Below are 576716 nucleotides of genomic sequence, written 5' to 3' on the forward strand. Positions count from 1 at the left end.
TCTCCTTTCTCTCCAGAAGTCTCTGCCTCCTCATTAGTTTGGGGCTCCTTTGCGGCAGTGGTGGGGGCGGGGGTGGTGCAGGGAGCTGTGGGAGCTGGGAGTAGAGGTGGCTCACTGGTGGCCTCCAAAGCAACGGGAAAGGCGTCCACGGTCAGAGGTGGCACGGTGGAAACGGGAGAGCTGCACTCGGTCTTGGAGCCGCTGCGACGGGCTTCTCGTTGACGCTTTCTGTATTCGAGCAGAGAAACCTGGGAAAATGCAGAATCTCAGTGTTATTTGTGAATAGAAGGCAAGTCTTGGATCAAACCATTAGAGGGCAGCAACTGGACAATAACTGACACAAAGGGTAGTATACTGCACATGTGTACAGTACATCATCTTCTAATCCACATTGCCAAGAGAGTATGCAATACAGAATAAAAGCCTAGACAATGATGTTTCTGTATTATAATGAGTGCAGGCATATTTACTGCACATAACTTTTGTTTATGCTGCACTGGGGTTATTATAAATGCTTCTGCAAATGTACCTTTTTCTTCTGTGGAGGGTTCTGCGCTGACCCTCCTCCGTCGCCGGCACCATCCCCGTTCAACGAGCGCGAGAAGCCGAGTGAACTTCCCTCCTCAGAGCAGGGGTAAAAGAGCTGCCCCTGGCCTTCACTGAAGGGAGCCTGAGAGCCAACCAATGACCCCGTCCCTGCTGTGGGCCCTGCTGCAGTCCCAGCTGCAGCCTCAGGCCTGAAGGGAGCTGTCAGAGGCTCCAGGGTATGTGAGGGGGTGAGGTCCCTTAAGTTTGAGTTGACTGGGGAGAAGTTCAGGCCAGCTGGTCCAGTCGGGCCTCTCTCAGGGCTTTTAATCCAGCCGGGAAAAGAGGAAGCACATGTTTCTGTGGATGAAGAAGCCTCACTACTGCCTTCTACAACCCCGCCGTCTGCCCTGTCCTCTACGCATTCCACAGACTCCACGGCTGGAGGCTGCGGGCTCTCTGGAACTGACACCTTTGTTTCTGTCTGGAGTCCGTCTGAGCTGGGAGCCCTGATGCATGGGGAGGAGACCAACGAAGGGGGGCGATCCGCCTAGGAAAGAAGGCAGGGATCGACATCAGGTGACTGTTGACATATTGAAAATGCATGTAAAAATCCTACTACGTCCCCACAATAAGACCAGAGGTAATATCACTCTGCCCTCTTAATAACTGTCAAGTCGTATGACAAATGAACCAACTTTATCCTGATTGTGAAATTTTAAATTTCTAAAAATAAATACAGCAGCTGGACCATCACTGAACACTAATCCTTGTGAACAATATTTCCTGCTGTGTGCTCCGCTCACCTCTTGCACACTGGGTTTCCGGCTGACCTCTGGTGAGTTCTCCACTGAAGATTCACTCTGCGAAACCAAAAGCACACTTAATCATTCCAGTTCTTTTTCGCATGTAATACACATGCAACCGTCACAATGTTTTCCATATAGACAGCTTTACCTCCTGAGGGGCACTAAGTGTTTGCGTTGGGGTGCTGGGCAGGGGCTCTGTACTTGGCTCCTCGGTTCGGGGACGTGGTGGGGTAGCCAGCAAGATGGGTGTTGCGGGTGTCTCTGACTGGTCTGCCCTAGTGGGCGTGGCACAAGGGGAGCCGTAGGGCGTTGAGCTCTCGGACATACAGGCATCTAAGGGACTCAACCGCCGCTTTTTCAAAGGTGTGGGCAACTCTGAAAGAAACAGAGCAGTGAGTTTTTATTCAAATGCTTTTCACAGTTTGACTTTTTCATTTTGAAAAGTAGATGATGTGACAGGTTTCATTTGGCACCACACTGAGCGCTGGCCACGCAGCTCTCATAAAGACCTACCTGGTAGCGAGCACGTGCCATTGTAAGGTAGAGGGCTGTCAGAGTCTCCATTAATGGAGGGGCTGAGAGGACCCTCGCTGGGCATGAAGAGGCTCGGTCGTCTAGCTGGGCTGGTGGAGCCCTCCTCCTCTAGAGCCTGCTTCAACCATCGCTGTGAGAAAAACAAGAGATTTAGCAATTTCAGCAAACAGTGGTTAAATATTAGCAGTCCCTTCTCCATTCTTGATACCAGTCACACTTTCTTGATAATTGCCAACTTTAGAGGCGATCAAATGAGTTTAACACACTGGAAAACTTTTTTTAAATTGGCTGGCGCAGTCATGGAGACAAAGCTAAACAAGAATATACAGCACTCAATAGAATTATGGAAAGATCCTCATGACTTTCAAAAACTGGCCAGACATCAAAGCCAAACAGGAATATTTCTAAAGCAGCACTTTGTACCTTCTTGCAGGAGCCTGTGGTTGGCGGCGTTTCTGGCAGTTCTCTGGATCGCCGTCTCCCTGTGGGGACTCCAGGAGTGGTGGGGCTGCGGTTTGCCAGGAATGGGGACGAGAAGCGGACGTAGTGTTTGGGCGTGCTGTAGACCTGGGGCGAGCAAGCCATGCCTGGTAGGGCGTTGAGCTGCGTGGCGAGTACTTCGGGGTCACTGCTTATTCTCAGCGGTCTCTCTGGGGCCGGCTCTGGGGTTCGCACTGCACCGCGGTCCTGCTGCTTCTCTCCCACCCATTCACTGACAAAGTGCTGTTGAAAGGAGTTTGAGAAGATTTAGCAAATTATACTATATGAAATAAGACTATGGGTGTCCAACAAACACACAGTTACTCAGTAATAGTGACATTGCTGTTGTCCATGCAGTAATAAAAAAAATGTTACTGTACCTTTTTAGTTTTGAAGTTCTTGCTCCCGGTGCGGTTTCTGTCAGGCGCAGGTGAGCTGCTCTGCGGAGGGCTGGTGTCCGGTGCTTGGGAAGCGATGGCCTCCGGCTCTGGCGCAGTGGGGGTTTCTCCCTCGGGGGTTTCATTGGTCAGCGGCTCCACGGACTCAGCTGGAGAGCCCGGGGGCAAGTCAGAGCAGGCGCTGATGGTGCGAGCTCGCCGGCGCTGCTGGCCGATGTGCGTGCGGTTTCTTGAGAAGCTTTTCCTGTTTCTCGAGCCTTTGACCTTTGCCGGCTTTAATCCTGGCTCCTCTTTCACCTCCAGAAGTGGCTATCAGAGAGACAGTCCAGTATTTATATTCTTTAAAACATTGCAATGTTAAAACAAGCTCCAAAAGTCTGATTAAATAAACTATTTATGCAGGAAATACGCTGCTTGGCCAAGGTTAGTACAGCACAAAAAAAAGGAGGCCTTGCTTCTGTGTACTATTGCTCAAATATTTGTGACACCCAACATTCAAAAGTAAACCAAATAAGAGGGTTTTTCTGTCTCTGTGCTCTCACCTGCATGACAGCTGGGGAATCTGCCGTCTCTGGCGTGGCTGGAGGCTCTTCCTTGATGTCACTGCGACCCCCAATCTCTGACTTGACACTACCGATTCGCTCCAGGGCCTGCTCCCTGCGTTTCTCTCTCTTCTCCATGCGGGCAAAGGCTTGCAGGATGGCCTCCATCTTCCTCTCTTCTCGTGTCTGGAGAGAGTAAGTTGTAGAGGGTTGGGAGAAAGGGGTGGAGGAGAGGAAGAGGGAGCACAAGCATTAGTCCATGAAGCACTACTCACCCCCAGAGCCCCAGAGATAGCGATACAACGGGTTAATGTGTGCTGCACAGAGAAAGCCTTTCTAGCTGGGTGCAGAGACAAGTGAGAAAGTGACCCCTCATTCTCACAACAGGAGAAACAAAAAGGAGAGAAGGTCAGACAGAAGCGACAGGAAAGTGTTGTGAGGTTGTGTCAAAAAGTGACTGTGACACTAAGATTTTGACTTTTAGCACATCTAATGTGTTCCTGTTCCCAGCTTGGTATACATGGAAACCACTGCTGCCTCCACCAAAAACAAAGAGCTCCACCTTCAGTCAGACCACCCCATTGAAAATTAATTCATACCACGAAACACACTGAGACAACACACGAATTTCTGCATAGCTCAGGCTGAAGACTGGTGTCTGTAAAGATGAGACAGTTAGTACGCTTGAGTAAGTCAGGCACCTCTAAGAAATTTTGGGGGTGGGGAGGCTGGTAAATGGGTGGAGTGGGGTTGGCTATGTACGGGTCAAGTTTACCTCCTTGTGTTTCAGTCCCTTCCAGCTGGAAGCCGCCCCGACAGGGAGATGGGACTGCTCCGCTGGGTTGGCCTGAATGTTCAATAAAGAGACAGCCCAGTTTAGAAGAGACATGTCCCCCCTAAACAAGGCTTCACAAACAGTGGACAGACCTGGACTAGTGACTCTAACCTTCTGGTGGTATGTCAGGTACTGCAGGTGTTGGGCAGAGTGGACTTTGTAATATCCTATGATACCAGACACTGACAACTCTAGAGCTAAATTAAGCTGGACTAATGACACCACAAGGTAAACTATCATATACTGGCAGTACTTTACTCCTGATGACATCTAAGTCGGGGGTTATTTTCTCAACTAGATGATGTATTTACACATTTGTAGCTCATACCTGCCACACCACTTCAAGGGTTTCCAACCTCATAATAACCTCTCAGTGTTTATATCATAAAACACGCTTGTTGAAACTCCTTTAAATTGGGGCAGTCTGTGACAAAAGTTGATAGTCCTGGGAGGAACACTGTAAAGACTGTGGTCCTAGATCGTACTGTGAAACACTGATGAGCACACAAACCTAAACAAAAGAGGTTTGTGGGACTCCATAAGAACTATGGCCGAAGTTTGTTGATTGTTTTTCTATTTATAATGTAGCGCTATCATTCACCACACAATTAGACACAGCTCAGGTTGGCCACAGATTGTGACCAAGATTTTATTGGCACAATGCAACATGCAAGAAACTTAAACGATTGTCTAAAGGGATATATTCTCAAAAAGTTTCCAGCTTACACCTTCCATCTATAGAATATCCTCCCTAAGTTTGTAAATCATAATAAAAGCCTCTTAAGTCACCTACAAACAACTCCAGCCCTAACTTTAATGTCCCTATAGGAAAATTTGTCTCATAGCCAGGTAAAACACAGGACACAAACTCAAAGCATTACTAAGCAAAAAGATGCCACTAGTAAACCCAAATCTAGCCTACACAGCCAAAGATCCAGTTAAGGGGGCATCACACAAACAGCCAGGATATGCCTATTTCAACCAACAGGCGGTTCTGTTTAAGTAGGCAAGATATCATGCCAACACACACTGATGTTATCTCCTCCGCACCTTGTCGCGGCATGGATTTACAACACCCACATGCATCTACTAAGCTTGTGACTGTCAGTGTGTGAATGCATGACTTCTTTGCTCCAGCAGCAGAGCTCTCTCCTGGGCCACATTCCATAGAAGGCAGCCTATTGGATCTCCCAAAGTCAATATAGCCCTGGCAACAAGGTTCTACCCTCTGCAGCCCCTCCTCTCTCTCTCTACTTGCCTCCCCCTCCCTCCCCTCAACAATCTATCCCTCTCTGGCCGATTAGCTGAACTGTACGTTGGCCAAAGATGAGTCAGCACTTTACACCTTGGGTCCACCGTGTGAAATGGAGCTGACTGCAGGGTAATTTCCAGAGTGTGTGTGTAGGTGTGTGTCAGTATAGTGTACCATGTTCGCCTGTGTGTGTTTGATCCCATCGGTCAGGGACATAAGGCCGTTTGGCAAGGAGAAAGAGTGGTTGAACCAGTAATGGGCCATTTCAAACTCGTGGCCACAATGAAGGTGAGAGGAAAGCTATACTCAAAATCTAATGCGCTCTGGGGGATAGTTTCAAGATGTGAAAACACGATATTCTGGTTTTGTTCTTGCTGATAGGAGATGGTGTTGTAAATGAGCATTCATTTTCTACTATGGTCATGAAAAAGGACAAAAATGAGGAAAATAAATGTCACTGCTTAATGACACACAAGCTCAAAGCCTCAGTACTGTGAGAGAAAAGAGGAGGGAAGGCAGAGCTAAAGGAGGGGAAAAAAATCAAACAGCAACAGGGGCATTGTTGTCGGGAGTGCCAGCAGTAGATGAGTTTTGAAGAGGAGGTAAGGTTTAAGGAAAAGAGGCAGAAGACAGCTGCTCCTATCCAAGCCACAGCCCCTTTAGCAGACAAATAGTTAAGTCTATGCCCAGAGCAACAGGGGACATTTTTATTTTTGCTCTTTCTGCTGGGTGGCTGCATGGCAAAAAAAGCTGTAGCCCCCTAGCTTGGCACACTTACCATCTTCCTCCTCCTCTCTGCAATCTGCTCCTCTGACTCCATCTCTACTTCATTGCTAACGGAGGTTTTGTCTTCTAGATCCTCATATAACTCAGGATCCTGTAAGAGGAGGGGAGAGCGGGGTATGGCGCTTTATCATGGCTGATAATTCAGTCTGGCTACAGACTAGAGGGAGACAGGTAAGAGTGGAGGAGAGGGCAGGTGAGGGGAGAGAGGGACGGGCGGGGGGGGGTAATCTGAAAAGATTCAGGAGGGTGGAGTAACTAACTTTTTTTCTTTAGTGGCCAGCCTGTGCACAAAACAAACCTGATCCATACTTGTCTTTGGTCACACACAGTGGCTCATTACGAAATAATGGTTTAAAACAGGACCATCTTAGAGAATGAACATTGTAGCAGTCCTGCCTGTAGTGTGAACATATTGTTGTTACAGTGATGCCTTTTATATATTCAAGATCCTTCGCTGGGACTTCTCATCTCCCCTCTCCCTCTCATCTCTGCAAAAGACTTTACATTTATTGATGTCTAAACCAGTCTCCATGTGACACAATGGACTGGTTTCTGAATGGTCAACACCAAATTTGCCGAACTGCCAGATTTCTCTAAATTCAAACTGCTGAATGAACCATGCTTAAAATAATCTGGCTCGGCCATGGTACGTTAAAATTGCTATTCTGGAACCGATGATTCTGTTGCGGTTAACACATCCAAGAGAGATGCCACTCTCTGATTGTATAAGTCTGCACGAAAGAGTAATAGACTACAACACCCTCTGCCAGACAAATGGCACAAAAGTGTCTTGTGCAGGAAAACCTGAATTATGTCTTCAGAATTATTTACTGGGAGGGACAAAAGTGAATGCATAAAGGGATGGTGGGGGGAAAAAAAGAGGGAACTAAAGAGGATGTGTAGTATCAAAGAGTGACTAACAATGGCAAACACATGCATAGACCATTTCACAGAGATAAAAAAAAAAAACCTGCATGCATGGACAACAAAAGTGAATGTATTTTTACAAAAAAACGAAGTCTAACCATGTGACATATGAGCAGTAAAGTGTTAAAGAAAGGTGAAACTGGGTGCATTGAATGTGATGATCATAAAAGCGCGATCTTGCCTGGTTGTTTGAGATAGAGAGGCGGAGAGGAGAGAGTTTTCTCTGTTTGCCGTCGCCTACACTCTTGCCCTTCCCCTCGCCGTCCAACCCCATGTTCTGGTTCTGGCCCTGGTCGTCCCGGACCGTCTCCTTGTCCTTACGACTCCCTCGACGCCGGCCTCCAGAGCCCAGGTTCTCCGTGGGCTCTAGGTTGTGCTTGAGCACCGGGCACTCCTGGTTCCCCTTCACACAGGCACAGTCAACCTTGTATTTACTACACATATTAAGAGAAGACGAGAGAGAAAAACAAAAGGAAGAGAGAGGAACAATATGAAGTTAGAAAGAAAAATGATTCTGCGTTGCTCCTGTGATTCTGCTTACAAGTTTATTCCTTATAACTCACCAGCTGCCATAGTCAAAATCAAACCCAATGGTGATCTCTGTGCCCTTGGTGATAGGTCTTAATGAGTAGATGTATAAATGCAGCATGCCATCTTCAATGACGTGCCGCACCTGTGGGTGTTTTCGTAAAACATTAGTAAAAACTAAAGGATGGTTACACAGCATAAATATGCATCAGGGCTATGTTTAAGTTAATACAGAACAGTAAAATTCAAGTATGATTCAATTTTCAGGATGTGTCCTCACTTCAGAATTGGGGGTGCAGGAACGACGGATGAAGCGTGCCTCATTGCCGAAGCTGCGAGCGTCCACGCACATCTCCAGTCCGTCAAATTTAGAGTAAAATAACACAAATGGGTATGGCCTAAAAAGGGAAACAGGTGAAGTCAATACATGAGTAATAATTCAAACAAAAACACCACAGTGTAATGAACTGCAGCGCATAGCTGCCAGTAACCGTTTTTCCCCAGAGGCCTTGTTATTGGTTAATTTGTTTGACCTGCATACAAAAATGCAGCAGGCTTCAATTTAAATTCATAAGAAACAAATCCAGGGAGAAATCCTTTTGAGTAGAGAGTAGCATTCTGACCTCTTAAAGAAGTATCCATTGGCCTCAAACTGCTGTCGAAGCATGAACTTTCCCCTGTACTCAATGATGAGGGAGTCTGGGGCCAAGTCTCGCACCGCCTTGAGGATCTTTTTGTTCTTCTGAACTTGACTCTGGAGGGGAGAGACAGCCAGGCACAAGCACACACATTAAATTCCACTAAAATTCAAAGAGAAAGTTAGGTTTATAGACTGGCGAAGAGTGGAGGTTGAAGGGTGGGTGTCTTTGGACATTATGACATAGTTCAGACTTTTAACTACAGACTATATACAAGGTTATACCTCCACAGGTGGTTTGAAAGAGGCTGGATGCGTGTTGTATGCCAGGCTCTTGCCGTCGCCTTGCTCTTTGACACGCAACAGGACCTGGACGTCCTCACTGTACTGATTGCTGCTGGCCTCCTCGTAACGCTCCATCCACGTCTTGATCTTGTTCTCCCACAGAGACGGGTGCTCTGTTGGCTCCTGCTCTGGAGCTGCACCCTGAAAGTAACAGTACAGCTGTTGGTACACATGGTTCATGTTTTGACAGTAGACTACAACAGGACTCTGTAGACAGTGGTTTTGTGTTGTTTGAGTTTACCTTTACTCTGGAGGACTTTCTGGATCCCTCCCGGAAGGCCTGTCACAGAAAAACGAAAATAAAACTTTAATGTTAAATTAAGTTCAAGCAAAAATGAGCCTTTAATGGTTTCATTATTATTATGAGTCAAAGCAGACCTTCTTAGCTCGGGCAGAGGATGCTGGAGGCTCCTTTTCTCCACTCTTTTTACGTTTTTTATCAGCCTGTTTATTGCCAAGGCGCCCAGTAGTCAGGGTGATGGTGGTAGGCGTGTGTTGGAAGGTGGAGTACAACTCTAGCGGCACCTCATCTCCACTCTCTGTAGCACTGGTGTCCCCATCTGAATAAGCAAACAAGTACATGTTAGTGATTGGGAGAGAGTACTGAACAAAGAAAATGACATGCAAGGCTATAAAAAGCTACAGCTGCTGCAGGCGAAAAAAACAGAGCCAGCGAAATTACAATAATGGAAGATAAGACATGTTACAACACAGACTGGAAAGAAACATTTTACAACTTGTCCAGCAGGTGTCAGTGTATCCCTGGCTCAGGCTGAATAAACTCTGGCTCAGCCTGCAGGGGAGGAAGCTGCACCCTGACACAGCCTACAACCTGCTCTGTTCACTAACAAGCTGGCCTTTTACTGCAGCAAGGAAACCAGTAAAAGCAGAACTGAAAGATCTATGTAAAGCCTCTCTCAGAAAATTTCTAACACCTCATAATTTGCACTGGGGAATGGAACTCTCAAAGACTGGTCATATTTGGCAACATACAGGCTATCTGCAAGTGTATCCATCTTAATTTGCACCAATGTAACTTTATTTGAATATGTTTAAAGGTAAAGTAAATGAGGATCTGAAGCACTCTTAATAAGACTGGGGCCTGCACATTCGTCTTGCTTACCAGACAAACATTCTCGTTTCCTGGTCTGCAGCAGAATGGCCCTCTCTCTATCCAGGTGTCGTGGTTGGCAGCGTTCACATAGGTAGGTCTCAGGAATGTTCTGCCTGTCGATGCCCATGCAGTCTATATGCTGCCAGGCGCTGAGAAAAATCACAGCAAAGGGTTTTTAATAAATGTCATTGTCAAAAAAAGTCATTGTTCAAAGTTACTTCAATGTTAACAAGTTTGGGTCTCAGGAGGAGCTGAGGTCTGAGTCATCAACTAATTAAGATCGTAGAAAAGATCTGGTAAACAATGAACAACAGAACAACCCACAGGAACTCAGATGGATGAAAAAAGGCCAGAGTCAACACTAGTCTAGTCCAGGCGTGTGACTACTTGTGTCAGCCGGGCTCTTTACCTGCACTTGTCACAGCAGATCATGTAGCCGTCATCGTGGGTGAAGCCACAGATGCAGCGGGTGATGTCAGCCCCGTAGCTGCCATCCTCTGAGGTGCTGAGCGTGGTGCCCCTGGATGCTTCGTCCTGGCCCCCTGGAACAAACAGCCCTCCCTCTCCTTGTCGGATCAACATGGAGGGGGGAGGGGAGGCCGGCGGCGTAGGTGGGGGCCGCGCCCCATAGTTATGGTCCTGATGGAAGGATGGAGGATATGGGGGAATGTAAATGATGATTGTGAGGATAATATTTCTACTGCATAAAACTTAAAACCATAAGGGGTCATCAAAGTAATATACCATGGTGATAACGATTAAAATTCCTACAGGACTGCAACTAACAATTATTTTCACTATTGGGTAAGAGAAAAAAAAATTAAAATACCAATCCTGGATCTTTTTTTTTTTCCCTAAAGCCAAAGTTAATGTTGGTAAATGTTTTGTCTGAACAACTAAAACCAAAAATATTTAAATTCATTGGTGTAAGAGAGCAAAAAAATTCTGACACGGGAAGCTGGAATCATAAAGCATTTGGCATGTTTGCTTAAACAATGACCTAAATGATTAATCAATTACAAAAATAGTTGCTGATTAATGCAGCTCTAATTTCCTATATCTGAAAAAGATTGAGGAAGCTAGTCCATTACAGGTCAATGTTCTATTTCAGCCTAAATGGGAGCTAGTCAGGACACACTCAATGATTAACAGAAAAGGGAGGGTTTAAGGTATGTAGGTTATTTGTAAGAGAGTGAGAAGAAACTGTGTGTGCGTGTGTGTACTCACAGCGTAAGGCAGGCCAATGTAACTGTGGGAATGGTGTGAACTGCTGCTGTAGATCTGGTGTGGGTAGCTGGACTTTTCCACTACCACAGGGCTGGCCTCCACCGATTCTGGTCTGCTGGGCAGCAACACAAACAAAGAACACACATTACTGTATACTGAAGAACTTAGATAACGAGGTTACAAAGTAAAACCTTGTGTATTGTTCCCCGCCAACACTGTGAGGAAGTGTGTGCGTGGCAAGAAGGTTTAGCAGGGAAGCACAGTAGCTACTGCTGCTAAGAGGGAGGTATAGTGTCCAGAGGAGTATGGACACATGCTATGACAATGACAGTCAAACTACTCCTGAGCTGACATCCACAAGACAGGCAATCTTCAGAAACATGTGCCACCTCACATTCACACAAAACAACAGACATACAATCATTTGTTCAAACGTATTTATACCAAACCAGTAAATCCACTTTCCCCAGGATCGCAGCGCCGCTAGGGAGAGAGCCTGTTTGGCCGTTTGAGACCAACCCACCCTTATTATGACATGATTAATCTAGTCTTCAGTTGCTGAGGGGGAGGCTCTAAAGGAAGAGGGAAGTGGAACTGGCAAAACGGATGGCATGAGACAAGATAATCAGGTATGAACAGGGACGAAAAAAGAGAAGAGGTTAAAAAGTGAGAAGAGAGCAAACGCTACACAATGAGCAAAAGAAGATAAAGTGTGGCAGCTGTTCATGTGATAGTTAGATATCCACATGTGTTAATGGTTCAATCATGCAAATAATGCACTTGATCCTCCTCATTTCACAGAGTCCTGTCTAGAAAACTGCCCTAAGGTCAGCCAAAGACACACAAAAACCATGAAACAGTGCACGTGACAGCCAATGAGCTTGTTTCCTTCTCTGCTCTTTGTATCGCTACAGACATAAAACTAAAAAAAGTTCACCTTACACCAACTAACTCCATGAGGGCTACTGCCAGCAAGTTTCCAGTGAACCAAGGCAAAATACATGGAGAAAAGCTCACTAAGCAAACTGGACAGCCTCTCAGGTATATACTCAGTCAGATGGGTACAAAAGACTAAAAGACTGTAGGGACTCTGAACAGGCCATGCAGCATTTCTGCTGATGTAATGCTGTTCAGCTCTGCTTACAATGTGACTCCATAACTGACATATTTTGAAAACCTCATTCAGAAAAGAAGAAAAGCACAGCGAAAAGACCAAACCTCATTAGCAGACAGATGATAACCAAGTAGCTGGAGCAAGTATTAATGACATTAGTGAGGCTTTAAATAAAAGCAACACATTACTCCCTCCGTCCCTCCTTTTCCTTCCTTCCTTCCTCTCCTGTCTAAACTCCTTTTTAAGTAAGTCCCAAGGTAAAGTGGTGATACGGTACCTGCGTGAGCACTTCTCAGGCCTTTTGCTCTTGTTGCATGCCGTAAGAGCACTGTGCAACACTTCCTGTGTGTATTGCCGCTCAAGTATTTTCACTGTCAAAGTGAAAACGTAAGTGTATGCATGAGATCTGGAGGCGGACCTAGGGTTAAGGTGTGTGTGTGTGGTGTGTGTGTGTGTGTGTGTTTGTGTGTACACAACAGATTAACTGCCACAGAGAAATATTTGTCTTAATGTTTAAGTGTGTAGAGAGAGTCTGGCTTAAAAGGTGGAGGGAAAATTTGAAAAAATAAAATACTCAGAGTGTGTGATAGGCACTCAGTAATGTTCTCCAATTAATCATTAACCAGACCAAAGTCTACAGTTTACAATACATGGATTTAAGATGTGGTTGAGACACAGCATTCAGCAGCCAAATGAGGGATTTTTTACTAGGTCAAAGAGATTTCATGGGAATTGGGCATTTCCACTCTTTCAGTTTGACCTGCCAGTGAATCAGCGAGAGCGACAGAGACAGAAAGGACACACAACACATAGGCAGTGACAGTCAAAAGCAAACAAGTGAGCCAGCCTGTTCAGCGGGAAGGAAGTAAGCATGTCTGAATGTATGTGTGCATAGCTGGAGGGTTCATATCATTCACATCTCCACTCCTGTGAAGTGGAAAGGAGGGACTAGAGAGTCAGACTACACATCAAGTGGGAGGGCTGCAGACATGCAGTCAGTCATGGTCATGCTCCAACACAAACATCTATGGCCTGTGTCATACACATGAAAAGATGAGTGCGAGAAAGAAGGTGGGATGAAAATTTAAAGTGGCAGCTAGGTATGTACTATTTTTAGGTCATACATGTCAGGTATTAAAGGAAGGAGCAGATGTCATTTAAAATGCAAACACCTGCTGAGAGAGGGTGAAAAGGCAGAGTGGACGAGCGTGGAGAATGGAGATCAACAGCAGGAGAGAAAAAGAGCAGCACTGAACAGCCAGAGGCAACGCCTTCACTCCTAAAGAGCTCCTACTCGCTTCCATGGTAACATTACGTATTCTGTCTGCGTGTGCGCGCACGCTAGGCTCTGTGTGTCATTGTGGACACACACACACACACTGCATTAGCCAACAGCTGGTCACGCTGCTGCAGACTTCAGGGGGATGTGGAAAGGACGTGACGCTGTTTCTCTGGTGAGTAGCCAGCCCCGCTCTTCCAGACTCGGCTGGCGCACTCACAATACTCCAAAGGGCTGTGTGCGTATGTGCGTGTCCAACTACGCTCTGTCCCTCTGGTCTGGAGGGGACCTGCGCAGCAGCAGGTGGAAGCCCCTTTCAAGCTTGTTATCTGCTTTTGAATAAATCTGCAGCAGGCGATCAGACGCAGAGTGTGGACGGACAAAGAGTGAGCGAGGGAGTCAAGGCGAGGGGGTTTACTCCTGCCCCCGGTGGCAGCAGAGCTCCATAGGGGGGGTGGGGGGTGGGACTGTTTAAGACGCCATATCTATGTGAGGGCCACCTGTCACTCAGGCCAGTGACCATGGTAACAGGCCCTGCGCAGTGCAGAGGGGAGGGAGGGGAGCGAGGTGCAGATACCATGGTAACACAAGCTGTCACGGCAACAGCTCTGATGAAGGCAGAGGGGAGGGCTCTCCCTCTTTTAAAGAGACAGGAGCCCCTCCGTAAGTTGATGACGTGTGTTATTCTTAAGTCATACGAGAACCTCTTGCTTCATTTATTTGACCAGAAAAAGCCACGGCAATGTCCTTGACAAGACTATAGGAAAAAAAGAGGAGGGGCAATAGGAGGCTTGTTGCCATGGTTCCATGCACCATTTCTGCTTCACTGACTGAATGCAGTGTACACATGTGCAAATATCAAGCTAGAGCATTAGAAAGGGATCAAGGAGAATTGCGTTGTGCTTCTGTTTTCCTCACACAGTTAGTGTTCACATACATCTACATTGTGGGCTTACAGCCCGTTTCATATGGACAGATGTAGTTAATAGCTGAACACTGAGAATGTCTATGTGATGAGCAATGGCTGAGTGCAAGTATAATCAATGGCAAGACAGTACTGTCCATTAGAGCAGGCACTGGAGGGGCCCTGCTTCCACAGACTGCAAATTCCTTTCCCATTAACGGTAACTTTGTAAACGTGAGAGAGGAAGATCTATGTAGAAAGAGAGAATTGAATCAAGCCACACAGAAAGGCAAAGGATGACAGAGCTTCAGCCTCAGCCATTATAGAGGGCATGTTGGGGCATATACAAAGGAGAGGGGGACAGGGGGAAATCATATTACATCAAATAAGAGTGTTGAGTGCATTTGAACACCACCAAAGCGAGGTGAGAGATGAGAACAGAGGCAGGGAGAAGGTGAAAGGTTTTAGAGAGATGAGAGAGAAAAAAAAGAAGAAACTGAGAATCAAGTCTCAGAGAGGACGAGGGCCAAAGATCGTACATAAGAATGAATTGGGGGGGGGGGCATAAAAGGTGCGAACAGTGAACGCTTGTTGTGTTTGCCGTTGTTACTCACTCTGAGCCCGCAGCCATGTCCAGGTATGAGGTGTCTGCTGTGTCCACCCCTACTGGGATGACTATGCTCATGACGTTCTCTGCTGATCAGTTCTTGTCCTACTGAGTCCAGAGAATGGGAGTCCAAAACACTGAGGCATGCCAGCCACAGCAGTCATTGCAGACATCTAAGTGCATCCACAAGGCCTAAACATGTAGTAGGAGATGAGAGGAAAAAGTAGACAATAGAGAGAAGGAACAAAGAAAATCAGTTAGTATTGAGTGGCAGCATCAATGCTAATATAAATTTATGATCACTTCAACAATGTGTCATTTCTTTCATTCCAAGAACAAAGCACTTGCAAGGCTGCAGTGTCTATCAAACCCGAAATTACAAATCATAGTGAAAATGGGGTATTTCCAGTACATGTTAATGCATGATTCATACTTTCAGACCAAGCGCTGGGGTTTGACAGGGAAGTGCTTGACAGGAATTTCCCCTCTGACAAAGCTGAGGTGGTAACATGATGAAAATCGAGAGGATACCATATTGTAAGATGAGGCCTGAGCTGCTGCTGCGAACTGCGCTAAAGCGACCTCTACACACGATCTGTCAGTAAATGCAGAGGGCTGCACTGTAAGAAAGCTCCCACAAAGGGGAGCAAGAGAACACAGAGCAGCCAGCCGCCATGAAAGGAGGCAGGAAAAAACGCACACAGAACAAAACACACAGAGGCCATTTTTCCCCCTTCAACTGGGGAGGACTGCTCTACTCTGAGCACTCACACACATTCTCATCCTGGTAAAAGACACACACAAAAAAAACTTTAACAGTGTAATTGCACGTCCACACATTTTCTTGACAGGAAGACCTTTGTTTTTGTCACTGCTACAGTTAGCATTTTAAGCAGTGCACATGGAAAAGCCTGCTGTATGATCAAGCCATCAATGATTAATTACATTAGGTGTCATGCAATGAATGTAGAGTCCTTTTGATCCCAAAGTAGGGGGGGGGTTGATTAGATTAATAAATTATACACTGGAAATAGTATTGATGGGAATATTAAGCCATGTATTTGTGTCTGATGTGAATCCAGACGCGAGCATATGTGTCAGTGTGGCTGCCCCTGATACAGAGAGCTCTGTTGATAAGCGGGATTAGTGGGAGGGACAGATGCCGAGACAAAATAGGCTGGAGGTCACACCTCCGCCTGTTCATGCACACTGGGGCCAAACAAAGGCTCAGATCTCAGCTCAGGGTATAGATGGGAGAGGGGTTACAAAGCAGGGATATGTCAAGTATCGAGTAAGGGCATACTCCACACACTTACCAAGCAACAACATACCGTCACACCAAAACCTGTCTCTGCATGCCTGTGAGTCGTCAGCCCGTTTAGGCCTAAACACGTCCTGTGCACTTGCACAAATGCACGTCTTCATACATGTATTGTCTCTCTCTAGGAAAGCTGTATTTCATTACCAGCTGTCAGCCCTGACTGTACTGCTTCTGTCAAGGAAATTCTCATAGCTCACAGGGAGGAAATCATTTTTTTAAATAGTAAAACAGCAATTAAGAGTAATTTCAGTTATTAATTCACCCAAATGAACTATCTGAGCCAGCAGGAGTGATGAGAGGCTCACAGACATGACAGCTGTCAGCTCCAGGCCTAATTAATAGGAGGAAGAAGACCCCTGTGAGCCTGTGTGTCAGCCAAGGCTACTGATGGGATCACTTTCCAAATTCTCTTCTGATTCTGTGAGCGCTGACTGGTTCAAACAGCACTGCTATATCACAGACAGGGGCATTTCATGATGGAAGCTGATGTAACCAGAACACTCTTTCAACAAGGATAGGGCAGTTTGCCAAAAAACACTGAAATGACAAACTCCCCCACTCCTTTGTATTATCTGAGAGGCCCAGTATACTTTAGCACTGGTAAACAGCTTCCCTCCAAAGCAGCAGTGTGTCCCCTTGTCCACTAGGTTTGTCTCCACTTCATCCAGGGAATCCTGCTGTCACTACTGAGGAATGCACACACAAAAGCTCACGTTCACACAGATACCCCTCCACACACACACACACACTAAACAGACAGATAACCCCTCACCCCTGTCCTCTCAAACATTCCTCTGTAAGGAGGCTCTCAGAGCAGTGTGCAAACATACTTGTGCTGCACTGCAGCCAGACACAGTCAAGTCTGACAAAAGGCGAGTGGGAAAAAGAAAAACAAGTACAGTACAGCAGCATTCCTGACTAAATCTGAGCTGCACTGTGACTGCCTCTGCCTGCTCCTCCTACTTCCTCTCAGAGATCCGTCCATCACCCCAGAGAAACGCAGCCAAAGAAAGGAAAAAAAGAAAAAAAACATCACCCCCCCCACCCCTTCCTGTGCTCAGTCACCCCGCCCAGCCGGATTTCTCTCCCTCGTCTGTGCACTTCCTAAATAAACCTGAGACAGTAACGCAGAGCGCAGGGGAAGGGGAGTGTCGCAGACACAGTTCCTAATTACAAGGAGGCTGGGAAGACCATTTAAAGCCACCTTTGGCCAAATCCTCCGCTGTTATGGAAACACATGAGAGGAGCGAGGGGTGGGGATAACGGGGAACATGCACAGGGGAGGGTGAGTAGAGAAGGGACATACACAGAGGACGACATGTAGCGAAAGTGAATAATAGCAAAAAATGAGCCACGGGGTGGAAGTGGTTATGGTTTGCAACGCGTCTCTTTGCTGTAAAGCTGTTCACCTTTCATGTGCGCTCTGAACAGATTTCCTCGCGCTGTAGGGAGCTTTAGAAATCATCCACAGCCCCTCCATTTCAGAGGGCAGCGGGGTGGGGGAGGTGTACATGGGGTCTGTCTGACAGTGACGCTACACAGCCTAAACCTGGGTGGACTCTGGGTGGCGGAGTGGAGCACATAGCGTAACCCAGTCTCTCCTTTCTCCTCCTTCCCTCCCTCAGTGAGGGGACACAGTCACGTCATTGTGTGGGGAATAACTATCCTTTTAAGACAGAACCGCACTGAAGTCAGTGAGGGAAAACCCACACCATCACACTCAAACCATGCCACTACAGACAACAGCTTCTCTCTCTCCTCAGTTTATTACCACTGCTCTATGTGTAACAGTGTTTTCATTCTTGTTTTCGCAGCCAAGTCTCGGCAGATTATGTTTTTCGATAAGTAGGAGGAGCAAGAGAAAATGAGGGATTCCAACCAAATCCCACAGCCCCCCTGCCAAGCTGATGTGACTTCACACCATCCTCATTCCTGGCTGCAATGACTCAGCTCATAAACAAACGGATAAAACAAACTCATACAAATACAGTCATATTCACAGGAAGCATGACCCAGATGGAATGTAGGCCTGGCCCTCTTTTTCATGGTGCCCACAGTGGGACACATTGCATCTGCCCTGTCCTTCATAAATCAGTGTGCCCATGGCTGCCAGCGCTCCCTGTGCACTGGAGCACTGAAGGTGAAGTGATACATCAATACAGCAGGTGATATGGATTTGAGCGTCCACACAAGCAATTTTTTGTGACCATGATAGGAAATGTGTTGTTGCTTGTGCAAACCAGTACCTCGTCAGATTATAAAGGCCAGCCCACTCAGAAGTCAGATGATGCTGCAGTGTTCACGTCCCCTAACTAGCAACTAGTAAACAATAAAGGCTGAGGGCCAGCAGTGCAGCAGGCTGATGGAGAGACAGAGGATGTCTTCATGGTTATGTTACATGATAATGGAGCTGCCATTTAAGAGCGTGTCACAACAGGCTTAGTACCTGCCACATGGGATTGTTTTGTCACTTGAAGCATATACATGGTTGCGTTGTTGGAAAATTGCATGATGCAGTAAGATGTGAGACAAATAATCACAGATAAATAAAAAAGAAAAACAGTGTCCTCTGTGCTCTGTTTTAACAGCCAGGGAGTGTGTGAGTTAAAGTCAGTAGGAACGGGTCTGGCAGCAAAGCTGGGGCAGCCCTCCTGTAGTCTGAGTAATGTCTGTTCAGGGAGAACCCCTAGGGCACAATCTCTCCATCTCCCTCTCACTCCTGTCTACAGAGTAACACATCCCGGCCATGTATGGTCAAGGGCGGGTTCTTTTTTAACATTTGTACATTAGACAGGTGTGCGTTACATCACAGTAACCACCTCCCTTCATGCTACATCTTTATCCGTGCTTGTTAAGGGGGATATGATTTTGTCCTCTGTACTCTGAGGCCTTTCCTGATAACCAGAGAGTGACAAGCAGGCACATATGCAGCTGGCAGCTAATTACAGCATTTGGGGAATGCAATGTGCAGCTAACTAAAATGTGAGCTATGCCTGGGTCCATGTGTGAGCAGAGAAAATGGGGAGAGGCTACTCAACATCTACAGGCCAAAACAGTAAAAGCCACTCAGGCCCCATTACAGCAGTGTTTGATGATCAATTTCATGCCTGGACCGCAGTGCTGTTACATCACCAACATCGATGGCACATCCCCTCTTTATTTGGCCTATCCTGCCTTGTGCCGCTACCCATGAATGCTACTGTAACACAGGAACAGCAACAGGAAGAGGGTTAGGGAGGTGTAGCAGGGCTGTGGCCTCAGAAGCCGCAGCCCTAAAGCCACCTGTCGGGGAGGCAGCTTGCTAGTTTAAAGAGGGATCTGTTACGGCCCAGCTAGCAGCACAAAAACAGGTCACCTGAGCCCTGGCTTCTCGCCCCAGCTGGGATGCCATGTGACTGTGCTGGGCCCCAGAGCCAGGCAGCTTTGTCTCTGGGTCTCTAAGGGTCTGGGTACCACACAAGTGAGACCACTGGAGACCAGACCACAGCCACATAGCTTAGCCACCCCTGTGATGAGGTGTGTATCTGCAGAGACTCACACTTCACCTACACAGAGGTGCTACTGTTTAAGGGATGAGAGTTTATTGTCTGGAGACAGGGAACAGCACATAAACAAGGGGAGCTCTTCCAAGTACAGGAAGAGTTGTCAAAGAGAAAGCTGATGCGTCTGTGGCCTTCATCTGCCCTATCAATATGTCAATACACCAATAAACATCCTATACACTCGCTTGACTTCTTTGTTGTCTTCCTCTCTCTGCTGACTGCACTGACAAAAGTAATAGTTTTGTGCTCAGCGTGTGGCTTTTTGATGATATGTGCCTGAAAGTCTGTCAAGGGGCTAGGATGAGAGGAAAGGTGTGTCATCTGAGACTGTCATGCCTCCCTGCTGCCTAGCAGAGTGCCCTGTCCCTATGGCAGAGGGGGAGTGGCAGCTCACCTCCCGTCACCATCTCTGTCAACACAGCAAGCAAACACACACTTTGCTGCACAAGGAAACCAGGCACATATACAGCAGGTCAGGTATTTAACATTGTCAGCTCCATTATTATGTAGACATAAGAAAAAAAAAGAAGTGAGTATCAGGGCAGAGGCCTCTGTTCCTATACAAGAAAGAAAGAGATGGCTTGGGACTTTATGTATTAAGAAGCAGAGACTTATGAAGCACAGCAGGGCCATTTTACTCATCTAGTAGTATAAAACCCTTCTCAGAAGAGAGGACCCTTTGCCACTTAATATCCACAGGCAGCTGAAATTCATTATGAAGAACCTGACCCTCAATGGACAGAAGCTGTACAAACCATTCAGAGGTTTAATGATGTTTAGGATATGAATAATGATACAGAGGCTTTAAACTGACCCTGTTTTGCCTGCCTATCTCACATGGCATGCAGGCGTTTGGAGGCCTGTATCATGCTTTACTACTGCAACTAACACATCCTCTAGTCAAACAAGCACCTTTGTGTGATACATCTATACACAACAACACACTCACAAAACAGCTACACAGCTGTTTACAATCATGTAAATCACATTTATGTTGTTGATAGTGTGGACTGTAATCTACGCTTACAGGAGGAAGTCTCAGTATATGCATCTAATGCCTCCGTGCACTTAAGCAGTTGAGAAAATTTCCTACTTTTCAGTCAACTGCCATCAAAATTATCAGGAGGAAAAGAGGAAAAAATTGCTTCTTGGCAACAGTCATGAACAGACATTTGAGCTCTACAAAGTGCCAAAGTTTGTCCCATGGGGCGATGTAGAGGAAAGGACAGCTGTGCCACACCGTCACAGGACTTTGTGAGAGCTCATGAGCTTAAAACTCTATCCTGAAAACTAGTTTCAGCTTCCATCCGTACATATTTTCATTTCTAATATGTTAATCATAGGTAGTACTATATTTAAAATACAATCTAATGTAACAAACCGCCGCAACAGAAATGGTAAAACTGAGCCTATGTGGGGTATATTCATGGCCTACAGCATTAATAAACATTAAATTTTAAACATATCCTATCATATGAGATTGTGCTGAGAACATCTACAAGAGTAGGACCTGGCATGATCTGTTTTTGTTTTGTTTGTTTTTTGTTTTTTTTTTACTATTATGGGCTAAGATATCTGCAACCGTGGGTTATTGGATTACCTTGGAAAGTATAAATATCAGATCAAAACACTGACTGGGACATCCCTAGCATTTTATACTATCTAATAAAATAGATATGCCATGTTGGTGTGAAAGCAGGGCTATTTCTTATCTCTTATGTGATTCAACTCACTCAGTCTTGATGTAAGGTGAATTAAATATCCAACTGGCTTGAATGTGTTCAAATACACACTCACAACAAACATCAAACTAGCGTCTTTAATTGATATTTAAATTTAAATAACTAATTATTATCCATGATAACTACTACCTACTCACAACCCCCCATGGTTTCAATGAAACACTGAGCCTTTCTGTCACACAAGAGGGGATAAACAGAAAACACAGAGAAGGAAATGCAAACCATGGGAGTGGGGGACAAACTACTTAATACCGTTAACTTAGTAAAGATGATTCCAGGCAGGTGATATGTGACTGAGGAGTAATTCTGCAATTGATTTATTTTGACAAAGAGTTGTGTTCCTGTGCCTTAATATAACTTACTTCATGATGATAAAAAGCATATCAACGAGCTCTTATATTATATCTTATATTTTCCAATTTTACGTACTTATTGTATAATTTTCCCAGACAATAAGCCCCATGTCCCTTCATCCAACATTACAACACGAAACACAAGCAATAGCATAAGCCGTGACGCACGTTACAGGGCTACTGTGTTATTCGTTTTGGGAATACGCACAACAGCATCAATGATTATAACTATGACGAGTAAAAAGCGCAGTATTACTGAGGCACGGTCCAGATTGTTGAACGGTATTGTTATGCCTAACCTAAAATAAAAATCATGTGTTGTGTAGTTGCTTCCCAGTGAGTATGTCGGCGCTGCAGTCAGTCCTGCCGATAGGGGTGTGGAGGGTACAACGTTGCTATTATGTTACCACAACACCCTGGTGCTGTCGCCATTTTCATAGCGCTTTTCTCAGGACGGCGAGACAATCGTGTAGCCAGGGGAGCCTCGCCATGGGAAGAAAATCCCCAAGAATGCATTCAATCGCCTCTTTCATACACTCTACCCTAAGTATCACTCTGTCGGTACAGTCTCTGTGTTGTTACCATTAGGGTTTTTTGTGAATTCGTCGAAAGCAGAGCCAGTAAGCTAATCGGCTAGCAATTATGGCCAGCAATGGCCTCTCGAAATGTAGCAGGCTAGATGGTATTGGTATTCGTTGCAGTGAAACAACCGAAGCACGCCTTAACTTTGATTTTAGGAGTGTTCAACAGAAGGTGAAAGCAGCAATGTTTAACACAGTGATACTCGAAATCTATCCATTTTAGGGCGTGAATAAAGGCCAAAAATAACCGTGGACAGCAACGTACAAGGCTAGCGGTAACCAACGGAAGCTAACGTTGTAATGCGTAGAGGGTTAAAGTTAGCAGGGTAAGCTAGCACCGACACGAAAGAAGCGGATTAATACTTGGCTCGTCACAGACAGGAAAGAGCGACAACATCAGCGCCCAGAGATAACTGCTCGGGGCAAACCAAAGCCGATTGCACGTTCATACGGTAATTTGTATGAGGTCAGGTAAAACAACCAAATGCGACAATACAGTTCAGCATGGCTCGGGTTGCCAATCGAGATGGAGTTACAAATTGTATGACTGGGGCGAGATGCCCAAATGGAACATCCCCTCCCCCACGCTTGCAGCATTTGAACCCAATACACCCTGAATCTAAATTAAGTGATCGCGAAATGTACTTCTAAGTCCGATTATAACAAAATAGCCACCGTCGTTTCCTCGTTTGACATTGGATCTATTCCTGATTTCATCTTGCCATAGCTGCGATTCTATAAAAGCTCAGCAGCCTATGAGATTACTGCGCAATGTAGCTCGGCATTTAAGTTATTTTAACAGCTGGCCTTGCTTTGAGTTGACTCGAGCATAATAGACTAAACACCTTTATATATCTGTGTACATGCATGTAAAAGCTCATTGTTCTCTAGCTTTGAACAGTGGCATTGTATAGATTTCGCTGAACGGAAATAATGTCCCATGCTCTAGGTGAGCAGGACGGGAGCCACCACGACAAATTCAAGTTTGTAACTAAAGCTAAATTTACGGTTTTCACGCTGGGTGACAGTGTTGCAAACATAAGGTTTCAAAAATATCTGTCTCGTTTGCTAAAAGCTGCAGTGGCAAGGACCTTAGCTAATGTACAGTAAATTGATTAGTTGGAAATAAAGCGGGTAGCGTTATATTAAGAGGTCACATTATTTACACTAAAACGGATGAAACCGTGCGCAATATTGCCCGCAGTGTCACTGTGTCAAACTAAACATCAAGTGAGTCCTCCTCTAGCTCTAGTTATATTCAGTCAACGCGCGAATAATGTAAATATGTCGTATTTTTGAGGACAAGTTCACTGCTGGTAATGTTAACTGTTGTTGACTGAGTCTGCTCTAGCGAAAACGTTACACGTTAGGCTGTGGGACAGACATTAATCTAATTGCAGCGTTTTCGTTGTACGTTACCGATAGCGTCAATGTGTAATTAGTGTTAAGGTTGATTTAACTACATGGCAAACTGACAATTTCAATCTTAAAATAATATCTGCCCGATAACTTTATATGACGTCTCGTGTATTGCCACAGTATACCGAAAAGTCAGAGCCCTGTTCAGTCTGTGTCAAGCTAATTTGAGCTAGTAGCATGCGCTAGCTAGCAAGTGGTCTCTTGGCGTTACGCTCTCCAACTTGACACTTACATTAGAAACTTACGTCATCTAGTTAGCGGTTTTCAAGTTTTGATTAAGGTAAATATGAACGAAAAGGGACTTAACACCTTCAGATCCTGAACTGTGTTGATCAGCTAGCTAGCAAGCTAAACTCAGCTGATACTACAACTACGTTAGCCAGCATCAGCATGATGTGCCTAGCCAGCTAACTAAAGCCAACAATAGCCTTCCAGGTCGGATTTGTGCTCACCCTACAACTAACACTTAATGCACTTTACTTACCGTTTTATGTCCACTCTGGAGGATCTGAATAGCGAATAAGGGGACCTGGGTAAGACCCCCGTCGCTTTCCACACAGCTTCCACAACCAAAACAATACTTCTGTCCACACACTGCGGATCCCTAGCAAAGCTTTAAAATGTTTGTATTTAAGCGTGTCCTTTACAGAGTCCTTTCCTGTGAAAATCCCTTGCCTCTTGTTCTACGCGGGGACCCAAATTTAGACAAGAAATCAACTCGAAACCGTTAAAACTGTGCCTTAGTCAACGGCGACTTTTAGAAATTAGATCCCCTCAGACCAGTCTCTTTTCCCTTTGCAAAAATGGCGGCCCTGCCAGGACTACCGAGACTCCGCCTCCCCCACGAGCCCCCCTCCCTCCCCATCACTAAACCCGAGCTCCGCCTCCACACACTGCGGGGCTACACTCCCGATTTCACAGGGGCGTCGCGGCCGCGCATACACGCGCGCTCATGACTGCGATTCCTCAAGTCTTTGCTATTTCTGTCGGTGACGCTCTGGATTGAACTTGTGCAGCACTGTTGAAACATGCTCGTAATAAAGATAATTAGCAGGGAAAAAACGGACTCAGTCACTCCAATTATTATATGTTTCTGATTATTCAACTTGCTGAAGTCATAATACAGCTGGTTTGACTCTTATTTTCTTAAAAATGTTTGCTATCAAACTGATCGCAGTTTATTGTGCAATCCACAGCCAACACAGTGTGGTGTGCTGGTTTCTCTAATGTTCGTGCTATCTCCATGATCTTATGAAAGTGAAGTCAGCTGTGGGAATGTTCTTATCAGGAGGTTTTGTTTAAACTGATGTTGTTTCCCCTTCTGTTTCCTCTCCTTCCTCTCGGGGTGAAAGGGGGTAAGATACAATCTCAGCTCATTAATGGGTATTTTGTCTCAACACGTACTTTCATGGCCAGTACAGGCCAGTCCAGATTTTTCATCACTGTCACAAGAATGCTTGTTGTGACATTCGCATAAGTTTTCAAAACCTAAACGTTTTACCACTGGCATGGCTGAAAAGGAGCATCTAAATCCTCTACCCAACGCAGTAGGAGGCAACCAAGCTGTTATGTAACCCCTTACACAAGAGTAGTGTTTTGTATATTGAGCTGATGTTAGGAAGGGATATCCTATGAAACACTGACCAACAAGATTTAATCATGGACAAGGGAAACAGACCATACAGGAGAACATTCAGAGGGATGTGGCATTATTGAGGAAATCATATACACTGAACTTCAAATCAAAGTCTCAAAAGCTCACTTTACTCACATTTCAGGCTTGTAAAAATTTGATTTCACACTCACACTCAACTTCTGAGATTTTTCTTACAAAAACCAGAGTGTAAAATGTCATTTATTTTGTGGAGAATGATTTTTTTTTTTTTTTTAATTTTCTGTAATCATCATTGCCTATGGTGGTTGCAATTTACAACCCTTTTGACTTAACACCCATATCACTGAACGTAAGACGAGACGTGTTTGACACCGGAAAAAATAAATAATTCTTTTTTTTCCCGACAGCATTATTTTTGTGGCGACTGTCCTCTCTCCAGAAATATGCCTGTAGAAATCCCTTTGACATCATATGTAGAGGGGATGTTCTCATCGTTTCCATCTCTTGACCCTCCCCCACCCTGAACCGCATCCCCCCGCGCATGCGCACTCTGACAGGACCGCTGCAACTGTCGGGCGCACGGGCAGCCAGGTTGTTTGAAATAAACTTGGGGGGAGGACGGAGGTGAAAGTCGGGCCGATCGAGCCTCCCTCACCCGCTCTGAAAACGGAAGTGTTCGTAAGCGGCTGTGGAGGATGCGGCGATCGAACAGTCCTTGTCGATTTTTTTTTCGGAGAGGATAACAATTTATTTATGAACGTTGTGCCCATCGGGTTTTCGATCTGAAGACGATCTGGCCTCTTTTATGATAAGATTATGGCGCACAGCTGGTGGGGGATCAATAATTGTGCAAAAGCAGTTGATGAAAATCGGTCATTTTTGAGAAATGGTTGGTTTCTGATGACATCATGCAGCTAGTATTTGTGGGCGGGCTCTGAGCTGTGAGGGGAGAGGGGCGCAACCGGAGAGCAACTGCGACCAGGCGCCATTAGGTAACAATGTAACATTAGTGTGTGTGCAGTCTTTCCAACAGGTTTTACTCTGAGTGAAATCTAGTTTAAGTCGAGGTAACAGTGTACGTGTCGTGCATGAAGTGGAGAACGGACTACCCGCGTCGGGCCATAAACGACGACTTTCTTTCGTCGAAAGAATTGGTTACGGCTCGTCGACTGGGAACAAGATGGCGTCGTGGATTTTTTTTCTGTTAGTGCACGGGTCGAGCACTCATGGGCGGCGGCGCCGTGCGCGTTCTCGTCAGACTGTTATTATTTCCTGTTTTTATTTAATTCATAGCCACAGCTGCTAACACAGAACGTGACAGGAGTGCACATGATTTTACATTTGTTTGTGGTACTGCCCAACAAAACCACAGTTTGCCATGGAAATATGACGTGACCCCTGGAAAGAAAACTCTTTGGGTACTTTAAAATTTGATTATCTTGGTATATCTCAGTTACATAAGCACCTAATTTTCCTCTGCCACTTTTTACACCGACATTGAAACAAGATGAAAGATAAACTCTCATTTTTAACACAAAAACAGTAGTTACAACACATCCGGGTGAGTTAATCCCTCATCAGCTGTTTGGCTTTTGAGCCCATCTAGTGGGCCATGCAGGTATAACATGTATGAATGTAAATGTTTTTTTGATTCTTTTATTAACATAATTCAATCTGTACTTTATTTATTTTATGTTGTTGTTTCAATATGAAAAACAATATACTAATCAAGAGGTCATCATTTACTTAGACAATTATGAGTAAACTTGGGCATCACTGCACTGTACAAGTATCATACTAATGAGCTATTATGTAAATAGACTTAAGTGTTCATCCTTTATGGCCAAAATACATTTACTCAAGTGAGGGTACTAATGCCATAAAGTAAAATACTTCATTATACTCTAAGTCCTCCATTGAAAATGCTACATTAAGTATGTTTTTAAAAAGTGTGTAAATACAATCAGGAGAATATATTTAAAGTAAAAGTTGTTTAAACAGAAAAATGGCGTTGAGACTGTTAATCTTTTTTATATATCCAAGAAGGGTTGAATGGAGGGCAGCTGAACTTGGTCATAGATACTTGACACCATGACCTGAATGACAGAGAATCTCCACAGACACATGATATCCGAGTATTATTACTCATGCATTAATGTGAAAGCAGCATTTTACAGTTTCAGTTGCTTGAGGTGGATCTAATTTTGAAACTATTATATACAGGACTGCAAGCAATGTTTACTTTCATCACTGATTGAGCTACAGATTGAAATAATCTGAAATAATCTAAACAATCACTTGATTATTTGGTTTGTAAAAAAAAATATATATATACTGATAAATGGTCACTATAGCTGTGACATTTTCATGTCAACGTTTGGAGTTTTTACATTAAAAAATGCTTTTGATGATTATCAAAACATTTGTCAGTTAATTTTCTATCAACTCTTAATTTCAGTTCTACTTATATATACTGTTTAGAAACCATTTTATAAACTCCTTTTCGCAATGTTTTAATTTGTAAATTTGTAAGTAAAACCTTTAAAAAATAAATGCTGTTGAGTGAGAAGTGCAATATTTGCTTCCGAATTGTTGTGGAGTTGACTTACAAAGTGGCATAAAATGAAAATATGTAACTAAAGTACAGGTAATTGAGTACAGAAATTGAGCTCCCACCGCTGCCTGTCTATCACTGCACTGCTGTTGTACATCATTAATGAGAAATGATGTAAATAGGCTCACAGGTATTCATGATTTAGAGCCCAAATGACGCAGTGGTTTGTTAGTAAAATGAAATAGCTCTTATGAGCTACAAATACATTACTGAATAACAACACCAGCATTAGACTCAGTGTTTCAACCAAGGAGAGAAGAAACAAGAAGGTTTCTCACAGTTTGAGTGATGAGACAGCGGGCTATTTTCTTACTGAAATACAGCATACAGTAACTACCAGCAAAATCGCAGGAATAGAAACTACACAACAAAGAAAATCAGACTAAACACAATCTAAGAGGAAAGTATAGTCCTCAGCAAACATTAGGGGGCGCTATGTTTTATCAGTGTATTTTTCATTCAGCCAATGAGCACAGAGGAACAATATATGTCGCCACTCCCTGTCCAATCATAGCTGATGTTGCTGAGAGGTGGTTTATTGACAGGGGGAGAAGGTGACTCTTCGACGAGCGGAGCGATACTTCGTGCAAATCGTACCATATAACCCGAAAAATAACTGGCGTTTGCAAAGTAAGCCAGTATGTCTTCTTTCGGAAGGGCGCTGGGAGTCCTTCGGACCGGAGCCCAGCTGCTTAGACGCGGCCCACAAAGGATAACAACCAGAAAGTACGTAGAGTCCATCTTAGCTGTCTGTTAGCTATAGCTACGACTTGCTAACACATCGATAAATTAATGACAGTTACATCGTAATAACCCAGAACACGATAAATGAAGAACAGTAAATGCTTGCTGGTCTATATTTGTAACGTTTTTTTTCTCACGTTGTAGGGCCAGCGGTGGTCCGCACATTGAGCCACAGTACAGGCAGTATCCTCAGCTGACGAAGAACCAGCAATTTCAGTCAGAGCTCATCAGCGGAGCCATGTGGTTTTGGATCCTTTGGCACTTGTGGCATGATCCTGATGCAGTTTTGGTAAGTAAACACGTTGTTGTATAGACTATCCAGCCTATGGATGGATTACTGAACGCGCCCAACGGGCACAGGCTCAGTGGCCCAAGGGTTCAGGCCCCGCTGGACCTAAACCTTTGTATGGAGTAAAGTAATTGTACACGAGAAACGCTGGAGTAAAGCAGCAAGCATAGATGCGAAACGACTTACAAAGAGACGCAAAGCAACTACAAAAATACATAAAACAACCTCCACGAGTCACAAAATGACCTCAGCTGAAACAACTCATCCACAGATAGATGCAAATAGACTACTAAGAGACATAAATGATTGAGAATAAAGGCCAAATAATTACAAAACCACCAGAGACAGAGAACGACTTGAGCTGGAACAATGCAGCCATAAATAGATGCAAGACGACTATCAACAGCTGCAAAATTCAACAGTTCAAATTTTCAGTCTGGGGGTCTAGCTCCTCCAGACCCACGTCTTAACAGAATCTATTTACTTAGAATGTAACATAGAAATGTTAAGTTTAAGTTCCTCCTTCCTCTGTAGGGTCACTTTCCCTGGCCTGATGCCTCTGCATGGACAGATGAGGAGCTTGGAATCCCTCCAGATGATGAAGAATAAGGTGATTCCTTCAGTTTCCTTTACTTAAATGACTAGTGGCATACTTACCAACCGAGGGCCTGCACCACAAAGAGAGAGTAGTGGGTTGGTCCACTATCTTCATTGTTAACTTGGGTTTTCTATTGTCATGAAACTGGCTCAATGGCAACCACACTCTAGTTGGGATAACCATGGCTGTTGTCTTTTGTTAGAAAAACAACTTGCTTGCTGCCAGTAAAATCACAAATGTAACATTTTGGTCAGAGAAACTGGTCTACAGGTCTTTGTGGAACAGGCCACAGATCTTTTTCACAGCAACCATTCTAACTTGCAAAAGCACAGGTGTTGTCTGTACTGTTAACGATGGCACCCAGAGGACCCAGCTGTGTCAGCTGAGTACGAATGATGTTTGAAATCCCAGTGTACTGAAATGAACTTTGTGCAAGCCTCATTGCTGTAAAGTTACAAGTTGTTATTTCCTGATTTAGCGATGTGAGAGTTGAATGTTATCTTTGAACGCTTAGTTGCAGATTTGTACGGTCCATGTAGCTTAAATAAATACAGCTTAATATCTGCAGTAAACCCAGCCCCCATGAAGCTTATAATATTCAGTTTTTGTTGAAATTGTTTGAGGGGTGCTGATTCAACTGTGTGATAATTTTGGAGGCTCTAATTTGTGATACTGTTGAACTGTACGCCATTACACAGAGAGGTGTTTGTTATCAAGCCTAAACTCATGGATGTAAAGGGGTGGAATAAATCATACAAATGACTAGCACCAAATTACCAGTGAACACCCCTAAAAAGTTTCATCAAAAACAAACATTGTAACTGTAATGAAGGGAGGATTTATTGCAGGACTGTTGTATTAGACTGCATTAGTTTTAACTAGGTGTACCAAATAAACAGAGCATGATGTTTTTGTCCACTGTTGTAACATTATCTTGTTCTTTTGTTTGTAGATCACAAGGAGGGATTCATGCTGCTGTTCAAGTCTTTGTGGAAATCTTCAGGACATCCTGAAAGTCATTGATGTACATAGACTAATAAAATTATCTTTATGTAAGTTTAACTTTTGTCAAAAGTTCTTTTCAACACAACAAGCTGTAAAATTGTGACGCTGTTATTTGGTAAAAGTAGTCAGATGGGGCTCAACAAAAAAGCAAATGTTATTTCATTAGTTTTATTTACACGCAATTTTTGAAATGCAGAAACAAAATGCAACGCATTAACAGTGTCACAGTTAGCCAGTGTTTGTATATTTTAAATCATAAGCCATTTAAATTTGGAAAAAACCATTGCAAGAACCAACGCACATAAACATTAATGCCAAGAGAGCTGCATATAAAAGCAAAAGGGGACAGATCCTGTACGATGAATACTACAGCTTATGACAAACCCTACCTGCGGGCCAGCTTGTGTGTTTTTCAATGACTTGACATGCAAAGAGTTCAAAGGTTAAAGTGTAGTGTAAGGAAAAAAAGGGAGGAAATCAGTCTGGCAATGTGATTACCACTAAATTGGTTCTTTGTGTTAGGATAATGTGAAACAACCTCATCAGGGCTGAGTGACTGATCACAGTCGCTCGCAGCTTCATGTGCACTTCAAGTCGACCTGAGCAAAGCTTTCAAAGTCTCATGCTGTTAAAATGAGTGGCCTTAAAGCTACTTGGCAACATTTAGCCTGGGTGTGATTTACATTTTTAGAGTCAACTTAACACAGGTGTTTTCTGTATTAACACTGAGCTGAAAAGTGTGTTAGGAAGCAGCGGGGGACAATACCAAATTCATGTTAACAGAAGTTGTAAAAGTAGCCTACTGTAAAGGTACAATGACTGACTGGTAAAAGCACAGCTTATCCTTACAACTTGAAAACCACAATCACGAAATAAATGTTTTTGAGCAATAATGAAAAAAAACAAGCAAACCTCAGCGACTCCAAAGCTGGAGGTTGAAGCTTAAAGTCTTGAGTGAGCGCTGAGGACATCCTGTCTGCATCCATGACGTGGCTGGTGGTTAATCGAAAGGTTATGTCCATGGCATCATTCCCTGAGAGTGAAGAACTGCGCACCCCGAGCAAAAACACACATCTCACATCAGCACTGGTATTGTTAAAAAATAAGCAAAAAGGAAAAAAACTCACTCATCCCGTTGGAGTTCCTCAAACGTTCAATCCTTTTGAATACATCAACTACTTTGGATCGACCACAGTGGCTCAGAATACTTGTTATCTTTTTTGCTAAATGATAAGTGGCACTCGTTGAAAAAGCTCAGGTGTAGATATGGAAGCTGACATTTTTCGACCTAAACCTAGTCTCTATTCGCACATTAGCCCAACCCCTCTGGCTACAAGGAGAAGAGGAAACCAGAACAGACGAGAATCAACACTATTCAACTGGGCAGGGGGAAAAAAAGAGTTGTGACAGAATCAAAGGTAATAAAAGATTTGTAGGTAGACTGCTACTCAACAGATGATGATCACATGAAGTCTAAAACATCCACATTTACAAAAAAGTATGTGTTAAAGATAAAAAAAAAAAAAAAAAGAAAAGAAAAACCCCTATAAAGGAAAGAAACCCTCAGAATAGCTGAGGTTTTCAGGGTCAAAATATAATAAAATCCTCTCTTTCAATTAATAAATACATCATTCAGAATCCATAAAAATAACACATTAAAAATCAAAATCACAGATAAAACAAGAAATAAATTAAGCAGGATAACATGTGAGTCGTTTGTCATTTTCAGTTTTTTAAAAAATGAGAACGACTCATAATTCCTATTCAAAACAAATTCACCTGGAGGCAGCACTTTGAGCAATTTTCCCTTTAGCCATAATTACCTAATTCTCAAACAACAGTGCAGATTTGAGAGTAAATTTTGCACTAAATTGTGCAAGTCATTAACGCACCTGTTCAGACTTTTATACAAAACAGGAGAAACTGGGAATGCTCCAAAGTGCTGCCTCTCTCTCTGTCTCTCACTTTTCTCCTCAAAGTCATTATTGCTGGTGTGATTGAGATAAAAGGGAAGGGGAGTTGGGGAAGGGGTGAGGTGAAGGGTGGAAGGGGAAAGCATGAGTGGAGAAAAGTACAAACAATAAGCACCATTTTGAAATTTCAGTTCACCGCCTCCTCCTCCCTCCACCTCCTCCTTAGCACCTCATTTCTCCTCCAGGGCCAGAGGAAAAAAGTTAAAATAAAATAAAAAAAATAAAAAAAGACCCTGCAAGAGATACAGCTCCGTTTCACCTGCTCCTCCATCCTCTTTGCAGGTAAGCAAGTAAAAGGTTGTTGGGATTGGGGGGGTTGGGGGGGGGGGTGCGTTCACTGGAGAGAGGATATATTAGTAAATGTGATGCAGATGATCTTGGCATCAGAAGCAGTAGATATCTTGCTGTCTCCCCGGAAAAGCAAGCTTTTTTTCTTGTTGTTGTTTGTTTGGTAGACCTCCTACAGTACATCTCCTTAGTCCATTTAAATGCCCCCAGGAGCCTCAGTCCACTTTTCCCTGCAGCAGAAAAAATTCTTAACATGCTTGTTTTCGTCTCTCCTCAATGCTCCTTTTTCTGTTTTGTTCTTAGTGTGCTTGTAGTGAAGTCGTGCACTTGCTTATTTCAAATCCAATACCCTGTCTCCTAAGCATGCACAGTGAGCGTGTTTTTTTTTTTTTTTTTAAATATATATAAATGTATCAAGATTCGTTCAGTTGTGGTCGTCTCCAGGCAGTGTGTTCTTTTTTTTTTCCTTTCCCCATTTCCTACAGCACAAAAGTGTCTGGTAACAAATAAACAAATGTTTCTGTTCTTTCTTTTTTTTTTCCTTTCTTCAAGAATACATCCCCAACTTCTCATTTTTTGCCGCTGATGTTTTTTTTGGAGTGTTACACAAAGACACGACTGTGTCTGTTGAGTTTCAGGATCTTCCCCAGTCTCTGCTTTGCTGTGGCCATTCCTTTTTTGGGCCGTTTGCCTGAAAAAGAAATGAAAAAATGATCAATTAAAACTGAATTAAGCATAAAGGGGTGAATGTTTAAAGTCCATGTCAAAAAAAAAAAAAAAAAGATTTCCAAACCTTTTGTGGCCTGATTGCTGATAGGTGGGGGGTTAGGGGCGTGCCTCTTGGAGGGGTGCAGTGGAGGAGACATTGAGGGGTCACAGTACTGGTATTCCGTCTCTGGGCTGGTGGCGTGGCTTCGACTGAGGGGGCTGGGGAGCCCCTGATTGTCCCAGGCCTCGCTGCTGCTGTTGCCCTGGCTGTCCATCGGGCTCTTGTCCCCCTGAAGTCGGCACTGGTGCTGCGCTGCGTCCCTCTGGCTCGGGCTGGACCACCACGGCTCCTGGGATGAGGCTACCTTTTCCGGCTTGGAGGGGCACAGCAGACCAGCCATAGACAGCATCCCCTGAATGGCCTCTTCTGTGCTGGGTGAGGTAGGACGGTCTCTGCAGATAGAAAACACAATATGATTACTTACCACCTCTCAGTGCACATAAAGCTGCCCTGTGTGGACCATTTTCAACGTCTTTGCATGCGTTTCTCACCGTTTGAGTGGTTTGTGTTTGTGCCTGAGTTTCTGGCCAGACTGGTCCAGCTCTATGGTGTGCCCTGAGCCTTTCTGGTGAGATGAGCCCCTCTCCCCTTCCTCCTCTTCTTCCTCCTCTTGGGAACTCTCTGAATCCTCATCAGAAGAGGAGGAGGAGGACGACGACAACAACGCTTTGCACTGCATTGACAAAGCAATTTTTGAAGATGTGTAAGTAATCAAAGCATTATTAGTCAGCACATAAAACAGTAGTATTTGCGTGCCAGTACAGGACACTGATTAGGGTTCTCCTTCCTCTCACAAAGTGTGATATAAAATCCTTGTTTACCTCTGTGGGAGAGTCACTGTCTGACTCCACGTCTGACACACTGGAGTGTCCTGAGACTTCTTCCCTGAGTTCAGTCTTCACCCTCTCCAAACCCCCTGGAACACATGACAACACGCCATCAGCAAAAGATGTTTACAATAAATTACACTCGGCTACAGTTTCTCTGCTAAAATATGGTTTTAATGAGCTCAGTCTCTGGTGACTTACTGAGGAGTGTGGGTTTCTCGACCATGCTGTGCTGCTCTTGACTGTCTTGCGTCCTCTCCAACTTCACATCCACGCAACTCTTTGGTGGACCCTGGCCAACAGACGACCGTTCACCCTCCGTCTTTACCGGGCTGCTGCCTGGCCGCCTCATATCTCTGGACAGACAAATAAACATGATTAAATGATGAGAACAGCAGAACAGAAAGAGTTATGACACCCGCATCTTAATGTTTAATTTCCTGCATGAGGGCCAATGTAATGTTGCTGCTCAATGTTTTTTTTTTTTTTAAGGTTGTTGTTGAAATTAACTTTATTGCCACTGGTGAGCTCCTAGTGCAGCAGGACAGACAGCACACTAGTCATTAAAACATATATTAAAAATCACTCCCAGAGACATAAACATATTCTTGAATGGTTGAGAATCCAGCACTAGTTTCCATGATCAATTACATTATTTTATTGAATGTGGTTTTAGCTTGTTGCCTAGATTTTCTCATTTTATTTGAGGGGGCGTTTTACTCTCCTTCTTATCCCATTCGAATGTATTATTATTATTATGCAGATACATCAGAACTTTCTATATTTATGTCCTGATTTCTTCTTCCATGAACAACTGCAAATAACCACTGAGCCTTGATAAATAAGATGCACAACACAACAACACTGCAATGTCGACAACAAAGTGGTGAACTCCCACCTGATGATTCTGCCATTGACTAGCATTAGCCGTAGGTGGTTGTCCTCTAAAGACTCTGCAGCAGCAGCTGCTGATGCAGTTGACACTTTGTTGAGCTTCCCATGAACCTTGGCACAGAACGCCTGATCCTGCGAGGCACAGACCAGAGCAAAAAGACTGTGAGGCAGCAGTTTGCACCACTGATGAAAAGCACATTTTGTGACATGCTTTGACCGGTCACTAACACAATACAGGCAATGATTGATGTAATAAACAATTAAATGCACATTTAAGCAGAATATACAACTTCTTTGTTCCTTGGGAAAAGACCTCACCTCCTCAAGCGGTCCCACCTCTAGCCTCTTCAGCACCTCCCTGGTGTGCTGCTCCAAGATGTCCAGGTTGGAGGGCAATTTAGGGGCCTGCCGCTGCTGCTCCCTTAGCCGCCTAGCAGCTCTCCTCGCCCGCCGTGCCTGGCACAGCCTCTCTAGTGTGGAGCGAGTGGCTGGGCAGCCATTCGATCCAAATGCTACTCCACACCCGCTTCCCTGAGATTTCACTGGCTTGCTACCACCGACTGGTTCCTCCTGTATGGTAGATGTCAAAAGGTTTGATGTCAACATAAATTTACAACTTCACAAGTTCATGAATCACCTGCAAGAAAGTACTGCCCAGGTTTTAACACATTTTTGAATTGTTTACTGTTTAAGAATTTTCAAAGTTGTATGTGTATACTGTGTGTGGAATGTGTTAAGTTTATTGTACATAGAGTTTAAAGGTCAACAAAAAACAAACAGAAGACCGACAGAAACTGTTTCTTGAAAAACATGTTACAGCTGCAGTTTTCTGTAGCAAGTTACAGTCAATGATATTTAACACCAGCATCAATGCATCAGTTCACAAGGTCTAAATGAAGTTCAAAAGGTCCAGCTCTCTCCTATTTCCTTTCCTCCTTGTTACTTACCTCCACGTAGCGGATTTCCTTGGTCAGCTCTTTAATGAGATGGTTGGGCCTGATATTGTCTGGTACCTCACTGGTGGGCTCAGTCACCTGCGAAGCCACAATAGACCACATTCAGACAGGAGAAGTGAACAGAAAGAAGTCTGTTATTGGTCACTGACACACATCCAGAAGATAAGGGCAAAACAGTGGTGACGTCTCCGACTGGCGCTCGGCTCCCGTGTAACAATAACCATCCGAGTTGTAGATACCCGAGGTGCAGGAATACAGATGATGACCGTGAGAATGCTGTGGCCAACTCTCACCTCTCTTTTCAACCAGGTCTTCAGTGCACTGATTAAAGCCTTGACTCCCTCCACTAGGTAGGTCGGTGGCGGACAGTTGTCCTCACGTAGCTCTGAGAAAAAGAAAAAAATAACAGTTTTAGCAGCTTTAACAGAAAACTTAAGATAATTTAAAATATTATAAAATGTCAAATGAAGAAGTACATACTTTGGCACCGTAATTCCCATGATGATAAATGTTACTGTGTTGCCACTAAATAATATAGTAATATAATAGGCTTGTGTGTACTGTAAAACCTTGCTGACTACTGTGGGTTTTTTACCTGCTGGTATAACATCTCTACCCCCCTTATTTTTCTGACAGGTGTGATGTATAGAACATCTAGATTGTGCACTCTCACCTCTATGATTGAACATTTGACTCTCACCTTTTAGCATTTCCAGAAGGTTCTTGGCCACATACCAACAGATGGCCTCGAAGTACGGAAACTTAAAGAGGTCTGGGGTTTTCAGACGACGCTCCATTTCATAACACCTATGGACCAGCACAAGGAATACAAAAAGAGTTAAGTGGTAAAGTAAGAAACACAGGAGCATTAAAATAAACATAATCAAGGTGTATCAGTATCATCTGAGCCGTTTACCTGAGCTGCATGCCAATATTGAGGTTGTGAAGGAAGTTCCCTCCAAAAGCCATGCAATCCTGAGAGGTGAGAACAGCATGAATCCAGCCTGCAGGGGGCGCCAGAGCACATGAGTTAACACAGCTTCTCTCTTAACCTGCCTGCATTACCACAATAGTTAAGAGAGAGCAGCCAAAAATCACACCATAATACAGAGAAACTAGAAAAATATGTATCTGGTTACACTGGCCTGTGTGAATATGTGTGTATTTATAATGTCTGAACATCCACAATACACAAACAAAAACATACATACAAAAACAGAGACTCAGAATGAAATAAGGTTTATTAAAGTAATGAGTTCCCCCTCAGATAAACAATGTTCTTTACACAACACAAAGTGAGAGAAAGCAGAGTCTTGGGGGGGGGGGGGGGGGGGGGTGTAAAGCTGATAGACAGGCCTGATAATGCACTGGCTGACTGACCTACTGTGCTCTCTGACCCCCACTTAATTCCCACCTCTCCACACCCTCTCTGCCAAAAGCTTGCTTTTACAATGCTGCTCCAGCCTGCTGAGAAGGCATGGTTGGAAGACTGATTGAGGACGTCCAGCAGTTGACAGGCTGAACTGAGCTTTGTCTGTGTTGGAGCAGCGGTGGGGTGGGGTGGGGGAGTAAAGGAACTCAATCAACTTAAAAAGTCCTTTGAGAGACGGATGGATGGATAACCGTACGACTATAGGCATTAGCGTCACTTCAGTCAATGAAACCATGTCATTTTCATTTAGAGACATGAGACATAAACATCTTTTTACAACACAACTTCTAATTGCTAACAACAACACTGCTAATTAAAGGAGAGTAAGACTGTAAAGTCACGTGCAGGAGAATCAACGCTTCTTTCATCATATTATATAAGAGCTCTGTTTCTTTTCATTTTTCCATTGTAATCATGATCATTAAGAACTGTTTGGGTTGTTGCTCAGAAAGAAATTCCCTCTCTGTTATTTTCCCTTGGCAATGATAGAGGACTTTCAAGAAGCCTGTATTTTCCTGGCAGGGGCCATGGGAAGCATGATTACTTAAACTTTTGAATGTATGTGAAAGGACAGACAAATCTAAACATAAGATCAGCTGAGAAAAGACAGCTAGCAAGGTCAGATGAGTGCAGTGATATGACATTAGTGACACAAACAGCTGTTTGTCTGAGTGTGTGAAATTTACTGTGCTTTGAAACCACAGAGTATCATCCAAGACTCTAAAGGCTGCTTTCACATCTAACCTGTTTGACTCTGGTGCTTTTGCCAGGCCAAACAACCAGACCAAGACCATTTGAAAAAGAGCGCCTCAGTCTTGTTTCCAAGCGGACTCTGGTGCGGTTTGTTTGTGGCTTGAAAGCAAATTGACCAACCTCAGGATTTTGTCAAAGCAGTTGTGTGATTTTAGCATTAATTCAAGGCTAAACTATGATTAAAACCATCTGCTGAGAGCAAGCTGTTCAGGAAGCGATCTTATAAGAAGCAATATTTATACAATATTTATACAAATAATTCAGTAACCACCGTAACATAGTGTATATACGTGTAATTTTCCCTGATCGATCCATCAGTCAAATGGACTTCATTAGTCCATTAAAAAGTGTGGGACATTCCAACCTCAAAGTAATCCTTTATTGAGATTTCTGTACAAGATATGTCTTTTTTATCCTGTTTCTACCAGATGTCCATATATAATATGCACTTAATCTGCAGTCTAATAATAAATCTAATAATGTTCATCATCAAGTTATTTTTCGTAAGCTCTCAGCTCTGGCTGTTAGTCACTGGAGTCTGATTCCCCCATGTGGGTTATGGAGAATGCAGATACAGCCAATCAACAGCTATTTCTTTGTTTGTAAAAAACTAGAGTGGACACAAACCAGACCAGAAGATGAACTGAACCAAAGGTGTAAAAGGTCTTTGAAAATCAGAACTTCCTCTTTTGACTACAAAGAGAAATAGTGCCACATATAAACATTCAAAAAACTTCACACAGGCAATTTAATAACAGATAATTACAGACCTGTAGGGATGAGCAGGGTAGTTCCCTGGGGTACAACACACTTGTAGCACTTGTCCACTTTGTCCCCAAAGAACACTTCACTCTGATTGGGCGAGGAGCTCCATGCCTCATATAGTGCAAGGTTGGCAGGAGTGGGCTTGATCAAATAGAAGATCTTCTCACCCTGCAAACCAGATGAAGAGGAGTTTTTGTTAAGGGTCACCACACTTGGATGATGACACTGTGATGCTGTGTGTTTGAGTGTGGCAGCTGTGATGATGCTGCTGTTATTAACACCCACAAACACCCACCCACACCCACATCCCGTCTGAAATTAATGTCATGTTACAGTTCACAGAATAGACGGTGAGACCATCACCATGGGCACAGCAGTGCTGCTCCCGGAGCTGCATGATGAATAAATGTGATGTGAGAGGCGAGGTGACCTTTCAGCAAGTGTTAGCCAATCAGCCGTGACTGCCTACCCTAAATACCACAGTATATTGAAACACACTAAACTCACTGAGCTTGACTAATGTAAGGGCAGCTCAGCCTTTGATTAAACAACAAACAAATCATTACTATACGCTGGAATGTGTCTTTTTGACACAGCTCTGTCAAAGACACTCAACACTCACCCAGAGAACATGGTACCAGACGGAGGTGCCCCCGAAGTCTATGTGGAAATCTGTATAGCTGTCCCTGACCCCCATAAGGCAGTACTTCTGGACAAACGGCTTGGGGAAGAAGGAGTCATCTGGCCAGTAGTTCTCCACCCAGGACATCTTCTGAGCCACGTCAGGAACCTCCACCAGCTCTGACATCCTGCAGGCGGTTGGAGTGAGGCAGAAAGTGAAACCATAGAAAGGTTATAAGGTTGGGTTACAGTTATTACTGACAGCAATGCTGTCTTATATTTTAAAAGCATCTCAAAGCAATAAGGTTGAAGCTTTAGGGTGTGTGTCCTGTCGAGGTATGCTGAGCAAGATATCAAAAACCTACGTACAAACAAAACAACAACAACAACAAAAAAAATCTCTATAATTCAAAGGAATTTGATATAGTTAAAAACTTAATTCTTTATGTTGGAACCAGTAAAAAAAGTAACTTACGGTCCACTTAATGCAGTTGAAAGGTCTACAAAAGGTCTGTAAGGTAGTTAAAATCTTAGCTTGAGTTAAGATGTTGATTTCTAACTAAACCTGCTGACATTGCTGAATTTGTATAAGCATTTTCAGAACTGTGACATGAGCTGTGCTCCTACTGTTTATCAGGAATCTGTGCTTGCGGAAGATCTTTCTTTATCCAACAGAGAAAATAAAATGCAGCATTGCTTACTTAGTGTCAGAGAACTCCAGGCTGATAAGGTTGAGGACCTTAGGTCGATGGGACTTGGTGAAATACTTGATAAACTCGCTGAGCTTCATCTTGCTGTCCGCCTGCCGTGCCACATCTATCACATCAATGACTTTGTCACCACCTAGATGGGAGATAAGCACTGTTTAATACATGTAATATCAAACGGAAAAGTCGGTGACTCTTGAATGAAAAATATCTTCAACTTTTTAATTGGCTGCTGAGTGGGTGTGGGGTTCAGTGTGGTCAACGGCTTTTAGAGATCAAGCCCTGAGGTAAACTTGGCACCAATATGGCAGAGTGGGGAGGGGGATGTACTGAGAGACAAGCGAGACAATCTGTCAATCTGTCCAGACCGCCGCTCCCTGAGGAGGTGCAGTGGGTGGAGGTGAGAGGTCTGCTGCGTTTAATGCACACATGTGGGTGGGAAACCTCGAGCATAGAGGGAAATACATGTATAGATGTGAGAGAAAGAGTGTGCAAAGGCTGCATGTGGTGGTGTTTGCGCATAAGAGACAGAAAACAGATGCTAAAAGGGAAAAGAAAAAAAAAGAAGACAAAGCAGAGACTCATAGCTAACAGTTGGGACGCTACAAATCACACTCGGGTGACACATGGGGCCGGAAGTAGGGCCGGGGTGCAGTGGTGTGTAGCAAGACAGCTGGTTGTTGTATTTTTCCCCACACCCTCCCACACCCTTTTTTATTACCCCTTTGCGTGTCTCTCTCTCTCTCTCTCTCTCTCTCTCTCTCTCTCTCTCTCTCTCTCTCTCTCTCTCTCTCTCTCTCTCTCTCTCCTCTCTCTCTCTCTCTCTCTCTCTCTCTCTCTCTCTCTCTCTCTCTCTCTCTCTCACAGACACCTCCGAAAGCCCAGCTGGCCAGCGTCTGATGACAGAGAACAGCTGGAGTAAAGGCAGTCAATCACACAGTGAGAGAAAAGACGCTGAAAGCACACAGCGACGAGCTCGAGCACCAGCCTCACAAACGCAACGGGAAGAGAAAAACCTTTTATAAATGTCAAATTCAACCATGCTGAATCAGCTCGAGAGGCACTTTAGCTACCTGATGTCCACCGTAATCACTATGATATATTACAACACCCAATAATGTTAAAGAGGTCATTAATTAAGGTAATTGTTGCAAATATGTCTTTGTCAACATGCCTGAACCAGAAGCGGTTTTCTCACTGAATTAATATCAGTTCCTCATTTATCATCAGTTCATAGAAAGGTGGTCCAAGATAATTTCTAAACTCTCTGAGATCTAGATTTAACGATGACACACAATACTTCTGGACAAGCCAGGACAGATCAACATGCTCTTTATTATTAATATGGCATCACAGGATGTATTATTTATAATATTAGGACAGTGAATTGCAAGAAGTTCCTTTTATAAAATTTCTGTGCAATATGATATGATCATAGCTGAGTCTGAGCCCTCTGTAAGTTACTCCATAATTCTTGGGGAAAAGTCACAGCATTGCATAAAACTATTTTTGCAGCCCCATAAATGTGTACTAAACCCAGCCTTTAAATCAAGTATTTCTAGCAGACTTGCTGCATGGGATGTTGTGCAACAGCCGGCAGAGTGTAGAAATGTGGAAACATTGGTTTTGATGTGAGCAGAGAGTATTCTATGAGATCACAAAAATACTTTTTTAGATATCTAAAGATACAACTTGCTGCTGTAATGCAAATGATACAGTAACATTCTGGCTTATTCTGCGAAGGTTTTGCATAAAGAATGCCGTGTCACCAAATCATGGATTAATGCTGATGATCATCATTCAAGTCCTATTTTATATCACACAACAGTATCTGATTTCTACAATATTTACATATTTCTACACATGCTTGCTAGATCACTACATTGTTAGATGTTGCAGCTGCAGGACTAAATAACCAGTTGGTCATCAGTTTTCATCAGGCAGTTTATGGAGCTGCACTATTTGTCAAAAACTTACATTTATTCAAACTAATCAAGAGCATTGATGGTATGTAGCTTGGAGACAACAGAGACACAGACACAAACTATGGGGAGAGAGAGCGGTAAGAACCCAGGCATAAATGAAACAGGGAGGTTATACGGTATGCATCTTAACCACTGGCACACCCTCGCTTTTTATATCTTTTTTTTTGCCATAGCACCTTTATTTAACCTCCTGGGACTGACCAGTCATTTTGAGTGAAGTCAATTCAAACCAAGTCTCAAAAATGTAGCAATGGATTTAAATGTGCAGAGTATCTATGTCATACCAATCTTCAGTACAAGCTGTATTTATGCAGCCTCCATCATAACATTTACACTGGCATTCATTATTTCTCTAGCACTAAACCCAGCCATTGACCACACACTGAGCTGACTACACCACTGCATTAGACCCTAGTGAGTCAGAGAGGACATCAGCGTTCACTCCTGTTGTCCCATTGTCTTCTAACTGTAAGAAATGTAACCCGACACACAGTCCCAGTCACAACACCTGTGTCTTGGCTTAATGCTCAATAGGGCATGGGAGAGAGAGATAAAGTGAGAGAGGGAGTCTGTAATCTGAACTTAATGATAAAAACACCAGTGGGCTTGGTAATGGGCTTGTAACAGGAGCTGGGAAGTGGCAAGCTGTTTCAGTAAGGAAGCGAAGTGGTCATAGAGAGGGCAGTGAAAGCTTAGCCGTCACTCGTTTAGAACTCATTCAGCCATTGCCCGATGCCTGATAAGTAGGTTAAAACCCCATGAACCTGGAAACCTGTTCATATTGACACACAGATGGCGTCTGCTCAGCGATGGCCACTTAGCTGGCTGGTGTTGGGTGGTTTCATTAGCTTTTAAGCAGACTGAGGCTGCTGTGTGTTTCAATCGCAGAGCCCACATCCTTCCCAAAGGGTAAACACTAATGTGTTATTGTAAATCTGATACAGCTGAAGCCGACTGGTTTACGCTGCAAAATAAAGCCTGTCCATTATGAATTTTCCTTACCGACATACTGCTCCACATCTTTGACAGAGAAAGTAGGGGCTGGTAGTTTGAGTCCCAGACCCTCCATCTCGGTGACCACTATGGGGTAGTTGAAGCTGTGCCTCTCCAGGTACCTGGGTGTTACCTGCTCACCGTTCATCCGCATCAGAATCTCCTCGCCACTGGAACAAGATCATAACAAGTTCAGTAAACTTTATCTATTGCCATTTCATTAACATTGCCTCAAAGTCATGTCCCTAAGCTGCTAGGTTGAGGCCATTTAAAAGTCAAAGTGGGTGTGTCTAACTTTCTACCTACCTAGCGAAGGTCCTGTTCTGCAGCTCCTTGATAAACACTGAGGTGCCAGCTTGAACTGGTTTTGATCCATCGTCTGGCTCAGTGTAGTCGTGCCTGTGCCAGTTGTTGCGCCTTTTCACTGCAACAAACAGAGACATCAGAGTTTCAGGGGGTTGTTTCGTTCTAATGTCGTTGCCCTCTTGAAGCTTGTTCTCCCAACATAATGCACATCGACGCCACTTTTCGTAAGGACATTAATTTGCTACTCAACCCCTGTGCTAAGAGATGGAGGGGCTTGTCCAATCAAAGTGGAGGGCTTACAACACCATACAATTAGCCTGTTAATGTCTGCCCTCTGGGCTCTCAGAGGTTAACCCATTCCCCTCCCCCCCAAAAAACAGACTTGACTACCACTGCAGAGAGTGGCCTTTCCCCCTGGGACCAGTCAAACAGAGACAGGGGTGGGAGGAAATACTGAATGGAAAGAGGGCTAGACATGTAAATGTAAGGCAGAGAATCAGAGGACAGTGTTTGATAAATGAGATACATGTCAGGACTCAGGAAAGGAGGGAGACGCAAACATACACAGAAACAAAAACCAAGGGAACCTGCCACTAATGAGAGAAAACATTACTCACTCAGGGAGGGTCCGTGTACAACATCACAGTTGGGACAGTGGTAAACATCAATATCCACAGCATGATGCTCTTCTACCTGCACACAGCTGAAGATGGACACAAGATACACAGTTAGAGTTGGTTCACGCTTTCTCTTCGATGTTCAAGCAGGATTCAGGATTTAGCCGACATGCCTGGCACGTGAAAAACACTTCTATTTGGGTTTTCAAAAAACTGTTGACAAGAAACGTTAAAAGAGAAGCTGTCAGAGAGTGCTCAGAAAAAATATTATTTGCAGTGCTGACAAAATTTCAGGGCACCCTAAAGTCCCTTCTCTGAGATTAATCACAACCAATCTAATGTCAAAATTTGCCAAACTCTACGCATGTGTTATGAAAAGAGATGTCAAGGGTTATAGGTTTGAGGTAAACAATACTGAGAAACACCAAAGTACAGTTTGGGTCAGGAAGACAACCTTTGCTCCGATTTATTTTTCTACAAATGTTCTACAACTGCAGATGCAGACAGAGGAGCAGGATTCTTTCTTGGCTTTGGCACAACAATAACTTAAGGACAAGGATCATCCTGGCCTTTTTGCCAATGCCACAATAATTTATCTATCTGGGATAGTGTCACTCACACTGCTACCCCCGACCGTCCTGCAACAGCCAAACCGCAGGCACCAACACACATGCATTCCTCTGTTACATACCAGAGCCCCATTCCAGAGCAGCATGGGATGAACAGCAACTGTGTTGCCATTCAGTCTGAATGGACACCAAAGGATGTTTGGAGTTGGAAAAACTGCAGGCAGCGTGTTACTGTGTAACTGTGAAGCATGTGCCTGGTTCATTTTAATGGTAAAGTGACGTGCACACAGGGGTGGAGAAGTCACACAAAAAGGAACCTCTGTGCTTAACAGGCCACTCGTATTTTAAAGCGATTTTTTAAGGTCTGAAGACAACGACTGCATTTTATGAGATTGTGTTGTATGACCCTATGTTGACCTGGAAACTGTTAAGCATCATCTGGCTGATTTCTAATACTGTTCTACCACTTCTTGAAACTCACCATCTTCAAACCATCATCAGCTTCTTAGTGAGTGGCTTCAGGTTGGTGGCTAACAATAGTGCAGCGGTGGGGTATAAAAAATGGGTTTGTTGCTGATATAACCTCTGCTTTTAAACGTGAAAGCCTGCAGGAGGGATGGAGCTGTTGACCGCAGCCTGTTATCGCCTTTGATCTACAAGGAATTGCAGGAAACTGTAAAGGAAATAAAGCCAAGGGCCATTAACTCATCAGGAAGTGGTGAGCTTGTGTGAATGCTGGACTCCATCACCCTGGTGCACTAACAGGATATCAACAGTAGCTCCCTCTCCTCAGTTTACCACGTACAACCTTGTGTTATTACTGGCCACATAACCAACATTTAGACTGTTGAAAAGAGCATCACTCCTACTTTAAGCAGGCATATATAACTCTAAAATAAGCTGGGGGGGGGGGGGGACCATAACATGCAGTAAGCTGCCATAATCACCCCGAGTGACTTGCAAAACAAATAAATTAGGAGGATTTACATTAGCCCAGTAACTGATGGAATATTTGTTTTGCCATTAAGTGGGCCCATTTATGTCAGAGGTATCCTTTTTACAAGTTACATTTTGCCTGCAACATCCATAAAAAAATAAAAACAGGGGGTGACAAAAAGCTCAAAGAAGCACTCCTGCTCCTGCACGTGAGCAAGCGGATGACCAACAATAACACTGCACAGTGCTTGGCTGTAGTATTAGGCCTAGCTCATGTATCAGGAATCTTGGTTCAAACATGTGGCTGTTCGCTAGGGGAAAGCATGAGTCACAGCCCTCTGCTGCTGGGTTCGTCAAGATGCGAGAGAGGCGAGCAGCGTGTGATTGGCCGAGGTGACCTTGTTGTCCTCATCTCACTTGGTATTTTCCTTTATGTAATGTCACGGTGGGAAACCGGGGCACTGTGCCACATTTGCAGGGCTGACTCAGCGTATGTGTCACCTGTAATGATTACTACTTATAACACGGCACCAAGGCTTGTGAAACTGTGTGGACTTGAGACTGAGAATGCAGAACAGGGGGGAGGAAACTCAGCTGAAAAAGAAAAGAGGGCCAAGTATTTCCTGCCTTGCTCAGGCTTGATGATGTATTGCATCATCGCAGAGCTGGTGAGTGAGTTCTTGAACCCACGTGAACCTCATTTGCCTGCAAAGCAATCAGTTCTGGGATCTGATTGGAGACATCTGAACTGACATCACCTCAATATTTAGGGAGATAATTTTATCATATGTTGCACAACAGCAGCAGAGCATATTTTAACAGAGGGTGACAGAAAGTACAGTCAACATGCCCCCAGAGATAAAAACAAAATCTTGCCATAGTCAGACTGGAAAGTAATTCTGTGACAGCACTGCAGCAGATTAGCAAGCTAAACATCCCTTCCTGAATGAGATGAGATGTGTGTACTTGGCTAAAGCCCTGCCATCAACAGCCCCTCTCCCTCCACTTCCTCTCATCAAGGGCCTCCTTCCTGTGTTACTGAGAGAGCTTATTCATTAGTCCATGCACTGTGAGGGGTTCATTGTCCTCCATGATCAGTGCAGAAACACAAAGGCTGGAGGCGGGCATCACCATTATTTTAAGCTCTAAATAACTGCCCTGCATGGGGCGCCGACACGCCTACATTAGGGAACTGGCAGATCTCTAATGGATGGGTGGTAGAGATAGAGATAGAGAGGAGATATGGGCAGTTAAACACACCTGGCTATCTTTATCTACCCCACAGAAGCACCTGAATCCTCCGGCCCTTTTCCTAATGCACTCAGCCAAAGCTTATATAAACAGTGCTGGATGTGGATGGCAGTAAGAGCCACTGGGCCCTGACAGATGGATAGGGATCTGTCATTTTTGGCCTTGCTGGTTAAATCATCCTAGCTAAGCGTAAAAGCGACCACGCAGTGGTTACAGCTTGAAAGAGACCATGGGCCTCTCTGTAGTCAGCTGGTAAACAACAAAAGAGGATCGCTTTGTTGTTTATGGGGCGTCGGGGAGCTTTAACAACTTAATTGTTTTTGGTGCAGGTTGAGTTGCCTTGAGGCTCTTAGCACTGGGACTTTGCTTTCACACATGTCCTCAACATGGTTGTCTTAAGGCCCCCAGTGCCCCTGTAAAACCCGCAAAGTCATCAGTCTTGTGACTGTCTGCTGCTGAAACACATCAGCCAACAAACTTAGTCTGAACTCAACTAAAGACTGACTGGTTTGTGGATGCAATCCTCTCTCTTCGCTTGTCAATGAGCTTTTTACTGTGAACATAAGATAACAAAGAAGTTAAGTGTTGTCCACAGTATGTTTTAGCCAGCACTGACAGACTTTCATTGATTTGATTTGGATTTGATATAAGATGCTGAGAAAGCCAAATCTGCTCCCACATTAGATGGAATAATAGATATAGATAATTTAATAAACCAAAATTTTAACTGTATGGCATAATATATGGCATTGATATCATAATTCAAACAGACTGGTAATCAATACATTAGGTTGTTGACCCCTAATCAACATTGATCATACTAAAAGTAATGCAGTTTTCCTGCCCCCAGAGACAGCCCTACTAATGAATGTAAACATAGCTTTTAACATGAGCTGTGAGGCCACTCTTGACTTTGTCCAATTAACTTATCAGACATCTAAACAGATGATCTGAAACATCTCACAGACAAAAGTGATAAATAAAAGAACTCTTCCACTCGTCCATCCATCTACTTAACGCAAACACTAAAAAGGCACTCTGTAGAGGGTATCCATCTCTCCTTAGTGTGCTCACACTCTGTGTGACATTGACAGATCGTGCATTGAACTTGGCTCACTGGCGCTCCCATCAATCATTTCCTCTGTCCCATCGAGCCCCACTGGTCTATCATCACCCCCACCACCCATACCTAAAATCAGACAATGGGCACACAGGGGTGAACACAATGATCTGACTTGACCCAGTGAGGGTTTCCAGCAATCCAACATCCACAGTGTTGACATAAATTGGCATCTTGGAAACACTGTAAACAATCCATTTACAGAGGCAGGTCTTATAATTAGGCGAGGCTCTAAATGGTAAATAACAGAGTTCAAACTAACATTTGTGAAGTAAACCACAGGCTCCCGTAGAGGGTTCTGGTGCCCAGTGGAGTCCTCAAGGGCAGTGATACCTGAGGATAGCAGACACTTAAACATTTCTTTTACACACAAACATTAAACGTGGCCAAACAAAACTTGTGAGAAGGAAAATCTCTCTTTGGTTCAACTGCTCAAGACTCAGGCATGTCAAACCTGTGACAAGGGGTCACACATAAAGGAGACCTAATTTCTTTTTTGACAAGACATAAGCCAAAAGGACTGGGAATCACTGCTTTGGTGGATTCAGGTACGGCTTCCAACAACACTTTAATTATTGGACCTGAACTTAATTTACAAGTAACTGTCAGTGTTCGGGAGTATTTGCAGCCGATCTGCTACAGCATTTCAAATCTAAATGAACACAGATAGACAGAGCTGTATAATGCTGGTGTTGTGATCTGAGACCATAGTGGAGGGGTGCTGTGTGTTGGTAATGGAGTCTATACACTTGAGAGGAGCTTATCAAAACAAATACACATTTTTCTATTTCCCTGCTACCTCTGATGCAGAGAAACCTGACAGTGTTCTGAGTGCCCCAGTCCTCATCCCATTTAAGTCCCTGGACTGTATTGTGTACTGAGATGCTAAGAGATATAAGTGATGGAAAACAGGACACTCTCCAGAAACTGAGAAAGTGAAACAAAAGTCTCCTCCCAAAACACAAACAGCAACTCTGCTAGCACGCTAAAAAACAGGCACCAGGACACTGAGCTCTTCTTCTTTTCCACTCCATCGGCCTGCCATCATCCACAGCCAAAGAATATCCCTTTCCTTCTGGCCAGCCTCGTGGGAAAGAGGCTGGAAATGTGGCTGTTTTTAGAGCTCTGCTATGCGTGTGTGTATCTGCTTATTAGTCATCAATGGGGGGAAGCTCCAACATTTGTTCCTTTTCTTGCTGGCACATGACATGCAGCCAGCCAGTCTTTTTTGGCTCTGATATGCCACAAATTCTGGCCAGCAAGTTTTTTGGCAGCACACTCAATGTGGTTACGCAATGGCTTCCGTCATTTCAACACGAGCAAAAACAGATTATTGTATTCATAAACAGTTGCCGTGGAGATGCGCCCACACATGCAGATTCAAAGGATCGGAGAACAGGGCATGTGAAACTTTTGTCCAAGATACTTTCTTGATCCCTTTGGGAAAAGTCTCTCATCATCCTTCTCTTAGGTTCTTTGGCTACACAGCAGCCCACTGTGTTGCTTGTGAGCAGCTCAGCAGACCTTACAGTGTCTGACAAAGAGATTGAAGCCTGATCACCCAATCAAAAGTACAGTTTGTACAATAGGCCACCCTGTCACCCCAAAAGAGTTCAGAATGATCTCGATCCTAAAGCATGGAGTATTTATTACAGTTACTGGGTGTGGACTACTGCACAAATGACTGAAATCTAACATTTTAGGCAATACATGCTCACTTACACAAAAGGTGGCATTACACAACAATGAAATACCCATTCTGATTTTTGACAGTTACCACCCACACACAGCATGATTCATTAAAGCATCACACACCAATGTCACACTTGTATTCAGTTATGTGAATAAGATAAGGAGAAAGAGATAAGCAGGACCAAAAAATCCAATCCAGTCCATGTGCCTGCCTGATACCTTTAAATAATCCCACTGTCCACCACTAGGGGTCTCCTGCCATGTGCCTCCTCTGCTTGAAAGGGGGGTTTAAATTTCTCAAGCTGTCAATCAAAAGCCTAACCATAACAAGCTCCTTGTTCTCCACCTTTTGCTTTCCACTAAAGTAGACCACAAAAAATTAACTAAATTGAAAAAGATCAAATTGCATACACAGTTTAAAATGTGTTTATATTAAAATAGAATATTAACTAATTAATAATGCTGATAATAATTACACGCTGATTTTGCTCAAAAAGACAGAAGTTGTTTATAAAATGATGCTTATGTAAATAAGTTAAAAGTACATCCAAAAGGTTGACTGCGGTAACTATTACCTTGAATAACCTGACTTGGTGAGCCAGATTGCGGGCTGGGAGTCGTAACACTAGCATATTTCGTTCGGGTTCAGTGGCTCTTAATCCGATAAATCACAGTAAAAAACAATTTTACACCTATCTCTGAAGTGACTGAAAACAACAGGACAACATACAGCCTTTGTATGTCACGATGACCCCGCCAAGCTTTTGATCACCCAGGTTGACTGTCACAGCTCGGCAACACTGATAGAACCTCATATTAGTAGATTAAAACTACTTGCTTTGGGGCTCTACTTAAGTCAGTAGAGTATATTAGCAATACCAGGTACATGTTTTACGTTTTAGATTTGTTCGCGGAGCAGTAAAGTAAATATAAGCCTGTTCCAGTGAACGAAACCCCACTTTGTTTCGTAAAGTCGTGTCAATAGACGATTTAAAACCCCCGTCGCCCACCGCTAGCGTTAGCAAGCTAAGTTAGCTACCAGTCAACACCGCTTAGAGAACCGTCGCCTTTCCTTAATATACAACCAGTGTTTGTCGGTTCCAGTGGACTACCTCTCTAAAGGACGTTATAACCCACATACCTGCCGTGGAACCAGTCTTTACAGATGTCGCACTCGATCATAAACCGGCTCACATCGTAGGGCTGCCGGCAGACACAGTACAGCGGGGCCGCCGCCATCTTCCTACTGTCCCCAAACAACGCAGGAATGAAGCGGGCGGGGATTTAACCCAACGTCCGGAAATACCCGAGGGTGCACGAGATCCGCCATTCTAGGCAATCCCACCTCTGACGTCAGTTTCCAAATTATTCATTTCCATCTGGTTGTGTGGGCACACCAACAATAGGCACAAACTTTTTCCAAAAAAAAAAAAAAAAAAAAAAACAATTACATAATGGTATTGTTTTGGCTATCCTGTCAATAATATAATCTCAGATATATAATATATATAATATATTAATAATCAGATAAATCTGATCATATTTAGACTAAATACAGGAAAATTGGGAGGCCTTAAATTGAGTAAATTGTGTTATTATTTCAATTTGTATAATGCATGTTAAGTGTATGTCAAAGACAATTTGCTATCATCTGCTACTACTTAACAAGACTTTTTTTTAAATGCATTTCAGTGGATGTATTCATTCAGCCCAATACAAACTCAGGAAGAACCCCTAATAGGTTTATCTTAAATCCTTCACAGGATTCTCAAATCTTCACAAAAATATGCCAGTCAAACTTTCCGAATATGTGTATGAATTTATGCACAGGAATTTTAAAAAAAATCATTGAGTATTCACATTTCACTCAACGCTACTGTGTTGGACATTCAGTTAAGCAACTGAAAATGTACAAAAAGCAGACATAAACTTTGTCAGGCAAGGTGTAAAACATGTTTTAGATGGCTGAAACTAGCATAGTAACTATATCCATATTTGCAGCATCAGGAGTGACTTATTAGTAACCTATAAACACAGCTGATATGATGCAAAGAAAAAAAAAATTGTGTCACACAATCCAAGGCAGCTCTCTCAGCAGAATATTTGCACAGTTGCAGAGTTTATCTTCTTTGTGTTTTCACACCTTTCTTGAGCAAAGAGCTACTCTTTCAGAATATTCTCAACCAATGGCAGACACTGCTGAGGAGCATAAAAACCAAAACACAATATCCACCCTTGGTATGTCTCCATGGAGCGTGTCTGACATGCCCTACGTGCTTGTGTGGTGAATAGCAATGGGACCACCGACCCACAGCTTGATCTGTTAGCTGACAGCACCCATCCCCCCACACGCCCATCTGTGCTGCTCTGCATAGGCAAGCAGGCTTGGTGCATGCAGAGGCTCATAAGCTCTCATTGCACAGAAGAAACATGTGTTTCACTAGTCTGCAGATCTTGACTGATATTTTTTTCTTCTTCTTTGGTGCATTCTCAGCCTGCAGCAAGATGTAAACATCTCCTTTGTCCTTATGATGATAATAGCAGCCTGCATCCACACTTGGTTGTAGATGATCATTTTCACGTCATTATGGTAGGATGTTTCTCCTGTCAGCCCAGTGAGAGCAGTGCAACTTCATGTCTGGTGTGCAGATCCACACATCTGTAAACTCTCCTCCTGGAAGTTAATTACCCCCTGTAAGTGGAGGTCAGAGGTTCTTAAGATGGGTTAGTATCTCTGCTGATGGATGACCACGGACAACTTCTACTTCTTAAATGGATCGTGTGATCATTAACCATAGAACAGGCCAGTTTTATTTACTTGGAGAAGCTTGGTTTCAGTTTTAAATATTATCACTGACAGTGGTTTGTACTGTTACATACTTTAACTAGTAGATGGATTACTGACAAGAAATGTAACACACCTTTGCAATGGTTTAGGTGTAACAGGCCTATTTATAACATCATAACAAGCATCACAAAGAACTATAACTGACAATACTGTCAGATCAAAAAACTGGAATGTGAAAGTCAGTTGCAATTCACCTGCACAAAATTCTGCTGAGTCGGCGTCACTGCAAACAAACACTGTAAACACAGATCTGGTCTACTTTTCTTCATACGAAACAGTCAGGTCATTTCAAAACTGGGCTGCTAACAACAACAACAAAGACTGACTGAACTACATCAGCTGTTTGTTAAACCTGTGAATAGTCAAACAACATGCCAGCCTAAACAATTAGTCTTGTATCAAGTTGTTTTATACATGCATTTAATAAACTTATAACAATAGTGATCATATATTGAACCCCACATTCACCAGAAAAAAATCACACCAGCGGCAAAAAGTTTAAAGGGAATAATATTTGCATGTTCACAGACTCTGGATTTTTCAGTGCGGGGGAGGAAAAGATGTATATTAAATAGTTTTAAACAAGGCAATTGAACTTTTTTTTGTAGAGAAGCTTCATTAGGCACAACTTGTTATTCAAAGCAGAGTGTTTTTATATGTTTTATGTATCAGGTCTGTGTTACATGACATGAATCAGAACTATAGAAGTTAGTATTTTCTGCGCATACTGGGATATTAGATTATAACTATCAAAACCTTTAAGATAAACCCGTTGTTTCACTGTCTGTCTTGTTAAAATCACACATCAAGCTTGATGAAAATGCCATTCCACTCTATTCTATTCCTTTCTATTGTATTCTATTTCTATTCTACTTTATTTTCATAAATCCATTTTAAAAGGGGGAACATTTTAGTGTTAAAACGCCACCTGCTGACTGAATAGCGACATTGTTCGTTGCGCGTTACCGCTAACCAGAGCGCGCACGCTCTCTCTGACGTCACTGTTTACCCAAACAAGGAAGAAGCGAGCGCGCCCCCTGTTAGTTCGCATCATGGATGTATCATGGTGCACTGAAATTCAGATATCATTTAAACTGAACCCATAACTTGTTGAGAATGGTTTCCAGGGATGTTCATACCACAAATTAACACCTAACCAGATGTTAAAAGAGGTAAGATAAATTATAAATGGTGTTGTGAAGCAGTAATAGATGTGCTGCTGTAAGGAGACGGTGAACAGACGGTAGATCAATATCTTCACTTCAGAAAACAGAAATGTTATTAATTTTGTTTTAGACTTTGTAGCATATCTGTCATATTCAATATCGACTGTGTATCAGTTTTTTAAAATAATAATTTTGCATCGTTTCTCTGCAGTATCACAGTGTTAATACAATTACGTAAAGTGTGTCTGTTGGAGGTTTGTATTATTACATAGTATTTTTATTTTTAGGGGCGTTTACTGTGGTATTTGTTTTAAGTGCAAGATATATCCAGTCTATCTGATCACACAATATTTGCACATAAGTGTATTATGATTTAGGCACCAGTATCAAAATCATTAGTGTGATATCGGGGTATGATTGATAATCTACTGAACAATTAATCACGTAATCAACTGACATAAAATCTATCAACTCAACTCAACTCAAAATTTATAACTCTTCTGATAATTGATAAATCCTTTTAGTCTTTTTTTTCTGTCAAAATGGCCAAATATTGCTTTGTTCCAGCTTCACATTTGGGAGAATTCTGCATTTTTTCTTCATATTATTTCAAATGTTACACTGTTTGTCTTATAAAAACAAACAAACAAACAAACAAAGCAAAAACAAAAAAGCCACTTGAAGAAGTTTTAGGAAATTGTGATTACCTTTTTCTGCGGTTTTACAGACCAATTAGTTGCCTGATTAATGGAGCAAATAATTGCTTTAGAAACAGATTTGAAAATGCAATGCCAAAATAAATTAGTGATTGCAGACATTTAGAAACAGTACAGTGTTTACTATTAAATCAGGAAAGCTGCTAATTAAGAGTCTTTAAAGTGTGAACCATTTGTTATTACTGTACAACTGGTAGAGAGTAGACACATGGTGGTATTTGCATGAAATGAAAAATGTCAAACCAGGTTTATATCAGATTCTACTTACCTATATTTGGATTCTAGTGTTCTTCTAGAGTTCATGATCAGTTTGCTATAGTTTGTTCTCTCGTTTGTAATGGAGGAGGAGGTGGAGGCGAAGTGTCCTGAACCTGAAGATGAGGCGTCTGTCCCGAAAGAAAGCCCTGAGTCTGGTGAAGGAGCTGGACGCCTTCCCCAAAGTATCAGAGAGCTATGTGGAGACCTCAGCATCAGGAGGAACAGGTGGGACACCCTTCTGAAAAAAGACAATAATAATAATAATTCCAAAAGATTTAATTTATATTTACTCATTTCTCTCATCCACAGTGTCGCTGATAGCTTTTAGTGCCATGGCACTTCTGGCTATCTTAGAGTTCTTTGTTTATCGAGACACTTGGATGAAATATGAATATTCAGTTGACAAGGATTTTTCCAGGTAAGTTATTGAATATTAATAATTACACAGTGAACATTTCCTAAATGAACTGTGTCACATCCTAGCTGAGCTGACTAACTCTCACTCTTTTCTTTTTCATTAATTACAGTAAATTGAGGATAAACATCGACATCACAGTTGCCATGAAATGCCAGCGTAGGTTTTCAAGCTTCTTGTTCTTTCACACGCAGAAACCAGTTACAGACATGCATTGCAGATGTATTCATTTAGTAGTAAGTCATTGTCTGTGATTGCAGATGTTGGAGCAGATATTCTGGACCTGGCTGAGACCATGATCACATCCAACGGCCTCCAGTATGAGCCTGTGAGTGAAGCATGTCTCAGATCACTTTTAATTCTGTCTGTGATCACAAGTTATTTTATTAAAGATCCATATCTTGTTAATTAAACACACATTATCATCAGGGCATCCACATACAGTAGGTTTTCTTTCCACTTTTTTTTTTTTTTTTTTAGAAATATTACCTTTCACAGCTGTGTATTTTTTCTCTTTTTCTCCACTGATCAGGTTATTTTTGAATTGACTCCACAACAGAGACTGTGGCAAAGGTAACGTTTTATGAAATCCCTCAAGAGGTACCTGAGCATCATATTACAAATATTGTACTGTCTGAAAATGTGCCACTGTTTTCCTTCCATTTTATGAAACCTGTCATGCAAACTATCATCTCAGTAGTCAACAGTTTCTACTTTTTGAGATTTGCCATAATAAAGGCTTGAAAAAACTATGTGAAAAAACAGGAAAAGGTAGTTAGAGATCTGATCCATCCAGACACCTTCATTTTTCAACGATTGTTTTTGAAGTAGTTTCCCACACACTCAGGTGTTGCTAGCAGTCAGGAAATGTTGCATAACTGCATTTCAGGTGTAGTTTCTCACCACCAAAGTGTAATTCTGAAGTGACAGTTTTGCAACCTGTTATTTGTCTTGCAGGACATTGCTTCTCATACAGAACAGACTGAGAGAGGAACATGCGCTTCAAGAAGTCCTTTACAAAACTCTCCTTAAAGGAGCCCCCACTGCTCTGCCTCCACGGTCAGTCTCATCTATGCAATGTGTTTTATATTTAGCTCTTTGTTAATTTTACAGAAAGGAAATAAAATGGCAGGCGAATAATTAAGCTCTGTTGGATGTCTGTGGAAATCATGCAGCCTCTACTGCTAATGAACAGCTAAAGACCAAGATTATATGCTTAATAATTGTGTGTGTGTGCGTGTGTGTGTAGGGAGGATACCTCTATGGAGCCACTTAACGCTTGCAGGATCCACGGGCACGTCTACGTCAACAAGGTGGCAGGAAACCTTCACATCACTGTGGGAAAGTAAGAAACTATTTGAATTGTCAAAAAGGTGCTGACAGATATACTGTAGCTAGAGGTTGCTCCGCTCCATGCAAAGACAGTGAATTCCTTACCATGACTACACACGTCTTTTTCAGGCCTATTCACCATCCTCAGGGCCATGCCCATATTGCAGCATTTGTGAGCCATGAGAGTAAGTGAAAAGTGTTTTTCTAATTATGCTTGCATGTTTTTCTTTGGCTTGTTTTACAGTACCCCTTTTTTATAATCTGCAGAGAGCAGGCAGCATTATTTTGACTCTCCTGCCAAGATGTTTCATCTCAGGCATGTTAATACTCTTCACAACATCGCTCATTTCCTCCTCAATCTGACGTATTTCCTATGAAAGTCAGCTGATGAACCCAAACAGTGCAGATTACAAGAACAATTTTTCATGTTTCACTTTGAGTACTCTCGGTGATTCCTCATGGCCTTGATTGAACCTGAGTCCTCCTCTCATCTTTGTGTTTCAGCGTACAACTTCTCCCATCGAATAGACCATTTATCATTTGGGGAGGAGATACCAGGCATCATCAATCCTCTGGACGGCACAGAGAAAATCACCTATAACAGTAAGTTACTGCACTTCCCCGAGATAGGAGAGGAGAGAATAAAACACATGATGAAGTGGTTATCTACCCGAGAACATTCAAATACACATTTTTGGCAGAATTAATGGTGTCGACATATTTATTGAATCGTGAATTGACCCAAGCTCACCTTGGAGCATAGAAGGTATTATGGTAGGAAGAGTTTTCCTGCACTAAAAGCACTATGATGAAACTATAACATTTCATTTTTATTTTCTTCAGCTCTAGTTTCCATATTTTTCCTGCTTGTAATTCATTTAAAAACACTATATATATATATATATATATATATATATATATATATATATATATAAATCGTTCATGTTTTTTTACTGTGTGATTCTACTCCAGACAACCAGATGTTCCAGTATTTCATCACAGTGGTGCCCACCAGACTGAACACATACAAGATATCTGCTGACACACACCAGTTTTCTGTGACTGAGCGAGTGAGTAACAAGTAAAATGAAAAGAATTTTTAAAAACTGCACCCAGTGTTGTGACAAAAAACAAGAAGCAAGTAGAGACTGAGAGAGGATTAAAGGTTTTAGGGAAACCAAGGGGGAGCACTAAACACCATACTGTCTGTTTCCAAGGAGCGGGTGATAAACCACGCAGCGGGCAGTCACGGTGTTTCCGGCATCTTTGTGAAGTACGACACCAGCTCTCTGATGGTGACGGTCAGCGAGCAGCATATGCCACTGTGGCAGTTCCTGGTGCGACTGTGTGGCATCATTGGGGGAATATTCTCCACGACAGGTAAAGTGGCTTGAACCTGCAATAACATCTTTATCAGTTTGTATTATTGGACAACTTCGGATTATCTCCATCAGCAGCGAATGTAAAGTATATGGGGCATCTGTAAAAAACTAATTTGCAGCACTCATCCCTGGTCTTGTAAAGTCAGAGCAAAACAACACAGAATGTATTTACTTAAACAAGAAAAATAAACTTTGTCCATGAAGTCATCCATGTGTCGTTCTCTCTTTACAGGCATGCTCCATGGGCTTGTCGGCTTCTGCTTTGATATTGTCTGCTGTCGCTTCAAACTAGGAGTCTACAGGCCCAGAGAGGTGAGCCTATACCGTTGCCAGATAAGCATACTGTCTGTATTACTGCAGGCAATATTTTTGCTTAGTATCAGATTAGTATGTTGCTCTGTCTGTATTTAATCAGATCGTAGCACTAACACATTTACCTGGACTAAATCTATTCTAGGATGTGCAGCTACACGACCAGATGAACAATCTGAACAATCACCAGATCCCTCTGTTGGCTGACAATATTCCTCAGGAGTGACCATCATTAAACAGCTGATCCTGCCTCTGGTGTGATTTACTGATGAGGAGGTGACCTAACAAACTGTATGAAGAGGATATCTCATTATTTATTATTGTTCCATTTGAAAGGAATTGTGTTTTTCTGTTGAAAAAGCTGAAACTGTCTGTTAAACACTGTGGTTGTTAACTTGATAAATTGTAAAACTCATTGTTGCACTTTACAAAGATGTGTGCCCTGTGACTGCAATCATACACACGTGTGTGTTTTTTTAAAAAGATTATTTTCATTTTGTGATGGTGCTTCTTTAGAAATGTTGTAGGCTTTTTGTTCCATTTCCTGTAACAGCAAACAAAATACAGATCGTCATTGTTTCAAAGCATTAACATGTTGAAAATGTTCTCATCTATTTTCAGAAAGTCTCTGGTGAAGGCACAACATATTGTGTTTTTATAGAAATAAAAACAGCATTATCTTTTAGACAGAAAACCAGTATTTCAGGAGGAACTCGTTTTGATGATAACAGTTTTAACTGTTGCAAGTGAGTATATTGGTAAGAGCTTACAAGGAGTGTAAGATCATCAGAACTGCAAACACCTCAAGAAAATTACTTAACAATACTTAATTCTCACATTTTTCCAGCAACCTTTTTCCTTTGAGACTTCCATTTATCAGAAGACCAGAGGATATGGTTCAGAGTGGCAGACACATTTTGTAAACTACAGAGTGAGGCAGAAGACAGGTTTAATGGACTGCAGCACACTTACTCTTTTTCTCTTCTAGTTTATTTCAGTTTTGCCAAGCAGACTTTGAATGAAGTGTTGTCAGAGCAGGGAATAAAGGTGGTCAGGCAGTTTGCAAAATGACACCAGAGAAGAAAAAGATGACCTCACTGATTATGAGTTGCTGTTTGTTACATACAGTAACTGGTTTCCTGTGCCAACAGTACTCTGCATTTGGTCTAGAAACAGCAAAGGCAGCACTCTGCGGTCAAACGAACACGCAGAAGATCAAAACTCCATAAAGACAACACTGTTACAATAGCCCTGTAGCTTTCTGAGAACAATTCTGACGAAACCACTTCATCGTACAGGTCTCGAGCTGCTGCAGACATTTTAGTTAATTGTCCCCCTCTGAAATTAGGGACAGTTACCATTGTTATACCACAGACATGGGCTTTGCATAAACATTTATTTAGTTTTGTCCCTTTTTCTCCCATAAAGGCTCATAACTTATGTATCTGTATTCTGTCAAGAGTCAAGCCTTGCAACATATACAATACTGTACAGTTTTCTTGTTTGTTTAGCAAAAATCAGACTTGCCTGTCACTCTTAACACTTTTGGTAGATTCTGTGGGAAGCTCTGTGGTAGGATTCTGTGGAGACACTCACCAAGCAAAAAAAATCAACAGTCAAATACAATTTTTGGTAGTCTATAAGAATAATATGTAAGCTCAACTATTTACAGATCTTCCAAACTGGGGTCATGGATGTAATACCAGGAAAAGTCCCTTGTTTATAATCTAGCTTTCTTGTCATTTAGGTCCAGACCAATACATAAGTCACAGTTTATGAACAGCAGTCCACCTCTCCATCAATTAAGGTACAATGTCCCTCAAAGCTCCAGACTTGGTCCACTTCTTTTTCCTACGTACTTCTGTTTGGTTTACTCATGTGCAGCTACAACATGAATGTTTGCCTCTTTGCAGATGACATTTAATTCTATATTGCAATCAGCATTGATGATTGTTCCATGATCTTTCTTCTCTTACACATAGGTGAGGCAGAGATGTAAAATGTCCTGTTCACAACAGGATTTGACAAGCTCTTGTAACTTCCACGGCTCTAATATATTAGTGTTACATTTGAGTCACAGTAACAGCAGCCATCATTTTCTGTAAAATATAATTACCTGATGATAACTGAAAACCCAGAAGGTTTAAACAACACTGCTGAAAGTGCTGCTGCTGCTAATGAAGGCATTTCCTGAAACTTCCAAGACTCTTCTACCCATCTGGGTGAAAAAACATTCTGTCTGTTATACAATAAAAATACCTTTTGACCTGTTTCCTTATGCTGCGACTTAATTTCCTATCCAGGCAGTGAGTGGGCTACTTGGGAACCTTAAAAATCTCTCTTTTGCTACAGCTGACGGAATATTTTTTCATCCAGAAGGCTAGATGAACTAGCCGAGGAACAGAGGAAATACTGTACCTTCAGTACAGCAGTAATTGTTGAATGATGTTACAGGTGATGTTACATGTTACAGGTACAACATTTCAGGGTAAATATTTTTCAGAAAAACAGATTATCACCACTGTGGCTCAAATCTAACACTAGTACACCAGAGGCAAAAAAACTGGGTTTCAAGTGTCTTTCAAGTGACCTGGCTCCTTCCCCCACCAAACTGCCTGCTCAAATACCTCAAATACCTGCAACCTTGGACATAACATGAAGCACTGATACTGGACTTATTTAACTGGACCCATTCCTTGGACTTAACTATGTCACTGGATCTATTATAATCCCATTGTTGTATTTGGCATTTCTTAAATGTTACCTTCCCACCTATGGTTCCTGCTTCTCCCCCATCTGTCTGAGGAGAGGGGGAGATCTCTCTGAAATGCCGTGTGAAGTTTTTCCCTCATCTGCTAAGATTTTGGGAGAGTTTGACTTAGAAACCTTGGGCTTGGTGGACAACTATTGGAAAAGATTGTACAATATGTAATGGGGGCTATACAAATAAACTTGACTCTGATGTACTCTTATTTATATATAATACACTGCCAAGGTCTACCACATATATCCGACTAGCCTTTGACCAAGTATAAAGATGTAAAAGTAGTAAACTTAGTTTCAGTACAAACTGCTGTACAAACAGGCAAAAAGTGGATGAGCATTCAAACAAACAAGGTTTATGTTCAGACATACTGACATTATCATTTGTGATAGTAAATAAGTGACAACCTCAACAGCAGGAAGGATGGCAGATCTGTATGTTTTGGTATCCGTATTGATACAGTTGTCTTGTGTGGTCAGATTTGAGCTTTTAATACTAGTCTCAATAATCTGTGGATTGGCCTTGAGACAGGTAACTACCAGTCAGTCTTTGTGTGTAATCTTAAAAAGGCAGTAGATACACGTAATGCAAGACATACAGATATCCAAATCACCTGCATGTTAAAGAGAGAAACTGGATATCCCCACAGTAAAAAAAAAACAAAATAATCTTATAGAAATTGTCCACTGAAGCACTGCCATATTTCAAGTATGAAAAAAAATCATCACAAGGCAAGGCAATGTACCTAGATTCATAAGGATGGAAACAATGACGTGGAAAAGAAAGTGGAAGTCACACAAAAGGCTTATTGTTGCATATATAATTGGCCACTTTGAGAAGAAAATGGTAGGTTCAAAATGAAAGACAACACTTTTTTTGGACGGGGTTTAGTGACTGAAGTGATCAGTGCAGATACTGATGACAGATTTCCAAACTAAACAAATAATTCATGGCTAGTAGACCTCTTTTTTCCCCCTTCTGAGTGCTTCACTCAACTGCAGCCCCCCCACCTGTAGAGAGCCCTGCTAATCCACACTAAAGGAGGATTTGGAGTGTTTTTTAGTCGGATGGTCGGAGTCTCAGATGTTTTTGTCCTGCTGAGAGCTAAAGGCGAGGGCTGCTGTCTCTGGCTCGAGGCTGGTGAGGAAGACTCAGTTGGTTAAGGTGCTGGATGCGCGGAAGTAGGAGAGGAACTTGAAACAGAGGCTGACCACAAAGTACCAGATGTTTCTGGCCATCTGGGAGCGGGCGATAAACACCCTCCAGATGAAAATGACCAACAGAGTGTTGAAGGTGTAGCGGATGTTCCTCAGTCTGGGAAAGTAGGACAGGCAGAGGAGGAATGTGAAAAATCATGAAACACAGTATGAATTCTTGTCTTTACAGTAAATCTTAAATATGCACGTGTTAACACACAACATGATTGTGCTTTCAGTAAATTTGTATTTTCTTTAGAAAGAAAATATGACTGACGCTGAATACAGTTTTTCATATCATTAGTCCATCAGATTTTAGAGGTTGAAAGAAAATAAACAAATCTTGTAAATTGTAAAATGTAAAAATGGACTCTATCATGCTAAACATAAGGATGATGCATAAAACCAAAAAGAGAGTAAATGAATTAAAAATACAAATAAAGTTTTTAAATCATGTAAGGGTGATGTAGAAGTAGGACAGATGATTGGGGGAATTTCTGCTGAACTAAATTTATGAAAATAACGTACATTACAAAACATCTGCCAGTAAACAGAAATTCCTGTTATTTACTAAAAAAAAGGACATAACTGGGAGGTTAGCCAAAACAATTCATTTAGCTCCTATATCAGACCAATCACTCCTTAATGCTGATTCTCTTGATTACTCACTTCCTCAGATGCTGCCTGGCAGCGGGAATGTCAGACATGTCTTCATTCAGGACATACTTCTTAGTGCCAATGCAGTAGTTCTCAATGTACTCAGGCCAGTTCAGCTGGCGCACATCAAAGTTAAATGTCTAAGATGGAAAGCAAAAAGAGAAAAAAACAGGGAAGTTCATACTGAGGCCAAGCCAAAGCCTCTGCTCTACATTGTAAATGAATGTACAACTGCACTTTCACTCACTAGATGGAGCAATGAGCTTCCTAATACTATTACAGTGCATTGTATTCCCAGAGAATGCTTGCTTTCTCAACCATGCCAGGTTTAAATAGTAGAAGCAAATATTTCTACAGTGAAATACATGACACTACAAAAATACTCTATTAGCAGTAAACGTCCTGCGACTCTCAAAAGTAATTTTAAATACATAAGCATCATCAGTAAAAAGTATGCAGTAAAGCTTGGTAACTAATACAGCTGTCAGGTAACTGTGGTACATTGTAAAAAAACCCACAATATTTCTCACTGAAATATAGCAGAATAAAAGTGTTAAGTCGTATAAAATAGTTGCAGCACAAGTAGCTCAAAATCATACGTACAGTACTCAAGTTTTCTACCACTGTCCTTCTTTGCACAGAGCTGCAGAGGTTCATGTCAACCATTCAGGTAGAGTCAGATGAGAGAGCGCTCAGGAGGTAGAATATTTGGCGCAAACTTGCAGCATGTACATGGATAATCCTACCTTCCTGTCCTCAGGTGTTAGGTGGCTCATCAGCATACTCATGTTCTCAGAGTTCCACTCCCAGTCCTGGCTGCTGAAATACTCCAGCAGGCTGATGGCCTTGTGCAGACGATTAAAGATGCGCATCATTCTACAGCGAGAGAGGGGGAGTGGGGTCAGAGGTTACAACTTTTTTTTTTTTTTTTTTTAAATATTGGAAGTACAGCAGACATCTGAAAGTCTTACTGCGGTTTTTGTCCAGAGAGACGCAGGAAGAGGTCGTAAATGAGGGCGGGGAACTTGTGGCTGACCAGGATCCAGTACTGGTTGATCAGGTAGTTGGAGGTGATGTTGGCGTTGGGCCTGCGGAAAGCCTGCTCCAGGGGGTTCCTCTTGAAGGATGACATCACATGGTGCTCTGCAAAAGATGAGTGGTTGAAATGATGGATTAAACCTTAAACATGTCCTCATTGTTATTTGTCAGTTTCCCTTTGGGATTAATAAAGTTCTCAGCATCTCTGATATTTTAATTTTCTTGTTTCTTGTTGCACAAACTTTAAAGGAATTGACATTGTCATTTTCGGGCTGCCATCTTTGTTTGGATTAAGAAAAAAGTAGCAACTTGGAAAACAGATTAATAATCTTTTTTCTGTTGTGTAGTGGATTATATATTTAAGAACAACCTTTTGGGCATTTCAAAGATCAGCGGGTATATATTTTTCAGATGTTAAGCTGTGTGACTCTAACGTATAAGATGTGGGCTTCAGCCTTGCTCTTGAAGTCAGTGGAAGAGTGGGGCTGTCATGATGCAGTGAAGATGAAAAACATCCTTTAAAGCAAATTCACATAAACCACTAACCAGAAACAGTTAAACAGGTAAACACGCAGATTACAGTTTCTATACAAGGATAATGACTTCCAGGAACCATGGCTGGCCTTAAGCATTACATGATCTTCAGCTTTGGTTCTCGGGGAGTGGGGGGGTGGGGATATCAGGCAGAAAGCAGGAGGGCAGCTACCCCCTCCCTTCCTCTTCCTCCTACCAGAATCCAGCAGCAACCATCCACAGATACAGAGAGAAGCCATGTGACTGCACATTACATCACACACAGCAGCACGCAAACTAGGCCTTGCACCGTTTGTTTCCATGGCAACAGATATGTAGTGGTTGCAGGGGCTGAGATGACCAGATCTGAGGTGACAGCCAGCTGTGGCCCAGATCCTCGCAGGCTGGTTTGGAGGATCACCGCTAACCTTGAGCTGCCCTCAGAGGACCAGGACAGTAGTGGGGGGAAAGAAAAAAAAAAAAAAAAAATAGGCTAGAGTACCCACAATTCTTTGCCAGCGACAAGGAAATGGATCTTCCCTCTTAACTTGTCTTTTTAATATCATATTCTGTTGTTTTCCACCTCCTCTGATCCTCTTGTTTTAGATTAGCTTCATTCCTAGCTCTCATCTGGGGCAGTCAGATTAGAGTCCACAGTTCCTCTTTCATAACAGCGAGTTGCAGTGATGGGACCTAATCCTGCTACCAGCCATCTGGTGGCAATTTCCTCGGTAAAGGGAGCATGTTTGCTAATCTGAGAGGAAAGAGAGGGTCCCTTGACATCGTACCAACCTGACATCCACAGCCTTCTAATCCCACTGTACATGATGACCTCTGGGAGGGGAAACAATGGGCGTTTTTACTCTTCACAAGTGACGTTATCGCTTAGATCCTGACCTCAAAATAAGGCTGTGATCACTTGTACAACTCTAACAAAATATTTCTGGAGTGATGATGAAATAATAAATGAAATGATGCAGTATGATGTGGGATGTAAATACGATAAGTTTGCGAGCATTTTCAACACAAAATAGATACTAAATACAAAATAGGATAATTTTAAGTGATCAAAATTTTACATTATCCTATTTCTTATGGATGTAACTCAGAGTCAATAAATCAATCAACAATAAATTAATTGGCAACTAAATTGATTAATTGTGTCTGTCATTTTTTTGTTGCTTTTCTTTGTCATGTATTATAACAGCATGAATATCTCAGAGTTTTAGAATGTTGGTCAGACAAAACAAGCAGTTTAAGGATGCCACAGTGGGCTGAGAGAAGTTTTGTTTGCATTTCTCACCTTTATAGACCAAGAGTCTATCAATCAACAAAATGATCAGCAGATTAACTGATAATGAGAATAACTTGAAACCAGACTTAGATGTAATGTCATAACTGTGATGTGTATCCCCACCACACCCTGTCAACTCAAGTTTTTGGTCAAGGAAACAGTTTTTCCTATTAGATCAATACTTCTTAAAGTGTAAACTTTATTGCAAATTATTATAAGCTTGCTCTTTGGGTAATAAACCCATTTCACACTGTTTTCAACTATTTCTCCTGTTACAATATTACCCTTTTTAAATGTAAAAGTTTATTTTTACGCAAACTTGACTCTTAAAAAGTAAACTGAAACGATATCAGTCTGATATTATCTACTAGAGCTTTAAAAGGAAGCCTTTCACTCTTGTAGGAGAATGGCAAAGAGCATATCTGGTTCATTTTGAGAAATGAAAAAGCAAAAATGCTGATTTTGTACCAAGTTGTTGTTTTGGAACTGAAAACCCAGTGGAAAACAAAGTGTTATAAAAGAAATGGCAAAGATGAGGGGTAAAAAACTTTACATTATATACAATACATTTCTTAATAGTGTCTGATGGTGAACTGAAATCCCTGTTATCTTCTAAATGCATCAGAACCTAGTCTGATGGACAAAATCTTGCTTTAGAAAATAAAAGTTATTTAAACCTGTTTTGTCTCATTTCTCGGAAATAAGATAACACGTGCTGAACCACCTCATTAGAAGAAAATGTGTCTTGCTCTCTAATTCCCTGCCAAGCATTCAATCAGTCCTCTGTCTCTTTCCAGCAGGTGGCAGACACTCTCCACACGAGCCTCCACAACACACACAGCAACGTAACTACATCGCAGGGACATTATGTCACAACACTGGAGTATTGATTTGTGATGATGAAAGTGAACCAGGACAACAATATTGTGGGATGCCAGCAGGCGCAGACACAACAGCTCTATAAATATCCGCCTGCAGTGACAGGTTTCTATTACCTTTAAGCAACAGTGTACCTACCGATCTCTCCCCAGTGGAACGGGTTGATGCCGCCGGTCGTGCAGTTGTACACCAGAGCTGTTTTAGGTCTGCAAGGTGGTGGAGAGGAGGGTCACAATGATGCGGATAAAAATATATATCAGTCTATAACACTGCACTGAACTTGTAAACTATAATGGGTTATACAAAGTTGATCATAAATTCAAAACCTATGTAAACACAGGTAATTCCTGAGTCTATATTACTTTGAGACAACATATACAGAGCTTTAGAGAGCGCTGAGAATCTGAGGGATAACTTAAATTAACCTTTTAACATATGCGGGGGTTAATACTTAACTTATATTTTTCTGTTTTCCCTGTTTTCCTTCTGAAAATAAGTACAAGTTATCAGGTTCAGTATACTGTTAAACACATACAACACTATAATATTTATGTACATTGTTGCCTTTGTGAGATATGATCTGTTTCTTCCAATATTTAATTGTAACTCGAGTCTCTGTTTAAAGCTTTTCCTAGTAGTCTATCTAAGCATCTGCATTATTATCTTCTTTTAGAAGCGTGGGAGTGGTCATGAACAAAGTTTTCCCCACATCGTTTCCATGGAAAGTCTGACCCAGCCAGTTCCACGAAGAACTGAGTGAGATGTTTTTGGTGAAGTAGAGTTTTCCAAGGAAGACTTAAGTCATGACACGAGAACAGGAGGGATTTCACTCATTTTTATCCATTTCCACTGCATCAGATTGATTTTAATGTCTTTCATCTGTGAATACCAGCAACAATTTTATTCTTCTTTGCTAAATCTTTCTGTTGTAGCCTTAGTTTCATCTACAGTTTTCATCCAGACTGTCTTTTTAAAAAGGCGCCTCCTAAAGTTTTTTGATACTTGATACTTTTATCACTGTAAACTTTTTACCAGGAGCGCCTTAATAATGCTATGGACATACAGTATGTGAGAGACTGATGGCTTTCAAGCAGTACAGTACGGTGTGTATTAGATATCTGTCCTTAAAACATGTTAAAAATACTCTCATCAGTTGCATCATTACTTTTTTTTTTATAGATAAGATGTTTCTATTCCATAATATTTTTATTCTTAAAGGTTGAAGTTGATCATGCTGTCCACTGTCAGAGTCAGTTTACTCATCATGGGAAGTCGTACACAGCGTGAGAGCAGCTGTATAATGACTTTTGTGACTCTGGAGGACGTTTATTGACGCTGCTTGAGTAATCTGGGACTGAAGCTTTCACCAGAGATCCTGCTTCACAAACATACCACGTGGAGACTCAAAGATGTGAAAAAACATACTTGTCTAAAAGTCAGGATACTTTAATCCCTTTTTAAAAAAAATCTGTCTCTTGCAAGTCCTGCAGCTTCATGAAAGTGCAGCAGTAAATCACTGGAGTGCTTCTTCAGTATGCGAATAAGTAATCAGTTAATTTCCAAAACTATTAAGGGACCAGGTTTTGAGTTCTCAGGACAAACCTCTGGGTGTGTTTACTGACCTGTGTACAGCAGTGTACCAGCCAGCAGCCAGGGTAAGGTTGATGACCACGTCCACAGGGATCAAGTCAGCCACCGCATCATTGTTGGCTCTCATGGTGCGCAAGATACCCTTGCCAGCCTGATTGATTCAAGAAAGCTGTCTTAGCGAGACTTTAAAACTTGTTAAAGAGCTTTAAGGTTCAAGAGTAACATTTTTTCCTTTACTTACAGCTATAAAGACTCCACTCGGCCCGTTGAAGTTGTCGATCCAGCCCTGAGGAGCACAAACAGACAGATGCTGCGTTAATCCTTGGAGACTTTCAAGACATCAGGTTGTACATCCTCAACAGCAACAGGCACGTGGTTGTGTGTGTGTTTATGTCTGCTGAATCAGCTGTTCAGGCTTATGTTACTTCCTGTGGGGTGGGGTGGGGGGGGACACACACAGGAGCCTGGGTAGCAGTGATTGTCGACTTCAATTAGACTCCATTAAAAATGGATGAAACCACTGGTTATAGACTGCTGCAGTTTCCAACGTGTGGGGACTGGAGATCCATTATGTGGTCAAGGCTGATCCTTGTCCTGAGTCTAATAATATGCTCTGGAGATAAAGTGCACGAGATGAACAGGCCACTGAGGCTTGAGGTGTTTTTAGCTCTACAATCTGTTGATGGCCTCCTGCCAGGCTGAAGTGGGAGATACAGCTTTGATTTTTTTGTATTTTGCATTGTATGTGTTGGTTAAATTGGAGATGTTTAAAGACACAGAGACACAAAATGACAGAACTTACATGTATATTGTGGTTGTAAACACACCACACATAAAAACAAATATATAAATAAGCTGCCCCCCCATCCCCCATCCTCCCTTCCCTCACAGTGCCCACTGGCATGAGCTGCCAAGGCGATTGCATTGCCAAGCGTGAGTGAGGCCTTTTGAAGAGTCGCTGCCAGGCCGAGCTTACAACTGAAGGTTGAGCACAGAGCCAGGAACTGCCGTCAGAGTCCCAGTGCGCAAACACAAGGCCTACATTTCCTGATGCCAGATAAACAAGGACTTTCCTGTGTTTTTCTGGTATTTCTATTTTTGCAGCATCATCTATGCAGAAAAAAAAAAAAAAATCACTAAATGTCTTTGTGAAAGCTTTTTCTGATTTTTGTTAGTCTTCCTCTGGAGATCAGCTTTGTTCAGACTGAGTAGGACCATGAGATGCCACTGAAAGCTTTAGAAATACAGCAAGAGGGCTTTGATGAAAGTTGAAATGATGAAAACATGTCGCCTTGGTCGATGGGTATTGTTTGTTTTTAATTCCACTTTTATAGACAGTTAATCAAAAAAGAAAATTCATCAGATTAATAGATAATGAAAATCATCATTAGTCACAGCCCAAATTAAATTTGGAAATGACAGAAAAGCAGAGGAAAGGAGCAAATTGTCATGTTTGAAAAGCTGAAACGAGCAATTTTGTCATTTTGAAATGACTAGTCAATTAACTATTAACAAGTCAAGTCAATTTATTTATATAGCCATTCACAACAGATTAACAATAATTTAACTATATTACATTTTGACAAATTGCACCATTACAGCTTTAGCAGTCTGTTGCAATGCACAAATCTGAGATTTAGATTTTTGCATCTCTCCACCCACCTTACTTCAATTGACACAATAGATGCTCATTTTTATTCCATTATATGTGACTATAGGTGTAATTTGTAGGGCCCAAAATGGCAGGCAGTACAAAACACTAATTACTTTTAAGTGAAGACAACTGAAAAGTTACTTTAAACTCGTTTAAGGTGAAAAGTGGCTAATATTTAAAGACAGGTTTGAAATGTCCCACATGCAGTAAGTGTAAACTGTGACTTAAATCCTCAACTCAGTGAAATGCAAATGTTGAAGATGTTAGAACGCCTGCAGCAGCCAGACTGAAAGCAGCTTAATCATCGAGGAAGTGCAGCGTTCAACTCTCAGTATCCAAGTCTCCTCTCGGGGTGGCCTTCACATGAACTCCTCTGGACTCTCTAACTTCCCACTCTCAGTTTGTCTCCCTCCTCAGTGTCTTATTTCTGCTCTCTCCAACCCTCCCCACACCCCCTCCACCCCAGCAGCTGTTTGTTTGGGTGGATTGAAGACGACTCGGTTGAATAACACGGTCTGCAGCCAAGATATTAACCAATTTGCTTTAATCCTTGGCCACTTAAGATAAAACCCACAGAGGGGTGGTATTGACCTGTGCAGGATTACATCGGTCAATATCTTATTTGCATTCGTTTTACTGTCACCGGGGGGGACACGTAATGAGCGAGGGGCCTAGAAATGACGAGCAGGTCGTTCATGAGTGTCAAACATGTTGATGAACATTTACAATAGGCAGCAGAAAGAGCAAGAATTACTCCTGCTTATAACACACAGAGGTCAGGTTAAGAGTGTTCTCTGGTGACATGACACATAACAGTAAACAAACATTACATTTATCACAACACAATATGTGAAAGTGTTTCAGAAAAAAAGGGGGAAAATATTCGGTGGACTCACAGAGAAAGGCTCCTGCCAGCTGGCTCCCACTATTGAGGGTCTGATGATGCCAATGTTGAGCTTGTCTTGCTCCTGCTGCACCACATACTCGGCCAGGGCTTTGGTGTAGGTGTAGGTGTTGGGCCTGTCACCGATCAGCCGCGGTGTGATGTCTCGCACGATGCTGTCATCCATCCACCTGACAACAGAAATTCAATAATCAGACAGAGAAACAAAGCGTGCACCACAATGAGGTACTGAACAAAAATGTCTTTATTTCATGTTATGCTGACTTCTGACTCATATATGTATTATTTTCATTAATAATAATTACATAGGGGGTATACTGTGTACAAACGTATACCAGTGTTAATCAGCTTTGCTCAAAAAGCAGTTTTAGCCTCTGTCTGTCCACACCAGAAAGTAATGGATACAGATATAAGTTGCTGACTTATCATTTTAAAACTTAAAGTTTCTTCTAGGAAAACATAGCTATTTAAGATATAAATAACAGATAGATACTTGGCCTTTAATTTGCACATTATAGCATCTGAAAGTGATGAAAGCTCCTTTCAGGTGGATGGACAGGGATAAAAACTTTATAGACACGCTAACTCTCCACAAGCTTCCACTTCAGTCTTAATTAAAAAAGACAAACCTTGATTCAATGCATTAAAAATGCCTGTGTCCCACATCTAAAACCATTATTACAGCCTATTTTCTGATCTCTTGGATTATTCCCCAGTGAATATCAGGATTGATAATCAGACTGAACTTCCATTTAATTTAACATTATTCATTCTACTCTATTCCTTCTGTATGAATCACCGCTCACATCTTTGATTAGCAAAGATGTGAGCAGTGATTTAGTGATTTGGAACCAGGCAACTACAGGATATGAAAGTTGAAATGTGTTAGTAGCTTTTATTCCTTTGACTATATTTACTGTGGAAAGAAAGTCGAGACAACCTGGCTTTAACTTTTTAAGCACATTATCTGCCTTCAGAGACACTTTGCTTGCACATCAAATTCCACGCAGCGTGAATCCAGCTGAACTGGAATCGATTCCGTGTCCCGGAGGCACAAAAACCAGCCCTTCAATCCACTCACTCGAGAGACTCGATGAGCTTCTTGGGCTCGACGGGCGGCGGGTAGATGACCTCATCAATGTGCTTGCGGTTGCAGTTTGCATAGGCGGTGGAGATGTGAATGAAGGCCTCGAGGTGGTGCATCTGCTGGGCCAGGCTGAGGAGCTGCTGCGTGGCGATTACATTCAGCTGCAGGGCATGTCTGCCAGAGAGAAGGGAGATACAGTGTTAAATAGGGTGAGTGTGTGTGTGTGTGGGAGAAGAAAGGGTGTGCAAGTGAGTGTATATGTGAAGTTGCGAAAGGTATGCACGCTTGAGATTAATCGTGTGTTCAGGGAAAAAGGCTTTTATGGGTGTGTCGGCATATTTGCTCCACTGCTAATATTTCAGTTTGGGTATTTGCATGCAAGAACGTTTGTGTTCGCTGACGACTGAGTGCTTCATTCAAATGAGAATTTGCAGACTAGAAGGAATTTGCTGAACATGATTATAAGCCGGAGCAGCACAACATGAAACCACAGAGAGGAGGGAGAGAGGACAAGACAGGGAAAAAAAAAAAAAAAAATCTGACATCTGCTCTTCTCATAAATGTTAGTCTCATCATTATTTTCACTGTTTTTCACCTGATACTACCACTCATCCAGCAACAAACACGTCAGCAAACATCTCCCTGGCTCGTCATTGAGAGCAGAGCTGCATAATAATCCGTTCCACTTTCAGTTCTACATGTCTTTCCATCCTAGAGGATGAATCTGTTGCTCTTCCTGAAGTTTTCTGTGCATTTTCCTCTGTTTAAGAACAGCGGGTGTTCAAATTATAAAGCTCTCTGAGGCATATTTGTGATTTTGACCTATACAAATGACTAACTTCACGATTCTGCCGGATTTGCATTAGCAAATCTAACCGAGCGTCTCTAATTTCTCCATAAACTGCATCAATAAATGACACCATTTGATGAAATGTGCAGTCAGAGGAGGCAAAGATGAAAACAAATCTAATAGGTCTGTAAGAGACAGCAGAGTAATACAGTGAGGGGAAAAAAGGCTTAAAAGGAGCAATAAAAAAATCAAAATGAGTCAGAATCAGAGCTGCATGAACCATTCACTTAATAGTTAAATCAATGAATTGCCTGACAATGGTGAAAAATGTCATATCACAGTTTCCAAAACCCAGTGGGAAATCACAGCATTACAGCAGCCAAGTTGCAGGAATCACAAAACAAAAAGCAACATGAGGAGCAACAGCAACAGAACTACAACCTGAAGTAGAAACTACACTGACATTAAATACAGAGACAATACTTACATAACAATAGTGCTTCGTAATATTGTGTAGATGTTTGGTGCAGATCTAGTGTTATATATTAGTACAAGGTGATTGTATAGTCTTGCAGTGATAAGGCACAGATGAGTGCTGGGAATAACTATTTGATGAAAACCCCTCCCCTGACAGTATAGTGAGGATGAGGAAGCACATTTATCCAACTCTGGTCCTGATTTTAAAATAATAAAAAATATGAACACAAAGGCGACATTTATTATCTAAAAAGTTTCCCAAAGAATCAAGAAACAAAATCAGAATCTCAGTTAGAAATCCTTGATTCTTTTTCCTGCAGAGTTGTGCAGCACTGAATGCTACATAAACCTCCCGTGGGCCACGCACACACCAACGCATTCAGCAAACCTCTGCATTCAGCAGTGGATCTGTATCCACTCTGCAGCAGGAGAGCAACAGCACACACAGTCGATTTTGCCCAAGGCGACAGCAAGAAAAACCGAGGGTCACTTTAACCAGACAATGCAAGACATGCTGCCTCTCTGGCTCTGTGTGGGTGGTGCTTGTGAGGTGTGTGTGTGTGTGTGACAGAAAAAGTGAGAGAGGCAGAGGCAGAGCCGGAGATGGACAGCGTATGTGTGTGTGTCAGTGTGTTGTGGGCGACGGGGTCCGCTGGCATGAATCAGACGCGGTCAGGTGGTGCCAGCTAGTTAGAGGCAGAGAGGAACGAGCAGTTGTGTCGATAGGGGAGGAGGGTGGAGAAGGTGGTTATTAGAGGATGAGCTCTGTGTGTGGGCGTGTCATCTTCCCACCAGCGTCTGGGACCATATGTGGGGTGTCACGCCGGCAGGATGGTCAGGAAAAAGATGGATGCACCGCTGTGCTCCTTCCTGCAGCTGACTCACCACCCATCTGTTTGTGCTATGATGATGATTCAGATGTAACAAGCAGAGAACTGTATAGCTCTGATAGAAGGCACCACCTTAAAACATATTTTCATTTAAGCTGTATCACAACTTTGGTCTTACTTTTGTAGTTTTGGTCATCATCTCCTGTGATAATAATGTACAGTCAGATATCACAGTGTTGGCATTTTGTATAACTAGAGTTTCAAAACTTGATCTGAGTGGTCACAAGAAATTTACCAAGTTAGGAAAAAAAAATCTTCCATATAAAAGGTCTACAAAACTTTATCCAAAATGACAATATTTGAAGATAAAAATCACTCTTTCCTTCACAGCTCATGAAAGGGGTAAAAAGTTAACTTTGCTTCCTTGTAAGGTCACAAGCCAAAAGGAGCAGGGAACCACTGATCTAAATCACTTTATATGGAGAAAAAAAAGCTCAAAGTGGTCTCAGCCAAAATGCTTTTAATCAGAGCTGAAATGATCAGATAATTAATCAGCAAATATTTTGAAAATGATTTTTTGTTTTTTTGTTTTTTTTCCAGGAAAAATTGTCAACATTCCCAGACTTCAGCAGATCTGCTGCTTTCCTTTGACTCATGTTATAGTAAGTTAAATATTTCTGGGTTATGGACTGGGTTATTGAACAAAACAAGACATCTGAAGAAGCTGAGTTTAAGGAAATAGTGATGGAACATTTGGCACTTTTAACAAGGCGTAGTGAGCTTGTGCTTTCTGTACCACTGCATTTTTCACTTTTTTCAGACATTTTCTGACAGTAAAATTATTAAATCGAAAACATTATCATCGGTTAATATCCCTCGATACCTTTAAATGTGCATACACAAACACAGCAAGCACAGTAAGAGGTAAATGGATCTTTAACAACAGTTGAACAGTTTAGGTGATAATTTTTAGCTGAAAGAAGAAGTTACATAAAATGACAAAAAAAAAGTGATTGTGAAATTTTGATGAGCTTCTCTGACATTTTACAGCCCAAATAGTTAAACAATGAAATGAATGGTTTCTTATTCATTCCTGCCTCGCTGGCCTGGAATTACATTAGTGAGTGAAATGTAAATATTAAAGATATTACAGAGAGCCAAAACTATGAAAATATTATCCACGTTTTAATAAACAGGAATGATCCTTTTAGTGTGGATAAAGACCTGCAGAGGATAAAGACCGGCGGGGGTGTCAGCCTGAAAAGTCTGAAACCTTAAACAGAGACGCCCGAGATTCTCGTGATTTATGCCTCCGCTCTGCTTACAAGGCTGCCGGCCACTACACAAGAGTAATGGCTCTGAGAGATGACAAGAGATGGGAGGGAAAAGAGGAGAGGGGAGTGAAAGCTAGATGAAGGGGGTGAAGAGAGAAAAAAAAAAAGATAGGGTGAAGGTCACTCAGAGAGACAGAGACAGAGAAAGAGGGAGAGAGAGAGAGAGAGAGAGAGAGTCAGAAAGCCACAGCAGGACAGATAGAGATGTGAAGCAGTAACAGATCAATATAAAGCCATGTGGAGAGCAGTGCAGCAGCTTTATCCTAACTGAGCTGTCACTCAAACCTAATAGGTGCCCCGCCTCCAAAAAGACCAGTCATCTTCTCCACATCTGAAACATATTCCTTTGTGCACAAACTCCAGGTTCTCTTTCCTCTGTTTTGTATTTACTGGACACAGCTTCCTGTTATTGTCTATTGTCACATTCCTTAAGCTAAGAACACGTTGTTCAACAGGCAAAGTGGCGGAGCACTTTTCCTCTTTTATTCCTGATGACAATAATTCCCATGTTATCTTTAGAAGTTAGTGAGAGCTGATCTGTTGAGAACTGTGTTTGATTTCATATCCTGTGCTGCTTTGTGCCTTAAGTCTAAAGTGTCTTTAAGTATCTTGAAAAATGCTCTCTATATAGAAGCCTAATACTAGGCTTTTAGTAATACTGAAGAGTCTCAGAGATTTCTGATGAGCCCCTAACCAACGTCTGGTCATTTTATTGAGTATTTAAGAGGAAAAAAAAAAATACAGGTCTGTATTCTGGTGGAGAGTATTTTATTTCCTAAAAATAGTCGACTGTACAGACATTTCATCTAAAACTACCAGAATCACCCTTAAAACCCTTGTCTTTATCTTTCATGATGATCAGTCTTTATTAATCAGTGTTTTCGGGTCTCATTCTAGCACTGACTTGGTCTCCAGAAGCAGAAATTTTATTTGAGATCTTCCCTCTTTTCTATTTCAGCCTGAGACCATCAGTCTCTCTCGCACATGAAGAACCAGCAGTGCCCGAATATTTACACTCTGAGACAAAGAAGAAGTAGCAGAAACCTGTCTTTACAGTATGTTTGTACATAGAGTTAAAGTCACACCAAGCGTAAACAGATTGTTTTGCGGCTGCCTATCAGTTCAGTGTCAGGGTGGTGCTCTGACGCACTGACCTCAAACCGGAGTTCAGTTTAATGCGTGTTGTGTAAGACCACGTTTTGCCTCATCAAAATCCCCTGCTGCAGCTTCATTATTCTACAGCAGGTGACACTGAGGAGGCTGATAACGGAGAGCCACATCAGACCAGGGATCGACAGACCACCACTGTGATAATGGATTATTACTTATTAGTTCATCTCAGCTCCTCATGAAACAAAAGAAGGAACACACTGCTGCTGTGGACAGTTTTCAGGGGAGGAAGGGACCTACACACAGTGTGCTTAGAAAGTGACAGTGCTGACTACACAACACAAAGACTATGAGCCTTCAGACTTCTTCAGGCTAATGGCTCTGAGACGATGTAAACAGACACAGTGGTGCTTTGAGCTAAATGCTGAAGCTAGCAAGGCAACGTGCTCACTGTGACAACATCAAAGCGCAGATGTCTAGCAGGAATAACGCTCACTCCGCACAATCTTAGCTTATCATTTGCTAATTAGTACCAAACACGAGGCTGATGGGACTAATTATTTTGCAGGCACAAATGTGTCAAAACATGAGTCAATGAAAACCACAAATGTCAACCTCATGGAACCACGAAGGAGATTTCAGTCTGGACATTACCATCCCAGCTCTGTAAGTCCGATCAGCTGTAGCTCAGCACAAGCAGAAGGAAAAAAACAAAAAAAAAAACATAACTAGGCCACTACAATACATAATACACCATCCCCACCAGAACAGGTTCAGTAGCCTGAGGCTGCAGCAGATGAGTGATGACACACTGTCCGACGTCCACACTGAGAGTCTTTTAACAAGCTGGACGTCATCTGTGGCTTCAGATCCAGAACCTCTGAACTAATTACAATCAATTTCCACAAACTGCATGCTTATGTCTAAAAATAACCCCACTGACTCATGTCACTGAAACAACTGAGACAACTCGACATCTGAATCACCTCCTCCCCATCAGCGGGTTACCGTAATTACCATTGCACTGATTAGGATCATAGCAGTGTTTCTACCTGGGAGAGTAAAACCTCTACATGTCTTATTATTATCTTCCAATTCCAATGTCCTCTGGGTTGATCGCACAAGCTGTTTATGTAGTGTGGTTCCCTGAATAAAGAAAGAACCATCTATTGTTTACTGTAGGTGACATTATGTTCTTACTAACGATTTCTAACGTGATTTACTAACGTGATTTCTTCACATCCTCATCCTGCTGTGTAAATGCTTCTACTTCCTCCTTGCTCCGGATCAATGAAACAGTGCAGCCTGTTCACTGAGCTGCACATCCTCTGGAGTGACATCGCACAACAGGAAGGAACATTCACCCAACAATAATGTGAAGTTGTCAGTGTCCTTGGTGAATTATTTGGTTCAGTGAAATGCAAAGTGTGCAGACAGGAAGCAGGGGTGAATCGGCGAGTGGCTACAAACCAGTGTTTTTGTGTAAGAAAGAGGGATGGTAAGGAGTAGGTGAGGGTGCATTAAACCCATGGCGATTCTCACTTGAGCGGCTCATCGAAGCGGATGGTGGCGGCGCAGTGGAAGACGATGTTGATGCAGGCGGTGAGCTTCTCCACGTCCTCTGGGCTGATGGCCAGGCCCGGCTGCATCAGCTCGCTGCTGATGGGGACGATCTTCTGGTGGAAATCGGGGTTGTCCTCCCGCACGCGGTCGAAAAGCTGCCGGCAGAAAACACAACCACACAGAGAAAAATAAAATAAGTTTAACACGCAAACATCAGCGGCATTCAAGTAAAACAAAACAATAAATAAAGAGGCCAACTTGAGGGCCACTTGTAATTATTTCCATATTGCACAAGAGCTGTAGGGCACATCAAGAGTAAAAACTGACTCAAGCGATGACAGCTAAACACTGAAATAGCATGATGAGGAATGCAAATCATCTCAAGTCGCAAACACAGCAAATGTATTACTTTGCATGATCCCCTCTGGCCAGAATCATCTGTGTCTCAGTAAAGTTTTCCACCTCACCATCAGATGTTTCTGATCTGTCGTGCAAGTTTTACTTTATGAAAACAATGACGCTAAACATGGACGTCATGAGAAAGGACAGACAGGAGCTGCGCACGCCAGAGACACTTCACGGTAATGAGAACGTATGACCTTCCTCCTTCCAGGACACCAGACCTCCACGCTGACAGCTATTGATAACAGGTTATGGTGCTGGAATGATTCATGCTACAGAAAATTAAAATGTAGACCCATACAGGTGAAGATTTGCTTGCTTTTCTGCTAGTGGCTAGAGGTGAGAGATATGGATGAAATCCTCTATAACAGTATATATAATCAAATAGTACAAAATTGGTATATATCATGATCTAGTATATTTTCTGTGCAACTGATTTATAGATACAATAACCACTAATGAATGTGTGTTTTTGGCTAATCCAATCCAGCAAAAATCAAGAAAAGCCAAAAAGCAGTCTTACACATTCATTTGCTTTGTTGCCCAAAATGTAACAATACAACCAACAAAGTCTTGTAAATGTATATATATACACACACACACACACTCATCACCCCCATTAGCAGCTACTGAAAAACCCCAGTACTGAAGCACAATAGGTGTTCCTTAATAAAACATGCTCCTGGTGTGGAGGAAACACCATTTAAGTTGTCTTGGCCTCAGAACCAAGTCAATAAATGACCTGACCTTCAGCTTCTTAGCTGCCTCATTCATTCATTCAACTCAAACGAAATACGACTGTGTCAATATTTGCATGTTTATATGAAAGCTAGGCCAGGTAGGCTGTGGGCGGGAGGGAGGGGTTAGGTTGCACATGTAGTACAGAGAAAATGCTGCAGCCATGACCAGTGAGTTTAACCTGCCAGTACCATGAATCAGACTGAGGTGTGTTTCCTGATAAACAACCAACTCTGAACACACAGGTGAGTGAGTTATCCCGAAGAGCTTCTCTCCTCACTGAAAAGTGCACTCCACCTTCTGTATACTTAAGTGTGTACATACCAAACATAACCCTGACAATGCTGCATTCACACGTGAACTGCAACCCTGAAGTTATGACCCGGAGGAGCAGTATGTGAGAGTGGGTGTGCTGACGATGTTTCTATCCTGCATGACTGCACATAATGTCCCTCTGTTTAGTGGAATCTGAGGGGAAATGCACAGGGAACTTTAAATCCCTAAATGGTAACTCCAACTGGTCATTTATGTATACATATATATACATATACACACTGTATACATGCATGACATAATAGGTTCACAACACAAAGCCCTGCTTGTGTGATATTATTCCACCTGTTTACACTGCTGTTTGCTCAGTGAGGGCTGCAGACATTCCAACATGGAGGGGGATTAAGTGAACTCTCGTCTAGATTTACCAGCTCATGTCTCGCTCAACCCTTGCCCGCCCGACATCCCACCCCCTGTGCATCCCGCTGAGCTCCGAGTGCCACATCAGAGTCACCCGCAGGACTTAACATGAAACTGCCGCGTATTGCGTTGGGAGAGGCTAACCAGAGGCAGCGAGAGAAAGTCAGTCAGATGCCGTGTATTGCTTCATGCGTTCGTCTGCGCGGTTCCAATCAGGAGTCGTGCTGCTTATCCGCCAGCATGCCTGACATTTCTAGCAGTGTGGCAGCTGTGCACAAAGACATTTTACAGATAGATGCAAAGAGATGGCACGAGAAGGGGAGAGAGAGGGAGAGTGAGGGGGGAAGTGAAGGGATTGGCATCAAAGTGCGTGCTTGCTCTGTTATGAAATTGCCGCTCCGTGTGTGTATACGTGTGTCAGCTGTCCTAGTAAGCAAAGCACTCTTGCTGAAGAGGACAGACGTTGAATTAAACAGCTTCAAACAGCTGTTTATATTCATGTTCTGTATCCCCCATCAGTCCTCTGCTTTGTCAGTCTTCTTGCCCATATTAGGCACAAGCCCTGATGTACAGTATGTAAAGTCATAACCCAGAACCAGTCCCAACTGGGGGAAAGGGATGCATGCAATATTTTCTGCATGATAGTGCAGCACTGCTATTATTATGTGATGCAAAAATAATGGTGTTTTCCCTCTCTCTGCTCGAGGCCAACAGCTGGCAGAGACAGAGACCTACAGTCTGCAGAGAGTGGCAGTGGTAGAGGAGATTCAATGTGCAGCTTTCTCACAAAAATCTTTCCAAAAATACCAAATTGGTGTGTTTTACTGCACAAACTGTTCCCTCTTTACTGTATGATTCATTGAGCTGTTGATGTCATGTAGTGACCTCAGTTCAACTTCCTCCTTGTGGGTGTGGAGCCTGGCAAAACAAAACAGACCGCTCAGATTGGCTGAGGCCCATAACCTGCAAATTCTTGTGGGTAGTCTGCTGAGGAAGTCTTTCCCCCCTGAAACCAATTGTGAGCTCTTCTTACAGCCCTGGTGTTTTTGCGCCCTGTCACATACTGTTCCTGTCAGGGACATGTCAGGTAAAAGTGCGGTGTGATGGCTTGTACAGAACACTGTCAGATAAAAAGAAGAGTGGCATGTGGGATGTCACTGCAGAGGCCTTCTGGGGATCGAGCAGGTTGATGAACATGTCTTAAAAATACCAAAATAGCAAAAATGGTGTTTTCACAAAAGCTCCCTCGTCACGTAGAAACAGTCAGTGCTGGTGTGTCATTCATCAGGTTTTAAACTGCTGTCGAGACCAAAATTTTGCACTAGAAACAGCAAAGAAGAAGAAACTCCTCAATGCTGAAATGAGAAGAACTGAAAACATAAGGTTAGAATGTTTAAAATGGGGGCAGTCCCAATAAAGACCCAAACTGGGTGATGATTTAAAACTTGCCAATACCAAGAGTATCTGGTGATATTAAGTCTTGATCTGATACATATACTTTCCTGCAAAATGCTGCTTCACAGTACAAACCTGCACTAATCTAGGTTTATCAGTGCGATACAGCCAGCATCACACTGCTCCTTCAACAGTTTCCTGTGGTGTTTTGTGTAATACCTGTGAAGTGAGAGAAGTGAGAGAGGTATGACCGTGGAGCTGTTGTGGTTGTGCAGCTCACAAGCCTGATTACATTCCCACAAAAAAAATAAAAAAAAAATAAGGGAAGTTAAAATGCATTTACTCAATAGCAGCAATTTAGCAATTTTTAGGTGTGGTCCACATGCAAAATGTTGCAGATTCATTATTCTTTTTTAATCCAAAAGCAGAGATATGTCTGCATTAAAGTTGCAAACAAGCTGGTACAACATGCACAACATAACTCATCATATTCATCTATGTTAACTAAAATAATTAAATTCTTAAGTTACATGGAGACACCTAAATAGCAAATACAGAGTTACTAAAAACCACAATCTTGAAACGGTTTCCCCTTTTGCCTGTAAACTTTTGGCCTTTGGTTGAGTGGGGCAACATGTGCAGCTCTGAGCGAGGGGCTTCTCATTTCTTTCTCAGCTGCTCACTTCACTCTTATCAGCACTGGAATTGCGGGTTGTGCAAAAACTGCTCCTGCTGTTACACACAGAAATACACCTCTCATTCACTACACACTGTGCTATCACTTACTGTACACTCGAAAAGATAAAGTAGTATCATGGCTGTTAACCAGGGTATAAAAACATATTTATGAAGCACTCATGAGCTTAAGTTATTCTATAGAAAGACCCGGAGAGGAGAAAGTGCATCAGGGTCAGAGGGGTGAATGAGGCTGTAGAATGTGGGCTTCAGAAGACTCTTTGTTACGGACACAGGCAGAGAACGGCATTGTGGGATTGTGGGGTTGTTTTTGTAAATAGGCTCTTTGGATGATAAGTGGTCTTGTGCCAGCCTTCCACCGCTCGCATTTACCACTGCACTGTTCTCCGACCCACGGGCACCAATGAGCAAACTGCCTTGTACAGGAAGACAATAGTCCACCAGTTTGCATTTCCTCAAAGCACTGTGAGGGGAAAACATCACCACAGCCTTTCCTGCTGTGTAACCACAAGTGCCTTGGTGGTGGTATAACTTTTAGTCAGTCAAACAAAGTCATGTCTTTGAGCACGTAACGATCAAGGTCATTTATAAAGTCAGCTCTCCTCTATAACTTCACCTTTATTTAACTTGTAAAGGTGGCATCTACACGTGGTCACCATTTGTCCTTTCTCTGCGCTTGACGCTGCCATTTTTAAGACTAATAAATCTTCCATCAAGAGTGCTTGAAGCATCCGCTCTGTGGACTTTCACAGAAACCCAACCCTAATGGCACCTTCCTTTCAGCCCAGTAACCCGAGATGCCATTTAAAGCCTCTCTTCTCACTAACTGCCCTTTAACTGGGCTCCACTGCTTTCACAGCCCCTTTCATGCAGAACTTTCCCCCTGACCAAAGCGATGACAAAACCAGAAAGAACAAGGAAAAAAAAAAAGTCGAGGAGGCACAAAAGTTGTGAGAAACTGGTGAGGAAAGCAACAAGAAAGTGTTTTGTTTTTTGCGCAAAATGTCAACTCTGCCTCGTCTTTTGGAGGAGGTCCTCATAAAAGTCAGGTCATAATGGGACACAGCTAATGATGCGATACTCTTCACACTTTCAGAGGTGCAGCATAACTTCTCTGACAGACTGGCCCAGCTGTAGACGCTAGACTCATAAGAGGTCAGTATGCTTCAAACTAAGTGCTTGTTGAATCACTGAATGGCATCTGAAACCATCCTCCCACACACCTTTCTGACATTGTGAAGCAATTTTTACTGTATCCAGCAATTTTCTTAACTTTCTGAAACAGACAATTCAACAGTCATGTGTACTTCACGTAGCAATTCATAAGGTGTGTGGTTGTGAGATAGCAGGCAGGATTTGAATGTCTCCCTAAAGCTGTTCTTAGCACAACTTTATCACTTTTTGTTGGTACAAATAAGTGTGATACCAATGCTTCAGAGGAAACACTAATCCCAATAAGGATGTGCAGTTACCCTAATTTTTCTACGATGGCTTTAGAGGGTGTTGAGGTGGGTATTTCAGACATGGTCGGGCTAAATAGTCAGTTCGAGTATACTACAGCCTTTAAGTGGTCTCTCAGAGTGAAAATTGGTTCAGTATCTTGGCCAACAAACAAAAACATGGTTTCATAAGTCATCAGACATGCAAGCAGAACCCATTTTCTGGCTGATTCTAGGTCAACGCCTTAAGTACTAGAATTCTGAAAAACAAATTTTCCTCCTCTTGTTTCTTTCTAATATCTGAGTCTGAAAGGTGGCTTCTGTATACACCACTGTTGGTTGCAACCCTGGCTGAGTAAACTGGACACCACCAACTGGAGGCGAACAGGCCGGAAAATTTACTGTAGCTAGGAAAAGTGTGTCAGACAGAAGCAATTAACAGCTGCACTCTCAGCGCTGACCTCCATTTCCTGACATGCACTGTCTAAATTAGTCGAATAATAGGATGTGAACAGGATTACTGACAAAAGAGAAGGAAAAAATGAGTTTTTCCAAAAGATATAAAAAATGACCAAAAGTCCTCCAGCATTGTTCACATTGAGCATAAAAGCTTGTACGTGTTCGAGGATGCGGATACCAACCTGGTTCTCTTTCCTGTCTGTCAAAAAGACAAGGCCTTATACTAAGGATCAAATGCTAAGCCTAGGGAGAAGTCAGAAATGCGAGGCGTCTCATGGGAGGCTGTAAGGAAGGGAGGTGCCCCAGGGGTGCTCAGCATATTAAGGAGAAAAAGGGTTCATCTCCCCTTCTCTTCACCCTGTGGCATAATTTTGATTTACCAACTTCTGTGACTACTGAGCAAAAGAAATGACCCTGCTGGACTGTTTTAAAAACACAGGTTTAATTCTAAGTAATTTTAAAATATTGAATCTTGCTTGGGCATTGGGATGCTCCTGGATGCCAAGAAAACAGTAGGGGTAAAAGGTAAATTAGAGCATGTAGCACAAAGTGCTCTGCTTTATCTTAGGGTGAACACTGTCTACAAAAAGTGTTACATTTCACGAGCGGCTGCATCTTTACTGAACTCTTTCAACTCTGAATCACACAGCTTCTTAAGAGCTTAGGGGAGTGATCAAGGATTGAGGAGAAAAGCTCATCAAAGCAAACTCCCTCCCGTCTGGCTGTGAGCTATCACTGTATACAACTCAATTGAAAAGATCAATATGAGCAGAATAATAAGGTTTACAGTGACAGCAAATGTAGAGTTTCTGCAGGGCTCGGTATGTCGGCAGCATCGCACTCCAGTCTTTCAGACGGTGACATCATTGCTGAGCTGAAGAGAATTTTATAACCCACCAAGAGCAAATGGACAGAAATAAGACTGAGTTTATGATGTGTGCTGCAGGCCTTTGTGTTCTCATTAAATACCACAAGCAATTAGCAGAGACTGAAAGGTGAAATCATCAATGTGTTTAGCTGAGCGTGACACTGAGACGGCCAACCAGAGCTCTTATAAAGAATACTATCCTCAACCTAAAATAACAGTTTTTTTTGGCCAGTAGAGGGCTGCAGAAACAAGCTGTGACATTGTTATCGCCATTTAAGTTGATATGGCGGACTATTACTTAATAAACAAGGCCTGGCTGATGACATTTTCACCTCTGTGAACAAGGTTATGTCCTACTCAAAAAGAAAAGAAACTGATTTGCATGAAACTTGGTGGAGGGCTGGGACGTAGGCCAACTAATTTACTATGAATTTTTTTCCGTGTGGTCTGGTGTATGTTATTTGACACCGGCCCTGGCATAAGTCTGCATCCTTCTAGTTCTTTTTTTATTATTCTGGGAATTTACCAGGTTATATTTTTGCTTCCAAATCAAGTCAAATCTTTAAAGAGTTAACGATTCAGAGGAAGCCGAATCCAAGTGAGGTATCAGGTCCTCATTTCTGAGGTGACTTTTCAAAAGTGAAAATCAGGCCTTGTAAACAGAGCTGTGCAGGGGCGTGGATAACACAAGCTTCAGTGCTACCACACAGAGACATGGTACTGTGGCAAGCAAATCCTGCTGTCCACCCACCAGCTACTGTGTGATCCCTTTCCATCTACCACAATATTGATTGTCATTCTGACAAGAAAAAACATGTCTCACAGGCAACACTATGGAAACAGACTGATTTTCTGTATCAGACTGGTTTCAGAGTTTATCTGAAGACAGAGCTGCAGCAGGTTGTAACACAATGATAAACACAATCTTTGTCCTGCCATCTGATCTCAAAACCTCTACCCGACCTTAACCGCCCCTTTTCAAGCAAAAAGCAGGATTTCATTCATCGTGACCCAATCAATAACACCAACAAACATTATCAACTGAAGCCCAAATTAATACGGAAATCTAGAACCACATCTTATAGTTCATTAAGATCCATTTGTTGACTTACTTTAGTTTCCTAATCCAATACCAAAAATGCCAAAAGAAAAAAGGGCCACACTTTATTGACATTTCCATCTGGTGTTCCCCCAGGCTCCGTTGTTGGCCCAGTGCTGTTCCCCTCCTGTAAAACTTACCTCAACCTTTACTGACAAGAAAAGTCAAACATATAATAAAGCAGGTCATATTCACATAGTTCTTTCAAAAGAGGTTTGTTCAATGTGTTGATGATCGCAGAAGTGGTAAATAAATGGGTGTCGTTCCCTGATGGATGGATTTTAATATCGCTCTTGAGGGTTAGAACACTGTGGCCGCAGTAATGTGGTAAAAACCATTATACCAAATCTCTGAAGGGCTTCTGTCACAGTTATCTGTGGAAACACATGGATGTGGAGAGAGAGAGAGACGCTGGCAGAGACTTGGCAGACTCTCTACATGCTGTGGAGGCACTGGACTGGGCTAAACCAGTCCCCAGAAGAGCTAAGTGCTCAAAACGCATGTCTACACTGCCTTAATGACTTCACCAGCTACGATTTAATGTGCTAATTGCTTAAGAAACTGGAGTTAATTTGCGGCCTAATTATACGCAAAAGCGTTGGTTCCCCCTTGAACTACTCTCTGGGGAGGAGTTGTAGGGCTATCGTTGCCTCAAAGTCTGTTTGCCTGCTATATCACACAACAACCAACAGTTGCAGTGTGCCAGACTGGTAGTCACAACCTCTCCCATTAGAGTCGCAGTCTTTGAGCAGGACTTGACACAGCAAATGCCCCAAATCACCCAGGTCAATGTCATCCTAAAAGTTGCTGTTTTAACAAAGTTTGACACGCCTTAGAGAAATGCCAGACAAGAACAGCAGGATTTAGCTTATGAAGCCTAAACGGCACCGTGAGATGGCAGGGAGGCAGGTTAAGAATGGTCTGCTCTTGCTTCAGGATTGAGAGGTAGATGCCTCAGGTGCACCCTGAACTGACAGCTGACATTAACAATTCAGGCAGTGATTTCATCAGCTCCACAAGTGGAAACACGGAGCTGCCCGTCGGGGCCAGAAGGAATCAATAAATCTTGAATATTTATACAGCTGGAAAGATCACCTGGCTCTGGATGCAAACAAGAGGAAATCAATAAAACGATGTAGTTATGTTGGATCAGAGTGTGATAATGGGCAAAGGAGTGGAAAGCACAGAGCAGGGGGGCTGCACCTCAACACAGAGCGGACGTCAGCATGTGGAGCAAAACATCCACTGTGAACCAACAAATCTATATGGTGTGTAATACTGAGAGAGGAGGAGGGCGAGTGCAGAAACACTCAGAGACAGAGTAAATTAGAGGGTCAGCGAGTGCAACTGTGCTTGTACTTACATAAACTTCCATGTACTGTACGTTACTGTGCATCCATATGTATATAACATGTATTAGAATCAATAATGTAGCATTAACTTCCTAGAAACAGGCATGAGCTCTCTGAATATCTGCCCTTCATCAAAATGCAGATGCCTTTCGTTTCTCGAGGAGCAATAACGTAAATCTTTTGTGCCGTCATACTGGTATCTGCATACCATAGACTAGTGCCTGTGTAATGAAGTTCCCATGTTTGGGAGTTTCCAGTAAACACATTCACAAACAAGCCTGTTCTTGCTCTTTCTTTTTAAATTTCACGAACATAGAAGATACAGGTGTGGCTTATTTTCTCAGCATCAACAGTGACATTACTGTGACGTAGCTTCAGCTGACCTCTGGTATTTAAGGCATGAAGCTCTTTGAATAACTGCAATAGGATCTCAATGAAGGCGGTAATCTCCAGCCATCTCTCTGTTGTGTAGTTAGACCATAAATTACATGAGCGTGTGTTGATTGTGAATCAAAAGAGGAAAGAACAACATCACACCCACAACTTCGTAAACCTTGTTTACGAAAACAAAAAACCAAAAGGTCCATAGCTGCATTTATCAAGCACTCACCAACTGAGAACTGGGATCTTTCAAAATGGGGATTGATGAAACCGCAGGGATCAAAAAGATTGCAGTGAAACCTTGACCTGAGTCTTAACAACACAACATCTGCTCGATAAACGACTCGTTCAACATCTCGCCCGCTCTGCTCCACTTCAGCCCATTAGACGACATGTTTGAACAAATATGGTGAGCAAACACTTGGCCAAATTCACCGACCAGCAACCACTGGCAGAACATTAGCAATACAAAGTAAAACAGGTAGGCTTTGTTTAATCAGGAAATGTTGTGAGGAGACGGTATACACTGGAAAGTATTTGCTGAGAGTTTGATTCAGACCTGACTGCCTTTTTGGTTTGAAGTGGTGGGATCTGGGCTGGGATTTTTTTGATTGCAACAGTTAGAAATATTTTTTTCCTATTAATTCACTGTTTAGTCTATAAAATGCATTTTCCAGTACATTTTGTCTATATTTTAGTGTATTTTGTCTTGTGTGTGTATCTTTTCTTTTGTAATTATTGTCCATATCCTTGTCAGATTTTTGGAACTACACAAATAAAATTACCATCATTGTCTCCCTTGAGCTTAAAGGTAAGGCATTTACATTGTGCAATTAGACCAAAGGAAAGTCAAAATCCCTAAGATGTTCAATTCATGCAGACGATAGAATCTGTACTTACTGGCTTTTTAACCAGCAAAAATTAGTTTTATTAAAATGATATATTGAAACAAAAACCAAGAAAAGCTATAATCAGATACTGGACATTTTTGCTTGATAAATGCGTTATTGTGCATCAGCAGGCTTTTTTCTGCACTTCAGTGATTTTTCTCTATAACTGACAGAGTTGCACTTTGGTCTCATTTATTATTTTATATAAAGAAGAAAAAGTATTTTATATACATTTTGTCTATTTCATTTATTTTTCTGTGCTTAATTAGTCTTTTTGTGTATTAGTCACTTCTATGTGCACAGATTTGTTCTGTTCTCTGCTCTTGATCATTTACAATATCCATTAGACAAAGACAAAATTCATGAATAACAGACAAATTAATTATTGAATAATCTTCTGTCAATCAACTAATGCCTTTAGGGCTACACATATTGGCAGAGTGCCATCTCTTTATTGCAGAGCCTTCAGATGATGCTAATGATGACACACAGTGACACAAAAATCAGCATAATTTGGAATCATCTTTGGTCCAGCTGCCACACTGATCACTGCACACCCTCCAAAGCAACCATCAATAGCCATTCCACAGTGATACAAAAGGAAACCACCCCCTATCCAGGATCCTGCCTTCAAGGCTAAATTCCACAAGATCCTCCTTCCCACTCAAAGCATTTCAACCTCCCACCTCTCCCCAGCCGACATCTGAACCCATCTCCTACCGCTACAGAGCTGGTCCTGCAGTATGAAGATGCTGCACAGCCTCAGAGATGAAACAGTGGGCCGCTAGTGGGCGGGAAAAGCATGCCACAGAGCAGGAAAGAAGCCCTGTGTACCCAGAGGCCTACTTGTATCAAGTGCCTGACATGCCATTCAGTGCCTGGCACCACAGCCAAGGCCTGCAGGCGTCTAAACATTTCCACTGAAGCAGTGTAGCCTCCGCACAGACAGACAGACACAGCTTAAATGTCAAAGTCAGTGCAGTGGAGATGCACACAGACAATAAGATTCCTATCGGTTTGTCCTTTTCCTGCTCGGGGCAGCTCCCCTGATTGCATCCTTTGAAAAAACACCATGGGATAGATCTCTTGGTCGTTACCTAGCAACAGGTGGTAAGAAAGATACTGGCCTGGCTTGAAGGATGAGAGGAGAGGCTACCCGAGAGACAAAACCAGGCTCTCCTTCATGAATTATCCCGATTCTGAATAGAATAATACTGACCCGAGGACTCGCATGAATACCAATTAGTACTTGAGGCTCAGTCGTGGAAATTTAATAACATCACTTCTGAATGGGGACCGAGCATGAGTGAGTGTGTACTTGGCAGAGCATCAAACAGTGTCCTGATAGCCGACACTATTAGAGTGCTGCCAAATCCAATGGAAAATTGTTGAGGGCGAAATACTGCAAACACCATCAGAAGATAAATTCTATGTCAATATCAGTGAATATGAGGTAGGTTAAATACCTGAAAAGAAATTAATTGTTCTTTATCTACATGGTCATTGTTGTGTGAGAGCTGCTGATCTAACCTCTTATCCTATTTTAGCTTTGTAAAGATTAACAATAACTGCTCTGATTGTCAAACATGGCTCAACCAATCCATGCTAACATGCTCTTATTGGACTAAATGATTGGTTGATTAATTGATCGACAGAAAAACACAGAGCAACTATTTTGACCAGTTAATTGTTAAAGTAATTTATTGAGAATTCTGCTTTTCTTTGTTTTAAGTAATTGCACATAAAACATGTTATATCCATCTCAAGTTCCCAGAGTCAAATGTCTTGTTTTGTCTGACCAACAGTCCAAAACCCAAATATATTCAGCTCATTATTAAAATTAAGATCCTGCTTTTTTGCTATTGTTGCATGAAAAATTACTTTAAAGTACTTGATTATTAAAATAGTTGCAGTGAATAACAATGCACTTTTATCCTGAAATAAAGGCAAAATGAGTGGAGAAAAACATCATCAGCCCTTCACAGAAAGAGACTCATGGACAATGTCTTGTTTTATTTGTGTTTCAGCCTTGTTATGAGAGTTATTGTGTTCTTAGTGCTTCACAAAGTTTCCACAAATGCTTTCTAGTTTAGTCGTTAAGTTTTTTTTGTAGTTTTGTTGATTATAGATGTAGTACCATGTGTTCTCTGCCTCGGTGGAGAGGAGAAACCACAATATCTTAACCTTAAAAACTAACAGCTCTAAAATGAAACCACTCGAAAATCTTCCCATTATAAAGTTGATTTAATTACCTGGACGACTTTCAGCTAAGTGCTTCAATCGATGTATATACTGTATTTGATGCAAGTACATTTTATGCCACAGTTAAATGCCAATTCTCCTTTCATCCTACAAGAAAAAATAGTTTTATTAATTTGTATCTAAAAGAAGTTATTTATCCTAAAAAGTCTTGATTCAGATAAGTGATAAAAGTCTTTACCTTTGCTTTGTTTGGTTTTATGGACTTGTGGTATTAAATGAGGAAAAACTCACCTCTGTGTACAAATAACATGGCCCTGCTGCTGACATGTTTGCATGACAGATGCAGACAAAAAGGAAATGTTTGATTCTAATTTTTTACTTCTCTAAAAGCCACAGCAGAGGAGGAACACGCATTTGAAAAAGCGTCTATAAATTAATCAATTCCTCTCCCTGTCGCCCACTCTCACTCTCCCATTTCTGCCGTGCAGCAATTACAGGGTGTTGTTAACTGACACTTCAACACTTGTACTGTTGTTTCAGAGTGAACTAATTGCATGGGGAGAGAGGTATTCTGTCAGCTCTGGACGGCCAGATCGTGCTCACCTTGACAGATGGAGGGGCGAAATAAAAGAAAAGAAAAAGAAACAAAAAACAAAAACCTCTGTTAGGCTAAATTAAGGGGGAAATTTTCCAAACTGCTGCTCCACTGTTATCACAGCAGTGAGTAGAATAATGAATGCAGCACCAAAGTTCAATGAGAGCGGTAAAAATAGATGCTATTTAGAGGGAGACGGAAATAAAGGGAGAGGGGAATACAGAGAAAGTGTGATTTTCTTAGGTGTACTGACAGTTTGAGGCCAACAACACCCAAACACAGTGGAGGCACGAACACGCAGCAGCTGTTCCTGAGCACATCAATACGCGCCTGACGTCAATCCTACGGTCCTCATTCAGTCCAACATAGTTTGGAGGTTTTTTTGTTGAGTCATGCTTTGCTGCTCGGCCTGATACAGCTGACACCACATATTTGGAGCCCCCCCCCCAACCCCCACCTCCTTTAACTCTCTTCCTCTTCCTCCCTCTGCTCCTGTCTCCTCCACCTCCCTCCTCTCTTCCTTTCTCTGATCTCCCCATCCTTGCCTCGCCTCCTCCCTGTCCTAAAACCTTCCTGCCTTCATAATCCACCCTCCTCATTCTCACCCTCTCCTCCGGCCCGAACACACCTAGAAATGCTCGACGAAATACCTTCCAGCTCAGTTAAACTTTTAGTATTCTCCATCACACACCTCATTTTGCTCTCTGACTCTTTGTGTCTCTGCTCTGAAGCTCAAAGATGAACTATTGGACTCTGGGTCATTAAGTTCATGTCACCATGGCAACAGCAGCTGCTGCTGTAATTCCCAGACAAATTTCTATTGCTGTGTAAACATACTTAAAACCGCAATGGCTTTTCAACAATCAACAATCGGGTTTTAAATGGTGATTTGAATGAACAGCCCATGAGTCAAAACATCCAAATGTACCGTCACCTGGTTTGATGCTGCTGTGATGGCTTTAACACGAGCACTTTCTCAACAAAGGGCTCTCTTTTTACTGCTTTTCCATATTCAAATTATTCAAAAACCTGTGGCAATGCCCATTTTAACGAGGACAAGAGCGTTTTCATTTCTACAATCTGCAACTTCTGATGTGTTCAAACATCAGAAGTGATGACAAAGCACAATATCACTCAAGTGTCATTCGCATTCGCACCCCTTTTCAACATTCAATTACCCTTCTTCCTATTTTTAGTATAGTTCATTTTGATTTTGATTTTGCAGATTGAAAACATGAGATTAGATTCAGAGTTTCTTCAACTGACACAGCAGGCCACTGTCCCATTTGTGAAGCTGTTGGTATGAGCAGTAAAAATATTACCAATATAATACTCCAGATCGGGATCAGTTCCGATTCTGACTTCATCTAGAGGATCGGGAACTGGCCCGGTGTGACTGGCGCATTTTTAAATACATTTTCTTCATACTAAAATTCATTGTTTCCACTAAGTTCATCAGCACCACAGCAATCCCTGGCCTCATATTACCTCACTTAAAATTCAATGTGCAGAGGTATAAACATTTTAAGGAAAAGAGAACCTGCTTTGTCTGGCAAAAATATACTCAGTTTACCATCTTATAAAAATTGGAGAAAAGCACAAATTTGTTGCTGACTAATGATCAAAAAAAACACAGAGTCAAATATAAATAATACATCAATTAAAGTTCCTCTTTATACATTACTAGTTTTCTGAAACTTGTACATAGTATTAGTCTCTTGCTGAGGCATAAACCGGGTGGTACATATTAAGTCAAACATTGTGGACAAGGGTATATTTAGCTCTTACCTTGCACTTCATCATGTCGCTGACCCTCTGCTGCATGGACTGCCCGGCTTTGGGTCTGACCAGGATGTAGAGGGCTTTGACCTCGGGGCATGACCTCAGCAGCTTCTCCACCAGCACTTTTCCCATGAAGCCGGTGGCTCCTGTGATCAGGACGCACTTGCCAGCGTAGTATTCTGCTATGGACGCCATGCTGCTGCCCGCCGTGCCACTGCAGACGTCTGCTAGTCTGGTCGTTCCGTCTGCTGCCTGCTCTCCTAACCCGTTGAGGTCCTGGCCTTCAGACAGCTCCTGCAGATGGAGAAGGGAGGATATGAACATGAGCGCTGGCAGCCACAAACTTTAAATACTGTATCAGGAAGTGTTTGTGAAGCTCTTGTGTGAATAAATGGTGAGTTTAAGTGATACAGCGGTTCAGGGAGAAGCCACATCTGAACTGTGAATCACACTGATGTGGTGGCAAGGTTACAAAAAGAAAAATGTTATGCATGAATGTACAGCCTCTAATTACTTCAGTCTGATACAAAAAACCCCACCACACACACACACACACACACACACACTTGAACAAATCTAAAAAGTGGATCAGCTGTTATCTCTCTGTTCTGACCTTCACTGTGCCAGAGGAAGCATGCAACTAGTATGCAAATTATATGAATATTCATACAGGGATATGGAGACAGGGCAATGTTCAGGGGCAGTCTGGCATCAGCTTGTGTGTGTGTCTGGTGATGAGCACACAGGCAATAGCTGTACTGCAAAGGACATTTAAGACTGCATACACCTAGGCTTGTAACTTCTGATTATTTTCACTATCAATTAATTGTAATTATTTCTCAGTATAACACTGAAGACAGTGAGAAATACATAATAACATTTTTGAAAGCCCATGGTAACACTTTCCATTTCTTAAATTCTGTTAATAACAATATACGAGAGTAAAGCTGCAAATCCTCACATTTGAGAGTGGAAACAGTGAATGTTTGACATGAACGAAATTCCATTACATTACACTTTTTGCAGTGTCAGAGAAGACTAACAACAAAGAAATCAGATTGACCAGTGATGCAATATCATTTTTCACACACACTGTAGAACTGTTTCTTTATTTAATCTGAACAAAATGCCAAAAATTCACTGGATCCAGCATCTAAAATGTGAATATTTGTGTTTGAAAAATACCCAGCACCATTTGCCAATTTTGTGACTCTTTGTAGACCAAAGGAAAAAAAAAATATGACCATGATCATTAAATATAATTGATGCAGTTTTAGTTTTTAATCACAGTTTGGGCTAGAACTAAAACTTTGTCACTAAAGTTTTTATTTCACTTTTGAAGAGTTTTGTCTAATGCATTAAACATTAATTTTAATCTATGAAAAATATGAATATATTTTAACTATACTGCCAAGCCTTGCAAAGAAACAGTTATTAATGACACCTCAGAGCACTTACACCCACACGTTTGTACTTCTTTACTTACTGATATTGACATAATACATTCTCCAACCCCCTTACCCGAACCCTAAACCTTATTCCACCCTTGACCCTAAATCCACATCTTAACCCTCAAATAGCCTCCTGAAGTTGTGCCCCAAAGTGATGACTGTTCAAAACTGTCCTCACAAACATAGATGTAAAAGTATACACACACACACACACACACACACAAACAAACACAAAGGCAACTCCTCTGGGGTGGGACACCATGACCTGACGGCTGATCTCTGCCTCCTGCACCAGCACTGGATGTACAGCTAAAATCACTATACAATAATATTCAATCACAGTTTCAGCAAGAACACTTTTTGGAGACCTTGAAATCACCAGACATCACTATGTATGGTTTTAGTTTGTGTAATCTCTCTTTGGTCTTAGTGCGTGTGTGTGTGTGTGTGTGTGTGTTTGGTGGGAAGTTTCTCAGATCGAGACTTGTCGTATTGACTCAGGGTTATCCTTGAGATTTACATGGCAACAGATTTAAACCAACATTAGCTGGAAGCCACAACATTTGTGCAACAATCTCTACCCGAGCTGAAGAGTGGCTCACACAATGGCTGAAAAACACCTGCCTTACACCCTGCAAAGACACACATTTACCCAAGATAAAGTGACCCAGACTTGCCCTTCATGCCATTCTTTCACTGATTTTTGACGTGTTTCTGGATGTCCAGCTCCCCTCGTTCTATGGCAACATAATTGGATCAATTGCTGCTCTACTGGCGGTGGTGTAATGGACTGTGTCTGCTTATTTGGGCCAACTCGATACAATAAATCAGGTACTGCGTCTGCTGCTTTAGCAGTGGCGGGTGGCCAGGTCCTACATGGTCCTGATTACAGCAAAGACACTTGATAGAGGCTGATTTGGCTACTGACTGTCAGAGGGCTCAGCTACTGGTTATTAGCTCAGGTGCTGACCCCTGACACTGCTGTTTGTGAGCAGTTAGTTCTTCAATGAGCATATTTAATTTTCCTGTCCTCAGATGAAGACGGCACTGACTGATTGGTCTAAATTTGGGGCATCTGTGGTCAATCATAATTAGATAACAGATGCTTCTCACTTACCCCTTGTGATACCTAGTATCCACCCCAGTACAACAGAGGTGACTAGAAAATCATGAAAAGTCACATTTCTTCAGGCTTTGTAGATTAAGTTTTCACCGTCTTGGTCACACACAGACATTGCTACTTTTTGCAGATTAAATATGCCCACCCTGGGAACTGAGACTGCAACTGACGTTGACTTTCATTATTGATTAGTCTGATTTATAGTATTCAATTAGTGAGAAAATCATTTATCAATAACAATTTATCAGAAAACAATTAAAGAGTCCAATGTGATGTTTTTAAATGCCTTGTTCTGTCTGACCAAGTCAAAAACACTAAAATATTCAGTTTATTATTATGTAAGAAAAGAAAAAGCAGCAAGTCTTTAGGGTTGCTGTCATGTTTGTTAGATTCATTTATGAACAATTTAGTCTAATGTATCACATTATTTCAGCAGAAGGGTAGTTTAAATGACGAGGGGCCTGTCAAGTCCAAAGAGACAACAATACCACAGCAGCACTTGAGGAAATGAACGAGTTCATGGGACGTTTATCACGGCTGGACTTTGGAAGCAGAAAAAGCCTCGTAAATGTATGCAGGATTCAAGTACTAAAAGATATGAGTTTGCAGTTGGTTTATCAGAGTTGCTATACAAGCTTCTGTGTTACAGAGTCATGTTTTCATGTCGTATAATGTAACACAGCTTACTTTGACTATCTGGCTTACAACCTTCAAGAAAATCATGACTTTTACTGAGGCTTTTATTGCAGCTTTATTTTTATTTGATGACGACACTGACTGTTTTAGACTTTGTCCTTATTCTCTACAGACAATAACCGACTATAATTGACAGCAATCTGAGCCGTCATGTGACCTCAGCTGTGGTCTCTCTGACTCAGTGAGGCTGGCTGCAGATATGTGTCTCTGAAGCATTGTGTTGGACGTGTGGGCTAAAAGCTCACAGCCACGCTGCCAGTGTTGTTGCTCATTTGTGTGTAACCACGACAACGATGCAGCAACACATCACAGGCCTCCTGAAAGATGGATGGCGGCTTCATGTCTCCACTTGGCATCATCTGCTTTTCCCCAACCAATCACAGGAGCGGGATAGCAAGTCGTGGCACGTTCAGCATCCGTCTAACATTTGCCAAGCAGCCTGTAAAAATGCGGGGCTGATGGGATACCTACTTGTAAAATTGTACACTTGGCAACAATAGCATAACATTTAGCCAGGACCGACGCTTGATCAGCACTTTTAGTGATTCAGTGGAGCTGTGATTTGTAAACAAGATGAGTTTTTTTTCCCTCCCCCTGTGTTTCTTTCATCCTCTCTCCTGGGCCACTGATTCCCGGCATGTCTGCCCAAAGACCGAAGACAGAAACAAAATCCTCCTGAGCCAAACGTGGCCCAGATAACAAACAATCTTGCATTTACTTGCTTTCTATCCATTCTGCCGTCTGTGCATACAATATTGAATTACCCTCCCCGTAAACACACAGAAAAAGACGTGTGCGTGTGTTTTTTTTATTCTTCTTAGGCACGAGAGTCCATGATGAAAGCCGAACCCACTGGGCTTTACATTTACACCAATTCTGACAGATTATTTTAATCCCTTTTTCTTGGATCTATAATGTTGACAAGATAATAAGTGCAGATTTACTACTCTGTATGCAGAGACTCTAAAATAAAAAAAAGGTCAAAGTCAAGGTCCTCTGCTGAGGCCCCCTGACATTCCAGCTCCGTGCTTCACAGAGATCCCCTGTGGACATGAGGACAAGGGCAGAGGGGCTGAAAGTCACTACGGATTAACGCCTGACAATGGAAATGTTCCTGCAGCTGGAAAAGTGTTGGAACAGGCGCACACATCCTAGATTCATGATACTCGAATACACACACACACACACACACCCACTACTGCATTCTTCTAGGGTTAGACAACTCCACCTCTTGCCTCACCCTACGACTGTCACTGGGGCTGATGGTGTCCAGCCTATGTCTCCTACAAGCCAACATGGAAACAGGAGCTACACTGTGATTATGCCTCTGTCTGTCTCCTTATAGAAATCTCACAGCTCTGTGTCATCATCATCATGTCATCTGTTTGCAATGTTCTCATACTGCTGTTTTTACAGTAATTACAGGCCAATGTTCACGCTTTAAATTTGTGGGGCAAGTAAACATGTTTTCATTGATCAATCAGTTGAACTCACCCTTAACAGTTCTGCTACAATGTTTTATTTCATTTATCCTTTTCATGTTAGAAATGACTTGTGTTTTTCAACACTATTCTCCAATACAAAAGTTCTATATATCCCTTGACTTGTATCCGTTGATCACACAGACTCTCAAGGAGAAGCAGAATAAAGTTCAGACAACTTCTGTCAGCATTAACCTTGCAGTCCTCTCCCTGATGAATAAGGCGGCATCTTTTTTAGAGTCTGTATTATGACTTGAAAGGATAAGTCAAAGCAGAGGGCAACAAGGACGAGCACTTAAAACCTTAAGGGACCAGCTTCTCAGGTTATGATGCCATCTTACTGCGTCATGTCTGAAGTCACTCTGGGTCACATCAAAAATAAAGCTAGTAGATGCTCAGGCGTAACAGCTCGGCTGCAGAGGTTTACTGTTGTCCGCAGCTAATGTTGCTGCACTCTGGCATTATTTCATGTTTCCTTTTCATCTGACTGAGGGTTTTTCTGTGTCTTTCCTCAAAGCCTCCCCCCACCCCCCCGGAGGTCCACACTGTTTGTCGGAGGTGGGTTGTTTTAAGCCGCAGTTCTGCAGTCCTTCTGCTGCCTCCGGCCTCTCCTCACACAACCCCTCCATTAGTGGGTCAGCTGAGTGCTGCTGGAGACACAGGCAGAAATTGAGCTCTACAGCTGCACGCTGGCTAAAGCCATTATAAACGGACAAAAGCCGACAGAGGCAGGCGGGGAGGGAGGGAGGGAGGGAGTGTGGGAAAAATAGAAAGAGTAAAATGCTGCAAAATGCAGCCAATAATTAAGGCAGCATTAGTCAAGTTGAAGGCCGGTGCCAAGCAACACAAAGGAAAAGTCAGTCCCTTTCACTAAACAGCACAGTGCCAACAGTGTAAATAAAAACCCTGAAAAGCTGAGTTGAGTGTACTACCACTGCGGACAATCGTTTATTACATCTCGGTGCCAACATGGAGACCTCTGAGAAGACAAGGTCCAACTGGTAAACTTGAGCCAGGAGACAGAAGGGTTTCAGGGGCCAAACAAGTCTAATTTCATCCAGAATCCAAGACTCAGAAACCACAACTAACACAGGAGCCGACATATCCTGCACCCACCAGGTACAGACATTACCCTGCGACAGTATAATCCACAAAGAAGCCAGGGATTGAACCACTGATCGTCTGGTTAGTGGGTGATCCACTCCCACAGCTGCCCTAAGGCAGGGCGATCATCGATGCCTCCATCCCTAAATAATAATGTCTCTATTTTTGGCTGTGTCGAGGTCATGATGCTGTTAAAGGCGTTCTCTGGTTCTTATCTCTGACGATCTCAAGTAGAGAGGAAATGAGTGAGTCTGTGTTTCTCTTTACAGAGGAGTGGATGAAGGAAGGGCAATGACCGGATGATGAAGATTAGATTAATAAAATGTGTTACTTATTTTAACCGCTTGTGACAGCGATAAAGGTTTGACTCAAACTGACCATTCGCCCAACCAGGCAGCATGGCTCTTTTAACACAGTATAGCTGTGAAAAACACAAGATCAGACTTCATACTTTGTATTATCATACAATGCATTATGAATTTTTATGTTACAAGAGGAAAGATTCTTTAGCTCGAGTGTAAACTTACCCACATCCAAAAAAAAGAGCAGAACAAAGCCCCTAACTCCAGTGGGCAAATACTAAACAGTGGCTGTGCTAATTGTGAATGGGACTTAAGTTTAACGTGACCTTTAACCCCACACAGTATTGCAGTAATGATGTGCTCCACGGCCTTGAAAGTCACCCTTGGTTGGAACTGTAGTTAGCAAGCTAGTTAGCCAGACCTGCTAACAGCTGCAGCTTGTGTTAGTGCAGATAAACATACTGTTTAAGCAATTCCTTACACTTTTCTTTGAGTTTTAGTTTTCAAAAGACAAAGCAGTGACTCCACACTGTCTTTCAACATGTGGGGAAATCAGAAATTTGAAGACCCCTGTTGTGGCTAGTTCTATTTGCTAATCCTGAATTCTTTCCCTTGACTAGCACCCAGTCATACACTGGTTTCTCTTTCCCTGATGATGAATCACTTAAACATCTTTTCCAGCATCCTCCAGCTCAACTCCCCCGCTCCAGTATACAGTACGAGGTGGTGACTCTGCCCCTTACACAAACCCACGTAATTGCACAGCACTTTTAAAAGGGCCCTTATCCAAGACTGCATTACCACACAAAACCGTCAGGTCTTCTCTTCCATTTCATTTTTTTCTGAGGCAGCTAAAGGCTAATCTAATTAGAATTAATTATGTTAGTCATGGACTTCAAGGATTTTAAGCAGTGTTTCTTTAATTTAATCTTAAAGGAAAGAAACTAAACAAAAAATGATCCCGTTTCAAGTTTACACATGAAGGTCACTGTTCACTATCAGATACCTGGCCACAAGAGACTGCGTACGTGTGTGTGACAGCTTATGTTTCTGTGTATTCTCATACACGCGCATCAGAGCACTGTCCACATTATGTCTGATGGCAGAGGGATTCTGTAATTACACCAGCCGTCTCTGAGTGACAGAGGCTCTTGGTGCTGCAGTGTCAGTTTACGCCTGGCTCAGACCCAGGCCGGCAATTGTACTCCAGAGTGCTGCGCCAGGGCCATGAGGTCATGAACCCACGCCGCATGGTCATCATGGTATGAATCCAACGCTGCTCTTTCGAGTAACAAAACCACCACACTGTCTCCAACTTATTGGCAGCTGATCAGGGATCAAGAGGCAGCCTTTAATTTTATCTGTGCTGTGTGTGATTTTAACTTTTACCTACAGAAATAACATGAGAATCTTGGGAACTTGCTGTTCTACCACCTTCCCAAAAAACACACCTTGAGTGCTGTCAAGTCCTCAGCATTAAAAAACAGTGAAGCTCTGTATTATAACACTCCGCAACTGTGTGTGAGAGGTATGCAAAAATGAACAAATCTGCACTGATGTGACACCTTAGACTTTAAACGTAGTTTAACTAATTTAAAAGCAAAACAAAGAGACAAAAACTACATTTGTTTAACATTTACTCACAGATGAATAACAACTAGAGCTCAATCAATTAGCTGGTCGACAGAAAACTAGCAATTATCATAGACTGTCATTAAAAAAAAAAATTACTGGTTTTCTTAATCTTCTATGTCAACTCTTGCAATAAATGTTTGAAATATAAGATCTCCATTTCCATAAAGAACAGTTTAAAACTTTAAATTTAATTTATTTTTTTTATTATATCACCCAGCCTCTACCTCTACGGTAGGAAAATGATAATACAATATTTGTTTTTGGATTGTTGGTCAGACAAAACAAAGAAACTGGTGGCGATATTTCCCTATTTTTTCACATTTATAGACCAAAACAATCAACAGGCAGACAACCAACAGTGAAAGACATTATTAGATACAGCAGACAACATCTCATCATCTTCAGCTTATTTCTACACACACTTTTTGACTTCCATTCCTAAATTCCTTTTCTTGAACACTTCCCAAACAATATCACTCAATAGGATAGTCCACATCTTTCTAAACGGCTTCCCTGAAGGCTGTGAGTAGATACGTAGATATGGATGCTGTGTGCAGTGTAATTTTACTATCAAATGCAAATCATCTGAATATCATTTTCCATGGAAAACCACTCCGATTTGAAAAACAAACAACAAATGGCATCTCTTCATTAAAACATTCTCTGCAAAGACCTACGGGGAAAAACTACCAGAGCTCTGAAGATCCATGTTGACTGCATTTATTCCCAGAGGGTCAGTGATACAACAATTAACGGGCACATACAATGAACAATTGATTGGAGTTGAACTGGAGGAGGCTGTAACATGAGGACAAGTCTCATTAGTGGAAGATTTGTTTTGGATACACAAACTGAAAACCATGGCATCACAGGGCCACAAGGACAACAGGACACGCAACTGTTTGAACTGTCAGGATTTAATATTGGATCAGCTTGAGCTCATGTTTTCTGTAACAGACTGGACTTGTATTGCATTGAAATCTGAGCTGACATGTCAGGTTGATATTTATTGTCAGTCCACACCAGTTAGTGACAGACAGCGTTTGTCACATGATGAAACCTTTATGAAGAAAAGTTTGTAAAAATAATATGACTGAAATGTTATTCATCTGCAATTAAAAATAAAAAAAACACAATTTTAGTTTAGTTGCAGCTCTCTCTTTGTTGGCTGTGAGGCACTCCCTGATTGCACTACATTTACTTTTGCAGTTATATTTCAGTGTCCTCAGAGTTAGACCAATATCAGCTGATTAGGTTACTGCACATACATCATATTGTTTCGTGTATATGTTGGCTTTATTTTCAGTTGCAGAACAAATTGGGTTTGAGGTCATTTACAAATTACATTCGTTCACTACATGTGTATTTTTCAACTGTAAAATGTTCTGCTTAGTATCTTGGTCACAAGTTTGACACTGAAATACTATCAGCTGATATATCATGATCATTTTTTTTTCCTTCCCACGATGCAATGTGTTTCCTGTTGCAATTACCATTAAGCAACACCATGCCTGCTAGTGATGGTGCAAAAGGATGATTCATCCATCAGGAATCTAAAACTCAATACATGTACATACAGAATAGCGGTTTACTATGAGGGAGTGTTTTGGAACACAACCATGGATTTGTTTGATTTTCACTCTGCATGTACTTACACATATGCAATTATCACAATGACTGACAAAAGGCCCTCACTTTCAGCGGCCTGACAAGCTCACATATGCAGACATGCAGTGATGATGGGAACAGGCCGTAATTGGTGAAGCAGTTTCAACCCCTGATCACAGAAACAGACCGAGGCACAGGCAGCAGCTGCCCTGTCACTTATCCTGCAGGCTCATTTTCCTAATGTGGAAAGAGGCATGGATCTAGATATCACAGAGGCTCAGCGGGCGATTCCTCGAAGCCGCCTTCACTGCTACACATAACTACTCACTCTGACGGCAGCCTGGGTGATAATTCAGTCACTGTTGATCAACCTTTAGTGGAATCATCCAAGTTAAGCAAACTACTTCAAAAATAATTCAACTAATGAAGTTACAGGGGAATTTATCAATTTTTGTTGTGTTTACCTTTGGGCTTTTCTTGGTCATTTTTGTCTGATGACATGTAGAGCAAGAAGATAGAACCTCAACTCTGCATCGAGATAGATCATAAGATTTATTGTAAACAGAAATGTATCAAAACTTTGGTAACACATAATGGTACTTCACAAGCCTAATTTCTATCAGGTTTCATGGAAGGAAAGTGGTAATTTGGCACTACTTACAGAGAAAGTGGGAATTTTAATGAAAGAAATGATTCATTTAAAACCAAAAAAATATTAAATAATAATCATTCATATATAATTAAATATAAAATATTCATAAAGTAGTGATTTATTACTGAAAACGTCTTCATATTTGGTGAGTTGCTTGCTTACTTGAGGAGAAACTTTGCACACTCACAATTATTAGTTATATACAGTACAGCGGTTGAGGACCATGTCCATTTCTCTCTAATTGGTACAAAATTACATTTCTAGGAAATGTACTGAAAATGTTTCCTTTTTTAAGTGTCCCATCTATTTGTCCTGTTTAATTACAGTATGAGCACTTACACTGCAGATACACTGCTGCCTGCTTCACTGAACTTTGTTAGATGCCACTGGTTGTTGTTAATTTATGTTGGTAATAGATTGATGATGGACGCAGGTAATCTGATACATCTGGTTTACGGTTTCATCCTGATGTTAAGTGTAACAGAGGAAAAGTTAATTGTGAATTTGAATAATTCTCATTAGTGATCTGCATGTTTCCACTCGGAGACCTGACCTGAGTTGGTCTGAGTCCAAATGATATTTAGTCTAATTAGATCTGGGTAGGTTCCCGTATGTGTTGCAGGGCTTGGGTGTCAGAATGTCTAATATGTGAGTGGATCTGAGTGGACTCAATATCCGCTCTGATAACATGTGCCCTCATCACAGGAGGAACAGCTTCCTGCGTGCACAATCCGCATTCCTATTTCTTGTATAAAGATGAAAAAAACAAAACAAAACAACAGCCTGCAACCACATAAAAAACAAAGCATAGCTAATGTTATTATCTAGAATGTTCAAGACCTTCATAAATGAAATTTAAGACTTTAATAATGTGTTATTATTAAATCTTTAGACCCATTAAAAACTCTATTTTACATGCATTTAGTATAAATTTGCCATGTCATGATGGATCAGAAAAACACTGCTATTAATATTGTAATATTAGCAGCCAATGGTGAATGATCACCTTATAACTGAGGACTCATTGCTCTTAATCTAAGATGTGTACATTCTCTAATTATATTTATAATACACACAAATGTAAAACTGGAGCCTCAGTGAATTGATGCAGCCATACACCATCACCGTCCATGTCTGAGCAACAACAGTTTGCTCGCATGGAAACCAATATCTGTGACCAAGTGATTTAATCAGGTATCCGGTGCAAAGATAGATTACAAAGAACACACAACACTAAGAGTAATGTAGTACTTTACACACATACTCAATAGCTTCACCTTGTGTTGCTGCCAGCCAGGTTCATAATTAATGACAGAGGAGCTCTGGCGTCAGTTGGTGAGCTGTTTGAGTACAGATTAGAGCTGAGGTAGAAAACCCCACACGAGAGGGCGAACACGAGAGGCATGAACATCCACAGATTATTTCAGATTTATGCTGCTAGTGGACAGATTAGGATACAGTAATGCAACAGGATTTAACAGTATACCATCATAATCTTTTTAACTTTGGTGAATGTGACGCAAAGGGAACACCCTTCCAAAATCTCTCTCACACACACACATACACACACACTGCTCATTCCAGTCAACTTGTGATAGCATATGACAAACAAACTTCCCTCTAGATGAGATGACCTTTAAAAACATGCAAACACAGCTGAGTGGTTGTTGCCATTTTCTGTGAATGGAAGACAAATGTATTTGGGCCAGAAGGACAGGGATGTTGTTTATGTGGGAATGTGTGTGTGTGTGTGTGTGTGTGTGTGTGAGTATTTCAGGGAAAAGAGGAAGCAATCGGCTTTGGCTGTCTGCTGGATACAAGACTAGGAGGAGAGATTAAAAGAAAGGCTGCTCTCTTCCTGGGAGTGGAGTGAGGATGTGGTCTTGGATGGGCCACTTAAGATCCAACACGTTCATGCCAGAGTCAGTCCAGATTTTTATTTGGTAAAAGTGGTGGATTCAAGAAGTTTTAAAAATCCATCAGTGACAATTTAGGAGCAAGAATAAAATCATCTCAGATTATATTCTCCAATATTGCTACCAAACTACATTTGCAAATAACAATTATTTATATTATTAAGTAATATGACATTACAAAAATCTATTGATCAATAATCTGTTAAATGAGTGGACCATGACAACTCCTCGATCAAAAGGTGACGTCTGTAAATTACTTGATTTGTCCATCCAACAAATCAGTAAATACGTAGAGAGTACAGGCCATACAGTCAATAACAACTTGCTAATATCAGATAAATGGAGCTATTTACTGTCTTTGATCTGCCTGCACTCATACTTGAACAAACTGCTTCATGGTTCACTTCAAAGCAGCCTTGGGAGGTGCTGCCTTTATCTCCTCCGCACCCGGCCGGTTCTGTGCTGCATTGTGTCGTCTGTGTGGAGGATACAATCACAATAAGCTCCTGCTCTCTCGTTTCTGTTCAAACTAATCAGTGGGTAAGGGAGAGGAAATATCCTGCTGGATAGTCATGCTCAGGTCTCAGGGAAAGAAAACACTGAAGTATATGGGGAAGCTATGCGTAGTCTTGGCAACAGGCCACGCCGACCATGCATAGGAGGGCTGGGCGCTCGTCCAAGATGTCCCAGACACAGACAGCCAGGTTGGGGCACCCTGCCACAGACACCCCTAATGGGGTCCCAGACAAACATCACTCCAAATTAGCTCCAGAGGCTGAGTCTCGTTGCTACCTTTAAAAAGAAACACTTCTACACTGATATAGTTTGTTTAAAAGAAGAAAATACACTTTTATAGCAACTAAATGGTATGATAGTCTCAAGCATGACTGGCCTGTCAGTCCAGTCAATCAGCCTGTCACAGTTTCACCACCCCAAGACTATCCTGTTCAATCTTGACGATCTTGTTCGCCTTGAGGCAGTGAGTAAGGAGAGGCTTGTCCAACAGGCTGCTTAAATAAATAGTTGGAGCAATTCTAGCTTTGATGCCCCTCAAAACACGGAACTAGTTGATCAGATGAAGAAATTCTTGATGCTTTATTTACCAGGAATTCACAGCAGATTCTGAAACGGCACGAGCAACTTTCCCCACCACAAGTCCAGCTGTAACAAAGTGCATGATTAAAAATGATATGTTAATGTCAAAGCGCTCGTCTTCAGTTAATGTATGGGAGGCATTAATGACCACTAAAGCATCTGCATCTTTAGATGATGAATTAAATTAACAGGAAGTCTCTTTTTTCTCTTCCTGGACAAGAACAGATCAATTTCCAGCATCTATTTTGATAAACTAATAATCATTTATACCATCTCAAATGCCTTTCTGTGTCTCATGATGCAGTAAACCAAATAAATTTGAGTTTTAGTTTTGGAAACAGCAAATATGCCTGTTCTAAATAACAGTAACTCTCCTGGTTTTATCACGTACATTGTACAAATAGGCATGAAAAGAGCTGTCGCTTTAAGAAATCCTACACGGCCACCCCTCCCATCAACACAAACAAGTTCTCTCTCCTTTACTCACACCCTATGTGTTTATAGATTAGACTAGAAGAATCCCTTATTGTGTTAATATTCCATCCAATTATCCTGTTTCAACTGAAAATAAGTAAAGAAATGATATCATGCCTTTAATATCTAAAACTTCTTCCAGTAAATTGCAACAAAATGTGATCAGGTCGCCTCATTTTGATCATGAATTGTTCAGTTAATGTGTTGTGAAGAATATCAACAACACAAACACCAATACAACATGATTCCCAACTCCCTGTGTGCCACATGCCCTGGAGCGTATGCATTTCACAGCTGTAAACTGTGTGCAAACAGTTGTCTTAAAGAACAAATATATGTTTTTGTCCCGTTTTCTCCCGCTCCTGATGATTGTGAGACGGTTATCTAGTCAAGACTTGGCTTCCTCTGAGGTGGTATCAACAGGTGAATCACTTACAGTCAGGGCTCACGTATTTAAGTTTGTTTGGACATGCACAACCACAAATTACAGTCCTGAGGCCACAGCCTGGATTTACCTGCGTGCTGAGTTGAATAAATTCTTGGAAAGATGTAATCGTGGAAGTCCTGCACCTCCTGCAGTATCATGTTTCTGGGGAACGCCCTGCACAACCGATTAATGTAACCAACAAAGTAATGTTGTAACATAGCAAAACTCACTGTTAAGCAATACGACTTGTTAGGACGCAAGTCTGGAACAGAAGAGCTTTCACTTCCTCAACCCAACACATCAGCATCCAAGGTCAAAAAGGCTGGTGCACAAGATAAAAGTAGAGAGGGATAAGATAAGATAAAATAATCCTTTATTAGTCCCACAATGGGGAAATTTAAAATTAGCCTAATCTAGCATCAGTATAGGTAAACCAATATTGACTGTTCTGTTAGTGTCAATAGAAGTGTTCAAAATTCTCAGGGAATCAGCCTGTGTGTGACTTACTGTAGCTGTGTCTTCGTTTAAAACTTACAAACACACTTTAGATCTGCCTTTATTTTACATTATGCATCTCTGCTTTTATTGCACCTTAACTTATGATTTTATCATCTACATCAACTCAACTGTGCCCCCCCTCACCCCCAGGGAGGTGCACTGGAGATCTTTGAGTGGTCTTATGATCGAGTGGTCCTGCTACATGGTGGTCAATGGCTCCATTAATCAACACTGGAGGGGGGCGTTCAATGTCATTCAACCCATCGTAATATTCCCCTCTGGTTATTACCAGGCCAGGAACCACAGATGGAGAGAGTGCTGCAAGGTGACCAGTGCTAATTTACAACATCTGCTGGAATCTTCAACTTCAAGGAAGGCAGCAACTGGTTTATGTTTCCAGACTTTAATCTAATCTTTGTGTTTGTCTTGAGAATTATTTGATTATTTTATCTGTTCAGACCTCTCAGGACTCCAACAATCAAAAAGAAATAATCACTCTCGCTCTTATAATTGAGATCTGTGAGAAATGTTTGCAAATAGAATTTCATTTTAATGAGTCACAATAATACACCAGTCCACATTAAGTTCTGGCAGAAATTTACATTATAGTTACAACTGAAGCAAGAGTCTGAAAAGGCTTTTCATACTACAAACAAGGACTGTTCTCAAGGTGAGTGTAGGATCTACACACTCCCTCCCCCTCCCGTGGCCCCGGCCCCTTTCTCCTGCTCATTTATCCTCAGCCATCTACTGCCTTTGTACCAAATGCTGATTCAAACCTATCTGGGTCCTCCCAAGAGATACAGCCTACCACAGGTGCAGGGACCCCCGCGCCTTCATTAAGCTCAGCCTGGCTCTGTGGAATGGAGCCGACAGCTACACACTGTGCTGCTTCTAGCTGATTTAGTTTATACTCCTTGCTGCGTTTTTTTTTTCCTAAAGTAAAACACCTGCACTCTGTATTTACTGTTCCTTTTACTAAGCTATTCAGTGTTTTACTCTTGAATTGTAGCATTTATCATTTAGCCTGAAGAGCCGCTTAGCTGTAATGCAGCTCTGACAGTAGTTAGACTAGCATGACTACAAGGTAAAGGCAAACAGAACCATCCTGTGGTGAGAAGACAGGATAAGCAATCAATGAAGAGCAAACTGTAACTTTCCACAACTGTTGTTGTTGGCAGCTGCTGACAGGTGATATGAATGTGGATGTAATGGAGTTAAACAGCTTTGGCAATGTAAAAAAAAACAACAAAAAAAAAAACATTACACATACCAGTGACATGAACTTATTGCCCTTAGTTCAGAGTGAAATATGATTCCATTCATGATTCCCTAACGACACTGGTGAGCCTCTGACTTTTCATCCAGCGTCACCGGTAAGAGAAAGTTTTCACCTATCCTGAGAAATATCACAACATCTAATAGATGGATTGCACAAGATGTTGTACAGACTTTCACAGCCCTCAGATGATTCATTCCTTCTCCTCTCTTGCTGTTTCATTTTTGGGGAACTTTGACAGCCATTTAGTAGGCTGCCATGAAATGTGATGTGATAAATACTAGAAATAAAACAAATGATCAACAGACAATTAATTGGCAGCTATTTTGATGATTGAATAAGAACAAAAAGACAGAATATCTTTGAAATCTTTAAAAATTGCAGATGCCACTTGAGGCTTCTGGAAATTCTCTGACATTTTATGGACCAAAAAAAAGGTAATTGACAAACTGTGAAAATAATAAGGATGAATTGTAAGAGCGGTTCATCTCGTCAGGCCACCAATCAGACTGTTCCCCCAAAGCTCTTGTCAATGTGTTTCTGTATAAAAATACTGATTCATGATCTCAAATGTCAAAGACTTTTAAGATGATGAGGTGTCCCCCTGCGCTGAGGATACCATCATGTGAAGTGGAAGCTACTGTAGGTGCCTCCCTTCTCCCATCATTTGATGCAGACAGTAAAACCAGCAAGCTTCGCCTCCCTGGGTGATTTATGGTTGTACGTCTAAACTATTCCCCTGAGGAAGCAAATCAATGCAGGGATTTTACACAGCACTTCTCACTATGTCCAAACTGAGATGTATGTATGAGCTATTGCATGTTACACCATAGTCAACAAGATTGAATGATAAAATCTGAGGCTAATGCTGGTGAAAACTAAGGGTAGCAGTGCTCAACATGCCCCCCCCTCCCCCTCCTCTCTCTCCTCCACACACTTGCACTGACTGACAACATCGACAGTATAAAGAGATTTACATCCCTGCACCCTGGACCACGTCTCTATATCACAGCCTTCTCAAACTGGCAGAGATGCAGGGGAGGAACAGCTCCCACGCTGCTCTCCCATCATGCCTCTGCACTCACTGTACTCTATACTACTACTCTCTGTGGCTTGGAGATGCACAGAGGAGGAGGAGGGAAGACTGAAAAGAAACACATGTACTTAGCATTTAAAGACTTATGGAAGAGCTGCAACAGGAGACAGAAGGAAGGAAAGGAGAGAGAGGTTAAAAAAGAAATGGATGTCTGTAGAAAAAAGGAGGAGATTGGCTTGGCTTGCAGAAGAGTTGAGGTATGAGAAGACAGGATGAAGAGGCTGCACACATGTTTCTAAAAAAGACCCGGAAAACAAAAGAGGGACTTTCTGAATCAGCTTTGCCTGGTCCTCTGTTACGAAACACAACTTTTAACACCTTAAAAAACACTTGTGACATGAAAAAAATGCATCATCCGCCACAGCCAGCAGCCAGCAGCCATGCATGTGATTTCATCAGCCAAGAAGTGACACCAGAGCGGAGAATAAAATGCTTCCTGGCAGCATCTGGTTAGACTTAATGCAGCTATAAATATATAAATGAGCACACTTTCACGAACATGTGTGTACACTTCCCTAACGCTGAGAGTAAAATATAGGCCATCCTGTGATGATAATTAGAGCTTCTTTTTGTGATCCCGATTTAGAAATCAGCTCCAGACTCCTTTCTCATTTTGCCTCGTATAGCTGTGATGGTGACAAGCTGTATTTATGGTCGCACATCAAAACACCTCTCGAGGAGGAAAATCTGCTCGCAGTTTGCACCATGTGACGTAGAGATATTTTATATTAAGCTTTTTTCAGAATAACACTGAGCCAGGGGATACATGCAATCTTTCAATGGGAACACAGTTTCATAACTCAGCATGAACGGTTTTACTTCATTATCAAGACAAAGTCAATGTCTGACGAGACAAAACACCTAATATTGATCTGGGCAGTGACTATATTGGCTTACTGTGTGTGTGAATTATGCATGTTTAGTGTCAGTAAAATGGAGGAAATGCACAGTGGCATTAACCCATTTTGTAGAGATCTATGACTTGACTTTACTAGGGGTTTCTGTTAAGCAGCTTGTTTAAAGTGTCTCCTGCAGCTAATAAAGTGAAACAAAAGGAGTGTGTGTGTGCTTGTGTGACTTGGGTTTATGTATCTTGTCTTGTTTGTCTAGTTTGTTCAGTGCTGTTCTGCAGCTGAGAATGTGCTTTAACCTAACCCTGGTGCAATGTATCAAATGATAACATGTATGTTTGATATGGTTCATGGTCCGTTACTAATAAAATAAATACATAAAACTAAATCCTATGAAGTAGAGACCTTAAACTGTCAGCTGTAGTGACTGTAAGGCCTTATCTGAGGCTTTGTGTTTACCTGACAGATAATAAGAAAAATATAGAAGCGAGAAAATATTTACCAAAACAGAACTTTTTGCACATTTCAAAATGGCTGACAAATTTAATTTTAAGTGTCATATGCTCGCTCATGTTGAATGAGAAATTTACAGAGGCATTATCATGGTAACACACACAGACTGAGTGCAGAGGTGTGTAGTGAGGAGACTGTAAAGCAGGCTAGTCCAGTGGTTTGTGAAGCCTATCACAGGAGTTTAACTTCCCCATAAACAGAACAGTGATATGAAGCTTGACAGATGCAGGAATGACTCAACTGTACTGAACTCCTCATACAGTCAAGTAGAAAACACATGCAGCACCACCACACAGCTTCTCCAATCTGGGCTCTGTGAGGAAATTTCCAGTAAATTTCGGGGTCTGATGGCTGATGTTCGCCTAAAACCCCCCCAGAAGAAATCACACCAAGGTCTGATCTGAACTCAAGCTGCTGCCCAGTTACACATTCATGATCAGGGGGAGTCAGCTGGTCTTTCTGTCATCATCTCAGTCAGACTACACTGAGCAAAACTACATCAGCCAGGAGGTGATTCAAACGGTTCGCCTCCACATGGCAAACCTCACACACAGACACAAAAAATAACGACACAGCGGTCCTGCCTGTCTTTTTTTTTTAAACTTACAACACTGGCTCCTGTTTCTCCTCGGGTACTGTTATTTATTGCTGCGACAGAAAACAATGTAGCGAAATGAGCGTTTTTACAAATCCGTGAAACATTTTCCGTTTGATAGCGTAAAGATAGAAGCTGTCAACAACCAATTTCCGGTAAAACTTTTCACAATAAAACAAAAAAGTACTAGCAGCGGAGCTGCAACGTTGATTCATTCGTTCGGTTTACAAAATGCACACAAACATTCAAAATGTGAGGCCAGGGTGAACAGACCGACACTCTAAAGCCCAGATATATTTAACTAACAATAACATAAATATATTACAAATAATTAATTAAATAATGATTTGTTTCCTATCGACTGATTAATCGACCAATATGAGCACTTGAACAGGGAATATGGCTGCCACTTTATTGATAATTAGGTATGAACTGTTGAAGGAAAGTGGGTACTTTTGAATCAGACTAATTTTTGATTGTAAACGATAGCTTTTAGCACTTTTGTTCACGAATTACACGAATCACCAATTAGCTCAGGTGGGACAATCAGTCTACCGGGCAAATTAGCATTAGAGTTACATTAAAAGTGGTTTTCTACGAGCATTTGAAAGCTATCCAGTTAAAACATCTGAGTAGTTAAGCACGTCAGTATTAATATAGGCAATATTTTCATCCTTTTCTTTTGAAGGCCGCGGTCCGAACTTCCTGTCTTGTAGCAGCTAACGGTTGCTAACTTGCCGCACCAGCAGCTCCACGCTGACTGCGGCTCGAACCGTCCCGCTGCCCGCCGCCCTGCTGTCGGAGACGGCTACAGCTTCGTGCTAACTGCGTGCTCTCTTCGCACACAACCCCTCACGTTTAAAACCAAAACAAACGAACGATAAAACAAAGCCAGAACACTATGAATTTTACCAACTGGGTCTGCTCGTAGACCTCAGCGTTTTCATCCCCGGCGTGTTGATGCTCACTCCCGCGGCTCCGACCGTACAGCCGACAAAACCAATGAAAGATGCTCCAGCAGCGGCGTGCCACGACAGACCACTGCTTCTCTAAATCCATATTCACAATCCAAAATCCCACTCAAAACACCCGCCGTTTCCAAGTGAAAAATTAAATAAAATGCTTCCTACCGTAGACATTGGCTGGTACGGGCGGCTCCTTCCTCTTGCGGCTGTTAAAGAGGTTGTGCGGTGCGGCAGCTGCGGACTCTCTGCCTCCTCCCACCGGCCGCCCCTGGGCTCTGGCTGCTGGGATACTTCCACGGTCAAAAAAGCCCGGTTCGGCCCCGCCGACTGCCTGTCTGTCTGCAGACTACAGCAGCTAGACAGACTGCTACACAAATATGAGATTCTGAGTGGGCAGGGCGTGCCACCCCGCCCGTAGGCCCTCCCCTAGTCCCGCCGGTACACGCCGTTCTGCTGTGTGCGAACTGAGCGCCACACCAAATTTCTTTCAAAAATCTAGGAAGTTAACGTGGCTCGCTAAAAATGTTTCGTGCCCTGTTTCATAGTTACAAGTTTTTCTCGGTATGATCAGAATATTTAGTTCGGCATACACCAAACAAAATGATGAGCTCGATATTTTTGATAAAATACAACATTTGTATAGTTTACATTGCTAAATGTGTATTATTTAGACAACTGGCTATTTGTATAAGGATTTATCATGTAAAGGTATGAAGGATTCGGGAGATTGATGATTAATTATTTAGTTTACACCCAATCGTTATATCATCAAGCCAAACCTCAATGAAAATATGAGGATAAAAATTCCATTTTTTCTTGTGCATTTCTGTCCACTCAGATGATGTGTTAGGAATTCAAGAAAATTATGGCAGCCGGAGAATAACATCACTCACTCTTCAAAATATAATGTGATCTGAAATACTGAAAATCAAACATAAACATTTGCTGAAATGAGACACAATTCAACTAATGTGATGAACATTATTCGTGTCCACTCAATATAGTGATAAACTTTGCCTGTAAATGATGTGAAACAGCACACGACTTATCTGCCATCATAAAATGACCCATTGATTGCTCTTGAACTGAACCCATTGTTCATTCTGCAGCTGAAACCTCATGTCAGGACAGGCCCTTGCTATTGACACCCACATAAAAACATGCAAGGCTGATCTTTTGCCTCCCTGGTTGCTAAAACACTCACTGTATAATTAAAGTTATAAAGTACCAGGCATCAAATACCACCATATTGGTTATTGCATCCAGCCTGTTGCTGCCAGGAGAACACTTAAAACTCCAGTTGGTGCCATTATTTCACATCTTACAGCCTTGATTAAGACTCACAATCTAACATAGTTTCACAGTACTTTAGCTGAAGGGCAGAGATTTGCCTTTTGCTGCAGCTGAGCAATAACGATAATATAATCAACAGAATAAATCTCAGTGAAAGTACGATTGCATGACGGGATGACGACACTGTGCACGTGCCAGAGCAGGTTAAGCAGCTGGTTCTGAGGAATATATGATGCATCTACAGTAAGCGTGTGCATGCGTGTGTGTGTGTGCTTGTGAATGAAGAGCAGGAGCTTAATTTGAAGGCAGTGTAACTTTAAAAGCAGTGTGTCAGAAAGCATGAGGAGCAGGCTGCAAACTGGGCTCTGACCCACAAACCTCAAAGTGGCCCTCGCATGCTGACAGGATCTGCTGTTGCTGAGTGTGTTGTAACAGGACAATCTCTCCTTTTGGTAAAAAAAAAAAAAAAAAAAAAAAAAAAAAAAGGCACACAGGAACAGGGCGACACTCAGCCTCTTCTGCGGGTAATCATTGTTGTGCAACATATTATTTGTTCATCAGAGGCATTTATTACCATTTCACCATTTCATGTTTTGCTGATTGCAGCCATGTTTAACATGGACAGTCACGGCTGATACATTGCATCTGTTATTTCAGTTCACAGTCCTGTATTGTGCTTAATAACTGTGCATGCTCAGGACTGTACAACGCCTGTGTTGCTCTCAAAGGACTTGATTATTTTCCCTGCAACTCTCCAACAGTCTGCCCAACAAATAACAAGGGAACAGACCTTCCCACGTGAAAGCGTGCAAACAAGGGGACGGTGAGATAAGAGGGAATCTGCTTTTATGCAGCAAAAAACAATTCTCCAGGCTTGAGGTGAAACAATCTGAGACCTAGATACTGAAACCCCTTGATCAGTGGAGATGCTGTTAAAGATTCTGAGGCGAAGTCGTTGTGTTTTGTGTTATCTCTGCACTGCAGTTATTTTACTGGCAATACATTTAGTGTTGATGAGATGCTACAGGATGAAGCTATTCAGCGAGGGAGAGCAACCGATGTCAGAGGAGGAGGTAAAGCAATCCATCAAACGCTGCTGTGAAAATCTGAGTCATGCCTACTGTCAATTACATTAGTGTGTATGCATGTGTGTGTGTGTGATATGAACCATATGGGCAAACAGTCATTTGTGTAGCTTAGATGAGCAGTTTAAACTACTGTTAATCATCTGAATGCAGTGCTACTGTGAATCTGCAGATTCATATATTGCTGAGGGTTTGAGCCCAACAATGTATAACATGTAAGTTATTGCCCTTGAGTTGTTTAATAAACATGTCAAAGGTGGTTCTTCAACTCCAGTGTCTTTAGTGTCTGTTCAGAGAGAGCAGAGCAGTGTGTCAAGGCCTGTGCCCAGCTTGTCATGCCCTCCCACTGGAGACATGAGTACAGCTCTGGATTGATTTGCTCCTGTGGAGAATACAGGCACCAGGCAGCAGCTTCCAGCTGGCAGCAGGCAGCCCCGACCAGCTCTGCCTCTGCAGGAGAGCTTGTTGTCCTGCTCCTGCAGTGCTTCATCTCTCACTCTGTTTTTCCCCCTTTTCTGTCTCTTTCTTGTCTGTTTGATGCCCAGACCTTTGTATACATGCACAGACACCCTGTTCCTGCCAAGGCATGAGAAGAATATTTGACATTTTGTTTACAACAGAGCAGATTAGAGTGTTAGTTAAGGTAAAACAGAAGCAGGTTTACACTAAGGATGCGTGAAATTAAGCCTGAGGTTTGCTAAAATGTAATGTCTAGTCTTAAACGCATCAAGATGCTACGTGCAATGTTTACCTCACGTTTTTTTTATGTGTATTTCAACAGGATGTTCGTGTGTCGCATAACCACAATATAAAGTGGAGGAAGTGTTTACACCAGTGTCACTGCTTTTCCAGAGCTGCTGAAGAAGTTGAAAATCATGCATGTTGACCTGAGACAAGAGAGCAGAAATACATTATTCTACTGTGCATTATTTAATGTGTATGCTTGAAAATATGATGTAATATTATCCAGATAGTAAGTGTATCTTATTTTATTATATGGGGGAAATGTCTGACTAATAACTTTATGTAAGTTCAACAGTTATGAAACCAAGCAGCATAAAAATATAAGCCTGACCTACGCTGACCTCTAGTGGAGACGAGGATAATGTGCACACAAAATATAAAACCCTCGGATCTTCTCTTCATCCTGCTCAAAGCTGACAGGAAACTGTCAGTGTTTATACACATTTACAACAAATACCAACTTGAGCAAGTAAGATCATCACGATTGTCGTTGCCTTTTGCAGGTAGTGTTTACTGCAGGATTTCACTTCGTTCCTCAGGCGCCTCCATGTGGCCAAATAGAGACACTGCAGTAGTTCACACATGTTAAGGAGGAAGCTCACAGGAAGTTCATGACACTTCTTTGTGTAGCTCATCAGCAGTCTAAGGCCATTCTATTTAGTCCCGTATATGATTTGAAACCCCCATTTAGCATTTGTAAGCAGAGCATAAACAAGTAATAAATGGTTTCTAATGCATTATAATTTAGATCTATGAAATAATAATAAACCATATGTTAGGTGTTTTAAATGCTAAACAGGGGGTTAAAATAAAGTGTTATACACTTAATCAATACAAACTCTGTGCTTTAATATAAACAAGACAACCATAATAAAATAATAAATCACACAGCAGCATATCCTAAATGAATCTTTCATGTTGTGTCAAGATTTTCTTTTATTTTGACAGCGTTTCAGAATATCTTACAGGTAAACAAGATTTTTGCAAAAGTTAATATATCCATAGCGTTGCATTTCATAAAAATAGTTGCTCCACTTAAGTCTTTGTGACCATCAATAGTACACTGAGTCATATTTATAGAGATATTTGATCAGGGTCTACACACTGCTATAACACTACACAGTGATACTGAGCCGCTTGGGTGTTGGATTAATGGTGAAGCATGTGCCATTATTTCAACACACACTTTGCAAATACACCTCTAGATGTCTTTTTTGTTCTTTTTTGCTTTCCATAGAAAACTACTTACAATTTGGTTCAACGGAAACAGCTCAGACGTGGAAAGCAGTGAACTGTGCAAAGGCTGAGCAAAAAGTATGCACATATTTTTTTTTTTTGTTCCTGCTTCAAACAGAGGTCACAAAATAAAGGAGCAGTCCAGTCAAATGGGCGTAATGATACAGTATGCAGGCAGCACTTTCTACCCTCAGTCTGACAAATGTAAAATTTAAATTTGGGCCTTGAAGTGATTGAAGGGCTGAGCCGTTTGTGCCTGCCTGATGATTTTCTCCGACATAATAATTCATATCCCAAACCCTCTGTGTAAGATTGTGCTTTAAAGTCAGTCTGCTTAGTCCTCGTGTAATTACGGATTACAATGGCAAACATAATGACTTCTCTCCCTTTGCTCTTTTATTCTTTAAACACCGTTGGCTCTTCCATCAGCAGAGGAAGGAAACTTTTTTCCTGGTATTATGCGTATTAAATATTATTACGATTCTTTTTTTCTATTAAATGTTGGCTAATTTGGTGGGAAAAAAATTCCACTCAGAAATGTTTTGTCTCTAAAGAGGATTCAGATGCTAGGAAAATATTTGTAGATCTTAAAACTGACTTCGCTAAAACCTCTCCCCCAAACAGGGATTCAATCACTTAGCAACTCTTAGTAAGCCTTGGATTTCTCCACATGTCAAGGTGGTGTGCATGGGGCTGTGGAAACATCAATACTTGGTATTGAAAGAATTTCAAAGGACTCAAGTGTGTATATTTGCTCTAATCTGAGCTGTACCATTAGCATGTCCAGCTAACTAGTTTACTACCTAACATTAGCATGGTAAATGTTAGTAGTTCTGACCTGCTTTTTATTGAATTTACTCCAACAACTTAATGCAGTGTTTCCCAAGATAGCATTTCTTTTGCTAACCTCATTACATTTGTTAGTTTTCATCCTAAAAGCCTCTTCTCTCACATTTTCTTTTTGCATTTTTACAACACCAGGACTTAACTTTCTCTACACTGCAAGACAATACCAAGGTAGTTTCTTTATTTCTTGTGCATCCTCTCTTGTTTAGCATGATATGTAGCCATCAAACACCTATTTGAGACACCTTTTACAAGATTCTTTTAAATTTTCAAACAACTTATTTTGCAACGTTTGCTAGCTTAATTAGCTAGTAGGGGAAATCTGCTAGCAACAGTTGTCATTCTAGCCAACACTGTCAAGTCGCTGCCTGAAATTTCAGGTCAGTGTTGTCCATCTGTATCTGAACTGACTGACTCATTGTTTCAAAAATTGCTTAGAACTGACAAAAAGTAAACTGCAAATGTGCCATGCAAGAATTGAAAGCTTGATAGGAGTAGCAACGGTAACAAAGTGTGGTAGGGTTTAACAAATGGTCAGGTTATTGTATAAAAATGAACAAGCGCATAGCCATCAATGAGTCTGAGGCCGATTAAAAAAAAACAGAGAATGCTGGGCGCTTTGGCGTGGACATGTACTTCATAATATCACACAGTGTCGAGAGAATCACTTAAAGCAAATCTAATTCAGCGGCTGACAGCGGCTGTGACGAGTGCAACCTTCTTCCCAGTCGTTCTGGAGATGATAGAAATGTTTCATTTTCAAATCGAGGGCGTTCAATTCACTCAGGCTACAGACTGTTAGGCGAGTGAGCTTTTGACAAATAAGGCCGATACTTGGACGACTCAATATCAGTACTAATTCAGTTTGGTTTGGGTGCAAAGCTCTGCCCTGTGCTGACATTTGATTACACCGTGGCATATAAGCAATTTTTCTTGGAAATTACTGGTGCCAGACCTCATTAAGAAATCAGTAATGAAAAGTATCATGACCCAAAATGAACTACTTGTACAAAGAAAGACTGTCAACACCTCTGGTAATGGACTAATTTTCATACATAAACTTGTGAAATAAATTATGTATTTCACCATATCACACTCTTATCTGAAAAAATACAGTTTATTATTTATATCTGTAAAGTCGGTGTTGTATAGCAGCCTGTTTTGAACCCTCTAAAGTGTTTTGGAGTTGAACCTTTGACTTAAAAGCCAACCTCTCTGTCAGTCTAAGGCACTCTGCCCCTACTATCACGTGAGCTCCTTCTCTCAGCATCCGGCAGGACACCACCGTCGTGGATTGCTTTGTTCGTTAAGCACAGAAATGAGGAAAATGGATTGACACGACACCCTCGCTGAACTCGGGATGATGCGAGCGCAAATAGACCGTGCAGTCAACCGCAGCTGGCCTGCCGAGGCCCCAGACTGCAATCACAGGGCTGAGCGGGGAGTGTAGAGGAGGCAGAAGTCGGGGGTGGTGAAAGTTCTGGTCCATGTTGCGCCGCTTTGCACGTCTAATCATGGACTAGAATTTCCATCGGCTCAGCTCAAAGATTCTGTTCGCTTAAAGATGATCTTATTTACAAAATGCTCCCACATATTCATATTCATTATAATATATCTATGTCTATAATCATCTGATAGATTATTCAAGACAGATTCAGGCCCATACAGTCTCTGTTAAGGCAAAGTTCCGTTGATGAGAAGATTTCATCTCTGCTGTCACTCTTAATTCCATTCGCTCTTGTCAAAAACAGGCAACCCTTCCTCTTAACATTCCATTTCATAAAATAGACTCCATTGTGTAGATATATAAAAAAAATCCAACGGCAGCTGACAGTTGCTTCCTGTCAAGTTGTTTATATTTGCATCTTTGTCCCCCCAGTTCTGGTCAGGGAGAACTCAAAATAGAGTTCTTCAAAGTTTGTATCCTCAAAATGATTCCCCCGCCACGCTACACACACATTCTACTCGCTCTTCCATTTTTTTTTTAAAGTGGATGATTTACCAGTTCTTAAGGTGGTGGGTGTAAAATATTTCTCAAAATAATTTAGAGTACAGTACCATAAATAAAATTCTAAAAACACGTGGTCCAGATCACCCTGCCCCCCTTGGTTTTGACTCTGGTCCATGGGAAAAAGGGATTGACTGGGGGATAAAGGAGCACGGGAAGGTGTGAGGATGGTGGTTTCATCCAGATGGGGTGGGTTAGTTCAGATGAGTGTGGCCACTGTATTCTGCTGGAGCTGCGGTGTTATCTACTCAGCGTGGACGTGCCTGTGCGCAGTGTGCTGGGCAGCTTGTCTGATCCGGGGATCTTCCAGGGCCCAGGAGAGACTGTGGCCTTCCTCCCCGCTGCGCTGCCACTGCTGGTGATCTTGTTGGGCAGGCTGGGCCGGCTCTCTCCCAGACCCCGGTCCAGTTCCCTGACTCTGGGCTTGCTCTGCTCTGGCTCCACCTGCTGATGCTGCAGCCCGCCGCTGTAACGCTCCACATCATCCCTGCTGTTTCCGTTAGTGTGCGGGAGCTTGGAGCTGCTGGGAGAGTGGGTGGATTCTCTGGTGTCCCCAGTATTTCTCTCCTTGGACCTCCCTCTGGTGCTCCTGGAAAGTTTGGGCTCCCCACTCTGCCCCTCCTTGCCCCCTTCCCCCTCAGTAGTGGGCTGCATCCTGTGCCCCTTGTGGGTGGACCTGCCACCTTCTTTCTTAGCTCTGCCGCTCCCGCCGGTTGTAGCCGCTCTCCTCCCCTGGCTGACTGGATCTGGGTTTAGCAGCTCGGCCTTCTGGGGGCTCTTCGAACGCTCCGTCCTGTTGTCTCGTGCCACCGTGTCTCGAGGGACGTCCAGAGGCAGTAGGTGAGGTGGGTCGGGGGCAGGGGCCAGATGAGATGAAGGCGATGACATGGAAAGGCTGTCGATGGGAAGGGCTACTTCCGACAGGCTTGGGGAGGCTGAAGGGCGAGCATCCCATGGGGCGGCATTGTCTGGAAGGCACATTCACACAGTCAATAACATGAAAGCCACACAAACACACACATACACTCTGCTTAAAGCTTGCACGCATGCCACTGCATCACCAAACACAAACACTACATCAAAACAAAAAATAATCACCACAGCAATCATTCCTATTCTACAGGCTAAAAGCATTAAAGTAAATATCAGAGCAGCACTACAACCTACTTCCGAGTTTGTCACAGAGCGACTCTACTTTTAGACAACATCAATCTGCCTCCCATAGCTCTCTTTAAAGCCTCGACCAATCTAAAACCTTGGCGGAAAATCGAAAACAGGTTTAATGAAATGGATGATGTGCCCAATAGGGTGGTGCTTTAGTGAGAATGAAAACCTCAGGGGCCGAGTGCCTCTCTCTCTCTTAAGCCTGAAGAAGCGTAGCAGCTGCAGTGAATCTATGGCGCGCTCCTCCACAACTCTCCACTCTCACGGACTGTTAGCCGCTGTTTCTGCACTGATGAATCTCAGCCATCAGTCATTTTCAGCACGCTAGGCAGGGGGCAGAGGCTAGGCTAGCTACACTAGCGCCATGAGGCCCAATTATAAGGAAATTCTCAACGCAGCGCTTGAGCATATTAGATCCAGGACTAAATGGGAGAAACAAAGAGTACCTGGTTATTTCAGTAAAATGGAACTTCACCATCTGTTACCTCTGCTATGCCTTGCACTATCAGGGACATTAGGCCCACAAAGGGCTCTGTGTGTGGGCATGAATGTGTGTATGTGCTGGACTTGATTGAAACTATGATTTTGCCTAGCTGCGTTAATGCTTCTTAAGTTGCGTGATACTTCTCTGTGGGTTTGTCGGAGCAAGAAAACCCCTTCTACATTGTTTTCCATTGTTTATTTTAAAACACTGCTTATAGCCTCTTTTAAATACAAACTTATAATACTCAGCTTACAGGAGGTGTCTGATGTTAGTTAAGTTTCTTGTTGATGTCTTCTGTTTTCATCCTGATTGATATGGTTGGCAGTTTCTTGCTGCTAACTTCACATATTAAAGGGTAATGACAAAATCTACTAGCCACAGGGATTACTCCTCAGCCTGTCAACACCATATCTGTAATGTCCTCTGTCACTCTGAAAGTCTTCTGAAGCCTCTAAAAGCATCACAAACTTAAGGCATGGAGTTAGACAGATGTTTACTGGGCAGGTAGTGTCTAATGGAAGATGAAAGGTGCATGATGGGAAGTGTATGATCTAGTGTTTTTGACCCAGAGGGGCTGCATTGCTTAAAGTCAGGATATTTTGGCATCTGCTGCATCTATTTTGACCATTTGTAATGTAATCTATCTCTTTCACCACTAATGGAAACTGGAGATAGTTGAGATTTCTTGTATCGACTTAAAACCATAACAATCACACACACACATAAACTGAGAAAATGTAAGGCTTTTTATCGTTAAATGATGAATGGGGGCAATGCAGGATACATCTTAGTGTCTTTTCCTCATGTGATTAATTATAGGATGTCAGTCTTTACTTTGCTGTAGTGTCACTTTGATATAAGTAGGGAAGAAGTAGGCTTTTTAAAAGCATTCTTGTAATTCTCTGGACTTTGATAAATATGTGCCCTGGAGGTGCAGATCTAACACTACACAGAAGCACGAAAACTCACACAATGCCACACAAAGACAGGCACACAATAACAGTCATGCACATGCCCACAACCGTACATTTTTTTTTGCATTTAGTTGTTCCTAAAAAGCACGGTACAAGAACCTGAAACAAAAATAACTTGCTCCTTTGAACATTAGTATGCTAATGTTTTAAATAGCCAAATTAATCACCATAGATGATTTGCATAACCTTTCAATATGCAAATAAAATGCCTGTAAACTACAAGTGATGAAATGCTGAATCAAGCCCACACACAATAAAACAAGTGGGTTAAAATGCTGCTTCTACTTTTAGGCGGCAGGGGAACTCGGAAACAACACAAAACATCTCTAATGATGGAGCACTGTGTCTTCTGGATGACCACTGTAAGACTCCCTGTGTGCATATTTCAAGGCGGGAGAACCACCTCAAGGCAAGTATTACAAAAGCACTCCACACAGAGAGATAAAATCCCTGGCTGGGAAGGGGGCTGGCAGAAAAGGGTCGACGCGGGGGAAACGACATCACCCTCTCTTTCCTGTGTTTAAGAGCTGGAGGGAGACTGCCAAGGCCAAAACGCTGATGAATGTATGTCACTGGGAGCTTTAATGCCGCCGTTGTTCCCCTAAAATGGTGTTCTCTTTGAGTGGGAGGATGCGGAAAAGTCGAGCGTCGTGCTGGTGCAGAAGCCACAGGAGTGAGTGACGCACTGTGAGTTTTATTACCAGCGGTGTCACACAAATAAATGTCCCCTTCCAGGCTCAATTCGTGCTGCGCTGAGATTTCACTGGGTAAATAATCTGCCACAATATTTTACGTTCATCTCCTCCGGCTGACTCAGGGTGAATGCTCATTTTGTATTGGAGCCTGTAGATAGCTGTTGGCTACTGATTAATCTTTCGGTCAGGAGGAGAGTTATATTCACTAATTTTACAACCTCCTGCAGCTTTGAGTCACTTTTGCTGATTATTCCACAAGCCAAAAGGCAAAAATCCTCAACCATTCAGGGAGGCCCAAGGTTATAAAACAGGTTGTTTTGATGTGAAAGTGCGAAGTGCATCTTCAACAGGTGGTTACAACAAAACGACACACAAAAACCACAGCACAGAAAGCCAGGGTTAAGCGAAGAGAAAAACATTCGTATGGTCACAAACCGTGTCTTTAGGGTGGCCCATTAGGAAGAAATAGGGGGAGCCATGCTTGTCACTTTTCATGCACATGGAGAGACTGGAAGATACCATTCCTATAGAAGGGGAAGTAACAACCTAGACCAATCAATTAGTGAAAGATCACTGAAATGGACAGAAGAAGACTAGTGTTAGTTAAGATAGAAGAGACATGTAATTAGTTCTTTTTCACAGTACAGTGAAATACAGAAAATATAACATGAATATAGATACATGCTAGAATAATGTTATCAAGAGTTGAAGTAGATTAGATAAGACAGTGAAGAGAATATAGTCTAAGAGTTAAAAGGGAAGTAAGAAACGATCCTGGAGACAAAGAAAGTCGCTGTGGGGGATAAGGTGCTGATTCTTACCATACTCTGGGACCTGTCCCGTACCCCTCTTTAGGAGGAGACGAACACGCCTGCCTCCAGACTTGATCAGCTCGATGGCCCTGGCGTGGGTCATGTCCCGTGTGCTCTCTCCATTGATCTCAATGATTTGGTCCCCGACCTGAGTGTCAGGAAGTGTGTGACAGAGAATAACAGAAGTTGAAATCGTGCTTCCAGCTTAGATACAAAGATACATAAAGAAGAGGTTTTCTGGGTTTGGGATGGAGCTTGACTCTTGAGCCTTACTCAGGCTCTTGTGGGTGATCGCATTGTATCGTATCGTATCTAATTCAGATTATCAGTATTTTTGGACAGTAATTTCAATTTTCAGTTTTCAGGTATGTGATTTTATCTATGACATTGTTTATCAGTCTTGCTTAAATCACAAAACTCTGCACCCATATTTTAAAAAAAGCAACATAAGAGGATCTATTTCAGAACCAAGATCTTGAAAGGAAGAAAGCAGTCTTTTTCCTGCCACAAACTTTATGCAGCTTTGTTCAGTGACTGATAAATACTGTGTGAGTTCAGAGCAGCCAAGTACAGAAAGCACTGGATCAGGACTGAAGCTGCGTTTATAGATTTACAAGCATCAATAAAGCTCTTTGACCAGTAACTGTGAAGCACAGAGCAAAGTGAGAGGACTAATATGACCTCCACCATTTCACATTTGAAGCGAAATAAAGAAACAGATAAATGCAATTCTGAATTTGAATAATGAAGCTTTTAGTGTGCAACTGTAATTGGGAACTAATATATTTGAGCATGTTGCAATGTGTGAAATGCAGACTAAGAAGTTAGGACAGAAACACTAAATTAATAATATTACATTTATATTAGGTGCCATCTTGTTGCATGAACCTCTTGATGAAGGCACAAGTGAGATGAGGAAATTAATGAAGGTGTTTGCATACTTAAGACTGAGTCAATTATGATGTAGCAGGTTTGAAAATGAGTGCGGCACGTATGAAATAGAAAATTAACCAGCTTCTTCTATTATGGACGACAGTGATTTATAAAGATCAATATGGATCTATAATTCATTGTCTTTCCCATGAGCTTATGTGAGCATTAATACGCATTACCAGTCATGAACTGGCGTCAGTTAGAATTAATTTCGGCAGTAATTTCAATGTGTCATTTAGATGGAATTATGGTGGACCCCTTCTCATGGGACTGCTAAGAAACACTTTGTCCTGATGAATGCTAATGACCTGCACATATAAAATGACCATAACTGCAGATGCTCTGTTAACAGCTAATGTAAACATTAAGTGGACTGTCTCTCCTGTTTTGTGACCACTCTCGTTTAGGTACACAAAGATGGGTCAAACGTCGGCCTCCCCTCCTTCACTTCTCAAGAGACAGCTGCACGGTTGACTAATGTGGGGGATTCACGAGGAACAGGACAAAACGTGCCGACCAATTACGCTAACAAATGGAGAAGTCCTCCGGTAATGGTCGGGGTAATTTGAAAGTCAGAAGTGGACTCGAGTCAAGAGAGGGGGAGTCATTAGGTGTCATTACAGTGGTCTGAGGAGAGGTGGAAGGCAAGACGGTTTGCTCATTAATCCTCACCTCCTAACAGCAGAGGAGTGTGATCTCCATTTTCATCTTTAATGAAGAGGGTATGGGCAGCATGTGAATGCTGAGCAAAGAGAGTGTATGATAGAAACAAGGCTAAAGTTGCTTTTATTACATCTGATGCCCACATATGACTCAGTCTTTTACTGAAGTTTGAAGCTTAGAGGGTTAATTCTATATGCTCGGTGATTATCTGTAACAACCAATCTTTTCATATAATTTTCTTAAAAGCCTCTGTACCAACACTTGAATGTTAAAAAAAAAAAAAATGTTGTTAGTCTTGTTAGAATTTGTTAGTACTCCTTGTTCCTGATTAGTTTGCGGCAGCTAGGGTTAAAATAGATTTTTGTTTTTTTCCTTTTAAAAGATGTGACAAAGTACCTGTTGAGGGGAAATGACTTGGCTTAAACTGAAAATGTCAGAGTGACTGCAGGGAGTGTAAGTGGGCTCTTGGGTTTGTGCACCTCAGTATGTGTCAAAACACCACTCAGATCCAAAGTGACAGGCATGTCAAATGCTTTTTAACCAATGTCCCACATTTACTTAAGTTAAATACAGATTGATTCCTCTCTGCATCCAGCAGTATGGATCGAGGGTTGTGGGAGGAGAGATCAAAGTGTTCTCTGCACCTTCTGCTCTGAAATCTATTCAACAGCATCATGTTGAGTTGGTTCCAATATCCAAACAAAGTACGTTTACTCAGACAGTGAGTTTTGAGATACTTGTGTTTATTGAGAATTTCCATTTTATGCTGCTTCATACTTCAACTCCTCAACATCTCTGAGACAGATGAACTTACTAGTTAATTTTTAAATTAAGATTTTAAAGAGTAAAATATGCAATATTAAATATACAATACATTTTTAAAGATTAAACCAATGTTTCCCAATGTTGTGAATCCTCCAAAAAATCTGTCTCACAAATTCAAAATATGTGGAGTCCTATAATGGCCCTGTTAATGTAATAAGGTTACTAAGTCCTTTTTATTCTTTTTAGGCATAAAAAGTTTTAGGCACTAGACGTTTAGATACTTATCCATCACGCAGTACCACTTGGTACTTGTCGGTCCCAAACTACTTCTACTTTTAACTTGAAATACATTTTTCTGAATGTACTGTGGACTTACTTACTTACTTTTACCTAACTTACCTTACTTTTATCTAAAGTAGGACTTTTACTTGTAATGGAGTATTTCTACATTACTGCACTGGTACTTTTACTTGTGTAAAGGGTCTGAGTGCTTCTTCTGCCACTGATCAGACTTCATGGCAGCTTAAATGCTGACTTGAAGTGGAGCTCAAGAGGGATTCCCTCCTCCTCTTCCATCTGCATCTGGGTCCACTGGACTCCATCGATTTTACCACCGAGGTGGGAAAGTAATATCTTCCACAGGGGCATTTTGCACATATTATCTTTGACAGGTTCATTACAGATAAGGAATGCAGAGCAGACTCTAGGCTATCAGCTCCCAGACATAAAAAACGGGGGAACATACAAGTAAGAGAAAAAGAGAAAAGGGAAGTAGGAGATAGTGGATGACGTGTTGGCTGCAGGATTTAATCGACATCAGCAAGTAGAGAAAAGCTATTGTGGTAGTTGTAATTTATATTGCTAGCAGCAAAATGCATGGAGCAAATGAGGTAGATGTACAGATGTGGTAGAAGTGGAAAAACAGAGTCATGTGCTATATCTGAATTTCTGTAGTATTTTTAATACATCATTAGAAATTCAGAAAATATGTGTCTGCTTTCTCTGACTGAATAGTACAGTAGCAACTATAGCTAGAGGGAGAATTGTGCAGCTATGCAAACATTAAAGTACAATTTAAGTTGGCCCACTTAAATGTTTTATCTATCTTTATCTTTCTGAATATTATCTATGCAGAGAGGAGATGAGTTTTAGGAATTTCTGGGAGGAGACAAACTTATGAAAAATGACAAAAGGACGAACCATCTCTGAGTTATTTTGGCAGATTATTTCTTAACTGGCTGTGAAAAGTCGCTGTTGCAGCTTTGATAACATCAGACAATTATAGTGAACGTCTACCATGTAATCCAGAAAGATATACAGCAGCTTAACCTTTAAAAGGGGGTGTAGGGGCTCTTTTAAAGGACATCATCAAACCCACCCTCATCCTCCCGTTGCGGATGGCCGGTCCATCCTCTGCCAGTCGTAGAACGAACAGGTCCATCTTATACTCCCGCCCGCCTCGGATGCTAAAACCAAAGCCCTTCACACTTTTCTCCAGCTCCACTGTGAAGAAGTCAAAGTCCTGTGAAAGCTGAGACAAGCAAAGATCAGATTCAATCTGTTATCTGAGGAGAAAACAGACCATTACAGCAAAATAGTGTCAGGACTCAGCGAGAAAAATAAATGAATAAGAATAGGGCAAATGCAAGGTAAACATAATGGAGGCAAGAGTTGTATGAAAGGTATTAAAGGTAAACAAGGGAGCTGTTCAAGAGGTAAATATTTTCTTTTAAGTATCGAGATGTATGTGTCTGTATAAGCTGTGCGCTTTGTCTGCTCAGTTAAACTAACACAAACGACACTTAAGAGAAAAAAGACAGAAAAGTTCTAACACCAGTGACTCTAACTTTCCTCCATTGGCCTTAAAAAAATAACTTCTTGTAATTTCTTCAGACACAGTCAGTGTCAGCTTTAAATAGAAATATGTCAAATTAATTTGTGTTATAGTATATGCAAAGATGTAGAAAACCCTTGTAATAGAATATAGACTAATTAAATCTTAAAATACAACAACAGGCCAATATATACATGAAATTAATTAGGATGTGTAGAGTCAGAACTTGGAATACATCAAAATGTCTGCCAAAAAAGTGAGGATATGAAAGTCAGTGTAAAATACCGTAAACAAAATCAATAACTTTTACAGCACTTGCATTATGTATGAAACTTTGTGGCATTTTTGGTTTAAAGCATCTTTAGCTTATAACAGATATATTGGTATAAATGCTGGATGATAAGTAATCAAAAATATGTTTGAAGTGCAACTGCAAAATGTTCTCCTCAGTACACATCCTGGTCAAAATTCTTTAATAACCAATTTTTAAAATTTCTTTCTCTGGCATCTAAGGCTGTTATGGTGAAGGGAATAGCAAACAGTTGCTTCATTTACCTGCTGAAGTCCAATATTCACTATCTTCAAGTTTTATTTTTAGTCTCCACCAACTCCTGAAGGACATATCTGGCAGCTAAATGTTCCACTGTGTTCACCAGCTAATCATCAAAATGATCTGAGTGCCATTTGGTAGCATTCAGTTCTTTTTATAGGTTCTTTTTTGGTGAAAACAGTTGCCTACTACCTGAAAAAAAGTCTGATCAGAGTAGTGAGACTGAACCAAAATGGCAAAGTTGTGGACCATAAACCAAAACAATAAGCTAATGGAGGTTAAAATGCTTCATAGAAGTAAGAGGAACTTCAGAGTCAGCTGATACCAGCATCAGCTCTGAAACATCCAGTGTCGATTGGGCTTCAGAGAAGGAGTGGATGAACTGCAAGGAAGTAAGAACAATCTGCGGTGGAAAAGATCCTTACTTGAACTGGTGGCATTCTGTAGTCTGGGATGGTGAACTGCCTGGCATCGGTGGCTAGCTGTCTGTAGTCGAGCAGTGGCGGGTGCCTGTAGTCCAACGTGGGCGGTTGCCTGTAGTCCGCCACAGGTGGGTGCCGGTAGTCCACTGGCGGCTGTCGGTAATCCGTGAACGGCGGCTGTCGGATGTCTGGTTTAACATCTTGCCTCGCCTTAACTTCTGACCTGTAACTAACAGACCAATCAGAATGGAGGAAGAACTTCTATGAAGATTTCTATTACTGTCACAGTCATCTCAGCGCTGTGAAGATAATGCTTTCCGAAAAACCACTGGGTCATTCGGTGCTGACAAGAAATGGCTTGTTCTGGTATGCACCGACAACCATTAAACAAGATTTAAATGAGGAAATTAAACAGTTCTTCCTCACACATCACATAAAATGTTTATAATAAAAACAAGTTCTCTCAGAGGCCACTGATGCTGACTACAAAGAGACTTGTAAACTGTGTAAAGCAGAGGGAAAAGGCAATGACACTGTGGATTTTGGACCCCCGTAGTTCTTGGTAAAATATTCAACAGATCTCTCTATAAAGAAGCAATTTATGTAAATAATTTAGCGGTCCATAAGAGTTAAGTGATGTTATACAACAAACTGCGGAGAGAGAAAGCGAGGGTGAGAGATGAGGAGACAAGACAGTGAGAAAGAAAAAGACATTGTTAGTGAGAGAAAAAGACAGGAGGAGGAGGAAACTGTAACAAGAGATGAAGAGAGTGAAAATGTAAAAGAAAGGTAGAGAGAATGGGGAGGGAGGGATGAAAGTGTCTGACTCACTCATACCTGTATTCTCAGAGGAACAGTGTTTTGCCCCAGAGAGAGATAGAGGGCTAGTCTATAAAAATGCTTCACTGCATCAGCAAATCAAGACAGCTGCAAATCTGACACCATAACACACAGCACGAGGATGAAACAGATTTCATTAGAGCTGTTTGCTACTTTGACACGAGCTTGTTAGGCTCTGCAACCTGGCTGCCACGTAAACTGTGTCTTACCTGCTCTCGTGGGTGTAGGTTTGAGGCGGAGGGGCGGGCAGCTGGGTCACGGGGCTATGGTGGGGCACGGGGTTGGGTTGGCTGACGGGGGGGTTGGGTTCTGTCACTGGTGGGTTGGGCTGGGAGGCTGCGATGTTGGGCTGGGTCTTAGGGCTGTGCTGCTGGGCCATGGGGCTCTGCTTCTCTGAGCTGGGGGCTGATGGGGGATTGCTGATCTCTGTAATTCAGTATGAGGGAAAAAAATTACTTCACAGCATGTACTTTTAACCCATTTCTAACCAGGTAAAGATGTTTTTTAAAGCTTAAATCTGCATTAACATTCACTAACATTCACTCTTTTTTAGAGCTTTAAGGCCTCCACTAACTCCTGAGGGAAGTATGTGGTTCTTAAGCTGCTGAATGCTCCATTATATTCACCAGCTAGTCGCTAACTTTGTCTGCTGTTTGATGCTGGGCAGGTGGTTGCTTGCTTGCTCTTTCACACCACACATCTGATCATTTGGAGGAGTTTTTCTGTACTCAAACAAAACTCAAGTTTACGCTTAGTATTTCTCACCAATCCCCCAAGTCTAACAAATGCGTTGAATGCAGTTGCCCCCACAAAAAAAACATCAGCAAATCAATCCTGCAGTGTTTACATCCACATTTGCTTGTTAGCAGTCCTCTTGCATTACCACCAACAAACTGTTGATCAGAGTAACAGCGTGAACCTTGCAGCACCATGTGAATCGAGCTGCCCACCTGCACAATACAAACAAAATGGGGACTCATTCATAGAGGAACTGCTACACTAGTACTAACAATTATAAAATCTCCATGTAGTACCTTTGGTGTAGCTCTAAACACCAAGGTTATAAATGTCAATGAATGGCAAAGCATGCAGCAGAAAAGAGTAGCTAAAGAGGCAAACCAGCCATCATTGTTACTTATTCAAATAAATATAGTGGGTGTTTTGTCCATATTGTGAACTATACTGCGTGCTGTGCAGCATACAAGCAGAATCACTAGGGAAACTGAAATCACACACATTTTTTACAAACATAATCGTTTTGTATTGTGTGTGATTGTAGCTACAAGAGATTAGTAGTTCTGTTCAGTGTTCAAATGTTATGGAAACAGATTGTTGATTTGGTGAGGAGAAGTTTCAGACCAAAGGCAAACAACTCATGAATATGACAAGTGACAGTTAATCTAAAAAGAATCACATTTTGCAAAACTCATATTACAATTCAATTACTCATAATCATAAATCATTGTCTACTCAAAGTATTGCAGTTTCAAATCTTTGTCTGTGATGTCCATGTGCTGTGTGTGTGTGTGTGTGTGTGTGTCCACGTGTTCTCTCACCTTCCTGTGGTATGATCCTCAGGGTGACACTGAGGCCTGCATCCTTGATCAACTTAACGATGTCGGCGTGGGGCATGTTAACGATGGACTGACTGTTCACCGCCAGTATCCTGTCTCCCACCTTCAGCTTTCCGCAGCGGTCGGCCGGGCTGCCCTCGATGATGCGGCCGATTTTATGGGGCACAGCTGTTGGAGGAAACAAACGCGACACGCTGCAGGTAAAGACGCGCTCGCCAGGAGATTGGAGGATTACGCCTGTGTGTGCTCGCGCAGCCCTCACTGACTGACTGACTGAATATGTCTCTGTCTCTCTCATTTTGCTATTCACCCCAGGCTTACGTAAGGCATCCAGGTTTTTTCCATGTGTGTGGGCGATGCACTGATGCTCACAGCAGCATACCAGAAATGTGTGTGACTGACGTATCGTGGGAGGGCATGTATAATTGAGGAGATAGAATGAGAGGTGCTTCACTTTTTATTGAGCCATGACCTCTTCTTATACTTAAGTCTGCCACTTATCTCTACACTATGTAAAGGTTATCTGTTAGTTTACAAGGTTTCACATGAGGTTTAACACTTAAGCAGTAGAGAGCAGAGTAGAGAGGATGACTGATGATGCAAAAGCATCTACTTGACTCTACAGAACACCACTAAAACAATCACTGGACTCACTGTTGGTGGTGGCTGCTTCGGGCCGGTTGAGCGAGCTGATGATGACGAAGCCAAAGCCTTCGCTCTCCTTTCGATTGATGATGACATCGCTGGGTTGAGTGTTGGGGGTCGACGTCCCGTCTGAAGTGCCTGTGTTGCCCATGCAGGCGTTGGGTGCCTGGGAGGCGCTGGTGCTGTTGCCATAGGTGAAGTCGCTGCGCGGGGAGCTATGCTGCGTGGAGACGGAGCCCGGGCTGCGGCCATTTTCCGGACAGGACTCACCTGTAAGGGGGGAGGTAGAGAGCTGAGATGTGCGTCTATTGATTGAAAATGGCGTTAGAAGTACTCACATCTTTTAGGGAGAATATGAAAATTATTGTGGGGAGATAACAGATAATCACAGACAACTGAAACATAAGTGCTTGTGTAAACACACTTAGTTATTTTCCATCCATCTACACAAATTTAATTGATGACAAAAACATTTTGGGAGATCAAATTCAGCCAAATTTATCTTCTATAAATCATGATAATTTAAGTTTCCTGCCTCTCTCTGTGATGTTTTTGTGCTAAAAACGAGCCACTGTGATACATGATTACGTTGGCGGAATCCAAAGCTGATTTTAAACGTGCAAAAACAAATAATTTTACAGACAAGATTACTTTTTCTCCTCCTACCCCCTAAAATTGGACAAACCGGAGCTAAATCTCATCCGAGTGAAGAATCAAGAAGCAAACACAACGCAGCAGTGTAAAAGAGAAAAAGCAAAGGATCAGTGACATCGTGGTAGAGACACATCATTAAAATGCAGCATGGTGTCAATCCAGAGAGAGTGAACATGGTGTCTTGCACCTCCAGCGTATGCATTCTAGCATACTGAGCCATCAAACCCGATGCTGCTGTTTTGATAGCTCGCCGAGAAGAGAAGAGAAGAGCGCTGTGGTTCTCAGTCAGGAATTTAAGCTGTAGCTTCAGTTAACTGAAATGTAGTTACAGCGAGATTTGTCGCTGTAAGAAGGTTCATACCCACATGTAGTATTTCTTTACACACCCGAGTGCACAAATAATTATTTTATGAGGGGAGGAAATTGTCAAAAAAAAAAAAAAAGAGTGTATCGTGAAATGTGGGGCATTGGGTGCAGGCAGAAGTATGAGCTAAGAGCAGAGAGCAGAGTCTGACACCTCCCAAAGTGCCAGTGGGAGTCAGACAATTAGGATGGAAGTAAGGCCACAGAAGAGGCCAGGCATGAGTCAGACAGTAGCCTTTGGTAAGAAGAAATTGACAGAGAGGGTGGAATAAAGTGGGAAGAAGTGGATTGGTGAGAACAGTGTGTGCACATGTGTGTGTGTATGTGTGTGGGGAGGTGGTAATAATGAGAACAAAGGAGGCCGGAGTTCACAGGAGGAAGTGCCATCCGAGTCTCAAGGCTCAAAGACGAATAGGCTTGAAGAAAGACCGGAGAGCACCAGTGTGAGTAAGAGCAAGAGCTAATGTGTATTTTTAGGAAGGCTTCGGTGTAATTACTCAGAGATTAGTGCTTCAGTTTTACGACTGATTAAATCCTGTTTCCTGAATCATTACAGGACAAGAACTATGGCAGTGAACGGTAGAAATGAGAGGTAAGAGAGGAACAAGATAAGATGACAGAGGAATTCAGTGAAGTAAAGAAGAAAGATGTGAGAAGCCTGCGAGATCAATTCCCTAAATTATCCAGCATATTAAAGCTGTTGTGTCAAGGATAAGGCTTGTGATATTCTGTGTTTTTCTTAAGGTCAACAAATTCCATAAAAAAGACCAAAACCTACAGTGGGTTGTTCCATCTGTCTGTGGCGCTCAGCCCCCAAACCATTTGTTCCTACTGAAGATGTAAACTTTCAAAAAGAGCTCACAAATGTAAACATTTTGTTTTAAAAGGCTCCATAATTTCCTAAAAGAGCTGGGCAGTGTAGTCTTTGCTGTTACATAAACAGGAGTAACAAGTGTATCTTTTTGGGGACTATTTTTAGATGTGGATTAATACATATTTGATGCTCTTGTATTTACAGCAGCAGGACAGTTTATGTGCGTCTGAGCTACAGTGCCCACGTTCATCATTGTGACGGAACATGTCAGTTGAAGCAGTGTGGATCATTGATGTGTTTTAAATAGTTTCTGGATGACAGTGGAGCTCTATGGCACAGCAGATTAAGCTACAGTACATTAGGCTCGGGCAACGCACACAGGACTTGCTTGTACGATCAATTCAGTGTTTGTTTGGGTCTTTTCGTTGCATTTGTGGAGAATAAGAAAAGTATGTATTACCAGTGTTATCCTTTAAAACACAGCATATCAGAAAGCTGCTATTTATCAGTCAGTGGGGTGCCCAGGTGGCCTAGCAGTTAGGATGCTACCATGTAATCGTAACCTGAACTAAAGCTGTAATCGAGGATACTAGCATGTCATCACCCGTGCTCTCTTTTCGCCACGTTTCCTGCCTATCTAAATTATCTACCATCAATAACAGCTAAAAAACTACATTCTGCTTCTGTTTTCTTCTGCAAAAAAATAATCATGTAAAGAAGAAAAGAGAAAATAGAAAGGAATTAAGAAAGGACTGATAGACCTAATTACAAATATACAGGCAAAGTCATAAACAGCCAATAATGCGCTCACCTCCTGCCTGCACCCTCCTCCTGATGACCAGATTGACCTGACCGTTACGAGCCGCCCCGTGCATCAGGTCGATGACGTATCTGTGTGGCTTCCCCACAACTGGGATCCCGTCCACAAACAGCAGCTCGTCACCGGGCCGTAAGCGTCCGTCTAGGTCTGCTGGACTCTTCTCAATGATCGCCCCGATCAGGATCTATTATCAAACGTAGACTGTTATAAACAGGAAGTAGGGGTCCAGTGTGTTTGGATGCTGGACTAGAGTGTTTGAGTGTCATATGCAGTGGGTGTTAAAGTGGTTGTTATAGGGATAAATAACCAGCTAAATAGCATGATTGGAATATATTGCTTTGTTACTTTAACAGACAGCAAAAGACACCAAAGCAGCCAAAGCCATCATTCTCTCAGGGGTCAAAGGTTAGGTGTACACAGTGTGTGTGTAGTGGGTTAGAGAGGAGAAAATGACAGGGTTCCACGCCCATCGCCATACGAGCCTTCTCACGCGTCTCCGGACTCACAGGCTGCCCGGCCTCGTCCCCGCCCAGCACCCGGAAACCGAACCCAGACTTCTGTCGGCGCAGGTGGACCTCGATGTCCTGGTATTCCGCTCCTGAAGCAATATGACCACAGACAGCTATTAAAAGCAGTGTTCAGAGCTTAAGAACAGTTTGTCTTTTAAAAGTGTCCCTGCAGAGGTTAGATTTTTACCTGAGGAGTCCACAGGAAAAACAGTCCTTGGCTGGCCGGGTTCTAGATGGAAAAAAAAAAAAAAATGCAGGAAGCACCCATAAACAATAACAGACGCACAAATATTGTTCATACACAGACACTCACAAATGCACACACAAACAGAGAGCACAACAGAAAACACACAAGCTCCCACAAAGGCTTGAACAAGGCAGAAAGGCCCTGTCTCAGCATTAATGTCACAGCAGAATTTCAGCATCATCCATAAAAGTCAGGAAGTGCTTACAGCGTGTAATATACCCATCCCTTATTTACAGTGTGAGGTGGGTTGCAAGCACTGATCTGCAATCAGGGACTTCATGCAACAACTTGATCTGCAGAGTAGTGAAATGAACTCAACCGCAGACAAGTGGCTGCGAATGAAAAATTGATTCCAATTGTAACTGTTTTAATCACACTGAGCGCTCTGCTGGGACTCAGCAGGAATGCTGGGAGAAAAGATTTCATGACTACAGACAAGAGGAGTGACGCAGCTGTCGAAACCACATACCACAGAAACCACATACAGTACTTCCTATAGAGATTTGGCTGGTTTCACTGGTAAATACAGTAAATTCATGGTGAATACATGATGCTAACCACACAAATAATTTACACAAATGAAGTCTGACGGTTTTTAGATGAGACAGTTTTTTTTTAAATTTTTAGATGTATTCTTATTGAAAGACAAAAATAACCTCACTTCAAGGTCAACATAATCACAGCTCCTAACCTCCTAACCACCAGATGTAGTTTGCTAATTTGTCAAGGTTTGTAATTTCAGATTTTTGAACACTTAAAAGATGTTTTGCTCATGTTAGCTACAAAAAATGTAAAAAAAAATAAAAATAAAAATAATAATCTGTGCGAATTTGAATGTGACAGGTGTTTCAGATGGAAGCACAGCTTGCATAGAAAACTCCAGCACACTATCTCACTTCTTGCTTGTATATCAATTTACAATGTTTCAGTTTACTCAACAATATATCAGATATATGGGCAGACCCAACAGCTGCTCCATATATAAACATACTCATTACTTAAATTCTTCAATCAGAGGATCAAATAATTAGAAGATAACAAAGGTAAATGAGGGCAAATCTGTCATGAGTATAAAGAAGTTGATGGGGGGTGGGGGTAACTGACTTGATACAGTTATCAGCTCCCTCATGTACCCTTGTCAGCACCATTTAAAGGGTCACTTCACCCAAATGAGAAAACAACAGACACAAAGTATTTGTGTATTTTCTCACTTAACCTCTAGTGGTATCTAACCATGCAGATTGGGTTTTATTTGCTCAGGATTTGAGATACATGTCCCAAATTTGTTTGTGGTGCTTGCTTTATTAAAAAAAAGAAGCTTAAAATAGCAAAAAACTAACACAGACTTTCGCGGGTGAAAATGAGAAAATATGTTTTAGAACTTAGCTGACCTGACCCCTTTAACCCGGCATGTTTACATTAATGTTTATAATTAATCTAATAAGGGTAAAAAAAAAAAAAAAGATTAAACAACATCAGCAGAGATTGCTCACACCAGGAGGCCTGTAGCCTGAGGCTGTGACGCTGCTTAAAAAGGTCACACCCTACTTCACCCACACCAGCGAGAGGGACAAATGGAGCATTCCTAAACTCTGCTCGTGCCTGTTCCCTGCTGAGCCTCACCAGACCTGACCTCAGACCTTTACTGAAAGAGAGGCAGCAGTGAATGCTACACTGATCATGTCCACCGCTGAGGAGGAGAGGGAGACAGAAAGACAAAGTGGTTTGATAGGAAGACTTTCTGACAGCCACGTCCTCTTGAATAACAGGTGCCTTACATAAGAATAAACAACAGTCAAAACAGTGAAAATTCTACAATCTCACGTGATCAATGGCCACCAAGAACAAACCGGAGGAAACGTCTGACAAGATACTACTACTTGTGTTGACGCATCTTACATACATAACAGATACACATACACTCATATTTTTAATAATATTTACAGCTGCTATGCACACACAGGGCCGTAGCTGCCACTGAGGATGCTGAGGTCTGTGTGTGAAATATGTAATTTCGTAAACCTGAGATGTGTATTTGATCTAATATCCTCAGCATTTCTTTGAGAATTTGGTGGCTCACTACAACTGAGGGAATGTGGAGAAAGCTTTGAAAGAGCATAGAAGCATTTAGATGTTTATCTCAGGTTATAATATCAGACAGCTAACAAAATATTATTAATGAAAAAATAAAATGAAAACTCCAAAAAATGTACTCCAAGTACAAAAACACACCTACCTACATTTGACTCTACTGGTGGTGTGTTGTGGTGACCTTAGTATTTCTAAAATCCTGGCCACAGCCACCCGTTCACATACCCACAGAAAAGTATATATACTACTCTCTACTGCCTAAAATGATGATCCACCCTGATGATATCATAACAAGAAAAAAAATGACTTTTTTTTTAACAAGTCAAAGGGTTGTAATATTGCTGGCACCAAAGCATTATGTCCCAGCAGTAAAAAGATCAGCTCCTGTGTGGAGTGTTTATTCAGGAGCATATCTCTGTTTATGATGGGAGCTGGCTGAATGTCAGTGTCTGGATGTAAAGGTCCTTCCAGTCAATGATAAGACTGTTAGTTGATATGGGGTTTGGTTTGTGTGTGTGTGTGTGTGTGTTTATTGATTTGTGTAAGAATTTAATAAACAAAGATCAAATTAGATAACAGGAGGATAAATAGCTGCAAATGCTAATGTGGGAATATATCTGCAAAGCCTCTGATGATTATTTAAAGCTGAGGTATTTGTGCTGAGAATTCAGCCTCAGATCTTTCTGTTTGATAGAAAGAGGTCAGCTCATTTCAGTAAGACTTTTAAGTTTTCTGTGGAAGAGCAAAAGTGAACAATAACACTCCTTTGTGTGTTGTTTGTGTGAGAAAGAGAAGGAGTGATGAATCTTCACTGCACCACCTTCCAGTGAAGAGCCTATCCTGCTTCAGTGTTTCTTTTTTCCTTTTTTTTACAGCGCTACACCTGCAGTATTGGCTCTGGTACTTACGCCTACTCTCATAGATAGCTCTGGACTTCTCATAAAGGTCATAGGGGTCTGGTTTAGCCAAGGCCAAGGCCTCGGAGGCTGAGTCTGGGGCCGAGGCCCTGTGGAGATGGTGTGTTGGGAAGGGGGCGCTGTGGGGGATAACAGGGGCCGACAGGCTGGTCTGAGCGGGGCTGCTCTGGCCTTGCTGGGATTCCCACTGCTCCAGCACCTGCAAAGCACAGCGGCATGAGGGGTCAATATTTCCCTTCCAGCTTTCCCACTCCTGATGCTCGGCTTTAGCTTGGTAACCACGATGACAAACATGATGAAGAGTTTGCTTTAATGAGTTTTGACCGTTTACTAAGCCCCGCCGCCCTCTGTCATTGTTGCTACACCTGTCAAGCTTTCTGTTCTCACACAGCGCAGTGTTTAGGGATACTGTTTACCACAAATTCATGTTAAATTTTGAAACAACAAGTTCATAATTTCAGACGGGAGTAGACAGAAGCTTCTCATTTACAGCCAAAAACCACAGATTTTGTAAGATGAAAATCTAGCTGAAGTTTAAGCTAAAAATCTGTTAGCTAGTCAGTTGAATACTCATCTGACTTTTGAATGTTTCCAGTGGATATATTTAAAAATGAAAAGCCGGTAAAAGGTACAACATTGGTAAAACACTGAAGCTCCCCAGCAGCTAATGATCCATTAAAGACAGAAATAAAGGCATTTTTTTGTATTTCACAATTTCACAATAGAGTTAGTTAGTCCTAGTAGTATAGTACAGCATTCTTTGTAATCTGTTATTCTGACACTGTCCCTGGCTGGTTTGAAATCTTAGGATAGAAAAATACATGTGGACAAGCAACACAGTGGATTGTAGCAGATTTTAGCTTTGATGTTGGTATTTTCTTAAAAGCAGAGTTCACTTTTACAATGAGAAAGAATTAAAGGATAAGTAGCAATCAGTGTAACACTATCTACCTAATGCTAACACAAGTTTGGCTGGAGTATAAACTTCCCCAGATCAAATTAAGACAGAGCTGCTATTTTTACTCTAAACTCTAATACACTAGGAATTTTCTTATGTATCTGTGCTGTAACTGATGACACGTCTTGTCTTTGAAACAACACTAATGCAGCTTATGTTAAAGCAGATACTTAAATCTTTTGCTCCTGTATTTTCAGTGTGTATAAATACGACACCACCCTCTGAACTCTTTAGATACAGAGGATCACTCTAATTAGAGCCCTACGCACGTTGTTGCAGCATGTGGAGAAATCCAAAACTTGACAGGCCTGTTATGCCTAGTTACGGTTGCTAAGCTATGATTGGACAATCGCTGTCTGGCACAGGGTTTAGTGAACGGTCAAATTCAAGCTAGACAGACGGGAAGTCAGACAGTTAGTGAGATTGTTAGTAGTTGAAGCTAGTCAAACAGTTACAGCCTTCACTTGTCAAGGATGCGTGTATGAAGAGGAAAACATATAGAAGGATGTGATTAATAGATAAATGTGGCATTGTTTTGGAGGGGAGCAAATCTGATATCTTAATATTATGAAAAGATGTTTGTTGTCAAATTATCCTAATCCAAAATGGCCAGTACACAGGCTACTCTGTTTCTGTAAGGTGATATATTGTATATCACACCTAATTTGCATAAGCTGCTTACAAAAACACATTTGGAAATGTGCTGTCAAAAGTGTTTGAGGTGACAACGTCAGTTTTGACAACACCAGTCACTCAGAGTGTCAGCCTTGATTTGCCGGATAAGCCGGGCCGCTTGAGTCACGGCACGGCACTAAGCAGATAGCCAAGATGACATGTTGACATGTCAGCAACTGTGAGAGACGGATCCGGCGGGGGACGGGGATGATAAGCTTTCTGAAACAGACACCGTAAGGGTGGCTGCATATGGCGTGCTTTAATATTGAGAATTACGGGGCATCTGGTTCAAGATGTACTGAGCATATATATCAGCTTCATAAAGGCTCCGGGCCAGAATCAAAAGTGTTCCCACTCTTTATGGTTCCAGCAGTGTCTGCCATTGATGTGAAGCATGTCTGCACAGTGCAGGCTGCTGAGACCAGAGACCTTGTTGAGGCTGGGATTAGACTACTGCATCCTGGTCTCTCTTTCACTCTCTCTTTGTCTCTTTTTGTCTGTTTGATTAAGACTGTTGGAGCAAGAACACTCTGGCTATAATCTAGTTGGTCAGATGGAGAGAGAACACTGCAGGCAGGTCGCCTTTTAAAGACTGAATAAAAACACCTGCACGTGCTCCAACATTAAGAAGCTGTTACCTACAGTATCGGCTGGATTTGACAGACAAATCTCGATTAGCTCATTTGCAAACGAAACCTTCGGGAGCTGCGGGCTGAGCCTTTGCTCCGCTGCAGGTCGATATGACAATTAGGCGATTCCCCTGTTCTTCCCTTATTAGTCAGATTCCTCCATATTTCATTCTCAGAGCTGTGGAAGTCTCCCTGTAACAAATGATACCCAATTAAACTGAGGCTGAACGTGTGGAGGGGGTGGGGGGGTTCGCCAGCTGTGGGAGAGGGGCAGGGCGGGGCGGGGCAGCGTATAAATGAACACTGGGGGGGTAAAAAGAGAGAGAGAGAGATGGTGAACAGACAAGATGAGAGAGAGAGAGAGAGAGAGAGAGAGAGAGCGGCTCTGGATGCCGTCTGCTACTTTGTGACGTTCAAAGCTTTTTCCTCCGAGGCTCAGAATTACAATTATTTTGAGTGAGATGGAGGAGATTGATTAAATTGAGAAGGAAAAGAAATGATTAGCAATGGGGTGGGGGGTGTTTAAGAGGACAAGTGTCTTAAAAAGTTGACAGCGGAGTTGGTTATTGGTTGTGATCTGGAATGGGGACAACATGGGCTGAGGTCAGGGGCTGGTCAGAGAAGCGCTGGGCGGACGTCCAGGCATGAAATGGATTACACACATAGTTGCGCAAAGAGAAACAAAGTAAAATGGGGAGAAACACTTGTGTGCCGGCAAGTGAGTGTGACAAATGCACATAATAACAAAGTGAATCTGATCTAAAAGGATGTTTGGTAGACAGAGTTGTTAGCGGGCCTAGGGACAGCATGATAGTATAGCAGCATATTTATAGTGGCAGTGGAGGCAGGGGAAGAAGCTGCAAGTTTACAGAGATGCCACAAGAGTGGCATTGTGATTAAAGGAAATAAAGGCAAGATGAAAGAGAAATGACCAGGGAGCAAATGTGGGGTATGAAAAAAATAAGCTTTTAAAATGTTATGATATGAAGATGAAACAGTTACTGAAACGCATCTGTGTCACGCAAAAGCACTCTGATTACAGACAGATAGCAGCACTGTAGCTGTAGAATAATTCAAACGCCCTGAGTGTGGATAACCCTGATGGCACTGAGTCAGGCTGTGAATCAAATCTGACTAGCAGGATCAAGATGGTGTTATGAGTGGGCTACTTGACCTTTTTGTCATCTCATAACAATAAAGAAGGGTCAGATATCAAGAGCTAGTTGTTGTAGAAGCCACGGACATATGGTGAATCATCAGTAGAGTTAGTATGACAAAGGAGGGACAGAGGAGTCATTTCTAGATCTTAGAAAGTATGATGGGAAACAAAGAGTAAAAAAACAAGATCAGAGTCATTCCTATTAGCACATAGAGTATGCACACCGCAGCCACTGGTTCTAAAACCTATATTAATGATTAAAAAGCAGAAATGGGGACAGTCCCGATTTTGGAGGCTGATGCATGTTACCTGCTTAGGGGTCTTCCAGGGTGAATAGTGACCTGCAATGTCGAGAGAACAAAATATGCTTTAGACTGAAAAAGATGGCAGAAACAGATCATGAAATGTGAGGTTTAATTTTAGCTCTGAGGGAGCCAATTCCAAGGGATTTTTGAGGATAACAAAATGAAGGAAAAAAAAACATTATTAACTGAATTACAGATAAACCAACTAAAAATAAGAACAGTGTTTGTGAATGGCAGAAAGGATAAATAAAATGACTCAAACAGGATGAAAGCAGTAAGAAGAAAATGGTAAATAAATATAGTATATATGAGGCACAAACTTGATGTGAAGGTAGAGAGGGATTAACATAAGACCTCAGAAAAAGCATTGCTGAAAAAAGCATGTTCTAATATGAGGCATCTTCATATTGAAATAATGGATGTGATAAAAATGATGGATAATGATGAACAGGCTTCAAAAAGAAAATAAACATGGTTTTAAAAGCAGTGATGGATTCATCTTTTCCAATAGTGACGAGAATTTTCATAGACCTTGTTTTTTTTTAATGATTGTGTAAATTTATATTCCAACAAAATTTAGGTGTTCGAAACAAATTACCATCAATTAAGAAAAAGTGATTCAAATGAAAATATGATATTAAACCTGTATAACTGATGTTTTTAGCCACTCTGGGGGCAGTGGAAATGAGGTGAAAATACAACACTGACAAATAGTGGCTTATTTGCACATCTACCAGATATGTAGCAGAATTAACTTTCATGTTAACTGTTCCTGTGTTCGTCGGCCACCTGATGAATGTAAGTCCAATATTTAGTCTCTTTTTCTGCTTAATGCTCCACTACATTCACCAGCAAGGTGCTAACTTTGTCTGTGTGCTGTTTGGTGCTAAGCAGGTAGCATACTCTTGGACTATCTGAGGTTTATTGTTGGAAACAGCTGTCTGCTGCTGGAGGGTGACTGAGGGTGAACCAAAACAGTAAAGGTACGAGCTACAAAACCAAAACAACGAGCCAAAAAAGACTAAAATGTTTTGTAAAGCTTAGGGCAACTGCAGAGTTGAATGATAATTCTCTGTATATACATCACTTTGAATGTATCATAGATCCATCAGCAACAGCGGAAAGACAGTGGGCTTTGTGAATGCTCACTTTCATTTAAGTGGCCTCAGGATGACTGTGCCTCACAATAAAGTGGTTTAGTTTGTAATGCACTGCACCAAGGTAAAGGGCACATGTTTTCCTTTGACTCTCCCCATTCATTTTGCTGTGACCTTTAAAAAGGTATGCCACACATTTCTGCTGTTTACAACTTTGTTCAGCCACAACATCCAGAAATAAAAGAAAACAATCAGTAAAAAGCACGACAGTATCAGCTGACATCAGCGTGCCCGCGAGCGTGCAACACACACACACACACACACAGATACACAGTAATGAAACATATGCTACAGCACTATTTCTTTAGTCAAATTCACAGGAGCGTGTGAAATAAAGTGCATGCTCCATCTTCTTGATTCAATTTCTCTCCTTTCTGTCTTTCAAGTGCTGCCACATCTCCCCTCTGGGAAGCTACAAGCATATGCAAATGGAGGGATCAAATTATGGGGTGACTGCTCGAATTATGCGCCAGCCTTCCCAGTCTTGGCCTGGCGAGGTTCCAGTCACACTGTAAAAACATTCGTCTCACTGAGCCACCAGTGAAATGGTGACAACATGGAAATTAACAAAAGCTACACAAAGAAATCCGAGCAATGTTTTTCAGACTGCTAGCTTCTTTCCATCAGAATAAGCCAAATAACTGTTTTATGGATCAAAACATTTATGACAGCTTATCTAAGACTCAATGCCAGATTTACTTTCAAAACACGGGGGGATATTTTATCAGGCCAAAACAAGAAAGAGTATATTGAAAAGTATTATAACAGCAAGGGACAGAGAGGATTTTCTTCCCAAAGAATGTCTATCAACGAAAAGCCAAAATACCTACATCCGAGCCAGCGTCAAGGACACAGTGAGCAAAAGAGGCAACAACAGAGTAGTCCTCGTAGTGCTTGACAGGACCTGAGCTGAGCTGCATAGACAGAAGGGAGGGGCACTACCAGGCATCAGTGACCGAGGTGGTCCTCAGGGTAGAGTCACTGTTAACTCAGGCGTACCAAACATTTAGTTGGATGTGGGTGTCACTTTGCCCCATGGCTAAAAGTTGAGAAGGGGCAAGAGACAGAAAGAAAGACTGAGAGAGAAAGAGGGTGGAAGGAGCTGTCCATGGTGCTGAAAGCCCTTAGACTGAATGCTAATCAGACTTGTCAGCTCTGCCGCACAGTTACATGAACCCTGTGGTGTCCAACTTGCACTTAGGTTCTAAGCTAACGGGTGAGCCTTTCTACTGTAAATGTTAGTCTTTTCTGAAACATGCAAGACCAGTATAACATAATTAAAGGGGGAAGAATATCTCACTTAAAATATCACTTATCACTCTCCATGATGAGGACACTGATGTTCATAAATCCGTAACGTGTGATTGCACACACTGGGATTGGTTGCAGTCTCACCTCGTTTTCAGTTTCTGCCCCAAAACTCCCAATTAAAGTTTTCTGAACTGGGAAATGTTACCAGAGAGAGGCTTTCTGCTCCAAGGATGCAGAGTCCTCTATGTTCCCTGGCCATAATGGTGCTGATCAGCTTCTGAACTCCGGCGACCCACACAGGCTTTGCAACGTGACAACTGGGGAAAAAGGTTCATGTGGGCTGGTTGTGATTCAGACGTCTGGAAAATTACTGGATGCGAAGAAGACATGGAGTCCCAGAAGTAGAAGACTGACAGTGAAAGATGGTGGCGTGTCATTTAACTTGTGGGAATATCATAATTAACTATAAATTCATATGCTTCTCTGCTGTGCTGCTTGCCCATTTCAGATGCACGCAGCCACTTCAAAATGGAGAGAACTCAGTTAATCGGCTTTTACTTTCACCTGTGAAGGTCACACATATTTCTGCTGTAGCACAAAAACAAGTGGCTGTCCACTGCTGTACATTTTAATAGACAACAGGCTGACTTGTGACAATAATCACAAAGAATATCAACTGTGTAAAGTGGACAACTGCCTCACAGGTACCTTTAAAGCCCCAGGTTCACAGTATGTGAGTGAATTTTGGTCATTTTTATTAATTGTAATCATTTGTAACACTGTTGTAACAGTGTTCAACATCAGCTTAAGTGGATCCTGCACTATTAGTTCTGCCCATATCTTTGTAGAAGGACCCTGTGGGAAGGCAATAAGGTCCTGCAACAGCATTTTTGTCCTGGAGCTTCTACAAGCCATGGCAAAGACTTCACAGAACACACTAGTTCTCAAAGGCACCAAATTATATCTGGCATGTTGACTCATTTTGACTCATACCTTTTGGTGTAAAAACAGACTTCTCATGGAAAATAAATTGGCTGAATGCCATTAAAGACAGTGCAGGTTGTTGGAGGCTGTTTTACAGAAGCATTACTATATGTTAAGGTGAAAAGGCACAATCAAATTTGCACAGGGGGCAGCACAAATTGATGCTTCGATGTGAAAAATGTACCTGTATGCTGGGGTTTTCGAAGTCTGTTTCATGAACATACACAGATGAAAGGAAGACAGAAAGTCTGGAGGAGAATAGAGAGAAACGACTGGAGTTTCTGGTGAGCTCTGGGTTCAGTTAGAGGCTGAGCTGAACAAAAACACACACAGGGTCCATTGCAAGCTAGCTTATAGCCTGTCATAATTTGTGCACATGACATAAAAGTGCAGTTTGATTTTTGGGCACAAAATATAAACTCTTGTTCAAAGAAGACAAAAACATAATATACATGAATTTTGGGGGGCTCCACACAAAAACACTTACACACTATGTGAACACCAGACAACAGACAGGTGACTTCCTGCGTTCTAGCTAATGCATAAGGGTTAAATTAGCTGTAAAAATGTCCATGGTTAGCCATTATCATACGTTTTTAAGAGTCAACCGTGACCATGTTTTAGCAAAGGGTAAATAAAACAGAACATCCACACTGGGGAAAAGAAAAAGCAAACACTTACAGATAAAACTAACAAAAGTGCACACACATCCAACCATTTGACACACATGAGGCTACATTTGTTCACCCACACAAGAACACAAATCTCTTTAATTTCACAATGAGAGGCTAACAGTAGCCCTTCAATTATTTAAATGAGGCTTTGATAACACTAGAATTGATGGCAGCGTGCATGAATCTCTCAGCCCTTTATGAATATGTATCTCCATCTCTTGAGGGAGGGCTGGCAGCTTCACATAACATCCACGGCAGAAAACGGATTCTATCCACTTCTATTCAAATGCCCGTACCATGTTCGCCCGATGTTCTCGAAAACCAGCCTCATTGTAGCTGTGTGCAAGACAAATTGTTTGCGAGGCACACGGTTCAATATGCATGATATTAAAGCTCAAAACAGCACAATTTAGTTAACCATGCTCATGCAGTCACTGGGTAATCACTCCACCCCATTAAAACCCAAATAGGAGCGCTTGATTTGTTTAAAAGGCAACCAAGGTTAGTAATTCTACTCCTCCCACACACAGGGATGAGATGGGAGCCTAACGTTTGCTTGTGTGATCTAATTGTGATGGCAATAAGGCTTGACACCATCAGCTTTGCTTAACCCCTTCCAGTTCTGCTACAATCTGATCTCAGTGTCTTGCCCTTCATGCACAGGCCCTTGGCTGTCTTCCTAGGGGGCTGACAGGATGGGATATTGATCCCTGGCCAGCAGCTCCTCCAGGTTTAGAGCTGGTGGGGACAGAACTGTAAGCGCGAACACGGCTGACAGTCTGTGGTCTACTGGCAGAGAGCCAAACTCATCACTCTCTTGCTCTCTCCTCCCTTTTTCTTTCCCTCTTTTGTTTCCAACTATTCTATCTTGCACACACACATCCAATGAATCACTGTCTAGTTACACACCGATTCCCTGGGAGGCTGGGGGAGGCTCAGTGAATCAAACCCTCCTTCTTTGTCTTTCTCTGCAAAGCAGACCTTAACCTGAGGTCTGCATGGTTTTTAAAGCGGCCTCTGGCCATCCCTGAGCACATGACCAATCCCAGGTCAAAAGCCAAACTAGACAGCTGATTCATAATGCACAATTTACCCATGATAGTACAAGAAAGGGGAGTTTATGTAAGTGTGCGGAGGCTTGTGTACAGAAGGCTGCCTTGGGATGTGTGCGAATAAGAAGGAGAGGGAAAGTGTGTGCCTGGCTGTCGTGTAGGTGTGCGTACAACCTGTGTGAATCAAACCATGTGGCTCAGCATTTGTGTGAGTGTGTGGGCGGGCGGCGGTGAGGGAGACTGCGGCATGTTAGTGGAAGCTAAATGGGCGAGTGTGCATGTGAACGAGCTGAAAGTCTTTGCAGCTAATTACAGCCCTGTGTCTCTGCTGGTGTGGCAACGAGGACACAGCCTGTTAATGGTCTAGATAGCCACTAATGAGGCTGTCTGCCATGCGCGCACACACACATACACACATATAGATAGACACACATATGCTGGCACACACACACATAGGCACAATAATTACTGGTGATGAGAGATAGAGTGCCCATTTGTTGGGCAAAAATGGCTCAGGAGTCAAACTTGAATTTAAGGGATGGCTAAATATCGTAACTTTATTATGAGTGTGGGATTTTCAAGGTGATGCGACTTAATTGACTGGATGGTTTGATCGTAAATGGCTTCATTTTCAGATGGTGAGCTGGCTGTCAACTGGGCTCTAATGTCTCTTGCTCTTTGGGAGTGGTGACACATGCCAAGGCGCACGAGTTCTGGGCAGAAAAGCCCTTTTGACCACAGCGTTTAGATTTGACTTAACATAAAGCGCTGCCTTTAAAGAAATAATATGACATTTTGGAAAATGTTCTTTCATTTCTTTCATTAAACGCTAACATGAAAATATATCTTGTTTAATATGTTCAATAAAAACTTTGATGTTGATGTGTCTGTTGGCTGGAGAAACAGTCACTCAACCATAGCTTTGTAGGCAGGATTAAGAATGGAAGAGTCATCTTCCAACACAGCGAAGAAACAAGCTACCTAGTAGCTAGCTACATTCATTATAAATAGCAACATACAGTTGTACAAGTTTATATAAGCTGACTCACAGATGTAACATCTCTTAAGTTAACATATTTCCTTGATTAGTTAACTATTAAACACTGTTGGCAACAGCTGCAGTATCTTTCATGTGGACTTTAAATGATGTGTGGGACAAATATGTCGCTAACAACTGATGAAAGTTAGGACAAAACAAAACAAAATAATCCTGACTACCAACCAGAAATTGGCAAAAAGTAACAGAATGTCAGGGTCAACGAATGTAAGTGAAACAATATGGTAATTCATTCAAATTATCAGGTTAGGTGTACAGAGCTGAAATAATTACTTAATTAAATCCAGTAGCTGACTGATTCATAAAAGTCCATTATTATTGTGAGGAAATGCATTTAGAGCAAGCGAGAGCTGCACTTTTCAGTTTCACATTTGCCTTTCTCTTTTAATTTGCTGAAGAAGATAAATATGTTAGTTTCTGCAACAGCCTTTCACTTAGCTAACAACTAAATCTAAAGGCTCTGCTCTGTTTGAACTGAAGAATCTGCTGCTCTGGTGCAGGATGTAAAAAGCAGTGTCAAGGATGGCAGCAGCTGCCAGCCCCCCGGAGAAATTCTCTCTTTTGTTAATGATGATGATACCTGTGTCTCAAATGATGAGACATAGACACAGATGAGATTGTGGCAATAACCTATTGATGGTAAAAAGCTATAAGTACTCTCTGTTACAACAGTAACTCACTGCTGCACTCTTTGACTCTTTTCTGTGTCCATGACAACGCCAAGCCAAGAAAGAGTCTCACTGAACAGAGACTGCAGCAAGGTGGCTCTCGTTTTTAATTCTAACACTGTAGTGACAATTTTTCTCTGCTCCTTTTTGTTTCTAAATCACTTCTCAATCACTTTTCTAACTTCTACCTCCCCTGTCTTTTATCTGTATATTGTACATGGACAGATAAAAAGCTGCAGCACTGACAGGGATGGTATGTGCGTGTGTTTATGTGTGTGTGAGAGAGAAAGACCTGTAATTATTGATGAAGCTCAATCTGTGAACCTTCCTCGCCTCAACCAGTCATTTGTGATCTCCGATGCTGGACATTAGGAGTGTGTTGTCATAGCAACGGCAACATAAAATAGCCGTAACAGTATTGCTGCATTGTGGTTGTGGGAGTTTGTGAAATATGTGGGAGTTATGAAGGCGTAGATGCTGTCAATCCCACCTCTACTTGATTATTTGTTTGTATCTGTGTGAGACTGGATGCACAGCAGTGGTAGCTCTGTCCACAGGATGAAGGGACAGCCATTAAAAAATAAAATTCAGTCACGTAGAAATATGCACACTGGCACTCTTTTAAACTTAGTCAACTTCAGGCGCTTCAGATTGTGTTTTCAGTAAAATTGATGAGCTACGTGCTCATCCCTGAACTGGTAAATATTTGTGCCAGAGAGACAAACATAACGTCATTTGGTGACGGATATCAGCTGGTTCCCTGTCTCCTTGTTACACTGATCAGTGGCACGAGCCCTTAAATAGAGAAACAGCCAGTTCAATTACATTGTGTGGCCAGTGTCCAGTGGTCCTAAGGAGCAGGCCAAATTGTGGTGTGTTAAGAGGAGGAACATCAGTCCAGCAGGGCTGTGACAGTTTTATTACCGGGGGTAATAGCTTGGCTAAACGCTCGGAGCTGGCCTTTCTGAGCAAGTTGGGTGGGAAAACAACGTGCAGTGGGTGCTGTGAGTCTGACACAGTTTGCACTTTAATCTGAAAAGTGTTGTATTTCTATTGCTGAAAATTGTTTGCAGCAACATGATGACAACAAATTGTCCAAATGTCCTGAAATTAAATTGATTTGATGCAGCGATCGATCTTTGTATGACATACATTTTTATAGTAGCTTAACTGATGAAATATGTTCATGTCAAAGCAACTGTACACACACAAACAGGACAAAACAACACAGGTCTAAGTTTATGTGAGCATAGTATCTATGTGACTAGGAACACACATGACAACACATCCAAACTCTGGTGAAGTAAACGGACCACAAGGATCTCAATGCTCAAATGTATACTGTGGTGAAACTACTGAAACTAACTAAACAGATCCTCATCAAAGCAAAGTGCACTTAAAACGTCAAGGTTGATAGCAGCCTGTCACCATGGAACCAGAAACACTTCAGCCATTCAGGTACTTGCAGGGTGTAGAGCCTCAACGAGCAATTTTTCATTATTAACTATTCAGTCCATTATCTAATTTAAATAGATTGTGCAGTCTGTACATTTTACAAAATACTGACCTCAGTGGCCTAAGGGTGTCATCTCTGTACGCTTGGCTATCCAATAAAGGCACAAAAAAATGAACCAGCGAGTGTCAGTACAAATACAGGGTAGAAATAATTCACTACTGATGATATTGTGGCACCATTCCCCAGCCTTTTTTGCTTGTTACCCCTTAATACTAACTAATATCTCCTCCAAACCCCTTGTGGCTGAGCTGTATGTCTATAAGTTGCGACCAGTTGAACTGAAGATTGATTTCCTCTTCTCAGAGGGGCCTGAGGGGATAACAATAAACATTTGGCAATAACCTCACCCACCAGGTTTATCTCACAACCCCCCAAGTTGGGAACCTGGTGTAATTTATACCTGTAAGAAAAAAACAGCATCACAATCCTTTCATTTCTATTTTGGAGTGTGTGGATTGCAGAGACAACCAAACTAACATCACAAGACTTTAACAAAAATAACAGATCATTAGCTTTTCCACATCAAAAACACAGATATGTGGTTTCCTTCTTAGTCCCATTTCTCGTTGTTTATCTCCATCATGAAGAAAGGAATTTAAAAAACAAAAATTACAAAGACTTTATTGTGACCGTTTTCTCCCAGGAGGGTCTGAAGTCTCTGATCTTAATGAGCTTAAAGTCTGACAGTGTTTTCCTGGTCTAAATCCACCAAAATACTCTCCAGAGATCTGATGTATAAACCCCACCCAACCAGGATATTCAGGTGTGCCAAATGCAGTCACGCAACTATAAGAGCAAACTGGGTGGCTCTGATGTTTTATTTCCCACCTCTAGCACCCCACAGCTTGTCATGTCACAGGAAATCAACACAAACAGATGTGACACTGCACCCTGGCGTATTGTTGTGTAGTGGAGCTAAGCCATATCCAGATTTGGAATAATGAGATGAAATATAGCATGTAAATAAGGTTGCCATTCTCTCCACGGGCCAAGAGGCTGATTTTTAGATGGGAGCGCTTGTTTCGACCTTCTGAAGCTCCGCCGCCAGTGAAGAACCGGGACAGATGGCAAGGGCGCTCCACCGTTAGCTTCCTGCGCAGATGGGATGGTGTGTTTGTATATTTTTGTGTGTGTGGGGAGCGTGTTGACAGATTGGTGATTTCTGAGATGGTGGCACAGAACTTTTGACCTCTCCCATGCGTGTATGTGTGTTTATATGGCAGAAGATATTTCAGAGGTACTGGCTTACAAAATATTTATTTTTCTGTCACTCTGGATTTGAAAAAATCTACATTTTCTTCTCCTAGAAGCAAATATGTTCACTCAGTTTCTTCCTGTTTGTTGGCTCCCTGCTCACTGACAGAGACATGGGCAGCCTAATAAAGAAATAAATGGCAATAAATCTATTCAGAGGACGCTGCTGACCTTTGTGGGTGAGTCTCAGTGGTGTCTGTGGCACCAGGCAGTTGGCATGATGATTGGTATGTGACATTACACAACACAAAGAGAATACAAAATACAGAAGTATAAATTGGTTCCACAAAAAAGCAAAAGTAGCACTGGTTTTCCCAAATTATGTGTGCTAAAGTTCACGTGTCAGACAGTGCCAAGATAAATCAAGGACAGGATAAACTCAAAGGGGGGAGTCACTTAACAACATTTAACAACACCATTTCAGAGACAGATCCTATCTGCTTGGTTGATGAAGAGATGCTGTTGCTGTTTCTAGATTTAATTAAAATCTCTAACGTTTTTAATCTTCAATGTCGGTGCTTTGGCTGAGTCATCGCTGGCAGATGCACTACCTCCACAATTCAACAAGAAGGCAATCTCGGTTTACAGGCAGATCACAGCAGGCTTACGCACAACTTATGTTCTGTCACGTGAGCCGTATACACATTTAGGGAAGGCAGGACAGTGAATCTTTCCTCTTTTTTCTTTCAAAGTCAAAGACATCGGCATTAGAAGAAAGCTGTCTGAAGGTTTCAGCCTTTTTGAAGAAGCAGATTTAGACGTTTCTACTCCCTACAAAACAATACACCGCACACATGCTCAGAGAGCAGAAAACAGTCGGCTACCTGTTGATTCTGCAAATAACAACCCTGTGTGGGACGCACGACACAGTGCAGTGCATAATTATGACTTTCAGAAGGCCGCACATTTGGAAAAACACAGGGCAGAAAGCACTTCAGACCCATTTGCAGTACTTTGTATAAAAACTGTACTCCTTTTGACATACTCCAATTTTGAGGCTTTTAATCGTGGCTGACAAAGGAAGATAAAACTTGCCACATATATATGAAAATACCTAATAATAATAAAAAAAGATATAAAAATGAAAACTTTGAAAATAACTCAGCGCTCCAAAAAGCATGCACTTCAAAGGATATTTGTTGACCACTAGAAGGTATGGCTCAGTGCGCAGAGCGGTGAGGTATCTATTTAAGTAAAGTAAAAGAAAGCTGTTTTTCTCACTGAGTAAAGAAAAGACTGGGAAGGGCACTTGAGAGGAGCTGTGCATCAGTCAGCCTTTGTTGAGCACTGCAGAACTGCATAATAGGTTTCTGCAGTCTTTGGACTGGACCACACATACAGACACACTTGGCTTTAACGGTAAAAGATGACATAGATGAATAGGCAGACAGATATGCAGCTAGAGAGACAAATATAAAGTAGACGCAGAGAGATTTAAGTGCTCCTGCTGAACCAACCATCCTCCACACCTTGACCTGCAGCCATTCGTCTTACCTGTTCCACCTCTCTGAACCACCAGGCTGGTCTCAGCTCCAACAGCACACTCCTTGAGCAGCTCCACCACCTGGGTGTGTGTGAATCCCTGAACCGGCTGCTTGTTAATCTCCACGATCAGATCACCCTCGCACAGGCCTGGGCAGCCCTGAGGCTCCAGGACTTGTTTAACGCGCTGACCCGTGGCACTGTCTGCTATGGTGAATCCGAAACCGTCCACTCCCTTCACCATGGTCAGAGTCAGCAGCTCCCCCTGGGTCGCCCCCGACGACGCCATGGAGACGCTGTCGGGGGGTGTGGTGCCCGTTGTCGGGGGCAGGGAGCCGTCTAAGTGGGTGTCGCCCGGGTGAGGTTGGAGAAGCTGCTGCTGGGCGTTGACCTGGTCCTGACCGGGGTCTGTGACAAAGCGCGCCGTGCGGGAGAGATAGTCCAGGTAGTTGTCGTAGCCCGTCCTACCGTTCACCATGATGGGTCGCTGCTCCATGATGCCCAGCGGGGAGATGATGGTGGTGGTGGTGGTGTTGTTGTTGGTGTTGGCAGCTTCCTCTGGGTCGTAGGGCAAAGGGTAGCCACGACACAAGACGAGGGTCACGCTTTGACCAATGGGCACCGACTGAAAGAGCTTAACCACATCTGCATGGGTGGTGCCAAGGACGCACACGTCGTTGATGTAGACGATGACATCACCTGCAGATAGAAGAGTGCACAGAGAGGAACATAATAGTCAAGTTTAATGACTGGAAATCATATAAGTAAGACTATGAAAATGTTCCAAAATATCCTGGTTGGGTGGACACTTTAGAGCTCTTGAGACTATTTTAGGGATTTAACCAGGAAAACACTGTCAGACTTAAGCTCATAAACCGCAGGAACATGTCTGACCCTCACTGAGTTACAGCTAGTGTTAAGCTAGTGGAACGGCGACTAGCCAAGGGTTGATATCAGGACTGCAGCTTTCTGCAGCTATTCCAATCCTCTGTCAGCTGTGCAGTACATCAGCACTGCCTCTCCCTGGTTTCCCCTTACAGCCATAAACCATTCCTACAGATAAACATTACCACAGATAATGTCTTATCTGCCTTTCAAGTGTAAAACAGTGCAGATGACAAGTGGCCAAAATGTTTGCCTTTCATGGGACAGTGTGCTTTTATTTGCTCACTGCAGTGTACTGTACTTTAGATAAAACCTAGTCAACAATTAAATGTTCCCACAGAAAGGAGCTGCACATCTAGGCTTATCTTAGTCTCAACCAGATTACTAAATATAGTGTTTGTGCTCCACTCTGCAGGCAGGCACCATGCAGGTTTTAAAACACTGAGCAAGTGGGAACACAAGGCACGATCCACATTAAAGTCTGACAAACAGCATTACCTGGGCTGATAATGAAAACAATTATTTTCTAATTGCAGGCATAATTGTCACGCTCTTTAGAGAGAGAGGGCAGGGAGAGGGTGTGAGTGTGTGTTGCAGAGAGGGAGCGTGAAAAACAAAGATCCTTTGTGATTAATAAGCAAAGCGTGTGCCTTAGTGATTGGCCCTCACCTTGCTAACCACAAGCTCCATCCTGTCCAATTCTCTAAAAACGTGAGCAGGAGACTTTAACAGCACTAATGGCCGGGTCAGTGACACTTTCTCTAAAACAACATGGCAATTCATATTGATTTCCTGGATTGACTGTTGAACTGGAGTCGAGCCACTGACCCCTCCTGAGCGACAGCAACTGAGGTAAATGGAAGTTAAGATGTCACCGAAATGTTCTCTCTCTCTCTCTCTCATTGTAAACTGTGTTGCGGACAAACGTTTTCCAACTTTTAACGCTCCACCGGTATTGACAGAGCGGGGCTCACATCTTGAGGCAGTGTGACGTGAGGGAATTTTTAATTAATCCGGGTAAACGCGCCCGACATTTGCCTTGAAAGCCGGTGTCAGAATCAATAGTTGAGCACACTGGCAGAAAACAAATGATGGTGCCGTGACCTCGTATCGCCCTCGCCATGCCCATATATCTCAGTCTTTATGACCAGGGAGGAAACAGAGAGAGACGGAGGGCATCAACTTGTTTTTCAGAGACAGAAAGCTATGGACTCACCATGCATGCTTATACCTGAAGGATCAGTTCTTCCCCACTACAAATTTACTTTCCTATCCCTAGGGTTATTAACAGTACTCATGCAGGAAGTTTTGGTTCTATGTGCCAAGATTCAGAGATACAGTATCTGCCTCGGACATCTTGCAACTCTCAGATTCATCTCACGGCTTCTTGAGGATTCTTGATGCCCAGGCAACAGTCTGTCAACAGGTGTTAGCATTTCTTAAAAGCTAAGAAAGCTCTCAGTGGGGTCAACCAAGGCCACTGTTTCTCTGACTTGTTGCTGGTGGACGTCTCAAACTGTCTGTAAATAAAACACAAACTCTTCACATGGCTGGATATGACTAGGTCTGCTGTTATTTGGGTAAAATGACCCTTGATAAACATATACGGTCACAAACAGAGGCAAGGATAAAAAGGGAAGAGAAATGGACACATCAACAGAGAGAGCAGACACAGTCATGGCCACCAAACAACCCCCTCTCTATCTATTATAATCCCTCCTGCAGGTCCCCTTGTATATTCTAAATCACTCTGACCTTAACTGTAAACACCACACTCACTGGGACCAAGGCCCACGCGCCCAGCAGCTACTTCATCTTTCATTGTCCCATCCTTGCATATGCCTTATGACATATTCATCTCCCGCTAATGGTTGTGTTGAAGAGTCTGTGGACATAATGAGGGGCCTCGGTGGCACCGCTGAGAAGACGAGGCTGTGATAACAGAGCAGTTTAGAGTTTCAGCAGGGGGCGAGCATGTGATCTGTAGCGTGTATGGCTAACTAGTTTGCTACGAACAGTCATAACCTTGTGTCACTTTTGAGGCCAAGGAGCATCATCATCATCATCATCATCATCATCATTTGTGGTGTTACAGCTTATATATACATATATTATGTATTCACAATTAGCACATACAGAGTGTAGTAGTACACTTAAATCTATCACTGGCTGATATCAAGGAGCAACTGTTAAAAAACTAAGAATTATTATTAGAAAATTCAAATCTACCATAAATGAAACCTTCATGCTCTACTCTACATTCAAATTAGATATTAAATAAAATGAGGCTTTTTAAGAGATGTAAGTATTACCCTAAGCTAAGCTAAAGCTTTATTAATTTACACATTAGTGGAGGTCTGTGTCATTTCAATTGTGTGTTTTTGTAGCTGATATTGATGAAAAAATGTAAAATAAATTGAATGAACTGACCCTGAATCAGTAACAAGGCCAAGTGTTTGTGCCTTTTTTCAGTATCTTATCTTATCAGAGTAGAACACACATTGTAGTATCTGGATACAGTCCAGCAGAGTAACCCTCTGGTGCTGAATGAGCGTTGCAGTAGTTTGACTGCCTAGTTTGAAACATACTGTACTAACAAACCCACTTGATTTTTCATTAAACGCTGCCTCTGGCATCCACACTAAGCCTCTCCACTTCAAGCTAACGCAACTCTTTGCTCTGAATTTCCACAAAAAAACCCCACAAAAATATCACAGCTAATAAACCCCACATTTCCCCTATGGATGAAAATAAATCAGACAAAAATTCAATGAAAAACACAAAATTTAGACATAACTGCACTGCATGTGTTCAAACTGTTATATGTCAGAAACTTGTATAATAAGTGCTTGAGCATTTTCTCCCTGGTTGTGTAATGACGTAGGGGAGGCAGCCAGGAGCTGGTCAGGCAGGAGAAAGCGACACAAATGATCTATCTGGAGTTGGGAATTTCACACCTCTGCAGGACTGGGTTTCCTAAGTGTGTGACTGTGCTGGTTTTACTGCTGCAGAAGTAGGACACAAAGTCTGGGGAGGCGAGGGAGGGGGGATGGAGGGAGGACTGTGAGGCAGAGATGGAGATGAGCTGCAGGGAGGACATGGCAGTGAGGAGACAGGAGGTGGGGAAGATAGAGAAGTGAGAGGGATTTCTTAGTTATTTCTGGGGAGAGAATACAGGAAAAAAGAGAGGGGGGTTGTCAAAGACAGAGGGATGGGGGATGAGAAGGCAGAGGCCCAAAATGTTTTTATGCAGCATTGTCAGGACAAGCTTTATCCGTCATCAAGGGATCTATTTTGGACTGCTGCATCCACACATTTATTTAAAAAACAGGACATTAACAACCCAATGCTCTAAAAAAAGTCTGTTAACATAACTACTAAGGTAACAGAACAATTCAGGAGGACTTTGGAGAAGAGTTCAAGCTTTACTAAAGAGGAAACTACCTGACCAGCAAACTTTACAGGTGATAAATGACCACTATAACCTCTGTATTTGCTCCATCGTATAGAAACATCATTGCTCGCTGAGAGCAGTGACAAAACCTGCTACTTTCTATTCCCTTGACCTTTAATACAACTGGTCTGTCTCGGTATGTATGAGTGCACATGTGCTGCAGTCTCACCCCCATGTGGCCACAGCCAGGAGTTATGGTGCTCATAAAGCCCCCTCTCATGATTAATGGAGGACCAAAACTCTGAACTCTGCAGTAGGTGCACACACATAAACACACACACACACACACACACACACACACACACACACACACACACATATATATATATACATATGTGTGTGTGTGTATACATATATATATATATATTTATATATATATATATATATATATATATATATATATATAAACTTGCACTTAACCTCATTTTGTTGGATGGAACTAAGCAAAGTTAAGTTTCTTTTGTGTCTTTCAGGTCTTAGTTCATTCATGTGAACCTTGGTCATTCGCTGTTTGTTCTCATGTGGTTATGTGTTGAATATTTTATTTTGAATATTTTGTAAGTGTGACTCAGTTTGACAGTGATTATATTTTGGCCATGCCTGGGGTTTACCTGTGGCCATCTTTCCATCAGCTGCAGCAGGCCCGTCGGGGATAACGCTCTTGACCTGGAGGAATTCATCGGGCTCGTCGCCTCCGATGATAGTGAACCCAAAGCCCATGTTGCTCTTTTGGAGCGATGTGGACAGGAAACTGCCTTTCAGCTGAGTGGGGTCCCGCGTGAAAAGCGGCTTCTCTGTAAAGGACACATAAACACACAAATTAACCAAGCGGAACAATCAATAATTATTACACTTTATAGCACGACTAGAAGGACCTTAAAGCTGGTGCGGGGCAGTGCTCACAGGGTGGGGGGCATGGGTAAAGCTCATCCAGTAAGATATGGGTGTAGCCACAGGAAAACTGGCAGGGTATGATCTTAACTGCAAAACAGCAAACTTGGACAGAGGTGGGGCTGTGGTGCTAAAAGATGCAGGTGTGGTTTGACAGTTTTGGCTCCCGTGCAGAGTGAAAATACAGAATCCCTCCTGGCACACCCAAACACACTTAACTACCATCTGTTCCTCTCCTCCCATGCTGGGAAATGGTGGGCAGAAGGGGTGCAGAGAGCATCAGTAGTGCAGGTCTTCAGTCCCATCCCGAGGCTACCAGAGAAGCAGCAAAAATTCGGCAAACGACATGCTATCAATCAGGGATCAGTTCCAAGAGAAGATGCTCGGGAGGGTTAGGGAGGAACTGGGAGATTTCTGAAGGAGGGAGAGCTGGGAGACCTCTGGAGGAGAAGCGCCTTGTGTAGGAATGACAGGATCTCAGCCAACAAGCTTAGTCACACTTAACCAAGTCTCCCATCTTTTCACCTCGGAAAAGGAGACGTGGCTAGTGTGCTAGTTAACATCCTTTGTTTGCCTTCACTGGTCCAGACGCAGACTGAGTGATTACACTCCCTGCCTGCTCATACCAGTCGATAAGACATGTCATGGTACACGCTCGTCACACAAATCCTTCAGCTGCCTCAAGGGGAAAGCTTGCTTACGAGCTAGCATGCTTACAGTAAGTCAAATGAGCGCAGGCAGCCATGAGAACGACAGTCAGCCTCCGTTGCTTCTCTCTTGGCCTACTTACTGACAAAGTGCCACAGGGAGAAGGGGCTACAGACAGGCTGCTCTAGCACCACAGCACAGGCGGAGGTGTGAAGTGGCTGATACTGCTGCTGCTGCTGCTGGTGGGGGCACATATTCATCCGACGAGTCAGAACACGCCGGAGCGGGGAGACGTCGGCAGAGGAGGATGTAGCGTACGCGCCGGCCCTGCGACCTGGAGTTGGCGAGCGGGAGAGGTCGCCGAGGCTGTGGCAGCGCTCGGGCACCGGGCCGACCTGCGCGAGGGGGGATCTGGGGAGGGTGGCACAGGGGCTGGCATCCTCCACTGGCATCAAAGTTTTGGAGAGAGATGGAGGAGGAGGAAGGAGGGAGTAGGTGGGGAAAGGGAGGAAAGAGAGCCTCACTGGAATGTACACACAGTGTAACCACGGAGACAGGCTCTCGACTCCGAGTGGTGGGCTACTACGTTACTACGGAAACAAACCTCCACTTCACCAGTCCAGACAGTCTTTTTCTAGCAGTACATCCTACTGCTATGGCTGGTGCAGAGTGAACACTGGAATCAGGCAGCAACAAACCAGTCATTAAACAAAACAGTGAGTCACATTTAAACCCACATGTTCACTTGGGAAGAGCGCTATTTATATATCGCACCAAAATGCAGGCGTTCCACTTACTGCTCACTTACTTGAGAGTGAACTGGCTGCTGTACCTTACTGTCAATCATCATAAGAATGGTCCTGTTCCTTTACGAACCAACTGAGCTAGCATACTTGATGGTAACAACTTATTGTATGTTGCTATGGCAATCCAAGCTTCTCCTGAAAGAGCGGAAGTGAATTAGGAAGAAGTGGAAAGTTATGTCCAGTTTTGTTTTGTACAGAATGTGGCTTTCTTTAGTCTTGAACATTGTAAGCCCATACTTGTGTGCACAACACAGTAATTAAAATTTCACTTACTCTTATAAAGAATTCACTAGCTATTGAAATGATTTAGTGTCATTTAGTTTATTGGACACTTTCAGAATGCTAATAAATGCACTTCGTAACAGGCTTTTTCAAGGCAAACTGTAATTCTAAATGAATAATTGACAATAAATATAGCTATGGTTATAATTAAACAAAAAAAAGTGTGATGAATTTATATTTGAAGCTAATAAGAGACGTTCAGAGGCATAAAAGTGGCACAAAAATGAAACTTTTAGCAGGAAACAGGAACATAATACCCATAATTCATATCCAATTGACTTAGGCATAGCGAATATTATCTACAAATACAACAGATAATGAGAAGACCCAAATCATTAGAAATCAGCTGGATTTATTATTAAAAAGCAAAAACATCAGTGAGGTGGCCTTACCTCTGTAGATGGTGGGAAGGGGCAGTGAGGATAGACCCTGGCTTTGCATCTGCTGCTGCTGCTGGAGTCTCCTTTTAGCCTCCAGGACTGGGTTCTCAAACTGGGTCCTTCTGTTTATATGACTTTGATGATAAAAAAAACAACAAAACAAAACAAGAGAAAAGCAGAGAAGATTTCAGATTTCACTCCGTCCTGCTGCACCATCCTAGCCCCCCTCTCAGCAAAGATCAGATCTAAAAAAACCTGGCACTACAGCAGCTATTGCTATGATGATTAATTAAATGGCCGGTCCCCAGATTATGTAACAGAGCTGCAGAATGGCTTTGCTGAGTAGAAAAGAACAAACGACTGATTCTGAGCTTTTCTTCCATCTTATAATCTGAATTATGTGAATCAATGACTGGGAGGAAACCTGCACATGAAACAGTGATTTCCTTTAACGTCCCACGTCGTTCTTAATTTAGTTTGCAAGAGGAAAGATAGTCAACGACTACAAATACTGTAATTTGCCAGTGTGAAATAATTAGTCATCATTAGATACTTCCCCTCACTCTTTGAGACCACACACACACACACACACACACACACACACACACACACACACACACACACACACAGACACACACACCATCATTCCCTGCTCTCCTGATCTTTAATGAATACCCCAGTACCACACTGATAATTACAAAACAGCTTGACTACATTTTTACATAGTTATATCATTTCAAGGTCTGGCAACTTCTCTCATGATATTCACATGACAGCAAAGCAACACAATGAGAGCAACTTGAGTGCAGCGTGTGAGGCAGCGTGTAGTCAAGTGTCATTCTGTAGGTTTTCTTAAGCAAAGTCGAGCCAAATGATTCCCCCTGCCCGTCTAAAAATAGAGCCTCGTCCCTACGTCCCAGAGTGGAGAGCATCCAGCCAAAGAAATGACACCTCTGAACATGAGGGGAGATGCAGTTCAATAAGAGAGGACAGGCCACTGCGGCAGTTGCCATGCACTGTAGATAACATTTTCATGGATATGGACGAGCAGACGTGCAGAATGTTTAAAAAAGAGACATCGATTTCTGCTCATGAGCTAATCTACAGATATACATGCACTATGAGTACTTCAGACACAGGTATAACACAGAGATATGGATAAACACACACAGACAAATAAACCCCCGCCGCAAACAAACAGTGAGCTGTCAGAGAAGGCATACAAAGGGAGCGACTGCTTCCTGGCTGCAGCGCCAGTCTGCTCCTGATAAATATGATTAATACAGCACCAGCGGGCTACACTGAAAATCAAAAGCAAGCCATTACGTATTTAAGATGTACCCGACTTACTCGACATAGTAGCTGCCGTAAATGGGGTCATCGATTTTCTCCCAGCCGTACGGAAGCTCTGTAAAAAAAAATAAATAAAAAAATAAAAACAAAACATAACAGGCAGTTAGACGACAATAATGAAGGGATTGTTTATTCAGTGAATTTACAGCAGCATATTGATCTTGCATGAAAACATCTTTGTGACGGGATTAGTTTACAGCATCACTTTACTGTCGGTAATTACCAGGATTTTGATGGTGCAATAACATGTTAACTGGAGGGACTGCTGTTCTGTTTGAGCAGGCCGCATGTTCAGGCTTGTGAATATTCTGAAAATCTCATCTTTTATAAAAATTTGATGGTGACAAGAGTGGAGATAAAAACACAGCTATGTGTTTTCTCAGCAGCTTGTCACATTGATTAATTTAAAGAGGCTACTGGCTCTTTAAAGCTGCGCATCAAATGCTTCCCTCTCCAAGAAAAAGTTGCAAAATAACACCAAATATTGATAGATCTAGTGGCTGAATATAAATCAGTTAAATATTTATGCCCTGCATCTTCTTCATGCTGTAAATATTGTGTTTTGATGTGAGAACTTCGCATAGATTAACAGCTTGAACTAGAACAAGCACAAACCCTCGGGGTGTTGAACCTTCACAGTATTAGATGGTAGATATGTCTATTGGTGTGTAACACTTTGACTCCAAATGTTACAAACTAAAGACCGAATGCAGTTACCGACAAATAGCACATGACAGTCAATTACTGACAAATGACAGACAGATCAAACACCACAACTGGTGTGAGAAGAATATGGATGACACATATCAGAGTATGAATGTCAATGCTCAAACTTTGCTTTTAAAAAATCATCAAGTATGCAAAACGACATGACACACAGAGAATCTGTGCATGTAAAAAGTAGCTGAGACTACTACCCTTAAAGAAATTTGAGTAAAACATGCTCAAATAACAACTGGCGTCATTATTGTAAGGGATTTTTCTTCTCATGTGCTTGAATATTTTCTCAGCCACACACACATTTCAATAGTTCAGACCACAGTGGTCTAGTATGAGTGAGAGTGGACATCTGGAGACACTTCTCCTGTCCGTTGCAAGATCTTACAGATAAGGATGCAGACATTAACTCAGACAACACTGTCCAAATCCAGTTCTAGTCAAAAGTGGACTAAGTGGAGGAAGGACAGATCCATGTGACAATGGTATTATTTGGGCAAAGCACAGAAAAGTGTTGAAACCATGTGATATCTACAGGGCACATTATATATTTCCTCCTCTTTCAACTTCAATTTCAAGAATCCTGGATGAATTTACCACAGGATTACATCAAAAATGACATTACCATCTACTGAACCAAATGACTACAACTTACTACAAAGTTTAACAATAGTGACAACACTAACATGCTGATGTTTAGCAGTTAACATTTACTAAACATTAATTTACCCCGTTAGTGTGCTATTTAGTACTGTACATAAAGTGAAGTTGAGGTTAATGGGTATGTCATTTTTATTGGACAAACTGATATTCTGATCTGAAGATGTCCACAGGATGAAAAGTCAAGGGATCAATAAAATTCTTCCTGAGAGGGGCATGAATGTCTGTACCAAACTCCTTGGCAATCCCATCACACAGCTCTCGAGACGTCTCAGTCTGGACCAACTGACCAACAAACACTGATATACCCAGAGCCCAGTGTGGTTAAAAACTACTTTAAGCTTTTACTTGGCATTTTCAGAGTTTCAACAGTTTGGTATGAATGCAAAGTCATAGCTGTTTCTGCTCCCTCAGCCTCTTTTCTGTATGTGGACTATACTGCAGAGCACGCTGCTTTTGTTCCCAATGATCAAAGCTGATCTTCCTTCAACCCCTTGACAGTCGTCAGTCACACTGGACAGGATTTTCAAAGTTGCCCTCTCCTCTTTCCTTTCTCACTGGCACAACACAGCACTTAAAAATGTGTCTAGAAGAAGTTCCCCCTTTGCTTTTCAGGATATGAACAATTAGCATTTAAAGCATATTCCCACATGTACACTGTAGTGTTTTAGCATAATAGCATGATCAGTCGCAACCAAGTTTGGGTATGCAGTGTGAGAGGCTCTTGTTAAAACAGCATCCAGACTGAATCTTGCACAGAGCTTGGGGACAGCGTGTTCCGGTGCAGCTCAGCTTAGAATCACACAAGTTAAGTTAATCAGGATGAGAGCGGAGATAACAGCAGGGAGAACGCTTCCTAATAAGAGAAGGAAGCACCCGGAGGCAGTGCTAATGCACCTCACGCTCTGGAAGACCCTGTGGCTGGTTGGGGGCATGGCAGCTTGAGAGAAAGACATACACCACAGATACTATTCTATATGGTCATTGCATACATTTAATATTACTCCTTGGCCTAGTTTTCAGACTCAATAGAGTGCTGTGCATACTCTCATCCCTCTCAGTCCACCCACGCTGAGCAGAAATATCAAAACAATGCTGGTGCAATGCTCATGCACGTGCCATATGCTTCTCTGAACCCCTGCCCCCATCCCCTCAAAACAAATTATTAAACTTTCAGTAGGATGCACTATTTTTTGCCTGCACACTCACTAAAATGCCTACTTACCACACACACACACACACACACACACACACACATGGCTGTGAGTGTTACAACAGAGTGCTGCGAGCAGGTTGACAGCCCACGGGAATACCTTCTGTGAACACTGCAACATTCCTTAGCCCCATCTCCACTCATTAAATATGAAAGGGAGTGTTTCATGTTTTCACCTTTACACACATGTGCATACACACGCTTTATATTACTTACTTTACAGATACACGTGGCGCCCTCTCTACCATTTTGCATATGCACAAACACACACAAATACAGCAGATCAAAGGGCTGTCATGAATCTCAGCATCCTCTAATTAGAAGCTTTTCTGTTACAATGTCCACAGAAAGAGCTGCAGGAAGCCAGAAATGTCTCTGCTCTCAGTAACAGGAAGAAGAAAAGATGAAGTTTACAAATAAAGCTGCACACAACACTTCAAGGACTATCCTGGTTTATTTCATCTTTATTTTTGTGATTTTAACTGTCATCATCAGTGGCAATACAACACTGCTACAACAAGGTCTGATCAGGTACAAAACAGGAGCAGTCAGATAATCAGACAGGTTGGGAAGATGGCAGCAGTTAAACCAGATTATCTAAAACAGCTTTAGCTGGTGGTAAAACCAAAAAGCGAGTTCACCAGAAATGGCTGCAAGAGGACTAGTTTGTCTTTCTCTGCTGGACTTCTTTTAAGTCATGTTCCTCTGTTCCCCAGATCTCAACAATCAAATGAATAGCTGAACATTTTGAGAAATTTGCTTAGTCACTTCTCTGGCAAGACTTAGATGAGAAGACTGATACCAATCTCATATCTGTCTGTTAAGTATGGAGCTAAATGAGATTTGCTCAACCCAGAAAAAGACTGGAAGCAGGGGGAAACAGCTAGCATAGCCCTCTCCAAACTAAAAGATATGCCTACATGCACTTCTAATAGTGTTAAATCATGAGCTTTATAGACTCTGGTAGGCTTGTTTTTTAACCTTTGGACAGAGCCAGACTAGCTGCTGGGGGATAATGGTAAATACTAAAACATAGCATGAAAGTAGCACAGGCAGAGAGGAATCACTGATATTTCTCAGTCTGTGAACTGACTGAGAAATATCAATTATACCTCAGCATCTATGTAAAGTTTGCCCACATTAGCTCATATCCTCTGTCATAACCCACTAGTCATACCAGACTAAATAGCCGCAAAGATCCTCGGAGTCTTTTTAATGCTTAGGAATTCAACTTCTTATTTGTGAGGGAATGAATGTGCTAGAGCTCTCTCAAAGGTTAGACATTCTCACTTTAATAGTGATATCAATCTTTTCATCTAAGTCTCAGAAAGAACAGCACATTTCCCAAAAACGTCTAATGATTCTTTGAACTTGGTCGTAGCAGACTGCAATTATGTCTTCAATTCAGAGGCAGTGATGCATATGGTGGCTTGGGTTTTCTAACGTTAGCTAACATTACGTGGGTATTTCTAAAGTAAAAGATTTACTTTGTGACCCCCCCCCTCCCTCCAGTGTGCTCGTCTATAACCTCTCTGTCAGCAGCCTGCAATGGAGTGCTAACTCCCTGGGACAAGGTGGTAGAGACACAGTCTTTGTGTGTGTGTGCGTGTCTCTCTTTGTGTGTTTGTCATACTCCACAAAGCTGGGACTGCGTATCACTTCCATGCTGCATGCATCCAGGAAGGAAATGTCAAGCTGGTGTGAAATTTTCAGGTAGGAGCTCTTATGATGGAGTCCTGAAGCGAGTGGAAAAATGTTTGCGACCTCTAGTCATACCACAACATCCATTCCTGCAGTCACAGGTGGTAGGCCACTTACTACCAGCAGGAGGCATCCTGGCATCTTCCCCACATTTTCTCACCCCCAGTCAATAACACCTCTCTCTGTCTGCTTCACCTTATTTCCCCTTCTTCTTCTCTCTTTACTTTGCCACTTCTTCCTTCCTAAAATATCCTCTCATCTCATGTTCTCATACTCAGTCTCACAGAAAAAAAAGGCCTTTTTTGAAGTGGAGTTTCACACTCAAGCTTGTGCATTTTTTATTCAGCTTTTTCTTCTTTGGTCTGCGGAGCAGGGTGGCAAACCACACAGCCCTGAGATACCCCAGGGATTTACACTTGTCCTGTTTCCCTTTTCTATTATTTCTTTTATTCCATCTTCTTGATGAGCAAACGAGTTGAACTGAATCGTTTTCGGTGCCTCAAGCCTTAAGTGGTCACCAAAAATTAAAGTCCTTTCCAACTGGATGCTGCACTTTACTGGGCTTCATTTATCATGTTACTTTTGAATGCAGCACACATTCGAGCACTGAGGTTACAGTAAAAAAAAAAAAAAAAAAAATCCTCTCAAAGTGATTAATGAAAGTTTCTGTTGGGCAGTACAGGCACAAAATCCACCAACTAATGTGTGATTTCTGGTAGCACACCAATTTGAGAACAAACAATTGGCAGAAAACTCCAATGAAATATACAATATATAGGTTTCTGAACAAATAAATTGATTCGAGTTTGCTGTTCTTTTGAGCAGTGGTAGAGACTCACCTACTACAGTCTAGCCTCAATTACCTGAACCTCAAACTTGAGCCACCACAGACAAAGAAACTGACTAAGCTGCAAAACTGGCCTTAATAATCTGAGATTTCTTTCTGTAATGTCATTGAATTCACAGTTTTATATCAGCATAAAATAACCCATGAGATAAAATGACCTTTACATTTTCAGTTGCAAGAATTCTTAAAGTATGTCAGTGCCACATATTTTCATTTTCAAAACGAAAAAGGAAATTCAGAGTGCATAAATTTTCCTATTGGCATGAAACATTTGTACATTTTTTGAACATTTAAGATTTTGAAATGTTGTATGTCTGTTTACAGAGCAGCCAAACAAACTCATTTGTTTTAATAAAGATGAGCAAACACAACAAGATTTCATGTTGTGTTTTCCACAGCAGGACAGTTAAGTTGGTTGGCTCATCATCTGACATAAAATGACTGAGTTTTGTTTTGTAGATGCATTTTTGATGAATGATTACTGTTGGCCCAAACCTTGGTGACAAATGTACTGCATTTCCTGTGACTACTTCACAATAAAAGCCACCCTGTGTTTGTGTTTTGCCAGTTGAATTTTTTTTCACATGAAGGAGTGGCATTTGGAAATATTGTGTTTGCATTAGCAGTAACTCAACACAGCTCTGATACAGCTGTGCAAGAGGGCGATATCACTGATGTAAAATTACAGTAATAGTGGATTACATGCTGCATTGTTTCCTGTAAATCTCTTGTGCTTCAGCAATTTGAATCATGGGAATGGCAGACCCCGCCACTAACAATGAAAACAACTATACTGAGAAAATTACACAGTGTAAGTACACTGAGTGGCTACTGCAGAAAGAGTGTCAACCATTGATAGTATTCAAAACTGTATTAATAGACTTAAAAAAAAGAGCAAGGATCTTTCTGAAATCCAATTAATCTAGTCCAATATGAGGCTGAATTAAAGAAAAAATTACATCAGCATTTATTATTTGGAAAATGAGGCCTGTTGCATTTAGTTTTTATGTCTCTCTAACTGGTCATATTCGATCCCTTGACTATTGAGCTGTTATCATAAAACAAGCAGACCTCACTTTGTGAAAGACGGTACTAGAAGTAGGCATTTGATGTTTCAGTAGCAGGGACAGACCCTCCTGCCCACTTGCCCAACTGAACATTAATACATGCAGACCACCTGTGAATTCAATTCCCACCATATTCAAAGTGATAAATAGTTGTGTTTGCAGAAAAATGAAGCCATTTATTTTAGAATTATCTGGGCTTCCGGGTCGACTGTGGAGATCAGCAGAAATGTTAGTGGTGGAAACCTCAGCTAACTTTCTAAGAGATCTAGCAGCCTCTACATATTGGCAGCAAAGTGCTTGATAATACTCTTTTTTGAATCTCCTACCTTTTTAATCTAATCAGGAACCAACTATTAAATATAAACGGAGATAAAATTACTGAGTGTGACTCAGGCATGATATTTTCAGAGGACTCAGGAGTGCTGATAAATATTTAATATATCCCTCAACCAGTATAACCTATAATCCATAAACTCAGCACTCTCTCCAATCAACAAGAAAAACATTTCCCAGTTTTTGTACTGATAATCACTATCCTGCCTGTCACAATCAAAAGCACAATCAACAAAGTTATGAAGAAAGGGACGCCGCGTGATTTGAGGGGAGCTCACTGGCCTGGTCAGACGCAATATTTTTTGAGCCTCGCTGAGCTTGTTGATGGGTAAATATGACTTTGCAGAGAAAATCTCAAGATGGGTAATTTACCTGCCTGGGGGAGTTGGGATGACAATTGCTGGCTGTTTAAGGAACAGTTTGGACCAGCAGGGCTTGATTATCTTGTATGAGAGGCACTGAGTTGCTGAGAAAGGTTGTTACCCTAGCCAGGAGGTGTGATCCACAATAATAAGAGCAGGGTAAAACACCAAGCTACAGATTTTAAACTTGGCTAAAATAAGATTAAAGCCATAAAAATGAGAATTTGAGATTTCACTTGGACTGACTACTGTGAGACTTCACTCAGGGCCTCTCTACACTGTAGGATTAAAACCATCTTTACTGCACATCACACTCAATGAGATAGGTCTAATAAAATCTTAGCTACAATCCCCCCTAATTTAATTACAAATTTGCACCATGAATGTACATCTATGATCTATATAGGCCAATGTGATAAGTATACATTACCTACTGTTTATTACTGTAACCATGATGATGCAGCTCCCCCTAACCCTTGGCTAAGTAGTCATTTTAACCCAAACCAAACCTTAACCATAGCACTGTCACAACAGAAAAGAGATCGCTTACTGTTGTATTACTGTTGTATTACTGTTGTATTTTTTTTTTTACATCAGAGACTAACAGACATTAACCATGGGCACATTTTCCCTCCACTGGGAAAAGATTCTTGATTCAAGTCTTTTAGAAGATGATTAACAAACCTATACATCTCCAGTGTGACAGGAAAAGTCAATGCAACACCCCTGGCTTTCACAACAAATCAGTTAATTGTGTCACTTGCTGGCAACATTTTTTTTGTCTGGTGTATCAGGCTCCATTTCAATGAGCTGCTGTTTTTTCCATAACTTGTTTTCCTGTTTAATGCACCTGTGCTGCGTGGAGAAATCCATGTCCTTACATACCCTCTACTGCAAAGTCCCAATGGTCTCTGTCTCAGAGCGAGCAGACAATAGTTACTGAAAGCGCCGGAATAAGAATGAGAGAGAGAGAGAAAAAAAAGATTTTACAAGCTTGTAGCTTATCAGGACATTCCAGGGAGAGGGAGAGACGTACTGAACTGTGACCTGGCAGCTATTCTCTCCTCTTTTGCCTCTGAAGTTCTGATTTATTTGGCCAGTTCTTTGTGAGGAACACTTACAGTACAGCTACACACAGAAACACACACAAAGTCGTTTTCTCCTCTTCTACTTCTACTGCAGGTTTACTCTGCTAAAACCTCTCCTCGTCCCTGTGGGGTCAGGAGTGGAGCAGAGAAAGTGCTGTATTGTAAGATGCTTTTGTTAGGTGGAAAATAGGATAATTATGTGATGTAGCTTCTTATATAGAAGGGTTCTGGATGCTATTGATTAGATAAAAGTATGTATTAAGGTTAATTTGATTAATCTAATTTCTAACTCAAATAGAGTCCAAACATACAAATAAAAAAGCTAAATATATATATATATATATATATATGACTAAAATATCAGTCACATGTTGGACTAGTGGTGTAATAAAAGGCAATTACAGGTCTCAATTTTTGCTTTAGCTTAATCATGCAATATACTGGGGCGTAGCTAATTTGAGCATAATCAAATCTTAACATTATGCAAGTGCAATAAATTAGGTTGACAGGAATACTCTTAGTGGCAGAAGTGGGAACTATGGATGAAACCTTCACATACACACAATGCATTCAAGTAAATTAAAGCTGGAATGATTATTTGATTATTAGACCAGCCAACTGTCACGAGAAAAAGTAGCAACAAATTTTATAATCAGATCAATTTTTAAAATAACTTTAAGGTCTCAAATGTAAGTGTTTGCTGCTCCCCACTGTTTTTAATAATTGTAAAATGATTTATCTGTCTGCTGAATATATCTTCTCGTGCCCTGGGGAAATTATAATGGGCATTTTTCACAATTTCCTTTTTAAAAATTGTTTTCCTTAGGGCATGTAGATTCATTTGAGAAAGTAACCATCATATCAATTGATATGAAAATATCTAATAGCAGCCCAAAATTGCACAGTATATAACCACAGTGACAATATGTGTTGTGATGCATTTTCTGGAAATTTGGCTGAGAAAGCAGTCACAGATAAAATAACTACATTAGCACTGAGATGTCAATATAACTGTATAATCTGTACACTATTGGTTCTTTAGCAAACATTAAAAAAACTATTGGTAATGTGAATATGAGGCCCAAACAAGTAGAATGATTAACTGTTCATTTTTGTTTGTGGAGAATATAGAGCCATTTCCTTATAATCAACAGGTCACATGAATAAACCAAAAAAAAAAAAAAAAACACAAAGCCAGCAGTGTGTTACTCTCAGTACTTTACGACCTCTTAATCTTGTCTGTGGCTCCCAGCCCCAAGCCCATTTATTCCCACTAAGGAAGCAAAACATGTCACAAATATGTAGCTTTAATTTTGTAATAAAAGCTCAGAGATATCCTGAAACAGCTGGGCACTGTAATTTGTGGCAAATGTTACTCAAACAGGATGAATTGGTTAGGGACTATTTTTAGTGGCGGATTGATACATGTTTGGTGGTCTGGATAGTATTTCCAGCAGCAGGGTGGGGTATGTGGTATTAATTCAAAATAAACTACAGCACCCATCTTCATCATGAGAAGTAATTTATCACTGAGTGTTCATTTATGTATTTTAAATCTTACTGATTGAGCATATAGATAGATAGAATATAGATAGATGTAGAATATCACCAGACAGATAAATATCACACTATCGATACTACATACTGATTTATTGCTCAGTTCTACTCAGTATATCAGTTTATATATCAGTGCAGTTAAACAAATACACTGAGGCACACATACACACACTGACAGCTAATTCAGCAGGCACGTCACACACACGCATGCACACACCTGCCACACAGAGTCTTTTGAATCCTCCTTGCAATCTCCAGGCCTCAGGCATGCTCTGCTGGGGATGTTCTCAAAATACACCCATCAATCATGTTGCAGACAGCTACACCTGCCCCTCCCCACGTCCCTGCTACCGACTGCAGCAGGAGTCTCAAGGTGAAGGAGGGCGCTGCGACTCTCTCTCCGCCTATAATAACTCACCTGTAGGACTGTACACACACACACACACACACACGCACACAGTGGAAAGAGTGTGTGCTCACATTCGGTGTCCCCTAAAAAACTTCCTGCATCCCACTGAGCCGGCTAAAAGGAAAACAGAGTGAACAGAAGAGATGACATTTCCCAGGCCGAAAGAGTGTCCTCTTGTAGCATCCATCTGGACATAAGTGATGAAGTACCACAAATACACAAATACACACACTCACACAGGATGGCTTTTTTTTTTTTTTTTTTTTTACTGCATAAGTGAGGAAAAAGAAAACCAAGTAAAACACCAACCCTGCTATTTCCCCCTGGAGAGAGGACAAAAAAAAGTGTGAGCTAGCCTGCGAGAGATGATAACAACTTTGTCTCTTTGTCCGTGAAGCTCCTCACATGACAAGAATATAATTACATGTCTAGGGTTGGTGCTCTCTATATGCACACAAGAGCCGCCTGCTGGGATCCATAGAGGTGAAATACAAAGAAGCAGCCTAATACGATTACAAAATTCATCAAAATTAGAATCCCTCTATCTGTCCATATTCGTGTACTGTACATCCTGTGTTGTATGTAATTGAGCTTCTCTGGATAGGCCGCACCATCGTCTGATGAAACATGCTGAAATAGTGACGAACAACATCTTACAGTTTGTGTCTGCTTTTAATTCTCCTGTCAGGGGGATTCTCGCTACCTACGTTTGGCACACCTGAGGTGAAAAAAACAGGCTGAATAAGTAAAGAATCAAGTGAGACAACAGCGGGGCCCCCTCGGTTTGTTTCTTCTCAGCCAACAAATATTTGGCAGGACAGGAAAAAAAAAAGAAGAAAAAACTAACTTTAAGAGGGTGAGAGTGTTTAAAGCAAACAGCGAGGTTCTGTAAAGAGCCTGTCCTAGTTCTTTTCGTCTACCAAAACAAAAAGAGAAGACAGGCGGACAGGAGGGAGGGAGGGAGACAAAGATGGATATGGAGGTAGAGGGGGGAGGTGAGAAAGACAGAGGCAGAAATATAGAGTGAGTTATGTAACAACAAGGCGCCTGTGATGTCAACTGTTCAGTCTTCACTGGAGCCGACGCTTCTTTGAACATCAACAAGCTAAATCGAACACACATTTCTCTGCATATTTTGACAGAATCTGGTTGTATGTGTTGCAACTGACTTTAAACATAAGAAGAAACAAGTTGCCTTTACCAGCGGTGAAAACATTTACTCAAGTATAAGTAAGTATTTCATTTTCATGCTACTCTACATGTCTATTCCGCTACATTTCAGAGGGAAATATCACACTTTTTATTTGTCTAACAGCTGCAGTTACCAGCTACTTTTGAGATTCAGACAAAACATATGACCAGCTGATAAAATATCAGGCATTGTTAGAAGTTAAGCTACTCAACAGTATGTAAAGTAGTAAAAACTAGCTTAACCTCAACAACAGCTAAATGCTAATTACACTTTAATGCATCAGCAATAATTAACTACTCATATAATTAACAACAGTGTAATACTCTCAGGGGGCATTATTAAGCATTAAGTACATTTTGCTGGTAATACCACTATATATTTTTACTTAAGCAGGCCAGGACTTGTAATGGATATTTTTATAGTATATTATTGCTACTTATACTTAAGTAAAGGATCAGAGTACTTCCTCTGCCACTGTTTAGAGGTTAAAATTTTACATGAAAACATCTGACCAGCTACATTGTTATGGATTAAACAACCAAACAGTGTATAAAGAAAATGATATGATGAAATAAATTAGCTCCATCTCAACCAACTACAGAATTTAAGTGCTTTATTGCATAAGTAAATACAAGAAATCCAGTTTATTACAACTTGGGCCTTATTTTTATAGTGTTATCCATCATTTCTATAAGTTATGTTCACTCAGATTTATTAACAAATTTCTCAGTTCCAGCCTTGACTTATCGCACTTTCTGCAGTTTGTTAGACAGTTCAGCTTTATTTATACTGCAATAGATATAACGTCATGATTCACAGCAATACGAGTCAGTCACACAAAGCAGTCGTCATCATAACACACACACACACACACACACACACACACACACACACACACACACACACATAATTATAAATTACAGAAAATGGTACGCTGATGCCTCCTATGCCAGTGATGACAGCTGATTTTTTCATATGCTTTACATTTTTGAGTGTAATGCTGCTTACAGTTGAGAGATTGAGAGATTAAAAAGTGCCTTAGTTCTTCAGCATAAAGCGTTAGCTCGTTCACAACCAGTCTGATCATCTTATCCCACTGGCCTTTATTCGATCTCAATTAGCAGAAAGTAATTAACCTGTGGAAATAATTACCACAGTAACAAAAATAAGATACATGTCGTAATAAATCAGAAGTATCCCACTAAGACTGTTTCTACATTGATTTTCCACTGTGTGTGTTTGTGTGTGTGTGTATTTCCCACCATAATCAAAAGTCCCACTTAATACTGTCTCCCTCTTCCCTCCTCCTCTCAGCCTGTTGTCCCGTCACAGCTCACAGACTCCACCTTGCGATCCTGTTAGCGCTTATCAGAGCATGATTCTGCTCCAAACGTGGACAGACACACACAAACAAACACTTACACACCCACACGCCTACCTTTTCCACCAATCAATACCAAATTTACAGAGGCAGCTTTTCTCTTCCTAACTGAGCTCAGCTCCCAGGGGTGGCTGGTGCCACCAGGCTGTAGACCTTTGGCGTGAACAGCACACCTCTCATATGGCTGCTTACACAAACCCCTTAAGCTGGAAACAAACTTAGTTTCTGAACACCCCAGCCATATTTACTGCCCCCCCCCCACACACACACATATACCGACCTTTTAGTCCTGACAGTCAAAAAGATCCTGAAAAACACACTCAAGGACAGCTAGAATACAGTATGAATAGTTATGTCACTAACAACAACTTTGCAAACAGCTGACTGACATGAACTTGGTACAACTTGGCCTTGCCCTCCTGATATCTATCACAACAACTGCCTCCTCCTTTACAGACCTGCAGCCACCATATTGCGCCATAATCCCCCTCAGGACTAACTAACTGGATGAGTCGCCCAACAAGATCAATAACAGTCCTCATACACATCAGCCCATCTCGTCTTGTGGAGCGTCCTTAGTGAATAAATAGGATTTGAAGAGCTGGAGATAAAAGCGCAATCACATTTTGACTAATTCCTCACAGGCGTCTCTCTCTTTGTTTCTGTGTCATTTCATCATCTTGGAGATCTTCTTCCCTTTAATGTCTAAAGATTGAGAGGGAAAGGGGACGTTCAGTGACTATACGGGAAATCTTTTGAGTAAGATGCGAGATCAGGATGGTAATTCTGTTGGAGGGATAAAACGGGCAAGGTGTTAACAAGAAGCAGTTCCCGTGTTTAATGCCACCACGCACTGTGCAAATATTTTCAGCCTCTCTTTCACTCTATCTTGCTGGAGTCAAACAGTATCTGTAAATATCTCTTAACATTTATTTTATCCTGAACAAGGTTTAGATATATTTTCAAGTAATCTGTATTGTTGACACTGACATGTTCTCAGCTTTATACGTTTGAACTTGCTGTTACACAGCAGTGATTAGTGATTTAAGTGTCTAGTTGATTTACAGAAAATTAATCTACTAGACAGCTCTATGAAGCTGTACTTAGGCACATCAGTGCCTTGCTAACAATTAGCATGCTTACACGCTCTCATTTACAGTGCTAACATGCTAATGTTTAGCCGGGAGGGTGTTTACCCTGTCAGCCATTTTGGTTTGTTATGTAAGAAAAAAATTTACAAAAATTTACAAATTAGCACTTAAAGCTGATATGATTAGTTTTTCAGGTATGTGGTCATAGATTAATTTTAATTTTGGCTTGATCATGGGGCTAGGTGAGAAGTCAAAGGAGCAGGGAAGTTATTATAGTTCATCCTGAGGGGGGCATGAATGCCTGCACCAATTATCTTGGCAATTCATCCAATAATTGAGTTGAGACATTTCACTCAGAACCACAAATAAAAACGTGATAAAATGTGATATAAGAAAAGTCAGGGAATCGCAAAGTTCATTAGGATTCAATGTCTGGGAACCAGGAATGTCCACACAAAATTTCATGGCAATCCATCCAATAGTTGTTGAGATATTTCAGTCTAGACCCAAGTGGTGGACCAACTTTTTTAATTTTATTGGAAACTGAATCTTTTTAGGTTATAGACTTGGTCATCTTGCAGCCTGGGAACTTGCATTGGACGTGTTTTACTATTTTGTCAGACTTGATAGACCTAACAAGTTGTCAAAAAGTATCTGACAGATACTGGATGTTGGATAATAGAAATAATATTTGTTGCAGCCATACTCACCACACTGTCATAACGTCCCACACAACTGGCACACAAAGCAGGTTAGAACAAATCCAAAGAGATTTGAAAACACAGTTTGACCTATGAGTGCATGTTTGTCTGTCTCTCTGTCTGTGTGCGTATGTGTCTGAGTGCTGAATGTATTTTTAGAGAAACTCTATCCTTGTGGTTACGCGTTTACCAGGAATATACACACAAACACCCCCACCCTCCTGCCATGAAAATCTACCAAAACACGCACGCACACTATAAAAAGTGGCTGTCATTTTTCATCTGTTGTCTGTGTCCATCTCCAACTCCAATTCTCCTCCTCAGCTCCGCTACCTCCCTGTCTATAACTCAGACGATAAATCTCCTCTCGGTTGCACACATAAAGAAGAAATGAATCGAGAAGTTGGGAGGGAGGGTGAGGCGAAAAGAGATAAATGACACACTCGCATATATGTACACTCGTCTATAAAACGCTCCCTGCATTGACATTCATCTCTCTCCTTTCTTTTTGGTGTGTGTGTGTGTGCGCGTGTGTGTGTGGGCGGGTGAAGGACACTTCACGTCTCTCTCAGTTGAGAATAAAGAAGTCTTTGTAACCTCCAGTCCCTCAGGACCTGGGCTTTAAACACACATCACGGGACTTCTTATTCATCATCTCACTTCTCGTTAGATCAACAGGCGAGCCTTAAATCTTGTAAAATAAATGCTGTGGGCAACTTGAGGAATTAAAACAAATCGATGCGAGAAGCAGAAAAGAGCGAAAGTGGAGGAAAAAATGGATGATAGCGATGCAGTACTCACCATCCTCTTTGCATTCCTCGGGCGGCTTTGCCTTCTTGGCTAGCCTTGGGTCCAGCCACGATGTCGTCTTGGTGTTGTGGCTGTGAAGAGACGACACAGAGAGAGAAGAGTGAGAGGGAGTGTGATAGATGGTGAGAGAGAGGAGACTTGGCAGAAAGAGATAAGGAGGTTGGTGGATTCTTAATTCAGCTGGAGAATGATTTCGGAGAGGAAAGATGAGACTCCCTCGTGTGCCTGCCTTTGAAAAGGTGAAAAAAAAAAGCTTTAGCTTAACAAAATGGCAATCAATACTTTTAATTTGCTTACTGTCTCTCATTAGTAGGCAGAAGAGGAGGAGGAGGGGAGGAGAAGGGGCAGGATAGAGGGGTGACTGAGGGAGTGATGGAGGGGAACAGCTGTGGGCTTGGCAGATTGATCCCGAGCCCCAGGCAGAGAGCTGGACCTAGATCAGATATGATGGCGTGCCAGAGAGACTCGATGCATCTCCACACAGCTCGTCTGAAGCTCTGGAGCCACAATGGCCTCCCTTCATGACGACGGAACAACAGTATGGAGGGGGAGAGCAGGGAAGGTGTGCAAAGTGTCTTCAGTAAAAAGAAAAACGAGGTGAGAGGAGGAAGAAAGAGGATGCAGTGAAGAGATCTCCTTGTATCTTTGTTCTTTTCGAGACTTTCAACTTCTTTGTTTTCCCAAAGGAAATCTTGTCAGCAACAAGGCATCAAACGCACACAGTACAGAGGACACAGGGATGCACCTATGGCCATAAACAACAACAGCCTGTAGTCAAAAACATAAAAGTTATGGTAAATATAAACATATACAAATGTTAAAGCTGCATTCATTCAGTTTTTGGCCAGTAGGGGGCAGAAGAGCAAGTTGAAAACACAACATTATCACCTTAGAAAGTTGTTAAATTGCCTATTTACACATCCTGCAGACACACAACAACATCACCATCCCATGCTTCTGTCACATGATTAATTTAGGTGAAATATTTGAGATATTTTCAGGGGGAATCACCAAAATAATGATGATTCATCCTCTGGGGACTATGAATGCTTTGAGATAATTTCATGGCAATCCATCAAATACTTGTTGGGATATTTCAGTCTGGACCAAAGTGGTGGACTGTCCAACATTTCCCTCCCTAGAGCTAAAAACAGAGGACTGAGAAAAAGATAGGGAGACTACGTGGAGATAAAAGCGAGCAATCAAGGCCCATGCCAAATACTGAGCTAAATAAAGAGCAGTTCAAGGTAAGGTAAATTCTCTTTGGCACTGCTTTTGCTTCTTTTTTCTCCTTCCCTCCTCCTATGCATTTCACTATTTGCCTTTCTTCCTCTTCTTTCCTGTCCTCTACTGCCATCTTTTACTATTTATAGTAAGAAAATCTACTACTTCTCCCTCTTTCTTGTCCTCCCTCTCACCTTCTCTTTTTTTCTGTCTTTACTATTTTTAATCACTATCACTCTCTTTTCCTCCCACCTCGCTCTCCCTTCTTCTATTCCTCTCCTCAGCCGGCTCACTTCAAGGGCTGTAGGTAAACGAATTGATCTCATATGGAGGCCAGTCAAAGGCAAGCATCCTCTTGGCAGAAGCTATTACTTTGGCACAGCATCACTTGTGCCTAGAAAAAAAAACAACTGCAAATTCAGTGAGCTAACTGCATTAGTCGTGTACTGTGCTTGATGGATGGGGGAGCATGAGGTTTCTCTGTTTGGGGGAGGAGACATATGGTGATTTGTCTGCAGTGGAGGGAATTAAAAGTCTGCCTCTGTGGCAAATAGACATGAAAAACATGTGCCTGGGTGGATGACAGAACCATCTCACTTCTTAGTCTGGCGTTGCGGTGCAGCGTCTAGCAGTTTATGATGCCTTCAAGTGCACCAGGGTTCAATTGATGCTGTGGAAAAATGTAACCTGATGACTGAAATGATGCAATAAAAACTTTTGGAACAGCAAAATAATTTCCTCTTACGGCTACACTGGTACTGAACCTGTGACCACATACAAGCCCATTTCAATTCACAATTCCCTACACACCAATACAAAAACACACACACACAGAAACTCCATCATTCTGATGTAATGAAGACTCACCTCTGTGGTTTTACTGCAGTTGTAAAAAGCTAACAACTCGAATGAATTAAACTTAGAGCTTGTATAACAGAGTTCGGTGTAGCAAGGTATTTCTGGGGACCTCTATATCTCATTAAACCACAAAGCATCAATTACGGTCCCTGTGTGAGTTAGTATATATACAGAAGTAAATTTAGATGTTGCACAGCTCCAGTCACTCAGTCACTCAGGCGTTCAATAAATAAGTACCAGGAAGAATGCTGAAAATACAAACTTACCAGATGCTAAGCTAACTTAGCAGGAAAAAAGAATTCAAGCACATGTAAAGTGACAAAAATTTAGTCTGACAGAGTTAGGTGTCTTACAATAATGTTCATAAAAATGTGAGACTCTACAGGGACAGACACAACCTGTCTGACCGGTGTTTTAATATTACTATGGTACAGTATATTGATATTTGAAAATGTGATGGTAATCTTTTGTTACGTGACGGACCCACACTTGGAATTAGAGGGAAGATTCTGCGATAAAATAAAGTATAAAAGTTTTTAAAGGGACATGACATTTGTATGGATGATCATTGAAGGTTTATATGTCGGTGGGAGGTTGGTTCACTACAAGTCTTCTGTTTGTCTCATAATTGTTTTACATTTTTGGATTGATTACATACTTGCCTCACAGTGATGAGGTACTACTTTGTTAAATCATTAATTTTTAAGCCCATACGTTTGATGCACTTCTTGTTACGGTACGAGTGGACAATTCAACAGGTCTACTCAAATTGAGTCTCCACAATAGAAACTTTGTTTGAAAGATAGTTCTGTATTTCTTTCGTTCTCCAGTGCTGGTCAGCAGCAGTGCACTCAGTGTGGCTACTGGTGGCTGGAAGATATATAAACAAGACCTCTAATTGGTTATTGCTGCAATGTATCTCACTTTAATGGAGGATGCTTCACTCTGTTGAAGTACATCTTTTTTGTTACTTTTAACACTGCTGAAGTTGCTTTTTTCTACTTTTAAAATCTCTAACAAAACGCCTACCATCTGGCAAATCTGTATTTTTAGGAATATGTGAGACATAAATGTCTGGACATGATGTAATATAATTACCCATAATCAGAGTTACACTTACTCTATGAAATAGACTTCTCCTTTTTCGGTGTAAGCCATCTCCCAGTTGTCTGGCAGGGGCCCTAGCTCGTCGTTCTCCTCTGGTTTGGGTATTGTAGTCTTTGGGGACTGTCCGTCATCTTTGGGCACCTCGGTGGAGGCCTCTGCTGGGTTGCTCTGCGGGGCTATGTCCCCCGAAGCGTCTGTGCTCTTGTCCTCATGTTCGCTCGACTCTGAAGTGACAACAGGGCAGGATGAGTCAGGCACGACATTATAGCTCAGGAAAGAGGGGGTGGTTGATGAGAGTCAAAGACAAGGGAGGTGAGGTGAGGAGGGAAAGATGTAGGAGGCTGGGGAAAGAGATTGATTGAGAGTTGGGGTTAGGGTGGATGAAGGAAAAAACCAAAGAGTGATTAGAAAAAGGTGAGGGCAAGCGGTGACTCAGGGGAAAGAGAGGAGTGAGGTGACGGAAGAAAGGGAATGACTGAGGTTAACAAGACAGAAAGACGAATAAAGCAGAGGAGACAATAAAGATTGAGAGAGAAGCAGGCTGTGATGCCCCAGTTTGAGTTGTGGCAGTGTGTGAATGCATTAAAGAGTGAGAAAAATGGTGTGTATGGAAGAAAGAGAAAGAAATGGCAAGTGTACACTTCCCAGAGGAGAGAGTTGGTGGAGGCAAGAGAAGGGACAAATGAGAGCAGGGGATTGAGAGATAATCTATGGGAGGGAAAGAGCGGGGTAGCTATCTGCTTAGATCACAGAGCCTGCTGTGCTCTATTGATTCCCCTTCAGCTCTCCTGGTCAGCCCACACTCTGTCCATCTACAGAGACAAAACTCCCCCTGAGCTGAGTGCAGCAGACCCACTTTTACATCCAGCATGGCTCAGTGAGCAGCCCAGAGCCTGAAGTTATCGAGCATCTCAACGCCGCTGATAGGAATCAGTTGAAAATGTTTCCTGCCCCTGTATTTTCTCTCAGCTCTCTGGGGTGCATTCAGTGTCATCTGCATCGTTCAGAGTAGATGTAGATAACAAATGTACACTAGAATGGTTCAAAGATACTTTATAGAACTTTTAACTTAAATAAATCCCTGCCAGGTCCTCCCAAATCGAGTTTAATAACTTGAAGTGATTGTGTCTTTGAAATTTGGCCTGTGAGAGCTTTGGAATATGCTACCTGAGGACTTTTATAACAGTTTGTGACCTTTCTGGGGTCTAACTGACTGCAAACATAAGTAACATCACCTTTATCAAATGTTTAGTCTCCATTTGTGGCAAAGTGAAGTATTAATACTTCAATAATTTATACAAATTTGGGTTTAATGAGGTTAGAGGAAGAGGAAAAAAGTATCTGAATTACTGTTATTGCAATAATTATAATAATAATTTTTACACATAAATCCAAACAATGAGAAATACAGCCAGTGTCAATAGAACAACAATAAATAAATAAATAAATAACCCCAAAAAACCCAGTTTTATGGACTGGACTTAATGTAATTTTTGCTACTTTTGTTGTGACTTTTAATTACTTAATTAATTACTATTGAATTACTTTTAGCACTGTCTTTTTATGTTTTACTTCAACATTTATGGTATAGTTTCTTTATTGTAACCAATTTCCTGCATTTAAATGAAGTACTTTGTAAACACTGAGAAAGCTCCTGTATAATGTACAATATATAAAGTTTCATTACAGTTACATATTCACATAACACTGGGATTGTTTTATTTTTACACTCAGCATATCTTTCTTTTAATTTAACCTGCATTTGATTTAGAATAGTGTCTTTTGTTTCTCTGATCCTGTAAAGCAATTAAGGATGTGAAGAAAATAACATATTATTGAAATTACTGTTCTACATGATGCTATATATGTCATTTGAAGTTTTGTAGAAATGCATTTCTCTTGCAAATTAAGAATCCTACCTTGTTTGAGTTCCTTGCGGTAGGAAAACCAAAATCTCATCCTTTTGCCAAACTTCCCCTCTCAAAACACCACAGATAAAGGTTGTACAAATGTCTAAAAAGTAACTGCAGGCACTAATTGGGATCAGTAACCGAAGTCTTTGAATTTCCGTGCTGTTATGACTGCTGCCGTGCTGTGAAAGACTTGGCTACCCCGAGGCCATAAAACCAGCTTAGAAAGTCACAGGACCCAAGCATGGTTTTGGATTTGGAATCACAAAAATCAAACTCATAAAGCCTCTTTTATGATCATCCTTTCATGTGATCATGAGATTCGTTTAAAAGGGTTTGTGTGTGTGTAAGCATGTGTATGTGTGTTGTGAGTGTGTGTGCATGTTTGCATGTCTAAACAATGTACAAAACGAAGGTACGTTCAGATGTTTCTTCGTCAGGACCTTATTCTGAATATTGCTGCTGAGGGCAAATACAAAGAAATGTCTTTGTACTCTGTTTTATGAATAAGAACAGCCTCAAGAGGTTTGGCCTTGTTGCCTTCTGTGTTAAATGTCACTTCAGCCTATTTTCAGAATTTAGAGAGAAGATAACAATGGTTTGGACAGGGCTGATTCACGGTGAGAGGAAACACTTAATACACGTCTTTGTTGATTTTCAAAGAGCCTACAGGCTTCTGTTGTATATGTGCACGCCCTCTGGCTATCTGGTATAATGATGCCTAATGAATGACATCAAATTCTTGGGAGCAACGGCACTGATGCTTTAATCATAAACAGTTTGGACTGCAGAGTTAATCACTGACTGTGAGAGTGAATTATAATTTACAGTTTACATATCAGGTCATTAAACTGCATATAAAGACATCTATGTAACCAATTAAAAGTGATTATCTGCCATAAAATAATTTTCCAAGAAATCCATGTAAAAGCGATCTGTTACTCTCTCTGTTGCTAGGCAACCACCCAAGAAGAGACTTAAACAAGACCATCAGCTCATGCAGATCAGCCCGACCCAGAGTGTGACCTCAAACCTAGCTGTCATGACGAGGTTTCTGGATCAAGTGACCTCTGCCTCCGCATCTGTGGAGGTTGTTGTCGGGGCTGACCTGGGGTGACGGCAACGCCGTTGCCGTTGACGACGGGTCTCTCCTCCTCCTCCTCCTCGGGGGGCTCGATGCTGGCTTTCTCCATGTTGCTGACCGACTTGTTACGCTTCCTCTTGCCTTCAGAGCTGGGTCTGGCGCCCGGCAGCAGCTGGTCCGTTACATTTAGCAACAGAGAGCTGGGCTCGGCCGGAGGCTTCGGGGTGCCGTAAAAGTTATCTGGAACAGAGAGGAGACATTTTTATATGCTAAATACTTAAATCTTGTATATTAAGCTGTGCTAGTGGCACAGTTTGTTGGTCGGCGACTCCACCACATCCAGACTTAAATTTCTCAACAACTCCTGAGAAATTTTGTACAGATATTCATGGTCCCCAGAGGATTGAATCTTTAGAACTTTGTTGATCCCCTGACTTTTTCTTGAGCGGCACAATATGGTAGAGGTTTTTGGTTTTTAGTGACAACAGAGCTGTGGACCCTTTTTTTTGTCACCATTATGCAAAAAAATTGTCCACTAAAAATATCTGCAAAACAAACTTCTCATTAGCCTAAGCTGTACTTTGTGTTAAGACACTAAACTAAGATGGTGAACATGGTAAACATTATACCTGTTTAACATCAGTATGTTAACATACTTTTGCTCATGACACTGTCAGTATGTTAACTCAAAGCAGCACTCAAAGTACAACAACACATCAGCATGGCCGTAGACTCTTGTTTTCTTTTATATATTCTGTAACTAGTCCAGAAAAGCTTCTGACAATGAGAGAGAACAAGGACATTCAAGATTTCTGAATAAAATCTAGATTTCTATTAAATCTTAATGATAGAATTCAATAGGAACATGCATGTAATGTAAATGTGAAAGGACTGAGAGAGAGAAAGAGGAGAGCAAAAATACAGCAAAGATGTCAACACAGTTAAGAAATTAAGGATGGGAGGAGTAGTAACAGTGGGTTGGAAGTGGTTCATTGCAGCCTTCACAGGAAGGATGAGGTCCTCTGTGCACCTGACACTCTGTTCCATGTTGAAGCCAGTTGATCCATGAACACACAAGCTGGGCAAGTTATAAGATCTGGATAAAGCAACGCACTTGCAAACAAAGAATCTCTGACAGGAACACACCTCATCCTGAACTAATTTCACCCATTTCTGGGGGGATATTTGTCGCTGCCAAACTCGTCCGTCTTCTCATCTGCACATCAATCACTTATCAGACCATGCCCGGATTTCCCTGGCACACTGTATGACTGTGCATTTCTGCACAGTTTGGACTGAATAATCACCATATTTCTCACTAAGTTTCAGTCTCTGGTCAGAGCCAACTACCCATCTTTGGGGACTGCAGTTTTTCACTTGGCTCTGACTCAACAGCCTCTTCCACAGTCTTCTATGTTGATTTTACATTTTCACTGTCTTTCAGTTTGTCTGCTGCCAGCAGCCAAGTCCCTCCGACAGTCTCCATCAGTCATTGTGAAAACCTCATAACTTCATGTTTAGGGATGGGAATTTTTTTCACTTTAAGGGTCACTGTCAAGAATTTCTTTCAGGGACTTATCTGCTCCAAAGGTAGAAAATGATAAAAAGTGCTGCCAGTGAAATGTGTGGATAAATCAGAGATTGTTTCTGGAAAGATATTAAAGTCTTGAGCTTTTTAAATGTCATTTTTCAGTTGTTTGAGCAGAACAAACAAAATTCCATTCATATCTTTTGTATTGCAGTGGTGGCAGAAATCTTAGCAGTGGATATCTGAAAAACCAGAGCAAATAAAACTGACTTTATCTGCATGGGGTTAAGTGGGAGTTTGTGAGGAACCAATCCTTCAAATTGAAAGGTTACATGCTTCTCTGTGGTTTGAGGAAGGTATACAAGACGAGTAGAATAACTGCAGAAGATATTGTTGTCAAGTTGAACACTGGTCTATTATTTTTAACTTCTAAAAATCTGACTTCTTGGAGATGGTTTTCACACAACAACAAGGTTTTTTGTTCTTGAGACACAGATGCTGATGATGGAGTGAGGTGTCGAATAGTGTTGGTCCAAAGTCTGAGAGATGTTCTTCTTTTCACAAAAAGATTAAACACTACTTGCCTCAGAGGCTTCCTTAGATCCGAGCTCGAAAGACAGCTGAAGATCTTTGTGGTTACAGCCATGGAACAGAAAAGGACATCAGCCATTGTTGAGGTCTGGAGTAGTTCATGTAAGGTTTGCTATGAGATCAGCTTATAGCCATCTCCTTGCCGTGTCCCTGGCAGACCAATCAGACGTTAGAGGACGACAAGTGTGAAAATCCAGAGATTATAATAATGCACCAGGCTTGAGCATTACAGACAAACTCCAGCGCTGACTGCTGGGGAACAAGAAGAACAGCCAAAGAGACTTAAAAAACAGTACAAAGTTTGTGTCTCCTTTTGTGTTGGAAAGACCTATTGAAACATCATGTTCATGTTCTGGAAAACATGAAGGCTGTGATGAAAAATGGAGGAGAGTGGCTGTAAAAAAGATTACGGGGACTGTCGGGATTAGAGCCCCCGAACCACAGACACAAATCCTGGAGCCTTAACGAGCTGAAGATTTGCTTCTGAGAAGAAAGCATGCTCCATGTGTGAACTTAAATAACCTGCAGCATCGCAGAAACCTGGACTTTGAAGTTTGAATAAGCGGTGGAATTGCTGTCACGTCGGACAGACGCGCTGATTTCAGTCTAGAGTCTCACCTACATGCTGATAAAACCATCTTATGAAAGAGAAAAAGAAATGAAACCCTCCATTAGCAAGTTCCCCAAACTAATTCTTGGAAAGACAAGACATTCAAAAGATATGCCAAAGCATGATTAAAATTACCATTTCCAAGCATTTAGAGCTGAGATCATCATACTTTGTTTGATGGTTTTATATTTTACAAAAGAGAAGCAAAATGGAGGGTATTATTTTGGGTTTCCTGGGTTTCAGATGTGAAAGTCCTTTTTATTCCTCTGCACAGACAATAAGAGCCTGACAGATACAAATCAGAGGCTGATACTGATATTAAGATAAATTACATCAACTGTAGTATGTTTCAACTGGTAGTCATTCCAGTAAATGTGGCCACTGTGGCTCCATCCATCATGCAAAGCACAACTGTTGAGATTCTGGGAAACAAGAACTGACATGGAACAACCTACGTCAGAGAATCTGTGGGAACCTCCTGCAGTTTTACAGCTTGAAATATACCAGAATCTCCTTTAACATTTGACATATTATTTTCAACTAAATACATGACATAAACATTATTGATTGATACCTTGAATTTGGCTATATAATAGAATTGTGATCAAGACACTGTATGAACTGAGCAGTGCATTTTACAGCTGAAAAGTAAACTTGTCCGAACTCCTGCTGGACAAACTGTGTAAAGGAGATAATTCTGCACTAAACTGTCTCCACTATTCAACTAACATATGTATAGATATTGACATATCTGCAATGAGCGAATATCGGCTGATATATTCGCCAGACTGATCAATCGGCCAGACTATGTAAACATTATTAGGCAACTCTGGACTCGAACAGGGATGTAAAAAAAATCCAATCACCAAGCTTCAAATTCTGTTGTTTGTTCAGCAAATGGGGAACTGCAGCCAAAGACGTTGCCTTGTAGAATACTGATGATGAATCCAGATGAATTCAGCATCTATGTTCGCCTCTGTTTTGGTCTGAATTCCTAATTTTCTACATCAATGGCAGCTGAGGCTATAGTCTCAAACTACTGGCCCAGAGGGCAGATCCAGCCCATGTGACAATTTCATAAGACTCCTCCACATGTTTGGAATTTATTGTTAAATGCAGCTGGCAAATTATGTTTTTATTTTTCCAATTTAGCTTTTTTAGAGTTCAGTGTGTACAACTTACCAACATAAACATTTCAACTAGGACCAACAGCACAGACAGATTCAACAGAGAGTTGGACAACTCATTATTTTATGTGTTTTCAGTTTTAATATGACTATGGGAAAGTCTGGTGCTCTCAAATGGGAATTTTACAGCAAGAAAATATTTCTTAAAGCAGCAGTTCCGCCCACCTTATGACTCAGTAGATGTCTTACAATTATTACAAGTATTTGCTTAAACACAGAGTTACTAACAGTAAAATGTCAGGACATCAATGTGTGTCTTTCACAATAAGACTTGAAGCAGGAACTGAGCCTGACAATTTCCAACTGTATTCTTTGTAATAACAATTCGAACCTCTCTGCTGCTCTAACAGCCAGCTGATCCTCACTACAGCCTTCCTTTTAAATTTCACCCCTTCCCCCCTTTCCTCTACATTTAATTGGCCATTAAATTTTTTAAAATATATAAAAACGCTGAACGATGGCCGAGCGACCACGCAGAAGAAACTCCAATCTCCCTCTGCCTGTGGAAAGTAGCTCCCATCGGCGAAAGGATCTAACATTGCTTCTGGCAACCGACCGTTAAATTGGCCATCTGCAATTTTTTTTCCTCCTTCCTGCAGTGGTGGCAGGCCGACAGAGACTGGAGTCAGGTGGGAGAGAAGAAAGTTAGCTGCTACGTGTTATCTATATAATGGCAGGGGTCTCCTGAGAGTTAGAGGTGGCCAGGCAAACAAGGAGCTGTGTTTTTTTTTTTTTTTTTTTTTCACAGTGGTTTAAAATCCAAGCCTCAGGCCTGTCTGACCACAGGAGAGAGGATAGAGAGTGTCTGTTTGTTTTGATTAGACGACTGAAGAGCCACTGCAGCTCAGACCCAAGGACTGAGCCAAGAGAGAGCCAACATGAAGGTACTGAATGGATATGTGTGAGTGTGTGCGTGTGCCTGTGCACTGGCTGACTCTTCATTCAGAATTTACAGAAGATTCCTTCCAGTGTCCTTCATGACTGATGACACTCTTGTCTCCACAAAGCCAAAAGATGGATGGTTTGAAGCATACTTGTGAGTGTGTGTGTGTGTGCGTGTGTGTGTGTCTGTGTGTGTGTGTGTGTGCAGTTGTGTGGATGTGAAGCGATGAGCTCAGTCTCAGCACTCATTCAACCCACTGTCACTCACACACAGAGAGCGAGAGAGAGAGAGAGAGAGAGAGAGAGAAATGCATGGCGTGCCACACTGATGCATAAATTCCATAAAAATTTTGATATATCACAAAAGATGAATGACCGCAATCACACGCATTGTTAAGCGTGACTTAACTAAATCCTTACCTTCATATGTTCCACTCTCTAGCAGGGCACCACTTTTCTCCAATTCCATAAACCGGTCAACGGTCACGAAATTATAATCCACCCCTGGGACCTCTCCTTCCTTGGGCTGCCTGGTTGTGCCTGCAGGAGATAAGCGAGAAAGAGTTAGCTGCGAACGCCTCCTCACTGCTGAGTGAGAGGAGACTAAGTAGTCTTTGTCAGTGTTTTAGAAAAGATCAGAACATACGAGAGCTGAAACACACTGACCCTGGCCCTGCTTTAGTCATTAAGTGCCCTCTTTATTCCTTTTTGTCCTTTTCCGTCTTGCAAAGCTGAGACCGAATATTTGAGCAGTGTATTTCTGTGAAGGGGCGGGGGCGGAGGTGTGGGTGGGGGGGCCGGTACCATTTCAGGAGCTAAGTGATGCAATTTGGACACCAAGAGGAGAAATCAAGTCAATTTGCATGGAGCTGACAGCATGTCGAGGACTCCCTGACAGGAGCTGCAGCGCTGCCAGCTGATGGAGACACAACAGTGATGGAGATATTTACCCTGTAACAGCAGTATTTTTAAGTCAGGTTCACTGACACAACCATCATCTGTCCTCCAGTTACCGCGACAACGTGTGTCAAAGTGTTTATGATGTTAAACAGAGGTACAAATGTCTTCCTAAACACGTTCTCCTCACCGTGTGCTAATTAGACTTGTTAAAACTGATCCCGGCTGTGATAACACACAGGCACTCTACCCCTGAGGTGCTGAATAGGTTTTCACATCTGAGCGAGGGTTGTTCACACTAAAAGAGGAGCCAGTAAAACATACTTGTTAGACCCTCACTAAGGCATATAAAGTATCCATCTGTGCGTTTTAAAGTTAACAGGGGAACAACTGTGCCACTGATCACCCCTAGTAGGTGGTGTAGGGTGATTTTGACTTTATGAAAGCCAACTCCCATCACTCCGGAGTCACTAGACAAGGTTGGAAAAATGCCTGTGAAAGTTTCTGTGTTGTGGAGTTGCGGGGCCGGGGAGAGCCAAGAGGATAGAGGTTTCAATTTCCATAAACACTGATTATCACACTTTTAACTTCACAAACAGAACTAATCAGTGAAATGAGCTGGTCTTAAGACTACCCACTGGGAAAAAATGGGTATACTTAAGAGAAGAGAAGATGAAAATTGTTCATTTTCCTTGGTTCACTTCAAAAATAAGAAGAAAAGGGATGGGATCTGCTGTCCCTCTTCATCTCGCTGTCCCTAAAGGCTTCAGTATACTTCAAACAAAATGCTAACATTAACAGAAGTCTCTTGGAAATGTTTGCATTGCTTTTCTTTTCTACTTCTTTATAAACATAAAGTATTTTTCACTCATTTTTTCAAACCCACCTCCTGACAGGAATTCAATGTACCATTTACCATTTTACAATTTTCTCCACCTGTTCACATGATTAGTTGTGTCTTTCCTGAGGCACGATTCCAGCTTTAGCGCTTGTTGGATCGTCAAACAGCACCCTTCCAATGTCTGAACAGGCCTCTGTCAATACTTGCAACTTTCTGGAGCCAACAATCTGACAACCACATCCACTTTACGCAGCAACTGACCAGCTGTACAGGTATAAACATCTTTGCCTTCAGATATCGATAGAGCAACATATCAACTTGTTCATTTCTCACATACGCTGGCCTTAACTCTTATCACCTATCTAAGATCAACCTAACACTGGGAATATAGAGGTCTTGTCTTGATGCTGCTCACCATCTCAGCATCAAACAGTATTATCAGTGGGGTTCATTTCAGTCATCCATGTAGTTTGATGTTTATAGAAAGTTGAAATCACATTACTGGACTGGAAGATGTTAATGTTCATCTAAAAAACTGAATGCTTTTTAAAGAACTTTTGGGGTGACCGGCAACATGTCCTTAATCAAAAAACTAGTTCAGAGGATTCAACATTGCACCTTTTGATAATTTATCAGAAAAGACTCCAGCAGTTCTTTTCTGAAGAATCCTTTTCCAATGAACATTTCTTAACCGATGGCCTATGGGTTAAGGTGCTGACTATGAACTGTAATTTCCCTGATTCTCATTCAGCTGAGGACCTTGGTTGTGTGTCAATCTTCATATTGCTCTCCTCTTACTTCCTGTGAACTCTCTACTGTCACTAGCAAATAATGGCTTAAAAATAATAACAGAAATATATACAATAACAACAACAACAAAATCCATCTCAAATAAATTAAGTCTTTTCAAGTGAACACCAAAACATCTAATCACAGCTCTAGTCCACATACATGGTTTCAACTTTCTCCAGACAGCATCAAACAATGTAATGAATAGAAAATGAATCCAAATGAGGGCATTAAGCTGCTCGCCAAGTCTTTCCACTGTTGTCTTGTTAATGTGCCGATTAATTGGTCCTTAAATGGAGAAACTAAACCCACAAAAGGCTTTATGATCAGCTCATCTGATGGGAACTGCAGCAGTTGCACTCCTTTTTTTTGTTTACAGAAGATTTAGTCAGAAGAGCTATTTTCTCTCTCAAGCAATCAAGTTGTCAAACATGACTATCATATGAAATGAAGTGGAACCCTGTGTGTGCAGACATCCGAGCAAAGATTGGCTGCTGACGACCTTCGACGCTGAAACATTTCACTGTAACCTGCTGACAGAGTAATTTGTAAGAGCTTATAAAGGCAAATGAGCAGCAGGGAACGCTCTTATTTGCTGGAAAAACTGTGCAAGTAGATACGTCAGTATGTGTGTGCTGGTGTCGCACCCCCACTGGAGAGTTTCTTGATTGTGTGTGTCTGCATGGGGGCTTGTGTACCCGTCAGATTAGCCTCCCTCATAGGCAGAGCTACTGACTGAGCAGTGCACACACACATTTCAAAGAGGACCTTTGATGTTGGCAGAACTATATTTAGCAGCATCTTCAGGAGGGGACTTCTCTCGGGTGACAATATCCAAAAGGAGGCAACCACAATGCTTCTCGATTTTCAGTCCTTTGTATGTGGGTCATGATCCTATAGTGCAAATCAGCGATTCTCAAAGCATAGCAGCCTCTCTGAAGTGCAAGTATAATGGTGTTGGATATTTTTAGGAAGGTATATAAGCATTATTTACTATGCCTTGATTGTTGAAAATTGGGAAACTCATTAAGGTTAAACACTGCGTCCATCATTGTGTAAGCCTAGAGGAGCCTGGATTCTTAAATCCCCTCAGATGTGTTTCTGGATTTGGGCCAATTCAAGAGTGTTGGAAGCTTTAACTAAAGATAGGTATTGTTGTTTTTGGGAAGAGACATCCTTTCTATCCACCAGGCCCCTTCTTAGTTTGTGAGACAAACTGAGACAGATGAAGCAAGAGAGATGGATCTCACTAGATAAACTAGATCGTATTCAGTGTTCATTCAGTGGATTTATAATTGTATATGAGGAAGTTCTTGTGAAGCCATGGAGCTTATAGGCACCTCCTCAAAAAAGTAACTACATTAGGGCTGTAGAGGCGACATAAATACCATGGACATTGCAAGAACTGTAATTGGTCAGTTTGAACTGTTTTCCCCTCAAAATTTCTTAAGCTTCTCGATAGGGAAGAAATAATCAAAAAAGCTGGAAAAAGGCTTAATAATGCTGTTATTTTAAGTAAGGTGACAAATAATACATTAAAAAAAGAAAAGAAACATGAAATGGGTATTTAGGATGATAATTCTACCATCCATACAGCATGAGGAGTCACTGAGTGGTCTTATGATGTGAATCACATGCTATAGCCTTCACAGTCACCAAAATCCCGACCCAATTGAACACCTTTGGGAGATTTTGGACTGATGTGCGAGACAGCGCTCTCCACCACCACCATCAAGCACCACATGAGGGAATATCTTTTGGAAGAATGGTGCTTCATCCCTCCAGTGGAGTTCCAGAGACTTGTAGGATAAATGCCAAGGCTCATTGAAGCTGCTCTGGCAGCACGTGGTGGACCTTACTAAGACACTTTATGTTGGTTGTCAGAGATATTTAGATCATCAACAGTCAACAAAACCAAGTAGCCATCAGTTACTCCAAAAAAGAAGAGTCTTTGCACTCATTAGTTCGTCCGCCTCTATATAGCAGTTTGCATTTGCAGGAAATGACCCATGTATGTTTGGGAGGAAATTCTGAAGTGCATAAACACACTGCACCTAATTTCTTCACACTGTCATGTACTGGGAAATCTGACGAAGAAATATTTTTGTCAGTACAAGTATACTGTATGACTGCAGTGATTTATAAAGACGAAATCACATTTGTCATGGCTGAACAACTAGTGAAAAGAAAACAGGGTAGCTGCTCAGAGAATGTTTGTGCAGTAAACAGTGATTGATATATGTGTCATTATGACCGCCAAATATTCACCAAATCACCCAGAGCTGAAAAAAGGATGCACAGAAATAACTGATCAAATGAAATCCAAAATTCTACTTTTTGCAGAAGATTTTTTGTTGTTTCCTTACACATCTTTTTGCTCTTGATGATGATTTACAACAAAAGCCTGAAACTGCAAATTGGTATGTTATTATTATTTTTGGACTAACTCTAATTTATTTCAGCTATCAAATGCTCCTCTGCAATATTTTTGTTTTTACAGAGTAGCTAGATAAGGCCAACCCTCCCATCATCACTCTATATCACAAAGTGAAAAAAGAATGTAAACACAATTACTGTGGGCTATACTGTATAATTAAAGCATGATGTGACACAGAGCTATGGTGCTATAATCAGATGAATTCCGACACTGAACTACAAATCAATTCCTACACTTGAGACATCTACAGCAGAACTGCCGTGCACGATTGAACAGAGGTATAAATCCACCTTTAGACTTTACAGCTGCTTCTAACAGCCTCCAAAGACAACAGTGTAAAACAGATCATGGCAGTGAATAGTAAACAAGTGACTGACAGGACATTTGTCTCTTATTGCAAATGTGTAAGAAATATTTGTGGGAATCAATCGTTCTCTTGAGATGCAACACAAGAAACAAGACAGAGAGGGAGCATGAAAGGAGGAACGGGGAGCACTGATAATATTAACAGCTATTGAGGTTGTGGTAGTAGTAATAGTAGGAAGTGAGCACGGGGGTGAAAGAGAGGTGTGTGAAAAAGACACAGCACATGTAATGGATGAGAGAGAGGCTTAAGTTGTAGCGTGGGCTGAGGCACTTGTAGCCTACAGCCACCCTGCTGCTCTCCAGTACGTCCTTGAGCCAAATTCAACTCCACAACCACAGGCCACAAGTCCAACTCTCACTTGTGAAGCTGAGCACCATTACCGACCGCTCCGGTCACGGCTAACACCTGTAGTGGTTTCATACTGGGACTAGTGCCCATACAGATTACATTAACATGTTAATAAAAACACACCGTATTATATGCACGACCTAATCCATGTGTCTGGCTTCACATTTGCACATTGCATTGTAAAAACACTGTAACTGAGCACAGTTTGAACCTTTGGTAACTGTGGGCAATGTGACAAAGCTCAACAAGGATCTAAACAATCTCTGGAAAGCTCTATTTGAAACAAAGGATTTATATCCTGAGGCATCAGTAAGACTACTGTGTATTCATCACATGGAGTCCGAATGTGTGTAAAGGCCCAGAGGAGATGATTATACCATAAGCATTCAAACTAATCATCCCCATATAGTTATCTAGCAGGGTGGAAAAAAATGTCTCTAATGTATTTGTTATATATTGAATGTAAACTGTAATAGTGTAAAGCCCTTTTACTGAACATAGACAGAGAGGCAGAAAATGATGCACATTCATTGAGGAGAGACATGAGGTAAGAGCAGTTTCAGTATTTGGCATTTTAGGGAGAACATTAAGAAAGTGAGATGATAGTCTGAGGAAGAAATGGGACATGACACAATGTGCATCATCTCTCTCAGGTTGTCCTGTCCTGTCCTGAGGTTTGTGGTACCGTTGCTTTCTCATCTTCTATTTGTGGTTTGGGGTGAAATGTCTTGAAAACTACTGAAGGGACTGCTTTGAAATCTGGTTCAAACATTCAGGATGAACTGTAGTAGCTTTGCTGATCTGCTGATGGGTCCTCTAGTGCCATAGTGAGGTCAAAACTGTGTGTGATACTTTGGCATCAGCTGTACTTTGTGTTAAAACTTCTAATAAGCAAACATTAGCATGCTAACACATCAAACTAATACAGTGAACAAAGTAAATATAACACTAGCTAAACATCACCTTGTTAGCATCGCCATTGTGAGCATGTTATGGCGGTGGCGTTGGTGGCGTGCTGAACAGTTCTGAACAGTTGTGAGATGTTTTGTCATACGCGTAACATGAATACCGCTCTCCCCTGGGTGTTGCCTTTCATGTGTGACTGACGAGTCAATTAATTAGCCAGTTAGAACTTGAAAGAATGGTGGCTTGTTGAACTCTGTGTACTATGAGCTGTGTATGGAGAACTGCAGAGGAAATCTGTCATTTAGCTGGAGTCGTCACCATGAAAAACACGAGCCACTTCTGTCAAATGACAAAAGAAAAATCTGAATTTTACCGCAACCTGCAACCAAACAGGAAACAGGATTTCTGGTTTCATTGTTGGCATTTAATAGAGCTCAGCAACAGGTGACCATTTTCCCTAATGTACTGATAACCGGTGTCAGTGACAGTATACTTACATTAATTAGACAACTAGAGCACTGCGCATATTTTACTGTTATTGCTGTAGCTTTGGGTGGACATAAACATTAAGCAGCTTGTTGGCATCACTAAATTAATGTGTCTATCTTATTCCCTCTGGTCTAAAACACACACACACACACACGTTAAGTTCTTGTTTGTCTTGAATTATTTAAATAATTGCTGTGTTACTTTTTAGTTGGTGTATGAGAAAATATGTAGTCTAGGTAGCAGCCACAGTGAGGTGACAGACTGCAAGAAAGAACAAGTCTGTTCATCTATCTACTGCACCATCTTTGCTGAAGTCTCCACTCTCTTCTTTTCATCTTCCCTCTTATTTCTTTCATCTTCTACTCTAGACATATTTCAAACATGCAGAGTAATAGCAATTTCATCTGGCTGTTGCACTGCAGTAACTTCTACACTCTCTGAGTTGTGTTGACGTGTAAAAATGGGTCTTGAACTCATTTGTTTGGATCTATATTTGACACAAGGAAAGAGAAATAGACTAACTTCCCCTAAAGTTAATTTTTTTACAGCAGCTGCTGCTCATTCAATCAGAGGGAGAGCTCTATCTTTGTTATTAAAAAAAACAAAAAAACAATCAAGTTCATGTGCATCTGACCTGGTCATGTAAAAGAATATATACTATTATGAGGGTGAAAAAAGGTCTGATGTTGGAGACAGGATCAACTAGCTTCTAGCCTGCAGCAGAATCCACCATCCCTGTTGTTGTTACAACAGTGCAGTGTTGTGGACAATAGCCCAGGCTGGATGTGTAAGGCAGATCTTGCCCTTTTCACCCTAAACCCTCTGTTATGACTGGCCAAGACAGTGTCAGCACGGCCCATTGTAACCACCCTAATCTTACCATTAGCCAATTAGGAAGTGACGGGCAGCCGTAATGCCCTTGCATTAGAGGGATGGATTAGTTTGCCATTCAGCGCCTGCCTGCTGCCTGTGGGCAAATGGACTGATGGAGGACAGCGAACCGCTGCAGCGCGCCACTGAAAAGCTGCTTTCGCTGCATTTTGCCTTCGCAGACAGCAAGTGTGGCGATGTGCTTATTCACTGTTTTCGCTGATGATCTAAAGCAGGGTCTTAATCAGCTGTGATTACATATCATTTAAGCGGTAATAAAGTCTATTGAGCAGAGAGAGCAGAGGAGGCTGCTGTTTTCACTGAGCTGGTGATGAAACTTAATATCGCTGCTTTGCAATCTAATCATATTGACTGGGAATGTTTTGCTTCTCTGGCAAAGCACAGTTACAAAACCTCACTCTTGGTTCTTGACCAAAGATCAGTCATTTTCTTGCCTTCTACCCCACTTAATGAGATTTCAGGTTCACTCCAGTTCAGTCAAGTTCAGTGAGAATGGCTGTGTTGCTCTGCTGCTTATTGACAGCCAGTAATGTGGGATAGATTGGAGAAAGCCAGGCACTGAACCACACTCCCCTGGCTGTTGGCCCTCTGCCGCCCTCCCCTGAATACCATTAATAGCTCTGCCCTCCAGGAGGTGTTGGGTGTAACACAGCCAGAGATATTGATGACTGCATCCTCCCTCCAAAGGGAAGAAGAGAGGAGGGTAGAGCGAGCATAGAGGGCTGATAAAGAGATAAAGAGGTGGTAAAAAGGGGAATGCACAGGGAGAATCAAGAATTTGAAAGGGATTAATCTCCTGCCTATTCACTTTCACCACAAAAGACAAAAACACATGGTAGACTGCAGACCAAATACTCACTGAAATGTACTCACTCTGGGTGGGGATCTAATGCCACTTTAAACTTACAATTTTTACACCAGAACATTCACAAAGTACCCTTTAAATAATTAATTTTGATGGACATTAAAGAGACAACTTTCAGAAATAAAGTGGAGATTACAAGAAAACTTCTCTCCTTCCTTAGATTTAAGAAATCATTTGTATTCATGTTTCCTCTGAGTAAACTTTTTTTTCTCTGCAAAACATTATGCATGATATTCCCTTTGCAGCTGTTTCTTGCTGCTTGTCAGCTCAAAGTAGCCAACAATGGCTGCCTGATAAATGCAGCGATAACACTATCTGTTCTTCCAACAACAACAACAACAAAAAAAAACTCTCAATGGGCATTTCCAAAAACTGAATTAATATTGCTCACATATCCACACTGTAAGTAAAGAACAATCATATATAAATATTGCAAACAGAGTTCCAAAGCTGAAAATATACTAAGATTTTGGAAAATCAGAGTGACACTGTTGCTGCAAGCTTGTGTAAGAAGATCAAGAGGGGCTGCTTTAAAATCTAAATTATTCAAGCACACATGTCAGTGTGATGCAGAAGCCTCAAAATCCTGGCAAAACTACATCAAGTAAGGACAGGTTGTAACATCTGATAATGTAACACCCTGTCAAAATGTGATAAGACTTCCCTGTAAATGGGCTGAGAATGTATTAATGCAGTTAAATGATGTGACACATTAATACGCCAAGCAGCAATCTCAACTTCGTAAGGACTGGCTGTATAATATTCTCACAAGATATGACTTTAGAATCAACAGTTTCATAACTTGTATGAATAAGTCATCATTCTAAATTAATAGTGAACATTAGTCACACTGCAGGTTAAAAATGATCAAATATTATATGATACAATCTGATTACATTAAAAGTATCCTCTGGAGTTTTTGTAAACTTATTGTGTTTACGTTTAGTGTTTCTAACCAAGCATCATGGTGTATATTTTGCAGATTTAATAAACACACCGAGAGCATTTCCTTCCTCATAAAATATTTGCCATGCCAAAATTGTGAATTATTTACATCCATGTTTGCTAGATAGTCCTCCCCTTCACTACCTTTTTTGGCAGACTGCTACATTTCTTAGCACAGTACTGCCAACACCAACTGAGGGCGCCCTCAAAAAGACATCAATCCACAGTGATAGTAACATTATGCAACTATTTTACCTTAAAATGACAGCCTCAGAATTATTTTGATGGTGCACTGACTTGTAAAAAGGAGAATGGTGCCTCTGTCATTCCCACTCTGCACCCTCAACCCCTGTTCTTGTACTATGTAACTTTGGTGAGCAGATACAATCTCCGGTGAGAAGTGCACAAATAGTCAGCGGCTTAAAATGCTGGAATGAGGCCCAGCAAGCGTGTAATGCTGAACTGTAGATCAGTTAAAGAGTATTAGAAGTCATCAAAACCCAGTGTTTATCTCTAATATCCAGCGAGGAAAATATCAAGAATTCTAAATGGAGTTTGGCGTGTTTGTTACAGCGACAGCACTTCTGGCTCTGGAAGCCGGGGATCGTGGGGAATATACACCGTTTAGCCATGTTTCAGTTCAGTGAGTGGGACTACACAGTCAGAGCTCTGGTCAAACAATTGATAAAAAACGCTTATCCTCCTTGGACTCTGAGCTAAACACAGCTTAACTACCACTTGAGGCCACTGTTGCTCAGCAAAAGTTACATTTTGTTGCTAGCAAAATCACTACATAATCAGTGTATATGAATAAATCAAGCCTATAGTTATGCAAAAATGACAAAGTTATTTTTTTGTACTAAAACCTGAACTTCTGAAAGAACTGATTTATCATGTTTAACATGAGATTAAAGACATACGGTATAAATCGCAGTCACATTCTCTGTGAGGTTAGGAAGAGAATCCAGGAACAAGGTAATCGATAAATGGCTGAAATCTGTTGTGTGATGGCATCACTTACAGCTTAAGGAAATTGTGACAGTCGTTTTTCACCATTTTCTAAACAATTAATCAGACACATTACTCTGTAATGATAATAATCTTCAGTTGTAGCCCTGCTTCTGATGCAGACAATGAGGCAGGAGGATAAAAAAACATCTTATCCTCTATTTAATGGTCAGTAATGACACCTTCATCTTAATCTGCTGATGCTGTGTGAATATCAAGTTCTCAGCTCAGTGTAGATGTTACTCCAGAGCCCGTGCACAGCAGTCAAACACTTAAACGAGTGATAAACTACCACAGAGTCTGTGACAGTGACAGATCGGCTTGTCACTGCAAAGAGCTCTCCATATTGATTAAGTGCTGTATCAAACACATTTGGGACAAAACGTGGTTGTGAATCCAAAAAGTTGGCAGCAACAAGTAAAGCCTGACGTTCAGGATGTAAGTCATATGCAAGTATTTGTAGGGCCAATCCCACACATGTGATACAGTCTGCAGCCAAGATAAATATACACAGTGTAAAAACAACCTACCCCTACACAGGGATGTCATCATGATATCTGTTATCATTGAGAACTGAATCAGAGTCAAGCTCCTTTATCCTCGTTTCTGTCTCTCTGGTGGGATGATGTGAATGGCTCCTTTCATCGCATCTCAAGCCTCCCTCTGTTTCTTCTTGCTCCTCCAGCATGCCACTAAAAGAGATTGCCTTTGGTCTTGCCCCGCATCTCAACTTCCATGGGAATGAAAGCCATCACGTTTGCAGTGGTGGGAGGAGAAAGATAAAATGAAGAAAAAGAGGAATACCAAAAAAAAAAAGGAACACACCCTAATAATAATTCAGAGCTGCGGAGGAGAATCTTGACAGGCAGCAGCTGAGCGAGCGTTTGCGCCAACTGACTTTAATCTGGAGCAATCCCAAAAAAATATCATAGAAAACACAAGGAGGCCGTTTCATTTTCTCTGCAGCTATTCCACTTTTTCTCTGAATCCACAGAGGACTTCTGCATCGGAAAACACACACTTTCTCTCTCTCTCTCTCTCTCTCTCTCACACACACAGTCGACGACAGGCAGGTGTAAAGAGAGCAGAGGAAGAAGAGGGAAGAGAAAGAGAGGGCAGAGATATGGAGAGATTAAGGAAAAGCTGATGTCATCCGTTTGGATATGTGGCCCTGGGGTGGGTGTTTTTCAGGGTGTGTGTATGTGTATGTGTGGTGATCAGGGATGCGAACGTGCTGCTGTGTCAGCCTAATCCCTCCCAGCTAGGGCCGCACTGGCCCGAGCACATTACCACCCAATGACACAATCTGTTTGTCGGGACGGTCCGCCCCGCTTCTATTCATTTATAACGCCATGTCACGACCGTGTGGCCCGAAGGCTCAGACTGACCGTTCTACCACAACAACAGCCCGACACGTATCCCATCAAACCCCCCGTTTCAGCCCCTCTCTCCATCACCAGCACCATCTACCCTCCCAGTCCTCCAGTGTCAACAGCTGCGACATCGGGAAAGCCAATTTGTGTGTTTCTAGTAACCCCTCTCCGACCAAGCGGGGGATTTGAACCGACAGCCCGGTGGGTCAGAGAGGCTGGAATAATCATCAAACTCTGCATGGTGGTAATCATCTCATACTGAGACCTCTTGGCCCTTTAATACCAGAAGCTAAGCTATCTCATACTGCCATCACCTCTGCCCCTTTCCTGCTATTGGACCAACAGTGCTCTGTATGTGTGTGAGATGTGTGTGTAAAGGGGCTTTGCAAGCTTTACCTCTACTGTTCGAGCGACGGGGGGGAACTTTGATTACAGGCGCAGGGATATGCAATCATGTCTGTGTTTTCTAGTGTGTCCCCCAACACATACACACTTTCCCCTTTGAACCACAGGCTGTTTTGCTGTGGTTTCCCTCCATTCATTTACGGGATAATGCCTTAGTCACAACATGTCTTGGCTGGGCATGATTTCTGTTTGGGGGAAGCTGATATTTTCTTTTGTTTTGCTCTAATTAATCAGTGATGAGTGGTGTGGTGATTTTGGAAAAGATACGATGATTTGTAAGTTAACTAACAACTTGTGCTGCTATATCATCCATCAACTATCTCCACGTAGGAAAATGACAGTTCTGACTGCTTCTCCAGTTAAAGGAAACCTCCTTCACTAAATATAACGATAATAAGTCCTACTAAAATCACTTGACAAATCAGAAAAATGAGCAGGAATGTAGAGGTCTGGAACTAATACAAATTATATCAATATTACATTTTGGTGAATGTGCATTACACAAAGATGTTGCATTTTTGTAGCCACTAGCAGTTGCTCTTTGCACTTCAACCACCAATGAATAGGCAACAATCAATCTGATGAATATGAGGCAAAATCTTGAGTTATACAGTCTGCCTTTCATACATGCTTTATCTTCACTGGATATTAGAGCAACTTGTGATCAACTAAAAGAGTAGTGTGTGCTAATTCCAGCAGTATGCGTGTGACATCTGTGTGTTCCTGACTGAGTTATTACTCTAAGAAGAACGGTGCACTTGACACAAATTTCATCGATCACTTCGTAAGGGTGAATGGTGAGTCCAATCAAGGGCACATAAATCAGAGTAAAAAGACAAAGCCAGCGACAGCGAAGAAATATTTTCGCTGGGACCTTCCTTTTTAACCAGAAGTGCTGTTTGCGTATTTTGTGTTGACACACTGTAACTTAATAGAGCTCTAATGATGGCATTTGTGATAAATTGAATGAGTAAAAACTCATGTGGCTTCATGAGGAACAAAGTTGTCACTTGAGGGAACAAGTATTGATTTTGTTGTCAGTGTTGAACTCAAGTCATCAGGGGTTTTTCATGCCTCAACTAAAATCCACTCAAAAGTTGTCCTGAAAGCATTTTTAAAGTATCCAAGCTAATACAAATCCATGAATAACGAGAAGTAATTTTTTTTAAATCACTCTAAATTATTCATGAATTCCATCTTCCTTCTGTTGGTTGCTCAAGGGAAAAAAAAAGAAGGAAAAAGTGTTCCTCGGAGCTTCCAAAGTAACATGCTATGCTCGGAGTAAATAATGGTTTGCGGAAAATGTTTCCATTAATAATAATGAAGGTTGTGTTTAGATAGGCTCGGTCCTCTGAAGGTGGACTGAAGGATGGAGGGGAGCAGGGAGGTGCTAGGTGGTGGTGAGTTCAACAACCGAAGAGGCAGCTTATCAGAAGAGAAGTGAACTTAGGGTAAGTCTTCTTTACTTTTCAAGGAATTATTGTGATACAGAGTACTCAGGGTTATCTTTGAATTAAATACGTCTCCTATATAGAGGGAGTCACTTTTTTCTCTAACAAATTCAGCCAGTGATCTACTTGGCAAGAAGGACTGTTGGGGAAACACATACTATAGTGCTACAACACAGTATTCATTTAAGTTGGATTTAATTACCTTAAACAATGGACTTTGGCTGCTGTGAGGCATCTAAGGTTTTCTGGCTCTCTGCCGTAGTATTAAAGGGTAACTCCAGTATTTTTGAACCTGATGTTTTTGGGTGTAAATGATTGATAGGAACAAAAATCTTTGGAATCGATGCAGTGTTGAATACTGCTGCCTTGTTAGTTTGTTTGTGTTATTTTGTGGTATTTTTTTACCTTATATAGAGGATCTGAATACTTCTTCCACCACTGAAAGTAACACCAGAACACCAACAAACTAACCGATTGAGGCAGCAGTATTCCAGTAACTCCTGTGCTCTACTCTTACTCTGTCTGTCTCTGTAGGAATCCTATCCATAATGTTGTCAGATGCTTATAATAACACAGAACCTGTCGGTGGCAAAAACAAGCTCTTTAGTGGACATACTTCAGTGTGGACAAATTCCCATTGGATCACACTGCAGCAACAGTTCACAGTTGCCAGGTCCTATCAATCATTTATACCCAAAACTGGAGTGTTTGTGAACACACACTGGAGTATCAAGCTGGATACATCGAAGCAAAGCATCAGAAAAGGTTTTCTTGAATGTTCATGTGAAGACTTTACAAATTGGAAACTCTGATATGAGATGGACGCAGCAAAAGCAAAGCAAACCAAAACCCTCTCCTGGATGTAGCAGATATCTCATCTAACTCGCATCTACAACTAATACCCACTTTGTTTTGAATCAATGTGGAATCAAATTTCTTTTTGTGTTGTTTCTAAAGCTGTAATTGTTTAGTGGCTGAAACCCCACTCTGGATTACCACCAAAAGCTTCAGTTTTTCTTTTGGCCCCAATCTGTCTACCAAATTCCATGGTAATCCACTTGTAAGTACTGTTGAAAACACAACTCAAACACAACTTCCTCTGCAGTAACAGTACAGTATCCTCTGGTTTCTATAGCCTTCTTCCCCCCCTCTCCACCATATTTTCCCTCTCTCTCTCACACAAACTGTCTCTTTCTTGCATTCCCTCTTTGATACAAGTGTCTATTAATTCAGGATCCAATTACTCAGACTGCTCTGAAGCCCCTCCCACCGGCCATCCATCTGCGATAGCTTGGCCAATGGACGACTCTCTGCGTGCGACAGATCAAATTCCACCTCCACAAATAATCCCTCACCAGAATGCTGCTGCCAGCGCCGCACAAACTTTAATTGGATCCTTTTAATAGTGCTCACTATGGCCACTTTCAGCCATGTAATTAGGTTTCTCTTCCTATAGAGTTTAATGGTTGTGGGGTGGGTGAGTCGAGCGATGGGGGGAGAGAGAGAGGGACAGAGGGAGAAAAAAAGAGGGAGAGAGGGGAAAAAAGGGCCAGACTCTTCGTTTTACACTAGGCTTAATCCAATTTCACCCACAGAGAAATCATCTCATGCCATATATACTTTTTCAATGGGGTTTTTATGGGCCAACATAAAAACCATAGAGTAGTGTTGAATATCCAGCCTCATTGATTTTTTGGATGTGAGTAAGGCGGCCTTCCTTTGCTCTCAGTGTCTCTTTATTTGGCCCCACACCTTTCCAACCTGCTCCCCTGGCAAACGCATTGCTCCACATAAGGGAGGAAACCAAAAAAAAAGAAAAAAAATCCCTAAACACCAGCACCAAAACTCCCTGAACAGAATGCAAATGACGGGATTTCTGGACTGATTAATTTCTGCCACTTGCGAGGCGATTAGAGGGAGTCAATCAAATGAATAATATATGTATAAGCACTCTATCAGAAGGCAGTGGCACAGTCACAGGGATGAATGGATGAATGGATGATGAGAGAACAGTAAGCAGCTTAATGGCAATAAACACAAAGAGACACACCCCCGGGGGAAAGAGAGAGGACTGACAGAGAGAGGAGAGAGTGAGAGTCAAAAACGAGATGGTACAACGACACCACGGACATACATACAGTAGATTAATGGGTCACTCACCCGTCCAGGTAAGAGAGGACATTGAGTAATTCTGGGTGACTGTTCTGACAGTTCATACCTCAGCAGTAAAAAAAACCAAAAAAACAAAGGTATTTGTTGACACCTGAAAGTCGATTCCTAACTGCGTTTGTCATGAAGACTGATCGTCTTGCCCTTAAAAATGTCCGGCACTGAAATAAACAGCTGTGCAGGCTATCAGCACCCACAAGGCCAAATGATCAGGCATCGTATATTTTCACAAAGATGTATTCATGTCATTAAGAGTTTCTGACTTGTAAATTTAGATGTTTAACACTGGGGAACTCGAGTGTTTCTGAAAACTCTGATGCTGCATGTTTATCCAACCTAAAAAATATAAGAATGCCTGAAAAGGCATCAAAACGTCGACGCCTCAAATCAGTCCACTGTTCAAGATATAAGATTTAATGTAACTAAATAGTGCTACACTGACCAAGCACAGTGTTTTTTAACCCTCATGCGACAAAGTCTTCGAGCATGGCAGTGTAGCCCATAGATACATTCTGTCCCACATGATGTGAATGAGATCCATTAAAATCACTGCTCAGATCTAGAGCTGAAACGATAGTTGATTGACTGACTGATGAACAACTACTTTGATAATCATTTTATTCTCATCTCCTTGTTAAAGCTTCACAATTGCAACTGTGACTGTTTTTTTTTTTGTCTTATGTGACACTGAACTGAACACATTATTGTAAGTGTGGTATTAGTTGGACTAGAGGAAAAAAAACATAAATCTGAACAACCCTGATGGGCATTTTTCACTATTTTTTGTCATTACAGACAAAATTATCTAATTACTTATTAAATGTGCTCCAGATTAATTTTAAAGACAATTTTGTGTCTGATGTTTTTTAAAAAAAATTAATTTGTTAATCAACCACTCAACCACACGTGTAAGACTAAATTCAGAATCTATCAATATGCAAATGTTGTCATTTCAAAAGACTGCTGGAGACAAGATGTCTCCCGCTTCACTGTTAAGTCCATTCTCAGTGTATGTGCACTGGGAGCTTCACATTTCCACATCACACTTCAGTAAATTGCATGGTGGATCCCAATGATGATGGTATTTAGTGCAATCAAAGTGTGCATATACATCATTCTGAACTGTGAAGGTCAAACATTCAAGTGAAGTAACTGCAAGCAAAACACATTTTGAGAGGAGAGGGACTACTAATCATTAGCTGCAGCTATATTAAAATATATAATATCAGAAACACCTCAAAGCAGCTGTTGTAAAGGGACTGTGTGCAGCAACTCCATCAAAACATACCAAACATGGCTGTCTGGGAGTTAGATGAGGGAATTCTCAATCACCTGTGTATTTATGTCACCTCAGGGAAAAGAGAGGAAGCAAAGAATTGGGAATAACAGGAATGAGGACGAGAACGAACAAAAAAACAGCAGCAGGAAAAAGGGATGTCGCTTTACATGATGCACTTTTTCCAGTGACACAAAGCATTCACATTCACCCCCCTGCCACAGCACTGAAATGCATTACAAGGTTATAATCTATACTATAAAACATACGGCAGCATAAAAATCACCAGCAGGACCATCTGGCTGCGGCGTAATTAAATATACTTAATCACATTCAAACATATGCAACACATTCATATGCCACATCAGTTGAGGATGGAGGGCGAGATGAAAATAAAATCCATTTTGATTAAGAGTAAAGGACAATTTCTGAGTGGCGCAAAACATCATTATGACTACAATGGTAGAGTATTATGAAACAATGGCGCTCAAAGTGATTCATTCATCACTTGTGTTATGTTAACCTTTCTTCCTCTGCCCACCTGCTGGAAACCTCACGCATTAATCTGCCTCCTTGTGTTAGCGCTAATGACAGCTGAATGGAGAGTGTGGGCTTGCAAACATGTTGAGCCTGTGGAAAACATGTTTGCATAGTTCAAGGTTACATATGACTGTGTGTGTGTGTGGGGGGGGGGCTTCGTTGGACAACACCCATTTTCAAATTCAGCCTTCATTTTGATCTCAGCTACACACCTATAACTTTTGTGACTATCTCACAGTTTCATGGTTGTGACGCTGTCTGTGGACAAAAACTGTCCACAGACAGGCATATAAACACCTGCCAAATTAGTCAAAACTGCCCCTGTGGTAGTAGGTGGTGGTGGTGGTGGTAGGTGAAAACAATACTAGCCCTTCTGTCATAGCTGGTAAAAATGCTACAGGTAGTAGAAAGTGAAGCAAAAAAAAAATGTGATTTTTAAAATTTGTCACATGAAAACATTATTATTAAAGTCTTGACTTAAACAAATAAGACAGATAATAAGCTCTAACTGTATATATTGAATTGTATGCCTGTGGGAACATATGTGTGTACTTGTGTATGAAACCTTGGTCCTGTGTGTGTCTGCATGTGTGTCTGCTGGCAGATAACCACGCTGTGTGCGGCTTAGTATTCACCTATCTAACCCGTCCCCGCGTGGAGCCGATGGAAGCCCCTTATCACGGACCCTCAAAGCCCCACGTCCCTCAACTCAAACCGCCTGCAGAAAAGTGAGGCAGAAATAAATAAAATATGTGGGAAAAGAAGAGAAGAAAGCTCCCAGAAACTGTTATGTTTTTTTTTCCTGGAGATGTGGCATGCATTCTTGTTTGTTAATGAGGATGCCTGCCTAGACCTTAATGTCCTGGATGGGGAAAAATGAAAGGGGGTTATAGAGAGACTTGAGGGATTATAGAGGGATGATACTTGGAAGCCGATGGGGAAAAGGAACTTCAGAAGGGACTGAATAAAACAAGTCAAGTTCTTATGAAAGACATAGAGGAAATGCAGAGAGAAAAGAAGTGGTGATAAATGGCTGTCATGGGAAAGTAAAAATCCACATACTGTCTTTACACAAGAATGAGGCCTGAACACAATCACTGAGGGATGACGCAGCAACGTGCTCGTGTGTAGAAATAAAGAGGGGTCAGTCAGGCATTTTCTTTATCATCCATAATCCCATGAGGGGTGGTATAGAGAGAGCTAAGCATCATGGGACACATTTTTTCCTGAGTCCCTGGGGACAGGATGGCTCATTTCCATCTCAGAGTTGGTTTGACTTGATGGAAAAAACGTGGAGAGAAGGCAAGAACGCTAGCAGCGAGAGATGATGTTGATTGGTGAATGGGCACAAAAGACTCATTAGACCTGATGATTTCTTTTCAGGAGACACTGGGAGTGTTTTTGACATTAAAAAAAGACACTGGTTGAGGTTGAAGGACAGAGAAGAAAAAAGAGGAGAGAAAATGGCGAGGACACGCTGAAAATGTACAACTTAAAATGTCCTCTGCTCTTTGCGAAATTGACGCCAACTTTTGGTCATTAGATTAAGTGATGAAAGTTGTACTTTTACAATTAATTGCTCAAATCAATTAACAATATTAATAAATGACTGATTATTGATGTTCATTTAAGAAAACGTGTGACATTTTGGGGAATACACTTCTACACTTGATCTCAGAGATTCAGATGAAAACACTGACACCATGCACACATTCTTACCCTAAATACAAAGCTATGGCCAGAGGCAGGTTAGCTTAGCTTAGCATAATGACTGGAAATGGGGGGAAATAGCTAGCCTGGTCTGTCCATCTCAGACTAGCTGTTCCTCCCTTATTTATTGTTAAGATAAACTAACAATCTGTTAATCCAGATTAACTGCTGAATATAATAGTTTATCTCAGATCATCCACTCAGTCAAATGTTGCAGTGAGATTAAACTGAACTATGGTGCCATCACTTACATTACATCACTTCTGTGGATGCCAAAATGGTCTTCCTTCAGTGAAAAATCTATCATGATGGGCGAAGGCAAGTGATGGAGAGGTGGGGTGGGGTGGTGAAAATACAACATCCTGCACACCTCCACCTGGTTATCGAGAGAATATAAACCAGGTCGGAAGAGTTTGACAGCACTTCATGATGGGTGGTTGTCCGTTTGAGTGACAGATGTGAATGGCCTTAAAAAAAAAAAAAAACCCTGATGGATAGGTGGGAGAAATAGCTGCACAGTCATCCCCAGAGAGCACAGAGGCTGACAGGCACAGAGAAACTAGTTAAACTGAAAGATTGGAGGTGAAGTTAAAATACAAGCTACAATAAAGTGGAATGCATTCATCAACCCTCCTTTAAGATGTGGTGTTGTAGAGCTCTTAAATTAGAAATATTTGCAACTAACTGACAAGCAGAACATCTGTGAAGTCTACATACTGATAAGTTGCAATCCTGTTAGCTGTAAAGACATTTATGACTTTTTAAACGGTACACCTTAATCATTTCTTACTAACAAAAGCACCTTGAAATTCCTCATTGTTCTGAGGTTTTTATCTGTCAAATTTGTTTAATGAATCTTTTCCTTCTTGTTTCAAACTGGCTGACTGCCAAATGCTCTTTTCTCCTTATGTAAACACATTCATGATTAAGTTGTAGCCCGTGCTAACCTCAGTGACAAATACACTGTACATAGAACTGCTTCACAGCAAAAGCCACCCAATTTCACCAGTTGAATGCTCTTAATGTGGAGCAGCAGCAGTGGGAAATGTTAGGTTTGTACTGGCAGTAACCTAATACAGCTCTGATATGGCTGTAGTACAGTAAACAGTGAAGCTGTAAATCTCTTGAATCGATTGCAGGAAATTGCGGACACTGCCACTAACAATGAAAACTACTATCTAGAGAGTTAATTACTGAAAATAAATACACTGATTGGCAAATGCAGAAAAAAGGGCAGCATGAATAGTATAAAAAAATCATTTCAATTCATGACAATCTTAAGGTTTATAGCTTTAACTGTAAAGTTTCTTTTAATTACATTTATTTACATTTGTGAACAGTGGTAAAACTGGTCTTTTAAACACAGAAAATTCACTTACAGTATGAGTCTTCTGTTATTGTAAAGATGTGAATATATGTTTGATTTTTATGGTCAGAAACTTATAGATTGGACCTTTTGATAAATAAATATTTATCCAACAAAATATCAGGTAAATGAAACATAATATTTTAACACTAATAATGGAATTCAGCCAATTACTGGGCATAAAATTAATTTTAAATTAAATGAGTGATCTCAGGCATGGTTTACAAATGTATAGCATGCGCATGTTATTAAAGTGAGTACATTCTTATTTGTTCATGTGAATTAACAGAATTGCACAAAATAAAGAAAACGAGGGGATAAATAAACTAAAAGGCGAACGCAATATTCATGGCAAGCACTCAAATTAATGAAAACGTGCATGAAGTGTGTTTCATGGCCATGCTGCTAGCATCTTGTGCCCTTAATGTTCGAAGTCTTGGCCTTGATGTTTGTTTTTTTTCTTACTCCTACTCTCTGTGCTGCACTGATTGCTTTCCAACACAAAAGTCAGACAAAAGGCCAGAATAACAGTGGAGGCTAATTAGAACAAATTCTGGGATATACATGGGGAGATGAAAGAGGAGTGAGTGAGTGGGGGCTGGAGAGAGGCTGAAGTGGGTATTCAAATTTAATTCTGTTCAAATAACTTGTCATTGTGCCTTACACAAGTGCAAAGTGAATTTGAAACTTTGGCTTCATGGCACTGCATGTTGACAGTTAAAACACAACAACAGAAAAAGCAAATGTAAAATGTGTATTAGCAGCAGTACCAGCAGAGCCATCTTGCCTTTCAGTGGAGCTAAAATGTCCTTCTCTAGCTTAATTTACTCTTCCATAGCTCAAAAAGAAATTGACACATAGCTCAAAAGAGCTATTATTGTGTTTTATTATTGTGCTGATTTCTCTGTCAAGTATTTTTGTATTTTTGATCGACATGTGACACCAGTCACATCTTCTTTTAAGAAGTCATAAATGTCAATGCACATATTTGGTCTAAAATAGAGTTTTTCCCTACAAGCCAGGCCAATCCTTCCTTTAATCATTCCACCAAGAAATACATTAATCTGAAGTTCAATTTCAAGTTCAGATGCATTGTAATCAAACATATCTGCTAAATGCACCCACAACCTCTGTGGATCTGTTGTGTTTCTCTCTGTAAGATAAAGAGTTCGGTCTAGACCTGCTCTATACGTACAGTGCCTCGAGATAACTTCTGTTGTGAATTGGCGCTATATAAATAAAATTTGACTTGACAGACTTTGACAACCAAGATTGTGGTTTTGATTAAATACTGCAAAAATGATAAGTGTCTTAAAGCTTGAGACAGGATTTTTTAACATTAAAACAAAACCACATTTTAGCTTTAATCTTATCGATCTGCCTATGCCTAACCTCATCCACAAGCAGGACTGGAACAAGGATGTGAACCGCTATCCACCCCAACCACCTCCCTATGACTTGTACACTGTACAACAATATAACACTTCCTTCACATAAATGTCCTCTTTCCATTGATAGACCAGGATTACAGCTTAACGGCTGTATGCCTCCACCAACCAGTCATGTTACAGGAAAATATGGTCACAATCTCTTCTCCTGATCCTAAGTTTGACTTTGTGGATATAAAATGTCATCACTTCATCATTTTATCCTTTTTTCACATTTGTGCTAAATGTTGTGTTGATTAGAATATGAATTCTTGAGTTATGGCCAGAGACGTTTTTTGTGAGACCAGAATGGCCTTGACTTTTGACCTTTGATCACCAAAATCTAATCAGATCATCCTTGAGTCCAAGTGGTTGAATGCACCAGATGTAATGAAATTCCCTCCTGGCATTCCTGATATATAGCATCCACGAGAATGGGACGGGACGAATGTCCGTACATATGGACAACCCGAAAACATAATACCTGAAGCCACGGCTGTCGGAAGCACAAAAATATTATCTGTTTGCAATTACACTTCCTACAAAACATATTTTCTGTTGCTAATTAGTTGCACATAAATGTCATTTCTCTGAGACAGGGTTGTAACCCAGGGTCCCTTTATTTCTTTTACCTCTTCCTCACTGCCAATCATCATAACTATCACCCTGATGTCGACGTTGGCGTTGATTAATTTTCTGACAATCAAAAAAATGATCAATCAACTAATTATTGAAGCTCTAGTGTTGAGTATACATGTCATTACTGTATGTGTGTGTGTCAAAATAAAGTGAAAAAACCAGTATGCTTGTCCTGGCAGAATGGCAATGCATATTTATGCCCCCATTCTCATTATTTTCCATTAATCTACATCAGGCTAAAGGCTTTGTAATAGACATTGTGTGTCATGGGAGACGCTGCTTACAAACACTGAAGAGGAGAGATACACAAACAACCTTGGAGAGAGAGAGAGAGGGAGAGAGGGAGAGACAAACAGGGGAGGGGAAGTGGTTTATCATCTCTTCCCCTCTTTTTGATCTTCTAATTAGCAGAGGATGTGAAGAAGAAGCAGAAGAATGGAGTTTGGAAAAGGGACGTGGTGGGTAAGTGAGTAAGACACATATAGACAGAAACAGGGAGAGAGTAAGACACATCTGTTCCAAACCTATCTCACATCTCACTCCAACCCAATTTCATTACAGTCTAATCCGTCCTACAACCATGATAAAGCTCTCTTTCTACCCCTGCATCCACCAAATGATGGGAGCATTGCTGTGCTTTCAGGAGCTTTTACACTACGCTGGTCTTCATTTGTACATAATGTCTGCTCCTTGGAGAGCATCTGTCACCACTATTTTAACATGCTGTGTCAGTGTGGGCCTGCTTCTGCCATGATAATTTAGTGAGTGTGCGTGTGTGCATGTGTGAAAGCATATGTGAGGAGTGTGTGCATTCCTGTTCAAGCACGATATGATGACTACTTCTGACGTGTTGCACGACTTCAAGTTAAACAAGTCTCCGTAGCCGTCTGCTTCTGCTATCAACTGTGCCAGAGTGGATGTGTGAGGCTCCGGCTTTGGAAGAATATGCTTAAATGTGTGTGTGTGTGTACTTTTCTGTGAATGTTAATGAGCTAGTGAGAAAGAAACAACAGAATGAGGAATATGCATTGGGGAACGTCTTGGCAGCCGCCTCGGCCAGCAGACCACTGAACAACAGTTCATACTTAAAATGAATTCCTGTAGATTTGGCAGCTCTGAGAAAGTGAATGAAAGCAGAACATTCTGTGCTGATGCCTGCAAGGAAACTGGGTATATCTTTTATTTGCAATATATCTGATTGAGAGAGAATGAATTTGATAAAAGATTAAATATTCAATCCATTTTAGAAATATTCATCAATCAAAAACTTCAAAAAAGTGCTGGTTCCAACTTTTCAACAGTCTGAAAGCAAAGTTTGACTTGAAGACGGTACAAGAGAAGTAAGGGAATCATCATAGTCAACAGGGTTCATCCTCTGGAGACCTGGAGTCTGTGCACAAAGTCAGACAGTCCATCCGACAGACCAACATCACCATCCCTAAAGTCACATCACTTCCATTGCCCATAATCAACAGGTTAACTGATACTCGAGTTGGAGTTAGATACTTTAGTTGGAGTCTAACGTTCAACTGGGATTAACACTAAATAATCCTTTATCATGTATTTCTAATCCATCTCTTTTACAGTCCCTGTGCTACTAAGTCCTTCATTTGCCTGGGCAGCCACTGTCCACACTGCCTGTCTCATTAAAGATGTTGAAATATGGCGACATTTCGCAGGCAGCCATCACATAAAAGAAATCATCCACAGGTCGAGGGGGAGTGTGCAAGTGAAGGTTAACTACCTCCACTCACAGCCACACACAACTGTACTGTGGCTCGGACGTGGTCAGAAGTGTGAATGCCCCAACACCAACCCCTGAGAAAGTTTTGATGAGACACCAAACACATGTGTAGCCTGTAAAGGGTTATAATTATTTTAACTCTTTCAATTTTGGTCTAAATAATCTTTCAAAGCCTCTTCCAAACTAAAAAGAATCCATGTGTGATTGAAAATGTGTTTTATTTTCAAATTAAAGATAGAGAGAGAAAAAACACATTCACTATATGTACATTTTAGGCGTGCAACTAATTTTCATTATTGATTGATCTGCCAAATACTGTTTGACCTTTTAATTGACAGAAAATAGTAAAAAGAATACCCATTATAATTTCCAATTCTTGTTTTGTCTGAACTACAGTGCTAAACCCCAAAATATCGAGTTTGCTATCATGTAAGACAAGGACCAGCAATTTGAGATCACATTTGAGAAGCATGACATAGCTAATTTTGGGGGATTCCTCTTGAAAATAAATAATATGATTAGTTATTCTCAAAATGCTTGGTTGATCAATTTTCTGTTGATCGACTAAAAAACTGAACTAATTAATTTTGAATTTTTAACTATAAAATGTGAACTCCTCCTCAGTTTGTAATAATATACCAACAATACCAATGACAAGACCTGAGCATCCATGAATCTTATAGGAGATGTATTAAAGAAAGAGGTGGGAAGAGGAAGATGGAAACTTTGTTCTTTCCTTACAACACCATCACCTGCTGTGCTGTATTAAATAAGAAAAAAGAATCAAAGAGAGGGGTGGGGCTTGGGCTTTTGTGGTTGTCAAGGCCATTGTTCATTATCTGCCTCTCTTTGATGAGTATCTGCTTTCAAAGAAAAGAGCAAATTATGCAAAAGCACTCCGGGAGCTAAGGGACCAGCATGTCATTTTGCAGAGTGCCTCTGTTCTGTGAAGTGTGCCACCTCCCCTCCCATCCTTTTCACATGAAACACAGGTGGAGTCGTCAGCCACTGAATGCAGGTGAAGAGTTTTGCTCAAAGTCACAGTAGGCTGGTCGACCTCGGGGCAGAACATCTGGGCGACTGATACTGCATTAGCAGAGAGAGGAGAGGGAGACAGGTCATGTGCCTCGGCTATTTGTGATCAATCACGAACGACAAAAGATTTTAAATGTCTTCATGGGCCATCTTTGATGCTCCTGTGAGTAGCGGTTACTGAGCATGTCCCCATTCAGCCAACATGGGTCAAACTATGCTAAAAGAGAGAAATGGGCCCTGGAGGCAAATAGACCCATATTAGCCAATTAGCTTTTGTCGGTGGACTACAGGGGACAATGACATCTGGGGTTATTTTCTAAGGCGTGGTGTTTAACCTTATTACAGCCCTCTAGGTTGTAATACAGAGTGGTCATTACCTCAGTGGGGACTAAAGTCTGAGGTCTGACAGATGGATCTTCATTATCTGTTATTTGGCTTCATCTGTTGGTAAGGGGTAATTTCATGCAGTTACCGGTGTAACATAAACCCCAACCTGCCACTGATAGGAATAAACAGGTTTTAATCCAAATTGGCATAAAAGTACACTGCAAAAAAAATATGTCTACATGAGTCGTCAAATTTAGTTTCAGATGTGTTGCACTTCAGACTACACTTAGTTGGGTGTGGTTAGGTGTTGTTATTGTGGCCACACCCCCGCAGTTAAATTACACTGCACTGCATCATTATTTGACAAAAATGAAATAGAGACAAAGTTCTCAAATATGTAAGACAAAAACCATAATTTCTCTTTTTATTGTTTTTAGTTACAGTTTGTTTGGAATTTTCTTATAATTTTTAAATCATGTTGACAAAGGTCCGTCCACAGTTGATGATTCTACAATTATATTAAACTTGGACATGTACTCTTAACCTTGGGAATGCTCATCTGTGGTGAAATAATTTAAAAATCAAGGTTCATTTATTTACGAGGTTTCATGGTTTCATTTGAGGATATCCTAAGGTATCTGCACAAAATAATCGCACCTTTTTCCCATAGCTTTTCATGCAGCCCGACAATAAGCCAGGAACTTCCTGACCTTGAAACACACATTGACAGTTAGGTGTCAAAGCATGACCAAATTTTGTACAAAGTCACATGACAGGTGGCCTTATATGGGGGGAGATTGTACAGTAACACAGTAGGGAGAGAGCACAAGATGGCTGATTTTTAGCCTTGGTGTAGTTATTCTTACCAATCCCATTTAAAAGAAATGACAAAGGGTCCTGTTAAAACCATGCATTTCTACTTGAGCTTGACAAACTCTTCCTTTATTTCTTTTCATAAAGGCAGAGCCCACAACCACATGTCAGAGAGAACTGGAAACAAAAAGAGAAGGTGTAGTCTTCTTATCTTCTCGGAGAGTCACATTATTCATCTCTTTCATAGAGCTCTGCCAGTCACAATGGCACATGATGAAAATGTCTCACCAAATGGAGATAAGAGTCCAGACTGGCATCTCCTAGTGGGATAATGCTGAAGGCAGAGTGTAAATATGCACAAATATATTACCAGAGTCAAATAATGCATCACCTCAAGATGAATGTAAAATTTGTGGAGATACTGAAAATCTAGTCATCATATTTTCCATGAGTAATTCATTGTGCCTCTTCTCCAAGTTCTTCCATCATATGCAGTGTAGTGGAGAAAACAGTGTAGGGGCTGGTTCAGGGTTGGATCACCAGGGTGCTAGCCAGAGCACCACTTAAGGCCATTCAGAGTATAGGCAAAATAACAGACTGAGAGGCTAATGTGCTGTTCTCTTTCCTCTTTACTTCACTGGTAGCATCACATACAGGGTACGACTGGGTGAGAGAGTGGATGTGTGGGGGTGTGTGTGTGGGAATATGTGTGTGGTTTTCCTACAAAAAAGAATAACAGAATACATCTTAGTACAGAAAGAATCAACACATCCATGAATTAACTCAACCTAAATAATATCATCAGTCTTACATCTCTTTGTCATTACCAAATAAACCCACTTTAACACTCAGCACATACACATTTCTTAACTTATTTCACTGTCAGGTCACCATCTACATTGGCATAAAACTTCAAGTAGCCGGACAGGCATGACACTTTTAGTGTGAAATCCACCTCATGCTATTTCCGGTGGCTAGTCGGCGTCAACTTTAAAAAACTTTTAACAAACTTTTTTTTACTGTGTGACGTCACTCATGATATAGCCAACTCCTGAGCCGGCTCACCCTCCAGTAAGCTAGACTATAACCTGGAGACTTTGGGGCCTTTTCTACATGCAGTGTGATCTGAATTTAACTGTCATGTCTTTTTCAAGGTCAGGAAATTACCAGCTCGTCGTGAAGCTGCATGCGAAGCCACAAAAATAGCTTTTACATGTTTCCTGTGCAGGTTCATTTTTTGGATCATCTACTGGGAGCGTGTATGTCACATCAAGCTTAGTGGAACAAAAACACTTTCAAGATTTATCTGTGCAATGAAAAAGTGCCAAGACCAGACTACAGAGGTGATGCTCTCTCCTGATTTGGACAGGCAGCACGCTATTGTAACTTCTGCATGGTAACGCATGTAAATATGCTGCTATCTGGACTTGGTGAGGCTGAAAAGATTATGTCTTAGATTTCACGAAGCATGAATTATGCTGGGAAGACGACATCAACAAAGCACAAACGCTGCTCAGCCTGGTTTTACCCGGGCTGCATCTTCTTAGCACTTATTCCTCTTTTCTTTCATTTACATTTGGTTTGAATGAGCTCAGGGAAAGCTAATGAAAGCCTCAGAGCTCACTGACTACACAAGCACACATTTTCTCGCAACTTGGTTCTCTGAAAGCAGCATCACTGTGAAAAGCAACGTCGACTGATTGCTATTTCGCCTTTGTCTTACTACGAAGCAAGTCCACCGTTGGCTATGGAAGTGAAACATCTCGAAAGTCTGGGGACTGGTCCTTCAGGGGCCACAAATGAAGACAGAAAAGTCTCTTTAACTAAGCACACACACACACACACACTAAACAGCATCTCTCTGTCAACAAGAGAGGGTAGAGTAATAGACCATGAAGAAGAGAGAGCTGGAGAACAAGCAAAGCTTTGATGTGGAGTGACGGGCAGGGCCAGGGCAAGACTTCACTGGCGTATTAGCATCGACTTCGAATAGACAGGAAAAGGAAAGAAAACAGGATGAAGGAACTAAGATGAAGAAAATAAATATCAGGGAGGAAATTAGAAAAAGAGAGGAAGACTTAAGAGACAGATGCATAGAGGATGAGAAACAGAGGAGATAAGAGGATGATGGGGGGGGGGAACATTGCTCGCTGTAAGTATTTTTATGTCTTGCTTTCACCCTTTTCACAGCAGAATTTGATTCAACACGGTGAGCAAGCAGCCGGGCGTTGAAGATTTCTGAATCTGAACGCGGGATGTGAGGGGAAAGAGGAAGAGAGCTGAGTTGTAAACACACCATCGGCGTAAAAAAAAAAAAAAAAAAAAAGGGGGAGCAAAATATCAAGGATAAAGGAGAGACACACGACACCAACGAGAGCCTTGAAAGAAAAGAAACAACGTGCTTGTGAAAAGAGGCTACTGAGAAATTCGTAGCTTTACATTTAAATCATTCATAGAAGCAGTAGCAAACACAGCGCTCATACATAAGCCATGGCCTAAATAACCTCATATGCATATTTCATGGGTTACATCCATGCTTAAATCAAGAACTACATCATTTGGCAACTTGAAGCTCATGATTCACCATAGGAGGAAAAACACACAGTCATGTTGAATAAATTGGAAGACCCAATGGAAGTGACAAAGCGGCAGGGGTTAAAAGGGGCTTAGCGTTTCCTGCTGGGGCTTGTCGACACAGTGTTCACACTGGCTGCCGAGAGCTCCGGATCCTCATCTGCTTTGACAGCGCTCGTATAGAAGCCATTACACAAACATTTCCTATGGGGCTGACCACACAGCGAGCGCCGTAGATCAATCTGAGCTTCCCGCAATCCCTGCAGGAGACATGTCCGAGAGAAGACGGGGGGGGTGGGGGGTACAGAAGATGAAAAACACACACACACAGGGAAACTTGTAAAACTGAGAGTCACTGAGAGAGGACTGCGCTGAATAACAAAATGAAAGAGCGTAAAAATTTGAAGGACAGCTTGCTTTTCATACCCTCGCTAGAGCAGCTGCTGTATAATGAAAGGATTCCTTCTATTCATGACTTCTGCTAATCGCAGTTACTGCTGGGATTCAGGTGTATTGAAAACTACACTTACAGAGCACTTTATTAGGAACACCATATAAGACTAGAGTAGGCCTCCCTTTGCTCTTAAAACAACCTCAGTTTTTTACAGCATTGTTTCCACAAGATGTTGGAAACAGTCCTTTGAGATTCTGCTCCATGTTGACATGATTGCATCACATAACTTCTGCAGATTTTTCAGCTTGTTGTCACATACTGCTTGCCTACATTTACTTGACATAAATATGTATCTACTATGGGCATATGGATGATCTGAACTATATTTATTGAAGAAGAAATGGGTCTGTTCCTTTAATAAAGTCACAAAGTCTCAGATGCAGTGACCTACAATATATTTAAACAGCTCTGGCATTGCGATTACTTTCTTTGAATTGACATCAAATGTCCAATATGTGTGATTAAGCAAGACTCAGGTAAAGTAGTTTGATAGTCTCTCATGTTAAAAGAGATCAACACAGGTCTGGTCTGAATTAATCTAAACACTTCTAGTGGAAACCAATAACAAAGTGGACAATCAACAGGTGACTAGAGGCTCATGTAATTGGTTCAAATCTTTTAAATGATGTGGTGTCCTGAGAGAATACAGATTTCCTCTGCTCAGTACAGTATTTTATATCTGGAAACCTTATGCTGCGTCCACTAACCAAAAGAGAATATATATATGTAAATCTATGTTTTTAAACTGGTAACATACCATAGTGTTAAGCCTAAGAACTGTTGTTATGGTTACCTGAAGTTTTAACTTTATACACTTTTATTGGATACTTGCCTGCCATTTAGAAATTGGTATGTACCACTGCTGTTATACAAAACGTAATATCTTTTAAATGAGCCTGAAAAGCAGCCATTATTTGTACTGCCAAGAAAATTCCCACTATGTCCATTGCAGGAAGCTCTACAGCTGTGTTTTAAAACCCTGGAAAACATTTCCCAGTTAACAACATTATCAATTTGCTATTTATGACACTGCTGTAAGAGAACAGTAACTACTGGATATCCTCTCTGAATTATAAGTACACAACTCTACTGTTTTATACAGTTTTACTCTACAGCTTAAAGCCTTTGAGCTTAAAGCCTCAGTGGTAATTGATTTCACTGGGTGAATTTGGCCACCCACTGCACCTGCAGACAGAGCTTGATGATGATTATTGAATTTTCGAAACTTCTGACCTTCTGCTGCGGTGAACCAGATGGTCTGAAACATCACGCTGAACAGGTCTGTGTACCTCCTCTTGTCTCTCTTTCAAGTTGAAAGACAGACAGTAGTGTTTTCGTAGCCAGAAAGCAGACGCATCATTTTCACTTTCCTACCCAGCTGACTTTACTTACTGAAGACATGTTAGGAAAACAGTCACACCTTTAAAAATTAAGTTGTGCAGCACAAATGGTCGAACTTTGAGTCAAAGTCACCTTGGCGAGGAAAAAGCACATGCTGATGTGACTGACAACCTGCAACACTATCTACTACAGCTGTTTATTTTAAGCTCTGTGAGCACGGTAATAGATATAACTTGGGGGTGGGTGGGGGGGTAGAACAGATTTCAAGCTTTGTAGGAGGCTCAAATCCCTTATGCAAGTTGATCATCCATCAGGTTCGAGTCCAAGCCCAATTGACACTGAAAAACACAAGGGAAAGATTGGCAGCTTCTGCAATACAGTTCTTGAAGAGAGTGCAGCAGGTAAGGTGGAGGATCAGAGGGTGAGAACGAAAAAAAACCCAAAAAACAATTTAATAAGCTCATACCCCGGGAAAGAAAAAGAGAGAAAAAAAGAGGCAGGGAGCAGCTTGTGAGAGTGCTGCACAGCTGAATAGACCCTGACAGGTCTAAATGAATGTTAGCCTTGGCCAGGTCTCAGAGCTGAAGGTTTACATCTCATCACCTGAATAATTCACCCGCTGGGCTACTGATTCACCCCTTGGCCTCAGCGTGATATAACCTGACTCTGTTGCTGCCACTGCAACAGTCTCATCATCGTCGTCAGAACTGGGGTTGTTGGTCAGAAGGAGTAAAAGTCCCCAGGAGAAGAAATATGACTTTTCCATTACAAAACCCAAACAGGATTGACGTCCACTGTTATGAAAAGTTTCACCCAGAGAAAGTAAATCTCTGCAGCTGAAAGAACAAATATTAACTGTACTGTTTTTGACAACTGAAATTAGAATTGACTACAATTCAGTAACAAACCTGATTTATGAGACCTACCCAACACTATTTATCATGACTGGTTAATGGAGCTCCTTCCTGTCTTAGTTTAGATTACATGATAAATATCACAACACGAATAATGTGATTACTTAAATGGCTGATGAGCTTGATGACTGATGATAATTTGCTCAAAGGGCTTAGTTCGATATTGAACTGTTATTACAAATCTGATATTAGCCAGTCACCAATATCTCATGCAGTGTACTCACACAGCACAGTGGATAATAAAAGATTTAATGTGACATTTTAGTTAAAGTTCAGTGTTAACTAGTGATGGAAGTGCTAGGATCCTTCACTGAAGTTACAAAAATCCAAAACAACTATCTACAAATACTTCATTGCAAACAGAATTCCTTCATTTATTCAAAACTCTATGAATACCAAATTTATATCAGCAAAATGTACCTTTAGCTATTTTAGAAAGAGTTAAGTGGTACAGTCTAGCAGTTCCCAACCTGTACTTACTGTCTGGACTTCTTAATATTTGTTTTTTTGTTAAATATTGAATAATTTTACCTCATTGGATCTTTAACATGTGAGGGGTTTAGAGGGACTTTGCACCACTCATCTTTGCCTGTATGATTAAGTCCTCTGTTACAGAGTGTTGAGAGTTCAGGATCAGAGAGGAAAGTGAGGAATAGATATTATGTTTACAGAGACAGAACAGGTTTGACTGCTTCCTTCAGTCTTAAAACTGGCTACAGAGGTGAATCGGCACCTCTCTGCCACTGTGTCAATAACACCAGTTAAATACAGACAGCATTTACTGCATGACTGCACAGGTATATCTCATAAACTTGAAAGTCAATCAATCTTCTTATGGTCCACTCACATAAAACCTTTTACAACTTAAAGATAAAGAGACACCATGCAATGTCTAAGAAAAAAAACAGTGGATGAAGACTGTTAAAAACAAACAAAACTTAAAATTGTAGGCAATGAGGAACGCCTGAGAAAAACAACAAAGGTTTCTTTTGATGAAGTCTCCGTAGACTGTTTCCCCTCTTCATTAGCCGTTTACTTTTCTATCCATCATCTTCTGAGTTTAAAATGGATGAAAGCCAAAAGTTCTTGTTTAACTAATATCACAATTAGTCTTCTGTTGACAGTATATTTTTTCTTCCCACGCAAGCAAACGTTTAAAAGCTGCACAAGCTGACGCAGTTAGATTGTTTGTATCAGTTTGGTCTACAGTGTTGATCAAACAAGCCGTGTTTTGTTGGGTGACGGTCTGATGAACATGGCTGCGGTGTACATCATCAAGGCAGTAGATAAAAGAACTCTGAAATCTCTTCAGAAAGATGGGGCAGAGTGAAAGACGAGGCCAAAACAACTTTGATCAAAGGACAAGTTCACATGAAAAAAAAAGTTAAAGTGGCCACATTTATCAAATATTATACTCAAGCAAAAACAAAAATGTATGTAGTGTTAAGTTAGTTGTACCCATTTATATATATTATTAAAGCTCAATTATTGCAAAGTTGGAATTTGCATAACTTTCCACCAAATATATCAAAGCAGAACTACTACAAATAAAATGGCATCAAAAAAAGCAAAAAAATAAGAATTTCTCTGTGGCAGAGGTGAGGATGGAAAAAACACTTTTCCATCTCCAGCAGAATACGAGCATGCGTTATTTAGAAGCCAAAGAAGTTTCAGCTGTGCTCAAAGATAAAAATCTCAGAGCAAATTACCAGTGTACAAAGAGTGAAACAAAAAAGGTGTGACATTAGACCTGAAAGGACTTTAACAGCATGCGGCCAAAACTAAATAAGAACTCAGAAAACGACGAGTGCATCACCGCATGGCGCCTTAAACTGCTGACCAACCATCCTAATCAGTCATCTTGCCACTTGGGCAGAAAAGCTAGCCAATTTAATAAACTATTGTCATTTAGCATTTTGCTGCTTTATCAATTTGACGAATTCTGCTTCATCATTTCATTGGAATTATATTAAGTTTTTGGCTACTCTTCTTCATTTGGCCTTTATTCAAATCTAAACATTATCAAAAAGTCCTCACAAAAGAAACTTCTGAAAAGCAGGAAGTGACTCAGAAGGCTGAGGGAGCATATCATTTATCAGACCTAAGTATAGGCCCACTAGTTGAAAAATCATGAATGATACCTACTTGTACTGCCATTAAAAATGTAACGAGTGCTTGGTTCTACCTTAGCTTCTGATTACTAATCCGACAATTATTTTCTCAATTAATCAGTTTTGCTATGAATGAAGGAAAATAGTTACCAGTCATAGTTATTTATCATTGTTATTTATATGACATATTAAAATAGAATTATACAGTATATGATGAGGGAAAAGCATCATCTCCTCCAGAGGCTGGAGCTAGAGAATATTTGGCATTCTTTCTTGAAAAAAGACTAAAACTATTAATCAATTATCAGAAATCGCTGCCAATTAAATTCCTTTTGATCAACCAGCTTTAGTTTTCAGTTTATCATTACAGCTGTAGTTTTCACTGGTAGTTTTTCACCAGGCAGACTCAGACATACAACATGAGCAGTAGTGCTACAATGTAAGTGCTTGTGCTGACTCTTAAATATCTGTCAATGAGATTTCCTTTCCAAAGTCTGTTTTAAAAAATGACGATTTAATTGCCTTTTTAATCAATGACATTTAATAGTGTTTCAGAATAACAATACATTTAAAAGCAAACAAGTCAGACTAAAAAAACTTTGGAAAAGCACAATTTACATGTCTAAATGTCAGTACGAAGGATTTATAGAAAAGTCTTTTTAAAAGTCATTTGGTTAATGAGGTTCATTGTTCTTTCTGTCAGAGCAGCAAAATGTAATTATAAGTTTTTAACTTTTCTTACAAAGTATAATATTTGTCAATGCCAAAGCAGATAAATATGGGAGAACTTACTCCTAGTTTTATCCTCCTCCAGACTTCTACCTACTATGTATTTCTCATCACCACCTTTTTCATCTTTCTTTTATGACGTGAACCCCTCAACACTGTGTTGCAACAATCACTTCATACAGAATGTTTACCGGGCCTCTGCTGCTGCTGCTGCTGTCACTGGCAAAGCAAAAAAAAAAAAAAAAAGAAAGAGTGTGAGTCAGAGAGTGTTAGGGAGTAGTGGATTCAGTTGTCAAGAGACATAACCGAAACCAATGCCAAGCCTGCATTCAGCGCAGACGAGGCTCGACATGCATTTTTCAGGGAAGCACAAACTACTTGACATTTGGATAGACCTTTTCTTCCTCGCTGCTTTCCCCCCCCCTTCTGATGTGGGCAGAAAAAGAAAGAGCAGGGGAGCATGGGAGCACGTCAGTTTCGCAGCGGCAGAGAGGAATGGAGGGGTTGTTGCATGGGAGCAGAGGCGAGGACATGTGCAGCCCGGCCTAAATGATCCCATCCCCGGGTGCAATCAAGAGCTTAGCACAGGAGATGGAGGCTCAGAGGCTCAGGCGGCATGTTAATGAAGGTTCTTCCGTTTTTATCAACACCTCTTCATGAAAAAGGCTAATTTTACCTCAGACGTCTCTATCAACTGATATTAAAGCGGGGCCAAAAACATGTTGTTTGGATCTTTTGATGCAAGAGTTCAGCCTCCAGTTCCTCTTCCCTCTCATCCCTCCTATCATCTATCAGATATCTGACTGACTATCTTTAAATGGATTCGGATGGGGCAGGCAGCCAGGTGTAATAACCTTCCCCTCTATTTTTCATGCTCATTCTGGTTCCTTTCTTGTTCACTCACTTTCTCATCTCTCTTCCTATTTTCTCTCCCTTTCCATTCTCTCATTCTCACTTCTGCACCCCGTCTCTACCTGCTGATGGAAATATTCAGATACTGGGTCATACAGTGCCTGTAAAGAACTTCACAGGCCTGTTTATCACAATAGATTTGCTCGGCAAAGCACTGATTTGAGAAAAAGCGTCTGCACTGCATCAAATGCGACGAAACCAGCAGGTAAACAGCACAGCAGTCATTAAATGGGCAGGGACAATGTGGTACGATGTGGAGTAGGTCTGGGCTGTACAGAAATATGGACAAAGTGTGGTACTAAAACTCTTAAAGCAAGTCTATTTAACTTTTGAGAGAAGGGATAAAACCTTCCTTTTACAAAGTAAAGCAGAACTCTTGGACACACTGTTGTTCAGTTCAGAACACTATGTGGTTTTGTAGATACAGCCCTACATGGTCTAGTAGGACCAGCAGCTTATGGTGGCTAATGTTGGAAAACTTTCACGTTGTAGGACTCGTCATTTCAGCTAATTGCTAATTGCATTTGACATTATCCTGTAAGTGTCATTTGCACAGTGGATACTGTTTAGCAAAACAACATAGTCTTACTTAAAGTTAATGCTCAACAAAGCTGGTTTTTTTTTTGGACCCAAGTCAAGTTACAAGTCTTGAGAAGATTCAAGTCAAGATGCAAGTTTTTGCAGGTCCCTGAATGCTGACAATTAAAATGAGAATGATCATATTTTCCTTTTAAAGCTGGGATAACAGAGTATTTCTATAGCTCTGAACACACATATTTTACATTACATATTTTACAAGACGTAAGGCTTGGCAGGCTTGTTTCTAATCTCAAGTCAAATCAAGTCTTTAGAGATACAAGTGTCAACTACTTCAAGTCTACAGATGCTTTCCAGTTAATTGAATAAAAATCTAAATTTGATCGATAGGTTTGCCTGGAATGAAGTGAGCTGGAGCATGCATGTGGAAACAACAGCTGTGTGGGACAGAATGAAAAACCTGTCAACCAAACTAAGATACCTACAAATATATCCTTCTGTCAGTCATAAGATCCTCTTACTGGACTGAACTTTTTAAAAAACTGCCTCGTCAGGGGGCAACCTGATGGCTCAGCAGTGAAGGAATCAACAATGAGGGATCAACAATCAACAACATCCACATAAGAAAAGTGACATTACTGAGACTCTAATGTCTTTTGGAGAAAAATGTGTCTTGATTTCGTACCTCAAGAGAAAATTTGTGCCCAGCTTTGTCTTCTCCACAGCCCATTGATCTGGGGCTGTCTGCTGGTGTTAATCTTCCACCTTTTTCTGGGCCAATCAGTGGGCCAAATTCGTTTATAGTATGGAATGTCTAGACATCGTTTCACACACTGTTCCTAGTTCCCTGGGCTCTCACAATAAATAACACAAGGTCCTCTATCCTGCTCTGTTTTAGGCCCACTGCATTCATACAGATCATAATCCCACTGCACAGGCAATCAGACAGGGGAAGGGACATACTGTAGTCAGGTACAGTATTTAGCTCTTCTGACATATTGTATACAGACCATCAGGGGTGAGCCTCTTACTGTGCAACCCCTGTAATTAATACTCAATAATTTAGTTTATATTTCTGGCTACTACTCCTCTCCTTTTAGCTCCTAAAAGCATCATCCTTTTCCTTCATCCACCTCTCCAATGTACATCCAGCTTTTTACTTTCCCTCTGTGGCCAACTAACCTGTCTCCTCACTCACTTCATTTGCCATCTAGATTCTCCCTTGATGCTTTTCCAGCTTCATTCAGCTTTCTCCCATGTCTCTTTCAGCTTTTTCTTTTCTATTTGATACACACACACACACACACACACACACACAAACCTAGACGCACGCACTCACTTGCACACCCTTCTCAGCAGTCCAGTCAGTCAGAGAGTTATTCGAGAGTGACGAGCAGACTGGGATCTGATCAGTGTGACTGATGTTCTCGTTAACTTTAGGGGAAACAAGAACGCATGGGACACACCAAGGCTGCACAACACTAAGGACGTCATTTATCGAGTTACTTTTAGGTTACAAGTTTACTGTTTTTGCAAAATAAATAAGGTGTTTCGCAAGTACAAGCAGAGAGTACCCATAATAAATTTACAGATGTTCAGATTCTGTCCCCCACAGTTGTAACCTATAGAAAAACAACAAAAATACTGACCGAGATACAGGTGTCATAGAGATGTCAGAAAAATATTTGAGGCTTGTTATCTGACTCACTCTCGTTTCCCACAGCACAAACAGCATTCAAACCTGGCTCCTGAAACGTAGCGCTGTTATTTCAGGACCATGGACAGCACTGTTTGTTGCGCGTTGTCAAGAGACTTATTTATTAGGTTTGAACCTTGCGGCATGCCGTATGTGATGTGATTTTAAAAAAAGTTCAAACCGGTAACACTCAAACTACTTTGCTTGCTGAATAAGTTAGTTCAGCTTTTGTCACTGTGTTACGAAGCTTGTTTGCTTAGCCTAAAAAGCAGTTCAGGAATGAGGATGGAAATCAGAAGGTGTAAGAAAGAAAAAACTGAAGACTATAGAGACTCCAGCTGAGACCTGGGGGCCACAGCTGCAGCAATAATATCACAGAGCTTGGACTTAATCTGCTAGCTCCACCAGCTGCAGAGGATGGAACCCCAGCAGCAAGCAAGCTCAGAGGAGCCAGCCAAGGTGAACCTACAATCTGGAATATTCAGCATCTGCTGATGCTGCATTGTGCTTTCAGTGTCTTATGTTTAGTATTGGGTCTAGTGCTAATGCCGACAAAGTCTTCACCGAAACTAGCCTCTCTAACTGGAAATCTGCGATGGATATGTATGAGTTTGATGCTGGCTGTGGTTACATATCGACAAATATTTCACAGTGTTGTGGCCTCAGACTAAAGTAGATTCAACAGTATAAATAAATGCACAGGTTGTGTTAAGGTGGGACTAGAGTTTCAGCCATGAACTGGCCACGTTTCTATCATTGAGCCGTTTGGGCCAATGCAGTTAAGTGCTGCCTATTACAAAACAGTACAGGCGCCTGCATGCAGAATGTAGTTGTACAGGGCCTATACTATGTAATCACTGAGATAAGGTCTCTCAAAAAGACAAACAAAGATCCAAAGGAGGAAGTTAACCTGATAGAAAATGGACAACGGCAAATGGAGAGCCAGCTCCAAGAGGAACTCGGACAAAAAGATGAGCTCCTGAAAAGGATCACCGGAAAAAGGCAGGCTCACACAAAAGCAGACATCGACTGCCTGAACCTGCTCGCTCAAAAAGACAAAAAGCAAGTGAAGAACAGTGAAAGAACAGGTGTGACACACTGGAGGCAGGCACTGCAACAGGAACTGGAGGAGAACAGTGTAAGAGGTGGAAAATGGGAGGGAGCTGGCTCAGGAAAGGAGAGATGGAGGAAGATGGAAAGCCAGACTGAGGAGCAGGTCAGCCTCCTAACCCCGGAGAACAAACAAAGCTTCAGGTACGATGCCTCAGCTGATCCTTTTATCTACTGGGAAAAAACTTACATGCAAGCTTCTTTTTAATTTAAAAAAAACTCTCTTAATAATGTACTTAAAACAGGTCTTCAGGATCTTCTTAGGTGATGGATATAGATTCAGATTCAGACATAAATTGGACTGTTATATTATTATAGAATTAGACAGAGAAATCTATTAAGCATCACTACAGAAATTCCACACTCCTGCTATACTATATGTAACCTTATATTGAGTCTTAGTCCACAATATATTGTTTTCCATCAGATAAACTGTCAGCAGTAGAACAAAGATAAAATGTGATTACATGTTTATGTACCTAACAAGCTGAATGAGCATCTGTAAATGAAATGTTCTCATTTAATTTTCACAGTTGACAGCAGCAGTAGCTGAAGGAGTACCATATAAATGCCCATTTATGCTAAATCATGTCATCTCCTCTCTCAGTTCCTTTAGATTGATACAAATGTGAAATTTTTGGCTTGTTTTCCTTTTCTGTCTTCTCCTTACTGACAGCTACTTTGTATTATGTGGTATTATCTCCTTCTCATCAATGCACAAGTATTGTTTGCTGGAAATTTTCTTTGGCAAAATAAAGGGATTAATCAAAGAATCTAACACACAAGAACAGAAACAAAGAGACACACAATGTACATAAATAGATACAAACACACAGATGCACACTTGTTCAAACAAACAAACTGAACCCCATTGTTATGTACGAGTGCAGCCATAATGCTCCCATACATCTTAAGTAGCAGCTTATTGGCTCTGGGCCTCGGCAGGGAAATCGAGACGGTGTTCGTGTCTCTGTTCTGTTTGTCCCTTAGCGCAGATGGTATTGGTTTACGCACAGCAGCTGACCTTGTGGGAACTGACCTGGGCCTTAGACAAATGAGTCACTGCCTGAGTTTCTATTGGGAGCTGCTATTAAATAGATCTGTTTAGCATCCGCTGAGGGTTAGAGACTACATATGTGTGTCTGTCTTCGCAGGACAGGAACACATGTTTGTGTTGCACTTTGCTCAGAGAGTCCCTGATGGCTGAGGAGCTCTTTTCATTTGAATCTAACGGTGAGCGATGAGGAGGTGAAAGTTGTACAAGATAAAGAGAAAACAGATGAAGGGGAGGAAGGAGAAAAAGAAGAGAGATTTCACAGAACTCCTACAACAGTTATCAGGATGGAGGTATTTATAGCCCTCGCAGTGGTGTCCCTTTACATCACTGCTCCAACCTTGACAGTCATTGAGCAAAGTCTGGATGCCTCTGAGCAGAATATCTAATGATTTGAGGAAGCAAAACAACAGTGAAGCTCAATCTGCCATCACCGTTATTACCTGCTCCGACAGCCTACCGCCGCTGCTGCTCATCTCAAGTGGCTCTTCAACCACAAGACAGACGTAATGCGAGCAGTGGCAAGGACTCCAACACCCCTTTTAGCTGGGTTGCAGCTGCATACACATGAAAAAAAAAAAACACCCAAAATGTGAACTAGATTAATGAGGAAGCTTTTAAGATGCTTCTATTTTCTATCCTCTTCAAAACAAAACAAAAAATAAACCCAGCAAAGTTTGAAGAAAAATCAAAGCTGCATGAAGTGATTTTTGTCTTCCAACTGGGAGCAGATTAACCAGAATCTGGCATATGACCACATTATTAAGTTATTATGTCAAATTAGTTAACAAGCAGTTGTGTATTGTTACATATTCTGCAGGCACAAAGGAACATTTGCTTGTTTGTGTCTACCAAAAGAAATTTCTTATTCACTCTCTTTTCAGTTCTGTTTTTTCTCTCCAGCAACTCCTGAGGAAAACATGTTGGATGTGTTTGCTGTGGAGCGGAGCTAAGCAGGTGGTGTACAGTTGGTTTATCACAGTTTTATTGCTAAAAAAACATGCAACCTGTGCAGCTGGAAACAAGATTGATGAAATAAAATTGAGCAGAAAGAAACCACAGATAATTTTCTGAGAAAAGAAAAAAAAAAATCTTGATTTTTTAGATTGTAGATCAGTTTGTAAGAGGTGGGTATTTCATTTCTATATTCATATTTCATATTTGCTACAGTAAGACTAAAGGATTTTGAGGTTCCAGGCAGGTGAAGGTGTTCTGCTTTTGGTTTTTTCAGTGTTCCTGTAAACACTGCTGAGATTTTGCACTCAACAGTGAACACACTAATGGGAGTATTTTTTTGCTTTTTGGATTTGTCGCTTCCTTCAGGGTATGATTGTACGTTTCAGATAGGGGGAAAAAAACACAGCACAATGAATCACAATGGCTGTGACAGAACAGTTGTGTGCTTCAGTGACTCTTTTTTCTTGAATATGTGATCAAGGTAAGCATCCTTTGTGTTGCTCCTTCCAACCTGTCCACTTCACATTTAGTGAAACAAACACCTAAAAGGAAAAACTGTAATTCAGTTGACTTCTCTGGACAAGGTTGCAGATTGGAAATCTCCACTTATTAAACTCCTATGTTAGCTAGACTTAGTTTAAACGTAGTGCAAATAGCTCTAGAAAAGGAAATTCAGACAGTATTTTCACTGATACATGTGGTAGATAGAAAACCTTCCATGATAACTTGACTACTCATATTTGCTCTCTTGTGTTTAGTATTACCAATCCAATGTTTTGTTTTGTAGCACACATGTGCCAAGGCTAATATGGGCAGTTTATACAAGATTTCCTTCTCTCATAAATATTGAAATAGGCAGTGTAAGCACAAGAGCTTTGGATGTTGGCTTGACAGACACATGACTGCTGGCAGAGCTGCTGTGGCTTGGCAGGAGAACAGGCCACATATCACTGATCTTACATGCTCTCACTGGCACAAACATACATTAGAACTGAAGCTCAAGCTTGACCAACATGACTGCACATCCCACATAAACTCCCACAGAAAGGTAAGACGCCGCTAGAGGTCTCTCTGAATGAGCGAGGCGTTGTGCTGTCGAGAGCTCATTTCTCTTAAGCAGACCCCGGGGAGAGGGAGTGGATAGAGGAGATATGAGGACAGGGCCACTCTCTGGAAGTGGAGCTCCCTGACAGAGAAACAAGGACAGCGATCGTGAGCTGAGCCTCTAATGCCAACCAGACCAACACTTCCTTTAAGGGTTCTGAAACGCTGCAAGGTGCCACAAACTCAAACGGCTCTGTGAAGAGCAGCTGGAAGGGGTTTACTGATTATTTCAGCCTCGCTTCCTTTTCAAAGCAGAGATTTCCTCCACAAAGAAGTGGCTAGGTCAGATTTAAAAAGCAAGAAATGAGTGTTTTCTGTCCAGAATGATCCACTGAATGTAAATGTCAAAAATTTTTAGGGCTTTTCATGAAGTATATAAATAGGGATCCAATTTAAAACTATTATACATCATTGATTACCCCTAGAAAATAATCCAGTAATCCAAAATTAATGATATAAATAAAAAAAGATGAAAAAAAGAAAAAATGAATCACATCCTGTATAACGATCATTGATAAAATGAGAAGACAGTGGTGTAGTCTTGGATTCATGACCATGCATGATACAGCAAGACATCTGTGCCAGTAATCATGTCAAACTGTGTGGCGCTCCGTTTCATCTGCATTGTATTACATAATGACAGAGCCGGGCTGTTATGCAATCTCTGTTACTGTGGGGCTAGCCTGGTTTTTAATTGGAGACTGAATTAAGGACCATCCCGTCCATAAATAGGTTAGACTCTGCAAAGGAATTTGGTGGCGGGGGTGGGGGAGGGGATTTTGCTGCATGAATTATGGTGAATTTGTAATATGTTGCCTGTGGGGGAGTTTTGGCTTAGTTTCAGTCCTGAGGCATTCAGGAACACTACCATAGAGGAAATTTTGACAAATTATGGATCTTAGAGTTGAAATTACATTTGTGAGTCATCCCTCAAAGCTTGAGAATGGAGTTAAATTGTCCAGATATTATACCATCTCCCAGCCCTAGCCTTGCTTTTCTCCTATGTCTGTGAAGATTCTCTTCCATCAGGGTCATCCACAAAGGGTTGAATCAAGGGCAACTGGACTTGGTTGCAGATATTTTAAAGACCTCACCTCTCATCAAGAGGCTTCTTCAGTCGGAGCTGAGCCTCTTGGATGGGAGGTAAAACGTCTTCAAGTATCCACAAATCCAGCTAATCTCAATTCACCTTCTTCCGCTATGTGTGCTGGTTTAGACGAGGCGCTGTAGAAAACCTGTTTGCTCTGAGTGGTTGTGTTCCCACTACTTTGATGTTATCAAGCAACGGACTGACGAGAGCACTGGACATCATGGCTGTGTTTATTTTCTAGGATCCTCCACAACAAGAAAAGAGAGAATTTCTTATTTCTGATGGTGATAATAGATGCAACACCAACACCTGGGGGAAAATATGAAGAAATACTAAGATTTATCAGAGGTATTTTACAAGAAACAAAGAACACTCAGTATCTATGATGATGGATGATGATGATAATATAGGATGTTTGAGTTTGTTTTCCGTATTGTATGTTTCATGTGGGACTGAGCTATGAGAACCTTCTAAAACCAATAGAAGCAATCACCTAGATTTTTTATGAAAGAAAAACTTGCCACTTTTATGAACAGTAGAAAACCACAGCCTATTTTTTAGCATAAAAAGTCCAATAACCAGCATGCAGAGAGTAAGAACATTAATAGAAATAACCAGGCAACAGTTACAATTTCCTTTTTGTTGTTTTCCCCACTCACAGAATTAAATAAATTAATAGTGATGGCTGTCATCATTACTGGCAAAACCAACAATCACCGACTTAACTTTCATTATCTAGAGCTTGCTGAGACACTGCTAATTATGCATAATATAATTAAAAATGGTGCTTTCGTGATTTGAAAGTTGTACTCTGTCAAACATCAGTTTCAATATAAACGCACTTAATTGTTCAGGCATCTTTTTATATCCTCGGCTAAAACTTTTTATTATTGATGTATTCATTATTTTATAGTGATGTGTTGTTTTTGAAACTGACTTACATTGACTTGTTCTGCTATAGTCATATCAGGCTTCCATAATATGACATAAAATGTATCTTAAGATTTACTTCTATAATGAGAAATGTAGGATTTCCATTAGTTTTTCCACCTGCTATACACACCTGTCTGCATTTACCTTTACTTTGTGTTTGAACATGTGCCAATAAAATCTTCACGTTTAAAATAACGTGTGTATGTGTGCATGTGACAGAGACAGAGGGAGACAGAGAGAGAGAGAGAGACAGTGAAGGAGAGACAGTGAAAATGTGCGAGTGTGTGTGGGCTCATCAAAGAACTGCAGCAGCTTGAATCAACTCACAGGAGCCACAGAGTGCAGAATATATTCATCATTAACTTCTCACCTGGAACACTACAAAGACATACAGAGTGCACACACATACAAATATATACAATATGTGCAACGTCCACCCCCCACCCCTCTACCCACTCTCTTGCACACACTGTTATCAGTGGAACCTTCTCTGAGCTGTAATCCTCATGGACCATACAGAGTCATCTTCAGTCAGTCAGCAGTCTACATCACTATGGCAATGGCCTAATTTCCTCCTCAGTGCGTGTATATGTAAAAATATGTCAGTGTATAGTTTTCCTTTGTCTAGACAGCATCTGATCAGCATGTCCTCATACCAAGCAAAAATAAAGATTATTCAGTGGTGACTTTCAAGTGGCCTATTCCAGTGATCTGGTGATTTCCGTAATCTGATTGGTTAGATGAAGACACAGAGGAAAGAGCATAGTTAAACTAATGTTAAGTTTCAGGTAAGATCATCTGAAAGCAACATTAACTGTCGTAAGAATGTGAATCCATCCATCCATCTACTTCTACTTCCTAGGACTTTTTTTGTTGATTTTTTTTAGAATAAGAAATACTGAGGCGATCTTTGAAAAACACAGAAGGTCGTTTGACAGTACTTTGATGACATTTCCAGAAACCTCAATGACTGCTCTGACTCTGTGGATGAAAAAATTATTCTGTCTGAAGTACAATAAAAAAAGATTTCCCCACTCTGCTTTGCATCCATATAGCTGGAAAGCTCTTCTATTGTATTGCAAAAGAAAAACTGTAAAACTACAGAATAAATATTAATACAGTAACAGAGATGTTGACAAATATACCTAAGAATAAATGTTCACAATTTTGATTCATGTCATTCAAATACAGCAAGCATACATGTAATTTCTGGCTACCAACTTTTATTTTCTTTTTTCTGTGTAGCAATCTGATTTTTTTTTTGTTGCTAATCCAAATGATTAAAATAGTCTTTGAAGATTTTGAAAATTCACAACTCCAATAAGTGAACATCTGGGTTTTAGAAAAACAGAGGCTTAGCTCTGTGATTTGAATGTAATAGTCCCAGATGAGAGGCACACTTCCTGCTCTGCTCCTGAATGGAGGCACAGGTCGTTGAAGACATTTAAACAAGCTACCGATGCTTCTGTTCTTCCAGAGAGAACAATCTTAATCCATTATTTATGTGTAGTACAAGTTTATACTCTGTATGTATAGCTTGTACAGTCTTGTTTAGTTACCAATGCTGCTGCTGCTGTGAACCTATGATCCCATTAAACAAAGGCAGGAAACAACAGCAACTCTTTGACATTTAATAGCTAGGTTACATGTGCATGTTAACAGCATTAATATTGATTGCAAATGCAGTGCACTTAAAAATTATGCACATTTTAAGCATGTCTTGGAGGGATATTTACAATTCCATTACACATTCCTCAGCAGTGAAAATGCCACTTGTTGTCTAATTAATTTACCTCAAAAAGCATTTAGAAAGTGCTCTGAAAGGTTGCGCAGAGCTTGATCTAAAAGCTCTCTGACACAAAGCAGACGGAGGACGATTTCACACTGTGCTTTTTTTTTTATCAGTGAATACAGAGAGGCTTGTGTAGAATAAACATGTTAGAGAGCTATGCAGATGTCAAAACAAAGTTGTTGAAAAAAATAATCTGTTCTAGTTGAGGAAAACGTATTGAATTAATTAGTGGAACTATTAAACCATTAAATTAAGGATAGAAAAAAGCAGCAGTTCCTCCAGACCATCATATTTTAGCATTGAGAGCTCTTCTTTTTTGAAGACATTTTTCCTACATACAGCAGCAGGGCTTCTAATTTTGCCTTGAGTGCACTGCTCCTGCTTTTTGATTGAGGTAACATCTTTACCTCAGCACCTGAGACCCAGCAGTGGAGTGCGCAATTACCTTCTCTGAGGCTGGGGAGACATTACATGACATTTCGGCTGATTATATCCACTATTTGGCCATCATGACTAATTTTAAAGATCAGACAGAGGCAGTGGTGGTTTGGGGGGATGACTTACAGATGAGTGTGAGGTGTGTGAAAGTTAAGGGTTTTAATCGCTTGCTCTCCAAGGCAGTTGTGACCAACGGAAGGACTTGACACATGATTGACTTTCATAAGTCTCACGTGGTCAACATGTGCTCCTCCACTTAAAGCTGGTCAATGGCTCAATTAACTTCAGTGTCATGGATTTTTACTTCACTACGAAATTGCCATTTGACAAATGGGCAAAATATCCTATAATCTAGAGATCTGCTATCGGGACAAAAACATATTAGCGAGAGGTGATTTTCTGTGGGGTGTAACAATTCTGAAACCAAGGCCAAAACCGCGATACAAACATCCGCAGTATATCATAATATGGGAATACGGACAAACTGTGTCAAAAATTTAGGTCTGAACCGTGTGGATTTGGAGAATTGTTAAACTCATATTTTCTCCTATTAACACGCCATTAATTCAAAACAAAGGGCGTAAGTTGGTAGTAGGATAAGGGGAGGCCATTTTGTTGTTGTTTGATAGGATTAAGAATACAGCTAGGCTTTATGTTTGCTCTGTGACAAGTTTGAAAAAACTTCCAAGAGAAAGCACGCGTGAACAAGAGAAAGAGGGAGAGATGGTCGAGAGAGCTAGGGGATGAATGAGTGAGGGAGCGGTGGTGTTACATAATAGAGAGACAAAACTTTATTTGCTAATAGCTTTGTCACGATTTCAGTGTAAACCATCAGACAGGCAGATCGATACTGAAGAGAGAGAGGAGCTTTGAAGGTTTCAGTCTCCTTTTTTGTCTCCTGCATATTTCATTCACTAATTACATACAACTCAGATTTAAGGGTCATGCAGCGACTTGAGTGTTCAGTTTCCCTGTGTATAGATATTTTGTTCAAGATAGGAATGAAAACATTTAAACATATTTAGACATGTCATTTTTGCAGTAAAGACCATGTCTTTAAGGATATCAAATAAAGAAGGTAAAAAAGTAGTGTTGATTTTGTTATTTATTATCGAAACAAAGTGCTTGTTAACTGTGCATAGCTTTGCATCAGCAGAATGAAAATAAATGAAGGAATAAAAGGAGCCTGTTCAATGTTGCTCTGTCTCTTCTGCCTTTTGTTCCTCACAATCGAACATAATAACGCTCTACCACCTGTGCTTGTTGCAAATCATCCTTCCCCACTAAATAACTAGTGACCGACACCTGGCTCCCCCACGCTGCTAAAGGTAGCCAAATAAGATGTCTTGTTCCATCTGGGAGTTTATCGATTTGCTGGTGCTTGAAAAAACATCTGATTCTTGCGCCAGGTGGTCCAGACAGGTAATGTGCGCTTTAATAATCTTTAGAGTGATGCTGATTACAGCGGTGGGAATGAGTTTATAGTCTGAAAAACCTCCGCAGACCAGCGCTGACATCACGTCTGTCTCCATGGCAATGTGGAAGAAACGTAGGCTGCTGGTGTCTGGAAGCGGGCCGTGCGAGGAGAAGAAGAGAGACGGAGACAGAGAGAGACAGACAGAGAGAAAGAGAGTGTCGGAAATCCTCTAGGAGAGGCGTGAAGGAACATAGTGTCAGGAAGCTACCAGCTCTGAATACTAATATCTGTGGCTATAGATGGACAGGGAAGCACGTGCATGCACACACACACACACACAAACACACACACACACACACACACACACACCAGTCAGCGGTGTGCTTGCCGCCACGGTGTCTCTCTCAGTTTTGTCAACAGTCAGTCGGTATCAAGTGAAAAATAGCCTTTGAGCACAAATGTCACCGGAGCCAGCGGTGACATTAAAGCTTATTGGACTAAAGCTTTAGACTGCTCCCTCCACAGAGAGCAGACAGCCACCGGAGGAGAGAGTGAAGGGGATGACAGGGAGGAAGGGAGAGGGAAGACAGATGAATATGATAACCCCTCCTCAGGTCTGACATATGACGCTGTATGTCAGTTTTACACACTGAAAAAAATAGCACACCCAAGGGCCGTGGCCATTTTGTTCCATTTTATTTGGGTCTCAAAGCTCTTCAGAACCTTTCAAACGCACTAATGTTTACTGCCCTCAGGCTTTAAAATTAACTAATGAGGAAATCTTCTTTATAGTGAAAACAAAAAGGGACAAATATCTGCTTGTACAAGCAACATTCAGGAAGTACTTTACTTTCATTGGCTGAGAATCTCTTTGATTCATCTTTGCTGAAAGAATCTCAAGGGCCGCTTCTTAAAGTGCAATTCAATCATTTTGGGAAACTATGACTCTGTCTCTGCAAATATGCCCTCTTGATGGCATCTTTTGTGTTGGACTTTGTGTTTATAAATGGATACCTTAACTACAGCAGACTCAAGAAAGCGTCCTCTCCTGATAATCAACAGCTGTTCTCGCTGCTGAGACAGTTTTCAGAAAATTACGTAGAAAAAAAGTAGAAAACAGACGATCTGATTCTGCTCTTGCATTATTTCCAATGCACAGATAATTGACTGTTCCTAAAGCGCAAGCACAATCTTGGCATATTCTGCAAATGTCAACATTCGAATAAAGTTCGAATAAAATCCAAACTGGTTTTGATTTCTTTCTCTCAGTTATGAATGTCAACAGTATTGGGTCGGTAGTCCTCCAATAAAGTATGTAAGCTTTTAATCTAGATCTGAGATGTAGATGAAATGTCACTCCAAACGGTGTCAAGAAATAGATAAATATACAGCAATAACAAAACAAACATATAGCTGATATAAAGCCAATTCCCATACCTTTTTGTTTTCTTTTCATAGGGCACACGCATCAGCCTTCTCTTTGCAGATACGTCTGTGTAATTTAATCTACACAATAATTAGGCATAGGCGCATGAAGGAATAAAATACCAAAGTAGCACACAGTCAGAATACATAAAAAAAGACATCACTGTAGACAGAAGATAAAGTCAGCCATCAGTGCACAGCCATGCACTCATTCAAAACAACCAAAACTCAATGCTGAATGGTTAAGACACATAACACATAACTGCTATGTCCCCATTTGATCTCCAGCTGTGACCTTTGTTAAGTGTCACTCCTCTCCACATCCAATAAAAGCAAAATGTCACCTTACATACACCTTATGCTGGGTAAAAGTTGTGACCATATTTCAACGTCCACAGACCACTGGCTGCTCAGTATGTTGTACTTAAAGTTGCAGTTGCATGGTCACTTGCTGTTTTTATTTTTTCAAGACATTGCTTTGTTTTCCTCCTGGTATCTTAACTCCTCCTCCTCATTTGCAGCAATAGCCAGTTTGTTCTGTCTCAGCGGCGATGAGCGGTTCGCAGCGTGAGAAACTGACGTCAATGCGACTCCTCAATCAACCTCCTCATCAAACCTTCTCTTATGCTTAGTAATCCAAATGGGCATGTGTGTGTGTGTGTGTGTGTGTGGATGGTGGGAGCTTTGCACAGCTGATGTATCCCACAAGAAGACAAAGTGAACAACAGCAACATAAAAAAACCCCAAAAAAACAGCATAGAGATAAATGTTTCTCGGAATCACAGAAGGGACATGTAAGAGCGCTGCTCTATATTCACTGATTTTTTCTACAGGATTAAGGTCTGGGCAATGACTGGGCCATTCCAGGATACTGATCTTCTTTTTGTCTGTCATCTCATGGCTGGATTTGGCTGTGCATCTTGGCAGCTGTTAGGAAACGAGGATTTAATAACAGAGATTAGGTTAGCAATACAGTAAGATTCAAAGAGATTTATCTTTGGATCCTGGATTCAACCTGAATGTATCCACACAAGAGCTGTGACACATGCTGTACAGCAAAAAAAAAAAAAAAAAGAACAAGGCCAAACATTCAGGCCTGGCTTAAGCCTATAGAAGAGTCGTGAGGAATCCCGCACAATGTGATTTTGTGTATTTCTCAACAGCTTTGACCTATTTGCTTAGTAAAGTCACCCATCTAAATATAGGCATTGGAGGGGAGATAGAGAGAAACAGGGAGGAGAAGAGAAGGAGAGGAGGAGGCAGATTTATCAAAGCACTTTCTGGTTGGACTCAGTTTGACTTAAATCCTCTTTTTTGAAGAAAAAAAAAGAGGAGGAAAGAGGTAGAGAAGGAAAGAGACAAGGAGAAAGCAAGACAAAGGAATAAAGAAGCATAGCATAATTAGTTGAGACACAGATCAAGCTGAGGAAGCAAAGCAAACAGAAAACGGTGGCCTGCTTGGTGTCACGTACTATTTGACTGCAGCACATTTCTCCCTGCTTCCAGGGCTTTTTTTACCTGCACTCGTCTTATTGTTTTTTTTCTTTTTCTTTTTTTTTTTTTTGCTCCAGATATAAGCAGTCTGCTAAAAGTCTCTGAAGTACGGAGCATTATGTTTCCATTTCTGGGAGGGAATGTAGAAATTCAGCAGATGGAGGCTGTATTGTACCTGTTTACCACATCAAACTCTTTGGTTGGTTCATCAAAGTGTTCTCCGCAGGCTGTCTCTTCCTCTTCTTGTTCACTTCTAGAAGCACTGAGGTATTGATTCTGCTGCTTTGTTAGCCTTTCTTTATAAAAACAACACCTCCTGCACTTTGAGTTGCTGCACTTTAGGCAGCTTTATGCATCCTTTTTTTTTCTTCTTTCATTTGAATCCTTATGTGTGGGTGCATGAACAGTATATCCTGTATAAGTAAGCTTGTACATGTTTTTGCTTTAAGACTTCTTGTACATATGCATGCATCTTCTATCAGTGTTGTTCCTTCCCGGGCACAATGCTCGTCCACCTAATCCAGTCCCAGTGCTCTAATTGGCTAACAGCAGACATTTTCTCTGCTCTGGGGAGCGTAGAGATTAGGGGGAGTGTGTGCTCTGAGCTGCCCCGCGCCTAAATGAGTCACGCTGTGGGTACAACGTCTCTCAGAGGGATAGATAGAGCACGCCCACGCCCACGCACACGCACACAAAATCAGACCAGTCAAGTGTTCTCCAGACTCGCCACAAGACTGCTCTGCTAGAATACACTGTAACTGAAACAAGTTCGGGTTTAAATTCTGATGCTTCTTCATTTGCCTGATGTCACACCCTGAAAGACTCCCATCCACCTTTGCAAATCTGTGCGTCTGAAGCCAGAGTTACACTCACTCAACTGAGCTTACCTGACTCCTGCTGAGGGGCATCCTGCCCTCATGTAAGCATCAATAATAAATGTAGCCTGCAGCTAAACACCCAGTTACCCTGTAACAATACTCATGGTTGGCTATATGCTTCTCCACACACCACTAATATATTACTCTGCTGGGGGCTTGTAACGCAGTTACTTTCAGCTTTAGTGTTATCTATCACAAGACTCAATGACTAATTAATCAAGAGACTAAAAATGTACTATAGTTCAGTACCCCAGTCAGTGCCAATATCAAAGCTATTTAACACACTGGGTGTTGGCCAGATGCATCTGATCCATGTGAAATATATATAAACCAGAAACTAAAACTAACCGTGGTGTATGAACATCTCTACCAGTGTTGCAATAGTTGATTTATCAATTACTTAATCGACAGAAAATTGACCAGCAACAATTTTAATAATAGATTAATGGTTAAGTTATTTATTTTCAGGAAAACTGAAAGAAATATTTTCTGGTCCTTGCCTCCCACTTTTTTCTCTCTTAATATCTATAATAAGGCAGTATACAACTGACAATACAACTCTTCTGCCGTAAAGTCTACCTTATGATTTATATAGTGTTGTTAACACTGTCCCAGAGGTGTTAATTCAATTATATGTTTTCGCACTGTGGTCATAGCTGGACTGCATTATATTGAGAGCTGTTTCTAATATTCTGCTTCCCTAATGCATGTAAATAGACACAAGATTAAAGAAACACTTCACAATATGATGCAGTCAACACCTGTAACTATCATCTCAATGATCAACAGTGTCAACAAAATGGACTGCATACCTAATAAAGTGGCCCCTGAGTTTATATTGCAGCAATAACACAGATTAAAATGGTTGTCTTATTTATAAAGCTCTCAGCCACAATTTGCTCTCTCGCACCTTTCTCCTGACCTGCACCCTGACCATTATTGCTGGTCTACAGAGCTGCCACTAGTATGGCTCCAAACAACTTGAACTTGCTCATTAAGGTGTATGTACCTTCCTGTTTGACAGCTGGTCTTACCATCACTGTGAGGCAGGAAATCTTGATCTAAACTCTTACTATGTGGTTTGTTGCTGGTGGTACAGCTACCTAACTCGACTGGATTGTACATGTATGTATTTTCTCTGGCTTATAGTCATTACAGGCACAATCCTGTAAGTTCACAATTCATAATCATTTCTGTAACAAATGTTATCTGTCTGAGTGCTTGAAATATTTGGGTTTACAGTCTGAGTTCTCTTAGTACATGATCATCTCCTTTGATAGCTGAGAAGAAATTACAATGTGTATGTACAGTCAGATGAAGAACGATTACAGTCATCTCAACATAGTAAAAAACACAGATGCTAAATTGAGAGGGAAAAAGCTGCTCTGCAAGTGGAATGGTCCGCTGTATCAATCAATACTGAGAGTTTAGTTTTTGGGATTGAGAGAGTAGAAAAGCAGAATCGATACATCGCTGTTTAGAATGCCAAATTTCAAAATATAAACCCACAACAGTTGTTGCAAGTTGGGAGACTTTAGCCAATAATTCTTTGTGTATTTGTATGTGGGAAAGCACACACACACTGAGCACAGCTTTGGTCACTTGGTTAGACATGTAGCTGCACAGATTTGACCAACATGTCTGCACATCCCACATAAACTCACACGGACAGGTAAGATGCTGCTAGAGGTCTCTCTGTATGAGTGAGGCATTGCGCTGTCGAGAGCTCATTTCTTTCAAGCGGACCCCGGGGAGAGGGAGTGGATAGAGGAGATGTGAGGACAGGGCCACTCTCTGCTGTCCTTGTTTCTCTGTCAGAGAGTTTCACTTCTAAACATGAGCTGAGCCTCTAATGCAATCTAGACCGAGACTACCTTTAAGGTTTCTGAGGTGCTCTGAGGCGCAGCAAAGTCAAACGGCTCGATGGAAAAAAGGTGAGGAGGTGCTTACCGACTCATTTAGGCCTTTCTGTTCAGAGAAAACCTGTCCAAGCACAAAAAAGTGTAGGAGACAAGCTGCAAAAATGTCAGAAATGTTCATTTCTCTCACACAGCGTCTTTTTTCAATTAGGAGAGCGTGTATTGTTGAGTAGTTGGGGAAAAATTGCATTTATCTGCTCGAGTTTGAGAGGGAAAGGATCTATTTACAAGTGTGAGTATCCACCAAGAGAGGTGCTAGCTATAATCCCATTAATCAGCATAATTGGCTCATAATTGGCTCTCATCAAGTCCCTACAGATGCCATCACTCAACCCTCAACATTATTGCCAGACATCTCAAACACTGGCTCACTCTCTCTGCTGGGATGATACACATTTAGTCTGATCTCTGCTGGTTATCTGTCGCAAATACGACAACGTGCACATACAACAAATTACATGCTCTATGTCTCGCTAAAAGTCATGCTATTATGCAGCAAACAGGCCACGGGTAAATAATCTGCTGAGACGAATGCTCACTGCAAACTCAAGAAACAAACATCTGCCCACGTATCCAAAAATAAGACTTAAAACAGCAGCGCTGACACAACCCAATCCTCTTCTTACAGCATGGGTGTGTGTGTGTGTATGAACCTGCATGTTCAGATATGGGCGAGAAGGTCGGCATGTGTGGCAAAAAACAGTAATGAGACCAGACATGTACACCTCACTCCTGTGACAGATTAGACGTGTGTTGCCTCAGGAAAGTGGCCTTTCTGTGTCTGAGCGCTAACATGTCCACTGCAGTAGACATCTTGATCACTTAACACAAGGTTTGGGGATTCAATAGCTGTTTATATGAGTATAGTTCAAATCCAGTTATACTATATAGGTGGAAATCTAATGCTCATTACCTGTACACACAATCTGAAAGAAGCAGCATTGTATATGAGCAGTCTGAAGTCAGATATTTTCTCTAATGTGTATTAAAGCTTTACTGGGACATTCCAACTCCTGAAAATGGCATGACTAGGACAGATCCAAATGTTTTGAGGCGCTTTACCTGTTGCCATGGTAATCGATGTCCAATTAAGTATTCAAATGCTTTGCTTTGTTTTATTATTATATATACATATTTACACACCACAAAGATCCCCAATAGCTCATGAAATAAGAAGCAGTAATCCAACATCATTCATCATTATCATTAGTCATTCCAGATGAGGGCATTTAATTGTAGTGATAGCTTTGTGCGTCACATGACACAGTCACGTTACCAGAACTGACACTGGGACGGTGACATGTGACCATGGGACAGGCACAAGTTACAACTACACTAGCAAGATGTGAAAAAAGTCCACCATCTGTAAAAAAGTTGAGTGCCAAAGGAAACTGGTAAATCACAAAACTACACCGATCACTTCACCTGAAAACTGTAAGTAACAGCTGAGCCACCTTCAAACTGCTGAAATGTCCTGTTTTTTCTGTTATGGCTGATGTTGGTGCAACCTGCATGCTAACAAAGTATTATGTTGAAGTTAGACTGTTGTCCTTGGCTGCCTTGCAATAAAAGCCATTGAGCATCTCTGACTTTGATGCACATTTGCGTACATGTCTATGGGTGAGTGTATTGTATGTTTGTCTGGGGAAGTGTGCTGCTCATGTCGAACAAAAGGAAACACACGCTTACTATTTGTTGATCAGTCTAGCAATCTAACCTTGAGCAACCAAAGCGTCTTCCTGAGCACTGGAGCACATTGCAAAGCAAAGCAAACACAAGTGAGGAGATGGGAGGGGAGGAGAAAAGTGGGGGAGGGAGGTAAAGCAGAGCAGAGCTGAATAAACCACTGTGCTTTTTTTTTTCTTCGGTAAACTGATAGGTGGGAGCAGAAAATGAGAAAAGTGCTTGAAGTTTTCTGTGGTGGGAGAAGGTAGTGTTTATCAAAACAACCAGGAATAAAAATGACACTGCAAAATACATCTCGTGTGTGCAGCAATCAAATAAGTGCTGGCACGCATTTTGTGGAATTGGGTGATAACATGAAAATTCAACAACTGCCTGTTTTTTTTCCTCCTACCTTTTAATATTGTACAGTGGAAAGATTCTGGGGCATGGCAGGATCACAGTGAAACAGAACAAAGCAGAGAAAAACAAGATAAACAAAAACACTACTGAGAGATAATTTACCATACGCAGTGAGAGAAGCTGATCTTTCAGCTTTTGCTGTTGGTGTTTAGTGTTCAGTTCACCGCTGGCATGGTGTATTGTAAACGCCATCAAATAACTACAAGGTATTTGAGGGCCTGAACATCGTATTAGTGAGTGAGCACCATGACTCCAAGCATTTGGATTTGCTAGTACACCTGGGATAGCAGGGCTGGCAGGTGGAAAGAAATGTACCATTAATCAGAAGGTGCCTGGTCTGTAACAACAAAATCTTTTGAAACTCTATAATGCTGCTTACTGGATCTGCAGAGGCTTCAGGACTGTATACCTGAACACATTGAAATAGGTGTTATCACCACTACAATGTAACCCCCAAAAAACTACATAATATAAATTAAATGCAACTTTGAAATCATTTTTAAAGAAACCCATTTTCTCCTTTGAAACATCCTGCTTTTATGTGCTTTCACATTCAAAACTGTGCAAATAAAAATTTAACCTTGAACATTAAGATAAAAAGGAAAATCTTATTAGCTTATACTGAAGAAGACAAAAGAAAGAATAAAATAAGATCAACTTTCCACTGCTGAGCCCTGACATTGAGAATTTGCCACTTAACCCGTCTATTTGAAAGTTGAACACCTCCCTTCAAAACACTGCCTCAGTGATTTAATATCTTTCTATCTTGAGAAGTAGTCACTATTATGAGGCAAGCTCCAAAAACCTTGGAGCTCCTACACTTCCCATAGTGCAACCTGATAAAAGCGAGATTACTCAGATGATGTCAGTTGAACCAGTTTCCTCAAACTTTAAAAAAAGTTGTCCAGAGTAACCGAAGAAATTGTACATGCGGGCTGAGTAGCAGAGACAGAATAATGTTTTTTAAGAATAAAAACAAGGTCATTTAGATATTGTCTTCTTCCATCCCTCAGCAAGTGTATGTGATGTTAGACAAATGTCAGCACCACAAAAAAACCACAAAAATCCTGAACCAGTACAGTCTCATACTCGGAGCAAAATAAGATTAAAAAAAGAGACCATTAAAAAATCCAACGTGAGTGTTTTTGACCAAACTCCCGCCAGAATCATTACAGGTAGTTCAGAGGAGCACTTCAACATCTGAGGCTAAATCCAACCTCTTTTTCAGAATGCTTTCTCATGACATGGACCATAATATAAAGCCCATCTGTTCTCCCAATACAACATTTTGTAAAATGAGTTGAACCCTAATCTTGTTCTCTCAGGATATGCCCTGTTGAAAGTACATTAAGACGGTTGGTCAAAGTGCTGTACCTGAAATAGCACTTAAACCTGTGGGAGAGATCCTGTATGTTGTTGTGATCTTATTTGAAGATAAGATCAAACTTTAATCACCCCTGTAAGGCAACTTGGCCAATGCAGCAGCAAAACAAGGACATAGAAGATAATAAAGCAAATAAAAAGAGACAAATATAATAGAAAAAAGTAATCAAAATGTTTAGTATCTGTGTGGAATTGACCCAAACATATGTGCCGATTTTTCTGGGCAATACTTTTTTTTTGTACCCACCAAGAGGGTTGCTTGACCAAGACATTTGATGTATTGCACCATGTACTTTAGAATAAAAGAAACCAGCATCTCACATGAGACCTGCTAGATTTAATTTTTCACAGCCTGTGGGTTTCTTATGAAACACCTCGAAAAGCCGTACCACCGCGTCAGTCTAAACCTAAGCTTCAACGGCAAATAAGGTGCAGTGAGTTTCAATCTGTCCAATTCAGTGCGTAGTACTGCCATTTGAGATAAGTGCATACACTTTCTGGTGTAATATCATTACCTTCTAAATTGAGTACTCGTAGTGTCAAGCTTATTTGCGCTGATCGCGGCAAATAATGATACAGACAGTCTGACGTTCTGATAGCTTTCGCTCATTCAGCGGGTCACTGTTTGAGATAGCAGGCTCTGCACATTCAATTCCCCATGCCACTGATGTGGCAAAGACGGAATATTTCATTAGGAGCTTGGATAAACAGAGTCAGAGCTCTGATATGTCTGTGTGAGCACGTCCGCTAAGCAGACTAAGCAGTTGTCTTGTTATTATCTTAAGCCACAGAGAGCAGGCGGCTACACAGATTGGTTCTCTGATTGCAGAGACCTCCCAGAGTAAATTATTGGTTGAATATTACAAGGACAGGATGGTCAAAATCAGCTAGAGCTGCAGGACGTTTTTCAAGTCTCTAGCAACCCTCTGGGCATCATTCACGGTCAGCCTGGGTGAGTGAACACCTTACTGCCGGACTCAGTGTCCCAGCTCATTTGACCAGACTTGATGGAAAAACGCAGGGGGGGAAGGATAAAGAAAAGAACAAATATTATCTTCAAAAAGGAACAGAAACGGCTGCTGAACAGAGGAGGAAAGTTTTGTGAGAAACCAGATATGACAGAATGATCCCTAATCTCAGCCTCAAACACTGAAACCTGATTCGTGAGCACGAAAATAAGCATTGAATTCTCTTTTGAAAGAACATGGGATGTCTTATACCCTGGACTCTGCTTTGTCTTGTTCCTCTCTTTCTCAATCCCATCCTCTGCCTTACCTTTAGCATCCAAGGGGAGCCAATTACTCATACAGCCTCAGTAATTAACATGAGGGATGGTGAAGCCTAATGCTGTTAAGACCAGAGAATAGTGACAGTGAGACTGTCTCTAATGAGACAGATCCCAGGGATTCTCTTCTCTCGTCCCTGGCCTTGCTGACTGCTCTGGTCTCTACGATGGATGGCGCTAATCGCTACAACTGAAACTGTGTCATTTTAAAACCTGTCGTACACCAGCAGGGAGGCAGGTGGGAGGCAGTGACAGAAGTATGCTATTTTGTGAGGAGAATTTCCTTGGATGTTTACAAAAGAGGACTAAAGACATTTCAAAACAATCCTGGTCATGCTTTTTTTATGTAAACACACAAAGCCAAGTAAAAAGTCTTTTACATTTATTCATTTAACACACTCTTTTATCCAAGGCGACTTAGAAGTGGAGGACATCATTAAAGGTTCAGTGCAGTAGGAGACCTTGAAGTAAATAATATACATTAAATATTACTACATCTCATTCGATAAGGCAAGATTACTACTCCTTGTGGACACAAATACAAGGACAGGATGATGGAAAGATAGACTGGGGTAGACAACAAATCAATTTTGTGTTTTTTAAAAAACAAAACAAAAAAAACAATCAACAATCAAATATAAATTCTACACCTCCTGAGCAGCTAAATGCTCCACTATGTTCACCAGCTGGTTGCTAGCATTGTCAGGCCTCCAGAAATTGATGAGAGCAGTGTGACCGAACCAAAAACACAACAAACTTTGTGGTCTGTTAAATCAAAACTATGAGCTGAAAGATAGTAAAATGTTTTGCAGAGGTGAGGGGAGCTGCGGAATTGGGCAATGAAAATCTTGTGTTTATTGCTTCACGCATCACCCTTTCACATTATGAATCAGTTTATGTTATAAAAGAGCTCAGTCTCAGTCTGAGAAATCTCAGTCTGAGTGAGCTTTGAGGTCAAGAATTAAAATCCTGAAAAAAACAACATACTGAGCTGTTTACCTGACAGAGGTAAATCTACAGATTGATGAACAACCAAGATTTGTTAATCGAGTTATGCTTCCTCTGATTATGACCTTGATATGAGTGAGATAACATGATTAAGATATTCATATGACAGTTGCTATAATCAGAGTACTCCCTTCCTCCGGTCATAATCACATTATTAGACTGCATGTAACTATGGAATAGTTGTTATCCTGGCTGCATGTCTGTGTGCGTGCGGGCAGCTGCACTCACGAGGGAGGGATCTGGTCCACGGTCGGCCAGAGAAACGCCCTTTTGGCCACAAAGGCTCTGGCCATGAATATTAAGGCTGTGGGTCACTGTGTCCCCGAGCTGCTCTGTGGACCAAATCAAACACACCCCTCTGTCCTCTGTCTACAGGCAGTGACCTGTGCCACTGGTCATACAGGAATGGAGGGAGGTTGACAGACACCTCAAATGGCACACAAGGTCGGTTATTTCTCTTTGTATGAGCATGAGGCTTTAAACCTGTGAGGACTTAAAAAAGGAAAACTTATTCAGAGCCTAGAAAAAGAAAATGTTTTGTGCACCTGTCTCAGCACCTGTCATTTAAGAGTTTGATACAACAGCAACAGTCCAATCATGGCTTAGCAACAGTATCTAGCATGGCAGACCTGTCAGGCTTTGGATTTCTCCACATGGTGAAGCAGTGTGCATGGGGGATCATCGAGCAAGAACAACACTGGGTGTAAAATACAAGAGCAAAAGTACAGTGTGAATTAAAATTATTTAACTTAACAGTAGTTAGCATGTCCAGCTAACTAGTTTTGCACCTGCAGTAGTAATCGAGCATTGCTTCCAAAGCCACTTAGCACATCACTAACTAACTACGTTAGCTTGTAGGCTTTCATGCTACATTAATAAAAGTTCAAAATTAGCATGTTCCCGGTGTAGTATGAAGAAAGCTGGAGCCCTGATGCTACTATATCAGAGTTTAGTAGTGAAAATGAGAATGGAAAGCTTGACAGCTATTCTGCCTCGCAGTTAGGTATTAAAGTATAAAAGGTATGAAGGCGTTGTTGTCCCAGCTTTCAGCTGTGGAGGTAATCACAGGGCCAAACTGACATCTGTGTGAAAGTGAAAGCTGGCAGTGCAGGACACACTGACCGATGCCGAGGCTGCTTTGTTACACATCACTCCTCTGATTCCGCAATACCAGCATGCTTTAGAAAATCGCACACTGGTGCAACATTATGCCAACTTTGTTTGGTTCTGTGTAAATAATAAACCTCTAAATCTTAACAGAAGTATAGTGCAATCTCTGTGTAAAAAGGGCAAGTAACTAAAGGGAATGGAGCTGAACATCCAACTAAAATTAGACCCCCACTCACCTCTCAGAACCTCACACCTGCAAGCACGCACAGGCAAAACAGGAACACATGCTGTCTGTGTCAGCCACTTTAGAAGTTCCTTCATTTATTTCTCATCTGTAGTACATCTACTGTATTTTCTGTTCAATGCAAAAACTTCTAAACACTTCCACTTTAGGGCAGCATAAGTGCGACTCGAAGGCCTCTTTGCATTTCATATTTTTCAGAGCCAGGAGCACCATAACACACACACACACACACACACACACACACACACACACGACAGCCAGTTTTCCCGATTCATTGATCACAATATACCAGGGCTTGTGAGCTGTTCCTGATAAACCCACTAAACTCTAATCTCTGCTGTGTCATTGTTTAAAAAAAAAGGGGAGGTGAAAGCTCTTTTGTAAAGTTAAGGTAAGGTTTAAAATGATGGCCCGAGGTTTGCAGTTCCATTTACTTTTCCAGAGATAAGGCCAGCACACTCTCAGCCTGGTGGTGAACTATGGTTTATGTAGTGCACTCCTCTGCACTATCCTGCCAAATGGATACCAAGCATTTAGAGGAAAGATAGCGCCGGGAGAACAGTTTGGAAAACCACGGTTGGGACTTCAGGATTTTTAGTGGTCGGATTAAAAACACACCACTGTAGGAACATTTAATGAAAGGGATTTCTCTACCTGTTGGTTTGATGAGTTTTTTTGACAGGTGGGTAGAATCGATGGAGGCAATAACTGCAGTTGGCCTACAGGAGAGACGGGAAGGTTCAAGTGTCCCAGATATGCACTGATTGTGCACATTTGTTGTGATGACATATTATTCTTTCTAAATATGAGATGGTTGTGTGAAAAACTGCAGCTAAGGTGCGAGGGTAAAGAGTTTCGGTTGCATTTTCACAGCAAAAACTACTAAATAACACTTTCTTTTATCAATTATGCACTGCTCAATATGTGACTTGTAGGACACGCTGCACAATAACAGACTATGCCCCAAAGAAATGTCCCACCTCTGACTGACCGAGCTGAATTTTGCCTCTTTGTGCCCAGGGCTCTGTGGTGACAGCACCGTGTGAATAAGACATACTTAGACTACTCCTTGTGGACACAATTAAGCAAGCTGAAGTCCCTTTTTTAAAAAAAAAAAAAAAAAAAAACTCTCATACCCACCAGTTTTTATTATCTCTAGTTCCCAACTTAAAGGAGCTGTCATTTTCTATCACTAGCACCTCACAGATGTATTCCTGGAAAATCCAGTGGGCTGTCACATGTCATGGGAGCAAGGAGGCGCAATGGAACTGAGCTCCATTAAGATCCCGCCGCTGAGCCGTCAATGCCTAAGCTCTTATTCAGAATGATAAATAAGTTGAAAAATTAATGATTTGGCACGATGAAAGTGTGGATAGTGGCTCCATATGGGTTCAGGTGTCGTAAATGCTTTTAAAGAAAGTGAAAAACATATTACATTACTACAAGTTTGTGTCTTGTCAAACCTTAAGATCTAAACTCTCCTGAGAAGGGATCAAGGTTTCACATTTCCTCCTCCATCTCTCTCATTCCCCCGAAGACATAAGATCATTATTAGACCGAAGACGACGCAGGAAGCTTCCCCGACAGCGTCATGGTGAGGTGACCGCAGGCGGGCCACCTGATGGATTTGTCTATCTGAGACCATCACTATAGTGGCGAGGATAGAGGACAGCCGGAGTTTTGGGTGGGGTGGGGTGAGGTGGTGTTTTTGTGTGATGAGGGCCAATTAGGGAGCAAATTCCACACCTCTTCCCTGGGACCGCATCTGCTGCTGAGCATCAAGCATCACGTCACACTCACCACCCGGCACATCCACATCTGTGTCCCGCCTTGTCAGTCAACGTCTCCCAACCTCTTTCACCTCCAGCCCACACACACATACCTCTCCAGCCCCCCACCCCACCCCTTCAGTGCCCACCTCCGTGCATTAAGATGGAATGACTGACAAGGATATCACATGGGATATGGAGTCATATCTCTGAGGATCATATGGATGCCTTTTTTTTTTTAACTTGTGGGTTCAAATCCCATTTCTAATGGGTAGTGCACTCTGTGCTGTGTTTCTGGACTCCTCTGGACCTGCAGTCTCCGCTTGCAGAAAGTGGGAAGAAGTACATGGAGGGGAATCGGGGGGGCTGAGAGTTTAAGAGGAGTCGAGCCTTTGACGCAGACGGGGAGTGGAAACAGTTGCCATGGAAACCCCTCCCTGCCTCCAATGACTCAATGAGTGAGGAGTGAGAGGAGAAAAAAGAGAACAGAGAAGACATGGGGGGATGAGAGAAAGTGAGCGTTTGACTAAAAGTATCTGTCTGATCTGCCTAACCTTTGTTGGAAAGAGAAATATACAGATGCAAATTAATACACAAGCAAAACAAACAGCAGGTGCTCCTGTCTCTTTGACAACATGAAATACAACCTACGATGCAGCGTTGTCTCAAGTCCACTTCAATTTTAAAAACCTCAGTCTACTCCTCATTCATCTACACACTGGGCCCCAGCTCAGAGCTCCACACCGAGGCCCCACCCCCCACTGTCCAAGACTACACTTCTACCACTTATTAGGTTTCTCACAGAGATGCTTAATAATGAATGAAGGGGCACGGGGGAGCTGTTAGTCTTTTTATTATCCTGATTATTGCTGTCATCCATCAGACATTGGGCTATTAAACAAAAACTAAAACATGTGACAAAGTAAGGGAAAAGAGAGAAGCCAAATATAGATAGCTGCTGGAAAACTTCAGGTTTGAACTGTGCTTCCTCACGTTACATTTCGGACTTTTAGATGAACACCAAATTAAAGAAATTGAGGATGAATGCCCTCATATACTCAGTCAGATATCTTGTTTGTAGCACAATGCACACACACTAATCCACAGTTAAAAAAGAAAAAGAAAGAAAACAGGTTCCAGGGAGATAAAACTGATAATGAAGGGAGGATGTAAAGATAAGACAAGTACAGTGGTGCAGCAGGCTAGAAAGTGGGAGACAGGCAGGATTCATATTTCCTGCTATGCTGCAAGACTCCAGGATGATCAAACCAACAACTGTGGATAGACAGATGGACTTGCAGCCACTCTCTGTCTCTCTCTCATTAGTAAACACCATTGGTATTGCGCACAGTTGCCCAAGCCATTAACACAAACTCAATGCCCCTGTGGGCATCAAACTCCCCATTAACTCACAGTCTCAACCACTACTTCCTGCTATTAAGGCATATGTTGTTTGTGCATGCATGTAAAGGCTAAAGCACACAAATACACGCAGGCATAAATGTAAGTGCTTGCAAGCTTACAAAGCAGTAAAATAGATACGCACTTGCACGCTTTAAAGACAGATGTGGGAACATGCAATCACACCCCTCATAAACTTTAAGTCTCCATTAGTGGATGTTCACTGGGATGTTCTGTTTAAGGGTCCCCTCTCCGCTATCAAACCACTTCTTCCTTCTTTACATGGTAGCCAAGCTATTATCAATACAGCCCTCAAGTGTAATGGTGTAAGGTTAATGGTAATCATTAGTGTTGGGTGATATCTACCATGAGAAGACAAAAATGTTTGCAGAGGTTTAGCCATTCAATCCATGTTCATACGTAGCTATCCCTTATCCCTCAGGTTTAATTTAAACTACTGTGAATGATGCTGCAAATCAAAGACAACTGCTTTATGGTGATATTGGATTTACAAGCTTCAGGTTCAGACATACAGGGAAACAAAATGGTGTCCCACTGGACATAGTGCAACATAGAGCAGATATACAAGCTCCTCTGGCAGCAATTCCACTGACATGTCAGTAGAAGCAGATAGCATTGGTGGAAATTCCTAATCATGAACTCACAACCATTTTCTGCATCAGTGTGATGAAGTTTCTTTTAGGACATGTACTATATTGACATTATAAATAAAAACCACAGTGCATTTGCCACTATGGAAGATTTTAACCCACTTCTGGCAGCAATCATTTTTTTACATCGACCATAATCAATACCATTAGTCATAGTTATAGGTTGTGTCCGAAATCACTCCGTTGTTGACTCTTTGACTTTTTCTATATAATAAAAACTTAATAGTTTATTTCAGTGGCTCCCAGCCTGAGGGTCTGGACTCCCACAAAAGATTACTGGAAAGCAGGAAAAACAAACTGATTTCTGCTACAAAACATTATGTTCTTTTTTTAGTCTCTTTCAGCTCGTGAATCACTGGATAATTTTAGGCATATCAAGACTTTTATAAATTACTCAAACCTCTAGTTTGATTCAGTATGCAACTGTTGATGGACGGTCACAAGTAGTTTACACTATAGTGAGCAGTAAAATGGCGCCAGGTAGCAAAGAAGGACTGGCTGCAGACACGGCTGTAGTCATTATGTACACAGTGGTGTCACTTACATGTCAAGAGGGTTGAGAGAAAGAGGATGTGAGAAACTGACAGAGCATCTCTTCACCTTCTCACCTTAGCTTGACCTCCTCATCGTCAGCTCTATTATTCAGAGACGGTCCGCACTCGCTCATCACTAAGTGCTTTACTGTGTCCACAGAGCTAAAAGGCACGGCTAAGAACGATACGAACGTGTGTGCCTATGCCTGTGTTAAGGAAGAACTGAAGGAAAGAAGAAGAGGAAAGAAGCCCAGCAAGGAATAACAAGAAAGAAAGAAATGTAATGTACATGAAAGACTCTGTGGCTTTTGGGAAATGAGTTGTATAATCCTGATGACCTTGATATTTTTAACACATCTTTATTTCCCCGCAACAGAGGTACTGCAAATATTCATATATTTGATTTAGTATTTGGAGGGAAATATGAGAGGCACTTTTCTTTAAACTTTCAGTTGATGTGCCAACCTTCAAGTTATTTACTCTAAATGTCTGAGTTTACACTAAATATGTGTACACTAAGTCAAGTGCTAGGGAAATTAGTTCAAATATTTAAAACTGTTTTCATATATTTTTCTGTTCGGCTCTGGGGTCTCCAGATGAAAGTACACACTCTGCCTATAAATGAGCGTGTGCCTGAAACTGTGTGAAAATCAGACTTTAAGAAGCCATATATTTAATTGCCGCGTTTTGCAGCTCAATTTTCCCTAAATAATTCAGCCATTCTTGATCAAGTGTAGCCCACTTACGCACCACGAATAGTCCACACACACTTATTCCTCTCTGCTCTCCATCTCCAACATCAAATCTATGTGGATTACCAGACGATAGGCCTGATTTCACATGGGCTCAGGCTATTAACGCTCTGACCTTGGATTTCAACCAGGCAATTTGTCTAAGAGCTGGCACAGCCTTAGCTGGCCTGGCTGACTCCGTCCGAGCGCCACGATTGGTATGAGTGGCAGTAACTCTCCCACTGTCTGCCCCTCCATCCCCCCAAGAAAGAATGTCTTCTCTTTACCACTCAAGGGTTATGTTAAAATTGCTGTGATGAACTACCTCAGATCTATCACTTATAATTCTCTTTTCTCCCTCGCCCCTTAGCCTCCCTTAGATTTATCACACAGATCTCACCAGGCTCCATTGTGTCTCTCTGTTTCCCAATTGTAGATAAGAGTTTTCTTTTCTTTTTCCCCTACCCTAGTCTGGTATCATCTTCTTGAATCTACACATCATTTGTCCACACGTGGCCCTAAGAAACCAAACTCCCAATGTGCACCTGGTATTAACATGTGATTGTATCTGAATGCATCTAAATCATCTCCACATAATGACTGATAGACATAATTTTTCAAGTTGTTGGGTGGATTCTTTTCTTTACGAAGTGATAACACTTTACAGACTGGGATTACACCTGGCTGAGATCCTATCACAACGCAAACCAGGACTACCTCCAGAAATAGTCTGGCCAATTCAATCCTAACGCAATGCATTCCTTGCATGAAGATGGGTTTCTCCTTATAGATAAGACAACTGAAAACAGATTTTATGTTAATGCAAGGTGTAAATCAGGTTGAATTGTCCAGAAAACATAGGAGCTCTAAGATCTTCTTCTATCTGAAGAATTGTGAAGATCTGTGTTTTGCCCAAGGACACTTCAACACACAGGCAGGAGGACTTGGGGATTGAACAGCTAAACCTACTGCCACACATGTCATGACATCACTCATGAGGAAAGCCAATAAACATGAATATTCTGCTCAAGTTGTAGCCACCTTAAGGTTTGTGTTTGGTCAATGAGAAATATTTAATACAGCAATCTCCACTATGATAGTTTCTGGGCACTTCCTCCAGAGCTGCATTTAGATCCTGGTTCCTCCAGTCAAAACACAGGGGTCCTGAGGAAAGGTTCCTGCAGTGTAAAAAGACTAAGAGAGTACTTTTTAGTCTTCTTGTTTGTTTATTTGTCAGTGTGTCCAACCATCCATCAGTGCACCTAGGTATCATAGTATCTAATCAGCTTTATACCCATCCTTCCATCAAACCATCAGTCTGTTTGTCATCACCGCTTTATGTCACCAAATCATATTTTTTCATTTGACCTTTTACATAAACAGGATGGTGTCTTGTGATCAAGATTTCTTCTTCAAGTCATTGTCAAAATGCCAGCACCCTTATACCACATTCATTCATTTATCCATCCATCCATCATTCAGATATAAAAAGCCCAGCTCAGTCATGACTAAGCCTCTTCCTCTAGTAGCACTGAGGACTATTGTTGAAGCTTCATTAATGCACCAGTTAACCTCCCCTTACCTCTCTTTCTCTCTGCAACAGTTTATCTGCAGTCCATTTACTTATGTGGTTATCATAGTCTGTGTCCCATCATCAAGCCTCCTCCCCTCCCAACACCATTTCCTTTTGTGTGCCTCTCCTTCTATTTGTTCACCCATTTGTTCTCACTCTTTACTGTTCACCTCTTTCTCTATCTCCAGTGCCTGACCGGCAGCGGCTCTGTGAGTGGTTATCAGAGAAAATTACGCTTCTGTTGCAAACAAATAGCCCTTTTTTTGTCTCTCCTGTTGTCTGTTCAGAGAGGGAGACGGAAAAGTTGCTCCAGTGAAGTCTGCCTGCTCCTGGCCTTGAAGAATGCACCTCCATTAAGGATTCAGGGGAGAGTTAGCCACCAGACAGCTGGGCCTAATGGCATGGCCAGGCTAACACACTATACACAGATAACAGCTTGTATACACACAAAGAGGCACCCTTTAATATTACAATCCACTGACTGATGGCAATGAGCATATATTCAGCAAACAAATGGAAAACAGGAGTCAGAAGAATATGGATTAAACATCAGTAAGTCTAAGCCCCTTTAAGCACTGCAGGCTTAATTAGGTTGATAAAGGCCATACACCACCGACAACCCAGAGAGGCGCTGAGTTTAAAATGCTGTCCTGAACTAAAAACACCAAGTATCAATAGCTTAAAGCTCTCCAAATCTTATCTTTGATTGTCTACAGAACACTCAGTTGCTCAGCTGTGTGCTCTTGTGAAGCAGTTAATACAGCTAATTAGAGACTGAGAGCTGTAGTCAACACTTGAGTTGAACTTCCAGACGAGCTCGATTCCACCTAAACCAACACTCCAGCAGCTGATCGATGACAGCCACAGACAGAGAGATGGGAGAATTGGCACAGAAGGCAAAGGGGCATGGCAGCAAGCGAAAACAAGTATTTAATCACACACACTCTCCTCAGAAGGAACATTTAACATATCCAGAACTGCTCTCCACTGTTTGTGCTTCTGTATGTGGCCTGCTGCCCTCAAATACAGAGCAGTTTAGCTCCCGAAAAAAAAAACAGCCAGTACTCCTCAGCTGGCATCCTACCTGGCCCTAGGTTTGCTGTGTCAATAGATTTGTGGTAATAATATAAAAAAATGTGTTGACCTAGGAAACAGCAGACGACAATTTCAACTCAAGGGCCAATTAGTTCTTTGTTCTGGAGTTTTTAGAACTGTAGTCATTAGCAGATTTGTACAGTTGCTATGGAAATGTACCTTTCAGTGATTTTGAGCATCTCTAAGGCATCCAATAGGCTGTCGAGGTGAATGAGTTGAGACTGGTTTGTCAACAGAGGTAGATTTACTGTATTTAGAAATATGCAACATGTAAGCATATCCACTGAAAAAATAATGGTCCTAAAATTAGATTTCATCACGACAAGACAAAAGATTAAGTAGTAATGAGGGACCTACTCTAAAGCACTGACTAAAGGGGCACGCCATTGTCTTTATGTAAAGTTCAGTTTGCTCATCATGAAACAGCTGTAAATTGTGGCTTAAGATGGCAGTTTTTCTAAAGTTTAACCCTGATGATGTCATAGTGATGTCATCAGGGTTATCGTAGATTGAGCTTGAGACTTCGGTGTTAGTCGGTGTTACAAGCTAGTAGTAGAAGTAGGCATTTAGGAGGCAGGATGGGTGGGAGGGCATTATGGGAAATGCAGTATTTCTGGAGTTTGACTGTGCTCACATAGTGATATTTGGGCATCTGTTGCTTGCATGTAGCACATTATGGGAGTGAGTGAAAATCACTGAAATCACCCTTTAAACATTTGTTTATGTAATCAGTGTACTAAAAACAAATTGCCACACAGTGAACCTGGAGCTCATGGGACCCCTGGAGGTCTTGGGCCCCATTGCAGCTGGCCACTTAGCCTTACTGGTAATCCAGCCTTGGCAAGACAGAAAAGAAGTGTCTAACTCAAAGAGGTGAGTGAGGGTAACGAGGTAACTCACAGGGGACGGTGCGGAGGTAGAGGTTGTCCCGGATGATCTGCTGCAGCTCGTGGTCCACCGAGCCTTTCTGGAAGCGCAGGTTGAGGTAGTGGCGCAGGTCCTTGTCTATCACGCCCCCTGGAGGAACACAAAGGATAGAAATCAATCAACAGAATCAGACCTTTTCTATCGAATCAATCACTCTGACATAATGGGCCATGCATTTTGTGTTCCTGTAGAAATAAAGAAATGGTTTGAGGAAAAGGAAACCTAATCAGGCCTTGATCAGAAATGGGGACAGCTGAGTGTGTTCGTGAATTATCTAGAAAACATTGCCTCTCGCTGTTCTCTGTGCATTTTCCCAACTTCAAGAGCGAGCAGAGGAAGCTCCAAAACACTGCGGTGACAAATGACCCAGAAATCGCTGAAAACCACAGTAAACAATTTGAATTTGCTAAATCCCTTCAAACAAACACAGCCAACACTAATGAATACACACTCTGCCCTCTCTCAGATTCAGCATCTGTCAAGTGCAGCCACGGATTGGTGGAGGTGTTAATTGGAGCGGTCGCCAAACACGTGTGGAGAAATGTCTACATATAAATCACCCACGGACTCCCCCAGGGGCTGTGTTTTACTTCCATTCTCCTCTCCCTCACCCTCACCCCCCACCCAACCTCTATCCCTCTCTTTCTCTTTCCAGCAAGTCCCAGTTGTGTGAATGGATTTCCACTTTGAACCAGTGCACCTCGCTGGCTCAGCAGGAAAGAAGATAAAAAAAAGAAGTGATGGAGGGACCGACAGAGAAATGGAGATGGGGGATAAGAAAGATGGAACGCAAGGGCAAATCCCATGGGAGAGTAGAAAGGGGGAGAGCAAGCTAAAATAAGCATAAGCTCCATGGCCCCCCCCCAACAAATACTCCATCTATCTACACACTCAAATAATCACATTTCAAATGGAGGCAGGGAAGGAGGGCTGGGAGGAGAGAAGGCAGCTCGACTGACGCTACTGAAGGGATTCCTCATGATGCCGCTTTAACCAAACACACTTCTTCTTCATTCTTGTTACTCTTCCTCTGTGTGGAAGTAAAGGAGCAGAGAGAGACTGAAGAAGACGCAAGAGGGTGCGCGGGCTGAAAAGACATTCGTCTAACCTTCAGCATCCTCTTTAAAGCGGCAACTTGGCACGGCGCCACGCAGCATTTAGCTCCCCCTTCTTCTCTCTCCCCCCCGCGCGCGATCCTGAGGCAATGACATCCAAGCATGATATGTTTGAGCGCCTACATATCAACAACACACACATGATGAGACAGATGCACTAACACTAATACACATGCAGTCGACTGTGAAAGTGCTCAGACAGAAGGTGGGTGACATTAATGAGTGGCACATTAATTCATGGGTAACCTAGTTTGGAAGTTTTCTGTCATACTGGGGAGATCTTTTATTTAGCACATTCTGGTGCTTCAGCCGTGTGTTCTCGAAACATTCTCTCACTCACACACGCACACGCACACACACACACACACACACAACATGCACTAATCCATCAGAGCTGAACTAATTCGTGGTGGGTTTCATTATAATCATGCAAACCTGAATTACTGAGACCGGCTCCATCTGTGTCTCTGTCAAAGACATGGGGCAGCACGACCAGCCAATTTACATTTGCATGAGAAAAGAAGCTAAGCCAGTGAAGCTGCATACTGAAAAGGTGAGCAGACTCACAATCGCACACACACACACACACACATATTAACACACTAAATGGCACCTCTTGCGCGGACAGCGTTTGTGCAGCCGGTGTAGTGTCAGTCCTCTTTCCACAGGTTTTGTGATGTAAATACTCTCCGCTGGAGGAAAATCTTGCGCCGGATCTTTCCCGCTTGGAATCCCACCTCCCCAAGCACTGTCCTGTCCCTCAGGTCCCCCCCCAACTCTGTCTCTGTTTGCCCCAGTCTAACCACTGGCAGGCAGCCCTGGGAGCCGAATCACCTCTCTCTGCACTCCACGGTGGAGAGATGAAACAGGAGAGCGCGGCACAATGAGTGGCACCAAGGCAAAGAGAGAATGTGTGTGTGTGAGAGAGAGAGAGACAGAGAGAGAGAGAGAGAGGCAGAGCGGGAAAGAAGAGGGGAAGGGAAGAAGTGTGTGCGCAAGAGAGTGTGTGTTTGCTGCAAGTGAGAGAGAGCAACCGTTGAAGCGCGGCTCCGTTGGCTGGGGGGACCTATCGCACTGAGATCCTTTTTTTCCCTCTTGGATCCCTCCAAATTCTCAGGTCCTACAACGCCCCCCGTCTGCAGCACGGAGCACTGCATCTGTCTCACATGCCTCTGTCAGATTAAAAGCCATCCCCCGCCACATCACATGCCCCCCCTTCAGTTTAGAGCGTCCACATGGCCTGGGCTCTGACCTGGTTCCACCATCAGCTACCACATGATGAAACTAAACATTATGTTTCAGCCAAGTACACTGCTGTCTCACTCCCACAGAACACCAATCCTACTCATTTAGGATGTTGTTTGTTTACTCTGTGTTTTAGGAACCAGCAGCAGTGGTTTCTGGTTGCTCTTCTGTGTCGCAAATTCTGCCCATTCTGGTCATGCAATCAATCCACTTATCTCCTCTCTACTCCCTGCCTTTTCCTTTAGTAGCAACATATATTTTTCTATATTTATGTGCTTTTATAAACATTTGAAAGCCCACAAACACAGTCTGGCTTTTATGGCTGCTGCATCTAAATGGAACTGAAAAATGTCAGATTTTATAATCTCAGCCATCAGAGGAATAAAAAACTATTAAAGCATGTGAGTATATGTATGAATAAAACATGTTCTTTGCGATTTTCATGTATTGTCACTCGTTTAACTATACACGATAATTTATACCCTCAGGCTTTTTTCTATTAATTGCTTGTTTCAGTCGACAAAATGCCAGGGAATGGTGAAGAACAGTCATCACGATTTCCAACAGCCCAAGGCGATGTCTTGTTTTGTGTGACCCATGGTCCAAAACCCCAAAATATTCAATTCATAATGAGCTAAAACAGAGAAGAGCAGCCAAATTTCACACTCAAAAGTGGAACTATCCCCAACCTGTAAATCAGCTTAATTTTTCTAAATATATGGGGCAACAAAAGCAGCCAGATTAAATTTTACTGAAATAACATTATCAATCATTTAAAATGCATCCCATTTCATGCAAGTTTCTGTTAAAACTGCATGTTAAAATTTTCCCAAACTGCCATAAACAAAAAAGATGAAGGGCTATCACTGCTTCTACTGTGTACCGATTGTGAAGATAGGCGTCTCTGTATTTTGGATATAGCTGATGTCTTTGACCGACAAGCATCACCAGTTTCTTCTCTGCCCTGACAAAAATCTTACACTCGGTGTGTTACTTTACTTTCTGAATAAACTTCAGAGCAGGGGTTAGGGTTAGGGTTAGCTAAATTCAACTTTGGCTCTGCTCCATGATTTTCTTCTTGGTCATGCACACCTGCATTGGCTTTATGTGCCCAGTTTGGGAATCGCAGACTTAGAACACACACTGGTGTGACTGCACCTTTCCTCAATATTTGGCCATGTATGCAAAAACAGACTTTATTTATGTGCATGCACATGCAGTGAGGGTCAAATTCTCGCAACAGCTCCATTGGTCTGGAGTCAGCCAGGTGTATGAAGCCAAAGGAGGTCATTTAAACAGAGGTTGGCTCCTCGTCAGTTCTTCCCGCTGCTATCATGATGCTCCTAACAGGGAGAGGTGAATGACAGAGGGAACAAGGAGAGAAGAGGATAGAGATAGAGAGGGAAAAGGGAGAAGGTAAAGCTTTGGACTGGCAGTACGTCAGGATAATCCACTCAGTTTTGCATGAGCCAATCAGCCGAACATGACAACAGTCCTGAGGGTATAAACTACTCACACACTTATTCCCATTATTCAGTAAATATTTCTAGTACGACCTTGAGGAAAAGTATAAAATATTGCTGTACATGTAAGAAGTAAAAAAGAAATCTCAGTGTGGTTCAAGATGAAAGGACTCATTTCTAGCATGTTTAGAGCCACAAGCAGGCATGATTACTGTTTCCAAAACAGATGGGTGAACGAAAATTGTTGTTGCTCTGCTGAAGAAGAGAATCCACCATTTAAGCTCAGCAGGTGCTCGTGTAAATCCCCTGGGAAGCCGGGAGAGAAAGAACAGCCTGTGGAGAGTCAAAAAACAAGAGAGCAGCTGGTTCCTCCGGGGAAAGAGGTGCTACTGTATAACAGCTAACTGCCTCATACCCTGCATTGCACAAACTCGTGGAGCTGACAGAGGAGCCGATGACTACCACTGTGACATGTAAACTCAGGTGAAGCTCTCAGGAGCAGCACTCAACCTTAAAGAGATGGTGGTTCTGAACACATGGCCTACGCACTTCCAATTCATTTGTTTTCATCAATTTAAATTACATTTGCATGTGTAATTGCAAGTTTGGTTTGCTGTTAATTTGCAAAGTGTAACAATTTGTTCACAGCGTCCATTTAGTTTTTAATAAAAATTCAACAAAATGAGTGACTCAATTTTCTGCAGCTGCAAATTAAGTGTTGTTATTCTTTTCAAAAAGAGGGAATATTTTAATGAAATTCAGCTCTATCGCAGGGGTATATTCCAGTGTCACTAAACCAGAAACTAACATCACAGAAACAATCCAAAATGGCAACAAAGAGAAGTAAATAAGGTATTCACTGATCCAACAACTTGCACTTTGGCTTCTTAAATCCATTAATTTTTTTAGCAGAAATTACAAAAAGTTTCTTTGCATGGCTCAGGTAGAAAAGTTGATTTTTAAATGAACATGGTAAAATACAATAAATTATGACATATGTGAAGCATGTGAAGTTAACAGCCACTCAAGCTTTAAGTGGAGAGACTAAGAATAGCAGCAGATGAAAACATCAAATCTGTGTAGAGCGAGGAAGACACTGTAACCTTCCTGCCACATTTCCATCACATTTTCTACATTGATTTCATTCAAGTAAATCATTTTGTCACTCATACTGCTTTCAGTTTGCAGAAGAATGAGAACAGTCTCGCTCACATTAATATTCATATTTACAGAATCAAATGAATTATGTGATCAAATCAGAAACAGAATTCTGTTCTCTAATCAAAAAACCAACCAGTGAGCCATAAATCAAGTAAAATTCAAGCCAGCAAATTCAATTCTAAACTTGAAACACAACACTGTGATCACAAACAAGCAAAGGCACAAGTGCCTGCAGAGATTCAAAATGTGTACTTATGCTGAGCTGTCACTTCAGAGACTGGATTTAAAAAAGAAATGCAGACGATGAAGGCTCAATGAAAACTGACTCAAAACAAGCCCACAAGGTTATCGTGATGGACATAAATGCAAAACACATGCACATATAACACACTCAGAGTATTAAACAAAAACTTCAGCAGCGCTCTGACAGCAGAGTCTTCAAAGTCTCATACAGAAATCTGAAAACTTTCTACTCTATCAAGAGAAATCCAGCATGGAGGATGTGCTGACAGTCAGTCAGAGCTTGGAGCGCTGTCATCAGAGCCTCGCTGACAATATTTATCACACCCCGCTCTGAGGGCGCCCGACGGCAGTCACATATGTAGCATTATCACACTGCTTGTGCGTGTGCATCAAAGTCAGAGGGAGCGCCAGCAGACAGCTGTTTGGATAATCAGACTAATTAAAAGTTCAGGATGGGCTTAAAACCTTGCCAGTTTCACCAGATCCACACTGCGCTCTGTTGATTAGTCTTCAATGAACACACAGTATATGATGCCAAGTCTGTGGTGGAAACGCTGGAATCCATAAACACCAACTGGTTTTCAGATGGAGTTAAATGCACACACATGAAGATATTAAATCACCTGCTCCCACAACACAAAATGTTTAACGTGATAATAACATATGTTGACTTATCTTTTGCTCATCGTCACATAAAAATGTTAGCCAAAACTGGGGTTTAGGCGAGAAAAATAAACTAAAATTAAGGCAATGTTTAGGTGGTGTATAGTTACACACTGAGCGTGTTTTACTTTTGCAGAACAATTTTGATTTTCACATAAATGTTTTAGCCCCTCTAGTCAGCCATTAATTTCCATTCACCTCTGAGAGCAAAATCAAATACTTGTTTGAGTTGGGTATACAGCTTTCAAGCAAATTTCAAGAGTCTGGGAATTGCTTTTCACACAGGAAAGGCATGAATCAAAGCTGATGGATGCCTCTAATGGTAGAAAAGTACATCAAAATGTCAGCAGCATGGTTTGCCACCTCATGAATTAGAACCGTTGTCCATCAGGGGCAGAGGCAGAAGTAGTGTGACATTATTATGAAGCCAAGAAGAGAGGGATGGGGGTGGATGCATAGATCAGCAAAAACACTGGATTTCATCTCTTATTTCCAATCAAATCAATGTTCATGTCACAATCGTGACCTAATCTTAACCAAGAAGTAATTTCGACCCAAACGATGATCTTTTGCTAAACCTAACCAAAATGTACCTAAATATAACCAAACCTTACCCATGGCTTTATCAGATCATAAAACTGTTTTATTTGTCCAACAGTGATCCGTAAGCCACTGAACATGATTTCCAGGAATGGGTAGTGGTGATGGTCGTGTGCCAAGAGCTTCAACTATTGTTGTGTTTTTAACACAAAAGGTTAGAGTATGCCCTATGAACAGCACTTCTACTTCAGGGCAGTGTGGACGCCACATTGAGCCGCTATCGGAAAAAGATGAGACAGTCTGCCCAGGCTAACGCTAGGTGTTTACCATGCTAACTTCTGTAGAAGGAAAAAAGTGATAGAACTATAGAAGCAAAACATTATTTTTTTAGACAGCTCTTGGTGAATAAAGAAATGATGTTTGAGGCTGAACTCACAGTGTTTCTTCTAGACTGGTGAGAATGCTAATGCTGGCTATGTAGCAAAACTTACATATAGCTCCTTCAAGAGGAAAATGCAGAGTAAGCTTGGTATTTTAAAATCACACCCAGTCATCAGAGTTAAAAGCAAATGTATACACCTGTTCACAAAATCCTTAGACTATAGTATCTGTTTCTAGTTGTGCCTTGGTCATGAAACCTTTACAAAGAAAAAAATGTGTATTATTTGCCCTATAAAATGTTCCTTTCATTTGCTGAAATTAAAGGGCACCAGCCTGAAACACACACCCACACAGTGTCTCCAGCTCTCAAAATCCCACAGGTGATTACGTACCATATCATCCTTCTGTTGCTTTATGCTGACCATCCCCAGCTCACCCATTGCCATGGAAATTCACTCAGCCCGCCAGCTGCCTGCACGTGAATGAGCGTGTGTGTGTGTTTCTGATGTGCAGCATCTGTCTTCTGGCAGGGGGTGGAGGCCTGGTTCATTTTAGCCTGGGAATGGGACACTGATAGTGCTGCTGGAGCAGGAAATGGAATGTGTCCTTCATGTGCCGCTGTGCCTTCCAGTGGCCATGTTAAGCAGTGGATTGATGGGGAACAGCCTGAGAAAGCAGACTGGTATCTCATATAACTGAACCTGCCTCATATTCAACCACATATGGCTCAGTTTATACCTATCAAAATGTGATGTGTATCCAGATTTGCTTTTTGGATTGCTGTTAGCCCTGCTATTTATATGAAATCTTGTTTTCGTTTTGTGTCTCCACTGTGATTGTTGTTTGTTCTAATTACTATGTGTACTGTAGAGGTGAATGCAGTATGTGAATAGACTGAACGACAAAGGAAGAGTCACTAAGCTTTACGTGGGTTTTTGCATGTCCTCACATCTATATTTGGCATTTCGCTGGCGTCATGCTTCCAGACCAAAAAGTTGGCCGAACTTCATATGAACCTGTTTTTGCATAAAAAGCACGTGGTTACACAAGGTGCTCTACCTCCACTAAGCAACCTCATTTGCATGCATTTACACTACTGGGCAAGCACCAGCTGTGATTTGCATGCAAACACAGAAAACTGATGATGCACCACCTACTGTAGCATTTATGATGTAGTGGGAAAGACAATGTTGATACCTGGTGCTTGAGCATTTGTCTTCTCTAGTAAGATATTCAGATACATGCCACATTTTAATACTAGGTCTTTTGTTCTTTAAAAACTTGCTATACACGTCTGGTTTGCCAAAATTATCAAAATAGCACACATCACAAAGACCATACTGGTCATCTTTTTGATTTGTGCATCCATCCTAGAGAGATAGTCTGCAGAATTTGAAAGCTGTTTTGGGTCTTCAATGGTCCGTAGTAAAGCACATAAACTGCAGTAAAAGCTTAATATAGTTCAGTGCTCAATGGTAGGATTCCTGAAAAAAGAAAAAACATCAATCCACACAGCGGTGTATTCATCATAAGTGCCAAAGGTTGGCTAAGGATTCCTACAGAAGCCGGATACCAGCGTTAAATGATGTCTTGACCTGTCATTGGCCCCCACGGCAGACATCAGGCTGCGCTGTCATAAATCAACTGAACCATCAGACAGGTAAATCCATTCTCTATCCCAGCAACTAAACTACATTTGAGCTTCTAAATCTCTGAGTCCTACTGTTGCCAAAGCAGAGAGCTAAATTTGGCGGCTCTCGCTGACTTGACTGGCAGTTTTACCTAAAAGCCACTGGCTGTTGCTAAGTACTTCAGGACTGGGTTATGTCTCCAGGTATATCACCCTTGAGAAAGGCTTGTTTTACACCTCTAAGAGAAGCTATGCCTGAACACAAAGAGCACCTGGGGCAAGATTCTGAGAATGTGGAAGCAAATCAAAGGTTGTACCTAACATGGATTCTCCCTGCCCTCACACCCCATGCTTCACTCCAGCTGATTTTATAAAGTTTATCGAATCACCCTCTGACCATGCTTTGGTTGAGACATTCTTTGCTCATCTAGCTGCCTGTTCTTCCCCTTGAATCTACTATACAACCATTTATTGCCTTCCTCTCTGATGTCAACCTATCACATAAAGGTTGCCCTATGACCTGTCCAACATCCCCATAGCACCTTACAGAAAATATCCTTATGTTTAAGTGCTGCCTGCTCATCTAAAACAAGTAAACTTTTTTCAGTCTGTACATGCATTAGGTATTTCTGTGATTAAAAGTCCAAAGCATATGAAGTTCCTTTAAAGTTTTGTGCTTTGCAATGATTATGCCAAATATCCATGTTTCTCCAGCACTGCTCAACACTACTCAGAAACTGGCAAGTCAGCCTCTCTCAAGTCCAATTAGGAAATTAGCCGAATGACCTGTCACTCACACATCAAAGGTAGTACCCAGGGAAGAGCAGGGAAGTGTTACATATTTGGGTGCTTTCTGTGTGTGATGCAACACCCTCTCAGTGTTCTGAAAGCCAGCATCCAAACCAGAATATGAAAATTAATGAGTACAAAATACTTTGTAAAATACTAATTCACTATTATGATGTTTCCAGTCCTCACAGATGTCTTTTGGAAGCCTGGATTCTCTCTGGTCCTTATTTCATAAACTGTTGTCTATATTCCTGGATCTGCTCCCTATCACTTAAAGCTGCATCAGGCCACCTGCCCAAGCTTTTAACTGGCTCAACTTCTGCAGCAGCCTAAAAATTACTGCTGCGCGGCCAGCCAATAATGCATCAAATAAAATTAAACTTCAAAACCAGTAACTGTTTGAACACGGCTGTGTAATGACATTCAACCAACCTGTCTCCTCTCTCTCTCCATCCTCTTAGTCCTCTCTGCTACTCTCTTTGTTGTTTCGTTTTCCTACCATCCTCTTTTACAGTCTCCACTTTCAGGCTACTTCTCTCCCTTCTCCCCTTTCTCCTTTTTTCTATATTTGTAGAAGAAACATAATAATCCTCAAATGGGGCTGTTTATTTATTCATCTGTAGCATCAGCAGTTTCAAAGGGCAACTGGAAGGCCTTTGTTTGTCTGATAAAGACAGTGGGAGTGAGTTTAAAATGACTGATAACACAGAAAAGTCTTGCATGTCCAACATAGTAGGCTGCTCATCTTCCCAGCACAAGACACAGTAGGCTGAGATGTAGATGCAAGGAGATTAAAGGTCCTTTAAAACTCCAAAACCCTCGAAATAAAACCAGAGGTGAAGTAAAACCATGCAACTCTTTCTCATCAAGTTCAACTTTGGTGAACTTAGGCAAGGAACTTGCGCTGTTGACCAGCAGTCAACCATCTTGACAGTGCTACCCTTAACAGAGAGCTGGAGGCCAAAACAGAGCGAGCTATCGTAGCTTAATAGCTGTATTGCACCAGACCAAAATTTATCACAGTGAAGATTTCTAACTTTTCAAAATGTACAACTTTATAGAACTTCACTGGCAGAGGTTAAGTAAATTTGTACAATGCTTTCACATAGTTTCACAGTTCAGTTTAGTGAACTCTGACATGCAAATCCAGGCCGCTGACCAACTAAACCATCTTGACAGTACTGACAACACTTTGAGGGAATGGAGAGAACTGGAGAGTCCAAAGCTACAGTATCATATTAACTGTGTGGCACCATAACACTGCTCTGCCAAATGAGAAGCAATGGCAATAGGACTTTCCTCTTTGAATCTATTTCGCCACAAAATGGAAGTAGCCTCTGTGTCATCGAGCTTCTAGTACCAGCTATTTTGTAAGGACACACAAATTGATTTCTGGTGTGACAGGGCACTAAAAAGAGGAGCAGAGGGTAAAAAGAGGGCATTTAAGAAATGATTTCAAAAGGGAGATGCAGCCTGCCATGGGTGTGTCCTTCCAATGACGAATCAACAGCAGGGAGATGCTGAAAAAACCAAGCGAGCACATCGAAGCTGCTCCCAAGCGTCGGCTTTGAAGTCCAGGAGAGTGTGAAATAGCCTCACCTCACTGGTGGAGTAGTGCATGCAGATTCACCATGCTAATGTCACTGTGCCAGTAGGTTCAGTCAGGAGGAAAAACTCCCCTCGCTTTACATGACGAGGATCCATCTCCTGCCATCTCCTGTCAAACTGTCGCCTCAATAACATACCTTTCGCCTGCACCAGTGCAGCGATTTCACGGTTTGAAATCACAAAGAAATTCTTCCCCACTGAGAGACTGAGGCTCTCAGGCAGCGGACGGAGTGGTAAAAAGGCCAAGCAGACAAACTCGATGCTTAACAGTTTGGTTGCCTTGACAACAACATCACTTTTATCACAGTGAAGATAGAGCTAAGAGACCCCAGTGAAGCAAATCTCACACAGTACAATAATTAATTTCATGTGCTCCCATTTTGTACATCTGGGTGAAGACACTAGACAGAGATTTCAAGACTAAAAATAAGAAACCCCCTCAAGTGTAACACCCTGAGTTACAGATAGTAGCTTGCAGTATTTGTATTAATTAAAGCAACTGGAAGAAAACTTGAATCCCTACACTGAACTTCTGGAGGTTTAATAGGAGATGATTAGTGCTGAGAAGACAAGAGGGGAGAGAATAAAACTCAGACAAAAAAAAAAAAAGACATGAAAATAAACCAGACAGATGACATGGTTGGTCAGAGGTTTTCTCCTTCTAAGAGAGAAGTAAGGAGCTGGAAGGATCAATATTTTGTTCCTTAATTAGCCTTTTATTTTATGAGTAATCAGAGATATCCCATAACAGCCATTTAAGTCTACTGAGTCATGTAAAAATCCAAAGAGGGAAGCAGAGAGGAGGTGGGCTTAATCTGTAAAATATCTAATTGCAATTTTTGGACCAATATTGAAATTGTAATCTACATTGCACTTATTTTATACCAATAAACCTTGTGGCTTGTGAATGTTGTTTGTGTGGTTGTGTCAAGCAAAATCACAAACTTGTAAAGACTTCAAGTCATCAGTCTAGGTTAAGGTAGCAAATATTTAATAGAATAATATTAAACCAATACAGATTGGTGTTTGTTTCTTAGTGAAACAATTTTTGGCAGAAGATGAGTTTCATTTTGAACCAACAGAACATCAATTTATTACAGCTGGCTAAATTTACTAATGAAAAAGTCAATGTAGTCAGCAAAACTGACGGTCGCAGTCACAGCTTTCCTTGGCAAAGAGGGATTATTAACAACATATTGAGTGTTCTCACTTTTGCTTTTACCTCGAAATAAAGTGGCCATTTCTAAACTGTCTGATCATCTGACTGCTTGTTTCTCTCTGTGATTTTTTGGGGAATAAGTTCAGTGTCATCATAACTAATAGGAATGATGCCAAGACCCAAGTTGTGATTAACCTGAATTACCCTTCACTGATGTAAATTTTAGGAAATTAAAATCGTGGCTCTTGCAACTTCAAAACTGCGCACTTTCAAAATTGCAGTTTCAATATGAAAACAATTAATCGTTCAGCTCTTGAGAGGAAGGGAGAGGAGGGGAAATCTCACACACACACACAATATCCCCACAAATTACTATTCATTTAAACCCTTTCAGACTTTTATTTCACTATGAGCGTCAAAAACACACGGCCTTGTTTATGGCGTAGTGCATTGCCATCTCAATGAAACTTGACCATTGATGCGAGGCGTCTGGGTGAACTGAGTGATGGCTGAGTCAGGACAACTCCGACACACTTGCGGGGAAAAACGGGGGCTTATTGATATTAATGGGTCGCTAGCTAATAGTCGAACCGTAATGGCCGCCACCGGGCTTACTCCTACGCATTGTCACTGATACAGCACAGTTCTCATTACACCTTGCTGGAGCCAATTTAATTGAACTAACCCAATCAGAGCCCAGGAGCGCTCCGGTCTGCTGAACTCGGCAGCGCTGTTAATAGAAGCTGATGGAGGAAAGATTAAAAATGTTGCTGCTGAATCACGCTTTGCATATCCCACATTCCCTGCTATGTTTATGTGCACTGGCAGAAATGAATTATGGGAAATGATGAGGCAGTCGTGTAAGCAGCTCATGTAGCTCTCTGAGAGCAAACAGAACTGAGATGATATTCTATGTAAATGTTTCTTTAGCAAGTGTAATGGGGTAAAGTGGTGTATGAGCAAAGTGAGTCGTTGAATATTCCTTTTCAATTATGTTTTAATGAACTGTGACAATGTGAAGCTCAGAGGGGAAATGTAGATGAAATATTTGCTTAAAATTTAATTTCAAAGAGGGGAAGCTGCAGGAGGGGTGTACAGAGATGCACAGAGAGATGTTGGCTGCCTGATTTCACACACACACACACACAAACACACACACTGCACTCACAAGAAGTAAAAGTAATCCCATCAAGTCTCTCTCTTCGCACACACATGCACAGGTTTAAAAGTGATTTACTAGGTCTCTCTCACTGACTCACTCTCAAACACACACACACGTTTACATCTGAGATTTATCGAAACCTAGCACAGTGTGACCTACAGAGTTACTGTTGCTTCAACAACTGCCTCCCCATCACAACTTGCGCTGTCAAAATAGCCGCCACACACAGCCAATCACGGCACACTTCAAAGGCCTTGTCGTCCAATTGCATTTGGCAGCCCGACTTCAGATCACAGCTCACCGTGCAAAGCGGAGAACTGTTTCTGAGTTAACGTCCCCCCGCAGAATGCCTTTTATGGATAAGCCAATACATAGTAATGAAAAGTGAGACGCGCCGAAGAGTTCACAGACAAACATGAAAACATAAGCGGCGCGCACACACACACACACACACACACACACACACACAAACAGCCAACACGAGCCAACACACCTCTGGATAAGAGCATTTGCAGTGCAGTGCAGGCTGGAAGCTGCAGTGACTGTAGATCATCTGAGGTAATCAAACTCCAAAAGGGACCCTTGTCAGGTCAGATCTCAACAGGATTTCAACATGAATCCGTCTAAAGCTCACCACTGTTGTACAGGGACCACTCAACAAGCAGTCATTTTGGTGTGTGGAGGAAGTTTTGGGAGGGAAATGCGTTCAGAAGCCTGAATGCCTACAGTGCATTATTAAGCACCCAGTATCTGGGGCATAGTCCTAAGTAAAAGGTCATCTGCATAGTTTGAAGATGCATCATGCAAATCAACTGCCTCACATTTGCATAGAGATGAAGCTATGTTAAATTTTGGGCTTAACTCAAGATTTGTTGTGCATATACTTTAATATAGTTTTAGCAGCTACAAAAATGTAAAGCTGCACCACTCAAATTTTTTATGCTAAAATGGCCGTGTGTATAATGTGAGAAAGTCTTCATGTTGTGGTTAAAGTTTGTTAAACTGCCCCCAAGTGGCCAGAAAAATGAATATGCTCTCATTTGGATAACATCTGAGGGGCTATAGATCATATTTAGAAGACTTAAATATTTGTTTTCATAATTTCTTTAACATGGCGAATATTGTTTTGTATTTTTTGGAAAGAGGGGATGAATAAAATCCTTTTCAGGATTTTTTTCTCTCTACCTGTGCATTACTTTCCATTGTTAAATCTATGATTATATTGTTTGATTTACAGAGATCATGACAAATGCACCTCACGCAGCCCGACTTTACATACTCAAATTGCTGGTTTTGTCCAAGCAATAATCAAAACCAAAAGATACCCAGTTTAGCAAATATATTTACATTTGAAAAACCAGAAACACTATTTTCTTTTAGTATTCTTGCTTCAAACAGTAAAACTGTTGCTGCTAATTTTCAGTCGATCAACGAGTATCACATGTCGTAAATATGGCCAAACTCAAAATATGGCACACTTAAAGCCTATAATGATTCGGTTAAGCATAGATTAAATCTAATGAATCACTGCTTTTTTAAAATCCTGTGTATTACAGTTGACCGTGCAACGACCTTATAGGACTAGTTCCCTCTGCAGCCTGCCATGGGACTCTGATCAGAGTCACAAATTTGTCAGTGGATAATGTTAGCTTGTGCCTCCATGTATCCCTGTGAGTAAAGCTACTACTGGCTCATCCAGGTCAGTCCTCTCAGCTCAGCCACAACAGCGCAACCAGTCAACCATCTCAAATTTTCCCATGTCACCCCCCTTGGAAACATCCCCATCACAGGCCACCCATGGCTGTCTGCACTGGACTCGGAGCACTGGTGCTGGCACACATGAAAGGCTGCTAAAAAAGCTGCAGCCCATAACTCGAAGCCATGGTCCAATAAGGACAGCAGGCTCGCTGTTCTGAGAAGCTTCTCTCACAGGCTGGGTATTACACACATTTTCTTCATGTTTTCTCCAACACATAATCACATCCCCTTATGGCTTTTCAGAGAAGTTCCTTCTTACATGATGATTCTTGACCCAGCAGATGGGCCATCGCTCTGTCATCTGTCTCAGTAAATAGTGGCATTTCATCCCTGCCCCCCAAGTGACATTTATGTTATTTTTGTTAAAGCCAATTTTTGCTGGAAGCATTGTTGTTGCATTGTTGGAAATAAAAAACAAAAAGTGAAAGCAGTTCTTTCAGAGTAATGTTAGGTCCCGAAAGAATCTGTTATAATTGGATTGTATGTTTTCCATTCAATAGTTCCTTCTGATATTTCTCCACTGTAAAAAAATAGAATCATTCTGTATAAAGTAAATGAAAATATACATGTGTCCTGTATGTGTATGTACTGCTGTACATTAGGACTCTGGCCTTTTGTACAAAAGTTTTCTGATTTGCTAAATGTCATGTGAGGATCCAGGTGATAAACAAAACTGGCCGACTACTTGATCAGCTGCTAGAGACAGAGGGCAAATGATTACCTGTAAAGCCCTCAAACAGAGCAAGAGTGACTAAAGAAAATCAACATTTAAAAGAGACCAGCATTGCACAGTCTATTTTCCCAATAATGACTGCGCAAAGCATCTCATTGATTTTTCTCCGTGTGAGAAGAGGTTAATTACAATCTCAGCAGCAGTCAGTGCCATGCATTCGTCTGGAGGTCATGACAAGAGACTGAGCACAACTATGTGTGTAAGTGTAGGTAACAAAATGCAAGAGATGTTTTCGCTCCGTAAAGTCGAGGATAATTTCAGTTCCACTCAAGGTTTGGCACAGGAAATTGACCACAGTTTGAAGGGCTACAGCAGAGCAGCTGATGAAAAGAGAAACACTGTGTTTTTCCACCACTGATCTATACTGCCCATTTAGCGTTTAGGGCTCCCTAAAGGGCTCGATTTTGTTCTAGCAGGAGAGGGCATTTTGGGACAAACAGCACTCATAAAGGCTTTCATGACTTCAAGAGCAGAGGAGAATAGACCTGTCTACAGGGCGCCTTTCAAGGCTCGTCTTTGATTTGAGTCCTGGACGTTTTCAATGCTCTCAGTCTCATTTGATGCTTTTAAGTGTAACCTAATGGTTCCAAAACTGGAGGGGAGAGTACCCACAACAAGTGAGGTCAGATTCAAGAAAAAATAATTCCTCAACATTGTGACTTGCTTGTGATTAATTACTACAGAGCAAAAGTACAATCAATTAATGATCTGTCACTTATAGTCACACGCTGAGCTGAATCAGACAAATCATGATTCATCTTGTTTAGATGTGAGATGACAGTGTAAACAGGCATCAAATGTGTGATACAGAAGCTCTGCTTGTTTTTCCTGAGGTTTAATGTTCGATAAAAATATTATGACTTCTTTCTCATTAATGCAATCTTTATGTCAGGTAGTGTTTGCTATAATATGCTACACAAATTGTTGACAGCAAAACAATTTAGAGTTCAGTGTGGACAAACTACTATTTCAGACAATTAGGTCGAATAGAAACATAGGCAACAACTCAGAAAAGGCATGCTGTAATGACTAGTAAGAAATCTGCAGGCTGTGAACAGCACACTGCAAGAAGATTTTAGTGGTTGCTGGCGGCCACTAGTTGTGTTCGCTGTCGGCATGTGGCTCAGAATTTAAGCAACCCCTTCCCTTATCTTCCTTGAAACAATTTTCAGCTGACTCAGTAACACAGTAAGCACAAAGCCAGCATCAAGCAATGAAAGGTCCTCAAGTGTCATCTAACTCTAAATGGAGGAATCTCTGTCTGTCTTCAGATGTTCTTTCAGCTTCAAACTTTGTGGGTGTATTGCTGAGGCCCCAACGAAGAGCAGTGTCAAAAGCGAAGTTTTTTTTGATGAGTCGTTCTTCTTGACATGAAGGCTAAGGCAGCAATACACTACACGGGAAGTGCAGCACCTGGATGCCAGGGTTTTAAGAAAGGCACAACTCAATTGCGCCGGCATTTTCTACACCGTCACCCAGACACTTGTGGAACTGAGCAGCCAAGCCCAGCAGTAACAAATGACACCAACTGACCACACATGCTGCAGCTCTGAAAGCAAGCTGAGGTAACGCGGGCCAAGCAATCAACCCCTACTTAACAGCAGTCTCAGCAATACCCACAGAAGACACCACTATACTTTAAGGCCAACAGAAAAAGTTTGGGAACTGTTTTGTTCATCTATTTCTCATTTGCCAGTGCCAGTCTTCTGTATCTGAGGATTTGCTGCTTTTCTCTGTTTTGTATCAGTGTAAACTGAAGATGTGTCTGAATATCTGACTGTTGGTCAGATGAAAGAAACTATTTAAAGATGTCATCTAGACTTTGGAAAATCATGAAGAGCATTTTCCACAAGACGTCACTTTGGGTTCTGGAAACTTGCAATCAACATTTTTATGAGTAATGGAAATTATCATTACAGCAGGCCTCCTCTATGCAGATGTAACGAGAAAAAACAAGCACGTTTGCATGTTTTTGTTGTACAAGTTGAGTTTTTCTGTCCTTTTCTCAGCACCACTAGGGGAAATTCCACCTGTCATGTCCCATCACTGTTGCATGCTGGTTCACGTAGTTCAAGTAGCTGAAGGCTGCAGGGGACTCAAACTTCCACAGACAGTTCCATCAACTGGTTTACTTAACAAACAACTTTTTTTTTTCCCCCCTCCTCTTGCAGTATCGGGCAGGGACACAAATTCATGCAGTCTTGCAGAGAGACTCCTCATGCTGGCTGTGGCTGCGGCCGTGGCCCCGGCCCCACTCACCCCGAGGCCAAGTGGGAAAACGCAGCATGACATGCGATTGAGTCTACAGCCAAGAGCCCTCCACAGACATGACTTCTTGCTCCGCAGTTCATCAGCATCAGTGTCAACCCCCCCAACTCCCCAGTACTATTACTTCCAGTGTCTGGGCCAGTGAGCTGCCAGGAATTGATCTCTGACCTCTGTGAATTAGTCTCCTCTTTAGAAATGTTTACAGACGAGCTGCTGCATCAGTCTCAGTTACAAATAAAATTAGGCCTAAGCAGCCAGATAGCAAATTGAGAGAACAAACACCTTGAGCCTTGAAATATCTTCTTCCCTGAATCCTATTATATCACAGCTCTTCTCTCCTCCTGTAGCTCTCCCCCCTCTGCCTCACCCCCCACCCCTCCGTCATAACATGAGTGGTCTCGCCAGAGAACTCTGGAGAGGGAGAGGCTCATCAGCAAATGGCTCCCTTAAACCCAATCTCATTTATATGCAGATGAAATAAATATTGATGCGCTGCCATGCTCTCGTCGTGTTTTGCCTAATTGATGCCAGCGTTCTTGTATCACTCGTGCTAGGTATGACTATTGGCAAGAGGCTTGCTTGGTGATATGACTCGTCGCAGACAAAACAACACTGGAGCAAGTGCTCGAAGTGAGCAGGCAGACAGCATTACACAGTCCCCTGAAACAGAGCGAACAAATGAAGTGAAGAGACATACGGACAACGGAGGATCTGCCTGAGATGATTCATTGATGGGTGGGTGTGTGGAGAATACAGATATCAACAGATATAAAATATCCCAAAGCCCTGACCTCACATATGAATGAAGCATACCCAAAAACAAAGTTTCCTTTTTTTTTTAAGGCTGCAACTATGATATTTTTCATTACAATGATCCTGTTGATTATCACAGTGACTGTTCTTTTCAATAATCTGAATCCCAAAGACGATGCCGGCTGGCACACCACTGATCCAAACTGAAATATCTCTAATATTGGATGAACTGCCATTTGATTTATGACCAAACACCTGGAAAACTAATGGCACTCTCATCAGCATCAGCTGTATTTTGCCTTTAGTGCTAATTAGCAAACATTAGCATGCTAACAGGCTAAACTAAGATGGCAACCATGGTTAAGGAGCTTGGGACAGTGACAGCTGCTATTCATTGTGAATGAGCTCAACAGACTCAGAAAACGCACAGCTATACTATCGGTAAGTGTTTTACTACGCAAAGGAGCTTAATGTTTTTAACTTTAGATAAAATGGAGGAAAGGATTGTTGTGGCCTCTGACTACTCAGTTGTCATGTCATTGGCATGTCTGGCAGTGGAGAATACATCAGAAAACAAATTCCTGCCAGCTATGTGTGAATGCACCCTTAGTACAGCCTCACAGAGCAGCTAACATAGCTGTTGACTCCTCTTGGTTGATAAATGACTGAAGCAACTTGCCAAAAATTTGCCACGTAATTTCCCTGAGGGAGTCATCCCAAAGGGATCAATAAAGTCTGTCTAAGTCTAAAAATGCATTTGAAAAAAAAATGCAGTGTCATCTGACTACTCAATTAATCAACTATTGTTTTAGCATTAAATGCATTGCTTCTAAAATTCATTTAATAAGTAAAATTGATGACTAGAATGAAAAATAACAGTGAGATTTGACATTATTCCTTATCTCAGCAGAACGTTTCGATTACCATCTTCCTCCAATTGAATTACCCATCTAATTATTCAGTGGACTATATCTGCTGTGCTTAAATGTGGCTTGCTGTCAGGCGTGTGATCAAATCAGCACCGATCTGCAGGTGACTGTCATTAGCTCAAAGACCTGAAGGAACGTTGACAGGCACACGTCCAAATAAGGCAAAAGTGTTAATTAGCTTGAATCTAGCTAGCTGCTGTCAAGGTACAAATTGAGTAAATACGTTTCAAGTGGGGGATGATAAATGGGGAAAACATATGTTCTCCTTTTGACTCCCTTTAAGAGGCTTTACATTCACTCAAGTGCCGTAGATGAGCTATAGAAAAAGAGAGCAGAATAGGAAGAGTGAGTCTCTGTTGTATTGGGATCAGTCCTCTGAGCTGTCACAATATTGTTGCCTCAGTGCCACACGCTCTGCCGCAGTACAAATCTTTTTCATCAGGAGCAAAAATGTCTCCTGACGTGTGAAAATGTTCCAAAGTTGCTATTTGTGAAAGTCGCAAGCATAATACGGATGAGCCTCCCAGGCTGAATGCAATTCTGTTTTAATAAGCTGTAACCTACCACACTACTGTTACAAAGGTCTAACAAATGCGTCGAATGCATTACATTCCTCATTAAACATTTGTAAGCCTGTTTACATCAGCTAGGAATCTTTTTTCCCTCCTGACTTTTTCTGGCACATTCCAGCACCTCTTGGCCACTAACTGTCGACCGGCAGAATAACGAGAAACTGTCAACAGAAACCTGAATCATGTTAAGCTTGTGCCTTGTATGTGTAGATCGAACATCCACTTATCAACATTGCTTCATAGCACCAATAAAGGCTTAAACAAAAAACAGTGTAGGTATCAAATAATGGCTACCACTTATGAAGGTTTCAGTTTATCTAGTGTGAGGATTTGCAACTTTTTTCTTTCTCACATCATTATTAAGGGGAAACTGCACCAATTTTACACATCAAGGTCTGTTCATAAGTTTTGAGGAGTACTAATTAGAGTAATGCTTGGGCCACACATTCAAGTCCAAACCTGACCCAAATTTGAGAAAGTAATAACCGAGCTCAGCCCAAAGGAGTTCTTTTTTACATCTGAATCCGACCTGAGCCCAACGCACTAAATGCAAGCTGAAGCACTGAGTTTCGGTGTTATCCTACCCTGATTACACATGTAGACTTAATGGCCGTCAGAAAGTATAGTTTTGTAAAAACCATAGGCTGACAAAACCCATTTCTAAAAAAGACTTTTGTGGCTGCAGGTAGCCTATTTCTTTTTAATTTTATTACCATTTATCATTTAGTTGAGAGTGGTGCTCCAACAGTTTGCGGTGATTCTTGCAATTGTTTTAAAAAAAATAATACTAAGTGACCTAAGTGAAACAGCATAAAGTGAGTGACACCTGGGTCATCACCCTAATCAGCTGATCAGATAACTAGTCTTCAGTGTCCACATCATTTTTGAAATTTTGATATCAGTGGGCACTGCACATCTCGTACAAAGTGTGCTGCTATGTTGAGAATCCGGAGTTGTCCAGTGCTTTGCTCCAGCAGCGAGCTGTGCAGAGGGAGAGAGCCTGCAGCCCCAGTCCTATTTTCAGCTTCAGTGGGCAGAGGAGAGTAGAGAGCCAGGCCAACTCAGGGCAGACAGGATCAACCCCAGCCCCGTTTAACCCTACACAGTCCACTTCACTCGCACGCAAAGCGGCTCGTTCGAACAGCCGATGCTCAAGCACAAGGTGAAAGGAATGATGGTGACGGAGGTGACATGGCATGAATAATGGACAAGACTGACGGGGAGAAGAAGTGTTTCTGAAAAGAGCGATGAAGTACATTCAAGATTCAACAAGCCAATGAGATAAAACCAGAAACAAATTCAAGGACCACATTTTTAGGGCCACAACAATAACTGCTATTTTAAAAAAGATTTTTTTTTCTATTTGTTAAATATAAAATATACATAAAAACTGTTAGCTAACAGTATCTCCCCACTGAAAATGTTTCATAGGCTGAGAATGATTATTTTGCCTTGTAATTTGGGTCACCATCTTCAGATCAGCTTATGTATTATAGAAGAGAAACTTGTGAATAACTGATTGTAGAGAAAGTAAAGATTCCCCTGACAAAGTCAGGGTTCACAGGCTCAGATAAATCAAGTAATAATTAAAACTACTGAGCGTTAACAATATAACACTATATCAATTATAAATAGGTTTGATTAATTTGACTGACGGACTTTGGTTGAAGTGAGGCAGTAAGGAGTCATTTCCATAGACATTTCAGAGAGATCAGTTTCCCAATCATAATTACAACTTCAAGTTAGAAACTGGTCATCACAAAACTACAATAAGACAATAACACACCATAGTTTACAGAACTCCCTGCACTGACTGGATGACTTTACTCTAGTAACGAAACAAAAGGAGAAATTTTAAAAAAAGTAGAAATTATTTAAAACCAGCAAATGTGATGAGAATAAAATGAAAATGTGTTTAAAATATATCCAGTATGTACACCGTGAAGCCATATAAAATGCTCTCAATGTGTCACCAGTGGACTCCACATCCTACTGCATCATTAACTAGCCGTCTGTTGTTAACCATCGACACATGGACTCCCAGGCAGTCTTACAAATGGGTATTTGGCCCATGATTGATTGTCAAGTGAAATGTCATTTCATTTCACCTCATTACAAGGAACCAATCACATTGCATTAGTGTCAATGCCACTGACACATGCTTGCAATACCGTGGCGGTGGGAATACAAGCACCCCCCTGGGTGACTGCAGTGTCAACAACTGAAACTAAAGGGGGAGAAAAACACTGCCTGCCATTTACAGAGCTGAAAACAATACTTCATTGGCTGGAGTGTGTCTAATGGAGCCCTGAAGCTGACAAATGGCAGTAAAAGGTTAAATAAGTCAAAAACATAACAGAACACATCAATAAATAATGTTGTTAGTTAAATTAATAAAATGGAGAGTAAAGAGACAAAAACAGATTATTTGTTTAAATTTTTTTTCTTTCCCCTCAAATAATTTGGTAATTTCTCACCCCAGTTCTAACTGTCCCTGTGCTTATATAGTAATGAATGAATGAATATGTCCAGGACAGATATTGGTGGAATAGTAATACTAGCTAAAGCTAATAAGCTATGATGCAAGTCAGCTGCAGCTAGTAATGTGCTGAGCGAGTGGGTTTTCAGGTAAACAAGCCACACAGTCCAGACCAAAAAATAAAGACTTTCATCATATTTACCAACTGATTGATTTTTCTTTTTGCACTCCATTTTGATCATTAAAAAAGACCAGTATTATTTATTGATGCATTCAGTTACATTTGTGACTTTTCTAATTGTCTTCAGCCTGTGTCAGGTTCCATAGTGTCACAAAGGAAAAGTGCTTTCCCTTTGCTTTTCTGTCTACCTCTAATACACATGTGCAAGATTCAAAATCAGTTTGAAAAGCAATATTCACTTTGTTCTGTGGAACTAAAAAGGCTTTTTCTTTCTTCTTACAACTGAATTACAGAGCTGCTTCACACTCTTAAACTAAGGAAAAGGTCGGGGAATAATAAAGGCTTTTGTAAATGTACATTTGAAATGCCTTCCTTCACTACACATTCACATTTTATGAGACTCTGCCTTTTTACCCAAACCCTATTTTGCCATTCAAGCCCATTGTTTCAAGTATTAAAAGCCTGTGAAATACTTTTCTTCTGTAACACACTATTGATTCCTTGGAGAAGAGATTTGTCTTTTCTGTTTTGCCTGCCCAGTGCCACAGCTCAAGTTAAAGAAAAAGGGAGTGAGTATCGGGGCTCCAGCATAATTTTCAAGGACACATCAGCAGGGTGCAGATGTTTGCTGGGTCATTAAAGGGGTGCCATGATTTTTTATGTAACCCCTTCTCATAAAATCTATAGTGCAGGCCAGAGGAAGTTATTTATTTGCAGTAAAATACCAAAGTATGTTCTCCAGTCAGACCCACTTTCTTATACAGGGATTGACTATGGCTGTCACCATCATCATCTTTTATAGTGACCAATCAGACGTCAACACAAGTTGTTAGCACACAACATTAAACATTTATGTGAGGCTGAGAGTCTGCTTAAGACCTGAACCACTCTGCATCTCTGATTTGTACTCTGGTCACTGACTTAGCAGAGGCAAAACAATTCTTCTGCCTCGTGTTTCACGTCCCATTTCCTTCCATTTTTAGGTGAACGCTATTTTTGCATGCAGGTGTGTGCTTGTGTAAAAGAAGGCTGTGTAAGCATGAGAGGTGGAATGTGTGTTTGTGTGTGTGTGTCTGAGAGTCTGCATCATGTCTGTGTCTTCCTGTTACTGGAGAGGGGGGTGGGGCTGCAGCTGACTGCAGCTCGAGACTGCCATCTATAGGGATTGACAAGATCAGGTGATAGAGATCCAGCTAGTAGATAGAAAAAACTCACAGTGAAAGGTGGCAGACTGACAGATAAGATGAAGGAAAGGAACATGAAATTCAGGTGGCAGACAGCAGGTGAAGCTACACTTTTTACTAACTATTTACCGTCACAGAGAGATTTGTCAAGATTGCAACATGACCTCATATGTCATGTATATTAATGAACAGGCAGGAACAGGAGGATAACAAGGTGTCTTTTGCTGTAATAATACAGCCAACCTACACAGAGTTATTGATAGGTTTGTGGTCAACTCTGAGTAATAATGCAGAAAGTTTGGACTTTACTTGTTTCTGTTTCGGGTAATTGAAAATTGCAAGTCAGCTCTGTCTGAGAAAATGGATTACCTACCTTTAAATAATGTCATTATCTTTATTCTTCTATGTAGATTCAACCTTCGTTCCTATAAAGATGTCTGATACACTGAATGCACTGACAAATCACTGACGACAAAAACCAAAACCAGAAAATATCCCACATTGCATTTTGGGAATGCAGCCAATGACTGAGTGGGTATTGGATTTATCAGTTCAAGTAGTTCAGACACAAAACATTCAAGAGAGAGCATCTTCACAACCTTTAATACACCTTGCACACCATGAATCAAAGGAAATTACTTGGCTGGAAATATATAACCACTGCAGGCTAATGCATGTCAGTTTGGCTCTTAGAGCTGGGTCCACCAAGACCCTCATGAGCTGAAATACAATTTTCACTGAAGAATTATGGGTTTTCACAGAACGGAATAAACAGCTTTTTCTTCAAAGGCAAACATGAAAGTCCAGATTTACAAAGGCACAGGTCGCACGGCAGGAGGCTGTTTAGAGGAAAACAAACCCAGAAACTCCCCAAATTCCAAAGTGCCTGGAAGAACTCAAAGCTTGTTTTTGTCTCAATCCATGAGCAAGCGAATCATAGCTGTGACTTGATTTTAGATGAGTAAATTTGTCCAAGTGTGTTGCTGGGAAGGCCATTTTATTTAGCCAGCCTGTGTCTATTTCTCATTACTTGCGGATTACCTCTTGAGTCCTTTATAATAAGGCCAGAGCCGAAGACAGTAATCACAGTCTGTCAAATTCAGCAGGGGGAACAATGGCTCATACTCCATAAACACAGCAATTTTCTTCAAACTATCAACTCGCACTGCAACACAATTTGACTACACTACCTGCCCTGGAAATGGGCAATGACAGCGAGATTGTATAACTTAACAAAAGGCTGAACATGTCCATTAAGATGTCCTGCTAAGCTCTAAGATAGAAGTTGAGAAAAGTGTAGAGAAAGTTGAGAGAGTGCTGCTGTTTTCACTCGCACAGAGACGACTTCTACCTTTTATTAGAGAGCTACTCTTAGATATCCTTAATTATTCAGGAGCTCTCAAAGTGGCGTCTTTATAAAGTAAAACAGAGTGGACGTGATAATGCAGAGCTCTCATCTCCATCCCCCCGAAAAGACTTTGATGTCTTTTTCTCATCCATGGGATAAAAATGACAGTCTCATGCTGATGTCTGTGCAAAAAAATGAATTTATAATGGTGAAATAATCACTTCAGATAAAAATAAGACTCTATCTTCTCACTGGCCTCCTCTCGACTTCCCCTCTCCAGCTGTATCACCATTTTTCATACTTATTTTTTCTGCTACATCAGGTACACATACATGTGCATGAGTGATCCAACCCTAGAAAATACAAAGGTAACTCCATTCTTGTAGCTCCAGGCAACTTATCTCAGGTGTCAAAGTCAATGGGCTGCATAGTAAATCCAAAATGAAACCCTTCTATCGGAAAACAACAGATACCTATAAAACAGTGTTATTTTCCAGACACTACATCTCAATCTGACTCCTCGATCCCAGACACAGTCTTCATTTTCTGTTGTGTCAAACCTGTCGGGTTCAATTACCTGAAGCAAGTGTTTTCCGCTGCTCGTGCAACATCTGTATCCTAATTGCTCATAAACAGTCAGTGCGGCGCTCTCAGGCTCGGGTTTTCAGCGGTGATGGCGCAATTAGTTCACAAATGAGCAGCTTATATTCGTAGCCTCGCAACAGATTATTCATCTCCCAGCGGTGGCAGGGAAAGAGCTATGAGAGAAGACGCTTGCTCAGCACTCACCCCTTCAACCTGATAATCCATAAACTCCCCAAACACAGTGGATATCGTACCGTCATCAGCTGACTCTATGCCATATCTCACATATGTGCACATAAGCTCATGACATATGTAAGTTTATACTGGAAAACATATACATTAACTGTAAAGTTACACCAGGGAACAGACACACACAGAACTATAAATATTCAGACCAGCACTTGTGTAATTAAATGTATTTTAGTTATTTTCTCAAAATAAATTAGAAACACTTTTTTCCAGTGGAACAGTGTATTTTGAAAAAAATGTTCACATAGACTTTATGTCCCCTTCACACTGATCTTTTAACATTTTTTTTCTTAAATAACTTTATCTATTTTTTCAATTTCAAAATAAATCTTCAATAAACAAAATGTGGAAACAAGCTCTTCACATATAGTAGATATACTAACTTGCAAGTTTATTAAGTACACCTATGTATCCTATCAATATTCATTTGTCAGAGGGCAAATATTAGAAACGCCTCTCAGTGTAACACAACATAACTGAAACACACCAGAAACTACAAACTGCGAAATGAGCTTTCAGCCTCACCGTGTGGTCATCGTCAGTAGACAGAGTTTTCTATGTTGATGCATGGGATGTGGCTGAATGTTTTATCAAGCTGATAATGAATCTTCCAGCTCAAAATATAAAGTTGATAAAAACTGAGCACTGTAACCTTTATGAAGGGAGAAGTTATTGCACAACGGTTGTATTAGATCGTGTTCATTTTTGCAAAGTATACTTATATAAAGTATTTATAATGTTTTTTCATACATGGACTCATAAAAACTTAAATTCACAGCTAGCACGGAGCTATAAAAGAATGCACACAAAGAACTGAATGTTTGGGTGTATAAACCAGTGGATTTTTTTCTCCCAGGCTTTGTTCCATCACACAACAGTAGTTTATCTTAAGTCTGTTCCTCAGGTCACCTTCAGCCGTGAAGCACCCTGAGGCTCCACTCACACACAGGCCAACTGTCTGCAATGCAGAGCCCCTGAGGACCCATAATCCTCCACCTGAGCATAGCGCAGCAGAGTGGATGCTCTCTGATGGTCTGGGAGGAGTTATGTCTCTGTTGTTTATCAGTGCTGAAGTAGGCAGCGTGTATATTCAAGACAAACGACACTTGACATTCCCTTTGACAACGTTTCATATCTGGAGCGCTCATTAAGCTCAAAGTGAGCTCTTTCAGTGGTGAGCGAGCGCACAAATTTTTCTCTATGAAAACAAATCAACTTCATCTTCACTGAGATGGATGCTGGAGGGAATCATAGCTCTCAGATCTTTAAAAAAAAACATAATAATATATTCACCTGATTATTGGGACACACTGATGTGCCTGCGTCAGTCTTCAGAGCGAGACAATTTTCCGTATTGTCGCAGTTTTTCAATTTCAGCACCAGAGCCGTAATGACATCTATTTTTCATTTAGATTTGCTGAGGACAAAGAAATCTGATGTTACAGTGCGAGAATAATTATCTGTTTGGATAAAGGAAGCCCTGCTCAACATACTACACCAGAGGAATGGCAGACACAGGCGGAGAAATACTAAATCACATTAAGTTGCTTCACTTTAAATTAATCTAATATGAGTGTTTCTGTTACTATGTTGATTATACACTGTCAGAACCTGAGGTAGCCTGTGTCAAGTCAAGTGTCAAGGTGATGAGAACTCCATGATCTGAAAGGGTGTGCAGACTTACTCACTGTTTATGAAAGTGAACATCAACTGATTACATTCACCTTTTGGACTGCTATGATTTCTGAAGGAGGCTGTGGGCCGCTGCACAGACACCAGTCCAGTTTTGGAGTTAGTCTTTTTTTTTTTATCTGTAATTTACTTGTGGTCATAGATGACAGAGTGAATATGTGAAAAAAAGTCAGCCTTTGAACTTGAGAGAAATAGAGTTTTGACGTTGAGCGTGATAAATATCATTATCAACTGATGTGAAGCTTTTTGTTGTAATAAAAAAAAGTATTATATCTCAACTCGAGATCTACTTAGTCGCCTGGTCTGGAACTTTTTGTTGATGTCCAAACTGAATGTGATTCTGAGAATCTCTAACAATCCTCACCTGTTTTAGCTTAAAGGCTGAAGAGGAAACGTAACCAAAAACTAACCATAACTAAAGCCATGAGTCACAATCTGGTTAAAAGAAACCAACACCGACAGTTGGAAGGAGACTGAATGTAAAAAGCAGCCAAACTGTTGCATGCTAACAACCAGAACCATGCAAGCAGAACAAAATGCAGCAACAGCCAAGAACCCTTCTCCATCGTAATGGAACCAGATGCAAGAACCAACGACTTTAATTTCCTCCCCCTGCAACAAAAAACAACTGTACACTGAGTGCATGGCACATTATTGAAGCTGCAAACTATTCTTAGTGAGAGAGTGGGCGTCTTGCCCTGTTTCTGCAGGGCTTTCATAGTGGGATGAGCACAGCCAAGTGTCTGGCACGTTGAACACACGTACACACCAAGATGCCCGCATACACAGAGTTACAAACAAAAGCACAGCAAATTGCATCTATTCACACACAATTCTCTCTCCAACACACACACACTCTCTCTCTCCAGAAGGAGAAGTCAGGGCCAAGGATCGACTGTAATTGCCGGGGCCTTTGCTACACCAGCAGAACCTTTGACAGACTCCTTGACGCGCTAACTTGCTTATTAAACACTGACAACAGGCAAACCTCCTCCTTAACTCCCAGCAAAGCTGCCACACCAGGAGAAAGGGAAGGCAGGATGCACATACATGAGACATACAATAAAACCAGGAAATTAAACAAATACAAAGCTGAAGACAGAATCCCAGATGAGCTGCATTTAATACAGAAAAAGCATTAGAGAAGAAACACTAGATTATGAATGCGTGTGAGAGAAGGGGAAGTGTGTGAGCAAGGCAGAGAAATGCAGCAGAGCACCTGGAGGCTGAAATGAACTTATTTCACGTATTTCAGCTGTGCTTCCCCCAAACTGTCAAGCACACTTTAGGGCCAACTCTTGAAATGTCACAAAAAATAAAACAAGAATTACTCCCATTTCTAACAGAAAGGTTAGTGTGAATACATTCATTTCCCGAGCAGACAAATAGAGGGAAATGCAGCCATAAAAACAAATGGAAGAAGCTGTGTAAGAAATGAATAGTATTGTTTTAAGTAATGTGTGGCATATTTCGCACAGTCTGAAGATTAAAACAACATAAAGCAGCACTCCAGACTCCAAGTCCCTTATACGTGTAAGTGGCAGCAACTGTGACCTTTCTGGGATTTTGTGGTGGGCAGATATTTCAAAGACGACACTTCAGACTGCCTAAAGCCACTTCTCAACAGCAATTATTTACTCATTATTCTTTAAAGCATGTTTCATTTCTGCTGATTGTATCATTTCTCTATCAAAAAAGGGGGAAAAGGATCCCTACCTCCTCTAATCTTCCCAGTTTGATACATTAAAAATTCATAAAATAATATTGGACTGTATTGGACTGGATCCAAACACAAGCAGCAGAGACTTGCAACAGAGATAGCAAGAAAACATATTAGCCAGTCACAGCCTTCCATATCCCTCACAGGCATTACTTCCATCTAATTTGTCTGTAATTAGATGACCAGGATTCATCCTACTGGGTGATTAATTACTCACAAGGATGATGAGACCCCCCCGGTAGTAACCATGGCGATGGGAGTGGTGCAAGCACTCATGTGAAGGAGATGTTGGATCGACATGAACTGACACACAAATACAAACACATGAGGGCGGGTCCTCTAAGGTCTTTCACTGCTGATTTAGATGCATGGCTCTCAATCTGATGCAAAATCAGTAAACTAATTTGTGATGCTCTGATCGAAGCCGATTTAATGCAAAAGATCAAACATAACCTAATGCTTTTAGCAGTTCAATTCTGCATATTTTAAATATTGTGGAAGATATGGATAGGATCAAGCACATGGGAGAATTATATTTTATACATTTTTTAAAAAAGGCCAAAAATTCATTGCACATGATCTGCATGTAGAAATACTCTTCAGATAGAGACACAAAAGTAAATCTAGAAATCCAAGTTATACCCAACTATGGACACACAGTTGCAGTGTAGCTCCCTTGGGCACTGTACCAAACACACACACAAATACAGTCTCATCTCTGTGACGTTAGGGGACATTACACTGACTTGCGTTCATTTCCTGGAGACCTACTCTAACCTTAGCCAAACAAGTCATCACCTTAAAACGTCATAGGGGTCTTGCTTTTTGTCCCCATAATGTGTAAACAGATTAGATTAGATCCCCCCCCCCCCCACACACACAAACCTGTGCACCTCTGCTGCTGTTTAGGATTATCTGTGCTTATAAAAGGCCTGTGTCACTTCATAAACTGTTGCAGACTAAAAGCCTGTTGTTTCCCAAACCCTAAGCTACAACAGTCCATTAACAACTATGCAAATGCTAACATCTGGGACATGTCAGTATCCATCAGCCATACACATACTCACAGCAATAAACACACATATTGAACACACACACACACACACACACACACACACACAAGTAACAGTTGCATATATCTGAGTGCCATCTCATCCCAGCTCTGCAGGAAAGTACTTACAGAGTCAAGATGCAACGAGAGCCTCCTATCGCTCCTAACCCCCACAGCTCTAACAGATGATGGGGTGATATATGTACAAACATGCTGACACACAGGGCCCAAAGATTATGGAAATAAATGGAGATGCCTGACCATGCTGTATGTGAGGAGCAGCAGCAGAGAGTGAGACGTTATACATTTAGATTCAGAAGCCTCGGGGGTCTTGAGGGAGCGGTTAAGGTTGGAGCGCAAAGCAAATATTGAAGTGTTTGGTTTGCAACAAAACACTGCCACTGAAAGCGTGGTTACTTAACAGATATGTGTGTTTGTGTTTGTGTGTGTGTGTGTTTGTAACAGTGTGCAATACACCAGATGACAGAGCTTTGGGGTGGTGTGGATATAAAATGAATTCTGAGCAGCTTAATGCAAAATTTGAATACAGATTGTTTGCAAAGGCAGATTTTTTTTACATCATTTCTAGCCCTGTGTGTTGTTCTATCCAAGACAAAGATGATTTTTCACAAAATAAATTTAATTAGCATTAAAATGAGTGACATGTGGAGAATTTTAACATTAAATTACTTTAGAGACTTGAATGAAAAGAATACAAAAAAAGGTTGCTTTTCATGAAGCAGAAGTAGAGCTAATGCTCCCAGAGCACAGGGAGGAATGAGTGAAAGGCTGATAGAAAAATCACTTCCAGCATATGTATTCTTCTTAGCAAAGAGAAAGCATCAGAGGTTTGATCTTTAATCCTTCTTATGTGAAGGGCCTGCTGGTCTTTTGTCTTATAACAAACAAGAGGGTCTTCTGGCTCAGACTGAGAAGAGCTGGTGTCCAGTAATGTCAAGAGGAGGTCAGGCTGAGGTTGATTCCCTGTTCTGCTGTGTGATTCCCCTGAGAAAATTTGAGTGGGTGGGTGTGAGCTTGCACGATCTACATGGCTTATATACAAGTATGTGTATGTGTCTAACACCCATCTGTTTCTGCAGCACTTCTACAAGTGAATTAAAGCGATTTGCCATGGTATGACATGGGCCAGAAGCAGATGAGTAATAGTGCCAGCTGCTTGGTGAGTCAGAAAGTGGATGTCTTTAACTCAGTTTCTATAGGTTCCGATTAAAAAAATAATGCTAACAATTCTCTTAAAAACCACAAATTTGCCATGTAAGCTCTCACCTACGGCATATACACTGCAATGACGCATGTCATGTTAGAAAATATTCAAGCAGCCTTACAAATGCGTCATCACTGCACTGTGAAACATTGTGCTGACCTTTGAAAGAGGCTACTAGTTGTTCTCTTACCAAAAATGTTTTGGATAAGAAGGACAAATGGGAACCTTGAAATCTTTTTTCTACTGAAAGAAGTAACAAAAAACAGAGATAAAATGTGACTTAAATTGAGGGATGAGGATCAAAACTCTCTAACTTGTCAGTCCTCATGAGTAACTAAATCTTTGCTGAAGATTTTTTCATATTTCAAGAGGAAGGAGTAAAAGACAGAAAGTGAGGCAGTGTTGCAAATACACCTGAATGGCCTCAGGTGTGTGCTGGCCACATCACAGAGTCTCAAATCAAGAGATAAAAGTGCTCCTAACTGTGTGTATGTGTGGGGTAAGAAACCAAGTGCTGTCCACACACAAAGACAGCTTTCTGAGTGTGACCGTCCTTCAACCCTGCAAAACAGTAGCCACAGCAAAGGTTACAAAAATGCAGTATTCATAGAAAGATAACAGCCCGCAGCCATCTGACATTATTCAAAAACTTTATTCTCCTCTGTGAGCATCTGAGAAACCTCTACGCCCATTTTCACTTTCTTCACGGCCGGGGCCTGCCTGCCTGGTTCTCTCCATATGTCAGATGAAATTTGGAATGCACTGCTTTCTCCAAATCAGATCTGCTGAGAACAGCACCTCCACCTGATTGAATCCCAACCCAAATTTCACTTCCAAAAAGACACGAGTATGCCGCAGACGGAAAGCGGCCATCGGCACAACTCTATGGCCTGACTGGCCAGCTCCCAAGTGTGAATGAGTGACTTGAGTTTGATGAAAAAAGGAAGCAAGCTCATTTGACATTCCCTGGATAAACAGAGGTAAAAACAAGACTACAGCCATGCTAGAAGCTCTGTGAGGCTGTCCTTGGGCAAACTGATGATGGAGTTAGATGAATGATTAAGGAAAGTTATTACAATTCACCCTGAAGGGGACACGGATGTCTGTATCTAATTACCTCTCATCCACCCAATAGATACTTAAAATAATGTCAACCTCACGGTAGCACTAGAGGAAAAGTCAAAAGTCCTGAGGATTCATCTTCTTGGGACCATAAATACTTGTATAAAATTTCATGACAACCCATCCAGTAGTTGTTGAGATATTTCAGTCTGAGAACGTGGTAGGCTGGTGAACAGATGGGCATTGCAATCCATGCTGTTAGTAGAGCTAAAATAAATCTTTGTGGACTCTAAGCTACAACAGACCTGCCTCATCAGCCTTAATCACAAGAAAGTGGCTGTAACAGAGAAGAGCATCACCTCCTCCCTAAATGAGACCCTGCAGATTTGCTCTATTTGCATACCTGTCATATTAACTGCAGTGGAAATGGATAGAGTGCGATTACTACAAGAAAACCAGCAGAACTCAGCATAATCTGAGATTCCTCCCGCAACCACCGAAGCTGGAAAAGTAGAAGGGGTCTTGTCTGTTGAGAAAATTACACTCAACATGTAGTGTAAGGTTTGAGCTCAGTGTTGAACTCAAAGTATCAGAAAACCAACAGGTTTTGTGCAGATTACTCTCGAGGTCAGCCATGACAATCATCAACCACAACAGACAATCGAGCACTGCTTCTCTCACTGCTTGGCAGCCTGATAATTACCTCTGCTCTCAGCGCTGTCAGGTGAACTGCAACTGAAGGCTCTCTGCGGTGAATCACCATTTTATCACAGAACTAGGATTACAACGTGCACATTTAATTTTCTTTGATCGTGTCACAATCTTTGGGATTTTTTTATTTTTTATTTCCCTGCCTCAGCTGCCAGCTAAGACACAGACTTGCAGCTAAAACTTGAAACCTGACAGGTAGTTATTTGCCCAAATGAAATTCTGGTGATTTGTGTGGACACTGGCAGAACACAACCAAATACAGCTAACCACCAAAATAAACATCATTTTCAAAACCTCAAGGTGTATTTTTTGCATGGTTTCAGTCTGTACAACCCCTCCACAGGAATGGCAAATGCATATTAATACAAACACACTGTGACAGATTGCCCTCATCCCACAGTGAAGTATATTCATCTTGACGGGAACAGTCCCCTTTGCTCGAAGATTAAAACATCCAATCCGAAGGGCATGATACTTTGTGTCACTGAATGATTTAATGAGAACAAAAATAATGATATAATCTGATGGAAACTATATACCAAGGCCGCTTTAGTCAATGGAGACTGCATGTTTAATCATCATCAGCCAAACACAACTAAGATTAAATTTTGTGGAGAGAATTGTGCTGCTTCCTTAAAATATATTCCGGTATTTATAAGATCGATGAAGGTGCATTTAAGCGGGACAAGTGGCTCAAGTAGTCTTTCACAGCTGTGAATTGATATAAAGCTGAGAACTAAGCAGTTCTGAAGGGGAAATGAAAAGCATTTTCCCCTTAGCAGCACTACTCTGCATGCAGTGCTGTGCCTTCAAACTGCTCGCCATACTGCATAGGTAAGTCTCCTTATTTACCACCAGGCAGTAGGACAAAGTCCTTTGTCTCTATTCTCTCAAACTTGAATTGGGGAGAGTTCTTCCTGCCGCAAAGAGATTTTAATTGCTTTAAGCCAATAAGAAAACGCAAGGCGAGGGGAGTGAATGGCTTATGTGCTGCTTCCCAGGCAAAACGGCAAAACAAACCCTCCTGCTCGCACAGATTTCCTCACAGCTAAATCCCAGAGACCGACTCATTGTTTCTCTCCTGAGTGAGAACAGGAGATAGGGAGGTTACGGCACAGAGAAATGAGAAGAAGAAGTAAGTTGAGGGAGCAGTTTTTATTTTGACGCGATCGCTCCCAAGGCGATAATTGCTCAGTCTGAATCAATGCAGTCACTCTTGAATGTTTTGGAGCTTTGAGACTCTGGGAACACAGTCAACAATACCAGAATTTATAGAACACATACAAATAAGCCAACAAAAGAGAAGTGACAATTAATAAGGTGACGCATTTGTTGCTCTACGTTTATCCAGGCTGATGAGCACTTTCTGATGAGTTTACGGCCTGTAGGTGTCTCATGTCAGACTGGTGATTAATCTGCCCTTCTGAGGGGGCTGGGCGGGGGACTAGAGACAGAATGGATCATTCTTGGGTCTCAGGGCTTCTTGCCACTTTGAAGCCCTGGTGAGGCCATCTGGGCCAGAGAAGAGCTAATCAGTCATAAGCAAGCTGCAAGCTTGATCCCATGTGGCCACCTGATCACCCATCAGCAGCCAAACATGAATCAGAGTAACATTCATCACCATGTGAGATAAATGCCAAAGACTTTTTTTTCTGGCAGTTTGCAAGGACTATGTGCAGGGATTGCTAAAGCACCAAAAATTGATTCTGGAGCCTGTTGTGATTACTGGCATGTATTGAATGTAGTGGAGACATTGTATTTTACAATTACACTGACAAGAAAATGTACTCTAAAGGGAAAACGTACTTTAATGCGGATCTATCATGACATGGCTGATATACAATCCTCTTAATAAGGTCCACAAGCACCAATCTCCTGAATCGAATCTATTCATACAGCAACATAGACAGTGGGGAATTCAATCTATCCACCAGTGATACTTCACCATAAGGGAAGAGACAAACCACTTTGAGAATCTTGAAATGAATAGTCCGTAACTCCAAAGATGGCGGCTCTATGACACATGTCCCAGAGTACCAAAACAAAAACTTGTGTGATGCGTTAACTGTATTCATTTGAACATTTATTTAATGTTCTGGATCTTTGCGCATGCACTGTAGAAGTCACCAAACTTGATTGAACATGATGCTATACATGTAGCTTATTTGTACTAGTGACCATTGCAAGTGCAGTTATGGCTCTCCTCCCCCTCCGTTTAGATAGGGGACTGGTCTTCTTATCCTGAAATTATTTCCCTGGGGTATTGCCAAGATGGCTGCCGAGCGATGAGACTTGCCACAAGACTTCACTGTGGTATGCAGAATATGTACCTGTGGTGTACCCTAATGTGCTGTGACAGATGATACCAAACAGGTTTTAAGAAACTGAAAAAAATCTCATCAAAATTATAGCTTTTTAAGGACCTGTATTACATTTTGATTAGGTCGACCAACATTTGGTTGACCAAATTAAGGAATGTGTTTTCAGAATTATTCTTATAAAACAAAATGGTAAACAAATGCAACCTGTGGCAAAAACTGCTTTCTTTTAAGAGGTCCCAATCCAAAAAAAGTTGGAGACCGCAGCTTTAATACACTGATCAGGGGCCTGCTTGCCTCAGCGATTCAGGATGACCCTAATTTTCACTGAAAAACTGCTACATAGCATCTGATGAGCAAAAATGCAAAGCAACTACAAGTACAGCAAAATCAGGGAGCTGAGGAAAGTTGAACTTTATGTGTGGGTCTTACAGTGCCCACTGATGGAACAAGAGCATTTCTTATAGAAAATGAATATGCAGCGAAAAACAACTGCCCACCTGCCCAATCAGAGATGAATATGTAACTTATGAGCTCAGCATAAACTTCCTGAAAAAACACATTTGCATGAGAGTGAGACAGCCTCTTTGTATCTGTACATTCGTGCATAAACAGACGTCACTCACAAGGCACTTGGATGCAATTTAAACATCAGCCCTCACAGGGGCAGGTGACACTGTAATATTCTGGGTCAAACATGAAATCTGAAAATCAGTTTGAAAGACACGGCAAAGTTAAAAAAAAATAAAAAATTCAATGCAATCTATTAAGCCTCATTAAATTTCAACAGTCTGTTTAAAAATGAGTCATCATTAACTCCTGGCTCAGAGACCTGATTTTAGAGATTCATTACTGGAAGACTTAAAGACACGAGGCAGCAAAAAACCTGAAAATATGAATACTGCACAGGAAGCAGAAAGAAGAGTTTTTCTTACTCCAAGAACAGAGGTTCTGTTCAAAGACCTTACAGAGCAATTGTCATTTAACCTCAGGACATCTTTGCTGCAGGTACTTGTGGCGCTGGTGCTGCTGTCATGTAATTTCTCCTCGGTCCTACTCTTTCGAAAGAGAAGGGAAACAATACACTGCCTGAATGGTTTTCTCTAATGCTTAGATGAGGCTGCACATCTGTCATAAGTGCTTACTTTCCATTGTTTTTGCTCTAGCTGCAGTCTTTACATTCCAGTGGCTGTGACTCCCTTTGACTCCAGAGAGGAGGGAGGAGGAGACAAGACACTCCTCTGGACTGACTCTGTGAACTTGGTTTAAAGCTCGTGCTGAGGTGTCATTTAGCAACATCTGAAACTCTCCTCGCTGTGGCAAAAATTGCTGGTTAAGGATCTGAATTCAAACATCAGCAGTGGTGTATAATTTGGACTGTGAATGCTCAAAGCAAATCTAACCACGTCATTACAGACTGTTGACCTTCAGCAGAGGTGCTTCACAGTTTTGGAAAGTCTGCGATCAGACCATCCATGAGCCAATATAGTGATTACAATGTCCATTCCACATACAATCATTTGCTATCACATGACCAAAGATCCACTCTTATATGATGACATCTTGTCTGAACGATGATGTTATTGAAAGCTAGTAAATGCACCTTTGAACTTGAATTTATTTGCAATCATGAGCAATCAAAGTATCTCATCATCCCACTGCTGTTAATTGGCCTATGCTGTTACTCAACTTGGCTTAGAGTTAAAAGAGTTTGCACGTTCTTTCCCTTCCCATGCATGGGTGTTATTGATGGTCAAATGACATGCAGGTTAATGAAGGTGTGAATTTGAGTGTTAACGGTCATCTGTCAGTATGTATCAGCCCCTGTGACAGACTGGAAATCCCACATTTCATCAAGGCCTCCACGACCTTGAACCAGACAGGTGGGTTAGAAAATGGATGGATGGATACTTGTCTGTATGAGCTTTACTCCTGTGATATACAGTGTTTACAGACAGCGTTTCCTTTGGAATTAAGTCTGCTCACATCCGATATTGCCTTGAAAATCATCTCATTAAGCCTCAAGACAAAAATCTGAGAAATGTAACTAATTAGAATAAATATTTGTAAATATTACAGCATCTAAGTGTATGCGTAGCCCTATTCCTTTTTTTGCAAACTCCACAAATGCTTAGTCTGTTTGTTCTGTAAGTATGGGGTCTATTAATTTCTACAAGATAGCCAAAGAGGATTTATTATTCAAAATGACCTGGTGACATATCTGCCTGTAACAGCTACAGTTTTAAAGCCAAACTTGTCCAGACATTTTCAAGCCCATAAGAAGCACTATGAATGACTGGGAGCTGTAGAGTTTGGCAGTCAACATCAGCTGGCTATAAACAGTTTAGCATGGTTCTTGAATAAAGAGTTTTATGTGCATGAAGAGGCCATTCCTCCGCCCTGTGGGTGTAGTAGGAGGAGGCTCCTGATAAGTTACGAGACGGCGCTAAATTCTCATCTCTTCCAACAGTGTTAAGACATGAACCTCAACATGCCTTAGGCAGAGCTGCTGTGATAATTTGCCGAACCGCAGTAAACAAGGCTTTCTGCGACAAGCAGAAATGCCTCCAGGCTGCACAGTGGAAGCGCTGGAATGTCTTGGACAGAGCTGTTTAGGGAACTGTGTATATCTGTTTGACCTCATTAGTACCGCAGGCCAGGGCTGTATAGTCCATGTGCCAAGTTTGTACTCACCCTCCTACTTTATACACATCACTGGGAGGAAGCTCGTTTGCTAGGATGAATTGGGGAGGGGCTGCGAAAACGAGGGATAGACAGAGAAAGAGTGTTTGTGTTTATTTGCACAGGGATTTACTTACACTGTTGGCATGTTGATAAGGGCACCACAGTTGTTAGATGAGAGGATTTGGATGTTAGAGCAGGAGAATGAGAAAGTAAGTACCAAAACACACCACACACAACACACAGCATCCTTGGCATACTAATAATATGTTTCGAAAATGTAATAATCACTGTGACTGAGTCACTTGCTCAGGCAAAGCATGAAATGTTACCAAGATACACAGGGTGTGCAAATTATTCCGAGGACTACATTCTCCTTCCTGTATTTCCCTGAATATAAAATCCCAAAAGCAGACATAAGACTTCTTCCATGACAACTGTGCTGTGCTGTGAGAGCTGTGCATGCAGACCTGCGCCCGCGCGCACACACATACACATACACACACATACACCATATCTCCCTCACAAACCAATGTGCAACCGTTAAGGTGCACGGTGCAACGTCAATGCAAGACTGTAATGTGTGATGACAAGAGGCCAGGACTTGTATTCATCCTCCAGTGCTCATGAAAGGCATCCAGTGGAGAAAAGAGAGCATTCTGTTTCAGAGCATTTAGAAATGTCTCATTGCCTTTCTGCACAGACAGCTATTGTATGACTTAACTGAAGAGGGCACATTCAGTGTGTACCAGTCAGGCAGATACAGGTAGGTGTAAAAGAGAAGGCCAAATTGGCCCTGACAATCTAGGGGAAGTGGAAATGTGGGTACAGTGGGCCAGCAACACTCCACTGTAGGCCATACCTCACATGTATGGATTAGATCCAGCAGGTTTACTGTATACAAACATAAAGCAGTCTGAATGGTGTCATTAACAATGATTCATCTAGTGCCAGAAGTAAATGGCTGTAAGGACCTGGAACCACATTAAAGGCCTCCAGTGCAATATTGTGCCCACACTGAATATGGAGTTGTTTAACAGTAAAGTGATGCTGAGCTCCAAGCAACTGCGACAGAGAATTTTCCTCAATACAATCACCATCAGCTGGCACTCTTTGTGGATGTCAGCTCAGCAATGCACCACTGAGTGGATCTATTTACAGAGAGGCTGTGTGATAGTTTCCTCCCAAGTACTTTAACATCTCCATTCTCCTTCGGAGGCCCCAGCTACAGACACCTTGGAGGAAACAAGAGTCCAAATTAACCCTGGGACCAAATTACATTACTGGCATCCAACCACAACAGTATCCCAACTATAAAAACCTTCCACCAGAATTAAGGATGTACCAAACTGATTAGGAGGATCAGGATTAGGGTCGATCCAAAACCCAAACCATTACCAATCCTTATTTTTGTTTTGGGTTAGGCATCTTTCAAACACACTTAAAGGCATTCATTTTAAAATACTACTAGCAAAGTGATCCATAAGGGAACTGCTGCTCACACAAAATACTAATGATGTGACAACACAAGTCACCAAGTGTTACAAGTATATCTGCTTTGGGTTTAAAAATGGCAACCAACTCATCGTAATTCAGTGACAACTTACACCTCTAAAATGCGGCTGCTGGTTGAAGACTGCATTTGAATTTCAGGAGCTAAATAGATGCTGTTCAAACCGTCTTGACATAACAGATCAAGTGACACGCTCTGCAGATATAATGATAAAATGAACTACTATGCAAAATATTACAAAAAATCATCAATATTTACACATCAGTAATTAAGCACTTTGTACATACACAGCTATCATGATGATAACACAAGTGTACAAGTAGGTGGAGCAAGTGGTAAAATAAAAAAAATAAATCTTTGATCACAGTTGGTTTTCAGTCCATCCTCTCCCTCCCACCAGCACTGGGTACCAGTGAAACCATTCTTTACCATGTAGAAGAAAGGCAAAATTACTCTTCTTTATGTGCACACAGCAAGGCTGGTTTCACTCTTATTTAGCTGAGCGTCTTTTCAGGGACAGTGAGGCTGTGGCTGGCACTGCACTCCCATTTGGGACCAACTTGGCGCCAAGGCTTTTCCTGTAGCATTCCGTCACAGATACAGAAAAACACCATACAACTCCTCTCCACATGAGGTCTGGGTGTTGCAGGGACCGGATGGCAACACCCACAATGCATACTGGCACAGGAAGAGAGGAAGGGAAGCGAATTGAGAGAGAAGGTAGGAAAGCAACAGAGAGTTACAGATGTAGAGAACGGAGTGCAGAGATAGAAGGGAAGCTTAGCAATGCAGCCCCTCATTTACCACGCCTAATTAGAATAACAATGGGTGCTTTCAAGTTAGAATAATAGAGGCCCATCACTCATCATAATGGCTAGAAGCATTGCCTGGCCGGGGCAAAACCCATACAGTCTGCCACAGGAACCAGGGGAGGTTCATATAGTAGTCAGTCAGTGCATTGAAGTAGCGGCTAATAGAGGCATTGGTCTGGGCCAGTGGACTGAAGCCAGAGGCTACTGGACAGTTTAACAAGCTTAGAGAAGGCAGTGTTACAAGCGAGCACCATTAAATTCCATTACAGCCCTCAGACTTCACTTTTTGAGAAAGCACACACACGAGGAGTGGTCAAGTGCGAGCTTCAAAAAGTCCCTTAAATGAAATATCTCTTCACCATGCTTCATTTTGTTATTGTCTACTTTGTTTTATATTTATTGTTTCAAATATTTTCTTTCTGGCAGATCGAAGCCACAGTGCCATTTTAGTTAATACTTTAATTCACACCTTTTTATACTCAGTACATGGTAGAACATGCTTGTTGGAGCTAAAAAGTTACACTACTTAAATGATCTCAAGAACATTAAGACTACATATGAATAGTAACCCCTTGATGTAAAAATCAGTTTGACCCCAATGACACGGGAATATAAAAGAAATTGAGAGTACTGAGAAAGTGAACAAAAGGCTCATTAAATAGAGTAGGTGAAATTATCTTTTCTTGGAGGACAATGTGAAAAGCTTGTTATTCGGTGCATGAACTACAGCTATATTTGTGGTCAGTACACAGAGTGATTTTCAAACATGTGTTTGAATGTTTGTGTTTGATTGGATTAATTCCAGACGAGCGAAAGGAGAGTAGTAAACAGTGACCTTTCAAATGTAGTTCCTCTGCAAAGACTAAAAGGAACAAACCCCATATTTTTGCCTGAGGAGTAAGTTTTCAGTCTGAGAACAAAGGAGAACATGAGGAGGATGACTGCTCCTTCAATTTTCGTTTCATTCTCTTCATTTCATTAGTCTGTTTTCCCCCACTGCCTTCACAGTGAAAGGAAATAATCAAAAGGAAGAGTACAATGAGAGTACGAGGTGAGGGAGTTAGAGAAAGGGATATTAATTAGGGTGGAGTGCAAACAGCACAGCAGGAGTGACGGGAGTGAAGAACCAGAGCATTTTTTGTTAATTGTCGGAGGAAGTCAGGCAACACTTGCCGCCCCACTTCTTAAAGGATGTTGCGTTGGGAGAGGCGGGAGAGAAGGGAGAGAGGCCACACACTCCCCTGACCTCAGCCTAATTACTGCATACCTTGTGGTGAATAACAGCAATTCTGTAGAGACTCATGGAAGAGAGGAGGACGATGTGATGCCAGACGGCTGCCTAGTCCCCTTCGTACCTCCCTGTGGTTCAAAAAGCAGCACAGCATGGCTCTGCTGCCCTGGGGCAATGAGAACTTGTGTGGAAAGTGTGTATCTGTGTGCTCTACATTCTCCAGTCTCTTCATCACTCGCTGCATTATGCTCTCGTCCCTGCCATAATATCGAAGAGACGGGAGTTCTTGAAATTCACCAGAAACCTAGACTGAACGCAGATCTCAAAGTAGCCCTGAGCGGCATGAGTTTTCGATCAACAGTCGAGTGTGAGTTATGCTTTCTACAACAAGCTCAGAATGTCAGACTCAACTGCACTGGGATGATAAAGTCAAAGAGGGCACATTTTGGACAACATATTTTCAGCTTTGCAAGAAGCTCCTGGAGCATAAAATCAATTTTTAAAGAAACAAAGCACAGGGGAGAAAATAACAGCCACGGGTTACTTAGAACAGCGCATGGCCACAGTATGGCCAACAGCCCAAAGATTCTTCTACATTTTACTCTAACATCAAGACAACCAAAACAGCCATCTAACGCAAGAGATGGATTTAAACCTGCAACTTTGTACTAATTTTTAGCAAAACTGTAAAAACAACAGCAGTAGAAGGTACTGTATTCATTACAATCAAGGGAGAGCCAGCGCCAACACATTTTTTCATAGTCCTTCCTCCATTTCTTCCATGCTTGTTGGCTTGGATTGTAAAAGCGGTGGTGAATATTACCATGGCAATGAACAAATCCAGTCACACTGTATTAATCCTTCACATTGTCATCCTTGACGCAACAGCGACCTGTGACATTTTGCAGTCGTAAATGTGTCATTTCGGTCGAGACACAAATGTTAAAAGAGCCGAGCGACTGGGTTCAGATTAGATTTAGTATAAAGGGTCTGACTGCTGTAAAAGTGTGACACATTTGAAAGATTAGTCGTCTAACTGCCTGCCAAAAAATAAAAGATGATCTCGCTGAGCCTGTGCCAAGTCACAAAACACTGTCTTTTTTGCATGAAAAATTATGAATTAACAAATAGGTCTGGTATAATTCAAAGTATCTGCTCATACAACATTTAACTGCGTATTAGAAGGATGTCATCTAAATCATATACATGTTTTGTATGCTTAATGTAGGTCATGTGATCAAATCTTTAAATTTGTAGTAGATCTAAAACAGTTTCTTGTAGAGTTGGAGAATATATACTTATAGATGTACTAATGTACAGTAAACCTCCGCTAACATCAGAAAATGATGTCATTTCTATGAACTAGCATGAACAGAGGAACTATTTCACACAGCAAATGTCAGTTATATATTAACAGTATTTATGTTATAAATACAATATCTTGCCCAAGGATACTTTAGCACGGACAGGAGAAGCCAGGGATCGAACCGCTGACCTTCCGATTAGTGGGCGAGCCGCTCTACCTCCTGAACCACAGCTCGCCACATAATGTGGCTATAATGGCCAAACAGGTGGTTCTTCATTTCTCTGACTTTAAACCATAAGTTAAGACCAGAAAACAAAATGATGACAAAAATCACCTATCGGGTCACATACTGTATAACACAATTAATATCAAAGAACATAATTACTTCTCCTGGTTTTGCTTATTGTATCACATTATTGAAATTTTTTCCCATGTTAAATTGGATTTCAGATCTACATCATTAAGAAGGCAATCAAACAGTAAACTCTAAAAAATATAAAGAATTCAGACAAGTTCTCTTGTTTTATCTCAGCTGTGTAATGTACTCTTGTTAATATATTTCTTATTCATTTGAGAATCAGTCAATTTGACATTAAATCTAAAGTTTTATCAAATTAAAAAAAAACATACTTTTCATTTTCTTTTCTTGTGATATGTTTATGTAGCTGTTAATGTGCTCAAGAACCATTTGTAAAAGTAACTTTTGGCTTATTTTCAACAGACAATAATACTGAGGTGACAACTTAATCTTATAACAGCTTTCTGTGTCAGAGAGAAAATTCTAACAGTTAAATTTTCATTATATTTCTTTTAGTACATAAAACTACGCCTCATTCGTCAAACAGCTAATCTAATTACTGTATCCCTTGTCATTTTAGGAAAATGCTTTTCACTTTAATAAGAAGATTCAGTGAAATGAAATTGAATTTTGCCTTTAAATAATGCAGAAAAACAACAACAACAAAAGATGTTTTTGAGGAGCTTGTGTTAAATGGAGCATAAGCTGATGTCCAAAAATGTGTCATCTGATGGACAGAGAGAGAGAACACAGAGAGCAGCACTGCCATGGTTGTCAATCGAATTAAAATGTGTGAAAAACAGAGTGTCAACGCTTTCCCTCCCTCCCTTCTTCCTTCCCTCCCTTCTTTACTCTGCATCTACAGAGCATCAGGTGCGTCTCTCTCTCTCATGGCCAGCCTGTCTTTCAGAAGGTCCCTCGTTCTCTCGCCGACAGTTAGGAAGGCATGAATAATGTCTGCGAGCACGAGGATGGACAGGCCAAGCTGCGCAGTCAGTCTCTTCATCTCCCAACTGATTGAAACGTGCCTCTTTCAGTTCCCATCGGAGAACGGGATGAAATGAGCGTATGAATGGGAAGGAGGGAGACGGAGGAGAGAGGGGGAAAGAAAAGCAATAGATAGTGCTGCATATGTAAAAACCTCCCAGGAGTGATGATGTGAGCTGGCTTAAAGCAGCTGGAGGTGACCTCGCTGCAGGCAAAACTAACAAGGTGGGGTAAGAGGCAGGTTGCTAAAGGAGCTAAAGGCTAGTAAAGACTTGACAGGAATCCCCAAAAAAGTCAAAACCATCCACAGACATTAGAGGGACATTTGAATCCTCAGTGTGAGGCAGCAGAGTAAGACAGATGTGGTCGGAGAATAGGCTTATTAGTGCACAGACTGTTACAACGCAGAGGCAGTGGTAGGTTTTATTGAATGGACATGTTAATAATGTGTCTCATCGTTCCTCGTAGGATCTATACTGCCTCGGCGGTGGATCAATGTCTGGTTTACAGTATTATTGCAGACTCTTTATCTTGTCAGAAACTGCTGCTCTATCAGTTCTGGACCTGTAGTTTTTGCTTCTAACAACACAAACAAGAATCAATATTTCAGGCAGATATTGGGTTTGTGTAGTTGTGTTTTTATTTTATATGAACTCGATGTCATCAATTGCTCATAAATTTGTTTGATTACTTATTGTTTACTTGCATGATCACTAATACTAATATGTCATGTCAGTTCAATTCAACTATGTCTGTCAGGTAGCTATAGGGTCACTGTTGGTTTCAGGTGCTTTCTTGACAAGGAAATAAATAACAGTCTCATGCTCAAGTGTCGAGCTAAAACCAGGAGGCAATTAGCTTAGCCTAGCGTAAAGAGCAGAACAGGAAGAGACAGCAAGACACATCTAAGATTCACTAATTAACATGTTATATCTTACTTGTTTAATCTGTATACAAACAAAAATGTAGAAATGATGGTTTGTGGTTCTACAGAGAGCCACATGCTGCTTCCAGTCTTTATCCTAAAATAACAAAAAAAAGTATGTTTTCTGTTTCCAGGACAACCAGATAGCATATTATGTCCCTGTGCACCCAGTCTTTTTGTCATTCACTGTCCATCATTTGTAGCGCCAATTACCCCTAAAAAAATCCATCCCTAAACCACTCAGAAACACACATAACAAAATGGACAAAAATACAACCGCTCCCTTTCATAAACACACATACAGTCATCCATGTAGAATGAGAAGACAAGACTATTTGATCCTTGCCAAGAGACGGGCAGGGAAAGACAGACCAACCACCGCGGCTCTCAGAAAGGCTTTAATCGCTCTGTATTGATTGTTCTCCTTTTTTTTGGTGAATCAGCAACAACTAGTGTGGGCTGAGGAGTTTGCTTAATATTCCCTTCTCTCTGCTAGCAGGTCAGCCAATTTCACCCTCCCCGATGCCTTCGCTCCAAAATATCCCATTTAGATCTCATTTATATTCATACCACTGGCAGTTTCGAGGTGCAGAAATATTAACTTTGCCCAACAAGAAATATGAAATCTCACAATATCTCCCTCTACAAAATCTTATGGGATCCAGGGGTTGCACCTTTAAAATTTTGCAGGTTGCACAACAGCAGTCCATAGCCACTTTGTGATTCATCACAGCTTTATAACCACAATCTGATGTTTACTTTTGGCTCATCATCTGCCTACAGGGCTGCTGGGTCTACAATATTCCTCTTTCTGACTTTGATTGGGTTTTGATAGAGAATATGCCTGAAGGAGGCTGAAAACAAGACTGCAATGCAAGGAAAATTACATTTGACTAAAGGTGACAGCATTGATTTGTTGCAAACATCAGAAAAATCACCTTATCTTTGGGACAAAGGAGGTGTCATAGAAACTTGACAATAAACATCACAGGGAGACATTTTATGACAAATGAGCATTCCTGTAAAACAAATAACACATCCCTAGTGTCACTCTGTGTAAAGCTGTGTACATATACAGTATGCTATACATAAATCATTCACTATCTAGGGCTGAAAATATAATACATGCTTACTGGCAGCTTCAGTGTCAATATCAATCAACATCAAACACACTAAAACAGATGTGTTTGATGTATTACACATCCTTTAAAAAAGAGAAGTTTAATCCTCCTTTATTTGGCACACCAAGATTGCCAAATCATTCATGTTAAGATATTCTGAGTGAAATATGTTGGGCCATCTGGAGAGATTTTCATATTACAAAATACTAGACTTGTTCATAATCACAGGATCTGCCGAGTGCTGAAACAGTTAGTCAAAGAGCTGATCTGTAAAACAGCAAAAAAATTAACTTGACTTGTCGTGATTCTAGGACTACAACTAATGATTATGTACTAGACATGGCACTTTCAGAAAGTCTCTCTATATTTGTGTTATCCTCAGGATAAATTCTAATAACTGAGGTGAATCTTCTGACTTGTCATCTAGTGCCATCATGTCAAACAAGTAGCACACAACAGGCACTTTGTGTTTGGTGCCAATTAGTAAATGGTAGCACGCTAAACTAAGATAGCAAACAAGGTGAACATTATACCTACTAAACGTCAGCATGTTAGCATTGTCAGTGTGAGCATGTAAACAAGCAAACTGTTGTGCCTAAGTTCAGCCTCACCGAGCTTGATAAATGAGTGATTTCATTACCAACATTGCTTCCATTTCTGTCAATTGACTAAATGAATAAATGACTCATTTCAGCTTTATATTTTCTGGTTACAGCGTCTCAGATGTTCAGATTTGCTGCTTTTTCTTTTTCAAATCTTCAGTTCAGCACCTTTAACATTCTGTGCTGCTACTCGCACTAAATAAACCATTTATGGGTGACACTTTGAATAATGGTAATTTGACCCAATTGATTTTTTTAGAACAAAATGAATATCAATTAAAAAAACAATACATCAATTGACAATTAAAATAAGTGTTAGCTTTAGTCTTAAATCCAGCTGCAGTTGGCTTTAATATGCTGTGATGAAAAGCAGTTCTTACCATAACATATGATTAATAACAATCAACTACTTAGACAGTATAAAAGATTACACATAATGTGCTTGTATCTAACATATGGTCATAGGTAAATTGTGAGAAGCTGCACAAGCTTTCTGAAAAGGACCGAAACAGTTACATAAGAGAGCAACTGCTTACTAAATTCATGCACAATAGCAAATTGTACTAACTTGAATAAACCTACAGACACAAACAATGGGACAGAGAGCAACAGACACAGTTACACACTGTCTCTCATTCATCTACAATCTATTAGAATGAAAAGGTAAGAGGCTCCTCTCTATTCTGAGTTTCTTTATGCTCCAGACAATTTATTCATAGACTTCAGATAATGGAGAGGGTCATTGATTTCTTCCACCTTCTTTCACCTTTAACGAGAAATATAGCACTTTACTGTCAAAAAAGAGACAGATTCACTGATTCCTCGATACTTTCAGTTAATGTTAATGTAATGCCATAGAGGCACAAACAAACACCAGCATAGTCCTAGACGTCTTAGACGTGCATGCCACCACACAACACACCATGCATGCACCACAGTACACGCACACACACATAAGATTGCAGCCTCTCCATTCCTTGGTCTTTGAAATACTTCCCCTTGCCACAACAGATGGCTGATGTTGACAAGGAGGAAGACAGTTATATGTATGTCTGAGTGAGCTTGTGTGTGTGTGTGTGTGTGTGCGCGCCCTATCATTACCTGTCCCCAGAGGTGAGCCTGGCAGTCAGACAGTGTAACAGAGGCAACGACAACAGGTTCCCTCCAACAAACCTCTGTCAAGCATGATTGGACAGCATGTGGTAAGTGGTGCTAGGGCCCTAGGGATGCGCGCACACGCACACACACAGTAGGATAACTGTTCTTTACGCCCACGTGTGTGTCTTTGTGTGTGTGCTGCATGTGTATCACACTTTCTGTGTTGCACTTGCTGTTGCAACTTAACACTCTCAATGGGACCCTGACAAGAAGACTGATGAGTCTGACTGCATCGAGAATCATTACCGTACTCCCACACAACAGTGTGTGTCTGACTCAACACAACTTCGTCGGGATTTGCCCCGTCCCATCTTTCAAACCCCCAACAGACTAGTGACCGGTCCATACTCATCATCACTCACATCAGTCATTCCATTACTTGGGCACGCGCCATTGACTTGATGGTGTCATAACATACTGCTCTTCCCTTTGAGCTGCACCAGATAGTGTGCGTGGTGTTTTATGAATTGTTTCTTTGTTGTACAGATTTTTATGCTCAAGATTTCTGTATGATTTGGTCTCTGGGTACAATACAGCTGACCTTAACCATCAGGTTCAGCTGACACCAGCTGATGGGGCATACATTACTTTATCCAATGTATTTGCTTGAACACAGAGCTTCCAGCTACACAGCATGCCGTTCACAAGACAGTGATTCAACCATTGCATGAGAAGTATCGGTATAGCATGTTCTAAGAGGATGTGAGACATCATTATACAAGGCATGGGGTCATATACATTATTCCTGGTTTAGCTCCAAGTTGAGGCTTGTGAATAAGAAAGCATTAAGGAGGTACGAGGATGTGAATGTTAAGATTCTTTAATCCAAAACTGGCCTTCAATGAAATCTAAATTTCTGTGCTGGTGAAAAAAAAAAATCTCATTTAAATGGCAAAGATAGCTGTGTGCATATCTATAAAAACCTGTTAGACTGGATACAAAGATCAGAGTAATATGAACAAAACAGAAAGGTGGAATCACATCTCCTTTATTAGATTTAGATATAGATTTGGGCTTTATTGGCCGCATTGCAACCAAATCCTCAGGCAAACACTTGAGGAGGACCAGGTTTTGTTGAAATGTCAACAATAAAGCCTGTCTAAATCTTATAAGAGACTGACAACACTAATTCCAGTGTGCAGCAACCTCTCTATTTTTTGCAGAAATATCCTCAACACTTAGCAAATGCTACAGCAAACCTTAACGTTTGAAAGCTTTTTGTTGGAAAGCAATTGTAAAGCTTAACAAATCCTGTACCAGGTCCTGGGTTTGTGTATGGCCAGAGTAATTTGTTTTAAATTAAAAAGAAGACAAACACAAAAGGGAAATAAAGGGCAGGAAATAATCTATCTACATCATGTTGAGCTCATCAGCTGCTTTCACATGCAACAGAGTACAGAGTTTCCTATTGAACCTCAAGTCTAATACAATCAAAAGTGTTGTTGGCCTCACAACATAACACTGCTCGAGTTAAACATGGAAATGACACTGATCAGCATTGGTATAAAAGGGTGAAATGCATTTATATAACTAATATTACTATAGTTAAAAAATAACTTTGAGGATTACTTTGACTTTATATTAGATACTAGGGGATGACACAGCAGGTTTGCTATCAGGGATGCTAGCCCTCCTCCAGCATCTGTATATAACTATAATGTAACTATAGAAGTATAATATAAGGTATATGATGATAATATAACTATAACTCCATGCCAACAACCATCAGCTGATAACAATCATGTAATATTACTAAAAGCTCTAGAACAGCTACTAAATGGAGTTTGAGGTGATACTCCTCTGGGAACAATTAATGTCAACAAATTTCCTGGGAATTTATCCAATACAGAGTGTCAGGCCATCTCTACAGCCTCGCTCCCAGCTAGAAACAACCTTTTAAAACTAGAAACGTCCTGCCATGCTCTCTGCCATTTCTGCCTTGCTAAGGCTCCTTACGCTCAGGCTGCTGTAATGACTTTACCCCAACACCGGCTAACGCTAAGTGGGCACCCAGCGAGCACACTGATTGCCTTCGGCTGACCTGGAAATGTCTGCTCTCACCTGCACCCAACACCGCTCAGCGAGGCTCAATCAGCATACAGTCCTCAGCCACACTAGAGTACTGCTACAGTAAGAGCTTCTCACTACAGCGGCATGAAAGATGCAGTGACAGCCTCCATAGCCGGCTGCATTAATCCTTCACTGGGGCTGAAATAGGAAACTGAACTGGGGCATTACAGTGTGTGTATGTGTGTGAGAGAGAGACGGAGGGAAAGGAGCAGGGAATATGATGTAAAGCTAATTTATCTTGATGCTTTGGCAGCAATATTTATGAAATACAGAGGAAGAGAGTGTTTGAATCCCACTCTTCATGCAGATTATCCAAGGTAAGACTGGGTGAAAAGTGAATGGATTTGTAACACTTGTGATATACTTGCTTTTTACCATTTTGCAGGTGGCTGCGATATGACATTGTAGCATTATGGCATTGTTTACATACTATCTTGCGTGCTTTGTGTATACCTGGGGGATTAAATAATATCCACTACGCGGCAGATAACTGTTGAATCATCCCTGGCTGCCTACACAACCATTTTTGAGAATGTCTGATTTTGCCCAGCGTAAAATAATGGCGACACCTCCAACACACAGTGGACGTATCACAAAATCTGACTGCTGCTGCTCATGGCCTGTCCTAATCCTATTACTGACCTGTTTCCTGAGATCTGCCACATTTTTTGTATGCTTGTCTGAATCTGAAGAGACATGAGGGTGTCTCATTTCATACTCTAGCCGTGCCTTATAGGTGAATCCCTATGAACATCTCACAATCATCATGATGAAAGATAAAACAGTTAAGGCTGTGATAATTTCCAGAGTTGTAAAATCCAACAACTGTGCAGTGTTTTGGCATCAGATAAGCCTTTAAACACAGTAATCTATTACTCCAACTCAATGTTCCAGATCATATTTCATTATCTCAACAGTATCTGAAACAAATACAAGCAGAAGGCTGGCGACTGCCTCTATTGTGTTAATGTGATGATAACTGAAGAGAAAACATTCACAGCAGCAAGCTTTTTTTTTAGTTTCACTATGCTTTCCACCGTCGTCATTTGTTCAGAATTTGCTGCCGACCCTGCTTCACATTTTGAAATACTGCCCCACTGTTCATGGGCTAAATTGCAACTTTGCAGATACACAAGCAAAGCTCTGAGGGAACGCAGGATATGCCATCATGCAAAAGCGTATTTAAAAGCAAGTACATCAGCACTGCTGGAGGGTTAAAAAGGACAACTTTGACCTTTGCTAGCATCAAATCTACAGAGGCCGCAGTATCCACAGGAGGTAGTCTCAGCTCCATCCTTACATTATCCATCATGTCTTGCTCTAATGAGAATTCACAACATTTCTGGGAATGTAATTTTGCCCTGTGTCCTTTATACACCAATCAGTGTTTTGTGGAGATCCTAATTATGCCCTACAGGGCATGCCTGATTGCTGGAAGCAATATAATCTAATCCTCACCTCAGAGACTAATAAAAATCCTACTACTGCTTATGTGCATGAGTGTGAGCATTTAAGGTGACATGAAAAATTTGTCATATTACATGGGAACATGGGAAATTAAGTGCATTTAAACATGACTCATGTAAATGATAGTCTGGATTCCTAATAACACTGAAAACCATAATAAAAGTTGGAAATCCAGGCAAGATATCCCAAGAGAAAGTGACAGCTCTTTTAGAGTTGTGGCATTAGAGAAGCAGCGGACCACTGCAAAGGAGAACTTGATGTATTATTCAAAAAGGCCATGAACAACCTTTGGAGATCGACCATGCACGTAAACTGGTCAGTGATCTTGTTCCTCGGCTATAGGGGCTAAAGGAAGGAAAACAAAGCAGAATTTATGACTGTTTTATTGGACCGTAGCTGATCCATTGTGACACAGACGCAGAAGGTTTTAAATTTAATCACTGGCTGTTTGTCCATTTGAAGTGGCTCCCATCTGTAAAGGATAAAATTGTAGTTCACAAAAGGAGAGCTCAAGTTCCTGAAACGTTTTTCAATGAGCCTGAAGTCCACAAATGGAAACATTACAAGTGCAGAAATAAATTCATTTTTCTTCGAGTAACTGCAGATCAATTCAAAGCTCACACAAAGCAGCTGTTCACTGTGAGCAAAGCTTTGTTTACGGCTAAGTTTGACCAAAACCTTCACCTAATCTCAAGTACACCACTGATGTAGACAAACAGTGGTCAGAATTGGAAAGACTACTAACCCATCGTTACCACTGGATGTTATTCCTTCTTGAATGATATTTGTGCCTATAAATGCAGCAAATTTTCAAGCAGACCTTGTTGTAGCAGTAACAACAACAATAACAATAACAAGTATTTATCTAAATTTAAGGACCCCTGCCTAAGTGATTTTTTGACCATCTAAAAGACTGAGTGGGAAAACAACATTAAGCATAAGTACAACAAGCTGCTGACAAAATCTATTAAAATAAACAGACAAAAATTAATTCAAACTTAACACTTTCACTGACAGTAAATGCTTTCCAACATGGTTTTTATTGTAAGTATCACAGGAAGTCCTGAGTAAAAGCCACTAAGTGACAGCACCCAGCTATGAAAGAGTCTTCCAGCAAGTACGAATTCGAGGTGTTTCTATGTGTGCTAGTCATGCGCGCTATGTGATTTTTTTCATCATGCAGGTAATTACAGATCTTTCCAAAAGTAGCCTTCAGAAGCATCCTGTGGCTCCACAGCATGCAGTAGTACTGGCTCAGAAATAAATAATTACAAATGACTAACTATGAAAACTATTTTCAGCAAGCTGTTTTTTTTTTTTTTATTCTGAGGCTTCCATGTATCATAGCAAAACAAGTGGATGTGCATCATCTTGCAGGCTCACTCCTTCAATAAGTCCAACAACCTAATATAACTGTAGGTAGTTTGTTCCTAGCCTCTGATAGCACTCACAGAGATGGTGGCAAGAATCCCGGACCTCCATCATCAAGGTTACAATAATTACGTTGTTAAGCTTATGAAATGGTCACAGTTTGGTTAGGTTCAGGCACAGAAACAACTTGGTTAGGTTTAGGAAAAGGTGGCCATGGTTTGGGTTAAAATACTTTAAGGTTAGAGGTCATAATTACTACAGCCACTAGAAGTTGTCTAAAGCTGGGATCAGACTGCACGATTTTTTTTGTATTTCACATTGGTCATCATGTCAGATTAGACAATCATAGTGTGACAAATTCTCACTGTGTCTTGGTCAGAAGACCACCAACCTATCATCATTCACATCCTTACATGTCGATGGGGAGGAGGGTCAAGAAATTGTAAACACACCGTCAAGAGTCTGCCAGACCAACAGCCAGTGACATAAGTCTGACGCCAAGGCAGTGCTCTGTCACCCTACTGGTCGCCATGAAGGAACATGTCATAGGACACTACGCTGGAAAACACAAAAAATTCTGATGCTAGACTTGTCGTCAGGATGTCATGGTCGTCACGTTGTCGTTCTTTGATTATATCACATGACAATGCCCCATACTTAGGCCCGATGTTGGAAGTTTGTCATCCATGATCTGACCTGGGCCTAACGATAAAACATAACAACAGGTCGTAATGAGCTGCCAGCACAGACGACCTATGGGCTTGTTTTTCACAGGAGAGTCTCTTCAATAAAGAATCAACTCTAACAGGTTACAGGAGTTTAACGTGTCTTTGCTGAGAAGTGAAATACATCTGTTAGTGCTGTAAGGACACTGCAAAAGAGTGTTTTTCCTCCATAATATTTACTAATATACATATCAATCATATCAAAAGCAACTTGACACTATAAACAGCCAATTGAGCAAACACAAGCAGAGCAACGGGAGAATATCAATCACTTTGGCAATCACTGGAGGATATTAATATTTCATGAAAAAAAAAGTTAACGCATTAGTTTGATATAGGCTTGGCCGCCTTTTGAATAAATCCCTGGTGTGACACTGAATTGCACACACCCATATCGTCACACACATACAAACACACAGGCTAAGACTTTGATCCAAAGCCTCTTACGGGGTTTTGCAGATTTTTCACCCCAAAATGAGAGTCCACAGATCCTCCGCTCAGCTCACACTGCAAGACACCCAGTGTCATTAACTGCAAAGATCAAAGACACAGACGGCCAGAGGAGTGTGTCCGTGACATAAGAGCTTCACGTCCAGTGGACAAAGTTGACAAGCATTAGATGGAGTTTGGAGTTGGTGCCAGTTAGAGCAAATTTACATGTTTTATTATTATTTTTTTTTTAATGTGAGCATCAACATGGGTGTTCTGGGTGCTACATGTGTCGCAATTCATACATTTCATTTCATTATGGACAGAAAAACCTCCTGGCTTCATGTGCCTCTACAGAAACCACAGCCTTCACTTAAGCAATCCACTGTACTCCCTGCTCAAACTCCCCCACCATAATATTCCTGAGGGGACAGTGACCTTAACATACTTTATGGTATTTTTCATTTCCCATGACACTGCTATAATGTTGAAATAGAGACTCTGGGATTTTCTCTTATATTTATACAATATCCTTTCCAAATCCAATTTAGTCCACTCAATGTGGCACAAATTGGATAATAAATTTTACATACTTAAATGTCTGCTCCACAAAAGAAAAAAAAAAGATTAATAAACCCATACATACGTGTGTGATTCAAAGGTTAAACTAAAAGTGTTGGGCAATTTTCTTCTTCCTCAAGAAAGAAAACAAACTTGTACCCCGGAGACTGAACTTGGGCAGGTGCCACGTAAACATAACAGTATTAAATGACAAATTAGAAACCTCAGACTGCAACTAATGATTATTTTAACTGCAAATTATTTTCTGAATTAGTCCTTGGGGTCTGTAAATGAACAGATAATAGTGAAAAATGAACCTGTGTTGACATGTTCAAACTTCTTGTTTAGGCTGAGACAGACCAGGGACAATTTCAGAGTTTGACAATAAAGCTCAATCTAATCTAATCTAGTATCTAATCTAATCCAGTGTTTATACCAGTGGAATTATAGGGAATTGGATATTCTGTAATCCTGACCTATGGTGGCTGCTTGACATTTTGAAATATTAAAGTAAATACAGCATCCCTGTATGTTACCGTGAGTCATCTACAAAGCTTACACTATTCAATCCTGTTAATGAGTGAGTACTTGAATTTTGTGCAACGCTGGAATGTTCTGACTGCCTCAAATGTAACACACCCCCTTAAACGCTAAACTACACCACATAGCAACAGGACACAACCAATACAAGCTAAACACCTTCTTAAAACACCTTCTTCCAACAACGACTGCGGAAAGAATAATAATTTCGGAGTAGAGAATACATGTAACAACAATAAACACCCCCAAAAGTTTAATTTCTTTACGCGAGGGAGGGAGTCTCATCAGTTTTAGGGGACAATAGCTCTGCTGTCAAAACACAAAAGCGCGTTAAAAAGCTAGCGGTTTTCAAAAATGTCCGGGAAAAAAAACTACGACATGCGGGAAAGTTGGTTCGAAAGCTCAGGGACCTCACCTTGTTTGACACACTTGAGTCGGACGGGGTCTTTGCTGTGTTTGACCACAGCATGGACGTCCCTTGTGGTGAGTCCAGCCACCGGGGTATCATTGACTTCCAGTAAGAGTTCATCCTGGCAGAGTTTACCGCTGGGGCAAACCGCTCTGCCCGGGAGAAGCTCGCCGATAACCGGGAACTGTCCATTCTCAGCGCCGCCCTTCAACTCCAGCCCCAGCTCCCCCTCCTCATTCCTGCAAAGGACACTCTCGTGGACTTTGTTGGTCCAGTGGTTTTTCCTCTTCTTCAGGCTCTTGGACATGGCTCAAACAAGGGAAAATCACATGAGTGCGGCCGTGGAAGAAGTTTTGTCGCTCTTTGAAGTCCCCCAGTGTCACCGCAACACTGTAATGTGTCCAGTTTCAATAGTAAACGCCAGTTGTATCCATGTCAGCGCACGTACTCACACGCACAGCAGCTGGATCATCGGTCTGCAATAACTGAGAGCTGCTCAACTTGTGATGCCTTCATGTGCTGTCTCTATGATCGGAATTGACGGGTTCGACATACACAAACGATCCAATAAAGTAATTAAAAATGTAGAAGTATTTAAATGATACCTTGAGTTGACACTGTGAGACTGATTGGTAAGAAAGAGCATGGAGGCCATTCATCAACTAACAAGCATAACAAATTAAATATTAACTTAAGAAAAAGATAAAATATAAAGTATTCACTGTTGAATTGACATGTCTTTGTATGTCAGTGATAAACGAGCAAATTACTGAAATTCATAGAAACATCTTATGACCAACGACTGACCATTTATCCATAAAATGTAGACTATTCAACAAACCTTTCTAATTAACTGCTTTCATCTGCAGGAATAACTTATTTTTAATAGATTATTTCTGCAGTTCTACCATTTTAAAGTGCCTTTTGACCTGTACTTCAGCAAATAAATGCGTCTGCTAAATGAATAATCAATTAATCAATACAAAATTACCGTGTACTTTAAGTCTTAGTTTTACTGCACCACGGATTATTCTGTGCAAATGATGTATTAAAATAATTATGCAAAAACTATTTTAGTGCCAAAGTGGTTTAAATGCATCAAAAAGACGGCGTTTGCAACTCCCGAGCTTCGAAGTGCACACCTTTACGAAGGGCACCTGAAGGCAACATCCTGCTCCAACCAACCCAACTGACCCGGATGTGAAGGCTGGAGGAGGAGAGGCAGGAGGAGGAGGAGAGAGGCAAGGCTTTTCCCAAATCCAGCTTTCCATGGAAAAAAAAGAAAAGAAGAGAGAGAGAGAGGCAGAGTAACGGTATTTCCACTGGCATGGCAGCAGAGCAGCAATAATAATTTTCATACCACAAATATGCCTCTTCTTTTTGACTTTTGCTTGCACACACTTCAAATGATAGAGTTAGTAAAAGTAGAAGTATATGCCAGTAAGACTGTATCAGACCATAACTGTATAACTTGTATTAGGTGCAGGCTTCAGAAGGTTAAATCAACTGACTCAACTAAAATTGCTTTTTTCCCCAGCTGTATTGTCATTCCTTTCCCCTTGAAAGTGGAACTGCATCAATTACATTCTATTTCTGGTTAGACAAGGACCTACAGAGGTCACTTAATACAAAGACTTTGTTGCTAGAGAAGCCTTTAACACATATCGTCGTTATTACTTCTTTTTAATCCTTAGGTAAACTTAACAAAAGATTTTATTTCCTTCAACACCCTCAAGGTCTTTGGTGTTTGTAGTGTTTGTATTTTATGAAACACTTTCAAGGGCGGCAAGTATTTCTCAGCTCCTTTGTAATGATATTTAGATTTCAAAGGCATGTTTTATTCCCTCTAACAGCATTTGTGATACACACGTTCAGTCAGTTAGTTGTAATAGTTTTGTCATGCGCCACAAGAAACGGCTCTATAAGGACAATCCCCCTGTGTTTATCTCAAACTAGAGGAAGGGGACATAAAGCAAATGGAGAATTGAGTGAGTATAATCCATCTTCAAACAAATGTCTGTTGTGGGTTTCTCCTTCATGAGGTCGACATCTTTAAAACTTCAAATCCGCTTTATGACAAAGCTTCTTGCAACATCTCTTCTCAAACTGTCACCGAGCTCATTTTCAGTAATGATAGTTTGCTGCTTTACTGCCATCATTGTATAGATATACAATGATAATAGCTGTTCTGTGTAGCTGAGTCATCTGCCATTGCAAGTTAATCCCTTTTCAGTCTTAAAACCATATTTTTCTCCTAACAAATGAAAGCTCCTGTAATGAGTTGAGATAAGTGCGCTTGTTTCCCCACACAGAGGGACTACTCTTTGTGTCTTCTCTTTTTCTATTGTCTCATTTATTCTGTTTCCAGAAACTCAGTAAGCAGTGCAATAGCCAGGATTTTAGAACTACTGAGGTCATGAGTCCATGTCGCTCCAATGTATCTGCATTCACATTACTCAGCTGACTGATCAGTGATATTGTCTGTTAGTTTTATTTCTCAATAAAAAGTCTAAATGCTGCTTTAAACCGTCTCCACGCAACCAGAAATAAGAATCTGGTGGAGAGATACTGGATCCCTTTACAGGCCTGGGTACTGAATACCAGTGCTCCTGAGTACTGACTGAAATCTATGGAAGCCCATTTCTGCCAAAGTGATGAAAAAAAAATCCCATAAGTCATATATAATGAGAGACTTTCTCAAAATAATGACTTACTATCTCAAAAATAGTCTCTCATTATTTTTAAATATACTGTTTTCAGACTCAGACACTAAGTCGAGAAAGTTTCTCATTAAAACAACTTAGAGGATATCTTTTTTTCATCACTTTGGCAAATATGGGCTTCCATACAATCACTTCATTCAACTGAGCATTGGAAACTGATGTATGTGCTGAAAGTTGTATCGAATGCTCAGGCAGGTTCTTAAGGTGTGGTCAGACAGAAAGCAAAGCAAATTTTTGCTGCGTTATTTACGCAGATTTAACCACTGAAAGTTTAGCAGCTTCCTATTCTGCAAAGTAAGGTATTATATAGGCACCAGTATCCCCAGTTTTTTTTTTTATTTTATTTTATTTTTATTGACAACACAAAAGAAGTCAAACTTAAAGGAACAATTTCACATTTTGGGAAGTTGTTTCATTTTCATGATTGCTGAGAGTTGGAAAAGGAGATTGATACCACTCTCATGTCTGCACCATAAACATGAAGCTGAACAGAGCCAAGCAGTTTCCCCTCATTTCCAGTATTTATTCTTCATGTAGCTCACTGTAACTTCATATTAAGCATATTTGATGTAAAAATATAAATAACCACCAGTTTAAGTTTTTAATTCTAAAATTTAATTGTAGAAGTTGCCCTAGGTTTCTAAAAATCCCCAGATTCCCAGAAAAAATACCAACGACATGACTTCAGTTTCCTCAGTGGCAGCTAGGCGCCTGCTTGTGAACAGATGCAACTGTCTCAGTCTGTTGGACTTTTATGTGCCTTAAAACAAAGGAAGAACAATCGGATATCAAGAGGACAGAGTTACAAGATGAGGAACAACTTCAGCGCTGCGTTGCAATCAATTTCTCCTCAAAACAATTTTGCTCTCCTTTGAGTCGTGGTGACAACGCTACAGACAATGCATTATTTTCTCCTCCGCGGGATTTGGAGAAGTGCCTGTGCATTCCAGAGGTGGGAACTCTGCAGAGAGAAAATTAATAAAGAGAAAGAAAGAGAAAGAGAAGGGGAGTATTTTAACAAGGGCAGGAATTCTGGAGGCAGTGTTTGAACAAGGAGAGGAATGCTCTGCGCGTGGCAGAATGAGTGCTGGGGAGGAGGAGAAAATATCAACAGTTCAGGGAATGAAAGGGCTGGAAAAACAGTGTGGGATTAAACTGTGTAAAATATGCTGGGTTGGCTCGGGCCTGGCACAATGAGCCCATAAGTGTGGGATGATGAGAATTCATTTTGCAACTATTAAACATAATGTATATGTTATAGAGAACAACACTTTGAAAATTCTTTTTCATATAACTGTCATTTTTCTTGGAGATGTGGCACACAGTACACACACACACAGCAGCTTCCGCTCCTTTCTGCAGTTTTCATATTGCAGGAAATCACTCCGTTCAGCCATCAGTCACATCTACACAACCAGATGGGAGTTCATTGGCTCAGCCAGTGATGCTGCCCCTGGGATTGCCACACTACTCTGCTACATGATGTAATGGTTATGACAGGCCTCATTGCAGGATAATTAAAGCTGGTCAGGAATAAAGGGAAATTGCCTGATGATGGCTCCCACTGCCAATGAAAGAGGAAGTTATTATCCACTTTGTTTGAGCGAACGCTGCCATTCCATCTCCAGCAGAGTCATTGTTGGCGGCGAGGCTGCTTGTTTACATTGTCACATTTGGTACAGGGTTGAACGATTGAACAGAGGCTGCTCTTTCCAAGCCGTCGGTGTGGTCTGTTCGCCTTATTTAGTCCGATTCAATCTGAGGCATGTGACCCGTTTACTTTGCTGCCATCTGCTCGACCTTGCAGCTCAGGAAAGGTCCAGTCCGTCACTCTAGCCTCCACTACTGCTTGACCCCCAGGGATGAAAAGGTGCCAGGAGATGCACAACTCAACCTGATATACTGCCAACCTCATCTCTGCCTATGCTGAAACTGGCAGAGAAAAGCAGAGAAGCTGTGGGATGCTGTACAGTGTGAGAAAGGATGGAGGCAAAAGAAAGTATGTGGCAAAGAACCTATCCATTCATGCACTATCCATTCAGTCTTGGGTTGTTTTTCACGGATTGGGTTGGGCCATTTAGTTCCAATCAAGCTGAAATCTTAAAGAATAAGTCTGGTATTTTTGAAACTGGGTCTTACTTTCCTCTGTTTTGGGGTAAATGATTGATAGTTATGGACATTTTTGAAATTGGAGCAGTATTAGGCAAGAAAGGCAAACCAAGCAACCGTCAACAGCTACCGCAGTGTAATCCAATGGGCAAGTGTCCATGTCAAAGTAGGGCCACTGAAGTGCTTGTTTTCACCACTGATTGGATCAGATTGTTATAATAAGTGTCTGACAACATCATGGAGAGAGTTAATACATTATTATTAAATAGTAAGATCCTTCTTGTTTAACCAGAACCATCATTATATATCACTACCAGACTCCATTGACAAAAACAGTAATTTTACCTCTCAGAACACAGCAGCTGCTGGAATACCGCTGCCTTGATCAATTAGTTACTTTGTGCCATCCTTTAATGCTACAGCATGATATTTTACATAGTCTTTTGCTTGGTTTTTACACTGTTTAACAAAAATAAAAGCCCCAGAAAAAGGTCTCCGGTCACTATTTTTTAAAATCTGCACAGTATGAGCACCCTGTATTATGACACAATGGGTAGTAGTATACATACTGTACACTGGCTACTGGTGGGACAACAGTGACTCATTAATTTATATCATCTGTGAAGTTACAATACAGGCTGTGGCCTCGTGTGCAGTTCCTCTGCAGGGCTCCCTGCTGATATCTGTCCACTGATGAATTAGTCTCTGTGTGCCTAATAGCACCACCAGTAAATCACAGAACCTCAGGGTGAAATTCTGGGCTCCTATCTACCAAGTTTGATTTGATTGCCCTCTGTGTGATTACTGTGGTGTTTTAGCTTCAGTTGTGACCACTGTTATGATTGTCTCCTCTCTGTTCTGCTTCCTGATTGTTAATTCATGTCCTCTCTTGGCTTTCACACGGGATGATTCTCGTGTAGTTTGGCTCCCAGCAGACCACCACTTCACAAGTCCCGGTCTCTTCACCAACACATCCAACATCCCCCACCTTGTCCTCCCTCCCTCCATTCCTCATGTCCTATCAGCTCAGACAGATAAGTACCTTTTCCCACGCCAAGGGCTTTTAACTGCCTCGAAGAGTCCCAGTGCTCAGCCCCTGGAAAAAAAAACTGCTCTATTCTGCTCTCACTGGGGGGAAAGTTACATTCACGCTATCACAGTCAGTCATCTGTCTTCACCAGTTGGTCTTCACAGCGTCAATCATCCATCAGAGGGGGAGCAATGACACTATTGCCACGCAATCAACAGCATGACAGCTTGATGGACTTCCACAAGCCGCCTCTCATATCCCATCACAAAGCATATCTGACAAACCAGCAGAGACAGGTCATCAAACTAGAAGATAGCAGCTTTCAGTCTGTGAGAGATTATGTCTAATATTTTCAGGAATAAAATTGGTTAGATCATTTTGTGCTGATAAAAATGCCTATTTACCTTCTCATAAATTTGGTGAATTTGTTAAATAACAAGGGATTTATTTGTTTTATTTGTATGTTGTATTTTGGGTTGATGGATGAATGGGAGAATAAACCAGATGGTAAGTTTGTGAGATGTTTACTGTTGAATTTCGAACGCAGGAATATGCTGTATCTCACTCTTTATGGCTCAATAAAACCACACAGGTATTAATCTGCATTCATACAAAGAGACTGCTATTTGTGCAGATTTTACTATAGCAAAACATTACAGGACAGTACAGTAATTTATTCATTTTTAGTCTTAATTTGTTTCTTAGATGATTGAGCAATCAACAAGTGCCTTGTTACAGATGTCTGGCTCATTAAAAACTGTGAAAATTACAAAAATCCTCCAGTTTCATATCATAAAAATGTTCTGATTGAGAACCACACCACCTGCTCTCAAAATACACATTTTTCTCTCTGCAGCAGAATCACAACATCTTTGAAGTTCAACATGTGAAGCTTCTGGTTGTATTCACTAAAGCATTAGTTATTCTGCTCTTTACCTTATCCAATCCACACATACATTTATACATAAGGTTCCTTATCACTGTCTGACATGTGGGCACATTTATGCTGTCAGATGTATGACCAGCATTATAAAAACTTGCACACAAGAATATACTCATGGCATGAATAACAGTGACGCTTGTCTGCCAACCACTTCATATACCTGCATCATATGAGCAGCATGCAGGACTCACTAAAGAGTCAGAGCCTCACATTAGTTGTGATAAAAGCTCAAATGACGAGTTAGCTGAAATTAACCCCTCTGTGAGGTCTTTGTCATGTGTTTTGGCCCTGCCCTTCATCAGCTGACTTTTTGTAAATATTTTATTCTTTCTGTTTAATCAACACTACTTTCTCCTTCATCTATTAACTGCAATATTTGGGATACCGCCACCATTTTAAAGGTGCTATATGTAAGTTTTTGCTATCATAACATAGCCAACATTAGCATTAACAGCTGTTTACTTAACAGTCTAAAATAAATATTACAAATTCAGCATCAATCTTCAGTCCTTTACTCGCCAAGAGAGCTGTCTCCACCTGTGGAAAGCAATGGTAATGTTAACTCTTGTTTTGCTTCTATTTCTATCACTTCTTTTCTTCTACTGAAGTTAGCATACTAACCAGCTAGCCATGGCCAGGCCCATCTCGTAAAACCACTTTGCAATAGTGAGTCACCGTAGTGTCCAATCTCAGTCCAACATGAGAGGATGAAAAAGTAGCACTCAGAGTGTATTCTAACCTCTTGTCTTGTAAACGCAACAATGGCTGAAACTGTTGGTGAATAAGCAACTTTAATGTCTCTTTAATGGATCTAGAAATAATTCTGTACAGCTTGCAAGTGATTTGGAAGGAACTGGAAGTCCAGTGTTTTCACTACAAGAATTAGATACACATTGCAAGGATGGGTTGATAAATATCATAACACATTTCTTTCTCATGTAAAATTACTGAAGCAACTGACAGCACATTAGCCTGACATGACTGAGATTTATTCAGGATACTCTGAGCTGACTGAAGCTGTTTCTTATAAATAACAGTGAATGGTGAAGGAAAATTCTGTCTATGTTGACAAAATGAATAAATATATTGATAACATATATGAATTAAAGATAGATGAGAGATAGAGTAGAGGTAATTGTCCACCCTGCCTTCTCCGAGCACTGACATGAACAGAGTCACGCAGCACTTCTCTAACTCCCTCCTGGATTCTAAGTAGATATTCAGGTACATCTCTCACTCTCATTTTATGACAAACCTTTTCATGGTTGATTTGTTGGAGAGCCCTAGAGGCATTTAAAAACTTCTGAGTGGAATTATGATAAATGGCAAAGATTACAGGAATAATTTATATGTCTGTACCATGCTTATCATTTGTGAAGATAAACAATTTTAACCTGCCTGGAAAATACACAAGCTAGGACTGTGTGGTTATTCATTTTATCAGTTTTGTCTTTTATGACAGGAACTAACAGCACTCTCCTTTCTCTTGTTTCTTTGCAGTTACATCCTAACTTAATGAATAATTATCACACAATCAAATTGAGAAGTGGGAGAAGTTATGTAGGATGACCCTGAAAGCCCCATTCATTTTTGACATAGACAATGTTATGTGACTCACAGTTGGAGCACTTCTATAGCTGTCATTCTGTCCTAAATGAACAATGGCATTAGAAAATGTTTGCTTGTTTGCAGAAAGTCAAAGGTACAAGTCTGTGTACATAAAAACATAAGAGAGAGAAATTAACTATGTCTGCCAACGTGCATTTTCGCTTATTCAGTCACTGAGCTTGAATTTCTGTTACATGCCTTGCAGACCATAGGTGGAAGTTAAAGATTGTGGTACTGAGAAAACAGACAACACACTTTACACGCAGTTGCAAGCTCTTGTTACAGCTGTCGAAGGAATGTCCTAAAAAAAAAAGTTGAAAATCATGTTTTATTAATCAGGCATAGTGCTCTCTCTACTAACACAAACATCATAATCTCATGATAAAATAATACAAAACTATTTTTGTAAACCACAATAGTCAAATGAAACCTCTTTCTTGGAACCCAGCATAGATCTTCATCTCTTCATCATGGAGTCAGTCCAGGATAACATGGCGAGACAGAAGACAGTGAGACAGCCTGAAGAACTGTCATGTTCTCCAAGATGCTTGGAAAAACCTGTCTGCCAAGTACCTTGAAAAACTATGTGCAAGTTCTGTTCTAAAGGCAACGGGTGGCACGATAAAATAAAAACTATTCATGGCATTATTTTTGAAAGAATCCTCACTCTATGTGTAGTGCCTCAAAGACTTTCACCATACAATATACAACTCTTATTTAACAGACAGACTTGACTGTGGGTGTTTCATCACAGTCTTGCATAATCCCAATTTAAGTCAGGCAACCAGCAGCATTCTTTAATCCACCATGCAAACACCAGAGAAGCACAATTTAAGACTTTAAATACCCTTACAACTGCTGAGACAGGGGCATCCAAAGTTCATGCGGGGGGGGTGTAAGAGGTCAGGTGTCGCTTGCAGACAGCAGCACCGACGACACCGACTGGCACCTCTGTGAGGGAAAGAGGATTACGAGAGCAAAGTTGATCTTCACGTTTGGAAAATGGCAACAGAGCAAGGTTGAAGAGGTTAGCGGTGCTCTCAGTATCCTTTGAATTAATATTCAGACCTTGCAGCTACACAAGCTAGTGCCCCCTCGTCCTCCCTAGACCCTGTTTGTCCAGAGTGAAGGAGTTTGTGTTTAAAGACAAATCTCCTCGCCTCCTGCTAATGGACTCTCTGAGCCTCGGTCTGCCTCTGAATGACTGGGCGACCCCCAGGCGAGCTTTTCCCAGAGGCCTTTTCGGTATTCTGTTCACAAAGCCCTGTCTAAAGACCCCCATTGATCAGCGGCTCCTTAAGATCCTGTCCTCTCGTTCAGTGAGGAGCAACTGTTACATCACTGTCACAGAAAATGGATAAATGGCCATCTGATTTATGAGGGACTGGCTGGCTCTTCCTCATCTTAAAAATGTATGTCTTTATATATTATATTTTATGTCTAGCTGCAAAACAAAAGTTAAGAAACTATTTGTTCTTTTAGGAAAAGCACAGGTGTTACTAACATTTCTGTTGGCTTAGTATCCCAGGAAACCATGACAGTGCAACAGCCAGGATTCACAATACCATGACCCTGAAACTGAAGCAGCTAAGTGGAATTCAGCCGTCAACCGAGCTTTTCTTTCTGTGACAAAATGTGCAGCGTTTTCACATCCTTGTATTATTATTTTATGTAGAATGAATTCATCAAATGATTTTCTACTAAATTTTCCAGCACAGAATGCCACAGCACTAGGCATCACCATATATTCTGAAGACCTCTGCTGCTGAACTCACCTGAAGGTTATGCTCTCTACAAAAATGAGAACTTCCACCTCTGATATCAACTGAGGCCCGCACATCCCCCTTTGACTAACTACCATGGCCTACAAAACTCAAAACCACATCCTCTCCAAACCTGCCACATTAATCAAATGCCTTATTTTTATTCATCACTCTGCTCCCATTCTCCCTCAAGCCTTTTTGACAAGGTAGCACCTTTCTCCCTGCACTTCACTGTAGTACGCACCCTCTCTGTCATGCAGATGCAGCCCACAACTTAATTATTCACCCCCAATCTATCCGTTAACAGCAGCCTACACTGCAAGTCACTCACCCCCAGTCAATAAATATTCTCTTTGCTAAGATTAGAAGATTTTGCATGACCTAGATATTAAATCAAGTTATTGTTCCAGCTCTGTCATGCTTTATTTTCTCTGACAGTGAAGGGAAAGGAGAGAGAGAAAAAGAGAGAGAGGGTGAGGCGGAGGGATGCTGACTTAAACGAATGATTCAGTTCAACAGTGACCCCTGCTGTAGAGCGCAGACTGGTTTTTCTTCCCTCGGGGCAGACAGCTTTGAGGGCACCTCAGTTCAGAAAGGCGAGCTGAGTTTGTCTTCAAAGTGGCTCCTTCTCCATGCTCAAATACTCAGAGAGGTTTGTAAAGCACAAACTGCATCTAATCCCCTGTGTGTGACTGCTCATCTGCAAGTGTCCACACTCATCTATGGAGTCCAGGGAGCGCCGCTGAAATAATTTCAGGATTTTTAAATGTTTAACTTACTCAAGACAGGAAAAGATAAAGAGCACATGACGAGAGAATATCTTTGCACGCAGGAAACTGGAGGTGCTGTCAAATGCAAAATTAACATGCAAACATTACTTATTATTTTGCTAACCGTTTTAATGTATTTAAGCTTTTCATCGGTTGTAACTTTTTATGTACTTGATGATTTACTGAGTAAATTTCTTCTCTTTACCTGTATCTCAGTCTCCCTAGGTGGATTGAGTTCATCCACTAACAAAGACCATGACTTTAAATGTCACTTTTTTAAAATATTCCTATTCCATCTTATAAGACATTTGTCTTTTTCTTTACTAACATTTAGAGTTTCCATTTTGTGATTCCTTTCATTTCAAGACAGCGTTACTTGATGTAAAAATGTGTTAGCTGTGTGCCAGCTAAAAGCTAAATGAGGCCTTATCTAAAGATCAGCAGCAGCTCTGATTGGCCAGTTGTTATATATTGTGCACAAGGTCAACAACTGACAAAAATATTAATAATTAGCAAATTTAATTATCTTTGTCTCATGTTTACCATTACTTTGTAATGTAGTTTTTAAATTCATAATGTAAGGATACAGATGCAATGAATCTATTTATAGAGAGAGATTTTTTAAAACGTTTTGACTTAATAATAATTAGAATTTAACAAGATTTATTTGAGTGGCACACCAGAGATTCCATAGACCATAACGCGCTGTATTATCTAGTGTATGTTGGTGTGGTCACCTCCAGACTATGTCAAGAATGAAGTGTGGCCCAAAACTCACTCATCCAGGACACGTAATCCAGCCCTAATCCTAACCTCTACCATTTCTTTGAGTGACAGATGTAATCATTGTCCAAGGTTAGTAGACTGTTTTTGGGAGGTGGAGTGCTGGGGCTGTAGCAGCTATCCATGGCATGCCAGTGAGGCCAGTTCCCCTCTAGTCTCACCTAAGTCCAAGTCTATACAGCTGCCAGCCTTGTCAATGCTAGCAGCATGCTTTATGCTTCAGTGTTGCAGGGAAGAGTAATCACTGGTTCTGCAGCAGCTGTGAAGATTTAGCAGTCCTTTTACCTTCAGCCCAAACCGTCACTCACTCAGAATAGAGCAGCTGCCTGGAGGCTGCCAGTGGAAGTATACATCATCCACCGATCATATCCTCCTCCTGCTGCTAACCACTGTTATGCCTTATGAATCCATGTGTCAGAGGGAAATATTCATGAAAGGCAATTAAAATAACTAAAAGATCCATTGACCATAAACACAGGAGGTGACAAGATTACCATCTTGATTAATATTTATCACAAAGAATGGCAAGATCAAAGGGTTTTCCATTGCTAAGGCACAGGTAGAAGTGCTCTCACAGAGCTGAATGAATGCCAAAAAAAAAAAAAAAAAAAACACATCATGGTGTTTGCTTAGTGATGAATTTGTTAAATGATAAGGATGTTGGTTTAAACAGACGCTGGTGGAGTTGTGGGTAGAGATGGCTGCAGGTGGAGGAGGAAGGGTTGAAATGTGCAAGGGAGATTTGACTAATGCCTGCAGGCTCCAGTATATTTAGGAATAAAGCCCTAAAGCTGAAGAAGATTTTCTAAAGGCTATGTGAGACAGATAAAACAGAGCAAACTGTGTTCAAAGTACTTTACTCCAAGTAATGTGGACTCGTCCCCAGAACTCCTCAGATGACAATGATTTAAGGATTGCTAAAGCACAGAAACTTGAAAAATGCTTATTTTGTTCAAAGATGCATAATCACTGTGGTGTGGTAACAGTTTTCCATCATCACAGAGTCAGGGTGTAAGTTTTGTTGGAAAATAACAGTGAAGTAAAAAGCTGAAACTATGCAAATAGCTATTTTCTGCATTTATGTACAACTATATTAATCAAGCAAATAACTCATTATGATAGGACTACTAACATAGAAATTCAGTGTATTATCACAACTTGAAATCTCATTTAGTTTCATTCAGTTCAAGACCAGCTGGCAAAAATGTTCTTCTCCCTTCCTGAGTTATAACTGTGCCCTTGTTTTAGACTTGAGCATCAACTACCAAAAAGCAACTTAATTAAAGGGGCACTAAACCAATTTTACACGAGGTTCAGTTTACTTGTCATCGAAGAGCTGTATGTCCTCTTTAGCTCTGGAGGGAGCTTTCAAAAGATTGAAAACATAACCCCTAATGAGGTCATCAGGGTTATCTCAGTTTCTGCTTGGAGGCTAAAAATTCATTATTGAAAGCCTGGGTTGCAACTGGACACACTGGAGACAAACAGTCAATATCTCAGTCTCTGTTTTATCAATTTTTACTATTCTTTTTCTTAAATTTCTCTCTCTTCGCACTCCTCTCACAACATCCACATGTGCCTATTACTTCTCTTCTGAGAGTAGAACACATGAATGTACCATTGTTTAGCCTTTTACCTTATGTTATCAGATCTATGTTAGCAGAGTTTTCACATCACACTGGGCATTCACTTACATTACACTGCGACAGTAAACTAGTTTCTCATCTTTCAACTTGTAAAATACAGTTCAGGTTTTACAGCAAGCGTAAACACTGAAAGTAAATCAGCAGTGGTTAAGTAGTGTCTTTTTGAGAATAAAAGTGCAAATAAAATTTAAATTGAATGTAAGTAACCTTTCACAGAGTGTATTTGATTTTTGTTTATGGTAGTGCTTTTAAACCAGCACTACTACATCACCAGCTGTAGGTGAAACAACGACAGTGTGTTAAATGAGTTTAGGAACTGGCAGAGACAGGAAATGGAGTGAGACAGATGTCAGACTTTTACAAAGTCCATTAAAAGTATCATTAAATTTGCATATGACCCGGGACGGAAGGTTGTTAAAAGCTTAGCAGATAATTTGAACATTCGATAGAGTTGAACCCCAGTGTTTTCATTCAAGGCTAAACTCTGCCATCAGCATTCAGACAGGATGAGTTATAGCCTTGTCTTGCCCGAGCCTTGAGTGTCAACTGAATTAAAATTCTGCTCAGGACGGGGGACATATAACAGGAGAAACTTTTCCTGCAGGGTAGGAAGGAAGGAAAACTTAAAAACAAAGATGTGGGCACTGGGGACCTGTTAGAGGCAAACAATGCAGGCCCTTGCAGTAGGTTTTAGATGATTTACTGTGACACCAGTGGGTGGGAAATGGCATCAGGGATCAGGGGTGAGGATTTGCAGGTGATACACTGGGCAGGGAAGATGGTATAAAGCTAGGTGAAGTGAGGACAGAGCCAATAAGGTTCCTACAAGGGCCCTCATTACTTCAGTGCCATCACCCTCCTAAAATGGGCTCCTGTGCTGACTGTCTGAATCCTCTCTTATCCAGTCGAGCTGATATGTGAGTGAGAGAGAGCAGATAGCCTCCCTGTGCTCTCCATCTGGCTGCCGACACACACTTTATGTTTACCAATGAGCCCGCAGAGGAGATGGCGTCATTCAGGGCGACAGGTAAGGGTGATGTGCACCCGCAAGGCTGTCAGTTCGTGTCTGTTTTCCCGGTTTCACCTCCATGAACTGAGAGAAGGAGAATTGGGATGGGACCTAGAAGTTCCCCTTAAAGTTGTTACGAGCAATGACTGCTCCTGTTGTACCTGACCTGTCTTGTTAGTGTGGTTTCTTGAGCAGCTTTGGCAGCTGTGCTGTTATTTATTGTGTTGCTGATGCTCCCACATCTGGATCAACAGATGATGAGGGGCATAGCTCCTTTTGCTTATTTCTGTGCAGATGTTGTTCTTCTGGCTAATGTGAGTTGCTTCAAAAAGTGCATTGCTCTTTTTTCTAAACACAGGACATCTAATCTAATCTCATACATGCTGCCTCTACTGCTACATTTACTTATGCTACTGCCAGTGCTACTACTACAAGTCCTTTGTTTACTTTAAAGAAAGCCACTTAAAGTGGCTATAATTACCCTTCATATAAACAATGAATCACATGACTGATTGTATTTGAAAGGAGTCATTTGCAGTGGTGAATTATCACCCCACTCTCCAGTTATCCTTCAGTCTACAAGCAGCAACATGAGTATTAGCTATGGCTACATAGCCAACTTCAGCATTAACAGACTCAATGCCAGTTCCCAGCAGTGGAAAACAACACCAATGTTAACTGTTGGTTTACTTCTATAACTTATTTTCTTCTACTGAGGTTAGCACGCTAACCAGCTAGGCATGGCCCATCCCATTTCAGAATATCAACATCAGTGAATGAAGAGATATGATAAATGAAAGTCCAATATTTATTCTCCTGTTTAATTTTCACCAATATCTGAGGAAAATATCTGGCTCTTGAGCTGCTAGGTGTTCACCAGACATCCTTCATCAGCGAGAAATTCGCTAACTTGTGTGCTGTGTGGTGCTAAGCAGGTAGCCTATACCTGTTATTTCATAGCGATTATGACCATGGAACAATTTGTACATCTATTATTAGATTTTATTTATTAGGTTATTAGAGTTAACTGTTGTTGTTTTTCGTGTTTTTCTCTGAAAACAGCAACCTGCTGCAGATGGAAATGGTATCAATGAGACAGAGCCATGCAGTAAATGTGGACAGTTACACCACAACAATAATCTAAAAGAAGCTATAAAGCTATAAAGAGCTGTAGAGATGCGTAATCCTCTGTTGGTTCGTCACTGACAAGTGACCCGTTTCAGATTAAATATGGTCATTTGATTCAGTGTTAATATAGACATTATTGATTCATACAGCTTGAATTGAATATCAGTTATCCTTAAAAGTACATCCATATTGATACTGAAAACAGTAGAGGAACAAGAATCATTTCCATTCATTTTGAATTCAGGCTCATTTCACCTGAGCTAACCTGACAGCCAGCAGCTCATATCCTTGGCTCTGCCAGGCGCCACAGCACTGATTACACTCTGATCCAGCTCATAACCACCCAGCCTAATTCCAGGAGCTCAGATATGACACCTTAGGGGGTCTTTGTGTCTTATCTCAATGCGGGGTCCAACCATTTAGTGACACAGAACCGAATTGTTCTGTGGAATAAAAGAAAAGAATTATGGGCTAAATGGCGGAGATCCAGCGAACAACGGTGCCTCTTATCAGAGCGACGCAGGGCACTGGAGGTTTTACCTCAGCTGAGGGTGAAATACAATTGGGAAGGGAACAAACACAGATGTTGGTTTGTCTGTTATGTCAAAATTCATTTCAGAGGAAAAGGCAAATAGAAATTGAAATTCTGTATATTGATCCAGGACATTGTTTTGGTGAAATATGTAAAAAAAAAAAAAAAAAAAAAAGCTTCCTTTTATATGTATTTAAATATGCTTCATAAAAGCTCTCTCTTTCTGTGTCGCTCTTATTTGCAATGAGTCAGTCTCTATAAAAGAATAGCAATCATACAGTAGTCTCAGCTATGAGAGAAATGTCCCCTCCTAATACCATGCCGACAGATTGCTTTCTGCACCAGTAACGATGGTCCCTCAAAGCCCGACTGCTAATTCTGTCAGACGTCACACACTTTTGGAGACACTAACACCCCCCGCCCCCCTGCTCCCCGCTCCCCTCAGCTGCCTCAAAAAGACATGAAAAGCCTCATAGTCTGACAGTCGAGCTGCAACTGATGCCTGTCAGCATGGTAGGCAGCAAAAGCCACGCACGCTCCTCGTCACACCATGGGAGCACGAGAGCGTGGTTGGATGTTGACGTCTCATATCACACAGCACACTTCCAACTGACTCTGAGAGTAATAAGTGAGACTTAATTCAGTTAAACGTGTGATTTTGTTGAAATATAAACAGAGAAAAAATAAGTCTGACACTAGAACAGCCAAACTTTCATCTCACTGTCAGTGTTTATTTTGCCTTTTTATTCCACTGACAGTGAAAATCTGAACACCTTTCAACTTTAAAGGGTTTGTGTCATCTGCTAAGTCAGAAAACAACTCTGAGTATATGTCACATTATTCATGTAAAAAGTAAATACCCTTTATAGTTTAATTTATGTCACAAACATGAATTACTGATCATGGGAAAAGTCATAGGGCCATTCTGATTATCAGTAATGAAATGAATGAATGCCTGTGCACACAAGGTAAGGCTAACTTGATGTTAAGGTACACGTGAAGTGCAACCATAATGGCAGGGGTACATTTGACCTTCAGAATAAAATAAGTATGACGACACTTTATTCTTTTGAAAGGACACCATTATGGAAAAGGCTATAATGCTGTGGGGTTCATTTAAACTACGTGTTTACAGTCAAATGCCCACAAAAAAACCTAAAAATAATCTGTCTGTAACTGTGTTATTATATATAATTGGGACCACAGAGTTAATTGTGTAGCTACACAGAGTACAGAAAGTAATTTAGTACAGAGTAAGTAGAGGGTGCGTGTTCTCCCCCATGGCACTCAATGCAAGAAACAGATGAGAGGGATTTTGGATGGATTATGAACATTAGCACCCCTCCTACTTCCACCCCCACCCCACCCTGGTGGGGCCTTGTTATTAGTTGGCTGAACAAATCATTATGAAAATGTCTTTGTCTGACTGTGTGCTGTGCAGAATTGCATCTCTTATCAAATAACAACTAGAAATATGACTTTGGAATGAATGAATGAATTTGGATCCAGAGAGTAAGACAAATGGAGGTTGAAAACGCATCACTAACATGTACAGTATCACACGCATGCACAACTATGTCCTCTTACCCTGCTTGCTGTCGTTTGGTCATTTAAGGAGGAGCAGTGTGGCAAAGCCACAATAAAACTGCGCTTCTCTCATTACAGCCTTACTTTCTGAAGTGACCTACTTGCAGAGAAAAAGCTGTCAGGAGATGTAAAAACGCATGAATGACATCTCGTGTGAGATTGGAGATGGAATAGAAGCAGCAAGATCAAATTTTCCTCTCTCATCTGTCAGAGAGTATAAAGGTATACTGGCTCATGTATTGTATATATTTTCAGTGTGAATTTATACTTTGTTCCAGCTGCTCCCCACAACCTGTTAACTCCTCTCGCTATCTTTCTTTTCTCTTTCCCCAGAGGGTGAACTCTAGCTTCTAAAATCTGCTTTATTGATCTAATTTTTGTGAGTGCTGCTCCTGTCATTGACAGATGAAACTCTGTGAGATATCACAACTCACAATACACCTCTCTCCGAACCACACCAAACTCAGATAGATGGCGGTCACTAGTTCTTCTTTCTCAGGAGTTTGCCGGAGTTTAATTTGCACCAACAGTGTCATTGCAGCAGAGCAGCTTGTTGAGCAAACATGATGAATAATTGAATTGGGTCTGGACAAACACGGCTCATGATTAAAAACAGACTACGACAACATTAAGAGCTCGACAAACACAAATCAGCAGTCATGGTGGAGAACGCAGGAGCACAGGCGGACAGACAGGAAATCGGTGGGGTCCAGCAATCGTGCCTTGGGGGAAAACTCACATGGCCAAAAAGATTTGAAATGGAATAAAAAGAATTAAGCATAGGACCTGTATCGGTAGCTAATAGAGGTGAGCTCCCTTGCTGTTTGTTGTGAGTGGTGTGGGACAGTCTGGCTCTTCTGTTGCAATGGCTTTCACTTTTACTTCAGAGTGTAGAGCAGGAATACCAATGAGAAATTCATAACTAGGACAGCAGCCAAAACAAGCTCTCAAAGCCTCCTTTCTAGATGGGCTCTGATGTCCCTGCTCAGCGCTGTAATAAGGAGCTGGAATTAAGTATTGAGGCTGAGAGAAATAAGTTTGCAGCGCAGGAACGCCTCTATACATTTCTCTCTCCGCTTGTAGGTAGGGGGTTAAGTGGGTATATTAGGCAAAGATCAAAAAGATGATTATGATTTGCTGTGAAGTTGCACTTGAGTCTAAAACTGCTCCTTGGCAATATGTCATTATTGTAAACAGGCATTACTACTGCACAGAGTGAGGCAGACTTGATCTGGATGTTTTAAACACCCCAGTAAAAAGCATTTTTAACAGCTTAATCTCAAGAGAACCTCACTTTCTTTCACATCTGAATCAGAATGTCTTCATTTGCATGAAGAGTGCAAATGTGATGCCAAAGTGCAAATGGATTCAAGAATTAATATGAAATATTTATAAAAATGAAATCTGATCATACCATAATTTAATTTACTCTATTTAAGGACTTATACTATCTTTTTTTATGTATGCAGTGTTGACTTTGTTCTCTTTGAACTTCAAAGCATGAGGCTGATAATATTCTCAACCTTTTTTTGGTCAACAATAAACTTTTTGTTTGTAAATTGTTTTGTCCAAAAAAACTATTAAAAACTCCTTCTCTATGATAAACACGGGGAGTGCAGTAACAGTCCTACTGTAAATACTCATTAGAGCTCCAAATGTATATTAATCCACAGCTGATGCATTATTTACTATGTTTGCTAGAAACTGCAGTGCCCAGCAGTTTTAGATTTAAAGATGTAAGTGTTATGAATCGCAGACTGCGTGGGAGTAAAGCAGCATTGAGAGATGGACAAACATTTTATTGGTTTGAGTATGTTCATTGGATTTGAAGACAACAAAAATAACTGAATATTTCTAGCCTTATCCTTTGAGGTGTTTTCAGACAGAAAATGTTTGTCTTCGCTGCTGCCACCACCGCCTCCATTGTTTTCAACATAGACATGGCCTTTAATGTAAAAATTTGATGACAGGTTAACTGTGTGCCTTTACTCCTGCAGAACACTGGCTTCTCTCTGATTAAAATGTACCCAAACATCAATTACTTTGTGCCAGACACATTTCTCTTTCAATTACTTTCTATTTTTCTTTTAAAAACTCAGATTGTACCAATATTTTTATCTGTGACAAACTTTATTTCCTGTCCACAGCTTTGGAGAAGTTCAGTTTTGGGTTTAATTAAGTTCCTTCGAGATGGATGTGAGTGCGTTTATGTTTTTCTTTACATATTTGATTGCATATATTTCTTTTGAGATTTCTTTTAATAAACCACAAGCCAGTGATGAGTTTACTGGTAGAGCCCTGGGATGGTAGCTGGGAAGTTTGTCAGAATGTTTTCAAGCCCAAACCCCAAGCCCCAAACCTATATTTAAAGAGCTACTGCAAAAGTACACATTTAGAAGAAAAGTAAAAAGGTCCAAGGGTGTTGACAAAGTTCCTCAGCGAATTGTAGTTTGTTATATTTCCCTCCAGAGGGCAGGGTCATGACACCACAGAGACCCAACAAGGTCGATCCTGCTCTGAACTTGTCCCTGACTGCAGGCACAAGTGCTTCCTCTTTTTTCGGCCTGTACATTATTAGTCTCGCCTGTCGCTAATGTGATTCTCGAAGCAACGAAATGCACTCTGCTGCTCTAGTGAAGCATCAGGAACAAGGCGTTTCCAAGCTAACAGTGCTCTGTGTGGGTGTCACTCTGGCTGCAGAAGGATGAGGCACAGAAAGAAACAGCGTGAGAGTCTCTGAGTAGCCATTCATTATAAGGAAATGTTAAAGGGTTTTGTCTTTTCACCTGCTCCTCACTTGAAGAAAGCTACATTGCTTCCTACAGTATTTGGACCGCTCCCACTTCCCTTCAGGTCTCGCTTGACCCCGCCTGCACTTTCCCTCTCTCTCCCTCCCACAGCACTTGTTTTCTCTCACCTCTTTACATTTCTATTTTATACTCTTATCTCCTTGTGTGCTTATCAGAGTGAGCGATGAAGACGAGAATAGCAAGAGTGTTTCTGGATTCTTTGTAGTCGTCAGATACCTGAGGTAATTTGGACATGAAAGCTCTGAAACAATAAAAGGGGATAACTTTCTAGGGGTTTTCAAAAGGTCAGTAAATAGGTATTACGTTTCACAAAATTACATAATAATTAAGTACTTTTAAAAGATAATTCCAAATTTTGGTCATCATTCCTATAAATTATATACTACTTATTGAATGCAAATTAAATGCGAAGATGGCAACAGCACTAAAAAAAAGTCTGCTGGGAGGGTGAACGTGAGCAGTTAAATGATTAAAAGTAGTGAAGTAATAAACAAACTCCCAGGTTAGCTTAATTCATATGGAAGATAAAACAAAAGAAAATGGCCTTAAGTGGTTTAGATAAGGCCAAACGACATGTTAGACTTAATTGCTAACCCTTTGCAAACGTAGGTATTTCTTTGTATTAATTACGCTTTCATTGTTAATAATACTATAGCGTTTTGTAATTTCAGATATATTGTGATTTGAGTAATTCTTAAACTACATTTCTTCTAGGTGTAAGATTAAATGTATCATCCATAGCTCAGTAAGCTAACTGATAAAAATCAAGACCAAATAAATGATAATAATATAATAATAACCTGTGTTGTAATAAACTGGAATTATCCTTTAATGTTTAAGGCCAGTGTCCAAAGTAGAGGCATTCATATATGACTATTTCAATCTCTATCCCTTTATCTTTCATGTTGACTGAGATTTCTAATGGCCCTTCATGTGTGGAGCCACAGTTGAGCCACTCCTGCTAAATGTCTGGGAAACAACAGCAATTGTGAGGATTCTCATAATCCTCATCACCAGCCTACAAAAGGTCAACCAGAGTGCTGACTGTTGAGTCACAATGAGCAACATCCTTCCACTCTTCGCTGAGTGGCATCCTCCTCTCTTGTCTAAAGAGCGGGATGGCAAATGTGGCAACAGGGCCAATGCATAAAAGATGAGTCATCAAATAATGTCAAAATGCACAGGAATGAGTGTGTGTTTGTTGCAGTGGACAGGAAGAAGACACACTGTACCCACTGCCTCTTTTATCCGCTGTTCTGTCATTCTTCCTCTCACACGGATAAAAGAACCAAACAAAAAGGAAATACATCCAATGCCTCAATATTGCCATATTTCAAAAGGTGGATAGGTTGTGCGAGGGCTCCATTAAAAAAAAAAGCAGCTGAGGTTATGTTTGTAAGACACAGCGAGAGAAAGGGCAAAGGCTCAGTCCAGCTTCTGTGGAGAAGTCTTTTCTTCACAGTGAAAATACAGACAAGGTGAAGAGGATGTGAGATATGGCTTACTAAAAAGAACTGCAGGAGGAGTGTGTGCACATACACTCACGCAGGACTGGCCTCTCTATGTGTGTGTGTGTGTGTGTGTGTGTGTGTGTGTGTGTGTGTGTGTGTGTGTTTGCAGATGATTATGCATCTCCCTGAACCAGAGTAGGGGAGGAGATGACAGATTTCTCTCCCCTTGACTGTCAGCTCTTCCGGTCTCTGTGTGGGCTGATAACACAGGAGCTTGCTAATTAATTACCTACTGAGCATTTATCGTCGAGGGCGAGCATCTATAACAGTCAAACATCTGTGGCCTCCAGGATTTTTATGTGAACAATGGGTCAAATGACTATGTTTAAAAGGAATTGTTTATAGTGATGAGCCCACAGAAAATCATCACCCACCTCTGCAGTTCCCCTCAGCTCTATGGAACTTTTTTTTTTAAACAACTTTAATGAGTCTAAAATCATCTAAAATCTAAAAATCAATAAATAATTTAAAATGATTTGACTAGTTGAGATGGATGTTTTTGCAGTGTCAAATGTCTACTTATAATAAACTTGGTTGTTAGGGGTGATATGATCCTCACACAAACCATTTTTATGGAATGAATCCATCCCATTTGGGTGTACAAGTTCCAGTTCAAATTAAGTAAAAAGTGTTATCAAAGTAGAAAAACAAATCGTGAACATCAGAAAATGCCATTACAAGGAAAAGTTGCAATTAAGACAAATAAAATAAACACAACATGAAAGCCTTTTGAATTTTAAACCCTAATAATCTTAAAGATAAAGATCAAAGCTAAAAGCTGATATGAAAATTGGAGAGAAAGTTGTGTCACAAAAAGTTTCTTGGCAGCATCTGGTGTCTCCAAGTGAGTTTCCATCTCCGCTGCTCTTTTGCTTCCACGTTATAATTAATGTGACAAAACCAGACCATTACAGAGAGGACTGGCAGCCTCTGTGGGCCGCTACATTACAGTTCAACTTCTGTACCGGCGGATTGGGTTTCAGGGGAAATGTGCTGATATGCTTTATCTATCTTTAACTACAAAGTTTCAGCTCCATCGGGTTTCACGTGGAACCAGGAGAGTTGGGGGGAAATATGGATTTAATTTCGAAAAATCCAAACAACACAGCATCTTTAAAGGTTTTAGAGCCATCGTCAAACGACTGTGATGTTAAAAACAGTCACAAGGGCCCTACATTTGGCTTCTGTTCATGTAGAACTCTACCTGAGCCTTCAATATGATCTGTGAAAGCTTAACTCAACCTGGTCTACTGTGTAAAAGATAATAAAAGTTGAGATAAATGGCAGCAATTAAAACCCTCGACTACTGAATTTTTAATGAAGTGGAGATATGAGAAAATCTTAAAAAGCTGTGAGAGCCAGAATAGTTTAGAAATTAGATAAAAGCATCAGTGACCTTCTTTAAATCTGTGGAGGATAACAGTGTTTTCATGTTTGAAATGATCCTCAACTAGAGGAGTGGATCACTGTCTCTGTCTACTTAAGTTTCAGGCCTTTGGCTTTAAGTTGAAGGACAGACCTTCAAGATCACTTCAAATTAAATTTTCTCTCATCATCATCCAGGTTGTCATAAGTGGCTGTAAAGGGAGAATTATTACTCTGGGCCAATCTGTGTTTTCCACACAGTCTTGTGATACTGTTTGATGTCGCATGGTGATTGGGTTTGCACCCCATCCCCACACATCTTCCCATCCCACCCACTGCTCATTTCTCTGCTAAATCTGCATCACTTTACACATACTGATGACTGAGTTGACACAAATTCTTTTCTTTCTGCTGTCAGATGCTCCAAGCACAATTTTCTCCTTCTCTCATTTATCAAAATAAATATTCCTGCCATCGCAATCAAATGCAAATGACTCATGAGGTACAACTTATTGTTAAAACACTGATGAAATTAAAAAGATCATATTTTACATTTACATTTGATGGTGCAACTAACTAAGATATTTGACAAAAACAACAAACAAACTGGGTCAGTACAGCAGTCATCTGCCAGCGCATATTTATCTGGGCTACTGTCGTGATCTAGATCTCAACATAAAATATATTGGTTGACTTTATGCATTCATTAAATTCTTGTTTGCTTTTAACAATAAAAAATCTACAGGTTGACTGAAATACTGTAAGTGGAGTCATTATACTTTTAATAGCCTGCTTTGAAATACTGACACTTGTATCTCAAATATTCCTGTGATGTATCAGAGAAAAGCTGTAAATCACACTCCATGATTCAAGTGTATGTGTGTGTGTGTGTGTGTGCGCGTGTGTGGTGTTAGTGAAGTGCTACTATAGTGTAGTTTGCAATTTAAATACATTGGCAGTGAACATTTGCTCATTAGGTTGATAAAATCATCATCCAGGAAGTGTTCCATTTCCTTCAAAATGTGTTTTTCCTACATAATTTCTAGGAGACAAGGTCAGAATGAATGACTTGAATGACTCACCTCATAACACATAAAAAGTTATGCCAATAGACTCTTCTAAAAGATAATTTTGTTGGCATAACTTTTTATGCTATGAGGTCAGACAATCCTGGTGAGAATCAGATCAACACTACATTGCCTTCAGCCAATTCACCTCAATGATTCCAGGTTGGATAGCAATGTCTTTTTTGATACCACCACTAGGGGGTGCCAAAGCAAGAGAATTTAAAATTCTACAAATTGCAGATTTTAAGCTACATTAATCAATATTTTTATATCGACAATGGATGAAATTACAACATCTAATGTGGAAGTGGTCACTCATTAAAACAATTCCACAGAGAATTACCTCATGCCTGCATTTACATCAGCTGTATGAAGTATGCTAGCATCCTTTCGCTTGTTGTCATGGTTTTGTGGTCACTATCGGTCCAGCACCAAATAGCATACAAACAAAATTAGCAATTATCTGGAGAACACTGTGGAGAATTTAGCTGTTAAAGATCCAGATATTATTGTTGGGAGTTAGCGGAAACCAGAGCAGAGCTAGAATGAGTGTGAATATTTGGTTCACAGTTACGGGGTTATGGGGTTACAGAGACATGACTTCAAAAAAGTGCTAATGTGCACTGTGGGTGTGTTCATATGCAACTGTTTGTTAACATGTCTGCTAGAACAACTTTTTAGGGTGATAATATGTCAAATTTAGTGTCAACAAGTTGTTCCACTGCCACCTGGTAGCAAAAAAGTCAAAGAATACAGCTTTAAATATACCAGAAGTATTTAAAATATGTAATTATTTAATTGTCTTAAACATATACACAACTTTCAATAGATGTGATGGAAATTACAATATGATAATAACACAATAACAGCAAATGCATCACTGTCATAAAACACACAAGAGCTTATAAGTATGTGTGTGTCAACATCTAAAGCAAATTTCTATGTCTCTTCTCCTTTTCTTGCCTCTGTAGCAGAAACTGACAGCTCATTTTAGTGAGTCATGATGCTATAATCCACAGAGCCACAACTTGGTCTGACTTCAGCAGCAGTCTGAACCAAAAGGGATTGATAAAAGATCATCATCCCGGGTGAAAGTTAGCGCACTGATGCCGCTATATTCATTTCTCACCACCTTCCGACCTGTTCGCCTCAACTTTTGAAAACTCTTAGACCCTGTGTGAAGCCCATTACTGATCTTTATCGTGATCACCTGTCAGTCTCGCTGCCGGTGACTGTCGTTCACACTGAGCTCATTCTTACACTGGAAGATTACAGGAGCCATTCTTTTCATAGCAGGAAGCAGGAGGTGAGGAGAGCATCATCATCATTTACACTAAAATGGTGTTGTAGGTACAATGTATACTCTATGATCTAATCCTTTTAATATATGCACATTCATTCACATTTTGTAGCTCTACAGCAGATGTTTTCAGTGTCTGATACTGTAGGCCCACTCAAAAGTACGCTGAATTAGCTATTAGCTGTGTCTGTTTGGAGTGTACAATTATCACTGGATTACTTTGATACTGAAGAAAACCTATAGACATGATCATTCTCTGTTGATGCACTATAAGGAATGTCTTTTTATCCCCCTGTGATTTCTAAGCAGATTTATGGATGCTTATTTGCAAGGGACATCGTAGATAATGACATTCTCAGAAAGCATGAGTCACTCTGAATCTAAAAATATGTGTATCATGCCTGTGTTCAGATTTGATTGAGTTATGAGTCAGAGAAGGAGTACATATTTTGATGAAATTTGCAGCCACTGCTGCTGCTGCAACTGCTGACCGTGTTGATAAGCAGGCCAAATCAGCCAGCCAGACTACAATGTGATGTAACTAACTTCCTGTTGTTCTCAGAGCATTGGTGCACACCTGTTTCTTTAGACTAAAGCTGCACCTCACAGAAAATCTCTGCTCTAAAGTATAATTATTGAGACACTGATCAGGCCCTGTGGAACAGTTTAGAGGTTACAAACCTCCACCTGTAGGTGAGGATAATTATTCATTGCTAATCATTCAGCCTTGGGATTCAAACTGGCAACCAACACATTAGTTGGCACAGATGGGCCAGAGAGGCACTGCCGTGTCTAAATTGCCTCCACAAGGCAATCCTTATTGTTTACACAAGTTATTCCTACTTATCACAAAGTCATTACAGCCTGAGGCGGATTATAAAATGAAGCATTGGCCAAACAACAAAGTGTGTGTTGAGTGCAAGGAGCAACAAACTGGTCTCACTGTGCAGCGGTGTGAGTCTGACACAGCAGTGACTTCTGTTGTGTGTGGGAGATAGAGGGTGAGCTTCTGCGTGAGCTCCTCCAATGAGGAGAATGTGTGTTCTCCTCATGCTCCGCTGAAGCATGAAAAACACTGTCGACAAGCAGGCTGGCAGCCAAATCAGCACACACTGTTGGTCAGACAAGATTTTAACCTCTTCATCCGTAAGATGTGACCTCTAAGGACTGGAGAAAACTCAGCAGAGGAAATCAATTCATCATTTCTCTGTACCTTGTGCTACAAGATTTATGCTGTTACATTAGGTATAATAGGGATAATTGATAGGTTTAAATCAATATCACAATATTACAGTAATACAGTGCTAGTCTACAACATATTGCCACTATCACTATATACTATATTTAGAGTATGGTCATCGTTTTTAGTTTAGTTCTGTTTCAAGTTTTATTTTAAGTTCATGTTTTTTAATATTGTACTTATCTCCTCTGTAAGTGTCCTTATGCTGTTAGTTCATCTAACATCTGACTTTTTAGCTCGCAGTGCATTTGGCAATAAAACCCAAATAATATAGCAAATAATATGATGTGACAAATGATTCCAAAAGTACATTTAAAGTGTCATCCACTGCTATTTCACTGGACAAACATACACATACACATACACATGTATGTCGTAAAAACCCTAAGTGACCACGTTTATTACTTAGAATCATTAACTTAGACAACATAATTAAATAAAGTGATAAGGTGATCATATAATCACAATATAACTCCAATGAAAGTCATAGTGAAGGATAATACTGAATTATTACCCATTACCTTATGCCACATTTTAAAACCGTTAGCTGCAGGGCCTTTTAAATTCAATCTCTTAAAAGCTAAAAAAAAAAAAAGAAAGAAAGAAATTCCTAAAGATTAATGATTCAAAGACTAATAGGAAAAAGTTTAAGGTGACTCACTGACATGTTATCTGAAAGCAGAAAAAACATCTCCATCAGTGAGAGAGGAGTGAAGCAACCATGCTGCCATCTGCTGGTGGAACAGGCCTGTTAGAGTGCCACTCAGAAACTTGATATTCTGCTGCACAGGGAGCAGCACACAGAGAAAACTATGGGCTCAGATTAGGGTCAAAAAGATAATGAGCGAATAAAGTGATGTTCACAAAATAAAGTCTGTAGTTGTAATTTAGGCTTTGTAGACACGTAAAATAAATCTGCATGAGAAATTCAAGCTTGTTCATGTGTAGAGAAGATTTGTATTTCTTTAAAATCTGTGAACAAATTATATCAGTGGTGAGGTTACACCACTGTGAGTATAGTGTTTTTGTAAACATTGTAAACTGTGTGTAAAGTGCACTCAAAGTTCCCACACTGTGTGCGATACTGAAGTTACAAGTACAAATTCGGACCCTGTCTTTACACCAGACTCTGATTGGACAAACACAGTCCAATCACAAAGCAGAGTCCAGTCATGCCTTCATCTCTGCCACAGGTCTTGAAAGGTATAGTAGCAGATGCCACAGGTCCCCCCTGACCCAGTTTGCATACATACACAGAGCATTTAATATGTGCCATTATTTTCTACAACATCATCAAATATAATTAAACTCACTTGAGTTACCGAGGAGCCTGCACCGTCATCCATCTTGAAAATCTACCACACCTTTCAGGCAATAGACTTTAGAATTAGAATAAGATTAGAATATGAGCTCATAGAAAACCAATAAGCAGGAACTCAGCCGAATAAAAAACAATCGATACACAAACTCATGTTCTATGATACATGGTTGTTGCCTCAAAGTTAGGATGAGCTACTGGTTTGATTCACCTCCTTCAATCTGGCGACGGACATCTCTGGTAAAACCTCACACCATCATGTCATGAGTCACTTCTACTGTATCAACAAAGTGAAAAAACATGCACAGATATATACACACACACAAACACCGCAGTGCATGGTGAATTTGTCACTCACACAGCAGAGGGGCCTGAAGCCGTAGCTGAGTGACTGTCATATCGATTCAGGAGCTTCTCCTCACCTCTGCCAGCGATTCATGCCTTAGTTAGTTTCTCCTATTGATCTCTGTCCTCTCACAGTGGCAGCGTTGATCGACCCATCAGCCACCTGATTGAAGATTTCACAGCCATATCACAACCGCGGGCTGTCTACAGCTTAATCCACTTATGATTTCCTAATTACTGGAGTGTGTCAGAAAATGGAACGCAGCATAATTTAATTCCTGTTTTCTCAGATGTGCCCAGCGCACTGAAACAACTAATATCATATAGGAATCACAGCACATCACAAATCCCCCCTCACCATCACCACCAACCCTCCACAGCTATCGCCTTTGGGCAGCCCCGTGATATGACTTCCAATGAGTTTCTCTTTCTGACATAAGCCAAGGACAACTGTTAGGAATGGGAGGCGGTGTGGGTAGATGTGCAACTGCAGAAATGATCCCCTCTGTGGGCAAACAATGGGGGTGTGTTGTTTCGGGGCACGATCACATCACAGGAAAAGGGTGGGACTGTTGGTGAAGCAAACACACCCCACGGCACCAATCAATGACTTGTGCAGCAGCTTATCTGACACCCGCACAGCGACACACAGACAGAGAGACGGACAGCAGGAAGTCGGGGACATACTCTGTTTTACACTTTCACTTATTCAATCAGTCGCTTCACTGTCTCTCACACAAATCCATTTCCCTTCTTGTGGCAGGGAGACACAGTGGGGGGACACACAGCTGCATGCTGAGATGAAAGCCACAGATGACATATTGATTTCTGAATGCTGGCTTACTGATTTAGTTTCATGGGATAACGCTGCTTGTCATTGCATCACACTGCTCGGCTAGAGCAAAACTGCTTATTTTAGACACAGGGAATCCTCCATTAAACTTTATCCAAACCATCAACTCACTGAGGGGGAATCTGGCAAACAAGAACTGATTGGTGGAACATCAAAAACAATGCCGCACTTCAAGGGGACATCTGTTCATCTTCTCTGCCTGTTTTCTCTGGAAAACCTCGAAAAACATGACTGGCCCGGGCCCGTATCTTTCCTCTTTCTTTTTTTTGATGATATTGTGGGGGAGCAGGTGGGGTGGGAACAAACACATAAAAATACAGACACACACACACACACACACACACACACACACACAGACGAATCATCTGATGGATGCCAACCACCCGTGTCCTTGGTTGATGTGCTGTTTCCACAGCAACACAGGGTCTTTATCGTCATCACATGGAGAGCTGGGGTATGCCAGTGCAGGAAGTTTTTTAAATAGACATCAGCAGTTCACAACAGCACATGATTAAACCAACCTTTATGAACTCTAGCATTGCCTGTGTTATCATCATAACCATCCTTATTTATAGAACACTTTCCAAACAAAAACACAGAAGAAGAGAAGCAGTGAAGTAGAGTGGTGGCTCGAAAGTTTGTGACTTGAGCCACCACTGGCTCGAGAGTTTATGAATGCTTAAAAATAACACTTTTATCTAGTTTAAGCACAGTTTTGTTAGAGGATCTATGACTGAGGTTTATCTATGAAAAGACAAAAATCATCTCTGTCAATCACTTTATGGTAACAGAGGAAAGAGAAGATTATATATAAACAAGACTGAGACTGTCTGCAGCCACACTAGTGGCTCTGTGGAGCTGATCTTTGACATAGGCTTGCTTTGAACTGTTAGCATTAGCATATTAACACATTCACAGTGACAAAGCCAACGTGTTCATATTTAGCAGGTAGATTGTTTACCATGTTCACGCTCTTAGTTTTGTGCGTTAGCATGCTAACGCTGGCTAATTAACGCTAAACACTAGGTTTAACTTGAGCCTGATGGGAATGTCTTTACGTTACTTTCAATCCTGATTTTCATGCTCACTGTTGCACTGAGTCAGACTCCTTAAATGCCGAGTTTTCTACCTCCTACATGAGACAAAGCAACACCACTCCAGGTTAATTGTTGGCTGTGGAGCTGCCTGTTTTGAAGCCATCATCGTTCCTTTGTTCTTTTTGTGTCTTGCGTGGCAGGTGTTTGAGGGTTAATTTGTGCTCCCGCTACCTGTGCTCAAGTATATTTCGGATAACTAGAAATGCTATTTAGCTCCTTTTCAAATACAATAAAACAACATAAAAGGCGAGGTGAAGGTACCAGCGAGGTTTATGACTCTTTACCGCTCTGGCAGTCAAATAACAGGGTACGCACCATCAATTCAGACTATTTATACCAGCATAATTTGCAGTTTGATTATACATATTTCAAATAGCCTATTGTGAATTCAGACCTGTGACATCTGGCAGTTTTCTTTTTGTTTGTTAGTTTATCATTAGCTTGTTTTTCTCCTCTGTTTTGACCCTGCTTAGTGTTTGATTACTGAGTATCTCTTCAGTGTGTATGATTGAATTTTAAATGTGATCTATATCCTTTTCTGCATACAAAAGCGCGTATGTGAGTCACTGCAGGCTACACTGACTCAGTTTTTGAAACAATTTATACTCTAGCAAAGTGTGATGGAGTCAGGAGAAGAGGTGTTGTTATCTTGACAATGTCAGACTTTCAAGAAAAATGGCTGATAAAGATGGACTAATTAATGAAACAAGAAACAAAATAACATTTCATACATACGTGTTTATATGTGTGGGGTTAGTTTTCCCATCAGAAACCTCACAGCTGCTCAGATTCTTTGAGAACACAGTTGGCTGTACAGCCATTTTCCTAGAAATGGTCAATTCCTTGACATAAATGTTCAAAAGATCTGAGATTATTTAATCATTTAATCCACCCATAAGACACAGTATCAGGATGTCAACATATTACAAAGAAAGAAATCTGTTAATGCTCATTTTAACAATACTGTGCCTATGTTTGTTGTTTTTTTATACTTTATTTATTTCATTGTTTACTGTACAGCTTTTAATAGCTTTGTTCAGAAAAACAGCATATATACATGTATTATTACTACTATGATACTATTATACTGAGTTGGTTTCAAGAACCACATTTTTTTCTGATAAATGTTATCTACAACTGTAGACAATTTTTATTTATATAATATTTTTATTTTTATTTATTTTATTATCATTTATTTTAGCTTGTTTGAAATTTATATTTGAATAGTCTCCTCTAATATTGGGACATAAATATATTTTTATTTGCCACAAGGCACACACACACACACACACACACACACACACACACACACACACTCTCTCAGACATATACAGATATACCCCCCTCCCCTCATCTCTCCACGCTATCACAGATAAGATTATCAGCGAGTTGAGGGTGGGGGCTGACTCATGTGGGAAACATTAATCGGAGCTGTATCAACATTAAGGTGTTGTGACATCAGCTGCATCTTCCAGCAACTAGAGATGTAGGAAGTGACAACAGTCTAATCTAATAGGGTCTAAACACTTACGTGATATTGCCACAGTTATGATATTACAGCACAGGAAATTTGCACTAATTGGTGGCCATGCTGTGAGCTCATACTCAGATGCAGTGTTGGAGATATTTCTCTAGAGGGAGCTATGAGTAAGGAAGCCAGGGCTGGTAGAGCTGTATGCAGGATGACATACTGTAAATGTCTAATGTAAAAGTATTTTAAGAGATTTAAACATTACATTTAACAGAGACCAATAATAAACATGCAATTCTCCCTTTGCACACTTTCAGATTTGTCCAACTTCATTAAAATATTTTACTTTTTCATTAAATCATTCTTGAAAAATCCCTGGGAAAAATCTTTTTCATTTTTTGATGACTCAGTATGTGAAAACAAGGGAGAAAAGGGATCAACTGATTTGACTCAAATAAAACAAAAAGTTTCACCAAAGTATTTTCTAAAACAAAGGTATTTTACATTGGAGGTAAATTCAATACTGGCACATTTTTGCCCTTTCACAAAAGTGAGATTAGAAAAGTCGATTGAATGGGCAGTTAAACTGGATAATGCTGTAGTGCAGCAGCCTGCTAATGTGCAGCGACACCACATAAGGCCATTAAGTGGACGCTGGCCGTGGTGTATCCACTCTGACACTGTTTACTGTTGACAGTCAGCTCCTCCTCCTCCCTTTCTCCCTTTTAGATCACAGACTGCTTCGGCTCAGCCGCCCTGACAGCAATTTCCGGATACAAAGATGAGGCGGGCATTTGTGTGTGCGTGTTTGTGGGGTGATGGGTGTGTGGATGTGCGGGTGAGCAATCACAGACTGATAAATAATTTAAGCCAGTTTTCTGGCATAAAACATGTGGGAACAGAAATGATTTCAAAGGACACAGACAGAAAGAGGCTGATAATCACGGCTCCTATTGATTATGTGCTTTGTCTCAGAGAGATTTTTTCCCTTTGTAATTAGGCATCAGATTCCACTGAAAGTGCCTCTAAATGACCATTTACAGGATTAAATATAGATGAGTGCTGGTCTGAACCCTGTAAGCCCCCACTCCCTGTTCCATTAACAAGTATATCTCTTTATGCTTCACTCCAACAGCTGATGAACAAAGATGACAGCGTGCATTCAGCTGAAAGCAGTTCCATCAGCATATTTACTATACGTAGAAACATTTGTGCTTTTTGAGTGGACGTATCTGAAAACGCACTTCCTCTCTTCCACTGACTCAATGCAGGTGATCAAGGTCAGGGTCTGAGAAGCCACTCCTACACTGGAATGACACATGAGCAAATGGAAGTGCATTTGCCTTAATTGCTAAAAAAAAAGTGGGACAAAACAATCATTTTGTGCCATGATCTTATGAATAAGGGGTGATTCATTCACAGTGAGAGCAGCAGAAGGCCTGCTGCCCACAGACGGGCTGAGTTAGCGGAGGAGGGGGCATCCACTCAGCAGACAGCAGACTCACACAGGGATATGACAGGAGCTGAATCAAAGCTGTCATGAACATCCTTGTTTGACCCTGTGTGGCTAAAAAACTGAAATCTATTCGTCTTTTCTTTTAACTCGGTGAACCCAATTAATGACTTGAATATTGTGAAATAATAAATGAAATACAAACAAAAAAAAGAGGGCTGAAGTTAAGTGTGAATACGCTAAAAGACCTAAAATATGGATATGATGGGGAGACAGTGGGGGATCATAGGTTTCACTTTTGACATCTTGTGAAATACACTTGTTTTCTTTCTTGATGAGAGTTAGATGAGGTGATTGATAGTTTAGTTGTCATGGAAGAGAAGACATTTTAAGTTTCCATTATTCTTAACTTTTAAGCCAATATAATGAAGAGGTCTGATAAAATTCCCAAAATAATGGAAGGATTGAACATCTACAGTTCTACGACAACTTTATCTGCTCATGAAGTCTGTTTGATATGGTATAAATTGTTTTATAAGCTGCCGGCTGAGTGAACAGTCAAGCTCAAATAAATGTTTCAGCATAAATGTTTCTTTCAGTACTTCTTCTGTTCATTTTTCGTCCACAATCTTGGCTGGAGCTCATGCGACTGAAGCTGGACCTTTGCTGTTCCCCAGCACTGGGCATGCAGGAATGTTAAGAGGGTGAAAATGCACTGTTTAATCCCAAACATCCTCATTAAAGACGGCAAGGCTGTTCTCACTGGACTATTGTTCAGACTGTAGGAAGGGAGAGAGGGAGCACAGGGCAGACCTGCTTTGAAACTCGGGTCAGTGTGCTCAGTGTGCCCTGCACTTGTTATTAATCATGGACTACGTGTAGACAAGCTTGTACATATACAGACACACTGAAACCTACAGTACACACATACACACACTTATAGTACACAACCATTTTGCCTTATGCCCCCTGACAATGAACAACTTTTGAGATAAGAAATAAGACATTGATCTTCTTATAAATTAAATGTTACACAACCAGGTACGACCTGTGGTTTATGGTGGCTAATGTTAATTAACATTGTTGTATAATGCACATTACTGAGTCAGTTAGTTCACTGACTTTATGACTCCTCCACCTATATTACTGATACAAGTGTTTAGCACTTTAGCTAAATGCTAAAAAGAGGTGTAGCATTTAGCTAATCGTCATTTGCAGCTACAGTGGCTGCTATTCTGCCAAAGTTACATGGTGTCACTTTAATGTCTGTTATGCAGTGTTTTCCATAGATGGGCTCTACTTGGGTGGCCCTGCCTTATTAGATTGAGACCTGCCCAGGTAAATAGAATCGCTCAGTTTTGGTAAACCTATTTCACTCTTTCAAACTAACTTATTTTTGGTCACACATCTATCTGAGTTGCGTGGGCTTTAAGTTGTATCTTCAGAAAATAACCTGGGGAAACACTGTTGAAATATGTTTATTTAAGTGTGGTTATTTCTGTACCTTGATACAAGAGCATGAGCACAACAGCAAAGCTATTTAACATGCTGAAGAAAGTGTAGATGTTTGTTTAGATTCAGACTAGAACAGCGCTAAAACCTATGCAGTGTTTAATTTAAAAAAGCAGCAATTTCAGAAAAGTAAGAGAAAAATGAATATTATTTAATGTAGCAGCATCTCACAACCCCACAGACTTATCTTGTGACCCCTTGAAAGGCCCACAGACCCTCAAGGCTGAAAACCACTGGTATAGACAACAAGATACACATCCACACATCAACTGACTACAGTGCGGAGAGCAACGCTTTAAGAAAGACTGCACACTGAATTCAACAAAGGCAACGGCAGGATCAGAGAACGCAGGGATGAGGCAGAACAAATCAGAGAGCTGCAGGGAATTAAAACTAATCACATGGATACAGAAAAGGAAATGATTGAGGACAGACAAGAATAAGAAAGTTATTCAATGAAGGAAGCATATAAGGGTGTCCATGCCAGCTATGAGCCATTTTTAGCCCATTCAACTCATAGCGCTGCTTTCTGCTTTCAGCTCCACCTACCAAACTGATAAATCCTTGAAATAACATGCCTATTTCTGACAAAAAGTTTCTCCTACAGGCCACAGAACGACTGGCGTCACTCTGAGTGGTCTGAAATTGCCACTTGACAATGACACAACGTTCGCAGTGATACGCCTCAGCCACCCTAGACCCACCCAGCCCTGTCGTCGGACACCTAGGAACATCAGGAGCTATTTATAACAACTCCATCCTCTCACTATGAAGGAATATCTCTCAATCCCCCCCCCCCCCACTTCCTCGCTCACTGTTGCCATGGAGCGCAGAATCAGTGACATCATGGGGAAGAGTGTGTGTATGCTTGCGTATATGCGTGTGTGTGTAGATGAAAGCTGGAATCTGCGGACTGAATGAACATGGCCAGCGAATATCAGGTGACGAGCAGAAGCACAGACAGCAGGCATCCAGCTGGAGCGCAAACACACAGCATCCTGCACATAACACACACACACACACACACACACACACACACACACATATCCCCGTATATGGCACACAGGCGTAAACACATTAAACCTTCCACCCACCCACTCACTCACCAACCCACACACAAACAACCAATCTGTCATGCACTCTCACACACAGCCAGACAAATGCATGAAACTAATTGAGTTAATGGTGATGACTGAACTTGCTTTTTCAAAATGGCTGTCTCTGTTATGTCATGACATAATATCCGTACACAACTTCACACAGAATTCTGATTGGTAATTACATTGAGCACAAACAGTGTTTTTTTCTTCCTTTTTTAAAAATGTTTCTCACATTTTTAGTACTTGGTTTAGCTGTGGTCATTTTCACAACCCTTCCCAGATGAAAGGCGAAATACACAGCTTGCTTTAATGTGTCAATTCACCTCAATAATATAAAACTACAATTTTAATTATAAATCAAAATGTCTGATTTTAAATGTAAAATTACTGATCAAACATTTAGTGTATAGCATGTTAGTGAACAGCAAAAATGCTGACTACACTTAATGGAGCTATTTGTAAATGTTGTTATCACTACATAGTCAACGTTAGCTTTAACAGCTGTTCACTTACCAGTCAAACGTGAGTTCAGCATCAAACTTCATTCCTCTACTCGCCAAGAGGTGTGTTCAGCAGTGGAAAGCAACGCCAATGTTTTCTATCTCTTCTTTTCTTCAGATGAAGTTAGCATGCTAGCCAGCTAGCATCTGAGAAAAGAAGAGAATGTTAGCTTTTTTTCTGTGATAGGTGACTTGAATGATTATTGATACAAGAAACTGTTGTTGATTCATTTTCTCTCACTTGTCTAAGTGAATTATGTTTTGGTTTTATATGCAGAGCTTCTGAGATATCTGTGTCTGTGATTCTTGCTGTCACAATGGAGGTCAAGTGAGATTCATTTGTAGTGCTAAAAGCAACTAAATTCTTTTTTTTTTTTAATTCAAAACTTAAGAGTACTTTGCTTTCCTCTCCTAAAAACACTGTCCTGGCTACCTGAGGATAAAACTGTTGGAAGGAAGGTCTGGGGATCATTCTGTGGGATATTATCCTAAAAAAATGTCAAAAACCAGAAACATCTGGTGGCAGATGTTTTGAAGGCAGATATCTAAAACCTTTGCAAGTAAGACCATCTAAAAAACCATCTGTATCGAAATCCAAAGCCCTTTATCATCAGAAAAAAAAAATGGCTTTGTGAGTGTGTTGATGTCTTTGTGTGACATACAGCATTGTCTTGTAATCCCATGTGGGACTGGACAACTATTTGGATTGACCCAAAGATAAAAAAAAAATAATAATAAAAAAAAAACTAGCTAAGCAGGGATGTGTGAGAAAATGTGTTTAATTTCAATGAACTGATCCTTTAAATATCTCTGACAGGCCTACTGTAAACAACAGTGGCCTCTATAGCGGGGTGTGAGGGGACCACTCCAGAGTGTGTGGCTAAAGCAGCAGAAAATAGACATCACTTGGAAGATAGAAGAGTTATGCGATAAAAGAGTCAACTATAAATAATCTACATGCATGCCAGCCCCAGAGACAGGTTGCTGACAGATGACGTCTACTGTGCTGTGAAAGATCCACTGAGTGGAAGAATGTGCAGCACAGACTAAAAGTGTGTGCGGTCTGGTGTTACAATGTGTCCTGTCCGACATGGCTGCAGAGCTGATAAGCTCTGTCTTATCTATGTTGCCCTCAGAGAAAGTGACCAAGGAGAGAGCAGACAGTAAACACAGCAGTGGAATAACAGTGAAATAATGCCTCTATTGTTCCATTTATTTACACCCTCCTCCCCCTCCCTTCTCCCTCACACACACACATACACACTTCAAACATTCCCCACCCTCTGTTTATTGCTGAGAGAAACCTCAACAGTGTCACCCGTGTTGCTTTTACACTGGCATACATCATGGCCGCCCCCTTGTTCACTCTGTCTTCTTCTCCCTCTCTCGTCTTTAAAGGTGCTATAAATACAGCATATGCACCCCCTGCCCACGAACACACACTTCACAGCTTCTCCAATTGGCACCACCCATGGGAGTCAAAGCCCAGCGTCACACAAAACCCAGCCTAAACACTCTTTTCTCTCATTTATCTTCCTCAGACTCGTTGCACCTTTCTGTCAAGTTGTAATGGGAGCTCAAACATGAGGGATGCCAGGGTTAACGCTGCAGCACAGGAGAGTGCCAGCTCACATGCAAATCAGCAGTATTCATGCATGTGAAAACAACCCACACAGGCAAATGGATCTGTGGTGCCAAATTGCTTAAAATACACAATTGAAAAGGGCATCCCTCACATCAAGATAGGCAAATGAAGAATTACAGGCAGAACTTGAAAAAAAAGTATGCTAAAACTTCCTTTATGACAAGACCATTTAACTTTCAAGAGAAGAAATGTCACATTCCTCCTCTTACAGATTAAAACTGAATTTAGAAGCAATAACACATCCTGTTGCTCAACATGAGGGACTCCTTTAGTCTGATATGGCCAGTAGCTTATGGTGGTTTATGTGCCCTAATGTTAGCAATCTGTAGATAAATACTGCTGAGTCAGTTTGCTGACTTAATGACTCTCCAGCAGTACTACTGTGGCTTAGTATTTTAGCTACGTGCTAACCAGTAGGTTAGCATCTAGTGTTAGCTGCCAGTTGTCATTTGTAGTAGCAGTGACCACTGTCCAGCCAAAATTAATGCCTCAGCAACAGCAGGATAAAATTTGTGCGCGGCCTTGTGAACAATAAGCTAAAGCCATAGACTATATAAAGAAACAACGAGGCTGAAACAAGCAACACAGCATGGACAAAGAATGTAATTGGCTTACCTGTGATCGCTGCACGTCGGCACTGAAATTATTTCACCTTTAGAGTTCAGTCTGTGAGTCATCGTTGATGCTCGGATGTCAGGTTTTATCCCAGTGAGCCACCATTCATCCGGAGAAATATGTCACTGAGGCTTAATTTCACGTCCAGGAGGAAACTTCAAATCCACCGCTATCCAAAATGGCGGCTGCAAATTTCGTCGTCCACCTCTCTACCTCTACTTACAGTTGTAGAGCAAAGTAGCGCGGATCGTGGAGCAGCTGGGAGAATTCGGGGAGTTGTCCTGTGACAAACTTGAAAAAAAAAAAAGTTTTATTTTGTCGTTTTACAAACTTTTTGTAAAATAAAAGCAGCCATCTTAACTAAGTTTTCTGCCTATCCATATTTTTGTTTAACAGTGACATTGCAAGATCTTGCATGTAGAGAAGAACTGTTTTATCACCAAATTGTAAGTGTAACTCAGCCATTAGTATCTTTTAACCAAGTGTGTTGGTTTTCAGGACCTGCGGCTTTATTGTAACAGTAGGGGTTAACATTAATCAGTTAGTTAATTAAGAGCCAGATATTTCCCTCAATAGTGGGTGGAGAACAAAACAGAGGCAAAAATACATGGAAATATGTTTGCCTGGTGGCCATTTACACAACTCCAAATGAATGGTAATGTTACTCTGTGTCATCTGTAGTGTATTTGTTTAAAAAAGTTCCCTGTATCCCTGGTGGCATTCACAGAACACGTCAGAGCACATTTACAATTCAAATTGTGTTAGGATGACACAAGGCAAAAGATACACATCAGTCAGAGTGTGGACACTGCCTCATGAGCGCTTAACATTAGAGTCATGTCCAAATAGGAAAATAAGATTCAGGTGGTTTCTATATCTACACGCAATCGACCTTTTCCTACGGCCAGAATGTTCAGGCATGATCAGTTTTCATTCAAGTAAGCCTCTGCATTGAGTACTACTGCAGGTAACACAGCCCTAAAGGCCAAGCAGGAATACAAATGTGATGGAGGTTGTGTGTAGAACTGACAACAGTGTCTCTAATTGCCTCTGTGGGACTCCCTCTTTGGAGATAACAAGGTATCTCAGTTCGTAAGAGATGCACACAGTATGTACCGACAGTACCTGCTCTGTGCCGCAAGCTCGCCATTCATGAGGATATGAAGTGGCTGGTGAGTGGCACAGTCTAAGCACACCAACACAAAAGCATCAAAGCAGGAGTGGTATGACCTATTACTGATAAAGGCATCTTTTTGATAAACTATGGTTTAGCTTTTGTGATACATAGAAGAAAACAACTTATGTTAAGCATTTAAGGAAAGAAAATGCTCTCAGGTTATTAACAGACATAAAGGTACAGTCTCATGTATTTATGCATTAGGAGAGCATGTGATGGCGGCATGACATTTAAGGTAAAGATTTAAGATTAAAAAGGGGAGCAGGATTAAATATCTATTATTAATGGTGCAATATCTGAGCTTCCATTAGTGTGAAAATGCTTCATCAATTGATTCATATAAGGACACAGCAACTCCGTATGGTTTGTAAATGGTTTTTATTAGCAAAATAAGAGAGATGAGTCTACAAAGATTCTCCTTCCGTGGAGAACATACACATACATTGACAGTTGTGGCAGTTTCCTTATATGAACAGATCCAGGACCGTATTTATCATCACTCCTCTTGGCAAAGCAGTACTGATCTAATCTAAAATCACAGACCAGGCTTCCCTTGACCATCTTTGTTTCCATCACCTGAATGAAAAGTCTTCATGGATCCCCGAGCAGCACCTCTACTCTTTAAATTATCGCTGGATAGGATCCAAAGATGGTGTCTGAACCTTAAAACATTTCAGACCTCACCCTTACCTTTACAACCATCTTTTCATGTGGTTCAGTTTTTCTCTCTGTAACACCAAAAACTCCAGAAACTCCTCCAAATACATTAAAATACATAGTAAAATGTGCCTACTCCGGTCTTTGTACTTTTACACACTTGAGCGCATTATAAGCTCAGTGCCTTGACTAACCATTTTCTGAATGGTTGGGAAGGATGGATATTTTATACACTGTTTAAAAACCCGAACCCCAGATTCGCACGGTAAATGTAACAATATACATCTCAGTATTGTACAGTGTGATCGGCCAGTGAGGCCATTCATTGTCATGGCAGGTGGGGGGGATGGGGGTGGGGAACTGTGGAGGCTACATGTTGGTCACCATGGAGACCCATGTACCTTTAGACCAGAGGGAATTCTTCCTCCTCCCGATAGCTCAGTGGTGTGCACATTGAAGATAGCAGGGACACTAACATATGAAAACAGTTTACCTCTTTATGTTTAGAACAATTCAGCAGGCAACAGAACAAGCATTAGGACTACAACCGCAGTAAAAGGCATGCGAAGGCACAAGTACCAACAAACTGGACTCAAAGTTTTACCTCTTTTCTTCCCTTTTGGTTGTAGGGAAGGAAGAAAAGAAGCATTTCCGTCAATAGCGAAAGTTTCCTTTTCCAGAGACAGCGGCAGAAGGAACAGCAAAAATGTGATCTCCTCCTCCTTCAACTTAAAAATTAAAAACAACAAAAATAAACAGAGGAAATTAAAAAAAAAAAAAAAAATGTGCGAAAATTTCTGACGCTTTTACATGATACAAACATCCTACACAAATGTTGTAATGCTAGTTCAAAATGTTCCCAAGACAAAAACATAAATAAAACTGTTAAAAGTGGCATATAGTACAGCACTGGTCCGTGACTGATCCTCCCGACTCTTCTCATCTTCCCCACCAAAGATGCACAATAAGCTGGCTCCACTGCCTGAGGAAAGAAGAGGAGAAAGAAACATGAAGGAAGGGGGAAGGGAAAAAAAAGGAGAGATAGGTCGTTTTAAAGAGAGGATCTCCAGAGCTCGACCTTGCCGCTAACATCTAAATGGAGCAGAAAATGTATTTATGCCTCTGATGATAGAAGGCACTGATTTCAGCAATTCAGTGATTAAATTACAGATTTCATTATGTAGGATTACGCTGTATCTTTGTGGTCAACTCCAGCTATGCTCCTCCATAATTCTGAATGCTTAAGCTCTGGAGAGAAACCACGTGAAGCCAATTTGTTGAACACATTTGCAAGAGAAAAAGCTAGATTGCAGGCAGACGTTTAAACCAGGCTCCGATGGTTTCCTCAGCAACCCCACCCCCCGCAGCCTGATGCCACGGTGAACGCACATTCAGTCATAATCCTGACATGTGTCCTCATCCATGACGCAGAGCCACACATGTGCACACACACGTCCGCCGCATGTGAGCCAGCCGAAAGTGCGTGGGCCTCGGTCGAGCTCCAGCAGCCCGGAGAGATTTAAGGAGGCGATGATGAGATGAGGGTTCCTTACCAAGAAAAAGAAATTGTCATCCACGTTGTCATCGCTCCTCAGAAGAGACCACAGTCTTTCAGGTTGTTCTTGATGATGACGTCGGTGACGGCGTCAAAGACAAACTGCACATTCTTGGTGTCTGTGGCGCAGGTGAAGTGGGTGTAAATCTCCTTGGTGTCCTTCCTCTTGTTCAGGTCCTCGAACTGACACTGGATGTAGGCAGCTGCTTCCTCGTACGTGTTGGAGCCTGGAAAAAGACGAGGAGCAGGAAGTGAGGGAGTCAGGAAGTCACAACATAGGAAAAGGCGCTGAAATTGTATTGTATATAATATTTGTATTATTTGAGGACTGGGTGACATGGCTGGGCCTCATCCTGTTAACTGGTTATTCATCAGGGCTGAACAGTTAATGGAACAATCTACCATTTTAGGAAATATACTTGTTCTTTTTCTTGAATAGAGTTAGATGCAGAGATACCACTTTCCTGTCTGTATTGTAGCTACAGCCAGCAGCTAGTTAGCTTAGCATAAACACTGGAAACAGCCAGCCTGGCTCTACCAAAGGTTGTAAAATCTGCCTACCAGCACCTATAAAGCTCGAATTGTATATGTCTCTGTCTGTTTACAAAAACTTAAGTGTGCCAGATTGTGTCTTTGCCAGGAGCAGTGACTTCCTGAAATCTCTGCTGGTTCCTGGCAACCTCACTGTGATGAAAAGATTGTACCAAGTAACTGTTCACACGTAGTATCTATTAAATTTTAAAGATATATGAAACATTCGTCATTAGCTTGGGAGGAAATTTCTGCTGCCTGCTGGAACGTTTTCTGAAAACGGAAACCGATCTCACCAGCATATTCTGGGTAGCAGATGGTAAGAGGACTTTTCTTGATCTTCTCCTCAAACAGGTCCTTCTTGTTGAGGAAGAGGATGATGGAAGTATCCGTGAACCACTTGTTGTTGCAGATGCTGTCAAACAGCTTCATACTCTCGTGCATTCGGTTCTGAGGGAAGAAGGAAGATGACGTCAGACATTGTGCGTCACACTGAAAAGGCCAGTTGTGTGATCGCTGATCCATAAACGTGGAAAAGACCTTGAATGGAACCTATTCTTTAGTTCTACTTCTCTGACCCATCACGATTCAGGTAAACAAAGATTTAGTTCCCGCTGTGCCTGCTATTATCTTTCTTACATGAGTCAGTGACTGAACCACTCACCATCTCCTCATCCTCAGCTAGCACCAGGTCATAGTCGCTGAGGGCCACACAAAAGATGATGGCGGTCACACCCTCAAAGCAATGGATCCACTTCTTCCTCTCAGATCGCTGACCGCCAACATCAAACATTCTGGGAGGGAAAGGAAGAACTAAATATGTAAACATGTTCCTCAGCACACATATATACATACAATACAATACAGGCAGTGTTTATGGAATCCAAAAGCAAAAACAAATGTCCGTGGCTGATCTGGTCCTGCTTGAGTTTTATGTGATAACAGTGAGTGAAAAAGGCGAAAGAAAACAGTAAAGCTTTGTCTATTGTTACACAACACTAATTTTGATAAAATGCTGGTGGTGTGGAGAATATTCATCTGTCCATCTAACGTCTAAACAGAACTGTACAAACAATGATTGTGTAATGGCAGAAGAAAAAAAATATTAAAGAGAAACAGACTTTTAGCTTTTGCATTGTATTTCCTACTTTGCTCAGCCCAGAAGCATGAATGTGGGTTACTTTATTTCAAAAAACTAGCACATTCAAACAGCAAGAGCATTTTGAAATCAGATTCTTATGGAACACTGTGAAATAATCATGCAAAAATGCATGCAAATGTGATGCATAGAGACAACAAAAGCCCCATTTACCTCCTGTAATAGCCCCTATTACTTACTATAAATGTCACAACTGGAAATACTTCTTAGGTTTTTAAGGCACATTGTTAATGAAAATCATAAATATATAACTGACCATAAATATATAACTGACACTCAAAAGCCTGCCAGCCACTACTTAAATACGTTTAATTTTCAAAGATCATGCGAAAGACCGATATAACTGTTTCAAATTAAAAGCCCTCCAGTGGATGGAAACCTTTCGTGTCTTATCAGGGCTTTTATTGTGAAACAGTTGCATGTGGATCAGAATGAACGAATCAAAGGACAATAATATTTTAGATGAGTTGTCCAGAACAACAAAGTGTTGAAAACAGCTTAATCATATCTTTGGATTTATAAAATTAAAGCAGTAAACATGTGCAGTGCAGTTAACTGGCACACACATTATATGGAGTTTATCTTCCTTTGAGTTTATCTTCCTTTGTATGTTCCCCAATCCTGTTCTTGTCGACCAAACCCCTGGCCATTATTGGAGACCAGGTGTTTAACAGACCAGCTGTTTTTATTTAAAGAAATGCAGCACTCATTAAACAGTGATTAACTTTGCTTTTGTGGTAGCTGGTTAGCTTACAGAAGTTCTGTAATGCTTATTAATATACAACAGTGATGATAATGGTGTGTCATTATGACAGTGTAATTGTGTGCGTGTGTGTTTTTAAGGAAAGAATTAACAAGGGATTTCTCTCTTCTGTTTTGTGGTCAGCAGTGTCAATTTCGATGGCAACAGCATCAACTTCTGCTATCATGACATCATTGAGCCTACTGCCCCCACTTCCTGTCTTGTGTTTTTCAGCAGAGGGCCATAACTGAGTCATCACTGATGCGCGCAACACCTTCACAGCCTGTGTCACAACTTAACAGCTGTACACGCACAAAGGGAATTTCTATGGAAGTGAATGAGTCAGTAACAGGAAGGAAACCTAATTAAGCCATCATGTAAATCACTTTGGGTTTTTGCCATTTGTTGCAGTGAAGAAATTCTCACTTGAAGTGCAGGTCCTTGAACGTGAAGTGGGTCTCCACAATGCCCGTGGTTTTGACTCGAGTCCTCAGGACATCCTGCTGAGTTGGGATGTAGGTGGCCTGGGATATCCTGTCCAAATCGTTCAAGTAGCTGAGGGAAGGACACAAAGAGAAAGGACGTGAGGAAGGGATAACAAAAACAGCGGAGAGCAAAATGGAGGAAGAGGAGAAAAGGGAGTGAGAAAGAGCAGGAGGGGAAGCAAACTGTGTCAGAAGTATCAAGGTCAAGTGTGTAACTGCTGGATGAACAAACAACTCCCTGTGCATTCCCAACGATAAATCAGACTGGGTTCCATATTTCAGACTTGACTACACATGTTGTGAAATTAAAGGGATTTTTTTTTTTTTTCATTTTCAGTTGCAACAAAATTCAGTTCTCACTCAGAGTTAGATTTAAAAAAATCTGGACACACAGTGAAGAGACAAGCTACAACCTGTTTGTGTTAAATTTAGACATGACGACACAGTGGCTTAGCGGTTGGAACTGTTGCCTCACAGCAAACAGGTCCTGGGTTTAAATCTGAGCCTTGGTCTTTTCAGTGGGGAGTGTGCATTGTTTTCTCTCTGTCTGGTGGATTCCCTCTGGGTTCCTCTGTGGGTCTAAGGATAAGCAGCTGAGTTGCAGCATGAAAGTGTCAACGTGTTTGTCAGCGTCGGTGTTAGTCCTGTAATGGACCAGCCATCTGTCCAGGGTGCTGTTCCACATTATCCCAGCCAATACCTACTGGGATAGACTCTAGTGTTCTCATGGTCCTGAATGGGAATACAGAGGTATACAGACTGGATGGGGTTTATTCTTTATCCTTTGTAGCATGTTTTTATTTTTATCATGTTTATTTCAGTATCTCTGCTACAGGTACAACATTTATTTCATATTTGTTGTGATAGTATGAGTGCATGCATCTGCTGTGCCCATACAGGATATCACACATAAACCTACACACTCTGGATGTATTATGACCCAGGCTAATACCACAAGGTTACTGCTGATAAATTACAAGGGAGAGAGATTAGTGACCTCTGGTTTCCAGCAAACAAACACAAGCAATCTCCCCTTCATGCAAACAAGCCTTTTGTTTGTCTTCCAAGGTATTAAGTGAAGTAAAGAAAAAAAATACAAGGTTTAACAATGGTGTTTCCTATTCATGAAAAGCCCTTGGACAGCAGGATTAGAGGAACCAATTAGAAAATGGTCAGCGACTGCAGTTCCCTCGGCCTGTAATTGCTAATGTTTGTTCCTCGGCAGCAAAACAAGGCAAATGGCTTTTCTCCCGAAATAAAACTAGGAGCTGCCTTGTGATGATATCATTTGTTTCAGCGCCAAGGGCTCTTGCACAATATATACGATATTCACGCTGGTCAAGAAAATAATGGAACTATTCAGCTGCAGAGGGTTAAGTTTCTCTGTCATTTTCTTTTCAGTTTTTAAGCATGTGGCGAATGTTTCCGTGCTGAGGTATAAGGTCAAAGATTAAACAGTCTTTCCAGCCACTGCTCATCAGGGTTGGTAAAGGAGGGCAAATATTGACAAAGTGAAAGTCCAGACAGATGCTCAGTATTGTTGCTTTCTACTCTCTGAGCATGGCTGAAGCATGAACAACATGTGTCTGGCATCAAGTTTCTGCGTGTTTGCAGTGGAATGGCAGTAATGTGGGTTTCTAGATATCTGATTTGTCGTTAAAAGTTGTTGACATAAATCAGTGTGGAGGACCACTGAGTTTTCTCAGTGGGTGAATCACAATTTTTCAGTGAGCCCTGCAACTGTTAGCTCAGTTGTTTATGTGTGTGCGTTTGTGTGACTCACTATGCCGCCGAGTCGTTGAGCTGATATTCGCGAGAGCGGCTGAAGCAGGCTTGAACACCTCCGTCCTTCCAGAGCCGCTTGATGACGCCGGCCAGCTCCGCCGTCATGAAGCCTTCTTCTGCTGAGCCCGCCAGCACAAACAGCTGCCGTGCATCATCCTGGGAGAGGAGTCCGGGTGGTGTCAGTATCATAAATCAACCATGAAAGTCATTACATAATTAACATTAATCTGCTACCCATGCTCAAATGCCAGTTACAGGGTTTTAAGGTTATTTCAGAGACAGCCAAAACGGCACATTACCTAACCTGATTTTAAAACATTACAATACACTTTACATGACTTACAGGCGACCTGAAATGACCTCTGAAATCATGACTACATTCAAACCCAAGACTACTTTCCCAGGGGCAATTGCTGAGTATTCAATGTTAGTACAGGCTTGTTTTCCAACACCACAAATTCACTTCAGGTTTCTGCTTTAAACCGACCAAATTACATCCCTCTCCCTCTGTCACTCACAGCTCTTGCAGCATCGCCAAAGTCGATCTTGAGGCGCCCCATGGCTCTGATGATGGCGATGATGGACTGGATAGTGTTGCTGTAGACCACAGCCTTGTACTGCTTACATTCCTCTTCTGAGTAGCCTGCCTCATGGATGATCCTGCAGAAAGGGGGGAAAAACTGGTCAGCGGTCGAACCATTTTCCTACGTTGCAAAAATTTGCCTGTTACAGCAACGAATGACGACCGGAGTGTTCCAAACGCTGCCGTCACAGACAGAAAGCACGTCGTTTCACAGAATGATGCCTAACTTTCTTAGAAAATTCTCTCTTAGACTTATTTTTCTCCTCCACTCTTATTCAATATCTCTTTTAATACTCTGACCTTACATGCTCATTGTAACGTCAGCAGAAATGTTGTCAGGCCGCAATAGCCCTGATCTCTACACTCTTCATTTCTGGCTGCTTAAATTATAGTCATCCAGGGAAAAGAAGAAGCTTTTTCTACAGCTTCACTCAGTGTTAGTTTCTCTAGATAAAAGCATCAGCTGAATACATACCATGTAAAATTGTTATATTCAGTTCCCACAATTATTTGACCCTTAAAACAATAATTCTGCAGTTAAGGGAAAAGGCTGGTATTATTCTGTGTTCTGTGTAAAAGACACACAACCAACAAGGTGTTCCGACTTCCCTTCCCTGTCTGGGGCTCTGCTGAACCTGTATATTTTTTTAAAATGTGGCTAGTATTTTCATTATTGTTAATGGCATCAATTCATTGCTGGTACTTGGGTCTTTCCATAGGATCTGTTGATAATCATAAGACTTATTCTTTCAGTATCATGACGCACAGAAAGTGCATTAAACAACTTTGCCCAGCTAACGATATGTAAATCTGTATTATGCTACAACAAGTACGTACTCCAAAGTAAATAATGCCCTTAAATTAGACAGATCTCTCAGTGCACTTGTGCTCCACTCAATACATGACCGTTCATGGTGAGGAAAATAACATTTCTACAAGAGCAGCGTCCAGTGCATCCTTCACAGGTGAAGAGCCAATAGAAGAAGTAATATCACAGCAGAGCAGCTGCTTAAAAATGTAGAAGTGCTGTGCATCTGGCATGTGCATGTCTGCTGATTGATGTGTGTATTCATGAGAGCCGTTTTGAAAAATGTAGTTCATACTGTATGCAGCACACAGACACACACAGTATGTATGTGTAGGCAGAGTATACACTAATGTTTTCTGCTGGGTTGTCTTTATGATCCATTACGGTTGGTACCTGTTTGTACTGCGATTCACAGAGCGTAGCATTACCCAGAGAGTTGCTATAAAAGCATGATTGGTGTTTGACACTGTTTGTGTTGTGGAAAATGAATACTCTTTGAAAATAATATCTAGTGCAGCGCTGTCATACATATCTGATGAGACAAGTCCTTGTTGATACACTGGAAGAAGAAAAAACTTTGTTTTGAGTGTTCAGTGTGTAGAATGATGAGATGCATTAGCAGCAAAATGAACTCACTTCATCTGCTTCACAATTGTACTTTTCCCTGATTCACCAGCACCTGGAAAAGACAGAGAAGAAAAGGTTTATTATTAAACTGTAAATATTCAAGAGGTTAATGTTGTCCTGTAACAAGGAAAGAGTTTTAACCCTTATATCAACAAGCCCACTTTCTTTATCTGCGTTTTTTTTTTTTTTTTTTTTTTTTAAAAAGCACATCCAGTAATTTTACAATGATCTAATGTAATGAGGAACCATGAAAACGACCTTAGAAAAGCCACCTCAACACAGGAGAACTGAGAAACAAGAGTGCACGCGCGTGTGTGTGTGAGAGAGAGGGTTTAAGTTAAAAGGAATCTTTAAACCTCTGCTGTGGCCTCAGCTCAAGACAATTCCAGACTAATATACTGATAAGTCAATACCAGCAAGCTCAGTCAGATGAATGTTTTCTGATCCAGCTTGCTCCATTTAAGTGTGACCGGATCTGACATTATATTAAGCAAACTGCGCATCTGGAATTTTATCAGCACAGGTATCGTCATCGTCATCATCATGCTGTCTCCGTGTGAAGGCTCTTGGCCTTAACATGGCGTGTGGCTCTAATGATAAAACAGATTATTATTGACGGCGCTGTGAAGTGCCGAAAACCACGGTGCCACTTCAGAATGGGAAGGAGCGTGGCGCCGGCAACTGATTAGATTGACTGCTGTGCAAGTTGACCGATGAGACAATACTATGATGAAAAGAGCAGAGGATGGGGGGGTAGGGAAAAGCACAAAGGGAATCAAGACTGTCGGCACGGCTTTTGCTTTGCGGATCTTTCAAACGTCACAGTGCCATGGCAACTGCTCTCTCGTTATATCCAGGACATCTCTAGCGTGAGGCCACAGTCACCTGAGGAGGCTTTGTGGTTGCGAGCGTACGTGTGTGTATGTGTGAGACACGTTGGCTTCCAGCGAGACCATTCTGCATTATGCATTGGCTGCTCTTTTTTCTCTACTGTACTTGATGCCCCGATAACCAGTCACTTGGAAGTGCCCTTTTATTCAAATTTTCCTTTTTCCCCAATCAAAGCCATCTGTGATGTCCTTATAAACCACATTCATCACACTCTTGTGCTCCTAATGGATATTACTATAAACTACATTAGATCTACCACTCAGTGTCCTCATATTACAGCAGCGGATACTTGTTTATGGAGAGGCAATTGGCCGGTTGTCACTGACGTAATGCTCCCCTGCCACTAGGGAAGATTTTCCAAACCACTTGAGAGTAGCTATTCCCAGAGTAAACACCCCCAGCTCTAGAACCAGAATAAAGGGAAGTGAAATCATATCATGAAACCTACCGTTATCTGTTACCTCGTGACACTGCCAGCGCAGACAAGACGGTTCGCTCTTGCATAATAAATCATCCGCCTAATCTAGTTCCACTTTCCTCAATGTTGCAAAAACAAAAAATATGGCAACACTGCATTTTTGACATATGCCACTTGTTGTTGACCCTGCTCTGTGCTGCAAGTTAACAGCTTCTCCTGAGCTTTGTTTAGAAAAGTTTTAACACAAAATGAATAAACAAATATATACTATATGCATCCCACTACATTGTGCACACTACCTGTCTGAATTCCTACAAACTTTCCCTCAGCAATAACCGCATGCTGATAGTACAGCCCTGCCACTTCACCTTCAGTATAATTGGATGAGATTCACCTGAGGACACATTATTTTAATTATGTGTCACCACTCGGGTGCCGGAGCAGCCCGGAGGGGGTGAGGGGGGGTTGACGGTACAGTGGCAGCTCCCTGTGCTCTAAGGCCAAACACTCGGCTGTGTGAATCCCTGTGGGACCTGCAGGCACACACAGACGGCAGATACGTTGCTCGACTGGGCACTGCCGGCACAGTTGCGCCCCTTGGCCTGCCCGAGAGCCATTTTCACAATGCCACAGACACTTTACATTCCGACGCAGAGCGTTTCAATGTGGGACATGTGAAAATCCACTTAGGGCATGAGCTATGAGCTCATGCTGAATTCAGAGCAACCTTCTCAGAAAGGAAACTTTTAGCTAACTTCTAGTAATGTGCATTCTCTGTGGTTTCTTGAGTTTTTCTACTGCTTTGTTTGCAAAAAATAACATGTACTTTTTAACTTATTTAGCAAAGATGCCAGACATTTTCAGATTTTAGCATCTCAAATGTAATCATGTGCTGCTTCTCTTTACTTCATAGAATATCTTTGAGTCAGTTGGACAAAACAAGACATCTGAAAGGACCACCATGGAGTCAAGGTTAGTGAAAATTAGAATTGCAGCCCTATTCACATCAATCAGAAAACTGTCATTTCCCACGCATCAAGTGAACAAAAGTGCTGTTTTATTTCCAAATCTTTATCATTTGCACTGAATTAGAGGTGATTCAGACTTTTGTATGAACTGTTGAGAAATACTTATGTCACAAAGCCAAAATAAATGGTGATGTGTGATGAATCATGACAATTAACATACTGTAATTGCGAAAATGTAGAACCAAGTTGTGTCAGACATTTTTTGCCACTACTGTTGACCGCATGAGTTTAGAGAAATGAAAATTAGCACCAGAACTGCTATGATAATGAGCCTGCTCTCTAATTCTGATCATTCCAATGGTTAAAAGTGGAAAGATATCAGAAATTCACTGCCTAACTCTTCATTATATTCAATATGTGTTTATGTAAGAATCTTGGCCTCCTAACACCAGTGATATCACTAGGGTGTGGCTCTTGCCAAAGCCTCCAGGCCTGAGGAATACAAAACACAAAGTTGTCCTCATTTTGACTCTCTCACATACACACACAGAAAACACAGGGTTACGTGGAACCACAGGCCTGACCTATCGCTCCTCATGCAGAGTCATGTTACACACCCACAGCTTTGATACACCCACCCCAAAACAGCTACACAGTTGAAAACCACTGGAGCAGCTGGTTTCTGTTTCTAGCGGTTGAAACTATTTTAGGAAAATCCAAGCAAACCATTGCAGTGAAAATGGAGGGTTTTTTTTCTTCTTCTTCTTCCTCCACTGAGAACAGAGACGTTTCTATCTACCAACCGCAAACACATCTTTCCTCCTGGAACTCCCTCTGGTTCATCTTTCTCTAAGTACGACTGCAGCGAGGACGAGGAATGTTTTCTAACAATGGCAGTATGGAGACAAATGTGATTAAAATGGCTACCAATGCGGGGACTTCTCCTTTTATAGATTAGCCATATGTTGCTGCTGCTGATTCTCTTCTTCTCTTCTTGTAACATGTCCTTGCATTCCAATGAAAATTAAAGTTTGTAAAAAAAAATCTTTTTCTGGCTCCTTATTAATTGTAGCTCATGCTGGTTTTGGGGTCAAATCAATGGCATGAAGATAAATGAGTGTGGGTCAGGAGGGTTTATGGGGACTGTGTTGCCGGCCCAACACGTCCACTTTTAGGTGAGCAGTCCAAGGACTAAAAGAGGGCGTATGAAGTTTGGCACAATGTGCTAACCACATTAGTGATGCCACATTAGCAGCATGAAGCCTCTCCTCTATCAGTTCTCCACTCTTGTTCAGTCGTACACACCCCTCTTACTCTTTTACACTCCGTCTCCTTCAGTCATTTTTCCTTCATGATTTATTGTTCCTCTCACTCACTATCCAATTCCTCTTTTTTTTTCTCCTTTCCCTCTCCCTCTACGGGGATTTAAGTATGAGTCACTCATGAAGGATGCCAGGATCCTCCGAGCGGTGCTACCCACAAGGGGAAATGACCATGCTAAATCACAGGGATCGATCTGCCAACACGGGGATCGATAGCTAAAAGATTGTTTCCCACACACACTGGCACCGACTGAACTATTCACGAGTGCTTATTGCAAGGGGGGGGGCTCTGTCTCCAAGATGAGTAACACAGTCATTCTGGTTACATAATTTTAAAAACATTAAAGAAAGTACAGTGACAAAAGTAAGACAAAGGCTAAATATTATTAATAAAATCTTCCCACAGTTATACGACATAGAAAGGCTATAGAAAGAGTAATTAGGCTGAGGAGATTGTAATCTATTTTAGCATGTAGATATGAATAGTAGGATAATTGGGTCCAGGAGATGATGGGAATAAAATGAGAGCCAAATAAAGACTAAGAGCTAAATGAGAAATATGTTCGGTTTTTCACAAAAAGATCACATTCCCCTTCTACAGAGCTACCTGGGCCTGCCAGCTGGTTTGGACCTGACAGTGTGCTCAGAGATTCAAATTATTTTTCATGCAAATGAAGGTTTGTGGGGTTTTTTTTTTTTTTTAACGTCAGCTGGGTGATTTCATGGCAGTGATAGGGAGCAAACATAAGCCTGTGATTAACATTTAAGACAGAGCTTGAAAACCAGGTGGTCACCACATGAACCTGCTGCTCACCAATTCACCACAAATACACAAATATCCACACATTTGGAAGGGGTCGTCTCCATAAGATACGCAAAAGATTTCTTCTAGCAGGACGCAACACACCGCTACAGCCATGCCAGCTTTTTACTATCAAGACACAACTTTTTATCAGTGTTGACGGGGTATGTTTGGAGAAGAGTATACTCCAGAATTGCCTGTGAATCAACAACGCTGAAACAGTATCTTTTCAGTGACTGTTTATCTGCAGGGTAAACAACTCAAACTCCCAACCCAGGCCCCGCTCTGCGTCTCTGCAGAGGAGCTTTTTTCATTTTTAATGCTTCAGTCATTAGAAGTGTTCTCATCTTACGGGTCCTCTTTTCCTTTCTCCTGGCGTCTCAGGCCTGTCTGTGTGTCACTTCAGGCAGTAACCTGAAGAGGCCGTGTGTGTGTGTGTGTGTGTGTGTGTATGTGTTACCTGGCTACCACAGTGAATGGATCAAACACAAATGGGCAGGAAGTCGTGCCAAAGCAGCCGCGCATGGGGGGCCACATGACCTGGCGCACAACTATCACGACACAAACACAGACACAAAAAAAACAGCTTTCCTACCAAAAAAACCCAAAAAAACAGAAGGGGTAAACCAATGTTACATGGCCTGTGTCAGTCGGAGCCACAGCTGATGAAAACTCATATTCCACCCTACAGCAACATAGCAGAAACCTGAGCCAACTTGCTCGCTTTCGATCTGCAAGCCCCATCTGGCCTCCAAGCACCTGAGGAATGTAGTCTACCTTTAACATGAAAATATGTACACTCTTGTTCAAACAAAACATTTGTAACAACTTTTGTCCCAAGTAATGTAAAGATTGTGTCATTCTAATCAACACCAATAAGAATAGTAGCAAATGTGTGTATGAGTTGTGCAAAAAAAAAAACAAAAAAAAAAAAAAAAAAACATGAAGAAATCTTGCTCTGGCTCACAAATCTGTCCACAAAAGCTGCTAACAACTCTTATTCTGTGCCTTCTGTCAGGTGTTTGCCTGCTACTGATATTGACTTCAGACTTTGTGTCCTGGTAACCCACATACCATGTGTGTGCATGTCAACATTTCCCAAAGCTAGCCACCTAAGGGGTCGATGGAAAAGTTTTTCACCTACGCTCTCTATTTACATGGATAACAGTGTTTCTCCACATGTAAGTAATGCCATTAATTTACACATGGCTGGCTTTTAAAAGCACACAATTCATGTAATTGTGCATATGGGGTTGTCAGAAGGAGCAAGGGAGTTGATGAAACACATGAATGAATGCAAGAAATTCCAATAATGAAATAAAAAGAGACCTCAATGGGTGCACTATACTATTCATAATACACCCTCAAGGCAGATTCTATAGGGATATACAGTAACAATTCACCAAAATAAGAGCTTATGGCTGTTGGATTAGTACTCAAACACAAAGAGGACTTGAAAATAGTGCGGGTGCACAGAGGTCAGTTGAAATTGTCCTTTGCTGAGACTAATGAGAGAGTCATGAGACAGATATCTCTACATCAGCATGTAATGTCATACAACTGCTGGGTTATTTAAGTCGATCAGTTGCAATTTAGCTTACACAGCTGCTATTTTCTGCTCATCTTTGTGTGGCTGCTAACTAAATCAAACCATATTTTTGCCACTTCATTACTGTAATTTCCTGCATTTCTTGCGCAAGATGTTTGCCCTTTTCACACAGCATCTCTTTATGTATCTTACTGTTGAACTGGAGGTGAGAACAAGGCAAGGCAACAAGCACAGAAAAGTGTAGGTAATACTACAGGAGGGGGAAAAAAAGAAATCTCTTCAGCCTGCTGGGAAGCTTAACTTTGAATTTCAAAATAGGGGCTGAATCTTTAAATAACCTGAAATGACTGGACTCAACAAAGTTTTCAGTCAGGCCTGGGCCCCTAATGAGGCATAGGCCTATTTTCACTGCACTGCACAGGGCCAGACGAGAGGAAATGTGCCATTGTTAGAAGGATTTAGTCAATACAAATGCTCTACAGAGACGGCTCAATGGATCTAATGCCAACAGCAGGGGGGGAAAAAAAAAGAAAAACTTGACATGTATTTAATTCCAAACACAAAATTTGAACTACAAGGATTAAAACCCGCGATTAAAACACTCACTGGTGTTTATGTTGGTAATATTTCGGCACTTTTTTCCCCCCTTTTTTGAAATAACATGTTGAATTTAGTGACAGAGTTGACAGCTGACGGTTAACTGAAGCTAGCAAGGTGTGAGTGTGCTAGCGATGCGGAATTGAAACTCTGTAACACCTCGCAACTGACACCACCTAACACTGACCAATAAGCGAATAAATTAGCCAACATTAATGTTTTTCACGGTGGGGTAGCCCCTAAAAATCCTTTTAGCTGATACAGCTCATGGGCGAACACAAGGTGAAGTTCGTCCACCGACCGAGCCCTCACCACCAACACCCCATCTTCTCCTCCTTCCTTACCGAGCAGCAGCAGCTTGACCTCCCTGGCCGCCTTCTCCCCGTCGTCCCGCAGATTCCTGTCGATCATTTTACTGCGCTCCACTGCCGCCTTGTCCTCTGTGCTCAGTGTGCATCCCATCTTCGACTGTGTCCTTCAGACCCAGATGGTGTAAAAAAAAAAACGTCTACAATACCATATATACCCACATTAAATGGTTAAAACTGCCTTCACCCCGCACACACGCCCTTTTTTAAATGACAGGCAGTCGGTCTCGTCAGGAGGAAAAAGGGGAAGCGATTCGACTTTTCACCCACAAAAAAAGTGTGGCGTTTGTTAAGCCCGCTGAAATATTTTCGAGTTTTAAAAAAATCCTTGTTGCATCCGAGGGAGAGCTATTTTGATAGCGAAGCAATTCCTTGGTGATGTCTCTCCCACCCGTTCGCCTCCATTCGTTGCGGCGGCGACTGCTAGTAATGTACGAGCAGCTACGACTGGAGAGAGCTGCGCCGTGTTCCGCAAGCGACGACAACTATCATACTTCCTGTCAGGTTCTTCACAATAAAAGTCTCACTTCCACAAATTTAGTACTAGGAAAACTGACAACTGTAAGCGTCCTCTGCAAAAGAAAGTTTTAGGGACTTGAGGAAAAAATGTTGGAAAGTGAGGATAGTTGCAAAAATAATTCCATGAATAGTCTGTGTAAACATATGAAAGCTAGATTAAATAATTTGGTGTGACCACCCTTTGCTCCATCCTATGTACTTGGTAGTTAAGTTGCACTAAGCATCATAGAGAACAGTTTTTGTGCCACAGTTTTTCATTCATGTCATTTACCTCTGTCTCCTCACATAATCCCAGACCCACCCTTCCACCCCACCAACATTGCTACTATGTGTTGCAAGAGTCCTTTTCTTGTTGTTGCTGAGGATAGTTCTTTATATGACTGGCTGTGTGCTTGGGCTCATTGTGATGGTGCAGAATGAATTTGGGATTGATCAGCCGTCTACCTGATGGTACTGCACGATGGATAACAATCTAAACATCTAAAGTGCCTAAACACTCGCAGACCTGCAGTTAAACAACACACTAACATTAAAATCATATCCAAGCTCTCTCTTCCTTCATTTTCTGCCACCTGTCCACTGTCCACTATTATATAAACATATTTGACAGCGTTGGGCAAACACCCCAAATTACAGAATGAATTGAGACTGTATCAAAATCCCACTCTAAGCCTTATTTATGAATCAAAGATGAAGGAACAATATGCTGTGTACATTAAACTTAAACATATCTCACCCATAAGTGCTTTGCATTTACAACCAAAGATGAATTATCACAGTGTTTGCAGTGGGTGACAGGTTTTAAAACCCTCCACAAATTTGTGTAGTTTCATTGGTTCTAACGCCTTTATTTTGAAGGTAGACGCCCAAACCGGAAATGTGTTGATAGCGGAAAGCATTTCAAACCTGCACACCCACAGCTTTACTCATTGCCCCCCCAAGTAACAGCTAATTTTTCACACTACAGGCTGTATCATGAGGCTTTTATTTTGATATACAATAAACTTAACATTCATATACCTCGTGAGAATCAATAACATCAATAATTTAAATAAAATCCTTAAACCGATATGTTAAAATACAAGATATATATTCACAGTATGATACACACATCATGTTAACTACATTACTTGTGTTTTATACTACGACTGTGTACCCAAACTTACAGTCATATGTGGTTGTCATGGAAGCGAAACATCTCACTATGGCAGGGTACATGGCCATTGTTTGTAGTTTAAATAATTTAGCCTGTCAGACAAAGTCAAGTGTCTGTCTTCAAAGACAACAGTCTGAAGGCAGGTGGTGTCCCCTTCAAAAAAAATTTCCACACAGATCCCCTGTGGTGTAAATATTATCTCATTATCTCCTTGCCTTTCCATGTGATTTTCATTTCAAATGTGGCTTTTTGGGATTACATGCAAATTTGTGGTGTTGACCTTTCCATTCTGGTCCTGTGCTGGCTGGAGGTTTCGCTCTTTATCACCGAGGCCTTCTCAAGGTTTGAGATAACAAAAGACAGAGAGTGTATCCCCTATAGGCAAAAAAAGGTTATGTCATTTTATCTAACACAGAAGACACCACAGACACAGAATGCATTCATTTACCTTTAAAAGGACAGTGTTCCTTATTATAGAAGACTTATGTGTAAGAATATTTCTGCTCATATTAATGTGTAAAACATTTTCATCACTGTTTAAACTAACCATACACAACTCTTTTTGTGATGGCATGTGTGTGCATTATGCAAAAGCTACATATAGTCGATGCATTTGTGCTTTATAAGTGTAGTTTCATTTATTAAACCCTACATAAACCATGAAAAACAACAATGTCTTCTGTGTACACGGAACCATATCTTTGCCTGGTCTTGTGTAAATATTATCATTTATAATGTGTTCGCAAATACGGATGTTAAAGGAGTTGGTGGAGAAACAGGCCTGGTGTATACCCGCACGAACTGAAGTCAAATCCTAATGTTGAAGTTGCACTCGCTGGATAAACAGTCAAGTCATTCAGGTGAGATTCATAATGTTTGACAAGAATGTTTGTTTAAATAGACGACGGGCCTTTAGCAGAGAGACTCAGTGGGATGAGCTGTGTAGGCAAGCACACACTGAGTGGTGAGGGAATGCTGATGCTGCCCCCTGGTGGCAATAACATGCAACTTCACAATGCTGCAGGGCAGTATACATGTATAGGCTGATAATACTGTACACTCAACCTTACAGCACTGCACTATGTATGGCTGTAGAATGGTTGCCATTTTAAAGGGACACTCTCTCTATTTTACATGAAGGGGCCAGCTTGTCATTCAAAAGGGGAACAACACCAGTCTGTAAAAGCAGCTGTGTAACATCTATATAGTGGAGTGAAGTGGGAGGAAATAACCCCTAGTGATGTCATAGGGATGTCATGGTGATGTCATTGTGGTCATTGTGGTTTGGGGCTGAGATTTCACATCTGTAACAGAAAGCCTGCATTGCAAATTGGGGGGATGTGGATTTTGAAAGATGTGTATTTACCGGGGTGGGAAAGGCACCACTCAGTTGCATTATGGGAATTATTATGGAAGTGCTGGACTGCCCCTTTAACCTTTTTCAAGTGCATATGCCTGTGTGATACACTACACTAGCTGCAGTAGTAGGCTATAGAATATTATGTCTGGGGGAAGGGACAGAAAGCAGACAAAACCACCTGAAAATGGTCTGTGACACAGTATTATATTGTTGCTGATTAAGTCCCAAATGCCCATGTGCAAGGAAATCAGTTGCATCACAATAAGGAATCAAGATGAGCATTGGGAAACATCTTTAAGAGAGATAAAGAGCAATTCGCTTTTATCCCCCCATGAAAGCCACACAGCCGCAAACACAGATAAGTCTTTTTCAACTGCCACTGCACAATGAGAATATACTTAATCATTTATGTGTTCCTCCTTTCCTCTTTCTTGTGCTATGCACCGAAGACAGAAGATGAAATTATATAGAAGAGATGAGTTAGAGATAGGTGGGCAGATAAGGAACAGGATAGGGAAAAGATAAAATGTCAGTGAAGGTTCTCTTCATCCAGGTCACAGGATGTCTGGAACTGATGCCTCACGGTCTGATGAATCAAGTCCAGTTAGCTTCTTCTTACTGCTATTAGTTCTTGTATGATGAAAGGAAATAAATGAAAAAAACTCTGTGATTAGAAATGAGCTTTGTGTATTTTAGGCATAACCTCCCTGTACGCCAGCTCCTCTTTCAACCTTTCTCCTCAGCCTGTTGTAGCTGTTATCACCTGGTCAGATAATGCTCATGGATATCTACGGGGACGTCTCTTAGCTGAACCTTAAACCCTCCCTTTCATTATATAACTTCATTTATAAGAGGTCCCTGGGTGCCTGTGCAGTGTCTGTACCTTTACCTGGCCTCTGCTGCTCTGTCAGCTCCTCTGATGGTACAGCCTGCCTGTGCTGCTGCCTCTCTTGCTGCCGGGACACAAACACAGACAAGCTGCTCGTACTAGCAACACGCCACAAACACAGAGACAGAAGGAGAACAGGCTGCCAGGCTGCCAGGCAGACAGACAGACGCACGGTCGGACTGAGGGAGACGCACATCACCATGGGCTGCTGTAACAGAAGGTGCGGGCTGATAGCCGGAGCTGTGTTTGGGGCGGCGGTAGCCATCCTGGGAGGTGTTCTTATCCCACTGGGGAACAGCGTCATTCAGGGGACAGTGGAGAAGGTATGGTGCTCAGTTTCACCCCGAGTTGGAGGGTAGGGAGTGACCGAGTGTGTGAATGTGTACGCAGAGATCAAGGTGAATCAGGAGAAACGAGAGGCGAGAGGCGTGCGTTTTTTGAAAGCTGCTTCAACTGCTAAACAAGAAGCTGTGCAGAAAGCCAAGTGTGTCTTGTTTTCATCTATCAAAAGATCAGCATCCGTGATTCTTTTTAAGAAACTGTAGAAAACATTTTGAACGATTTAGACCTTTTTTCTTTTCAGTAACGGAGCATCCACCTTTTTCATGTATCAGTGGGGCAGCTGGCCTGCTGGCAATCTTGAGGCATGTTAAAAATAGACTGTCTGTGTGTCTGCCGGGTTTAGGAAGCCGTCATTGAGCCTGGAACGACAGCTTATGACAACTGGGTGTCTACAGGAGGAGATGTGTACAGGCAGTTCTGGTTCTTTGACGTGAAAAATCCCCAAGGAGGTTTTGCAACACGGTGCAAATCCAGTGGTGCTGGAAAAGGGACCTTACACATACAGGTAAGGTTGATCTGTTTACCTTTTTTATGTCATTTTGCTTCAATGCAGTATTTGACATTTGAACTGTTCACTTCCTCAATAAGCACCTCACCATACTCTCTTCTTAACTAATTCAATGAATAAGTAACACCCTCTCCTTATCCTCCAGGACACGATATCTTCCCAAAGAGAATGTCACGCACAATGCCAATCAAACTGTCTCCTACCTGCTGCCCCAGGGCGCCATCTTTGAGCCATCCATGTCAGTGGGACCAGAGGAAGACAAAGTCACCTGCCTCAACCTGGCTGTGGCTGTAAGTGAGTGTCACCCCACTGAGCGGTGATTCCTGACTTGACTCAGCTCTACTGTTAAAAGCGACAGTACCTCTGTTCCAAGGCCAAGACAAGCGGTGCCAAAATCAAGCTGTGCAGCCTTGTGGTGGGTTTCCTTGGTTTGCAACCACCCTTTATCGTGGTGGTTCCCAAACTCTTTGGCTTTGGTGAGCTGTAAGAAGTTTAACCAAAGGGTAATTCTTTTCCCACAAGGTTGTTCCTATGACATCCACATTAGGAACTAGTGAACTATATCATGAAGAGTTGTATCAGAACTTGATATCATGCCAGTGTCATGGCAATACCTGAGTATCTGAACCAATGCAATACTGTCTTCAAAACCTTATTCTTTCCACATTAGAAGCTAAATGGTAAAGAATAATTTCTGTAGTTGTAAAAGTTGTATTATGGTTGGATCGCCAGCTCTATAGGGATTTTTACTGTAAGAAGAACAGAGGGCGAGTCTGAAAATTAACTTGGCAAGTCATAAATTCAGTGTCGAAAAGTCACTGTTTATGGGCACAGTGTATATGCTTTCTCTTCAAACTTTGATAAAGCTCCAATGATGAGTGTAAGCAATTCCTTAGAGAGCCTGTACTTTTGAGTAATTATGTAGTATCCCAGTCATAAAAGAGGATTATTTTCTGGCTTATCTCCTGCAGCAACAGCAGCAGTTGTGTGTGCAGCAGTTTTTTGTGTTTTGCTCATGCACCATTCTGGACTACACTGTGCGTATAACTACACATCACTCATCAGTAAATTATAATTAGCTGAGCTTTTCCAAATGTAAATATAAATGTTTCTGATTTTTTTTTTCAGGGAGCTTATTCACTGGTACCAAAAGTACTTCATCCTGCACTGGAGAGACTGATAAAGTCAAGCAACTCCTCCTTGTTCCAGTACCGTACAGTCAAGGAAATGCTGTGGGGCTACACAGACCCCATGCTGAAATCACTTGTGGGGTTATTTGCACCTGTAAGTAAACATATATTTTAGCCTCACACAGAGACAGGACCTGCTCAGATATGACCTGACTGAAGTGTGTTTTCCGTAGTACAACGGCACCTATGATGGCTACTACACAGTCTTCAATGGAAAGGAGGACATCTCAAAAGTGGGAATAATTGACAGGTGGCGGGGAGAGAGGTGAGTCCAATTATGAACAAAGTGAGGGAAATGTTAAGTCTGGATTTTTTTTCTAATCGAGTTGTACAGATTTTGACAAATGAGGATGCAGTTTTTAGTTTTTTTGTAATTCTGATATTTTAGGCTGTTTAATCAAATCAGGTTAATCAGTTTTTACAGATTTCGACAAGTGAGAATCCTGTTGTGTTTTTTAACTGTAATATTTAATTTGGCTGTTGGCCTGACTGACCTAATTTTGCCCCACAGGAACTTACGTTTCTGGAACGACAAGTACTGTGACATGATCAACGGGACAGGTAAAGCTCCTGTAGCAATGACTTTTGTAAAAAAAAAAGATAATATTTTTTTTTTTTCCTGACAGCCAATTACAATACACTTCTGTAGCTCTAAATGCAGACCAGTCACCTTTTTGACCTCATTTCCTCTCCCTTTTTTTCTCAGATGCTTCGTCCTTCGCTCCCTTTGTGGACAAGAAGAAGCCTCTCTATTTCTTCTCATCAGACATTTGCAGGTGATAAAGGGGTTAAGTTTGTGGGAGAAATTTCACCTGATCTAGTCTGACTAGACTAATTTGAGACCTGCAACCTTTTAGACTTCTTTCCTCTTGGTAACCACTAGAGGTCAGAACTTTCCAATACCAAAACCACAGGCATGTATTTGAGTCTGGCTGAATTAAGTTGCTCAATAGAGCTAAAGATTACTTGGTACAAAGGGTCAGTTGATCAAAGATTCTTGAGATACTCTGTGTTCCTTTGTCTTCAGGTCTGTGTCAGCCAGCTTTGAGGAGAGCATGGATCTGAAAGGGATTGAGGTGTACCGCTACACCCTCCTGCCATCCACCCTGGCCTCCCCTACGGTCAACCCAGACAACAAGTGCTTCTGTAGAGACCCAAAGACCACCAAGAACTGCACTTTGGCCGGAGTACTGGATATCAGCTCCTGTCAAGATGGTCAGTTTGCATTTGGTTTGCAGCATCAGGATTCTCAGAAAGTGAGAGGCATTTTTAACTTTGTTTCCTTCCCATCTAAACAGGAAGACCTATCTACATCTCTCTGCCCCACTTCCTTCATGGCAGTCCATACCTGCGAGAGGCCATACTGGGTCTCAATCCCAGCGAGGAACACCATCACACCTTCTTAGACGTGGAACCTGTAAGAGCCTCTAAACTTCCAGCTTCATGTCTTTTGACGCTAAGGGGCAGCTGCTCTGATGCTAATCTTTGTGATTTATCCCCATCAGACAACCGGGTTTACCCTGCAGATTTGCTAAGAGAATTCAAGTGAATATGATGTATGGACCATCAAATGTCATCACGTAAGTTCTGTTTTGCCTTTTTAAAGAAAAATATTTTTCAAAATACACCTAGCTTTGCTTTCTTGACAAATGTTTGATGAGAGGACTAAGGTATTGCTTGTGTCTGTAGTTAGTTAGCTTAGCTTAGCATAAGGACTGAGAGCAGTGGGAAACAGTTAGGCGGGCTCTAACTACCAGCCCCTCTGAAGCTCACTGACATGATACATATTGTCTATACAAAAACTTTTATTGGTTCTACTTTGAACTATTTTTTTGGTGTTGTATGGACTTTAAAGCTAACTACTAAGCTAACCTGCCACAGGCTGTAACTTCATGTTTAGCATACAGACATGAGTGGCATCTATCTGCTCATCTAACTCCTAGTAAGAAAGCAAATTAGCGTACTTCCCAAAATGTCAAACTATTCCTTTAAGAAAGTTTGAGACAGAGTCATGCACTGAATACGAAAGAAATGAACTCTCTCCTTGCAGGGTGCTTAAGAAAGTCAAGGATTATACCATATTCCCTCTTGTCTGGCTGAACGAGGTAAGATAAAAAAAGGAGCCCTGCAGTCATGAAGTGTATTCTCTGTTAGCTTGGGATGAATGTTAATCAGTCACTCTCTCTTTCCCTGCCTCCTCTCTGTAATCAGACGGCTGCGTTGGATGACGAAACAGCAGAAATGTTTAAGAGGGAGCTCATCTCCCGTATCCAGATGTTGGAGATAATACAGCAGGCGCTGCTGGGCACAGGTGTGGCCATCTTCGTCCTGTGTCTGATCTTCTACTGTGTGGTGAGGAGGAGAAATAATGAAGCCAAGCTCGTGTGAATGAATCATGCAGAAGTGTCTGTTGTGTGGAAGTTGTGGAGTACAGTGCATTTAAGCTGCTATGGGACATAAACCTTTTGATATAGACTTGCACTTTTTTGTAATTTGAGTGTTATTTATAATATCATACTTCCTTTGATACCGGGGGGGAATACTGTGATTTTGTAACGCTCAAGAGCTGAATTCCTTTGCCAAGTATTATTTTAATTGCAAACACTGTAACATTAACTTAATCAGGGATTTCTGGAGAGAGAGCAGGCGAAGACTCCTCTTAACTGTCAGGTTATTAATCCGCACAGAGGAGGAATGGGTTTGTCTGACATCCTATAAAAGAAGCACATGAATCTAATCTTGCGCAAATGTTCAAATTCCTTGCTGAACTAGTGTCTTCAAAATGAATAAAAGCTGAAAAAGTGAGTTTTTCATTGGGTGTCCTATTCCTAGCATTGGATTGTTCTTACCCTGCACCAGGCTATCAAAACAGGTCTGCATCCCCCATGGGCCAAAATACAGCTGAGACTGTCCCGCTGCTTAAACAAACCTCTGCATTGTGCAAAATTATTCCGTTTCCTCTTTACCTTGAGTGGCCCATAAATCAAAAAGAGTAATAAAAGTGTAAAAAATACTGTGGTTATGAATGGTACTTAGGTTTGTTTGGTGAGAAAGCAGTATTTCTGCCTAGCAGGAGACCTCTTTACTGTTTTATGGGTTTTAAATGACCCTTGGCAGCCTCCTGGGTGTCCTTGATTTTAGCAGTTTGGTCTCAATTGTACATTTCATACATAAGGGAGAGTTTCATCGAAGTTAAAACAGAGGAGTCTTACTCTTTCTGTGGATGTGTAGTTTGCAACCTTGGGGTATCCCAGGTAGTGTGAACTGATCTTTGAAATTCAGGATGTAAGTTTCTGTTTGAAGACTTGAATCCTGTTAAGCTACAACATATTATTAAACCGATATATTATCGTAGATATCAAAATGTCTGAATGTCTAATAGTTTGTCAGTTTCCAAAATACACGTATTTGCTTTCTTAGTTAAATGAGATTGATTACACTCATGTCTGTATGATGAATGTAAAGCTACTGTTAGCAGCCAGCTAGCTTAGCTTAGCAAAAAGACTGAACAGTTAGCCATGCTCTGTAAAACCACAACCTGATGTTTTCACGCTTTGTTTTTTGGACGGATTAAACTATTGAGGTATTACATGTTGTGTTTTGTTACTTTAGGACAGAGCAGAACTGTTTCCCCTTCTTTCCAGTCTTTGAGCAATGCTAAGCTAAACAGCTACTTGGCTCTAGCTTCATATTTACTGCACATACATGAGAGTGGCATCAATCTTTTCATCTAACTCATGGCAAGAAAGTGAATAAGTGAATTTCCAAAATGTCAAACTATTCCTTTAAAATAAAGTTCACATTTTGAGAAACTATTCTAATAAAAATGTAGTCCGACAATTTCGTTAAAATTGAGATTCATCTGAACAGATTTATTCAGGCTATCATGACATTAATAAATAGAAATACATATGTTTCATAACACTGAAGTTACACAGAGTTGACATGATGCTGGGCACACAGTTTTATTAAACGTGGAGCAGAGATCCGCATGAGGGCAAAAGCAACTGGAAGGTCTTTTCTCAAAATGAAAATAATACTGTACGGTATATCTCTGCAATTTGCAGATACGGTCATAGTTAGTTGGTGAAATATGTAGAATTTATATACACAATGAAAACATGTTTTCACAAAACCCGCAACAACATTAAATTAAGAAGATGAAACAAACGAAAAAATACTCTGTACACAAGCAACAAATAATCTGTATCTACATTAACTACGCTTCTGAAAAACAATGTCTATTCACATATGTCAAATGGTCTATCTCACAGACTATCACTGACAATTACTACTGAATTAAGAGTATGTCCACTTTGATGTGCAGACTGTAGAAATGTTGATCCAAAGAAGGAAACTGTCATTGTAGACTATATTTCCAGGTATTACACTGACATACATTATTTACCTGAAGGCAAAAACTGCAATGTGCATATCTGCAATAGTTTGGTTGCTTGAATCTAATCCAGGCAAGGATTAAGGGAATAATTTGACAGTGTGAAATATGCTTATTTGCTTTCTCGTCGCAAGTTAGATGAAAAGATCAATACCACTCTCATGTCTGTACAGTAAACAGCCAGCAGCTAGTTAGCTTAGCTTAGCATAAAGACTGAAAATGGGGGAATACAGCTAGCCTGGCTCTTTCCAAAGGTAACAAAATCTGGCACAAAAAACAATATGCTGTAGTTTTATGGAGGTTTTGTGTCAGGCTTTTCCTTGGCCAGAGGGCTTTCAGCATTGATAGTAATGTGTAACATGGGGCACTGCACTAGCTGTTTACCTGTATTACAGGCTTTATGCTAAGCTAATATAATTGGCTGCTAAATCCAGCTTAGAGGTATCAATTTTCTCATCTAACTCTCTACAAGAAAATAAGCTTAATTCCCAAAATGTCGAACTGTCCTCTACAATATGGATGAATTTCTATAAACATGCTTCTGTGCTGGAAAAAGAGAAGTATGATACGGATACAATGTGCAACTGAATTACAGTGAGGCACATTCTCGTATGTACGCCTGAGTAATGGGAATAAATACAGGACAGATCATGAAAGGTGTAAGCGGCCACTCACTCTGTATTTCACACTCTATGTAGTATCTTCCTACTTTTTCTGTTTGGATCAGCATTGGATGTAAAATTTGGTCTTTGAACTAATGAATTTTTAACTTACAGCACTGTAATGTGACACACTTATATGAACAGTGCTATTGTAGACAGTATGCAATCTGTAGGGGGAAAAAAAATCCTCACTAAAACTGGCTTTTTATTACCCTACATGTGCCCACAGAGCCCTGCAGGTTTCGCTGAATAGAAAGAATTTTGTTATTTATAAAGTAAAAGTTCAAATGTGAGTAGAATCTAGTAAAATACTACTGTAACACTTATCATAAAGGGAGAGGGCACTGTTAAACATGCTCCCTTTTGTCCCTTTTCAATCTCCTCTATTTAATATCATGATGCCACATTTCAACAAAGAACAAATCTACTGTGAGCTAATATCCGGTCCAATTCCCCCTCTGATATTTACAATATGATAAGATTGTTGACCATAGTTGTGTCTCAAGGTGTATTATCATGAGCAATATCAGCCTGTCAGAATACAGTTTATTAGTGGCACTCATAACAGGGCCACTTGAGTTTGTTTTGCGACTGCGACAACAAATGAATGACTTGTGTGTGCCTGTGCGTGTGTATTAGTGTATGTCACAGCCACCTGGTCACAGTACCTCATGCAAAAAAAAAAAGAGAGATTGCCAAACAAGAACTCCCCACACCCACCTCCTCGTCTTACTGTACATCCACAGTGCAGCTCTGCAGCTTGAGATGAAAAGTTGGAAAATGAGGATTTGTAACTGCCTGGTAGGATACAGGATTAGACGAAGGTGTGCATGTCAGTTTTCTGTAGCTGCCAGTTCCCTGTGTCAGACCTCGGGCAGGTGATTGCGCCGGTTGCGGCTCTTCCTCCGGTCCAGCAGGGGCTTCAGTTTGGCCAGGTCCCCTCTGAGAGGTCCAGGTGGCTGAGGCTGATGCTGCTGCTGCCTCTGCTGGAGGTTCTGGAGCTCCTTCCTCTCTTTGCAGTATTGTTGTACAGCCAGGCTCTCTGCGGGGCTGAAGGCTGCCAATAGGACCTTAGGGTGCAACGAGCTGGCCCAAGCCCACGGCGACTGCTGTTTGTCTGTCAGCATGCTCACCATGGCCTCGCTCAGCACGCGCAGGCGGATCTTGGCGACGGTGCGTTTGAAGCCGTTTTCGGTGGTCAGGCAGTAGTACAGACCCTGGTCGGAGAGCTGGACGGAGCGGATCAGGAGGCCGTGCTCCGTGGAGACGACGCGGTCACTCAGCTTCACCTGCAGTTGACACAGTGAGGTTGTGTCAGACCTTCATCCACATGGTTTGTAGCAGACGTAACAAATCAAAGCAGATTTTGGAGTGATGTGTTCAAGAGCATTCTCTGCTGCACTCGAATTACCAAATGAAGGAATATCTGGAAGGATGATTTTCTATCTCTCTAGTAGAGTTTGAGCTTTTTAAGATGTATGCCAGGGATTGTCACTGCCCTTGTAACTTGTTGTATGCATGTACCTCTTGACACCAGTGCCCTAAACTTAACCCTATTTGATGTGTGGAACAAATCGGGTTTCTGGTACTGATTGGGCAGCCACAAGTAGCACTGATGCTGTTCTGGGGAATGCGGTGGAAAAGGTTAAATTTTCTGATCTTTCTGAAAGTAACTTATTGTTATCTGATTATGTAAGTAATATGAATTAGCGTTCGTTAATTTTTGTAGCATGATTTAAAAATGTATGCCTTGTATTTTGTATTTGAGTTATATTAATTTGTGGTGTGCAGGTTGGGTACATTTGCATGCATGACAGAATTAATAAAAAGCCTAAGCATAAATATTTCAGAGAAAGGACAGATGCTTTCATCCAAATATAATTAAATATAACACTGTTTACTCCTTTACCCCAGCCAGGCTTTAGGCTGGAAAAGACTCTAATCATCAAACACCATAATGTCATTTATTTTAGGGCCAACTTCTCTGAGGAAATGGCCATAAAACGGCCATTACTCTGAGCCTGCTCCACGGAGGTGAAAGCTAAATCTCTAAAAGATGTGTCTATATAATGCGGGTGCTCTCCTGCTCAGCTATGTTTAATCTTTCACAGCCTCTCAAAGTGCTCTCACCGTTTAAGCGGTGTCAAATATTTGGAAAATGTTTCCCCTCTGAGAATCCACAGTCATTAGTCAAGGTCCGTATCATGTTTGATCTGTATCACTGCTCATTATGATTTTCCGCTGCCAATAAATGTTCACTGTGTCATTCCTCAGGCGATACAAGTCCCGATCAAGCGTATGAGCTCATTTGATTGTTATGACATGTTTAATGTTTGATGTAATATTAAAGTATGTGAGCTGCTCCCTATAGATTAGACAAAGACATTTAATCACAAGGGATTTCCGTTGTGTCCTTGGCTCCACTTGCTTGTTGCATTTGACTAAAGGTTGTCAGTGATGTTGACCTTTGACCCCTCTAAATGTCAAACTGACCTCTTTTCTCCTGTCATTGTCCCTCTGAATAAGCCAACGAATAGAGGCCTGGGGAGACTTGGGAAGACACTCCAGGAAGGTGGTGTTGTTTTTCACGCCGTACTGCGTCATCTCCACTGCGTTTCTGTAAGCTAAACCACACACAGACACGCACAGAGTCATGGGAGGCACATCAGACGTCACTTGCTGACAGACACGAAGCCCACAGATGGACTCAAATCTGTCTCAAACCCCCACCAGCGAGAGTGAAATGTTGACACAAAGCTTAGTCTGGCAACTGCAGCACAACCAAACTCCACCCAGATTTTTTTTTTCTTTTTCTTTTTTTTTTTTTACAGACAGACAAAATAACCTTCGGCGCATTGGAGCAACTCTGTTTCGTCTCATTTACCTTGTCGCTTTTTGTTGCAGCTAAATGGTTCATCACTCAGCTGGATGTATGATAGGGTTGTGACTAATTAGTAGTAATGGCCATATGGTAGGTTCCCAAAGCTCGTGTTAATTTAGAGATGTAAACTGTTCACAGACATGGAGCACTCTGGGGAGCAAATCCTCTCCTCTCATTAAACTGCACCCTGCCAGTCAACTGAGTGAATGGTGAAGGATGTTGTGCACCGCAGCTGGACTCACAATAACAGCACAACAATCGCAAACACTCCAGAACACATGCATAAACAGGTACAGCTAGAGCATGTTTGTAAACTATTATGCTTGTTTTAATTTATGAACAATTACTGCCATCAAATTTGAACATATAAAAAAAGCCAACTAAGTGTTAATCTGTTGATTTTCTGACACCTTTCTCATTACACACAGTCATTTAACCCATTGTTAATGTGTAAAAAAAAAAATCAATTAGTGCGGCTTTAAATACCTTTTAGATTGAATCCTCTGCATTGAGTGAGTGGATTTCCATGCATAATGTCCTGCCTTCTGCTTCTCCTAAAAAAAAAGAAAGAAAATAACAATGAGTAACTAAATACAGAAAAAGTACACAATCATAACAACCTTCCTCCTCTCATATTAAAACTGTAGAAGAAGCAGTCTCTGCCAAAACAATATGAGGAAAATCTGACTGTGTTATTCCACCCTGTGGCGCACACTCATGGATGACAGCTTGAGGAAAAGAGCATGTAAACAGCTGACACATTTCAGACACATTTTCCACAGGAAAACAGGGGCTGAGCTTTTGTTCTGCGACCAAGCTAAACTTGACCTGCGTCTGGCTGGTTTTTGTCAAGAGACGCGCAGCTGGTCCTTAAAGAGACCGGAGAGGTATCGGTTTTAGAGTCGAGGTGTCGTTCATACATCCTTGTCTGTGTTATGTCTAGACGGAAGGAGGGCAACAACAAAAGCAGAATTAGTGACATGGCTTGCCCTGAAGCACGAACTGAAGGATTCCAGTCACGTCTGGCCTCACAAGTTGTGAGCTGCTCTTTTCTATTCTTGTTTAACATATTGTTGTACATCAGCTGTTGACCCACATTCAATATGACTGGGCATGGCACATTGATTGGTTTCATATTTCTTGTACAACTGATGAATACCACTTTGATTGAAAGGCTAAAACCTCACTAGATCCTCGTGGAAAATTGAAAAATTGAAATCAACTGGACAGAAATACTGAATACGATTTGAAAAGCTGCACTATGCTAATGTTTATTTAACACTTACAAAGTTTTGAATCACTGCCTCTATGAATGGGCTCCCTAATCAACACTTGTCAGCACTGATTAACGCTGATATATTTGCTTTGGGGCTTAAAAAGTCTTGCATAGTCTTTTCTTCAGTCCTCGATGGCCACTAAATACTTCTTACATTAAATCTGAAGATACTTAATACTGGCACAAAACCGCAATTATGAGCCCTGAAACTGTGAACCTTTGTGTACCTTTTGCCAGTGGGATAGAAGCGGGAGCAGCTGAGTCCATCCCAGGCGCAGTAGGGATCTCTGGCGAGGCAGCAGTCAGCGCAAGCCGAGCCGTAAGCGTGACAACGGTGCAGGGAGACCTGTGAGACCCCGTACTCCGAGCTGACGTACAGCTGTTGCTGTAAAGTAAACAGTTCAAATGTCAGCCGCCCTGTTTGTCTTAATAAGTGGCCGGCTGACAGGAAAATGAGGCAGAGCGCCGAAACAATTATGGCTTATTATTTCCTTGCCTCTGGGAGGCTTATCATGCACAGGAGATTTCTGTATCGTGCATTACATAGTAGCCACAGACACTGAATAACATATTAAAACAATAAAACTGCAGTTTCTATGTCGGGAAACCAGTGTAGAGGGATACTTACTTTTTTGGGGGATATTCTCAAGTTTGTAACTGGAGCTTGGTTCTGAAAAACAGCACAAAGAAAGACCAAGTTCAGAGCTTTTAGACATTGTTGACAATTGTTTCTATAAAGGTTTTAAAAGGACACTGGGAAATACAGGTAATTATTAGCTCTGGCTAGAATTAGATGAAAACACTGATATCATTCTCCTGTCCGCTTGGTGAATGTGAAGTTAATCAGCAGACGGTTAGCTTAACACAAAGACTGGAAACAGGGAGACAGCTAGCCTAGCATTAGGAAGTGCAATATAATTAACACACTATTTATTATTTGTTTGGTAGCCGTCTAGGATCAGGTTCTCGCCAGATGTCTTTAACTTTCTGCAAGAAATCTATACAGTACTTTAGGGATAAATCTTTTCTGATTAAAGCTGCTTGTCTTCAGGTGCAGTGGTAGATCAAAGGAGTCACAGGCTTTACATCTGATCACAGGCGGATCACAGTTTTAGAGATTTCAGCTAAGATAAAACAAAGCATGTGCTACGGTTCACTCAGGGCAGCTACCAGACTCTTGCAGTACGTTAGCATGTTTCCCATCACTCTACGCTGCACTACACTACACAACATCCATCTCCTGACTGCCACACTGGCCTTGTCTGTCTGCCCCTGGCCTTTGTGTTGTGGCCAAACATGCCCTCCTTCTCCCTGCCTTTGATTTTAGGGAAGAAAAGGGATGAAAGTGAAAGAGAAAAAAAGAGAGAGAGAGAGACAGAAGGGAGAAAGACAGGCACCAGACCTTAAACACTTCCAGCTCCTCCAGGATCAGATCTTCATGCAGGGAGTGATTGCTCGGCAGGACAATCACCTTCTGTACTGTACCTTTGTCTGGGGGCAGAATGGGGACATGTCATGAGCTGTAACCACACACAAGGGTTTATTGTGTGAAACAGATATGGCTACACAGTGCACACGCTTAACAAAGAATGCCCAGAGATGTGGGCTGTCAGCGCAACTGGAGTACAACTGCAGGCGAAAAAAATAAACTCAAAGTCTGTTTTCCTTTGCCAGTGTTTGCTTTTGAATTAGGTGTGATAGCCATGACCAGTTTCCACAGCAAAATCAACTGTGACAGGAGTGGGAATGGAAGCTCTTAAGCCCACACAAGGGAGGAAAGGGCCACTGAAAGGGCAAAACGCAACACCAACATCATCAATAAGGCTGTTTTGTCCTGGGAGTTGGAGCAGCAGAGCAGGGAGAACGAGTTACAGTAACAGCTCCTGGAAATGCCCGATAAGACCGTCTCATCTTTGAGACAAAGCACCATTTCGGGGCCCAGATACAGCTAAGACGGCGCTGGCGTCTCTTCAAGAATCCAGGCGGGAGAAACAGAACGGAGAGGCTGCCTGATAAACACCAGCAGCTGTGTGTGAGAGAGTCCCAGAGCGGCTCGCTGAATGCAAACATGCAAACGTGGACACACAAAAGCACAAATGCATGCATAATTATGTAAGCACACACACATATTATTCTGTCTAACCACACTGTTTTAAGCAGAGGCATGACAGACAGGTATATATTGTACAGTAAGGTCTCTTGCACTGGTGGAAATGTCTCTGGAGCAACATTTAATCTCATAATCAATCTTTAAAAGCATTCATCTTTTCGACGATTTTCCAAAACGTGTGATAATATCGTCAGCGGCTTTATCAAAACACGCTGGGCACAAATAATCTGATCTCAGCTGATTTTATAAAATGAGACCATAAAGGCTCAAAGTCCTCTTTTAAAACCTCATCTTATCACCTTGTCTATGAACAAATTGTGGCACAATTTGCACTTCATGCTGTGTCATGCTGTCCCGTCTCTGTTTTCAATTCAGCTGCCATACCCACTGTGCACTATTCCCTCTGTTATCTGTTTATCTGATAACCAGCTGTTGCAATGGGACTCCACTTGACAATCATTTACTTATGAAACCTGAAGGACGGACAATTACTCTTTTAGTGTGCTGATGCCATGATACACATTTTATCATATGAGAGATCGATGCATACCTGTGCCAAGGAAGAGCACTTGGTAAATGCCGTCGGCAGCCATAACCTGGTCCACGGCCACAGATGTGTATTTGTAGTCAGCGTTGGTACGAACCACCAGGGGTCGCCTCCCCACAGGGTAGATGGGATTGAACATGACCGGATGGTTTCGCACAAAGGTCACCACGTCGTCGGGGAACTCCTTTGTTGTCTGAATGTCAGGCGTGAAGGCTCCACCGGGGCACTGGAGAAACAGACAGGAGTGTGTGCATTGTGTAAAAAAAGTTTTATCCATGGGCCAATTATTTACATTTTATCCATCCCAATCTGAAAATTGTCATCCCATTGACAAAATACAGTACACATCTTTTGTGGGATAGTTTGTACAGTAGTATACATATTAGTTATTAGGATAACAGACAACAATATGTACAGTTTGCTGATTAAATATTGAGTTCCACAAGAATGCAAAGTGGGGTCTTGTCTGGTTAAGATGACTATTCATATGAATTTTGTTTTGGAATTGTGCACCAAAATAACCAGTAAATGGATAATATGACCTAAAAATGAACTCACAGTTCCAGGTCTTGGGTAAGGGATTCGTCCCTGGAATGCCACCCACTGAAAATTGGGTCCCTCTCTATGTGCGAAGGGCCCGTTGAAGACGGTGAGGATGTCTGCCATGTTGTAAACACACACTGCTGAGCCTTTAAACACGGAGCTGAGGAAATGAGATGGATACTTTCAATGAAACACAAAAGTGCGAACCCAGGCTCACGACACTGACACCCACCCAGCTAAAAAGGTCTGCAGTTGTTTATTAAGATCGCTGTTTCTGAGGATGTGCGAGTCATTCAGTCTGGGTAGAACCGCTGCCACACTCCAAGCTCACCTATTTCCCCCTCCAGGATCTGATGTGGTTTGGCTTAGTCATTTAAAACCACACTGAAACTGAAACAGAAACACAGCATGGAGACAGGAATAACATTGAGCTCGGAGAAAGCAAGCTTGGAGGTTTATACCTCACTGTTTTGTTTTGACTGTGTTCTTTGAGCCAGGATACACCACTGTAACCCTTCTATGATCCTGAAGTAACAAGTGGTTTGAAGGCCTGTGGCAGTGTCACCCCCGGGTAAACCAGACAAATTCAATTAGAGATCAGAGCAGATGGCTCAAGCGACCATTCCTTTAAACCTCCAAATTGGCTGTGCAACCCTGCCGGTGGTGACTTTCTGCTGAATGAGAGCAGTGTAATCGGTTTATTCAGTGCGGTTTTCATCAGTTACCACTGAGGTTTATTTGGTATGTGGTAAATTTTTCTCTCCTTAATTTAAAATGTCAAAGATGATCATGTTTAAATGATATCCATCATCATTTTGACAGCAGACAGGGCTCAAATTTAGATATTCTGGGATTCACTTAAGTTGGTAATAGTCTTATAGAGCATTATAATTACATTCTATGTTAGTTCATACCTTATTTTATTATATTATACTGCTTTTACTATAAAAACAAACATTTTACAGGTGCTGGGACTTTAACAGAGAGCAGAAAAACAGTGTGTATCCCTGTTTCTTCCCACAAATTCAGTTCAAAGTATCACTTCAGTATGTTGCACATTAGGCCCTTAGCATATTTGGAAGCGCTTCTCTTGAACTTTCTACTTTGACTGTTTTGATTTTCCTTTTCTGGAACCTGTTTTCTTAGATTGGGTCCACAGTGTCCCATTTGGCGGTGACAAGTATTTTTGGTAACAATCTTCATACAGTCTACATGAAATAACACACATAAGGAAATGGCACACAGGCATCAAACAAAAGAAAAAAGAGGATAAATGATTCATTTAAGAAAAAAAAAAGGAATTTATCAAAATTACATCTGAACTGAAACTTTTTTATCCACTTATTTCAAGGTTCATGATCAGTACTTTACCTTACGGTTGAAATTTTTAGCTTTTCATTTACAACTTGTCTCCATTTGTCTCCATATATGTTTATCTAACTGCTTCTCTGTGTTTTAAGATGAAATGGAAGGAGGAAGATGACACACTCCTTTTTTCTCTGAATGCTGAGGAACAAGGCTCAAGTTTCATGTATCTGAAAAATGCAATAATAAATTTCTCTCTGCTATCTATTATCATCCCTGCTTGTGGAACACATCCAACAATACATGTATTCTGTATGAATGTGCGCTGTAAAGGTATCTCTGGCACACAGTCCGCAAAACGGTGCACCGCTGCATGTGATCATAAGGAAAGAGCGTCAAAACGAAGGCCATATGGTGAAGCCACCAGGACACTGTAAGTGACAGTTCATCATCTTAACAAGCTGTTCTGCAACATGACACATGATGTCTCTATGTAACAGCCATTTTGACAAGCACATCTCCTCCTGCTGAGATCCAGTCAGTGATTAACATAACCACTGAGGCCTGCAGGAATGTTACAGTTGGCTTCATTGACATCGGCCTTACCTCGTGGATGTGAAGACTCCAAACACCAACAGACTCTTGGGCTGGTCAGTTTCCAGCAAAAACACGTTTTCTGTAAAAAGAGAAAACACATATGTGCACACAGAGAGGAATGCACGTATGTGGAGAGAAAAGTGTGAAATACTTTCAAAAAATTCCCCAGATCCCTTATCACCTTATCCCTGCAGGTAAGACTGCCAAGAAGTGATGAATGCAGGAATTAATAATTGCACATGTTGACAGATGGAGTCTGATGACCTGAATGGAAAAGCAGGCCTATAATTCTGTGAGCTGATGTTTGTAGTCTTCAAAGCTGAGGCTAAGAAAGGACTGGAATAATATGCTCACGAATGAATACAAGGTAACCAAAAGCAACAGAACAATTGTTATGAAAATTGATAAAGTGATTCAGTCCTAATCCAGATCAAACAGAGGAAGTTTCACGGAGTGTTTGCGGAGAAAGCACTCGCTGGAAACCATGGAACATAAATAGCGAGATTTCGGGAATTAGGATGGCCTCTGGTTCTTGGCCCTATATTTTTTTTTAAACACACAGTTTGTTTTAAACTCGTTTAACGGGCCATAAAAATAAAAAATGGAGCTTGTACGTTATACAACAAATAGAGGAAATATATAAAATATAAATGCAGTCTTTCACTCACCGAGTTCATCGAAGTGCGTTTCAGTGCCGTCCTCCTCCAGGACTGAACACACCATCCTGGCTTTAAGGAAGGTGGTCCATTTGTTCACCAGACTCCGCTGTCCTCCGATGTCATTCTGTAGACAGAAGCCACACATAGCAACTCGAAAACCACAGAGAGAACATATAGTATTGATTTCTTCAGGGCACAGACAAAGGCACTCACTGGACACACTCTGGCCACCATAGTGTGGATATTTTTAGTGTTTCCGTTATTATCTGTTAGCCTCTCACGGAAGAAAAAATACAATTTGGCGTCATTGGGGTCCATTCCATCTGGTATCAGGTGGGCGTCAATGAAGATTGGCTCTGAACGAAAGGCAACAATAAATCAAGCCTTTTACAAATGACATAAATAAATTTTAAAAATAGCATCTTATATGTGTAAATTAATTAATATACAGTACATAGACTCAGAATGTGTGTGTGCTCACCACTGAGCCATTTAGAATTGTGCTGGTCTGTCCGCACTGCATTTCGCTTGGTCAGGCTCCTGAAGATGGCAGCATCCGTCCCCATGAAGTCGATGTACATGCCTGAGAACAGCTCCTGGTCTAGAGGAATGCGCGCGCACACACACACACACACACACACACACACACACACACACACACACACACACACACACACACACACACACACATTCACAACATTCGAAAATCAACAGAGACCAGGGGTATACTGATTCAGCTTCATTAGTTATGAGTTAAGATAATATGGATAAAATACAGCAGCATTTTATTACATGATTGATATATAATGTTAAGATTGTTTAATGAATGACAATTACTATTATTTACTAATATTTGCAGAAATATAGGTTTACAGTCTGTGTGTGTCCTGCCACTAATAATGTTTCATGCTTTTTATCATTCCTTCACTCTCACTTCATCATCCATTCGTTCCAGTCCATGTGTTTTGGAGGATGTGGGATAAGTTTGGAGAGGATTAGGGGTATGTGGCCCGCATCCAAACTGGCTTGCTAAGGGGCGAGCGTCGACAGCACTCAGATGGTTACAGAGGGTCCAGAACATAAGGGTAGGGAGATGAAGTTCAGATTTTAATCAAGCCTAAATGCTGACTCTGATTGTCCTCGGAGGCGTGGAGTGCTGCATCACTGCTTCCAAAGTGCTACCTTTGACCTGGGCTCTATTTGACAGATCACCTTCCTTCCTTCCTTCCTTCTTTCCTTCCTCCCACTTTAGTTTGATCTGCCCTCCCCTCTGGCCCTTCTCCTGCACATCTCTGAAGGCGTTCACTAGCTGGCAAAGCTGCTGCTGCTGCTGACACTGCAACGCTCAGGTGTCAGAAAGCGGAGCTGAGGGTGCAACGTGTCACCGTTAACCATGTCAACAGCAACCCAATACTCCTCGACCAATCAGAGATCAAAGGAAAGAGAACTGGGGAGAGGGAGAGGTTGAGTCTGACCTGAAGTGTGCTTGGCGTGTATTTAAATTAAACGGAAATCTAATTAAATATATTTCACTGGGAGTTCAAGCTAGCAAGCTAGTTTAGATAGCTTCTAGTTGGATATCGGAAGCTCTTATTGGTGTTTTGTCAATATCTGCTGAGTCATTACCAGCTCAAGCTCTCAGACTCTGGTGTTGTTTTTTGTTTCACATTATACATAGAAAGAAGGGGGGTCTAGCTAGTGTTAGCTGCCCCCTTTCATGGGTCCTGTTGAAGTGTGAGGTGGTAAAGCAACTAACCTATGGAGTAACAAACGGAAAGAGGAATGCAGGGTGTGCTCGACCCACAGACTGGACTAAGCCGGTGTTCTTATCTTGTCACAATAACCTTTTTCAGAGTTATTGCAATAATGGCTTCCGGACTTGAAAATTGTGGTAACATCAACATACAAGTTAAAAATATGACTGGAAAGGTTTTATTTTTCAGATATATCCAACTTAATAATATGTAAATCCTTGAAAACCTTACATCAGCCAAAGTCTGTCGTGCAGTGTGATAAAGATATAACTCTCAAGAAACCAATTCTGAACTTATACAACCATATTGAGTTGTCTCATGATGCGAATTCTTGCTAGTTGTTAACGTGACACTCTTTTCCATCGCTACTTTCAATCCCATGTGGCATGAACACAGCAGTGGCTAACAAAACCAGCTGGCGAACTGTCTGAACTCTGTGTCCACTGGCATTAAGGTGAACTATTTTTAGTGCCTACCCACACACCCTGGAGAGCACATTTGGTAGTGTCACTGCGAAGATTAAATAAAAGTTAAATTTCTTCTTTTTGGTAACAGTTATTAGGGGTGTTGCAGAGAACATGTAGAAACATGTAGAAAGAGGTAGGAGGCACCTACTGAGCATGACGGAGACTGTATTCACTTGAGGATTGAAGGAGCACCTCCCTTTTCCAGATTCAGTCTTGGAGTCAATGTGAAATACTTGTTCCTGTCACAGAGAGAAGTCAGTCAGAGATTTTGAAGACAGTTTTATATGATAGTTATTCCGTCTAGTGGCCTCTACTAAAGTAAAACAGCATGTATGAGTGTACCAAATGTCCCATAAGGTAGCCCTGCTCACATTTCCATCCCTTTTGGTTTTAAAGGAAGCACAATAACGGTCCTGCCCTGGTCTACTGTAACTGGCCCATGTGGGACAGTAAAAAGAACATTCCATCTGAGAGGAGAGGAGGAATTTCCCTACTAGTGTTTTGGAGAGCCATTCCTCCATCTCAGGTGGAAAGGCCGCCAAGTTTAAACCCCCCTCCTTGGTGGTGGACTAGCCAGTCCAAGCACCTGAGTAAATTATAAAGCCTCCTGTTCCATTCTATTTAGGTCTGGCCCATGGTGGTGTTGCTGCTTCCTTGAATGTAGATGTGAGTGATGTCAGCCGAGAAGCATTTTCTCTGGAAAATGTGTTGGGAGATTCTGGAGGTGGACTGACTCAGTCTGGTAGGTTCTATCATTAACTGCTGTGGTGCAGAAATGTACATTTTTAAAAGGTTATTTGACGTTGCAGTAAATCTAAAAGCTCTTCTGCTTATTGTTACTTCATTTGGACATTTCACTGTGCAGGATGATGTAGAGTATGTGCAGAGTTTGACACTAACAGACTAGTTTCACATTCATTCAATTCAAATCAGAGCATTTGATATGTCTAAAAACATCTGCAGGGGATCTTTAGAATAATACTTTCCTTTCAACAAGTGACAACTCTTCGTGCTGATAAATGTTTCTGGGAATTTGTTTAACGAGTGCCCTACAAAAATTTAAAGACCAAATAAAAATCTAATTGAGTTCAATAAGATGGATGTGACTTTCGACAGACACAGACATCACAACACAACACAACACTGACACATGCAAATAACTTGTAGTATGTTGCAGCCATCCTATCAGGTTTCAAAACAACATAATAGTCTGGGGCACGTTCTCAGGGCAAAGGTCCGCACTATAAGCTCAGTGTCAACCTCTCACTATGGCAGCTTGTTATACTTAACAGATCCCATTCTCTTCAGACACTGACATGTGTGAGCTCAGAAATTGCAAACAGAGCAGTCCGCCTTTCAAACAAAAACCCCAAATGACAAAAGGCACCACAGTGCGGAAAGAGCCTGGTTCGGAGCCCTCTCACTCTGCTTATTAGCGCTTGGCAGCGGTCGGCTGTCTGTGGCTAAATGTTGTTCACTCAGTGAGCACTTTTCTCCTGGAGGGCTTATATGCGCTCACTTCCAGAACCGTGTGGCCTGGAGATGAGAGCGCAGCGCCCAGAAATCTGCCCTCCATCCCTGACACAAGAGCTCCATTTTCTCCTTCTTATCCTGAGTATCTTCTCTCATGTGGCATCAAACTGACTACATGTCAACTTCGCTCAAATAAAGTCTTTCACTTTTTCTTATCATATGGAGACACTAATAAATTCCTAGTAGACCAGTAATAGGATATGCTATTGCATTTATCATCAAACCCCCTTCACATTATTTTAATTTTAATATTACTATATCCTACACAATACGTATAAATACTTACAATTTAGCAATAGAGCTGGTTAATGTTCTTATGTAAGTGCCTGTAGCCTATAGTGCCATTTTAAAGGATAACCTGAAAGAATAATCCACAATCCAATTATTTTGTCATTAGCTACAGTAACAATGTGCTGTACTGTACTGTGCTGTAACAGCACAGCTGTGGTCTCGACTGTGAAGCCAGTGTCCCCAAACTGTGGTTCATTCCCTCAAGAGTTTGTTTCTTTAGTGAAGTGAATCTGTCACTGTGTGCCCACCTCTGGTCTTCGGCCCCTGTTGATGTAAACGCAGACGGGACTGTATGCTCCGCTGCCGCACATGAACAAATGAGTTCTGTTGTAAGGTTGAACCACCCGGATGAAGTTCCCACAGCCGTGCTGATAAACAAAGAGACACATTAAAAGTTCAGTTGGTGAGACGCAACAGTAAAAATGTCACTCAGAGTCAGTCCAGTGGAATGTTAAACCAGTACAGTAGATTGCTGCAAGATGACCACTCTTGAACCAGACTTTAAAGCTACACTTGTCATCTTTGAGGGAATAAATAAAACATTGTGGCAATTAAAAAAGAAAAGTCAGTAAGTAAGTAATAAAAAGCACCATTCCTCAATTCAGTACACTCAGGAATTGTGCTGCTATAGCCTTGGTTGGTCTGGTATGACCAGTAGCTTATGGTGGCTAATGTTAGCTAATGTTAACTAAATTTAGGATAATATTTTTAACACATATTAGTGATTTGGTTCACTTACCTTTCTTCATTTGTAGTACTGATATAATAGCTTGGCATTTTAGCTAGCATTATCTCATAATTCTCACTTTTAGCCACAGTAGCCACTGTTCATCTAACATTAGATTGTGTCACTTTAATGGTATTTAACCTATTTTTTTGAAAATTAAATCATATGAACAGCAGATGCTCCATTCTGCTGCAGCCATTATAGCACTATAAAAAATAATTATTTTCAGATTTTTTCTTTTTAATCTCAGCTATGACACAATGCACTGAAAAAGACATAACAGAGGATAAAGTCTATTTCCTGGTGTGCAGCCAAGGTGAACACCAAACCCAGAACCTGTTTATCTCTCCTGAAGTATCCTATTCCATATGAGGGAGTAATTCAAACTTATCTCACTTGTTATGACGGTTATACAATCACACGCTGCACAATCAAATGATCCAAGAGCTCACTGGTCTGGTATTAAGGCCAGTGGAAAAAGAGTGTCAGTGGTATATGTGATATATCTAGGTAAGACAGATTACTGATCTCCATACATCTCTTGCTTCTACCTCCCAAACCCAGCAGCAGCAGGAGTGCTGGACTTTGCGGCTAATTAAGCCTGAGCTTGCAGAGAACTAGTGGAGAAAAGAGGAGAGAGAGGATAGAAGTGGGGAGGAGAGGAAGATGTATCCAGGGAGCCGTCAGGAACTTGGCCGCGGCTGCAGGAATGGCAGCTGCTGCAGCTCATGGTCGGTGCACAGCTCCACTGAGAGCTATCGACGAAAAACAACTGAATTTTCACCGTCACACACCCATCTCTGTTATTTATCGCCCTCCTCTTTATCTCTCTCCATCCGCCTTACTGTCTCTCTACTTTTATCCCTGATTCATCTCATCACACTCTCCCTCAACCCTCACACACCCACAAGGTCTGGGAGCCTGCACCCATATCTGATGTCAGTCTCACAGAGCCACTTATATATATGTGCTTGTATCCCTGTTTTATTTTCCTCTCGTGTTTCCTATCCATACACACACAACCTTCATGACTGTGCCAGATAAACAGCATCCAGCCTTGTGGCCTCAAGTTCAAGTGGTGATCACACTGAGTTAAAAGTGGAGGCTTTTATGTGAGCAGCAAACAGACTTAATCAACCTGGCTGGTCTATATTTCTCCTTAATTGCCACCCTCCTGCGCAAACAATGTGCGGTCACTATCTGGAGCTCTGCTTGACCACAGATTCTTTTGGAGAAGGGGAACTTAATATATACAGATGGGGAGGGTAACCATAACAGAAGGATGGAGGCTCTGATCCAAATGAGGAAACTCATGAGAAAGGAGACGGGCAATATGGATGAGAGAAAATGAAATACACTGTGGTAAAAAAGAAACTGAGAGAACTCTATAAAGAGTTGGAAAAAGTGACCGTGGAAAGGGGAAAAAATAGTAAGACAGATACAGAAAGTGAAATTTCTGGAAGCAAATCTGGCAGGGCTGCATGTAAGTAAGGGGATGACAGAAGGGAGAGGGGGCCATTGAGTGGCTACACACAGAGATGGCTCACCCAAATATTTGTGGGAGCCTGTCTGCAGCGGGCGGGCTGTGACTCAGAGCAGCACAAATCACTCATTGACTGGAAACAGCTTCTTCTCTATTTCTGCAACAGCATGTTGTACAAAACCCCGGCTCTATTACCCCAGCTGCTGTCAGAGAATGGGGAGATGTTTTTTATGGAAACTTGTACTGTCACTTTAAAAATTAGGCCTTCAATGTATGTAAAACCCTTATTTTCTCTTTCTATTCCCCTGTTCTCTGCACTGCAGTGTCTATAGGCAACAGTGCAGGCACTTGTTTCAGAACAACCCAATTAGAGGAAAACAGAGGTGGAGGAGAAATCAGTCTTCTGAGTCTCGCTGTACGTCTTCATTAAATTTTGTTGCAGCTAACAAGTGCTGTTCAGAATCAGGCTGGGTTATGAAATCTCTGCGTCAATGAGCTGTGTCCTATTTACAAGCTTTGATTCTGGTTTATTTTTTCTACGGTGCTCCGTGGCCCTCCATCCTCCTCCCACGCCTCGCTCTCGTCCGAACACACTACACCGATGCCAGACGGTGACCCTGCAGACATCTGCTGCCTGCTGCACATGTGGTTGGTCCTGACACAAGCTTGCAGATGGGAGAGGGATATCCCACGAGGCGCACGCATGATTCCGCTGTGGACCCACTCCGAGGAATGGATCTAGGAACAGCTGGCAAAACCTTTGGTCTAGATTTAGACTATCATAGCAAAAAAGCTTGAGGGCTAGTCGGATATATTAGTTTTCTAACCAGTTGGATTGTTATGAATTCAGCCCTTCATTTGTAAGAGAAAGAATGTGTTTGAGAGTGCAGTCTAAATTCTAAAAAGGCCCCAAGTCTAATATGAGGACTTTGGAAGGTGTGCTCCTCTTACCGTAGGATCTTTACCGGCCATTTGGCATTCCTCTATCTTGCTGGTAGATGCAGGCCAAAACACCTGGTGGTAAAAACAACACAACATTTAAATTGACAATGGGGGAAATATGCCCAGAAAACCAGTAACAGATTGAGGGAGACATGACATGAATATGAGCAAGCTGAGGTTTGATCATATCCTGTTTACACAGGCAGAAATCACAGGGAAAATCTATGGAAAACGAACAAAATAAATGTGCTGAAAGTTTCTGTTTTGATAGAAGTTTGGGTGTCTGTGATTACAGCCAACCACCGGCTGTGGAAAATGTGTGCGTTTTCAAACCTGGGAGAGGTGCTTAAAGGTCTGGCTTGATGAATATATCAAGCAATTTACTTGGGAAAAATGGATGCGGTGCAGCACTCCCAGGGGGAACCTAAATGCTTTTCCATCTGTTTATGCATTTCATGCCTGTCAATTACACTGAAGATAACTCCTTCACTGCATGCGGAATCAGTTATCAGAGAGCTCAAGCATTTTTATGGCTCTTTTGAATACCCCTAAAATTGTCCTGATCATGGCAAATGTATGGTAATTTGCATATCATCGCACAAATTAGAATAATATCCACTGAAGCAGTTTTGTAATGTGCCTTACATACTGCTAAATCTAACAAATATTTAATTTTATCCTTTGTGGTGGCCAGAGAATAGAGATGCAGGATGCCAGCATTGCATTAGAATATAATAATAAGTATCTGCTGACCTTAAGTGTGCCATGGGTGATGTTGTTGATGTCCATGGAGAGGACATGGTCCTTACAACCCACATACATCCTGTCCTGGTCCTCATCCATCTGCAGGATCCTGTAGTCCATGGCCTTGTCTGATATACTGTAGTGTTCAAAGGACTGGGAGGCCTGCAGGTCTGAGAGACACAGAGAGGAAAAAAGGGCTAATAAGAAAAAAATACTAATAAGCTTGTGTCCACACTGAGACGAGAGTTACGCTTCTACTAAATTAAACCCAAGAGTTACAGTTACATGCGAGCCCACATTAATCTCACTCTGATCAGAATTAGAGATCGCCAAATTTTGTCGATGTTTGAGCCCGACAGATCTGAAAAGAAAACTCAGTATGACTGTGTTATGGCTTTCAGGATTTGGATGCTGGTTTTTAAACATGCCTCAGTTCTCGCATGGGAGGGCTTACTTAAGGCAGCTGTAATTTACAAGTGTAGTACAGATTGTTAAAATAATATACAGAAAAGTATAAAACATAAGCTCAATTTTTTGGTCAATTAAATTCAAATAACATCTTTAATCCCTCTCCAGTGTATTAGGAACAACTGAGACGATTCCTTTTATAGACGGCGGCATCATCAAGCCCACTTAAGTTGAACCCCTGAAAAGACGAACTCTGTCCAGTTTTGAGATCATGCAGAGTGTCCATTCACTATTTTTCATATTGTTAACTTTGTCTTAGTGTGACCTACCTTGGTACAATCATTTTGAAATGTCAGAATATTTTTACTTAAGTAAAGGATCTGAATAGCTCTGAAAAACACAAACAAACTTTGATCGAGCCAGTAATTGACCAGCAACCCTGTGTTCTGTGAGGTAAGATTCCTATTTTTGTCAATGGAGTTTAGTGGCGTTGAACAGAGAGGTAAAACTGTTGTTTCTGGTTAAAAAGGGTCTATCCCTGTAGGAATCCTCTCATTAATGTTATCAGAAACTTATAATAACAATTTGAGCTTGTCAAGGGCAAAAACAAGCAAGAATAAATGGCTCCTGAAAATGATCTCACAATGATTTACTGGTAAAGACACTTCCTGTTTCACCTAACTTTCACCCAGTCAATTAAAAAGAAGCTGTGACTACAGAGAACTTGCGAGGAGAGATACAGTATATATTGTATGAACAAGCCTTCCTGCAAAGTCTCTTCTGCTCATTAAAAGCGCACATTGTTAACACACACACGGAGTAAACATTCTCAGACAGTTATTTTCAGCCTATTTGCTCCAGAGATAGAGAACTCTCAACCATACCATCAAAGGCCTCCACTGTCGAAGCCAAACTCATGCATATTTATCACTTTTTCAATCTGCACTGAGAGCAGGGGGTGTGGGGGGGGCAATGTAGATCTACACCCTCCATTTCCTCCCCTCCATTGAGCTTTCTTTGTATTCCCTCCTCTAATCAACAAACAGGTTGCCTGCGCTTTGCCTCAATGCCGTGGGCTAAAGTCACATTTTCATTATTGTGTGACGTGCGCTTTTGAGGCCGGGACCTTTTATCTTGAAGGAAAGTGGCTTTTCTGTGGCACCCCTCACTCTGATCACAGGCTGTTGTTTGGCGCATTCGCCACGTAAAGCCTGGAGTGTTTAACTTTAAATAAAGGAAAGTTAACCACTTCAGTCACAGGCAAGTTTCCCACGACTCCTCACTCTCTGCCTTCACCATGTTTAGGTAAATTGCCTTATATGGTTAATGTCTTGAAATGAGAGCAGATTATTTTGGAATTATCAGAGGTGAGAGCATCATCTGGCGCCTAATGAAGAACATTCACACAAACATGACTCTGTTTTTTCCTAAGTTGCCAGAAATGAAATTAAAAGTGAAGGCGTCCTGTCAGGCAGAAGTGTGTGTTTAATAAAAGAGAAACTTCTAAGAGAGAGATCGCATCAGTTTCTTGCTTCAAAGCTGAAGAGATAACATCGCAGATAGCATCATAGAGAGTGTGCAGAGGCAATATTATCCTAACACTGAAAAGGCTAAAGATGTTACATGCTTTGCTTTGCCAGACTGCAAGCCACCAAGGGTGAAATACTCACTTACAGCTAATTAAAAACATGCAGGGCTCCAAATTCTGCCAGAAAAATATACTTTACACAGCTTTCCAAAATAAGTTCTTGGAGGAGATTCAGAAAAACCTTTTAGACCACAATACTGTACCTCTGTTTTACACTTGGAGGTAAATCTTAATTTAGACATTCTTCTCGCTGGTACTTTTCGAGAGCATATAGGCGGCAGGAGTCATTTAACATACAGATGTTTACCATGGATGGTCTGTAAGAGTTTTAGTTTTACAATTTAACACTATAGGTCATACAGGCAGAAAGAATCTCAGTGGCTGAGTTAAACCTCAGTGGGCAGTAAAAGTGAGCAAGTGAAAGAACCACAAGTTTTAAAGTTATGTAACAGTAGCCTGAAAGGCCTATGAAAAAGGCAAGAGGTGAGAGAAGAAGTCGCCATTATGAAGTTAAGCGTTCTTTCAAACTATAAAATGCAAAGCAGCTATACAGAGTTTTCTAGCTGTAGTTAGCTGCGTGATAGTTACATAGTTGAACTAGTTGATTAACAATATGGCCGACAGGGATCACTGTGGATTTTTTTAAATAGCAGCTTTAACTAGCTGAAACAGCAACTGCTAAGATAGCTATAGCTAAGCCGGAAAACACTTACTAAAGATTGTAAAGATGGAGACTGTGGGACTGACTCCCCTAACTTCTAACTCAGCTATAGCTATTTCAGCTAGTGCTAGTTAAGGGAGTTAGGTATTAGTTTGCCAAACTACGCTTAAATACATAGGAATTTTGGTCAAGGCCTAATTATTTTTTGCAGTAAAAATCTGTGTAACTGCCTTTTAAAACATTAACACATTTCTCACACACACTTCTCTTAACTTACTAATGGAAGAGTTATCTATACTTCATAGTTTAATAATTTTCTTGACTATATTAATTTTCTTTTTAATAATGCTCTGAAAAATGAGGTTCACTGACTTTTAATACCCCTCCACTGTTAACTGAAATTAAATTATGGCACACTCCTGTCTCTCTGTCTGACAGCATCAATCCAGAACATTCTGCAAGGGGAACAGATTGTTCAGAGGGGTGTGGTGTTGGGTGAAATAACTGTTTAATATTATGGTGGACCCTGTATTGTTTTCTCAGTGGGGGGAAATAGGAGACTTTCATGTTCCCTCATGAGGGTGGACGGCAAGTTAAGCCTGGTGCTGAGAAGGGACGCAGCAGGGGTGTGTCACATGGACCAAGCTTATTCGCTGAGAGACAAACTGAAACCCTCTGGAGCCCACATACCATTGGATCCAGTATCTTCTCCGTGCTCTGCTTTCAATCTCACGCAAACATATGAGTCATGCCTCTACTGCTGCTGCATTGTAGACCAACATGAAAGTTCACATTGCCAGATGGTGCACCTGCTCTGTCAGGGAGAGGGAGAGGCCGCTCTGAACAATTGTCAAGCTTTTCAGAGTCATTCACTATACTGAGACTGAGAGTTTACAGATTCAATGCCAGCTCATAAACTTCATATGAGGTCTTTGTAGATGCTAGGGTGCTACTAGTGTTGAGTCCAAATCAATTCCCTCAGTGGCATTCTATCAGGTTTCTTGACAGCACAACCTGATGCAAATTTACCAAAATTGGATGTCACAAATGACAATTTATCAAAATAGAAAACAAAAGTGGTTGCACAACTGTTTTTTTATTTTCATGTCTGGGCCACATGTGGTTCATTATTTGTGAGTTTATGTGCATTTTTTACTGCTGAGATCGCCTCACTCCAGAGATGGAAGTGTGTCAAAAGGGTGTGTGGACATCGTTAATCTCACATGGCTGTGCAACTTGTTACGTATTTGGATCGGATGACATTTTGCACAAAGACACCACGGTGGGGACCACACACTTGATAGCAGGACAGGGAAAAGCTTAGAAAGTGCGAGTGATGAAATGTCCTATTCTGTGTTGTTTTGTCTTTCTTGCTGCTGTTCTCACTGTAGGTGGAGAGGCAGAAAGAAAGTGAAGAAAGGGACAGAGGGAGCAGGGTCTGAGCCCTGACAGTTGGTGGGTTTTCTATTATGTATGTGCGCAGGTGGGCCTTATACCTCCCTTCGGACCTCACAGCAGTCCCCAGTGCCCTGCCTTTGACTTTGAGCTTTGACCCATTGTGCCCTATTGGTTGAAGGACAGACCAGTGGTGATACAATTTACCCCAATCCATGTGATGGATAGCGGGGTTAGCAAAAAGGGCAAGGTGGAGACTGGAGAGCTGAGACTTTCTTTCTCTTTGATATAGGTTATTTGTGTGAAGTGGTCAAGCGGAAACAGCACAAAAGGCTTTTGTTGGGCCAAGAAACGACAGCAGTCATTCAATATTAAACAGCAGGTTGCTTTCTTTTCTGCAGAAGGGGCTGTATTGGCAGAAAACATTCCTCACATGTTGGCAGATGGGCTGTAAAGCAAATTAATGAAAAAGAGCTGGTAGATCAAAGTTTTGCTCAGAAGATTAGTTGATTTAATGATCGAAAGAGAATAAACCAATAACTATTTTGATAACTGATCACTTGCATATAGAGGACTTCTGCATTTTAGTTTTGTACTTTCATAAAGCTGCAGGACTTGTGAGAGACAAAAATGGTCAAGAAGATGAGGGGGTCAAGATATTCTTACAATCCAGACAATATGGATCTCCAAACTCTTATATCGTTAGACTCTACACATCTGATAAACACCAACTTTTTTCAAGCTCCACACCCAGAGTTTGTAACACATGTGACACCGTCAAGACTACTTTCTCAGACTTTGGAGAGCTCTCTCTTGGGATACAGAAGACTGTATACAGTTGTTGTCACAGACAAAACTGACCTTTTTGGGTAAATTGGTGGAATGTCCATTTAAGTCGAACAAAAATGTTAAATACTCTCAGTTTTTGGCTTCTCAAACATCACAATTTGCTGCCTGTCTTGTTTTAGATCACTGTAAATTAAATATCTCTAGTTGACATAAGCAATGTCCCCACAAAGTAGGAGTAGGAGTTCTGGAGCTTCCATCATTTTACACAAACCTCTTCAGCAGGTAGAGATATTCAAATTTTCATTTTTCTCACATGGCCGTAATTTAAGTTTCAATTAGATTAGTAAATACTGTTGGGTATTATACTGTTGCTTATAAACAGTGCAACAGTCTTCTCTCATTACATTTTTGATGTTTTATGGACTAAATTATTAAGTGATCAATCAATAATAAAAAATAACCAATAGTTACAGCGCTAGATCAAAGTCAAATCTGTGGAGGTGGTCTGGTGTCACAGTTGGCCTGATGAATGCACATTCATCTTTAATCATGTATGCAATGTCAGCTGATCCCTGATTGATATTCTTTTTCAGGTTTCAAAATCAAATACAGCCTTTCTTTTGTGACTTTTTGTTTGTCACTATTGCCATGGAAAGAAAATATCAGAAGAAACTACAAGCTGTGATCATTGTGGTGGGTAATTGAACATTCTGTAAACCGTAAGAGAATTGATTGTTCATGGGCATGGACACTGGAGTAATAACCCAGAGAGGCAACAGGCTACCGAGTCCCACAGTTAAAAAAGAACATCCTCTTTTATCTGACTGTGGTGAGAAGCCAAGTAGAAATAGAAAGAAATGCCGGCAACAGGAAGGGACATGTCATTGTGGCCCTGTTTGTATGGCAGCAATTAAAGTGCAGGGGAGACTGCAGTGCTCTGTTGTGATTATATAGCCAGGAGAGGAAAGGCAACAACCACAAGGAAGCTTTCCTCAGGTTTTCAACCTCAGAGGACTTTCTGACAGACTTGGCCTCCAAAATTGTTTGCATGATCAAATAACCAAGTTTTACAGCAATTCTTCAAGCAGTAAACAACGCCTCCATGGTTCTGGTTTGGGATGTCCATACAAGGAGTGGTTTGTTGTCATGCAGCATCGTAAAAATTAGAGATTCACAGTGGCTGGAAAGTATGTGGGATCTTTATGAGAGAGGCAACTGTAGTTTTGGACCGCCTGGGTCTGAGGTTTTAGGAACTGATGCCAACTGACTGAGCTGGTGTCACTTGAAGAGCTCTTCTTCCAACTTGACAAGAGATAGCAGAACACGATAGGAAGCAGTGTGGCCCAGTGGTTTATTTTGAGGGGAACTGTGGAGGCAGAAAAGTGGTTAACACTGAAAAACACAGCTGTAGTTTGCAAGATTCCCCTTACTGTTTGCCAAATGAGGGAGTCATCTCATGAAAATCCATCTGCAGAGACTTTTCTGTCTACATGAAAAGGTGATAAAATCAGCATGGAGCAACAATATGGGATTATTTTGTTAGAACATTAGCTTAGCCGTTGTGAAGTAGGGATGAATGGCTTTAAACAAAATTGACTGAGGAGTCTGGAGTGTTGGGTTTTTTGATTAACGCCAGTGTCTGAACACAAGCCAAAAGGTCTCTGCACCTAATTAACACTTCAGGGTCGGACAGTGGGCCAATTACAAACCAAGCAAAGTGTCTCCCATGCAAATCAGCCCTCATCAACTGGCTTTCTACCTGAAAGGCCAGCATGAATAAATTAACTCCATGCTAATGAGGCTTGCCTTCTATTGAGCTCAAGGAGAACCTGTTCTGTGGTTGTCAGGGGTAGCTGGTGGGAGGACCCCAATCACCCGTCTTGATAAATATTGAGGCAAGGGCTTATGCCGCCCCCTTGCAATTCATCTCTTCTCACAAGATGGAGTGGGTTCCATCATGGAGGCCTGACTACAAACCCAGTGCCAAATACCATTGCTCTTTGTCCGGACAATGCTAAGAAATCTTGGGTTCAGTTCTAGATGGCTGCACTTAACTAACACAGCGCTGGCACACTCATACATACTGCACCAGTAAAAGACTTTATCCTGGCAACTGACAGGCCCCCCTTCAGATGAAAGATGACTGTTGCCCGAACGAGACGGCCATCCATTCTCCTGGGGGACTCAGCCTGATGGTATACAGTAATGATTGGTGGCGTATAAATATGGCAGAAGGGAAGTTAAGGTGTCATCTCAGTGCAAGCAGACCACCCAGGACGTCCCACGCTGGCTGACAGAGTCGTCCGATTGTCTGTCCAACAGACATACTCCACATTCCCAGGCAGGCTGCACTCGGCACTTAAAATGCAAACAGCATGCGCAAAGTTACTGTCCTGCAACTACTTGTCATGGACAGATGCCAGCACTGGCTCAGAGAAGGAAGACTTTAAATATACGTCTCATTAATTTCTCAATTGTTGTCTGTCGCCAATTATCTATATCCAGACATTTGTAATGGGAATCATATGACTGCACAGAATGCCGGAGCACTTATGTATGCCTTCTCTCACACTGGTTTTTCTGAACCAGACGAGGTATCTACATGTGACATGTGAGCCCAGAGAGTATTTTCTCCCTTGGCTATGTGTATGTGTTTGTGCAGTCACCAATGTCAACTGCCCGTTTCAATGCATGGCTGACCTGCTAAGGTGTTGGCTAATATTCCCTGCAGGAGCTGAAACTTGAGATGACAACCTGTCCATCGAGCTGCCCCTGCTAGCCAGCTAGTTTGCATTCCCAATGCCCCAATTAGCACCTGGCCTCCCCTTCACATGTCACTGGCAGTCGATCTTTCGCACAGAACCCATCAGCCACGTTGCCTTTTAGCCTTGACCTCTCACCAACACCAGGAGCCTCTAGTTACCGCTCACCTCCAACAGACAGTAAATCTGTGATTTTACTGTCATTGAGGCTCTTGTAGAGAGTCTCAGAGCGAGGGGAGGCTTGCAGGAGATATGGGTCAGAGGACTCTCTGAGCTGATGTGTTTACTAGTCATGGAGGACAGCCAAAGGAAAAAAGAAAAAGCTCAACCAGGTGGAACTCCTCTTCTCTGCTGTCTTCAAGGCGGAAACTGTGTCATATCTTTTTTTTTTAAAGTACACTTCCTCTGTGACACCATGTCACTGAGGTCATGGGGTTGTTTCTTTAGTGTTGAGTGAAGGTAAAGATTTGTGTGAGGGCAACAATGAGAAATGCACCTGTTGAAAATGCTGGAATTGGCTGTGGACTGTGGAAAAAGGTTGTTTACATTCTCCGATGATCCAGGTGCTTAAAGAATATCCATTCATGTCATAAAATATTTCCAATCATGGAAAAGGAATCCGTCTTATGGAGAGTAAATGCTTTTTTTTTTACCTCTGCAGTGTTAAGCACTCCTCAGCTGAATTCAATAGTCAAAGCTTACAAAGGAAAGAGTTCAAACAAACCTGTATAAATGGCTTCATAAGAATGGATTACTGATTTGTGATAATGCCAACCCCAACCCAAGGATTTTCCAGTTGACCTTGGATATCCTTGAAGAGATTCTGTCTGTATCTGTTTGTATTGATGGCCATTGATTACCTTTCACCACGTTGTGGCAGAGGAATAATAGAACATTCAGCAGGGGTAGCAAGGTCAGACACAGGAATGGCTAAACACAGAGACAGACAGAGAAAGGCAGGCTGACAGAGGAGCTGTCAAACATCTCACACACTGTCAGCCCTGAGGTGGTGCAAGCTGGAGCTCATCGCACTCACTCCTGCAGAAAACGTCCAAGCTGCAACTCAGGTAATTAGATGGACAATATTAGGACATGAGTCTGGGGGATAAATGCACACACACACACACACACACACACACACACACACACACACACTGAGAAATAGCTCTCCTCATGCTATGTATACTCCAGTATTCAGGTTCAGAGCACACATACACACACATCGCTAACCTATAGCTATTTGTAGCATGTCTCTGTATGCCCTTGCCGACAGCTTTGACAGGACTATGCTTTGCCCTGCCAAGAATTCCCCATAATCACAGAGCATCACTGATTTTACTTCACAGGCTTTATTATGTTCACCACTGGAAAGTGGAGATGCTAATGTGCAGGTCTAATGTAAGACAGACGAAGGAAACTGTCTTATGTTAAAGACTTAACCTGAGGGCACAGACAAAGACATCCTGGTCTGCTTCTGGCTACTTGTCAGCATTGATCTTTAACTCTTTGACTGTTTGTTGACCCTAGAAGACCACTACATACCGTTACCCATCCAAGCCTGCAGTCTGTCTTTCTTCCATTGATATCGGATTTAAGGCTGAGACACTACCTTACAAGAGGTTGATGTAATATCACCTAAGACTGGCTCGACAGATCTCTACAGGGAATTCAGAAAACATACAGAGCTGCATTTTTCAGATAAATGAAAATCTTAAAATAGTCATGGCTGTATTGAGATACAAGTATTTAAGGAATCTCCTGAGTAAAATAGTTTGTAGATTTAGTTTCATAGCTGTATGTAACTTGTGAAGGTGGAAAACATAGTTTTAACAGTGATTCAGTGGAAAGTTTTGCAATTGAACTGCAATCAAGTCAAGGAATGCATTGAGCACTTACCACAAGCAAACACACACTCTTTTTCAGACTTACTGACATACACACACACACTCCTGAAAACCCTCACCACTGAGTAAACATCCTTAAGAGACTGACATCCACCTACAGTGCATGAACAGTCTCACTCCCGTCTGAATAATGGGGGGTGAGTGGAGGTAGTAATGAGGCACAATAAAAGCGAGGAGGGATCCGGTGTATCTGCTCTCTGAGGCCTGGTTCCTGATCTCCACGCCTGGTTCTGTTCAGGCTGTGAACGAAGCCCATGTGGCTCATACCAGTGTGAGGGCACGCTCATTAAAACCACAGACATCGTCTTAATCAATCTCTCCTATGTCTTACCAGGCTCTCAGCCAAACATGTGTGCAAAAATCTACATTATCCACATGAGAGCATGTAAAGGCCCGTTCACGTTCAAATAAACATCTTTCATCTTTTTGACATACATACTGTATATATTTCTACATTAATACTGTATTGAATGCTGGAGGTTAGCCAGAACAGGGTGAGACCGCTGATGAGGTTAAATGATCCTGATCATGAACACAGACCACTGCCCCAACTGCCAACTAAAGGGATAAATGAGGCTGAATTGTTCATCCCACCATTCCTGGAATGGCATTTTGGCAACGGTAGAGCCAACCTCAGATACAGTAGCAGAACCAATAAGCAGCATATTAAATATGCTGAGCAGCACAGCATGAGCCTGTTTTGCAAAACACTGTTCTCACAGTTTACAGAATGAAAAATGAGTGTGGTTGTTTCTGTGCTTCCAGGAGGTATTATGACAGTGTTAATACTACACAATAATAGAACATCTACTCAAGCATATTGTCTTTATTAATGCAGTATGTTGTGTGAGCAAGTATTACAAGTATTCAAAAATCTGGAAGCTGTTTGACAGTGTGTCATCTCAACGCATTACAGACAGACATAACTCACTATTAGTGTTATTCAGCCAGTTTTCTAAGCTGTGGATCCATACCAGGGTTAGGTACTGATAATATGATACACAAAACCATCATGATAATTGATATCATTAAATCATTCATATCTAACTAGAGACAAGTTTCACCAAAACTTTTACTAATAGCATTTGGTAGCTGCCATTAGTTAAATTCATGGACCCCATAGTTAGTAATGCCTGACAAAAAGGCAGCTAAATATCTTAAATGTGATGAGATGGTTATAATGCATTTGGACTAGGGCTGTCACTTTTAAGAATTCACGCAGCAGGCTGTACTGACTCCCAGCTGACTCTTTGTGTATCCTATGGCTATTGTTGCATTCTTAACCATGAAACCAAATCATCTATAAAGTAATGTGCGGAAGTATTTCACATTTGACACTACAGGTGGAAATATCTTGGATGAAAAGGTAAAGCTGTTAATGGACTTCATAAAATACATCCACTTTATAGTAACATTACCTTGTCAGTCAATTTAGCCAAGGCACCACAAATGAAAAGGGTCAATTCTACAGTGTATTTAGGATATTTGAACTAACTGAAATCTTTTATCTGTTCAAATTCAGCCGAACTTGAATGTCAAGTGACAGTGTAATGAGGACGCTATAGAACAAGTTTGAGGGCTGTTCAATTTCCAAAACAAGCTTGGCTTCTTGGAAGAGCTGTGATTTCATTTTAATGAAAGAAAAATATGTCAACTATCACTTTTAATCTTGTCATGGTGAGACCACATCGATTATACCAATTACATCAGTCTAGACTTTCAAGACAGTTTTCCAGTTTTCCAGATGTATGGATAATAAACTATTAAGAGTTTCTAAAAAGCCTGAGAGAAGTCAGTCTAAAATTGATCGGAAAGTTCCTTTTCGAAAGAACATTTGTGTGCACCACTGCATTTAAACTCTCTGTATACTCTTTAGCATTTCAGCCTCATTTTGAGACAGCAAATACATCAAACATGCCATGATAAATGCCAAAATAAATGTTGAGGACCAGAGATATTTAAAGCAGATGTAGAGGAGTTATTATCTTTTATCACACTGGGTATCCCTAAATAGTTTTGCTGTCAGGAAGGGGGCCTGTGTTTATTATCTGAGGCACGGAAGAGAAAGGCACTGCTCAAGAGTTTATTATTTGGGTTACTTGCATTTTTCACTGTTTATTATGCGGTTTTAATTGTGGTCTGGCTGCGTTTGCTTCTAGAACACAAGAGTAAGCAGAGTGAGGGAGAGGAGGAATGTCAGAGGCAGCAACTTCTCTGCAGGAAGGGAGGCTACGCCGGGAGTCCCATGAACCTGCCTTACCCCTGGATTGGATTTCAGCAGTGACACAAGTAAGAAAAGGGGGAGGATATTCAAGAGTCCTGATCTATGTACAAGACCAGAGTCTCACCTACTGGTTTATTTTCTTGGTTTAGTTAGCTCCAGCTCAGAATAATTAACAGGTTTTCACATCTGGCAGCAAAAGAATTCAGACTCAGTGACTAATCTTTTGGCCACCCAGCAGGTGCCAAAACACCTGCGCTTTCTTCCCCTGTGGGACACCACTCTTCCAGTCTTCTTCTACGACTATTCATTCATCTTTCTGGCTGCTTTTGGACGGAGCCCAAACTCCTTGAATTCTTCCCTCGGAGAAAACCAGTGTTTATAGGAGAAATGAGCCTCCACCTTAGGCTTTAAGAGTCTCCGTACATCTGGTGCTCATGCCGAACTCTTTGTGGCAGCCAAGAGGGAGTTATGACCCTCCTCTTCAAGAATGATTTCTAACTCAAAAACAAAAAATGTGCATCTACTCATACCTCCCTGATGTTTTAAGTTTAGGTGTCAAATCAAAGCTGGAATGTAAATTCACACTTGAGGTTGGCTGTTTAGCTTTGAGTAAACATCCTTCTACTTCCACTATTCTTTACTCGTAAATTCACCTAAATGCATCCTAATTACAGCACATTAAATCACACACACATTTACCTCATCATACAGATAAACACTCATTAAGAATAAAGTCCAGAGTCTGTTAAAGAATTAGTGCACTGCAGTCAAACTCTCCTTTTATGGTCCTGCCTGAGGTGAAACACGCTTACAGTATGTAACACACATCAAATCTAATCCGCGCTCAGAGAGGGAATGGAGCGTTCCAGGATTATAGGGATTGGCTCATTTTCAGCACAGCCACCTTTGACCTTTAAAGCTGGCTATCTGCAAACACTGAAGAGTGAAGAGTGAATAAATAATGTGACTGGAGGGGTCAAAACCGAGGATAGTGATGGTGTTGGGTTTTCCTTGGATTCAGTAATATTGGGCTTTTTTTCTGAGCTGTCATATTTAACAACTCACACACTGTGCAGAGCAGAAACAGACTGGTCAATGACTGCAGGCTGGTTCAGATATTTGGAATGCAATAATCAAATAAACCTGAAAGAAACAAAGAGAAAGACAGAAAGAAAAGGAATGACACTGAAGTATATAGGGAAAGAATGAGCTCAAATTGGGAAAATACGTGGCACGAATAAGGCAAATTTAGTCACAGCCTGAGAATGGAACGAAAATAAAACACAAGTGCAGCTGCTTCAGCCTTACGTTGTAAGACTTTTCAAACTGTCTGAATGCAGAAACATCACTGATGGACAGCCTCAGCTGCTCTGTGCTGCCTAATCCGCAGTGAGAGGTAGTGAAAGGTGATCAAACGTCTCAGTCAGCCCCTGCACACTATCCAGCCACTGCAAGAAGGTTACTGCACCACTCACAGGGCAGGGGCATGAGTGATTGGCCGGCTCATCCACACTGACTCGCACAAGCATGCACATGCACACACACACACACAAAAATGTTCATCCTGCTTACTCCTAAAGTACACTCTCATTTCAAGGAGAGCATCAAAAATTCATAAAATAATCTATGTCAAAGAAATTAAATAAAACAACAATACCCACAGGCCTGCAGTATGGAGTAGTGTGTGATTAAAGTTTAACTAGGAACAGATTCATGGTAGTCCTGACAAGCAGTGCCATCTCCTGCAGAGGTTTGACTTTTTGCATACACACAGCAGGACAATAGATGAATAAGGATTGTCCTAGAACAGAGCCTCAAGGCCTGAGGTGTGTGTGTGATTGTGTACATAGTTGTAAAAGTTTCAAAACTATCAACAAACAAAAATAAAAAACATAAAATCTGCAAAGTCTATGTAAGCCCTATACTATTCTGTAATGATGTAGCCCCTGGCTCACCTTGATTATCAACCATTTGTTTAGCATTAGAGCACTAACCACATGGCATCAGTGCAACCTCATTACATCTACAGCTAAACACAACAAGTGGACAAACGCCAAGTTGATGGTTTATATTCATCTCAGGGCGCGCATGTTTGTTATTACTTCTTACCTTCGAAGGAGAGGAAGACTCTTGGCAGAGGCTGTGGGAGGCTGAAGACCCCGGTGGAGAGGAGAGAGAGAGCCAGGAGGGAGAGTGCCACAGCTGACACCAGAGGTGGCCTGGCTAACCCCTCCGGCCTGCCCATGACTGCACTGCTCAGGAACTACGACCAGTCACCACTGCCTGTTGGAGGGTGAGAGAAAAACAGGGATTTTGAGTTGTTTCCTCACCTTTCTAAATCATACCATTGTAAGCTGAGAAAAAAAAATCTACTTTGTATTGAGTTTACCACTTTTTTGACAGGTCAATCACTGCTAGAACCAATAAGCCACTTCTGTGTACTCCCAACAAACATTTCTGCTACTGGAAATAAAACAGATTGATACTCGTATACCAGAGGAGCTCTCTTCAAAGAATTCAGCAGAAATGTACTTCAAAAGAAACAATGTGCTAAAAATTGGGCAAAATCTGGATGTGAAGGTTTTTGCTAGATGAGAGAGGGGCCTTACTATGTGTTGAAATATCACTATGTAGTCATTTAAAGGAATTTTAATTGACATTTTGGCAGAGGAACAAGCTATAAAACACATTGCCAGTGACTTATTATCACCTTATGAAAGCAGACATGAACAGTTGCTTATTGACACATCCGACAGATACAAAAACGCTTGGTGAATATTAACTCCAGTATTCACTTTCCTGTTAGCTCTAGTCTAGCTCTTTAGCAGCTAAATACTCCACTTTTTCAACTAGTCAGGCCAGGTAAAGCACATAGTGGGTTTATCAGAGCTCTTTTAGCCAAAAAAAGCCATAGGTTGTACACATAGTGGCTTCAATCTCGATATCTTATCATTTTTCTGTCTGTAAATCACTGAATCAGAGATTAATGGGAGGCAGCAGCTTTGAGTTAATAGAGTAATATATCCATATGACAGTGCCTGTAATTTAAAAGCAATAACACCCATTGCTATGAGGATAATTAACTTGAATGAAAGAAAGAAAGAACACACAGAATGCAACACATGATTTAAATTTACATTTAAATCAGCAGTCTGACAGGTCAGGAAATGCTGACTTATATAAAGTAGAGCGTAGCCCAAACTGCACTGAATGAAGACACAGATGAGAACACAACATGTCAGTTAAATCCCATCACTTACTATATCCTTGCAGATGTACCCCTCTTAAATATGGATGAGTTAAATCTGCACAAAAGAGCTGCTGGAGAAACGCTCCCCTCAGCCTCCTCTTGTTCCTTTTCCATAACAGGACAAGAGTAGCTCAATTATTGATAGAGGCAGGTACTGTACTGCCTGCGGGGCACTGACTCCTGCAATGCAAAACTCCACTGCTGGAGAACAACTTGGCTGCTTTAACCACCCCAAACTAGCTGATACTCTACCTGAGTTGTACAAAATCACATTGCACTAGATATAAAAATGGTCCCTTCACATGCAAAAAAGAAAGTGATGTTTTGACAAGAGGGTGGATCCCTGCTCTCATGGCTTATAGATGTGTGATGAAAAATTGATGTCCCTGAGATAAGAAAGCTACATGATTGCTATGAAAATTTCAGTTTGGGGTGTAGTGTACAAATAGGTTGAGATATGGGTGTGTGTGGTGGAGTGAAGCGTGACTGATATACAGCAGAGGTGAAATTCAGCTGTTCAGGTGCATAAGGATAACATATGGAGAACTACAGAGGAATGGGATCTCTTTGGCTGCGCTCAAGAGAAGTAAAACAGCAGGGGGGGGGTTTAACCATGGTCCCAGCCGATGTACTGCAGCCTCTCTCCTGCTGCATCATCCACACATACACACACACACACCCTCCCCCGGAGCCTCCCTCAGCCTGGGCGTCTGCAGCTTTAGCCCTGTCCCCAGACTCTAGCCCTTGTCCTCTTCTGGCCTCCGTCCCCAGTTCTTAAAGGGTTGCTTCACCAAAAACTCCAAAAATCATACTTTCTCACTTGCCTCTAGTGATATCTAGTCAAGCAGATAGCTTTGGTTTGATTTGCTGAGGTTTTGAGGAATTCCTCACTGAGATTTCTGCCTTCATCTAAATACAATGGAGCTGTAGACCTGTTTTAAGTCTTGACACAGCATTTGTGAGTAGAGAAAACTATAGTACAGTGAGTACAGTGTTTTTTTTAATTGCCAAACTTGCTCTTTAAGACTGAAAAGAGTCTTAAGTATACAGCTTTGGGAAAAAGATCCATTTCTCTGGTACAAATTAGTTCCAGTGTAAGCTGCTGAGGTCTGGAAAAAGACATCCATGTTCTTTAATTCCACATGTCACAGTTTACATCCAATGCCACAGGTCAGTGCCAGTGCAGTAGGTAGTGTCTTTTTTATTGTTGAGCTTAGGGAAGTTGATTGGCTTGAGCCCATTTGACTTTCTTGTACATCACTTATTTACTTTAACCACAGTGTTTTTGTGGTCTAATCTTAACCACACTTTATACCTATAGTTTGCCATTGCCATGATCTTTCTCTAACCTAAACCTAAACCATGCTGTAGCTCTCTTGTGCAGACACTGTAGAAAGTGAGCATTTTAAAACCAATTTTTTTAAATAAAATGCTGCATTTTGCTCATTATTATATTCTACTGACATTCTTGTCTGGCATTAGGGTTGAGATTCCACTAAGTGTGAAAAATAATCTCATTTTAGTCATTTAAGTGAGTCAACCCTTTAAACTGTTGAACGTCTCCTCCCTGCGTGCTCAGTGAGATGGGTGATCTCCCAGGGAGAGTCTCTGGCATGGAAACGTTGGTCTCACAGCTGCTAAACTCATCGTCAAGCCAGTTAGTCACCCTCTGAGCATCTTATGACATCCCCACCAGGTCGGGTTTAGACACTTCAGAGACACCTCTATCTTACTGATGATAACCATGCTAAAGATATGAAAGTGCTCATTGTCACACACTCTCTTCCATGGAGCACCGGAGTGCTGGATTAATGGGTCCCCCAGTACAAAAGGTACTTTTCTGTTTGTTGCCATGAACAAAAATAATAAATTCTTCAATTAATTTTGTTGAGCTCTTCAAAGTCCAGAAATTCCAGCACTGAGTCTGCCAGGAATCTCTGTGACAGCAATTAAATGCCTCTCCACAAAAGGAGGTCAGTCTGAGTGTGTGGAGTTATATTTCTAGTGGGGTGTAATGATAATTGTGTTTATTGTGCGTTCCTTGGCTGACAGCCTAATGAATTTTCCATCTCACTTTTTCAGAGGGACTGCCCAAAAACTAATATTGATGAAAGCAAAAAAAAAACAAAAAAAAACCCCAAAAAACCTGCATGGCTCTTCAAGCAAATTCTCCTCCCCCCCCCCCTTATTTTCCAAACCGGGTCTGTGATTGTTTGGCTCATGTCTGCTCCTGTTAATGCTTTAAACACACGAACACATTTTAGCTACGGGAAACTGAGAGAGAATGTCCTCCTCATTTGGATTTAGGTTGGATAGATTCAATTATTTAGCATTTTGGTCAAATTCCTCCTTAATTTCAGAGCAAGAATTGAATTTGAAACGGTAAACAAGTTGCTGTCTGCCCCGGCTCTAACAGGACAGCGTGCGTTCATACCACACCCTGTCATTCAGTTGTCAGTGGCTCTATTACAGCCACACGCTCCCTCACACACATGCCAAGTAGGCGTACAGTAACTAAGAGTGCATAATTCAAGTATTTAAACTTTAGACCAAATCATTAAACAACATGTGAATCTTGTGATCGCAGCATTCGAACCCTATGAGGCTGCGTAATCCATTTAACATTATTAAATTAGTGTTTTTATAGTAAAAGGAAATGGTTGGTTAAAGCTTAAAGCAGAGAAAAAACATTTCAGTGCAACTAAAGTTATGAAAAGATGTTCACCAAACCAAAGGGGGAAAAAAATGCAAATTTTTAGTTTTAACCAGCTTCGGGATACCACAGCAATCTCAACAAAGTCATGACTCATATTCTGGAAATTTATACCGTATTTAAAATAGACAGTGCACCCAAAGCATGTGAGGGAAATAAGTCATGAAAGTAGTAATCTGATGTAATATTATGCAAGATTTTTAAGGAGCAGCAAGTTAAATTTGTTAAATTTGGCAGACTCTGCAACTGTCAGATTGAGCTGACTTCAGCTATCCTCACCAATTCTCACTGGTGGGACTCTGCACCTGTTAGCCTCGAGCCAACCACCTCCTCTCTGCATCCTGCCTCAGTACAGTACAGTACCGTATAGTACAGTACAGCACAGCAAAGCAGGTAAAGCCTCTTCTAATAAAAGGATTCAGGACAAGATCAGTCCCTGGTCCAGGACCCACCTTTCAGGAGCTTGCTCCAGTACAGATCCGACTTGAAGAAGCAAGGTGCCAAACCAGACCTGGGTCTTATTTATCCCCCTTTGAACACCTTGTTTCCAGTCTTCTCCAGTGATACCAAAGAAGAAAAATGCTGCTATTCCATCTAAGTGCTCACAGAGCAGGCTTGACTGAGAGAGAGAGAGAGAGAGAGAGAGAGAGAGAGAGAGCACAGGAGAGAGGAAAGGAGAGGAGAGAGGGAGGAGAGCGAAAAGACAGAGAGGGCTGGTGTCCTATTACACACTCTCCACTCAAGTCCCCCTCCTCCTCCCCTCTTCTCCCTCCCCACCAGCCCTCCCTTACATGAGCGTCCTCCCTCCCTCCCTCCCTCTGTTAACTAGACAGCAAACAGATCACTATAACATGTACAGCTCCAAACATAAGAGGTGGAGGACTCATACCTCACACAGAGAAAGAGAGGGTGAAGCCTGAAAGGTCAAACACATTGGGACGGAGAGTGGTGGAGTGTGGATGATCACAAAGCCACTCTAAAAAAAAATCTACTTCTCCCTCCATGATATGAAAGAAATCAGACTATTTTCCATCCATTTCTTTTTTTCATCTGTTAATTAAGGATAATGAATCAGCTTGTGAGTATTTGCTGTGACCATTTATCAACCAGGCTACATTAAATCATGCAGAGAATATTGCTCAGATATTACGTTTATCAAAACTGGTTAAAATAAGACCATGCTACCTGCTCTATATGCCTGCTGTTTGGCACAGTTGTGGTTTGAGTGAGCTAAACGCTAATGTCTTCATGCTAACATGCTCACTCCCCAGATTTTACACATTAAACTCTGTTTCAGGTCTAAGGGGTAGATGCAGGTCCAGCACTTATGTGAAAAAGGGCTGGGGCTGAAGACTACAAGTCTGAAACTGAAAAAAGTGAGTTTACGAGACTTCTGCAACCCGCTTCTCATCTTAGCGTGAGGCTTAAGGCTGCTTTAGCCACTGCTAGCATAACACACCTGCATCTCAAACTGTCTGTGGTCATGTTGCATTGTGGGTAATGAAGGTATCAGGTTTTGATAAAGAAGAATGCAGTTTTTAAAAATCTTTTTTAAAACTGTCTTGGAAAATTGGCGGAGTTAGCGTGCTAAAGTTTACTGATTACACCTTAAATCAAAGTACAGCTGAGGCCAATGGGAAAGACTTTGGTTTAGACTAAATAGTCTAGTGGACAAATTGACCTGATAATGGCAGTAGAGGATAAGCAGTAGAGGAAAAATTAGGGGATCACCAAAGTTACAATTCATCCTGAGGGGGACATGAATATCTGTGCAAACGTCCATAACAATCCATCCAAAAGGCTGCTGGTATTTCACCCTCAGGGCACAATGAATATACCAAATATTTCCCCATCCATTCAATAGTTGTTGAGATATTTCAGTTTGGACCAGTGCGGCGGACAGACCAACAAACTTCTTCAAGCCAAGGAGGCTAAAAACAGCTGAATTGTTCCTCTTTTTGAATTGCACGCATTCCTTCTAAAACTGCCCTTGCCATTGATTATTATAAAATGTCCTTCTTGCGTAGTTTTGCCACATAAATGATGAATTTTATCATCAGGATGGATAGGGAAGCAATAACATATGACATTCTTCATTCAATGTGGTTAGCCATTAAAAAAAAAAAAAGATGTGGATATGGTTTTGGTGAGAGAAGCACACTCTCTTTCAAACCAGGAGCATGCAAACCCAACTTGCAGATATCATGTTCAGCCTTCTTCAAAAAAAAGGTGCAGTTAACACACAATTGCTTTAAATGGCCTCACTGGGGAAAGCTTGCTCAGCATGGGGAGCTAAAAATGCTATGATGAGTGTCTACACCATGCCAAACCTGCATCAACACAAACGCTTCCTCCAATTTAGACGTAGATTCAACACAAGCCCAAACCAGAGGAGTCAGGAGTCTAGAAAGACTTGGCTCAGGCTGGATAAATGAATGCTGCAGGATGTGCTACCATGATGCCTTTGATTTAACTCTATTTCCACACTGAGCTCCAGAGAGAGAAATTATGCTCTGTTTGCATTTTCATGAATGGACACATTTGTGGTACTCCAGAGGTTGCGTGTCACATGTCAGTTCGCTGCAGGTATGAGCCAGGAAGTGAAGGATTTTACACTGTGGCGCTTTGGCTTTAAGGTAAAAGTAGAGCTTATTGTTAAATCACAGCTCAGGAAATAAAGGAAGGGAAAGAGAGTGCCTGAAACATGAGAGAGAGACAAAGTAAAGCCGGGAAAGAGAGAGGGGATCACTGGTGGCTCAGACAGGAGGAAATAATTACCCCTTTTCTTGACAATAGAGGCTGATTTACGCCTCCCAAATTAAAGTGTCAGGATGGCCCACTAGAGCGACACAGGTTTTTCATTGGGCCCGATTGCATGCTTGTCATTAGCAGAGAAAAAGGAGAATGAAAAGAGGTGGGTGAGAACTATATAGAGATGAGGCGTATCCTTTACTACCCCCGTGACAGAGCCTCAGCAGTAAATTAACTTAATGAGTGTGGTGAGCCTAAGAGAGTCTAACAAATGCCAGGCAGGTGTAACGTCTGACAGGAGGCGTGATTATTAATGGACTATGTCTTCCAGTAAGTGTAAATGCGTGGTCAAATGTTTATCAGGTTAATTCCAAAAATGATGTTAGTCTCAGGTCAGAAACAGTGTGGTCAACACCTGAGCTGCAGTGTCACATGCTTTCAAACAACCTGTCCCTTGTTAGCACTGCAGGTGTTATGCATTTGTCACACTGATGTTAAATGCGAAAGTGAAGGCCGGGGGAGGCCCTGTGATGTTCTGCCATATCATATGCACATACATACATGCACTTGTAAGACACTGTGTAGTCATGGGGTCAACTGTAACATACTAATATACTGTCACCACTGTTATAATATTTTACTTTTGGTCACTGCTCACATTTCTTTTATGGTTTTGCTCTTTCCTGTGGAGTCAGACTGTGAGAAACATGATCAAATACAGGAAATCCATTCATTTCCTATGGCGCTCAACAACCAGAAAAGCTCACAGGTTTGTCAGCCAAGAAAAGTTGACCACGTCCAAAGCTTTCCCCTGTGGTTTGCATGTTTCTTAGCTTTCAAACAGCACATTTTCTTATGAACAACACCCCTAAGATTAGGTGAGGAAATGATCACAGATATTTAAATCTTTGGGTGATCACAACTAATGATTATTTTCTTCTTCTTCTTCTTATCACTTCTTCTGTTCTACTGAAATTAGCATGCTAACCAGCTAGCCCTGGCCCATCTTTTCTCCTAGCATTACTTAGAGTGAGTCATTGTAGCGTCCAGTCTGCCCTCACTTCTTCATCCTTTCATGTTGGACTAACACTGCCCAGAGGACATAACTCTCAACTCCTGTCTTGTAAACGTAACAATGGCTGAAGCTCTTGGTAAGAAAACAGCTGTTGCTAACGTAAACTATGTAGTGATAGCAAAAACTGTGCATATAGCGCGTTTAAAGTTGGAAAAGTGGATAATATTTACATTTAAAGTTGGAACCAGAGCATGTTTTAGTTTTTCTTAAATAAAACATTTAAAATAAATTACATAAAAGCCTCTCTAGATGAGTTTTATTACATTAAAATACTAAAATATTACATCTACATCTCCCTCATTGAAAAAAATCTATAATCTATGAATGCCAATAGTTTTTATTTCAAAACAACTGGACACAACAAGTCTCCTACTTCACTCAAACATCCATTCTCAGTGTTGATAGATCTGCACTTTTCTGAGGGAGCTTAATGGACTGCCCAACTCTCAAAAATCTGTCTGAGCGGTTATCTTGTACAAGAATACCATTTAATCCATGACCTATTAAATTTGCAAAGCGAGGACATTCCAGTCAGTGTAATACAGCAAGACATCTGAATTAGCAGGTTGACGACTGCTTGTCTCCCTGATATTTTAATAATTATCAACCAGAGGGTCATTTTCCAGCCTAATGCGCAATCGAACCGCTAATTCAATTATTTGTGTTCTGCACACATTTCTTCTACAAATACAACCAGATTACATTTTCCCAGCTGCTCTGATTTTACATGTGTTCATTCCATCTGTGCAGCCAGTGCATACTTGTGGCCAACGCTTCTGTAAGCCTGTGAAAGTGAGGAAAAACAAAAAGGCAGAGATGTGAATAATGGGATCGCTAATTAGCTGCCAGGCACCAAAGGGCAAATCTGATAAATGCTAAACAGGAACAGAACAGCGTCCCTCACTTTCAGCAACTCACTCTGAGAGATTAATCAAGAGGTTTAGCCACCCCTGCAAAAAGAGGTGAGGAATTCTTCCAGAGTCACGCTCTGTGTCAAAACTGCTTGAGAGAGATCTCCCTGCACCTCTTTCTCAGTGTTTGAAGGCATCGGCTGGAATCCATAAATTACTGTACAAGCACAGTGTTGTGCAGTGATGGAGTCTGCACCACTGGGGTCGCCTCTGCTCAGTTAATGTGGACTGACTGGGGCTGAAAAGTGAGATGGAGTGTGACTTTCTCTATGAGAGGGTCATTTCCATAAGATCAGGACATCAGTACTGCACAGCCTAACACTGCAGCTGAAACTGAAGGGCCAGGAGAGGACTGAGAAGCTGTTGATGAGTTTAAGAAAGGAAACGATTGGTGAACTCCTTAAAGTGACTCATTTGTCCACTGACTAATTTTTGTTCCAACAAATCTTCCAAAGCTAAAAACACACCCAGACCCACATGTTGTAACTCAGTTAGGTATGCATCTAGACCAAGCTGACGCATTTGTGAGATGCTTGGATCACCAACAACAACAACAACAGTGGCTCAGAGGTTGTGTTTTTTACCATTTCCTTGCTATATATACATAGTACAAGGCCACATTTCCTTAAACAAAGGAAAACCCAAAAGACAAAGAGGATACTCCCCTGTTCCTATACACAAAACGCTGGTCAATCAAACAACAGCTTTAAATATCTCTCAGTCAAAACCACCTACATGTTAGCAAGGGTGAGACAAAGCAAAGCTGTGAAGTTAGTTAAAAACATTACATTTTTCATTTAGGCTTTTAAATGTACAATATTCCACAACATTACATTCAAGCAGGCAAGAGTTACTTTTACTAGAGCTGGAGGGAAAAACAAAATACAAAGAAAAGAACCCCCTCCTTCACCCCCTCCCTAATTCCCTTTTGGTACAGTCCAGATTGCCAGCATCTGCTAATCTGGACTATCTGGAAACACTGCCAGCACCTGGTGGAGCACATGTTCATGAAAGCCCTGTTCAAATCAAACAAGACGCTGCACACAATAAACAATGCAAACATTTCATCCTCAGAAGTTATGCACACACAAATAAAATGGCAGACAGGAAACATAGTGCACCAAAGTGGAGGAGTGACAGGGAGTGATACAGTTAAACTAGACATGTATGGCACATGTTTGTTTTCAAGTGTGTTTAGCTTTGTGCACTGTTGCTGCCGTGACCTCACTGTGACCACCACATTAAATGCCCCAACATGTCCCAAGCATTAGTAAAAAGTCATTATCAGGATTAAGGGAACGTGCATACAGGTTCACATGCACTGATCTGCATTCCTGTTCTTAACCTTGTCAAATCTCCATCTTTAAATGTGTTTTGTGTTGTGAGGTCACTTTCAATATCCCAAAATCAGATTTTTTTTGTCGACTGGTGGAGAGTGAGGTAATGCTTAGTGGTTCTTGATATGATCCGACCATAATTTAACACAAAAAAAATGGGAGCAACTATAAGTAAGTAAATGTATGTGAGGGTTCTTTGCAACCAACATTTTTTTTCTTAATGTAACACAGCTGACTTTGCTTGCAAACTCACAGCACAATGCTTCTGTGTTCAACAGAAATTAAGAGACCATGTCTGTGCTATTTTTGACGAGGGAATCGAGCGCCATAGTCAGGAAAATGGCCTGTGTTGAGCCCATCTGTCCCTGTTTTACCTGACACACTATACTGGTGATTCCTCACGTGTGTCTCCTCTCCCATCACTGCACATCATTTCCTGTCCTCCACACTTCCATCTCAGTGGGTGGGGGAAACAATAAATCAAATTAAAAGTTCTCTCCTTGAGGCATTAACTTCCACAAGGGAACTAATGGAATCTGGTTATGATTTATCCCTCTTCCTGTTTCTTGTCTAGCCGCTGTACCGCATACGATACTATGCTCCACAGTAGGGTGGAGTTTAATCGCAGAGGTCTTAATAGATTTAATAGAGTTGGTACACCATCCACATCCACAAGTTTATTAGTCTGTTTAATAAACTTAATGAACTTACACGTAAAACAACCACTGTTACAGTAGTTGTGGTTTTCAGAGGCAGCTTTACAGGCCTCAAGTTGGATTTAAGTGCTGTTTACTGGTCTCTAAGCAATCTTCCAGATATCAAAAGCTCTGTATCAAGGCAAAGAAATGCTCTGTGATGATCATTCCTTGATGCATGTGTTTGATTTCCTGATACAGAAATTGTAATGTTTTAAATCATCCTTATCTGTCTTCAGAGATCAGGCAGATTACTTCCAAACGATTACATCCAAACTCTTGAATTTAGGTGTAGGTTTCCCCTTTAGTTGCTTCCAAGTTTTTTTTTTGTTTTTTTTTTTTTTTTAAAGGAAAGATTTTCTCCACAGATACATTATGTACTGTATTTTGCATCTGTTTATTCTGAGGCGTGATTGAAGCTGTGTTGTGGAATGAAATTACACATTTCCACATTTTTATGTCTTGTATATCACTTTATGTGCACTTCACTGCTCTTCAGCCTGACACATCTGATACTTTTTGGAAAATGTTCAATTCACCCTAGGGCATGAGTATGAGCATGGAACAACTGTATCTTCTATTTTTCACTTTTTGTTAGAAAATATACAAATTTACGTGAGAAATATACAAGACAGTGAGAGGGATTATTGTTCAATGTAAGATACAATAAGGTAATATAAGATTAAACCCGAGCTGCACAAGGCAGCATTAACTGAAACATGAAATATAGCAGCTTTTTGTCAAAATAGCTTTTCATAAGGGCTGGATAGCATTCAAATGATTAACAGAACAACACGCCTGGGTGCAGGGATGTTTTTTTAGAAGACTGAAACAGAGTAAGTGCTGAGAGACCAGTGTGGTTATTTGGCTCATACTCTGGATAGGCTGATCACTTTGGGATTAGACATGATGAGACAACCGGCCCAAGAGACTCAGATTTTGGAACGAATGGTTGGACTCGGGCGAGCGACAGCTGCCGGGAGGAGAGTCCTGGAAGCAGATCCTGGAATAATGGACTTGCTGGAGGGTGGAGAGGTTGTAAGAATGATAGATTTGGGAGAGTTGTTGGCAACTGAGACAGGGATACCTCGCTGGTAGGCAGTGATGACAGTGCTAGTACAGAGGTAGAGGCCAGTAGAGAGAAGAGAAAGTAGGTATTTGGAAGGCTGAGAGTGTTTGGATACCATTTCAGGTTGTTGAATATCTGATGTCTGATAGCTGCTGAGGCAGTCATCGAGCTGGGTGTGAGGATGAGGGAGAGAGGACTGTGTGCGGTTTGGAGTTTTATGAAGGCAGTGATAGTTGGGAGTAAATTTGAGCTAGCCAGACAATGACGTGTAGTCCAGACTGTCACTTGAAGACTTGTAATCTTGGAAGATAGAAGTATGCCTGGAGATCTTGAAAGAGATTGATTAGGCTGGAAAAGAGAAAGCAGTAGAGTTCTGTATGTAGGGAGCTAAAAGTGAGGTCCATCAAAGTTCATGATGTAGACTGAGGAGATGACCTCCTTGATGTTGGAGATGACAGCAGCTGATTTAGCTCTATGTTGTGATGATAGATAGCAAGGCCTTTTATGATTTCCTGAGCAGATTGCAAGAAATCAAACGCTTTAGAATCAGGAAAATTAGGTCTGACAGGTCAGTGATAAGTCTGTCTACTGTGTACAGACTTTAGCTCTAGAGTGTTTCTGCCATGGTTGGCTTAATACAAAACAATGCTGTTGAAAGAAGCAGACTGTAAGTGGGAGTTCTATCTGCTAAGTGTGTACTCGAAATTGAACACAGGTGAGCTGTCTAGTAATAAAAGATAAAGGTGCTGCACAGAGGAATTTGATTTTAATTTCAATATATGTGAGAAGTGCATTTGCTTCTGCTTGCAAATGTTGCCTCATGTGTGCCTGCACTTTAACCTGACTGACTTCTGACTTGCAAAATAGTGAGAGTGCAAAATTGAGAGGGACAGTTGGATTAAGCTCTCTTATGCAAGTTATTGATTAGAGCTGTTTTGACTTACTTTTGGTTGTATAACTGCATTTTGAAACAAAACTGAATGGGGACGATCGTACAAGGCTAGAAAAGAGTGCAAGAGCAGGAACAAATGATAAAGGAAAAGTAGTGTAGTGTTGTTGGATAATTATCAACAATTATCTATAGTCAGCTGACCCGCTATGCTGGGTTCTGCAGGTTATACTGCACTGCAACTCCTTCCTTTCAACAAAGAATGCATATAAACTGTTCTGCAAATTAGGGAGCTCATTCTTCTGTTTATTCCTGAATGTTAACTAACATTACACCTTTTAAAAGACATTAATTGGTTCAACCAACTACAAAATGATTCAGTTCGTGATTTAAGCCGTAAACAAAACCCCCATTTAAGAAAATGTAGAGGTGAAAAAATGTGGACATGAACTCATTTTATTCCAGATATACTTCCATGCTCCTTATAGTGAAAGCCAGCTATTCACAGTGCAAACACACAGCCACTCTGTAGGTGCTACGAGCTAAGTAAGTTATTTTAATGATGAGCATGCCAGCGAGACAAAGACCGACTTGAAGACAGAGCAGAAAAGATGGTACATTATGCTACACCCAAGACACTTCCACCCACCCTGCGTTGCATTCTCGTTCAACATCATCATCACGGAGGCAAATCCATTTCGGCCTGTCAGCTACAGCTCATTAACTTGCCATGCCAGTTCCCATCTCGTTACTGTGCCGTCTGCTGCATTTTATTGAATTTCACCCCTCATTTCCCTGAGTTGTCACTGTGTCCATCTTGTTCTTTTTTACAGTGAAAATGCTATTGGACATGCATCCTACAACTTCCAATAGTTTGGGTTATAAAACATGGCTGTATCTTGAAGAAGAAAAACAACAAATGAGAATAAAAGATAGTGCTTAGAAACTTAATGATGGTAAATGTTTATCATAAACTAATATGTACCTAACTGTTTGACTGAAACAATAAGGTCAGCTGATAGGGAAAGGTTTTTTTTGCTTATCAGCTGATTTTGTGCGGTCATGTCAGAAACATGTTGGTTTAACCTCCAGTTAAACTCTCAGATCAGGAGTGTTGGCTGATTTGGTCAGTGAATCAGAACTGTGATAAGATCAACAGTGATTACTTTGACATTAAACACCCTTAGTGATTGATACTGATGAGATACAACAAAGTAATTGGTAAAAATCCTCAAAAGGAAAAGGAAAAAGCCTGTTGCAACAGGCACATTCCACCCCCAGCTCCATTTATCATAATTTACATGACTTTAACAGATAGTCTAGGATGGAGACAGAGATAAAAGTCTGCTTGAGGGGCGACTGATTTGTTTTTATCTACATCTGAATTCCTGCAATCTTACTGTCACTGTGAATCACCGCTGTGACCTCAGATTTCCATGCAGCTCCTGCACAGGAATTTCAATCAGGTAAACAGGGGTCTCTCCATGTGCCCCCCCCCCCCCCCCAATTGGCTCAGAGCAACAAGGTCACTCAATAGCTGACAATGCTCAATGCACTTGATGGCAATATATATTCTGTGGGTGTTCCCAGCTTTAATAAGATCATGTCAGTGTCAATTCCGAATGCTCATGATTGTCCGATTGAGCCTTCATTAAAGGTCAGAGGTCACCTGTCTGTCACAGAGCTGATGTCAATCAAAGGTTGACCTCTCTGACCGAGTCAAGTAATGGAGAAGATGCAGATTTTGTGCTGTTGCTGCAAACTCTTTGGACAAGTCAAAACACAGTGACTGTAAATGGTGTGAATGGCTTTAATCAAAAGCAGGATGAGTGTGCAAAGAAGAAGGAGAGGGCCAAGACCTCAGCCAGTTTTGCAAGTCAGAATACTCCACCGATTTAGCAATTTAGCACTGTACTCCTATAACACTGTCAGACTCATGATGGATAGTTTAAAAAAACAAGATTGATACGGAGGTAGATTCAATTAATTAATATAATTTCTTTTCCTGATCTATCAGAGTGCCTGAGGCACATTTTCTGCTCTGTAACCAGAGCTCTGAGAGTACAGTATGTGGAAATCTGGTATTACAGAAATCCAAACAAAAAGTAACATGTACAGAGTGTTTAAGCTAAAGAGAGCTAGCGTCATCCATCTTAGACAATGTAAACACCCGAAGTTCCCTAAAGGCTCCTTCTCACAATCATTTTAAACACCAGAGGACAGCTAAATGGGACACTTTGCAACAGTCATGGCATTGTTTAAAGTGTGAGGATGGATGGATTCTCTGAGCATCAACAGGCTAAAATAACCCCACTGATGTATTGGCATTTTCAGCTATCTCCAAACGCATCTCGTCAAGATTCTTTTGGATTTTTCTAAGTTCAGAGGTGAGTACTGTGTGTCTCAGAGTGGCTAGAACGCAAAGGATATACACCCTCATTAGGCTGAGTGCCAGGGTCTCTCTAGAAGCACATGGCTCAACTGCCATCAATTTCTATGCATCGGCAGATTGTCCGGATTCACAGAAGCCGAAGCCCCCCCCCCAAACACTACCTGCATTATGAACAGATGTGCCAGGACTCAGACCCCCTGATCCAGCAATGCATGACGAATGGCTGAATTTCACCAAAGGCCAAGGGTCAAGCTGTATCCCTTACCCAACCCTGGCATTAGACACAGATGCATGATGTCAGTTCCCATGTGTTAGAACTAGAAGGTGACTGCAAACCCTTTGAGACACCTAAGACTTTGCTACAGATCTGCAATTCCGGCAACCACTCACCATGAGCCATGAACCTTCAGTTCCCAGATACCCACCTCAAATTATCCGGTCCCAGAGGAGCTGCTTGCTTTCTTCCATTCACCTTCACTCGCCATTCACCTCTACCAACTGGCCCCCAGACACCCACCAAAGCCATTCACCTGTGGAGGGAAGCATATAGTACAAGATGAGGTTCAAATTATGTCTCAGCTAGTAGGTCATGGTTTCAGTATGTCCTGGCCTTGTAACTCCTGGTGCACAGCAGCTCTTTTTTTATTATTATTTATTAAACAATACACAGGCCCACCACTTTGTGAAAACACGCCTCAGAAAAGAAGTGTATTCACTCTTGTTCTTTGTTCTTCCACGAAAACCTTTTCAGAAACATAAAAAAAGGTCCTCCTTCAACAGTAAGTAATCCAACAACTACTTGTCTTACAGCTTTAAGGATGGATGTAAGACAGTTTTGTATTCACCAGATGTTGAATTTAACATTGCTGGATAAAGGCTGATTTCATGCAGCTGTTTTTACACTGGAAGCACAAAGAGGCTTCACTTGAAACACAATATGTTGCCAGATATACTGTCCTTCCAAAAATTGTGGCTTGTTTTCCACTAGCATTTTACTTTGGCTTTTCCTCTACATTAATCTCAGACACATTCACCAGCAAATTCCATTCCTGGACACCAAGAGCATAAAACTCTGAAAATGTTCACTTTTTATTCACATATATACTTTTTTCTCATGACTTTATGTTATGAATATTCTCAATAAAAACATGGACTCTGCATAGAAGTCTACATATTGTGCAGACCTACATCCACATAACGTATAAATTCTTGGGAAACAAAGGCCCATTTATCAGATTAGAGTGGCTGGATGGCAGAAAAAGGGAGGGTATAGTGGCCCTGTGTCACCCATCACTTATAAATTGGGGCTTGTGTAAACTTCCTGCTGTTTTATATGCTTCCTGAGGCCAGGGGTCAGCTGACGAGCATGACTAATCATAAGATAAATCAACGTCTGAGAGCATTTTGTCATCGGCATAGTAGAATTCAATTAACTTTAATTCATTGTAAAGAGCTGCAGTTGGCCCTGTTGTTACTCATCTTGATGGATGATGTTTTTAACAGTGAGCTTACATATACACTCTGCAGAGACTGCATTAGTTGAAAGTGCTGAAATGTAACATTTGCTTAGCGTTACAACACAAATTACTAACACATACACTGTTATTCTGTTCATTTTGTATATTCTTGGGTTGACATTTTTGATTTCTCGACCTTTTTGACATCTCTTCCTTGGTTCAAAGTGGGCGATGTGCGTGTATAAGCATCTGGCAACACATTAGCCATAAAAGTTATAAGGTAGTAATATATCACATTATGTGTTTGCGTTCCTTAAAGTGGTCAAATATTCAACTAAATCAGCTTTAATTCCTGGATGTCTTAGACACACGGCAATGCCAATTGGTTTGTAGGTCTACCACATCCAGAGTGAAATATCTTAACATCAATTGGATGGATGAAAATTTTGTACAGATGTTCTAAATCTAACCCCTTGTTGTTAAATCGAGCCTATAGGTTCCACCACAGTTAATCATCTTACCTGTACCTCTTCCCTTCCCGGAGCTGAGCTTAGGTCGATTCAGTTTACTTTCTTCAGTCTCTATCAGTGAAGAGAGTAAACACAGGGTCAGTTGATTTTTTTTAATTTTTATAAAAGTTACAAAGAAAGAAGAGCCTTTCACTGAATATATGTAAGAGTATCTCATTCTAACATACATTTCAACCCTTTCTACAAACGGAAAGAGAAGCGTTTCAACTTTGACGTTGGATGAGGGGGAATTCATATTAGCTTACTTGCTAGCTAGCTAATTAATTCACCCAGCTAGCCGCCATTGTGCGCTGTTTAATGTGGCGTGACCGCACAGGGGCTGTTGTTCAGATTATGTTTGGGAATGGATAACAGTGAACTACAAAAAGATAGTTAGTTTAATCCTCTGGTTACCTGTTTCACGCTTCGACGGACTCGGCTGCCTGTCTGGTTTGTTGACACAACCAATCACCGTGTTGAGTAAAGATTTTGTAGTGATGACAAGATAGCTCACTCCACCTACAAACAGTGACGCAGGTGACAGAATGAGAAAGTCGGTGATCTTGTTATTGTACAATATCTTTACAGCACCACTGTACAATTATTTTAACCATTTATTTCACGACTTAAGTTATATGTGTGTGCAGGAGGAGTGGCAGGTTAACAAGGGGGCTGCAGTTTGATCATTTTATAACAAGTGTCTACTAAACATGCTAAATTAAGAAGGTGAACACGAATAACAAAATACCTGCTAAACATCAGCATGCTAACATTTTAATTGTTAGCAAGTTAGCATGGGCGCGTTAGCATTTGTCTCAACGCTCTGCTGTATTCAAGAACAGCCTCACAAAGCTGAGTGTCTGTGGACTCTTAGTGTTGTTGATATCTGTTATTTGTTATGAATCAGAAGTTGTGTTTTCAGCTTGTTAAAAAAAACAATCAAAACAAAAGCAAAAACAGCTTTTATGTATTAATTTTTTCTCTGCCATGTGACACCCCCCCCCCATTAGAGCTGGAGTGATTTCAGAGAAGCAACATAAACTATAGGACATGTCGTTTGACCTGAATGAAGTCATGCAGGTGGCTGACATGCTTTATTAACAAGGCTCATGGCATCAGTGCCTGTTATTTATTTGTGCCTTCATCTCTGCTTGCAGGCCTCTAAAGATGAGGCCAGTCAAGTCCTGTGACACACTGATTGAGGCTCAGACAGTGTAATCAATATGCTCAGGATTAGTAATAAGACAGTGTCATCTGAATAACTGCTACCTTAAATTATCGGAACTGGTTTGCCTGTTGGACCTGGCAGTACTTTTACAAAACCATGAAAAAACACTGCCAAGTCCATTCTCTCTTTCGGTTATATACATCAGTTTAGATAAGAAAAGGGAATCTCCGTTTTCCTAAAACTAATTTAAAGAGCTCTCAGAAAGTCACATACTATCTTACAATAGGATCTAGCATATCATTTTGAGTTTTTTTTCCATTGCAGCCAGACACTCGAATTTTTTTTCTGGAGCGATACTGCAGCGTGAAGGTAATGCAGCAATTTTTAGCAGCTGAGTATAACTGTTTGAAATCTAATTTTCCACTTTTCTTATCAGTTCTGATTTAAACACTCATATTGCTGAGTGTAATACCTGTAATACCCACTGAGCTTGGAATTGCATGGAGAGAAGATTATATTGTAGGGAGAAGATATGGCTATGACTTCATTTTCATATAGGGGGCTGCTGCTGCTGTGTCCAAGGTCGTCATGAGGAAGAGGCTCATTACAGCAAACAACCAGGCCATCACAAGGATTATAAACATATGTGAAGAAGGGTAAAATTGAGGTATCATTTGGAACTTGGAGGATTTTCAGAAATTTGGATCAAACAAACACAACCAGACACAAATATGTGCATGTTAGCAAAATGCTCCATCATCCATCAATTTTCAGTTTCAGCACCAATCATTGCTTGCCAATGGAAGACAAATCATTAACATATGGAAATATCACCTAATTCTGACCAGCCCTTCCTCTCTCTATATCACTTTGAGTTGTTTGTCGTTTTGTTTGCCTCCCAACAATTCAATTACAAAGAAGTCTGTGACCTGTCACTCCCCATTTTCTTGATTACTTCTGCAGGTTGACCCCCTACAGACATCTAAACATTCAAGCAGGGATGACTTCAGGTCCAGATCAATAATCAAACCCAGCACACATCTACAGACCAAAAGAACTGCTTCACCCAACCCCCATGAAGTGTCCAAGGCTTTAAGTAAAAGAGGAGGAGGGCAGCATCGAGGGGCCATATAGAACCACAGCGTTTAATTAGTTCCACCCTGTGAGTACCATGGGACTGTCTGTACCCCAAGTAGATGAATAGTGCTAATTAGCTGAGTGAAGGATCGGGAATGCTCACAGGTAATCCCATTCAAGGCTCTGATCGATAAACCCAGCATTAACCTGTGGACTCATTTTCCCAGGGGGTGTGTGGGGCGGACATCTTTGTCTCAATACCAAAATTGGGTTGGACATCCATCTGCCACAAGTGCGTCCATCCTTACAGCAGGAGAGGGGTCACTTTGCTGTGTCTCCATATGCGGGACCTAATGAAACGCCCTGCGGCATTAATGCATGTCAGTCAGCAAACTCACGTAGTGCAGAATTGCAGTGTGCATATTGAGCAGGGCTGAAATGGTCACTCAAGAAATTAATGCACACAGGACAAATGCATGGAAATAATCATAGTCCCACCAAGAGCTAATAATGTGTTTTGACCATGTGAGTTTAAAGTGGAGAAAAGAGTAAAGGAGAAAGAGCAACAAGAAGAGACATGCAGAAAAAAAGATCAACAAAAAATATTAAAGTCTAGGGGGAAGAAATTCAGTTTGAAAGCAGCCAGTTTGCACTAGCTGCTAGACTGTGCTAGCCTTCATAGTGTTGACAGCTGCCTGCTGCCTAGTTTAAAGAAACCTGTTGTTTATTAGCAACTGACAACTGGAACATGATCAACTAAAGCTTAAGCCAAGGTTAGGTTATGTTTTGATGATGCAGCTTCTCATTTTATCACTGTTTATTGTAAGTGTAAATAAATGCTATTTAGAAACACTATTAGTTTTTACTTACAGGGACATGGCCACAGTTTCACTCACTGTGTGGGAGAGCAATAAAATCATCAGCAGCCATAAAGCTTTGACATTTGCCAAGCACACTAACACTGACTGTACAGAGCCTAGATATCAACTCATGATATGCATATAAGCAACCAGTGTTACTGAATCAGCATACAGAATATTAAATAGCTCAACTGTCAAATTCTGTAATAATAACTTTCTAAAATTTTTTAGGAGGTTTATGGAGGTTGCTGTTTTTAGGCCAAGACCTGCACAACAAATCCACATCAGTATTGATTTCACGTACATCTAAAAACTTCTGCTCTTGGCCATGCAGAGCCAGCCATGCATAGTAAGGCATGTAAATGAAGCACATAATCATACTCATAGGTCAGTGTTAAAAACAGACCACCAAATTTATGCTGATTATTCAGTCAGCTAACATAAGCAGCATTGGTTTTGTTGTTTTTGTTTGATCATATGCGAAGTGTCTGTGGCCAGTGATGAACACTGATGAAAAGCATGTGCCTGTATCTCATGTGTTCCGGACTAAAAAAACCTGCTATGGGACTCTGGGCAGCCCTGGCATCTCAACCAGACGAGGATTTCCTGGGTAAAGTTGGCCGGCTTCTGTGGGAGGGCAGACAACAGCACCGGAGGACTTTGACCATATATGCTTGTGTTTTTGAAAGGAAGACCTACAAGCAAACAATTCTTGAGCTCATTAAAACATCAATTATAGATTCTTCTCACTGTAAAATATTCAGTAGATCTGAGAGTGGAGAAAAGGTGGGATACTGAAAGAAAAAAGCAATGAACAGTCAGTCCCACATTTCAGAGCCAGCGTCTGTCTGCTGTGTGGTGAGTATAGTGTTTGCGGTCCAACTTCCAAACTGAAAGCATCTGCAGAGCCACTTTGTGACTACTCGCATCTGTTTCTTCAAATCAAGACTGTTGTAAACTGCAACTGGAGGCCAATGAATCTCTGTTGTCTTTGTTTTCTATCATTTGTTTCTCATAAACATGTTTCCTTTTCTGTAGAGGAAAACAAAGCCAAAGAGTTGGGATGATGCAGGAAGTTGAAGCGGTGACATGTCCTTCTAGGGTAAGTCCAGGGTGAGGGCGAGGACATTTGCCAGCACAGTTTAGTATACCTCAAGAGCGTATACAGATGATATACAAATCAGATCAGTGTGGAGAAATGAGAGCATAAGCAAAGTGTGAGTTAGCGGTTGGTATACGACTCCCAGGGGCCCTGTACACTTCTTCACAGTCAGTTTGACACCAAACACATAATGGGGCAGGCAGGCAGGCAGGCAGGCAGGCAGGCAGGCGGCCTCCGGTCACTCGGCCAGACTCACATACACACACACACATACACAAACACACACAGAGATGAACTGCATTTCAGGATTTGCTCTTTGAGAAACAAACACTGCTATTCCCTGTTCTGACGCTTCGTTTCCTGAACGTGTTTACGCTGAAGCATGACGTCCATTAAAAGCAAACTAAGATGGCTGCAGTTAAAACAAAGCTGGCAGACCACTGATCCTTGGAGTCACTTAATGATTAATTCTTCTCTAAACAGGGAAAAGTGCCAGAGAGCCGAGCTGTGTTGAGCTGAATTCATTTACAGTCAAGGGTGTGAGTCTCAGCCACCTGCTGTTGCTGTATCACTTACCACTGAGTTCAACGGAAGCGAGGCTGAGTATCAACAAACATTCATTTTCTGAAGAGGAAATCGAATATTTCGCTGTGTTTACACAATGGATTATACCCACGAGTCCCACCTCTCAAGCCTAGGTTGTTTACTCATTACTCAAACAGGCAGAATCTGGTTCCACGGAGTCCCGCCAGGGTCTATCTTTGGCCCACACTTAGTCCAGACTTTACTGCAAGGATAAGTTTGCAAATTTGCAGAGCTATATTAGGGAGGATTCTGGCTATGGCTTTTCTGCAGCCCACAGTTCTGAATATTAGAGTTCTATGAAACTTTATATGAGGGTTTATATCAAAAGCATGTCTGCTAATGTGGCCACATGGAGCTAAGACACAAGGATTCTGTTACAAGGAATAAGGAATAAAATGGCTTAGTGGTTATGTGAGGCAATGTTGAGGATAATCAGTCATTCAGTTACAGGGTGGTTGGGGTCAAAGAAGCTTTGAACTGCAGTGATTTGGGGTCTTACTCTCTTCCCCATCTGCCATAACATTTCATTAACAAGCCTTGGATTTGAACATGACAGGAGACATTTGACTGAATCTGCAGACCCCTATTAGAGGGCCAGCTCAAGACAACACACATAACACATCTGAAGAACATCACAATCAGAATATGAACTCCTGTTTTTTTCTGTTTAAATTGTCTCTGTTAATCCTACATGTCTTCAGTAAATGACAAGGCAAAGAGCTGTGTGGAGAACATGAGATGGAAAATGCCATTTGTCACGGCCGACATTTCTTGCAAGACTTTAATGTGATTTTACTGCTGTCATGGCTCTCTGCCAAGTGAGTACAATGCTGTTTACTGCAAGAGATAAAGATGAGGCTCTTCCACTTTTGTGCTGTGACTGGCTGAATACTGCTGAAGCCTAATTTAAAGCAGTATTTATTGATCACATTGTCCACTTGGGGGCAGCAGAAAAACTATAAGCACAAAATATTAAGACATATTATCTCCTTAGCAAACAGCTGTTAGCATTTGGCAGACAATGAGCAACATTAACATTCATTTTTCACTTTTAATCTGGTTGTGGAAGGAAATAACAGCTGTCTGCTACATGTGGAAGAAGGGTTGATGAGGGCAGAGAGAATCTAAGTCCACAGGTCATAAAACCAAAATAATGAGCTAAAAAGCAGTAATAGGCTACAGCATGCTGTGGTGATTGCAGAATTTGGTTAAAAATAAAAAATAGGAAAAAATCTCTGGGGGTATTTTACTATGAGTGACCACTTTCACATTACACATAGTCATTTGGCACATTAATATGAAAATATTAATTTGTGCAGCTTTAAAGGAGCCTTTTGTAAGCTTTACTATTGCTACATAGCCATCATTAGCATTAATAGCTTTTTGTAGAGCTGCTGTTGGAAAGCAATGGCAATGTTTTGCTTCAAGTTCTATCTCCTACTGAAGTTAGCATGCTAGCCAGCATCTCATCACTTTCTGATAGTGACTCACTGTAGCATCCAGACAGCCCCGAAAAAATAACACTGCTCAGAGGACGTATTCTAACCTCTTGTATTGTGGCAACAGTGGCTGAGGCTCTTAGCAAGCGGCCATCACAACCACCCGCTCCTGACAAGAAACCCTAACCCTAACCCTAATCCAGAGATAACTTACAAATCACCCCTTTAAAACAATCCTCATGTAGACTGATAAAGACACGTGTGATTAAGACAAATTCCATCTAGATGAAAAAGATTTAAAGAGGGTCTGTGATAAGACACCAACATAATCGCGCCATGGACATTATCCACACGCAGCAGCAGCATCAATCACGAATACGCTGTCATTATCAGGCTTTCATGGACTGCTGGAGGCCACTCCACCTGTGGCTGGACTGCACCAAGCCAAATCAAATTAGGGACCTGAGGGAGCTGTGCTGAAACACAGCATACCACAACTCCCATGTGAATCCTGCACCTCCTCATAACAATGTCTGATAAGATTTTTGGAGCATTCAAGAGCACTGTCCTCTGTCCCATGGCCTGCCAACATTCTCCCACTTCTTTATCAAAAACTCTATTTGGTGGGAAAGCTGAAAAATATCTCAGAACTGGAATTGTTGTGAGAGCTGCGGCAGCTTTACTTGTATGCGCTGAATGAGATAAATAAACAAGGTATTGACAGAAACATTGATAATTTGAGGACTCCAAGGGTATTGGGACAATAATAATCCACACAGCATTGTTTCTTCTGCTTCATTCGTGCTGTGTGATTTCCCCCGACTGAGTCTCCCAGCTGTTGTGATATTTTGGTGAAATTCTGTGCTGATTCCTGGAAGCCAGAGAGAACAGGAGGCTGTTTTGAGCAGCCTGCCTGCCCTCGCTCACGCTGTGTTATTGGTTCTCTGACACAGTGAGATATTCCACTCCCTCACAAAATGCATCCCACCTCTGTCCATCCATCCATCTATCATCTATCCATCCATCATCTGTCCAACCCCTCTGCAGTTTCCCCCACTGGCACCATCTCTTTGCTAGCCTCTGCTACTATTATACACTGCCGCATTAGCCACATTAGAATAACAGGGCTGCAAGAATGACCATGACTTGTTTCCAGAGTTGTGGTTTCAACTGATGAACTGCTATAGTGCTAAATCCTTAAGAGAGTACTATTAAAATCCAGATTCCAGTCAATGCAAGGTGGTGTCGGTTAAACTGGTATTAGCAATGCAAGACAACTCCAAAATCACCCACTCAAGACACTGGCATGACACCAGCTGACGGGTACACGTTGACCTCATCCTGTTTGTGGCCGAAGCTCATAAATCACTTCCCAAAATGCAGATGTTACATCTGGAGTTCTTGAGTCACAGCCGTCATTCTGTGTGTTATTCCTTCTTGTAATGACAGTGATTTGCCCTGATTTAAAAAAAAGAAGCCCTGTTTGTGTATGAAAACTACATTTTCCACATGAGCATATCGTGTCAGAGGCTCTTCAAAGAAGAAAATCTACCATGTATGGGCTGTTGCTAATTTTTGCCAGAGGAATGTTTTTAATGGTGTGGCTGCAGCGTTTGATGCTTGAGATCGAGATCCTGAATTATTTTCTCATAATATCCGGGGAGACGACGCCAAGCTAAACTGCATAAGTCATCTGACTGGCAGACAGGGGAAAATCCATTGAATCTTTTTTTTTAATGGTAGGTTGCCATGCAGTCATTTATAAGCCACATGGTTAAGGTATTGAGCTGTTTAATTTGGTGCAGAAAAGCACAGTGTGTGTATATGTGACACATTCAGATGTCTCATCGGTCCCTTTCTGGCAGTAGAGTGAGATTTGAAGCATGAAAATTATGCCTGACAGCTGTGGGGAAAACATATGCAGCTGATAAGCTCGAGTTAAAACAACTGGGTGTTCAGCTGGAGGTGATCACAAAATATTTCCAACAGGAAAGACACGTTGCAGTGTTGACAAGATTCAGCTCCAATTAGAATGCCTCAGACACAAAAACACCCCAAAAATAAGAGAGAGCAAGAGAGAGAGAGAGAGAGAAAAGAATCAAATCAGAAATGCCACGTTGTTGCTCTTGTGGCAGCCCACACTTTGTGTCAGCGCAACAAAAATATATTGTAATGAGTTCAAGAGCTCCTAATATAGTCTTCATGTTGTACTCATATGCACAACATGGACTTAGGAATAGGAGTAAAAGAGGAGTATTACTATTGCATGTTGTATTATTAGTTTAAATCACTTTGGTCCCGTTATTCTTCACAATATGTGCACAAATCAATAACAAATGTAAAATCATAACATGAGTGAGGATCCAACAGAGGATCAGGTTTGGAAATGCTGCCACCTAGTGAGCATGTTTTACACAGAGGTAAAACAAGTTTAAATACAGATGCTTGGTACAAAGCTAAATTATTGTTTCATAAAAACACTCATAGGGCTTGTAACAGTTGATGTTATTAAGGTAAGACTGAAGGTAAAGTCCATTTTTGTTTTATTGCTTTGTATATAATAATTTAAAGGCTGTGTGTTTCAGTACCATGTCATTTAGCGATAACAATTTCTTGTGACTGGATGATTATTTTTGGCCCATAACAATACCAACCGCTACAATAATACATATTATTAGCTTCCCGCATTTACACTGGTACATGATGTCTTGTGAAATATTTTTGCTGATCCATATTAATGCAGTGTGAACTCATGTTTTTTCATTTCGGTTTTGAATTGTGGGCAGATGATCATCTTCACTGAGAGTCATTAGTGATCATTTAATAATTACATTGCACCAAATGGTATCATGTCCTAATCCAGACATAATGCAGTTATGATCAGAGCTTATTCATGGGAAATGGTACCTGGGACATTTTTATTTTTCTCAGTAATATTGTGGGTACGTCACAAATGGGCAGAAATGAAGATGTTAGATGACAAAATTTTACAAGCTCTGAGGACGTGAAGTTTCAGATAGAGAACACAGCAGGCAGCAGTTCTGTCTGCAGCCACTTGGTGCTGCTCTCTCAACATGCTTTATGCTTCTGAAGGGTATTACATGACATTTATGGATAATGCACTAAATGGATAAAATATCATCTCATCTCTCATGAAGGACACTGATAAAGTCAATAACCCAGGTAAAAGCCTCATTTTTCTTATTAAATCTGCACCACAATCACAGAGGAGGAGATGGAGATAAAGAGACGCAGTGTGATTAGTGAGGCAATTAAGGTGTGGGCTGTGCAAAAAGGGGCTGCATGTTACTAATATTTTGCATATTGGATGGAGGTATAGAGCAAAATTAAATGACTGGCTCAGTTAATGTCAGACGATATCACACTTTGTACAACTCAGCCCGCAGAGACGCTCATCTGCATTAAACCTAGAACAAAATCTGCCGCAAGCATTTTAAGTTTAAGAAATGAATCATGTGGACATACAATTTTGATTTGGTTTGATGTGAGGACATTTCTTGTGCTTCATATCAGAAGTGCATAACAATACTACCCAGAACTGTGAGGCATTACAATCTGAGAATATAATACATGGAACGCAGAGGTTTTAAGCATGGGAATGCTCTAATGAAACTCAGTGCTGTCAGACTCAATTCTAGGAATGAAAATAAGCTGTACTGTTTTCTTCAATATCCCGGCTTCTTAACGCTCTGTCAAGTAGTGGCCAGAAACATCCCCAAACTCATCATCATCATCGTTAGAGCAATGCACGGAGTGGAGGCTTATCCTCCGTCTCTGGAAGGAAATTCCTGCCCCTACAGTCTTCACTCCCTCATCAATCACCCCCTCCCCCCAAGTCAGTGCCAGTATGAATGCTGACATGCTGAGAAAAAGACTGCAAAAATCCTCTGATCATCATATACACTTTCAAGAAATTAAAATGCTGTGGGGGGAATATGTAGCTGGAAACAACAAACACTGGGAGATCAACCTTTCCAGAGCTGGATGTGAGCATATAAGCTGGAATTAAGATCAAAATACTGAGCTAATGTAAAACCAATTGACTGAAGGAGGGAAAACAACACAAACCAGATATATACTCTACTCCAAGATGAGTGAACGGCACGAAAGCCTATTACAGCAAGTACCTATTTCCCATAATGAGTGGGGGAATGGGTACAAACATTTTACAGTTTACTCAAATGAGCAATCAGACGTATTGATGTACACAGACTCTTAAGTACAAATCTGTGGTTCTCATTCAAAGGGCTTTTACTGGTAAATCAAATGAACTGAGCAATCCTTTCTAGACAGAGCAAAGCATTTAATGCCTAAAGTTATTTCATGACATCAAACGTGCGAGCAGCATAGGAATGGAGATGAGTCGGCACAGCGTTAGCAACCTAACCTGCTGTTTATAGTTTGTTTTTGCATATTTAATCCTTTTTAAAGTAGATTAAAGATCAATATAATTACAAAAGTCAGCATGCAAACTTAAATGCTATGACCATCACTTGCAGTATTTGTGAGTAGTCAAGTGCCAACGTCTGTGATGTAGGTCTGCCAAGTGCCCTGGTGCCTGTTAAGACTGCAAGCATGTTTATGTTGATTAGAACACACTGGGACACACTTGACTAATGAGGCCATGGCACAAATATATGGCTCAGAGGAGCTCAGATACTTTGTCAGTTTTATCTCATTTCCACACAGTGAACAAATAAGTGGAAAGTAAGAAAGTGAAAGAGAAAAGCAAACCCACCTTCAGGAGCTGAGAGGAGTTATATACAGTATTATGGCAATTTAATTAAATTATTTGAAGCCTGTAGAGCTACTGTAGATAAAATGTTTTTAGTAATATATGTGCTTATATATACATTGGTGTGCAACAATAGATTGCACTAAGGAAAAGCAGCAGTTGCTGCCAAAAAAAAAAAAAAAAAATGGTGGTGAGAGAATTTCAAGTGGATTGCAAAAAACAAACCAAAAAAGGATTAAAGCTTTGGAAGTCATGAAGTTTAATCTGCAGTGGCATTCCAGAGTTGAAGTTTGACTAAAAGCTCATAAACTGCATCAATTCGTATTTGTATAAAACAGCAAAGTGTGTGGTTTTCTTGAGCATGAAAATTAATTCATGGACAGAGTACCTCAACAAAAATAAATCTTAACTGAAGGTCCACTTCAGTTAAACCACAACCCCTGTGAAAGCTAGTAAGTATACAAAAAAAGACTATATTATGGCAAGTATTATAGTACATCCTGTATATAGTTTGTATATATACAGTTGTAGACTATGCATGAAATTTAGAGCTGTAGTGTCACACACTACCACGTATTAAAATAGGCTCTGGATAATTAAAAAAGCATGGGTGAACATAAGCAAGTGAAAGAAACACATCACCACAAGAATGACTTTTAAAAATAATTACATCTTCTGATTCTTCCTTAAGAAGGTCTGAGGTCCTTTTGAACAGCTCTGAAGAGCTGGATCGTTGTATCCATCCACGCCTCTCTCTGCTGCTGGTTGCTGAGTCGAGCCAGCGTCTGAATGGCGTACACCAGGGTCAGCACCGTCCTCTCGAAGTCCTGCCAGCTCAGAGGCTGCCGACGCTGGGCGAGCTCCGCTGCCAGGTGGCGGATCTCGGAGAGACTCTTGGGCAGGACGTCCTCACAAATGACCTCTAGCTTCTCCACGCACCTCAGGGAGGCCAGCTCCTCATCTGGGATCAGCATAGTGTGTTCTTCACCGTCAATCTGCATTCCAGCCAGCAGAATCTGGGAGATACAGGTCCTGTATGAAACAATGCATTTACACTGCAAAACCAACTAGACAACTAACTTGCTAATTAGGTCTATATATAGGCATCTACCAAAGAACTATTTACTTTACATACTTGTGATGTGAACTTAAGACGTCATGAGATATTAATAAATCTTGTTTTCTTCAGTGTCAGTAAGACTTTGTGTAAACACATATTTCACATCTCTGCTAATGATTAGCAGGGGTACATAGTGTTTTCCTTTCTATTTTTTTTAACCAAGAGCTTTCAGCAGTTGTAATATGCACCATGAATGTGGGATTTGAACAGCTTCTATGCACATTGTCAACATATTTAAATAGGTTTCCAGTAAAGAACCACCAAATCATGAGCCATTTCAACTCCTCTAAACCCACAGGAACTAAACTGACCTCAAAAAGCAGGTTGACGTCTTCCACTGAGCGCTGGAACATGGGGTTGATCAGCGAATATGTCCCACGCTTTATTCTATAGGCAGATGGATACAGAGCTAGAACACACGAGAAGAGGAAATTGGATTAGAGGATCTCCCTCCTATTCCAGATATTAAGCACCACATTATTCAACATAGCATGCATGTGGGTGGGCCAGAGGTTGAATAAACACAGATTCATTACTGCTCAAATATTATGCAGGTGAGAGGGGATCTGGCTCCAGCTGTGCAGAGGGTAATTGGTCTTCGACCTGAGTCACAGATGCTCCCATATTTACAAGTGGCAGTGGCCGGTGCATCCAGAGGTGAGATATCTTCGCTAACAGAAGGGCAGGTGTAACTGACCTCATTTGGTCGGATTTCAAAGTGCGAGTCCATATGTGTAGCAGACCAGGGGCCCCTGCAATCTGAGGTGTCCAGATAGGGCTGGAATGAAACCCCTCGCTCTCAGCTAGCGGAAACAGTTACTGCTGCCTCATCTCTATGATAAAATACCATGAAATCCATATTTTACTGGGGAGGTGATAACTAGAGGCAATTCCAATGGTCACACACCTCTTGTCCAGAGGTGGAAAGGAACTAAGTACATTTACTCAGATACTAGGTCATGGTACTCTTGTAGTGTTATTTTTTGATATATAACCTTATTCTTTTACATTTCAGGTGTGATTTCATTTCTAATATCTGACGCACTAATTAATCAAAACAATCAATAAACTGAAAGATAAGAATATTACACATATGAGAATTTACCTTTCTAAAGGTACTACACTTTTATATTTTTGCTATTGCTGCATAGCCAGTGTTAGCAATAACAGCTGTGTACTTCCCAGTCTAGAAGAAATGTCAATGTTAACTCTCATTTTGTTTTTCTATCACTTCTTTTCTCATGCTAACCAGCTAGCCATGACCCTTGGCCCCTTGTAATATGGCATTGCAATAGTGAGTCACTATAGCACCCAGTCTGCCCTCAATCCAACATGAGAGGAGGAAGAGGAAGAGCATATTCTTGTAAACACAGTGAGTAACAGCTCTTTATGCTAATGTTGCTATGTCGCGATAGCAAAAACTTACATATAGCACCTTTAAAGCTGCTCCACTAATTCCTGATTTCTTACCAAAAACATCCGCCTGCTGCGTTTGGAAATTAGGTTAATTAAAGCAGTGAGAATAAACTAATTTGTGGGACATAAAACCAAAACAATTAGCTTAGGAACACTAAAACGCTCCGTAGATTTGAAGAGAACTGCAGGCTTAGGAGATAATTCTCTGTGGGTTCATCACTATGAGCGACCTCCTGCATGTTATGTACAGTCATCCCAGCCATTGTTAATCAAAAAAGTTTAGTGGAGCATTAATTTAATCTAGCATAGTCATAGTTATAGCTATAATATAGTTTATTTTTGAATAAAAGTATACATCTCTTCAAAATAAGCACATTAAGATTTGCATTTTATTTTATCTGCATTCTCCGCTTATACTTAATTTTCAGTGCTACTCTTACTTAAAGGACTTTTCACACCTTCCACCATATGCCTGTAATCTAGTGACATGATCTCTTTAAGACATTGAAATTCAGTTCATGCTATGTATGAGAACCCACTGAAAACCCTGTGAGCAATATTCAAAACAAATGAGAAAAGTGAAAATTTCCTCAGAGAGGCAGCATATAAAAGAGTTTAAGCTGCAACTTATCTTTTGACTCACTGGCTTAAAATGCAAAAGTAAGATAAAGGCTAAATTCTCTAAATTCTTAATGAAATCAGAAGACCATAGCTGTGTCAAAAGAATGATTTATGAAGTAGCCTGGATCTAGCAACACCATATTTACATTCGTATTTTTCCATAACAACCCTGTGTGATAGTGAGCAGATATTTCCACTGGTGATGGAAAGTCTTTGGAGTCAAGTCTAAACAAGGCTGAATAGAAAGAAAGAAGATGCAGAGTAATCCATTTGTCTTCAATATTTTGCTGCCCAGATGCTTTAAATATGTTCATATGATTCCCTCTATTGTCTGAGACAATTTGGTGACACCACTTCAGGAGAGTGAAGTGAAAAGTAAATTTGATTGAAGCTGAAAGGGGATTCACAGCATACTAAAGTAAGGTAAAACTTCCTCTGAGCATCTGCAATCTCGCTTCCTTTTTCCTTTGCTTCACATATTCTGTTGCCATCCAGTGCTTGGCTCAGCATGTAAGTCAACACACAGATCACACACACAGATCTTAATGAGGTATATAGTATAAACACTGGGCTTCATCTGAATTTGGATCAAATCCCCTCCCCTCTACCCTACCACAGCATCAATGCCAATTCTGCTGTAATGATCAGCCCTGCTGCCCACAGCCTCGACGGCCAGATACATTTAGCTTTATAGCATTTGTGAGGCCAGCCAAAGCTGCACGCACTGGCTGATCTTCCCATGTACCTGCCTCCTGCTTGGGTGACTGCCAGTCTCAGCTCATGCTTTGCTTTCGCAATCCATCCACCATGCAGGATGTAAAGAAAACCTGTAGCTCAGTAAAATAAGCCAGCCAATTTGGTACATCTGTGTAATCCTCAGCATATTTCACCTCTTCAATTGGCCCCATCCAAACAGGGCCATAGACAGGATTTTTGAGGCCAGGAGTTCAAAGTCCCCCAACCCCACCCACCTTTAAAAATGTTTGACACATTACCAACTGTATATGAATTAAACTGAACAATTTGACATTTTGGGAAATACCTTTATTTGCCCTCTTGCTTTAGATTAAAAGACTGATAGCACTCTCATGTCTGCTAAATATGAAGTCACTGCAACAACAGATTAGCATAGCTTGGCACAGAGACTGGAAACAGGGGGAAAACAGCTAGCCTGGCTCTGTCCAAAGTAACCAAACTAGCATATGTAATTCACACACAGTCCTTGGACTAAGCTAGCCAGCTACTATCTGCAGTATAGTAAAAAGTCTTGTGTTTGTGAAAGAGACTGCACTATTAACCTGTTTAAAAAAGTAGGATATTTTATTGACACTCACAAGAGCAGTCTTTATGCTAAGCTAAGCTAGCTGTCTCCAAGCTCCAGTGTCATAGTTACCATACTGAGATGACAGTGGTATTACCATATTGTTTTTCTCATCTAACTCTCTGCAAGAAATCATATAAGTGCGTTACTATTCTTTATAAAATATTTTATATAAATGGGCTAGTATTTCCATACATAACTGACATAAGGTTGTTTCAAGATGTCTCTCATGTTGTTTCTCAACAATACCTGGATTTCTGGTGAGGAAACACAAAATCCCCTCATGTTTTCAGTCAAATCTAAGATAACTGACACAAAAAAAGATCAGGATTGGCCATTAAAAAAATAAAATAAAAATTGAAAAACTTGCTCTAACCACATGCACACACTAAAAACATTTCCCTAAATCCAACACTGATGTGCAGCTTTGGGTGCACAACTTGATGAAAATGTACTCTCCTCATTGAGAGTGACTCCCAAATGTAATGCCTGTGTACACATTAGATACTGAAGAGACACTACAGCTTCAGTGGGGCATTGTCAATGTAAACAAAACCACACCCAGGGGAAAGTGTGCTCATTAGAACAAGAACTATGTTGTGAGAGGATGGAGGAGCTGCAGGGAAATGACAGCACAGAGACCAACCTAGTGCTGATTTACATTTAAAATTAATAATCAGTAATTTACATAAACGTTTTCTCAGACTCTGTTATTGTTCGCTGTAACACAATAGACCTTTAGCATGCAGAAAACTGCCCGTTTTAGGTTTCTAACACCAGCAACAGCAGTTTGGAATAAAAACTTTATTACTGGTTAATGCTCACATGGTTTGAGTAGACTTTACTGTAGACCCAGAAGCAGATCATGTGTCTTGTAACATTTATAAAGCTAAAAATAAAAAAATCCCTACTTGGAAAAGAAATAGATGGATTTTGCACTTTTGTAATATCTAAGAAAACTGGGTGCTAGAAGGCTCAAATGTATGACTTAGAGGCAAGCAGGTACTCTAAAACAAAAAGGCAAAAACAGTTTGGCAACAGGCAGGCAGGAACAAAGAGACTGGAATGCTAAGGCTGAGCTGCACAACAGGCAATCTGGCAGGGAAGTGAAGGAAACGGTGCAAGTATATATAGGGAGGATCTGATGAAGGGATTTGGAACAGGTGCACAGGTGGGTGTGGAGGTCAGGTAATGATAACAGTTGGAAAGGCTGAGAGCCAATGCTGGGCAGGAGGCAAAAGCAGGCTCTGGAAGGACATATAAATTAGTGGTTGTGTCTAAAATCACTCCTTTGTTCATACAATCACCTCTCCCTGGATAATAGACACTCACTAGTTTACTCTATAATGAGAGGCAAACTGAGATTTAACATTCTTGAATGCATGAATCATTGTCATTTTGTGTCATCACTGACAGGTGAGGAGCTGCATGGCTGTAATTTTCACATCTGTAAATGTAGTGTATATACCAGGGTCTACTACTTCTTCTACTCCAATGTGGGAATTTTGCAGGGCACTATAAAGAGCACAAATTTCACACTCAGACACACAAATAATACGACAAAGAGTAAATAGAGGGGGAGGCAGGCTGATCACTCTATCAACACTGATGACCTCTCCTGGTCTTTGACCTGAAACTTGCAAAGAGAGTTTTCAAGTGAATGTCTTTTATCTTTCATGTTTTTCTGCTTCTAGCCCAAGGAAAGGATTAGATCTTGAAATATGAGAAACACTCAAACATTATGCCGTCTCTGTAAAGAAGTATATGCACTGGTGTCATGGCGTGAACATAAAACTTCATCGAATGCCCCTGCATCGTGTTCCCCATTTGCATAGTAAAGGAGATTTGTAAGTATTTCAAATTAAAGTTTTAACATGTTAATGCAGGGGGACAAACAAACATAAGGCAATTAATATTTTCCAGCTGATTAGTCCTTTTTTCATTTTGAATATTTAATACAGATGTCCTTCTTCACAACATCCCAGCTTTGCCCGCTGCTCGCTCAAAGCTTGTTCATCCGTCTTGTTTCTCCTCCCTCCTCCAGTGCTCCAAACAATCAGTGCATGGCTTCCCCCAATGTCATTATGCACAGGCAGGGAACTTGTAATCTCCCGCTAACTGCTTGCAAGGAGATGAGGGAACAACAACGATCCATTAATTAGGAGGGGTAAATGGTACTCCTGGCTGGAGGGATGTCTTGATGAGAGAGACAGAGAGGGAGGGAAGGAGGGAAGGAGAGGGGAAAAACAAACAAAAACAAAATGGACGTGTGGATCCCTCTGGCAAAAGGGGGTGAAAAGGACACAGGAGAGAATAAAATCATCGCCTCTGCTTAGCATTTCAATTCACCTCCAAATGTTTGCTGAAATCCAAACAAACGCAGCAACGCTGATACAAAACTTGCAACTATTTACTATGTAAACACAGACTTCACCATCAGTACTCCCACTGTGAGCCCAAATTATGAGAAGCTACGCTGTAATGAAGATACTCAGTGTTGCCAGAGGACACCGGGGACACTGGTGATAACTGGAGATAATGGAGAGAGGTCACATAGAGTATACAGTTTCTACAGGTCCCAACTCACCCTCCATGGACTCTCTTTCACAGTGAATAAAGGAGGATCATTGAGCTTTGCTTAAGCTTAACCCTTCACCACCAATGGACTATTTTACTTTAACATAAAGTTTTGGTGGTTTATGACGAGGTTGGACTGCCAGACTGCTAAAAATGACCAGGATAATAGAGACACACAAGTCTAATCTGTTGTTATATAGATATGCATGCTCATGACTTTCTGTTGTATCGGCAGTCTGGGGAAGTTCAACGTAATGCTAGCATCCCACAATTGAGAAAAGTTGATGGTTAACGTTAAGTGCAAGCACACTGAAGAGGTGTTTGTCATTTAAACCCACAATACACCATACCTATTCAGCACCAGACAGCACACAGACAAAGTCACAACTCAATAAGAGTGCTAATGTTGCTATGTTAAATTTCACAGCTGCTTGCTAACATGTTTGTTCATGTGAATGTTTCTGAGTTGGTAATGTGCCAGTGTGGTATCTACAGCTTGTTCCACTGCTTCAAAGTGGTAAAAATAACCCCACTTAAAAAACAACAACACAAAGTCCCTAACAAGCTCTCAGACAGCAGCTTTGTAGTAAAACCATGAGACATTCAAACATATGGAAATTAATAGAATGTTTATGTTTCAGTCTCTTCAAAATTACTAGTCGCCTCAGTGTTTCTAAAATCCTGTAAGTGGCCCTGCTCCTGTGGTAGGTTTGAGCATCATGTGACTTATTTAAAAAAAGAAAAGAAAAAGAAGCTATGCAAGTGTTGAGAAAGGAATTTCCTTAGCGAGTAGATCCAGTAACAACAGGCCAGTCGCTTTTCCCTGGAAAATGATTTGTTGATGTCCTTCATGTCACAATGTTCCCGTTATCTCAAGTAGATAAACACATTTTTTCACAGAAGGGCAGACATTCAACAGGATTAAACCATCGAGACTGTTTATTTTTGTTTTCTAATAGGCTTGTATCTTTTAAATGAGGACGCAATAACATTGTAATTTGTGTACAAGAGATCATTTAAGTATGCAAATCAGCTTTTTACATGATCTTGATTGATGTGGCCTGTGAAAGCAAATAGACTAATTGTATTCATGGAGCAGATGAGTTGCAGTCCACCTACCTTTCCTGTGATGCTGAGTGGCTGCCAGGTAGACGGACAGGTAAACAACGGTGAGCAGAGCCCACCACTGCGTCATGCTGATTACCCTCACACGCACGTCCACTCACACAACTAAACACACACTCTCTTCTTGTCACGCTCTGTCTCTCTCAAGGGATGCAGTCACAGTCATAAATGAACATCACAAAGGTGGATGAAAACGGCCTGACTGTTACGTTTCAGCATCTCATGTGCACTGGTTTAATGTGGAGGATCATTCCTTCATTCACTTTATTCATTTTCTGTTGCCTCCTCCCTCCTCTCTCCTTCCCTCCCTCCATCCTCTCTCACTCTTCCTCTTTTTTTCTGTGTGTGTGTTCTCTCAAGGCCAAGCAGTCTGGGCTCTCATCTGGAAATAATCAGGATTTTGGGGAGTGACTGGCCTCTTGGCTGGACTGTTCTCACAGCTACTGGCTGACTGCTTGACTGGCTGACTGTTTCAGTTACTGAGTGACTCTCCAACTGACTGGATAACTAGGTTTCGGAACAACTCGCTGACTGATTGACCAAGCATAATGGCAACCCATAAGCCAATGCTGGCACAAAAGATGAATGGTTTCTTCTAGCTTGATTAAGCATTTTTATCAGATTGAAATTGTTACATGTAAGTTTTTGCAATTGCTACAAAACCAACATTAGCATGGTGATGATAAGAAACATTACAAGTTCAGCACCAAACTTAATTCCTTTACCTGTCAAGAGTGGTCTCTGGCAGTGGAAATCAATGCCAATGTCAACTTTTGTTTTGCTTCTATTTTGATCATTGCTTTTCTTCTATTGAAGTTAGCATGCTAAACAGCTAGCCCTGTCCCATCCAGTCTGCCCTCAGTCCAACATGAGGAAATGAAGAAGTAGCACTGGTGAGAGGGCGTATTCTAACATCTTGTCTTGTAAAAGCAACAATGGCTGAAGCTGTTGGTGAGTAAACAGCTGCCAGTGCTAATGTTAGCAATTGCAAAAATATACATATAGCACCTTTAAAGGATAATTCCGGTTTCTTTGTACTTTTATACTTTTGTACTTTTATTTTTGTACCTTTATTTGTAATTTATATCACATACCGCTGTAGTCTGCTAGTCAATTTCTTTGATCAGTGAATACAGCAAAATTAGCAAAACAAAGTCCAGCATTCACAATCCAGCCAGCAGCCAAGATCAGACAGGTTGTAAAAAAAACAGCATACCTAAATTATCTACCTCTTGAAGTAAAAGCAAAACAAAAAAGTGACCTGAGGTCTTGCTAATACTCCATCATTGCTTGGTGAACTGTATGCACACAAAACATACATACAAAATAAATAAATACATTACATTAAATACATTAAATAAATACAACAGGTGTAAGCTGAACTTGGAGGTTGATCCATAAACTGTGATGGACACCCAAGCTGGAGCAGGAGGCACTTTCTCAGTAATTTTCCAAGGAATTTTGGGTGCATTTCAGCGACCTGGCGGGAGTTTATGTTCTGCAATTGCAAAACACTTGATCCACATTTTATAAGCAAGACTCAATAAATTTAAATGTGACTATTTCGCTATAAAAAGGGGATTATGTATTCCCCCATCAAAATTTTAGTGTGAAAGAAACTAATGCATAAAATGTGAAATGCCATTTACATACATAGTGGACTCACAGTTAATGTTTGCTTTTTAAAAACATAACTACAACCTTTGCCTGTGTTTACACTGCTGAATTTTAACCAATAGCTTATTTATTTGCCATATTTATGATCTTTAACATCCAGACCAACTGTTTAAAACTTGTAGGTTACGATTGTCTGACAGTTTGTTTCTTGTTGGGCTTCTTTTCAGCAATTCAACTGCATTCCTAGATCTCAGCAATTACCTTGATTACAATGTTATTGTAACTGAACTGAAGCTATGGCCAAGCCGATGAAACTAAGATCCAAATTGTAATAAACCATATTTTTTCCCTTAATGCATTCAGTTAAATCACTAAAAATGGAAAGCACATCCTTCTCCCTCCTACGCAGACCTTGCTCTTTATGTATTTTGACATCGTCCTTGCAGTTATGCACTTAAATTTTAGGTTAATTAACTGAAATCCTGCACTGAAAGGTACAAAGTCCTGACTTAAAAGGCTTCTTTGACTGCAGGTAGCGTGCAGCAGCCAGACAACGATGAAAACCAGACTGAGACAGATCGGAGACAAACAGCTACGTGTTGACAGTCAACATCAACAGCGATGTGAGGACCACTCAGAGCATCTTGATTCAAGGCTGTCAAGACTCTCTCCACCATCTTTATACACTCTCCTCCACAGCCTCTTATGCTCTTTGTTGTCACAGAATATGTGCAATAAACACAGCCCCTGTTCTGGTGCCAAAGCATATAATAGAACGTGTAGGTGCACTGTGTTTCAGATGGTTTGCTTTCTTGGCTCAACCTCTTGAGGTTGCATCTGCTAAAATAAAACACAGATAATATTCCAGTCATGGTCTTGTGTAAAATAAAAAGAAAGGCACTCATGCCCAATAAGTAGATTAGAGAGCAACAATTAATTATTCAAATAGAGGCTGCAGATATCAAACTTAAATGTTTATTCTCACAATGTTACACTGATAGGAGTTCAGTTTTCCTTATCAACGCTTTGCTCTTGGAATAAACAATGAAGCGTACTATCTGTGTCCACTTTTTGAATGGAAAGCCACTAAGTTTTTGTCAGCCAGATACCCCCAGCTGCCACAGTCACAGAGCGCAATCATAAACGGCAGCACGGGACGAGGGGTGCTCCCATTTCATTTCAGTGGCGATAAAAAAAAAAAATTGAGTGGACATGTGGGAGCCATAACTCTGTTTATCTGGATGCTCTCAGAACGATTTGATGTCTCTGCATGAAAAAGTTGTCAACAGCGCTGCATTCATGTGCTCCATTTTAATGCTCCAAAAATATGATGGTAGTAAATACAGTGAGGAGCAGGAGTGGAGGGATTTTTACGATGTAACACAACAAAAGGTGCTTTAGCCTGCTTGATTAGGAGACATAAAACATAATGTTGTTAATCTAGTGACATTCAAAGGTTTGATTAATCTACACAGTGCTGGATAACTTTAATTAATGTAATTCCCTTTCACTGCTGACATATGTTTGATTGAATGTTTGCTTGTAGCAGATGGGCTACATCAGGTATGATGCTGTTCTCTTTTTTTCCTTGTAGCCTGTAGAACATAATACACATTTACATGGATGAGGAGGCTGCAGGCACGCCTCAGCGGACAAGCTGTAATTCTTGCCTGCATGTGATCCACATGAGTAACACGTAAGGCGAAGGCAGATGGCATCTGAAGGGCGAAAACAAGAGCCAAACACGGTCTTTCCTGCAGCTCTTAGTCTTCAGTGTTTGCCTGCAGGTGCTCAGACTCAACTACTGTAAAACAAGAAAAATTGTGCTGACCCCTGAGTGTGTGAGGTTATAAACACAAAGTCCACACAGATGCACTATAAAAAAAGGGGAGAGGAAAAAAAAAAAAAAAAAAAAAAAATCCTATAATGACCATGAGGGGGCAGTGTTATGACACACATGCCGAATGCTCCACAACTACCCAACTTATCCAAGATCCTGCAGTGATTGCTCCTGCTCCCCCAACTCTTTTGGTGATGCTGCATGAATTCAGAAATAATTGAATTCTATTCAGATAAGGTCTGGCAATATGAATGCAGCCACTTAACAGAGATCAAAGGGTTGTTTGGGTTCAAACCAGGTGGGGACCCTCGAGACATCCTTTAGTTTAATTGCTTCTATGCTGTAAATCACTGGAATGCCTCAAATATGCAAATTGATATGAGGCCACTGTACATCTGAACTTGCATGAGGCTTGCTTAATAGTCAAATTGGTATCACACAAAAAGTCTGCAGCTGCAGTTTTATCTTACAATGCCGTGAGTTTGAATAATACGTAAACACCTGACCTGATTGTGCAAATATAGAAAATGCTGAGATTTGTACTGCTTTGGTTTTGAACTTCTCTCCAGCCCAGGGACTATGACTCATGGGAGTGTTTTGAGCAATAGCTCGAAGTTGAAGCCATGTTATAATGTACTGATTATTGCTCCTGACAGATTGTAGGAGCTGAAGCCTGCAGACTGCAGCAGAGACTGCATGTACTGTAAAAAACGTCCTTCCTGGAGGAAAGCCTCCAGCTATGAACTCTGCGGTAGTATGTAAAATACTGCTTTTATGCTGCAGTTCACTGCTGCTGTCTTTGTTAAACCGAGTCAAGGCATTTAAGAGGTCAGGCATTAGAATTTTTAATTATTTTTAATCCCCAACCAAAGCTCCGCTGGAAAGCCTCCTGCCTCTGCCATGTCTTTCATTGTAAATGAGAGTTTGTTCTTGCTTGATCCACAAGGTTGCAAAGAGGTACAAACAAAAAACCACAGCAAGTCAAGGGAAATAAATAAAATAAATTACAACTTCTTTGTCTTTCAGACAGTTGGACTGAGAGAGAAAACTGAAGAAAAAGTTGGAAATGAACTCTTTGAAAGTTTTAAACCAGCCATCTATTGATTGACCATAGTTAGTGGCAGCGTGGCAGCCATCACAACAAGAGAGGCCGGTGTGAGAATAGGCTGTCTAGCACATCTCTACCTAGCTGGCAGGAGGCACATCATGCATCAAAACAACTCAGCAAAATACTGAGTGTGTGAGTGTTCAACCACAATGCCTAATCATCATACCTCAAGCAGAATAATTACCTCAACTGTCCATCACACCTCTGCAAACAATTTCATCAAGGCTCATCTGAATAAAAGCACAGTCACAGCTCAATGTTGAGTCTTTAAATGGAGCTGGCATGTCTTGGACAGCTCGCATTATCACGGTTGGCCCTGGTGGGTGCCGGATGTCTCTGAACCCAAAAAAGTAACTACTTGTCTGCCTGATATACACACACACACACACACACTACAGACTGGAGAGGAGACAGCTACAACAGCATTATGGACTAAACAGGCCACCTGTCTCATTACTGTGGCACCCAGTATTTATTACCATACAATGTTGTAATCAGTCATTAGAGTAAACAAAGCTTTGTAACTGTTGTGAAATTAATCGAATGTCTCTGTAAAGTTCATGTTGCTAATTTCCTCCTTTGTTCTCCCGCTTGTGCTTTTTGACCAATTAATTTATAATGACCTGTTTCATGGTCCATATGTCAGCTACTGATGCAATGTGCAAGTGTGTGCTGTAAAACAAAGTACACAACTTTCTTCACAGTGTAAAATCATGGTCGTAGTCAAAAACAGGAAAAATGGAATGATAATAAATGTCATAACTGCACTATACTGAATAAATGTGATTTTTTTTTACTGTGTCATCTCTTATCAAATCAGTTTCTTCTCAAAGTCCCCTTACTTGCTTCTGGTACTTTCAACACAATCACATGGTTTTCATAAGGAAATGAAGTTTGTCCATTGGCCATGGAAATGTAAATATACAAACGTTCCATTATTGAGAGTACTTTCAGAGCTTATGCACATGCTGGTTTAAAAGTTGAGCTTGACAGTTCATTCTTGACCTTGGAGGCAGCTGCTAAGAAAAACACTCTCTCCTAAACAAGACTGGATTACCAACTGAGCAAAGCAGGGAACTGGGCCTAGACCCTGTGAGCCCCCAAGGTCACAGGCTATCTATCTATAGCAGTTACTTTATTGCAGTTTCATTATGTACAAATTTGGAAATAGGAAATATCAACGACTAAAACACCATAAAACTGAAATGGTAAATTAAGGTGCCTCCTGCATCTGTACCTTATCTTGAGGCCAACCTATAATAATGTTCTTTCACCAAGGGGTTGGAGGAACACGTGTGGGGTGGCTCAACAGGGGCCCAAAGTAAAATTTTCCACCAGCACCCCCCCAGCAGGTTAAATCCCTTGCTGCCCCTAAAGTGCTGTACACAGAAAATTAGATGTTTGACTAAGCATGGCTGGATAAACTAAAATAATGAAGCAGAATTAAAGCTGAATTTTCTGGGAACAAAATGACAAAACTGCTAAAAATGGTGTGTTAAAAGCCACATTAACACTAGTGAATAAATATTGTTAATCCTTAAATGCCTTAATCACACTCCTGTCTGTGCTAACACTCGTGAGCCATTAAATCTCTAAATTTAATGTCAGAGATTTCTCTTGATTTGAAGGATGAGTCATGTAAATTTACCTTAAATTATGTGGTCTTAAAGTGTTAATGAGAAAAAGCTAAGTAGGAAACTAACTGCTGGACTTTTACCTGAATAAAAATTTTCCTCTTAAAATTACTTATTAAATTCCAGCTGATGTAAATATCAAAAGCTTGCAGGCCTTGAAGGCTTTTTAAGGGAGTTTTGCTCTCCAGAGTAGGTGCAGCAAAACTTTAAAAAGTTTTTTGTTTTGAACAAAACTAGCAACTCCAGTGAAAAATTATATAATATTCATTTGATGTTTTATTGATGATCAGCCACATCTGCTAAAGATTTACTGTTTTTGCTCAAGGGCTCTTCAGCAAGGTAGATCCTCTCCAGCCTCTGGGTTTGAATCTGAAGGAAAGTTGTCCTGTTCCCCATGTCACCCAGCTGCCAGTATGCAGCCTAATAACTAGAATAATGATGGATATGTATACTTCATTTCCTCTGTAATCACTGCACCGCTTGTACTTGCGCCTGCGTCGGCGGGCTGGCTTCTGCATGTTAATGAAAGGTGCTTATGGAGTCGTGGTGAGAGGCAAACACGCGGGGCAGAGCGACAACATCTGTCACTATGATCATGACGGATGCACGGATTGGATTCACCATTTCCACTTACCATCATCAGCTGGTCATGAGTAATGAGGGTTTGATCATCAGCAACTCCTTATTAACACACCCCAGAGAGGGAGTTGTCACGACTCTAGCCAGAGGCGCCGAAAACAGACAGGGTTGAGAGTTGTGTGGCATGTGGCAAGGAAATGAAAAAGCTCTGACTCTTGTGAATGCTATGACACAGTGTGTTGTATCTTTTTCCTGAGAAGTGTTTGTCTGCATTTAAGTCCAAGAAAGAAAGTTGGTCAAGGAAGAATTCTTGCATAAATTCTGGTGTAATACTGGTGCAGTTCAATTTCTTTGGTAATATCTGTTCACTTGGGTATGAACGAGTACAATTTTGATCCTGCACTATATCAAAAATATACTGGGAGCCATACTGTAGATAGCATTCATTCAAGACCAATGTTCTCTTTATCCTCATTCAGTTTCATGATATATGACTAAAAATACCTCAGACTGACCAGAACTCGATATCTTGTTGGCTAGAGAGTTTGAAAGTTTTAATGGAAAATGCCTTGCCTCAGTTTTGATGCTTTATTCAGACTATTACTCCACGTCCTCAAAGGAGGATATTATTGGTCAATATTTACCCAGGTCACATGGCAACCTGGGAAACAGCTGGGGGTGGTAAAATGCATTCCACTGACAAAAATCTCACACCGCTCCTGAAGCTGTATAAATCTACTTCCTGACAGTACAGAGATGAGAAAATTTAAGAAGAGACTGGACAGAAATAAAAGAAATAAATGAAGTTCCTGGTGAGCTGTGAGCTCAGTTGGAGTCTGAGCTGTTGAAATGTCCAAGCCACCAAATAAAAAACGTACAACAACTGTTTTTTTTTCTCCCCTCCATGTCCTTTCTGAGGGACGTGTAGCTCTGCATGCATGACATGAAAAATAAAACTTTATTTTTTGGATATTTGTAATGCCCAAGACTTTAGAGATCCGGCATCTGCATCACTCTCTGACACCTGTGTCTCTTGTGGCAGCTTCCTCAACCTCAGGGGACAAAAAGTTCTGCGCACCTGGTTCACAGAACAAAGCCACAGCCCCCTGTGAGACATCATGTGGATGAATGAAAGATGGAGAGCAGGGGACCCTGCCTGAACCCTGGCAAATGAGGTCAGCTTCAGGTCTGTGGAGGCGGGTGGGGATAGTGGGGTGGTGGAGGTGTTGTGTGTTATTATCCGTGTGTGTAGGTAGTAGACTGAGTTGGAAAGGTGAGTTTGGGGAGGTGGGCTGAAGGTTTTCACTCTCGGCCCCCGAAATGGAGAGCTGTGCAACACATCAAAGCATCTGCAGCCCAGACTGCAGATGGCTAATAGCATGATCAGACTGTGGCTGTCTGCTGATGATGCAGTACTTCAGTGGGAACAGGTAGAGGGGTGGCTTTATCCAACTTCCACTTGGAAGACCCTAAATAGGCGTGACGAAGGAGAGGAAGAAGAGAGTGTAGTTGTGGTTCCATAACTTTTTGTATCAGGATACCAGGGGTTCTTAACTTTGGGGTTGGTACCCCCACAGGATGGAGTGCTTCTTTTCCTGCATAAAATAGTCGTCCACACTAACCGAGACATGTAGAAATTTCTATCATCATGGTTTCTGATTTGTGGCTCAAGATAGAGTTTTCCACTCACAAAAAGGTTGCAGTGCCTTACAGTGTATTATAGTTCTTGTACCATTGTGAGTTACCACAGACGAAATGAGAATCTGTGTTCAAACTGTCTTCTATTTTTAAAGAGTGTTTGTTGACACCTTATTGCCGTCTTCATGTTGTATCAGGCAGAGTGGGAGAACAAAGAAAAAAGACAGCTCATGCCAACCACAGGATATCTGGATTTTGACATCAACACCAGCCATGATATTTCCAACTTGGCTAAATAACCTCCATAAAGTGACAACAAAATGGCAGTTACACTAATGGAGCTATAAACATATGAATATTTCACTTGTTAGCAGATTGTTCCAAACGTCTAACACAATGTAAACTAATCATTTATTCTTAATGCCCATTTCTCCGTTTGCAAAATTAGCTAAGGCACTTAACATCTTGGAATGTGTGAATACCCCCAGAATAATGTGTCCTTTTTCTCATTGTTCCTATTGTGCTGGCATATTGTAGCATGTGTGTAACATAATCCATTGTTACATCTGTTAGCTTAACTGTTAGCAAGTAGCAGCTTTAATGTTTACAGCCAAACTGTTGACTGCACCTGTTGTAGGTCTGTTGTTATGAATGTGAAAGATTTTCTGTGGCCGTGTACAGTAAAGGTAATCCTACAAATTCTGAATGAAACTTTGTTTGTTGCTTGTTGTCAGAAATGAGGAATTGAAAAAAAGAGGGAATTCAAGTGTGCGTATGATATTTACAGACATACAGCTGAGAATCGTCAGAGAAGAAAGAATGATAAAAACCACAAATATCCATTACATACAATTGCTCGAAATCCAATTTCACCAGACAACCTTGTCGATAGTATTGATAAAAGGCATCTTTCATTAAAAACATATCAAACAAGGTGGATTTGTGGCAACCCATGAATGTTAACTTTGTCAATACAATATAAAGAACAAGAGGGGTGTGGATTCATGATGCACTGAACAGTTGGGAACAAAGAAAACAACATTTTTTTCAAACACATTTCATCTCTCAGCTTGCAACTGGATGTGGGCTTTGTCTTTTCAGCCACTGACAATGTTCAAGCTTTGACTTTCAGAATCCGATTTCAAAACAACATCTGGAAGGGAGGGAGGGATGGAGCTCAGCTTGAACCTGCCTTTCTCTCTTCATTGTGTGTGCGTCTTTGTGACTGTCAAGCAGTCACAAAGCCAACCAAATCCAAATCTCTCCCTTGTTAAAATCTCACACTTCTCACCCCCCCCCCCCCCCAATCCTCTCAAAGCTGTCTACTGCGGAGCAAAGTGCCTTGTTAGATCAGATCTGTTGCCTGTTCTCGTGCAATATCCCCGACTCGCAACGTCTGGATTATACAATTAAAACTCTGCATTTTTGCATTTCAAAGCTTAAGCTCTTCATCAAAGCACAAACAACATACACACTTGGTCTTATGAAAATGAGTGAAAGAACTTAAAACACACCTACGCACAACACAAGATGAGCCCATACAGTATGAAGGTACATGCACCGTAATCAGAAATGCAAACAACTGGTTATTAGTTTGTCGCAGTTTTGTGTCCATAAGCCGTTCCTTTCTTCTGTTTTTCTTTTCCTTCTCAGGTTGTTTACTGTGAATGTGATCCTTCCCTCTCATCTCCTGTCTCATTCATTCGTCTCATTAGCTGTACCACTGTAAAGTCGGCTCTCAAAGCTTCCTCCATCAAGGCTTTTCCTCTGGAGCAGACGCGCTCTGGTTGCTTTGCTCGTTCCCTCACATCCTCAGGACCAGTCAGTGACAGCAAATAGCCCGGGATCTGCCTCGCTACTCAGCTTCAGCTCTACCATAAAAAGCAATAGCTCAGTTGTTATGTCCAAAAGTTAAGTCTTGATTCCCTTTGCGGTGAATACTTTTCTCTTTTTGCTGGCTTGTTAAGGGAAAACTGGGACCACCCGATGGAGCAGTAACATATCCAAATGTCATGGAGTAACAGCTACATCTTTATTACAAGATTCTGTCAATGAATCACTGCCTTAGACAGTTACGATGACTGCTCTGGGCACAGTATATTTGCTGATACAAAATGGACTTGATGACCATGTTTGCACTAAAGGCTTTAGGTATGCTTTAAACAAAGCCCTTGTTGGATCATTGAACAGTATCCAAAACCTCTCTCCCCATTCAGCAACTTGTATAACTTTAAGAGACTGAGTATTGGACAAGCACGCTAAGCAGAGACTGTCTGAATGTGTGGTCTGCTGTCCCCGTTAGTGAATGCATGTCACCCCTTTTTATGACAATAGATCTTACGACCTTTAAGTGTAGCTATTCAGAACAGATAAACACTTTAGCATATTCAGATGCAACTTTTAATGAAATAGTGCATTTGAAGCATATGGCCATCTTAAATATCAAGATTTGTTGTGTTGCCTTGAAGAAAAGCATCAAAATGACTGGACTGGAAACTTGTTTAAAGAGATCTGCCCCTTTATAACCAATGGAACGGCTGCAGAATCAACATATTTGGTCAATAGGAGTTACCCTTTTAGTCCTAATTGTACTTTCATACCAGTTACGATTACTTCTTTTAAAATGTAATTTGACATTTATCTTACATCTGTGGGGTAATTAGGTACACCCAGGAGATGGTTCAGTTAGCTTAGCATAAAAAACAGGAAGCAGGGTGCAATAGCTTAAAAAATAAAAATGCAAAAGCTCTCAGAAAATGAGCTGTCACATGTTAATTAGAGCACTAGTAGGCATTTCTAACAAGTTTTGGATGAAGTTCAGTTCTTCTGTTAAGCTAAGCTAAGCTAACTCGCTGCTGGTTGTAGATTGGTATATGATGAACAGATATGAAAGTGGTATCAATCTCCTCATCTAACTCTCAGCATGAGAGTCATGCCAGGTATTTTCCAGAAAAGCTGAACCAACTCTTTGCCCCCAGTGGCACAGAATGTAAACTTAAAGCTGCAACAAGTCAACAGTGGTGGTCTTGTGCTTTGGGTATAAATATGACTGCTATCACATTTTTTGGCTTTCTTTGGGGTTGCTGTGCCATATGAGCAAAATGATAAGAAGGAAACCAAAAAAATGCTGAAGATCCAGGTGTCCTCAAGTGCACTCTGCTTCTTATAAACTTGCAACCAAGTCTTCCCCTCCCATCTCTTCAAAACACTACCTCCTGGATTGTTTTTTTTCCCCTCTGATGATCCAAATTGATTTTAAGGGCAATTGTGCGACATAAGCTGCCTTCTGACTTTTCGCCTTCAGCGTTTCATTTAGCCTCCCTAACAATATGGTGGTTTGGGGAGGAAATGGCAACAGAACAAAGGAAGGGACTTTACACAAAAATTTGGGATTTATTCTATCAAAATCCACAAACTGTTGAAGCCACATATTTTTCTTTCAGGATAATCTCTTGGATTCATTTTAATCTTTCCGTAGCCCAACTTTGCGCACCAACTGTGAAAAAGCACTGCCCTAGATGTGTCTCTCCTCCCCAGCAGTCACTTCTGTTATTTATCTCCTCTTGCTTTCTATCTGTCCATCTTGCCTACTCATAACTTATTCCATTATGTCTCTCTGATTCTTTCTCGCTCTAACCTCCTGAGTCCCTCCCTCCCTTTTTCCTGTCTTTGTCCTTTTTTTTTCTCCATTTTCTGTCAGTTTCCTCTCCCTTTAATCCTGCCTCTCGGTGTTAGGATGCGTGCGGCCTCAAGGTCAGTTTTCAGTTATCACAGGCAACCCCTCACAGCTGTGGCGGTGACCCGGCCTTGGGCGCTGCAGATGCACACGCAGGTCAGGGTTCTGCCTAAGTTGTGGGGTCTTTACTCCGTTTCGCCCAGGCAGCTTGGGCGCACCAGTTTGTTTGTTTGTTTATCATCATTTGTCCTCTACTGCCTCGCCTCCTCATCGACTCCCCCAGCGGTTCGCGTTCGGGGCGCCCCCTCTGGCAACTACTGTTCTGACCCCGGCAACAAGGCACAGACATAGCACCACAGCCGTGCATACTCATTCCTCATCTACACGTGTATGCTCATGCCACTGGCGAGGGATTTGCGAGCTCGTGTAGAATTTTCCATGAATTCATGCATGCGTGTAGGTTTGTGAATAGAGAGAATGAGGCCACCAGTGGGGATGTATGGATTTTCTTTTTCTCTGCAGATACTCCCTGGTGCTCAGGGGAGTACTGACCTGGTGGCAGTTTGCTGGCAAGCAGGGGCCGCCATTGATCACTTCTCATGCTGTAAACAAACAAAGCCCCCCCCATCCCCCGAAGCATCTCCCAACCAATGACAGACTCCAAGTCGGAGCGGGGGCCATATTACCCAGCTGAGGTTTGCTTTGAACTGATAACACTTTACTACAGTACATAAAATAAATCCTATAAGGAATATTTATTAAACCCAAAAGCACTATCAGCACTGAATACAGCACACACAGCCTCAGAATCCCAATCATTTTTTTTTTGCAAAAGATGGTAAAAGATATTAGGTTGGAGGGAGAGTAGAGAAGCTGATTTATTTCTATATTTTTTTAAATTTTCTATATTTTTTATTTTTTGGGGGCGGCTGTGGCTCAGGAGGTAAAGCAGTTGCCCACCAATCAGGAGGTCGGTGGTTCGATTCCCGGCTCCTCCAGTCTGCATGCCGAAGTATCCTTGGACAAGATACTGAACCCCAAATTGCCTCCGATGTGTGTGCATTGGTGTGTGAATGTATAGAAAAAGCACTTCGTATATACATGTGCTGTTTGAATGGGGTGAATGTGATTTGTAGTGTGAAGCGCTTTGAGTGGTCGAAAAGACTAGAAAAGCTATATATGTACAGTCCATTTACCATTTAAAAACTATGTTCTGGTCAATGAAGTTGATAATGTTAGATGGTGCATGTAGAGTTCTGTTTACTTTCCCCGGGTTGCAGCTCATGCTCCTCTCTGCTGAAAAGGTTGGATTTCATGCTGTGAACTCATTTGTCTGTCCCATCCACCATTTCAGAAGAATTTTCCACATTATTTTTTATCTCCTGTGTCAGGTGAGGCGAGACCTCTTGACGTCATCGTAAGATTTGAAGATTTGAGCCATTTCCTTTGTGATGCGTGGCTGACCTCCCAGCTCTTCCGGCGGAGCTCCCATTGTCAAAAAAAATAAATAAAATAAAATAAATTATTTCAGAGAATCCTCTAGCCATTGATTCGAGCCTCCCACCTACACGGAGGCAAACTCCTCCCTGAAGACACTGCACTTTGTCCAACACATAAATATTTAATTGTGTTGAGCACAAAGGCAGAAACTCCAGCATCGGCTCTGTATTCAGAACACTTCCACCCATGAGGACGAATTAGCATTAAAGTTTTGTGAAACTTTCCCAAAGATTGGAGAAGAAGCACTGATAAACAAAACACTCTGTATAATTAAACTCCAAGTATCTGCACCGTAATTAAGACTTGTACTTGTGTCAGTTTTCCTTGACAACATGATACAAACCTTTTATTTTATAAAAACCAAACAATACAGGGGTGACATTCTCTTTGTGGAGCTCTATTTCAGGCATGGAGCAAAATATAGTTTCTTCTTCTTTATTTTCCACAGCTTCCTGATTGCAAATGAGGTGACAATGTTCTTTGAATGCTCAATTGCTTCCTGGGTTGCTTATTTCCTCCTCTCATGGTGACGTCTCCCCACGATCAAGACGAATCAGCCTTGCAGAGAGAGACCAGCCGCTGTACCGTTCACATTATTTGCACTCGCTACTCTTATGCATTTGACAACATAATTACCAAAGCCGAGGCCCTGTGCAATTAAAAGCCAGAGACTGCTGACAGCGAGGGCTTGTGTAGCGGGAACACGGCGGGGATGAGACAGGGTCTCAACAAAAAAGGTGTTCTTAGACAGGAAGCGTCCTGGTGTTTGGACAGCACTGGCAGCAAGAGCAGGGTGGATCATGAACATCGGGTACAGTTTTGCCACCTCAGCAGGACTTACAGAAATGAGACGTTGATCCTGAAATTCTACCATGAATCTCTGTTTCATTAGCAGGTGATGAGAGAAGAGGCCAGGGGAAGCAGGTGAGGTTTGGATCGTGGGGAATTTCAGATAGGTCCTCTTATTGTAGGCGTATATGAGAGTAGTTTACCTTTTGGGGATACTGGACCCTGCAAAACACACAGCCCACAAACATTGGTCCTTCACAAGGCAAGACTCAAGGACTTGAGCCAGATGGTCAAACCTCACAGAGACTTAAACTAATGATGCTTTCAGGTGCCTCTTTTTTTTTTTCCTTTTTTTTTTACTTGGAAACAGACTTTGAGTTGATAATGACTGTTCTGAAAGCTCCATTAACTTTATTTGTAATTACTGCAAAGTGAACTGGAAACTGTAGGATCCTGAGATTGTTACCAGAGTAGGAAAGAATAAAAAAAAAAAAAAAACTGTTCTGCAAGATGTGTAGCCCAGAAAATAAATGATAAAGTGTACATAGAGTTACTGATGATGACAATACATGCATCTAGCGGTGATGGTGGTGATAAGCGCCTGACACTGAGCTATAAAGCAAAACCTGTGCTGTAGGCATCAACAGCAGAACTACGTCGACTGTAAATCCAGCTTAAGTTAAAGACATGGAGCCACAGAGAATTATCACATGACTCTGCAGTTACTCTGAGCTCGATGCAGCGCTTTAGTGTCTTTCAGCTCTTTTTTTTTTTTTTTTTTTTTTTTATGGCCAACAATTTAATTTTTGGTTCACTCACTGTTTTCATTGATTTATTTTTCTATTTCTTTTATCTGTTTACAGCTGAAAAGCACTAAACAGCATTAGCTGCTAAACTTAGTGGATCATTTAGCAGCCAAAGCTTAAGACAGATGTTTTCTTGGGGAGTTGGTGGAACCCAAAATGGAGTTTAAAGGACAGTGTGTTAAATGGCACATAATATTTCTCTATATCTACTGTAGGTAACTGTTTACTTTACATCCACTCTATAGATGCATTTGGAGAAGCACTATATATGGGACAGTCCTTGGTGATCTGTCATAATGTATTCAGTCTGGAAATGCAAAACATAAGAGAATCCAGACACTGAGACGGGACACAGTTTAAAGAGAAACTATACTATTGTGTAACAGTCCTGGATAAAACAACAGCAGGTCAGTCAGATTCATTCTACAGGTCAGACGACTCAGTTATCAGCTGATAGAAATGTCCCTTGGGTGAGGAGCTATTTAGATAAAGATACACACACACACGCACCATAAACCTAGACACACACACAGGTCTGCCTATGAGCCAGAGGGCAATAACTGTCACCTGCGATGTGTGTTAAGGCTGAATAATCGTCTCCCTGCATCTATTTTATGGTAATATGTGCAACCCTTCTGTGCATTCAACATAAATCAAAAATATAATTTTCACTTTTTAATGAAGAAAAATTACCAACTTGTGGCTGCACAGCTTGTTAAGACAAACAAAATGACTGGAGTTCCCATCAGGCAACATGGCTCCAACCTTTCCAAATGAGCTCTCCATCACATGTAATCAATAATTGTCAGCCCTCGTTCCACTATTAGAGCGCAGTGGCTTTCGACTAGCTCAAACTTTGCACTGTTTTGCCGAGCTTGCCAGTGCCACGGCCACAGATTAGTCAAGTGTTGTGTGCAGCACAGTATTGCTCTTAACAGATTATTTAACTGCAAAGACTTTAGCCAGTTTTCCAGGTGGAGACATAATGAAACAAAAAGGAAATACTGGAAGCATTTGTGAACAAAACACCTGTGAACAACAAGCTCAATACCACATCCAGCAAAATCCATGTCGATGCTGCCTGGCTTTAATTACATAGTTTGGAAACTTAAAGCAGGTTTTATTTACTTCAGTGCAGATTCACACTTCTACAATGTCACAACAGTCAACCCTGAAATAATATAAATTACAATATTTAGGCCCCTTGAGCGCTGGCCTGTGGTGCGGCAAGAGGGAATGTAACAGCATTTTCATTAGCGAGTTTATTTGTTTATTGGCACTTTGTGAAGAGATACGATATTTGTCTAATCAGGAGAAAGCAGAGAATGGCAGTTCGGGTTGTAAAACAGCTCAAGAAATGAAAAAGGAAGGCGATGAGGCATTAAAAACAAAATGTTCTGTGAATCAAGTCTGCCACGGTGCTTAATCATCCTTGTGTCAATAGAGCAGCTTTCTCTGAGCCTGTTGACTGTTATCTTCGCCTTTTATTTTTATTTTTCTGAAGCCGTCATGACATCCCAAACTCGCACAAAATAACTTTAAAAGCACTTGTTTTCCTCAATGCTTGAAGCAGACACAAAACCACAGATGATGTTCTTATCTTCAAACCTGACTTTCCAAACTTAAATCTGCAAATTAGAAACTGCTCAGACACTTCAACTATAAACAACTTTTTTTTTTTTTTTTAAAACACAAGTGGGTGACTCTAGCTAAACCTCTACAAAAAAAACATTAACCACATAGCAGCAGTGAAGACCTCAGCAGTATGAGCAACAGTTCAGTCTGAGATGATGCCGGCTGCTGCCTAACGTAGCAGAAAAGAAGCAGTGATAAACACTAGAACTAATGACCTGCTCTGTGGAGTTAATAGGAATTGTCTGAGAGGTGAATGTGGTCAGCTGAGCAGTATACAAAGGATTAATTGAAAATGATGAAAAGTCAAATAGGAACAGGGACGCATTCATAATGTGAAACACAAGGGCACATTCTTGATGTTAAATCTGGCCTATACTCAATTACCTCCATCCCTGTTCACAACTGTTTATGCCAAAAAAATCATAGATTTGCCCTTTGTTTTAACCTGTTTATTCAGAGAAGTTTTACAGCAGGAACACACACACACACACACACACACACACGTCTAGTATCACCAGACTGAGCATCTGGTCACAGAGCAGATCCACTGCTGGCAAATGTCCAGTCACACTGATGTTCTAACTTCTGGGCCTCCACCTTTTTTTCTATGAATAGAATAATAAGAGGTTGTTCAGTTGCATTTGTTACTTTGCATAAGCCAAAACCTGAACTATTTAAAAAAGGAAAATATGAGTAAATTCCACTGGACAAAGCCAAAAGCCTCCTCAGTGGGGATGCAGGGGGGAGTTGAGTGGGCGCGGAGGGAGAGACGTGAGGATAACTGCACAGCTCCAAGTTTTTACCCCCCCCCCCGACTCATCACCTGAAGGCCACCTGTTCCCTCTCCAGGTTCTCCTGGGCTGGTGTGCCTCTGTCAGCACTTTATCCCAACTTGCAGTGACCTTTGAAAGTCTCGGTCAAAGCACCAGATTGTTTTTTTTTCTCAAGACTGCAAACATCTTTGTCCTGTTGGAACGGATAGTAATATTTATTCAGCAAATTTTCTCATAAATCTTTCAGAATATATGAAATCATTTATTCTTGAAACATACACTTGAAAGGCTTAAATAAGTTAGATGATGATAACTGGACTACCAGATCTATTTGGTACAGTAGAAAGCTTGCAGATGATGTTGAGCTACTTTTGCCACAGTCAGACTGATATTATCTTGTTTTTTGAGGATTGAAAGCAATTTAAAAACAAATGACCAATAGAGATACACCTAATGACATACTGATTTAGAAATTAAGACATCTGCTACTGTCATTTCTTTAGCAGGGAGTAAATTGCAGCAGTTTTTCAACGTGAGAAAGTCACATGGCTAATTGTTTCCTACAGTTGGTGCCACAGTTGTAGTATCTCCAGAGATACTATCTCTCCATTTAGCAATCTTAATTTCTATTTTTAAAAACAGACACCTCCTCCTCCTCTTCCTCCTGTTGCCGCCGCCTTTTCTTCACTTCCTCGCTGTTATCTCATCTTAAAAAGAGCAGAGCGGTGATCAGCACCAAGAGATTGAAGCCAGACTCCATTTCCGCTGAAGGAGCCACTGGCCTCTGAAGCGAGGGGAGGAATGGGGTGGGGTGAAATTTATCTTCCTGCCACCCACTCCTCAAATTAAAACTAAGACGCTCTGCCTCTATAGGCATCTGCGCCATGCCATTTGTCCCGAGCTACGTGGAGGTTTCAGTACAATTTGTTTGTACATGATCCTGAGGAGATGGTGGTTGGAGAGGTGATGGTGGAGCTAAATGGCCCAGTTGTGGTGATAAATGTGATACGTGTAAGTCAGAGTGTGAGCAGGGAGGGCTGTGTGGTGGCTATAAGGTCTAATGTGCACGTCATAATTCTTTCAGATGGGAAAGAAGGCTGATCACGCATTAGCTTCAATAGCCTATTTACCATAATAATACCAGGTAATGTACCACGTTGTCATGGGTCAGATATCTGCGAGATACTGACATGTTCCCATCAATATCATGCAGTATGTCCACATCATGCTTCATAATGGAGGTCAGCAGTATAAATACGGGTGCGTTTGTCATTAAATTAACCTTGGCACATGAATTCAAGTGTGCATTAGTTTCCCGAAGATCCCCAGGATAAAATTCTGGGCATTAAAAATGTGCTAAAAAAAACAAAACAAACAGAAACCTATGCCTGCTGTTCGGTTTTGCCTAGCACTTGTAAAGATAATAGCCAGATGGTGGGACCATGAGGAATTAATGTGAAGTTATTTTAGAAATGAATAATCTTCAAGGAGAAGGATGGTTGGGAAAATAGTGTCTCATCCCTTCTGTTGGTGTCACTCTCAGTGGAGGCGCTTGCACCAGAGTGAGTGCAAGTTAACAAAAACACAGAGAGGCAGGAGAAAACAGAAAGTTCTTCTCAATAAGAAAAAAGAAAGATCAGCTCCACAGCTTGGGCTACTGGAGTTGGAGCGATAATAAAACTTCTGTCGTACCCAATTAGTTTCTGTAGTGCGTCTACAAATATCAATACAGGAAATGTGATTGAGGATCTTCTGTCATCAGTCCTCAGAAGCTCAGTCTGTTGAAAGTTTCTCAAATCTCTCATCAGTGTCTTCTGGTCATCAATCTCAAACTCTCTGATTAAATGAGATGGTAAACTGACTTATCATTTCTGGTTCTTCTGTCTTTTAATTGTATTACTCTGGTCTGATGTTTCCCAGCCTCGGATATCCTATGAGAGTGAATTAGTTGCAGCGTCAAACATAATAAATGCCTCTTCAACTGAGGGCTTGATTGCACCAAATTAAAATAAACACTGACATCAAGTCAACATCACTCCAAAGTGACACAGTTTTCCCAGGTGATATATATACCTTCATCAACCCATGTGACCACTGAGTCAGGTGTCCTCAATCTAGGCAATCAGTGGAGTTAATGGCTCTGCCCCAGTTCCACACCACATACTACTTCGAAGTTGCCTTTGAGTGCGTCATGTGCTTACACTTGAGGAGTGACAAAATTACGTATAATCAAAAATGTCAGCATGCATTCCAAAATGCTTTACATCAGAGTGCGGTGTTGAGAAATCTCTCACAATGCAATGCACTGAAAAAAATAATGGGAGCCACTCACAGCTGCACAGCATGAAAACAAATTTCGGAGGGAACATCTTGGAGATCAAACATATGTATTAAAGCAACATAATGGAACTTTTGCTGAGCAAAGGCAGCTTCTGCAGCCAAGGGCAGCAATTAATGCCGTTGGGCTCTGAGTGGTTAAACAGTTTTCATGTACAGAAAACAAAGCCTTTCAATTGACCAGAGTTCCGAATGTGTAGTCCCACTCACTGAACTGAGACACGGCTGAATGGTGTATATTCCTCATGATCTCTGGGTTCCGGAGCAGGAAGTGTTATCGCTCTGAGAAACATACCAAACTCTGTGTAGAATTCATGATATTTTGAGTTTCCTCACTGGATATTGGAGATGAACGTTTGTTTTTAATGGACTTTTAATTCTTTTTTAAAAAACTGATTTACAATTTGGCATTACTTTTTAACTTGCTGGGCCTGATTCTGGCAGTTTAACCTGCTGACTATCAGTCAGTTAGCGAGTGACACTGTTATTTTAATGTAAAGTAGTTGTGTAATGTTGCCCTAAACAGAATTAAATCTAAAACAACAACCCAAACAAACCAAATCTAATGGTCTGAGAACATACTGCATAAAACTGCTCATACTCACTGCAGAGCTCATCAGAGTTCAGAGTTCATCATGTAAGCCCATCTAGCTGCACGTTTCATATTCAAAATCACCGCCTCTACATTTTAAGCAGTCTTGTCAGTTTCTTTACGTTTCAAGTCCTTCTCACCCTGAATTTTCTTCTCCGTGAGGTTCACTTGCCTATTAGACCTAAGCACAGAGGTTCATTTGACTGACACACTTTTTATTTTTGCCTTGAACACAGCGTTCGATTGGATCTTTAAACAAATCCTTCTTTCAGTTTTTGTAAGAGAAAGTCATACACCAAACTTCATCTCTCTGGTCTTGTCTGAACAGTATTTAAAAAGAAGTGAACAAACACTCAGAAATACTTTTCTAATTTGCATATGATCCATTAAAAAGTGATTAGCAGTTTTGTAAGCCACCAGCCCTTCACTAATAACACTCTTAAGCCTCAGTGATGATAGCAAGAGCAAAACACTACAAAACAATGTGATTAAAAATGGCAATTCTTCTTAAATTAAACAACTGCACGCATAGTGGCGTCTGAACTAAAAACAAAAGTGAAATACTCCCATCCAACAGCCAAAACCAACACATTTATTCTATTGGCATCACACCAAACCTGAGGCTCAGTGTAAAGCAGATGCGCTATGAAACAGCTGAACTGACTTTAATTGCCAAGCAAAAACATTTAATTCCTACCCTGCAGACAACCTCTTTCCATCAGTTGCTTACAATAAACGAACCTTTCACATATCCAACTGTAGTCATTTTTCTCTTTTTTTTTCCCCCTCAACATCCATTATAATGTAAGACTGTGATAAAGGCAAACACTGGGCAAGGATGCAGCATTGATATTCATAAAGTGTACAGTAAAAGACTAAGGTACTGAAAAGGTTAATAGAGTGCACATAATCTATTCTTCTCAAAAGATTACAATTGAATTACACTCCAAGCCTGGAGGAAAAGCTCAACTCTCAGTGTAAGAACAAAGGGAAAATTAAGGTGTACAAGTATTTGCACCGCTGTCACTTTGCACAAAGACCACTGGAGCGAGTAAATACTTTACTTCCTCCTTTTAATTTCTACACCCCAAGCCTCTGCCATCAATTGGGCTTGACGTTGTAATTTCAACCCACTGTTTGGTATCGTGCTACGGCACCCATGATACGTCTATATTTTGGTTCCCTCTAATTCTATCCAAGTAAGAGAAAAAGAAGACAGATGCAAACAAGCATAATCAGTCCCCCTGAGAAGCTTTTGCTGATGGGTTAAACAAGTGCCCTGGCTGCCAGTCGCCATTAGCCAATGCAGCTAGTGCCAGCTCTGACAGAGCATGGGGATGTTTAGGACTCAGAGATAATTTGAAAAAAGCCCTATAATTGGCTGCGATCTGTCTGAACAGCTTTGAGAAGAAGTCCCTGGGGGCCTCTGTGTCGATGAATCTTCCTGATTTGAGCCTCGCTACTTTCTACCGGCAGGATTGGGTCTATTTCAGAAATCTAATGGTCATCGCTGGAAGTTGCTTAATCCCTAACTCCCTTTAAATTTTAAGTGCCACTGTGTTTCCGGTGAGGTGATCTGAAAAAGTTTCACAGCGTTTCGAAGGAATGCGGTAGGGGTGGTTACGGACAATTCAGTTGTGACTCCGCCTTTGCAACAGATACAGCCACAGGAAATAATTAATAATTGACCGTTCTCTTTTCTTCCCTGAATTTTTGTTGATTGTGCCTGGAGTGTACCACCTCTGCTTTCTAGGTACAATCAGCTGCAGTGTACAGCTTGTCTGACTTTGCTTTCTAGGTTGCACAAAACCCAAATTAACATCACACCCAGGCAACTTGTGGCAATTCCCCCCCTACTCTGCTACGAAGGTACCATGATCCACCAGCTTCTGTAATGATCTACTTCCCTGTCTCTCACAACGGGTCTCAGCCTCAGGGCTTGGTCGCCAGCCAAGTTGTTCTCAAGATCCTGCACCTCCCTTTGCCCAGACCAGCAGTATCTCTTGGAATTGGGTTCATACGAATTCTGCAGTTCAGGATTTATGCCCAGTGCCAGCATTTAATATCGCTGCAGGACGTAAAGTGCCCTTAACTTAGTGAAGTGGAAAGTGTGTAACTTTCCAAACACTGGACCATAATCAAGTGTATTAGTTGCCTAAAGGGTTGAGCTATGCTTTAGATGAACTAGGTAGGCTACCTTATTGGGTGCACACTATAGCAAGGGAGAATATAAGCTTTCCCACAACTGAAAGTGCAGTAGCAACAACAAACCAATGAGTGCTCCACAGAGTTAGTATCTTTCATGATGTGGTGTCACTGGAGCGGAGCGTGATCAGATAAACGGGCAAACGGGTGTCCCATGACGCGACAGCAGTGTGTCCACCGCTCACCAGATGACAGAGCACTCTTCCTCCATCGTGCTTTTTTTAACCCCCCCCGCCCTTCCCCTGAGCCTCGGCCTCACCACACAATAAAAATTGTACACTTTATTAACAGAGTAACCATGATAAACAACACTCCACTGACTGTATAATGACTTTATCAATGCTTTGACATACAGCCTGTCTGAGCCTGCCAGGAGGATTCACTGCTATCTTTGGTTGTTTGTATGAAATATATATATATATATATATATTTTAAACTTTGCACAAACATACTGTATGTCAGCAGTCAGCAGCAAGCAGTTTTCTTTCACCCACTGGGCAGGCTGTAAAGCCTTTACAAATTTTGGTAAAATAACTCCTCTCTGTTGATTTTGCACAAAAGAAATCCAGTGTTCTTGTGTTTGTCAGTGTCATATTACAAGAGACTGCTACCGAGCTGCTGTATAAAGGAGTGTATCAGTGTCTGAAGGACATTAATGTGCTTACTGCGCTGCTCTTAATGAGGCAGCACTCTGCCACTGAGGCCACAATGGTCCTTGATGATTAAGCTCCTCAGAGTTCTTTCTGTCATGTTGTTAAATGTCCTTAGTAGTGCTCTGTTTCAGTTGCTGGGAGTTGCTTTGTGTCTTACTCACACAGCAAGGACCACAGACATCAGAAACTCCCATTAAAATAGCAGGGAGGACTGTGTGTCTATTAATGAAACAGTGTATAGCAGGGACTGGGGCGACCTACAGAGTGTGTCCTCCTAATTCAGTCCTCACCGGCTCCCACTAAGACAGAGGAGAGGATGGAGATATGCTGTCATCAGAAGAGAGATGATCCTAATGCATGGCAGCATGGCAGATGCTGACATTAGTCAAAAGGGGACGACATAAGTGGAGACATCAGCCCTGTCGAAATGGACTTGGTCTTAGCCTGGCAGTGCTACCTGTACTATTAGTCACACAGCTCCCTCTATCACTCTGCCACACACAGACAAACAGCGCCTTGAGAAAATAAATGAATCAATAGGAAAAACAAAGATCTTTCAAAGATTTCACAGCACCACAGGCTACAGAGTTACTCACACTCCATCTGAGCACTCAGAGGGTATGGTGTCCTCATTCACTGTGACTAAGAGAAATAGCTGACAGAAGTCCTTTTTAAGTCTTTGTGAAAGAACACGGTACAGCAAGTTGGTCAGGAAAGTTCAATACACTACACAAAATTCTCTGAGTGGCTAGTTTTGTAACGTTTTGTGTTGGGCAGGAACTGATAAAAGGTCCTTCTGAGCTTTTTTGCTGAAAATGGCTGCCTGAATGGTTAAATTTCTTGGGGTGACCACTACTGAAGCATAAGGCATTTGATTTAACGTATGCATGATGTTAATGTTGATTTGTTCAGACTATAAAGTCATTGGATTCCATTGTTTTTGTGCAGCAAACTTGCACAGCCTATCACGTTCCACTCTCATGTTATTATTTGGCTTGTATTCTTGATAAAAGCGACTGTGGCCATGAAGTTCACGTGGCCAGCAACAATGTTAAGGTTTATGTGGTGACCATTATCTACAAGTATAAAAGTGAAGGTAAGTAAGACAGCACCTACAACCACTGCACTGTCAACACCAGCTGCAGCAGATCCATGGATTCATACAGTTCACACTTATTCTCACCCTGCCATCAACATGTCACTACAGAAACCAATATTTGGAGCAGGTGGCACTCACAGGTGGAACTTGAAACTGTGAAAGGAATAATAAGGACTACAGCTTTCACTACAAAATCAAATAAGTGAACCAAACACATCTAATTGCACACTGCATCAGCCTGTTGATTGGAGTATTAACCTGCTACATGGAACAGATTGTTTTGAACTTTTGATTGCAGGGTCTGAGCAGATAGGACAAAGGTTTCATTGGAATGATTTTATGACTGTGGAAGGCATGAGGTGAATTTGGAATCAGAGCAAATGACCATGTATTAATTACATACAGGAAAAAGGCACCTCAAGTATATGTATTATCTTTTAGTATGTATTTATTATTTTTCAGCCTTTATATCTATTTTTATTTGTATTCCTATGAGCATGTGGGCATTTCCATATTAGAGATTCATATCACTGTTTATAACATCATAGAGCCCACTGGGTGCCAAATTGGGCAAAATGGGTTTGTTAAATCTCCATCTGGCTCTGCGGGGAAGCGAAGAAGTAGATTCATGTGGACAACAGAACTTTTTCAAAGTCGCACAAACCAAAACGTCAAAATGCAGCGCAGAAGCGTTGTCTTCAGACAAATTACCCAGGCTGTCCCTGTGCTCAGCGGCACACACAGCCACGGCTGGCGGCCACGCTGCATTCGACGTGCTCAGCCATCATAACAGTAATAATGAATCTGCTTTTATTTCCAATTAAAATGTTCCTAATAGCGCTGCGGTTGCATTGATTTCCCTGCAAACGGCCGTTCAGCTGAGAACATTTGCACTGAGGCATCTTGAGGGATTTGGATCAGGCTCATCACACACTGGCTCCGAGTGCAAACAAAGAGGGACTGATAAGTAAATAGCCTGTAAGAGATTTATGCAAGTGTATGTGAGCATGTCAGAGCGCAACTGCCTGCTTTTAAATGTCTGCTGCTGCCTACTGTAGCTGCTCAGTGGACTTTGGAGGCACTGAGAATGATGTAAATCTCCAACCCACTGTGCTCCCCATCTTTTTCTCTCCCCAGGTCCTGCTTTCCTGCAGTACAGAGGTGCAGAGAGGATGTGTAGAGGGAGAGAGAGAGGCCCTCATCACTTCTTTTACTTGACAGCTGTTAGGGGCTGGCAGTGAAAATTGAAAATGCAAGAGAGCCTCTTCTTGATTTGAAGACAACCTCTGTCCTACGCGATCCTATCACCCACCAGTCTCATTTTATTCAGACAGGTAATGCACACAGTATACATGCACTTGGAAGAACATAGTGCACCCATAACTTATTATCTGAGTTTACAACTTTCCTTTCTGAACAGATGTTTTAGCCCAGCTGGCTGTTGCTGATACAGCATGTAATCATCTAGTATGTACAGTACACATAACCAAATGCTAAACTTTGCTTAGCTTAACTGTTAACCTTTATACTCAACCTGTCTCTGAAACATGGCTCATAAAATGACTGATTCATTTCTAAGACATTGGGATATAAACATTTTTAATGAGCAGGCTATTACATTAATTCACAATACATTAAACTCCTGCCATGCAATACATTGCAATACTCTGCATTCAGAAAAAGCACAGCTTGCCTCCCCTCTATGTTAATCTATTATTTAGGCACCTCTCACTATTGCCCGCTATACTTAAGGTACTCTATTAAATAGAAAAACAAACTGTTGGCTCCTGTGCCCATGCAGGTTTACAGCCAATTTGTGCCCACTTAGAATGGGTGCCATGCAGAGAATATATAGCAATTCTGCAGACTGTGGTTGCTTGCAGAGGGTCCACACAGAGCTGATACAGACCTTCAGCGTCTTCACTACAAAATCAATCTATACAGCATGTTCTGTATTGCTCCAAAGTGTTATGATTTGCTGATGGTTGTTGGGAGTTTATCATTAACAGCATATGGTAACTTGGTGGTGCGATGAATAACTCTGAGGAGAGGTTTGCAGAGGAGGTGCAGAGGTACTGGCACACCAACTGGCTGACATTTTGTGTGGGTTTCTTTTTAAAGTGGCATGTCTTGACAACTTTTGAATGATTTGCCACAAAATAGTTGTCAACGGAAAGTGAACCATGACTGTGAATATGGAATTACATATCTTATATACTAAAGGACAGCTCTTTTTTTTTGTTTTGCTTAACCAGAAACCTTCATCCAATGGCTACCAGACTCAATAGACAAAAACAGTCATTTTACCTTGCAGAGCACTGCTCCAGTCTGTGTGGTGCTTTTACACCAGTAAAGGATCTCAACACTGCTTCCTCCACTGAAAGTCACACAATAACACAAAAAGTAACTGGTTGAAGCAGCAGTGGACCAGCAACTCCAGTGGTCTGCAACGTAAAATGACCGTTTTTGTCAGTGGAGTCTGGTAACAATTCAACAGCGGTTTCTGGTTAAACAAAAAACATCTTACTCTTTAGCGAAAAGGTCTATCATTGTAAAAATCCTATTCACAATGTTGTCAGACATTAATAATAAGAATCTGAGGTTGTCAGTTGCAAAAACAAGCAGTTTGGTGGACGTACTTTGACTGTGAACAACTGCCCCTTGGATTATCACCACAGTAGCAGTACAGCAGCTGCGTGGTACAGTGCTCTTGCTCAATACTGCACTGATTCCCAAAATTTTTGTCCCTATTATAATTTAATGACACCCAGGTTCAAAAATCCCAGAGTTGTCCTTTAAGGCTATTGGATCCAGCATAGTTCACAACATAAATGAGCTCTTATCCACGGGGTTAATTCACTTTTTAAAGTTAGGAGGACTGGTAACCTGATGAACCTTAAATATCTAGAAAAAGCTGGCCCCACAGCTATGTTAATCATTCCAAAACAACATACACAAAATGACCTACATTTAAACCTTTAATCAAAATACACAGTAATTTTCACTTTGCCGGACTCCTTTTTGATTTAATGGTTGATTTCATGGTTGGCTTACCTTTATGTCACATGACCGCTGAACTACAACTAGGGAAATAAGTTATAGATTTGTTGAAAATCAGTCATAAGCTCAACTAATGCATGAGACACAGAGTCAATAATGGATTAGGGATAGAGAGAAAGAGAGAGGGAGGGAGAGATACCCAAAAGGCAATCAGGAGTCCATATTAATTATGCTAATGATTTGGATTTGCTACTTCATTAACCACCATTTTGAGCCAGTTGATCACAAGGGTAGCTCCGCATAAAGTCTCCATAGTAACTGTGTGGGAAAAAACAGATGAGACACAAAGAGAGTTTGTGTGTGTGTGTGTGTGTGTATGTGCATACATATCTGTGCATGCATGTATGAGGACACACATGTGCTAATTACTGCATCTGGTAATTACTGTAGAGACACTCAGCAGTCAATTAGGCTCTAATCTTCCATCAAGGTGAGGAGATAATACTGAATGTATTTCAACTGACTGACAAATAATCATTTATGATATTTTAAACTATTTTATTTAAGGATTATTTTCTATTTCAATTTTTAAAAAAAACTGTGGCTGCATAATGATTTAGGGAAAAATTCCCTCAGATTCAGAGGATAATGTCCCGCACTTTCTTTGGAGAACAGCAGGTGGGAGCAGAGTTCAACTGAAGTTATGCACAACTTCTTATTACACTCATCATTTCTTGTCAAACGAAGTTGTGATTTTTGTGACTTTTGGAGTATTATTATGCATTTTCATGCACCAAAGAAATACAAAAACGCTTGGGAACCACTGATGTGCACAGTACATGACTGCTGCGCAACATACAGGAGGTAAAGATGATACTAAACTAATGATCCTAAGCAGGATTAGTGCTGTCTTGAAAGACCAGGAATTACCCAGGGACGCCTGTACAGCCTGTGGAAAAGCAATTCACTGACCAAATGAAAATGTATTGCAGAGAATCATTTCACATTTATCATCAGCCTGAATCACAGGCTTTCGTCTTCAGACATCAAGATTATTTGCTGGCTCGACAAAGACAAAGGGAAAAATGGGGTCTTTTATATTCAAAGAATGTCACTGTCAACCAATAGCAGACCTCAGTTTTCCCCCAGTTATTTGCTTTGATAGTAATTTAAATGAGCAGAAATAAGAAGGTGCGGCTGATGGTTGAGGGAGGGGTGGAAGCAGGGAGATGAGGCTGTCAAAACGTGGCCAAGTCATTTTTATCTTGATGTTTGCCCACGCTGCAATAATTGATTCGTCTTTGTTCTCGGCCACAAGTAGACAAACATGGCAAGTGGCCTAGAGAGGCATGTGTCTGTCTGATTAACAAAGCACTTAACTGAGCGCTTCGCAGACCTCTCTTGCTGCGTCTCAGTCTGCAGCTTCCCTCTGGATGTGCTCATTTGACAGGACCTGATGCAACTCTTCACCACATGCTACAGCTCACTTACATGCTTCTATTGATTTCTCTCACTCGCTTCTACCCCAGACAGACTTTCCACAGGTCCATCATTATGAACTCACGTCGTATGGACAAGAAGTGTTCAAATCCACGGTGTTCAAAACTCACATGGTTTTATTTTAAATTCAAGTGGAGATCCCAGGGTTTCCAAAGACCCTGAATGTGTTGGGTTGAATTACAGGGAAATGTGTATGAAGTGACTTGTGAAAGTTCCATTTTGATGCAGTTGTGCAGCCGTGAAAATCTTTTTTTGGATTTAAAATTTTGATTCAACTTAAGTGTAATATAGAGAAAACTAGGCACGAAATACACACCCAGCCACCAGCCACAACATTGACACCACTAACAGGTGAAGTGACTAGCACTGATCATGTCATTCCAATACAATGATCTACTGGGAAACCTGACATTCACCTGGATGTCACTTTGATACGTAGCACCCATCTAAACATTGTTACAAACCACTGCACCCACCCCTATGGCAGCAGCCTCTCCCAGCAGGAAAATGAGCCCCACCACGCCACAAAAACTGCTCAGAAATGGCTTGAGGTACAAGACCAAGACCAAGACCCCCCCCCCCCAAGATCTCAGATCAAACATCTGTGGGATTTGCTGGAACAAGCCAGATCCCACCCCAGAACCCACAGAACCCTGCCAATGCCAGACACCACAGGACACCCAAAGAGGTCCCGTGTCCATGCTCCGATGTGTTAGAGCTGTTATGCTGGCACGAGGAGAACCTACACAATATTAAACAGGCGGTTTTAATGTTGCAGCTGATCAGTGCATGATTATGTCAGAGTCAAAGATGTTTAATTTAAAAGGTAACTGTTAAATCTTCATTTAAAGTGGATTCTTATCAAGGACACTGTTCTAAGAATTTTATTGTTTGATTCAGTGTTTGTATTAGTGTGTTTTCTGTTGGTTTCTAAACAATTCATCTGCTGAACTACAAGGCCACATCACACTGAGCGTGTCGTTAATCTACAGGGCAGAGCCACATCACAGTACTCTTCACAGTAACACTATTGTTCCACTTGGTTTCTGTCAGGTTAGAAAAGGATTTTGACCTGGCATGAACCTCAGCAATCTCCACTGCACTGCGGGATGAAGAATTGAGCAGACAACAAGTGCCAAATACAAATTCTGCAAGTAGTTTATGATAATTTAAAGGTAATTTTAATGACTTCTGTGTTACATTTTGACAATGGTTCCACCTCAAAAGACATGAGTTAATGGCCACACAAAACAGAACTGATGAAACTGACTATGACAATACCAGCTATGATTACTATAATTTCCTGTGGACAGTGGTGCATTTTCTGTATTAGAACTGACTGTTCTATTAGGACATTAATATTTGAATCCAGACATCCAGACAAATCTAGTGGGAGTCAAAGTCAGTCTGTGATTCATAATGGAACAGCTCGAGGCGGGTAGATTGGTATGACAACAGAGTTTTTTTTTTTTTTTTTTTTTTTTTTTTTTTTTTGAGACATAGTTGCTTAAGTTCACAAATACTGATTAGATCGCTCAAGGCTAAGAGAATACCAAAGGTAAAATTTGTCAAACAGCATCATGTCCCTTGTACTGGAAAATGACCTCAATTACTCAGTTGTTCATCTGAGACTATGGTACAGGATGTATTATTTCAGAAACTTATGTAGTTCTCAGTTTACCACTAGAAAAAAATTGAATTGAATTGAATATATAGTTACAAAGATTTTGGTATTGGTAGATAGTGGTGATATATTGCTGAACAGCATTTTCATTTTGGGGGCTCAAATTTTAATGGAAAACTTAGTTTTAAGAAAAAACTTGTTGAGAATAACAGAAAAAAATTTTATAGATATTTTATTTCTGTTTTTACAGACTTTTTGTCACAACAAAGTCAGCAAGAGCATCTTTTTTTTGTCCATTACATTGTAGTAATTCATTTTAAAGCAACCAAGAGAGGACAGCGACCATTTCATAGCATAAAAGCAGAGGCAGTTTTGACATGCAGCGAAACAGGCAGGGCTTCTAACCAAATCCAAGGCTAGGGGAATACAAATGGCCCCCACCATCCAGTTTCAACTCCTCATTTACTCCTCACTCAGAGCCCCCAGAGCCCATCAATTACAAAATACACAGAGAAGCTGCAACAAAAAAGGATTTTTTTTTTTTTGCTCTGAAATTTCACTCCAGGGATGACAAAATGAACCAGTTTCTAAAATTCCTCATCCTATTATGTGATATTAACATTGCTTCAAAAGGGTTTCAGTGACAGATTTCAAAATTGCAACATTCAAGTCTTTCTCGTTAGCCAGCATGGTGATTGGTCAAAGAATACAGAGTATCTTCTATGCGTTACCAACATAAAATTTGTCAAATACACCATTTGATATGTAAGTGATACAGGGCCAGGTAGAAAAGGAAAAAAAATCTGACCTCTGGACCTCTCTCAACCAAAGGATCCAAAATTTCAAGATTGGACTGAAGGAACAGATTGGTCTCTTAAAAAAGAAATCAAGGTAGAGGCCACACATAATGAAAAGTTAGTATAATGCGCAATTTTACAACCTTTCTGTTCAGTCTATCTAATATAGTACAGTGCAATTACTGTTCATGAGATTAAACCCTGGCCATACAATACTTATACTGAAGTTGTAAAAAATATTAACACACTATTGATCTTATTACTGTTTGATGACTTTACAGTTTTAGGAGACAACTGCAAATGAAATGAGAGATGTGTATTTAAGTGCTAAGCCTTGCGTTTACATTATAGAGTTTGGTTTCTAGTCTTGCAGTGTTTTAGGATCCAGGTATGAGAGTGCTCCCCCAGTGATTGGTCCCTAAGGGAGACATAACTGACAAGTCCTGTTAAATGGCTACAAACAGAGGCCAAAAGAAGAGAAAATCCTATCCCACAAAACTTGGGTGAGGGTGGTGGGGGAGAGAACAAGGTTAGGAAAATCACCAGACAGACAAAATGACCCTCCAACAAACAGACAAAAGCAGTGTTAAGACAGAGGTTGATAAGGGTAAAAGGGGCGAGTCCATCTTCTGTCAGGGGACCACTGCATCCATCTGTCTGTCCGTTCACCCACCTGTCCGGCCACACCTCCCACACTTGTGTGTCTCACTTGAACAGAGCCTTTATGACATCGCTGTCTGCAGCGTCAAAGGCACTGTCGCCGTTGGGTGCTTTCAGGTCTTTGTCAGCTCCCTGTGGAGGAGAGAGGACATGAATATTAAATATGCTTAGTAGGTGCATCAGGACTTGTTCGCACCTGGTCAGGGGTTAAAGTGAGGTGAGGTGAGGTGGTGTTTGAGAGTGCTTGGAGTGTAAACCTTGTCTACTGTTGGCTCTCAGTGCCAATGGCTTGGTCAGCCTTTGCCTCTAATATTTCCTACAAGTATTTTACTAATGGGCACAAGCCCTTCTTGAACAGCTACCAAAATATGTTACTAAAACAATAATAGTATACCTTCTGTCACTTTGATTTTCCTACAATTCAGCCACTAAGCACTTGCCTGTCAGCCTGTCTTTATCCAGACAGCACATGCAAAACAAAGTAACAAGGAAGCCAAGGCACAAATCCATTTGAGCTCTGAGGGATAACAGAATGAATGTGAAAGGGATGGGAGTGGACCCAATCATTTGGATTACTAAGAACAAACGTAAAAAAAAGAGATGGATGTGATGGGCAACGTGTTGAATGCACATGTAGTGACAACAGATTTAATGGGCAACGGAGGAGTGGAGGGGCATGTAGTGGAGAAACATCCCTTTGTTTTCCCTGCCAACTCCAGCCTCTTAGCAAAGGGCTTACAGAGCCAAGGCAGAGAGAGTCTATTGTTGCGTGAAGAAGCAGGGCACCAAAAACAATGTGACCCAGTTCAAGTGTCCCGCAATGTGTGGATGGTTGTCTGGGTGCAAATTCCATGCCACAGGAGCAACAGAGCGCATCCCAAGCAAGAGAGATTTAACAGGGCTGAGCGGGTAACCTGTCAGATCTACGTATCTAATTGGTAAGGAGATAAAAGACAAAGTAAGAGAGGGTTTTCTCAATTCATAACATGCTTCACATCACTAAGAAGTGTGCACCTGTCAACACTCGGTTTATGTTAGAGCCCTGGTGTGTACATTTGAACTTTAATGACTCTGGTGATCCCAGTTTTTTTTTCTTAAAAAGGGGCAATGTTTAACAATTGGCCAACTGTTTAATCCATACTGCAAACAAATGGGAGGCAGCATATTACCAGAAAGTTGGGGTGTGCACCCCTAGTGTAAGAAACTAGGAAACATACTCTTTGGTCCCTTCTCCCCACTCCACTTCACCTGTGCCAGTCAGATGGGTCATCTGACAAATCCTGTTTGGCTGCCAGACCATGAGACTGTCAAAAAATCCATTACGTTTCTACCAGCCCTATCTGTGTACCTGTCATTCAGGGTGCACATGAAACGTGCTGGGTGTGTGTTCTGGGCCTGGGCTCACTAGTGCCAATTAAAGGATTACCAGGAGACTGAGAGGAAGTCGTCTACCCTTCCGTCGCCACCAGACCATGTGGAGTTTTTAATGGGATTGATTAGGACTGCAGACGAGATATTAAGGCAAGTGCATGGAAGGAACGTCTACCTGTGGCAGCAGGACAGCAGCGTATATCAGAAATTCCAGAGCTTGAGCAAAGAGTGGAGGAATGTTGCTCTGAGAAGATGGTTGCAACACAGATTTATAGGTTTATACTCTACTTGCAATCACTACTTCTTATATGTGCATATTATACTTTTTGGACAATTTGGACATCTTATAAATTTGCTCATTGGCTTATTGGCACTGAGAGTTGGATAAGAAGATTGATATTCCTTTTATATCATGCTAAAGATGGAGCTACTGCTAACTTAGGTTAGCAAACAGACTAAAAACAACCTGCATGAAGGCTTCCAGCACTGCAGCTCACTAATTCACTGTATCTTCCACTGTGTCTTCTGTTTCATTTGTACTAAAAAGGAAGTTGAGGATAGTGACTTCCTGATGTCTCCTCTTTAAGATCTAAAAAACATGCACATAATAAAAATCGAACATCAAAACATTGTCAAAGGAGTAATCTTCATAAATCTCAACAGACATTGTGATATAGAATAGATTCAAATTCAGAAAACATGAGCAAAGTGTGGTTAAGTTTACTCAAGGAGTCTTCAAATTTCAAAGAGAAAAATAAATGATCGTCCTCCCTTATTTTATCTGCAAATACACAGAGGGTTCCTGCAGCGCAATTTATCTTGTCAGATACAGGATAGATTCCTAGAGGAAAACCTGAATCCTTCTTCTCTGATAATGTTTTAATGATGTGTTTTATTCATCTGTAAAAACACTACTCAACTGAAGTATAAATAGTGATTAAGTATTTGTAGTGTCAGTTTAACTTCTCAAATAGCTGCTGACTCATTCATATCAGGTATCTGGTAACCAAACATTACGCTCTCCACTCCACTGGGTTCAGGGGGGAAGGGGAGGACAAGAAGATAGGAGGAAGCCCCCCCCCCCCTTCTGCCAGCTCTGGGGAAGTCATTAGTAGCTGGTTCAAGGCCATACCTAGTAACCTACTCTACAGGCCTCATTTAGATGGCAAGAAACATCATTACATCTTGACCCTTTCACCATCAATACCATGTCTGCCTGGGTGCAAACAAGTCATCTATCTGACAAACACAATTATATACTTTGACTAGAGTACCATTTATGGAGGTAAAACAGTGTCCTAATGATCATTCCCATCTGGTCACCACACACCTATGTTGCTCTTATAAGTATTGTAGGTAGTCTGCCACAGATTGATTCTCCCTATGGGTATTTATGGTAGAGTTACAGTAATAGCTCAGGCTCTTAGTCCTCCCTGTTACTGCCTCTCAGGATACACCATGATATCCCCCCATGGCCATCCAGCTCAGTGGCATCCTCCTGACACCACTTACAGTAATGAGCTTTCCCCAACTTGAATAATGACCCTTTATGAACACCTCACTGTCCAAACATTATCCAGTCAAAGACAAGCTAGTGGCCAAGTGAGACACAGCCTAATGAATAAGAATAGACTCCCAGGGTGTCTCCAGTCTAACTTAGATGCATCATCATCCTGGATTATGGAGCCATACAAAGCAGCACTGGGTCAGTAACGTAATGCCACTGACCTGCCAAGTGTCCATTAAGTTTTCATTATGCCACTGAAGGAATTAAAAGGTCTCCCATGTATAAGTCTTCAAATATTGGGCAAGAGCATCACTCAAAACCTGTTTGAAATGCAATGCTTAGATCAGACTATTGATCTGTGGGCGGCAGTCAAACATTATCGACCTGTAAAAGGGAATATTTTACACCTAGCAATATATGTATTGTAGTAGACTGTGTCAACTAGGGTTTTGGCTGAAATGAAGAAAATAGGGGTTTAGAGTTGAAATGTTTAGCTAATCAGTTGATTGACAGAGAATTCATCAGCAACTATTTTAATAATTTTGGTGTAAAAACTGAACATATTTGGGTTTCAGACTGATTGAATTAAACAAGGAATTTGAATACACTGCCTTGAGCGGTGTTAAGTTACAAAAGGCATCTACAGATGCAAAAAAAACAAAACATATCAGGTCAAGTTTAGCAGATCAAGCTGGCAAACTCCATGGGAGCATGATATCTACCAGCCTTTACTCTTACTTGTGGACTACTGCGAAAAAAAAGGCCAATTCCGATGTTGTATCAAGAACACACACAATAATAGAGAAGACCTTACAGGGTAAAGCTTTAAAGAGAAGGCAACAAATAGGAACTGACGTGACAAAAACAACAGTGCATTTATTCCTAGTAAGTGGTGTACACAGTTCCTCATAGAGAAAAGTGTGTGTGTTCATGTGTGTATGCCCATGCGTGCCCTTTCATTGTTGACTTCAAATTAAATGGCTGGCCTCTGCAGGCTGTAGTCAGCACTCTTGGCCAGGATCTTATGGCTGGGTCACCTATTGGGGTTAAAATGGCCTTTCATAATTCACTGCCAACAACAGCATAGCATGCAGCTAGGGGGCGGGGGTCAGCTCCCATGATGCATCAGGGAACCACGCCATTTTGTCTGCCAACATAAGAATGCCTGACAGTCCAATAGTCACAATTCACTATTCTCAGTGGGTTCCTTTCATCCACTGCAATGTGGTGGCTGGGGTGCTACAGGTAAGGCCAGACAGAGTGAATATACAGCAGCCCAGTCAATGCTGTGGCTCTGGGACAATCTATTCATCTCATGTTAAGACACATGGCGAGTTTTCAGAGCTGTCAGGGGTAGATGTACTGAGATCTGGTCCCTGTGGTGACTGATGACCTTTTGGCTGCATCTGGGTGTTAATCCTTGTTGGTGCTTAGTGGGGATGAGCACCGAGCCATGAGAGGAGCAAGCCCATGGGTTCACTCATATCTTCACCTTCCACCATAATCCCTGCTCAGATGAGCTATGCCTGCCCGGCTTGTTTCTTATGATACCACAGACAAAGGCTTTTAATTTTTTTTTTTTCTAATAAATAAAGGTCCACCCAAGGGGCTTTCATTTCCAATGCAGAAACTGTACTTGTAGATGAAGAAGAGCTTCTGCCTTTCCGGAGGATGTACTGCAGCTGTTGACATGTGATTTGCAGCAGGGAACATAAAGGTCTTTTTTATTTGTTGTCTCATAAAGGATAGTATATTGGTTTTGCATCCAAATCCTATCATTTGTATGTGGGAGTGACATGTGACAATGTGATATTAAAAACTCCTACAGACATAAAATGTGTCATCTAGCAGACAACTCAGTTCTGAACTTGAACTACAGCTGACACTTCCTCATTTTTGGTAGACCTGCTTCTGAGACAAGGCTGAGGCATCACCACTAGCCAGACAACCAAGAAATCATTCTACATCTTGTTATTACAATAATAATGAAATTACAATAACTGATGGTGACAAACCACAACCTAAAACTGAAAACGAAAAACACACTGGAGAAACAGTTCTGTTCTGTGTCAAGTAGAAGGTTCAGTTAGAACAATGTACCTGCCCATGCAAGGCAACGCTGTGCCAGCAACTTTTATAGCAAAGATCTTAGTGAGAAGTAAACTGTTATTTTCTTCCTGTTGGCAATGGGTGCTTCCTTCAGTTTATCTTTGAGCCAACAGCACTGACGGCCAGCTGACTGCAGTAGCCAGCTGCCGGCCAGCTGCCGGCCAATTGCGAACTGCTGGCTGTTTGATGCGAGGGCTGGGGTGTGTGGCTGTGTTTATGAAAATGGGGGATTAATAGAGCTGATGCCAACAGGAATAAGTAAGCAGTGGAGTACCACCAGAGTGTCTCTCTAACCCAACCCCAGTATTTCCCATACATAGATACTATTTCCTCTTTTTAAATGTCTGCCTCAAAGTACATTTGAAATTAGGAAGTGATTGAAATGTCTACCTGAATGGTGCATATGTGATTGTATAGTGTGTTAAAAAAAAAAATCAGTAGTGAAAAAAAAAACAAAAAAAAACTTATCAGTAGTGTGAGTGAGCATGCGAATGCCTCCTCCCTTCTTCCCATTACTTTTGTTGAGCCAAGATGATGCTACCGTGAAACAACTCTGTAGAGGAGCTTTCATTTACCCTGCCTCATTTAGCCTGGCTGGGAACAGACAGCTGCTCACTCACCGTCAAACCTCAAATATCTATTTCTCCATCTCATCTTCTTATACACACATCTCTGTCTGTAGCAGAATTTGACTGTAAAGCATGCAAGCCATCTACACGAAATCATGCTGTCCTCTGAGCTGTAGGTGTTTCTCTCACTGTGGTGCTGACCTTGCGCCATTAACAAGTAAAACTACCAGTAACTTTTGTGTGAATCTCAAATCTTTGAGTATGTTCTTAAGCTATACCATGCCCATTGCTAAGCTTATGTTTTTTGTATAGGCTTGTCTTCTACTTTAAATTTTTGGGTAATATGAGCAAAAGTTACAGATATAAAAAGAATAATGATATCAAATCAGTATATTATCAACTACACACACCTGTTTTATTCTATTGAAACATCTTGAGTATTAAATGACAGATGAGTGCCAGACACAATGACGCGACTGAAGGAGGTACTGAAAGACAAGTAGCTATTGTAGCACCTATTTGTGTGACATTCATCGTCCACAGGAGCATCAGTTCCACTGCAGTTTGGCTCATTTGACCTACAGAGAAACAGAACTCCACCAGCCTGGATGAATAGGACTCTACCATTTATTTGCATATGACTGGTATGCATGTAATTCTGAGTCAAACATTAAGGTAAGACACGTGAAAAGAGGCACTGACTTTCCACAAGAAAGTTCAGTGCTTACTGACTTACAAATGAGGCTTTCTATCTGACTGTGATAGAACTGCACCAATGTGTTTTCTACTGCTAGATGAGATTGGTTGGATTGGACATTCATTATAGTATGCTTGTTATTCAGTTACATTACAACAACCAATGCCAGCTGTGCCTGACACAGCATTGTTTCTCTGCTCACAGCAGTGACTGTGTGTGCACCTGCCCATGTGTATCTATCTGACAGTGATAGCGTTTAAGATAGTTCCAGAGCTAAACAACCGAGGGAGGCTGAGATGGAAGGATGGAACAGAGATTTAGATGTATCACCCATGAATGAAACTGCGCGCGCGTGCGCGCGCACACACACACACACACACACACACACACAGAGAACAAGTGAATAGCAGCAATACTGTGTGATGCTCTATGAACATTCCAGCACAGCCTCCACAGGGCTATGTTAAAGGACCTATTGTTCAATGAGTTACCTCATCAGCACTCATAGCTCACATGGAGCCTCTGACACATCAACATGCACTGATGGGTGAAGGACACCAGGGCACTTCAGTGTATATGCATGCATGCATGCATGCATGAATGCATGCTCAAATCAGGGTACCAACCTTTTCTAGCAGGATCTTGACACAGGAGGCGTGACCCTCGTAACAGGCAGAGATCAGTGGAGTGAACCCGTGTTTGTCAGGAGCCTGTAGAGTGAGTGGTGGGAGAGGTATGAGTGGGAGGGAGAGGAAAAATGCAGGAAAAAGAGAAAAATTCCTCACATCAGAGGAGTATAGGCAGAGCCCAAATCCTACACAAGTGAAGAATAAAAAATAAATAACAAAAACCTCTTTTGAGAGAGGTCTAACTTACTCCCTTACCATGTCCAGAAATTAAAAGGAAGCCCACTGCACTTCAACACTATATTTATCTCCCCTGTTTCAGTAGCTGAGCAGGTTATGTGGGTGCATTGATCATTAGAAAGCACTCTGCAAACTATCTAGATCACTATTAGTCCAAAAACAACAACCATGAACTAGTAAATAGTTTCTGCAAAGCTGGTTTCATCCCATCACAAAGCTCAATTTTACTGGCCACGGCCATGTACCAGATGCTGCTTTGCACATACAATTCTACAAGTTACTGAACAGGCATATGAGACCTTCAGAAAAGGCTGAAAATGACAAAAGAGCTCCATCCAAATTACTGCTGTTAAAACTGTTGGATGGGTAAGTTCCCCACTGAGTGGATATGGATCAATCTACTACTACAACACCAGAAGAGACTGCTGAGGCTCAGCTCTGGCAGGCCTAGTCAACTGCTGAATGAGAGAATGGACAATGGCTGAAATAGCATATGACAACTGATTTTGAAAGCCAGTCTGGTTTTGTTTAAACAAACTGATAGTGCTCATAAAACATCAAGCAGTTTGACAATGGGCTTTGACAATGTGGGGAAGCAGAAATATACTCTGCTCTTTTTTTGGAGGTTATTGTAACCCTGGACAGCAGGCAAATTAATGCAAAAAAATGTGATGTGAGCTGGTCATTGTTCCTCTTACATTGACATCTGCTCCCATGGAAATTAGGTACTCCACCACATCTGTCTGACCGAAGTCTGCAGCGTAGTGCAGAGGCTTCCTCCCTCCATCCAGGGTCCGGTTTACATCCTCAGCCTGGAAAAGAAAAAACAACACATTAACAGGACTGACATAAATAACCTCAATGCTGTAACAAGCCAATGTGCTAATGCTATACATTAAAGGCATATGGGAGGACTCCCTTTTAACACTCACTGTTGATTTCAGGTCCCACTGAAATTTAGTGTCTAACAGACACACTCACCACCATTCTTTGTAATTCCCTTACCCCCCTAACCTCACACACAGGTGGCCCTCCAGTGACATCACCAAATGGAGGACATATCAATCACAGCTGAAGCTGTCAGTTCCAACTTTTCTCAAAACTGTATGTGTTTACATAATTGTCAGCATAAAGATGGAGGAAAGTGAGGCAAAAAAGAATTAATAAGTTCAAGAAGGCCTCTGTAAGAGAACATAAGAGCAGAAAGGCCCTGGAAAGTGCAAGTATATCTTGTTACACAAGACCCTCATATTAAAACACCTGAGCTGGGGATGACAGAGCTACCTTGGTTATCTGGTTCCCCTAAGGCAACTAAGAGCAAATAAAACTGAGATGGCAATTAAGGGACAGAATGGGCAAATGGTAGTCTTGGGAGATACTGAGTATTGCTAATATAATACTGATATGCAATTATATATGATCTGGAATTCTAGTTGTAATAATATAATAATACAGCTTAAATATTGTCCTTTCCTGACCCTAGTTCTTACATCACAGTTAAATTATGCAAATTTCCAAACTTATCTATTCTAATACAGTGAAATTAACACTGATATACGTTTTGACGTGTGCAGGCAGGAGAAGCACAGATACACCTAATCTCATAGTAATTGTATTCCAGTTACATGTGCAAATTCTGTGGCCCTAATTTTGTGAATGCTGACTACAGGATACGTAAATGTGCTGTAGCCATCAGTTTCATTAACATTATTAATTGCACATATGTTTTTCCTATGTTGATAAGTCCAAAGGGCTATATTTACAAATATAACATTTAAATGATTTACAAAAGCAATGTTGCATCACAAATATTATTTGTTGCATCTTCTGTTCCCCCTATAATTTTGTTTCACATTTGTTTCCTCTTTCCTGTGGCCTGCACCACTGCCTGCTTCTGACTGCCACTCACTCACCTTTATCACCAAGTCCACTGAAGGTCAAGTACAACACACTGAAGACAATTCTTCATTTTACACCCATTCCCACTGAATCCATTAGCAATGATGGATATCAAACTTCAACCCCTTCTAATAGTGTTTAAATGTTAGCTCCAATGAGTTCTGGCTGATAAAAAAAATGAAATAGTTTAATTTCCAATAGGGACAACGCACTGCAGTTGTTTACACCCAGACTTCTGTAGAGGTAACTGGCTATGACTTACAATAAAGCTATCAAAAATGAGAAAACACTTACTTGTGAATGGAAAAATCATCTGATCATCTGATCTGATCTGATGATAATAGAGTCTCAAATTCAACACGTTAATTAGGTTCTAAATTAAGCATCTGTTATCATTACCTTTGTTTAATTATGGGTAATGGTGGATTATAATTCAGATAAGACTCAAACTCAAGATAAGACTAACTTTTCCAGGCTCTATGCATTAACCTAGCTCTAACATGTGGGTGTATCTTGTACCTGGACATCCTGTAGTGTAGCTTATAAGAAACATTTATATATGTCTCAACAATATCTAGTTTTCATGTCACTAAAAGTTTTGATAAGATATTTCTGGTTGTAAGGTGTAAAGTCACAGACACAACTGTGAACCTATAAAAACAAACATTTGAATTAAGAGTGACTCTCTAGCCCAAAATCCATCTGTGACTTTATTGTGGTGAAAATTTTGAGGTTTGTAACAAACTGAACATGTGTGTGAAGATAGGAGAAGTGGACTGACCTGCTAGAATAGTATTCTCACTTTATACCAACTGAAAATTGGTCACTGACACAACTAACACATCTGACTAAAAACCTACAGTGTTTGAAATGTTTGACATTCAAGAGACAGATTTGAGGCCTCAAACAGCTGACTGAAGAATCTGACAACAAACTGACAAGGTGTTTGGTTAATCTTCATGAAATTTTTAACATTAACTATAACATACACTTTACACATGGGAACAGATAAAATTGTATTTTGATTTTGAAAGACAACCGACTGTCTTAGTGACCTACAATATTACAACTGTAGTATATTATGTATTTATAGTATCATAATTTATGGAGCAGAAGAACCCAGTATACTAGTAAAGATATACAGCTGTTATTTAATCACTAAGCTAATATCCAGTTAATGTTTACAACAACTTAATATAGGACTGTTGGTAAAGGAAAAAATGGCCTCCTCCAGCAGAGGCTAGAATCTTTTTAACAGAAGCGAGGAACACTTTAAGCTCTGTAGTGAAATCAGCCTGTCCTAAGCAAAGACTTTTCTAAAAATCTTTTCTAAACAGAATATGTTAGCTGGCATGAAAGGTGTTGCTGGATTTGCTGTAACCGAGCCTCCATCTCCCGGGCTACAGCTGAGACCCCCGCCCACCAACGTTAGCTAGTCACAGCCGGAGCCCGGGCCCGTATGGTCGGTTAGCTCGCTAGCAATTAGCTAGACTACTCTGGCGGTACGTTTGCAGAAACCCATACTCAACTGATATTAACAAACACTGTCCAATAATACAAATGCTGTAAACGACTATTATCGCTGCTATTGCTGACATGACAGCGGAAACAGCTGGCCACAGTGTGTACCACGTACCAGCTAATGCTATTGTTAGCTCACCAACAGGTTGTTCTCTGCGGAAACCGGTGAAGGCAGACGTACTAAACATATTTCACCAACACGTTTAAAGGACTATTTAATGATTATTATATGGCTGCAGTCGAGGCAGTTAGTAAACACTCACTCAGTGCCTGTTCTCCAGGTGAGACTAGAACTAAATGTCGCTAACTATGCTAACTTGGCGTACTGACTTCATTATTAGCTCCGCATTAAAACGGGTTGCGCCGGCCTTGATAATCTTGCTCAGTCATAGCTCCATAAGATACAGAAAACGCTACTGATTCAAAAGCCTCGATAACTCGCCGACGTTACATTGTCTAACTTGATATTACCCAACTCCAGCTATCGTTAGCTAGCTAGCCAGTCAGTCAACCACCTGGCGTTAGTTACCATAGCTAAGGAACCAGAAAATTGTTGCACACAACTCAATGGATAACCAGTAAAATCATTGTTGTCTTACCGTTACCAATTTGGTTTTGACCTCGTCCAGGTCCCCGGTCTTCAATGCCCACATCAATTCTTTATCTCCCATCTTCCTGTGTTTGCTCTGGTTGCTCCTTCCCTGTTGTGTTGCAGGGCAGTTGTCAAGTTAAAATGCTAGCCCGTTAAAAGTTAGCTAGCTAGAGCTGGAAAACTCTTTCTGTCGTCGGAGCGAGGGCGGTCGTGGAACTCGACTAAATATAATGTCGTTTTAATACTTAAAAAGAAATTTCAGTTGGACTTGGCGTGTAACCGGACCCGCCGAAGAAAAAAATTGGTTCTGAAGAAGTTCTGAAAGGCAAAGTAGCAGGGAGGGATCCGCCTTTTTGCAAGCCAGAAGTGTTTCCGATGCCGTTACCCGGAAATCAACGCTGAAGAGGAAAAGCGTTATGTTGCATTCAGGTACCAATGTTAAAAGGATATTCACTTTTTCGAAATGTTTTATTGCAAAGCACACACTACAATATTTTATAAACACCTTATATATAGTTAAGTGTTTACAATCTTAAAACATATGTAGTAAACGATTGGTGACTAATTGTCGACAGCTTCGACGTTACCATTTTACGTGTGATATCGCAAATTCCCACCCTTAAATGGGTCATTGTTTCATTTCTGTATTTTCTGGCCAAAACAATGACCAAAGCATTTTATTATTACCACATCAGTCCCCCAGTTCTGTACAAACTTTCATTTCTTTTCCTGCTCTTTAGTCTTCAGTGTTCAGGGATAAGACAATGCACAGGAACCACTGGGCATAAAATTCAGTACAATCAGAGTTAAACACGTTATGGAAAAAAATGAAAAGAAATAAATTCCTTGAAATTATAAAACCAAACAAATACATATTTTTTTAATGTTAAAGTCTCTTTAGTTACAAAAGGCAAGTGCAAGACACATTGACCCAAGATTGACTTTATTTGCCACACCATCAGTTACACATGTCTTTAAATAGCTGTGACTAAACAGTTTTGATATTACTACAGCTTGGTCATGCACTTTTTGTGTAAATTTAGGTTGTTGCTGAGTTTGTGTTGCATTACATTAAAACAAGTGGAAGATGTCTTTAGTTTTGCCAGCTGTCAAGTGATATTCCAATGATTTGGATTAAGAAACGGGTAAAGAGAAAATCAGTAGAAACAGAAAATGAAAATTAAAGTCAGGATTTGCCAGTGTCAGGCCAATCTCTGCAGTCTACCCTGCAACATATTGACAAAAACGGCAACCTAACAACAACAGCACAAATAATAACACATAACAATGAAACCAACCATTATTGTTTTCCTCCTTTAGCACAATTTAGAAGAAAAATATATGCCGTATATGACTTAAAAAAATAAAAACAAAGACAATGTATCAGCAATTACATAACAAATTTTTAGATGTAATGAAATTTGATTTAATTAATACTTAAATTCTTTATTTAACACCTGCATATATCTTATTTTGGAATTTTATTGCTGCCATATCAATCTCCATGTTACTGAGCACAATGACTGAAAGAATTGACTGAAAGTCATTTTAATAATTATTTCATGTGTCTGTTAGCCTTATTGGTATTGCTTTTTTTTTTTTTTTTTTTTTTTAATCAGATGACCTAAGCCCTGTGACAGCCCATCAAACTGTAACGTTCTTGAACAAGATACTGAATGTCTTCTGCTCCTGAGCTGAACTTTGCCCTCCCAGCAAAGATCAATGAGGTACCTATGTACATGCATATGTATGAGAGAATGGGAGCTGCTCCTCAAAGAGCGGGTGGTCCTTATGACTGATGATGTTTTAGCTGAGCATGGCTTGTGCACCATTATTTTCAAGGCACTTGGGAAATCAAAGCATTCGATGCAACACCTGTTGGAAGCAATCTACACTCCCAGGGCCATCTCCATCGTCATATGCCATTTGAAGAACTCCTCAATCAGTCCCTGATAAACAGCGGATAAGCCGCAGAAAGACAACCTAGCAAGAGGGGGAGGTAGAAACAATCATTACCTTACCTTGATCTGTAAAGGATCAAGGGCAGAACAAACAAGTTCAAAGCCACATAACTGCCTTTTTGCCTTAGAGTCGCCTCTAGAACCTCCCTCATCTGCACCCTGCGCCTTCTAAGCTAACCTCATTCTTCCATTGAAGCTGCCTGTATACATCCTCTCTTCAGCTTCTCCTATAGGTGATGACAAAAGTGTTGTCTCGCTATCATTACATGAAATCAGCAGCCCCTTGGAGAAACCAATCTGTCCGGAGGATGAAGAGGACAATAAAATATGCCATTTCAAGAAAATTCAATGTGCCAGTATGATGGGAATAAAAATACCACTAATGAGATTCAACCGCTCACCCGTCCTCCTCCTCGTATACCTCCCTTTACAACATCCCTCCCCCAGACAATTCTCACCTCTTTCTCACACACACACATGCATATTACAGGCTGAGCAGCTGAAGCACAGGTATTAAAACTCTTTTATGTGGTCGTAATAAACTGTCCTGCTAGTGTACACTGAGGATTTTACACCCAAATGGTAAAAAGGACACAGATGATTACTGCCCAGGTTTCTTCTGCGTGTTATGCTAATGTGACATATATGACTGAAATGTCTCCCAGAATGGGTAATCTCAAGTCCATACAGTATGTGGCTTAAATCAGCTCCGGTCCAGCTATTCAAGCCTGCAAGAATGATGGCTGCATACTAATATACTTTACTTAAGTATTTCATATTCTTATTCATATATACATATTCTCAAAAAACAATTCCAAAATAGTAGGATGTTATGTTTTGATATTGGTAGTGAAGTAAAATGCCCCTTTTCAGTCTAAATAACACATTATAGCTGCTAATGTGGAAAAAGTAAGTACCTGCTATGTGAGTGAAGAGCCCAATAAGAATTTTTTAATGTACTCAGGCGCCACAGTGAAATTTTTCCTGCTTGACAGCAACGTTAAAGTAATTCTATCCATAGGCATGACAGCACGGCACCTCCATTTTTCAGTCTATTAGCAGCGCTCAGGCAGCAGAACTACACCACGCTACTGTGTCCATTAAAAAGTCCAGAAGGGGCTCGACTAAAAACACACACTCTCCTCCCCAGCTATTCAACTGTCAGCCCAGGATAATCCTCAACAGACAGCGCACATTCTTACTTTTCCCATTACTAATAGAACATTCAGCCCTCGCAGATGATTTTATGAAAATAAAAGAAATGACACAATTAACCTCTGCAGTAAGTCAATTAGATTTTTTTTTTTTTTGGCATAGATCAAATAAAACCTTTTATGAGGATTGAGACTGTCCATTCTCCTCAATGAGAGATTATTATTGATGCTTTAAAGCTGAAATGGTACATTTTAGGCATGAATTGTGCTAATAATTATGCATGAATTAGAAAGACACATTATTGAATGATATCCAGCAGAGAATATGCAATATCTTTTTATAAGTACAATTTTAAAGTAGTGATACTTTATTAAAACATTTTGAGACTTTGAGGCTTCATATTTTTACTTCATTACACACCACACAATGGCGTTTTTGTTGTGCTTATCTGACAGCTGTAAGCATTCATTACTCTGCAAATTAACATCACATATGCAAAACACATAAAGTGCTCATCAGATTTGATGCTGAATATGGCCAGCGGCCTATAGAGTCATCGGCCCACCTACACTGTTAAAATACTGCTCAGGGGAAAAGGCTGTGATCACATATGACACAATTTCTGCTGCTCAAATTGAAGGTTATGTGTCTGTGTCCACAGAGACAACTCATGTACAATTAATGTTAATGTAACAATGTTAAAGAAAGAAATAATTACAACTTTGTTCATCTGCTGTTTGGTGCTGGATCAGTGGCGTACAGTGGCTTTATGAGATTAGCTGAAAACGAAACCCTGCTGCTGCTCCTGCTGGAAACGAGGTTAAGACTTGAGCAGTGAGACTTAACCAAAACATTTAAATTGCCGGTGATAAAACCAGAACAATGATCTGAAAGCTGCTGAAACAATCCACAGAGCTGAGGGGAGATCCAGAGTCATCTGATAGTTCTCTGTGGATTCAACATCATATGGGACCACCATGGTCATTTGATCCATTGCTATTATTAAAATATTGATAACAGAATCTTTAAATACTATACTATTAATTATAACATTAATACTTTTATTTATTTATATAGTCCGTAATTATATATTTAAATAAATACATACTTTTTAAATGTATGAAATATATCAGTGTACTTTAAACCTGCATTCATTGATTTTTTGGCCACTTGGGGACAGGGCAACAAGCTGTAAAAACAAAACCGACATATTATCAGGCAGGAAATGTACAGTAGGTTTATAAAATCTTTGGCTGAAAACAACTTGTTGCGGCTGTTATAAACAATGCTGATGACAGCAGCGAAGGTGAACCAGTAAAGCTGTGGGCTATAAAACCAAAACAATGAGCTGAAAGACACTAAAACACAAGTAGTAATCGGAACCATTTGTTGAAAAAATACTGATTATTGTAGTTTTAAAGTGCAGTTTACTGTTAGTAATATGACCCAAAAATCCATGAAAAGCATTATTCATACATGTTTGATAATTTCCTAAATATAATTTTAATACGTTACAGATGGTTGTGGTTTCATTTTAAGACAACTTAAGCACACTTTTCTTTTTCTTTTAGTCACAGTGAGCTTGTTACTAAGATCTGTGTTGCGGTTGGTTTAATGCAAAAGTGCCATCACCAAGTTAGGGATGAAAGCAATTTCCGTTACTCTCAGTAAGACACCAGCCATGATTGATTTAGATCTCCAACCTCTCAATCACAGCTGGTCTGTTGTACTCAGATATTACACATGGAGCAAATTTGGTTTCTAAACTGGGAGCATATTATGAGCATCATCTGGTTTTTCAACTTCACGATTTGAAAACTTTTGATAAAGGGAGTACGGTGTATAACTTCTGATGAATTTATAGAGCAGGAAAAGTAATAAAAACTGGTAACTGCAGGAGAGCCTGTTATATTTTGAGGGCAGAGGAAACATTAGTAGTAAATAATTTTCCATCCAATAGATCCGTAAGCAATGGAGCGCAATCTCAGGAGAAATTAAATCTGTGTCAATGCCTGCAATGCAGAGATAAAGGAATATTACTACATGAGTGGGCAATGGACAGTCAATGGTAGATAGTTGCTAGCATACTGTAACTACCGTAGGTTATATTGATTGAACATAGCACCTCTGGAAGCATCTGCACATTACAGTTAACATTGCTGTCAAAAAAAAGGCTTCCTCTGAAAATAAACACACAGGCTGTGTTTGTATGATCTTAAAGAGGACCTGAGGCTTTTATGGACCTATGGCCATCTGGGTCTTATTTTCAACAAATGGACACCACTAATAGCTAATTCTCTAAATACCCTGTTTGACAGGCATGTGTGCTGATTTATCTGAGGCTGACTTGTCTTTGTGAAAGAGAACAGAGTGTGGCCTCTGTGGGCAGATGTGCTGCTTCCTCTGACTCCACATGCTGCCTCCCTCTAGAGGTCAGACCATAGACACTGCCTTCCATAATGGGAGAGCGTGGGCAAGAGGAAATAAGCAAGGCTCAGGACAGGACCTGTCTTCAAGCAGGAGGCACAGTGACATGAACCGCATTCATATCTCCCCAACAGTCACTGTGAGCGTGGGTTTTGAGGCACCGGGGTGTGCAGACACCACAGTCCAAGAAATGTTCTCTGTCGCTCCAAGAAAGTGGACGGATCTCTAAAAATTCACTTGTTTTTTCATGGAGTCTGTGATGAAGTTGCTACCGAGAGAGACCGGGTTTATCACTCTAATTCTTGGATGCTTACAGCCCCTAATAAATCGAGCAGAAACACCCATGTCCATTGTTCACCCGTATCACCCTCCATCATCTGGTCCTCACTTCCATCAGGCAGTGCTTTCTCCCACCATCCATCACTCAGAGGTGTTGTCCACTACCGGCTGCCCCTGATCACCCCTGACTGGCCCTGACTGGGGGCCTGTGCTTTCTGTAGTAGATGTGAGTCCTGATAGGATGTGACAACTTTATTAGGCACAAATCAGGCGGCTGCAGTTTCATTCTCTGCTGGACGTGTGAGCGATGTGCGCCTCGAGCTGTAGTTTTCGTCATGGGTGGGATTCTCTCTTTTTCCTTCTCTTTTTATCTGTCTCTTTTTATTTAATACCCCCAGGCCTTTCTGAGGCATTATCACTCCCTCCTCCCTGACCACATACTACAGGAGCCTTTAGGGGACATATCGTAGCTCGGACTGTTGATCCTGCCACTAGTGAATGGCGTCAAGCCCATCACGAAAACAACGACATGTGTCAGTTTGGACCACCATTAGCTCCAGGTGGCTTCCAGTCACATAACATAGCTCATCAACCCGTCCACACCATACTGCACACACAAAGCCAGCTGCAGAGGCTAAGCGTAAAATACTTTTCCCTCCTAATAAATTCTTCTGACTGTCATGGATCAGAAGGAATAAATCTGAAGGCGCTGAAAACATGATTGGCTTTAATGGTAATAAACGAGTACAAGGATAAATAATGATTCTCCACATCTCCAGTATATTCCATTTATGTCAGGTAAGATGATTTATTTCAACGCAGCGGTGAAAGGAGAAATCCCCCTCATCAGAATGTCACAGCGCTGGGTTAAACAGAGGGAATCCTGAGGAGATTAACACAGGCATGTTCCCAAAGCTCCTCAGTTGAGAGCAAAATGGAAATCATCCAATTTCTCTCAGAAAAGTTTAGGCAAATTGAGCAGTGTTATGGACAGAGAGGGGAGAGGAAGAGGATTTGGCACATAAACATTTTCTCTGCACTTCAGCAGCATTCACTCTGGCTTTGTTAACAGTTCATCCCTCGGGGGGGAGATCAGAAAAGGAAGACGTGAGGACAGAAGGCATGGACAATTTCCATAAGTCCCCTCTTCTCTTCTGCATATATTCAAGTGAAAGTGTATTGTCTGAAAACAGGCAAGTGATAAGTCCCTTTTTAAAAAAAAAAAAACAAAACAAAAAAAACAAAAAAACAGTTACACTGCTGGAATGTCTTGCTTTCACGTCTTGCTAGATAGATGTTAGCATTCCTGATTTCAGCTAAAGTAGAAAAAACTCTGTTCTAAGAGGGAGATTCATTGGCAATAAACACAGAGTCTCCAGTGAATCTCGCAGGAGAGATTTACCATATACCTTCAGGATTTGTAGTGCCGCACTGGAGGACAAAGCACATTTCCCTGTCACTGCCCGATTAAAGTGATAGTCCTCACCTCCGTCAGAGGATGAGCTTTGTTTTCCATAAAAACACAAATGTACGAGAGATCGATATGACATATTTTGCACCTCAGAGGGAACATGGAGTTGGTGTTTTGGTATGCAGTGGCAGATTTCCAGAGGTAAACTACTCCATTTATCAGCTGTTGATCAGCAGCAAGAGGAAATGCTAGCAAGTTATTCTGTTTTCTTGCATCCCACATGTATGAGTGAACAGCAGACTCCTGCAGCCAGAAATGAGAGCAAATAGTTTTCTTTTAAAGATTTAATTCATAATAAAAAAAAATGTAGTAAGCAAAGTGCAGCATTTTATCACTTTCTCCACAATGCTGAGGATGAGAGTACTGTAGATTTTTGACCTTCACAGCTCAGTTGTCATCCATTCTCAAGGTGACCCATATTGAATTCTCCTCTGCTGATTCGGCAATGATTCACCAATCCACAGAGATGATGAGGGCACAATGAAAGCGATAAGAAAAATGATCAGGAGATAAGGACCACTGCTTTTGAAGACCATGAATAGCAGAATCTGTCTTTTTAAAAATAAAACACCTTTCTCGACATCTTCCCCGTCTTGTATCTCTGCTGAGATAACTGAACATAACCAGATTATGCAGTGGCAGTCATTAATGAACTGCCAAGTGTGGCATTCTCACATGACATTTGCTCTTGTGCTGAAGATCTTAACATCTGTGAGTTGTGTTTGTTTGGGGAAGGGCTTGTAGATGAGTACCTGAGTGTGCAAATCAATGTTCCTCCGTTTATGAGGAAAACACAAGGGTGTGAAGTGTGAGACTGGAGAGGATGTGCGTAGCGTGCCCATGTAGTAAAGGTGGGCTATCACCACAGCAAACTGTAGAGCAGCACCCCATGTAGCTGGGTTACACACCCTGCAGCTGCAAGCAGCGGCAAAGCCATGCAGAGGAAGCTGGAGGAGCCCACCCTCTAAATTAAATTAACAGGAGATGGGTTCATTAGCGCTTGGCTGTTACTCAGAGAGCCTTCCACATACGTATATATGCTATAGGCAAAACAGGCAGAATGGTCAACTACTAAGGCAGAGCATGTAGATAGGACTGTTCACTGAAGGTTTTATAGTAGAAGATGTTTAATCCAAACCTCTTGGGAATATATATAGAGAGATTTATATTTATTATGAGAAAAGAAAAAATGTGGGTCATATTTTTGAAATATACAAATGAATTTATTTGGAATTGCTTCACTCATTGGATTTATTCATTCATTTAAGTTAATGTGTGTGTAATGTCTTATACTCATGATTTCATAAAATATCCAAAGATTACAAAATGAAGCTACAGGGCAAAAGTTCAGTCTTTTTCACAGTAGATATTCAGACTTGTAATAGTAATAAAAGTTCTTTTCAAGTTCTTTTCAAGTGTCTCAGACAGCCATGAAAGTCTGACATTGGACCAGCATGCTCTTTAATGAGGAGTATGTGAGTGAAGCTTAATGGATTTCAGACATCATTAATTTCATTATCTACACCTGTGCTTTTCCCACTGTGACATGTCAAAATGTCCTCTGTGAAAAATGCTTGTAGCAGTTGTTTCAGAGGAAAGAGGAAACAGGCAGACAATAGTTCTGTAACTTTTTATTCAGTGTTTGAAAAATGTGTGGGATATTAAATACTCTGTGTAGCAATCTTTTTGAATTTAAAATTCTAATTATTTGAGTGCAACAGGAAGTGCTTTGTACTGCATGAGTGTATCCGTAAGCTAGGCTATTGCTGTCAGCTAATGCGAAAACAGATGCTGGCGCTAACACCAAACCTGAGTAAAAATGTAAGGCTCCATTTCTGATTTGACAACATGGATAGAAAACGGCAGATGGAGGTTATGCTGTTTGCTATCTTTGTAAAATGCAATTGCCACTAACAGTAAGGTTAGCATGTCACTCAGGTTGAGCAGGTAACCAAATTAACGGAACAGTCAATTCCACAACAAGGTTTATGATAAACCTATGTGATTTATGATAATTGAATTGAAGGGAAGGATGTTCTGGCACCATCATTACAAAATATGGTCACAAGGGGAACAACCACAGATTCAATACAGTTTATTATGCCTGTCTGTGCAGATTCAAAACAGGTTGACTTATTGAACAGATTCAGTATTTTCAATGTGTTTGATATAATCCAACTTTGGCCCTTTGGATTATACCCACTAATTAGCATTTTTGTATTTAATTGTGGTTTTTGTATTATGTCTGAGGTAATAGGAACATTAGTATTTGAAGGAGAGTGCTCAGCTGCTAGGCTGTGATTGGCCTGCTTTAGCACTGTTATATAATGACTGTGCCTCACAAAAAAGACTTAAGATGTAGCACTGAATAGTGGCAAAGTGACTGAACGTTGTGTTCAGCATCTTCGCACCTCAAACTACTTGCTCCATTGTACTCAGTGGTGCCATTGCAACACACCTCATTGCAACTTGCTTTACCACGCTAATGAATTAGAACCAACTCTATCCTTTCATCACCTGAACCTCACAAGGTTCCAGCCCAAAACTCATCACCTCTTCCTAGTTTTCTTTTTTCCCTCCTAATCTCCACTCCCACCCCTCAGTCTCCAACTGAAGCAATCTAGTAGACTGATGCCGGAACAAGGGTGAGAAGATTGCAGGCCATTCAGAGAGCAATTCTTGGGAAAGACTTATGATTTCCCCCTATTCAACAGTTTGCACTGGCTGTCCATATTGTTTATTGCGATGAAAAGATGATTAACTCAACTTATTGGGTGCATTAGCATGATAATGCCTGTGTACCTGCTTCTGCACATATTTAAACATACAGGTGAACCAGCTCGAGGCTTTCAGTTTGCTTATGTGGCATAGCTTTTGTTCCAGGGCCTGCCTCTGTGCCTCATTTGCATAATTGTAATTACCTGTGTGGGCAGAGGACCGGCTGCTGCCCCAGGTAACTATCAGATGAGCCCGTTTTCCTCCCATCTTCCTTGTTCTGCTGTGAATCACTTAAATTGCCCAGGCTAAACACCATGCACAGTCTGGGAGAGTTACAACTTTCGAGGCCCTGCTTTTCCTTAATGACACATTTAGCTGCCTGAACTGGTTTTTGAGGAGGAGGAGAAATTGAGGAGAGAAAATCAGTGATGTTTTATTCTTGCTGACCAAACACTTTTCCTCTGACTTGATGCATTGCTCCTGGTTTTTCTCCAGTCTGCTCCCTGCCGGTTTCCATTGAACATTCTTAGTAGTGCCACATGCGAGCTGATCTCAGGGCTAGTCCAGCTCCAGCACATGGTGGCTAATGAGCAAAAATTTTTCCCAAAAGATAAATCATTGTCACAAATGTGGCTTCCCGTTCCAATACCTTTCTGGAATTATTGTTTTTGTGTCACCAGAAGAAAAAAAATAATAATATAAAGTAGTTTATTACGTGATTAGACCATTGCTGAACTTTCCAAACCTCACATTGTTCTTTCAGGCTTGCTGAGCCAACCAGACTTAACAAGCTTGTCTCATTTATGCCTTCTCTCCTCATGATTAAACAGATATGAAAGAGAATGATTTACATCATTTTCATGTGAACTGTGTTGATTAGAAAAATCACTCACTGTGTATGGAAAATAACCATGCAGCAGACTTTGACTGCCAAAAACTGTCCAGCGCTTCAAAAATCACCACTCTTTCATTTAATCCAACTTTTACAGACAGGGTGGGGAAAAAACTATTTAGAAGCAGATTCATCACGGCTCAAAGTGAAAATCGGATGAGACCAGCGTTAACCTCTGGAATGCAAATCAGGAACTTTTGACGTGAATTAATCTGTTGGAGCACTACAGAGCGAGGGTGCTCATCATTCAGCAGAGCTCTGAAAATGGAGATAAACACTGTCATTTTTTTTTCTCCGGAACATGCCCACCCACTCCGAAAATGAGACTTGATTCATTGGCAGAGAGAGAGAGAGAGCGATCTCAAATATTTACTGTACTCGGCGGTGTAACACATACCTGGAGATGGGAGAGGATGAGATGATGAGAGGGAGAGACAGAGACTAATGGACAGATAAATATGCAGGTACATCTCTCTCTAGAGGCTTGGGGAAGTCTTATCTGGAGAAGTGCACTGCTATCAAACGCCTGAACTCAATCAGAAGGTTTTACATAACAGCCTTAGAACACTCAAACATTTCCTCCAAGGTGTGTCTTCATGCTTCACCTCAACAACTCTGTCACCAGACACTCATGGCTTTTTGCTTGGCTCTCAGCTGCCTTTGTTAAGTTTGTGTATGTTTATGTGTGTATATAGTGCTACAGGCAATGAAATGTAGTTGTGTTTCATGGCACCTCCGCTAGGAGGTTGTCATCATGGGTGTTGCTTTGTCTGCTAAATTTAGCTGGATGAGAACACCCAGTATTTCCACTCCCCACATACAGTACATATGCTTCTTTTCTGTGGGGATAGAGCTTTCTACTCCCAAGCAATCAATATTGGATGCACCTACAGGGACTAACCAAGCAAATGGCTCCAGGCTAGACCCAGTCCCTTCCCACCCATTTTCTATATATAAAACTGGCCTGGCATATAATGAAAAACATTACCTGCCACCAGGGCACATAACTCTACCAGCAGCAGATGGAGGAGTTATGGAGTGCGGGCCAAAGAATGATCCAATTACACAAATAGTATTTTTACACCAGAGGATCATTTATCACGCTACTGTATAGAGATAAATCACTGCAGCGCTTTGGTTTGAGATAAAATTCCCAGAAATCACTCGATAATAGGAGATAAAGAGCCCATCGTGAAATAACTGAACCTGGCCTCACCGTCATGGACTTGGAGTATGTGTGCATTTCCTCGCGTGAGTTTATTGGCTCTACAACGCAGCCTATACTGTATGCGTAGGTATGAAGTCTGTATAAAACAGCAGCAGACCTGCTTCTCCTCCTCGAGATAGAGGGAAGGCTTCAGCTCAGTCACTCTCTGGAGAGTATCTGTCTCTCTCCTGTGGCGCTGCCTTGTTCCTGATAAACAAACACATATGACAGATGTCAGCACGTTACCAACCAGCCCTGCCGTGTGTCTGCTTGTGCCTGACACCTTGCTCATATGCAGGCACCGCAGAGCAGAGCTCGTCAGCACGGTCATCTACATAAAGAAAAAGCCCTCACAGACAGTGGAGAGCAGACAGAGTGCACAGAAACAAACCCACCACTGCTGCTGGAAAATACAAAAAAATATATTTCTGTTTATTAATACCTGAGTCTTTCCTGTAACAACATTGTGTTCTGTGGCATAAAAAAGTCCAGTAGGAAAAGGAACAATAGGATCAAAAGATCAGACAGGTTTTAAACGAACCTCCAGGTCAGCCAAGCTCATTTGGAGGAGAAAACAAAGGGAAACAGTAGAGGTATTACCCAAAAAAGTCAACTGCGACCTACCATACTGTGGTTGTGCACAGTCTAGGGATGTAAATGAATGCAAATACATTACTAGTATTTGAAGCATTAATATGCTCTGAACAGATACAAACACCATCTGACAGAGGATGAGCTGAAGTTAGAGAGCATCTAAAAGATGCATGCAAAAATTACGTTTCAAATTTTTTCATAGATACATTTACAATACAAGAGGTTATAGTCTGCTCTCTGAGCTACTATTTCTTCAGGACAGTCTGGATATAACAGTCAGTTGCTATCGAAAAGTGACAAGACAGGCTGGCCGGGCTGAGGATAGCTGGTAGAAGAGGTGGTGGTAGCAGTAGAAGAAAAGAAGTGATAGAAATAGAAGCAGAAAAAGAATTAACACTTGTGTTTTCCACTGCAGGAGACTGCTTTCGGCAAGTAAAGGAATTAAGTTCAAGTTATAATTAACGTTTCCTCTGGACTGCTAAGTAAACAGCTGTTAATGCTAACCTTGGCTATGTAGCAATAGGAAAACTTACATATAACATCTTTAACCTCATAAAAACATTTGTGTATTTTATACATTATTCATCAAACATATTGATATCAAATAAAATCAAAGTTGTAATGACTAGTTCATTACAACTTTGATGGCTCTGGTATGATTTGCTGATTCTTTACCTCATAAGAACATCTTCAAGTGTATTTTATACACTATTCATCACTTCACATCATTCCAGTCCACATCATTCAGCCATATTGTTTATATCCTTTTGTAGAAATGTGACGTAAAGAATTTTCTGGAAATATTTGGTAATGACTGCACAGCGTTATAAAATCTCACCACAAGTCACTAAAGAGGTAATAATTGCAGCCATATTACCCTCTGTTAATGGATGATGAGGTATGTCTAATGGCCACATCTCAGCCATGTCCATGGGTCTAATGCAGTGGAGGCTAATCAAGAGACCTTTGACCGCTAAATGCATAAGTAATAAAGCTGTCTTGGCACGCTGATCAATACAGACTGAATACATTGGGAGTCCGTTTTTAGAATATTCTGGGAACAGAGCCAAGCAGATCTGTCCTTTAGAGGGTTGAAAAGAACAGTTTCAACCCTTTAAAGAGGATATGTGCTGTTATAGAAAGGTGTTCTATCTTCTTCAGCGATCAACATTTCAGTCAAAGCCACAGCCCTTATTTTTCCTCCTCAGGGCAGCAGTGTCTTCTCTGGATCAGCATCCCTTTGCCTGTGCAAGTGCTGCCCCCTCAGCATATAACTGTAGCAACCTTTGTTGAGTTATGATCATGCCTCTATAATGAACAGGAACTCAAATCCTGTTGAGCGTCCCTGGCAATAGAGGGGAGGGGAGGGGGGGGGGGGGGTTAAATATTCTTACAGCATGGTCCGATCTTGCCAGGCTTCAGAGAGTAATGAAGCAGCTCCGCAGATCCGCCACATACACAACTATCTCTCTCTGCCTAATGAACGAATGAGCCGCACCCAGGTGAAAAATGAGCAGGCTCAAACAGCCCCTTAAGAGAAAAAAATGGGATTCCTTCCCCTTGCAAAGCAGCCCACACCCCCACCTACTACTGCTCACCTTCCCCCCTCCTCCAAACTCTGATTTCAGTGGGGGATGATTGATTAAACTCAAAAACAGCCACCCTCCCCACACAAACCCCAATCCTCTCCACTGCTGCATCTCTCACTAATTTGGTTTGTGCTGTTGCAGCGGGCTGTGTTTACAGCTTTGTGATTTCACCTACAGAGACATTTATGCAACCTGGTGCAACACAGCAGATCAGGTATTCACCAGTGAAATTAAAGTCTGATATCATTAGGGCACAGTCAAAGGTTAATTTTTGACAGCCAGCTGACTCAGTGTATGTGGAGTATAACATACAGAGTCATCAAAAAGTGCTGGCAGAAAAAGGTACATTTTCCAACCAAACAGTCAAGAGCCTTTGAGGTTGTTTGTGATTTAGTTTGATCAACGTGATGCTAAAAAGCCTAAAGGAAGGTGTTTGAAGCAGCAAACAGGGAGAAAAATGGGGAGTTCAGCATTATTACAACCCTGAAAGTCAATGAATGCATCGCTTCAGCCCCCTCATGCCGAGACAACGCCGAGATACACATCACAAGGCATCGGCGTGTCCTCTTGGTGTCCTACTGAGGTCGTTGTCCAGCTGGTCTGTTGCGTCTGACTTAACCTGGCACGCCTCGTCATGCAAAATACTCTTGTCTGTGTGACTGCTGCTTGAGTTGCTCACAGCACTGAAGAATGGCAACAGTTCAACTCAATACCCAGAAAGAGGAAAAAAAAAAAAAAACTGAAAAAGAGAAGCAATTCCAACTGGCTCCCCTCTCCAGAGTGAATACTTTTCAAAACAAGGTGATAGCTGTTGTAATACAGTTTAATGCAAATGAAATGTAAATCAGGTATCTCAGTGTACCTTGTCTCGTGAGCATTAATGTGACATTCTGATGACCTGTTTTTATAACCTTGGATATTTGTATGTATTATTTTGATATCTGTATCCTGTGTTGAGTTTGCTCCTATGAAGTGTGTCATTGTGTGTTTCCTTCGCCCGCTCAGAGACTGCAGATGGAAATTAGCGAGCAGATAATCTGGGACAAAACATCTTATACATGGTCCCAGATACAAATAAATAGAAGCGGGGAAAAATGCTTTGGATTAATCAGATATGATCTTATTGTTCTGAAAACCCATGGCTGTAATATTTTTCTTATTTTTTCTTTTATTGAGACACCTTGGGTCAATCAACTTTTTAATAATCTGTGTCTGCTGAACAAAAATATGCATTGTATTTTTCAGTTCCCCTCACAAGAAACTGTTCAAGTAGTTTATTTGCGAATAATGACAACATTTTCATTTCAACTCCGCGGAAGATTTCTAGTGGGAACTGCTTATCCCACTAAAACTTATCTTCACTGGTGAGACGGATACTATTCATATGTGTAACATGCAAGTCTCTGAACACGCTATCCACAGTCTGACTTCTCTCTGCACTTCCACATGCTCACTTGCTGTGAAGATGTCTGGTGGCAAAGCAGCTTGCCAGCTGTGGCTCTGGTATGAATATGTGTCATAAATGTGTGTGTGAATGTGTGAATGTGACATGCAGTGTGTAAAGTACTTTATGTGATTGTTAAGACTAGAAAAGCACTAAATTAGTGCCATTTACACCTTACATTAAACATGGGGCCATAAATACAACATAAAGCCCAGCATGGACAAGAGACTTTTAACAAATACAATGCAAGTGCATTCACAAAAGAGTGAAAATTAGATTAGAAAAACAGGTACTGCAGATGAGAAAAAAGTGTGCTTTCATGCAAAAACACAAACAACAAATGAAAGAAAATAACCAATAAAACCACAGCTTATGATAAAAACCATTTAAAACATGAAAAAACATCAATCATAAAGATTGTAGCTACATAAGATAATATGTTACAGTACAATATATTTAACAGTTTTTTGATTAGCATTGTGCAAAATTGACAAATTGATTGAAAGCCCACAGGTCTACCCTCTGCTGGTCAACCAACTGAGGACTTCATTTACAAGTTCACCTCAAAAGGTCAACCCTGTGGCTCCAAGGAGCTCCTTTGAAAAGGGAAAACACTACTTATCAGCTGTTTCATTGATCAGCACTGGGCGAACATACAAGAAGAAGAAACTGCTCTATACACTGGGGATGAAACTAAATCTTTATACTGGACTGTAAAATGCATATGGAGCTGGGATGTTCATTTATTCTCCTCTAATCGTATTGGATGTGCGCCATTAGCCAAGCTTTGGTTTGTGGGTATCACTACCTTGAAAGAGAACAATTGGTATCAGAGTGTATCTACTCAGACAAGTAACTCTGTGTTGAAAATGAATCACAAACCTTCAATGGGCCAATAAATGTCCACTGAACTATAACTATGCCTTTTATAACAAGTATCTCTTCTTCATTCTCTGTCTCTCTCTGGTGTGGAGGGCAGATGATGGGATGTCTCTGTAAATGAGTTTGGGGGGTGAGCGCAGGTCACAAGTGAAAAGGATAAGGCCGCTTGCAGATGAGGCCATTTTTCACCTGAATGAGAGCAAAGCTCTGGTCTGCATTGAGACGCGCCACATGATTGGTGCCTGATGTGGGCTCATTATCACTGCATGCTCCATATTTGAGAGGAAACGTGCCAATTTTTTGGGACATCTTAGTGTCATTTGTCAGATTATGTGGACATGTATGACTGACTCATATAAAAAATGACCAGTGACTCCTTGCTCACCCTTACAAATCATAGTCTGCCTATATTAAAAATTTTATTGGACATACTTTTGTTTTAAGTGGTTGGCAAATGACCAAATTTATAATGAAGTAGGGATATTATTCAGTACATTTCTTTCATTCACTGTCTAGTACAAAGGATGAATTCTCACTCATCGTATAATCCAATATCTGGCTAAATTTCACATTAAGTTACCACTAAAGCTAATGTGATTTATATTCAAATCCCATACTAAGACTATTACTACTAATTTTTTTTTTTTTAATTATTTAAAAAAAAAAAAAAACAGTACTCATGTTAAGACTTTAGTGTTTCAGTCAAGCAATATTTATGATGGAACAGCACTGTCTGCCTTGAAAGCAAAGGAGAAATAGTATAAGAAAAGTTCATTCTCCAGCTTTGAGCTTATAAAACTTTGTATGCAGGCTGAAGACACCCTTGGGGAAAGAACACAGATGTGCAATATCCAAATATCCAATCATAACCTCCACCTCTGCCGTATGGCTGATGCATTTATATGACAGGCATATCGTTGTATATATAATATAGGGGTCTCTAAAGATCTTGGAGTCCAGCCTTAGCTGAGTGGATGTACTACTGACATGCTTATCTGTGCCCTGGCAGCCCTTCTCAGCAACACAATCACACTCCAATACACCCTGAATTACTTTGAACAAAACAAATGGCATTTACCATTCCAGGAGATAAGCAAAGGGGGCATGTGTGAAATAGACAAACAAACAAAAGGGAGAGTTAGAGGCAGCAGTGGAGTTAATCTTGGTCTGGGGCCAGATTAAACGGCCATGCTTGCATTTTCTTGGAGAATAATCGAAGGGGTCCTGTCCAAAAAAAAAGAAAGAACAGAGGCACTTCTGGCTATGAAAGCTGCAGAGAGTCAATGAAGAGAGAAATAAGTAGGAATAAAGAAGACAGGCTTTGACTGGTTAAGTCCACATTTTCATTTCATGGCCTTTCATGGACTTCTAAAATCTGCTCAGAACACAATGCAGAGACTGATTTCTTATTGGAACTTCTCTGGCATCTCAAACTGCTTTCTGTCTGTTATTCACATGGATGTACATATTTGTTCCTATTTCTGTTTCATTCACTGCTGCCAGGAATGCTATTTTGTGAATAAGAGTTGTTTAACAGTTGAACCTGGTTAAGATTGAGCTGCCTGTCAACAACCGTGTACATCTTGCTTTCCTCACATTGCCTCCCATATTGTGAGAAACCCTCTATGCCTGAGGTCTTCCACAGAACACTCTAGGATCCCAAAATGGCAGCAGCCAATCATCGCCTGTCTAGGCAGCCCGATCTTTCATGAACTAAAGCCACAGGAGGCACACTGATTAAGACCAGGGCAGTGACAGGAGAGGAGTGCTGGACCTTTCAGTCGCTCTAAGCTAAAAAAAAAAAAAAAAAAAAACACTCAAGAGCAAAGTAAGACTGTGTGCTCAAATACAAATGTGGATGGCAGAGGAGAGTTGAGGAGCAAGTGAACTTGTCTGACATTTGCTATTCCTGTTATTCTTGCTGGCCTCTCTCAATGTGGCAGATCATGAAATCCAAAAGTGAGAGTGGTAGATTACCATAGTTAAAAATGGCTTCATTTAGGGCCTTAGCTAAAATAATTTTTTAAAAGGCATATGAAAAACAGCACTAAAAAAGTGATACATTTGAGTTTTTGGTAATGCTACATCGCCAGTGTTAGCATTAAGACCTGCTTTCCAGCCTAGTGGAAATGTTGCGAGTTCAGTAACAAACTTTATTCCTTTACTTGCCAAGAGTTGTCTCCAGCAGTGGAAAGCAGCAGCAGTGTTTTGTTTCTAGTTCTGTCGCTTTGTTTCTTCCACTTAGCATTCAAACCAGCTAGCTTTGGCCCGGCCGTCCTGTCTCATTACTTTCTGATAGCGATTTACTATAGTCCCCATACTGCCCTGTAATAGTAAATGGTGTATTCACTACCACCATGACCACCACCACCTGCTCCTAGCAAGAAACCACACTTGGTAGCAGAGAAAACTTAGCCCTTTTAATGACAACCTTGGCTAGCGTAGTTAGCCATTAGCTCGTTGGTAAACTTTTTATGCTATTCTATAAGCACAGGCAGTGGTATTTTTGTCTAAGTAAGGTAACTTCAGAAAATATGGACAAAGAGGAGAAAATAAATTTATTCCAATTCAAAGACAACAAAATGAGGATAGACACATTGGCAGATTCCAAATCACCGGAGAAAAATTTAAAATGATATAGTTAAATTTAAAATACATGAAACATCACCAAAAGGATAGCTGTCAGCATCCCAGAATTTTCTCTTTTTTCCAACTGCACACCAAGACTTTGTTAAGCAGTTTCTTCATTAGCAAACTCACTTGCTGGAGCATATCCTATTGTGGTTTTATACCCCTCCATGTAATGAATGCTGGAGGAATTAATCAAGCAATGAACCATTCAGTCACCTCCTATTCCTTTCAAGATGATGGAAAACAGAAGGAAAACAGTTTTGTGTCTTGTCTTCGCTGCTGTCATAAATCAAAACGTGTGCCATGGCGGGCAGCTGTCAGACCGGTCCAGTGTGGTAATTAACACACTCATTGCTGTTTTCTTACACACCATTCCTCTACACACTTGCTTTCTGACTGGATTCTAATTACAATTACTGAAACAGCATTGAGCACAATAAACATCTGAAAGGATGTTTCAGCAGTGGCTCAGATTTGTGATGAATTACCAGGCAGCCATATTATTTAGCTCTGCATGATTAATGGTGATTTAAATAAATAAACTTGTCCTCATTGTCGTGCAGTTGCATTTCTTTCCTCTGTGTGCGCCCAAAATAGTTTTGTAATACAAGATAATAAGGAGAATGAAAAATGCTTCAAATTAAAAAGCCACTCTGACAATGAATGTGGACACTTTGTTATTTTTCTTTTTTTTTTTTTTTTTGAGAAACTGAGAGCCATTTGGGAAAAACATGGCATAGCAAAGCGGAGGTGAGCAGTGCTGACATCTGAACAATTGCTTGCTTGCTAATGATTGTGATTCCAGTTCCCTGGAGAGCCTAATGTTGTGAATTGCAGGCTGAAACACCCAGCACCACTGAGATGCTGGGCCCTCCTGTGCACTGCATTTTTATTGATGATGTGATCTTTTTCATGGTAAGTAAACTGACCTACACTTACCTTTGGCGGGGGAAACAGCATACTTTTTTCTCCCCCTATCCTCATTTTTCAAAAAGCTCTAACACTCATCAGTCTGATTTATGAAGTCAATATTATACCTCACTGCTTTCACAGCGGGATGCCTACAGCACTGAGTAAGACCTGATGCTGGCTAACCTGCCATGCAATAATTGTCCTAATGCCACTAATTATGAATATTGTCGGCTAATGAGTAGATGAAATAAGAGAATTACAGTTCATCGCTAATGAGTTCACCTAATTAGGACATTAATTAACTCCAGAAGAGGTACATTATGGGAGGGGAACTTTGCAGCATAGGCAGTTTAATGATGAGAGCCAAAAAGGGTCCGAAAGACACGGAGGGACGCATCGAGGGGAGCACAAAAATATATCGTCATATCTTGACTCAGTGTTCATCAGATGGTCCAATCAACATGTTCAACCCTTTTTTTTGCAGCATCCTGTCATCTGTCTGCACCTTAATTATCAAGGCGCTTCCCTAGAGGTACATGCAATAATACAGTTTTTTGTTGAGGTTACATGCAAACAGTGTGAAAAAAGGTTGGTAATGGTTTCCTTTCATTTCCTATTTTACACCCAGTGTTCAGTAGTGTGTAATATTAGCTGGCTTGCATTTAAATACCAAATACAAAGGATAATGGAAAGGTGGCCACCAAAAGGAACGACCTCAAGCGGTAAAAATAAAAACGGATCCTACAGACAAGTTTGATACAATTTTTTCAACTCAGCCAGTCAAAAGCAGTTTATTCATGAAGCTGGGAATCCGTTCATTTGATTCAATCACACTAACTCAACTCATAAGTAACTCAATTCACATGGAGGTTACTTCCATGCAGCTGTAATCGCCTTCTACCATGAACAGCGCCATAAAGAGCTCACATAATAATCCTTTACGCTCCTCCACAGACAGTTCTGGAGGAAGGTTGGATAATTGTCGAGGGACTGTGGATCGCCTCAAGGGTCAACGCTGTTCCACACTTTGTGCACCATTACGCTCCCTTTAATTGAATTGCAGAAAGTGCAGTTAATTAAGCGATTAACGGCAAGAACATGGGAGCTATCAGAGAACAAAGACCCCCTGATGGTGGACAGTGCAGCCACTGACCTTCTCTGGGGGATTCTGTCTCTGCCTCAGAAACTTTGAAGATGCCACTGTTGTTCACACAAGAGCTGTTTTTTTTTTTGTTTTTTTTTTTACATTTATTTTTGAATGAACAATTAGATAGACAGTTGTTATACACCAGGTTATAAAATTCAATACAAGATTTTCACTTAGTCTTTTCAGCCAACTATACAGTATAATCGTATTTTCATACATTTAACACATACTGTATCTGGAATTCGTCCTCTGCATTTAGATGAATCTATATTCTGAAGCTCAGTGAACAGCTCCTGATGTAAGACCTGCACCTTGCTGAAGTGTAGTGTCAGAGGCACATTCTTAACAATCTTTAAGTCTTTTGATGTAGGAGGAAACTGGAGCACCCAGAGGAAATCCTCACGAGCATGGGAAGAACATGCCAACCTACAGAGAAAGGCCCCAGTGGGGTTTGATCTCAGGTCTCTCCTGCTGTGATGCAAAAGTGGAATCCACTGAGCCAACGTGCCATGAAATGCCCCAAAATACAAGCACTACTAAAAGCAAAAACGGCAGTGAGAAAGCAGTGCATCAGCCAGTTTGGTAAACATGAACAAGCTGTTTCAGAGTATTATAGTTTTCCAGAGTTGAAAATTTATGACGCCACTAATGTGCCAATCTGTGCTGTAAACACTAGAATATTTTTTTTGTCAGATTTCTTCATACCTTGTCTAATTACTACCACACTCCCATATCGGCATCAAAATTGATGTTCAGCGCCTTGTCTCGCTGACAGTTATTTTTGACAATATGTTACTGTCTGACTGCTACAAAATAAAAAAAAATGTAAAAAAATTAGTTAAAGTTCAATCAAAAAAATCTTTCTTGTCACACTCTCACGCTCGTAAGACTCTCAACCAAGTGACAGCAACACTTTGTCATCAACTCAGGCTTTCAGCCAACAATTTTGCTTGTCAGATTGTATTTAAATTCGTCTGATACACTTCCCTGCTGTCATTCTAGTGAGAGTGCCACTCTCCACCACTTTATCACCAGTGTTTAGACCCTCTCTATTGCTCCCCAAGGGGGCGGGGGGGATCATCCTATGTTAATTAATTTATAGGGTTTTACCCCCTATAAATTATTCCTGCAGTGGGATCAACACCGAAGGTCTTGCTTTATATATTTTAATAAGCATCCGATTTTGTGCTCCCCTTTCTCTGTCTCCTTTGACTGAATTCTGTCTCCCCTGACAGAGTACATTTACACTTTGTTGCTAATATGACCAAATATGTTTGGGAGGACCTCCAGTGAGGTTTGGATCATCAGATCTTCTGCGCCTCTCAGGTGCATCTACACCAAGACTTTGCCCTCTTTTTTGCTCTCCTCTGACTACAATGATGCATTTTAATGCCAGGTGAAAGGGGGTTCATTGAGCAAGATGTGTAAAAGGGGAGAGTGGGTTGCCGAGAGATTTCAGGCCAGACACACATACACACACACACACACAGACTGTGCCTGTCGGCCTGGTGTCTGTCATCATAATGAAGTATCTAGAGAGGGTCTGCGGTACCATTAGACAGACAGATATGAGGGATGGCAGGAGCGACACATGGTGAGGATGAGACAGTGGTTTGTGAACATGGGCAATGGAGCTGCAGCCTGCCATCAGAATAGGATCAAGCAATCAGTATGTCAGAGCTGAAAGATTACATCTGTATTCATTGTAAGCCATGCCACTTCCATGGCTGAGTGTGGGAGGGCGCAAAAGATGTCATCATGTGGTAACTTGCTGCAATACTGCTGAGAAACAACTGGATCTTCTCTGTATGTACAACTGCAAAGAGTGATGAAATCCACCAACTGTGAACAAATGTCTATCAAAATCTCCCGGAGCCCAAGGTGACATCTTTAAATTTGGTAGAGAAAGATAGATCAGCAGCAAAATCCTCACATTTCAAAAGCTGGAGTCAGTACATTTGATGGTCTGCTTGTTAAATAACCTAACTTAAATCAAAGAACCCCTCCAGCCATATATTCCCTGTTTAAGTATGATATGGTTTTTCCACAAAGAAATTAAATTACCTTGGGATAAAATGGCTAAAATTACATCTACTCCTTCATCTTCATTTAATTTAAAAAAAAAATCCATGACATATGAATAAATACATATTTTTCATTTCAAAAGGTTTAAGAAGCTGTTGCAAATGAGAGTAATGGTGGAACTGGCTGAGGGCTGGATAGGTGAGGCTGGGCAGAGCTGGCTGAGGCTCGGTTGTGGTAACAGCAACAACGCCAAACACAGGCTCGAAACTGAATGTGGCAAACAATTGAGACGGCTGGTGGACAGGATCTGAAGCACAAGAGATGAGGTATGAAAAAGAACAAGAGTTTGGCCACAGCTTTGCCGCTGGAGTCGACTGAGCCACCTGGCAAAGAGTGGAGGACCTGAGCCGGGATTTAAAAGCTGTAGCAGGTTGAGGCGTTGATTTGGTGATGAGCAGCAGGTGTGCAGGAGAATTGGCGGGAGCAGGAAGCAGGACACCACGCCCAGCATGACACTCTTTCTCTCTCTCTCACACACACACATACACATTGTAGCAGCTGTTGGTAGTTTGCAGACATACTGTTCCCATTCCAAAGATTTTTGTCCTTATCAATCATTCACACCCAAAAAACCTGGTAAAATAAGGCTGAATTTAAAAAAAATTGCAGATTCATCTTTTACTTTTCTCCTTCCCAGCTTCAGTCAAACAAATCATTCCAAACAATGAAGGTCAAACCAAGTGAAGTGAGAATAAAAAAAAAAACATATTTTTGAGTGGAGAGGGGACTTTAATTTTTTTGGCGATCAATTAATTGATTGATCCTTTCAGAGCTGCTTTTAAAAGGTATCTTATTCTGATGGAAATGGCAAATACAAAGTCTCACAGAAGTAAGGTTTAAGTGGCAAAGTCATATTCTCTGTTAAGGAGAAAAAAGAGCTTCTTTTCTTGTCTTCTTCAAACAGGAGATTTGATTTGATATGAAAAAGAAAAAAGAACTCCCCTGCCAGATTCTCTTTTCAAAACACTTTTGCAACTGTCAAGAAGAGAAATTTAGTTTTAGCTGAGGTCTGTTACACTGCATTATAAGATGGGAATTCCCATTTTTCAAGACTCCTTCCTCCTCTCTTGCCTAATGATGACTAATATGACTCGTCCCTCATCCAATCGTAATTTCAGAGGTGACAAATGCGCGTTATACTTTCCACACGCTTGCCTCCACCTTTTCTTGCAGCCAAACGCGTGACAGTGGCTGATGCTCACTGACTTTGCTGCGAGTCGCTGGCTTTGAGTGACACCTGTATCATTCAGTGGAAAATTCAGTTTAAAATAAGGCCTGGTTTACATGTATAATTAATTAGGCTCATCTCTCAGCCGAGGCATGGCAGGTAATCATTAATGGCAACCGCTAGTCTGGGGAGTAGGCGCCTAAAGAGGAGTGACTTCGCACATCATGGGCAATGAATGGTGGCTCTCACAGAGAGAAGGGGTCTATGTAGATAATAAGGTACCTTTTTGAAAAAGCTTTAAAATAGGCCACACTTTCATGATGTATGCTTTGTTGAGGTTCTCTTTAGGAGTCAGTTCTCAACCCAAACTTTTCACATGACTGGGTTTTGTAGATTAGACTCTTTCACTGGGGCTCTTAGGATGGCTTCGCCTCTTGAGCCAAGGTGTCTGAATGCGCTAAAGGATACGTGATGGGGCCTGCCTAATTAGAGAAAGGACATCCTATTCATGTTGACTCTAAGCTGGAGTGCTCGGGCCTCGGCCTCCTGTGATCAGGGTAATTTGTCTGTGCACCCTGACACCTCCCCTATGACTGCATAAGATGAAGGACTGGATGTCTTGCCAAACCGTTGGAGTATTAGTGTGCACGGAAGCTACTCTCGGAACAGGTCTGCTGACTGACTGTGAAAAATCTCAGGGTCAGCATATTAACACATTAACCTCTAGTCCATGGTCATGCCTCAAGATTTGCGTAATGAAGCATCATTTACCCAAGCACAATTCTAAGCCAGAGTGGGGACTCTGGGATTTCTGGGTGTTTTTTAAAGGAAGAGTCAGCTTTAGCAGTTTACTGGTTTAGCGCTGCATAAAAATATCAAAACATGTTTTCCTTTAGCCTTAGGCTGCTTTGGATGAAAGGCTGGATATATATATAATGTGTGTGGGATAGCATCCAAGTAGGAAATGTGTTATGGTTGTTGATAGTGGATCTAAACCAATATTATAGAGGCTAAGCACCATCTACACATTGCAAAGCACTTCATACACAATAGCCTTGCAGTTGACAGGGAGCTAATGGTAAAGAAGCCCCAAGGGCTACAGAGGGCTACACAGGCTGCTAGTGCTTTAAAACCCATTGATGTAATTGCTCCTAAACAATATGGCCTATTTGTTTTAACAGTTATTATACTCTATGATGTTTTTACTCTCATTATGTTGATCAGGTTATTAAAATGCATTTCTGTAAGAAACCTGCACATAAGACAGATGCAGTGTACAATGATGTTGAGGCAGGGAGCAACAGGCTGAGGGCTACAAGGAGAAGCAGAGCTGTGATAGGTCACTGCCCAGGGCACCAAGGCTCTCCAAAGGCCACAGAGAGCACCAGTGCTCATAAATAAAAGAGTCAGAGTGAACATCGCCTTCTGATAGCCTGTAGCATGGAAAACCTCATCCTCAGATGATATCCGTAGATATATACAGGTGGGTGATGCACTGAAGGAAAAACCTGAATAAATGAGTGCAGGGGCCTCAGTTGCAAAGGTAGATGTATAGCATGATGTTACATTGCCACAAAACCCTGAGGGGAGGAGGTTGGACTGGATGGATGGACAACTTTAACATCACGGTTCATTTCCTAACCACATACAACATTAGTTCCTTTGAACCATGAAGGAGATTTTTTCTGAACGGGGGCTCGCCACTGATTTTACACATCAAGATCAGATAATCAGTCATAGTGAGCACTACTCAGCCTGTAACAACAGTCGTATAATCTCCTCTGTGGAGCTCTGTATGGAGCTTTGAGTATGAACTGTTGTATATTTGCATGCTGATGCTAGCATTTAGCTCAAAGTACAGCCTTTCAGTCCCCCGCCATAGCTTTATAGTATTCAACATTCTATCTATATTCTAATCTCTTGTCTTATAATTGCAGCAACAGTTGAAACTCTTTGTAACTAAACAGCTGTTAATGCTAACGCTGGCTATGGCAAAAACTTACATATAGCACCTTTAAACAGGAATATCTTTCCTGTAATGGAATTTCATATAGAAGTTGCAAAAACAGGAAGGTAGCAATTGGATAAGGCTAACTAATAAGACACAACACAGACATCCCCCAACTCTCCTAAATGTAATTTTACTTTCTGTTTCTGTATTGAAGCATGACTTTCTTTTGCCTCAGACGCTAATGATCATGACAGCTGTGTGCAATAAAAGAAAATGAAAAGTTTTTTTTAGTACAAAATCCAGACAAAAAGTTAATAAACAAGTGCAGCAATTGTCTTTTTTTTCACCTAAATTGTTTGCTGAGCACACCTTTTTGGCCTCTACAATTTATCACAATATAAAAAACAGCTGAAATGAAGTTAAAAGGACACAGTATATCCTCCATACAGATGACACCATAAGAACATGAGATACACAAGAGCTAAGGGCAATATTCTATATGAGTTTCTTCCTCCTTCATTTTGAGATATAAATTAATTTCTTTGAAAACAAGGTTTGTTCAAGGTTACGGTTGCTTCTTTCATGAATAACAGACAAGTTATTAAATGGCTGCTGTGCCTGTGCCACAGAAAAACAGCATACTCATAAAGGGATCGTTTGAAGTTACATTGTGATGCTCTCTCATTGTTATTTAATGAACTCAGTTCATTTTTCCTCCAGCAAAATCCATTAAAATCAATCATTTTTGCCTCTTTTTTTCCTCATGCTTTTTTTTCCTCCTGCAAACCAAACTTTGGTGCAGGAGATGAGAGAAAAATCTCAGAGGCCAAAAGAGAGTAAATCAACTAATCTAGCTGTAGCCTTCATTCAGATCCAATTCATTACTTAAGCATATTGAGCAGAGGGAACAGTACGTACCCCGCAAGTCAGCCGATCCACTCATCACCTGCTAATAAACACCGGTGCATGTGTTAGCGGAGGAAATATTGAAAGAGCTCGCATTTAGATCACAGCTGCCCCCTACCTTTGTTGTGGATGGCAAATGCCATTCGGATAAATGCTTGACACGCGTTGCTGTTTTAACCCAAATTGCCTCCATGCCTTAGATCTCTCAATTGCCTAATTAACAGGGAGAGTCCTGAAGCCTTTCAAGTTCTGCACTTAAAACAAAGCCGGTGAGCAATGTAGTGAATCTGTTCTTCACTTGTGCACCTGGAGGGAGGAATCAGTGGTGATGTAAGAAAGCAAAGGGTCATCCCAGCGAAGCAGACCCTGTGGAGTCTGTTCCCCATTTCTTTTTCAGGATCTGTGGTTTAATGATATGTGAGGTCTGAGGATCCCTGAGGGTTCTTGAAGGGATTCAAAGGGGAACCAGCAAAATGAGGAAGACATTTCTTTGTATTTGAACACAGGCTCGTGAGAATGATACAGGAATAAGATCAAATGAGGTGTTCAGCTCTCCCCCATTATCGCTCCTCCTATCGTGTATTTTGCTTCAGAGCAGTTTGAAAGGATTTAGATCGGTGGTCCCCAGCCTTTTTAGTCTGATGAACCCATATGTCGCTATCAGATGCCCCTTCATCTACCCCACCCATCATACAATTGAATTCCCAGCATTTTGAGTGGTTATCCATGATGTGTGGCTACTATTTGAACTATTGATTGTATTAGACCATTGTGGTGAAGATGGAGCTGAGCCAGAAGACAAAGCTTTTGATTTACCGGTCGATCTACGCTCCAGCCATCACCTATGGTCATGAACTTTGGTTTGTGACCTAAAGAATTGATTTAGACTGTGAATACAAGCTGAAATGAGGGTGGCTGGGACTCACTATTGGATGGATAGGGGTAAGGAGATCAGATATCCAGAGGGAGCTAGGAGTAGAGCCACTGCTAATTAGCATCGAAAGGAACCAGTTGAGGTGGTTCGAACATCCGATCAGGGTACTTCCTTGGTGCCTTCCAGTGGAGGTTTTCAAAGCATATCCAACTGGTGGGAGGCCCTGGAATAAACCCAGAACATGTTGCAGAGACTATATATCTCAAGTGGGCTGGGAACACCTTGGAGGCGGGACCAGAAAACATTACTGCCAAGAGGGACCTTTGGACTACCTTGCTTAACCTGCTGCCATCACGACCCAACTCCAAATGAGTGGCAGAAAATGGATGGGTGGATCAATCACCACCAAAAGATCACCAATTTGTTATCCTGATTGGATGTTACGTTCCTTCCAAACAGAAACATATGGATATATTTTCCATTCAAATATTCAGTCTTTCCATGGACCACCTGGTAACTGCAGGTTTAGATGGCAACTAGTGGGATTTTACCTGCTTGCATCTTTTGAGTGTGGTGGAAAAACCTTCACAATAATTTCTTACACTTACATCAAAATGACTAGACACCTTCTTATTGTCTGTTGAAAATGGAGATGAAAAGTGGAAAATGTAAGCGAACAAAGAGGGTGAAGAAAATAAAAGAAGAGAAAAAGAATTTCCTTTGGGACTAGAAGATGAATTTACAGAAGTCTTTGATGTCTCAGAATATTATGTTTTTCACTTATTCACACTCCTCATCTTTGCTCACCAGCCAGACTTCAACTTTTCTTTAGGTATAGTTACTTTTTATACCTAGATTTTTTTTTATAGACTCTGCCTGTTTTATCTGACAAGGTACACTGAAGCTTTGCCTTAGTGAAGGAGGGAGCCTGAAAAAGAATTAAAGTACCACAACCAAAACCAGCCAACCACTGAAGGCAACAATGTGAGAAATGGCAGAAATCGATACAGCATTTCAACTTATCCCCCCTCAAGGATGTTGGGAAGAAAGGATGACTGAGAAGCAGCAGGAGTCTTAACATGGAAGAGCAACCAGATAATTGAAGGGAAAAGAGCTCAGCATCTAATTCTATTATCAGATGGGCCCTGCTGCAGACACTGTGTTGTGTGTACGCACTATGAAGGAGACCTGGAGGTGACAGAGAAAAATACATCTTTGTAGGTGTTTTCAAATCATCAGAGGAGCACATGAGATGCAGTACCACAAAAAAATCAATGGGCAACCTCCTTGATCTTGCAGAATTTAGAGAAAAGTTCAGTTTTGGGTTGTTTTGGTCTTATTTTTGTAGTTTCTGCAATTATTCCAGTGGTAAGATTTTACTCAGCATAGTACAGGAGGCTACGGGGACAAGGCAACTAAAAATGATATATTCTTGCCTTTCAGTTCTGATCTGTTTCATCATGCTGACTTTTTACAAACAAATCATGAGAGGAGTATACATTATGTCAAATGATGTCAGAAATGATTCATTCTGGGCAGTATTGGTCCAGACTGCAATTAAGCTGATACAGCAAACAGGCTGAAATGTATCAAAATAATGGCTTCTTTTACCGCAACCTTGCTACCACTACGTTTCACCTGTTTCACTAACTTTTTAATGAGAACCTGGTAAAATACATGGAAGATGACACAAGGCCAACATATACTTCTGGGTCACCTCTTTTCAATTTCTTTTTCTGACGTGGACATCAGGGAAAACACATCCATCTTACCGTGGTTACCAAAAGGACTTGCTTATTCAGATCACACATAAGCAGGAGCACACAATCGGTTTTCTATTCTTAGAAAATTTATTTTCTTTTCTGAAAGTGACTGACTTTGGTGCTACCTGGTTGCATTATTCAAAAAAATAAAAACTAATGCACAAATCAGCACCAGCTTTCACAGGATGTTATCATTTTCCAATGAACAAACACTTATGCTAGTAGAATAATTTCATATGTGCTAAACTGTCAATAAATAGACATGTAATGGCTTTAATTTACAAGTCAAATACATTTTCTTAGGTTGTTCTGCAAAAATAGGCCTTGTGAAAGGTTTAAATAAAACTTTCATAAAGGAAAAGCATTTTGTATTTTATAACCTATTAAGAATTAATCTGTTGTTAACATTGTTGGCAGCTGATTTAGGAAAGTGCTTAAAATTAATTTGCATTTTTAGAACCATGGGAACAATGAAGAATAAACTGCTGGGCCATGGTGGCCGTGATGAATTTCCTCTAATGGCCTCATTCTGCTTTCAATTTTGCAAAGCAGTGGACGGGTTTTGTTTTCAGTTCCAAATAACTTGGTTTAGAAGTCAATTTAAGGTTGGCTTTTGTTTACAACATTGTAACCCAGGTCACCACAATGGAACTGATAAGTAAAAAGTTCAAACCGATAGGAGAAAATAAGCCTTCTGTGGTTTAAGGAAAAGGGGAAATTTAGTCAATGACAAGTTTTTAGAGATAAAAACAAGTTAACATCTTAGTTGCTTGTGTTTTGGAAGAAAAATGACTCCTCTTGCAAACTGCAGGAAATTACGTGACTTAAATGTAAAAAATGTAATCCCTGAAAAATCATGTGTCAGTGAACCACCATGATAGGTATCATCCCTGATGCATAAAGTAGGGTCAATATGCTATTACGTTAAGTAGGTCTCATGTGAGTGAGACCCGACAGACAGAGTGATGACAAAGGGGTGACAAAATGTCATACACAGACTTCCAGTGACACACCATCTCTCTATCTCCTCACTCTGCTCCACACACAGCAAATAAATCCATAAGCACTGTGTTGGAGCGTGTTGCCATTTTCTGCTGTCACCATCATTTTATTCTCCCGTTAATATTTCCCCACCTCCCTCTCTGTCTTTCTCTCCCGCAGGCCTTGGTTGCCACATTTGCTCCGCCAGCATAATATCCACCTGCTCTTGTCATACTGCCTGGCATTTCATCCCCAACTCGGGGCATGCGGGTACAGGGAAGGGCACAACTGAAATTCTGAACATATATATTACATACAAGATACATGGTAATGTGCATGTGTAAAACAGGCAGCTGCATGAATGTGGAAGATTACACCACACGTGACTCCATGCATGCCTACACTGGTGTGTTTCTGTATGTGTGCTGGATCCATTCCCCCCTCTGAAATACTGGCACTCTATCCTAATAAGCTCACTGTTGACAAATAGATGCATCACCACTGTGGGTCATTCTGGTGACCCGGTTAGTAATGAGGAGAAAGAAGAATAAGAGATGAGACAGGGAGAGGACAGAAGTCAGGCTGTTCTTTACTGAGAAAAGAGCTAAAGTGTTTGAGATGTCACTGCAGGATATATTCAGTCCAGCTGAAAAATATTTATGATCTATTTACAGCAAAGGTGAAGTAGAAAATGGAGGAAATGTGAATCTGTGAGGAGATCTGGAGTTCCTGATAGGGCAGGAGCTGTTTGAGAAAAACAGGCATCACAGTAATACGTGGTCCACTAAGAAATGTTTTTATATTATCAATGGTTTGATTAAATGTCTATATGTCATTTGGAAGAGGTCGCCTGCCTGGTTCTTGAAGATGTTTTGCCTCACCTTGTTCGAAAGGCTTCTTCAGTTCTAATTGACTTGTTTGAAGAAACCTTTTAAGAGGCTTCCTCTTGGACCAGTGGGTAGTCAGAACTGAGGAAGCCTTTTGGATCAGAGGGGAGATGTCTTCAAGAACCTCATGCAAGTCCAGTTGTTTTTGTTTTTGTTGAGCCAGCTATTTCCCTCGGGTGTTGGTGGAGACCAAAAGCAGAGCTCAAAGGAGAGTGAATAATAACCTTATATTCATTTGGTAGCTTGACTCCAATTGAATGTGATTATTGATCTGTATCTGCTGGATGTGTAAATAGTAAAAAGTGTTTGTATTGTGTCAGTGATGTGTCTGCTGTCCCAGACATAAATCTACTGGCACTGACATTTATATTGCTCAACTGCTCAATGCCAAGTAGTATTACACCAGTATACGAATATTGTTTGGCTCCTGGGCTGCCATGTATAATCTACTGTATGGACAGTACGTAATTGGAACATATCAAGGAGGAAGAGTATACACAATGCACAGGACAGGAGGTGCGGTGGGGTGGGGGGGCAACAGGGGACCAACTTTGCCTTGAGGGCCCCTGACAGGTTTGTCTGACCATGAGCGCCAATGTTGTTTAACAGCAGAAAATGGTCCAAAAAGTAGTAGTTGTCAGTGGTTTCAGATCCCAGAGGAGTCGAGCTTCATTTTAACAATCTCTCCTGATGCGTCATCCAGAAAAAGAAAAGCATTCTGACAAAAAAAAGTCTACTCTAAGACATTAAATAAAATGTGCTTGGTTGACTTCAGGTGGATTAGTCCAGTTTGTCTGGTGCAATGCTTGATTAAATCAGTTATTTTATTCAAATTATATTTTATATTTTTACAGTGAAATGTGTCCTTCCTGTCAAAAGTTGAAAAATGTTGCTTCCTTTGCCTCAACATGTGCTTGTTTGTGGATGACTTCTGCTTGATTTATGCTCCTTTTATTCTTCTGCTCTACAAAATCAATGAGCAAGGTTATTACATTTAATGAAAACTAAAGCTTAAAGGAAAAACCATATAAAGAGAAAAACCCTTGGGCACAAATGTAACACTAGTCAAGTCTTCTTTATCTAAGCCAACTTAATCCAAGGACAATAGCTGTTAATAGTGAAAACAAAAGATGATGGAGAAAGAATATATTGTAGGATCTGAGAGTTGATTTCATTTTGAAAAGCTTAACTTTAAGATCAATAACTAATAATTATTACTGAATCATATCGTTGAGTGAAGCACCACAGCTCCAGCTGGTCCAGCAGATCCACACAAACCAATCTGTCTGCAGATGGGGTGACACCTTTAAGATTAAGCTCCTTTTACGTAGACGGAGAACTTGTGAGGGTGTTAAAAGTGTGAGTCGTCTTTTAAAAGCATTGGGACCTGACCTTGAAGCCATTAATGCACTAATTTGACTGATAAGTGCTCTCCCCAGAGTCGTTATCGTCTCTTAATCCTTATCATCCTATGCCCACCTGATTGTTTCGCAGCGGCTGGTTGCGTTTGTGATCAGAAGGAGGAGGAGGAGGAGGGACAAAGATGAGTGAAGGGGCTTTAAATAGAAGTACAGCTACTGGGTTTCTTTGCACGCAAGCAGGGTCCCACGAGATGCACCTTCCTCGCCATATTAGGAGGGAGTAATGATGACCACTTGGTTGCACTTGTTGCTAATTCAAGACTTGAGGTGTGTGAAGCTCTTAATGTAGTTGGCCGGGAACCTGTGAGTGGAGAGAGGCTATATTGGGACATAAATCGCAGTGTTATCTATTTTGTGTGTGTGTGTGTGTAGGTGTTTTTGTGGAGGTCTGTGAATGTGCGCATGTGGTCATATGAGGTAGAGCCGTGTCTGACAGACCTCTCTAATTGAACCAAGGAGGAGAAGGAGGAGGAAGAGAAAGGGAACGAGGGACGCCAACTCCCACAATCTAATACAGCTGAGATATTGTCTGCTGATCATCAGGAGGGGAGGGGGTGGCTGGGTTGAGGGGGTGGGTTGTGGAGAGATAGCAAGTACAGCAGTGTACAATAAAAAGCTCCTTTCAGCCCCAAATGAAATATCTCTCTCTCCCATGCTCTGTGTCTCTCTCTCTCCTGGGAAGGTGGGGGGTGGTAATTGGTGTTAAAAATAGTTGCCTCTATAGTAGGTCACTGTATCACACACTGCTTCCTTAAATAATGCATAAACAAAGCCTAAAAAGGAGTTCTAAAGACCCTATTATGGGTCACAGTGCGACAGAGTGGTGGCCTCAATAATTCTCATATCAGCTTTAGTTTGTCTGTATTCAAAAGCCTACACATGTATTAATATTATATTAAATCAGAGCTCAAAATAACTCCTTTTTGTACACATAATGAGGCAATCTGGTATTTCATGCAACAGTAAGATTATTCGGTATAAAAACTCATTCTATATACATTTAATATACCAATGAAAAGGTTCATACATACAGTCACCATTCATGCTTTACATTATATTCTTTCAGCTCCTCCTTTAAAAAAGCCAGAAAAGAATGGGAGCTAAACAATTCCTGAATTTAAAAAAATCAAACAAATGTATAGATTTGAATAGAAAAATACAAGATACCTAAAAAAAAAATTGGTTTTAAAAAGGAAAACATTTAGTCTAAAACTGTGCTGGCAGCTCTGAGAAATTGGCAGGTATGATGTTTGCCATGCCCACTAAACCACATTATTGACATTAATAAAAAATCATGAAAAGTCTGGAGATCCAAGTTATTACACTCCAGGCGAACATGAATGCCTAACTCAAATTTCATGGCAGTCCTCCCAATAGTTGGCAAAGTATTTCACTCACAACCACAAATGTCAACCCAATCCAATCAATCCTCTGGTGATCATGAACGTCTGTACAAAATTTGGTGCAAATCTACGTAGTCTGTAGGGTTCATCCTCTGGGAACCATGAATGTTCCAGACCTCATGGCAATCCATTTATGAATTGTTGTAAGATTTCTATCTGGACCAAAGTGGTGGACCAACAGTCCATGACTGCCATTCCTAGAGCTAAGTTGCTAGTAATATATACAATAAGGTCAAAGGTCAGAATAGAAAACCACTTGCAGGCGTGGCTGTTTGTCAGCTTCACCCTCATGCCTGGGTGAAAATGGCTGAGCTAAATCGAGGGTCATGACTTCAAAACAATAACCATTACCATTCAGAAACTGCACAGACATACAGGAGCAAGGTCAAATTGAACTGCATTAGCAGGCATAAGCCATGATATTACAGAGAGCTTTCCTTGAATCAAGGTCAGTGAAAAGACAGAAACACATAGTGGCAAGGAGTAAATTATGAGAATACCCTCTGGCCTGAGCAGCCATGGCCCAGAGCTAACAAGTCATTACTGTAACAGGGATAATGTAGGGGAGAGATTTCCACATTCTGCAGAGAATACATTAAAAATAAATCAAGGATCAGTCACACATCTTTATAATTAGTTCATTGTTTGGGCAAAAGTTTCTCCACCAAGTGCCTTACTTAATGCAGGACTGTGCAGAAATCACAAATCATATAACTTTTTTCTCTTATACCTGAAACCATTCTTTCATGTGATTCCAATTGATCAGTGAACCCAACTCTGATTGAATCCTAGCTGTCCCCTTTTGAAGTGCATGTGCTCAATTTCCATTTGCTGTTCTTGTTCTCTCGTCCAATGCTGACGCCACCTCTGCAGCTCTCTTGACACTCTGCTCAATTCAGGATTCATCAGGCCACAGTAAGAAGCTCAAGTCTCGAGTGGCCCTCATTGCTGGCTTGCGGCGGCCATACAGTGTGAGACAAAAGAATCTGGGTGATGAGCAAAGGCAGACAATATTTGTTGACATCTTGTTTTATCGCTGGTGCCACCAACAACACAGTGTTTACAGTGTGAATAAAGAAAAGGGTACACATGCTGGAGATAGAAATAAATACTGTGTATTATGTGTTGATGTCTTTCCCTGTCCCTCTGAGGACACTTGAGTGCAGCTATTGATCAACAGCCAGTCTGACAGCTGGGCTAGAGCCATTAAGATTTGTAGGTGTAAACAACGTAGTAGAAAGACGACCCTGCACATTCCCATTGCGTAAACCAGTTCCCGGCACGGAAAATGATCTTCTGCAAGCAAGACAGCATCAAAACATCCAGCCATGGATTCACTGACAGTAGCGAACAAATAAATATGCCTACAATTAGTGTGCATATGGAGCCACACAGTCATGCTTTCTCAGTTCCAATGAATCAAAGTAATTAAACCATGTGACATAAAAAAAACATTTTTCTTTGCCTAGTGGACTCTGTGATTGAAATGTCCTTCATAAAACATCTAATTGTTGACTTCACTCCTTTGGGCATCTGCTCCACCTCTCTGGGAGAAGGACAGGCTAAGCCACAGGCAGAGCTTAGCATAAGTATGAAATCACTAATGTGGCAATAAATGCTCCGACTGAAAGTCATGGGAGCAGGGACTGTAGAGGAGGCAGATATAGCAGCACTCCTGTGTCTTCTATAGGTGGACTGCATAAAATCATATGACATTAATGCATTCCATTTATGGCTCAGCAGCCAATGTGTGCATAAAGGATGTTAAAGGTGTCACTCAGTGCCATGCCGCAACTGAAGGCAAGCTATGCAGCATTACAGGTTGGGTATGTGTCAGTTTAGGTGTGTGTGTGTGTGTGGGCGGATAAATCTGCTTCAACATTTCATTAATAAAAATAGAGCATTAAGATGCTGTTGGAGCTGACTCAAAAGAGGTTGGTTTACAAACAGTTCAGATAGCTGATTGGACAAAGAGAAGTTCCAATAGAAACATACCAAATCATTATCGGCCAGATGTTTCTGCGGATAAATCCTCCAAGTGGCATATAAAGTAAAAGCCCGCAGGGACTTATGGTTTGATGAAGTTGTTTTGTATGTGTGATATGCTGTGTTTCTTATCAAACATGCATAGCCTCATAGCAGCATATCTTTCTGAGTGCAGATGTTAAACTGGAGCTGTCTGTATCTGGAACCTGTTAGAAACTGTAAGCCCCAAGATCTGTTCCTGTCTCTGTTTGTTTCCAAGGTGCATCTAGAAGCACAGGTTTAGACTTTGTATCACAAAATATAATGGCTATGTACCCTCTGCATGGTTCTCTCAAACAGAGTGGAATGTTTAACATCAACATTTTTGGTACTACAGTTTAATCAAACAACTCAAGGTGTCAAGATGGTGTAACCAGTGATCAGTACTGCAATCCCACTGAGAATCAACATGTTCAGCTAATTGTTTTGCTTTGCTAGTTGGTGTGAGTCCACTGTCTAACATCTAGCACCAGTAATTTTTGTGGACCACAGCAAGGAGAGAACTCCAGTGAGTACTAGATTTACAGATAGTGGCTGATAAACAAAGACAATTTCAATAGGATATCCATGTTGCTCTGCTTGTGCTGTAAGTAGTCAACTGTTTGCAAACTCATTAGCTGTAATCCAGTAGTAAATCACAGCTATTAGTGCTATAAGCATCTCAACATATTTGTAACTTGCCAAATATGTAAATAAACAACATATCAACATTAAGAGAAATGTAATCAGGTCACAATTTCCTATAAAGTGCATTTTCAGTTGCAGTCTAGTTGTATATACATATAATTCCTAGGAGACTGGGTTGTTTACCTGGGTTTCTTGAAGTTGGAAGCAGGGCCTAATTTCAGCTGATGCTAATTAATGCAAATGGAAAACACGTTTCAAACCTGTGAACTTGGTTTGACATCTTTTTTGCCAGTTAGTTAATGAAAAAGGTCCATTAGTTTGATGACACTGCAGTGTTGTGATGTGTAGCTGCTCCTGAGCATAAGTGACCATAGTTTCTTGTGAGTTGGTGGCACTGTGTATAATAGGATTTAATAAAAGCGGGAGTCAAACAGTGTTTTTCCATTTAAAAAACATCCCGTTTGGTGCCAGAGGATGCCTTGGCACTCAGAATATAGCTTTATTCATTGAAAACACTGTTTGTTTGTGTTGCTGCTGGGGAGTGGAATGACAAAGACAAATACAATGTGGAGGATGTTAGCTATACACACACAATCGGATGGATGACAGCAGCATCTGTTTGGTTACATATATGTTGAATGTCAGTGCAGAGGAAGTAGATCTGTAAAACTTCAGCTAACCCTTCACACAGCTACCTACAGAGAACTTTGAATTGTTTCCAAAACCTTTATCCTGTCTGATATGATTACTCACATAGGCATGGGAATTCCATCACAGGAGAGAGTGTCACATATATGACGATAAACTCTTTCAAGTCAGCTTCCCATGGCTCTGTGAGTAATACAGAGGCACTGAAGCATATTAAAACAGCTTCCATTTTATCCTTCCTCTGATTCATTAGCAGATAAACCCTACTCACTGCAAGAACAATAGAACTACTGGCCATGACAGATAGGATGCTTCAGCCATGCCAAGCACTTAGTAATGCACCCATATGGAGAGGCATTTTCTTCTTGTTTTCCCCCTCATCACCCTGGGGCACGATAGCTTTAGCTAAACGCCTCAAAAGCAAATACTGACACTACCCAAGTGCAAGTGCTGGGGCTCGCAGATGCTCCAAGAGAGGAGCCAGCTGGATGGAAAAGACAGCAGGGAGGCTGTAAAAGAGGAAAGCAGGGAAAGGAGACGTGTGTCAAGTTATTTCGTTGGACACCGTGGAGCTGTGGCCAGGATGCTACAGTAACCAGATGGACTTGCTGTGAGGCATATTTCATATTTCACACCACAACCAGTCCAGTTTTTTAGGCACTACTTTGGCAGTGTCTCGTGGCAACACCTGACACATCAAAAGGAGTGACCTAGATAGTGACTGTGTGCAGATGTGTTCATGTGATGTGTGCATGGACTTTGTAAGTACATCCTCATATGCTGACCAACAATCGTGCAGGTTTTGGATTTACTTCCTGAAGAAAACTTGACTCCTTAGTGGCACATTGTCCATTAACTGCCAAGAATTTCTACTTCTGTGTGTTTCCCTGGCTAATACTAACTGCTCTGACTGGCTGACAAGAGTCTTGGCCTCGCCAATTTACCAGCGCCTACGTACCGGGGCGGACAGGTGGCTGGTCAGATGCCCAGCTCCTCTGCACCACAGTGGAAGATCGCTACCTTTCTGACTGGGCAGATGTCAGATACTTGGCAGGACTGCCATCCAGATTCCCCTACAGAATGTCTCCAGATGGGCTACCACTCTTCACCAGAGATAAAAGCAGTCTTCCTGTCCCTGAATCTGTTTCAGACACTTTTCCCCTCCTGTCTGTTTTCAGTTGGCTGGTTCCACTTTTAATAGCTCACATAGTCAAGTGATGAAGGCAGTCTGGTGGCCAAGACACTGATCACTAATGAGGGGTAGGACTCTGACTTACCCACATTCTAGCTCTCCTCCTGGGATCACTGCAGGGAGCCTCTCAATTCATCCTAACAATCCTTATAATGCTATATTCAGACCCACTTTGCTTTTCAATCAATGCTTTGTTGCTCACATTTCCTCTCTTTTTTTCCCCTTCCCTCCTGCAGTGGGCGATTGTATATTAAATCATTAACGGTTGTCCTAACAATGCAAATTCCCCATGTGCAGTGATCTGTCTATGGCAGCTCTTGACTTCACAGAAGGAATGAAGTGGAGTACAGTAAAGGAGCTCATGAATAAGTGAACCTGACATTTCATATTTTGAAAAGTCACACCAGCTCTATTGTTATGAATATTTTCAGTCGTAACTCAATTATTTTCACAAAGGAGTTGTGCCCCTGCCAACTCTTCAGCCTGCTTACACCCAGCCTACACTCAACCTACAAATTTTAGCTTGGCCAGTTCATGACACTAATAATGTGGAAGCCACTACACACTGTGTAAAGGTTTTTATTATGTGCTTATTCTGTAGAATCTTTGCAATTATTCTCATAGCAAATTTATTCTCTTTTTTTTTTTTTTTAAAGGAAAATGATTGTTTCTTCCATACATCATCCATTCATCCAGTCCATATACCTCAGTGTCCCCAGGTGGCAAGTGCACTTTGCTAAGAATCAATCAAGAATTTTAAAACCATATATAAACTAGCTTTGAAGTTTTAAAATACCGTAGTACTGCAATCAAATAAAGGCCTGATAAAAAACATTAAAATGGGTGGAATTTCCTTTACTTTTATGGCCTGTGGTGTTGCCATGCTCACCACTCCATGAATTCCAAACACTTTTACTTTGTCTCATTTTTTTGTGACTATTTGGAATCACCCTGAATTTATCAAGACAACAAGTCAACGTGTGGGAAGTGTTGCATTTGTATTAACAGCACACAACATCAACGGGAGATTGATAAAAACAAGATTAAGACAAAAGGCTCTTTCTTTAAAGTGGAAGTAAGTGAACCTAACAAACTAAGTGCCTATTGGAGAATTACAACTAAATTTGATTGTAAGGAGTGGGCCATAAAAATCAATCAATCAATCACTGTGCTCTTCCTGGTGCCTCTAAAGCCCGATAATGTCACATCCAGTGCCAAGTAAAAACAATCCCCCTCCTCCTTTGCAATTATATGCTTGTACCTCAAGGCAGAGTTAAATCCTAAATCCAAAATCGCAATTCCTGTCACACTTAGATTAGTGGCCTCTTAGTTGATGCTATTTCACATTGAAAAGTGATATTATCACGCTACATTGGCTCCTCAGAGCAAGAGGGGGAGAAATGCAAATTGTTAGCGGCGTGTTCTTCCTTAGTTTGAAGAAGAGGGGTTCCGTAGGCAGCTTCCTCTCACCATATGCTCAGCCAGCTCAGCTCCGTCCTGCAGGAGCCACCTCAGCCCTGCAAGTCTGCAAAGGAAGTTGACATAATAGCCCAAAGTCACAAATGACACAAAAACCCAAATAAGACAGAAACTCTGCCACAACTGCCTCCAGCTACAGAGAGTTTGTGAGTGTATGTGTGTTTGCTGTATTTGTGTGGTGCTTTCACCAGGGTCCTAATGTCTTGAAACGTAGCATCTGTTCAGTACTATTTTCTGAATCATAATGACAGTGAGCTATGTTTAGTGGCAGGGCCATAGATGCAAAGCAAGCGTGTCTTTTTGCTCCTATACGTGACATGATTTCTTGGCAAACTAACACTGGCAATCACAAAGAGGCATACACTAAAGCTATTTCAGTCATGAGAGACTAATTGGAAGAAGGGATTCAAGTGTTATTAGGAAATAAATCCAATTTATGTGACGTGCACATCAGAAAAAACTGAACAGCTATGGGGGGGGGGGGGGTCTTTGAGGGTTTCAACCTCATTGCACACCAACCTCAGTCACACCTGAGCTCTCAATATAGATCAGTCGCTAATGGTAGTGAAGGAGTGACAAGCAGTCTAGCTAACGTGAGGCTGGGTTGAAACTGTGGGGCTCACGAGAGACAATTATAAAAACTACCCTTAATGTCCCTTCATCCATAGAAAAAAGTAGATCCTGCAATTCCCATAATGCAAATTAGCATCTTTTTGTCAGATCCTCCTACGTGTTAAGCATTCTCAATCACTCTCTATCTGCCTCACTGTAACGTCTTCCTATCCAAGCCTATCTTCATTCACAAAAAACAAACCCTGAGGCAGGCGCCTGTCAGTTCATGTTGGTATCATCAATTTACTGCAGCAACATAATAGGAGGAGCTCCCTCTGTGTGATTTTGACAAACTGGATTCCAGCCTGTCCCCCTGACGAATTTGCTCTGCCACTTCAGGAAAAACAAATTCAGAGGAGAGGCTCAGCTAACGGATAGTTCAGGTGTTGAAGCAGCAAAGCGGAAAAGGGTGAAGAATTTAACAGGTGTTTAGTTTAGCCTGTTTAGTGTGCGTAACATAAATGATGCTCAATCATACCCAATATTATGTCAAGCTGGCCTTGGGTTTGTAAGCATCAAATGGAGATAGAAAACTGTTATGTATTGGATTCTTCTGAAATGGCTTTGCCTCCTTGACTAAACCCTGGCTCATAATGAACTGAAACCAGTGTCATAACACTACAATTGCAACATTCACAGCCCCAGACCAACTCAAACACTATATCTTTTCAAGGCTAATGGAAAGATGTACTTGGAGAGCTGTCTCTCAAAAGCACAGATGGGATTTCTCTTGAATAGAAAATGTGGTGAAGTGTGTATAAAAAGCACAGTACAAAGCACTTCTGTGTGAATCTGAGTTACAGAGTTACATGGTGAGAGACAACCTGAGGCTGCCGCCATTTAGGGGAGGGGTGGGGGGGTCAGTGGACAGTGATAGAGTTGTAAGCGAGGTTAAAAGGGGTAAAAGAGAGGGAGGAAAAAGGCAGTTGATAGAGGTAGTGAAGTGCATTGAGGTGAGGTTTAAGACAGATAACATTAAATCACTCTCAGTGACCGGTCCTCTAACTCCATATTCCCTTTGTCTCTCCCTTGGGAATAGTTAAAGTCCAGAGCGTGACCTGCTCTTAAAACATTTTCATAACCAACTTAGAGGGTCAGCCACTAAAAAGAAGAGAGAGGTGTTTTACTGCCAGCACAGAGTAATGCTTTTTCCTTCCTGTCTTCACGCTATCCTTGTCTGGGAAAGCTGTACTGTACGGCACTCTGGCTAAAGACCGCATGGAATACCTTTAAGTCATTAAACCTGAGTGCCGGTCGCTGAAATCAGGTTGATGTGGCTAAAGTGAGGACTTTCAGTGTGTGGACTTTAAGTGATAAATGAGGAGAAGATGGAGGATTTAAACCCCAATGGGTCAAGGAAAGGCGACTACGTCCTGAGGGCTTGAGATTCATTGTGTGACGTTGGCGAGGAGCTCTGGGGACTTTGGGAGAGGTCATCACTTGTCACGAGGGATTCGGTTTGCATGTTTTTTGGCGCGGTGCGTTACAGGTGCCCCAGGGAAATCATGCGTGGATACCCCAGCTATTTGACTCAACCTACCAACAGTGGCCTGGAAATTTCCATTCTAGCATGCACAAGTGAGAGATCTCCCTCCTTAACAACCAAAACTTGGATAAAGGGAAATTATAATGAAAGCAGAAGAGGATGTACAGGGCTTTGAACAGGCAAATTTATCCCAAGGCAGAAATCCAGCTCCCATCAGAAATAAAGCACAAAGGATTACAGGGGTCTGTTTCATCAGGGAGTGTTATGAGAATGCTCGGTTTGCGCATATGGGTGAATGCACGTCTTCTCCTTGCGATTTCCGTCTGACTGGACAGATGCATTGAAGGAGAAAGAGTGAGAGAGAGGGAGAGAGAAAGCTCTGAGGTTCAGATGAACCGCTTTTGTGCGGAGGCCAGGTGGCAGATTGCTGGAGCTGGGGAGATGAAAGCAGGAGAAGACCACTGATCTACTGTACAGCACACTGCTGCAGGAGATGGATAGCACTCCTCTCTTCTATTTTCTCCCTCCCTGTGTTCTCTCTCTTCCATGCCTGTGAGCGAGTGATGCATCAGGGTCAGGCGTGGTTGGGTGTTGGGAGGATCAGAGTGGCCGGCGCCCACTCACCGGGGCTCGAGACGCATGAGGAGGTCAGGGAAGGATTTGGTGAAGGAAGTGAGGGAGTGATGAGGGAGGAAAAAAAACCACCCGCTAAGATATGAGACCTGAGCATCAAACTAAAAATTCACTGTGTCTGATATTAATATATCTTTAGCTCATCTTTTTTTTAACAGGGGAGTATGGAATATTTATGGAACATACAAGTTAAATGGGTGAAGTCTGACAGCCAACCACAGAGCTCTCCACCCTATCGCCACGCTCCGCTGCAGGACATCACCACGTTCCCCACCCCCCCTCCACCTGCAATCATATGCACACATTTGCATACCTGCTCTCATCATCTTGCATAATCCAATAACAAATGAATGACGGGGGCTTTACTTGAAGGTATCAGTAGTTGACTGTCAAGAGAAAACTTAAGGCGCGGTGCAGCTATTTGCATTGCTGATGAGCTCTGGGGCATCTGGCAGGGCAGGTAGTTCATATTTTGTTTATGAGAGCGCACGCGTGGCGTAAATTCTCACCTGGGATCCAGCTGTTCCGTCAGATTGCTTTAACCCCACCACCTCTCTCTTTCTATTTACTATAGCTATACATTATGCCAGTCTTGACATGACATGGAGTTACTGCTGTTTCACTCGTGCCTGTTTTAGTCATGACACGCATGTCAAAAACAAAAATGACAAAGATAAACTTGAGCTGATGTGATACTACAGCTTTAACATCCATTGTTTTGCAAGACTGCAAACGCAAGGTAATGATGTTAGGAAGCAGTGGACATGGAAAGTGCAGAAAGAGTGTTGGTTATGTGTTCAAAAGGCTTTAAGCAACTTGGGTTTACACATTTTTGACGAGCAGTGTCTCGAGGTCATGCAAATAATGGCCGTCCCCTTGGGCGTTTGACTTTAATATTAGACACCCATCTGGTTTGCATCCAGATGACTATGTCCTAACTTTATCAAGTAGTTTTAGAAGTTTATAATTTATAAAAGTCTCTAACCTTGTCTGCCAGATCAGCGAGATGCCAAGCCCAGAGCAACAGTGCTGTGCTGTGCAGAGATTTTGCCGTGGTAGAGACGGCTCATTTTCAACATTATGTCCAAGTATACCAAATAAACCTTATCAGCATGTGCACCCAGTGAGGAACTACATCCACAGGTTATGCAAATAATAACTTTAACAGAATGTAGTCTCTATACTATACCCACCAACAGAGCGCTTTTACTTTGATATGATCTTTTCCTGAGTTTAAACAAATGGTTGCCTAAACTTGAAACAATGCTCCTCATCCAACCAATGAGGACTCCAGAAACTGTGGGACCATGCATTGCCATGTTTTGACAAATGACCTATTTTGTCATTTAGATATGAAGCCTTATTCTTATTTTCTTCTCGCACTTTAGGAAAAATGCAGCGGCTCCCGGCTGTTTCTAGAAGTCATTGTATAAACGGATGAAACGCATGATCCTTCTTCACTGACTCAAAAGTTCCCTGGCCCTGGGGGTCAGCTGGCAGGGCCTGTCCTTTCAGAGTTACATCACACGGCAGCAGTGTGCGCTGTCTCCCCCCAGGGAGCAACCGGAAGACAAAGGAAGAAGGGGTGGAAAAGATTTAGCAGGAGAGATTAAAATCTCAGAGGGCGGGCGAGAAAACGACCCCTTTGCTGTTCAATTTAACCGAACTCGGTGGGGGACTTTATTATTTATATTCTTATTTACAGCGGCTTTGACATTTTTATCTCCATTCCCACCGGCCAGGCACAGTCAGAGCATTGCTTTCGACCTTGGCAGGAAAAATTCTAAGAGACTAAACTTTTTCTATCTAAAAAAAATCACAACTTTGTCATTTTTGTGCTTCTGTTTTTGTAGCACCAAGACAAAACCCTAATCTGCTGTGCATTTGTGAATTCCAGTGAGAGCAGAAGAGCTTATTACACAGTTGAATGACTAATACTTCATATTGTCATAGGACAGCGAGCGTCAGAGATGAGGATCACCATTGTCCCCTCTATTGTGCGTCTCAGCTATTGTCATCAGCCGCTAATTAGTAAATAAGAGCTGTTGACACGCCGCTGCACAGTGCTAATGAACACAAGAGGTGTTAAGCCACAGGAGACGCAGTCACAGCTATATTGTGGAGGTGGGTGGTGAAATGGCAAAATGGCTGTGTGTATGCTTGTGTGCTTGACACAGGAGAGAGAGAGTGCGTATTTGCACGTGCAGAAATAGCACATCTCCTCTGATTGGATGCTACAACAATGGACGATGTAATGTTCCTCTTGTAATGCTCTAATGCACGTATGAGCTTCAGACAGAAAGCTTATGGGATTCACAAGACGAGCGCCCTCCCAGAGCTTTATGAGATGGTGGCGATGTGACTTTAGAGAAGGCGCTCTGATTGAGACAATAACTTGTAAGCTGCGCCTGCCGGCACCATGGTAGGAATGAATGCCTCTCGGGGAAACGAGAGTGGATCTGTATTGGGGACACGGGAGGGGTGAGGGAGAGAGAGGGAGATAGGGAATCTGTCAGGTATAGAAGAGAAGCAAAACAATAGCGCGAATGAGGAACAGGGCTGCCTGGGAGTTGACAGAAAGACATCAGTCCTCGGTGACAAGGACAGAAACCCTTATCAATGAAGCTACACTCTGCAGGGCCAGCAGACACAGAAGGGAGGGGAGGCGCTGAGCTCCAAAGAGTTTGTTTCCCACCGATGAAAATCCACTGAAAGACTCTGCCATGCCTCAACAGTATGGATTTACTCTGGATTTGTAGTTCGTCCAAACACTCACCTTAGAGCGATACCATGACGTGTTGAATTGGGCTCTTATTTCTCTTCTGCATTCAACTGAGAAATTGTGAAATATATATATATTTTTTGTATCAAAACCCAGCTGGTGATTATTTGTGCGCCTAAATTTTAACACTGACATGAAAGACATTTGCACAAATTACAACAGTCATCACCATCCTACATAATCAGACCCGATTTAAACCCAAAAATCAACTTTCATTTTCAATCAGCTCTGCAGGGGTTCACTGCTCTGCAAGTCTTGGTGACTCATCCCTAATTCAATGGTAAGATAAGCTCTGGGATACATCAGGCTTTGATGGAGAAAATATTTCTAAAAGAAATAAGTCAAATGTAATAACATTCATTCATTACCCGTTAAGGGTCACAGGGAGGGCTGGAGCCTATCCCAGCTGACATTGGGCGAGAGGCGGGGTATACAACACACATAGATAAACAACCATTCACACCTATGGTCAATTTAGAGTCACCATTTAACCTTGCATTTCTTTGGACTGTGGGAGGACGCCAGGGAGAACATGCAAACTCCACCCAGAAAAGCCCCAGGTGAACCAGGGCTCAAACCCAGAACCTTCTTGTTGTGAGGTGACAGTGCTAACCACTGCACTACCATGCCATCCAAAATATAATAACAGATTTCACATACTGTAAATAGCTGTAATCTCTTTCATTTTGACAATGAGTGACATTGGCAATTTTTTAAAATGTCATCAGAAGACTGAGACTGATACACTGGCCTAAAGACAGACCAGACCAGAATTTTTTTAAATGTAGAGTGATGACAGACATATATAAAAAGAATATCCTGATATATCCAGATCTTCCAGAAAAATGGGATGCAAGGACGGTAGATGGAGTCACAGAGCTCCATGCCGGCCGTCATCAGTATTCTGGAGAAGTCCTTGGCCACTAAACTGAAGTCCAGTCAGCAAGTGTCTGTAATCTGCTGTGAAAGCTGAGTTCTATGAAGGAAACATCTCAAGCGTTCAGCTGGCGACGGCTGTCTGCTCGTCTGCTCCTTTTGCTAAAGTCAATCTCCCGCTTGACTCTCCTCTCCTGCTCTGATGGATGTGTGTGTGTGTGTGTGTGTGTGTTCTTGTAGGCATTACAAAAAAAGAAAAAAAAAAAAAAAAAAAAAAAAAAAAAAAAGAAAACACAAGCACACACCTACACAGAGACAGATGGAAACACACACACAAACACAGAAAATTCAGTGAGTCATCCATGCAGGGCTTGTGTCCACAAGGCTGCCAGTGTGAAGGGGGCAGGTGGATGTTGAGGGGGCTTGAGTTGCTCTGGCTGACAAATGTCCCCTTTTACTTTCAAGCTCCTATGAGCAGCTGATTGATCAATCTGAGGATGGTACGGGGGTTTCTGCTAGGAACAATAACATGAGAGATGTGTGAAAGAGGGAGAAACAAACAGAAACCAAGTCTGTGGACAGATTTCTTGCAATTTTTCCTATCGCCTATCACCTGGGCACATAAATTGCTGATCACTTGTAAACTGAACAACTGGGACATGGTGCCTGGATCTGAAGTGATGGTAAAATTGCTCATTGTCAACAATTCGAGGTGCGATCAGAAAGTTCAGAGACTGTGACTATAACAAGGCAAAAACTGTGCCAAATAAAACCAAAACCATCTTCATGTTTGATTATAATTTGTGTGAACCAACCCTTTAAATCTCTCTACTCTTAAAAAAAAAAAACACACCCACCATTGTTCACCATCGGCAGGCTGCTTCAACAGCTCAATCAGCTGTAAAACCAGTCATAGTGATGTGTGTAAGGTAGTGACAGCACACAGGAAGGAGCGAATGAAACAAAAGGTGTCTGAATTAGGAATTCAGACCTGTGCTGCAACCCAAGCATAAATGTGGTTAGGGGAGGAGAGTGGCTGTCACCAATCCACCTACTCTACAAATGCATGAGCGTTGTTGTGTCTGATTGCAGGAAACCCATCTGTGCTCTCGTATCTACTGTACCTGCCGTGCTGTTTACTCAAAGGATTCCACGCATCAATAACACTGTAATAATAAATGAATAGCTCACCACCTGGAGTCTATATCGATGGATTTGAGGCTTTAATTACCCAGGCAGTATTGGCAAAGGGTTGAGTGTTGCTCTGTCACTTGGGCATTTTTCTCGAAAGTGTCAGCTACCATATATTTGATTGTGGGGGGGCACAACGGGCCTGAAATGAAGGTTTTAGTTTGTGCAGAGGAGCTTGTCAAAGACAAAGACAGAGATAAACATACAGAGAAAAACATACATGCAGGGACAGAGTGTACAAACCATGACAGAGAGCTATGGAGTGGATGCAGCCTGGTCTGTGTGTACGTGTGTGCGCGCGGGCGTGTGAGGTGCTGGCTGACAGAGTGTGTCGGAGAAACCCAGGGGAGGCTGGGAAGACAGCTGGATGGAGTGGAGACTACTGTCTTACATTCACAGCACAGCAGTGAGCAGCTGGCCACATCTTTTTTCTCTCTCTCTCTCTCACACACACACACACACACACACACAGGAAGGCAAAGAAAAGGCATGTATGCACAGGCAAGTGTAGTGGTACAAACTGAAGCAAAGAGGCAATATAATAGTGTAGTGTGAGATTTTAGTACAAGTGATATCCCCTCACAGTGAACACAGATTGGCACTGAAATACACTGCCACTCTTTAGCTTGCTTCCAAAGTCAGAGTGGTGCGGGTGAAGCCAAACAGCTGGAAAGATGGAGATGACAGGAAGGACAGATAGAGGAAAAGGGGAAAAAATTAAGTCCTTCTTCCTGAGAAACTGATTCCAACATGAAAGCGGTACAGCGTCACACCACATTAGGTTGGATATAGATTGAAGAAGACGTGCATACCAATATTCTACACACAATCCCCCCCCCCGCTTGCCCTGAGGGTGTGTACACGGGGCCTCTGCAGACCTGACAAAACTTCCCACCCACAAATGAAATCAGCAAATTGTACGCTCTCACCTGTCATGCTGACATCAAAGGCAATTTCCTGTCTTCACACTGTCTGAAACAATCGCTTTTATTTTCAGCAAGGAGGCAAACTGAGGCTGAGTGTCACCTGTTCTTTGTCTTTATTCTGCTACCATATGCAGCGCCTCTCATCAATGGAAGTGATGTAATGAAGTAGCACAGTGGAAGCAATTATTCAGGAAGAGGAAGTCCAGCTTATCTTCTGTTTAGACAGCGGTAGGTGGCTGACAGTTGGAGGCCTAAAACTCTTGGTTGAATCATCACTATAAAACACGGGCAGCTGCTTTAGTGAAGCACAGTTCTTTGATTAAAAAAAGTCAGTACAATAGAAGCTTGCGTAGAAGGAATTTAACCATGAATCCCACATTCACTTACAGAGCCTTAAATGCTGTTGCATGAGCTACCGACAGCCAAGGACTTCTCTTTGTACTTTATTATATTTGGGTAAATTTAGCATAAATGTAACAACCCTTGGTGTGGCTTCTTGTTCATAATCGCTAAAAAAAAAAAAAAAAAAAGCAGCAATTCAGTACAGTTCTGATTCACACCTCTAGCTAGTATTTTCACACATGCGTAAGGCAGAAATAATCAATGGCCAGAACATAACCCTACACTATAAATTACCCAGGAGACGACCATGCTGCTATTAAGGAATGCTGAGGTTATGTTTAAGAAAAGCCCTTCAAATGCTAATTTACAACAAGAAAAAATACTTGACATGATTCGATGCCTCATTTCTCTGTAGGGGTTGTGGTGTGTTCACTAAAGTGAGACACATTTTAAAAAGAAGCACACTGTGAAAAATTACATAATCTCACAGAGCTTGCTGTAGCCTTCTTTGATATCTAGCTGCTCAGACAAGGGCACTTTCCTCCTCTTCCATGTATCTAATTAGCAGCGGCTGGTCCCTGTGGCGGGGGACTGCGAGGTGGTCTCACCATTGTCATTAATCCTCCAGTCCTCCTGCAGAATACCTCTGGACCAACCAGACCCAGCGCGGGTCACAGGTCAGCTGCTGATAGCCGCCCCCAAACACACATTGCACAGTCATGCTCATGTGCAAGCATGCAGACACACACACACACACACACAAACTCTCAAAAACAGCATCTGGTTGGCCACAAGGTAAGTCAGGCCTGTTCAGCCTGTGTGCCCTGCACACTCAGTATGCTGCGTGGTGGTGAGCAGCACCTCCTTTGCCTGTGCGCTGGCTGGTGTCTGCTTTCAGACTGACTTGAAACACAGCAGCCCCCTTTGTACATAACCCTGACAGGAGGTAAATAAATGACCATACAGCGCTGAAAGATGGCTTTGTCTCCCGCAAATTAAATCCATGTACACTTGGGTGTTATAATGAATCTGTTCCTACTTCCTTGTTAGAACTTTTTACTGTGGCATTTGGACGTCACACTTTTCTAGCATTAGCAAAATGTTGCCATCCAACATAATGTGGGTGGCATGATGCTTCCTCAAAAACATTTTAGCCAGGGCAAATTAGCTGTATATGAGGGTAATCTGTAAGAGGCAGGACAGCAAGTAGATGCTTCAGTTTCGTTGCAAAAAGTATTTTATCATATGTACACTGTGTCTACTCTGATAAAATACATGCTAGAAGGAAAGAGAAGCTCATAACTGCATATTACTGAAGTTAGATATCTTGAATCCTGTGCCCTTGACTAGTGCAATAAAAGCCTTGCTATGTCTGTGACACAATCTAAAAAGAATAATCAAGAAATTCCTGTGAATGTCTCGGCCTCTGGCCAAAAACTCAAGGTTCAGGATTCACTGGTATGTGAGCAATAATGGGTAGATAAGCACTATGTGAACAGTGGGTGAACAGTCCACCAGAAGCGTAATTCAGGTATAAATCTCTGGTTTATGTGGCGCATAAAAGGGAGGTTGCAGAATGAGAATCTGAGGCAAGTATCTGATTCTGTGAAGCAGAGACTGAGCTGGAGGGCTCAGGCGAGGCAGTCACTTCGCTGTGAATCTGGATATTGCAAAGAGACAGAAAAAGGTGGGGTGGGGAGGCAAGGTTGGACGGGTAGAGAGAAGAATAAGGGGGGCACAAAATGAAGAAATGTTGACAGGAAGCCTGAGAGGAGACAAAGGCTAGAAGGAGGGGGGGGAGGAAAGTGGCCAGAAACACTGTAGGGTAAAATTGCAGAAGCATGGTTGAGATACAGCCAGAATATACTAAGCAGGAGCCAGTATTTTCTTTAACTCAGACAGACTGTGTGTGTGTGTGTGTGTGTGTGTGTGTGTGAGTGTGCGAGGCAGCAGAGCCTGAGGCTGAACCTGCTGAGAACAGTTAGACTGGGAATCAGATGGCTTGCTGGAGACAGATCAGCGCAGACTGGGACTGAGATACTTGTATATAAACCTTAAAGGCTATGCATCCTATTTGCAGCACATATTAACACGCAACACACAACACGACTGCACTTTTCCCCCCATACACAGAGCAATCATAACATTAGACTTGGCTTCGACTGCTCACGCCTAAAAATACCATCCACTGTTATGTCAAGCAGCTTGGAGAGGGATAAAGATAAGGGAAGGAGATGGGACAGGAGGAGCAGATGGTGTTTTTGCACGCAGGACTATGTATGCATGCATGTGTGTGTGACTGAAAATTCCTGAGGAGGGTCACCAGATCTCCAAATGCATTATTAAAAACTTGTCTGCATTAACACCTGTCGCATGGCTACAGCCAGAGAGTGGGTGCTCTCTGTGTAATGCATAATAGGAGAACAATTAAATACTATGAAGAGACACAATGGGTCTAAGTAAGTAACAGTGTTTGAAGTGAAGGGTTTATGTCGAAATTAGCAACCAGAGAGCTTCAATTTGGAAATGAGGGTGCCTTAGGTTCATTTCAGGATGTTTACATGTACTGCACATACAGATATTATTGGTTTTCTTAAATTATGACAGACATAGCACTTCTGCTTGACACCACTTCTCAGTATTTGATCAAATTTTGTCCATTTTGGGATTACCTCTCTTAGCAAACTTTGGCAAAAAAAAAAAAAAGTCCGATATAATGTTCATTTGATAAAGCATATCTATCATAGATTTGGCTCAGTCCTCTAAAATACCTTAATCAATTATACATGGGTGCTGCCAGCGGGCTGAGTGTGAGCCTCTACATTCCCAATTCAGCAGCTGGGCTTGTCTGTGTGCGGTTTGCCTGACAGAAAGGCTGAAATGCAACTAAGTGGTGCTTTGCATCATCAAAAGTTGCCTATCAACGCCTGTAGGAATTTAGATTAAATTTAGAGATTGACACAGTTCACTCTGCAAACTGTAACTTAATTGGTTTTGTTTTGCCTTTGAATTCCTTCAGCCTCAATAGAGTGGAAGCTGTGTAATGAGGCACAGTGAGCTAAGCTGCTAATGTTTTACCATGTTCACCGTCTCAATGTAGCCTGTTAGCCTGCTAACTTTTGCTTATTAACACTAAACACGATGTGCAGCTTAGGTCAATGGAAACATTACTTTTAAAGTTTTACCCTGACAATGGACCTAGATGAACCAAAGCTATTACAACTCATTCTGAGGGGACTCTCATGGCAACCCTTCCCATACTTTGAATAGTCAGCTGGTACATGTAAGAGTAGAGATGAACTTATGACTGCAACAGGCTGCTGATAGCAAGGGACCGTTGTGTTGAGAACGAAGTCTTCTCACTTTGTTTGGATCTACATTTATTTGATATTCAGGTTGTGCTGTGGCTTTTTAGTAGCTGGTACATCCATGAGGCACAGTGTCACTGGAGGAAAAGCCAGGGGATGACCAAAGTCATTAGGATGCATCTTCTGGGGACCTTGAATGTCTGTACAAGTTGTAATGGCAATCCATGCAGTAGTTGTTGAAATAATCCAGTCTGGACCAAAGTGGTAAGCCAACAGACCAACATTGCCATGACATGCACAACAGCTCATTTTTCCTGTAGTGAAGATATATTGCGGCCATTCATTTAAATCAGCTTTTACCTGTTCATTTTGCAAAGAATATGGCGCACCCCATCATAGATTTGTCACGCCCTTTCTACTGTCATAAAGCAAGCATCTGTTGGTGTCATCCATTGAGCCAGGCTGTCTCTTTCTGTCTCAAAGCACCGTATGGTTCAGTATGAGAATTATTTTACACAGAATCTGGGAAATGTTCCTACAAACTTTGATTTAATAGACACTACGTTATGGGCTGGTTGCCTGGACAAAGATTTTATGAGACTGTCCCTATGGAGAAATATAACAGTCACCAAATGAGATAAATGTTAGCACTAATAAAAGTCAGAGTAGCTCCTTCTCTTCTTTATTTGCTGATAATGCTGTGCCAAAATTCTCCTGAAGGAGGTTTAAAAAAAAATAAAAGAGTCAGATTTGCTCTTTTGTGTGAAAATGGAAGAGAAATCACAGGATTATTACAGCATGAAGAGTGACTAAGACAATGCAAACTGAAATGAAAGAACAGGAAGAGAATAAAAGTTGACTTTAGAGCTCCTGAGAAAAATAATTACACATCCTTTGTTTCCTTTTCTTGTTATACCAATTTACCTCACCTCTGACACTTCACTTGAAAAGGACATTGGCAACTATTTTGGGTTTGGCACTGACAGTGGAACACTGTGACTTGCCACAGTGAGGAAGTTTCAAAATTGAGAAACTTGCAAGCTCACAATGAACAAACTTGCTCAGAACTCATGATGACACACTAATTAAAAGAGCAAAAACTGGACTCAAAACAGTGTGTTAGCTGCACTTGCACTTGCCATTATGTCTGTGGGCAGATGAGTTGTGTATAGTGCTTAATGGTATTCTTCGTTTCTGTTGTCACCATATCAGCTCTATTACCGACTCTCAAATTTATTCAAACTGCACAAGAGAGTGAATGTTTTCAGGATATTCAAGTTAATATCTGTCAAAACAAGATTGCAGTTTCTGTGTTTCGAGATTCAGGCTTCAACTATTCATTAATTTCTTCTGGCTGAGAGTAGACACAAGCAACCACCAATCATCTAATACAACGTACTAATAAGCCAAGCATGTCATGGCATTTACATTTTCTGACATCAGACTTTGGCTCCGCTGGACAGAAATGAATTCACACAAGCATTTTTTTTTTTTTACAGCCCAAACTTAAGTTTTGAGAGCTTGCGGTATGCAGCTTTTTCTGTAATGTCACTGTTAATGGATCCCAGTGGGCTCACCCATCTCCCAACAGCCGACAAAGGATTCCTCTAAACAATGCATATGGTGGGTGGATGGTCATTTCTAGTGTTACAGGGCATGAATTAATGAGTAAAGGATTGAAAAACCTACAAATAACCAATCATCCATCGCAAGAGCTCTTGGCATTCAGAGGAAGAAAGTGTCCTGGCCCTGCTGAGACCTATTAATGGTGTCAGTTTGGTAAAAATCTAAATCTAAACTTTCTCAAATCAGGAACTTTGGCCATTAAAATTGTTTGTATAGGAACTTTTGTTCCACTTGAGACTAAAGCAAAACATGAAAAAGTTTGCAAATAGACTTTACCTTTGTATCACATATTCCTTATTTATGTAGTACATTTTATGAGACAACCAAATGAATTCCATTGTTTTTATCCTTTAACTATTCATGGACACAATTGCCCTCTAAAACAATGGCGAACTGTAGGCCACAGATATATGGGGGAATCTATTATGTAGCAGAAACATTACGAGGCAAACTTCTGTCACCTTCAGTACTTTGGGTGATAACTTTTGAATGCCAATATAACAGAGCTAAACACAATGTAATTATTATGCTGTGAAATGACTTTGTGAGCATTAAATTGTGATTTGGTTAAACCTCTCAGTGCAGCAGTTATGTACTACTGTATCTCTTGGTTAACAGGTAGCTTTTATGAACTATGATCAAATCAAAGTATGACAAAAGAAACTGAAAAATATGTCAAAATAAGTCAACACAATTGGTGTTCAAGGGTGGGAAGCCAGTTAGGGATCAGTGGTTGGTTTGAGTGACTGCATGGAAGGTGATGGAATCTGAAGTGAATCAACCAAATTAAAAAAATTATGATATCCACAAATTCATTCAAACCCAGCTCATTTTCAGTGTCCAGCATTTTTTAAATTATCGCTTTCTACAAAAGTCTTGTGTCACTGGTATTGGATATAAAATAGTCATATACAATATAACCCAATATGCAGTCTGTGCAGTCCCATTCCAAACCAGATGATAGTTATGGTACACAATGTTGCCGTTTGTTAACAGAAAAGGTTAAGCCATTTTTTAAAATTATTTTTGGCATTTCAGTGCAGACAGTTTTTTTTTTTTCCCCTGGAAATGCTATTGGGGATGCATAGATTTTTTTTCACCTTACAAGCTTTTGAAATATTTACTTCTTCTCCATGTCCAACAAGTGTGAAACCACCAGTCACTCAATTTTCAAAAAACATCCATTAAAATATCCATCTCCATGACAACATGCTTGTCAAAGCTACATCAAGGACACCTGACAATGTATACCAGCTTTATTTTGAGCTATAAGGCTCTAAGAAACTGCTGGCTGCCAGCTAAAAGGACAGCAATTTCAAGCTTCCCTGCAAAGATGGGATCAGGGTCTGTGTCTCACTTTCAAAACCCTCCCCGCTCTGTCCCTGAACCCTGGGGTAAAGGAGAAAACTATGTGATCGCCCTCAGCCATGAATGATTCAAGAGCTCACACTGACTTAGATTTCTGAGTCTACAGCACTTGCAGACAACCTAGGGGAGATATGAGGACTCACAACAATTTTTCCTGTCATTAAAATGCTTGCAAATGCTGCTACCTTTGAGACATACACTGTTTACCTCATTTTGATGAGTTCTTGGACATGATGTCTGAAATACCTTACTCATTATTGCCTGAAAACATACCCATGACTCATTTATAATGTTTCTCCTTTATCATTTTGAATGGGCTCTGTACTGTTTTTATATCCAGCTCTGAGTCCCTCTCTTCTTCCACATTATGTAATCCCCCACAGCACCCAGGCATGGAGATTAATCTGTCAATTCTCACTATATTAACCTGCACTTGAATATGCAAGTGATAGTATGAATGGAGATTGAGCAGGAGCTGCAGAGACATCTGAGTAGAGTAGAAGCTCCCTGACCACTTGGCCTCCCCGCCCCCATGTGAGCCTTGAGGCCACGAGTGCTTGTCAATATGGACACTGCCATTTTCTGCTGTTAGCCTTGACTGATAGAGAGCATTCTGTGTCCCTGCTGGACAGGAGACAACAGTGAGAGGAGCATTCTGTTGCACTTAAGACACGTGTGAACAAGTGTTATCGCACTCGACACATGTTGTCTGCCATGCTGTCACGAACACTAGCACAATCTGTAAACTCTTGGGACTTAACCCTCTTCAGACATGGAATCTGTAACAGTGCTGGCTTCATCTGGCTTTCTGTCTTATGTTCTGTAATGGCTTCTATATTACTTAATGGAAAAAGAAGCCTTACAGTAAGACATTACTGCAGTGCTGTGCTATTTTATGCAGTCAAACCTGTAGTGACAAAGATTGATGGTCACTGTAATTCATACTTGCTCACATGTTTTGAAGTGTGTGTGTGAGACGCATGTAGCCATGACTGAAAGCTGAAAATGTCAGATTACTGAGCCTGGACTCTTAACTTTGGACAGCATATTCCAGTCCCTAATCTACAGTACTACAGTGGCCACTGGCACAGATGCCCATGAAAACACTGTAACTTATTCTTCAGAGAGGAATTTCCAAGGACCAAGAAAGCTATTGTACCCATGTATTTATACCCTTCATCCTCTGTCTTTGTCTCTCCAGTGCAGGTTTTTTTTTTGTTTTTTTTTTTATTTTGTGAGAAGAGTGTGCTCCTGCCGCACTGGACTTGTATTTTTCCTAGTTTAGATGACACTCGCTGACACAGCTAAAACAGCAGCATGCAAGGCACCTACAGAAAGGTGAGCCTCAGCTTGCAGCAAAGATCAGAGAGTTTAAGGCTGGATAAAAAGATAAGCAGTAGAGAGCTTTGCAGATAAGGAGGGAAAAAGAGCATTTAAAGGTTTAGCAGGAGTTTGTTTTTCCAGGTGTATGTGTGTGTGAAGGAGAGCTCTCTTTTCAGGGGAGTACACTTCTCTGTAACTTATTTCCTTAATATAAACAGTTTTGAGATCTTTTGGGCACAGATGCTAGATTTAGCTGTCACCACACTTCACCAATTGGCATATCCAGCTTACAATACGGAGCAAATATGCGTCAAAGCAGAAGCCTAAGGAAGATGAAACGGCCATATTTCTGTTTGTGGCAGCTTTATTTTGAAAATGCTCACAGCTGACTGGAAGAAAGCTAGTGCAGCTGGTTTCTGATGTGACTTTTGTTGAACAGCAGGCAGGTATAACTTCACTGTCAGAATTGGGAAGATGCCTAAAAAAAAAAAAAAAAAAAAAAACTGCCAGAGGATTTTTATGCATCATCATAAAATAAATGTGCTTCAGAGTGCCACTCCAGCTTTCAAAGCATCATCTCCAAATAAGTCATGAGCATCTTCCGTTTCTTTGTATCGCTTTGTTGAATTTTCCATGAGAAATAAAAGCTATTTGGCAAAGCTCCTCTTTAAAAACACAGTCACACCTTAAATGTGTGTACGTATCCCTGCTACTCCAGTGGATTTCATGTGTGGACCTGCCTCTTACCTAATGGCCTCACTTGTCTTTGTACTGAGCCACTGTCTGACTTCTACATTTTATGTCAGGTTTATGTTTGTAACCCCCCGCTGACAGACTAATGGATGAGACATTGTCTCTTTCTGCCCAAACTGATGGGCTGTCTTGAAAGGAGCTGTGCGGTGGACTAAGCCAGCAGGTTGCTGAAATAAAGATAATGGCCATTATCTCCTCACCACTTGCCATAATTGCCAGATGTCCGATGACCTCCCCCTCCAACAGGTATACGCTTCCCTTCCCTTCCCTTGCTGCTCCCAGCTGAGGAGAGGATGAGCTGTGCTTTACAAAGTCTTGTTGCATCAGTGAGTGGCATCAATCAGTTTCTGGAGCCAGTGGTGTTAGTTTTTGCAAGAAATCGACCCCTCTAGAGCTCAAAATAGACAAAGCAGTTTTTTTTTTTTTTTTTTTTTTTTAAATAAGGTGGTTTCTATTCATGTGCAGACTGTGTGCTGCTTTTAATGCCTCCCTACAGTGACAAAGCTAGAGGGCCTATCAACAGCATTAAGGAGAATCCCATTGCCCTGCTGTGAGGAATAAGTGTGTGTGTGTGTGTGGAGGATGTGCTCCTCAAAACGGAAAATGAATCATTCAAATAGGAGGAGCTTAATTTAAGTGTTTCAAAGCTAATTCTCCTTTTGTTCTTTAGAGGGATGCAATTGAAACAGTATCAAATGCTGTTGCTAGGAGACACCAGTCGTGGTCCACAGATAGGGAGCATGGTGAAGTAAGCGATGAGTGCTGGCACGGACTTCAGACCAGTGTCACCAGCAGTGTGAAGGAGCAACAGAAAGATGTGATGGATGGAGAGAGTGTATGTGGAGCGAGGCTGTGGAAAATATGCAGTGATACAAAATAAGAAAAATAACGAGGAGAATAAGCAGATTCAAATTCCCCAGTGGCTGTTTAATGTACCTTTGTGCTTCACATAAATAGTACTCTACCTTTGGAATTTGAACTTCAGCAACCCAGACAAGCATCTCCTCCCTTGATGTACCACCTCTCAATAAATCCTTCACATACGGCAAACAAATAAGCATGAATTATTCAGCATTGCCAAACAAGTCGCACATAATCATTTAATGAGTTTCTCCCCTATCTTTTTTGCTCCGATATACTTGGATGAAGATAACTTCCTGTCAATGAAAAAACTTGGCCAGTTTCTGTTTGAACGTAAATGCATCACTTATCTGAGTCATGACGCCTTGATTGTTCATTTTTTAGACTGATGGATTTTTCTGGGTTTTTAATGAAAAACAAACAGAGATTAATGGAATTATGAGATTAGCAGGATCTCTACACTGTAAACACTGGCAACAATTAGTTTGTTAAAAAGCAGCTACAGCGTCTGTCTAAACATCAGCCGGTCAGCTGAGTGTACGGTTCTCTCTGCCAGGGCTCGTCTCATTTGTCACACAGTGACTGGCTCAGATTCGGGGGAGAAAACAAAAAAGAAACACTTATCTTTGGTGCTCTATATATCATAACAAAAACATGACAAGATTTTCTGCAGGAGTGATTTAGCTGTTGGTCTAATACAAAGAAAGAAAAACAAAACAAAGACTAGACAGACTCTGTGAGCCTCAGAAAGCAATTCACAGCTTTCAGTAAATATTCTCCTGTTACAATATGAATTTATTGGAATTCTAAAAAAAGACATTCAAGGCATATTTTAGCTGGATGATGCCAGCAATAGCACTGACATAAAAATATAATATAGGGAAGATTTCTCAGTCTAGTATTATAGAAGATACTGTTGACCTTGGGTGGAATGCATTGTTTCAAAGATGTTTTCCTGTCACTGTTATCTCTGTACATGAGGGCAGTATGATTAAATACCAAAATACCTGGTTTATCACTGAAATAACAATAGGATTAACAAAGAGTTCATGAACAATATCTCCTATATTAAGCATTTAATGAGTTTTTTCTGTTGAAACAGACCTCTTTTTTTTCCCCATGTGAATAGCCAGGTTGCCTAATGACCTGAGTAAGTACACTGTTGGTGTAAATTTGAAGGTCAAAAACTAGACATGTAGGAAATCATCACCTCTTTATAAAACATGAAGCTACATGTAAACGTGAATTTCTCTGCTCAGTCTTGTCTTTTTTAATCAGTCGTCTGCAGTTCCTTTCTTTGCGTGCGGTATTTTTTCTAAATGCTCACTGTATTTAGCAGGGATTGTAGCTAACCACAATGTGTTAGGCAGTGGCATTATTATTATATTCTACTCTTAGGGCTCTTTAACATCCCCCAGGGACAACAGATGAAAATCTGCCTTGAAGGCTTATATTCTAGGTCATTTACGTTTATTTGCTGGATGATTACCGTTTCCTCTTCAAACAAGCTTACGGTAAAGTAAACCAATGACATTTTTAAAAATGTAGCTTTGGATTAAAAACTAGACCCAAAAAGCAGTTTGAGTTTTATTGTAGAGTCTTTAGTCTGATGAGGGAGGTAGAGGGAGAAGCTGTTGCAGGGGAGGGTAACAGTGAAACTGCCTGAGCTAGGCTGAGCAAAGCTGGCTGAGAGGCTCGGTGGTGGTGACAGGAACAATGCAAAACAATACAAAAGACAGGCTCAAAGCTGAACGTGGCAAACAACTGAGGCAGCCGGTGGACAGGATCTGAAGCACAAGAGATGAGGTATAAGCAAGAGCAAAGAAAATGAGAGCTTAGCCATAGTGTTAGCACTGGAGTGGACAGAATCAACTGGCAAAGAGTGGAGGACAGAGTTGGGATTTAAAAGCTGCAGCAGGTTGAGGTGTTGATTTGGTGATGAGCAGCAGGTGTGCAGGAGAATTGGCAGGAGCAGGAAGCCACGCCCAGCAAGACACGCACGTCTGTCTCTCTCTCTCTCTCTCTCTCTCTCTCACACACATGTATCAGTCAAAATCACGAAATGAATTCATGACAGAAATGAGTTTATATAGTCTATATATAGGCTTTCTGACACACTTTAGATCCTTAAGTATGAATCAGTGACAGACCCGCCAAGTTAGTTGTGTGTCATCACTAATTTCACTAATTTATCTGATTAAATCCTGTGATTAATACTAATGCAGTGTGTTACAGTATTATTTTTTCTGCTGCTCTACCTGCTCTCCTGAGATGCGGCAGAAAATCTTTTCTACTCCATTAACTCAAAATCAAAGCACAGCAGCAAGAAAACTAGCATATGCAATGAAAAAGGTGGAGCAAATCTAACATCATGTAAGTGTTTTGAATTAACAGTAAACGTGCCTGGAAAAGAAGGAAAAAATTTGACAACCGCAGCAGGTATCTTGGCAGCTAGAAAATACGGCTGCTAATTAAGTGGAAGTGTCAGGGATGCCACCGCTCCTTCACTCTCAACTACCTGCCAAACACTGTTCTGTATCGCAGCCTTCCTATCCTCCACCTGGAAAAAAAAGAAAAAAAAAAAAAAAGACACAACAACTCACACAACAGGCGAGAGGAGAGGGAGGGAATCAGATGTTGTGTAACACTTTTTTTCCTGAAGCCAGGCTTCAAATCAGGCTGAACAAACATAATGTAAACATGACATGAGTAGTGTATCTGACTTATCCTTGGTGTCGTTAGTGCCACGGAAAAATCTTCAAGTGGGAACTTACACATGCACTGAAAATGTAGAATGGACCAAATAACACAAACACCTTTCTATGTAATGCAATCATGACCACCTCAACATTTTCCATTTAGCTGGACTGACATGCTCTGCCACAGATGGGCCATGTTGAATTTTATTACATGTCAGAGATGCTTCTTTTATGTATACTATATAATACTGATTATATATATATATATATATATATATAAATAAAATCATACATCATATGCCAATAAAGACACAAACAACAGACTTTAAATGTAATAACATTAAGTACATTTAAAACAAAAATAACTGGACTAAAGTACTGTGCAGAATTTTTAAGAAGCTTTACAAAATACAAAAATACAAAAACAGACCATTTTTTATCTACACACATAACATATTGTTGCATGCAAACCCAAAAGTTCCTGGATAGAAATGGATTTTAATGTCAGATTTAAAGTGTCCATGAAGTATTTGATTCTAAAAGCTTAGTGACTTTGTGCTACCCACAGGGCTAGTTGGTGAACTCTTGTTGCTAGCAAGCTAACCATCGCACACTAGCCAACCAAGAACACAACCGTCAGTTACAATAGCTCCCAGAGCTTATATTTATTTTCTCTGTACTGCATCCTCATGACATTTTGTTCTCAGAATTATGTCATCATTCAGTTTTATTAGGAACAAAAGCTCTTTGAGCTAACAAGCTCTCTAATGTTCTAATGTTAGCTTAATGGTTCTTTGCAGATAAAAAGTTCACTTTTTTTTTGCCAAAAGACTTATTTGTACCAGCAACTCCACGTCCTTTAGAGAAAGTCACACAAAACTACGAAGGCAAAATCCACTTAATGGCCCATGAAAAGCTTTTCCTCGCATGATATATACTATAAATAAAATACCACATTTGCCTCTATCAAGTGCTAAATCTGTGTCATTTTAGACCATCAAAAGCACTGATCCAGTGCTGTGCAAGGCTCTGAATCTCATTGAAAATGAAATGTTTGGAGTTAAACGGGGAGCAGTTAAGAGTGAACCTTTTATGTCTTTTTAACTCACATTTTATTTCTTCAAAAGTTGGAACCTTGTTTGAAAAGTTTTTAAAAAGAAATGTTTGAGTCTTGAGTATATCTGTTTTAAGTTAATTTCCCCAATAACTGTAAAGATAAAATCTGATAAATTTATATATATTTAAAAACTTGATCTGAACATACTTTATATATACACCACAGAAAACAATATGGACCTTTTTGAGAATGCAAACAACTGTGAAAAGCATCATCAGTACAAGGAGGCTGATGTGAGTGGTGGGGGAGGGAGCTTGATGAAGCTGGTAGAGATGAGGAGGCAGAGAGCCTTGGCACGACAGACAACAGAATGAGCTCATGGAGGATAAACATCATCATTTATTAATAGCATAATATGATAACTGGAGCAGCATACTATAGTAATTAACAGTACAGTCAAGGTCTTTAAATTGCACTTACAGTAAGTAACGGTATTACAAATGCATAATGTATATACAGGTTGCATAATGGAACAGATGACATGAAAAACAATGTGGATGAAAGACGTTTTTGATTATAAAATTAAGTATATATGTGTAAATAATTTTAACATCTAAGGATACATTTTAGAAAGTGGATTGTGTCTTCCTGATGAGGCATGACATATTCTTTCTCCACCTATTGGTGCTGGCAATAGAGCTCAGGAATTTGAATGACTTAGCAGCACTAACAGAGGTTCATAAAATTAAAAGAATTTATTCCCCTGGCAACATGAATCTGTTTTCTCCTTTACACAAAGTTTAATATCATTGCCTGCTGTTGTAATGCGTGTTTGTCCTCTGGGGAGCAAGAATGTGCTCAGTAAATATTTGATATGTCTTCTATAAGAGTGTAAACTTTCTGTGTATCCCCAGAATATTTGATGGAACTCTTACCAGTCAGTTTTTGAGATGCCTTTTGGGACAACATGTTGGGTATTTTTAGGAATTACAGATGAATTATAGTAGTCATCCTATGTGGACCATGATAATCTGAAATGTTGTCAAGATGTCATGCTTTAGAGTAGAGTGATGGAAAGATGAACAGAGAGATCAGCTCTCACTATCCTTAGGCAATACTCCTGGTTGAAAACAAACAAATAAAAACATTAAAGGGAGTAAACCCACATAAACAGAATAAGAATGCGTTAACTCAGCATATATAGAATGAAGGCTGGAAACATGAGGTTTTATTGCTTGCAGGTGCCAACGCTTGCTACATTTGTGCCACTTGCCACGTCACAAGGATGTGTGACTTGCTGAGATGTGAAAAAACAAAATGGACAAACTGATTTAAAAGAAACTTACTCTCCACTTCCTCAATGCATCACAAAGTTAGGACCCAAAGGTGTCACTTGAGTGACGCAGCTACAAGGCCAAACCCTGAGGGGACTAGCTATAACCTGCTGTCCTTGGAAGATAATAACAAGTTTCATCAGCCAGTCAATCAATGTATCCCACCAAGTAATGTATTTGATTAACCAGTAATTGCTCATGTAGGATGAAATGTAGTTTAATATCAGAGTGTGGCTTTATTTAGCATTTAATTAACATAGCTGCTAGCAGAAAACCATACCACCTGCCTGTGTGATGTGTCTTTTCAGATGGGCCCTGCTGATGCCCAGATACTGATGATTATGATTCAGATACTGATGTCCAATGAAATCCTAAACTTTTTTTGATGAGTCTCTTTTCCCCCTCAACATCAAAGCTTGATCTTATTAATTTATGTTGAGATCTCTTATCTTGTTGGTGTCAAATAAGGTTATAAAAATAGGTTTTTAAAAAAGCATAATAGTTTCAGCCAATTAGTTCATTAAGACCTCCATAACAACAAGGAATCTTGGAGACATAAAGAAAGTTCTATTAATATCCTGTCCTGAGAGTTTCAATTTTTCATTTTGATCATAGATTTTTTTAAAGAATAACCTTGTAATTTTTATTCTATGTCACTTCTGACATCTTGTGCATTATTTAATATCGTATTTAATATCAAACAGTTTTGAAGAAACTAGTATGATCCCTATTGAGAGCTCTTTTACTTTTCTCTCTTTAGTGATGTAACTGCCTGTGAGATATCCAAGAAGGGCTGAATCAAGGGCAACTGGACTTGGTTGTAGAAACTTGAAGACATTTCACCTCTCATCCAAGAGGCTTCTTCACTTCTGACTGACTAGTGGGTAATCCCAGGTATTTAATCTGTGGGGTCATTATCAAGGCCGTTGATGTCGTTTGGTTTGTTAGTGCTCCTGCTTGCCTGTGGGGTATTTACCAAAGCTTATTTTCTTATTGCAGATAGAAGATTACATTTCTGGCATTTTTCAAAGCTGCAAGACACTCGAGAAGATCAGGAAGAATGCATCATAAATCTACTTATATAACTTCCCTTTCAGATAAACAGTACTTGGGGATTTAGGTAAAGCAAAGAGCTTCCTCATTCCTCACATCTGAAGGACGATGTTGAAGCTACAGTACAGCAGGCGATAAGAGGAAGGACGGCAGGCACTTTATCAGTATTTACAAAGGGAAGTACATACTGTGTTTGGAGATGAACATATAGATGCATTTCTAATTGGTCCACCGAAAACACCAGAGGTGTCTGCGTGTAGTGGGGAGCTATCCGGTGGTAGCGACACTGCAGTGATGGATACCAAGGCTGGCAGTGAAGATAAAAAGCACACAAAAAGATGTAGGTGAGAGAGAGAGTGGGAGAGTCAGGGGAGGAAAAGCAATGATACACACTGTTTTGGGCGAGAAGCTAAGATAAGGCAATGGATGCATATCACTGAGAACACATTTAACAGTGAGGAACAACCAGGGTGCTTTGGCTGCAGAAGAAAGCATAAGCACTGTGATTATTGCAATACAATTTACATTCCATAATACATTAATAATAACTTTTGTAACAGACATGTTTGACTGGCAATCATCTTAAACCTATTCAGAAAGAGCCCAGACAACTGGGAAAAATACAAAAGACAAAGAAACATTACTACACAGGCAAAAACAACAGCAATGCCAGAAACAAAGACAAGTTAACAGGAAACACATCATCCTCCACAAATAATGCATATGTGAACCACTTTGATAAACCAGAAACAAGATGCATCATCCCTCCAAGGTACATCAAAATCAGAGCGACGAGTAGCAGCAAGGGGCCTTTAAAATTAAAATTAGCATCTCAATCAGGCCAATCAGCATTTTTTTTCCCAAACATCACCAGATGTAGAAGCTGGGGTGTATTCTCTTGATTCACTGGTAGTTAAAAAGTCTACATTATACACATTATAGAATTTTGAATTTGAATACAATGGTGTATTGTACTTCATTTTCTAGTGTAATAAGTGTATAAGGATAAATGATTTTAGATTAAATTACATTGTTGTTACGTTATTGTTCAGTTGCTAATTTTTTGTGACAAGATCCTGTCTGATACACCAGAACAGTAGCAGAAGGGAGCAGGAGGCATCTGCAGGAGTCTGCTTCCAAGTTTAAACAATCTAAATCAAATAATCAGCCTCCTGTTTTTTTATTTAATCATATGGTGAATGACTAATTGTGTTTCAGGGGGTACAGACTTTGGTTAAGGGAAGACAAACCAGTACATAATGAAGTCCCTCCTGTCTGTTAGATCTATGCAGGCATCAGAGAGTGGAAGCTGAAGCATATTAAAGATCCCTATACACAGTGCCATAATAGCAATGTTGCTGGTTCTTTGCATGTCACACTATGCGCAACGAGTCTAATTAAATATTGGTTGTAATTGAAACTGAAGTACAAAACAAGTTATGACCATAGTGCCAACACTGTTAGTTATTGTGTAAATTTAATTAGAAATAGTGTTTACCATAGATAAAGGATGCATCAAAATGGTGTCTACAGTGCATATCGAATTTTCAAAACAACAGTCTGAAAGCAGGCAGGTTAGCTATGACTCAGTTTTTTGCTCTGTCTGGATTAAGCATCACAGTCCAGCAAACAAGTGAGCAAATGATATTAGTCCAAGAGAAGTCCAGAGATCAATGCACGGTCACCAGTTTGATATGAATCAGTTTTCAACAAATAGCCAGAGAACTGACTGATAAAACATTTCAATATAAAGAATAGGCCCTTTCTCAGGACATTAAAAAGGAAGTGATCCTATCAGCAACAGTATTTTAGTCCCTGAAACACCAAAATATGCCTCCACAAAAATAATGGAATGTCAGCAGCTGAAAAAACAGTGGGAGAGGGTGACCTAACCTTGTGTCCCGTAATAACACAAAAACAAGAAAACGACCATGCTTTTAGACTAAAACCTCCCAGCATTTTTGTACAATAGAGGAGTAGACAGAAAACTGTGGATGTAAGCTTAGAGAACTGAATTGCATCCTCAAAAGCCCTTTGAACCTCTCCGCTTGCACATACACACAAATTTTAAAGAAAACAAATCGGAGCCTGGGGCATTTGCTGAGGAATATCTGTATTGGCAGGAAGTGGAGATGAGATTGGCTCGCAGGGGCAAAAATCCAGCTGTTCAGTTTGTCATTGCTCTTAACTGTTCTACTCAGAAGCCATTGATCTCTGGGATGCATTGGTGTTCTGGCCAAAGTACCACCAACTGGAAATTAATTCACTTGGGGATTTAGTAATTGAGTAATGTGTATGTAGCCATTGTGGTTCAGTGGCAGAGGGAACTGATTACCTTTCTATATAGCCATACTGTTGCATGAGACAACATGTAGTAGCGAAGAAAACTGAGTTCTGATTAATCCTGTAGGTATTTGAGACATGTGTTCAATAAAGTGTGCACAATCCAGTGTTTGCTGGAGTACTGATGTGCAGAAATCCAGAGTTAACTCCAAGAGTGCAGAAACAGTTTCAGTGTAAAATCAGTTTTATGGCCTGTTCATTGAATGGATGGCTCTCAGTGCCTGCTCCCTCTGGGCTGCTGTTGTTTTAACAGCCTATACAGTACTAAAAAAAACATTCAAAGCTCACTGAATGCAGCTTTACAGGATACTTTCCAGTATAGTGCCTTGGAAATATTAGAGGGTGGGCATAATTAAAATGTAAGAGACTAGGGATAAAACAGCATATTCAATCAAAGACCAAAAATATTCTAACTCAAAAGGAGGAACAGATGGGCTACAAAATAAACTGAATCCAGCGTATTGCCAAATGTTTATACATCCTTTTAAAATATACTCTTTAATGAAGAGATAAAAAGAATGGATACAGGAAGAAACCAGAGCAAGGAAAGCAAAAAATGTATTGACCAGGAGATAGCTATTGGAATCTGCTAAGACACGGACTTCACCCTTTCACCTCTATCCAATGGGGTGGCACATCTTCATTCCTGTCACCTCTCTGCCCTCTCAATATTTAGTCATGCCTTTTATTCATTGCCTATTACCTTTGAATGAGATGAATGAAACCGCATGCATTAAATCAATGATGCGAGCCCCTGACAATTCCATTACACCCGAACTGTTTTTCCTTTCTTTGCCATAATTTCCCTAAGCGCCTGGTGTGCCTTGTGCTTTGTTCGTCATCATTTCTGACATTTCTCTTGCATTGCATTCATTTGTCAAATGAAAGTGGTAACATCTTTCACAACTCTGCTTCACTTCCATTGTCTTTGTCATTTTAGATTATGTTATTTGTCATCTTTATCTACTTGAGGCAGCTTCCTTAATAAATCCATTGTCATATATTTGTAGAGCGTAGATAAATTGTCTTGTTTACAGCTATGATTTTACAACAGCATCATGGAAAAATGAAGCCCTTAGCGCAAATTCACGCTGAAGCTGTTCTCCATAGCTGCCTCTGCCATTAACTGGGTAGTTCTTCCTTCTAAACCAATCATCACTCTGCTTTATCTATACTTTATACTACAGTCTGCCTTTTGTTTGTTTTTAGAGCAGGATTTTTTTTAACCCTTGTGCGCTACACCACCATCTTAAAAGTACTAGACGTATGTTTTGCCATCACCATATAGCCAACATTAGCATTAAGTGCTAAAAGAAACATTGCAAGGTCAGTATCAAACTTCATTCCTTTTCTTGCCAAGAGCTGTCTCTAGTGGGGGAAAGTAACAGCAATGTTAACTCTTGTTTTGCTTTTATTTCTATCACGTATTTCTTCTACTTAAGTTAGTAAGCTAACCAGCTAGCCCCTGCCTATCCTATCTCATATTTACATAACTTACATAGAGCACCTTTAAGGGCTCTCAGGAAATGGGCCCAGTGTGGGAGCTTGCTATTATGCTTGTTCAGTACATTTTCTTTTTACTGTCATTTCCAGTAACCAGTCTCTTTCTGACTGAATTATACAAACATCAGTTGCAAGTATAAATTTACCCTTTTAAGTTTTTAGTTGCACAGGATTACACAAACAATCTGGTGAATTAAATTATGCTTTATTAAGAACTAGCTGTATTAACTTTCATGAATATTTTATCTCTGTCTTCCATCAATGAACACTAGAGAGATCCTCTTAATTTGAAACAGCTGGTTGAGAGAAATGCTAAGGTGTTTAACACTCATGAGGGTCCCCAGCATCCTGTGTGACTGTGTCTGCTGTAATAAATCAATTGAATTAACGTTGAGTGAGTCTGGTGGCTGACAGCTGAAACAACACAGTAGCTTACATGTTTACCATGGAGTACAGCCTTGACAATAGTTAGTTAGTTACTTCTAATTTGACGATGTCAAAGAGAGGATGTGAATATATTACATCCAGTTTAAAGATTCTTAACCACATTTTCCTAATAAAACAAAGCATGTTCAGCAGACTTTTAGAAAATGTTCTGATGAACATTGTAAAAGATCAGAGACTATACTATGTAGGTTAAAAATTGGGTAAAGTGGATAAAGGTCTCAGACACAACTCTAAAATGATTTTGGTCCACTTAATGTATCATAATGTTTTCATCTCAAACCAACACTTCTCATTAACAGAATAAACATTCCATATGGAGTGCCACAAGGCTCAGGTCTGGGGCTACTACTTTTCAGTTGTCATATAGTAGCACAGTAAAAACTTTAATTGTTATGCAGATGACATGGTTTTATATGGATATGTCTCCTGATGATTTCAGTGCATTTTAGTACATTGAAAGACTCTTTGAGGGAAGTAGTTATTTCTAAGGAGCAACAACAAAAACTGTGCTACAATTTAATATTATCTAAGCAGCCACAGGTAAAAAAATGATGTGTTTTTATTGACTGTGATCTAACATTCCAGTTTGATGTAAGGAGGACAGGATTCTAACATTTTTCTGGTACAAATATATATACAACTATTGTTGTATTGCTCTCAAGGCTCTCTACTCTTCTAAGTCAGTTATAGCTCATTCAAAATGCTGCTACCAGAGCTTTATGGGCTGCCAAGAGCAAAGGTTATATTGTCCTTGTCCTAATCCTTGCACTGGCTTCCTTTTGGAATGATCTCAGTCTGTATCTCCGGACACCAGCATCAATGTCACCTTAAAGCATCTGCTTAAAACTCATCTTTCCTCTTAGAAAGAATCTGATATCACTATTCAGCTGTTATATTATGCACAATATGCACGAGTGCTTAATTTTACATTCTCTTCTGAAAGACCCATATTTTCAGTTGATCAGGTTCAATTACACCAATATAGCCTTAAGAAAATACAAACCCTGTGTGCAAACACATTATTAAGTAAGCACAACAACACTTACTTCTCATTCAAACCCTTAGGGTATTCAGTCTTTATATGATGTAACCAATAAGCCTCTCTTTGCACAACTCTTTTTATTCAATCCCCTCCATTCCTCAGTGGTGTAACTACCTCAATAACCATAACACACAGCGTAGCGACTTCACGGCCTCTGACATTAGAATGTCTAATGGAAAACTTCTCATCTACCAATGCTGTTTTTATGTTTAAATATTCCGAGTTTTTATTCTCTGGTAAACAAACCCATGAGAATATCTGCAGTATACCACGTATTTGTCTCTATATGTGCCTCTACCTTTCATTTGTGTTTTTACTTATTTCATGTGTGGGTGTAAAAAGTGATTACTCTTAATCATTGCTCTACAGTTCCATTGCATTGCCCATTTCCCCCAGAGACTAATCATGCATGATTAGCTGATGGGTTCTGAGATTGGTGTCAGAATGAATACATTTCTAAATTTAACTCAAAATCGCACTTTGAAATGTCACTGTAACCTATGTTTGCATCATTATGGGTCATTCTTTGCTTGTATTAAACTTGACACTTTGGCAAAAACAACAAGGATGTTCAGTTCAGTTTTAACACACATTGTAAGGAACATCATGCCTCCAAAAAATGGTTTTATTTAATCTTTCCATACGTTAGGTGCAAGAGAGCTGGGAATTTCCTGGCAGTGTTGTAAAGTTGCAAACGCTTTGAGCATTTACAGTCCAAAGGACACCGGCTGCAGACACACTGACTCTTGCGGGGATTTTATAGGATATGGTCACATTTTATGGTTCGTAACATTTGGCAATATAATAAAATGAAGGTCATTTTGATTTAAAAGCTCAAACAAATATTTTATAAGCACACAAGGTCAGTTCATTCCCAGTGGAAGAGCCACTTAACTTGTCCTTTTGTGAAGATAGGCACTGTTTACTTGTGTAAGTACAGATTAACCTGTGCCAGAAATATCAAGAGGATTCTATTTTTGGTGGGGATGTGCACTTTTAACCACAACATTATCTACTCCCTGTAACACATGTGCTCTAGTGTACTACACCCAAGTGAGGCAGCACCCCTATAATTTGATTGCCGAGCGTGCGAGCCCTATTGAGTGCACCTAGGTGCTCCTGGTAGAGAGATTACGAGTAACCCTGGGGCAAGACTTCACAAATCAATGTAAGCTGCTTCCGATTCCTGTGGCTTCATAATTTGCCAACCAAGTGATCAAGAGAAGTGATCCAAAACATCATGTTTTTATGTCCGGCCAAGTGAAATTCACTATTGATTCTCTGCACAGGGCAGTCTGGTATGAACATATGTACACCAGGGTCCTTACACTCCCCACATGTACTATTCACAGTAACATCAGTCTTTTAAATGGAGCTCGACACGATTCTGGTGGTATGTATTGACGTGCAAAGGGTATAAAAAGGAACGTCTACAGCATTATAGATTGCCCTTTCAGTTCAACTCCATTTATTAAAACAATAAATATATTAATACAGTTTCATTCTCTCTGTGTCTTACACCTTTATATACACACATGTTCACAACTGCCAACAGTGTAAATACATTTGGGAGCAACACATTAATGGTACATTGTAGAGAACTGCACTGAAGCCACAGAGATTTAGCTCTCTAATCAATAAAACCTTAAAGCCAGTTCTTTCATTGCTTTCCAGTTCTGTCTTTCAGACACCAGTCTTATAAATTCCAGGTAACTGAGATGCCTAAATTCTTGACACTGCAGCTATGGACTGAGCTGACAAAAGTGAGTTTATGGACAGAGGCAAAAAGACACTAAGTGCTGTTTAAATTTTAGTTGACAGGACCCATAAATCATCTGAAAGTATTTGGGGGGAGTGTGGGTGAAACTGAAAATGAGGGAAGTAGAGAGACATGAAATGAAATTCTGAGTAGGGACACATTACGAGACAATGGGCCCCTGACTGCAGACATGCTAAAGGCCCCTCTCACCTCCTGCACAGGAGAAAGACAGAGTAAAAGTGCACAGCGTCCAGATGCAGCCACATAGTTTGTTGTCATTTTGTGTCTCTTTGCGTTCAATTTGCACCTCTCTGCAATCATTTTATGTTTCCTTGTGGACAGTTTGCATAACTGTGGTTGTTTCATGTCACTTTTACAGTCTCTGTGGTCCTTTTGCATTTCTTTGTGGACACTTATGTCACTTTGTAGTCCTTCTGCATCCCTTTGTAATAATTGTGTGTCTCTTTAAGGCTATTTTACATCTCTTTGTGGCTGTTTTGTGTCCCACAGGGCCTGTATCTGGTAGTAATTCCATCATTTGTTTAGTGAAATGGCATGCTTCTACACTTCTTCTTTTTGTATAGTCAGCATGTGTTAACAATGTTCAGACTAATCACCATTTTTAAATGACTATGATGGATTACATGCATATTTGTAATGTGTCAAAAACTTGAATGGGTTTATACTTTTTTTCCTCTGATAACATCTGAACCTACCATTGTAAAGAATGATGTTGAGAAATTGAATTTTGATTAATAACATGTATCTGCAGATCTTCTCTGCTTAAAAAAGCCAGCCAGTCAAGCGCAATCAATAAAACACATTGTTCGTACTGAAGAACAAATGAGTTTCATGTATCTCCTTTTACTGGACACAAGGAATCCATATTTTATTGTGTCTTTTATTCTTTTTGTTTTCATTATTCTTGAATAATAAAAAACATATTTTCATACACAGAACAAAAAGTACACACCATTAATCATCAACTCAAACCTGCTTCTGCTGTTTGCCTGTGTCTGTGATAGCAGCTGTCGCAACGGGACAATATGCATGAGTGGATTCCCATCAGCCCTCTCTGTACATTCACTCTGTTGGAAAACAACGATAGTCCCCATCCCCAAATTCATTTTTAGGGAAAACACAGAAAAAAGTTTTTTTTTAAAAATAGTAAAACTGGTAATTACCCACTGTGATGTACAGACTCCAAAAGTGTGAATAATGAAGCTTGTAATGCTATCACTGCTAAAGTACGGTGATGTAAACTACAGCCAAACTAGTGTCGAACATGAGGGAAAACAACTTTTATAGCATTTAATTTAATAACAGACACTCATTTAGTCTTTTATGGAAAATTCATTTAGATGTGCTAAGGCGGTGTTTCGCTGCAGGCCTCTGAGAGAAAAGCTGGTAGGTGGATATAAATTATAAACATCGACTGGGATCCATTTTTTCCCTAAGCTTGGGGAGCATAAATGTGAGTTAAAGCACTTAAATAGACTCCTCTACTCTTTTTATTCCCTGCTGCAGAAGCTGGTAAGGTTCAGCTGTTGGGGATTCAATCATAGCTGTCTGATAGGCACATGTGTGTTCCCTCTTTTTTTTCTTTTCTTTCTTTTTTTTTTACTGTCCTTCACGCCAAGAGGCTGTGGCACAATGAGGCCATCATTGCAAATGTTGAACTGCATTAATGTGATATTATCCACCCTCATGACAGACGGTGACCCGCAGGGAAACGCCAGTCTTATATGAAAATATTGCCCAGCGCGCAATGTCCCCAGGTAATTGAATCATGTGTTACATTGTGTACTCTGCCTTTGTATTGTGCTGTGTGAAAATTCGTTTAATGGTTTGGAACAATGTTAATGCATTTAGAGCATTGGGTATGAGAAGGCTGGTGACCCGAAGGATGATGCTGTAAGAGGAAGTGAGGTTTTCAAGAAATGTGATGGTCCCAGGCCAGCAAGAGCGGCTGAACAGCAATTACTAAAAAGGAAAAATATGTGTGTATGAAAATTACACACACACACACAGATTTTTATCTGGCACGGTCGGTTCATATAGACATGTAGAGTATGTTCTGTATGTGATGTTTGGTTTGTGTAATGTGCCTTATTGTCTTTGTGTCCTGGGATACTTCAGCAATAAGGAAATCTATCTGCTGTAGATAAATAAAGTGCTAAAACAGCGAAAAATGCTAGCACTAAGACTTGATGGGGTGGTTTCAAACACAAATATAATGCAATTGGTAATGCAAATTCATAGTGTGTTCCCTACCTACTGAAACACTTTTTGCATAAGGAACTGTAATGTCTGGAGCTGATGCATTGAAAGTGTGGAAAGTGAGGACCAAAGGAATTTTAATCAGGCAGAAAACATGCTGCTGTTTAGCTTTTATACAACCTAGCAGAGCCATTGATGTAAAAACTGAAAATCTTAATTACTGCCTGCATTCTTACTGCAAACAAACCAGGAGAAAATAAGAATAGGGTGGAAAGAAGAACAGATACAGCAAGCTCAATTCCCATCGTTCAGTAGAAGCACTGCTACAATCCACTGTAGGCTAAAGCAACAACCAACAAGAAATACTAAAAGTTGCTAGTCATGCAACTTTACAAGGAAAGAGAGCTGAGCCACTAAAATGTACCAGTGGTATAGACTTATTCATGATTCATTTACTAATGGTGAAAACCCATTGGAAGCGAACAATTCAAAATGACACCATGTGTAGATGCATACAAGGTAGCAAGTAGCTTGCTTAGCAAATGGTGTTTTCATGTGCAACCTAAAATGTTCCGACAGTTTATCCCACGACGCTTCTTTCCACTTCATGCATCATGACCAGTAGGTCAGTGAGTCCCTAGAAGGTAGTCTTCACGCATAGTACATTCACTTCAGTGCAATTGCAAGTGTGTAACCAAGCTCCTCAATGAGAAGACGACTCAGTGACAATATTGACTGTCAAGAGTTTTGAAGTGTCTCTGTTAAAGGCCCTTTGCTTCAACTTTTCAATAAAAATGGCTAAAGTCTGTTTGTTCAGCTTGAATGTTACCTTCTTTCATACCAGCCACAACCAAGGTAAAGCACTCTATTTTAGTCTGTCAATGGTATCATCCTGTCAACTTTCAGAACTGCTCAGCTCTTGAATGAATACATACTGTGTTTAGGTTTGTGCTACAGTTGAAGTGAACTGAAATTCAAGCTGCTGCTGCTCCGCAGGTCCCTTTGTTTGCACTTTGGTTTAAGAGAGGTTTTGGTTTAAAACATTAAGATGCAAACTGTGCCTTGATTTGATGTGAAAGCCCCCAAAGCAACTCCCCTGTTTCTTGTATCAACCTGAGCAGTGGTAGGGTACAGTGTTCCAGAAACTGCCTTTGATGGATATGTTTAAAAGGAGAGTACAGTACATGTTTAATTGCTGTGAAGCAAGGTATATGTCTAAGTAGGCTGTAGAGACACATGATTGCAGAAGGGACAACAGTACTACCAAAGGCTCTGGTTGAGAAGCTAATAGTCTCTGCAGATCACAACAATTTTCCTCTCTAACTTGTTAAATGAGACCTGAAATGTATTATGAGTGGGTGTGCAGAAGAAAGTGAGAGTTCCACACTTTGAAATTAGATAAGACTTACTGTTGACTCCTTTTGATAGGCAAGACTGAGCATTAACGCCATAAAGTGGCTGCTTCTCTTAGGTTTTCATGGCTTGGCAGGAAAAATAAAAACACCAAAGAAAGAAAGTGTGAAAAGTAGAAAAATGGTATTTGGGAATGTGCTACTGGAAATATGGATTGAAGAAATATGGAGCAAGATGAGTTTTCTCGCCTTAGCACCTTATCTCACAGAGGGACATGTTTGGACAAAATGTGTTGAATTATCTTTCAATACATTTGTGGTGAAAATGGTGATATTAGTGATAAAAACATGTCCCTTTCAGGACTTAGACACAGCGTGTGCAAAAGACAGAAAAAGACAGACACTAGGCATATTAGAAAAGGGTTTCCCTTTTTCAGCTGATTGACTTGAGCAGCATGCAAAGGACATGTTAATGACACTGCAGGCTAACTGAAGTGAAGTTATTTAACAGATTGTATTCAGTGTAATTTAACACATTGTGAGAAATAACATGCTACTCAGTGAGTCAGCTGGAAGGTAAAATATGGAGGGATGGAGGATCTGTGCACTGTCATGCTGTTTTATAAAGAAACATAGATGGTTTATAGTTTAGTAAAGGGAGTGGTAACAGCTGTGTGTTTTGCCTCAAAATTCTCAATTCGTAACACAAAGTGAGGCTAAAGAGATGCTGTTAAGATGGCATTTGATTGAATGTTCAGAGGCTGTGGCTTATTTGAAATTGGATGATCTACAGTTACCAAAAAAATGGGCACACACCACACACACACACACACAGCACGACACAGCATGCAAACAGACCCAGCATGCAAACAGACACAACAATGACCCCGTTACCCTTTTTTGACACGGTGACAAAAACGCTCTGGCGAATGCTGGGACAGAAGGTCACAAATACAAACAAGTTGGTTGAAAACTGTTTCACAACACAGGGGAGCAAATAAAGCCACAGTTGATGATGTTATTAATAATTAACCAAATAATTCGAGTTATTTTCATCCTCGTATTTGTTTTCCTAATTTTAACATCTTGACAGCATATCAGTACTGCTTTACTTACTTCACTTGACTAAAGCTTTACAGAGCTGAAAAATGATTAAGCAGCATCCTGCTGGGAAACTTTCATAAATCTTCCATTTAGGAGTTCCTTAAACTTGAATGGATTCTGATAATAGATCTGTTATTCTAACTGTGACTAACTGAAGTGGTCTGATGCTACATTCACCACAGATGTTTTGCAAATATGAACCACCAACTGGGACCTCCTAAACATCACAATTATCTGTCAAATTCATTCACAATGTAATTGGTTGCACCTATGAAAAAGGGGACATACTGTGCCTGCTGTTGCTCATTTATGGTTCAAAACCATAAATGCAAATAATTGGATGTGGACATTTCCAGTTGAAGCCAGGAATACTCTGTTTTTATTCTTCCTCAGTGGTAATTAAAAGCTGCACATTCAATATTTCTATATTAACAATAGATCAAAAGGGTTTTTTGAAATGATGAACCCACAAATAATTATGACACAGCGCTACAGTTAGCCCCATCTCTGCATAGTCTTTAATGTCTATCAGCTCACTGTTAGGGTTTTACGACCTGCAACTGTACTGTTTTATTAGCATTGTTTACATCCACAGTAGGCAGGCTCTGAAAAATCCACATTATGATATCTGGCTGGCACCAAATGACAGACAGGAAATGTTATCTAATGGTGCATTTAGGAACTAAAGAGCCAGATATTTCCTTGAGCATTTCGTTGAGACAGAAATTTGTACTGGCTGAAAAACAGACACTAAATGAATGTTTATGTTGCTCTCTGCCTGCTAGATGTGTAAATAGGCCACAATTTGCTACAATTTTAAACTTTAGAATGGTGATAACATGTCAGTTTTGTGTTTACAGCTTGTTGTGCTGCCCCCAAATGGCCATAAAAGCAACTAATGTAGGTTTTAAAAAATGTTTTATTTTTTCTCTTTGGTTTTGGCCTTGCTACTCCTGGCAGTAGAGACAGTGGTGAACAAACAGAAAATAAGGCTCAGCAGGGAGGTGATAAAATGTTAGACTGTGAAAGTAAAACCAAACCTGGGTTTTTTTGTTTGTTTTTCTTTCAAAAGAAGAAGAAAGGAAAACAAAAAATACCTTGCCTTTACATTTTACAATTCAGAGCAAAAAACAATAAAGTCAGAAAAAAAAAGTTGAACTGAGAAATAATGAATGATAAAATGAGAATGCACAGAAGCAAACAGCCTCTGACACTCCCCCCCCCCCCCCCTTTTCTTAATGAATAATGTATGCTGATCAACATGGCAGAAAACATGTATATAAGGGATGATATCGACTGGCTTGGCTCAGAGAAGTGTCTCAGCATGCTTTCAGAAATGTCCACTCCTTTGTGGTGCCAATAAAAAGTCTGAACTTGATCGATATGTGCTACCTGTTGTGTCTCAAGTATCGACTGGCTTGACTTTTTTTTTTTTCCCCTCTGAGCAGTTTGCTGAGTAAGCACAAAGTCAGTGCGTCTTGTTATCTCCCCCCACTGGTCCCAGAGCAAACAAAACTCCTGTATAAGTTTACAGCCGTTTTAAACATTGATGTATGGGGCAGGAGGGGGGGGCTCAGCTTCCCCCTTTAAGAGTCACTACAAGCTCATTAAGAGCCAATGTTCCTGTTTTTATGACAGCAGAGGTTGTTACTGTTTCCTGGCTTGCACTGCACCATGGGTATAGTTCAATATAAACAGCCTTGATTGTAGGTGAGCATGAAAGCAGAAAACAGGAAGAGGGTATGAAACAAACAAGAGGAAGGAAGGAAGGAAGGAGGTGGGAGAGGAAAATGGTAGAAAAACAAGGAAAAATGTGGGAAACAGAAAAAGTGTGAAATCATAAGTGCTGGAAACGTACCAGGAGACAATATGTGCTACCAATTAAGTAGCTACAAAAAGTTATGACTTTCTCTTGAGCTCTCACATTAGCTTCAACCTCTTGACCCCTCATCTATAACTCAGAGACCATTAAGCACCTCATAAAAAGAAAGCCTCTCATTATAATTACTTTAAATATTCATGACTTCATCACAATCAACATTAAGTTCCTCAAAACGGTGGGCAGGTGATGTGCAGCTGTTTTCTGTCTTTCAGCATTCATTGACTGGATAACTCTCAGCACCAGGCGTGTCCCCAAAGGTGGGATACAGCCATTAGTGATCTTAAACTTGTAATCCTCTCAAATGACAGCTGCTGTGGGCTTGAAAGGGAGCTGTTGAACTCCTTCATACAAAAACAGCAGATACGAAGTGTTGTCGGCCGTGGAAGGCTGAATTTCATCTGGCTGCTTTAGTTTCAGGGTCGTGGTATCGTACATGCTGACTCACTGGCACACTTGAGGGGAAATTATTCATTGTTAATGATAAAAGTAAAACCTGAGCATATTCTACTGTGACAGATCAAAATGTTGCCTGTGAAAAAGACCTATTGTAGCGTGTTTTTACATTGGAGGAAAAAAAAATCATTTCAAAATGTACACTGGGACTTTTCAAACCACTCCTGCTGCAAATTATGGCTAACTACACCGGTTTATGAGGACTAATTAAACCTGACTCTTTCCTTAGGCACCAATGGCGGGTTTGACATCTACTCAAACGGAAACGTCTCAATAACTGTTGACTGGATTGCTATTAGATTTGTGACAGACATTGATTCAACGTCTTTGTGAACTTTGGCGATCCCGACCTCTCGTCTAGTGCCATCATCAGGTCAAATTTTCCTGTAGTACTTTGGTGTATTTCACAGGTTCTCTTTAATGTGCACTGCAGCTTCACAGACCTGCTAGCACATGTTCTGTATTTTGATGACTTTGGGGAGTGTTGGTGGCAGTCCAGAAGAGCACTGCAATTGCACTCGAGTGGTGAAAGCAAACCCATATAGACCTTTGACTCAGGTTTTGCTTGTGTAACTTTAAAATTAATTGACCAGAAGATTCACAAAATCACACAAAACATAAGTTTTACTATCTAGAAATGTGAAGTCAAAGAACAGCTGGGCTTGCTTTATATTCTTAAAAACATGTCTCATCCAAAAGGGCCCAGAGATCATCCTTGAGAATCTAAAACAAGCCTAGCAAGCAAGCAAGTTTCCTTTTCACTCCAAATCTTCACAGAGAAAGAGTTTACAACAGTTATGGCACAGAAGAGTAAAAGCTGGCAAAAGTTTTTCTCTCCAGCACCTCATCCACAACAGCTTGCCTGCATGATGCCGCTCTTTTAGCTGATTAACTCCCTTTAGAGCTTTGTGAAGGCGGCAGGTATGCTTTCCATCTGCAGTGTCTAATTTCGATGACGTGCATTGTCAAAGTGTGATTACTCACACCAGATCCACTGTGGATACTTGATTAGGCCTAGAGCAACCAGCACCAGGCTGTCGCACGGAAACTTCTGTACACTTGTGTTGTTATGTCTCGGTAGCCAAAGCATGTTCCCAGTTCATAGATCATTAAAATAATATCTAACTCCCACAAAAGGCTCAACAAAGTGTCTAGTTCCTTATTTTTACTCTCATATTCACATATGAATTAACAAATTCACATCATCCCTACAGCAGTTTTTCCAGCTTCCAGTCATTGCCAGTGTCATCCAACTGCTACATCCCTCCTGTCTGCCAAAAATACAAGCTGATTTTTTTTCTAAGCCACAGTCTGTGTTTTGGCTGTTTGCCAGTTATCTCTCCACACTTCTCTCCTCTCCTTTTTACCCCCCTTTCAGAGAGACTTCTGATGAGCTGTGAAAGAGCAGCGATGGACTCCTACAGTGCACCTTTCACATCTCAGAGAGATTGTAATCATGGGCACAACTCTTTTTTTTTCTCCCCCTCACATCCAAGGCAAACTTATTCAAAGACAAAATAGGATACACTGTCGCCTAATGAGGAATCAGAAGTCATCCACATGAGTAAAACTCGCAGCAGGGTGAATTCAAAATTCGCCTAAATCCCCAAACTTTTGGAAAAAATTAGATTAGTACTCTAATGCTCTCTCTCACTGTAAGGGGTACATATTAGCTTTGCAAAAGAGGCTACTCTTAGCCACTGGTCCTGCGAGGTTTTGTTGTCTTGCCAGTACTACTGCGTAAACCTAGTTAGTGATCCAGGAGAGAAGATAGAAATGCTGACCCACTGAGCTATTAAACCCTTCTGGTGGTAATAACCCGATCCAATAGAATTATAATCTACCCATAAATATAAAATGCAGAGCTTGACCATCTCCCTGATTCCTAATTAATTGCGCTGCATAATTTCCCTTTAGATTTGGTCGGCGATACTTAATGTTACCACTCAAATTTACATTGTAATTAGTGTAAAATAAAAGGCGCTCCCATCTCACATTCGTCCTCTGGTGGTTTCTTATTACCCTCATCACAGCAAGTGATTTAAACTCTATGCCAGGCACCAGCACTTCCCAGCAGCCATTTTTCAATTACGCTGCCACTGTCCGTATTGCTAAACTTCACCGTGGCCATAAAACGCAGCAGTGCTCTCGACACTGGAAGCAGCACATAATGAGGACAGGAATTTGCACAGATCAGTGCAATGTTGTTTTCTTGACCACCACCTGAGAAGATTACAACCACTGCTACAATTACCAGAGTGATATGGAGTTATTTCTGTTCAATACATTGTCAGCTCTGGGGATTATTATTTCAATTAATTGGGTTCATTATTTAATCTTAAAAAAAAAAAAAAGATGAAATGCCCATCATTTGTCCTGCCCAAACAGTAATCTGTTATTAAATTGTTGAGCACTGAGTTTTGCCATTGATACAGTTACAGCTTGGATAGTAGAAGGATCCAAACGCAGACACAGAGGAAGGCAGTTGGTGGTAAAAGGTAAGTAGTTTAACAGAATTTGGTGCAGCGTGAGATAGAGATCCAGGTAGAGATCCAGCTGAGTGAACTGACTGACATGGTGGTTATAGCAGAGACAGCGCAGCAGCTACAGCACAGGCAAATCCACACGTCTGGTGGAACAACTGGGCAAAGAGTGAGAGGAGAGCCGGGGTTCTTGTATGTGCACTGATTGCAGATGTGTCACAGGTGAGGTGATGATTCAGGTGCTAATCTTCCAAGCCACACCCACTCACACACACACTCACACACACACACACACACATACACACACACACGAGGGAACACGGGGGAAGATGAGTGAAAAAACACAGAATAACACAGGATAAGAAACAAACTGTTAGACACAATTATGTTTATTTTTTGCCTCTTCTTCAACAGTCCTTTTTTCTCATGAAATAATCGAATACTGTCATTGCTGAAATGAAACTGTTTTTGGTTGAACAGCTTACAGCTCATGTCCACATCGAAGCCAAACTCTGTTCCCTAGAAATTACATTTACTAATTTGCAACAGCAAGTACATTTTGAAAGAAACATAATGACTTCTGGATTATGCTTTCTATTAACAAAATGAGGCAACATTGTTAATCAAAGTTTTGCCAAGTTTCATTTGTCTTCTCTACATTATTCTCTCTTGTGTCACAATATCCGCTCACAGCAAGTAAAGCTAGGATTCATCTGGTTATGTTTAGGAACTGGCAGCACTTGGTTCAAATTTGGCAAAGACTGTGGTGTTGGTTAAATATTGGTAAAAAACAATAGTGACTTAATGGATAGCTCTGATCTTTTTTAATCTGAGCCTTATTTTCCCATGTCTTTGTAAACAGTCCACTACTGAGTGCATATGGTGTAGCAAGGCCACCACAAGCAGCTGCTGCAATGTAATCCAATGGGCAATTGTCCATGTCAAAATACATCCAGTAAAGTGCTTGACAGGCTTGGTAGCTGCTGGAATACCCGTACCTCATCAGTTTGTTATTGTGTGACTTTCAGTGGTGGAAGAAGTATTCAGATCAATAGACACTACACAGAAACATTTTTTTGTCCCTATCAACCATTTGCACCCAAAAACACAAAATAAGGCCCAGGTTAAAAAAAATAACAGAGTTATCCTTTAAAAGATGACTTTACTTTGACATCTAACTGAAACAGCAATCTTTTTCTAACCTCAACAATCTACAACTACCACCACCCTGTGGCTTTTGCGTAGTGCATAAATGTAGCACTACAAAAACAAAAATGTTGCCAGGGCACAACAATTATGTTGCTCTACAAAACCTAATTAGAAAAACACATCTATTGTGCACAAATGTCATTTCTAAGAGACGGTAGTTACAGGGCCATAACCTGTGATACAGGGAAATCATCTCAGCACTGTGGACAACACATGCAAAATCAGATCTCGCTACATCTGCATTTTTTGGATATGAGGTAAATTCCATTTTGCTCCCGGATGCTTTCAAAGACAGAGACAGATCATCATGGATCCACCATCATCACAGGGTTCATCCTCAGTGTCTGAAATCAGTGTAAGCAAAGTGCATCCCTCCTCTTTTCCAGCGCGTTTCTCCGACAGTCACCAGCAATAATTTCCAATTTCCTTTGCACAGTCTTGCTCCACTTGGCATAATCAATTTCAATTTCTTATTATTTAGAGACAAAGGGAGCCACGCTTGGCTGAGAATCTTTGATCTAGCACCAGTTTACTCCGCAGTTCTTCATAATTTGCACCGCTAAAGTAGACCACCTTCTCATCCTCCTCCAACCGTCCTCACTCTCCACTTCATTTTGTGCGGTTACCTCAGCTGATGGAGCTCATTGTGGGGTCAGATTTGATTACAGGAATGAGAAGACTGGAGCCAAGTCAAATCTCGTTTTGTGAACAGAGCTGAACACACTGGCCATTTGAAGATACACTGTGCAGTTCCAATTTCCAGTTTGTTGCTGCTCACACAATATAAGACTGCAGTGTATGGAAGCAAATGAAGAAAAAAAAAAGCCCCATAGAAAAACATTAGCATTTTTATGACTCACACTATCTGTCTGTCATTTCCCATGAAATCACTCTGAGTTTGGCATTGTAACTTAATGACACACCAGGAGTGAATACAAGTGTTTATGCTCAACTGCTCAGACAGCAATATAGCGGGAGTTTTTTCCACCAGAAAAGTTCTTATAAGATCTTTATTTTGTTAATAATTCAGTGACAAACTTTTCCCAGACTGCTCCAGCTGCTACTTGTACACATTTGCACAGAGACACAAACTCTGCACATGATGTTTTTGGAGCAATTTCTATCCTGATGGCTTTACAGCATTGTCACAGAGACTTTACTTTTGCCCTAATCATTTCTAACTGATAATTAGAAAATGTTCTTGTCACCATCACACGCAGCTCCTTGTGGGCCTTGCTTTTTTTCCCTGCGAATTACACTTCTTTTGGGGTAGTTGTTGTAATTTTCAGTTGTCTCCATATGAAATAGCACAGCCTTATCTGAGCAGGTGACAATTTAAAAAGTTAAAGACAGGAGGGGATAGGGGAAGACTAAAACTCAGAGAAGAAACACACAGAGATTTAACTTTTAAATATCCCCTGTCTGCTTGCAAAAAGTAGAGTTTCCATTATGGGCCCAACACCTGCCAGAAACAAAGAGATTTTAGACATATAATCTCAGTATTTGTCTCAGCTCTGAGTAGCAAAAGGCCAAATTGCTTCTCACGGCACATTTTTATATCAAAACA

General features: G+C 41.1%; 11 protein-coding genes and 1 long non-coding RNA gene across 28 annotated transcripts in view; 3 read left to right on the top strand and 9 right to left on the bottom strand.

Moving 5' to 3' along the window:
• The window catches only part of kmt2e (lysine (K)-specific methyltransferase 2E), a 28049-nt gene extending 3140 nt beyond the window's left edge, over positions 1 to 24909 (bottom strand). Inside the window, exons 1-22 of one of the 5 annotated variants that reach the window (XM_018680929.2) lie at positions 24286 to 24909; positions 14851 to 15035; positions 10940 to 11051; positions 10122 to 10351; positions 9722 to 9861; positions 8977 to 9158; positions 8840 to 8878; positions 8539 to 8739; positions 8240 to 8370; positions 7897 to 8014; positions 7652 to 7761; positions 7270 to 7522; positions 6154 to 6252; positions 4064 to 4135; positions 3289 to 3474; positions 2729 to 3055; positions 2292 to 2591; positions 1848 to 1998; positions 1483 to 1709; positions 1332 to 1388; positions 530 to 1075; positions 1 to 248 (exon numbers count right to left, since the gene is read on the bottom strand). The exon at positions 1 to 248 is cut by the window's left edge and continues 24 nt beyond it. In XM_018680929.2, coding sequence (XP_018536445.1) covers positions 1 to 248; positions 530 to 1075; positions 1332 to 1388; positions 1483 to 1709; positions 1848 to 1998; positions 2292 to 2591; positions 2729 to 3055; positions 3289 to 3474; positions 4064 to 4135; positions 6154 to 6252; positions 7270 to 7522; positions 7652 to 7761; positions 7897 to 8014; positions 8240 to 8370; positions 8539 to 8739; positions 8840 to 8878; positions 8977 to 9158; positions 9722 to 9861; positions 10122 to 10351; positions 10940 to 11051; positions 14851 to 14921 — 3800 coding nt within the window. In that variant the 5' untranslated portion in view covers positions 14922 to 15035; positions 24286 to 24909. Of the gene's footprint in view, positions 249 to 529; positions 1076 to 1331; positions 1389 to 1482; positions 1710 to 1847; positions 1999 to 2291; positions 2592 to 2728; positions 3056 to 3288; positions 3475 to 4063; positions 4136 to 6153; positions 6253 to 7269; positions 7523 to 7651; positions 7762 to 7896; positions 8015 to 8239; positions 8371 to 8538; positions 8740 to 8839; positions 8879 to 8976; positions 9159 to 9721; positions 9862 to 10121; positions 10352 to 10939; positions 11052 to 11383; positions 11545 to 14850; positions 15036 to 24285 lie in introns of those variants that run through there. The other 4 variants (XM_018680931.2, XM_018680930.2, XM_051077775.1 and 1 more) reach the window with 4 other exon arrangements.
• A 3633-nt stretch (positions 24910 to 28542) lies between these two features.
• Positions 28543 to 30723, top strand: ndufb2 (NADH:ubiquinone oxidoreductase subunit B2). Its single transcript, XM_018680949.1, has 4 exons — positions 28543 to 28756; positions 28919 to 29063; positions 29598 to 29673; positions 30614 to 30723. Exons 1-3 carry the CDS (start codon positions 28671 to 28673, stop codon positions 29670 to 29672), a joined length of 306 nt encoding a protein of 101 aa, XP_018536465.1. The 5' UTR covers positions 28543 to 28670; the 3' UTR covers position 29673; positions 30614 to 30723.
• A 95-nt stretch (positions 30724 to 30818) lies between these two features.
• On the bottom strand, positions 30819 to 51407 carry kdm7aa (lysine (K)-specific demethylase 7Aa). The gene is made up of 18 exons (XM_018680934.2): positions 51262 to 51407; positions 44553 to 44638; positions 43936 to 44053; positions 43639 to 43799; positions 40646 to 40787; positions 39946 to 40132; positions 39329 to 39491; positions 37290 to 37377; positions 37074 to 37180; positions 36667 to 36758; positions 36365 to 36451; positions 35736 to 35987; positions 35422 to 35549; positions 34725 to 34879; positions 34518 to 34612; positions 34188 to 34369; positions 33721 to 34088; positions 30819 to 33618 (listed from the first exon to the last, which is right to left on the bottom strand). Exons 1-18 carry the CDS (start codon positions 51357 to 51359, stop codon positions 33530 to 33532), a joined length of 2598 nt encoding a protein of 865 aa, XP_018536450.1. The 5' UTR covers positions 51360 to 51407; the 3' UTR covers positions 30819 to 33529.
• A 2459-nt stretch (positions 51408 to 53866) lies between these two features.
• Positions 53867 to 59140, top strand: LOC108886205 (endoplasmic reticulum-Golgi intermediate compartment protein 2). Of its 2 annotated transcripts, none has more exons than XM_018680946.2 (14): positions 53867 to 54140; positions 55197 to 55333; positions 55418 to 55526; positions 55636 to 55682; positions 55784 to 55851; positions 56056 to 56096; positions 56481 to 56582; positions 56773 to 56868; positions 56985 to 57040; positions 57360 to 57458; positions 57828 to 57925; positions 58073 to 58235; positions 58470 to 58549; positions 58695 to 59140. In XM_018680946.2, exons 2-14 carry the CDS (start codon positions 55228 to 55230, stop codon positions 58773 to 58775), a joined length of 1146 nt encoding a protein of 381 aa, XP_018536462.1. In that variant the 5' UTR covers positions 53867 to 54140; positions 55197 to 55227; the 3' UTR covers positions 58776 to 59140. The 2 variants fall into 2 exon arrangements, with proteins under 2 accessions (XP_018536462.1, XP_018536461.1); XM_018680945.2 differs by having other exon boundaries at positions 53868 to 54140; positions 55194 to 55333.
• A 381-nt stretch (positions 59141 to 59521) lies between these two features.
• Positions 59522 to 113401, bottom strand: si:dkey-97m3.1 (fatty acyl-CoA reductase 1). The gene is made up of 12 exons (XM_018680936.2): positions 113144 to 113401; positions 93227 to 93514; positions 78209 to 78384; positions 72120 to 72299; positions 71031 to 71208; positions 68722 to 68766; positions 68513 to 68631; positions 67029 to 67096; positions 64138 to 64309; positions 63913 to 64042; positions 63179 to 63306; positions 59522 to 62627 (listed from the first exon to the last, which is right to left on the bottom strand). Exons 1-12 carry the CDS (start codon positions 113150 to 113152, stop codon positions 62465 to 62467), a joined length of 1656 nt encoding a protein of 551 aa, XP_018536452.1. The 5' UTR covers positions 113153 to 113401; the 3' UTR covers positions 59522 to 62464.
• A 3600-nt stretch (positions 113402 to 117001) lies between these two features.
• On the bottom strand, positions 117002 to 314997 carry magi2a (membrane associated guanylate kinase, WW and PDZ domain containing 2a). Of its 9 annotated transcripts, none has more exons than XM_018680928.2 (23): positions 314533 to 314997; positions 258316 to 258432; positions 189011 to 189130; positions 183817 to 184032; positions 180812 to 181022; positions 177601 to 177680; positions 162478 to 162535; positions 161140 to 161261; positions 158732 to 158914; positions 153794 to 154480; positions 142691 to 142722; positions 138952 to 139159; positions 135893 to 135934; positions 135703 to 135794; positions 135188 to 135380; positions 132555 to 132815; positions 131883 to 132068; positions 130536 to 130752; positions 129490 to 129715; positions 128059 to 128211; positions 124329 to 124467; positions 123943 to 124031; positions 120965 to 121158 (listed from the first exon to the last, which is right to left on the bottom strand). In XM_018680928.2, exons 1-23 carry the CDS (start codon positions 314831 to 314833, stop codon positions 121102 to 121104), a joined length of 3990 nt encoding a protein of 1329 aa, XP_018536444.1. In that variant the 5' UTR covers positions 314834 to 314997; the 3' UTR covers positions 120965 to 121101. The 9 variants fall into 9 exon arrangements, with proteins under 9 accessions (XP_018536437.1, XP_018536436.1, XP_018536435.1 ...); XM_018680925.2 differs by having other exon boundaries at positions 135679 to 135794; XM_018680926.2 differs by having other exon boundaries at positions 121011 to 121158; positions 123943 to 124053; positions 135679 to 135794.
• Positions 314998 to 317642: 2645 nt separating this feature from the next.
• On the bottom strand, positions 317643 to 353571 carry LOC127143554 (uncharacterized). Its single transcript, XR_007815095.1, has 3 exons — positions 353360 to 353571; positions 351113 to 351246; positions 317643 to 318210 (listed from the first exon to the last, which is right to left on the bottom strand). It is a non-coding gene; the product is annotated as an uncharacterized LOC127143554 (long non-coding RNA).
• Positions 353572 to 354897: 1326 nt separating this feature from the next.
• Positions 354898 to 370855, bottom strand: gnai1 (guanine nucleotide binding protein (G protein), alpha inhibiting activity polypeptide 1). The gene is made up of 9 exons (XM_018680917.2): positions 370360 to 370855; positions 363478 to 363520; positions 361969 to 362110; positions 361449 to 361606; positions 359607 to 359735; positions 357944 to 358073; positions 357576 to 357729; positions 356747 to 356975; positions 354898 to 356175 (listed from the first exon to the last, which is right to left on the bottom strand). Exons 1-8 carry the CDS (start codon positions 370475 to 370477, stop codon positions 356785 to 356787), a joined length of 1065 nt encoding a protein of 354 aa, XP_018536433.1. The 5' UTR covers positions 370478 to 370855; the 3' UTR covers positions 354898 to 356175; positions 356747 to 356784.
• Positions 370856 to 371868: 1013 nt separating this feature from the next.
• On the bottom strand, positions 371869 to 430569 carry sema3c (sema domain, immunoglobulin domain (Ig), short basic domain, secreted, (semaphorin) 3C). 4 transcript variants are annotated; one of them, XM_018680913.2, is made up of 20 exons: positions 430458 to 430567; positions 430056 to 430115; positions 428503 to 428607; positions 413105 to 413278; positions 399274 to 399434; positions 398530 to 398592; positions 395617 to 395736; positions 393693 to 393783; positions 391805 to 391924; positions 391537 to 391679; positions 391333 to 391447; positions 390674 to 390743; positions 388778 to 388922; positions 388223 to 388445; positions 386965 to 387053; positions 386191 to 386232; positions 385790 to 385947; positions 384773 to 384840; positions 383899 to 384029; positions 380199 to 382694 (listed from the first exon to the last, which is right to left on the bottom strand). In XM_018680913.2, exons 4-20 carry the CDS (start codon positions 413238 to 413240, stop codon positions 382269 to 382271), a joined length of 2301 nt encoding a protein of 766 aa, XP_018536429.1. In that variant the 5' UTR covers positions 413241 to 413278; positions 428503 to 428607; positions 430056 to 430115; positions 430458 to 430567; the 3' UTR covers positions 380199 to 382268. The 4 variants fall into 4 exon arrangements, 3 of the variants coding, with proteins under 3 accessions (XP_018536429.1, XP_018536430.1, XP_018536431.1); XR_007815044.1 differs by lacking the exons at positions 428503 to 428607; positions 430056 to 430115; positions 430458 to 430567 and adding exons at positions 371869 to 372433; positions 417411 to 417609 and having other exon boundaries at positions 382126 to 382694; XM_018680914.2 differs by lacking the exon at positions 430056 to 430115 and having other exon boundaries at positions 430458 to 430569.
• On the top strand, positions 372478 to 379152 carry cd36 (CD36 molecule (thrombospondin receptor)). The gene is given in 14 exon segments (XM_018680916.2): positions 372478 to 374630; positions 374993 to 375094; positions 375096 to 375154; positions 375303 to 375447; positions 376286 to 376441; positions 376521 to 376612; positions 376859 to 376908; positions 377054 to 377123; positions 377375 to 377562; positions 377646 to 377764; positions 377853 to 377873; positions 377875 to 377927; positions 378398 to 378452; positions 378559 to 379152. Coding segments are annotated over 14 exon segments (1410 nt in total). The 5' UTR covers positions 372478 to 374507; the 3' UTR covers positions 378736 to 379152.
• Positions 430570 to 441265: 10696 nt separating the features above from the next.
• LOC108886194 (protein FAM180A) lies at positions 441266 to 449471 on the bottom strand. The gene is made up of 3 exons (XM_018680912.2): positions 449205 to 449471; positions 442462 to 442559; positions 441266 to 442046 (listed from the first exon to the last, which is right to left on the bottom strand). The coding sequence occupies exons 1-3, from the start codon at positions 449278 to 449280 to the stop codon at positions 441717 to 441719; spliced, it is 504 nt and encodes a 167-aa protein (XP_018536428.1). The 5' UTR covers positions 449281 to 449471; the 3' UTR covers positions 441266 to 441716.
• A 30559-nt stretch (positions 449472 to 480030) lies between these two features.
• On the bottom strand, positions 480031 to 492768 carry mtpn (myotrophin). The gene is made up of 4 exons (XM_018680911.2): positions 492411 to 492768; positions 489090 to 489203; positions 488152 to 488235; positions 480031 to 481404 (listed from the first exon to the last, which is right to left on the bottom strand). Exons 1-4 carry the CDS (start codon positions 492480 to 492482, stop codon positions 481318 to 481320), a joined length of 357 nt encoding a protein of 118 aa, XP_018536427.1. The 5' UTR covers positions 492483 to 492768; the 3' UTR covers positions 480031 to 481317.
• Between the last annotated feature and the right edge of the window lie 83948 nt (positions 492769 to 576716).

Source organism: Lates calcarifer, linkage group LG18 (assembly GCF_001640805.2).
Source record: "Lates calcarifer isolate ASB-BC8 linkage group LG18, TLL_Latcal_v3, whole genome shotgun sequence".
Taxonomy (NCBI): Eukaryota; Metazoa; Chordata; class Actinopteri; family Centropomidae; genus Lates; species Lates calcarifer.

Excerpts from the sequence above, each read along its gene's own strand:
- LOC108886205 (XM_018680946.2), top strand. The coding sequence starts at position 55,228 with ATGAGGCGTCTGTCCCGAAAGAAAGCCCTGAGTCTGGTGAAGGAGCTG. Across the intron at positions 57,926-58,072 it reads AGTTTTCTGTGACTGAGCGA|GAGCGGGTGATAAACCACGC; the intron begins GTGAGTAACAAG and ends TCTGTTTCCAAG. Across the intron at positions 58,550-58,694 it reads GAGTCTACAGGCCCAGAGAG|GATGTGCAGCTACACGACCA; the intron begins GTGAGCCTATAC and ends AATCTATTCTAG.
- ndufb2 (XM_018680949.1), top strand. The coding sequence starts at position 28,671 with ATGTCTTCTTTCGGAAGGGCGCTGGGAGTCCTTCGGACCGGAGCCCAG. Across the intron at positions 28,757-28,918 it reads CAAAGGATAACAACCAGAAA|GGCCAGCGGTGGTCCGCACA; the intron begins GTACGTAGAGTC and ends CTCACGTTGTAG. Across the intron at positions 29,064-29,597 it reads ATGATCCTGATGCAGTTTTG|GGTCACTTTCCCTGGCCTGA; the intron begins GTAAGTAAACAC and ends CTTCCTCTGTAG.
- gnai1 (XM_018680917.2), bottom strand. The coding sequence starts at position 370,477 with ATGGGATGCACACTGAGCACAGAGGACAAGGCGGCAGTGGAGCGCAGT. Across the intron at positions 362,111-363,477 it reads ACAATTGTGAAGCAGATGAA|GATCATCCATGAGGCAGGCT; the intron begins GTGAGTTCATTT and ends CCCTTTCTGCAG. Across the intron at positions 358,074-359,606 it reads TTCAAGGACCTGCACTTCAA|AATGTTTGATGTTGGCGGTC; the intron begins GTGAGAATTTCT and ends TTTCCCTCCCAG.
- sema3c (XM_018680914.2), bottom strand. The coding sequence starts at position 413,240 with ATGGGCAGGCCGGAGGGGTTAGCCAGGCCACCTCTGGTGTCAGCTGTG. Across the intron at positions 399,435-413,104 it reads AGTCTTCCTCTCCTTCGAAG|ACCTGCAGGCCTCCCAGTCC; the intron begins GTAAGAAGTAAT and ends TGTGTCTCTCAG. Across the intron at positions 395,737-398,529 it reads TGGCCGGTAAAGATCCTACG|CACGGCTGTGGGAACTTCAT; the intron begins GTAAGAGGAGCA and ends TTTGTTTATCAG.
- LOC108886194 (XM_018680912.2), bottom strand. The coding sequence starts at position 449,280 with ATGACGCAGTGGTGGGCTCTGCTCACCGTTGTTTACCTGTCCGTCTAC. Across the intron at positions 442,560-449,204 it reads CACTCAGCATCACAGGAAAG|CTCTGTATCCATCTGCCTAT; the intron begins GTAGGTGGACTG and ends CGTGTGTTCTAG. Across the intron at positions 442,047-442,461 it reads ACGTCAACCTGCTTTTTGAG|ATTCTGCTGGCTGGAATGCA; the intron begins GTCAGTTTAGTT and ends TGTATCTCCCAG.
- kdm7aa (XM_018680934.2), bottom strand. The coding sequence starts at position 51,359 with ATGGCGGCGGCCCCGCTGTACTGTGTCTGCCGGCAGCCCTACGATGTG. Across the intron at positions 40,788-43,638 it reads AGATGTGGAGCAGTATGTCG|GTGGTGACAAAGTCATTGAT; the intron begins GTAAGGAAAATT and ends TCTCCCATCTAG. Across the intron at positions 34,370-34,517 it reads ACAGTGACTCTCCCACAGAG|TGCAAAGCGTTGTTGTCGTC; the intron begins GTAAACAAGGAT and ends TTGTCAATGCAG.
- magi2a (XM_018680919.2), bottom strand. The coding sequence starts at position 314,833 with ATGTCCAAGAGCCTGAAGAAGAGGAAAAACCACTGGACCAACAAAGTC. Across the intron at positions 135,935-138,951 it reads AGCTATCTATGAGAGTAGGC|AACCCGGCCAGCCAAGGACT; the intron begins GTAAGTACCAGA and ends TTTTCCATCTAG. Across the intron at positions 135,381-135,678 it reads GTCCGGAGACGCGTGAGAAG|ATCCTGATCGGGGCGATCAT; the intron begins GCTCGTATGGCG and ends GTTTGATAATAG.
- mtpn (XM_018680911.2), bottom strand. The coding sequence starts at position 492,482 with ATGGGAGATAAAGAATTGATGTGGGCATTGAAGACCGGGGACCTGGAC. Across the intron at positions 489,204-492,410 it reads TCAAAACCAAATTGGTAACG|GCTGAGGATGTAAACCGGAC; the intron begins GTAAGACAACAA and ends TTTCTTTTCCAG. Across the intron at positions 488,236-489,089 it reads CCATGGGAGCAGATGTCAAT|GCTCCTGACAAACACGGGTT; the intron begins GTAAGAGGAACA and ends CTCACTCTACAG.
- si:dkey-97m3.1 (XM_018680936.2), bottom strand. Across the intron at positions 72,300-78,208 it reads CGCTTCGATGAGCCGCTCAA|ACATGCCCTGCAGCTGAATG; the intron begins GTGAGAATCGCC and ends TCTCTCTGGCAG. Across the intron at positions 63,307-63,912 it reads TAACACCTGAGGACAGGAAG|ACATTTAACTTTGATGTGCG; the intron begins GTAGGATTATCC and ends TTTCCATCTTAG.